Genomic DNA, 561935 nt, shown 5'->3' with positions numbered 1-561935 from the left:
TTTAATAGGTAAAATGTTATTCGTTTTTTTCTACTGTACATGAAAATATGTACATATGTTAAATATTTCACGATAAATTAAAGTACGAATATAAAAAAAATTCTATGCCTAAAAACGGGAATACCCCATTATTGACAATTCTTTTGGCCGACACTGTATGTTTTCAAACAATTCTTTACACTTACATATGCATAAGAACATGTGTATGTGTGTGTGTTGAAACTTTACAGCTTTTCTAAAGAAGCACTGTAAACTTACTCAGGCAAATAGTTGGGCGAATAGCTGGAGTAACGGTGAATCTCAAAGCTAAGACGCTCGGAAAGCGTGAAAGGCTTCTGCGAATTCGCACCAGGTACGAGGGGCAGGGCACCATATGAAATTGCCAAAGAACCATTCGAGCTGTCCGTTGGACTGGAAGTTGTTGACGTGGACGAAGACATTCTAATGTGGCTGTTGAACACTTGCAGTGCTTTGAATTAAATAAATATTTTATCACCAAGTGTATATTGCCGGCAATCCGAAGCAACAAAACAACAATTATCGTCCACTTCCAAAGTTAATAAATGACATTCACAGGAAAACGCCGACAAGTGACTCAAATTCACATTTAACGAATGCGCTCCACCCCAAGTTCGTAAGCTCCTCACATCATGAATGGTTTTTATTGAATCAAATGTGTTTTTAAATTCCCTTCGTCGTTTAAAAGTAAATCACAACAGTCTCATTTAGCTATTTATATGTATATATAATCACAATCATGTGTGTCAACCGAAACACCCCAGCAAACGCGGTTTCTTCAACATACATGTTAATTACCTGGTCATTAGGCATAATAAGATCATCGATAAGCAATACAAAATTCTAATTTAAATTTACAACGCGTATTTTAGTACAGAACGTCAAACAGAATAAATCTCAGAATGTTTAAGCTACTGCTATTCGTGTTGTTTAGCTCCATATATTGCGTATGTTTTCGAAACGAAATTTTCACATTTTTATTCATTATATTTTGGGAATTTTTTTTTATAGAATGGTGTATATTTCAAAATAAAAAAGGCTGAGTGCAATGCAAACAAAAAATATTTCGCGAATATTTCATGTGTACTTAAACCAATTAATTGGACAAGATCGATACTTAACATTGATGGTGATATTATTGGAGAAATTACAAATGCTCATGTAATTAAATAAAAATATAAAAAGAATTTTAATCTTCTTGATGTAATCTTTTAGTTGCTTGCGGAGATATTTTATCGCGATAGCAGCAATTTGTATAAACCATTAATTACACAACTGCAGTACAACATTTGCGATCTTCTCCGCAAATCGAATGCCAGGAATTTTTTAGAGAAATATGCGATGGAACATTTTAGAATATATACCAATTTAAATCATACTTGTCCATTTTCGGTAAGTTAACTACGATTAAATAAACGTAAATTAATTAAATATACCATTTCTTTTAAATTAAAAGGGACATTTATACGCCCGTAATTTTACATTAGATGAAGTTTCCATTCCTCCGCTACCACTTCAGGAATATAAACTGTCTATTAAGTTTAATCAAATTAATCCATCGGCCTTTTTAGGCTCCGTGTTACTTTATTTTGATGTCACCGAGGTCTATCACAAAAAGAGGCCTCACCGGAATTAATTATATTCTTGACTTAATTTGTTTCATAATATAAACAATAAAGAAGCTAACTAATTTGTATGGGATTTGACTCTTATTTTAAGAATGATTGGGGTCAGCAATTCTTCTCCTAGTTCCATTTAAAAAAAAAATAAAAAACAATGATAAATGACTATTACTTATCTTGTCGAACAAAGCTAGAATAATTCTAGTAGAATTTCCTGTAAGACGGAAAGCGGACCTGTTGTAGAGTCCACCGAACAGATGGAACCAGTCAGAACCGGAACTGTTTTAGTTCACGTAAATTTCAATAGTATTTCGGTATATTTGTATTGAGTATTTCAGAGTTATCGATATATAAGAAATAAGTCATGAATTTTGCTAGCCGATGTTTGGAGGCTTGCATTCGATGAGATTATCGTTTTGTATTTACACTCTTGCTTGCCAAACATCTTTTATTTAATTTTGACCAACGTGCTGTGTTATTAATCAATTTTAAGATGTCCTTTGATGCAATTCCAAAAGATTTGCGTGGTCTACGCGCCTGTTTGGTTTGCTCCTTAGTCAAGGTAAATGTTTCTCAGTTTTGTTGAAAAAGTACACGCGTACACATTTTATATTCTATATACATATGCCGCTTTTTCCCAATTATTAAAGACATTCGATCAATTTGAAACTGATGGCTGTGAGAATTGTGAGGAATTCCTGCGCATGAAGAACAATAAAGACAATGTCTATGATCACACTAGCAACAATTTCGATGGCATTATCGCACTGACAACACCCACTGATTCTTGGGTCGCAAAATGGCAACGTTTGGGTATTTAAATTTAATGTTAATTGTACAAAAATGTAGAGCTAACTAACCATGTTGCGTCTTTCAGCTCGCTTTACCCGGGGCATTTACGCGATTTCCGTTTCGGGCACTTTACCACACTCGACGCTGCGTGACATGAAAAATCGAGGCATCGTCTTCAAGTCGAGGGATAGAAGTCAACGCTAGCCAAACATCATTCATAATCAGCATATAAAATATTTATTTTAAGTAATAACGAAACCATGAGTACATCTACATACATTTAGAGTAAAATACATTTGTAAGTAAAAGGTGTTATATATGTTGAAGTTTAGTTTATCAGTTGTCCAACGAGGTTACACGCAATCCCTCGCCTCCTGCTGTTGTCACATGCACACCAAAGCCAGCACCCTCCAGTTCCTCCTTCAGCTTCCAGTAGACCTCGTTGCATTCAAAGTTCTCGGGCAGAAGCACAATGGCATAGCCCCCAGCACCAGCACCCGTCAACTTGGAGAAGAAACCACGCTTGAAGGCAATTGTAAAGATTTGCTCCAGCTTTGGATGTGTCACACCGATGGCCTTTAACAGATCGTTGTTGATCTGAAAGAGACGTTCCAGTTTCTCAAACTTTTGGCTGTCATCCTGTGCATTGCCAAAGCTCTCGTACAGCGGCACTGCTGAGTTCACCAGCTGCTCACAGGCTTGCCAGATGGCCTCTATAAGCTGCGGAAAATCCTCGGCCAGGTGACGCACCTTGGCCACAATGTCCGCGGTGCTGCGACTGACTCGACTATCCACCAGCAGAATATTGAGTGGTTTATGGATTTTCAGTGACTGAAAACCTTGACCCTTGACGAAACGCAAAATGCCGCCGTAGGTACATACGGTGTTATCCACTCCCGATGGTGTACCATGATTGACACGCTCCGATTCGTAAGCCCAGTGGGAGATCAGTGCCAAGTTTTCATCCTGCAAGTAGCTGGACTGATCGAAGTGGCCAGCTAAGATGAGAAAAGCGGTAGCCAAAGCGGCGCCATATGAAGCGGAACTGCCAAGACCAGCGCCCACATTCAGTTCCGTGTCAACATGCACCTGGAAACCCGTCTTAAGTGTCAGCGTCGGTTGATTGGGTGCTGTGAGTACAGCGCCCGCAAGCAGATAATAAATGGAAATGAAGGCGCGTTGTGTGTGCTGTTTAGGCGTGCTGCCCACACTGCGTTCCAGCTGCTTGGATACCTCGGAACGCACTTCCTCCATTAATTTGGCTGTGCTGTCTAATTTATCTCCAGGGTATTTTTGGCGGAAGTTGGTGAGAAATGCATTGAATTCCTGCAAATTGATTTCCAGAGTGCAGTTCAATGCATCCAGCTGAAAGCTGGCCACCTGGCTACCTTCCTGGGAGCGCAGCTGCAGTTTAGTACCCAGGCCAACGACGGCGGCCAAAGCGGGCTTGTGATAGACAACCGCGTGTTCGCCATGTAAAATCACCTTGCCAGGGGAGTGAACCTGGAACTTGAGCATTGTTCTCGATACTGTTGTTTTGCTACTTTTCTGTGAGTTTTATCTGCTGGTTAATTTGAATTTGTAATGTGTAGGGGTCAGAATAGCACCAGTTCAGGCAAAATGGCGTCACCGTGGGTCACTTGTGTGTAGTAAAGTTCTCGCTTTATTTGTTTTATTTTTGTTCGATATTTTTTGGATGACTATTTGTGGATTTTATGTAATGTTTTTATTTTTGCGAAATTTGCGGTAATTTTTTTTTATTGTGGAGCTCCGTTCATTGGCTGTTTCCCTTTCACTTTCTTTGTTCAACTGTTTTTCGGTTTCGACTGGTTGTTAATGTTCATCCAACGTTGGCTGGTTTCTGTTGTTTTTGTTGTTGGTTGCTTTTACATACATACATACATGCAAACATACATATGTACAGGTTTCGGTTTCAGTTTCGGCCGCTACGACATCAACAGGTTACGGCAAATGTTGCTCTTGTAGTAGTTGTTGCTGTTATTAGTATTGCTGTTGAGTTGTTGTTATTACTGTTGTTGTTGCTGCACTTTCTCCCACTCTTCGGGGGTGTATGTCTTTTGTGAGAAAGCGTGAATTGACTTTAGTTCTTCAGCAAGCGATTGGTTTACCCTTCAAAATAAGCGTGTGTAATCGAATTATTAACAAAACGTGATAAGCAATCAAAACTGAAGAATAGTTCTTACAATCTGTGTTTTTTTAGCAATGATTGTCCCACAAATTCTTTAGACACTATGATAACGCTGAATTTAGCACCACATCCGTCAGAATCGTCGGTCACTTCTACATGGCTTGGTTCAAATCTCGCTCTCAGCTTGTCTTCCAAGTGTTTTGCATCGTATTTACATTCACTACTCATCTTTTTTATTTTTATTTTTTCTTGTATGCGTTTGCACACGAATTTTGCAGTCTCTAGCGGCGAAATATCGATTATGTGAGATAGCTAGCGATATTTTATTTAGTGACGTCAGTTGAGGACATGTTGCGATATAATTGATAAACATACCTCTTTAGACCAAATACTTGCATTAAAATGTAAAAAATAACAAAAATGGTTTAGTTTTATTGATCATAATTTGCAATTTTAATTAATGAAATATTTGTAAAGGCAGTTTAATCAACTTTGTGATGTCAGCAAGGCTTAAGCTCAAAATTTGCCCTTTGCGCTATCGATAGAATTCGATTACACATTACTCACATGAAATCGAATATATCGCAGATCGCTCATTCCTAAAGCAATTTTGCACTCTCTTGAAGCGCCAAAATTTTACGTTTTTTTATTGTTATTAAGTTTGTTTTTATTATAAAAATACGACAACAACTTTTAATAAGGCGTAAGGAAGAAAAGGTGTCATTTGCTTCGACAGTCTAGGATCTTAACAGTCATGTCCTTCTTTGGTGGCAACACATCGCTTGGCGCGACAAGCACGCCGGCTAAACGTGAGTACTTTCCTCAATTCCTCAGGTGTTGCTGAGACGGATTTGTATTCTCGTGTAAAGAATCAAGCATTTTTAGCCAAATAACGTTGTGGTCCAGCATTCGAGGGTAATGATAGCAGCTGCTTTGCTCCTTGTATGCTGTTCACACGTATTTCCTTTGGATTAATTCTGCAATACAAGACAAACAATAGAGTTACTAACTGAGCGGTTGGCAATGAACATGATGTTTAGAGGGCAAGAACAATAGTGTTATTGAGTTCTATCAATGCTTACCCTTTCTTGTGCAGAACATAACCAATGTAGGCCAGAGCAGATAAAAGTGTAACCAATATAAAAATAAGTATCAGCGACATTCTTAAAAATACAAAGACACATCTGCTGGTGTCCAACTTCCAAGCTGTACTAAAAGCTTCATCAATTTGTGACACTGATAACATGTGTTAAGCGGAAGCTGAACCCTGCAGCAAAGCTTACCCAATGTTGACCCCTTTTATATTTATTGTTATCTCTCTTTTGTATGTTGAACAGCGGGCGGAATGTTTGGTTCATCATTTGGAGCAACAACGGGAGCAGCGGCACCGGCATTTGGAGCAACAACAGCGACAGTAGCACCGGCATTTGGAGCGCCAGCTGCATCTGCGGCGCCGGCGTTTGGTAGCGCGATATCTGCACCAGCATTTGGCACCGCACCCACAGCATTTGGCACGGCGACAACATCGGCACCCACATCGACACTGGGCGGCGGATTTGGTGGCTTCGGTGCGGCGGCGACAGCGACAAGTCAACCCAGTTTGTTTGCGACACCCGCTGCAGCGCCTCCTGCTTTCAGTGGTTTTGGTCAATTGTCTACCAGCACTGCGCCTGCAACTGGATTTGGGGGCTTTGGGGGAACCACAACAACAGCGCCAACGTTTGGTGGCTTTGGAGCTAGCCAACCATCGGCATTTGGCGGTGGCACCTTTGGATCAGGTAATATGCAACAACACCTAACGTCTTCAGGCAATTAACTTACATATAAATTTCATATGCTTGCAGCTTTTGGCAAACCGGCTGCTGCAACGACTGTTACACCAGGTTTTGGTGGCTTCGGTGGTACGAATTTTATGCTCGGCCAGCCACAGCAACAACCTGTTGCCATCTCAGCAGACGAGGCGTTTGCACAGTCCATTCTGAATGTCTCAATTTTTGGCGATGAGCGCGACAATATTGTCGCCAAATGGAATTATCTGCAGGCCATGTGGGGCACCGGCAAGTTATTTTATTCCCAGAGTGCAGCGCCTGTGGACATAACGCAGGAGAATTACCTCTGCCGCTTTAAGGCTATCGGCTACAGTCGTATGCCTGGCAAGGATAATAAATTGGGACTGGTCGCGCTCAATTTCGATCGAGAGTTGGCGACAATTAAGTAAGTCAATTTGTTTTAAAAGTTATGGAATTTGAAGTGATAAACTTTAATTTTTTAAATTGTTTTGATTTGTGGTGAAAACGATAACTTATATTCGCATTTAACTTAAAGTAAAATGAATGAATTTAGACTAAAAATAATTGTGTACAAGTTTTAGTTTTATTTTATTGTCTAAAGTGCAATATTATAATTTTGTTGGTTAATGTTTAAAATATTCGATTAAATCGTATGTGATTTTAAGAAAGTTTAAATATCGAAGAAGCATACATATTTGTAGTATTGCTCTAATGATTTTAAGATTTTGTTATGTTTAGAATAATGTATTGAATGAATTTGCAAATAGGACCTTTTGAGTTTAAATAACGATAATTATGTATTTGTTTTATTTTTATAGTTAGAGATATTTATCTGGAATTAGTTGTTAGTTATTGTTTGGTTGAAGATTTTTGGCTTTAAGATACTTTTATTTTTAAGTATAAATATATCAAATATTTACACTTTTCGATTTAATACATTTTCAGGACACAACAACAACAGATTATACAAACGTTGCACAGCTTGATGGGCAGCAAGCCAAACATTTTGGTCCACATCGATGCGCTCAAAGAGCTGGAGAATAAAAAATGTCAAATGGTCATTTATGTGGAGGAGAAACTACAAATGACACATGGACCAAACGACAGCAAACGTATACTTGCCACTGAACTGTCCATGTATTTGAATCAGGCCAGCAGATTTGGGCAGCAATTGACCAATTTGGGGATCAATTCGGTGTTCGCACTAACGGTGCTTGACGAGGATCAAATTAAAGAGTATCTAGAGAATCCGCCACGAAGTGTTGATCCACGCATGTGGCGTCAGGCCAATTTGGACAATCCGGATGCCACTCAATTCATACCGGTGCCTATGATTGGTTTCAGCGATCTTAAGTGGCGTTTGAAGTGTCAGGAACAGGAAACAGAAACGCATGCGCTATATATGAAGAAGGTCGATGGTGAATTGCAGGAGCTGCGGCAGCGACACGCCTCGGCAACGGCGAAAATCTTGGAGCACAAACGGAAACTAGCCGAAATGGGCCATCGTATATTAAGAGTATGAATTGCAAGCAATATTTGTATTCACATTGTAGTAATATAATTCAATTATTTGTACAGATCGTTGTGAAACAGGAATGCACACGCAAGGTGGGCAGCGCATTGTCTCCAGAGGAGGAGGCGCTTCGCACCAAGCTACAGAATATGCAGGCCGTGGTATCGGCACCGACACAGTTCAAGGGACGACTCAGTGAACTGCTCTCTCAGATTCGAATGCAGCGCAATCAATTTGCCGGCAATGGATGCAATGATTACACCATCGACAAGAATGCCGAGGATGAGATGAAGACCATTCTAACCATGCAACAGCGTGCCATGGAGTTTTTGAAAGAGACGGTGAGCAAGGATCTCGAAGCGCTCGATATTATCATAAAAGGTTTGCCCGAGTTACAGCAAACATGATTGCCAAATCGCAATGTACCGAAATTATGTAGTTGTTTGTCCAATATAGAGTCAATGAACAAGATGTAATCGTTACATTTATTTTTCTTTTTTAATGTTTTTTTTTTTATTATTATTGCCACCTGTCTAGTATTTCCTGTAGCTTGAACTTGCACTTTTACGGCAGGTACAATAAAATATAACAAATGTGAGTGCCTCTTGTGGAAACAATCGAAACGAGTTCACAGACACGCTGCGGAAATTGTGTGAGCAACGGATTTTACAGTCTGGGCACTATAGTCTTAAATCTACAGTTAACGTGTCTCATATTTAAATTGTTTTAAAGCTGTGTCGACTTGTGGAAAATGCAAAACTCAAATTGGATTTTCCCGAGTTGTTAAACGACTTGGCGAGCATTTTGCAAACACAATTTCAGAAAGGGATCGCCATTGTTTTGATCATAATTTGATGTCAATGCACTGTCAGAGCCAGCGGCCGAGTTTTCTTTGGTTTTGCGATTGCGTTTGAAATTGGACAATTTCTGTAGTGATTACTTGACCATTTGACGCAATTTCGCTTGTTTGTCTCGAGCTGCAACGAACTCATTACCAGTGACAAACTCACATCATCCATTTACATCCAGTTTGTTCAACTCCAGGCGCTTCGGGTTCGGGTTGTTACATTAACATTATTATGTAGCCAGGCGTAGCGTCTGTGTGTGTGTGTGTGATGTTGCCTCGTTATATATTTAGTTTCTTAGTGCTGTGGAAACTCGTTTGAAACTCGGTTTCCCAGATAACTGTGCCTAGTCTGGAGGCGCCTCGCATTGTTGTTGCCGCTCTCTTGATGGCGCGCAGACTTCCGAAAGCTTCCGTTTGCAGTCTGGGAAAATGGTTGCAGTGTGCGGAGTATAAATGAATTCGCTGTGCCCCAAGCCGCCTTACTCGCTGTGCAAACTCCGTGACTGCTGCTGTTGCTGCTGCTGCTCGTCGCAATCGCATATGGACAACTAAAAAAGCGGTCAATAGATCTACAAATCTCAAACTCAACATGTTGAATGGGTCACTAATAATAGTGAGTGTCTTTTGCGATGTTGCTACATTTGAACCTTTGACCAAGAGATCATTTTATTTTGTAGCTGGTGCTGTGCGTGTTTTGTGCCACAATTGATGCCACGCCCACATCGTCGAGACTGGCGCGAAGTGCTCATCTTCACGAGGATGTGCAACTTCTGCATCCACATGTCATAACCATCGAGCGTTTGGAGCATTTGCTGCGACGTGCCGGCGAAATCTTTGGTCCTGCTGTTATGCAGAACGAGGATGCACAGACGTCGGCCAGCGAAGTGCAACCTCAGATTCAAATTCACCCTCAACCGAATCCGCAGCCACAGCCTTACATGCTGCCACCCACAGAGCAACCTTACAACTTTTATTTACCACTCTTCGACTATGTCGATCCCAAGCTAGATGCCAAGAGCAAGCGCATGGAGAAAATTGCGCCACCTCCACATCGAGTGCAGCAGGAACGCAACTACTACGCGGATAAGCCAAAGAAGACGCCCAAGAAATTCAATGCGGATGCCAAGCACATCAATATGAAGTGGCTTAACACCTACGAGAAGGCAATGGGTGGCAATGCGCCCAAGGCTGTCTACTTGGAGCAGGACGAACGTAGTCGCATCAATTTCGATGATTCATTCTTTGCCGTGGACATGCACGTCAAGACGCCCGACAATCAGCCCCACGTCAATGTGCCTGGGGAGCTCATGCAGCACGGCGAGCAGCTGCCCGAGGATGATCTAATGGCTGCACCTGCGCATCAGCTTGCATACAACTTTAAGCCAACTGGAGCCTAGAACAAGATCAAGTTCAGATCAAGTGTTATTTAATTGTAGTCAGTTACATAAATGCAAAATATATCTATATATTTATATGTGTGTGGAGTTAAGTTTCCCAGTGTAAACAGAAAAGAAACAAGATTAAGTGAAAAGTAATTAAAGAACGAACTTGGAATTCTGATGTGACACGCTTGCAGTTGAAGTATAGAGAAATGCCGATGCAATTGGAAGAACTATACTGTGCTTAAATTGCATCCTTGTAGGTCTTGACCCAATGCTCTCTCCTAGACCAAAGTATTTGAAACACTTTAATTAAATTAATGTCTAATAGAATTTTTGAAATTGGAAAAACGCAAGGCGCCGGTTTTAACTGTCAATCCTTAATAATTAATTATAAATAATGTAAAATGTTGACTATGCACAATAATTTAGAAATGTGTCGTATAGTTTTAAAACACCTGCAGCGTGTTAGCTTTTTTACCGTTACTCGAAAACGGGAGATGCAAACAGAGTGCATTTGTGCATTTCTCTGTGTGCTATTATTCTTCATACTTTTATTTCGCTCTTTTTCGTTTTCCCATTCCGCTACGAGCTACAACACAACACTTGACGAGGTGTCGTATAATTTTGGACAGGATTGTATGTACATGTACTTGTATTTATGTATGTATATCTATGAGGAGTTAAGTCTCCCAGTAAACCGAAAAGAAACGAGATGAAGTGGAAAGTTTGACAGTTTTGAGAAATGCCGTTTTATTGTATGATGTAATTGGAAGAGCTATGTATGTATGTATGTACATATGTATGCTGTGCTTAAATTGTAGCCTTGTTGCTCTTAACGTTTAGGCTGTGCGTTCATTTTTAAAGTCAGTCAGTCAGTTAACAAATTGTACAATGAAATTAAAGAAGCTACATTTGTTGTGTTGTGTTGCAGCCCTGCAACTCTTACCGTTCACTTAGAAAGTCAGTCAGTTAGAAAAGGATTTTTTTTATTGCAGCCCTGCAACATTTTCCGTTCATTTAGTAAGTCAGTCAGTCAATTACCCAATTGTGTTTCGTGTCATGCCAAGACCGAGACTGCAAGACTTTTCTGTAGATCGTTAGATGACTCGTCTTGTAGAATGCTTCTTGCATTGAGTCTGGTGTACGCGCCCTCTTAGCGCAACGCGTAATTTCCCTAACGCCTACTTTTCTCGAACATGTGCAATTTTGTGTATCATTTGTCATTTGTTTTGTGAGTGCTGAACAAGAAAGTTTATTTTTTCGCGTCTTTTATAAAACAATAAAAGGTAAGTTGTTAATATTTTTAAACTACTTTTCTAATCTGATTTAAATTAAGAAATATATTTGTATTTGTACTTATATTTACAGTTTTGAGGACCACGAAAGAGCTATTTTGGATAATAAAAATAGAAACTACAAGGCATTGTCCAGGGCGAAGAATAAACAAAGCGGCGAAATAAATTCATTTTTTCTTTTAGCTATTAACATAGATTATTTAGTTATAAGTAAAACTGTTTAGATAATATTATATATACATTTAAGTACTCATTGTATTAGTTTTAATAAATTTAATTTGAAGTACAATAAACATTTTATTTACTGCATATATTTTTGAGCGTATTTTTATAGAAAACGTTTTTTTTACGAAAATTCGATGAGTATTTTTGATTCTAATATTGCCAATTTTACTGTAAGTTGTGTATTGTGTATTCCTTAAGCCTTTTCCAGCTGCGCGACGCCATTGCGCACCACCTTTTCAATATCGTCGAGCAGACCAGATGCTCCAAAGCGGAATAGTTCAGGTTGCAGCCAATGCATGCCAAGTGTCTCCTTCACCAGCGTTATCCAGGCAATGGCATCGCGCACAGTGCGCACTCCTCCAGCTGGCTTTAAGCCCACAATTTGACCGGTGCGACGCTTAAACTCCTGTATGGCATAGATCATGACCAGTCCAACGGGCAGAGTGGCATTGACCGCCTCCTTGCCCGTGGATGTCTTGATGAAGTCAGCGCCAGCCAGCATGCACACCATGGATGCCTTATACACCTGCAATTGAAGTAAAGTAATAAATGTGCGAAATAAGAGTAATCTGATGTGCTTACATTCTCCATAGAGCCCAGCTCGCCAATGGCCAGAATCGTCTTTAGATGAGCTCGTTCGCCGCAGGCATTGCGCATGAGCACCACCTCATTGTAGACACCTTCCCAGTCGCCAATCAGCGCCAACTGACGATTGATCACAATGTCAATCTCTGTGGCACCGGCCAGAATGGCGTAGCTGATCTCCTGCAGTCGCGTCTGCAAACCGTACTGTCCAGTTGGAAAACCGGTGGCCACCGCAGCAATCGATATTTCGTCCAGTTTGCCATACTGTTGCAGCGTCTTGTACGCATCCGCAACACGAGCAGGATAAACGCAAACGGCGGCACAATGGATGTCCGGGAGGAGAGTGCGTTCAAAGGACTTTTCAAAGAATTGCGGCTCGAAGGGGAGGCAGGCGCGGACGCAAAGTCGTCGAACATTGGCTGCCGTATCATCGCCAGCCAATGTGGTCAGATCCGTCAACATTAAAGCTTTTAATGCATAGGCAATCTCATTGATACCAGAGACTGTGGAGCGCTGCGATATGTTCAAGGCAATCTCATTGATTTGCGGCAGTGAAAAATTAATCCGAAGTAGCGAGGCATCTGATAATTGGTTGATTGATAATTGTTTGGTTAATAATAGAACTAATAGTTTCGAATTAATTAATTACCATAGGGCAGGGTTTTGTTAACCGAAAATACTTTGACTTTGACTTCCATTTTGTTGCGTTTTACGATAAGAAATGAACGTTTCGACACAGGTTGTTGGGAGATACAAAAAAATAACACACACACCCACAGACAACACCGCAGCAACGACAACGTGCGTATATGCGTATATATGAACCTGTTATCAGTTGATAATGGCAAAACAGCTGACGAGAGCGTTGCCAGACCAATGCACATTCCTAAGACACAAAGTGCTGCCATACCTTTTGATTTTTAACGTTGTTGATCTTTGCGTCTGTTAAACTTAAAAATTTTGGTATGACTTGTGATTTTTTCTATTTTATATGCAAACCTTTTTTTTCAAATTTTTACTTTAATAAGATATTCTAAAATTCTGCCAGTATTTCTAAATGCATTTTTGTTTCTAATGAAATTGTGCTTAATTGTTGAAAATTTATTTATTTTAAAATTGCTAAGCAGAAAAATCAATACAAAATCAAAAGCTGTTGAGTTATTTCACACCATTTCCTTTTTAATATTTAATTACAAATATGTTAATTGCTCTTATGACCTTTATCACATTTCGGTGACAGCCTTTTATTACACATTTTATTATTCGCATTCTAAATTCAATAAAGCAGCATGTGAAAAAGTTCTCCAATAAATTAAAATCCTATTAAAAATTGTTTTGAATTTAATAAGCATTTATTAAAACTCTACGTGAATTTCTACTTAGATGAAACTAATGTGCAGATGTAAAATTAATAATTAATAAGAGATTCGATTAAATAATTTAATCATCCAATAGTCTTCGCACAATCGCAAAAAATTTATAAGTAATGTTCATCATCTGTTAAATTATAGAAATAAGTATAGAAAATAATAATAATAAATAAAAGAAAAATTGTCATTTCCCGTTGTTTGACAAACAAATATTTAACGTTACTCACATTTTTAAATGTATCCAACGATATAATAATTATCCCTTTGGCTGAGAGCACAACTGGTGCTCCAGTGTTGAGCATTATTATTAGTAATAGTTTCCGATAAGTGAGGGATCCGTTAAACCAAGTTTGCGAGTAAGCAGCCTCTGGCAATGCTTCACTCTAGAAGTGTAAATAAATTTAATATTTACTTACGTAACTTATAACAAGTAAGAAAGGCGAGTGTGCTCGTTGTAAAATATCCACTACCCATTTTGAATAAAAGCAACCACAGTGCGGTATTAATTAAAATATATCAAAAGTAACATACCACAATAATAATAAAAATATACCAAAGACTATATATTGTATTTTGATATAGTACTACATTTAAACGCTGGTGAAGCTGATCAAGAATATATATACTTTTTTGGGTCGGAGATGCCTTCTTCTGCTTGTTTCGTGGATTTCCTAGAGGCACAAAGCTTGAATACCCTTTTACCCTATAGGTAACGGGTATGAAAATCTTACCAAATCAATAAGCTTTTGTCCGTAATAGCAGACCATATAAAACTGAGCGGCACAGCTAAAGAAATATGATAGAAATGAGACACCCTCCAGATTCAAGCCTCGCACAATCGTGTAGAAGGCGACACAGCAAAGGGTGCTGGCCGTGGTAAAGAGATTATAGGCCAACAGCATGCCAAAAATATCGTTCAGTTCCTTGTGAAAACTATATTAAATGGTTTTTAATTGACATAAATCGTTATTTATATTTCTTGACACACCTGAGCACTTGGCGATGTTTTTGCACGACACTGACTAGAAATTCACAATCCTCAGACGAACGTTCGTAACTAGGACTGTAGTTTGTCAACACTCTTCCCAGATGGGCAAAGTGCATACAGATTTGTCCAGAAAGACACATCATCCAAATATCGGTGCCTATGTTAAAGGTCATGTAGAAGTGGCTGGAAGTGAACTCCAGGATCTCAGCAAACAGATAGCTTAATGGTGATTTGGCATCGAAGCTGAGCTGCATCGGGTAGGCGCGAAGATAAGGAAATTTAGCCTCACTTCCAATCGTAAATCGCTGATAGAGATAAATGCAGGTTGATTGCACTAACGGGGCAAATACAACCAGTAGCACAACAAAGCAAAAGTAGTAAACACCATAACGTATGACTCGGGGCCAATAAAAAGAGTTGACATTATAATATCGACGCTCGGAATTCTCGCTCGGAAAAACTCTTCCCAATTCGTTACAGAGTTTGCGAATGCGGTTGCGGTAATATATAAATGTAACGATTTTAATTTCCGAATTAACCGAGAGAAAGAAAATCTCCGCATACCGCACGATTGTCACTGGATCACCCGACAAAGTATCCCACTGAATTATTCGCAGCATCATATAGTAGATAATGTAGTAATGACTTCCTAGGCCGATTAAAAAGTAACAACGCATCAGAAGGTCCTGCCACCTTGGCTTAGGAGTGTTTAAAATGTCATAACCGATCGACTTGAACATTATACTCGGTATATAGATAAAATCTTCGTAGCTCCGCTGAATTTCTTTTTCGAATGTCTTCATTTTCGCGCTTACAACTGAGTCGCTCAGACTTGGACTTTCTTATTTTATACATAAGTAAATTACGAGACATTAAAAATTAATAATGTCCTTAGACCACAGACGAATTAATAATGGATACGACAATGTGTGAGGTTTAATTTAATATGTTACAAAGTGCTAAGCTTACGGATGTGTGAGACGATGAAAACCGATTGTAATCGGTTAATCAAACTCAATTACCCCATCCTATAATCAGACTAGCATTGTGGTTTATCTGCACTGTTCAAAGTCAATTATTACTTATCAATGAAATTTCCAAGCCGCAACTTACGTATTCTCAAGTACCGACATCCATTTATAAATCAGCGAAACAAGTTTCCTACTCCAACACCTGACTATCATTATCAGCTAAGCCGTGATGAATTGGACTATTCTATACTGACAATGCCAAAGTTTATTGCACGTTAAGATTTTTATGTCTCTTTTTATACCCGCTGCTCATAGGGTAGAAGCGTATTATAACTTTGTGCCGGCAGGAAAATTATGTAATAGGCATAAGAAGGTATCTCCGGCCCTCTAATCCTTGATCAGCGTTAACAGACGAGACGATCTAGCAATGTTCGTCTGTCCGTCTGTCTGTCTGTCTGTCTGTATGAGATAGAGCTATAATTATACCCGCTACCCATAGGGTAGAAGCGTATTATAACTTTGTGCCGGCAGGAAATGTATGTAACAGTTAGAAGGAGTCACTTCGACCCTCTAAAGATGAACACATCAGCATCAACAGCCGAGAAAATCTAGCCATGTCCATCTGTCCGTATGAACACCTAGATCTCAGAGATTATAAGAGATTGAGCTATAATTTTCGACAGCATTTGTTATGTTCGTATGCAGATCAAGTTTCTTTAAAATTTTTGCCACGTCCACTTCCTCCCCGTAAATCGACAAAAATCGAATACAAGCGTAATTTTTAAGCCAGAGAGGAATTTTGGTATATACAATAATAAATATAGTCTTTTTGATTCCAGAAAACTTTGATTCTAGCGGATAAAAATTGTCGAAGTTATTAAAGAAATACTTTTGTATGGGCAAAAACGTTGTTGCTTTGGCTGACAATCTGGTAAAGTATATGCAGTATATGGTATATTTTCAATGTGACGCTATATCGATATACCAAATATATCTTTCGGCATATTTTCAGTATTTTCACAATATATCATTTTGGTATATTTTAAGAATAATACCGCAATATTTTGCTTTTATTCAAAATGAGTAGCGGGTATCTCAGAGTCGAGCACACTCGCACACTATAGCACACTATAGCTTGCTTCCTTGTTTATTTACTGGTCTTACTCAAAATACTATTTTGAGTATAAAATCAATTTGTTGATAGTTTCAAGTCATTCGCTTATGATTCACTAAGAATTCTTGCTAATTAAAAATAAAAATTTAATAATTTCTTTATTTACTCCCGTCTCTTATGAATACCTTAGAATAGCTGTACACATATTTAGATTGCAATTACTATTAGGGGTATCTTATAGTCGAGTAGTCAGAACAAAACCCCCCTTACTATTGTTTTCGTTTATTTACGAGTGTGAAATAATGCTTAGACGAGAATGTAAAGGGCACTTCAGCCGTATTTCGATATACTATCGATGTTTAGGACTTAAGTTGGCGACTGATAAGATTTTACAGGTGTTAGCCAAATGGCAGAGCACATCCACTCGAGTCGTAAATAGCCTGGATTTATATAGAACAATTATAAATTGTTGGCGAAAATTCCCCATATAAATAGAATGTCAGTTGAGTGCAGTATTCCACATTTGACTGCAACTTGCGAAGGTGAAGTGAGTGAGCATCGGAATAGTCGTAATAGCAAATATGGCAGCATTACCCACCACCTATAATGAAAAGGATAATACCTGGAGCGGTGCCAAACGTAACTCGATCTTCAACTATGATACGTCGGTGGGGAAAATTATATTCAATACCATGAGAAATTGGCCAAAGAATGTTTGTCAAGTGAGTAGAAAAGTGAATTGAAATTGAAAGCTGAGGATTCAGTTTATTCGGATCATTTTAGATCAACGATGTTGATGGTGTATCGTTGACAAATGGTCAAGCTATTACTTGGGCCGTACGAATTGCTCAATACTTGAAGAAACGGGGACTTAACCACAAGGACGTTATTGGGATATCGGCTAAGAATACGACTTATGTTCTTCCTTTGGGTATTGCATGTCTGATGAACTCCACACCGTTCCATGCAGTGAATCCAATGCTAGATGAGGGTAAGTACAATTAATTGAGTGTTTTTTGATGGCAATTGACTGAATTTGAAATTTATAGAAACCATCAAGTATGTTTTCGAATTAACCAAGCCAATGGTTATATTTTGTGATGGTCACGAATACGAGAAAATCCATTCGGCAACTCGAGGCTGGCATCCAGAAATATTTACGATGGTCGATCATGTTGAGGGTGTGCCTAAGATAGAGACGCTGCTGGATGCCACAAATACGGAAATGCTTTATCAGTGAGTTTGAAATGTAATTTACGTTATTTAATGAACATTTTATAAAATAACTTGTACTTACAGACCTGAACTGCTTAAAAATGGTGGAGATCAGACAGTGGCAATTTTGTGCTCTTCGGGAACTACGGGATTACCAAAAGCCGTCTGCTTATCTAACAGCATCCTTATACAGGATAGTATGTGAGTGCATCAACAAGACTTCTCTTATGTTCGAATTCCAATAATTTCGCTCCTCTTTTAAAATTCAGGCTGGTCACCAGCGAATCGATTATCTACACATCGAGTTCCTTGGATTGGATCACTGGCCTCTGGGCTTTTATTTTCAGCACAGTCTTTGGCTGCACTCGCATCATAACCAATAAGCCTTTTAGTCCCGAATATTTTGTGGAGTTGGTAAAGAAGTACAAGATCAATTATGCTGTGGTGCCTCCTCGCCATCTCTCCGCCTTGATCACTTGCCCGGAGGCAACGACTGAAGCTCTTTCGCCCATTCGCATGCTCAACTATGGCGGAGGTTTGGTTACGTTGACAACATTGCAGCGTGCCCAGGAGATATGCAAGACTGCCATGTTCAATTCGGGATACGGAATGACCGAAGTGGGTGCTATAACTGGTAATATTGGGATTAGTAACAACAACTCGGCTGGTCGCTTAATGCCGGGCATTAAAATCCGCATTGTCGACGAGGAAGGTAAGAGCTTGAGCTACAAACAAGTGGGCGAGATTTATGTGCACACCGGACAGGCATGGAATGGTTACTACGGCAATCCTGTGGAGACACGCCGAATGCAGGACTTTGAAGGTTGGTTCCACACCGGTGATTTGGGCTACTTTGATGAACAGAACTTCTTGTATATTGTGGATCGCAAGAAGGAGATCCTCAAGTACCAGGGTCTGCATTATTGGCCCACAGAAATCGAGACTGTCATTGCGGAGCTGCCTGAAGTGCAGGATGTGTGCGTTGTGGGCATCTACGATGAGCGTCAAGGTGATGCTGCTGGCGCTTTGATTGTCAAGCGAAAGGGATATGAGATCAACGAGAAGGCGATCATCGATCATGTGGCCAAGCGATTGACTGGCGTGCAGAAGCAACTTCATGCCGGTGTTCGCTTCACTGACAAACTGCCAGCGAATTTTAATGGCAAGACGATCCGAAAGGCAGCGCGTGACGTATTTGTTTCCATTAAATAATTTATAGATACCTTTATAAATAACACCTATTATATTACCTTTGAATGGAAACACTTTGTATATTAAGTATACGCACTCGTATTTTTGCGATATTGCCGCATTCAGTCATTTGTGGAATACCCCTTGCTCTTATCTAAAGAGGCTTGTTCAATTTTTAAGGCACGTGCCAACGAGGAAGCTTTTAATTGTACTATCACATCACACACTTGAGATAATAAATACCCCAATCTTAGGAATAACGCTGACATAGTAAAAGAATATATTTTTTCTAATCATCCAAAATATCTTGAACAAGACTGAATACAAACGACTCCCAGAATAGTAACTAATCTATTAATACATGCGTCATCGATAAGTAAAAGTAATTAAGCTGATTCAAACTCGACCTTTAAATTGTCTAAAACGTAGCTCCATCTATAACACGGTCGCATCTTCGGGCAGGTTTATATAAAATAACAATGATAAATTGTCTATTAAATGTTTGTCAAGTGAGTGGATCTACATTATGATATTAGGAATTTGGTTCTGAATTTATGCTTATCGTTAAACTGATGCTAGCGGAAAATCCTTAACATATGTCCTTCAGTTTGAAGATAAACAATGAATATTTAATTAATCTAATATTACCCTATCAATAGTAGATCAAACATATCTTCCTTTGAATAATCGTATGATTTTCAAACAACTAAAGGTTATAGTAAAACGTCACGTGATAAGAAAAATACATTGACACTTCAGACTGTTGCGATAGCATAATCTCAACCACTAAATGTTTTTACTTGATTTTTGGAAATTGCAACAAAAACAACAATTGTAGTAAAGTTGATGGATACTATTTGATATTCTTATAAGATAGAAAGATTGTAGATAACGCATCCTCTCCATTCACACTGGACTGATCAATGAATATACTATTTTACCTTGATCTACATTTCAAACATTGATTAGCCACTCAGATAGGTGGTTTGAACTTCTGCAGGTGACTGATAAAGCACTTATGTGTATTGACTAGTCATTCACACTTTGCATTAATGTTCTTCATTCGCAGTTACCTCAATAAAATATGACTAAAGCTGCCACTATATAAAAGACGGTATATGGTTCGATGTTTTCAAATAAGCCAAACCTGGCAAACAGTGAAGAAGTAAAAGTAGAAAAAGTTAAAAATTGTTTGTGATATCATTATGGAAGCCTTTCCAACTACCTACGATGCAAAGGATAAAACTTGGAGTGGCCCGAAACGTAGCTCCATCTACAACTCGGACGCATCCTTGGGCAGGGTCATATTCAACAACATGAAAAATTGGCCAAGAAATGTTTGTCAAGTGAGTGGAACTACATTACCATATTAGAAATTTGGTCCTGAGGATAATACTTGTAGATCAACGATGCTAGCGGCGAATCCTTAACCTATGCTCAGGCTATAACTTGGGCTATTCGGATTGCGCAGCACCTGAAAAAGCGAGGACTTAATGACACCGACGTGGTTGGAATTTCTGCTAAGAATACAAATTATCTCATGCCCTTGGCTACTGGCTGTCTGATGAACGCGACTCCTTTTCATGCCGTGAACCCATTGCTCGATGAAGGTAAGACCTAATTATACCCATAGGGTAGAAGGGTATTATAACTTTGTGGCGGCAGGAAATGTATGTAACACGTAGAAGGAGACATCTCCGACCTATAAAGTATATCTATTCTTGATCAGCATCAACAGCCGAGACGATCTAGCCATGTCCGTCTGTGTGTCTGTCCGTCTGTGTGTCTGTCCGTCTGTCCGTATGAACACCTAGATCTCAGAGACTATAAAAGATAGAGCTATAATTTCTTTTCGACAGCATTTGTTATTTTTGCACGGAGATCAAGTTTGTTTCAAATTTTTTGCCACGCCCACTTCCGCCCCCGCAAATCAAAAAAATCGAATAACAAGCGTAATTTTAAAGCTAGAGCTGCGAATTCTGGTGTATACAACAATAACAATAGCAGTTATGATTCCATTTTTTTGTTGCGATGAGATAAAAATTGTGGAAGTTATTATTGTATGGGCAAAAACGCCTACTTACTAGGGCTCTTAATTGCTTTGGCTGACAATCTGGTATATGGTATACTTTGAATGTGGTACTATATCGATATACCAAATATACTATTTGGTATATTTTTAATATTTTTATAGCATTTTCGGTATATTTTGAAAATAATACCGCAATATTTTGCTTTTATTCAAAATGAGTAGCGGGTATCTCAAAGTCGAGCACACTCGACTGTAGCTTTCTGACTTGTTTTTTATAGATACCATTAAACATGCTTTTGGGTTAACCAAGCCCAAGATTATATTTTGTGATGGACTTGAGTATAACAAAATAAAATCGGCAACACAAGGCTGGAGTCCTGAAATATTTACAATGATCGATCATGTTGAGGGTGTGCCAAAGATCGAGTCCCTGCTGGATCCCACACCAACAGAAATGTTCTATCAGTGAGTATTGAGTGCATTATAAATTTTCCTCAATTTAATTTGGTACAATTGGCAGACCTGAACCTCTTAAAAATGGTGGAGATCAGACCGTGGCAATTCTATGCTCATCTGGTACAACAGGACTACCGAAAGCTGTTTGCATATCAAATAGTACTCTCTTGATGGATAATGTGTAAGATATAGATAATGCCTGCTCCTGAATATTACATTGAAACGTATTCTAAATTACAGTCAAATTACCAGCGAGATGATTTTTTATGTGGCAAGCTCCTTGGATTGGATGACGGGAGTCTTTGCTCTTATTTTCAGCACAGTTTTCGGCTGTACCCGTGTCATAACGAACAAACCCTTTACTCCCGAATACTTTGTGCAATTGGTGAAGAAGTATCAGCTCCTCTATGCCGTGCTACCTCCTCGACACTTGTCCGGTTTGGCAATTTGTCCAGAAGCAACTGTAGAGGCACTCTCATCCTTGAGATTGATTAACTTTGGTGGAGGCGTGGTTTCCCTTGCAACCTTGCAGCGAATTCAAGAGCTATGCAAGAATGCTATTCTAACTGGAGGATATGGCATGACCGAAGTTGGCGGCATCACCGCAAATCTTGGAATCAAAAATATTAATGCAGCTGGAAAGCCCATAGCAGGTATTAAAATGCGCATTGTCGATGACGATGGTAAGAGACTGGGCTACAATCAGGTTGGCGAGATTTATGTGCACACTGGACAACCATGGAATGGATACTACGGCAATCCCTTGGAGTCTCGCCGAATGCAGGACTTTGAGGGTTGGTTCCACACCGGTGATTTGGGATACTTTGATGACAACAACTTGTTGTATATTGTGGATCGCAAGAAGGAGATCCTCAAGTACCAGGGTCTGCATTATTGGCCCACAGAAATCGAGACTGTCATTGCGGAGCTGCCTGAAGTGCAGGATGTGTGCGTTGTGGGCATCTACGATGAACGTCAAGGTGATGCTGCTGGCGCTTTGATTGTCAAGCGAAAGGGATATGAGATCAACGAGAAGGCGATCATAGAATATGTGGCCAAGCGATTGACTGGGGTGCAGATGCAACTTCATGCTGGAGTTCGTTTTACAGAGAATCTACCAGCCAACCATAATGGCAAGACCGTTCGCAGGACAGCGCGCGAAGTTTTTTTAGCTGTTAAATAAAAAAGATGTAATATTATTCTAAAGTGTTGGCAATATACTTTTATACTTATATAATCCAAGATAGAGAATATACAGTGAAAACTCCTTAGTCGGAAATTCTTTCCCTCTTTATATGTACATATATTATATAAATAAAATATTATGTAGGCAATACAAACCCGTATAGATAGAATAAAAACTACAAATAACCTCTATATTTATAACGGCAAAGCTGATGCTGAGATCGAAACCATCAAAACTGTCAAATAAATTTATCGGTATCGATTTTTGTATTAAGCATGTGTGCACTGCTCTCACTGCAGCTACCATTAGAGCCGGCGCACTTGCACTGCTTATCAGCACTGTACACGCAATGCAAGCAGTGTACCAAATGTTTTGCACCGCTTGCACTGCTTTAGACAAGTAGCAGAATTTCTGAGTACAAAATGATCACTCAATTTTCAAAAATTACATTTCGTTTATTCGTTTCGTGCACAAGCACAAAATTTCGTTATGATTTCAATTCGATTTTCCACACACATTACCCGATTGACAGTGCACAAGCAAAGCAACAATGGTCCATGCCGCAATCAGAGCAGCAACCAGAGCAGCAAGGACTCGAATGATAGTCAGGGCTTTAAAGTAACGCTTGTGGGAGCTGCTGGCGGCGTTGGACAACCCCTGGCTCTGATGCTCAAAATGAATCAGCGGATCAAGACCCTAGCACTGCACGATAAGGTGTCAATCAAGGGCATGGCTGTTGATCTATCCCACATCTGCACGCCCACCAATGTTGAGGCCTATGAAGAAAAGGATTTGGGGAAAGCGCTTAAGAATGCGTCAATTGTGGTGGTTGCGGCTGGACAGCCGCAGAGACCAAGCGTTAAATACGAGGAGCAGCTTAAGGCGAACGCCAAAGTGGTTGTTGAGATAACCAAAGAGATTTGCAACGTTTGCCCGCATGCTTTACTAGCTTTCATCACGACTCCAGTGAATGCGATTGTGCCTATCGTGGCCAAGGTGATGATGGAGCTGGATGCATATGATCCCAAGCGTCTGTTTGGTGTAACAACACTGAATGTTGTGCGTGCTAAAACATTTATTGGCGATAGCATCGGCGTTGATCCCATGCAGGTCAGCATTCCTGTGGTAGGCGGTCATGGTGAGACAGCTTTGGCGCTAATTTCTCAATCTAAGCCCCCGTTCGATGGCAGTGCCATGGAGCGAGTGGAGGTGCTGCAACAAATGCAGAATGCCGGACCTCAGGTTATTGAGTCGAAGGAGGGCAAAGGTACCATCACCTCATCCATGGCGTATGCATCTGCCAGTTTTGTCAACTCTCTGCTCAGGGGTTTGAACAACGAGAAGAATGTCATCGAATGTGCTTACGTTCAGTCAGATGTTACGGAGGCGCAGTTCTTTGCCTCTCCAGTTTTGCTCGGTCCCAAGGGCATTCAGGAGAACTTGGGACTGCCCGATTTGGATGAAGAAGAGGAGGAGGCAATGGAGGACCTCGTTAAGAAGTTACAGAAAGATATTGATCAGGGTCTGAAGTTGTCAGTGTGTTGAATGACAACTGTTCAGAAGAGTCGTGTATCATAAATTATAAGCGCATTAAGAAATGCATTAGATAAATTCAAGTATAATTCTTAACATGTACATGGTTATAATTTAAAGATAAAAATGTCTACAAATAAACACCATTTTTAAATTAAATTCATCTTAATATGAAATAATTAGTTAAATTCTTAATCATTGAATTTGATTCATATAAATGATTTTGAAATCGCCAGAAGCAGTGCTATGAATAATATCGATAACAGTTTGCGATATTTTGGGTAGCAATCGAACTATTCAAGCAAGCAGTGCTTGAGTGAAAATGTAAACAAAGGCCCAAGTGTGAGAGATAATTACATAAGTAAATAATTCAAAATACATACATATGTAATATTAAATTATTAGCCAGCAATTTGAAATATACTTGTATTGTTGCATAGGAATTGCTTTCGGATTATTACAATATTGAACTATAGTTAACCTTAGCACTTGTTTTAAATTTAAAATATTGTGATCTTATTATTAATTTTATTTCAACAATTTTACTAAAATTTTAATGAATATCAATTAATTTTAATTTTGTGAACTACATAGTTTTATTTTCGAATTTTCTTCTGAGGGAAATAACTTTACAAAACCATTTTAATAGAATCAACATGTTAAATAATAACATAAATATGTATACATAATATATAAAAAACATATGTATATGTAAATATATATAAATATATTTAAAAAGTAAAGAACATAAAATTTGCGTATAAAGAAATATATTAACTTCTTTCAAAATAAATCGCACGCGTCTATGTCTTCGATACCCTTTTCTATCATGACATTTTTTCTGTTATAGTGATACAAATACGTCAACTACTACTACTTGTATAAGTAGTTGCGTATGTGTGAGATTGAAAAATGTCTTATAATAGTAGCGAAGCTAGTTTGCTTGTACACAAACCAATGATATTTGCAAAAAGCTTTCACAAAAGCTTTTTAAGCGCACTTGTCGCTCTTTTAAACGTCAAAAGCCGTTACATATTGATTGATATTGATTTTTAAAACCCCTCAGAACAGTCCGAGGTCGGTTCTTGTCAATGCAACGATAATTACAAGATTGCAAAAAACGTGCCAGGGTTACAACACGGTAATTTGCATTCACTGCTACCATTTAACTACTTTCCTTCTCCCTCAATCCCTCCCCATGAACGCATGTAAATATGAAATGTGTTTTTAAGGTTTCAAGGAGAGAAGCGTGCGAAGAAAGTCGGAAAGTGTGTCAACTGACAATCGCACCTTGCAATTTTACCTATCATTTGTAATTGAATTTATGAATTATGCAATTGTATTCATTGTCAATTAGAGTAATCAATAAATTTCAATTAAATCAAATGAAAATTTTAACGTACATTCGTAAATGGAATCTTAGCATGTACCAAATTTCTGTGTAATCACAATGTGCAATATTGCACAGATAATCCGTAACCTCAGTGAGGCATAACAACATGGGAAACACCTTTGTTGACGGTTCATTGCGTTCCACTGAAAGAGTTCATTAGTTTGTGCATTGTGCAGGTCGGAAACAAAACAAAGATGCGTAAAATGAAAGCCATCAATGGAATTTCAAACAGAGCAGAGCAGCCAGCTGCGGTGCACATGCGCGCCATGCGCAGACAGAGATAGCAGCGGCAGAGACAGAGATGGAGGCAGAGTTCAGCATAAACTCTGTGCTGGCTAATTCAACAGTTGAACAATTTACCTGCATGTTAGATAGGTGTATAATATAACTTGCAATGCATCTGCAGTGAAGTGGAAAATCTGATAACAAAAGAGAAGCCGAACAACAGCAGCGGAGATAGCATTAGCAGCTAACAGCAGCAACAGCTGTGCTACAGACCAATTGAATGAAGCGGCATCCGTCAACAGCTGCAAGTTTCAAGCATTAAACGGAACAACAACAAGTACCAGCAGCAATGTGAAACGCGAGCGCTGTGTGCTCGCTCACCTGCTGTTAAGAGCAGCATTTCAAGAGCGAAAATTGCGATTAAGAGATGCGAGCACAGTGCCGAACACTTGCAGCTCATTTGAGCATTACAGCAAAATAACAGTGTCTGTTAACCTAACAGCTGCGCTGAAATGCTCTTTGGTGTTGAGCTGCCTTCGGAAGCGAACAAGAATTCAATTGTATCGGGAACTCTGCGTTGAACGGACGTGTAAAACCAACAGTCGCATATTCACTTTGAAAACGACGTCATCGGGAACGTTGTTGTCTCTGCCGAAATCGTGTTAAACAGAAATAGCAACAAAACAAAACAAAGAAACAACACGAAATATATAAATGCATATATATTTAAGCGTGCATATGTACAAAGGTAGATATCGAAAGCAAGATAAAAACAATAGCCACAAAAACCAGTGCAAAACAAACGGCGACGGCGTGCGTTGCCGCTAAAATGTCTTAAAAATATAATATTTAAATACTACAAAAAAAATATATATTTAAAAAATTTGCGAGTGCATAAGGAAAGGAGTAAATAATTCCCACGGCTGGAACCAGGAATCCTAGCACAAATCAAAATAAACAAACCAAACACTCACAAACAACAAACGCAACCTGTAGATCCAAAAAAGCGACGGCAACAGCGACGCTAACAGCACCAACAGCAGCAACAGCAGCAGCAGAGCAGCTGGCGTATTGTTCGTTTTCGGAATCGTGAATTGAATTTAACGTGTGTGTGTTTTTTTGTGTGGCTCGCAACGCGGAAGCTGAAAAACAAATGCAATTGCCTTAAATCGGTAAACAAGAAGCAACAACTAACAACAGCAGGAGCAACAACAACAGTTGCAAGAGCGTAATCGCTTTTACTTTTCCAACAAGGAGATCGAGTAGAAAGAAAAAGACAAAAACGAGCTTTTCCATCATGTGGTGGTGCATTGTCGATCTGCCAAATGGCACCCAACAAGCTGTCAAATTGGATACCAAAGCAATTGGACAAGAATGTCTCGAAAAGGTAAGCAACAAAATGCCTATTTTTCTGTCAAAGTAAACAACAATAGCGCCAGCGACATTTGAATTGTAGATGGCAAAAAATAAAAATAAAAAGTCAGACATTGAACCGCCATTTAACTTGCACAATGTGTGTTGTTATTTTGTATTTAGTTCTAGTTGCAGTTCAGCATTAATGTAGCACAACTAATGCATTTTTTATGCCTAACTTGCAATTGCTTTCACGGCGCCGCCATAATATCAGATTTCAGTTCACATTCTTTGAGTATATAAAATGTTATAGTATTATTAAAAATATTTGCACAAGTTAAGCTTGTGAGTTCAATGCGACTTCAAGGTGAGTTTAAAGACCCCTGAAAGCTTTTCAACGCAAAAGTGAGTGAGATCAAGGATGAGCTTTCGCATTGTGTTTTGTTATCGGTGCAATCGACAAAACTATCGCACATCTGCAGAGTGTGCGTTCAAGGATGAGCTATCGTGTTGTGTTATCGTTGAAATCGAAAATAACTATCGCGCATATCGCTCATCTCTTATCGCAAAATTGTAATTGTATTTAAAATTGATTTTGTGGCTTTTGTGCTTTGCTTATCAGTTTGTTGTTTTCACAGCGCTGTATTTCACGTTAATTCGTTTTAAAGCGCCGCGTTTTGCCCTTGAGAGGCAGAACCCCCAAGGCAGCAGCAGCAGAAGCGGCAGCAGCATGGAGTTGGCCTTATCAATTCAATTCGAGTTGGGGGACAAGACGCCGTTACTTTTGCTGCACTGCGTAGAAAACAAAAGACAGAGTCCATCTACAGTGTTGTTGATTACAACAAAAGGCCATATAAGGCTTACACAGATAGGCACTTACATAGTATGGAATTATTGCACCTTGTACCCTGAGGTAGAAGTGCTACTTATTGGTTACCAGTAAAACTTGTCATGCACTGTTCAATGTCCAAGTGCCTCGGGTTTGGGATCCCACTTGAGACGACGTGCAAAGCAAACACTTGAGCGACTCTGCTTCTGTTACGATACCACGACAACCCATCCATCCCCCTCTGCAATCTTTAGCACCATCTTCGACTGTTTCTCTTCCTTCCCCTCTTTTGACTTTGCTTTAGATTACGGGGCCAATTCGGCAATTCGAGTTGTTTGTTAGCCTAATTAAGTCTTTTGCCGTATTTGTGTTGGCCCGACCCCAATAATAGGTTCCATTTTGTTGTTTGAGTTCTCTTTTTCTCTACCCCTCTCTCGCTCTTGCTCTCTATCGCTGTTTGTGTGCAATCTAATCAGACAAAGTTATCAAAAGACTCACACATCTAACGAGTATAGTAAAAGTATATGTTATATACTCCAACACATAAGTATATTAATGTCATTGTAAATACGTATGTATGTGTGTATGTATGTTAGTATAACCAAACCCCTATATGGCAATGTCTCAAGCCTAACCAATCCATGCCAGAACTCATTTCTCAACGTTTGCGTTGCCAAGTTTCTTATCGCCGCGAAAGTTGAAAACCAGACAACCAACAACGACAACAGTAAACGCTCTGTATGCTCGAGCTAATGGCAATTTTGCCTATATCTTATCGGAGTTATCTGAGCCAACTCGCTATCAACATCCAAACTTAGCGACAGCTCGAAGCAATTGGCACACATAGTTTTATTGTACATCTAAATCGCATATCGAAGTAGTAGTTATAATACTCATAAGCATAGAATTATCGAAAAATGTCACAGAAATATTTAAACCGTATCTTCAATTAGTCATTACTCGATATGAGTATGGTTCATTTTTTATTTTGTACTCAAACTGCTTTCATTCATTGCACTGACGAAAGCGAAATTATCAAACATTTTTATAGTAAAATGTTTATTTTAATATTATTGTTTCATGTTTTCGCTGGTCCTTATCTCGCTTTGAATGGTCTCATTATAAATATATTTGAGAGGAAATCATAATCGTCAATTGTTTCGCATTAAATGGAATTATTCATATTCCATTTCCAAACGCTTCGATGGGTCTTCTCTTTGTCTTTGTCACGAACTTATTATAGGCAATCTGCCGCATTAATACAGTTAATATTTAATCATCAAATGTGCTTCGATGCGTCATCAAAGGGATTTGGGTATTTGATTAGTATTTGGCTGTCACTTACAGCTCTTCGCTTCCCCTCTTCACCGCTTTTCCATTCCATTTCCATGACCAAACTCGAGGCTGTTCTGGCTTATCATCGACAACGGCTCAAGGCAATGACAAAGTTCTTGCAACGCTGATAAACATTGTGCACAGATTTATGACGTTGCTACCAACTGATGGCGTCATTCCAAATTCCCCCCCACTTCTCCTCGTTGGTTATGAAAATCTGCTTAATTGATTATACAATTCTATTTTTAATTAATTTCAAAGCTCATGAAATATGTCTGCAAAACACTTCACAGGCAATTAACTTCCGTTCTCAAGTGTTTGCCCACTCAACATCCCCCAGAGAAAGAGACAGAAGTTGGGGTGTAATTAAGTAGCAAAGAGAAAGGGGAATGGATTTAATGTGTGTGTTTTGCCAATTAAGTCGTAATAAAATTATTGTGTCACATGTGTGTAACACGTGTAATTTTCTCTGTAATTGCATTTCCACTGCATTTGCAAATCCTTTTTGCAAGAACACTAAAAGAAAAAACACAATTTATAGCAAACAATCTTATCAAATTATTGTTCTGCTTTGTTGTAAAATGAAAAATAATGACATATGCAGAAATTTCTAGTTGCTTATTGTTTTCGCATTTTAATAAACTAATAAACAATTGCAATATATGCAAATTTCAATACTAAACAAATTATTCTATTAAACACAAACTGATTGCTTGATTAACACCTGTTCTTCATCGCAACAAAGTGTTTTTAAAATGTGTTCACGGGTGATTGATTTGCCTTTGAACTATAATATATAATATATAAAAATACGATTTCACCTTAATAAAAATAAATATTACTTCATGTAGCATTTCTTTTTATGATGAAACAATTTTTGTACAAGTTTAAAATTTGTTTGTTTGTTTGTTTGTTTGTTTTGTTTCTTCTGCACTTTGCAACGCATTTTTTACTTTAGTCAACAACACGCTCTTCAGTTCTTAACTTATCTGGAGAAATGTGTTTACTTGACTATCTTCAATTATTATCGCGTCATCATGAACAATTGTAAACTGATTCTTATTTTACAATCGCAATTATTACATGCGACACATTTCCAATAAACAATGACAAATATTTGTGTTTCAAGAAAACAAGTATAAAGATTTGTTACAAGTATAAGGATTAATTGATTATATTCTATATTTATTAGTTGCGAGAATTGTTCTAGTAAATAACAAAGTTAATGAAAACAATAATGGCAAAGATTAAATAAATTAATTTTCTATATGTAATAACTTTGACCTCTGTGGTATATTTCGAATGTAGTACTGCATAGATATACCAAATATCGCAAATGGTATACTTCAGTAATTTTTTGGCATATTATTTGGTATATTTGAAGAATAATAACGACCTCCTTTGCTTTTATTCCAAATGAGTAGCTGAAATTTCGATATACCAAATATAACCTTTGGTATATTTTAGTATTTTTTGGTATATTCGGTATATTTTAAGAATAATAACGCACGCACTGTTTTGCTTTTATTTAAAAGCATTCTTACTTAATTTTTTATATTTCATTTAAATTTATTGATTTTTAAAAAACAATGATCAATTTTGTACTCAAGAAAATAATACTTTGTGACGATAAATAACTTATTTTGCCATATTTATTAGCTGTGAGTAATTACTTTTGATATTTTCCTATACTAATAACCTTAGTCGATGATCAATGATGTTTAAAATCTAAGTATTCAATAAATTAAAGCGCAGTTAGTCAGATATTATGGCATAAGTAATGATGTGTGAAATCATTGCTGAAATGTTGAAATCATTGCAAATGATGTATTGACATTACGACACGACACGTTTGCTGATTATTAGATTATATTGGAAATAAGAGAAAGTGTAGGAGTGTGGCAAAAATGCTGACAGGGCTCTTTGGCACGTTTACACCTTTATTGAACTCTGAGTGGAATGATCGCGATTACTGCAACTATCATAATATAGTTGTAACTGCAACGGACAAGAGAATTAGATTATTAGATTATATTGGAAATAAGAGAAAGTGTAGGAGTGTGGCAAAAGGGCTGACAGGGCTCTTTGGCACGTTTACACCTTTAGATGCTGACATTGAACTCTGAGCGAAGTGATCGAGGTGATTACTGCAACTATCATAATACAGTTGTAACTGCAACGGGCAACGGCATGTGAACTGTGCACTGTGAGCGAGATAAGCTTCGACTTTGGCATTGCATAATTTTGTGTTATCGCTCGCTTTGGGTATTGAACCCGATTGCGCCAGAGTTGCCAGCGTTGCATTTGAATTGCATGTAAAAAGCTTCGTGACATCAGCGAGGAAATCGTACTCTTTGTAGTAGTTTTTACTTTTTTTCTGCTTTTTGTGTTTTGCATTTCTCAATTTGCAGTTTGCAGTTCGCTGTTCGCTGCTCGCATGTCAAAGGCAAATTACAAGAATGTTCGTTACGGGGATTCAATCCAAATGCATTCAAAAGTCGGCCGGAGGCCCAAGTTCCGTTTCGTGTCGTAATGGCAAACGATTGCCAAGTGAGGGAGGAAAGGAGAGGACGGGAAAGCGATGTCACTGCTGCTTTGTACTATGGGCATGCAACAGTTTTAGCCGAAAGTGTACGCATACAGTTTGCTTTTAATGAGTTTTCGTTAATTACTTTGTGGCGCGAACTGTGAAGACTCCACACAAAACAGTCGAGTCTCGCGTTAAGTGCAGACTCAGCATGATTCATCAGCGATGGCCAATTAAAGTTTACGGTTTCGAGTGCAAACTGTTATCGAACTGCATCTCGGTGCAAAGGTCCAGGCGTAACAGCAGCAGCTACAACAGTGAACATGACGTTGCACATGGCGTATGCTTAACGTTGTGTTGTCACCGGATCGGTGTGTGTGTGTGTGTTTAATCAATGGCTTGTGTTTTTTAAGCTGACGTTGCACACGTTTTAATCAAGCCCAAATTGAGTGAAATCCCCAAGTATTTGCGAGACAGAGCGAGCGAGAGAGAGAGAGTGTAATTATATTTGCGTTCACTGTCGTTGTCAGAATTGCGCTGCTGCCATATGCTCAAGATTTTTGCAGGCACTGTCAAGTGCTGGGATTACACAGCGTGGCAACAACAATTGAAAGGCGTTGCCAGTGAAGAGGAGAAGGCAGCCAAGTCTGTGTTGCACTGATGAGCCATCTCAAGTGGCAAGTCGGGTCAAGTGCAACAGCAGTAGAAGCATCAACGGACCAATTTGCCAGGCTGCAACAAAGGCGGCGCCTAAGTTGCCTTTGGCTTTTCACTTACGTAGCTCATGCATAGTTTGTGATTGCAATTTAGCTGCCAGAAATGAATCAACTTATGTCTGCGTCTATGTATTTCTGTACAATTAAAAATAAACAAATGGCTAAAATAAAAAAAAAAGGAAAAGAAGAATTCGTTGAACAAACAACAGGTTCAACCTTTTGTTTTTATCGACGCTGTCCGCTCGCTTTCGGTTCTCTGATAAGCACATTGAAATTTCTTAATGCTCGATTCCGACAACTGTCAACAACAGATACAAATACAGCGATACAGAGATACAGATACAAAAATACAGCACCCCATGCGAGCTGTGTGACAGCAAAAAGATATCAACGCGTAATCAAAGCGTAAATGATAAATAATCGTAAATAATTTTTGCTGTTTTTTAAGACGCAATATACCTTAAAGAGTATTTTTTTGATATCACTCAACAGCAGCTGTCAGAATTGTTAATTATTTCAATAAATACAAATTTTAATTAATTTCTGACTTTGTTGCCCACCTGCTTCGCTCTTTTCTTCCGCTCTGTCCATGCCGCCTAAACCTTGATGGAGCAAACATTTTCGATCAATTTCTGCAAACTTTTCAAATACTCATTACAGCAGGCATCAAACTTTGTTAAGCAACTCAATTTGTGTGTTCAATATTCGCTGCTTTGCGCACCCACACACACACAACAACACACACACAAACACATAACACACACATTTTGATACACTTGCGACAAGTTCTTATCGCTTTGTCACAGAGCATGAGTAAGCATAGTCACAAAAATTCAAATATAGTATATACTTATAATATATTTGTAGTTCTACTTATATCTAAGGTTATGCACCTCGAAAAGTATTTCAAATTTTTAAATGGAGCAATTACAAAAGCTTTTAAATAACGATAACTTACTATCGTTAACCTGGTGACACAATTATTAGATTACTTAAAATACTGTAATTCGTTGAAAGAAGATCTCATTTATTAATTAGAGCATTTATAATAATAATAAAATATGTTGTGTTTATATTTATACTGTATGTAGTATAATTTATATCAAAGGTTACACATTTTAAAAAGCTTTGCAATATATTAAATGGAGCAATCTCAAAAACTATCAAGTACCGATAAAGATAAGTTACTATTGACAACTTGGTAACACTTTATTTATTACTATATGAAGCAAGCAAATAGTGGAATTCCTTAAAAGATCTAATTAATTAATTATGGAATTATTATGAAATTATGATAATATATTTTGTGTTTAATCTATTGAAATGTATCTAATTTATGTTAAGCAAATCGCATTAAAATTCCAAAAGCTTACTATCAATAAAAATGTATCGAATTTAAGGGAAGCAAATGGTTTTAAAATACCAAAAGCTTACTATCGATAACATTGCGACATGATTATTAATTGGCATAAGAATTGTGTTATTTTTAATAATATATGTTATATTTCTTTTGATAATCTATTATTACATTTATTATTTTAAAAAATGTGATAAGTTTTTCTTAAAATTCATTGTATTACCTTTTAAACATAGAATCAAGGTAGCACTCCAGCTCTAAATTAAATTAAATAAATATTATTTTAAATAACATAAAATGTAAAATTTATATGAATTATTTATTTATTTTATCGGTTGAGAACCAAGAGTATTCGCTCTGTGTCATCTCCATAAAAGTTGTTCTTTCTTGATTTCTGTGTTGCCTGGCTTTTATCACATTTCTTTTTGTTCGCTTCTCAGGCTTATTTTTTCGTGTATTATTTTTTTTATATATATATTTTTTGCTTGTAGGTGTTATTGTTATTGTGCCAAGCCCCAGACACGACGAAATATTTAAAACGCAAAAAAGCAGCAAACGAGATTTACCTTATTTCTTCTTCGCTTGTTTTCCCCCTTCCAGTGTTGCTTCGTATTTTTTTTCCTTTTTCTTTTTTTATTTCGTATTTCATTGCTTCTTCGTTTGTCAAGTTTCGTTTGACAAAACTGTGTCCACATGTGTGTAGCTGTCGTCGTTTGTCTGGCTGTCTCTATCTTTTAGTTATATGTCTGCTGCTGTTGACAATATTTGAGTTGAAGTCAACAGTTATTAACAATTCAGGCAAACATCATGCTCGTCTATAATGTACTTTATATTATATTCTATTTGCTCGCACGCAAATGTAATTATTGTGCTGCGAGATACTTTATTTGAGTTCGAAACTGCGCAGATGGTTTTACACAATGCGAGAAATGGGAACAATCCCATTTTCCACTCTTCATGGTCACATTTTACAATCGAATACGAAGGTCTTTCACGCTCTGTTCTGCTCTGCTCTGTTCTGTTATTAATTATTTAATGCTCTCTCAAGTTGTTTGTGTTCTTTTTCGGATGTGCACTCTATAAAATAAAACGAAATAAAATCAAACAAAACAAAACACGAAAAACGAAAATAACAAAAAATACAACAATCCCCCAACAAGTTTTGCCATAAATTTTAAACACGCGCTGATGACTGCTCCCTTGTGTATACACACACACATACACACACGCATGTGTGTGTGTAATAGTATTATTGTATTTATATTTATGCATATATTTTGTACAATTCGCTACCATTTTTTGCTCTAAACTGCTGCGCAATAGTAACAAAAAAAAAGAAATAACAAAATCAACCAAAACAATAATTATAGTATTTTATTGTTCGTTGCTTTTGTTTAACAATTCGCACTTGAAATTTTAGCTGGCATCAAATGTGTTATGCCTAAATTAATTTGTTGGCCATTTTCGTTGTTGAAACATTTACTCGATTTGTGTGTTCTGTTTTGGCATTTAATTAGCATACAAGCCACAGTGACTCGATCTCTGACTCCCTCTTTATCTTCCTCTCTCTCTTTCTCTCTTTTGGGAACTGTCAGGCCAGATATACGCATCCAAAATCCAGTTAGTCTGTTAGCCAACAGTCAATGCATTTGCATTGATTGCCGCAATCAGAGCACAACAAACTGCAACTGCCACAGCAGCAGCAACAGCATCAGCAACTGCCACAGCACTTTTTCCATTTCCATTTCCCTCGGCATAATCGAATTTACAAACATATACTAGACACACACACACACATACGTACATACATTCAGTAGCGACTGACCTAGAATAATTCTCCACAGAATTGTGCAGTTTTCTCATTTACATACATCCCATAGTTATTTATGCATTTCCGTTGCAAGTCATTTAAATATTGGCTAAAAGATACGAATATATTTCTATAATTAAATAGGCTTCGCTTCTACGCCTTTTCCTCTTTCAGCTTCCCCATTGATACACTCTTATTACACAGCTTCCTTTATTTAGCATCTTACTTTTTCTTACATTTCTTCTGATCTTCATTTTGTTCTTCCCACTTCGTCACACAGAGGGAAAACAGAGCTTACATAAGAAAATCCCATCAGCTGGCAGAAAAAGATCCCGTTGTTTTATTAAATTTCACATAACCTCAATTTTATTCTCAGCTGAAGGGGAATTCTGTTGGGCAAAGTCATAACTAAATAAGAAAAGTACATTTTCTAAAGTCTTACTGATATAAATCAAGCTATAGCGATATTTTAGTAGACATTCACTTAGGTTAAATTTGTGCCCATACATAATAAATTTCTATTTAGTCCTTTTCTTTATTTTTTGTTTCATTATTTAGCATCTTACTTTTTCCTACATTTCTTTTGATCTTTATTTTGTTCTTCCCACTTCGTCACACAAACAGAAAACACAGCTGGCAGAAAAAGATCCCGTTGTTTTATTAAATTTTACATAACCTCAATTTTATTCTCAACTGAGCGGAAATTCCGTTGGGCATAGTCATAAATTAATACGAAAAGTATATTTGCTAAAGTTTCAATGGTATTTCCCCCTATAAATCAATCTAAAAATTGTTTTATGTTTATTTGATTGTTAAATAAAATACACAACATCGATTTAGTTTTAAATAGTAGTAGTTTTAAATATATACAATGAACTTATTTTATCGTTAGGCGTTGTGCATCTAATCACACCGAATGTACAAAGTGACAGTGGAAATCAAATTTGACCATATTGCAAAGTGCAGGATATTTAACACTAAATATGGTCATGTTTGTTATACTAATTATGGGCACATTGACAAAAATCTTAATAGATATTCACTTAGTTAAACAAAGTGTATACACATAATTTATTTCTTTTTAGTCCACATTTTCCCATAATTCATAATTCCACTCCACAACTGCCAGCAGATTCTCCCTCTTTAATTTCTGGAGTGAAATTCTGCACTTCATTTTTCATCTCTCAGCTGAGCTTCCCCCATTATTCGATTCCTTATATTCATGCACTCTATTCTCCTCGAATTCCTTTCATTATGCTATGCTTTTGCTATTGAAATCAATTTTCCAAACAATTAAATCTGCGCCCGCGGCCAAGAGCCAGATGAAAGCCAAAGCTGCATTCATCTTCCTCCTAATTGACGTTGGCCAATTTCAAAATTATTGCAACAACTGCCGCATTGCTGTTGCTGTTGCTGTAGCAAGAGAAGGGAGGGGGGGTCAGAGCATATGCCACAAACAGCGAGTGCACTTGCAGCACCCAATCCTCGGCTGTCGAGAGAGTCTACAGCCATGCACTTTTGCCCAGAGCTGTCGTTTTCATTGCAGCAATGTCGTCTATCAACTGTGTTGTACTCATTATTGTTGTTGCACATCACTGTTGTTGTTGTTGTTGTATTTGAGGCTTTGTCGGTCATGTGGAGCGCCCCCAAAACACTCATTTGTTAGACCGAAAATGCAAAACAACCAGCTGGGAATATGGCCAACAAGAGCCGAGCCACACAGGAGCACAGAGGATTTGCAGTTCATGCGACATGCGTCTGGGTTGCCAAGCTGTTGCCTGTACTTGTAGTTTCAGCTAATAAATCGATTTATCTGGTATTTATCGAGTCATAAATATACCACAAAATAACTAAATTTGATGTAGTGTTGGTGTAAAAGCTTATGCACTAAAATACTGATGATCAAATTATTTTTAAATATTCACATTCATAAAATCAAAAGGAATATAAATTAAAATGCTGCTCTTAAAAATACTTTATATGTTCATAAATATACCGAAAATAACTAAATTTGATGAAGTGTCAGTCTATACTGATGATACAAATATTGTTCAATATTCGTTTTCATTAAAATACATTAAAATACTGCTGCTAAAATAGTCTTCATATATTAAATCCATTTATCTAGTATTTATTGAGTTATAAATATACCACAAAATTACTAAATAAACATTGCGCTAAACTACTGATGCTGCAAATATTTTGAAACATTAATTTTCATAATATCAAAAATAAAAATGAATATAAATTAAAATAATGCTACTAAAAATACTTTATATATTCATAAATATACCGCAAAATTACATTAATTTGATGAAGTGTTTTTCTAAAAGCTTATGCACTCAATTACTGAAAGCTTCAAATATGTTTCATTATTCATTTTCATTAAAATAAAATAGAAAATATACATCAACTAAAGTACTGCTGCTACAAAAGAGTTCATATAATAAATCCATTTATCTAGTATTCATTGAGTCATAAATATACCACAAAATGACTAAATTTGATGTAGTGTCTGTCTAAAAGCTTATGTACACTGAAAGCTTTAAACATATTTCCAATATTAATTTTCATTAAAACTAAAATAAATTTAAATTAAAAATTCTGCAAATTCTTTAAAATATTAAATGAAATGGTTGCTCATGCTCAAAACACTTGTTTGTACTAAACTTTAATAAGTATTATTTAAAAAAAATGCTTAAAAAGTCTGGTCTCCAGTTGTATTAATAATTTTCTTATCTATTGCTCTTGAAATACTTTTTAATAATACTTGCACACTGTTAAAATAAATGTACTGAAGTTCATAGTTAAAGAAACAGCTGGAAAATGCAATTTAGATTTTACAATTTCTTAAGAATGCGCTGAATATAATTTAAAATGTAAAGTAAACAAAAAACAACAGCTGTAATTTAAGAGTCTACTCCACAGTTAAGCACATTGCTACAAGTTTTCAGCCAACTCTATTTTAAATAACTAACTCTAAGAACAGAACTAATTAATGCAAAGTCATTTGTCAAGCAAACACTATAAAAAAAAAAGGAAAAAAAAATGCAATCACTCTGGCAACTCTAGGAATATGTCGCATTTAGTCAAGTTGAATCCCGGCTGAGACTGAAGGTGACTGCGTATGTGTGTTGTGTGTGTGTGTGCTGAGTGTATGTGCTGAGTGTGTTTGTGTGTTTGTATTTGTGCGTGCACCTTCAGCGTGGCTGCTTTTAGTGTTTTATGCCCCAATAATCCCCATTGCCACACCCATGGCGAAATGTTCGCGTTTAGTTTAGTGCGTGTCCTTGCCACAGCCGTGCCACAAGAACACAATTTATGTTTACACCCCGATGACGCGAACCTAACATATATATATACAATATATATACTGTAACGCAGGGAAATCGCTTGAAGCCAACGCTGGGCTCCAGTCGCGTCCAATCAAAAGGAAATTAAGTGTATTCGCGTGCCACAGACAGTGGCAAGAGACAGCAAAAGCAAATCAAGTGGCGCCCCATCACAAACTACAGCTGAAGGTGGAGGGGTGGAGGTGTAGAGGGGGAGGTGGAGGTCTCGCTTTTGTAATACAACTGACTGCACATCACGTGCGCGCGAATCTAAATCCCGCTTAGTCAGTTCAGTTGAGTTGAGTTCTTGAGGCGCTGCTATCGATGTGAGAATGGTTTAAAGCCAAACAACTGAACTACGCTTTGGCGTTCCTCCTGGCTAATTAGCCATGACTGTGAGGAGGAGGTGAAGGAGGAGATGGGGGAGGAGGAATCTCATACAGCGGCGCTAATCCAGCGACAATGACGACAATGCCACATGCCTCCAAGCACCCAAGTTGCTGCTGCTCTGGTCACTGTCAGGCTTTTAAGCCGACACTTAATGCAATTACCGCTCACTGTGCAAGTCACAGTGGGCTCAAAGCATGCTAAACGGCAATCATTTGTTGTCAAATGGCATAGTTTGTGTGTGTGTGGCACCAATGTGCAGCAACTCAGACTGGCAGCTGCCACTTGGCCGTAATACTTTTATGATGATGCCCAGCAGCAGCAGCAGCGATTGAATCAATGTTGGCTAGCCCCTCTATGTAGTTTTGGCCTGGCTGGCAAATGATAATACCATTTTTGGACTACAAGTATTGTAGTACATACATGATGCCTAGGATGCCACGTATTCTTAGCCATTGTTAGTCTGGGGCTTTGGCTTTGGCTTCAGCTTGTACTTGTAGCCATATCCTTGAACTGCTTTTGCTGGCGTTGGCGCTGTCGCTGCATGCAGCCAAAGAGGAAACGGCAAAACCATAGAAACCTGACGGGGCACAACACCAACAACAAAGCCGCACCGGAAGCATGGCTAGCGCCCCCTCCCTGCCCCTCCCCTCTGGCAAATATCGCTTAGAACAATAATAAACAATATAAAGGCGCCTGCCTGTGCTTTAAAAAAGAAAAAAGCGCTTACTTTTTTTTTCTTTTTTTTGTTTTTGTTTGCTACAGGACCATAGAATTTGTGGCTGAGTTTAGTTTGTGGTCGGTTCGTGGCTTTTGCGTTTGGGGTGTGCCGAAGGGGGCGGGGTGGTGAAAACAATAAATTGCGTGAAAATGAAGCCAAAAACCACAAAGCAACAACCACAACAACCATGGGAATGCATTGAATGCTTTTACTGTTTTTTTGTACTTGTTGTTGTTGTTGTTCTTTATTTTTGTCGAATTGGAATTCCACAAAAGCAACCACCTGTCCCCCAGCATAACCTTACCCTTACCTTCCGCAACCTCAACTCTCTCTCTCTCTCTCTCTCTGGTGCTCTTGCTCTTGCTCTTCCTCTTCCTCTGGCAACCTTCTTAGAGCGCTGTGAGTGCCATTTTGATGTGTCTCTAATGGCAGCGCTTTTGTTTCGCCCTTTTATACATACAAATAGTACTTACTGAGTATATATTGGCAATGGCAGTGGCTTTTATTGTTTTTCATGTGGTTTTTCAGTTGTTCCTTATAATATGCATTGCATACGCTTTACTATTATAGACTACTCTATATATGCCATTTTCCCATTCAATGTGCTTTTATCCTACGATATATCGCATCGTTTTGCAGCAAACAAAACACACACACACACTCACACAATTGCATAAAAAAAGCCCCCAAACAAGGCAATCGGAAGTACTGATGGCAACCGTCGATAAGAACCCAATTTTAGCTCAAATCCATTGGGGCAACCGAACATTGTATAACCAAGCGACGATTACTTATTTTTTGTGTTTATATTGCGTATTAGCAATATCGCACATTTACAATTTACAATTTGCATTTGCATTTGTCAAGATCACAAAATGGTTCATTTGCGCATCCTGACAAAAGCCAAAGCACACAAGAGACGATAAGTTATCGATACGTTGTGCTTAAGTTCAAAAGCTGTATGCTACGTCAATTAGCGGCAAAGAAATTCACCCACACTCACCCACACACGGACGCAGACATACACAAGTACAACAAGTAAAAGCAAAAGAATGCGAAAAAAGTAATCAAGAGAGCTAAAAGCCTGCGGCTCTTCTCAAAACATTTGCATTGTTCTTTTGCACAACAATTGCAGCTAATGCCCATTTAATTGGCGCTCTTTAAGGGATTTTCAGGGCTTTTCTGCTGCTCGCATATAAAATTAATTAAAAGCGAAAATTTTTAATTAAATGCTTTTCAACGTGTTAAACTGACGAAATGAAAAACAAAAAAAAAACACAATGTTAACTTTATTGCGGTCTCTCTTTTATGGGAAACTTTGCACGAGTGTGTAAAGTATGCAAATTATGGTTGCCTTTTAATGACAGTTGTAGTAGATACTGACTGGATAGAGAGGAAAAATATATCTGATAGTTTATAGTAAATGTGCATTATTTATAAATTTGCACTTGTGCATACAAAGTGAGAACGGGGAACAACAAAGTTGAGGAAGCCATGCTTAAAGCGGATTATAAATAGTTTTTTTTGCATTTGCTTTGTGCAAGTATGCAAATGCTTCTTATCACACACACACACACATTAACCTGTTTCTAATCTCACAACGATTGCGACACTCGTTAACAAGTACTTGATATACCCTGTAGACACAGTTCATAAAGGTTTATTTGTGCATTCTGACAGAAGCTAAAGCATACAAGAGTCGATAAGTTATCGAGTTCTATCGATTTTGTTTGCAAATGCAGTATATTACAAATTTTATTACTGCACATAATAGTTGTAGAATTATTTTTCATTTTAATTTTATATATTACTATTTATATATTCATTTTCGTGTTATTATTATTGTTTTTATATTTTTCATTTATTATATTCAAGTCATGTGATTACAAATGAGTTTTTGTAACTTGTCTGTTTTTAAGTTTTATATATTTTTCGCTAAAGCTTTAGTTTAGTAAAAGAAGAGTATTTAATAGTTCAAACACTTGCTACTGCCTCGCACATTTCTCCATTTTTAACAAAGTGAAAATTGCCATGTGCCAAAAGGGGAGGCACTACTGAGTCCTCCATATGGACGGAGGAGGAGGAGGTTAAATTGTGTTGACTTTGGCGTTTCACAGGCATCATTAACTACAATGACCAGCCAAGTCATTTGAATGGCTTTGCAGCATGCAAGTGTCGGGACAGGCGATGTGATGTGATGTGGGCGTGACAAGCGCGATTTCCGATAGATGTGGATGGATACGTGGATATATATGGTAGACCACCGCGAGTCCGCGCCTCACTGGCAAAGGCGATCCAATGGGAACAAGGTCGTATATATATATATGTATATGTATATAATGAGTGCCATGCACGAAAGGCGCAAAGCGAAAAGCAAAGCAGGTTTTTAGGATTTTGGATTTAACGATGTATTATTACTGCTTGGGCGCTGTTTGCATATCAAATTCAAAATGATCAGGTGCAAACATGAATTGCTTTTCCATGAGCAAACACGTGAAGTGGGATGAAGCCGAAAGAAAAACGGAGCAGAAAATCAATAGAAAGCAGACGGCATGCCACGGCGCCTCACCTGGCAACAGGCAACAGGCCAAATTCAGCAGATACAGATACAAATTCACCTTGCAGATACAGCTACAAAATATAAAGTACTTTTCAGTATGTGTGTATGTGTGTGTGTGTGTGTATTTGATAACTTAATTGAAACACATTGGAGTGTAGTCGTTGTTCTGGGGCAGAGCCAAAAAATTGTCTTGTGGGCTGCGGCGTTGGCATCTGAATTTATGACTAAACAAGCGAGTTTTTGGCCATGGTCAAGAGGCTGCGGATGTTGCCGAGTAAACCTACAACCTACTACCGACTACCGAACACAGCAGCGCCAGGATAAATCATCAGCAAGGAACAGCAGCTGCATTGCAATCTAATAGATACTCCTATAAAATATCCTATAGATACTTTTAGTGCCCTGTTGTGGGCGATTCAATGCCTGACAGCAAAAAAAAAAAAAAATAAATAAATAAACGAAAACAAACTTTCGTTTATAGGCTTCTATTTACCAATCTACCTTCCCGCTCTGTCTTCCCCCCTTTTAGTAGTTTATATATATATTTTTTTTTGCGCAATTTTGGCATAAGTGCTTCGTGATACTTTGCCAAATTAGGAGGAAAATGGGGCTGCGCTCAACACCCTACAAACGATTTGTATTCGCCGCCAGCGTTTTTATCTGCAATTTCGAGTGTCACAACAGTTTTTGGAAGCGCGCCATCAGCCAAATCGCCTAAGCCGGCGCCTCAACTTCTGCCCCGCCCCCACACCTCCAACACAAGCACAATATTTAAAGACCCACATACATCGGAAAACATTGAGAATACCTTGTGCTGTCACTGAAAATAATAGGATATATTATATATTCCGTGCATCTCCTAGAACTATTCTATTGTGTAGGAGTTTCACTATTATGCAATTCTTAAAAGTTTCTTTTTCAACATTTTTGAAATTTAAAAAGCAAAGTTTTCATTTTTGTATATATATAAGAATAATACTTTTTTCACAATTTTGAAATATTTAAAATCCATTTTTTCTGAAATAAATTGAAATGTAACAAAATAGAAAGAATATAAAATATTCCTTTAATACTTTTCTTAATTAATTTTTTCAACATTTTTGGAATTTAAAAAGTAAAGTAAAGTATCTTTCAAATACATATAAGAACAGCACTTTTTCACAATTTTGAAATGTTTATTTAAATATGATATCCGCATACAATTTTTAACCTTTTAAATATTATTTTACATTATTTCTGAAATTAATTTCAATGAAACCATATATAAAGATTTAAAAATATTTCTTTTTATTTCTAATCAATTTAAATAGATTCGAAAGCTTTCTGAAATATATTACATTAAAGTAAAATGAAATAAAATATTTTAAAATTTGTCATAATTTTTAATTTTTCTTAGTTTTGATTCCATATTTTATTTTATTTTCCATATATGATATTTGCAAAGGTTTTAATAGATTTTAAAGATCACTTTTAGTAGTAAATTTATTTTGTGAATTCCGTTTCTATATTTACGAATTTCATTAAATTAAATTGATTAAGAGGAAAATTAATAATTTAAATAATATATTTAATTTTAAAATAAAATAAGCAAATTAAAGTTTTCAACTCTTTAAAAAATAATCTTTACGATTATTTTGACTGAAATAAATTACATTAAAATGTAATGACTTGAATCATATTACAAATTTTCATACATATTAATTTTTCATAGTTTTGAGTCTTACTATTTATTAAAGATCTCTATTTGTAGTAAATTTATGTTGTGAATTCCCTTTTTTACATTTTAGAATTTCACTCGCAGTTCTTTTCAGTAATATTTTATCCTTTTGAGAAGTAACTCGGCGTCGTTGCATCCTTTAGATTGTTGACATGTTTTTCGCAGTCTTTGCAAGGCTTGCCAAAAGTGCAGCATAATAATACTTAGCATCAGGATTGTGCATCTTTCACTATGACAAACATTCACACAAATCCCATCGTTGGCAGCCAACGCGGCCATCTAGAAAACTTTTGGCCAGAAAGAAGCAGCGTACAACGAATGAATATAAGAATGTTTGTGCATGTCGTATAATGCCACTATATAGTAAACTTAACTATAGTATATCTGCTTGGCTGTTTATGGCCTGGCCATCTTTACGTTTCGCTTTCATTTGGCTTAGAGAGATGTGTTGTGCGCCTCAAGACCGTGACCTCTGATTTACAAGTAACTCTGACTGCTGTTCTTTCGTTCGTTGTATCCACATCCACATCCACATCCATCCATCCATCCACACAAATCATCACAAAGTATTTGTGTGCATGCATTTTGGTAACTGGGATTTCTGCACTTGACAGTCCTTTCCATTTGTGTCTAACACACAAACACACACACACACACATACATATGTAGTGGTATGCATGTGTGGAACACATTTGCAAAGTTTTGCGCATTTCATTTAGGCTAAGGCAAATGTAATTTATTATGGACCAAACAAAATGTGATGTGATTTTTGAAGCAACTAAAAAAATAAAAACATGTTGCAAGCAAATACTGACGAATTCCATTTCGGAGACTTTAATTAACGTATGCAAATGGATGTTGGCCAATAACATTCAAAGCATTTAAAGCGTGAAATAGAATTGGCATTTTAAAGTTTAAATATTCTCAATACTTGATAGTGTAAATATTGTAAATACTAGATTTAAATATAGCATAAGGTAACATTAAGAATTAATCGATTTAATATCTATCGATAGTTAGAAGCCCGATGGATAGGTGTATCGATCGGGCACGAGACGAAAGTGCGATCACTATGTAGAGAACGTTAGGCAGAGAAAGAACAAGTTGTGAAATAAACCGAAATTAAAAAAATATAAAAACCTGACAATTACAATAGTAAATATATATAATTCTGATAAGAAACATTTAAATACCAATTGAAAAAAATAACATTATAATTTTTTTAACGTGTTATAGCTTCATCTTATAAATAACAAAACAAATACACAAAAAAAAGCATCTCAATTTACTTATCCAATTTACAATCTTTAACTCTTAATGCCTCTCGGATGCACAAGCTAAAAAAAAAAACGAGCGGTAGAAGCGGAAAGAGAGTGAACGTAATTGAGATGCAAATGTATTCCAATAAGAATTGTTTACATTGCGAAAAACAACTTTTATAGCTGCTCATAACCTCGAAATAAAAAATACTGTCGAACTTAACCTAGCTTAACCTAGTTTGTGCGAAAGTATTTAATGCATTGGTTTAATATTGAGTTTTAAATTGTTGAACTGTTGTTGTTGTTGTTGTCGAGTAACGACAGAGTTTTCGCCCCCTTCACCTCACTTCAGGCTTTCATGTTTTCTCGCTCGTCTTTGTCAGTTGGACAGCAAAAAAGAATAAAGTTCATTTCAGCTGACAAAGTTCACATAATGTGACCCAAAGTTGGCCAATCTCGCGTCACGTTCTGGCAATTGAGAATGCGACATGCTAATTAGTTACTGTCGCCCCCTCCTGCCGCCCACTCTTTGCACCCTTCATGGCTTCTTATGTGGCATAATAATTTAATGCGTTTTCATGCTTATTCCTAGCCTGCTTCTTGCTGTTGTTTTTGTTGTTGTTGTAGTTGTTGCCTTTAAGCACGCCAAAATGTCGCTGTTAAGTTGTTTGCATTGCACTCACACACACACTCGCACTCTCGCACTCACACTCGTGCACACATACATAGTCAGCATTTTTACTGCGGTCCTTGTCTTGCATGGAACCGTTTGGCTTTTCCGCAATTTTCGCCACTGAAAATGACGCATACGAAAATTATGGGGCCCGCAATGGGCAAAAGAATTTTGCGTGTTTTGAGTTTTTTCTGTTTTTCCTTTTTTTTATTCGTCGCCTTGTTTGTGTGCCAACATAATTCTGCTCTGCTCCCCTTGCAGTCGCAGTCGACGTCGCAGTTGACATCGCAGCAGCAGCGGAGCATTTGCTGCTGTGCAAAAAGTCACGTATCGCATCCGCGGCGAGTTTTACATTTTCATTATGCCTGTTTAAAAATGTGCAGCGCAGCAGCAGCAGATGTGAGTGAACGAGAGAGGGAGAAGTGGAGTAAAGGTGAAGTAGTTCACCTTTTGGGCGCCTTTGCTGTGAATTGGGGACAAGCGCAGCCACAACAAACACAAAAACAACAACGACAGCAACTTCAATGTAACGGCATCTTTTTGTCCATAATTGCCCAAAAAAGGCGATGACGACACTTTATAGCGGCTGCTGCCATAAACTGTGTCCGTTTTTGTCGAATCAAATTTGCGCTGCCGACGTCGCTGTTACCGTCGCCACCGCGCAGCTTTCACTGAAACTCAATTAAGTTAACAAATATGCGAGCGACATGTGCCTGACTGGACCAGGACATCGACAACTGACAGGCGCACCTGTGAGTTTCCCCCATCCCCGTTCCCATTCCCCTCTTTCCTTCACTCATTCGAAATCCATCAATGTCGCAGCAAACGCGAACTGCTTTTCAATTATGCCATAAATCGCAGGTTGTGCAGGCGAAGGATTTCCTTCATTTCCAATGCTTCGTTTTCTGTTCGTTTTTTCTGTATTTTTATTTGCTTGCTGTTGTTTTTTTTTTGCTAGTTTACATTTTATTTAGCATTTGTTTTGGTCGCTACTGCGGCTGCTGCTGCTGCTATGCACAGTCTCATTTTGCAATAAAATTTATGTGCAATGTACAAAGTCCAACGGTCAGTCGGTCGTAAACACACACACACCAACACACTCATACGCATTGCGAGCACACCAATAACGCACACATGCAAATGCAAGAAGAGAACAAAACTGCAAGCAAGCAGCAAAAACAAGAACAACAAGAACAAAACTTGAGCTATTTTCAACAGTGACCGAAACACAGCAGCACAGACCCCAAAGCAGAATGTGAAGGGGAAGTAGTAAGGCGAATGAATACAACAAGGCAACAATCAAACATACAAACCGAGGGGGGCATAGAGAGGGGTTATATGTGTTACTGTGTGTGCGATTAGCAAAAAAGTTGTTGGGTAGAGGAGTAAGGAAAAGGGGACGGCTGTGTAGCTGAGAACTAATCTCAAATAAGCGAATTGAAAGTGAAATTGCATTTTGCTCAACGCGCTTGCTGTTGGGGAAGATCTCACATACATACAGTGGATCGCAGCTTATTTCGTGCAGTCGCAAACTGAAAGTTTGAACCTTCACTGCTACTAAACCATCAAAGATATTTCAAAAATTTAAATGAAGGTTGGTAAAGCAGAATTTGTAGATTTGAAATTAATAAGAAAAATTTTCTTAATTACAAAAGTAAAACATTGAGATAAAAAAAAAATAATTTTTTTGCGCTTTTTTTATGCCGCAGCTTATTTCGTGCACTTCAAGAATTTTTATTTAAAAATTCGAAAAATTAGCCTAATATTTTGTGTTGCCTCCTCTCTGCTTTAGGACAGCCTTCAGCAGGGTTTTCCATTGAGGATACCAATTTTTTGGTCGTTTCGACTGGAATTTTTTGCCATTCTTCAAGCAAAGCAGATTTTAAATCGTTTTTAATCGAAATCTGTCATTTCCGAATAGCCAAGTCCAAAATTTGCCATAGATTTTTTTATCACATTTAAATCTGGTACTTGTGCTGGTGTTTGCACAAAGTGTGGACAGTTCCAGACGAGCCAGGTCTTCACAATTCCAGCCTTATGCTTTGGGTCGTTGTCCTGGTAGAACCGAAAACAATCGCGTATGCTCACATTCTCGGCACTTTGGAGAAGGTTTTCCTTTAATATTGAAAGATATTGATTGGTGTCCATTATACTATCAATAAAAACAGGCTACCGACTCCAGAGACCGACATACAGGCCCAAACCATAACGTGACCCCCGCCATGCTTAACTGTTGGTTTTAGGTGATTGGGGTCTAGCTCCGTATTTGGCCTCCGCCAAACATATTGACGCCCATCCGAGCCGCATATGTTAGATTTTGATTCCTCTCAAAGATGACGTCTTCCCAAAAGGAAATCGGATGACGGATATGTTCCCGAGCGAGATGTAAGCGGTAGTCCCGATTTTTCTTGTTAATAAATTATTTTTTTCGAACTACTCGACCATTAAAGTTGTGTTCGTGCAGGACCCGGCTCACTGAATCCGGGCTACACTTCTTGCCCATTTCATCCTCTATCTCCACAGCCAATTTTGGAGGCGATAGCTTCAACTTTTCTTACTATGCGACGCTCCTCTTGTTCGCAAAAAATTTTATTTGGTGCATTTTGACCTTTATTTTCCATCCGATTTTCACGAATAAAGCGCTAAATTATATATTGTACAGTCCTAAAGCTTAGTGAAACCTTCTCCGCAATAGAACGCTGGCTGTTCCCATCTTTAAAATATTTGAGAACTAATTCTCGTTGTTTAATAGTTGTTCGAGGTGCCTTGTTTGTAATTCCCCAAAATTTTCGTATTTCAATGTCTCAAATGTCAAAATTCTCATTAAATCTTTTAGTTTAACTACTAAAAATACCAAATCTGGCGTGAAAACCTAATATTCTAGTCAAAAAAGTTAGAATTTCGTCTATATAAAATTTCTGCACGAAATAAGCTGCGGCATAAAAAAAGCGCAAAAAATTTTTTTTTTTATCTCAATGTTTTACTTTTGTAATTAAGAACATTTTTCTTATTAATTTCAAATCTACAAATTCTGCTTTACCAACCTTCATTTAAATTTTTGAAATATCTTTGATGGTTTAGTAGCAGTGAAGGTTCAAACTTTCAGTTTGCGACTGCACGAAATAAGCTGCGATCCACTGTATGTACATACATTGTATTGATAGAAAGCTTGTGTGAATGTAATTTTGTGAATTTCGATTGCAAGAATTTATCGATAGTTAGTTGCAATAAATCGGAGTTTATGGCGTTTTTTGTTTTGCTGAGCAATTTAAAATCTCTATGTTTATGCCTAGTAGTAAAGTTCCACAATAATAAGTGCTTAGTCGATTAAAATGCATTTGGGTCAAAGACTTACATTTAAAAAAGCATTTACATGAAAACAATGTGTGAGCGTTGTGTAATTTTTATTGTATGTACCTTACTTTCCCTTTGCAATGAACTCATGTCTTTGGGCAGATCATTTAACGCAGAGTCTCAATTGGCCACGCTAATAAATGGCCATAATTTATCAGTGCACTTGTCCAGCACGTGGTCTTAGTATGTATGTGTGTGTGTATATGTTGCCAGTCAATCGTAATTAAGTGCAATTTATGGCCAGAACTCGTGTGCATCTCAGAGACTGCAACACGAACCCGTTCCGTTTCCACCATACTCAATCAACTTGAATGCATTGAACCTGTTCTGCTTGCCCTTCTCCATCCTACCCTCTCTCTCCCTACCACTCGATGCAGCGACAGCAGCCGCTTCCCATTTTTCTATTAGCAAGCCCCCGTTCCCTGCCCACCTTCTTTGCTGTTCGCGTCATCACCGTCATCTTTGCTGATCACTCGACTAGCGCGTGCTCAGTTAGCAACAGAAACGGCAACAAATACGAAGACAAAGACAACAACAACAGCAATTCTAGCCATCTATGGGGTATTTCTCACTAACCAGTGACTGGCTCTCTCTCGCTCTCTTCGTTGCTTGTATTTATTTATTTTATTTCCATTTTATAAGGTACTATGTATGAGAGTTGAATATTGTTAAAGCGTCAACGTGTCAAGCACGATTAGACGACGGCGACAGCGACGTGAGCAGCAGCAGATGCGACTCAAGATGAGCGATGCTTATCTTACACACATACACGCATATACTATACAGATGCATATTTATGTCTTTCACCTACAAACATACAAAGTTCTGTTGAGTTTTTTCAGCATTATGCAACTTTGTTGCACTTTAAATACTACTCACGTGCGTCAAGTTCAGTCAAATTGTATTTTGAACGCATATGATAATCAAATATGTATTTCGTTGCTGATAAGCAAATGTATTTGAACTTCGCTTTCAATTACAAGCGCAGCTTTTGCAATCATACATACGCAGGTATAAAACGAAAACAAAAAGAGACAGCGAGAGAGAAACAAAGGCAGACCAACAGCAAAGTCGAGTGCAAAGTCCAAAGCCGGCGTTCACTGATCAAGCTGACGTCACTGGCAAGTAGAGCAACACCAACGTCGACGTCGACGCATCGTCGTCTCAGTTATGGCACTTGTTCGTTTCACAGTTGCGGGGATTTGTTTGTCTCGCACACACAACAGTTTCAATTATGGCGATTTATTAGCAACAACAAAAACAACATAACACACAGCAAACACAAACATAACAAACAGCAACAACACAAAAAAAAAAGCATCGCCAGCGATCGTTCGCTCAGCAACAGCAACAACAACAACTAAAATACGAACACTCACTGTACGAGTGCGAGTCCAAAGTCCAAACGGCATTTTAGAGGCGCGAGAGTCCAAAGTCCAAAGTCCAAGTCGAATGCATTGGTCGGGTTTTCTGTTCGTCGACGAGCATGTTGTGCTAGTCATAGACCCCCCGTCTCCGCATCCGCCCCCGCTCTTGGTTCCATCTCTTGTTTACTCTCATTTACAATTTTGTTTCTGTGTGATTTGCTTCTCTGCAGAAGCAAAGAGCAAAGTGTTGGTCTCTTATTACCCCCCGCAGACTCCCCGCTCAACTCTTTCTTTTTGCTTTGCTCCGTTTTGTTTACCTTTTCTGAACCGACGACGAATATTAGTTGTAACCGACTTCGTCGTTTTCACTCTCTTGTAAGGTGCTCGCTCCCTCTCTCTCTCTTTCTGACTCTCTTGAGATTGGGGCTCTTGAAACTCTTAGAAACATGCGGTCGCGTCTGTTGATTGCATATATGAGAAAAAACAAAGTTAATAACTTGACTCAGCAGCCACTGTTGCTTGCTGGCGCTGTTGCTGTTGTTGATTTTATGGACCAAATAAAATTACGGAGCAGCAACAATAAGCATTTTACGACATTTATTTATACAAATACCTGTACATACATATATATGTATATAGACATGTGTATTACGAAATGCAATAAATGCCAAATTGTCACTGTGACGGCCCTCTGGGGTAATATTTTTGTTTCAATTTGTGTCACCTTCGGGGCACTGTTCAATTTTCGAATGTGATAGCAATCACTGCAGCTGCTTTTGCTGCTGTTGCGGTTCTCACTGACGTCATACGCCCACAAGAGTCAGACTCGCAGTCAGGTGGGCGTGCCGTGTCATTATACGCTTTTATGACAAAATTGTATACAAATTATGCATCTTTTGTTATCCTTGCTGCGCTTCTGCGGACGCCTTTGAAATGTCCCCAGTCACAGTTCCAGTCACACACACACATACACACAACTATAAAAACAACAACACACACTTTCACAGTTGTATAGAGAGACTTCGCCGGCTTTTGTTGAGCATTCAAAAAACAAAAAATAAGAGAAAAAAGTTCACGTTTCGCATTTTGCTTTTGCTGCGATTCGCGTTTTATTTAATTTTAGCGAAACGAACTGAAAATAAGAAAAATACAAAAATACACAAAATGTGGACTTTGTACCTTTGCTTTTTGTATTGAATGAATTTAGCAACAGTTACAGTTTGCATTGTTGTTGCCATTTTTATATTTGTTGCTAGCTGTTGCCACGTTTCGCGCTCAAAACTACAACAAAAATGTGAAGAATAGTGCACATGTTATGGCACAACAAAGAAACAACTAATAATAAAAGCAAATTAATAGAGGTTAACATAACACATTATATCTATGTATGCACATACAAATGTATGTATGTATATTAAATTGTATTCGAATTAGTATTTCATGCGGACTTGCTATAGAAAGCTTTGAAAGCTATTAGTGCTTAAAGCTCTACATGCTAGCAAAATGGGAATCCAATTGGTTTCCAATCGGAACCCACTGATCGATCTGTGAGTTTCCTCAATGGATGTGGCAGCAGTTTTCTGCTTTGTTGAGGAAAACATTCTCAATTAACAAGAGTTTGCTTTTGCAGTCAGTCATTAAGCTAACGATTCGTTACGTTACGAGTGCTCTCAAGAATGCGACTCAAACAAAAACCAACTAATTAAGCTGGCAAAATGCCGCTGACAGTTTTGCGGTGGCAAATAACTCGATAGAGACGCAGAGTGAGAGAGAGAGAGAGAGCGAGAGAGAGGGGGTGAACAAGAGGCAGGTTTCACATGCAAAACGCAATTAATTATACATAATCCACTTGGCAGATCGATTTACATGCTTCACTCACACAAACTTGGCAACGTTTTGAGCTACGCAACTTGTGGCTGAAGTCTCAGTCATCATCGTAATCGTCATCATCATCATCATTGTCGTCTCCTTCGTTGCTTGTATTGTGAATGGCAACAGAGTTGTCGTGTGGGCGGAAGTTTCGTCTGGGTATCACAGGGTGTTTAGCACCGCAACCCGCAAGCACCCGCATCACATTCAGGGTCATTGAGGGAGGTCGCAATTGTCACAACTGGTCGTTGTTCAGTTGTGTTCGCCCCTTGAGAGCTACGAAAGCTCTCTAGCCAGCATTTAACTATCCTGGTTTGTGAATTAATTAAGCAACCAATTATTGCGCATAATTAAATGTGCATACATTAATCTATAATTCATAATTAAGCAAAAGGAAGTTCATAGTACTAAATCCATGTTAAAACACGGAACAAAAATAAGCACAGCAAACTGTCAATGCCATTTTGCCAGGGCTAATTCTAGCCACGCCCACACACACACCCATACATACGCCCTCAAGAACACACATGCTCATGTTCATCTGATATGCTGCGGCTGCCTAATTGGAAAGTGCAAATGTGCGAGGCGCTGACGCGTGACTCCTTGGGAACAACTTGTTGCCTTGGCTACCTTGCCTGCCACCAGAGAAGTTGCCTCATTATGCAAAGTGCTCCAGGAGGCAGGCGGCAGCAAAAACAAAAATAAGAACATCCTAGGCAAGTGGCATGTGGCATGTGGCAAGTTGGGTGGTGGCATCGCGTGTGTTGACGCAACACAAGCACCAGAAAGAACCTATTTTTTTTCTGGTAGCTTGGTATTTTGGAATTTTGTGTGCGCTTTGCAAATTTCATTTTCATTTTCATTTCCACTCCGCTTCGTTTCAATTCGTTTTGCTGTTGTCGTCTCGCTGACCCAAGTCAAGCAATGCAACTAGTACGCAACCCTCCGAAAGGGGGTGGAAAGAAGACGGGATGGGGGGGAGATTGGCAGTTATAACAAACCGACAGCATCGTCGTCCTCTCATCGGCTTGACTATGTTGATTTGCAGTTGGTTATGTTGTCGTTGTCGTTCTTGATTTGCTTTTATTCCAATTGTGATATCCCGTAAATTGTTTGCTCCAATTGGGGTATTTCGATTTTGCATGCAGTCATAAGCAATTGCTGCTTATAATGAAATTCCAACCACATATGTACATTTGTAAATTATAAAAATCTGAATGATCTCATACGCTGACAAAAGCTGATTGTTTTGTCGCATAGCAAACAGGCTGAGTAAGTCTGCAGGGCAGGGTGTTTTGCCAGTCCAGCATTGCCGTTAAACGCATTCCTTGGGCGCCTCGTTGTTGTTGACATCGCTGACGTGCAGCAAACAGTTGAATTTGTTCCATTCGCAATGATGACACGCTCGTTGCATAAGCAAATATTCGAGGCCCACTCTCACACACACACACTCCGATTAACACCCACTCCCCTTCACAACACACTCACACACACAATGCAAGAATGTATGTGTGCGCATGTGTGTGTGTGTGTGGCTGACAGACGCAAGTTGTCGTTGCCAGCTGTCATAGCAACGATGTTGGATTTTGAGAAAACCCACAGACAGAACACCACTGACAGGACATTGTCGTGTCCCAGTCCCAACTCGCAACTCACGACTCGCAGTGTATGGCAATGACACTGGTTGACAGGCTTAGCTGCGATAAGCCCCCAATGCGATTGCGAATTAACAATGCTTTAAATACGACAGTTCCAGTTAAATTATTATTTACTATTCAAATGCAGCGAAAGCCTTTAAAACGAACATCAAATTTGAATATGCTTAGCTTTCTGTGTATAGGGATCGCTTTGCAGCCCTGCCATGCTGAAGTGCAGCCCTGTACCAAAAACTTGATCGTGCAGTATTTATTTGGGTTGGTATATTTTAACGGCTGAGCCGCGGTCACACTGATCAGAACTTTCGATAAACTTTTAAATATAAGGGCGAAAGTAACGCAAAATTTAAAAAATTGTCACTGCAAACAAAATTTACAGCTATTAATGCGAAAATCAATAAATAAATTCTGTGTAATATTGCAACTCCAACTAAATGTACAAATGTTTTTCTTTCCTTCTGCAGGTGTGCAGAGCATTGGGCTTAACTTGTGAAATGGAATACTTTGGCCTGGAGCCGTGGACACACAACCAGAAAGATACGCGCTTCCGTCAATGGTACAACCTGAGGAATCGTTTGCACAGCGACAGCAGCAGCAGTGGCATTCCATTGATGCTGGCGCTGCGCGTCAAATTCTGGGTTCCGGTGTACAAAATTATACAGCAGAGTGCGCGCAATTTGTTTTATATGCAGGCGCGCAGCGATCTGCTGGACGGACGCCTGTGTGCCCACGATTGGAGCAATGCGGCCAAGCTGGCGGCGCTGCTGTGTCAGGCGGATGGACTGCGATTCAACGAGCAATCGCTGCGTGCCGAGTGCCCCATGCGGATGCGGCAGCAACAGCAGGCGTTGCAGCAGCAGCAGCAACAACAGCAGCAACACAAGCTGGAGCAGCAGCGGAAGGAGAAGGAGCATGTGCTGAGCTTCAAGAAGCGTCGTCTATCGAAACAGAAATCCGTGGAGCACATTGAATGTGTGACACTCTCGGCGCCAACGACCAGCATCAGCAACAACAACAACAACAACAATAACATCAGCATCAACAACATCAACAGTTTGCAGGCATCGCCATCGACATCAGTTTCCGCATCCGCCTCCAGTTCGAGCAGTCCCAGCAACAGCAGCAGCAGTCACTCGGGTCTCGACGAGCGTTTGTCCAGCAATCCGTTGCGCATCTACATGGAGTATGTGATCCAGCTAAATGGCGAGCCAAGCGAGCCACCAGCGGACTTTCTGCGTCAGATTGCCGTCGAACACAGCAAATTGGCCAAGCTGCCAATGAGCCCCAAGTCGGCAAAGTATTGGTTGCTGCAAGAGATCCAAGAGCTGAGCGGCTATGGCGAGGAGCTGTTCAGTGGCGTCACCACCAACGAGAGCGCCGGACGCTGCGACATTGCAGTGGGCGCCCATGGCATCACCGTCATACGCGGGGAGGAAAAAGAGAGGTAAGTGAAAAGCACTTCCTTTTAAATAGAATTTGTTATTAAAATATCTATCTATTCCTTGCAGCATCCCCTTCAGTGCCATTGCGGCGGCCAAGTCGCTGCGACGCATCTTTAAGCTGGAGTATGTGGACGATCACAACGATCGCAAGGAGCTGGAGATCAAGCTGGCCAAGCACCCAATTGCCGCCAGTTTGTATCGCTCGATCACCGAGCGTCATGCGTTCTATGTGTGCGATAAAGTGCGCTGTGTGGTGACCAATCAGTTTACACGTGATCTCAAGGGCACCATCGCCTCCATGTTCAACGAGGACACGGAGCTGGGCAAACGCTACGTCTTCGATATTCAGCATACGTGCCGCGAGGTGCACGATCAGGCCAGACGCAAGTTGCACGAACGCGGGGGCGTTGTGGCCGGCATGGCATCGGCGATCGATGATGACGATGGCAGCGGAGTTGGCTGTGAGCCTGGCTGCGATGGCCTCGATGTGATGATCGGTGGCGAGCACAATGCGGATGCATTGCTCATGTTGAATGGCGGCGGCGGTGGCGGTTCCATGGCCGGCAAGATAGATTTGGCCATACGCGAAAAGGAGGCGCGTGAGGCGGCGATTGAGCGCTGCGTGGACACGCGCATCTCCGAGGCCATGCAGTGCAAGATCTGCATGGATCGTGCGATCAACACAGTGTTCAATCCATGCTGTCACGTCATTGCCTGTGCACAGTGTGCGGCAAGGTGAGTTTTGAATTGAATCCTTTCCTCTATTTGCTTTAAAACTAATGAGTTTTCCATTCACTTCATTTGCAGATGCAGCAATTGTCCGAACTGTCGCGTCAAGATCAGCAGCGTTGTCAAAATCTATCTGCCACCCGAACTGCGCACCAGCCAAACCGTTGCAAGCACCACCAGCTGCAGCATCGTTGGCCATCCAGCGGACTCACAACAACTGCAATTGCCGGCGGAGCACTACGAACAGCTGGATCAGATTGATGGCATAGCATCCACATCATCAGCAGCGGCAGCGGCAGCAGCAGCAGCTGTTGGTGTTGTGGGTGGAACAGCGGCAGCCGCAGCAGCAGCAGCGGTGGCAGCAACGCCGCCTGGTGTGGCACCAAAGGCCGCCTAGAATTGGCTGTGCTCGCTGCTGTTCCGGCTGATGGAATGGGTGTGCGTGCCGATTGTTTGATGTGCCGTGATCTCGTGTTGCTGTTGAATATGATATGCTATATATGACCATAACATTAACATTACTAGGGAACAAACCAAAAAACCAAAAGAAAAGTATATATTATGAAACATATGCAAGAAGAATAACAACAACAACAACAACTTAGCTCGTATACTCATGTATCTTTACTCAAGTATTTTATGAATATACAAAACCCATGATGCAAATCTATCTATATATATATATATACTATGTACTATACTACGACTATAAAGTGCTATTTAACCCCCTAACTGAGACTTCACAATCTAGCCTGTTTAGTGTTTTAGTAATACCACCTAAACGAAAAAACAAAAATCAAGAAAAAAAAAGAAATCTTACTAACTAACTTATAATAACTAACTTAAGAGCATAAATATATATATACAAGAAAATATTTGTGAATAGAGTGCGGCTACTTACGTCTGTTACTTACTAATTTCTAGTTAGAATTTTACGCCTAGATCTATACTTTTACGAGATGTATTTATTATAATGCCTAACTCTTAGTATTTATTACGACTAAACACTACTTGGCCTAAACGCAGTCTCTAAAAAAAACAAAACAAAAACAAAAAAACAATTCTCATAAATGCATATAAAAGCGATATATACTTATATGCAGAAATATATATACATACATATATATTCTCGTACATAGTTTATTTAGGACAAGCGTACAATAATAATCGCAAGTATAAGGAGCAAGTAGTACTAAGTACCTGCAAAACTGCTTAGATGCGTTTCTCTGCAGCAGATATTAAAAACGTAGTCAATAATAAATGTTAACATGTTATACCAATCAATGAATTTATTCTCTTTTGTTTTATTTCATTTCTTACATTTCTTTTTCATTTCTTCTCCCATTTCTCCTACCTCCCCCCGACCTCCTCGCTCAGTGACAAAAATCTTTTTAAACTTTCATTAAAATCTATTTGCAAATTGTTATTGAATCCACACACACAATTTTAAAATTCTTTTGGATGTCTATATCCATCAAAAACATAATAATAATGTTAAGCGCTGTTTTAGACTTGGTCTCAAAGACTAAGATATATGATAAATGTTGAATATTATTGTAAACAATATAGAATATATATATATATGTATGTTAGTTAACTAGAAGTACAATTTACAAACTTCTTACAGCTGTGTTCTTCACAAATTTATAGCTCTACACAAACTAGAATTTCGAACTTTTCTAGATTATCTATCAGTCCAAGGACTTTAAACTTACAACTTTTTCTAGGCTATCCAAAGATTCTTTCTTTAAAGATACAATCTTCTTAAAGTCTTTCGATTTTTTCTATAAAAGTCTCTACTGACTTTAAACAATCTTAATTTTTTCCTCAAGCTTTTACTTTCCTTTCTCAAATATCTTCTTTTTCTTCAAACGTATTCTTTATCGTACTTTTTATACAACTTTATGCTGGTTTCTTTGAATATCACAAAAGAAAAATTGTTAATAAAATATATATTAAATAGAAATTCATAATTCCCAAATCCACTCATGAGATCATCTCGTAATCATTAATATCAATCTATCATAGTAATTTTTGATGTCTTGGAAGCGAAGGTTTTCAGCGAAGGGTGCACAACATTAAAGATGTTCCTCGTTGGGATTCCCTGTTTATGGGGGTACAACAAAAGGATGAAATCGAATTTCAACTGCTCCACTATATGGTTGAAATCAAATGATGGCTTTCTTGATGTTTCCAATTATCTTTTGAACGTTGTTGAACTACATTGTGTTTTTAAATTGGAAAGGCAACCTGAAAACACGTTATAAATTGGTTTACTGAATAATACTTTGACATTGTATTAAATTAAAATATGTTCATACACGCAATTGTTGATTATTTTGAATTAATCTTTTTCCCGCCTATGTTAATGTTAATGTTAAGCTTATCGATTTGCGCATATCGCTCAACCACCACAAATAATTTTTCGTTCTAAATATAGTGTGTGCACACTTAATATTACCGGCACGTTTAAAATTTTGCGAAATGCGCTTATGTATTTCCAATAGTTGAGTATAAATTTTTCAGCATATTATTTTTAATTTTGGACTTAAAAATACGATATTTCTTTGTTCATTTAAAGAATTCCAGAGTTAACATAAATTGATCATTAGTTCGTTTTGTTTTTATAGAAAGAAAATAAAAACTATTTTTCTTATTTGTAATTAGTAAGTATTTTTGTAATTTGCTGCCTTAAATCGTAAGGAAAATTAAATAATGTTATTCCAATAAGAAAAAGTGTTCGATTTGTTTGAGTCAAAATTAGCATTAATGGTATTCCACTAATCAAAATATATTTAAAAATATTATTAAAATATTAAATTTATGCTTCAGTAGACACTTAACTCAAAAGTAAATAAATAGCCAACAAAGCTTTATTTTTGAATGAATCAATAATGCAATCTTATCAAAGCTTATATATGAAATTTGTAACGATGTGTTTTGGGTTGCGTAAATTTATACCCGTGTCGATTGTGTCATCGATAATTAAAGGCTTTTGCAGTGTGACCATTTTTAGTATATTTATAATTGTTGTTGCCAACTGGCTTTAACTTAACTGGAGTATTTTAATTTTTATATAGTAGACTTTAACTAGTTTTCATTCCCAATTTACAAATGCTAAAAACTGCAACCAGACACTTACCTATGGGAGTTTAACGTTTTGGTATATTTTGCGTTGTAAATAAGGAAATTTGACAAATCGTGTTGCGGTCACGCTGTGCAGTAGTTCGGCGTGTAAATCTAAAATGTAAATATTCGCCGTCTGCGCCGAAACAGTGGAATAAATATCATATTAAATAATCAGTAGCTGGTTAATAGAAATTGTAAAAAATATTGTTTATACCGCATTCGCGTCCGCTACAATAATCGGGAGTGTTTTGCGGCCTAAATTCGAAAAGGCAGGCAGCAACAGCAACAAAGCAACAAGCGATGTGGAATGCAAGCAAAGCAAGGCAAATGCAAACAATTGAATAAGCACTGCTGACTTGTCTCCTCTGCTCCGCTCCGCACAGCGTTGCTGCTCTGCTGGCGCAGTGGTGACGTCCTTCGCGTTTAGTTAAACACCAATTTGAAGTTTGGTGCAATTCGCACGCGGTCGCAGTTTGTGACTATTATTGCAAGCAGCTGGTGGCAGCCACAGCAACGGCGGCGGCCTCAGAGACTGACGACGTGGGGCTGTGGGGGCTTTGCATTTACTTTGATCGTGCTCGAGTGTGAACGCGTCTCTGTATGTGTTATAGTACGTGAGTGAGTGTGTGTGCGTGTGCAGAGACCACCGCAATGACCATGAAGCGACGCGTTGCTCTCAATTCTGTGGATGTTTACAATAAATTCCTAAAAAATGTTTCAATTGTATATTCGCAATGCGAAATAAACCGAAAACAACAACAACAACAGCAACAGCAGCATGACAACAGCAATAATAATACTGAAAGTCAACAACAATAACTAAAATACAACTGCAGCCTCAACAATAAATAAATAAAAAAACAACAGCAATATCAAATTGTTCTAATTTCAAAAGCTCAACTAGACAACTGCAAAAACAACAACTGCAAAAGCAATAACAACAAGAACAGCAGCAACTACAATCACAACAACAACAACAGCAGCAGCAGCTACAACATCGAAAGAAACAGCTGAAAATACGAAAATACTTAACAAGCACACGCAGTCTCGCATTAATTCGATATTCCATTTGTGCTCTTAAGCTTTTAAAGCTAAAATTAAACGAAATAACAAGAAAGAAGAAATCATCGAAGCAAGCAAATCAAAAGAAAGCCCTAAAAGCCAAACAAGCCAAGTGCCTCTCCTCTGCCCCACGTTCTCTCTCATTTTCTCTTTCTTGCTCACTCAGACGCCTAATGTGTTTATGTGAATTTAAGCCGCTCTTTGACGTCACTCGTTGCCGTAACCGTCGTCGTCGTTGTTGTTGCTGGCGGCGCCGTCTTCGCCTCTCCGCGTCTTGCGCTTAAGTCTCCCTCTCCTCCTCTCTTTAACCGCGTGAAGGCTCCACTTTTAATCACTTCGCGCGCATCTTCTTAAATGCGTTTCGTGTCGAGCTTTTTTCGTATCGTCGTTGGTGTTGTTGTTATTTCGTGCGCTCTCGTTTCACTGCTCCGAGAAGACGCGTGACTTTGATTTTTTGAGTCAACACACACATATATGCACATCACATGTATGCATGCCCGCTTGCATGTGTGTGTAGCAGCAGCGATTCATTTGGTTCTGGATCGCGATCTGGATCGGGATTATTCAACTGCACAGAGAGGTCAGTATCAGTATACTTATGTATGTGTGAAAATCAATCGAACCTTAATCAATCAATCGGTTTAAAGCGGTTCACAGTAGACATTAAGCGGGCAACAAATTGTAAATTCAATTAATTAAAGTTCATTTAACTTGTCATTCAAAGTTCTTTGAATTTTCCTTTTTTACTTAACAAGAGAATTGAGTATCAATCACGATACAGCATACAATATTTTTTAATAGCTCTACAATTAGTTTTAATGATATTATTATGCAAAAACATGAGACAACTAATTGATAATCTATTTTTACTTTAATACTGCTACACTTGCAATCTTTCATAAGATGTCTGTGCAAGAGACGATTTAAATTGCATCAACTGTTGGCTAGATTCAATCAATTTGGATTATAAATGCAATTTGGTAATGCAAATAACTGAGAAACTTTGTGGCGTACTTAAGACCGAATTTAAGCTAGAAAATTGAATGGAATTTGTACAAATTTCATTCGCAAGCCCCAGATTTGCATAATTTTCATTTTCATTAAATATGGGCAAAGCGCACTCAACATAATTTGATTTTAATACTTTGAAGAATTCATACATTCAAAATAATAAAATTGTATGCAATTTAGGTGTGTCAGTATTTGTAATCAGAATTGAATACTATTTAATTGAAGTGAATTTAAAACATAATTTCGTTATGCTTGACCGCATTCTGTTATCAAAATACAGCTACTACACTTCACTTTTAATTAGGCTAATTTTGGCTTTCAATCAAAATTTGGCACTGAAATTTCGACATCATTGAACTGCTGACTAAGTGCAGAGTGCTTTCACATCAGCTCACTAATCAAAATCGACACTGCTTTATGGCAAACTTCCATTCATCTTTATTCAAGCGCGCTAGACACTCAATTATGGACACCACTGTACACAGCTCACGGACTGTTTAATTTGATTACGATATTATTTTTCATCATCAATGAATTTGCGATATGGATATTGATTTGATTTGCGAGAAAACTCCCTAATAGTGGCAGCCAAGGTTTAATCAATTTATTATCAGGGAATTTCCATTATGTATTTAAATTATTAATAAAACTTTGCGTTTTTTTCTATTTTTAACTTATTCATTTCCTATTTGGTCTATTAATTATGGAAATCATTTTAACTCAACTTCAAATAGGCTTTTTTTAATATGCACACGCTTAACTATTATGAGTTATAATTTATTGTTAAATTTATAGACTTTAACAACTGATAGATATCGGAAGTCGCTGAACTTCTTTCTCATTATCAAAGCTGTTAACATTTGTCGTTATCATTAACGTCATTATGGGGATTAAATTGAAATCAAGTCTCGGTCAGTTCATCAATTTATTATTAAAGTGATGAAATGAATGTGAGGACCGTTAAAACGGGTATTTAAAGCGGTCTGTGTTGCTTGCTGCGGACAAGAGACAAGAAGGAAACAAAACAAAATTATGATTTACACAATAATTAAATGTCAATTCATCTCTCTCGCTCTTCCTTCTCTCTCTCTTTGTACCCTTGTCTTGCGTTTCCTTTTCGATCTCCTCTTCCTTTCCGTTTGTGGTCGCTTCGGTTGAACTTTAAAAAGCGACAACGGTTATTAATTCACCCGGCATGAAAGCATTGACAGCATTGGGTTTTGCTCTGAGACTGCCTGGGAGCCGAGAGCCTGGCGCTCTCTCTCTCTCCCTCTCTTTCTATAGTGCTTCAATTTAGCTACCCAACTGTTGTTGTCCAACTGTTCGATGGGTAGGGTAATCGAAGGGGGGAGTGAGGTCCAGTTGCGACAGTCGTTAATGGAAAAAATGTGATGCGCTCTTTGCGACTTCTTTTTTCCTATACTCTTTTTTTGGATGGAGCAGATGAGGCGATGAGGAGTATTGCACAGCAGGGAATGTTGTCAATGTTTCTTATTTGTTAGGGCATTTAGTAGTCGACGTTGTGTCGCTTGCTTTATTTTTGGCTCTGCAGAACATTTTATTCATTTATTTTGCTTTTCTCATATAAAGTAGAGCGAAGAGGGCAGAGGGAATACGTTGGATTTTTTTGTTTTCGCTTTTTTTTTTTTTGGCGACGGGGATGCGTGCTTATAGCCAACATCGAACGTCCTGCCATAAAATTGCATGCACGAGTTTTTGTTTTTGCCGCACGTTGCACGTTTCCTCCTCTGTTCCTCCTCCGTTGCTGCTCTGCTCTTTGCTTGTCCTGATTCGCTTTTTTTTTTTGCTGTTATTTTTGCAAGCGTTTTTTTTTTGTGTTTTGTTTTTAATTCTTCGGCCAAGTTTATTGCGTGGAATGCTATTTAATAAATTCCATTTTATGCCCCCGGATGGCAGTTTTTGTTTTTGTTGTCCCTGTTGCTGTTGCCGCCATCCGCCATCGTTGTTGTTGTTGTTATCTTTGTTGTAGTTGTTGCTGTTGTTATGAGCAGGATTTATCTGCAGTTTCAGTTATTTGTGTTAGCCAATGCAAATTCTGAAATTCAATTCAGTTATTCAAACGACGAACGCAATAACAAATTGCAAAACGAAACAACTACGAATGCGAATGTTTGGAATAGACTCGAATTTAAGTTACTCTGGTAACAGTTTAATTTTGAAACTCCGCTTATTTTTATAGAAAAATGTGTAAACAAATAATATTTATTTAATAAATTGCAAATGTAATACACCAAAGTTGGACATTTCAATAATCTAAATATTTCAATCAAATAGTAAATCTATTATATCGACTAACAACTATATTTTAAAAAACAAATATTAATTAAATCGTGAAATCATAAAATTTGATTTGCATTTTCAGTTTCCATTTTTTGGAAAAAAATAGAAAACTTATTTCTTTCATTGCACAATTTAATATGAGTAAGTTGTCAGAAATATACATACAAAAATAATACTCATTTTATAATAGTTAATTCGAATTTTTAAATAATTTTATATATAGAAAAAAAATATTTTATAAAAATAAAACCAATTTTAAAAAAATAAAATAGATATATCTAAGAAAATTATTCACAATTGAATTTAACCGATTGCAAACTATATTTTAAATTACAATTAATAAAACAAAAAACAAAATGCATAATAAACAAAAAAATTTATACGAACAACTTATTTCCTTCTTTCTTTACAAAAGTTGTCGGAAATATACATGCAAAAATAATAGTCATTTTATAATAGTTAAATAATATTTTTGTATAGAAAATCTATATATAAATACTTTATAAAAATAAAATAATAATAGGTAAATACATAAATAAATAAATATCCAAGAATATTATTCACAATATAATTTGTATTTATGGAATCAAATTCCATAAAGAGAATCATAATCATAAAATATGCATATAAATGCTTTTTCTAGCAAATGTAGAAAACGTATCAGAAATTGTATTAGAAAATAAAGAGCATCAAGATCCAATTTCCTAGAACAGCATTAAATTGTAAAAGAGATTTATTAAATTTCTGTTCTGGCAACTTGAACTTTTATTTCTGGCACTTCGTTTAGTTTTCCATTTAAGAAAAGTCACAAAGAACTGGCACAAAAAACGAACAATGAAGACGGCAAAATGTTACTCACTTTACGGCCATAGAGAAAGGGCAGAGAGAAACAGTGGAGAGGGGGAGGAGGCAGTCGCAAAAAGGAGGAGCAAGGAAACAAATTCCCAAAAGCGCTAAAAGTTTTCAACAACGAAACTTTTATTTTTTTGTCTTTGTATTTTTTTTTCTTCTTTTTTAGTCGTCCTACAACTTTTAGATACTTCTTGGTTGTTGTTGTGAAGCTGAAGGAACTTCCTTGCTGCTGCTGCTGCTGCCAAAAACTAGTTCCAAGAATAACAAAAACAATGTCAAGAACAACAACAATAATAACTGCAAAAACAATAAAGAAAGAAAGAAGAGGAAGAACCATTGAGAACCGGCGATTGTTATGCGCGTATCTTAAAGTTGGAAAGCGACGCTTTAAGCAGCCGCGTTTTCTATTTCACTTGTTTTCACTTCATTCCTTTCATTGTGTGTGTGTGTATGCATGTGTGTGAGCCACGCCCCAGCCAGAGGCAGGCACGTTGGGTGTGCAACAAGGACACGAGAGCCATAAAAATGTTTCAGTGCAGCAAAAGTTTTAAAAACAACTGCAGGAGCGAGCAGCAGGACACGTTACACCAACAACAAGTTGAAGTGCAGTGCATAAGCACCCTTCTGCGACGCATGCCACATCAACAACAGTGAACAACAACAACAGCAACAACAGCAGCAGCAACAACAAGGACAACAACAAACAACAACTCTTAAAAGGTTGCACAAGCAAAAAGTAGGCAAAAACAAAAAGAAAACAAGTGGAATAATTGTTACAGGCATTAGCGACTAGCGAATACGCTGTAATTTTCGAATTTCGAGTAAAGATTGTATTAAATATGATTTATAATATCAGATACAGATGCATTTTTATACAGAATTTGGCTCTTTGGCAACAACATTTTATGAAACTATATATAATATAATATTAACTTATTTAATTCACATAGGAATAAAAGTTACTATTGTAAGAAATATCAATTTGGATATAATAATAAATAATACGCTGTATTTTTTTGAATTCCAAGTAAAGATCATGATAAAAATGAATTATAATTTAGATACAAATGCATTTCTATACAGATTTTGGCTCCTTGGCAACAAAATTTTATGAAAATGTATATTAACTTATTTAATTTACTTAGGAATAAAAGGTACTATAATACATATCAATTTGGATGTTATAACAAGTATATAAGTGTAAGTGTAATAAGTAATAACTTTGAGATAAGATAGATAAATATTTCCTACCTCTAAATCAAACACTTTTCTACACCCCCTCTTCAGTTATTGTTTCTAGAGTAGCTGCTTCTTTATTCCTTTTTTTTTGTCATAGAGTATAAAACGTTCAGAGCAAACTCGCCAAGGGTTTCTTTAACATAACCCATCCCTTGGACCTTGTCTCCCTCCTCCCTCCCCCGGCTAAAACTTGGCGTTGCGCAGAGAATTCTAAAAAGTCGATAAAAGAAAAATAAAAAAAAATATAATTGAAACATGGTCAGCTTGCAGCACATTGATGATGGGCGACGAGTCGACGATTGTGTACATGATGGTAGAGGGGGGGTCAAGGGGGTAGCTATAAAGGTAGTTGAGTTGGCTGTGGAGTGGCAGCGAAGTGAGGACCAAGGAATGGGGGGGGCATGAGAGCTGGGGGCTGCTTTATTCAGGTTATTTTTGCTGCTTTTGTTTGCATAAACTTTATGGCGTTGGGGGTAAAAAAGTTGTTCGTTTACAAATTTTACAATTGTTGGAAATTTAATTTCTACAGCAAAAATAAATAAATAAATAATGCAACGTAATTAGCTCTGTTGCAATATTGTTGGTTTTACTTTTATTTTTGTTTTGCTTTTCATTATGCCGTTGTTGCGTTGCATGATTGTGCGTTACTGTTGGGGCATGAAATATAATTTTCCCATTTTCAATTACAATACATAAATTCATTTACCTGCTGCAAGTAAATAATCACAAGCAAACATAAAATACTGAGCGTCTGTTTTAGTCAATTTTAAAGCGTGGCTTTAACAAAAATGTGCATTTCAAATTTTTTAAATTTAAAGTAGTGATATCTATGAAACTGAAATAATTTTTCTATATTATTTGAATACCTTATATTTAATAAAATAAAATATTTTTTAAGAATGTGTGAATGTGAAAATTGAGAATATGAACGTCATTTAAAAAAACGATATTTTGAATTAATAATAATCAGTAATCGATAATTTTTTAATGAAAAATGAACTGCTTCATAAATGAACTGCTTCTTCCACAATTCATATAAATCCAAGCAGTTCGTTCTTGAGTAGCTGTATGCACTGCTTGCACTTCTATTTTAAACCATTTATTTAAAATTGACTCAAATTGATGACATCACTAAACATACTACAACTAAAATGAATTTCTAAAACGTAAATCCCAATTTTAAATCTTTTTTAATACGCTGCGTACTACTCTTTTTTTTTTGTAGCCATTGGCAGCCTTGATCTTTAGATTAGCGGAAGCAAACTGAAATAGAAACTTTTCACAAATTATTGTAATATAGTCGATGCTCTCTTTGCTTTGCCATTTTCCGCAGTCGACGACGCAACGAGCTTAAAAATAAAATTTGTTGCTCATTAATCGAACGATTGCCGCCAACGATAACCTATTTCATCAGAGTGCTGATAACCCACATATATTGCGATGATCTGCGATCGTGATCTTTGCCATAGATGCTAGAAGCTTTATTTCATTTTTATTTAGTATTTCTTTTTTTTTTTTTGCATTTTAAATGGGATTTGACCATTCGTCGGTCGTTGCTTCATCATTCTGGGGCCTGGCGCGATGCTCGATGTTATTCTCGTTAATTCCGTTTTTCGTTTTGCGCATTTTTTGCATTCGCGTATTTATATTCTTATGCATGACGTATGTGATAACGACACATCGACGACATTTGCTCAAAAGTGTGCAAAGGAAAGCCCAGAGAATCAGCAGACCAAGCAAAGCTATCAATATCAGAGACTCAGACTTCGAATCGGGGCTGTCAAAGTGATTGTCAAGTCACGCAAATCTTGTTAGTGTCGAATTCGCCGAGTCTTTGCACTTGTCCAAAAAAAATCCAGATTATACCGGACAAATATAGATGTGAATTCTCATATGTGTTCTTCTGTAAATTCCGTTTTGTTTATTACATTTGATCCGGCTGGGAACCAGATCTAAATAACGCTAATTTGTGCGATCATATCAAGTATACGCAAAGTAAACCGCCATCATATGCTAAACAATTGTGTGTTGTTCTCATTTAGCATTTCAGCAGTGCCGCAATCTGCCAATAAATCTGACACGGATTCGCTTGAGATTTATGAAATTAAAAGCGAAAGTCACTAATTTTAAAAGGCGTGTCTCAGATCCCCCAAAAACATGAGTCAACTCATTTATGAGAACATTGATACCAAGGCGAAATCATTTTGAGAAGTACAGTGAACACTCTATTGGTCGGACACTCAGAAAAGAGTGCTGTAATTGCATAAGTATTTTGTATCTTCATTAGGCACATATAGTTTAGTTTTGTCGCGTTACGCCAAAGATTAACAAGTGTGCTCGACTTGGAGTTACTTGCTACCCATTTTGGAAAAAAAACAAAACAGTACGGTAATATTCTAAATATATACCAAATAATATACCATAGAATACTAAAATATACCGAATACTAAAATATACCAAATGTCATATTTTGTAAATAATATAACACAGAATACAAACAATATACCAAATGTCATATTTAGTAAATAGCTTAAGTACTACATTTGGAATATACCATAGAGATGAAAATATACCATATTGTTTGTCAAAGCAGTAGGCGTTATTTGCCATTCAAAAGTTTTTCTTAAATAACTACAATTTTTATCTGATTAAAACCAAAACTTTTTACAAAGATATTTTCCGACAAGCGTGCGCTAAATAAAGGGAGTCCGACCATAATATGTATGGAAAAATACTTTAAAATGTGCGATACAGAAAAATCTGTTCTTAAAAGAGGTGTCTGCTATAGGAAGGTTCAATGAAATTTACTTTTTTAATTAAATATCCCTTACATTTACTAGAGTTATACTTGGAATCGTTATCGCAATTCCAATTTCGATAGTAACCGATATTGACAAGCTGAATTAATTAATTGACACTGGGCTTTGATTCAATTTTTGAGTTTTTTATTATTTCTATTTATTTTTCCTTCAATTTTGATTAAATTTGTTTGATCATTTGTCTTTTGCTACAAGAGATACAAACAAGTATAGTAAGTCTGTGATAAAAATATTGATAGATCTACAAATGGAAAAAGCGATCCCGACCCTTAAGCCTAATGCGTTTGCTTTTCGTCTGCGTTGCATCGCCCAAAAAGATGTGCGATTTCTTGCGGAATTTGTAAAGTAGATTATAATAATCGGCAATAACTTGCGGAACATATCGATCCTCCTGTTGAATCAGCTGCTTCTCGCAACGCATGAAGATATCGTGATGAGCTCCGCCACTGGCAAAGTCCTTTATGATCTTGTCCCGTTCGCTCCACTTGACAATCAATTCACTACTGAATGGTTCATAGATGCGAAATATCTTGTAGAAATGCTCGTAATCCTTGGACATGCGACGCACGTGCATCTCATCGATGTTGGGAATGCGCAAATTTGGCTGCCTCACCAGGTAATACGGATCGTGCATCTTTGAGAAATTGCTGTAGCGCACTTGGGGCCAATCCAATTGCAAAATGGTGTTGTACAAAGACTTCGGATGACCGAGAATACCATGCGAAATATCAATCATACGCAACTGTGGCCCTGGCACAATATACTCCAATTCCAGCTCATGGATGCGATGATCGGTGCCGCGATATTTTCGTTCACCAATCCATAAAATAGGCAAATCTTCGTCGGCTACGTTGTTGAGTTCCTGTATCATTGGCGAGCACTGGGCACGATAGTTGACCATCTTGTTGTTTCGGCCATAGATTAAACTGCGCTCCGATGGCGTGAACTTCAGGTAGTTGGGATTGTTTGCCAAAAAGTGTTCGGAGCGAAAGAGTCGATTCATTTCCATTTCAATCACAAAATACGCTCGACGATGCATTGAGATCCAAACTATTTGAATAGCAACGGCCAAAAACTGTTCGTGAAAGTATTTGTCCCTGATCTTCGATGATATGTTGACGATCGGTTTGGTATGATAATACTTGGACATGTCGCCCTCACCCATAATGATAACGCTATAGTTTCGGGCCACCAGCATCCGATACTGGCTCAAATAGATGGAAAAGATGCGCTTCATTTCATTCGTCTGCTCACTTTGAACTTGCGCCATATTACCAGCGAGTTCATCGCGACGGATTAGCATAAATTCCACCAATCGCAAAAAGTATTCAAAGTAAATGATCAAAGCATGCAGCAGACGGTGCACAGATGGTTTGTGCATGAATTCTAGAAATTTCATGCTCAAAAACTCTTTGGGCATCATAAACAGCACAAGATCGCGCACATCGTTGATCACCACCATATCAGTGTCGTAGGTGAGCTTGGAGCGCGTGAAAACCTGGCGAAAGATAACTTCTTCCTCCTGATTGATCATGCGTAGAAATTGATATCCATTTGTCTCAATGAATCTGTCGTTGGCATCCTCCAAATCGTTGTGTGGCTGAAAGTGCAGTGCATCCGTGTTTTTGTCCCACGACCATTTGCCACTCTTATACTTGGGTGCAAAGCTGTCTGCGTGTATGCGTATCATCCTTACTATGTATTTTATATATTTTAGAATCGTTCAATTGCTTGTTTGTGTGCTGCTGTATTAATTGTTTGTCGTAGTAACATACTTCAACTAAGCTTTAGGCGGCGCCTTCTATTTCATTTTTGACTTCGTAAATGCACTTTAAGGTAATCGATTCATAATACTCACCCAGACAATTTATAGACAGCTTATTATAATTTCCTGTTAAGGCAGGGTACAGTATAATATTACTAAAATGTACGCCTATAATTTTTTTTTGTTAATTTAAGAGTACTTGCAATACTTCCTTTTAATTCCTGGAATCTACACTTTATGACGTATTCCGTTTTTCAGCTGTTTTTCATTGCTTTTCAATTTTTAAAGTTGTAATAACAGATCTACGAATATTAAATTTCAGTACTTTACCTTGTATAAAAAATAAAATACAAAATACAAATTTTTAGATCGAATAAACCAGAAATTAGAGGTCCAAAGGGGTGGTACTGGGGACTGGATAGTTAGACTCTTACAACATATCTCGCTTAGCGGCCACAACTGTGATTGAAAATATAGGCGGCTAAACGAAACAAGGTTAGCTGAAGTAACAGCTAACCTTTCTTTCTTCTATAATAATTACAGTACAATAACAATACATGAAACAATCAATTTTAAATGGGGCTCTAGAGAGTTAAACTTTTACATCAATATCTCGCTTAGCGGCCACAATTGGAACTGTAAAAATAAGCGGTTAAATAAAGGATTGTCAATTTAAGAAACAGAATTTTTGATACATTTCTATATATTCTGATAATTTAATTTCTTCTATTTTTTTTGTTACTAAACTATGCCGCTAAGTGAGCATTTTTGGTGCTATGTAAAGTGGAGAGTTTGTTAATCGAGATTCTTTTTGTGCATGTGAAAATTACTAATTTAAAAGGGTAATTTTTAGATCTACTAACCATAGGGTAGAAAGGTATTATAACTTTGTACCTGCATGATGTGTATATAACAGGCAGAAGGATGAATTTCCGACTCTATAAAAAAATACATATTCTTGATCAGGGTCAACAGCCGAGACGATATTTAAATGCCCATGCCCATTTCCTTCTCTGCAAATGAACAAAAATCGAGGAAGAAGCGTCATTTTAAAGCCAGAGTGGCATGCAACAATATATATAATATTTATGATTCCTGAAAAATGATTTCAGATAAAAATTGTAGAAGTTCTTTAAGAAATATATTTGTGTAAGGAAAATTTCCTACAATGCAATTGGTCTTATTTGCTTCGACAATCTGATATATTTTGCACTTGATGACATATTTTAAATGTAATAATATAATATATCAAATTATGTCTTTGGTATATTTTTAGTATTTCTGCGGTATATTAATTTGGTATATTTTAAAATTAATGGGTCGTGGGTAGTGAGACAGTGAATATTTCTAATTTAACATTTTATTCGTGTTTCTTTTTGTCAAAAATCATTAAACCTTGTGTTTTCGTTTACTCTTTTTAGCTGAATATTATGGAAAAGGCGAAAGCGTACATTAAAAATGAGCTCCGTGGCGGCAGCGTGCCCCTGCAATCGGAGCCCACTTCAACGCCATCTCCAGTGCCGCAGATGTCGTCAATGGTGGGCGCTGGCGCCGAGCTGATGCCATCGCCACTGGGTGGCTACCATCCGCATGGGCATCCGTACTACGCGGCGCCTCCGATGAAGTCCGCCGCTGGACGTGCTTCGGCACCGCCCGAGCATATGATTGCGCCCTCCGTTTGCTTTGTCTGCGGTGGCTATGGCAGCTATGAGGCGCTGCGCGTGCGTGCGAATGCCGAGCGACCCGCTGAGCCGTACTTTCCGTTTCTGGAGCGGCACGAGCCACCGCACGGAGTGCCCGCTGTGGCGCCCCATCAGCTGTATGTGATGGCCTGCATGCTGTGCTTTCGCTCGCTGCACGAGCAATGGGAAGCGTATGAGCGGCAGAAGAAGCCGCTGCTGCAGCGCATCTATCACATGAAGCGGGTGGATGGCAAGGGATACATTGGTGCCGATGTGGCCACCCAGAGCGAGTATGCGGCCCAGATGCTAGGACTAAGTGCGGAGCACTTGAGTCAGAACGGTTTGGCAGAGTTGCACAATGCTGCCGCTGCTCCGCCCATGGATTCCTATGCCCTAAGCAGACACTACGCCTCAGGAACACCGCAGCAGCAGCAACAGCATCACCAGAGTACCTCAAGGAATGCCTCGCCCGACTATTATCCGCGCAATGCTGCCACGCCCAACAGTCACAGCCAGCCGGGACACAGCAATCACAAATACCTGAGTCGTCCCCAGTCACGGGACATGCAGTTACCATCACCGTTGTCACGTCCGCCCAGCGAGCCGCCTGCTCGTCTGGCGCCCAGTTCCAGTTCCAGCTTTGCCCAGCACAAGTTCAAGTTGAACCAACACAGCTATCCAGCAGCTGCACCTCAGCCAGCTCAATCCCAGTCGCAAGTGCAGCAGCCACAGTCAACGGCGCTTTATCAGCCGGCGCAGTATCAACAGCTGCAGCAACAGACCGCTGCCTATCACATGCTGCAGCAGGTGGCAGCTGGTGAATCCTCGCCAGCTCATTACAAGGGTAATCCGTATAGTGCTCTGCCTCCCGGTGGCAATGCGCTGCCCTTGAGCACACAACCGCCCAGTCTGGAGGATGATAATGCCACCGTTTTGGATCTGCGCAATTCGTCCACTGCCAACTCAACGCCCGTGGCCACGCCCACGCCTGTAGCCACGCCCTCGTCATCGTCGACGGAGGTCGGTATACTCGACTTGTCCATGCCCGACAAGAACTCCATCACCGAGGTGTGTTACGTCTGCGGCGATGAGCAGCGTCGCGGCAGCCTCGTCGAGCTGAGCACCGTCAAGCCGAAGGAGTCGCGTCTTGGCCAAGCTGTCGCCTACTTTCCGCTCTTCAACGAACAGCATCCGCGTCCGCCGCGTTCGCGTCCAAAGGATCCGCGTGGCATGATCCAAGCCTGCTTGCCCTGTCATGATGATCTCATGCAACAGTGGAATGCGCATCAGGTGAGTTTTCTTCATATGTTTTCATTCGTTTGCACTGCTTGTTAAGTCAGTGTGTAGCTGCAAGCAGTGCATATTTGGGACTTCCCCCTAAAATTGGGTAACATATTAGGTGAACTTTTTTTTTGACCGCAAGTACTATATATATCTATCTGCCATATTCCTTTTTTCGGTGGCTTTCAGGGTATTTAAAACTCCAACACACTGTAATATCAAAATAAATCAAATATCGTAAAGTACAAGAAGAATCTTTGGAGGCGAGTAGATAAAAACTTATAATGGGGTGTCTAAAGTATTAAAATCTTACACCTACATTTCGTTTAGCGGCCAGAACTGAAAGTGTCTTATTAGTATTAGTGTTTTATTCATCTTCATAGAATTTTTTTATACTATCTTTCCAATGTTTTAAGACTTTAGAAGCAAAGCCTGCAATATAGAATGCGAGTCGGAATTATATCTTTTATTTTTTGCATTCTATATTGTTTTGGTTTATCAAATGTCCTATGGTCTGCATTTTAACATTAACAAAGTCTCGTAGCAAAGTCTCGTTTATATTAAATTTCATATTATTGTGTAAAAAGAACATCAAAAAGGTATAAAGCCAGCTCTTTTAATTCCTTTTTCATAGAGTTTTAAATTTTGTTTAGAATGACACCAACAATTACTATGATAACTATCTATAAAGTAGCAAAATAATTATTATACAAATAATAATAACTATTATAAATATTCCAATATTGTCAGAATGTAAATCTGATTACTGATGATTATAAGAAATGTAACATCATTTCTCGCAGAACAACAAGATAGCTTAAAACGAACATAAAAATGTATAAAGTAATTGAATTCATGTCATAAAGGGTTTTCAATTTGGTTTTAAATGGCAAAAGTGGCAAAATAATTATAGTAATAATACAAATATTATCAGTTACCATATTCTTTAGTGATCAAATTTAATTTTACATCAATTCTCGCAAATTCTATATTATTCTAAAATGTTTGCCAAAATACAGAAATATTTTTAAACTAAATCCAATTATTAAATTAAAAGATAAAAAATGTGAGAAACACATTCTTCGACAAATATTTCGTGTGATCTAAATTGCTTATTTACATTTTTACACAATTTTTCGCAACAATATAGCTTTAACAAATTTTAATGAATTCGCTGCATTTTCTGTTTATTTTCCCTGTTTAAGTTTGCAGTATTTAAAATATAAGGCTATATATATTGGTATTATGACTAAGTAGTTAATACTGCATCTGAGCACTTGCAGCAGTGCAACATTTGAAATTGTTCATAATTGACCACAAACCTCAAAAAGGGAAGCTGCGAGGTTGCCTCCATAATTTTGATGTTGAAATATGTGATATGCCCCTTTTTTTTGTTGTTGTTGGGAAAACATTCTCTAAAATAATACTATGTGCATGCGAAATCACGAATTTTGCAATATCAATAAACGTGGTTTGGTGTGAAAATGAGGGAGAAATGAGTGGGAAATATAAAGGCAAATAAAAACATTTGTGAAAGCAAATTTACGAGCTGAATTTTCGCGTCACACGAATCAAAATAAACAATTTGTAGCCGCATTCGTGATGATGATGATGATGAAGGGGATGTATGTAAATTGTGTTGACGATGATGATGATGTTGATGATGATGATGCTTGGCTTGGGGATGGTTGGCGCCGCAAAAACTGACCCCGGGTGAAACGGCAATCCACAGACGATTAATCAGTGGGGTCGACGTCGTTGTCGTTGGAGCACAGTCAGAGTCAGCATTCGACATTCGGAGAGTCTGGAGAGGAGCCAAAGTCAAACAAAAGTTGATGCCGGCCAAGAGAGACAGAGATAGACACAGCGAATGCCAGAGAGAGAGAGATAGAGAGATTATCATTCGCGCCGCATGACTGCGATTCTGGTGGGAATTTTGACCGCAGGGTCGCTTGTGTTTCTGATTAAAATTTAATAGCTTTCCGCGATTATTTGTCATTTTTTCTGTTTCTTTATTCCTTCTTTTTTAATTGAGTACATATATGTGTGTGTGTGTTTCATTTATACCAAAAAAAATGTATTTTTGGCCCCCACTTCGGCGCCACGCCCATTGATAAGGTTTCAGCATGCCACGCAGCGATATAGAAAAAAATTGTGATTTTCTATTTGGAATTAGATTTATTTTTAGTCCGCCGTTCGTGCACATTTAATTTGTGATTCATTGGCAAATTTGAAAAAAAAAATCAAATAGAAACAGGAAAAAGCTATTGAGTATTTTCTATAATTGGATTTTTTAAACTAATTCCTTTTTTTTTAATAAACGCAACTTTAGGAATATACAACATTTTTCCGTTCATATGCAATTAAATTAAAAATTTGTTTTTTTTACTCAAACAGATGCAAATATTTGTAAAAATAAAAAACTTGCATAAATTTGAATAAAACTCATAGTTAATTCTAACAATGGAGGGGCGAATGGAAAACAATATGTGGTTTACAATTTTTTGTAACTGGAAAGTTACATTACATTTTTTATACAGATTGGTGATTTGTCTGATGACTGTGAAATTAGTGTTTAGTTATAGATGTATAATGAACAAATCACATACTGTTGGTATATTTTAGGCTTATATTTAACTTAATTAATTTTTTTAATTGACTAATATCAAACCAATCGAATTTATATTTATAACCGCTATCCATAAGGTAGAAGGAAATGTACATATGTAACAGGCAGAAGGAGGCATTTCCGTCAACACCCGAGATGATCTAGCCTATGTCCGTCTGTCTGTCTGTCCGTCCGTCCGTATGAATACGTAGATCTCAAAGACTTTAAAAGATAAATTGAAAATTTTGTTGGACAGCATTTGTTATTTTTGTAAGTAGGTCAAGTTTGTTTCAAATTATTGCCACGCCCATTGCGACCCGAAAGTCGAAAATAACAAGTGCAAGAAAAACTAGAATCGCGATTTTTAGTCTACCCAATAATAACTGCTGTATTTATGATTCCTGAAAATTTAGTTGCGATCGGATAAAAATTGTAGAGAAAAACTTTTGTATGGTAACATCTGAAATCGGAGTTTAGCTGCTTCCGCTGACAATCTGGTATATTTTGTAGTCTATGGTATATTTTGAAAAGAGTACTATGTCAATATACCAAATGTGTCATTTGGTATTTTTCGGTATATTAATTTGGAATAATTGTAGATTATGGTTTTATTCTAAAAGGATAGCGGATATCTCACACTGGAGCAACCTCAACTTACTTGTTTTTATTAAACAGTATTCCAAGTCCATTTATTGATTTTATCGCTACGAATTTTAGTATATTTCGATTTGTGACAGCTTAATAAACGTGATTTCCTTTGAGAAGCAAGTGCCTGCCAATAGCTTTACAATATTTGTCTGATAATTATATGCGATTTGACAGCAATTTTCCACCCTTGGGGACAGTTGGGATGCTGCTGATGTTGTTGTTAAATGTCTGTGGAGTTAATCTCAATGTGTCTGCTCTTTTTGGCCAACAACAAATCATGTAGTTAAATGTAAATTTGTTATCAGACTACGATTACCATTACCCCAATATTCCTTTCCCTGTGTCGGTTGAAATTTATATTCAAAGCGCAAATTTTGCAACATGCCATAAAAATGCAAAATTCACAGCTGCCGCTGGAAAACTGGGCGAATACAATGTGCAAAATGCCGGATAAATAATTAAATGCCATTAATTGGAATTGTGTAAATTTCAGAGAAGCACACACACAAATAAAACAAACACAAACACAAAACACACGCACACAAAAACAAAAAATAAAAAAATGCGCACGAAATAATAAATAAATAAATGCAATAAAATTGCAAAATGCTGCAGTGCGGTGAATGCTTCACAGAGGGGGGAATTGCACCTCCCTTCTTTACCCCCTCCCTCCCACCATGCAACCAGTGCCTATTCAGAGAAATGCAAAATGAATAAATAATCAAACATTGAAAATCAACGACGCGACGGCCAATGGCTAAAAAGGGGGGTCGGAGAGCAAGGCAACGCGAGACAAATTAATTAAATTTAACCCAGTAAAAGCAACGCGATTCAAACGCGATTTTGGCGCCAAGCCAAACAAACCAACCCCCAAAACTGAGGAAGGGCGGGGAGGGGGTTGGGGGGTGCTCTTTACTCGCATGACGTGCGCAAATTTCCATTCGGAAAGTGCGAAAAGCGATTGAATTATTTATGCTCATCTTTAAAGAGTTGCGATTCGATTTGCAGCAAAAAGAAAAACCGAATTCAATTAAAGCAAATTTGAATCGATCGTGTTCCGGATGGATGTGCGCCAAGGTTCTCTCTCACTTAATTGAATGATTGATTAGAACTGATTGAACGACTAATAGATACCCTGGGATATATATATAGCCAACTGAATGTATTTTGTGCAATAATTTGCGTTTCTCTAGAGAATTTGTAATAGTCTCAAGAATTCTAAACCAGTTTTTTTTTAATTCGTTTATTAAGAAAACAATACATAGAAAAATAGTAATATTTAATTTTGTTAATTTAAGAAGAAAACCTTGAAATTATTATTTTCGAAATATTAAATAATCACACCATTAATAAACTTAGTTAGATACAGTTACAATAAAAAGTAATTAACTCTTTAAAGTAAAAAGTTAAGGAAAAAAATTAGAAAACAAAAAAAAAATAAGTAATAATAAAAATATTCAAGAAAAATATTCTTTGAAGTAAAAAGTATATCAAAGAAGAAAAATAATGAAAAATATTATTTTAAGTATTTTGAAAAAGAAATATAATAATAATGAAAAATATTTTTTAAAGTAAAAAGTATATTGAGAAAAATATATAACATTGAAAATTATTTTTTTAAGTACAAAGTATATCGAAAAAGAGAAATAATAATAATAATGACAAATATTAATTAATTTTCACATATTTTTACAATTCAAAAAAATGATATATTTCCTCATTGAAGTAAACTGAAGCATACCCGCTTCATTCCCTATATACAAGGTATATATCAAAGGACTGGAAAATTTAACCAGCACCATGAAAACAACATAAACTATTTATTAGAGTATAAATTTCAATCATGTGTTTATCGATGCCATGCAAATGCTATAAACAATTTGAAATGTTTTCAAAAATGTTTTTTTTTTTTTTTGGCCCAAAAATCATTGTCGAGCGATGTGTAAATTAGCTCGACTCATTTGTGTTTATATTTCAATTGGTTGTGTAGAATGAAACAGAAGAAAATGTAGACAAATGCCTGTCTATTGTTTGCTCTCGTGTTGTTAGAAGGATTCTCATTCATCTTCGTTCTGTTCGACACACATTTTTGCGATTAATTAACCCACAATTTTCATGCTAAAGTGTTTTTTTTTGCTAAGTTTGTTTATTTTTCTATTCAATGATCACGACTGCTAAATGAATTATGAGCAAAAAGAAAAAGCAAAGGGGATTGCAAAAAAGATTGAATCAGAGACGAGGTCTGGGACGAAGACGCCGAGAATGACAACAATGACCCGCGGTCTTGCTTGACGTTCAAGAATTTTTGGCCATTTGCCAATATGCCAAACTGAAAAAGCGGCACAAACCGGTTAAGAAATCAAAAAATCTAAGCAGAATGAAAAATATACAAAATTTGTTAAATTTTGCCATAATTGATGTGAGAATACCCTTGATTTTTAAATAAAAAAAAAAATAGAAAAAAAATAAATAAAAAAATAATAATAATAATAAAAAATAAATAGAATAATAAAAAAATAATAAAAATAATAATACAAAAAATATTAAAAAAAAAACAAAAACAAAATATAATCTTTTTAGTTGAATTATATTTTGCGAAAAAATAAAATCATTTACAAAAAAAATATTTTCGATAAAGAAAAGAATCGAACAATAATTCAGTAAATCGTAAGAATTATTATTTCTATTTTAGTATATTACTATATCAATTAATTTATGCATAATTATCTCTCCAAGATCTTTTATTTTAGTATTTTCAATCTGTTGTTCTTGGTTAGTTATGCTCCAACTCTATTCTAATTGAAGTGACCAATAAGATACCATTAAAAACTTTTTCTTATGTAAACTACCCGATGTAATTGCGTGCTTACAGGGTATTGCAAATACGCAAGCAAATGAATCTACGCGTTTAGAGAGCATCTATAGAATTGTGCATAATAATGCTTATAATAGTGTGCTATTAATAGAGTGCACTCTAAATTGGAACTAACTGTAAATTAATAACAGGTTAAATTGCTTCTAATGATTAAACGATCTGTGTCTAAACAAACGGTAACTATGAAAACGATTAACATCACTTAAGCATTTCGATTGTATTTCTATAACAAACAGCGACAACAATTTGCAGTTGTTGGCAGTGAAAGTTATACCAAAATATATTTTATTTATAGATGTTATATATTAAATGTTGTAAAGAATACATTACAATGTTAAATGTTACACACTTAAAGCGAGCTGAGAAAGGAAACCATTTATCGGAACAAAGTTCTGCAGATGAACTATTCGATTTATCGATGATTCATTGATGAAGTCCTCTTCAGACGCAAACTTTTAAAGTGTCACTTTTTGTGTTAACTCACAAAATTTTTGAGTGACGGTGACAAGATGATGATGACATATGGAAATAGCACACATTCTGTTGCTTGGATTTTTGCGTTTGGGCAGTGTGACCAGATTCTGTGAGAACAAAAATGTATGTTTTAAATAGTTTGTGAATGGCAAAAGATTCACTTAATAAATGTAGGGTTTAAATACTTTGTGAATGGCAAAACTGTCACTTAAAAAATGTTCGTCTAAAGAGGACTTTAATGATTGATTGATGTTGTAAACTTAATAGAGACTCTCTCTGGTATAAAAGCTATCCCAAACCACGAACTCTTTACTCTCGGGCAGCAGCTTGAACTCCAGCTGCTCGGAGATATTAAGGCACAATTCAGATCCCCCTGGACGCAATGGTTCCCACTGCGCTGACTCGGTGTGCTGGCAATTGGGATTTCCATTCGATGCAAATGCAGTCCACATGCCAATCAATCGTTCAATGGTTCGATACTCTGGCGTGGATTTGTCCAGTTTGCTGGAGAGCAGCATGTAGAACATATACGACAAATCATCGGCATGACAAACCCCACGCACTTGGCGACCGCACTTCAGCATACGATAGTGATTGAAGTGCGGCGAATCCATGTCGAAGCGGTACAGATAGGTGGGCGTGGATGGTGCGTAGGCGGCTCGGGCAAGTAGAGTACGATGAATGCCATGCCAAAAGTTCTTGACACTCAGTACACGCAAGCACTCAAAGAGTTCCATGCTGTCACGTTTGACATCCTCGAAGTAGGCCAACTTCAAGCGTTCCAATTGCTCCTCCATCTCCTTGGCATCGATGGTGTCCCGCACAGGTTGCGGCAACAGTGGCTCAAAGGCTCTCAGCATATACTCCTTGTCCTGCACCGTTGACTGATAGCTGAAGAGACCCTCGAACGAGGTGCCGCCAATGATCAGGGGTAACTCATTGCCCCAGGCGCTGGCCAGTAGCTCCAACTGTGGACGCGGCACCACACAATCCTCAGCGACATAAGGCTCAACAACGGGACCAAAGGCAATGATCTCGTAGTTGCGATGCTCCTCTTGGGAGACAATCTCATTGCAATGCTGGGCCAACTGATGACCTGACGCTGTCCTGAAAAACTGTAGCAGGTCCGCATCATTATCCTTCTCCGAGTGTTTGTACCCCAAGCGCTTGGCAAGCCTTTGGGGAGCATTGCGGTTGGGTTGTGTGGCCCATTCACACAACGCAGATCCGGACTGCACAATAGCGCGATGGAAGAGTCCACGTGTCTGCTCAGTATGCATGAGAATGTTAACCGAGGCAGCGCCAGCACTTTCGCCCATCAGCGTAATGTTATTTACATCTCCATTGAAGCTGGCAATGTGATCGCGTACCCAACGTAGCGCCAGCACTTGATCCTTGAGTCCAGCGTTTCCGGGGACCTGCAACTCAGGATCCTTGAGGCTCAGGAAACCCAAGGCACCCAACCGATAGTTGAATGTCACCAGCAGCACATTGTGCTTCATGAAATAGTCCGGGCCATAGATGTCTCTAGTGGCGCCACCTATCTGAAAGCCACCACCAAAGATCCAGACCATCACGGGCAGCGGTTGCGGCGACTCCAGCTGCTTGGCATACACGTTGATGTACAAACAATCCTCGGATCCTTCCACCGTATTCAAGATCGCATTCCTTTGCAGCGGTTGTGATCTGGTGTGGGTGCAATCCTTAACTCCTTGCCAAGGTTCCGCAGGTTGCGGGGCGCGAAAGCGGAGTTCTCCAATGGGAGGCTTGGCATAGGGTATGCCCTCAAAGGAATAATACGACTCGCCATCATAGAAGGTCTTGCGTTCCATGCCTTTCACCTTGCCGCATTTCGTCTCCAGCACCTTCGTTCGTCCCGTGCTCAGTCGGTACTGCGTCACCTTATGACCGAGAGCTCTGAAATCAGAATACAGAAAGTATTAATGTAGGTTATAGTTGGCGTTATCGCTGTGGTGATTATTCAGCTTGATGGGCTCATAAAGATCTGTAGAGCAACAGCATTAAGCTTGAAGGTATTTAGCATATAGTCAGTAAAACTTAATAGACTCTTTTTCACATTGAAAAGTGAAGGGTCTTGTAAAATAATTAAGAATAATGGTAACTAAATGATTAAGTTAAGAAAGTTTAGGTTTTGCATAAGAAATATTCTTATAAAATAAGTAAAAAAAAAGTCGTTCTTCGTCAAGGCGGAAAAAAGATGCTGACATCTGTAGGTTGTCACAAACTTATAATGCTTTATTTGCGGTTTGCAACTTGTTGAATTCATCATAGCTTTCTATGAGCGCATAATATTTTGTTATGCTTGATCATTAAAATTGAGTTCTGGTTTGTAAATTGGATTGAATGGAATCGAAATAGAAATCCAAATGATGCCAGCTCATACGGGTTTGTGAACAGAATGTTCTAGGCATGAAATCACTAATTGGAATTGGAATTGGCCATGACTTTTGCCCCTCGCAACATATGTATGTACGCTATGTATGAGGGAGAAATGGAATTCCGTTAATTGTTCCACCATATTGTGGAATTGTTTACATAAATGTATCTTTTAGCAGATTAAATTCCGCTTAGATCTTTAATCTAATCTAAATGATCAGACACGCCCTTTGGATAGAATTAACAAAAAAAGAAAAAGTAAAGCTATATCATAGATAACTTATCGTTGGAATGCCCCAATATAATGCGCGAAGTCATTAAAACTAAGCACTTTGTGAGATAAATATAGAGATACTACAATCTGTACGCAGCTGTATAGAGATTAGTGAGGATTTGTTTAGAGTAAATACAATGGTACTTACTTTGCGGCCAATCTGAATTTATCGCCCACACTAACGCGCACTTCCATCGTACTCGATATATGCTCTATATATATGCGTGGGGATGGGAATTCTATGCAGAATACTGCCTGAATATATTCCGCAACACTTGTAACGCGTCCAAGAGCTGAGCAAAGACTGAAGCGTATATTCGCTCAGCTATGACCAAATTGATTAGATAAAACAGACGCGCCCAACAGCTGGCCGCATAATATTGTATACTATATGGAATATATATATATACCACTCGTATTACATATATTATTGCTGATTGTAAGTTATAGATGGAGTTTGCACAACAAATAAAAAAAAGAACCCACAAGCATACGACTCTAAAGGTTAAACTTGTACATTATGTGAATGCGGAGTATATAGAAGCAACAGGATAACAGGGTAGTTTTGCAGACATCACAATTAGGTCATCAAAACAGTTGAGACTCGAGGCGCCACATTCCCATCATCATCAACAGGCCACCAGGCGAAGGCATCGTCATGGCACGGCACGGCCTAAAAGCTTGGCTAAGTCCTCGTCAAATAGAAACGTATGTGGTTGTGATAGCTGTGATATATACTTAGTTAAGAGTGGTATGACTCATACCCTCAAGGTCAGTGTCCTGTGCTGCGCCCCATTACGGCAAATATGCGCTGAAGGTTAATGCTAGCGCCATTTTGTGTGAATGGCAAAACATAAGAGCGGCAGTCTGGCAACGCTGTTCGCCAAACAGCTGATAAATCCCATTGGGATAGGCAGCCATATGAGATAAACATTAAAGCTATTGCTAAAGGTAGACAACAACACTAAGAGATACCCTCTACCTGATTAATTAGACTCTATGTGCTTATATCTTGCTCGATTTTTTTTAATTATTTATTTTTATTAAATTAATTTCCTATTTCCCATTTATATACATTTTTACTAATTTTCTTAGTAGTAAAATAATTTTGATAAAATTGATAAAATAAATAAAATTGTTCATTACGAATTTTAATAAATGAATTCTAAACAAATTTGTATTCAAAGAAATGAAGTAAGTACTAACTGATTTGCTAAATTTCTTAAAGAATTACTTTACTGTGACTTAATTTAATATGCAAGGAAAGTTTTAAAGTTAATGGAAAGTATTTCAGTTGTGTAAGCTTGTTAGCCCAATTATTTAATTAACGCATTCGAATAAGTAAACCTGTTTCAGTCAGATTCCATTAAATTGACACTGCTCTGGAATTGCTTGAAAACGTCACAACGAATTGCAAATGCGTTTGCAAAATGTAAATGTTGCATTTAATGGCACCTAAAGCCAGCCATATGTGTGTGTGTGTGTATTTGCTATGGCTAACTTAAGCCTATCCTCGAGTGTCTCAGCTGTCGTCGTCTGTCTTGTTATTTGCTCGTCTTGTACTATGCTCAGCACTTGATTAGAATCGTTTGACTTGTCGTTGTTGCCGTGGCTGTTGCTATTGCTGCTGTGTTAACATTGCTTTGCAATTCCATTTCCTCACCGTTGTTTGTCGGTTGCTTCGACGACGTCTCCTGCGACTTTGACTGACTGTGTGCGCCACTTGAGTCTAACCAAGTCTTTGCCAAGAGGTTGCCATAGCTTCTAAAAAAGGGGGTAGTAAAGATGGTGGCTGAGATGGAGGAGAAAAAGAGAAGGAGAAGAAGAAGAAGCAACTGAGCTGCTTTGTTTGTTGTCGCCTGGGCCAAAAGTGTTGACTGTCGAGTGTCGCCTCGTACTTAGAATGTTAGTTAATGTGATTATTTCACACTTGGTCTGCTTTGAACTAACATTTCATGGGGCTTCTCATGGCCCGCTCCAATCGTCATCGTCGACGTTCTCTATCCTTATTGAGCTTTTGTTATTGTTTCTGTTCCTTTTGCTTGTTCTCTTGTTTGCACTTTCCACATTTAACACTTGTGCTTATCTTCAGTCTTATTCTGACACAAATTACATAGTACCATTATTGTTATAACGAGAATTACGAGTTCCAAGTTGCAGATTATTGTGGATTTGTGTACAACGAAATTTGTTGTGCATTTAATAACAATTTAATTAATTTCTTTGATCAAGTTTAATTTAAGCATATTATATTAGTATTTAATAATTTATAATTCATTTTCAAAATAATTTCTATTTTTATTAAGAGTTGCTAGTTAGTAAAATTGGAGTAAATCGAAGTTTGTTCTATATAATATATGTATTTAAATTACTCATTAATTCCACTTTAAGAATGTTACATAATATTTATTTATTTATTGTACAACAAATGATCAAAGCTTCAACGCTAAACATTTTACATTCCAATAAATACAAATAACTGAGATATCAAACAACATTGATGGCAATTATATAATAAAAAAAAAACTGTACAATTTGTTTTTGGCGCTTACGTTATTTACGCAAAAACTGCTCGATATGCTTTTTTGTTCAACCGTGTTTATAATTGTTCGTTAAATACACGTTAGCGAGCTGAACGAAGATAATAGCTGTACAATAATCGTTCGTTAAGTGTGATATTCTCCTCTGCTTTCTGTCACCCTCACACACTGCAAGCCTGCATAAATTGACACATTGCATTCTGAATGAACGAGCTTTGGATTAAATTCAATTTCCATTATTTCGTCTGTCCCTTGTCCCTATTGTCTGTTGTCTGTTGCCATGTTGTTGAAGTACCTCATACTATTTCCGAGCAATAAGTGCGTCTGAGTATGGCATCAACCGCCCCTCCCTCGCCCTCTTCACCCGTTACCCGTTTGTGGCGCACAGTTTGCATGGCATTGTACAGATTCCGTTTGCAGCATTTTGTTGGTGTTGCCATCGACTAAATAAATAAATACACAGTGCAATTTATGTACATTGTATGTTTGTTTGTTTGTGTGCAAAGGAGAATTGTACATATTTGTTGTTCTTGTTGTTAGTTGTCCCGTTCACTCTGCTAACATTGTTGCTGTCGCTGCTGATGCTGCTGCTGCTGCTTTCTGGCGCCACTGCAACTGTAGACTAGCATGGCTACGCATCAACAAACTACGCACACATCCAGTCACAACCACTCACACACACAAACATACATTCATACAGCTTAGCAACATTGTGTCCTGGTCGCATCTTGTGTCGACCTCCAAAAGTGCCAACGATATACGTTTCTCTCTCTCTTCTCCCCTTAACCGCTTCTTGACTGTGCTTGTGCTTGTGTTTGTGCTGCTTCTTCTTCTTCGTTTTTGTCTTTACCGTGTTTACACGATTGCCGCCTACTGTTAAAGGTGACGACCCCCTCGAACCACAAGCCCTTGCTTTGCCATGCCTTGTCTTTAAATCTCTCCCTGTCGTCTGCTTTGTTGTTGTTGTTCTTGTTGGTTTTGCCTTTCTTGTTCCGAATGTTTGTTTTGCTTGCCAGCCTCTGCCTGCCCTTTTGTGTTGATGTTAGCGGACAGCGCGTGTACAAATTGTTTTTGCAAGTGACCAGGGCTGGGCACATTGCGAACTTTGCATTCCAACTCGATTCAAATAAGAAGTACATTCTCATGATGTTGCAACTAATCCAGCCATAGGAAAAATTCTTGATTTTTGCGCTTTTCATCTTGTACTACGGGAACTAGTTCACGTTGGTCATGTTGCCAACTCACGCACTGGTTCGTTTGACTCTTTTTTTCGCTTTGGTGTTTTTGTTTTATCATTCGCCGCTGCCGCTTCAATTTGGTTCACTCGTTTTGTTTAGCTTCGTTTTCGTCGTAGACGTAGACGACTCGACTCGTGCTGCGCTGCTGCTGCTGTCGCTGCTTTTACTGCTGTGCTGCCCACGGCGGCTGCGACTGCGTTGTTTGTTTGCATTTGTGTTTTAGCTGCCTTCGCTTTGTTTTCCTTACGCCCGCAGCACAAGAACAACAAATAGTACGACATACAACAACATCCACCGCAGCAGCAGCAGCACCAACAACAGCAGCAGAAGCAGAAGCAGCAGCACCATCAGCTACAGCGACAACAGCAAAAGCAACAATAACAATAACAGGGCTGCGGCGGCTCTATCAGCTTTTTAGCGCGACGTCGCAGTCAGTCAGTCGTCGTCGGTTGTCGGACGCAGGCGTAGGCATTCCAATTGGGACGCACGTTTCGAACTCGAATTTCCGTTCACATTGTTGTTTATTGGTTCGGTTCACTACGTCGCGACGTTTTATTTTGTTTGCGTTTCTGTTAATGTGTGTGTTGTGTCAGCACGCGCTCGTGTGTGTGTTTGTGTGTGTGTGACGTTATCACGCACCAATTGCGGCAATCGCTTAATGAGCACTCATACTCTCGTACTGAGCAAATACACGTGTGTGTTTGTGAGTGCATGCTTTAAGCGTATAAAACAAAAATTGATAAATGCACAACCGTAATAAAAGTAAAGCATGTATATGGTTCAAATATATAGAGTTATATGTATGTGAGTGCGTGTGTGTAAATGATTGAATTGAGCGTGTTAATAAATAAGCAAACAAAAGTCACGGCTGTCAATGCGGTTCAATGTCTTTGCCTCCCTCAGCAGCAGGAACCTAAATACAAACTCACCAACACACTTGCACACACATTTAGTGTGACAACATCGCATGTAGTAATAATCGCAACGGTAGCCGGTAACTGTGGCATTGCCGCAAAACTGGTTTAAGCCACAGCCGCAACACAGCAATAACAAGCTAAAAGACGCCGCGTCTGTTGTTCAAATTTCAGAGTGACCTTTTTTTTGCACTAATCATTGCGAATCTCAAATGTCATTTGGTGTTGCGATGAGTGAGCTGATCACTCGAAGCCATGATTAACACGTGCACTCGACTGCGAATCAGTGATTGTAATGAAAGAGATTAAAAACACTAACAACTAGTACATCAACACAAAAAAAAATGACTGCGATTTAATAATAATGAATTAATGTATTCAGCAAAGCTGAAAGTGAGTGCAAAATGTGTGTATTAATTTGCATAACCACAAAAATACTACAAGTTAATTAAATTTGAAACATGAATGAATAATTTTATGCGACTGTGAATAATCATTTGCAAAAAAAAAAAAAAATTATAAAAATAAAACAAAAAACACCGCAAATTTGTCACACTATTTAAAGAAGAAGCAGAAGGTTTTTCTCAAGTTGAAAGAAATATAATTAGCTGGCAATTTAAAGCTAATAATGTGCACATAATTATCTTTCACTGTGTAAAACAAGCGTATAAAAACTCATTGCGATAGTTGTGCAAGGCGATGTTTTATCATAACGCTGTCATCTTTAGTGTCAACCAGTGACCATCTCTTGTTTCGCTTTTGCTCTTGTAGTTCGCCCAGCCATTTTGCAGAGTCGAGTTGAGTTGAATTTACTTTAACCTTTCGTCAAGTTTTGAGTGTGTATGTGAACTACATGAATTGTTGTGTATGAAAGGCGCTTAAACAAGTGCGCGCAAGTCAAGTAATAACAACGAGCGCAATAATAACAACAACAACAACATAAAGAACCTCAACTACCGTCTCGCTCGCTTTGAATTGCGAGTAAGTGTGTGTGCGTGTGTGTGTGTTTATATTCCGCATTTGTGTTTGTGTACCGTTCTAAAAATAACCGTTTCATGTGCAGTCGTTGCTTTCGCCGCTGCCTCGCTTCGTCTTCTTCTTTTTCATCGTCGTCGTTGTCGCCAGCAACGACGACAACGTCGCATTTTGTGTTTGTATTTGTTATCGGTTATTTAACTTGATTTATTTGCGTGCGACTGATGATTTATATCGCCTGAATGGGGCCCACAGCAATAATAACAAAACAACAACAGTAACAACTAGAACAACAACCACAACAACAACAACATCGTCAGCCCCAACTTGAGACTAAGTCTCACGCACATTGGCACTTAAGTGGGTCAAACAATTATTGTCACGCCTTGCCTGACAACCAAACCCCACACCCCCTTTTCCCCTGTGGTGTATAACACCTTAACCAGCCCACTCCCCTTTTGGGCAAATCGCGACCATTTCATTGCCCTTGTGTCTTCGCTGGGCTACAATGAATGACCCCTTAGTTGAGTTGGAAAGTCAATGAAGGCCACTTTTGCTCACTTTTCTATTTAAGTGGCTGTCACCGTTCATTAGTCATAGGATAAAGGATAAGCAAAGCGTGCGCTATAATTAACATTTATATTTATTGATGTCGATAATTCAATCAAACAGGACAAATTTGTAAAGCTCTTTTGTGTGGTCGCCAATAATTGATAAAAATTCCACACAATGATAATCAACAGAGCAAATCAAATTAATTAATGAGAGTTTATGCATATGCATAACACAGCTAGTATTTAAAATGCACGCTATTTATTATTTAAAATGATTATTAAATTTGAATAATCAGTTTTAATTGATATCGATTTTATTTAACCACCTCTCCTGGTTAATAAAAGACTTTGAGTCACGCGCTTACTTAAACACGCACAGATGCATATTTATGTATTTGTATTTGCATTTGCATTTTTTGTTGTTGTTATGTAAATTGTCTTTCGCACAAGATTTCAATTGAGCGCCCCCTGTTGGGAGTGAGTAAGAAGCTTGTGTAAATGTCTGCTGTCTCGTTTGCTCTCACGGTTTTTCTCTTCGCTCACTTTTGCATTGAGAGCACATTGAATGAGCTTTTGTCTGCGAGACAAGGACAAAGTCTCAGCTCAGCTGATGGCGGCAAAGCAACAAGTCGATTGTGCTGTTACTAAAGCGTTAAAAGGGCAGGCTGTAATATTGCATTTAGACCAGTCTCCGTTGCATGCAATGAGCGTACTACTTAATTAGTTACCACTTAATCTGCAACGTCATCATTAAACCGATCGCGTGTCGTGAGCTTCTTTCGTGTTATGTTTTGTGGCCGCGCTCCAGTCTCATTCTCACTCACTCGAAACGGATACGGATGCATCGTCGCGCTATCGGCACTCTTCTAGCTCTCGTTCTCACTCTCGCTTCGTTCTTCGTTGGCGTTTAGTTTCCACACCCAAGTGCACAGCGCAGTCAACGTTTATATGAGTTTCAATTAAATTAAATTCTCTTCGTGTTGTAATTAAGGTGACGCCGCAAAGAAATTACTAAATTCATTAAGAAACCACAAAAAAGTCGAATACAAAAAGGAAAAAAAAGAAAAATACAATTGTTCCCGCAACACAAATTAAATATGCATCATGAATGCCGCAAGTGTCGTCAAACAAATTATTAAATAACAATACAAGTGTTTGTGAATAAAAGTGAATAGTTAATTCAAATTTCACAATGGCTCAAAATTTGACTGTTGTTATGGGTGCCGAAAACAATGGCAATAACAACAACGATGACGCAGGCGCAGCGACAGCAGCTGCAACGGTTGTGAATTTTAAGCCAAAGGATACGAATGGCTGGAAGGATTACAAGAAACTAAAAACCTATCTCATTCTAAAGGAGCAGCAAAACGAGAAGGTAAAAAAGTGGAAGAAAACTTATTTAGTTGGACCATTATAAATGGTCACATAATTAAACGAAGTAATTGCTAAATTGCAAGTATAATTCTTAATTGCAAAAAAGGTTCTATAATAATGTAATTATCTTGGTTAATCATTCGATTCAAGCGATATTAACGTCAAGGGGTTTCATTAGGAATAGTGTAAGGTATAAATATATCGACATAACATTAAAGATGACTTTTCCTCCATTGAATTGTATTTGTACTTAGCTTTAGTATGACCCATTTATAAGTTCCCAGCTTTAGTTTCATTATAATCAATCAACGTAAGCTTTTGAAAAATAATCTTTTGTATTTACTTGCAATCAAATTTCCGCTTCATAAAATCGCTTGGCTTCTTGAACTCTTTTATAAGAGTATTAAAAGTTCTACAATTGATAGATAACACATTTATCATGTCTATCAGAACATTCGACGCCTTGTAATTTTCTATAAATTATAAAATGCCTGATTAGATAACAGCGGGAATGTCATCACATTAAATGTGTGCCAATTACACGCAATAAAAAAAGTTGTTATTGATGGTTCGAAGAACGGAAATAAAGCGTGCGATTGTGAAATAGATTGGAAACTTCCTCAAAGCATAACCGTAAAATGAATTGCGGCAAAAAGAAGAAAGAAAATAATGTATATAATAACGATAATAAAATCAGTTAGATAAGTATCTTTAGATACTGCAATAATCGGAGTCTATAAAGATTGTAATGCGCCAATTAAAAAACTGGAATGATTTCTCTGTTTCATTATTAACCTCAAGGCGACAAAGTGTGCAATAGTCAATCAAGTAATCAATCGGGCAATCAATCAGTATTGACCCAAATTGCTGTCGGCTGAAAAAATAAATAAATTTATTGTGGTCAGACATAAATGCATATAAATCAAATAAAATAAATAAATAAATGCATAGAATATGCTATGCGTGGCATTGACAGTTGCACAAACAATATAAAAATTCAGTACGAGATTGAGCAAAAAACAGGAGAAAAAAAAGAATAAATAGAAAAATAAATAAAATTGATTTAATTTGAAATATATTTACATTTTCTACAATTCAAAAAAGTTGTTGTTTTTACAAAATGTTGACTACGATTAACTCAGAGACTTTTAACAAGATAATTTTCTAGTTATGACAATCGTTCAAATACTTTCGTTATTCTAATTATAACTATGACAATGAGAAAACAAAATTAGATTAATTTAGAGCTCAACAAGAAACTTTGATTTCCATCGTGTCATCGCACAGTTCTATTATGATTTGCAGCTTTTCTTCGATAGATCATAATCCACAAAGCCGATTCCAATAATGCTCTTAAAATGTTTGAAATCTAATTGGAATCGCTGAAAAGTTTCAATTGCTTTTTAACAATTACGATTTGAAAATGTAACAATGCCATAATACTTGCTATCTTGCTCTCACTCGCTTTCTAGCTCGTTCTAGCTACAATTAACAAACAAACAATCAAACAAAAAACATAAAAAAAGGAGAAACAGAAACAGAAACAAAGAAGGGGGCAGAGAAAAATATTGTTATAACCAGAAAAAGAGAGAAAAAACCTCTTCATATAAAGTTATTAAACGGTCATGACCCCCATTTTGAAAATGCTTATCAACAGAGAACATGGCAACCGAAGGGGAGCAGTTGGGAGGGGTAAGAGGGGAGGAATCAGAGGAGGTGAAGTAGGGGAACAAATAATAATAAAGCAAACATGAAAAACGAGCATTAAAAACGCACGAAAAAATGACGAGCGCGTTTCCAAAAGAGAGCGGGGGGAAGAGAGGAGTGTGGACAGTCGAGGGGCGGGGGGCGGGGGGGGGGGCAGATGACGCCAACAGAAGCAGAAGCAAACGATGCCGGCGACGCCATTTGACCGCTTTGGCGTCGGATCAATAAATATGGATGACTTGGCGCTGTCCAGATTGATGTGTACAAAAGCACTTACAAACAAACATACAGAGATACTCACACACACACGCACATACAGAGTTACTCACACACACACACACACATGCAGAGATACACACACACACACATACACTAATATACAGAGATACGCACACACAGTTAGTTGTAGCTATATCCAAGTTGTGTAATAAAAATGCGCGCCTATCAATGTCAAAAAATCTGACACACAATGAATGGAATAAGAAAAGTAAACAAACAATTAAATTGCTTAGTGCCTAATAAAATAAATGAATGCCAGTTGAGCTTGCGTGTTTGTCTTTTTACCAGATACGTCTGGATACAGCAGACAGCTGCCCAGATACCGAGTGTCTGTCTGTCTGTCCGTCCGTCCGTCTGCCTGTCTATATCTGTCTGTCTGTCTGTCTGTCAGTATCTCGGACTCTGTGTGTTTGTGTTTTTGTTTGTGCTTAGATACACACGCTTGGCACAGATACAATTCGAACAAAGCGAAGGATTTGCGATATGCGAATAAGTAAGCAGTGCAAATAAGCTCACTCACTCACACTCTCTCTGGTATTCGTATTCGCATCGCACATGCTTGCCACTTGGGCGTATACGTAATATATATCAAATAGCTCTTGCCGATTTGCTGATGGAGAAAGGCCATGCGAATTAATTCGACGCCGCTTATGACGCGCTTATAAGTAACAAAGTGTGTGAATCATTTTGTGAGTGTTTGGGCATATGAATAACTTGTGTGTGTGTGTGTGTTTGGGTGTGGGTGTAACATATCTCGCGTGAGCGACAGTCGCGACAAACGTTAAATACACACATATACAATAAATCATCTCGAATGCAATAAACGCTTTAATAAGCCTCTGGAAATTTGTACACAAATTGTACTAAATGATAAACATGTGATAGATATCTTCCAAATTGAGCGATGCTATCACAAAGAACTCAATTCCCAACAATTTAACCAGCAATCGAAATCGGGCCAACTGATATGAATATAATGAATGATACCGAGTTCTAGACTTAGTTTGCTTGACAACCGCAATAATATAATTATATTATACTTTGCTTGTATAGCAAGTTGTGTATGTAATGCTTTGCTGTACATATAACACACCCCCTAACGACATATAAACTTATATTATTTATCTAAAATGTGGTTCGTACTTTATTGTATTTCTAATAACAACTTCTATTTATCTGTACTATATACTTTATCTGAGTAAAGGTGGATTCTATTTTTTTTTATTTCTGATTTTCTTAGTATCAACACACATTCTGTAACTAAACTCCTTACATTTAAATACTGAATAAGTATAGTTTTGAATGATGTAAGATACAAATTACGAAATTAAGTATTGTGGCAAATCTGACCCAACAAAATTGGTTTCTTAGTTTTATACTCTGTTCATGTTATATTTAATTCGAATACTGATAGTACAGTGCAGTATTTACGTGTACTGTATATATAGTATATTAGCAGCAACATTTTATTCAAACTTTAAGGTTATATAGATTTACTCATTATCTGTGGTTTCCATTTATTTTATTACTTATTTTAAATACTGAATAGTAAAAATAAATTTCAATGATGTTAGATTTAAAATGTATTGCATTTCTTATAAAGTTAAGTGATGTAACAAATTGACATATTGATATACTCATTGATGATTGATATATTGATGTACTCATTGTGTGTAGTTTCTATTCATTTTATTTCTTATTCTTGTAGGAGCAAGACATATTCTGTAACTACACTCATTACATTTAAATACTGGGTAACAAATATAATTTCGAATGATGTTAAAAAAAAATTACGATATTTGTTGAATTTCGTATAAAATTCAGTATTTTTAAAAATCTGACCCAACAAAATTTCTTTGTTCTATATTCTGTTCAATTTGCATTCAAGTAAAATACTGATAGTGTAGTGCAGTATATAAATATACTATATATATTCTTATTTTACAAATGTATTTATTTCCTGGCCACATTTACAGAAGTTCTCGCTTAGTAATCTTTGTAAACATTTTTTGGCCACATTTTCAGAAGTTCTTTCTTAGTATTCTTTGTAAACTATTTCTTCTACTAAATATTAATAAATAAATACATTTTTAAATAACAAATGTTGTTGTTCAAGTTACACTCAGTAAAAATACTGATAGTATGTGCAGTATATACATACTTGTATACTTGTATACTGTATACAAACAAATACTTTTTATTTTACAAATGTATTTATTTTCTGCCGCATTTTAAAAAGAGCTTCATTATCTTTATAAACCATTCCTCTAAAAATTAATAAATAAATCAATTTTTATTTTATAAATTTTGTTGTTAAGTACAATATACTTGAATCGGCACTTCAATATATTGTTACGCCTTTCAACTCAGCACAGCAACTCACCGAATCGACAATTCAAAAGGCAGCAAGTTCAGTCGAGAAACGAGCTGCTTACTTTTGAGAAACGATAAGTGCGAATAACTGCTGCTGATATTATTGTTTTTAATCGGCACATTAGCATCTGGCATGACGCATTTTGACTGTTGTATGTCAAAATTGGCAAGCGCGTTAATCGATTCTAAATAGCTGTATTTATATTTCACACTCGACTTTATTTGCATGCCGACAACAGACCTTTAACGCAGCTCGGGGATTGGAGGCGTATACTTAATATAGAAATGTGTGCAATTTATTCTCGTGTTCTCTTTTAGCTTTTTCCGCCTTGAGAGCAGCTTAATGAGTTAAGCTTAAATTGATTAACATTGATTAACACGTTAACGTTAATTGTTGACCTGACCCAAGCCGCGACTAATGTCTCTTTCTTTCTCTCTGTCTCTCACTCTTTTTTAGGCCGCTCACACGCCTGAATCGGTTCGCTCATACTTGCTGAGGAAGCGAACGACACCGACAACAACAACAACAACAACAACAGAGCGCACGACCTTTGTGTGCTACACGTGTGGCACGGACACGCCCTCGTCGCAGCTGCGACTCGTTTACTGCTGCCCCAATGCCGAGCGAGAGCCCTACTATCCCTACATCAAAACGATGAAGGCCTACAAGAACGCCAGTCCAATTAGTCCTCAAGGTGAGTATCCAAAAAGCGGGAATATACTGAATAGCAATATACCAAAATGTCATAGAAAGTCATTATGCGGTTAAGTAATTATTTAGTAGATTAATATTTAGTAGCTATTTGGTTTTCTTATTTGGTATAAATCGTAAATTAAAGGAGCGGAACTGAGATGTTGATATTAAACTTTGCTACTGTTATGAAGTTCTTGTGGATAACTTTTCCTCAACATATTCTTATATGGTTTCTTTTTAGCCTAAACTGTTTTTTGTGTAATTTTAAAAACGTTTACTTGTAAAAATTAATCTTGTTATTCTAATAGGATGTTTTAGTTATCATCATACTCATTAAACACACTGGGAGGAAATGGAAGATTTAAACCCAATTAAGAAAAGATGTAGCTTCACAATTTCTTGTTTTTAAGAAGTGCAAGCTGAGATATACATAGATATAGATTAATTTCCATGAATTAAAAGCAATGTAGTTTTATGCTAAGCAGGTGAATGTTTTGAGCAACAACAAGTAAGAAAGCTACTGTCAGGTGTTCTCGACTGCGAGATACACGCTACCAATTTTGAATAAAAGTAAAACGGCGGTATTATTCTTAAAATAAATCAAACTTTAATACCACAAAAATACTACAATTATACCAAATGTCACATTTGATATATCGATGAAGGACTACATTGTAATTTAATATAGACGTAATAATATATCAGATTGTCAGACAAAGCAGTTAAGATTCGAATGCAGAAGACGTAATTTGTCTTGAATAACTTTTACAATTATTTATCAGCTCGCCATCAGGGATCGTAAATATTATAGCTATCATTGTCTATACCAAAATTTGCGACTTTAGTTTCAGAATTACGCTTGTTTTAGAAAAAATGTAAACAAACTTGATCTGTCTGGACAAACATTATATTATAGCTTTGTCTTTTTCAGTCTCTGACATTTAGGTGTTCATACGAACAGACAGATTCAAAGATAGACGGACTATGTCATCTATATCATCTCGTCTACTTTGTAGGGTCGGAAATGCCTTTTTCTACTCTTTTATCCTATGGGTAGTGGGTATGAATATTACCTTTACTTGATAAGTTATCTACATAAATTAGATGGCATAGTTTGTGAGTACTTTAGTGAGTGTTTTTTAATACATACTTTAAGAGTGTATTACATCGATACAAAAAATATCGCGCTTAGTATATTTTTTAATATTTTCGGTAGATTGAAGTATTTTGCGGAATATTTATTTGGTATATTGAAACAATAATACCATTTTTACCATACGTTCTTAAAAAATATATTACTTTATGCAAATATATTCATTTTAATACCTATAAAATATTAACAAGAAATTTTCCCTCTTATTTTTTAGGCATGGTGCAAATCTGTGCAGGCTGCAACGAGAAGCACGTCAACCTGGCGGAGGGAGGTCCGCCGCCAGTGGTTGCAGCTGCACCCACAGCTGTGGCAACGATATCGTCGGAGCCTGGCATGACGCACTCCTTGGAGTCGAGTGCGGCGATGTACAGCACAAGTGGCCACTTGGTGTCCAGCGGTGGCAACAGTCACATGATGACATCGGCATTCGTCGGTCACAATTCGCCGTCGGAAAAGTCGCTCGCCAATTCGGATTCCACCAGCAATGTGCGCTTTAAGGTGGGTTACACTTTACCTCCATTGATTGATTGCTCCTCCAAGTGCAGCTTAAACCGGTAAAAAGTCACATTTCCTGGCTTTGTTTCGGTTTGAGTTTTGTTGTTATTAATTTATGTTGGTTTCACATTGTCAATAACAATTTGTAGCTTTGAATATGCAAAGTTCGATTAGTTTTTTATTTTGTTTCCATATTCATAAGGCACACCCAATCATCTATGTAAATGTGTGTGTAAAGTTGACTTGTGGAAATTTACTAGCTGCCGATTGCAAGCTGAAACTGACAGCTCCAGATAATGCCCCGGAGGGCAGCATATAGGAAAAGCGATTGCATTTAATGTGGAAAAACAAGTATAAACTGTGCAGTGGAAAGGCATAAACGACTTTTAAATGCGCTGCCAAATTGTATTTTTATAGTGCTTGAATGTAGGGAATATGTAGTGTAGCGATAGGGTTGTGATGAGGTTGTAGTCTGGGCATGATAAGTTGCTGTTGGGGTTAAACGATGAGCTCTTGTCTCTGATTTCAAAGTACACCGGAAAAAATCGTATGTAAATACGCCGAATTATGCAAAATTAGGCGATGCCAATATCAAAATTATCCCTGTGAGATTAAAATTGAGTACCTTTTGGCATTTTTTCTTTTTAAGATTAAAATTTAATACCTTATGGGATTAAAATTGAATACTTTATGATATTTTTTTTTAACTGTGCTTTTTTTTATTGTATTTAGTGGAACTTAGTTGCTTTAAACTATTTACGAAATACATATAACCTCAGTATTTAAACCGACGACCTCATTAAAGAATGGATAAAATTGTAAAGGAAGATATCGATTGTTTTGTACGCTAAATCTAGTATTTTTTGGTATAATCTTCATATATTTAAATTTACAATCTGATTCTAGAAGTGTACTTGAAAATCCGAGATCAATTTAGTATTTTTAGTATATTTGCACTTATTAATCCTGAATGTGTACTTTAAAATCCGAGATAAAGTCAGTATTATCATTTAATTTAATTTCACAATTTAATGCAGAATGTGTACCTAAAAGTACGCTCTAAATCTAGTATTTTTAGTATATTTTGTAATTTATTTCATTTAACAATTTAATTCTGAATGTTTACTTGAAAATCCGAGCTTAAATCAAGCCGAAATCGCGTGTGTTAATCACTTTTTCCTGTGTAGTCGCGTATGCCGCATTTGTTAGAGTATTACGTATTACAATAAATGGAACTCGTCGTCTCGCGCTAATGGGAGCAGCTCCCTGAACGTAGCGATAACACCCCCGACACCTCTGGCCCCTTGGCTGATAACCGCACGAACTTGCGAACGTTTCACAAAGGTGGCGACCCAACAAACAGACGGACGGACAGACAGACAGTTGGACAGACTAGTTGAGGAATGGAATGGAATGAAGTGAAATGGAATGGAATAGAATGACATGAATGTGGACAGATGATGAGGCATGTTGAGTAATTCATTTGCATGCTGAAGGTCGGCCACAGAGCGATATCAATTATGTGGACTATACGACGGAGGAAAGCATTGATAAGGAAATAAAGAGAGTGAGCGGGGGGAAAACATTATTAGTTGCTGCCTCCTCGTTGCTTATCAGTCGCTACGTGTCTGTGTGTTTGTGTGCGTGTGTGTGTGTGTGGGGCGTGCCGAGTGGAGCCGAGCCAAGTCGAGTGTCAACATGTTAACCAATTTGAGTCAACAAATGTCAAGATTAGATTATAAACGCTGCAATGCCCACGGACGGATCGCATGGCCAAAGAGCAGCCGGCGAGGGTGGACGATGGGTTTTGCCCCATGTGCGCTTTAATTACTGCTCGCAGTTGTGGGTTGAGACGGGGCAAAGGGGTTAAAGCAAATACTTAACACATTGATAAACACACTCACGCACAACACAAGTTAAACAAACACCACAAAGAAATAAAACGAATTTGTATTTTATTTTAAAAATAAACAAAAGACGAAACGGAAAACAAGAGACAACCGCAAAAGTTGGGTAAACGCTAAAGGAGATGCGACGACATTTTTTTATACCCGCTACCCATAGGGTAGAAGGGTATTATAACTATGTATACAGCTGCCATAAGGAGGCATCTCCGAATCTATAAAGTAGATATATTCTTGATCAGCGTCAACAGCCGAGGCGATCTAGCCATGTCCGGCTGTCTGTCTGTCCGTATTAACACCTATATCTTATAGATTATAGAAGATAGAGTTATAATTTTTTCCAACATTATTTGTTATGCTTGCACGAAGATTAAGTTTGTTTTTGCCACGCCCACTTCCGCCCCCCAAAAATTGAAAAAGCTCGAATATCAAGCGTAATTTTAAAGCTAGAGTCGCGAATTTTATTATATACAATAATAACTATAGTCTGTGATTCCTGAAAATTTGGTTGCGATCAGATAAAAAGTTATTAAAGAAATACTTTTATAGGGGCAAAAACGCCTACTTACTAGGGGACTTAGTTGCTTTGGCTGACAATCTAGAATATTTTGCACTCAATAGTATACATTTAATGCAGTACTATGTTAATATACTAAATATACCATTTAGTATATATTTATCTTTTCCGAGGTATATTATTTTGGTATATTTTGAGAATAATACCGTAATATTTTGCTTTTATTCAAAATGGGTAGCGAGTATCTCACAGTCGAGCACACTCGGCTGTAGCTTTCTTAACTGCTTTTTGTATTTTTTTTTTGGATCGGGGTAACTGGGTATATCTATATTAATATCTGTATCTGTATCTGGTGCTAACCGGTTTGTCATATATACGAGAGTGTGTATGAACGCGTTGACTTTGTTGTTTAAACACTTTTTATTTATAGCCATTTATTGTTGCCTCAAGTAGTTTATTTATTTATATGTATAAATTTGTTTTGCTTTTGTTTTTTTTTTTTAATTTTCTCTTGAAAGACACTCGTAAATTATTTGCTACGATCATTTGGATCGTTTTCCTGTTTTTAAGCCGGCTCCGAATTCTCTATAAATCTAAATCTATTGTCTAAGCATTAATATACTAAATTCCATTGTGATAAATAATGCATTTGCAACGGGAAAAAAATTAATATATAACAACAACGTACTTCGTCATTGTGGTCAGCCAATCTGTCGATAGCAACGTTTTAATAATAGAAATTATTTCAAGTTTTATATATAGCAAATGAATGAATTGGCCTGATTAAATATTGTCGTATACTTTATGATCTTATAATATTTCATAGCCATGCTGTTATCGGATTTATTGCTTCATAATTAGCTGTTGATATATCCTGATAAGATGAACGATCGATAAGACGTGCGTGTTTAGCTGATAATGTCAAATATTCAAAAAGGGCCACCTTTATTTAGATTTTTGTCTTTGCTTTTCGATACGATTTACACACACACTCGATAACGGAATTGATTTATTGGTTTCATAGAATTACTTTAAATGGAACAACGTCGATATAGAGTCAACTTTTGTTTAGGTTTCGGCTTACTTTGATATGATGATATCTATAAAAAGAAGTTTAAGGCTTTCTGAGCTAATATTTGTATGACATTTCAGATTCCCGTTAAATTTAAAATATTTCATTAAACGTACCGCACAAATTTCAGCATTTTGAATAATTCACAACACCCAACACAATAAAATATAAATTCCTTTTTTATTTCTCGAGAACTGAATCGATATGTAGACTTCAACGGACTATAAAATACTCTAAGAACTCTTCGTTTTATAATGTAAGCTAACCTCGGACTCAAAAAGAGGGGACAACGCGTGGTATGCGTGATTTCTCAAGTTATCTATGGTTGTTGCAAAATATTCAACGATGTTATCAATATTGCAATGTTATGATGTTGACTGTTGAACTTTGCAATTTTTAAAGAATTTTAATAAATATAGAATTTCACATTCATTAAATTAAATTTAAAAGAAAAAAAGTTACTAGAGAATTTAAAAAATATATAGAATTTCACTTTCATTAAATTTTACTTTCTGATAGATCAGTTCATTTCTGAAAACGCTTTTAAAGAATTGCACGATCAAATTTGACATAAAGTTAATTTCTAGATGAATTTATGGCATCGCATTGACTTGCTGACTTAACAAATTGAATGCATTCGATAACTCGATTTTTGGTAGACATTAGAGAGAAATGATAACCTTGACTGAGTTTAACGACATTTCGAAACCTACCGCAAACATCTGAACATTGTGTATATATTTGCATATATTGCGCTTATTTGGGATTCTAAACAATTGCTAAATACATATTTTACTTGCTTCATCCCATTTGAGCTGTCGCTCTTTATTCTATTGTTTGCTTACCGTGTTAAAATTGTTTAAATAATTGCTTAACTGAGACCAAAAAATGAAAAAAACAGATCACTAAACAGTTGGTGGAAACGTTTGGCCCAGTTAACAGCAACAAGTCTTTGGTATCTGTCACACTAGAAATAGCTGTTGAATAGAGTAATGTATTTTTATCAATTTCGATTCCACAAAAAGTGGAAGTATTTCCTGCACTCAACTTTGTCTCGACACAATTGCTTGCACATTGAAGTTTGTGCATTCAATTTCAACTTCACAGATAACAGATAATTAAGGTGCGATAATACATTGGACAAACAGTTTGGGACTGCCATATCACCCGACTTGAGCAAATACCAATACCAATACTCAGCATAATTCAAAAATAAACACAAATAATAAATATATGCGTACTCGCAGAAACAGTATCAACAAGTATGCGTACCTATTTCGCATTTCAAAGCTATTCATAGTTCTTACCTTAAGCGGTTTGAGTCAGTTTCTTCCTCCGTTAGATTTTCTTGTTTGTCTCATCAATTAATCGTTGAATACCCTGTGAAGCGAAGTGTGTTGGGTTGCTTGTTGAATGCACCCAACAAGTCAAAGTAAAGAAGACATAAAATATTTGAGCTAGTCATAAAAATGCAGTGAAGAATAATTTTCGATTTAAAGGCAAGAAAAATGTAGAAAATTCAAACATTCTCCATATGATACATTATACGTTTAATAAAAAAAAACTGCTTTAAAAATTTTACATTTTTTTATGTTTTATAATCAATCCCAATCTCAATGGCGTCGAAAAATACTGAGACAATATTAATACTGACATTCTATGAAAGTGCTAGTATGTTGTACTAATCATTAAGCCATATAAATATAAATTTAAAAAATACTGAGTATTTCACTGTCAGGCACGCTCAAGTGGAACCAGTATTAGTTTCGTATAATACACATATTCAATATTTCTCTTAATAGAAACAACTAAAAATATTAATACTGACATTCTATGGAAGGGCTTTTATATTGTTTAATATCTACATATATTGATATAAATTAAAAAAATACTGAGTATTTCCCTTTCAGGCACGTTCAAGTCGAATCAATATTAGTTTTATTTAATGTATTTGAACGTATTAAATATTTGCATTATTTATGTTTCTTTGTAAATTCAACTAAAAATATTAATGCTGATATTTGGAAGGGTGTTAATGTTATATAATATTTTAATTATAATAACTTGAAAAAATACTGAGTATTTTCTTGTCAGTTTGTTCCCTCAAACCAGTATAAAATTCGTATAATGTATTATGTATAATATAATGAATATTTACATTATTTATTTTCCTTTATTAAGTCAACCAAAAATGTGAATACTTCCATTCTGTGGAAGTGTATAAAATCTTAATTATAATAAATTCAAAATATACTGAGTATTTTCCAGTCAAGCACGCTTAACTTTAAACAGTTTTAATTTCTTAAATATTCAAATGTGTGCATTATTTATTTAATAATCGAATATTTGCAGTATTAGAATATTTTGTGGTTTATTTAAAATCGTATTTTTTATTAGATTAAAAAAATACTGAGTATTTAGTTGTTCAGCACTCTCAACTCCTAATCAGTGTTTAGTTTCTTATGCGTGGGCTTTGTAATTAGGCTGCAAAACAACTCATCATGATGAGAAGTGTTTTTGTTTATGAATCTTGTGTCCCGTAATCGAACATCGTTTTGTTGTCATTCCACTTGTAACGCCAACTAAACGTTTACCTGCATTGTGAGCTTCAATGGCCCTCGACGCATGCTCAATTATGGTCAGCAGGTATTTTAGGGGAATGCCAGAGGACTTTGGCACACATTCAACTCGAAAGACATGCGACGCCTACCAGATAAACGACGACAAAAAAGAGCGTTTGTGTTGACGACAGAGAAATGACATTTTTCATGAGAAATCGCAAGTTATAACTATCATTAGTTAATCAATAGTATATCAATGATCACAATGAGCCTCGACAAATTGGTATGCGAGGTACACGAGGTACATCAACTAGTTCTAACCAGTTTTGATTTTAGTGGTGGATCGATGAAACGGTTGCAGAGATAACAGAACTTAAGGCAGGGCCTAGAGCAAGGTAAACATACTCGTATAATGCCAAAGCTGATTAGAGCGATTTCCCTCACTATTGAGTTGTCGTCTCCTCTGCTCTCTCCTCTATCTCCCTCTCTCTCTCACTCTCTTGACAATCGATAAGCAAGGTGAACGGTTTTCACCGGTGTCGAGCGGTTGGCAATGGCAAATCAATTGAAATGAAATATTAAATAATTTTGATTAGATAAGTCACATTTTTTTTGTTTGTGTGTGTTTTGTGCGTCGTAGCAGAAGCTTTAAAAACTAATGATTATATTGTATTTCTGTGTATTGTTGTCTGTCTTTGCAGCCGTACGAGACGAACTCAAACAACTCAAATTCGAACACGGCACGCGACTTGAAGCAGATACGACGCAGTGACTCCCGGCCAAGTTCTCCCAGCTCAACCCAGGGACACATCGAAAATGGCCACGCTCAATATCCGTAAGATATACAATACATCTTAAGTGAATGCATTTGACTCATTACTAATCGGTTTTCCAATTCCACAGCTGCTCCATTTGCAAAGTGCTGTGCTCATCCAACAAAATGGATTGGCTCTCGACCAGTGCGGAGCACATGAACTCGCATGCCATGCACTTTCCCTGCCTCAAGGCCAATGTCAGCAGTAACGGGCTTAGCAATAGCAACAACAGCATCAACAACAACAACAACATAAATAATAATAACAACAATAACAATAACAACAACGAACTGAACAATAATCGTGTGCTCGCCTGCAAGGATTGCATTAACTACTTAACCAGCCAGTGGGAGTCAATGGATGCGGAGCGTGTGCCGCTCGAGCACAGAAGGTTTACATCTCAAATTTCGACATCTCATTGCTGATTCCGATTCTAATTCGATTTTCCATTTTGCCTTGCAGATACAACATTCCCTCGCCCATGATGACGTCCAGCTCACCAAATGGATCTCGACATGGCGCCATGAGTACCTGCACACCGCCCTCAACGCCCTCGGTCAGCTCATCAACGCCAGCCAGCACTTCAATCTATTGTTTCCTCTGTGGACTCCACTCGGACCTAACGCTTGCCAGAATACTTTATGGCAGCAAAGAGGTATAAAGGGGATTCACTTAAACAATAAGCACTTCGATAGTAGCTCAATTAAATAATGAGATAGAACATTAAGAATTGATTGATCATGTAACATTGTAAGCTAGTCATCAAAATTGTTGTAAAAAGAAACAATTCAAAACTTGCAAAGGCCATTTAAATCGAATGCAATTTCACAACTAACATTGTCACTTTTAGTTGTTTAGTAGTTTTAGTAGTTTAAGTGCTGCGGATAAATAGATTTTTAATTATTAAAAATATGTAAAATGACAGCACTTACATTTAATTAATTTGTAAAATGTAACAAACGTTAATCTAAATTGCCTTTTACAATGTTTGTGATATGGTTTATGGTTTATACCTTTTGTTGACATTTAGCGCACAATTTTACATATCAGTAAATCAATGCTAAAATGTAATGTTAACTAGAATAATTGTAATTATTATAAGTCAAATAGACTCTGATTATAGTGCTATATTAGTGAAAAGAGACAGACTGATAGATCTTAAAATTTAAAAAATTGAAAGTTTAATAATGATAACTGTCTTAAAAGAGAATTTAGAATTTGTAAACATTCTTTTGAAACATTCATTTGTATTATTGTATTCCTTTTAAAGCAAATTTGTTTTGCTGAAAGCTGCAACTGTATAGCCGACTTTTTAATTAATTGGAAGTTCTCTAAGTATAATTTAAGTTAACAAATATTCTTTATTTTAAATTATACTTAGAGAACTTCCAATTTCCAACAAATTTGCTAAAAAGAATTAGTAATGTAAATTGAGCGTGAATCTAGACTTCTTCATAAAACTTGTTATTTTTAATTATTGTGCTATTAAAAAACAATTTATTAATTTATCAAGTAGAGATAATCTATTTGTAGTAAGAAACAAGACGATGAATAATGAATTATTGTTTTTTAAATTAATTATTCAATTAATTTTAATTATTTATTATTGTTTACATTCATAGTTCTATATATGAATTGTATATTATGAACTTCAAACACCTTGACTGAATTATCGCTTATCAAAATAATGTTCGGCCAAAGTAAAAGTGATATTGATTGAGTGCTGTGAATAAGTACATTTTTAATTATATGTAAAATGGAAGCATTTACATTTCACGCTAACATAGATGTCACTCCTACAATTAAAGATTTCAGTCATATTTAATTTATTTTTTCTTGATTGGTAGTAGAAGCAATCAATCGATATATCTGTTTAGCAAGGTAGAAGCCACAAAGATAGAATGATCGAATGATACTGCAATTAGTTGATATTTGAAATATCAAAAGAAAACAATTTTATTACTTAATTGACGCACAACACTAGTATGGTTCTATTTACTAAGCTATCGTATTAAAAGAATATAATATATATGTACTATGCATTTAGTCCATCTATTGTTAGACTTATGAACAGATTGTCTGACAGAATTTATGGATATGTTATGTACATATATTTGTGTATTAATCATGAAATTAATATAGTCAAGAAAAGCTACTCGTTTTGTTAGTTTAAAGACATGGTATACATTTCAATTTGATATGCAGATAATTTAATTTAGTTAAGGCAATCTAAATAGTTGATTAAAGAAATACACATTAATACCTATTTCGCTTAAAACTTTCAGTTATTAATTTAATATTATTTCCTTCCTCAGCTAGCGAACTTACTTTTAAATCAAATTAAATATACATACATTTAATATATAGTTCTTAATTAAGTAATATTAGGTACTCCCTACTTTTAAATTATGTATAATTGTAATTCCATTTTGCTTGTCTAGTTACCACACAATTTTGAAAGCTAAATATGTTATCAATTATTAAGTTCTCAAATGCAAATAGACTTATTAATACAATAGAATTACACTTAAGTAGTAAGTTACGTCTCTAATGTTGAGCTGCGTCTGCTCTATTGATGTTTGAGAATGAGAATACAAAATGAATGTACTTACAGGGATCTCGGCCTTACTTTCCGCTGCTGTTGAAGCACAACTCGCTGCCAAACGCTGAACAGCTGAGAAACAATTCGGCTCTTGTCTGCACCTTCTGTTACCATTCCATGTTGAATCAGTGGCGCAAGTGAGTAAACCCCGAATGTGAATACAAATTGCGAACAATATTGCTAATCAACAACAATTTCCTCGCTTCTACACAGATATGAGGCACAGAGTCCGAGCATTAGTCCGGCGGAAAGGAAATACAATTGGCACGATTACAACTGCCATCTGTGCGGCATTACGACTTACAGGAAACGGGTGCGAGCATTGCCTGTGAATGAGTTTCCGTTTGTGAAGCATCAGAAGAGCGACGATGGTCTGCTGCTGGAGAACGGTGAATATGCCGTCGTGTGTCTGGACTGCTATGAGAGCTTGAGGTATGGACTTGTTCTGGCCCATGTACTTGGCTGTTTGACCACAATCTTAGCTTTGCTGATTACAGACAACAGGCCTCGCAGCACGATCGCTTCGGGGTGCCCATCTCTAGGCGGGCCTACAATTGGGTGCCCCAACCGCCGCCGCCCGAGGACAGTCCCGATGTCGCAGTGGCGCGACTTCCCTGCGGCGAAAGATCTGATCGTATTGTGAGTAAACATACTTGACATCATCGCTGTGCGAAGACATTACTAAATATCTGTAATCCCTTTTTGTGCAGCTTATGAGCAACGCTCTGAGGCCCATTCCAAGCAAGAAGACAACGTCGCCCAAGCACTATGACAAGTCGAAAGAAGGTAAGCGAGAGCTATTCCATCCATCTGCCATTCAACTGAGGGGTAACGTGAAACCCATTTTAAGCGCTTCGGGGTGATGTGGTTCAAGTGAAACCCAATTCGCGTCAATAAACTTCAATTGGTTTCACTTAACTTTGTGCAGACCATGCGCCATTCGCCACTCGCCATTCGCCATGTGCCCCTCTCAAACACCCGCTCTGTAATAGTCTTAGTCGTGTCGACTCGAGTCCAGCTCAATTTCCTTAAGGCCCACTGAGTGCTGTGGCCCCCAATTCGTTAAATGAACAGTTCAACTGCATTTGTTGGGCATCCTCAACTGTTTTGTTACTGGCTAGATAATGTCTGAAGTGAATTATATTTTCTACTTAACTAATTGGTGAAGGAGCCACTTAGTAAAATAGGAAATGGGTTTACATTTTAGGTTTTTCATCATTAATTAGCAGTCGACTTTATAAGTTAACCAACGTATTTTAGTGTCTACAACAAACTTCTTAATTTTCTACGAATTTAAAAAAATCTTACAAACTATATTTAATGGAGCGTATTTATGTTGATTGTTTCTCAATTAATGTGGTCATTTATGCTGACTCGAATAATGTGGGGGACATATTTAAAGTTTTGTTAATCAGAAATAACTTATAATACCCGCTAGAAGGTGATTATAACTTTGTGACGGCATGAAATGTTCGACCATCTGGTATATTTTTACCTCTATGGTATATTTTGAATATAGTACTATGTCGATATAGCTAATATGGCCTGAGGTATATTTTTGCATTTTTGCGATATATTATTTTGGAATATTTTAAGAATAATACCGTTACCCATAGGATAGAAGGGTATTATAACCGGTATAAAATGTGTGACCATCTGGTATGTTTTGACTTCTATGGTCTTTGGTATATTTATGTATTACATTAAGAATAATACCGCTACCCAAAGAGTATTATAACTTTATGCCAGAATGAAATATGCGGTACATTAATTTAGTATATTTTAATAATAATACCGCACTGTTTTACTATTACTTAAAATACGTAGCGGGTATGTCACAGTCGAGCCCACCCGACTGTAGCTTCCATACTTGTTGTATATTGAATCTAATCAAATTCAACTTACAGTCTTCGTATAAAATGCGAAACAGATTCTATTCGTTAAAGAGCCTTGCATCAAAATTTAATTTAGTTCACCTTCCCATCAAGTAAATCCATTAAATTTTATTTGTTATACAAATATTTATTAGCTATAGTTTGTCTAAAAAGATGATTCAGAGTGGATATATATTGTAGCTCCTACTAATATTAGTGAATTTCCCTTTAATAAAGCCCCTTTTTTTAGAGAAATGAAACAAATGAACATTAAAGTTGTAATCTATGATATAACATAGTAATTTATCGATTGAAATTTAAATAATTCTTTAAACAGAAGGGTGTTTGAAAATAATCTTGAATTTTTACAAAAAATTTACGTACAGCTAAAATCAATACTTCATAACTTTAATATAAAAGTTAAAAGAATTAAAAATATAATATATATTATAACAGAATTATATCTACTTAAAAATGTCAAGCATGAAATAGTAGAACTTTTGTTTATTTGGAATTTCAATTAGTTGTTTTTCAATTGCAATTAGTTTGGCATAAGTGCATGAAAAGGATTTCCTAATTGCATTTGCCTAGTTTGAATCGCAATCAATTTAACAAAAATTCCCCCCTTTTGTCAGGAGGGGAGAAATATGCATGGAAAATGGAGGAAAGAAAAGCAAGCTGAATAAGAAATCAACTGATTAAATGCTCAATAACAAGCAGAAGACCGCAAATTGGTAAAGCTTGTAGTGAGTAGAAGTGGAAGTGGATGGAGAAGAAGTGTGAAGAGGGAAAGGTGGGGGGAGTAAAGACTGCAATAAATATTGATTTTTTATGAATTGCAAAACACGCTGCTAGGTATCCACACTGAGTGAGTCTCTGTACGTGTGTGTGTGTGTGTGTGTGTGTGTGTGGAAGAGGAAGATATAAAGGGGGGAGGTTGGGGTGCTCTCATGTCCATGCCACTCACTTATTTATGCAACAGCAGCAATGGCGTCGGTAAACTTCTTCAATAAAATGCCAAAAAGGAAACATCATAAAAATAAATAAACAGAGAAACACACAGTCGAGGGAAAGAGGCAGACAATAAGTGAGCGAAAGAGAGAGAGAGAGAATAAACGACTGTGTATAAGTTTGCACACAATTTTTTATGAAGCAACAGCAGCAGCTTCGACTGCGTCTGCTCCCCTTTTATACAACTACTGCCTCACCCACACTCACACACACACACATACACTCACTCAAACGCATACAAATGCCACTTCCGACAACAACAATAACAACAACAACGACTAGAAAGCAACAAGACAGCCGAGGCACAAGCACAAATAATAAAAGCAACAGCATAAAGTATTTCGAATTGAATTACTTCGTGTTATCCTGTCAACCATACGAAAACACTCAAGAGCATTCAGCATGCCACACGCTTCCTGCCCCCGCTCCCCCCGTTCCCCACTCTGCACACAACCACAACCCCGCTTCATCCCCATCCCCCACTCAGGGCAGGCCATCGTTTAAGGAGTTGGCATCGATTTGCAAAAGTATATTACCAACCCCACGTGCGGCAAGTTGTCCATGGGGACCACATGAACTTCTCTCTCTGTGGGTGGGTGTATGTGTGTGAGTGTGTCTGTGTGTGTGTTTGTGTGGATCAAATAATTGTCCTCGTGCCGACTCTGCGCTGAGGGGGTGGCAGGCTGAATAAGTAAACATAAAACCACTGAATTTACGCTTATTGCACCCGCAAACATTTTGTTTAACACAACAACCCGACGCGTCGGACGTCGCAGTTGCCCTCGTCACAGAGTTCAACACGCTCTCTCACTCGCTCTCACACTTGCTCTCTCGCTCTCTCTCCCTGTCTACACTCTCTCACTCTCTGGCTTTCTCTCTCTCTGTCTCTCTCTCGCTATGTCGTTTGCTTACCATTTCCGGCCTCAATTTCAAAAGAAGCTCAAATTTCCACACAATTTTCCGGCTTCGCTCTTTTGCACTCTCGACTCGCTGACTCTCAGCTGGCTGTCAGCTACGAGTCGACACCTTGCCACCAAACCCACAGTGCCGCATGCTCCATGCCCCATGCCACATGCCACATTGCCACCCTGCCGCAACCTCAAGCCACTGACAGTCGTTTCCTCTTTGCCACTTGTTCAGTCACTCACAGAGTTTCTCCTCCTTTCTCTTCTCCCTCCCTCTTTGGGTTGTGCTTTTCACTTTTGCGCCCACATCTTTGCCAGTTGCCAGTTGCCACCTTTGCCACAAAAATATTTCAAACACTTGCCACAACGAGAGAGTGAGAGAGTGAGGAGGGCGGGAATGTTGCTTGGGCCTCCTGGCCACACAGTCGTTTCCGTTTTGCGTAGAATAACAGTTACATTATCCTTTTTATTGCCACACTTTCCTCGCACACCACTGCCAGACACACACACACACACACACACTGTGGCAGATAGACAGTCTGTTACACCGACTGCGGCACAGACACAGACATATTTGGCTTATGGCAAGCTGCGACCTCTCCGACCCGCTTCGTTTCTTCGACTTTATTGTGGCGCAACTTGCCCGACAGCAGCAGGATGAGGAGAAGGACGACGACAACGACGACGACGTCGCAGTCTGTCGAGAATGGTAAACTGGTTAGGCGGGCAGGAAGACAGGGAAGGGAAAGGGGGAGACAGAGGCAAGCAGGTCGTCGTCGTGCGCCGGAAATGTGGCAAAAAATGTGCATTTATTTTGTGAAGTTTGTGCTGTGTTTGTGTTAACTCGAGTCGCAGTAAATTGTGGTAAACACGAAGCCAAGTGTTTCGAGTATTTATGAAGTTATGCTCCACAGTGCCGCACAGTGGGGCGCATTTGCATAATTGCCGAAACATGATTGCATGTTGAGCAACCTTGTTGTTTGTCCTTTGTCTTGTCCTTGCCGTTGCCGTCGCTCGAAGGGAGCAACTAACTTGATTAGAGATGACACACAATCTCGCTGTTTTTACATGAATAACTTTAGCTTCAAAGTTGTGAATAATAAAGCGAAATTTAATATCTAAATAAATCGTATGTGGATATGCTTTTGACGAGTATTGTTTAATAAGGGAACAATGGAATTGCAAATCTCGATATTTCATTATTCAAATTTATTTTATTTTAGTAAATGAAAATATAAAAATTAGATTTTAAAATATTGAGATGATCTAATCATATTATAACTCGGATGTAAATTACGATTTTATTATTATAGAATCACATTTTGATATAAACTTCGTTATTTCACTATTTATCAGAAATATTTATTCTTTAAACGAATTTAATTCCCAATTCTTTAGATATTTGATTGTTCAAATTTATTTTATTTTAGTAAATGAAAATATAAAAATTAGATTTTAAAATATTGAGATGATCTAATCATATTATAACTCGGATGTAAATTACGATTTTATTATTATAGAATCACATTTTGATATAAACTTCGTTATTTCACTATTTATCAGAAATATTTATTCTTTAAACGAATTTAATTCCCAATTCTTTAGAATCTCTTTAGATACATTTTTATAAAGAATCATATACATATATAAAATTAGTTATCATTTAAAATTTTCAAATATTATTGTTTATAATGTTGTCAAATATTTTGGAATTCTTCAAAAACAGTAAAATGTTCTTGATTCCATAATATTATTTTGTAAAATCCTGTTAAATATTTTCCATCATGGACAGTGTACCGAGATTAAGCAGATAATCAGGATAATTCATCGCATAAACTGATTCGCTTTGATAATCACTTCTTATCCATCTTATGCGTCAATTCATTTGCTGTGATCAAACAGCTGACACACACACACACACACACACACTTACACACACAGATGGGGAGATATAGACATATGTTGGTAGTTGTAACTGTCAGCACATACTACATAACCTCAACTTACTTCCGAGGGTGCACATAAAATGCTGATGTGGCATGAAAAAAGATATAAATTCAGCCAATCGATGAAGATAAAATACGTTTTGTAATACGCTCGTAATACACATACTACACACACACACTCACACACTCACACATACCAAAGGAGCAGCCCTAAACAGTGGGTGGGGAAAAGGATTTGGAATTTGGTTGCTAGAAGGGAGGAGCGGTGGGGGGTGATGAGGTTTTGTTGGGTTTGGGTCGAGGTCAACCGCTGAGTGCGGGAGAGGGAGGAGGGGGGAGGCTGGGGGTCTTTTGGAAGTCAGTGAAGTGTGCAGTCAACGTCAACTGGCACAAGAATGCGTTGGTATAAGTGAAATTTCAAGTGGCAGCCAAAGTAAAACTTCAACATTGACTCGCATTGAGTGTGCGTGTGCGTGTGTGTGTGTGGGGGGGTGTGTGTGGGTATGTGTAAACCCTTTAAAAGCTTGTTGTTGCCAGACACATAAACGTTTAGCCCATAAACCCTTGATGTATGGAACATAAACACCACACTTGCAAGTGCCACTCAACTGAGCTGAAGCCTGGCTCATTTCATGTATGTGTGTGCGTGTCTGTGTGTGTGTGTGGCTTTAGCCGCTCGTGTATTGTGCGTATGTGTGTGTGGGTGTGTGCGTTGCTCAACAACCGACAACCGGCAACCGCAATGTCAATAAATATGTTACGCTTGACTCTGTCTGTATTTTTTTTTTTTTTGCTTTTGCTTTTGCTTCTCTTTTCTTTGTTGTTGGTTGAGCTCTTTTAGTTGGTTACTTGGCTGGCTGTGTGTATGTGTGTGTGTGCTTTTGGGTTGGCAATTTGGCCAAAATATATTTATTTGGTATTTGTGTATTTGCCTTGCTTTTTTCAGGGCTCGTACATGCTCGAAATTCCTTGCGTCAAATTAGAAACACAGTAAATTTGTATACATGTTATTCAGTGCTCAAATGCCTATTGATTTAGTTTTCCATTTGATTTTATTATTATTTTGTGGGCAACTATCTTCGAGGATATCTTTGAGTGTTGTGAACATTTTCGAAAGTTTCTATTTAAATTGCAAAAAATTGTTTAGCCATGCATCAACGACGAGTTTGATAACCTATTGTAAATATATACATATGTACGTAGATACACACATTATGTATGTATGTGTGTGCATAAATTCTGAATGTTCTGATGCAATTTTGAATTTTTAAAAATGCAAACCTTTTCGGTTTACATTTACATTTGCATACGGACTACAGTTTTATCATATAAAACTATTATTCTTGTTTGTTCTTTGCATTGGAAATGCGCCAGAGCTCAACTTTATAAATTTACCTATTGTCAAAATCAATAGCAATATTTTGAACGGAAAAAACAGTTGCCTACTTTTCAGAGCATTTTAATCATTCAAATTAGTTGGCTGAAGTTAAAGCGTAACGACAATAGAAATAACGTGCATAACAGACATTTGATATGCGCTATGAAACAGACAAATACAATTTACTTAAGCGCTCTCGCACTTTTGTTTTCTCTCATTTTGTTGCTTTTATTGCCATATCTGTGTGTGTGTTGAGGTATATACATTCTACATTGTATTTGTTTACTTTACTTTTCTTTTTTGTACATGGCAAAGCACACGAATTTAAATATTTACTGGCTTTCTTTAGCAACGCTTTCGGGTAGCTGCCAACGCCATCTTGCCTTCCTTCTCGCTTCTCGAGCGCACACAACACCCGCAAAAAGAAACGCAAACATACTCACAATCATTGCACTCGCACTCATTGCACTTGCTGCTGCTGTTGTTGTTGTGGTTCTTGCTACTGTTGCTTTTATTGCACTTTTTCACTCACTCTTCCAGCACACATCTGTGTGTCTGACTCTGTGACTGCCTGCAAGCTCACTGCTACGCTTTTGCACTCTCTCTCTCTCACTCTCTTTACTATACGAGTGCCATGGCACGGGAGCTTCTGTCTGTTGTGTTGTTGTTGTTGCTGTTTGTATGAGAGTTGGGTTGTGTTAGCGCCAAAGTGATTTACTGTTATAAATATTTGCTCGTGAGCTTTTTAAGTACTTTTTCTTTTCATGCGGCCGCCCGCTTGTGTTGCCTTGAGTTGTTGCCACGTTTGCTTTGGCAATTCATTCTGCATTCTCTGCTGCGTCGTTGAGTTCGTGTTTGCTTTTTAGTTGCCCTCCTTCTTCCTCCCACCTTTCAATTGTCCGTTTGCCTGTTTCAGCTTGTTGTTGCATACTTTTCAGCGTAATTTTTATTGAATCATGTTGGCCAACGAAGTCGCTGACGCTTTCGACGTCGCCGTCGCTGCCCGACGCTGGTTACTTTTCGTCTTTCGTTTCTTCGACGTCTTTTGTACCTTCATTTACTGTTTTCACTCGCTCATTGTGCGAACTTTGTTTTGTGTGCTCTGTATGCCGTTACCTTTACCCTGCTGCCCCCTCTTCACTCGCCCCTCCTACCGCGTGCTTTGTTCACAGTTGTTGTAAGGTATGTATATATTTTTGAGATATTATTGCCTTTACCCATGGCTGACGCTACGTCATGCTCCCAGGGGGAATCATTTTGCATTAACTGAGCAAATAACCAACTTTGTTATATTTTCGTTTATTTCATTTCATTTCGTTTCGTTTGCATTTGCTTTTCCCACTTTGCCGAAGGGGCTTTTTCTAAAGCAGCCAGCAACAACATTTCGTTTCGTTGTTGTTCTCGCTGCTGCTGTTGTTGTTGTTGTTGTTGCTATTTGTGCCATTGCCGGTTTCTATTGCTGCTTTGTGGGTTTTGGTTGCTGCTTCTAAATCTGGTTTCCTTTCGTTCATTCTTTTCTTTCGGGTTGTTTTTCTGCCCGTTTCTCTTTCTCTCTCTCTCTGTATTTGTGTGTGTGTTTGCATTTGTATTTGTTTGTACTCTCAAGTGTGCCTATGTGTGTGTGTGTGTATGTGAAATTGAATGCTCAATTGAGCACTTAATTAGCAAAAACAGTTTTTAATGACGACACGAATGCTTTTATGCTTTGAATGCATTCCTCTGGGTACCACTGCCCTTACACTTAGAGAAAATTTTCAAATTTAAATATTTACTAAATTGCATTTATACAACTAAATTGAAGAACGGAATGTTTGTGATTTATTTGTTTAAATTTTGATAGTGGGATGAAGTTTTGCCAGTCTATTTTTCCGTCTGTTTAATATTTTCCTCTTGGCGGACGCTTTCTATAGCGTTAAGTCTACATTACACAGTTATTTCGCCTCTCTTGAGTGGACACTCTCAATCTTTGGTCAAATATACATAAGTGTCCGGCCAAGAGAGTTTTCACAGTTTTACATATCAGAGTAGTTTAGACTCTACTGAGCGAATGTCCTGTTGTGTCCGGCCAAGAGAGTTTCAATTATAACCTACTAAAACGGAAGTTACATTATTCAACAAATCTGTTTCTATATTTCTTTTATAATTTCTGAGCGAATGTCCTGTTGGACGAACATCAGTTGTGTCCGCCCAAGAGAGTTTCAATTATATAACCTACCAAAATGGAAATTACATTATTAAACAAATCAGTTTCTATATTTCTTGTATAATTTCTTATAGTGTTATATTACTTTGATGCAGCCATTTCTCCCAGTGTAACTTCTTGCATAGCTGGTGGTTGCTTGTTAATTCTCATTTGTACATCAGACGAGTTTCCCGTCCTCATAAAGGTTGCCACGTCACGCACTCTCAAGCACGCGCCAACCAGCCCTTGCGATACCCTTCCCTGCTACCTCCATCTCCATCTCGCTCTCTATCACTCTCATTTATTCACTCTCTCGCACACAGAGAAATAAAGCATTTTTTGGTGTAACAGCCGTAATTGTCGATGTGATTAATGTGTTTTTAAGTGCGTCATTTTGAGCATATTATGAGTTTATAGGGGTTAATTTCCACCCAAGCACTTTGCATGTTCCCTCTGGCATTTTAATTGAATTGTTGCCATTGCTCTGCTCTGCTGGTTCTGTTATTGTTCCCATTGTTGTTGTTGTTGTCGTTGTTGCATTGCTGTAGTTGTTTCTGTTATTTGTGTTGCTGGTTGTATTTATTACAGTGCCTTTTCGCACGGCATCACGATTTTTTAATTAACACACTTCGGGTTCGAGTGAAAACGAGTGAAAAATTGTTAAGATTGTATATTATTAATAACCGAATAATGGGCACAACTGCTGCCACTTTAAATTCTGGGAGAGAGAGTGTAAAAATGTGTTGGGAAGTTTCTGAAGATTATTCCTTTGTATAACGATTAATATAATATACTTGGAATTAAAATGTTGAAGCTCTACAAGTCCAAGAACAGTAAAAAAATGATTAAGCGGAAGTTTACAACAATGAAATAAATATTTTAAAAGTAATTTGAGATTATAAGCATTTAAGAAAATATTGTTTTATATATGTATATATATATCTTTAAAAATATAAATGATTAAACAGAAGTTTACAACACTAAAATAAATATTTTAAAAGTAATTTGAGATTGTAAGCATTTAAGAAAATATTGTTGTACATATATGAATCACAAAATACAGGGTATCTCTAAAAATATATACCATATCCTCGAGATATTTAAATCTGCAAATTATAGATTATTTGTTTACCACCCTGTAAATACTCTTTGTAAGAATTGACATATTACGAACTTGGAGCAATCCGTTGACAAGTGACGGAAATTCAAACACAGTCTGTCAAATTCGGATCAATCAGTTAACGCACGAATGCGCAGTCCTTCCGCGTGTGAAAGAGAGAGAGAGAGAGAGAGAGAGAGAAGAAGTAGACAGAGATAGAACGTAGGGTCTCAGGTGTATTGGAATGGTATAAGAACATGCATCCAACATGCGTATACGTTGTTTGGCTTTAGGATATTTTTGGATTTTGGTTTCGCAAATGGATTTATAACCCTCTGTGTGATTTTGTAGGCCCTTTAGCCATTGTTCAAATAACCCAACACAACATGCTGCTATATATGTAGTATGTATGCTTGTATATCCTCCCATTCCCATTCTCTTCCTCAGTTCTCAGTCTTTCTCTCTCTCTCTTTTACTGCATTGCCCAATTGGGGAATTGGCAATTCCCTTGTTCATATGCGTGTGCTCAATAGAGCGAACGTGAGTGTGCATGGAAGCTGAATCCTGGTTCCATCTGTGGCTCGGGGGCACTTTGAACGGTTTGGCTTCATGCACATCCTGCCCATTGGATGGTCGATGGGAGTTGTTTCGGTTGCCCTTGCCATCGTTCTAATGATATTTGAGGAACGAGACGAATGTGTGTATGTAAAACCAATAATAAGACGATGAAACGAGCCGTGTGTGTGTGTCGAACCAAGGAAGAGTCCTCCACTGAGCAGGAAGAGGAAGAGTACTAGGCCTCCGTCCAGTTGCCATCTGAGTTGTGAGTTCATGCCGAAACGGTTAACAAGTGGTGCGTGTATCAATTCAATTGAATTTGCAAATGTTGTTGTTGCCCAACGATGCGTAAAGTCGAAGTTGGCAGCCAGCCATCCAGTCAGCCAGCCGACAGGACGCAGTTAGGACACACAATCCCCCCACCTCAACTGAAAACTAACGCAGAGCTGTCCCAAATACCTACGAGTATACACTTTGTTATTTACAAATACGCCCAAAAACCCACTTGATGTTTGTCTTCAGATTGGGCCCAAAATCCTTGATGGCAACTCATGGGTTTATCTCCGCTTCCCCTCTCTACTCTCTACTGTTGTATCGGGGCGGAGTGGGCGGCTACGTGCGAATGCCAGATTATACGGTTAAGAAAGCGTATCATCACTACCAAACTATGTCGACCCGCCTACATTAGACTAGCTCGAATAACTAAATGCTCTATTCCCTTAGCTACGATACTTTGGTATCTGTTATTGGTAAAACTTTATGCTTTGCTCACTTGGGCTTAGTCGGGGGATTAATTTTGAGACCAGAGACAAAATCACTATTCGTTGCACAATATTTGTCCGTTCAACGGGGGTCTCCTCTCAAAAAAGTTAAATTTATATGAGTATATCGCTGTCTTAGGGGAAATATCACTGTCTCATTTCTTAAGCACATTCTAATTCATTCTACCTGAAAGTTATTAAATTATATTTTGCTTTCGCTTCTTCAAAACTCAGTTTCATATTAGACTCTTAATTCTTAGCACTCAACAGCCTACTAACTATTAAATACCCTGCCAATTTGTAAGTCTTCAAATATTATTTTTTTTTAAATTTATTAAACCAGTTTTGTAATGTTGATATGGCATCTTAATGTAGCTCTAAAACCCTATAAAATTACTTAAAGAGATTATACATTAATAGTCCCAGCAAAGATCTCATGCTTATAATGTTCCTCTTAACAACCAAAGCACTTTCTTTCGGTTGAAATTTATAATCCACAGTTGATTAAGTTTATTCCTTCTATGTTCAGTTCAGAAAAAATAAATCAAATAGAAAACCTCGACTATTCAATACCTTAAAAATGTATATGTCGTTCAGTCAACTTATCTCGGCTTAAAAACCAGTTCTCAAAGGGAACTTAATCATCGCAGCTTTGTTCTGGACCGATGACAGTCGATTGCAACTGCAAGTTGAAAAGAAAACTCTTTTAATCGTCTATTGTAGTCAGACTTTAAAAACTTTTCAAAGGGAGAGAGAGAGAGACAAGGTATGTGGAAGAGAGAGAGAGAGAAAGATGACTGCATAGAAAAATCAGATGCTACATCAAATAGAATCCGCCCACCGTGTTGTCGTCTATCATCATGGCATGGCAAGGATAACAGCAGGAGCATGGGAGGGGGGAGAGGAAGTGGATTGGTGGGGCATCATCCATGGCCTTTGCGTCACTTTGACGACCTCGTCGCTTATCCTGCTGCACCTGAGCTATTTCTGCACTTTTCACATTTGCCACCCTACCGTATCCACCCACCCCCCGCTCTCCATCTTCCTTTTTTGTCCTCCCCTCATGCATGCCGCGCTTTTGAAACGGCTTTTCTCCTTTTATTTATTTTTTGTTTCTGTCTTTTTTTTTTGGCTCTGATGGCGCGTAGTTTTGCCATAAAAGTTTTCGCAGCCAGCCAGTCAGGATTTTTTATTAGTTTTTCCACACTGCATTTTCCACGCGCTTTTCACATGCCACCCAGTGCCGCAGCCGAAGCTCCGGTTTATTGTTATGGCAACATCGTAAAAATTTATCATACTCGTAGTTGAAAACACCAACAACAATAGCAACAACAACAACAACAACAATAACAACAGCATAACAAAAACTAGTGCAAAACGACACAAAACAAAGTTATCGCACTTTTATGACAATTTGACGACAACTTTCATTGCAATTTTTAAGGTGGTGAAGCCATTTCCTCTTTCCTCCCTTCCCTTAACTCCCTAGAGCAACCTCGGCACACATTACTATATATTCCCACCTGAAATACCGACAGAGAATTACAATTTTTACTTAGCACTATCAATCATTGCACACGAGAAATATTGTCTGCGTGATTTTTGGGCCAAGTTTAGTAATCTTTACTGTTAGTAATTTACTACAAATAACATAAATAGTTCCTTGAAAAGTTCACAAGTTTAGTACAAGATCGTTATCTGAATAGAAATTATACCAAAGTTTTCGTATAAGTATTCTTCTACTCTCCACTATATGAAGTTTATAGGATTTATTATAATAAATAAAAATAAAAACGGGTCAGAAAACTAAAATATGCTTTTCAATATAAGCCTGCGGTATTTTTCTTAAAATATACCGAATTAACATACCACAAATATTTAAATATACTAAAAACAATATTTCTTATGAACTCGAAATTTCTTTCTCTAATGCTATTTTAAATTTCTCAAAATTGCCAATCAATTTTCCAAAAATCTAAATTGTTATTTTGCTAATACTAATTTTAAAATATACCAAATTAACATACCATGACTATTTAAATATACTAAAAGCAATATTTCTTATAAACTCAAAATTTCTTTCTCTAATTTTATTTGAAATTTCTCAAAATTACCAATCATTTTTCATAAAATCTAAATTGTTATTTTGCCAATACTAATTTTATTTAAGGCTATACTTCTCGACCATTTGATTTAAATTGCTCAATCAAAATTGCAAATCAATGTGACCAGATAAAATGTATTGGATATTTATTTGTTTTTCGTTTCAAATGCGTTGCTCTTTGTAAAATTAACAATGTTTGGCCACTCAATATCGGCTTGATACACTCGTTGATAACAATTTTTGTGAAGCGAATTACTTGGTATTGTTATGAAATTTGCACAAATTGTTATTGAGAAATGTTTGGCTCTGGACTCTAGACTGACGAAGTTACAAAAGAAACTGTGAAATTCGATTTGATTTGCGTGTTTAATTGAGACTTGTTGTAAGGATGCCAAGAGTAGCAACCACAACGAGCCAAAGAGTGAGCTCCAAAATGTTGGCCAAAAAATGTATGTGCGTTAAATTCCATGTTGGCCACATACTCTATTAGCTGAAAATAATCCATGTTTGGGGCATCTGAAAAATGAGCATGGGAGGGGAGAGAGGGCGATGTGTGAGTGTGTGGTGAGTTTCTAACTCTGTGTGTGTGTGTGTGTGCGTGTACGTGAGTGGCATACGAAAATATTCTCACATTTGAACTTCGAACAGGAAACACTAAAATGCAACAACAACAATGGGGCTGCCAACACACACACACACACACTCATACACCCCCCAATTCCAATGCTGCTGGCATTCACAAGCCACGCAGAAACTCTCGCAATCATGCCACAACAACAACAACAACATCAACGAGCTGCACTCTATGCAACAGCAGAGGCGCCACTACTCGATGCGAACATGGATCTGAGCTGGGTATGATGACTAAGGGTTTCTAGTAGTAGTAGTAGTTGCCCTGGGTCTCTCTCACTCGCTGTGCCTCTCAGTCTCTCTTTCTCTCTCTAGCCTTCGGCTCGCTCACTCGTTGTCCCTCTCACTCTCTCGCTCTGGCACTCGTGACAGTCCCATCCACCTGTCTAATCGGTGTTTGTTAGTATATAAATCTAAAAGCTAATCCGCTTGTATTTCCGCTTGGGCGCTGTGAGGTTAGACCGGAAATTCCGCTCTATATGCAGAATGCAGCAGCAGCAGCAGCAACTGCGAACAGCGACGCCTGCGCCAACATCGGCATTGGCATTGTGCTCGGCTTTGGTGTTGACGACGGAAGTTGAGTTGCTCCCGCTCCTCCTCTTCCTCCTCATCCTCCTGATGCTCCACTTCCTCCTCTCTACAGTTGCTGCTCCTGTTGGGGAGCTGCAGCCGTATGTTGTTGCAGCTTGTTTGGGGATTTGTTGTGGCAGTGAAGTACATTTGTTCATCGTAATGGCTCCGGGGATCTCCCTCTCTCTCTGTTGTTCCCTCTCTCCTCTTACCTCACTCACTCACTCACTCTCTTTTTTCTCTCTCGGTCTGCGTGCGTTGGAGTAAAAGCCTTCATTTGTCGCTCCCGAAAACCTGTCGAAGCTATCGAAACATCTCACCAAATGCAACAGCATTTTTAGTCCATTCGCTCCGAAAGTTTAGCTGGTCGATTTTTTATCTTTCTGATTCTGGTTTCACTACACTTCTTTTTATTTTGGGTTTACTTCACTGATAAAAACTATAATAAAGCAATTCCAATCTCAAAAAAAAGATATATATAAATAATATAATGAAAATATGATAATATAATTTATTAAATTCAAGACTAAATACCCATTTAATCGGTAAGTAAAGATAGCAAAAAAAAAATGAATGAAGAAAATCAATCAATGAAATATAAAAAGAAGAAAACAGTCTGGAAAGGATTATATGTATTACTTGTTAATTTTATCTCATTGGAACAATACTGATTGTTTCAACAAATTGCTGCTTTAACTCAATATAAATAATGTCAAGTCATAATATACTACCTTTCCCATTCCCTTTTCCTATTTCCTAATTTTGTTCCTATTCTTACTTTTGCTACTTAACAAGTTCAATCAGAATAGGTAAAGAATGCCAAGAAAGACCTCCCTTGAATTTTTCTCAGTGTGCCAGTGGCAAAGGCTTTCACGCTTGCATCGCAGCCGTAGTGCAAGTGCACAATAGGTCGCTGGCACCTAGGCAGAGACATGCTAGTTGCTCCTTCAACTGTGTCAGGCAACGAGCTCCGTATAAGGCCAGATGCTGAGTTGCTCAGTTACCAACAACGAAAACAAATGCTGCTCTCTTTGACGACGCATTGAGTGTAACCAAAAGCACGAAGGACCGACGACCAAAGATTTGCTCCTTCTTGAGCCGAAACTGCAGCTGAGTGAGTGCAGCGAGAAACTGCAGGAGAGACAGAGAGAAGTGAGTAAGAGAGAGAGCGTGGAAGTCAGTGCGCAGTAGAGTAGGCTCCAAGTGCAGCAGAGAAGTCAAGAGGAAGGGAATAGGAATGTGACTGCATGTTGACAGGCTGCCTGCCTGTTGGCTGTGGCAGCTATGCCATTTGGTGGCATCTCCTTGAGCGTTGGCAACTTGAAAAGAAGGCTAAAAACTTGGCACCAGTTCGTGGGGTCAGTCAGGGGTTAGCACAAGGCTCTGGCATAAACACCACGCCAGCTGCTTTGACTCGCATTAGAGGGATTGTCGATGGGGTAGCCAAGAGAGACAGAGAGGAGCGGGTGGCAAAAGGCAACAGCAACGGCTCTGTGGGCTTTGCTCGTCGCTGTCAGTTTAGTACAAAAGCCATATCCGTTTGGCAGCGAGTGCTGCAGCGAGAGTAGCAACAAAGCAAACCCAAGCGCTCATCTCGGATTTGCGCATCGGGTCAGGGGGCAAGTGGCGCTCGGTAGCTAGTATTGTCGGTGTGATAGTTGGGGCAAAAACAGCACTCAGGCAGGCAGGCTAGCAGACTGACAGACTGGCAGGCAAGCAAGCAACAGAGTGTGTGTATGCGTGGGATATTGACAACGAGTCGAGCGCTGGGTTACTGAGTGGACTCTGGGCAGTTGAGAATGGGGCGATAGAGCTCGTTGAAGCTGACAGGAAAAGCGGGTAGAGCTCGGAGTTCGCATGAGCGGGAAGAACACAGTAGGACCACAGGGCAACTAGTTGGGTTGGGTATCAAGGAAGACAGATTGAGCAAGTCGGGACCTCAGGGACGTAGGGAGTCAGGACGGGGAGAGTTGAGAGGGAGGACAGCGGTCAGTGGGCAGGTTATGGCTCGTAACTAATAACCAAGTAAATTGATACGTGACCCTGCATTTAAATGCCATTATTGCCTGCGTTGGTCACTCGAGTATGGTTCCTTGCGTCTCACTCCTCGACATCCTTTGCCACTCTGGCTGTGACGTCAGTGGTTGCGGCGATAAGGTGGTTAGCATGGACTGCCGGTATTGCTGCTTGCTCTCTGCCAATTTGTGATTGGAATTTTTGATGAGGCTCGACTCTGGCGTATTGATTGACTCCCAACACACGCCGACTGCACCTGCCCACACATACACAATCAAGCAGTGCCTCCAAGTTAGTTTACGTGGACTACCTTTTTTCGGCATATTGCAGTGCCCACACACCTCCTGGCCGTCCGTCTGTCTGACAGTCTGCTTCTGGCTGCTGCTCCCTCTGGCTTTTATGACGTCTGTCAGCATCAGAGATGGAGTCAAAGACAACAAAAAAAGGAATTGAGTGAAGTGCAACAGCCAAGTGGCAAACGCACTGGTCGGAGAGAAGTATCCTCTCCTGTAGGAGGTTTCTGTCCCTACTCCTTGCCTGGTTCGTTGTTTGCTTTCGGTTTTCGGCTTTCCACGCCCTGCACTTCCGCAATGTGCGAACGGGATGGCTGAACCTGGTGATGACTCCTCCAACCCAACTGCATGCATCATGTATCTATAGCTCTACCCATATTCCGTTGCCCCTTTTGCTGACCCTTGGTGCCTTCAAGTTACGGGCAACTTTTGTGCGTCGCCAAAGAAGCAGAGCAGAAGATGGTGAAGAGGAAGCAGTACGAGAACAACAACAAGGAGAACAACAATCATCGTCTGGCGCTTGAAGGAAAGTTCCTTTTGTGTGGCAATGTGGAAATGGTTGCGGAAATGAGCTCGGAAAATAGTACACACGACCGGAAACTTGGCACAAGTTTCGTTGTACCATTTCAGACAGTTGCAAACCGAGTCAGGCACCGGCTTCCAGTTTCAGTTGCCACATCACAGTCGGCATTCCCTTCTCACACTTTCCGCTGTACCGCAACCTCCATCCTTCTCTCTGCTTTCCCACTGGCCCGTCGTTTCCGTCGCTGTCCCCGCGGCTATGATTAAAGTTTTCCTTTTAATTTCTAACAATTGTGTTTCGGTTTAGATTTGGTTTTTGCGGTATCTTGAGTTTGTCCAATTTACCCTAAACCTGACCCGCTCTAAGCTAAGGCATATTAGCTTAAGTAAGAGGTTAGTTATAAGACTGCTCTCAAGAATGTTAAACCAAATTGATATGGGGAATTTTTTAGTTGCTCTGTCTTCAAATCCTGAAACATTGGTTCAAATTCTACTCAATAAATTAAAGAGAATTACATTTCTTTAAAATGTTGCTCTATGAGTAGTGCTTGCTGGCATTAACTTCAGATCCTTAGATTGGAAGAAAAATAAACTGATTTCATATCCTTGAATTTCCTAAAGATTCTAATTTTGATACTTTTAGTATATTTAGTAATCGAATTTTCAGGGAGAAACATTTGTGGGAATAAGTACATTTTATTCCCTTTACAAAAGTATACGTCAATTTAAAATCCCAAGTACAAAGAAAATACTAATGAAATAAATTTCTTATGATTTTAGGGATGAAATATATGTCATATGAAATACTTTTTATTTCATCGACTAATAGTTTCTTTCTTTATTCTTTATGCGGTATTCGCAAACGTTCGCTTGACCTAATTACGACACATTTACTGTAATTTAAATTTATTTTTAAGCGTACCTTGCTCGCATATTTTGTTAAACTCACTTGCACATCCGCTTCGGTCAATTTCCAATCGGTATGCGAGTCTCGAAGACAGAGAGAGCAGGAGTAAGCAAGAGCGAGAGCGAGAGAGAAGGTTGAGAGCGCTCTGTGGCCGCAGCCAGAATGTCAGGCATTTAACACGAGCAGGGTATTTAGACATTTGCCGTCTACTTACCTACACTTGGCCCCCTCCTCCGCTCACGTCTTCAGTCGATGTGCTGAGGTCCTTTCTACAGTTGCCCTCTTCAGTCGGCACATTCCACGCACATCCGCCCAAGCAAAGACGTGGGCCGGCCGTCGTTGTTATCCTTTCATCTGACGTCGAGCGTCTCCTGTCTGCCTCCCCCAGTCGTCGACTGCTCTGCGCAAACTTGTCGCTACGTGGTGTGAAAAATATTTAAGCGTGAAGTTTTAGCAGCGGTTTTCGCTTGAAGGCTCATTGTCGACAGCGTGCGCTTCTCTTTCCTTCCCCTTGCCTTGTCGCAGTTACTGCTCAACAAGGACTTCGCTCTCGTCGACGTCGCTGACGAACATCGTGTTTCCGCATCATTTTTAACGCCACTTTTGTGTAAGCTTTGCCTGTCTCTCACTCCGTCCGCCCGTCCGTCCGTCCGTCTGTCTGTCTGTGTGTGTGTAAGTGTGTGTGTGTGTGTGTGTGCAAGTGTTGGCCTGGTTGGTATCCGTGTCGGTATTTTTGTGGATTTGTTTTGTGTCTGAGGGTGTTTTTCTAAATGGCTTTTAAAATCTCATCGCCAACGTTTTGTCCTCGCCGTGGCAAGTCTCCAGGCTGCTGTCTGAGTATATATATATATCTATATAAGTAAATGTGTGTGTGGTGGAAGGACTTTCGTGGTTATGTCTCGCCCATTGTGATGGCTCGTTACGTGACGCTGCACAACCGCGGGAAAGGACTCAGGGGGAGTGGTAAAAGGACTCGGTACTGCAATGAACAGTTTATTGTGTTATTGGTTTTGGCAATGACTTTTTCTTGCTCGACTTTGGTTTGCTGATTGTCCTCGCGTTTGCCAATTGGACTCGTTGTTGTTGTTTTTATTGCTATTGTTGATATTTGTTGTTGTCCTTGCAGTCCTTGTTGTTGGCGTTGTGGCTTTCGGTTTAGCATTTGGCAAATGTTTGAATCAGAAACTCAACTTTTGCGGTTTTTTGCCATTGCATGTCTCTGTCTGCGGCATATGTAGGTAGGTGGTAAGTGATTTTTAGGGATATTATTTTGTGGGCAGTCAAAAAACTTCACGACAACGATGACGATGACGACAACGACTGAGTAAGCGTCAGCAGATAAGGCAGGAAATATATGTCAAATGCATGTGAATAACTGATTAGTTTTATCGGCTACAAATCAGCCATCAAATCGACACCACCACAACTCCTGCCCACCCATTATTGTGATCCTACCCACACTTTTGGTCAATACAAACCCTCTAATAATCGAACGTTTAGTGTCCGTGTCCACCCAAAAGGAAAACCCAATACATACAACCAGTCCCAGCTCGTCTCTTATCGCCCAATTCAACTTAACTCAGAGCAGCGCACACACACACAAACTTGGAGAGTAGTGGGGAACAACACTCATCCGATTTGGCTTGGTTCACACTGAACAAGGCAATAATTTCAGCTCCTAAGCCCTATTAACCATTGCTAACCGAATGGTGGAAGCAGCCAACCGAAAGCCAGTCGAAGGTAGAAGCCCTACACACTCCCAGGGATGGAGCAGGGTTGCAAGGGGGAGGGTAGGCAGAACATGCAGTCAGCAGGCAGCAGTATGTTGACTGAGCGAGCAATTGAATAAGCGGCAGGCACAAAGAATTTGTGTGCACGACGACGACGACGACGATGAGGAAGATGAGGCTGACGATGGCGATGACGATGAGAATGTGGACGAGAACGAGGACGAGAACGAAGCACGCACGAATGGCTATCGTAGCGATCTAGGGAAGGGCGGAGCAGGGGGCGTTTCAACTACGGTTGCGGGTACTGCCATGATGATGATGATGACGATGATGATGATGGTTGAACTGCCAACTGGCGAGGATGGCAAAGCGAGGCCGTGCAAATCCGGAACGAACGAACATATTGACAAATTATCCTTTTTACACGCATCGCCTGCTGAGTTGGTCTCGCCTCGCTGAGCGTTTGTCCTGCTACACACACATACTTTCGCACACACACAGACAGAGGCGAAACCATTGTTAAATGTGCCAATGTGCACACATAGTTGCTTCGTCGCTGTCGTCGTTGTGGTTATCGTTCTCATTCTCGGCCTCGTCCTCGTCCTCGTACTGTGTACATAAACAGCGCAGATCTGAAACTACGACAACAGCAGTAGAAGAAGAAGAAACAGCATCCGCTCTCTTGCTTTCTGCCCAGTCCAGAGAATATCATAAAAGTTCGCCATGTGTATGTGTTTCTATTTTTTCTAGCCGCAGACTGTTTTCTTCATCCTATTGTTTTAACTTACTTTTAGTCGATTTTCATGCTACTCCCCCATTAGTAAAATCCTGTCAGGTACTGCTCTATTTAAACTGATCTGCAAAAATATTGAGTCGATATAGTTGAGTAACGAATAAATATGCTAAAATCACTGTAAACTCTTTAGCTTTGAATTTGACCCTTAAGATAGTAGTTTTCTTTTGGAATTTTCAACTTTCCAACATTCCAATGCCTTAATAGTATATTTGCGAAAATTTTTAATTAGAGTGAAAATTTATCGTTTAGATCAATGTTAATTTAAAGAGCTATATTTTTTCTTGGCTCACTAAATTAAATAAATAATTGATATTTTATAAATATATTCGAAAATCAAAATTACTGCTAAAAACCTTTATATTCTTTTTTTTATTTATACAGTAAAGCTGCTATTATTGGCAAATTTGAATACAAAAGTTATCGATTGAAAATATAGTTGACTGAATCGAATTTAAAAGGAACTCTCTTGCATTTGTTTCGTGTTGTTATCGTGTTCCTGCCCCAATAATTGACTCAACTTAACCTCTCTTCCCCACAAAGTATGCAACAGCATTTTGCATTATATGATGAGAGAGTGAAAAAATGGTTAAAACACAGCAACCACAGCGCTGCCGCTGCCATGGATGTTGCTGCTGCTGCTTTTGCTGCCGCAGTCGACTTCAGCTTCAACAGCTGCAAAGGTGTTGAGCACATGAACCGCAAATTTTGTTTACAGTGTTCGCTTATTGCTGTTGTTTTTGTTGTTCATTTGACGAAGCCAGAGAGCAACAGCAACAACAAGAACAAGAACGTTGGGAGCAGCAAGAGCAACAACAATACGAACGAGCGTGTACTTCGTGTTAAATGCAAAAGGGGAACAACAACGACCTCAGCGATGACGCTGTCGACATTGTTGTTATTGTTGTGGTATTTTGCTGATGGTGGCAAGCCACCATTTTGAGTCTTTCTCTCTCACTGCCCCGTATTGCTGACAGTTGGACCGACCCAACTATAACTGACTGACAAGCAGCCGTCTCGTGCTAGCTGCAAGAAAATCAACCCCCAGCTGAATGCTGAATGCAGGCGGGCGACAACAGAGTTTGGTTTTGTTGTTGTTGATGTCGGTGGAGCAGCAAAGCAGTGCACATCAAGGCTGCGTTACCCACAGAATGCACATGAATTGCTCCACACACACACAAAGAGTCACATAAGCAGAGAGAGCAATTGGCACGTTGGTTGTTGGTTGCGCTCATTTGACAGTTGTGCTCTCGATTTTACTCTCACTCTCTCTGCGCTCACACGCCGACGCCGCCTGCTGTGAGAGTAACACGGCCCACACACGCACAACGTTCAATGTTGTTTTCTAAGCAAACGAACGCCGCTCTCCCATGGCGCTCAGAGCGGAGAGAGTATGAGTGCGAGTGTGACGTCTTACCCATTGCGTTGTGTGAGTTGACGACGTCGACTCTCACGTGCCTGCTGAGCTGCGAGGCGTTTTAGTCCTTTCGCAAACGTCGTCAGCGTCGTGTGTCGTGTCTTGTGCGTTGTGGCTGCCCTGCTCTCAGACTTGTGACGATTTACCGTTGCAATTGCGATTGCGATTCAGTTTTGAGATTGCGTTTCTCAATTACCAGCGCGTGTGATAAGTGCTGTGTTTTGTTTTGCATTGCTTTTGCCCTCTCACCCTTACCTCTGTACACGTGTGTATGTTTATGTCGTCAGTGCGTGTGTGTGTGTGCGTTGATTGTTGGTGTAAAAAGGGCAGCCAAGCGAATTCAATTACAATTACAATTAGCGTAATTATGGCGGCCACTTGCAGTGTCTAAGGGTGCCAGCAGAATTTTTGAAATTTCTAATTGAAATTTGAAATTGCAATTAAAATTGAAATTGTATCAAACGCTGAACGTGTCGAATGCAAGTGCAAATATTTTAATAAGTAAATTGCAAGCGTAAAGTTCTTTCTCCCGACCCTTGCCAAGCAGTGAAGTGCAGTTTTTAAGATTTGCCGTTAACCTTTTTCGCCATCAAGAAAGCGGCAAAGTTTTTATGCTCTGTGTGTGGCTTACGACGTATCAAATGTGAGTGTGTTAGTGTTGTTGGAGTATTGTCGCGGTCTCACTCTCACAACAGCCCACAAAAAAAAGAAGAAAAAAGCAAAAGAAATCCACTGTGAAGCAAGCAAGACGCCTCTCCTCGTACCCAACGTCGCGACGCTTGCCGTCGTCGCCGTCGTGTAGTCAGGGTAAAGTTTCTGGCGTGGAATTTAAATTGGAAAAGTAAAATGAAAAGAAAAGCGCTCGAGTAAAAGTTAAACAAAGTGCAAAGTAAATATTAAATTAAGAAAAAATAACGAAAAAAAAAAGAAAATAGAAACGAAGCGCAAGAAGAAAGAAAACGAACAAAATTTGTGCATCCGTGATCCCGAAGCAGAGGAATCAGCAAGCATCTAGCCATCTTAACGCGGCAGAAGGAGCAGCAGGAGCAGACGTCAGAGTTTGTTGGCTGCCTTCATTAATGCATTCGTCGTAGAGCTACGCTGGAGGCCAAGTAAATCTCAACCTTTTGCACGCAGCTCGGCAGCATCATTTATAAAGCGCTTTATACTCGCGCTTCGTTCCACACTTTTAACACTATACACACACACAAACACACCGCGGAGTATCGCTGTATTGCTGTCTCGCTTGCGCTCTGCCGTTTTATTATTCCGTTTTCTTGGATTAACTCAATTTGTTGTGCCCGCCAACGCCGCGTCGCGTCTCGTCCGCGTTGAAGCCGTGCAGTGCCTCGTGAAAAATCGAAACGCAAGTGGCAACCAACAACAACAGGAGCAGCAGCAATATCACGCATAGTAGTGCAACCCAATACCAAACAGACTCACACACACACGCACTCACACACTAGCACACACCGTGAGAGCAGCAGCAGAGGAACAGGAAGAAGAAGCAGGACAGCTCCAACAGGCATCCACTGAATTCGCATTCATACTGTGCCTGTGTGTTGTGTGTGTGTTGTAAATACTTATGTGTGTGCGTGTGCTGTTTTGCTGCTCTTGTGCACTCTGCACTATCTCTGTCTCTGTCTCTGTGTAAGTGCGAGTAAGCGATAGAGAGAGAGAGAGCGAGAGAGAAGTCGCGCGCGCTGTTTGCTTTGCCTTCACCTTGTTTGGATTATAACCCATAATAAATGATGGAATGGCTACCAAGAGGATTACCCAGCATTCATGCACCGATACCGATTTGTGGTGAGTCGTTGGTAAAGTTTGTCGTCTCGTTACAATCCCCCCTCGCCACGAAGGACATTCGATAGGATTGGGGCTTATAAATGGCATAGAAATGTGGATGTAGATCGCGCACACAGTCTCCACAATTTGTGGACCGTAAGCAAAATAGAAAACTACAGAGAGAGAGAGTGAGTGAGTGGTTTAATAAAACTATTTGATGAGCGATAAACGTGCCCCAGATTTGATCCATTTTATTGATCCTCTCAACGCATGGAATGCCTAAACACGAAATGTCAGTGTTGACAACGAGCTGACAACACGTCCCATGGAGAGTAGCATGCTACAGAAGCGCTCTTGCCTTTTGGCTGCCTAAACAAGCAATAAAATTTCCGACAGCCTCTATTAAAACACTCGACGCCAAATGCTTGGCACTAATTGTCTCTGAAACGAACGTTTCCCAAAATATTCGCTGCCTCCTCAGTCTCCTCCTTCCATTCCTCCACCACCACCACCTCGTTTTGTGCTCGTAAATCGGACATTTCTCACTCCCCATCCATTCGTTGGAATAACAGTGGCAGTCCATAAAAATAGGAACAGAAAACGCGGGGCTTTGCCATGGCCACAATGCCATCAATAAGTTATTTTAATTTTCATTTATTTATTTTGACATCAAGACCAGCCGGCAATTAAATGTCAACACGCACAATATTTCTAGCTCGAGAATTGAGCACGGAGAGCTTTGGGATATGCGATCTCTCTGTTGTTTAGAATCTTGAGGTGACGGCCTACGCCTGCTCCCAAAATGTGTATGTGTGTATGTGTTTGTGTTTTTCCCCCCAGTATTCAACGTTCTACACAATTAATTTCGTTGCGTGTTGTCGTTTCCTGTGGGATCAGGGGAGGAATTCGAATGAGAATGAGATCGTAACACTTAAGGCAAACAAACAAAAACCTAATGTACGGCTACGGATCGTAAAACGATCGGCAGCGTTTGGAGAATCGTGAGTGAGGCGAGAATTGATTAATTTGTTAGTTATTCTATGAAACAGCTGATGGGAGATGTCAGAGATGTTAGAGCAATGTGGAATGGGGAATGTTGGGATCAGCTACTGAGTTATTTGCCTGAACTGTTGTGGCAGCTGTTGCTGTTTATTTACTCTATGGATTTCCGTTGTGCTCATACCCTGTGCATTAGGCACATTCAACTGCAACGATCTCTCGGGAATACCCTGTAAATTGTATATAATCCTAACTTGTTTGACTTTCCAACAAACTCTATTCACAACTTTTGATAAACTTTTCACATATTCAAATGCAAACAACGCATATGCCAAAATTATAGCATTTGCATTTGGATTTTATATTTGCATTTGCATAACTAATCATTTAATTATCGGCTTTGCATGGTCAAAAGTCATTTAAAATTTAAACAATGTTCTGCATATGTGTTTCCACATTTTCCCCCCCGCGCCTGAACGTCTGACATTATGATGGATGTCAAATAAACAAACGCAATTCATTTGCTCGTCAATGTAAATAGACAACAGCAACTGCTAGATAAATACAAAATGCAACTGGTTATTTTGTTATTTTCGGCAATTGAATTAAATTTTGGCCACACAAACAATCCAAATCTGAGCATAAATTATTGATGTGATTCAATTTTAGCCAAAGGGCAACTGACAAAGAAGCTTAAGAAGCCAGCCTAAGCAGTTTATTAAATGTTAGTTAGGGTATTCAACAGTCCATTCAATTTTTCCACTTCTCCCAAAAGGATTGAGTCTCTAGCTACCTTTGTAAGTTTTCCAGACTTTTGGGCCAATATTTGTTTAGTCGGGAAAATCGCATGGAAATGCTAATCACTTGTGTTCACAATTCTCGAGCAGCAGCATGTGCGAGTATTTAATCTTTGTGCAACCTTCTGTTGCAACAGCAACAGCAGCAGGGTAAACACATTTAGAAAGTCAACAAGCAAGTAGGTAGATAAGCATCGTATTTCTTTGAATAAATTGTGAATGTTTAATGATATGCTTGGGCATCGACTTGAGTTGAATACTTTAAGCCACACTTGAGGCGATACTCGCATAACAAGTGTAATTAAGATGCAGTAAAATCGCTTTAGACAAGTTGCAACATGATGACATTGCATTAGTTCAGTTCTGAGAGCCGATTACAATAAACTGTTCGCACTCTCGCTCACATTGTGCAACGCCAACTAAACCCAAAGTGTGGCACAGACATACAGACACACAGATACTCACACTCACACAGCAAACGCATCTTTAAGTACGAGTATCTCGTCGCTCGCACGCAATTCAATTAAAATGTCAGCTCTTGGAATTGTCCCCTTAGAAATGGATAGCAGCTGTTTGCCTGTTGTTGTTTTGTTGTTGTTATTGCAACATGGATTTGGATTGGAAATTAATGTTGCCAGCACAAAAGTGCCAGCCCATATTAACGAACTCATCAGCAAAGACTACCTACAACGTTTTCTCGGAGTCCAGAGGTCGAGGGTCGTTGTTGCTGGTCAACCATTTGCATGATTTTTAACATTCACTGAACACTGAGCACTGAGCTGCTGCTGCCAGTTGAATACCATCCTTTGAGTGAGTAAATTTGTATGCCAATTACTTAGGCAGCAGCAAACAGAACTGCCAATCGACCCAAACGACACAAGACAAGTGACCGAGCGACCGACCCGAAGTAAACGATGCTCATCCTCCTCCTCCGGCTGCCTCCTTTCCACTACTACAACTACTACTTGACAAAAGGGTCAGAGTCATTAACATGCTGTTGTCGTCTCTCTGTTCGTCGTGGCAGCATTTAGGGACGACATCTGCACCTTTCGGTGTGACACTCTGACGCCGCAGGGCCAGAAAGACAGCAGAAGCAGAGGCACCAGCAGCTGGTGGCTGGCAGGGCGACAGCTTTGACACCAAAAGCCAGCCGCACTGTGCCACGCCCAGGTCCATGGATAGCAGGCCCAGACATTGTCAAGCCAATGTTTGTGTGCAGGACACGACAGAGCGGAGCTTTGGCAAGGACACACATGGCACATGGCACATGGCACAAGGCACTTGGCAAAGCAACCAAATTTAATACAGCATAAAATAGAATTTTCAAAATCGCTGTTTGCTTATGGAAATTTCGGGGTTTTCCTTGTCGACTTCTGCCGCCTGCCCCTCACAACCAACAACAACAACAACAACAGTAACAACCACAGACACTTTTCCAAAAGTTTTCATTTTGTGGCTTGGAGTTTTTGTCAGTTTTATGCACACACGCACGCCCCCTGGACATGCCCCCAGTGCCCCATGCCCCATGCTCCCAGTGCCACATACCCTTGTGCACTCGGAGTTCGTTTCACTTAACCTTTTTTCTCTCTTCTTTTTTCTCTGATTTGGAACACCCTGTATGTGGCCTCAACGAATTGTCCAAAAAGTTTGCACTGTTTGAACTTTGGTTACTTTCGTGTTGAAGTTTTCAGTTCCAAACTTCACAAGTATTGTCTATGTATCTTCGGGTATGTCTCTCTGTGTGTGTGTGTGTGTGTGTGAGTTTGGGGATTTTGGGGATTTTTGGTCAAGCAAACTAATTTGTGAGCAGTTGATCAGCTTACCAAGTGGCAAGTTGACGGGAAAGTTTAAGTATTTGCCTTGCACTCATTTGTCACTTGTCGCCTTCACTTTGAATCAATTATGATTCATAATACGGAGCAGAGCACTCAATTCGAGTTGGTAAATTAGAGAATAATAGGTGCTTGAAAATCTGTATGCAAGTGGGTAAATACGAAATAATATCAAACAAATTATAATGCTTGAATTCAATTCAAACATTAGCTTTAACAAATGTCTTTTGTTAGAGTCTCTTAACGAAGTTTTTAATTAGTTGTTCTCCACCCACAAAATCGTATTTATAGCATAAGCTAAGCAGATTAGTATTAAGTAAGTTGCTAGTCCCAGCGGTATTTAATTAATACGCAATCATTAAAGCAACAAAAACGCTGAATATATTCAGAGACTATTTACAGCAAGTACATCGTTGGCAAATTCTCGAATAATTTGCTCGTTATAACTAAAGTACTTGATAGAAGAATGTGGGCGTATGGCATTATCATAATAGAGGTATTAAAAGTTAATTGAAAAATCATTGCTTGATATTTACAAGGCGCAAGGCACAAGACGTACAACGGAAGCGAGCAACACAACTGGGAATACTACGCTGCTACTCACAAAGGATAAGAACGAGGTCCTGTCGAGAGAGTAGCAGCAGAGTAGCTGCAGCAAGCAGAAGAAGAAAGCACACAGTTGCAGGGCGTCATTTTACGCAACTGTACAAACAGTTGCACAAATAATAAAGAACGCTCTCTCTCTCCCACAATTGAGAGCGGGGGAGGTCCTTGGGGGTCTAGCAGCAGTACAAAAATGATGCGTGGGGAGGGGAATGCGGGAGGGCGGGTTTGCTTGAGGAGGGCACTTTTAAGAGCGAAAAACACATTTTTGCACTTTTATAGCGCAACATCTTTTGTAAGCGCGACGGTCCACTCCGTTCTCCTTCCCCGTTTCGCGCGGTCCAAACAAAAGTCCCCCCACAGCTACAGGACCAACACAGACACAGATACAAACGCCACACACACACACACACACTCACAATGGCAGACAGTCGTCCTGCTGCTGCTGCTGCTCCTGACGGTGCCAATGGCGGCTGCCTTTAATAAACCCACTTTATTGTTTAGAGCCCAAATAAAATAATCCCCTTAAATGATGCCTTCGCATAATAGACGCCTGCTGCTTATTTTACTGCCGCTGTCGCTGCCACAGTCTCTGGCTTTGCCTCTGTCTCTGTTTCTGGTTGTTGCCACTGCCACAGACGCTGCCGTCTTCATCTCCTTGTTCGTGCTGGGGCTGCGCTGTTGTCGTCGTCCTTGCCAATTCGTGCCGAGTTTCTGCTTTGTTGCGTCCTCAAAACAGTGGGACGAATGCGCATTTTATTCCGCGTAATGTGTGATAAATGGAAGCAAGTTAATTCCAACTTAGAATAATAAATGATGACTGTATATGGAAATAGTTACGTATTAACCTGCTGATAAGTTGGCTACTTGAAGTAAAACTGATTAAGATTTCAAAGGGCTAAGGTCCAAATAAGGAATCTATTTAATCACCATATAATTCCAGAATGTAGTTTGAGTTATTAAATTTATTAGTTTTTTGAAGTCTTTATTTAATCAAATGTTTAGAATTAATAAAGGTTCATTTTATATGAACTTAAAGAGATGAATAAAACTAAAGTAAAGTATTTGAAAAATTAGGAAAATGTACTTAATATACTTGGGATATGCAATTAAAAATATATTTAGTATATAAAATATACTATGATATATATTTAGTATATAAAATATACTATATTGTAAAATGTATTGTATTGTGTAATTAGTACATAAAATATACTGTATTATAAAATGTACTTAATTATATATTCAGTATGTTTTATATACTTGGTATATACAATTCAAAATGTCATATACATATAGTAAGGGTCTATAAAAGCTAAAGGTATAGCTTTTTTTTGTAGTTACAATCATTTAAAATTTATTGGGAAACTTTTGAACTTTTCATTTCAAACAGATTAATAAATCTAAATATCTTTCTGACTGCGTCATTGACTAACTAACCATTTAAATTTATTAAGCTCTATTTTACCACTTTTCCACCTTTCAATGTTCGATATTCATACCAGTTTGTAAAGTGATCAACCCCACTGTCGCTTAGATGCGCAGACAAGGGTCTCTGGCTGTGTGTGTGTGTGTGCTTGTCTGTGTCCGGGCTGAGCCCAGGCGTTTGCGTTAGCGTCACTAATGATGATGATTTTGTGGTAAAACGTTGTGTTTGTGCTAATCGGGACAATATTATGCGGCAGTAAAAAGTAAATGACTCAAGACAAGACAAGCCACGGCACGGCACGGCATGGCACAGTAGGAAAGCAAAGCAAAAAGGGCAGAGACAAGGGAAACGGAGGCGGGGTAAACGGGAACAAAGAAGCAGACACTGAATGAGCAAGAGGGAAGAAGAGAGAGAGAGAAAGAGAGGCAAGCAATGAAACCGAGCAGAACCGGGGGAAAAGATGCAGGAAAACACACGGCACACGGCAGCTGGCTGTGAATGACGATGACGACGACGACGACGATGGTAAAGGCGAAGGCGAAATAGAAACGCCTTTCACTGGCAAAAGATAAAGAGCAGCAGGACAACAAAGGCGACTGCGCTAAGCCAAAAGAAAAGGCAGCTCGAGTTAAAGCCGTAGATGGTGAGGATGATGGAGACGAAGAAAGGGAACTCGACTGAGACTGAGACTGCGACTGAGGCTGAGCTGTAGTCATAGTCGCAGTCATAACGTGACGATAGCAGGGAAAGGATAAACAGCCAGAAGAGAATGAGAGAGTGAGAGGAAAGGATGCTGCTTGCTTGGATGTGCTCAAAGGACGACAACCCACGAGGGTCGCCTCGCACTTATCCTGTTCCCTTTCCCCTTCCTCATTCTCGACTTGAGTCAACTCGACTCGTCTCGTCTTGTTTCGTCTCACTGACTGCTTGGCTGACTAATGCGAAAAATACGTAATTGCGCATAAATACGGGATTAACAAAGTGCTCGTCCTGCGTCCTATGTCTTCGTCCTTGTTGCTTGCTGGTCGCATACCCTTGGACTGGGCTTGGCTTAGGTTGGCTTTCGGATTCACAACAAAATTAGGCATTACAATGTCGGGCTACTGTGCTAAACACACACACTGTATGTGTGTGGTGGTCATAAAAGGAAAAACCAATTCGATGGCAGAAATCCTGTGAAACATTTGCAGGGATTTGCGGAATTAGTTGGCCACAACAAATTCCGAGTCTTAGAACCCGGATGCGGGGCTTCGCATGAATTGGCCAATAATGCCCAGCCAAGCAGCTACTATAAGATCGGGCGCAGATTGTGTTTAGTTTCCTCGAGTGCTCGAGTGACAAAAAATGAGAGTTTCCTTTGATTACCACATCAAATGCTGTCTTAAATATTCTTTGAATTTTATGAAAAATCTTTTCTTCACTTATTATTGTCATGTTTACTAATTGTCTCCGCAAATCTTCTTATCATTTCAGGTGAGTTACAGTTGTTTAAAAATTGTGATTGAATGGTACGCTAACGATTAGCAGCTACTGTAAGTATTATCCGTAGTAATTGAAGGCAGACGATGATGAAGCAGGATTTTAGATGCCTTAACACCGAAACAGGCAATAAGAGGTGACAATAGGTGAATTTTATTGCTCCTCTGAACCATAAGCTGATTGGGATGGCATAACCAAAAGGCACAAAAGGACAAAAAAAAAACAATGCAAGAAATGTTTTGCACAAAGAAAACCTGAATAAATTTCCAACTCTCAGGAAAGATACAAATGCGATAGGCAGCTGCAAATATACCATAGATACAGATGCAGATACTTACTCCATGGGAGGCAGTCAGACAAGTGAGTTGCGTCAAGGACTCAAGAGCGAGTTGCAAAACGTGAACGAGAGCTGACTCCCCTGCTGAGTTCTTGAGCTGTGCCAAAAGGACACTTGCACAAGTCACAGCTTGTGGCAGCATCGCTTTTCTCTCGCACACACGTTGATGCTGCAGTTGAAGTTGCCTCATGAGGCAGTTAAGCAAGTATCTTTTCGTACTTTGCGGGCATGTTCTCGGCATATGCTGTTGCAGTTGATGCTGCGTTTTTTTTTTTTGTCCTTATATCTTTCTACTTTGTCTCTTTAACACTCGTCACTCGGTTTTATTGCTGCAAAACTTTTTGCATTTGATTGCTGTTTTTGTGTGTGCTCCGCCCAAGCCATTGAGACTGCATTGCTAATCAGCTAGAACACATTTGGTTGTAGAGATTATAGTGGATGGGAAGCATATAAAAAGACTGTCTGAAATGCTGACAGACTTTTACTACAGAAACTTGATAAACTCTTCAATAAGTTGTAAACTAATGAAATAATACAAAACTTTAACAAGAAAGCCACATTAGATTGTGCTCGACCCATTTACAATTAAAGTAAAACAAAATATGAATTAATATTCCCAAAAAATACTTAGAAATACCGAAAGTTATATTTACGACAACCATGGCTAAATCATCTCGGCTGATGAAGATCCGTCTGCCTGTTACATACATTTCCTGCAGTCACAAAACTTATTATTAATTTAAAAATAGAATACACGGAAGTCTTAATAATACTGACTAACTAAATACTGTCTGTATCCACTGTCCTGATCCTTCTGCTTTAATTCACATTAACGCATAATCAGCACCTTGTCATAGTTACTTCTATTAAAACCAAAAAAAAAACCTGAAAAATGAGTTTGCTAAAACAGAGGCTGAAGCTCAACAACGTTTTGGATGTTCACACCTAGCGAGCAAGGTTGGACGGAGGCAAGCACAACTATTCAGGCAGTCGAAGGAGCCATTTGTTTGGTCCTGGCAGGAATTTCATTTATGCTTGCCATGAATGCGTTTTGCACTTGGAATCCTATGGAAGTTGTGCATTTCTTAGCGCGCGTGCGGGGAATTTCAGTGTGGAATTCCTGCATTCTGGACATGCCGCAGACATTGTCGAGCAATGGCAACGAAGGCATAGGCAAACGTAGAACACACGACAAGGACACAGAGAGAAAGAGAGCGAGAGAGAGAGAGCGAAGCAGCAGGAATTTTGTGCTTGTGCAAGATTATTTCTCACTGTGTCAGGCAGGCAGACAGAAACCCTCTTGTATCCAGAATGCTCGCCAGAATGCGACTGAAAGTATTTAAATTGTGTTGCAAACATTTTCTTACTTCTTCCACTTCTTGCTTCCACGTCCTCCTCTTGTGTCCTGTGTGCAGGATATTTGCAAGCTTTGTGAAGCTGAAAATGTCTCGAATATTCTCTCGGTTTTCCAATTAATTAAAAGCATTCCTCGACTTGACGCTGAACTACATTTGCATTTTCGATTGTTCGATTGTAAACTAATTCTATGACATTAATTTAATAGCTGACCAATGGATATTCTTTAGAAACTTTTGCACGCTAATTTTAATTGCCACCTACTGAGATATGGTTTCATTTGTTTATTTGTTTGTTGTTTGTAGTTCTTTTATGGGCGGAATGTTTAGACGCTGTTTTCGTTGAAATCGCATTAATTACCAACTGCAGCGAACATTTGTTGTGCCACTCGCCTGGGAAATTCGCATTCTGTTTTTTTTTAATTATACATTTCAAGAAACTATTTGCATGTGTTTTATATACAAACTAAACATGTACTAAAAACATGTCGTATACAATTAAAAAACTGTTCTCAATTCGTCAAATAAAAATCAAATCTTTTATGGGTTGTTTTTTGCATATTTTGTGCAAAATTAGCAGGTGGACTGTTACGTGAGTGATTTAGGTAAATAAATTTTAAATAAAACAGGAATATATTATTGAGTTCGATACTGCATATATTAGCAAATAGTTGAGAGAGTTTTGCTAAGAATTTTTTTTTTTAGCATTTTTATACCCGTCATTCAATAGGGTGTAGGGTATTATACTTTCTGTTATGTATGTAACAGGCACTTCCAACTCCACGAAGTCTATATTCGATCAGTGTTAACACCCTAGAGGTGTATAAAAAGGACTGCTGCAGTCTGGTATTAATAGCTTTGTTTGAAAATATGGTATATTGTGTACTCTATGGTATATTTGGAATATGGTAGTATATCGATATACTATATATATTATAGTTTTTGTATTTTTGCGATATATTACTTTTGTTTTTCACTTTTTTTTGTAACCGTATCTTGCTGTATTACTTCTTTTGAATCAATGCAATTTAGATAAAATGTTTAAGTTTTGAGTTTTATTATTTTTTTAGATATCCATAAAGAGGTTTCCTACTGGTACATTCTACAACATTTCAAAAGCGATTAATTTTTTTTGTCGATATACATCACAGTTTTCAAATAATTCAAAGTTTTTGTCGATAGTGAAAAATATGTCTACAATCCGTCCACAATCCGTTAGTATTATCAAACTGAAACATCATGTAATCGATTTCAATTGTGACCCAGCACACCACAAATTTAAGATATTTAATAACATTGATTATAAAAAGTACAATTCGGAAAGAGAAACAAAAACCGAATGCCTTTTTCATAATAATGAAATAAGCATTAGAACAGATATTTTGTTTAATAATAATGACTACAATTTTAATAATGAGAATTACGTTTCGATTATTTTACGTATTTCAAACTAAAACTTGAGAGCATTGTTTGGTGGCATCGAGTTTTCAATAGTTGCCACATCTTGTGTTGCACCGCGGATGGGAATGTGAATCGCATTGGAATTGGATTTGGAATTGGAATTGGAGTGGTGCAAATGCATGATTTAATTTATGAAATTATTATGCATATTTATTTGTTGTTGCCTTTGTTTGTTTAGCAGTTCCGTTTGCCGGCATCCAAAATGCATGTGCATCGTGTAAATGTGTTGTAGAGTGTGTGTTTGTGTGTGGGTCTGGCAATCATATTACTGTCCCCACTCACACACACACATACACTGCAGCCCAATGAAATTTTGGCAATTTCAGTTAGTTAAATGAAGGCGTGACTGCGGCCCATTCTCAGCCAGCAACCACTGGGGAGGAGGAGGAGGAGAAGGAGGCCAGCCAAAATTGATGGCAACATTTGTGCGTCCCGTTGCGAGGCTTTTGCCAGGGATTTGTTGGAGTGTATGTGTACCTTCCTCTACCCCCCTTTATCCCCCGTTGATTCTCATCTCGAATGCTTCTCTATTGGCCCTGGTCAGCGGTTAAGCGACTTGCCTTTGCCTGAACCGTTCGATTGTAGTGCCATGTGGTCATGTGACCATGTTGACCGCAAGAGCCCAGCAATAATTAATGCATGAGCTGCAAACTAACCAGACTCTGGGCCTGGTCAAGCTGCAGACCGAGATGGCGACGGTGACGGCGATGGCGATAGAGACGTGTCCGGGAGGAGTTTTGGTTAGCGACTGCTGCTGCTGCTTCTGCTTCCCATTGAGCGGCCTGGGGACAATTGTGGTGACCTGGGTCACAACCGGAACTCTATACAAAAGGCCAGCTGCTACTGTCGACGTCGTCGTCGTCGTCAGCGCCACAGAGACGCCGCTTTGCGAGCTCCAACGATGCTAATGCAGAAGTGGACGGCAACGACGACGTAACGGCAAATAATTGCATATGAAACCGCAGTCGCAGCCTGTTTGAAGCAGTTGACGATTCGTTCGCAATGCAGCAAGTGCCGCAGGACTAAACTCACACGCACACACACACACACACACACATACATACAGGAGCAGCAAATCAAACTTAATTTATAATTAATTTAGTTCCTCTTCTGCGTTGTGTTTCCCCCGCTCACTTGGCTGCTGTCGGTTAAACATGCAATTTCACAGATTACTAGTACATAAATAGCTGAATGTTTAATAAGCAGTGGAGAGTGGTCCTCTGTTAATTAGAGAGTCACATGTGGATCGAATTGGTATTCGTATTTTATTGAACTTGAACAAGAGAGTTTGTTTAGTCGCATTATCAATTAAGTAACTTTGTTATGTAATGTAATAGTTGAATTACTTGAGCAGCTCTCGATTGCATCGCGAAGTAAAACTTGAAGCACTTCGCTAATATGATTTCTGAAACAAATGAAAATACATATCCTTCATATGTTACATGATCATTTTGAATTTAAGAAGGGATCGACTCTCAGGCATATTTCAGGTGAAATACCACTCACTAATGTTACCATTGTCACTTCAATTATCCGCCATATTGGAAAATGTTAAATTAACGAGTGCTCCAAAAAAATGTGCTATGTTTTTAACTATAGTTATACTCCATTTTAATATTGCCAGCCTACTGCTGCCTACCTACTTTAACTTCCATTGTACTCCATTTTGCCAAAGCGAAAATTATCTTTTTCCTTAATATGAATGCTAAGCATATTAACTACAATTATACATTAAAAAGTATAGTATATTATATATAACTTCAAATATTGTCCATTTTGTGTGGTCCACAAAATGCTGGTCCATAAAATTAGTTTAATTTTTGTCACTTCAATTATCCACCATGTTGAAAATTTCTAAACTTGCGACTGCCCCAAAAAGTATGCTATGTTTATATACTCAATTTTCAGGGCTAACTCTCCACTGCCCTGAAAAGTAGGCTACATTTTCTTTAACTTCAATTGTATTCCACTTTGTCAAACAAAAATTAATCATTTTCTTCTATATGTATGCTGTTTTTTTAATAACTTCAATTACATTACAATAAAACATGTACCTCAAAAAGTATGCTATGTTTTATATAACTTCAATTATACGCTATTTTGTGTAAAATGCTGTACAGAGTGTTTAGCAGTCGTGTGTCTAATTATATCTTTTATTTAGTTTCCGCCGCCTGTCCCTAAGCATCATTTGAATTTTAGATCATGGTGACCTGGCACTCGATAATGTCCTGCTGCCCACTTGGCACTTGTAACATGTCGAATGTGGAATGTGGAATGCTGTATGCTGAATGCCGCATGCCGCATGCTGAATGCCACACACCACATACCCTGATGGCACTTGGACAATGACATAGCATGCCTGGCCTCACAATTTCGCAATTGATTTAATTGTGAATGTATTTATTAAATAAATTATTCATGCTTCGCTCGATTGCACTCCTTGTGAATGTGCTGTGGCTGACCTAAACATGCTCTGGCCACACGGACACAGACAGGAGGTGAGGTGAGGTGAGGAATGTGTAGCAGTGGCAGTGGCAGTGGCAGCAACATCACCGTTTGCCACTGTAATTAGTTGTGGTGGAATAATCGCATGCAACCGGCGACTGCCACATCCTCATCTCACAAAAGGAATCCGATGCTGGAAACTGCTATTTAAATGGGTGAGGTAGAAAGAGAGTATCAGGAGGCAGTGGATAAGGTTGAATGGTTGGATATATATTTGGTCTGTCGGTCAGTCGATGGGTTGGTTATTTGGTTGAATGCCCCCCGCCTGCATTTTGGCCATTTCGAGTGGTGACATTTTAATTTACCCGAGCGAGAAAACCAATTTCGCAGCATTGAAATGTGACAAATGCCACACAGCAATAGCAACAACAACAACAGCAACAATAACATTGAGCACAATATGAAGTGTGCCTAATTTATTCAGCATTTATTTATTTGCAGTTATGATTTGTGTTGTTATGTGGTGTATCGTAGTGTGGTTGCCTCTGCTTTCGTTGCAATGGCAAGTCCATTTAAATGACTTTTGCACAAAATTGCATTTGCATCGGCAAATTAACCAAATGCAATAACCAAAAGTCAATGCACACTGCAGTTGATGCCACAAGATTAAGCAACGAACGAAGTGGATAGTATTAAAGCCAGATTAAAGAGTAAATCAATTAAATACAAATTAGTTAATTCGAGTGATTAAAATCATGCAATGAAGTAATTGTTATTATATAATTGTGTATTGCATTTAGCAGACCACAATACGATTGTTCTGGCGCCATCTAGCGTATATTGTTGGAAACATATTATGTACTTAAGACTTCTCATCAAAAAAAAATTACGCAATTTGGTAGATAAAGATATTTTGTTGTGAAGTATTTACTTATTTCTTAACAGATGCAAAATATGGCTTTGCTTCTCATCCTTGTTTAATGTGAACAGGCGTCATCTAGCGTATATTATTAACAACATGTTATGTACTTAAGACTTCTCATAAAAATATTATGTACTTTAGTAGGTAAAGCTATTTTTTGTGTGAAGTATTTACTTATTTTTTAACAGCTAAAAACCATCGCTTTGTTATTTTTCCTTGTTTAATGTTACAGGCGCCATCTAGCGTATGACTTTTTGTTTGCAATAATTTGCTTATTTTTTAATATATGCAAATTATTGCCCTGTTAAAGGTAAAAAATACACGTAAACTCTCAACTGCAACCCACTTTGAATTCAGAATCACTCGCTAAAAATAGGCTACAAACTATAAAGAATACTGTAAATAATAGAAATATGCAACGAATGTCGGAATTCAAATTGTGAATAATTTCGATAGATTCCAGAGAATATTCGTAGTCTATTCGGGAATGTTATGGGGAAAAATGCAAACTACAAAGCCAACTGACTGGCGTGGAGTTGGTAAAAAAATGCATGCAACTGAATTGCATTGAATGCGATGCCTTTAAGAGTCGAGTCAGTTTGAGTTGTGTTGTGTTGCGATGAGTTGAGTTGCGTTCAGAATCGAATCGTGTTGCATCGAGTTATATCCATTCAAAATAATTCGAGACGAGGTGAGTCGAAGGGGAGGGGAGAGGGACTCTCTCCTGCTGGTGTTCTGATTAAATTCGGCAAATAACGCTGATGCCAGCAAATCGCCGCTCAATGCAAAAACAGAGCTAGGTCTCCAAGGCAGCAGCGGAGCAGACTGTGATGGGAGGGAGGGTGAGGGGGAGGGGGGAATGTGGCAATGGCTGCCATGTTGAAGTACACAAAACCCATGCAAACAAACAGGCATTTCATGGCAAACAAGAGCGACGAGTGTAGAGCCGAGCAGAAAACCAACAGAGGTCGCGTTCGCATCTCCCACCTCTCTCTCTCTCCCATCCAACGTAGTCCCAATGCTAGTTGCACACACACACACACACAGTCATGGTGCCAATCCGCAGCATCAGATGGCTGCAGCAACAGTAGCAGCAGCAACAACCCACTCCCAGGTCGGCCCACACGCAGTTAGGCAAACTGGCAAATACGCTGGAATCGGAGGCGCCTTTGTTTGGTTTGTGAGGCCCGGGCACAGGCACGGACACGGACACCGACACGGACACGGACACGGATCGGGACTCAGCTCGCTTTTGCACTCGTTGGCATTTTATTGTTGTTGTGAAGAGCGCGCTATTGTTGTTGCTGCTGCTGCTGTTGCTGTTGCTGCAGTTTCGGGCATTATTTCGGTTTAGTTTGGTAAATACACATACCAAGCATGCCCCATGCAGCATGTGGATGCCACCCGCCTGCCTGCTTGTCCCAACAACAGAATTTGCCTATGCCAGCCATGTTCCCTCAACAGCAACAGCATCAGCAAGCAATCCAACTAGGAGCTTAGGCAACGGCTGTTGCTGTTGTTCTCAAAAACGTGGAATGAGGAGAAGGTATGGAGGAGGCAACTGCCACTGCAACTGCATGTGGCACGCACATAAAAATTCTCCGAATGCATTTCGTGCATTTAATGAAAACTTCAACGATTTGGCAATTTGACTTTTGTCACTTTGAATAAACTCACATTGCATTTAAGAATATATACGTGTCTATCTAAATATCACTTTGAACTGAGCATCCAGCTCAGTTTACAATTAGATCAGAGGAATATCGTTTGCTGAGATAACGAAGTGACGATGCCATTCAACTGGCATGTTGCACAAAGAACACAGCAAATGGTTTTAGTCCTTGTCACCGTCATCGACGTCGTCGTCATCATCGGAAATTCCATTCTGGCATTGAATGCGAGCTGAGGCTTCTGTCTGTGAGCACCTGCGCTGCTACTGACCTGAAAGGGGCGGTGCAACAGGGCGTGGCTGTCATATCTGAAAGCAATTTGGCCGGAGTGAAACGAGAAACAAGAATCGATAAAATCGTTGGGCGTGCAATTTTGTGCCGTGAGCAAAAGACCTCAAAAGAACAAACCACGTGGGGTAGCACAACAGCCAGCAGTGGGCCAGCAGCAAGCACACACACACACACATACACTCCTCTCTCATCCTCCTCCTCCTCTTTCCGAATTGGTTAGGTGCATGGCTGGGTGTTCATGTCCGAAATTCAAGTTTCAGGCCGCCCGCCCATTTGCATTTTGCGACGTTCCCACCTCCCTTCCTCTCTCCTCCCATCCAACTGGTCTCACTCAATATCCAAAATCCTTGCATTGGTCTCGTTCCCGGGTCCATGAGCCGGACCAGTTGCAAATGCATTGAGGCGTATGCGCAATTTTTGCCCGTCTCCTCCCCATCTACCCATCCGCCCGCACTTACCTCTGTCAACTCCGTTAGTGAAGCGACATCAATCAGTTATTAGCACAGGAAATCCGCCCGACGCCCGCAATTCCTGTTCCTGCTCGTGAAGCGCTCTTGTTAAGCCACAGCTAAAAGGTTTAAAACCAGGTCGCTTCACTTAAATTTTGCGCTTAATGTTGCTCACTTTCTGCCTTAGAGACCACATACAATATTATTCTATGACTTGTACCAACAAAAAAGTAAGCCATAAGTAATGGCCAATATTTGTTTCGTATGCTCGCTTATTTTGGGTTTTTTGACTAATTATGCTATCTAAATAAAGTTAAAGTCAACTCTTATTTAAAACAAGTTAGATATCGGCTATCCTTTCTCAATAAAAGCACAACATTATGATAATATACTTCAAACATACCAACAACAACATATTAAATACAGCAAAAATTCTAAAAAAAAAAATACCAAAGACTATATTTGGTATATTGATATAGGACTGCATTCGAAATATACCATAGAGTGCAAAATATACCAGATTGTCAGCCAAAACAACCTAAGACGCGTAGTAAGTTGGAATTTCTTCCATACAAAAGTATTTCTTATATAACTTCATTTTATGCGATCGCAACCAAATGTTCAGGAATAAAAAAAAACTATATTTATTATTGTGTATACCGAGAGTCCAAACATTAGCTTAAAAATTACTCTTGTTATTCGATTTTTATCGATGTGTGGGTCTTGCTCTGCGTGCAAATATAACGAATGCTACCATAAGAAAATGATAGCCCTATTTCTTATACTCTCTGAGATACAGAATTGGATATGGTTCTATTCTCTCAGCTGTTGACGCTGATCAGGAATATATATATGTACTTTTTAGGGTCGGAGATGACTCCTCCTGCCTGGTAGTTATAATAACCCTTCTACCCTATGAGTAGCGTGTATAAAAAGATAAAACCATTTCTCGGGAGTGTTCGATTATTCAAATTGAGGGAATAAAAAAAAGCGTTCATATTGCAGTCGAATATTGAAGCTAGACACGCTAAATTTAACTTTAATTGTTAAAAGCAGAACTGTTAAATGCAACTTTGAATTAAAAGTGCACCTACAACAAATTTACGTTATTCTTCAATATAAGCTAAAAAATTATATTAGCCATCTAAGATCGTTCAGTTTATATCACATTATTTTCTTGGGTTTCTCAATTAAGAAATGCACTCATTACCAAAGACATAAATTTAAAAGATTCCTTGCCGTCTCTCCTCTACTTACAGTGCCGCCCAAGGCTGGACAAAAGCGACCAGCTACGAGCCCAGCTCCGCATATACCTGTGCCGCATCACCTGCAGACGCCGCCCAACTCTGGCAGTATTCCCGGTGCCTCGGTTGCCAATAGTCCAGCTGCGCCGCCGACGTCCTCCAGCGGACTGCTGAATCACGCCCTGCCCACCAACCACATTGGCGCCCAGTCGCCGCAACAACAGCAACAACAACAACAGCAGCAGCAGCAACATCAGGCGCATCAACAGGCTGTGGCCGCGGCTGTGCAGCAACAGTTAGCGGGCGTAGGCGTCGGAGTGGGCGTGCCCCCGGGTGCTATCAATGCTGCCACAGCGGCCAGTGCACGCGGCTCGTTTGCGGCCGCGTTGCGCACCCTGGCCAAGCAGGCGGACATCAAGGAGGAGGATGATGGTGGGGTCAGCGTGTCCAGGGATCGCAGTGTGCCCACATCAGTGGCCGCTGGACCGCCAAGCAATGCCGGACCTGTACCTGTGCCACTCAATTCGGTGGCCGGACGCGGCGTTGTGTCGTCCGGTGGTGTCTCAGTGGAAGATCGTTCGGCGGCCGCCAACAAGAAACGTTCGCCGCCATCGCCACAGCCGCCGGAGAAGATTGCCCGACTCAGTCACACGCCACAGACGGCAGCGTTGCAGCCGGAGCTGCTGGCGCGCAGTGGCTTTCAGCCGTACAGATCCGATGAGCGACTCATGCATCCGGCGGGCGCATTCCCCTTGGAGGCATATTCACACTTTGCCGGTCTGTCCGGCATTCCACCAGGTGAGTCGTCAGGTTTAATCCGCGATAAAAAGAGTGAGAGGAAATTAACGTTTTATCCTCTGCAGCATTTCTGAATCCGGCGGCAGGCTTGCCCTATTCGGATCCCCTGTACTTGGAGCACCGCTATCAGCTGTTCCGCGCAGCCGGCGGACACCATTCACATCCGCATGCAGCGGCGCTGTATCCACAAATGGCGCCACCGTACTCGCATCTCTACTCCATGTTGCCTGGAGCAGCGCTGGGCATCTCGCCGGCCATGCACGATCGCATCAAGCTGGAGGAGGAGCACAGAGCGCGTCTGGCACGCGAGGAGGAACGCGAGCGCGAGATGCAGCGTGAGAAGGAGCGCGAGCTGCGCGAACAGCGCGAGAAGGAGCAACGTGAACGGGAACGCGAACAGCGCGAACGCGAGCGCGAGCAGCGTGAGAAGGAGCAGCGCGAGAAGGAGCAGAAGGAGAAGGAGGCACGCGAACGCAAGATGCGCGAAGAAGAGCGCGAGGCACGTGAACGTGAGCGTCAGCAGCTGTTGAATGCGACGCATCATTACTCCAACCAGCTGTACTCGCCGCTGAATCGCAACCTGCTCGGCTCCATGATGCCGCACATCAATCTGGGCCTGCGTGGTCCGCCCGCCGGACTCCACGGTCTGCCCGGGATGACGCACTACCATGCGGCAGCGGCGAATGCGCAGCGTCAGAGTCCCATGGGTCTCAATCTGGGCATGCCTGGCATGCCGCCGCTGCCCGGACACGGGCCCAGCAATCTACATCATCTGCAGCAGGCGATGGGCGTGGCGGCGCATCCCGCTGCCGCTGGGCTGCCGCATCCGAGCTTCTCGGCCCTGGGACTGGGTCCGCATCCGCATAGCCTCAATCTGAGCCATGCGCATCTGTCGCCGCATCATGCGGTGCATCAGCTGCCGCCGCACACTGTGGCCAGCTCCTCAGCTGGTCCCAGTCCCGGTGTGGCCAGCAGCACGGCAGCAGCCACATCGGCGTCGCCGCACAGCAGCCTCAATCTGACGGTGGCCACCAGCAGCATGGCCCAGACAACGTCGACGTCGACGCCGACGCCCAGTTCGCACATTCCGACCATGAGCCACTACTATCACCACAATCTGGCCGCCATGCATGCGGCTGCCGCTGTGGCCAGCGGCCTCAATCCCGTCGCTGCCCATCAACAGCCGATCAGTGCAGCTTCGCATCCCACATCGCCGAAGATTACGCCGCCACTTGGCTCGGCGCCCAATGGCGGATCCCGTGCCGCAAGCAGTCCGCATGCGATGCGCCATCACATTGCCGCCGCCGTGGCTGCTGCCGCACAGCAGCAACAGCAGCAGCAGCAGCAATCGGTGCTGATGGAGAAGAGCAGCGGTGTCGCCACAACGACGCCAGTGACGCATGAACCGACCACGCTCGATTTGACCGGCTCCAATTCGAACTCGAGCAATCAGGCACAGTCGATTGTGAGCAACAGCACATCGGCTGCCCATGAGTTGAACGGCATCGAGTCGAATGGTCCCACGGATGGCAAGGAGACGGGTGTACCGTCGGGTGCGCCTGTGAAGGAGGACGCACTGCAGCGTGGCACGCCGCCAGTGGCGCTGGAGAAGAAGCCGGCAACGCCCAATGCCGGTGGCAGCCAGGAGAAGACACTGTTGCCAGACAGCTCGCCGGAGAATTCGTCGAGGCGTAGCACAAGTCCACCCAACTCGGATAACAACAATAGCAGCAGCAATGCCAACATCAACATCATCAACAACAACAACAATAACAACTCGAGCAGCGCAAGCAACGTTGGAACTGCAGCCAGTGCAGCCGCACAAGGTAATAGCCCTGGTGGAGCAGAGCTCTGTCCAAAGATTCTAGCCGCATGCACTCCGCCTGGGAGTAAGGGAGGCGAGATCGCCGACAAGTCACCAGAGCAGCAGGAGCAGTTGCACTCGCAATCGCAATCGCAGCGAGTCAAGCTATCGCCGGATAACGTTGTGACTGGCGGCAGCGCCGTCACATCGACCACAAGTGGCAGCCACTCCCCGCCAGTGGTCAGCAGCAGCACCAACAATGGAAGCATCAGCAACAACAACAGCTCGACTCTTGCGACAACTGCTCCGCCTGCCGATGCCGAGGTGACCACGAGTGCCACGCCCATTGCCGAGACATCCAGATGATCGATCGCGCACACTTCGTACAGAATACAGAATACAGAATAAAGTTTAGTCGGGCACTCGGATGTGGGGATCGTAGTTAGTAATGCGCGTAATCGGAACTAGTTAACATCTACCTTCAACTTAGCCGTTAATCCAAATGCCTATTTATAAATCATTAACTTTTAATGAATACTTATTAATTGTAGCGTATTCATTAACCGAGTATACAATAATTTGTAACGTATTGCATCATCCTCATCGTCTAGTTTAGACACAAATGCATAATATTATTATTAATTTTACTATTACAATTTATTATTATCATTATTATTATTATGATTTCGCCCTTTATTTAATTGTGAAGAGTTAACTCTAGCGTTGCCTAAATAAATCATTTTGTTTACAATTTGTTGTTTTCTTTTTTTCTTCATTTTTATATTGTTTTCAGCTGGTTTTACATTTTCAGATGAAGCTGAAAAAATCTTTCAGTGGAAACTTTTTAGTTCTTATCTTCTAATAATCATTAAACTCTAGGAAAGAAATCCAGTTAGCAGCTTTGATTGCGAAGCAAGAGGACCTTAATTATTATAAAAAAAAAATCGATTAATTTTAACTATTTCTATAGGCTATGATTTTCATTATCCTGGCCAAAAATATACCTTTATTCCCATTCAGTTCTCTTATCTTGAACTAAATAAAAGTGTTGTTTAATATTCTGAAATTGTATTGCTATTTACAGAAGACAATAAGACTTCGGTTGGGGCACTTGGTCGCAGCAGTAGCGTGGAAGAAGCCACCGCCTTATGACACCAGCTATTCAACAATTCCAACAACTAACTAATGAAAAACTTTGGCGACATTGGAATGTATCTGCTGTCGGAGCGAGCATTGCATCAGCAGCGAAAGCGAATGCTCGATGAGTTTCTAAAGCTATAGAGCGATGATCCATCCCTCAACCGTTAACTGACTGGAAAATATGAAAGATAGTGGCGCCTAAAAAAGCTGATATACGTTGAATTGGCAATAGGCAACTGCAAGCGCCGCTTATGTATTAGTTAAACATACTTAAATAAACCTAATTAAATATTGTGTAAATCCCATTAGCAGATATCAAGATACAGATACTTGTTTGTTCTCGGTGTTACAATCTAACAAAAAAAAAATGAATACAATTACAACATATTAACAAATAACACGAATATTCGTACAATTTTAAACTCGTGTAAAAGTCAACTAAAAAATTGCATAAAATGTAAAGTTAGGAATGTATAAAAAGGAAAGCAAAACTTATAAATATTGTGAGATATTACAAAAAAAAAACGAAAGATCTTAAAGTAATTGTACTTTGATCCAACTACTCAATTCAAAGACAACCAAATGAACGTCTCGATAATATAAAATAAATAATGATATTTAGTTGTAAACATTTAGATTAAAAACTTCGTAAGTAAATTTATATATAAACACATATACAAAAGAAAGCGTAAATTAATACTGTATAGTTATATTTTATTCTTAAATTGCTAATAATTGTGATTTGGAGAGTACGAACCAAAAACGAAAATAAGGAAAAGAAACGGAAAATGTATGTATTATGTAAATGTAACTGGGTAAAGATACAATGGAACTGAATTTTAGGTAAAAAGATAACGAAAATAAAAAAACCAATAAACATATTACAAAATCAAAAACAAATATGCGATAATCTGGAATGGATTAGCTAAAACGAAATGGGAAATGGCAAAAGGCTTAAATTATTTTTCGAAATTGTCGAATTTTTTACTTACACAAGTGAGCAACTTTTTGGCCCTTACAAAAAAACGAGTTTCTATTAGTATGTTCAGTTTTTATACAACATTTAAAAAAGTACTTACAACTACAAATGCAGCAAATGCATACAAAAAAAAAATGAAATGGAGTACGAGAACTATGCAATAAGTGTTTAGGAAAACCTAACATTATATTGTAACTAAGCTCATTAACATTGATGTTTACAATTGATACAATCGATACAAACGATATGTACATACATATGGATAAGTAGCTAATACCATATAGCTCAACCGAACTCTGATAACATAAAGAATATATTATTGTATACATTCTTATGTATCTTTTTTCGAAAAGTTTCAGTTCTTCAACTCTTTCACTTCGAATTGCACCCAAACATTCTTATTTATGTTTGAGATTGCCTAAAATAAAGAATTTTATTTCTATTTCTATTGTTTTTATTTATATTTTGAATTCATAAAAATCTCGAGCAATCTGTGATATTATAAAAAGACAAACAAAATGAAAGTTGATTGAAATGAAAAATGCAAAACGGAAAATAATCAAGAAGAGTGCAGAATGAGCATGAAAAGTGCTAAAGAAGTAACCACAAAAATAAAATGGAACTCATTGTCGTATCATACTTGATTGGATTTAACGAGTACATTCATGAACTACTTGCTTCGAATACATTCACACATTCATTCATTCTTTTTCTTTGAATGATGTGCAAGTGAATATATTTTTACTAATATAATCGTAATAGTTTCTTGGATAATCCATAAATACGGATACTACGGATATTAATTGGTGCGCGTATAAACTTAATCCACAAATATGCGATGGCATAAATAAATAAAATAAATGCATAATAGTTTCAAGATACAAGCAAAACCTTAACAAAATACATAAATTAAACGTATTTCTCCCTCAATCTTCGTTGTGTGTGTAAAACCGAATACAAAGTGTAAAACATAATTTTTAAGCTAACAACAAACAACAAACAAGAAACAAACAAGCAACAAATCCAAATAGATATCTCATTTGAGCAACAGTAAAACAGTAAGCGCAACAGTAAATGTTGAACCATTGAAACTATGATTGTAATAACAGCAAATAACAATAAAACAAGCAAGAAACAAACACATCCCAAAATACAAAATAATAATTACATTTGTCAAATACACGAGCACGTTACGTATTTGTGGCAAGCAACATGAACGTGTCACAAAAACATTGAATCAATCTTGTGCAACTTTACTTAAGGCATTTATGATTTTATTAAATAAACTGTACGTAAGAGATTTAACTCTATTTGGCTTTTTTATGAAACTTGTTCCTTCTCCTTTACCCCTTAAAGACACGTATTTAAAAATCATATATTCGACTTTAATCCTTACAAACATATTTACAAAACTAAAACCAAAAAACCCTATGACATTGTCTATGCCTGTAGAACTTCCGCTTTCTTGACGTACTTCAAGATACGTAGAATCGTCGATGGCGTTACGCCCTGAATGCGACTGGCAGCTGCGATTGTTTGGGGCTGTATTAACGCCAGTTTCTGGCGTTCCTCGTTAGACAGACTCAAGGACTTGGAGAAGTAGTCAATGTCAGCGGGAATCGACAGTCGTTCCTCTCTGCGCACATCCTCCACATCCCGCAGCTGCTCCTCAACAAAGAAACCATAAAGAGCTTCAATTTTCAGTCTAGCCGCAATATCGCCATCGTCACGCAGCCAATTCAGTTCGTCGGGATAGAGCTCTATTAGCTGATCAACAGAAATGTTATCAGCCGGTACACCAAGCATTTCGAAAGCGGATTTCTGTATAGACGCCTTGGCTTGGGGCAGATTCAGTGCTTGACGCCAGAAATTGCTATGCTTCTGCAGACCTTTGAGCGCTTCAATGCCCGCCCTAAGCTTGTGCTCCGTTTGCTGGAAGTGCTTGTATCGCTGCTCGCTAACCAGGCCAAAATCAAAACCCTTCTGCGTGAGACGCATATCCGCATTGTCCGGCCGGAGCGATAGACGGAACTCTGCGCGACTAGTGAACATGCGATAAGGTTCGTTGGTGCCCAACGAGGTCAGGTCATCGATTAGCACCCCAATGTAGCCCTCGGTGCGGCTAATGCTCAGTTGTCGGCCATCGGCATGTCGAGACTTGCCCGCCGCATTGGCTCCAGCAATAATTCCCTGTGCGGCAGCCTCCTCGTAGCCAGTGGTGCCGTTGAGCTGTCCCGCAAAGAACAAGCCGGCGACTCGCTTCGTTTCGAGTGTGGGAAACAGCTCGCGTGGATCTATGTAATCATACTCTACTCCGTAGCCGGGTTGCACCACTTCCGCCTGCTCCAGACCCGCAATGGCGCGCACCAACTCCACCTGCTGGGCGTGGGGCAAAGTGCACGAGATGCCCTGTGGATAGCATAGGGGACTATCGAATCCCTCTGGCTCCAGCCAAACCTGATGAACCTTGGCGCCGAATCGCAGCACCTTCGACTCAATCGATGGACAGTAGCGTGGCCCTGTAATCTCCTCGGTGACATGTCGATTCTGATGCAGATTGTCACGCACAATGTCATTGACACGTGGTGTCGTATAAGTCAGGTAGCAGGGCATCTGATCCTCGGCGGGTATCCAAACCTCGCGATTTAAAAAGGAGAACGGTGTAGGCGGATTGTCGCCATCATGTTTCTGCAGCCGCGTAAAGTCAATGCTGCTTCTAGCAATGCGAGGCGGAGTTCCAGTCTTCAAGCGTCCCATGCGAAAACCAAGAGTATTTAATGCTTCACCCAAAGCCTTGGCAGGTGCATCTCCAATGCGTCCAGCTGGCCTCACCTCGAGGCCAATGTTAATGTGAGCGCGCAGAAAGGTGCCCGTGGTCAGCACCACTGAGCGACTGTGCACCACTTCTCCACTCTCGAGAAGAACTCCTCGACAGCGCGATCCACTCTGAGATGTCTCATCCGTTTCAATCAACAGATTGTCAACGCCTGCCGCACGTATCTCGAGATTTGGAGTAGCAAATAACTCCCGTTGTACTGCCCGCTTGTACAGTTGTCGATCAATTTGAGCTCTGGGTCCCCACACAGCTGGACCACGTCGCTTGTTAAGCACTTTGTAGTGGACACCGGAGACATCACAGCAACGGGCACAAACACCGTCTAGGGCGTCCACCTCCCGCATCAGATGTCCCTTGCCAATGCCTCCAAACGATGGATTGCATGACATCTCACCAATGGTCTCCAGTTTGTGGGTGAGGAGCAAGGTGCGCGCACCCATTCGAGCTGCTGCTGCACAAGCTTCTGTTCCGGCATGCCCGCCTCCAATGACCACCACATCGTAGAGGTCTCCCTGTGGTCGCGTTGAATAAAATCGACTTCTGGCCAGGCCACGGAGTGCATAATGTCGCAATTGCTGCATTGCCTCGCTGTTCGTAACAACTAGTGTTGGATACAATGTGGCCGCCGTTGCCTTTAAAAATGTACTAAATCTACTATGAAATAACATCAACGATAAATAAGAATATACTTGTAAAGTGTTTTATTTGAACAAAATATCAAATTAATGGCTAGTTTCATTCAACTATTGTATAGAAAGTTGATTTTTTAAACATAAAAATTAATAGGATATCCAATCGGCGGTTTTAATAAAACACTTTCCAACACTGCCGCTAATGACATCGTGAGCAAGTATTACTCGTAACAACAAAAAACAGCTGTCAAGAATAGTACTCAATTGAGAGTATACTCGTACTCGATACCAGGACCGGTTTAAAGCAACAGCTGTCAGCTGCTGTTTCTATTTTGTTTACACTTTCGTTGCGATGTGGATTGTTTATGCATTGATTGTACACGTGCTGCTTTTGGGCTCCATATTTGTGATCTATTTTCGGTCACCTGTCATCGAGGGACTTCAGCCACAGCCAACACTACCAGCAGAGCCCCCAGCAGACCGTTTGGTTCTGATTGTTACCGATGGATTGCGCGCTGACTCATTTTTCACCGACAACTGCAACCATGTGCCACATCTGCGTGAGATATTCCTGCAAGACGGCTTAGTTGGCATTTCCCGCACTCATGTGCCTACGGAATCAAGGCCGGGGCACATAGCACTTATTGCCGGGCTCTACGAAGATCCGTCGGCAGTGACACGTGGTTGGAAGGAGAACCCCATAGAATTTGATACTGTGTTTAATCGCAGTGGCCACACCTATGCCTGGGGTGCCCACGATGTGCTGCATATATTCGAGAAGCTGACAGATGGCGGACGCCCAATGTATTTTGATGCCTATCATGATCTGGATTTCTCTGGCCAACAAAAGACCTACAAGCAGGATGAATGGGTGTTCCAAAGGGTGAGGCAGCTGTTGAAGCGCAAACAGGAAGAGTTGCGCAGTGCCAAGAAAGTGGTGTTCTTTTTGCACCTGTTGGGATTGGATACAGCAGGCCATGTACATAAACCCGGCACGCCGCTCTTCCTGGAGAATCTTCAGTTTACGGAAAAGGGAATAGCGCAGATTTATGAAAAATTCGAAGAGATCTTTCCCGATAAACGGACTGCTTATTTGCTAACCTCGGACCACGGCATGACGGACTCAGGTAAGGCATTTACTTATGTGAATTAAGCAGGAATAACCTAACCAAGTAGCTTTACTATATAGGCTCTCACGGAGCTGGTGCCGCACATGAGACAGAAACACCCTTTATGCTGTGGGGTGCAGGCGCTGCACGAAGTGCATCTCCAACCAGAAGCTTCGTGGCCAACGATGAGGGACAGAAGCTGCCTCTTCACGAGCTGGAACAGGCGCAACTGGCGCCCTTGATGTCGGCTCTGATTGGTTTGCCGCCTCCAATGAACAACTTTGGTATGCTGCCGACTGGTTATATGAGCGTTGGCGTTGAGTACGAGGCGATGGCAGCGCAGAGCAATGCGTTGCAGTTGCTCGCCCAATATACACGTCTGCACAAGCAGCACCAGCGAGGCCTATTTACGCCTTACATGAAGAGCTTCAAGAAACTGACAACGCTTGGAATTTTCGATTTTAGTACAAAGACAGCGACGTTTGCCGAGAGCAGCGACATGATGCAGTTGGCCCTGGAGGGCATCGACTATTACCATGGATACTATCGCAATGTCATGCTGTTGTGCACAACTGCCACGTTTCTGGGCTGGATTCTCTATCTATATCGACTGCTAATTCAAGGTCCATCCATTAGAAAACAGCCAAGTACTGGCTGTGGAGATGCTTCTGCTTTGACGCTCAGCATAACGATTGGTGGCGTATTCTTGATTGGCTTCATTGTGGCACAATTTGTACCGTTCGCCGTGGGATTCTATATGCTGTTGCCCCTGCCGGTTTGGCTGCTAGCTCTACGACAAACAGGAAGTAACAGCAACGTAGAAGTCTGTGATTATCGTTATCCTTCAGTGGCGCGACGTGGACAGGTGTCAAAGTTGCAGTTCGTGTTGCTCATTGCCTGTGCGGAGCTGCTGGTCTACACTTTCTTCGAGCGTCGCCTCATCTCACTGTGCTTCGTGGCCTTTGCCTTCGGCAGCAACTGGAGCAACTTTAAGCGCAACTCGTCGCAGTTTTACATTTGGATACTTCTGGTGCTGGTACTCGCTGGTTTTCCACTGCTGCCGCCTTCAGTCGGATACCAGAATCGCTATCTACTACTTGTCGGGATTGTGCTCGTCCTGCTTCGAGCGGTGCTCAGCAATGGCAGCCGCAGCTACAGTTGGCACACCAAGTGGTGCAATCCACTGATACTAATTAACACAGCAGTATGCGTTCATCTGCATAGCCAGCAAGTGGCCGTCCCAATGCCCCTTAAAGTAGCCAGTTGGCTGTATCTGGTCTATGCCGTTGTGTCCATTCAGCTGAACAAAGAGGTGGCGTTGGAACTGCGTCTAGCACATATACTCTACAATCTGAGCGCAGTCTACACGCTGCTGTGCACCTCCTACGAGTCGCTGTTTGTGCAGCTGCTAGCCATGGAACTGAGCATAGCATTGGCCGCACAGCGTCAAGGAATGGATTCACTGCAGCAGCAGTATCATCAGAGATCTTTGCAGTCATCGCTACGTCTGGCATTCACTGTGCTCCTATACACATTCTTTTCGCTCTTCGGCAGCGGCAACATTGCGTCCATTAGCTCCTTCGATCCCAACATTGCACGCTGCTTTCTCAGCCAATTTGCACCGTTTATGATAATGTCACTAGTGCTAGTTAAGCTGATCTTGCCTGTCGTGTTAAACCTCTCCATTGTGTACACCTACTGTGACTATGCTCGCAAGCAGGAACGACAAATCTTCATCTGTCTGCTGATCATCTGTGACATAATGGGACTGAACTTTTTATTCCTGGTCCGCAATACTGGATCATGGCTGGAGATCGGTTCGTCCATTTCGCACTTCGTCATCATGGAGGCGACAACATTGGTTCTTCTGCTGCTCAGCTATCTAGCCAAGCATCTGTTGCGACTCAACAGTTGTGATCGCGCTGTAACAAAGCACCATTGATTTTATTCCAAAGCTTAATTTAAATTTATGTATTAGTTTAAAAAAAGTTAATGCCAGAGTATGTATTTTATATTCTAACCTGACTAAGATTAGTGTATATCTTAAATAGACTCGTAGCTTAGACTACGTCGCATTTTGTTATAAATATTGTTATTTTTATACTTACCTTGGACTCCATAGAGTTTTTCAAATATGATTGAATGCTGAAAGGAAATATTATATTATATTAGAAAAGGGATCCTTGTTCAAGCATATCCTGGCGCATTTGACAAGGCATCAAGCCTTCGATTGATGGAGCCGAAATCTATTAATTCGCATCCAAAAAGGAAGGGGTCAGAATGGAATTTTTGAAAAATCTTGTTCTATTAAAAATACATTCTTCGACACTAATATCGGAAGTGTTCCTAGCTCATCCTTAAAGTATGCAACAAAAATTTTAATTGCAAATGACTAATGTAATTCTGCTATCTTATGTTCGCCTGGTATTTCAGTCGGTAATTTTCCACTTTTTCGACGTTCGTGGCTACATCGAGCGGCCAATTACAACAACATGTGGTACTACAATAACAACAACAACAACTCTCGTCTACAACAAAACTTACAACAACAACATTAATAATGGCAACAACTTCAAGTGGAAAAAAATTGACCAGCTTTCTTGAAAAGTATCGCATGGTACAACTGAAGTACCAGACGAGCAAAGCATATATTTTTACTGCAAGTGACTTTTTGTAATGCAGCCTGCTACTGATTTATGTTCGCCTGGTATTTCACCCGGTAATTTTTAACTGTTTAACCGTTCGTGGCGACATCGAATAGCCAATAACAACAACATGTGATACTACAATAACAACAACTCTCTTCTACAACAAAAGCTACTACAACAACATCAATAATAACAAATGAAAGAGTGTGAGTAGAAGAAAAACTTCCAGTGCACCTGCAAAGTATGCAACAAAAAATTCAGTTGTAAGTGAATTTCTGTAACTACTTGCTGCTGATTTATGTTCGCCTGGTGTTTCACCTGGTAATTTTCTACTTTTTCGCCGTTCGTGTAGACATCTAACAGCCAATAATAACAACAACATGTGATACTACAATAACAACAACAACTGTCTGCAACAACAATAGTAACTGCAAGTGACTTTCTGTAATTTTACTTGCTGCTGATTTATGTTCGCCTGGTATTTCACCTGGTAATTTTCTACTTTTAAGTCTTTCGTGTTGACATCTAACAGCCAATATTATCATGTGATACTACAACAGCAAAAACAACTGTCTGGTACAACAAAAACTACTACAACAACATCAATAAAGACTACAACTGGATGTGCAAAACACATCGACGCGCTTTCTTTAAAGTGCCGCATTGAACGACTGAAATACCAGGCAAACATAATAAAGAAGCAAGTGAGAAAGCTGAGAAAGTCAATATTCTCTTTTTACAATATGAAATAAGTTTGCATTTATTATATTTGAAATTGATGTAATTTTCTTGGTAAATATCTATTTCTATGCTTATATGATAACAATTCGTGTTTTCTTTCTTTGTCATTGGACATCCAAGTAAAGTGAATCTTCTAAATGTGTATAAAGCCGGGTAACACTAGCTAGTAATATACAATTCTATAACTATGCTAATAATAATTAAAAGCCCTCCATTTCAGCTTTCCGTTTGCGTTTCTTGAGCTTCTGCTTCATGTCGGGCGCCTTGCCACGGACGACAGCAGTCTTCAAGCGCTTGGCGGCCTTCTTCCGTTCCTGCACTCCAGCCTTGCGTTTAGCCGCACGCTCTGGATCATGGATCTTCTCCTGAGCCACCGCCTTGCGTCGCTCGGCGCGACGCACCATCAACTTGGTTTGCACCACATTGCGAAGCTTGTCGTAGGTCTCGGTACCGATGCGTTTGCGCAGGCGACTTCCCACACGCAATGCCAGCTGCCGCAACTCGGCATCCACATTTTGATCCTCCTCAGACATTTCGCGGACCAGGGACTGCAGCAAAGGTGGCGCCAATTGAGTAACGACATCCACACTAAGCAATGTGCTCAGTCCTTCGATAAGCGTGAACAAAGCAGTGCGCTGCAAAAGAAATCATTGATGAGCATAATTTAGAACAGACATTGATTAACGGAGCTACTTACAATGCTGGTGTCGTGTGGCGCCTTGGCCAGTTCCTTGTTGATCAGGAAGCGAATGTTCCGCACCAGCCAATTGAGATTGATTTTGCCAGCTGGCGGTAGATCAGATTGATCTGCATCGGCATCCGGCTCCTGTTTGATGCTGAAGGGCACATCTCGCAGCATGTGCGCCACATAGAGCAGTATCTTGACCAGCTCATCAATCATTTCCTGCGCCGTCTCGCCAGGCGTCACCTGAGCACACAGATCCAGCACCAAGCTCTTCAGATCCTGCGCTGGCTGTGCGTAGATAAACTCTAACGACTTGGCCTCCGCCTTGTGCTCCCGTTTGACGCCAACCAGCTGCTGACCCACATAATCGTAGTCATAGTGCGCCAGGATCTGTGTAAGTAGCTTGGCTGCATTGCAACGCACCCAGTTGTGCTCATGGGCCAGCAATCTTTGACAGGCATAGGCCAGTTCGTCCACTGTTGGGGCAAATTCTTCGCTTGAGAGCATCACTTCGCCGCAGTGTTCGAAAATCTTGAGCAGACAATACTGCAGCTGTATCAGCTGATGGTCAATGCAGCGCTGCTGATGCTCTAGCCGTGCCTCTGGATCCATATCCGCCAGCAATTCCTCCTCTGCAGCCATCTATAAATTTCAAATATTAATATCTCCAAAGCAATTTAAATGTAACCCTTCACTTACCTTGCGACGACGCTTGCGCGGCACACTCGAGTCCATCGCAGAGAACGCCTCACGTCCTGGTGCACGCACAAACTTGCCGCCAGCATTGACATCACCCAGCGTGAGTATAGCGACCAGTGTGGGCAGCACCAGAGGCAGGCGCTCCACAAATCCGCCACGTTCCGCCTGCACAAAGCGGGAGAGCATTGCAGCAGCCATCTCACGCACACCTGGCTTCTGGCTGGACTGTGGTGAAGTGAAGAACAGGAGTGTCAAGTCGAGCAGTGGCTGACGCTGCAGCTTGTTGAGTCGGCCGAGCAGAGCTTCGAGAGCAGCGGCCACAGCTCGTCGGCATGCGGTGTCCTCGTCGTTGACAAGCCGCGTGCCCAGGGAGAGATAGAGGAACTCCGAATGCTTGGCCAGCATCTGCAGCGGGAATTTGTTGATGATGGACAGCATAAACTGAATGGCCGACTGTCTGCCCGAGGGTTGCGTGTAGGCCAACTGAACGGACATGAACTTCATCAGCTGCTCAACACGTTGCTGCAGCGGATACTCCATGATGTAGGTGATGAGTATGCTCCTGGATTCGTCGCGCACATGATCTGACTGCGAGATGATCGAAAGATCACCCAATCGCTTCATCAAGTCGTGCAGCGAGCGTGTGTCCACTTTGCGGCCCACCAGCGCCTTGAGCAGCGTGAAGCACATGGTCTGGCTGCTGCACTCTCCCTCCTGCAGCTCCTGCTCGATGTGCAGCAACAGCTGCTCAATCTGCTCGGCAGTCAGCGCATAATCCTCGCACTTACGAAGCAGCGCCACCACAGCCTTGAAGCTGGCGCGTACTAGCTGTGCATTCTCTTCCTGTCGCGTGGCTCCAAATGTGGAGAAGTTCTTCAGGATGTCGAACATGCGCTTGACCACCGGAGCCAGTTGCTCGGCATTCAGCTCGGCGAGCTCATATTCGCCTAGCCAAATGGCCGTGTAGCACTTCAGGGCATAGCTGGTGGTCCTTGCATGATTACTGCTGAGGGCATCGCGCAACAACGGCAGCAGCGGATGCAGAAATGGTTGATAGTCCAGATCCGTGAGCTTCTTGCGCTTCAGCACAAAGTGCAGCAACTCCAGACCAAACTCAATGAGGATATGGGCATTAGCCTGGGCACTGGACTTGACTTGCTTGTTGCCAGTGGTGACGCTTCGTCGTCCGGGCGCTGGCTGCAGCAGGAGGCAATCGGGACGAGCGCGTCTCATCAGTGCCTGCTCCTTGGCGCTAAGCTGTCGCTTCTGTGTGCCGGGCAACAGATCTGTGATGCTCTCCGACATCGTGCCGTAGATGAAGATCAGCAAACTCTCGCGTGCAATGTGCGTGTTCTCCACCAGACCCGCAACGATCTTGGCAAAGCACTCCTGTATCTTTTGCGTCACCTTGCGGGAATGGGTACGCGCCAGTTGCTCCTTGAAGGGCAGCAGCAGATCCAGCAAACAGTTGTCCCTGATGTGTCGCGCTGCAATATTGAGTGTCAAATAGCTCTTGGCACTGGGCTTTGCCTCTGGCGTGTGGGCCACAATCTTGTCCACCTCCTTCTCGGCATTCACATCCCCAAATATATCATTCAGAGCCACTTCAAGCAGATTCTGCAGGCAGGATTCAATGTGCGTCGGCTGCAATTGGCCACGCAGTGCATCCAACACTCCGTGCAGCGTTACCGAGAGCACATGCACCTGGAAGCCACGTGTGAGCAGCGACTGCAGTTGCTCCAGCAGCAATCCAAGGCAACTGCCGCCCAGTGTAAGCATGATCTTCTTGAGGATGTCGCGGGTCAGCATGCGCACTGACTTGAGTGGGGAGCGCAGGAAAGTGCAAACCTTCATGAAGATACCTAAAAAAAATTAGTGAAATTAATAAGGATGACAAGCGGAATAATGTTGCTGCACTACTCACCTGGCAGACTGTTGTCCAGCAGCTCCTGTGGAAGCTTCTGCAGCAACTTGACCATGGCCAACGCAATGGGTACCCGCTGGATTTCCTCCTCTTCGCGCTCGTAGCTCAGTCGACGCCTGTTCACCTTGTGCTTGGTGTCGTAGTTCGTCTTCTCGGTGATGGCGCGATTCAAGGTCGGCAGCAGCACGCTGGTAATGGTGGCCATCACCCGTTTGGCGGCATTGGGTGCCAGTGTTTTGTCTTGTCTTTGCTTAGGCTGCTCGGTCTCAGTTTCAGTCTCCTCCTCTTCCACTTTGTCTGCTTCAAAGTCGATCTCTCCATCTTCCTCTTTCACAGGTTTCTCCTCTGGTTCACCCTCTGTTTTCTCCACCTCCTCTTCCTTGGGCTGTTCCTCGACGACCGACTCGCTTAGTTTCTGTTTCAGCTGCGCCAGTGCTGCAACATCCGCATGAGCATTGCTCAGATCAAAGTGGAAGGCGTCCAGAACACGTACCACCAAGCGAACGCACTGCTTCTGCTGGGAATGCGAGTGGCGCAGACGCTGCAAGTAATGCCGGAGCACAGCCTGGTAGTGCTGCCAGGGCAGCAGTTCACACATAACACCCACCGCCTCGATGGCGGCATCCACCAGCGTATGCTTGCCCGAATGCTTCTCGCTGAGCAGATAGCGTGTGGCCAAAGGCAACAGGAACTGCGTGAGACTGCGGGCACAGGGAGGCGTGGCACGCCAGCTGGCGCCACCGGCAATATTGACGAGTCGCTGCAGTCCACGACCATGCCGCTGCGTCTGCAGATGCAGCATATTCTCAAAGAAATCCACCTCCAGATCATGTTGATCCGTCAGCGGCGCCAGATCACGCAGCACATCATGCACTTGGGGACACTGACGCGCCAGTTCACCCAGTAATCCGATAGCTTCACTGCGCGCATGTTCGTGACGTTCATCGCGCAGGCAGCGCTGCAACAACGGCAACAGACAATCCTCCAGCCAGTGGTGCAGCTGTTCCTGCTTCAGCTGACGTGTCAGATGCGGCAGCAGCAGCTTCAACAGCTCGCCAATGTTGACGCGCATGCCCAGATCGGAGACGTGTCGCAGCATGTAGAAGCAGTTGTATGTGACCAGCAGTCCCAGCTCCAAGTCAATGACAACCTGCTCCTTGGGCTGCTCAAGTTGTTGCTTCAGCTCGTTGAGTGCCTGCAATCGCTTGTCGTAGTCGGGTTGCTCCAACCAGCGCTTGTCCCACGCATTGAGCAGCAGAACAATTCGTGCCCATTCACGCAGTTGCTCCGCCGCCGGCTGCAGCTGCTGCTCCAGTTTAGCCTGCTTGTGCAGTCGCTTGGCCATCTCCGCGAGCAGTTCGCAGAGCAATTTGCGCGCTGGCAGCGCATGCACCTGTTCAAATAGCGGCGCCAGTTGACGCACATACTGGTGTGGAGCGGGCACACGCTGGCTGAGATTTGCCAGGGTCTGTATCAGCTGCAGCACCGTTTCTGGACTGGCATTGGCATTCGCAGCCTGCTTGATGAAGATTGGCAGCAGCAGCTGCAGCAGCGTCTCGCAGGTTTCCGGCTGTTGCACGTGCACCGTTAGCAGACTGAGAATGTTTAGTTCCCGCTTGTCCAGAGACTGTTTGCCGGACTTCTTTTGCTTCCAGCTGGCCTGCATCAATTGCAGCACATCGGGTATGTAGGGTTGTAATATGGCCAGTGCTAAGGCGCCCTGTGCCTGATCGTCCTCCTTTTCCTTTGAGTTGGCACACTCAAGCAGCTGCTCCACCAACTGTAGCAGAGGTCGACGCACCAAATGCTTGGCCTTGTCGTTCAACAGCAGCGCCATCAGCTGCTTCATAATGGTTGGCGCATCCGCATCTGTCGGGGAACGTTCTTGCAACCAGCTGTGGAAACGGGGTTCGCTGCCCCAGAGCAGCAGCAGCTTCAGCAGTGGCGTTGGCGCATGTATTGATTCCTGCGGCAGGCGTGCAAGATTAGGCCAAACGAAGACCTCACAGATGGCACTGAGTTGGGATTCCTGCCAGAGCTCCGCATTGTCTAGCAGCTGGTCAAAGTAGCTGACCAGGGTTTGCAGCGCAGCATGACGCACATTTCTATAAGCATTCAAAAGTTTTCCTGCTGCTCCATGGCTACTCAAAGCTTGCTGAGACACTCCGCCGGCGAGCAGCAGCAGCTTGAGCACATAGACTTGGAAATCGGCGCTAAGGCGACCCGCAAACTCTTTGCGTATCAGCTCCAGCAGATTGACGATCCTCTGCAGCTGGCGTGCAGCAATCACAGACGTCGCCACAAACTCCTTGCGCACAAATTCCACCAACAGTTCGACTGGTTGATTCGTGTAGTTCTCGAAGCGACTGAACGCCATTCGCAGGAAACCAAGAATCTCCTGTTCATCCAACTGACCGAGAAAGCGCAGAATGAGTGTCTTACGCTGCTGTCCACTCAGCTGACGTTGATTTCCCTTGTTCAGATGTCCGTAAAGCAGACGCAGCATGTAGGGCATCAGTTCTGTGCGCTGCTGAGCAGCCAGGCTGCTCAACTCGAAGCCAGTGAGCGATGCCTTGAACTTAGCCTCATCAACGAGACCCGACAGCTGCTCCTTGTGCTGCACCAGCGCTGCGGGCTGTTTGTAGGCCACGAGACAGTCCAAAGCCAGCTGCTGCAGCTGCGCATTGGGTCCAGCAAGCAGTTCCAAATAAAACTCGCGCATCTCTGGCTCCCGATGTAGCGCCTTAGGATTGGGCTGGGCGACAAAGCAGCTGAGCTTAAGTTGAAGTGTCTGTAGTATGAATTTCGCATGAAGATTGCGCGTTCTACGCTTTTGGCGACCCTTTGCAGGAGTTGACTCCTCCGGCTCCTCATCCACTTCGATGTCATCGGCTGGAAAGCGTAATTAATGAGCGACAGTCTAACAAGGATTTCAGCTTACTTACCCGCCGTTTCCTGTAGATTCCAAGTATATTCGGCGTGTTCCAGCTGGCCGCGATACTCGCGCTCTACGAACTGCAGAAAGAGTCGCACCAGATCCGCATTCTTCACCTCCGCAATGCTGCCCAACTTGGGAATGCATTGCCAGAGCAGCTGGCGATAGTTCAATGCCTGTTGCAGCGTTATCTGTTGCTGCGACTCCTCCAGCGGCAGCAGCGATCCCAGCGCAGAGGAATTGTAGTCCCGTTGCTTGGGCTGTGCCAGTGTCGTCGTCTCCTTGGTGTAGTCGATGTACTCGTTTGTCTGCAGCAGCTTCGCCTTGAACAGTGTCCAGAACTCGTCGTTGGTCATCACCTTGAGGTATTCCGCCAGCAGTTGCTGCACTGGCGCCCACACGAACTTGAAATTGTTGTAGAGCAATCCAAGCAGAAGGCTGACTGCATGCTCCTTGAAGTGTGGCAGCTGCGCATACTGCTTAAACTGTGCTGCAGCCGGCTCCAGCTGTTGCAGTTGCAACAACAGCTCACGATAGTTGTGCACAGTCAGCTCAATGGAGCAGGCGCCAGCAAAGTACTCGTAGGGATTGTTCTTCACACGGAGAGCACCGAGCAACTGCAGGCAATGCGCAGCCATACGACGACACTGTGCTGCTGACTGACTTAGCAGTTGGGAAACTGGCTCGAGAATGGCGTCTACATCGTTGGCGTCCAGTTCGCCTTTGCTGGTCTTCAGCAACATCAATTGTAGGCAGGCCAAAGCCCGCGGATCGCTGGCAATCGAAGGCAGCAGGGTCTGTTGCAGTTGATGCCGCACTTTCTTGGCCAATTTGAACTTGAGCAGCGCGTGAGTCTGCAACAGCAGCAGCAAGAGTTGGGAGTCATAACTTGAGGTGCTCGTTAGCTGCTGTTCAATGGCAACCTGCAGGCTGCTCTCCAGCGACTGCTTGCTGAAGCCGCGTAAATGAGGCAACAGCAGCAATAACAGCAACTGGCTTTCGTCGTTGATATCAATGTTCTGCAACTGCTTCTCCACATGCGTCATGGTCTTGCTCTGCTTCAGCTGAATTACATAGGCCTGCCAGTCGGACAGACTCTGCGCATCCACAGCAAGTGGCCGCTTGTGCTGTACAATGCGTGCCAGCAGCTCCAACGCACTCTCGTCCAGTTGCTCCTCGTAGTGGGCCACAACATGGGGCAGCACCAAGAGCTCAAACTGCTTGTAGTCCAGCATCTGTAGTATGAACTCGACGTATACCACGCGCGACACTTGATGTACTTTCAGCTGCTGCTGTAGCAGACGACTTGCGTCTAGTTGACTGAGCTGCGTCTGCCGCGCCTGCAATAGGCTGCTGACCAGCGTGCTCAACTGCTGCAGTGGCTCTGCTGTTGTCAGCGTCATGTGTCGGTCGAGCAGCTTTAGCATTGTTGGCACCAGCAGCGAAAGTTCCGCAATGTAGCGTCCATCCTTGTGAGTTACGAGAGGAAGCATTAGTTCCAGCAGTTGCACCGTTGCCGTCACGCTCAACTCTGGCTTGGCGACGGCGCCGCAGAGTTGTTGCCAGAGCACGACGCTCTGATCCACTTGAATAAAGTTGAGCAACAAGCCGAGACTGTGCTGCAGTATGTCGGAAAGTAGTGCCGTCTGTGCATTAGTGTGACTCGCTCCCTCGTTCACCAGCACCTGGAGCACGTGGGCGACCAACTCGGCAGCACAGATATGCAGATGGCCATTGACACCACGCAGAATCTCGTAGAGCAGCCGACCGCAGCCATGCACGCTCTCCACCTGCTCGCGTAACACAGTCTTCAGCACGTAGGCAAGGAAGCGCGGAAAGTCGCGCACATCGCGTGCAATGTAAGCGAAACATTCGACGGCAAAGTTGGTCACATGATCCGGGTAATGCTGCTCGTCAAGCAGCGGCAGAATGGCATTGAAGACTACACCAATGTTGCGCTTTAAATAAGACTTCAGTGTCTTGAACAAATGCGCCAGACAGATGAGCGTCCATTCCAGTTGCTCCGCATCCTGTGTGTTCAGCAGACAGATCAATCTGTCGAGCACGCGTTGGAAATACGCATAGAACTCCTCACGCAAATCGCGGGCCAGCACATAGAGTAGTTCCAGCAGCGGCTGCTGCGACAATGTTGTAGCAGTGGCCAAGCGTTCCAGTAACAGATCAATTACAAAGTCTTTTTGATGCAACAGTTGGGGAAGCGTGACAATGTTGCGGCATCGCTTACTGAAGTAATTGTACTCCTCGGTCAGATTGAGCACGTTCCACTTTTGCAATGTCTGCTGGAAATACGTCTCGTTTTCCACTTCCTCGAGCTGCTCATTTTTGTGGCCTATGTGATAGAGCGCCAGATGCCGCAAGTCGATTTCATTCACGCGTTCCGTAAACGATTTGAACTGCGGCGACAAAAAAACGAGGCACATTAGACACCTTTTCTTGTGGAGTAAATGTGATGATACTTACCCGAAATGTGTTTGTGTCTTTTGATTTCTCTGTTATAGCAGCCATTTTGATGCATGCAAAATTTACTTTTTGTTTAATTCACTACGGTTTTTATACAATTTACGAACTCCGGTTTTTCATGCGACCGCAACACGTGCACATTGTTTACAAAAATGCGGCTGGCAGAAATGTTTATCGACGATTGTAGCAGGTTAACATAACCAGCTGTGCGGTTAACAGCGATAAAATGAATTTATCGATAGGTCCGACCCACTGTTACTGCTGCCTTATAGTATTTTTTGTACCAAAATATAAAAAGTGTACCATTTTTTTGTTAAATAATTTTATTTTATTTTCAAGATAAATATAAAAAAGCCAAATAGAAAGGTTATATTAGAAGGATTTATTAAATATCTTTAATAACACGCTGGCTGAAATTACGTGCTTTTAGCGCTTTCTGCAAATGTACCAAGATACTTGAATTGTAACATAGGAATTTTGTAGTTTTGGAATTTACGTACATAAGTATGTATATTGGTACATATGTATATTTAAAAAGTAACCGTTTTTCGTGGCCAAAATGTACTCTTTTTAAATTCGAATTAAATATTATTAAATTTAACACAATTGTAAGAAAAAACAAATACTTAAGCTAACAATCTTAAATGAATTTCTGATTTTTTAAAATTAATAACTAACTTCATATTAGGTTTTAAAAAAAAAAAAATATTGAAAACTTACAAATTCACTTTCAAATACACAAAATAAACGTTTATATTTTCATTGGTTTGGATTTATAATAAATCGAATATTTATTTTGATTTTTATTATTAACATTTAAAAACACTAGAATGTATATTGTCTTTAGACAGACTCTTGAGCTTGGCTGTAATTATAAACTGTACCCCGCTCCACAAATCGTTGTTGGCCGATGGGCGGGGAAAGATCAGCGTTGGAGGAATCATCTGTGTGTCCGTATCCACCACCACCTGGTGTCTTCATTGCAAATGTGTCCTGTGAAATAATAAATATTGAAATCTTTTCGAAATGAATTTTAGCATGCACTTACGCCTGCTTCCACATCGATGCTGATCTTTCCGGCCAGAGCAATTACTCGCCCATCGTGCTTAACGATGAGATTACGTCCAGGTTTTGCTGGTTCACCACCTGCAAGTCCATAAGGCTGCAGAGTTCTGCGTTCAGTAAGAACTGACAATGTAACCGGTTTCCGGAAGAGCAAATCCCGTTCAACTCCCTCGCCACCATTGAAACGTCCTCGGCCGCCAGAGCTGTCGGTGCGAAGACAGAAGCGCTTGAGGATCATGGGATAGCGCAACTCGAGAATCTCCGGATCGGTAATACGGGTGTTAGTCATGTGTGTGTGTACTCCGCCAGCACCATGCCAGTCAGGACCAGCTCCAGCTCCTCCAGCAACAGTTTCGTAGTAGCCCCACTCATTATCTCCAATGGTGATGTTGTTCATGCAGCCCTGTGAGGCGGCACAAATACGGAATGCCTTGAGAACAGTGTCCACAATGCGCTGCGAGGTCTGCACATTACCACCGACTACAGCTGCTCCCTCCGAGGGATCCAATATGGAGTTCTTGGGTATGATCACCTCAATGGGTGCCAAACAACCTTGATTAAGTGGCACATCGTGACCCACCATGCATCGCAGGCAGTAAATAAGTGCCGACAAGGTGATAGCACGAGGAGCATTGCAATTGCCCCACACCTCTTGACCCGATCCTGTGAAGTCGCATACAGCCGATCCGCTCTCGGGATCAATGGTGACGCGTAGACAAATGGGTGAACCGTCGTCCATGTGCTCCTCAGCAGTCAGCACTGTTGAGCCAGTACGCTCGAGAGTATCCTTGCCAATCTGGCGCAGCATGTCGCGCACTGCAAGTTCGGCATTCTTCTGAATATGTGCCATGTAGGCTTGAACAACGCTCAAACCGTAGCTGTCAATCAGCTCGGACACCAGATTAATGCCCTTGTGGTTGGCAGCGATCTGTGCCTTCAGATCGGAGATATTGTCGCCGAGATTACGTGTGCCCACAGCACCCTTGGCATTAGTTGGCGTTGTGAGGCGTTCCACAATCTGCTGTTCCTGGAACTGTCCATTCTCCACAATGAAGAATGACTTGAAGGCGGCACCCTCCTGTGCCAAGGTTGTGGAATGAGGCGGCATCGAACCTGGGGTGATGCCGCCAATGTCAGCATGATGACCACGGGAGCCGACAAAGAACACTGGCTTTGGCTGGCCTCTGCAAATGAATTAGGTGGTTCAGTAAGTTTCTTATTTCAAATAAATGCGACTTACTCGTAAAACACTGGTGTGATGACGGTCATGTCCGGCAGATGTGAGCCTCCAGCTTGAGGATGATTGGCGAGCAGCACATCGCCATTCTTGAGACTATCTCCTCGCACTTCTATTTGGTACTGCACAGTGGCCTGCATGGAGCCCAGATGCACAGGAATGTGCGGTGCATTACTGACCAATCCACCATCTGGGCCAAACAGAGCGCAGGAGAAGTCCAGACGCTCCTTGATGTTTGTCGAAATGGATGTGCGCTGGAGCACTCTGTAAGCAAAGAGTAGTTCCTTATTATCTGATTCAAATAGATTAACAATCGATAGCTCACCTGCCCATCTGCTCGGCAATGCTCATGAAGCGATGGCTAAAGATGCTCAGATGAACAGGATCCAGTTCCTCGTTAATGCCATGCTTGCCACCAGTTTTCACATCAATAATAAGGTCACCATAGCTAGTCACCTCCACGTTGCACTCGGGCTCAACAATTATGGTAGATAACTGATCGATGAGTACAGCTGGGCCGATGATTTTGTGCGAAGCTTTCAGATTCTGGGTTAGATAGATGGGCGCATTAAAGCCGCCCTCATCGAAATGCACCAAAGTGGTGCCCTCCGCTGTGGGCGTCGCTTCGGTAGCAGCTTGAACTTGTTGCTCTGGCGGCGTTTCATTTTTGCCCAACCCTCGAATGCGTATATCATCCACAATGACGCGACGATTCTGCAGCACAAAGCCAAACTCGGTGCGGTAACGCTCCAGGAATGTGGCTTGGAAGTCGCCATAAGAGGACAGCAGGACCGAAGAGGAATCCTTGGCATCTGGAGCAGCTGCTGGTGCGCACATTAGAGCTCCATCCGTGGCCTCGTAGCGCAGATGCAGGAATGGCTGTAACTCAATTTGTCGGAAGCCCTGCTCAGATAGCTTATCGTGGCATTGCTTGGACAAAGCATCGAGACGCTCCTTGAGCACCTGGTCATTGGCTGCACTAAACTCCAAGCCACTGGGTTCCTGTACCTCCTGGACAACGTCAGCTAGTGCCATTCCGTAGGCAGAGAGCACGCCCGCATACTTGTGGACGACCACCTGCAAAGATTGGTTAGGAAGTTTTCAACTGGTTATCATTCATTAATTACTCACCTTGGCTATGCCTAGATTGCGAGCAATGGAACAGGCATGTTGTCCACCAGCACCACCGAAGCAGGAAAGCACATGGTTAGCGGTGTCCAGGCCACGAGATTGCGTCAGTGCGCGTATAGGCCGACACATGGTCTCGTTGGCCACCCGAATGAAACCCAGAGCAACTTGTTCAATGGTCAATACTCTGGAATCCCCCGTGGCTGCGAGGTGCGCATTGATGTCCGACTGCAGTTCGGTAAACTTGCGCCTGGTGAGCTCATAGTCCAGTGGTTCATTTTCACTGGGTCCGAAGATCTTGGGGAAGTACTGAGGCAGAATACGACCTAGCATGAGGTTGGCATCCGTCACAGTTAGAGGACCTCCCTTCTTATAACAAGCTGGACCCGGATGAGAACCCGCCGATTCGGGACCCACTACAAAAATGCCCGAGCGGAAGAACAGCTGAGATCCGCCACCGGCTGCCACTGTATTGATGTCCAATTGCGGAGCCTGAATTGTCACGCCTGCTGTGGTACTTTCAATAACGTGCTCATAATTTCCAGCATAGCGTGATACATCCGTTGATGTTCCACCCATGTCAAAGCCAATCAAGGGTAAATCGGTTTCACGCGATCCCGTTAGTGCATAGCCAACCACGCCGCCGGCAGGTCCTGAGAGTATGGCACGAGCTCCACGGAAATTGTCCATGTTCGTTAAACCGCCATCCGATTGCATGAAGAGCACGTCCACGCCGGCCAATTGATTGTCGAAACCGGATTTAAAACTACAAAAAAAAAAAAAATAATAATCTTAATTTATTACAATAATAATTATTTAGAACAAAACTTAAAAAAAAAATAAGTGTCGCATTTTCTCATTTGCATGCTTAATATTTCGACCACGAACGTATTTCGTATTCAAAACTTGTTGTGTCAAATATTTTGGCCGCTCCTGTATCGCGAGTAGCCGTCTTTATCATTGTTGTTTCGGCAGGTACATATAACAACACTTTTAATTTTGTATACAGAGCGAGCAAAAGAGAGTGAGAGCGAGCTTTTCATAAAGTTTCGCTGTTTGTTTGCCGTCGGGTCGTCTTGGCACTATCATTATTATCTTTATTATCGGTTTGAAATTATGAATTATTTAATCCAAAAGAGCACTCTCATTGCACTAATTTACAAGCGAGATTGGAACATTAGGAGTGTACACACTCACCTGGCCAAGTAGCGATCAACATGGGGCGTCAGATAGGCCTCAGCGCAGGCTGTATAGCCGCGAGCAACCACGCGGCACATGGGCATCGCCTGGTGGGACAGTGTGACATGACTGAATCCCAATTCCTTGGCAATGGCCCCAATGCGCAGCTCGTGCTCGGGGCAGGCATAGCTGTGAGTCAGCACCACGGAGACAGCATTGATACCTTGCTTGCGGGCGGCAGAAAGCGATTTCCGAACAGAGGATTCATCCACGGGCTGCACTTCCAGGTACTTGCTGCCTGCTACGCCCTGTAGCACCTTCCATTGTTGAGCTGTTAGGCACATCTTAAGTCAGTCAGAACAAGACGAAATAGAAAGGTCGACTTACTCAGTTGACAGCGCTCCTTTTGCTCGGGCACAATGCGGCAGTCGACTTCGACGACAGTCTGATATAGATTAGCCGGTTTACGAATGTTCAAGTCGAATATCTTGGGTCGAGCCTGGTTGCCAATGTAGAGCAGATCGCGGAAGCCACTGTTGACCACCAGCACAACAGGGTCGCCCTTGCGTTCGAGCAGTGCATTGGTGGCCACAGTTGTGCCCATGCGCACCCAACCAATCTTGGAGGTATCCACCAAACCAGAGGGGGCTAGGTCTGCGCCAGTTTCCTATCAGCCCAGCAAACGAGACAGCTTAAGGGAAATTCTCGCAGTCAAATGTACTTTGAACTCACCTCTTTAAGTATACGTCGAATGCCCTCACGAGGAGCATCGCTGTAACGCTCTGGATCCTCGGAAAGCAACTTCATAGTACGCACCCGACCGCCTGGACAGATGCAGATCACATCGGTGAAGGTGCCGCCACGATCAATAGCAAAACAATATTTGTCATCGCCCTTAGACGAAACACCATCACTTCCTAACACCATTTTTTTAACTCGCACGACTTAACAATTTGAATGATCAACGAAGACTGAATAAGAGCGAGGCAGATCGTCAGCGTATTTATACTTTTCCCAGAGCTAGAGGCAGAGCGCGGAGAACTGTTCTCATGCACTTGCAGTGTTCTCCGACAGCTTTCTTAATGCTCTTGCTCTCATTTTGCACTCTCTCTATTGTTGGACAGTCCAATAAAGCTTGCACAACACATTAAGGCTTTTGTAAAGGGTGGTTTTTTTAAAGCTTCAGACTGAACATTTTAATAAAAATATATTAAATAAATTAAATTTTTATTATTTTTATTTTAATACATACATACTACACAAGTCTTGACTGTCCAATTTAACATTTCTCCCTATTAATTGATGGGTCAAGGTAAAAAGAAATCACCCGTTACAAATGTTATATTTGTAAATTGGAAGATGTATATACATATGTATATGTAGGTTTTACATGCAATGTACGTGCATCCAATACTTATTTTCTTTTTTTTATATGTATCTCCGAATAAAGGTTTACAATACGTACAACACTGTACTATTACTATACATGTACTCACGTACGTCTGTAAATTCAGATGATTTTTTATTCATTTAATAAAAACGCATTTGAATCTGAACTCTTTTTAGTTCGTCACAAAAATAAACTATTCTTCTATACATATTTGAAATTAAGCACAGTGAGCACAAATATTTTATTCGCAAAACAGCTGATACAACCAAAACACAAACAGAGAGCGTTTATTCAATGAGAGAATCCACTTTCATGATTGTGTTAGTGAGCACGGAGCGCATTGCAACTTTCGATAGTGTTAGTGAACTTCTCATGATAACCAATACACTCAAATATTTACTCTCAGCTACCTCATACATTTGACCAACTTGTTGCTTCGATTATTTTTAAGAGCGAGAGGTATGGAACAAAATTTAGCAACTGAGTGTAATGAGGATAGGGCGCAAAGGAGACCTTAAGAAACTAAATTCCATTTTGGACGTGGATTCATGTTAGACACCCTGTATACACATGTTTATTGCCGGTACACGTGGCCTTCTCTCATTCCCACTTCGTGTTGCACTGATAAATATCTGTAGCCTGTTGTTGTTGACAAACAGTTTCCAATGGAAAACTACCAAACGTCTTAAAGTGAACTCAATTTATGTGTTACGCGAAGACATTTACGTAAAGAAAGCGTTAAATACTTTTAAGAAAGTCACAACAAATTACTTTTTTGATTATAAAAGTATATTCTATCTTGTATCGTCCTATTCCGATGGCAGCCGACGAATTTCTGATCAACTATAGCCACCCATTCAACTAATTCATCCCAGTGAGCAAGTTTGTGCATTTGTATTAAATATATCAATACATGCACACATAAGGCTGTTCTCTTTCTACAGACACACATACAGCAATGGTTGAAAGAAGAGCGCGATTATTAAATTGAGTTGGCGCTCTCATCGATGTCACCAATACCAATACACCCCGGTGTGCTCTCTTCGCCCAGCTCTCTGTTTATATTTTATCTGTATAGAGTACGCCTCTGAAATGGTATACAAATATTTAAAAGGGAAAATACAACACTTTCCTTCAATCAAAATTGATCAAACATATTACATTTAATTTATATATGTACATATGTTTCATTTCATAAGTTCTCAATTGTTATTGGTAAACAAAAGTCAGCTGCGCGAACAGCTGATTGAAAGAGAGGGCTTCAGCATTTGGTTGTATTGGTAGCTTTCATACGATCACCAACACAATCAACATTTTACTCTCAATTGTCACACAGTTAGTAAACAACTTGTTTAACAAGAGAATGGTAAAATTGCATTAGTGTTAGTAATTTCTGCGCCAATACGAATTTGAAAACAGTGTAAATCAACAGTTAAAAGTATTGAAAATAAATCAAAAGTTCGCATAATTTTTGACAAAATCCAAAACATACAAATGAACGAATGTGGCTCGTTGTTTTCAAGAAAAACTTTCATATTGGACGCCCTGTATTAAACTTGTTTTTAAACGAGCTCTCGCCTTCTATCTTATCTGAGTTAAACTTGATGTGTGTGTGTATGAAATGTTATAAATACTTTGCTCGTGATTGTATTTAGCTTATATATAATATACATATGTACATACATACATACGTACGTCTCAGGCATACAAATATGGATGTGGGTTGGTTTACTTGTTGACAAATAAAGTTTTTAGAGGAAAACTACTGTCAACTGAATTGCGTCTTAAAATTAAGCTTTAGAACGAAACATTTTTTCTTATGACACTGACTATATTATTTCTTATAACATTTCAAGTATTTATTCGACAGGTATTTTGCATTATCCGTATTGCAAATAATTCACCGACAAGAATTTAAATATTGCGCGGTCTCTGCTTGGTTTCTTACATTCACCAATGTACAATATTGCTGAGAGTAAACAGTTCAATGTAGTAGTTATCACACAAAACTCACTAACACAGACACACATTTAACCGCTCTCTTTACTCACAAATGTAAACAGAGAGCATGGTCAGCTGAGCGAAGAGAGTACCGCAAAGTTTGACTGTGTCAGTGACATCGTCGAATATACCAATACACTAACAGTTTTCGCTCATGGCACACCTGCTTTCGTCCGTGTGAGCACATACACAAAAGAGAGCAGGGAAATGTGTGTATGTGTTGCCTTTTTCCATACAAATTACACATACTAATGCAGTAGTTAAGTTGACTGCGCTTGAATTAAAATTTAGCGGCTCAGATATTGATAGTCAGCCATCGGAATAAGACGAAGATGAAACTCCTATAACTAATAAAGTTAAATTAAAGTGTTTTGTACAAACGGAAAAATGTATATTTTGACAAAGTCATTGCCTTTTTCGTATGGCGTCATCTTAATACTTCAAAGTCTCTGGTAATTTTCCATTGGTTTCTCGCCAACAAAACAGCCGTTGCAGATAATGTGGAGACGGAATAAAACGAGTAGGTAGCGGAGAAAGAGGAATGGCACGTGTAACGGCAGGTGTACAGGGTGTCTAAAGCTAAGGTTGACCTGATTGACCCTTAAAGTAGCTAATCTACAACTCTGTGTAAATGAGAAAAACAGTTTTACAGTTGGATATTTATGTGAAGAATATAAAAAAAAAACATTGAATTCGCGGCTTTCTGATTTTATGCTCACGATTTTCGCTAGGTGATAACTGCGCGTATATGTATGAGAATTACTACTACAAACAAACATCTGAGTGCTCTCAATATTGTGTAGCTCTTACTCTCTTAGCTTCTTCTTATAGTAAATACGCAATGGTATTGTGAATTGTGAGAGGGTCACTAATACCAGCAAAGCAAAAGTTGCTCTCCCATTTATAGCCTCTCTGTTTACGTTTTCCCTGTTGTTTATAAACATAGAGACGAGCCCATATTTCTTTAGCTTATCCATCAATATGAATTTAGTTGTGGTTATTAAATTACATAACGTAACTGTACACCTTATGATGATTTCATCAGAAACTTCTAGCATTTCATAATGGCTGCTGTATATTAAACAATGCGGTTGTTTTCGATCTACAAGCTGCTTGTAACAAGCACATAAAGTGTGTGTTTGTTTGTCATATTTCATCCATACAAACATATGTACATACCTGCACATGTTCACATTGGCAAAGCTTTAAAACGAAATAAATATCACTAAGTAAATGGCCACAAAATATGTATAAAAACACATACACACACATAGGAAATTCGCGATTGCCGTCAAACTCTGCTCTTGATAAGCTGCGACCCTGCCAGCAAATTGCTGTTGCTAGATCGCTCGCTCTCCCTCTCTCTTTCACCAACCGGCTTTGACTTTGAGTATAAAAGGGGCTGCCATTTTGGTATTTGCACACAGTGAGCAAGAGTGCTTTGAGCAAGCTAAGTCAGCGAGCGAAATTCAGAAGAATTTTTATTAAGAGTGAAAAAATTATAAAAGTGTAAATTAAGCAAGATGCGTCTAGGCCAGACTGTTCCCAACTTCAAAGCTGAGACCACAAAGGGTCCCATAAGCTTCCACGAATGGCAGGGCAACGAGTAAGTTTTCTAAAGAGTTAGTTCATATATAAACAGAGTGTCTTATTAAGCATACTAAGTACGAACGTATGTGTGTATGTACATATAGTATGTATGTAATACCTGTTATGCACATTGTAATTGAGGTTAAATTTGCGCACACAATTGAGCTGTAAAGTGAATGCATAGCTTACATACATATGAATGTATGTACATATGTACTACATTCAACTTTGTAATTTGAAAAATTCAGCTGTGTGCAAACGAGACATGTAAACCGTTTAAAGCATTTGCGTTAAATTGTTCTATTGCAATTTATTTTAATGATTTACTTACAAATTACAGATGGGTTGTGCTGTTCTCGCACCCCGCCGATTTCACACCCGTTTGCACCACGGAACTGGGTCGCATTGCTGTCCACCAGCCGGAGTTTGCCAAGCGCAATGCCAAGTGCCTGGCGCACTCGGTGGATGCCCTAGACTCGCATGTCGACTGGGTCAATGACATTAAGTCTTACTGCTTGGACATTCCCGGGGACTTTCCATATCCAATTATTGCCGATCCTACTCGCGATTTGGCTGTGTCATTGGGCATGCTGGATGAAGATCAGAAGAAGGATCCCGAAGTGGCCAAGACCATTCGTGCTCTGTTCATCATTAGCCCTGATCACAAGGTCCGCCTTTCTATGTTCTACCCGATGTCAACTGGTCGCAATGTTGAGTAAGTTGTTTGATTGAATTCATTGGAATATTTTCTTATTTAAAATCTATTCATCTTGCAGTGAAATCTTGCGTACCATCGATTCCCTGCAGTTGACAGATCGCCTCAAGGTGGTGGCTACACCCGCCAACTGGACTGTGAGTAACATATACAATCCATGTATTCGTCCTGTTATTAATTAACTCTTTTTCAAATGCAGCCTGGTACCAAGGTCATGATTCTGCCATCAGTTACTGACGAGGAGGCCAACAAACTCTTCCCCAAGGGCTTTGATAAGGTATCCATGCCATCGGGAGTCAACTACGTGCGCACTACAGAGAACTATTAGGCTGATTATCTATACTATATATTAATATTTATGCCGTTTGATACGGTTTCCAAAATTGAATAAATTATTATTAAACATTATTTTAATGAAAATGGGAATTTTAATGGATATTAATGAAATAAATGCAAGTTAGTAAAATTAAGTACAAACATAAATTCTTAGGCAATCCGATGTCGAATCTTTGAAACGAACAGTTTAATTCCTAATAACACACAAATCTTTAAAAGTAAATAAGTAATGTTGAATCTTAAAGCTTCCCACTTTTTAAATGGATCACTTTGTTTTGCATAAATTAATGTGATTTTCTACTACACTATTAACAAGTTTACATTCATTTTTAACCTGTTCCTAAATATTTTTAAGTCATACAGTCATCAGTTCTGGTTTGTTTTTACGAATATGCTTATAATACTATAGATTGCTCTTTGACATGAGAATTATATTCTTTGTTATTAAGTACTTTTTATTGACTTGTAGGGAGACTATTGTTTTAAAAAATGAAAAGGAGAACTGCCATGTTTAATTTAACAATATCGGATCTCATGCCAGTGTTTCAGTTCTTTATCTTCCTATTTAAACGTTAAATGCTTTTATCTATTGGGTTAAGTCTACATTTGTACAGCCTTATATAGATTTCCCAACATATCGCTCGTATCTTTGGCAAAGGGAAAGCTTTCAAAGCGTTTAAGGTTCTCCGTCTCTAAGATCGTCAATTGATTTTTAAGTTTATCGATCTGTTTAAACATTTTGGAACTGCGCAGTAGAGCTCGATGCTTGGCAGTGAAGCCAAATAGTTTCCAGAGGCACAGAATGACCAGACAGTGCTCTTCATATGAGTTCAGGCTAGCATCACCGCCACCATCGATCACCACAGGTTGCAGGAGGATGCTATGCATCAAGTCCTGAAACTCGTGCAAGCCGATGAGCTGCGTCCTGTTGCTATTGGCAAAGCACATGTTGCGTAGAATACGCAAACACGTCATGCGCTTGCTGCCGAGTGGCGGCGAGCGACGCACGGCATCAAGCAGTGCCGCCACGTGGCAGACCTTATTGCCAGCGTCGTATCTAGAGTAGATCTCCCAAAAGTTTAGCCAACTGAGCAAAGCCTCTGGTCGCACTTTGTTCTGTAGACTCTGGCTGGCCGGCAGAATCGAGTCGAACATGTCCAGCACACGCATCTTGGACAGACTGAGGCGTCCCTCGGTGCAGGAGCAGCAATTGATCATGACTCGGAGTGCGGCCTCCACAAAGGAATTCGCAGTCGTTTCTAGCACGCAGAATGGATTCGGTTTGGTTGAAGTCTTATCCTTTTTGGTCGTTTCATGATCGGCAACGCGCATCATCATCTGTAGCAGTGAATGCGATTGATTGGATAGCACCAATGAAGCTTGTTTGCACATTTCAAAGGAGTGCTCGGTGAGATGACCAGTCCAACACAAAATGAAGTGTTTGAGCATGCCCGAATGCGATAGCCAGGGCCACAATCTTAAAATGACGCGCACAATTCTGTTCGCCATGACGGTGTCCGTGATGACGGAATGCGAAGAGCTGTGCCAGTGCATTAGCATGTTACAAATCAACATCAAATTGCCGAGAATCTCACGTGTCTTGTGAGCGCCCACGCGGCGTACATAGGCTGTGGCATTGCCCACACTGGTAACGTCAAGAAATGACTCCATCAGCTGGATGATGCGATCCAGCAGCTTGACATTACGAGCGGCTTCCATAAGAAACGGCGACAGTTTCAGTAGATTTCCCATCAGTTCACAGAGCTGTATGTGATTACGGCTGGGAGCTTGCAGGAAGCTGTAGGTCTTTGCCGGAAAATGCATCTCAAACAGATTGTTAAAGGTGTAAAAGAGCAGACCGACACAATTGCTAAGCTCTGTGTGCTTGGCAGAATCTGGTGGCTTTTTCGACCTATTGCCTTTATGGTTCGTCGTGTTTATCGGCCTCAGGTTCATTATCTTGAGTCGCTTGCAGATCACTTCCTCGCTATCATCGTTCTCGTGGTCGTTGTTCTCGTTGTCGTCGCTATCCGTCACATCGACATTGGCATTTTCGTCCTTGCTCTCATCAAGATCAATAACCTCTGCATATGTCTCCAGCTGACGCAGCAGATTGTCATCTTTGGGCTCGTACTGCATCTTAGTCAGCAGCAATGAGAACATGGTAAAGGCATAGCGCTGCACCGGACGAAGAAATAGGACCAAACTGCAGCCATGCATCAGTCCGTCCATTAGCAGTTCCGGATGCACCTTTAAATGGTCGTAAAGCACACGATAGGAGTTCCCATCTTTGCAGAATACCATCATGAGTTTCAGCATATTTTCCAACAGCCTCTCATGCACCACCCTCTGATTGTGCAGCGCATGCATCAGGGCAAAGAAGCTTTTCAGCAGCACTGTGTCCCGACAAATGCTGCGCTGCAGAAACTCAAAGTTGTGCTGATAGCAGAGTGCGTAGAGCTTACAGATTTGTCCAGCGCACAGCTCTATATAAGCTTTAGAGTAGCCGGTATTTTGTGGCTGCATTAGAATCACATTCAGCTTCATCACATCGCTGAGGGCATGGAAAAAAGCATGTTCGCAGAGCGTGGTGCACCAGCTGGGCTGCAGCTGCACCAGTTTGATGAGTATGCTAACAAAGCAGCCAATGATCTCGCACGAATTTATCACGCCGTCCGCATTATCGGCTATTTGCGGCGAAATCTCCAATGTGGCCAGAGCCTTGTGTGCCTCTTGCAGGAAAGCATATTTGCTGAGCAGTTCCACGCAAGCGGCGCTTCCCTGATGCGGCATTAGGCGCTCAAAGACACGTCCGGCCATTTCGCGCACTAAGATCTGTTCGTGGCCATCTAACATAGTCGACAGACAACAGGCGCCCAGTCCGCCGGGCAGAAAGTCTAAGAATTCGAGCAGTATATTGGCCATGTTGATGTCGCTGCTCTTCAGCCAATTAGCCATCGTCACCCAGGCTAGAGTGCGCACCTCGGCATCGCAATGACCACAGAGTCCAAGCAGATAACGGAATACCTTGGTCCCATGACCCGTGGAGATGGCAACGACAGCTGGACATTGGGCTTGAGCCTGCAGCTGGCACATGATGAGCAAACAGTCCCGTTGCCATTGAGCGCCAGTCTGGGTCGAGGTGCGCAGATTGCTCGACAGTTGTACAAAGTGCTGGTAGTGAGCCTGCAAAGAATGTGAAGCCGATGATCATGGGAAGTATAATCAGAGATGCCTCGGCACTCACCTGCAGCTTGATGTCCTCCATGTTTAGCTGACGCGCACTCAAATGACGCAACACAGTAAGCAAGCTTCGCACATGCTGCAGGCGTCGCTCCTCAAAATGACTGCGCGCCAGCTTGCTCAGCTCCATGAAGAGCCTGCCATGCCAGTCGTACACTTCAGCGCCGTCGCCTGCGTGAAGCAATTGTACCAGGCATCCAGTGACCAGTTGCAGTAACGGCAAGTTCACCTGCAAATCGCGCAGCACGATAAAGAAACTGTGATGTGCATCTGTCTCCAGGGCTGTGTTCAATCCAGTCAACACAGCGGGCAAGCGATATTGTAAGCACCTGGAGCATAAATCCAGCAAAGCAAAGTAGACCGTGTGATCCAGTTGATTGCCCGGCGAGGTTGGCAGAAATCTGTGTAGCAGTGACCACAAAGCCTCGTCCTCTTGTTGTGGTACATTGTTGTGTAAGAGCACCAGAAACAGCTGCAGACTGGCCACATGATGCAGTAACTTCTGGTGGCTACTGCAATTGTTTGCTTCCAGCAGCTGCTGCCGCAGTTGCTCATGGACGAGCGTCGCTTGCACCAATGCCATATCTTTGGGCGTTAATTTCAGCGAATCATCAATGTCCAGTTTTTGCACTGCAGCGACTTCCATGCTCTCGGCGGATTCGCAAATACAGTGCGCGATGTAGAGACGCCAATGCTGATAAGCCAGCTCTTTGTTGCCCAGAAAATGCTTGGCCAGCAAATTATTCTGCACTGCAGTGCCTTCAGTGGTGGCTGTGGGCGGCACAGCATGATCCACTTGGTAGCACACTGGTACCATCAAGGGCGACAGATTTACGTTCATGAACAGCGTGCTTTCGGTGGGCATCAAGTGTTCTTCGTAGAGTAGCTGAAAAATGCAGCAGCTCAGTTCGGCGCGCAATTGCGTATTGTGGGGCATAAGAAAGAGACAGCGCAGCAGACACATCAGTATTTCCTCGTTATCCTTGAGCTTCATCCGAGTGTGTGCGCTGCAAAAGAGCATGCGCATCAAGATGCTCGTCGCTGGCATCAATATTTCCATGTCCATGGCATCGGGCTGCCGCTTGCCCAACAGCGGATCGCGCAAAGCATTCAAGCAGAGCAGACAGGACCTTTCGTTGCTGGTGAACGCTTTCACGGCCTGCCTGTTATGCATCAGGACATTCAGCTGGACGAGCGTCGATTTGCGTATGGCCGGCTTCAAGTCGGGTGTCTCTAGTAGTCGCTGCAGCGCAAGCAGATTACGCTCGTCTGACAGTGTCTTCTTCTCATTGAACAGCGTGGCGTAGTCAATGGGCGGCCGTACCACGCACAGATCATGGCCAATCAAGTCGAGTGTTAGTTGGTCCATAATGATCCGGTACTTGTGGTTCTGCGAGTCATGGCGCATCAGCACATAGGCGACACGACTGATGGCCTCCTTGCGGAACTTGGCATCCGGATGGAACAAGTAGCAGGCATTGGCACGCAATGCCACACTGGGATCCACATAGCGCTTGTCCGGATCCATCAGACTCCAGATGTTCTGCTGCAGCTGCGGATAGTTGACACCCCGGCAAATCATTAGAGGCAACTGGGTCACCACCATTTCGAAGACTTCGGCAAAGTCACGGTTGCCGATGATCTTGGCGAGTCCCATTAGCATAATCAGATAATCAACGCACCATTGTTGCAGCTGCTCCTGGCCACCCTGGGCATCCTTGTTTGGCATCCAGCCCTGGACCAAGAGCTGGCGCACCAACTCAGTGCTCATAGGCAAGCCGAGTATATGCTGACGGGCCAGCTCGATATTATTGCAGCCCGCCATGTAGTTGGTGTGGTTTAAGAAGGCATGAAAGTGATCCACAACTGGCTGCTTCAGCAGACGCAAAACTTGGCCGCGCATCTGTTCATTGGGCAGATTGAAAAACGTGCTTAGCAGACTCTCGGCGTCCTGGCGCAGCTCACGCTGTTGTCCATAGCATGGAGTGCACTTGATTAGCGTTTCGACTAGTTGGCGCAGCAGCGTCTCGCTACCCATTTGATTAAGCACGAGACAAACCATGCCCTGTTTACGCAGCAGTTGTAAAGGCGGTATTTTGGTTGTCTCCACTAGTTGATTCACTGCGGTGCTGTAAGCAACCTTGAGGCGATACATCTGGTTTTTGAGGGTTTTGACATCGATGTTCAGTGATTTTGAAAGATTCTCCAACACTTCCACAAAGTCTGGAAAGCACATCAAATAGACATCATCTGTAAGAATGGCGTGTAGCAGTGCATACGCAGCGGCTTTGTTCATTTTCGGATTATGATCCACATTAATGGCAATCACATCAACCAGCAGCTCGTTAAGAATAAGCGATTCCAGTCTAGGTATCATCATGCGCTTGACTAAGCTGGACACGTCGCCGGTCTTTGGCATCTTCATGTCTCGTAAATAAATAAGCAGCTTGGCGACCATAATGCCCATTTTTTCTACTATATAATCAGGCACTCGTACGCCCAAATCATTCATTGTCTGTATAGTCTCATCGATTAGCTCAAAACAGTGCCAGTTGTCCACACAATGCTCCAAGGTAGGGGATCCAACCTGCTTAAAACTGCCATACAACAGCATCGTCAGTGCCTTCCTAAATCGCAGCTGATCTGGCAATCCTTGTGGATTCTTTGGCGCTTCAATGGGAGCCGAGTAGCTGAGTATCTTGCTGCGTACCCTGTGTCGCTGCTGTAGCTGCTTGAGGAAGGCGAACAGCACGCGGTTTATGTGTTGCAGAACGTCGCCAGAATGCTTCTGCTGAATGTGAATCAACCTAAGGTAGACATTTGGTGGTTGGAGGAAATACTCGATAGGATAGTCACATAGTTTGATCTGTAGGTTTGTCAAATTCCTCTTCAGATCCATCTCGTCACTCACAGTGAGCGAGTCAACGATGATCTTCATGGTGAGCAAATCCGTATCACTGGGACGTGTCCAAGAGGTTTCAAAGTCCGTTGGTGAGAGACGAAGTCTATCACGTGAAGCGATGTAGTCGGACTCGTAGCTGTCGCTTAGCTGATTGTCTGCAATAACACATACATCAGAAACTCAAAGAGAGTGTAAAAAGAGATTATATTCATAGTACCTGAGCTACGACAGGAGCTGCTGCTCTCAACGGGAGTCATTGCATCCATGTGCATCTTGGTGATTCTACTTCTCAAGTCCTCAATCAGTTCGAAGCCACGCTCAGAGGGATACTCGGACAGCAGTTGGCGTATCTTGGATATCTCTTCTCGCAGCCGCTTGACCGGGATACTTGGCATAATCCCATCACCGTAATCCGAACGCAGCAATTCTAGCATCAGCGAAAGCACACGATCTGTGGCCATTGGTGGCTTGAAATTAAACCATCCGATAAGTTGCTTTGTAAACACAATTGGGTTCAAATTGAGTTCCTCATCATGCTGCAGACCGCGCATGAAACGTGTTTCGACTTGTTCTAAGGCACGCATGCGAATCTCGGGTGCTTCATTTGTCAATTTGGCAAGTAGATTTTCGCCAATAGTTAGCATTTGTCTGGATGACGTAGACATTATGATATCTCATTTGCAACTTATTCAACATTTACTTTTTAGAACTTCTGCTTTTGACGCACTACTTTCAATACGAAAATTGTTAATAATTGTCAATTATGAGCGAGATTTCAAAGCGTCGGCAGTTTTCGCGCGTACAAAGAAGCCGTCATTTATTTTAACGCAGTTAACATTTGTCATGTAAATATTAGCAGACACTTTTGAGTATAACATAGTTTAAATATTGCTTTAACATATTTTGCCTTTATTATTGTTGATCATGCTAATTTAAATGTAATTGCTAATTAATGCGTATTTGGATAAACACAAATCTCCTGTTAATTTGGAATATATATAAATAACCTTTGCTGCAAATAACAGTGCGACTAGCTTTGTGTGAAACGCCACCTATCGAGAGAATTGCATTTAACAAGATTAGTAACTCTTAAAAGTGTTACCACTTACTAGCGCCATCTTTTATTCAAAAGCCACTTTAAAACTACTGGAAAATACTGAAAATACAGAAAATTAGATACGGCAGCACTGACTAACGAAAAATACCCACTTGTAATTTTCCCACTACAGTCTTCCACTATAGAAGTTTGCTAGGAAACACCGAGAAGTTTGAAATGATAAACCAACATTAAAATGCTTTTTATGCTCAAGGTTTACAACATTTATTTCACATTTCTAATATGGACAGTTGGCGTCACTGGGATAGTTGCAAGTCGAGATTTTTGTATCGAAGTACAATCCATTGCCGCATTGGAAGTCGTAGCGAATACCGTTAGAACACTGATAGTACCTGGTGCAGTCGCTGCTATGCAGGAAATAGCCATCAGTGGAGCAATTATCGTTGGAACCTCCGCCACCAGGAGCCGATGTTGTCGGTGCAGAGGTAGGTGCAGCTGTGGGTGCAGCTGTAGGCGCAGATGTTACATCGCCACCTCCGCTGCCACTGCTACCCAAACCGCGGTTCATTGCCTTCAGCAATGGATAAGTTTCACCGCAAATACCACGGAAATCGTCAGTCTCAATGGACCAGGTCATGGCGCCACCCAGATTACGTGAGCTCACCAACTGCATCTTGAGCTCAATGCTCTGCACGTTGTCGTAGCCTACCCACTGATCGCCCTGGAAGGCATATGGACATTTCGTTGCATCATCAAATACAGTATGCCAGTTGTTGACACAGATTTCCATGTAGCCCAAGAAACCATTCTGACGTGTGTAGGGACCAGCGGCTCCATCTCCTTTGCTGGCAGCACCTGGCGAAGTGTTGGAGTTGTCTGACAACTGATAAGTGTGACCATAGAATCCAATGCCAAGGATCAGTTTCTGTGGTGGAGCACCTACACAATGTATAAAAGAAAGTACTTAGAAAAAGATTTAGGAATTCAACATTATTCGCTGACCTTGTTGAATCCAGTAGTCGATGGCAGCTGTTACCTCAGGGAGAGGGGCGTTGAGGCCCAAGAAACCTTCGAATGACATGTGGAAATCGTAGGTCATCACATTGATGAAGTCCAAGTGTTGGGAAATGGCGGGGATGTCATATGAAAGAGAGGCAGACGCTTCAGAAGCACCCACGGCAATACCCAGCTCCAAGTTGTGGGGAGCAAAACTTTAGCATGAATAAAATATTATATATGATTACAGCTGATGTTAAACATTAAACATGCAGAGACTTACGCTTCCTTGATCTCTCGCAGCAGTGTCACAAAGTTCTGCTTGTCCTGAGCTCCGCCACCACGTTGGGCAGGATATTCCCAATCCAGATCAAGACCATCGAAGCCATAGCGTTGAATGAATGCTAAGGTGGAGGAAATGAAAGTGGCACGTTTGCCTGCATCGGCAGCCATGGCAGAGTATTTCTCAGATCCCTCATTCCAGCCACCAACAACAGCCAGAATCTTGAGCTTAGGATTCACCTGTTTCAGTGCAATGGTCTTGCTAATGAAAGCTACCGAAACGAGAAAGGCATTCAGTTTGAATGAGCATCTTAATTAAAGCAATGACTTATGACTTACCCAGTCCATCGTCTAGGTCAAGCCAAGTGTCCAACGACTTGAACTCTCCCGAATCCGCAATGCCGAAGAAGGTGTAACTGATGTGTGTGCACAGAGTGGGGTCAATATTTGATGGTTCAAATTTACCATCTCCGGGGCGATAGTTGGCCCATGTGCCCCAGTAACAGTTGAGGATCTCTGCAACACACCAATTGTCGGACACACTTCGAAAACCAAGTCGAATTAATTATCAATACTCACTGTCGCTGGTGGCGATGGAGACCAGCGTGAAAAGCAAGCACGCCAATAACTTCATGTTCTTGTTCTAACTCTCGACTCTTATTTTGCTGTCGCTTTTATAGTTGGTTGGTTGGTTATACGGGAAAATTGCGATTGAGCTCGCATGGTCTATAGACTCATGCCCGTACTCGTACTTGCTTATCGCTAGGCAAAACAATAACGTAATATATAGCATCTCTTGGATAATCTAGATTATGGTGGAGGAGCTCAAAGAGGTGCACGCTTTTTGGACCTTTCAATAGTGAGCATAAATAAATCTTAACTTATTTCTCAAGTACAACTCGACGCTGCTCCTCCAGCTATATTGTTTTATTCATTCCTTAGCTGTAATTCATTCAATTTCACATATGTGCAAGTTTCGGCGTAATCTCAATAAGTATTATTATTATGATGGGGGTGATTACCGACCCCCTCATTGAATCAATTATAAATAGCATTTTTTGTAATTCCGCTTGATTTATATGGTTTGAAGTGTGTACTAATGAATTTCTGATTAATAATTTCCTTTATTTCCAGTAAGAACAAATAGTATATGATTCAGTTGATGAGTTGTACATTATCTGCATTTTTATAGCACTGCACTCGCATACATTGATAATGAGAAATCAACATAAGATAGCGTGCTACAGTCGAGTGTATTCGACAGTGAGATACGCTTTAAATAAAACTTGACAACATTTAAATTTGTAATAACCATCATGTAGTGTAACTTTTTTGACTGATCATCAATTTGAAGGATAGAATATAATCGAACCTTGAAAGCAATATTTGAAATGAAAATTGAAAATAGTGTTTACTACTACAGCAACACAATGCAATGTTCCTTAAAATGTGGAACGATCAAAAAAGAATATCCTCCCTAATTATTATTTGAGACAATATATTGAAAGTGATGATTCAACACCATGTTTTGTGATTATTATATGATGTTGATGTTGTTATATGATGAGGTGAACAAGCGCGGTACTACGAATAAATAAACCAGGTCTATCTATAGCTATGAGTCTACGACTAAGAAATAATACTCAGAAATGAAATATAGATTTAGCAAGATGGAATTGCTTCTTTTATTAATCTGTATTCCTACATAAGTATGGACTTGTTGCTTTTAAATGCACACAAGAGCAAGTTAATTGACTGATTAGCGTCGACAACAGGCATATGGGTGCTACTCATATGTGAGTATTTACTTTATGACCGGCTTGTGCTAGGAAAATGGTTTTCGATGTCAATAGAAGCACCTCAGAAATAATCAAGCACACGATTTTGCAATGGACCCCTCAAGAAGCATCAAACAAATAGATTACTTGTTGCCAACCATAAAAAGACGTAAATATAAACAGACTATATGCAATTTTATAATTCTTTATTGTTTAGTTTTAACCTACGCAACTTTTCGTTGATGGTCCTGAGGAGTGGGTAAGCCTGGCCGCAGAGACCGCGGTAATCATCGGTCTCCAGGGACCAAACCATGGCACCAGCAAGGTTCTTCCTCAGAGCGAAGTCCATCTTCCTCTGCACACTGAGCACATTGTCGAAGCTGACCCATTGATCACCAGAGTAGGCATAGGGAGCAGCATTATCGTTATCAAAGATTGTGTGCCAGTTGTTCTGGCAGATCTCGTTGTATCCCAAGTAGCCTCCATCGCCAGTGTAGGCTCCAGCACTACCAACGCCGCGGCATGGTGCTCCTGGCCAGTTCTGAGAGGGATCGGACAGTTGGAAAGAGCGACCATAACTGCCAACGCCAAGCACAAGCTTGTTAGCGGGAGCACCTGTAAGAATAGAAGAAAAATAAGCCAAGGGATCAAGGGATCGAAATTCGCACTTACCCTGGCTGAGCCAATAGTTGATGGCGTTCTCGATAGCCCATTGTGGGGCATTGAAGCCAGTCTTGCCATCAGAAGCCATGGCAAAGTCGTAGGTCATAACGTTGATGAAGTCCACCTGCTGGGCAATGTTGGCAATCTCATAGGAGGTGCTAGCAAGCGACTCTCCAGCTCCAACAGCAATTCCCAGTTCGTAGCCGTAGGGAGCAAAGCTGTAATGAAAAGAAAACACAAGTATAACATGGCATATCCTTAAATAGGGTAACAAAAAAAAACTTACGCCTCCTTCAATTCGCGCAGCAAAGTGACAAAGTTGGAGCGATCATTCCAGTTGCCACCGCGTTGGTTGGGGTATTCCCAATCCAGATCCAAACCATCGAAGCCATTTTTGCGCAGCAGGGTCAGGGCAGAGTTGATGAAGTTCTGACGCTTGCTCCCGTCACCGGCCATGGATGAATATTTGGTGGATCCCTCGTTCCAGCCACCAACCACAGCGAGCACCTTCAGGTTGGAGTTCTGACGCTTCAGGCCAATGGCTTGGCTGATGAAGCCCAATTTATAGTCCAGCCAGGTGTCCAGCGATTTAATGTTTCCATTATCATCGATGCCGAAGAATGAGTAGCTCAGATGGGTGCAGAGATTGGCATCGATGTTGGACACATCAAATTTTCCATTGCCACTTCGGTAGTTTGCCCAAGTTCCCCAGTAACAATTGACAATGCCTTATGACGGTGATGATAATTGAAATTATTTCCCATTAACTATTCTATTCGCTACACTTACGTTCGGCGGTAATTATTTGGCCAAGACTGAGAATGGCCAACAGTACTAAAAGTTTGCCCATTTTAACGAGTTGACGATTCGTTTTGTTGTCTGAAACAGTTGCTGCTGGCCCTTTTATACTTAATTTTCTTTATCTCTGCACTTATCTCTCCTCTTCAAGAGGAGGCATATAATGAGGCATCTCCGACCCCATAAAGTGTATATATTCTTAATCAGCGTCAACAGCCGAGAAGATCTGGCCCTGCCTGTCCGTCTGAACAGCTAGATCTCAGAGACTTTAAGAGATAGAGCTATAATTTTTTTTTTGACAGCATCTGATATGTTTGCACGAAGATCAAGTTTGTATCAACTTTTTTCCACGCCCACTTTCGCCCCGCAAATCGCCAAAAATCGACAATAATAACTATAGTATTTGTGATTCCTGAAAATTTGGTAGTATATTTTGTAATATATAGTATATTTTGAGTATGGTACTATATCGATACACCAAATATATTATTTGATATATATTTTTTATACCCGCTACCCATAGGGTAGAAGGGTATTATAACTTTGTGCCGACAGGAAATGTATGTAACAGGTAGAAGGAGACATCTCCGACCCTATAAAGTATATATATTTTTGATCAGCGTCAACAGCCGAGACGATCTAGCCATGTCCGTCTGTGTGTCTGTCCGTCTGTCCGTCCGTCCGTATGAACACCTAGATCTCAGAGACTATAAGAGATAGAGCTATATTTTTTTTTCGACAGCATTTGTTATGTTTGCACGCAGATCAAGTTTGTTTCAAATTTTTACCACGCCCACTTCCGCCCCCGCAAATCAAAAAAATTGAATAACAATCGTAATTTTATAGCTAGAGTTGCGTATTCTGGTATATAGAATAATAACTATAGTAGTTATGATCCCAGAAAATTTGGTTGCGATCAGAAAAAAATTGTGGAAGTAATTAAAGAAATACTTTTGTATGGGCAAAACGCCTACTTTCTAGGGGTCTTAGTTGCTTTGGCTGACATTCTGGTATATTGTGCCGTCTATGGTATATTTTGAATGCGGTACTATATCGATATACCATATATACCAGTTGGTATATTTTCTTTAGTATTTTTGTTGTATATTTGGTATATTTTGAGAATTATACCGCAAAATATATTGCTTTTTTTTTCAAAATGGGTAGCGGGTATCTCACAGTCGAGCACACTCGACTGTAGCTTTCTTACTTGTTACTTTTGCGGCAATGCTGCCAACTTACTCCATCATTCATATTGTGTAAATATGAGAGAGGAATAAGTTGGTACTTATGTTGTGTACTTGCGGTCGCGCACGGGACAAACTTTAAATGATCACCAAAAATACAAATATTTTTTTTTTTCTCCAAATTTTTTTTTATATATTTACTGCGCGCTTAAACTCTGTTTGCAAAAAAAATTTGATGCAATTCGAACAAGTGATTTGGATTTACTGATAAGAAATGTTGTTTTTCGGTCGCGCACGGGACATTAAAATAAGTGATAAAACAAATCAAAATTTTTACCGTTATTGGTGATCGCATGTTACTTTTTGCGTTCTCTTTCGTTTCTTGCAATCTCCAAATGATTTTACAAAGCAAAAGACAAAGCATAATGCATTTATTTTAGAAGTTGTTATCAAAACAAAATATGCCCTACAAACATCATAATCACAATAGGTGCGTTTGCGGGACTTTGCATTCGAATATTTTGAAATCTATAAATGATAAATGCAAAATTCTTTCAAGTTTATTAAACTTGAATATTTCTTTATGTAACCATGTTGGAAAAAATCATTTTCAAGAACTTTTAATTTTTTGGTCGCGGTGGACCTTTCTGTGGAAATGCCCATATTTGGTATATTTTGAGAAAATACCGCAAAATATATTTCTTTTATTCAAAATGGGTAGCGGGTATCTCACAGTCGAGTACACTCGACTGTAGCTTTCTTACTTGTTTTAGTATTTTTTAGTATGTTATTTCGGCATATTTTGAGAATAATACCGTAATATTTTGCTTTTATTCAAAACGGGTAGCGTGTATCCCACAGTCGAGCACACTCGACTTACTTGTTTTTTAACCCGAATCGCGCTAGGACAATAATACATAAATGGATAATAATACATAAATGAAGAATTACGCCAGCAGCAGTCTTTTGTACATCATATATGTGACGACACATTACCATTATTTAAATGGTTTCAGAAACAATAAAATTCAATAATAAATACATTGAGCAAAGTTATTTGTATATTTAGTGTTATGAAAATAATAGTTAAATTATTCAAATCAAGCAGTGAAATTGTAATGCCAATCATAACAACATCCGGGTTGCTGGAGACTCTGGCTTACATAAAGTAGTCCAGGAAAAATAAAAAATTTGAGTCAATTTTCTTAGATAAAATTGTAAGTTCAATCTCATAACCACATTATACTGATAGCAGAATGTTCACGTAACTATTGCAAACAACTTATCATATGATCATAAGAAATGTGCATGCGTACGTTAGTCATCATTGCATGCAACTAAAAATTAAAATTGTTTATTCAAATTTATGCAAAATATTTTATAAATTCAAGAGCGATTGTAAATCTATCTAGAATTGGTTTGAACCCATCAAAAATTCTGAATAATATTATAATTTTAATTTCAGCGCGAAATTGATAACACATTGAAGGGGACATTTCTGATAATGTGAATAATCTATCTATACATCTTTTGATTTCATTCCTTGTTTATACCCTGGGTACACCTAACACAACTGATTGAAAGTGTCCATTCTGTGATGCAAGTGTTACATCAAACTCGAATCATTGTTCGAATGGCGAGAAAAAGTAAACAAGTTCATCTGTTTGAATGATGCAAGTGTTTACACCAAAGTCGCATCATTTAAACACCTGTTTAAATAATTTAAAAATTATTAAATTGGAATTAAATACTATTGAACATTTGAAAGCTACGCAAAAACGTTCATTTTAATAATTTAATTAAATTCAATAAAACAATGTAGACACTCAACATGCATAAAGTTTAGAAGATTTGATTTTATATCCTAATTGAACTATGTGCATCTGCTTGAATGATGAAAGTGTTTTCACCTTTTTCAAACAGCTGTTTTGGGAAGTAGAAGAATTAATTAAAAATGGGGGATTTAATAAATTATACGGCAGTTAGGGCAGTTAGTTATGAAAGTATAATTTTATATAAGTTTAAATTATTAATTCAATAATTTACTCTTCTTATTTCTGTTCTTTGTTTTGTAACGATAATGTTCATGTAAAAAGGTCAAGTCGATCGTCTTGGGGATTTTGTTATATCTCTTTCCTTTTTCTTTTATTTTGTTGGCAAATTTCTAGGTTCTACTTTTTAGAAATATTCAATGATGTAACCCAGTCAAATCTGGGAATTAGGGAATCAGTTTCAATGCAACTTGTTCTCCAGAACAAATTGGTCATCTTGACCACACAAGTTTTTTAAAATATGTGCCTTCTTTTTTTATTTCCGTTTTTATACCCGCTACCCATAGGGTAGAATGGTATTATAACTTTGTGCCGATAGGAAATGTATGTAACAGGTAGAAGGAGGCATCTCCGACCCTATAAAGTATATATATTCTTGATCAGCGTCAACAGCCGAGACGATCTAGCCATGTCCGTCTGTCCGTCTGTGTGTCTGTCCGTCCGTCCGTATGAACACCTAGATCTCAGAGACTATAAGAGATAGAGCTATAATTTTTTTCGACAGGATTTGTTATGTTTGCACGCAGATCAAGTTTGTTTCAAATTTTGCCTCGCCCACTTCCGCCCCCGCAAATCAAAAAAATCGAATAAGAAGCGTAATTTTAATTTTGCGAATTTTGGTATATACAATAATTACTATAGTAGTTATGATTCCTGAAAATTTGGTTGCGATCAGATAAAAATTGTGGAAGTTATTAAAGAAATACTTTTGTAAGGGCAAAAACGCCTACTTACATTGTGCCGTTTATGGTATATTTTGAATGGTGTACTATATCGATATACCAAACATACCATTCGGTATATTCTTAGTATTTTCTAGTATATTTGCAGTATATTCGGTATATTTTGAAAATAATACCGCAAAATATATTTCTTTTGTTCAAAATGGGTAGCGGGTATATTATTAGTAATTTTTTAGTATATTTGCAGTATATTCGGTATATTTTGAAAATAATACCGCAAAATATATTTCTTTTGTTCAAAATGGGTAGCGGGTATATTATTAGTAATTTTTTAGTATATTTGCAGTATATTAGGTATATTTTGAAAATAATACCGCAAAATATATTTCTTTTATTCAAAATGGGTAGCGGGTATCTCACAGTCAAGTACACTCGACTGTAGCTTTCTTACTTGTTTTATTTTACAAGCAATCAGAAGTTATTTCAGCACAATACGATTTAACATTAAAATCAGCCAAGTGTACTCATCAGTAATACTATATCACGTTCTTCAAGAAATTGTTCTTATAAACAAAACACAGCTTTCACAATGACATTGCTTCTCTGATTAATCTTTCTTTATACCATGAACAGATATTGCATTGGAGTAAATAAAAAGTGCAAGGTTATTGATTGATAAGCTTGATCTCTGATGTTACTCATCCATGTATGTAATACTATATGAGGTATGTCTGAATCATGCTAGACAAATAGTTTTCGAAGTCAATATAGCAACAGACCTTTTAATAGCTCATTCAGTTGCCTCTCGAGAAGCTCTTCAGAAATAATCAATCTTAAGATATTGAAAATAGACGCTTCAGTTATTGCAATAGATTACAGATTGCTAGTCACATCTCATAAAAATAAACAGAATTTCTGCAATTTTATAATTCTTTATTTACTTATTTTTACAGAATATTACCAACGCAACTTTTCGTTGATGGTCCTGAGGAGTGGGTAAGCCTGGCCGCAGAGACCGCGATAATCATCGGTCTCCAGGGACCAAACCATGGCACCAGCAAGGTTCTTCCTCAGAGCGAAGTCCATCTTCCACTGCACACTGAGCACATTGTCGAAGCTGACCCATTGATCGCCAGAGTAGGCATAAGGAGCAGCATTATCGTTGTCAAAGATTGTGTGCCAGTTGTTCTGGCAGATCTCGTTGTATCCCAAGTAGCCTCCATCGCCAGTGTAGGCTCCAGCACTACCAACGCCGCGGCATGGTGCTCCTGGCCAGTTCTGAGAGGGATCGGACAGTTGGAAAGAGCGACCATAACTACCAACGCCAAGCACAAGCTTGTTAGCGGGAGCACCTGTAAGAATAGAAGACAAATAAGCCAAGGGATCAAGGGATCGAAATTCGCACTTACCCTGGCTGAGCCAATAGTTGATGGCGTTCTCGATGGCCCATTGTGGGGCATTGAAGCCAGTCTTGCCATCAGAAGCCATGGCAAAGTCGTAGGTCATAACGTTGATGAAGTCCACCTGCTGGGCAATGTTGGCAATCTCATAGGAGGTGCTGGCAAGCGACTCTCCAGCTCCAACAGCAATTCCCAGTTCGTAGCCGTAGGGAGCAAAGCTATAGAAATCACAAGTAAAACATAGCATATTCTTAAATAGGGTAACAAAGAGAACTTACGCCTCCTTCAACTCGCGCAGCAAAGTGACAAAGTTGGAGCGATCATTCCAGTTGCCACCGCGTTGGTTGGGGTATTCCCAATCCAGATCCAAACCATCGAAGCCATTGTTGCGCAGCAGGGTCAGGGCAGAGTTGATGAAGTTCTGACGCTTGCTCCAGTCACCGGCCATGGATGAGTATTTGGTGGAACCCTCGTTCCAGCCACCAACCACAGCGAGCACCTTCAGGTTGGAATTCTGACGCTTCAGGCCAATGGCTTGGCTGATGAAGCCCAAGTCATAGTCCAGCCAGGTGTCCAGCGATTTAATGTTTCCACTATCATCGATGCCAAAGAACGAGTAGCTCAGATGGGTGCAGAGATTGGCATCGATGTTGGACACGTCAAATTTTCCATTGCCACTGCGGTAGTTTGCCCAAGTTCCCCAGTAACAATTGACAATGCCTGGTAACACGGTGATGATAATTGAAATTATTTCCCATTAACTATTCTATTCGCTACACTTACGTTCGGCGGTAATTATTTGGCCAAGACTGAGAATGGCCAACAGTACTAAAAGTTTGCCCATTTTAACGAGTTGATTCGATTTGTTGTCTGAAACAATTGCTGCTGTCCCTTTTATACTTAATTTTCCTTATCTCTGCACTGAAGTGACATGTTTATACTACCTCTTCAAGAGGTAATTTATACGAAAACAATTAGAATTTCGCTATCTTAAGATAGATTAACATAAGTACGACTCATTCAACAATAACGTCATCTTATACCCTGCACTGACTTTCTTTTCAATTATCAACTTATCAATTAGCTTGTCTTTGAGTATTTTGGCTCATAGCAAACAGCTTAACTTGGAGTATTTTGGCACCTAGCAATCAGTTTAAGTTGGAGTATTTGGAACAGCAATCAGCTTTTGGCACTATATCGGATTGCAGCATTGATTTCAAGTAGCTTTTAAGCGACACAAACGATATTGCCGATAGGAAATGTATGTAACAGGAATAAGGAGGCATCTCCGACCCTTATAAAGTGTATATATTCTTGATCAGCGTCAACAGCCGAGAAGATGTGGCCCTGCCTGTCCATCTGAACAGCTAGATCTCAGAGACTTTAAGAGATAGAGCTATAATTTTTTTTCGACAGCATCTGATATGTTTGCACAAAGATCAAGTTTGTATCAACTTTTTTCCACGCCCACTTCCGCCCCTGCAAATCGCCAAAAATCGACAATAATATCTATAGTATTTGTGATTCCTGAAAATTTGGTTTCGATCTAAGTTATTAAAGAAACATATTTGTATGGGCAAAAACTCCTACTTTCTAGGAGTCTTAGTTGCTTTGGCTGACAATGTAGTATATTTTGTAATATATAGTATATTTTGAATGTGGTACTATATCGATACACCAAATATATTATTTGATATTCTTTAGTATGTTATTTCGGCATATTTTTAGAATAATACCACAATATTTTGCTTTTATTAAACACTCGACTTACTCGTTATTAACCCGAATCGTGCTAGGAGAATAATACATTAATGAAGAATTACGTCAGCTGCAGTCTTTTGTACATCATATATAGTCTGTAAGGTCACATTATCATTATTTAAATGGTTTCAGAAACAATAATATTCAAAAATAGCAAACTAAGTTATTTGTGTATTGAGTGTTATGAAAATAATAGTTAAATTATTCAAATCAAGCAGTGAAATTGTAATCCAAATCCATTAGAACATCATTGACTTAGGTCAATTTTCTTAGATAAAATTGTAAGTTCAATCCCATAACCACATTATACTGATAGCAGAATGTTCACGTAACTATTGCAAACAACTTATCATATGATCATAAGAAATGAGCATGCGTACGTTAGTCATCATTGCATGCAACTAAAAATTAAAATTGTTTATTCAAATTTATGCAAAATATTTTATAAATTCAAGAGCGATTGCAAATCTATCTAGAATTGGTTTGAACCCATCAAAAATTGTGAATAATATTATAATTTTAATTTCAGCGCGAAATTGATAAGACATTGAAGGGGACATTTCTGATAATGTGAATAATCTATCTATGTATTTTTTGATTGATTCATTCCTTGTTTATACCCTGGGTACACCCAACACAACTGATTGAAAGTCTCCATTCTGGGATGCAAGTGTTACATCAAACTCGAATCATTGTTCGAATGGCGAGAAAAAGTAAACAAGTTCATCTGTTTGAATGATGCAAGTGTTTACACCAAAGTCGCATCATTTAAACACCTGTTTAAATAACTTAAAAATTATTAAATTGGAATTAAATACTATTGAACATTTGAAAGCTCCGCAAAAACGTTCATTTTAGTAATTTAACTGAGTTCAATAAAACAATATAGACACTTAACATGCATCAAATTTAGAAGATTTGGTTTTATATCCTAATTGAACTAAGTGCATCTGCTTAAATGATGGAAGTGTTTACACCTTATTCAAATAGCTGTTTTGGAATGCAAATGTAAACAACTTCAGGTAGGTGGGAAGTAGAAGAATTAATTGAAATTGGGGATTTAATAAATTATACGGCAGTTAGGGCATTATGAAAGTATAATTTTATATAAGTTTAAATTATTAATTTAATAATTTACTCTACTTATTTCTGTTTTGTATATATTAAGCACTGTGTGCTGTAACGATCATATTCTTTTAAAAAGGTAAATTTGATCGTCTTAGGGATTTTCTTGTCTCTTTCTATTTTCTTTTATTTTTTTGACTAATTTTTTTATTGTTAAATATTCCAAAGCAACCCAGTCAAAACAGAATTAGGGAATCAGTTTTAAAGTAACTTGTTCTCTGGAACAAATTGGTTATGTTGACCACCCAAGTTTATTAAAATGTGTACATACCTTCTGTTTTTATTTACGTTTTTTTGTTTTTGGCTATATTATTATTATTTTTTCAGCATTGCATGATATCCACAATTATAATATAAAATAATTACAAATACAAAACTTGTAATTCTGTAGAAATCCGAAGATTGCAATAAAAATGACAATTAAGGATCGATTTGGTGAAATGTACTACTTTCCAAAAGTTTTCAATGATTCGGCCAGCGTAAACAGGGTATTGCAATCAACAAAGTTTTTGAGTCACGCGAACTAACTCAAGTGTATTCTGTTATCGTCAAAGGAAATATATTATTCAGATTTGCTTAAATTTAAATTTTATGACCCAAGTTATAAGTTTGCCTTTTTGCAAATTACAAAATGTATAAAAAAAGAATAAGAATCGACCACATGACGGACGCGTGCAATGTACAAAGTGCGTATCAAAAGTGCTCACTGTTTGTTATCGAGTCGTACATTTGCCATCGACAGCGGCTACCCAGTCAAAGCCCCTGGAGTAGATAGAGCACCCTCGATAGGATCACATCAAATTGTTGAATTGTATATTATTGAAGTTTTACAAATTTGTTATTAATTGTAGCGCTAGTACATTAATAAATATATACACATTAAAGGAAGAAAATAGCCAGAACTTACTTACTTACATTTCATGATCATAAAGACATACAATACTGGCAGATAATCCGGAAAGGAATGCCTAAAACCTTTAAAATTAAAGTAAAAAGAAAAACAAAAATTGATTTAATGATTTAATGTAATACACCATTATGTTATAATTAGGTTCTATATGTTTAGGTATTAAAAGTATTTTCAATTTCTATAGCTACAAAGAAAGGCTTTTAAACTGTAAATTGTTCAGAATACCTTCCACAAATCGTAGTCGTAGATGTTTTTTCAATTTTACCAGCAAGCAGATGGTATTTTAGCGCAATACGATTTAACATTAAAATCAGCCAAGTGTACTCATCAGTAGTACTATATTATATTATATAATTGTTCCTATAAACAAAACACAGCTTTCACAATGACATTGCTTCTCTGATTAATCTTTCTTTATACCATGAACAGATATTGCATTGGAGTAAATAAAAAGTGCAAGGTTATTGATTGATAAGCTTGATCTCTGATGTTACTCATCCATGTATGTAATACTATATGAGGTATGTCTGAGTTATGCTAGACAAATAGTCTTGGAGTCAATATAGTAACAGACCTTTTAATAGCTCATTCAGTTGCCATTCGAGAAGCTCTTTAGAAATAATCAATCTTAACATATTGAAAATAGACCCTTCAGTTATTGCAATAAACAAATAGATTACAGATTGCCAGTCACATTTCATAAATATAAACAGAATTTCTGCAATTCTAAAATTCTTTATTTACTTATTTTTACAGAATATTACCAACGCAACTTTTCGTTGATGGTCCTGAGGAGTGGGTAAGCCTGGCCGCAGAGACCGCGATAATCATCGGTCTCCAGGGACCAAACCATGGCACCAGCAAGGTTCTTCCTCAGAGCGAAGTCCATCTTCCACTGCACACTGAGCACATTGTCGAAGCTGACCCATTGATCACCAGAGTAGGCATAAGGAGCAGCATTATCGTTGTCAAAGATTGTGTGCCAGTTGTTCTGGCAGATCTCGTTGTATCCCAAGTAGCCTCCATCGCCAGTGTAGGCTCCAGCACTACCAACGCCGCGGCATGGTGCTCCTGGCCAGTTCTGAGAGGGATCGGACAGTTGGAAAGAGCGACCATAACTACCAACGCCAAGCACAAGCTTGTTAGCGGGAGCACCTGTAAGAATAGAAGACAAATAAGCCAAGGGATCAAGGGATCGAAATTCGCACTTACCCTGGCTGAGCCAATAGTTGATGGCGTTCTCGATGGCCCATTGTGGGGCATTGAAGCCAGTCTTGCCATCAGAAGCCATGGCAAAGTCGTAGGTCATAACGTTGATGAAGTCCACCTGCTGGGCAATGTTGGCAATCTCATAGGAGGTGCTAGCAAGCGACTCTCCAGCTCCAACAGCAATTCCCAGTTCGTAGCCGTAGGGAGCAAAGCTGTAATGAAAAGAAAACACAAGTATAACATGGCATATCCTTAAATAGGGTAACAAAAAAAAACTTACGCCTCCTTCAATTCGCGCAGCAAAGTGACAAAGTTGGAGCGATCATTCCAGTTGCCACCGCGTTGGTTGGGGTATTCCCAATCCAGATCCAAACCATCGAAGCCATTGTTGCGCAGCAGGGTCAGGGCAGAATTGATGAAGTTCTGACGCTTGCTCCAGTCACCGGCCATGGATGAGTATTTGGTGGAACCCTCGTTCCAGCCACCAACCACAGCGAGCACCTTCAGGTTGGAATTCTGACGCTTCAGGCCAATGGCTTGGCTGATGAAGCCCAAGTCATAGTCCAGCCAGGTGTCCAGCGATTTAATGTTTCCACTATCATCGATGCCAAAGAACGAGTAGCTCAGATGGGTGCAGAGATTGGCATCGATGTTGGACACATCAAATTTTCCATTGCCACTTCGGTAGTTTGCCCAAGTTCCCCAGTAACAATTGACAATGCCTGGTAACACGGTGATGATAATTGAAATTATTTCCCATTAACTATTCTATTCGCTACACTTACGTTCGGCGGTAATTATTTGGCCAAGACTGAGAATGGCCAACAGTACTAAAAGTTTGCTCATTTTAACGAGTTAACAATTCGATTTGTTGTCTGAAACAGTTGCTGCTGTCCCTTTTATACTTAATTTTCCTTATCTCTGCACTGAAGTGACATGTTTATACTAGGTCTTCAAGAGGTAATTTATATGAAAACAATTATAATTTTACTATCTTAAGCATAAGTAGGACTCATTCAGCTGTACTGTTTTCTTATACTCTGCTCTATTCATTTTCAAATTGGTTATCTGTTGGGTTCTCAATTGAATGCTTCTCATAGCAGTTTAAGTATTTTTGAACATAGTAAACAGCTTTTGATACTTATTTTGCAGCATTGGTGCATATCAAGTAACCCTTTTTTACGCATAGGGTAGAAGGTCATTATGATATATACTCCAGCCAATATATGTAACAGGCCCATAATGTAGATCAGTGTAAGCAGCCGAAATGATATGTATATATACATATATAAGAGATTTAGATTTATATTTTTATACCCGCTACCCATAGGGTAGAAGGGTATTATAACTTTATGCCGGCAGGAAATGTATGTAACAGGTAGAAGGAGGCATCTCCGACCCTATTAAGTATATATATTTTTGATCAGCATCAACAGCCGAGACGATCTAGCCATGTCCGTCTGTCTGTCTGTCCGTCTGTCCGTCCGTCCGTATGAAACACTGGATCTCAGAGACTATAAGAGATAGAGCTATAAGTTTTTCGACAGCATTTGTTACGCAGATCAAGTTTGTTGCTAATTTTTTCCACGCCCACTTCCGCCCCCGCAAAACAAAAAAATCGAATAACAAACGTAATTTTAAAGCTAGAGCTGCGAATTTTGGTATGTACAATAATAACTATAGTAGTTATGATTCCTGAAAATTTGGTTGCGATAAAAATTGTCGAAGTTATTAAAGAAATACTTTTGTATGGGCAAAAACGCCTACTTACTAGGGGTCTTAGTTGCTTGTGCTAACAATCTGGTATATTGTGCCGTCTATGGTACATTTTGAATGCGGTACTATATCGATATAACGAATATACCCTTTGGTATATTTTTAGTATTTTGTAGTATTTCGGTATATTTTGAAAATAATATCGCATTATTTTGCTTTTATTCAAAATGGGTAGCGGGTATCTCACAGTCGAGCACACTCGACTGTAGCATTCGCAACTTTGAAATTACGCTTGCTATTCGATTTTTTTGATTTGCGGGGGCGGAAGTGGGCGTGGTAAAAATTTGAAACAAACTTGATCTGCGTGCAAACATAACAAATGCTGTCGAAAAAAATTATAGCTCTATCTCTTATAGTCTCTGAGATCTAGGTGTTCATACGGGCAGATGGACAGACACACAGACGGACATGGCTAGATCGTCTCGGCTGTTGACGCTGATCAAGAATATATACTTTATAGGGTCGGATATGCCTCCTTCTACCTGTTACATACATTTCCTGTTGGCACAAAGTTATAATACCCTTCTTCCCTATGGGTAGCGGGTATAATTAATAAATATATGTACTTATTGGTATATTTTTTTATAGTTTTACAAATAACAGCTTATTCATAATTTTAATGGAATGTGCTTGTTTATGGCATCACCATTTTCTTTTTATAATACTCATTTAAAATGTCAATCAAAGTTAAACAAAATAGTTCTTTGGACTTAAGAGCCACTATAAATCCCAAATTCTTGGAAACCACTCGTAATATGACTTCTTAAACACTCCATAAGCGAACATTATATTTAAATTTTTATCTCAGAACGAAATTGATAACACATTGAAAGTAAGTTTTATAATAAAAATTAGAATTATCAATCAAATTTATACAAATTTTATTTTTAAATGAGCAATGTATTAAATCCTTCATAGATAGTATTTTTTGGCTACCGATAATTTAACAGTTTATGCCTTCAAATAAATGAAAATCATATTACAATTTGAATTTCATCACGAAATTGATAACGCATTGAAGGTGCTATTTCCGATAAAGCAAATAATCGTTATACACATCTTGATTTCCATTTTTACGGTATAGAGATTCTCAGAGTCATAAAGTTAAGCCAATCAACTCGAGTGTTTACCCGTTATCAGGAATTCCAGATCCGAAAGGAAATAAATTACTCAGTTTTTTTAACAAACACTTTAGTTTTTATTCAAGTTCTAAAGCAATGTATAAAGAAGAGAAAATGAACAATTAATTAGGTTTCAATTGCCCCAGGATCCCCAATTTCAAAATTGTATTTATAAATTCAAAATCTTTGCTCAGCTAGAACCAAGAATAAAATAATACACCTAATGACTAAGTGTAATACATTTTTAAGTTATCCGTTAACATTAGCAAGGTAAGTAAATAAGCTGACTACTAACCACTATTACTTAAACAAAAGAAGAAAGATTGGAACATCGCCATTTCCAAAAGTTATTTAAAATTCTACAATTATGCTTAGATGTTGTGAAATTTAATATATGAAATTTTCTCAATAACATTTATTTAACTATTGAAAGAAAAGTAATTATGATTCCTGAAAATTTCGTTGCGGTCAGATACAAATTGTAAAATTTACTTAAGAAATACTTTGGCATAAAACACCTACTGCATTCGGGTCGGTTGCATTTGCTGATAATCTGGTTCTGTATCTATTGTATATTTTTAATGAAGATCTGAATAAATATACCATATATAGCCTTCGGTATATTTTCGTATTTTTGTAGTATATAAATTTGAAATATTTTTAGAATAATACCGCACTGTTTTGTTTTTCTTTATAATGTGTAGTGGGTATATTTTGAATTAATTAATATAACAAATATGACATGCAGTATATTTTAGTATTTTTGTAGTCCATATCCGGTATATTTTAAGAATAATACCGTTTAGTATACTAGTTTGCTTTTTTTAAATGGGTAGCGGGTATTTTACAGTCGAGCACACTAGTCAGTAGCTTTTTTACTTGTTTTCACGTGTTTCGCCAGAGAACTACCCACATAAACATATTTCAAACAAATAAATATAAATTCATTAAATAATAATGCAAACCATAACGTAATTTAAATAAAATCTGAGCATTTTTACAAAATTTCGCATGGTCTAGGTTTATTTGGGAAATTTAAAGTAAACGCGACTTTTTCGATTTATGCATATACGCTCTTGCGTCGATAACATAATTGTAATATTACAAAACCTAGTTATACGTAAATGTTATTACAAGTTAGTACAAATTAAGAATATTCATATTATATAAAATTGAGTTAACTTGTAATTTACAATTATGATGGAGTAACTAGTCGGATATAAATTATGAAAGCAAGCAGATGATTTCAACATCTTGAATACCAATAAGTACAAATTGTATATGATTCAGTTGATGAGTAGATAATATAATATAATTTGTTGTAGTATAGAAGTAGTATATTGATAATGATAAATCGGCATGCTCCAACCGAGTGTACACAAAAGAAAACAAGTAAGAAAGCTACAGTCGAGTGTACTCGACTGTGAGATACCCGCTACCCATTTTGAATAAAAGCAATATATTTTGCGGTATATTTCTCAAAATATACCAAATATACTACAAAATACTAAAAAAAATATACCAAATGGTATATGTGGTATATCGATATAGTACCGCATTCAAAATATACCATAGACGGCACAATATACCAGATTGTCAGACAAAGTAACTAAGACCCCTAGTAAGTAGGCGTTTTTGCCCATACAAAAGTATTTCTTTAATAACTTCGACAATTTTTATCTGATCGCAACCAAATTTTGAGGAATCATAACTACTATAGTTATTATTGTACATACAGCTCTAGCTTTAAAATTACGTTTGTTATTCGATTTTTTTGTTTTGCGGGGGCGGAAGTGGGCGTGGAAAAAATTAGCAACAAACTTGATCTGCGTAACAAATGCTGTCGAAAAAAATTATAGCTCTATCTCTTATAGTCTCTGAGATCCAGTGTTTCATACGGACGGACGGACAGACACACAGACACACAGACACACAGACACACAGACACACAGACGGACAGACGGACATGGCTATATCGTCTCGGCTGTTGACGCTGATCAAGAATATATATACTTTATAGGGTCGGAGATGCCTCCTTCAACCTGTTACATACATTTCCTGCCGGCACAAAGTTATAATACCCTTCTACCCTATGGGTAGCGGGTATAAACAGCTGGTAGAAAATGATACTGCTTCTCTGATTAATCTTTTTCTTCTATTTTATTGAAGTAAATAACGTTATTGACAAGAGTAAGGTTATTGACTGATAAGCTTCATCTCTGATGTTACTCATCCATTTATACTATATTGAGGTATATAAGGAATGTCTGAGTTATGCTAGACAAATAGTTTCGAAGTCAATATAGCAACAGACCTTTTAATAGCTCATTCAGTTGCCTCTCGAGAAGCTCTTCAGAAATAATCAAACTTGAGATATTAAAAATAGACCCTTCAGTTATTGCAATAAACAAATAGATTACAGATTGCCAGTCACATTTCACAAATATAAACAGAATTTCTGCAATATTATAATTCTTTATTTACTTTTTTGTACAGAATATTACCAACGCAACTTTTCGTTGATGGTCCTGAGGAGTGGGTAAGCCTGGCCGCAGAGACCGCGATAATCATCGGTCTCCAGGGACCAAACCATGGCACCAGCAAGGTTCTTCCTCAGAGCGAAGTCCATCTTCCACTGCACACTGAGCACATTGTCGAAGCTGACCCATTGATCACCAGAGTAGGCATAGGGAGCAGCATTATCGTTGTCAAAGATTGTGTGCCAGTTGTTCTGGCAGATCTCGTTGTATCCCAAGTAGCCTCCTTCGCCGGTGTAGGAGCCAGCATTACCAGTACCGCGGCATGGTGCTCCTGGCCAGTTCTGAGAGGGATCGGACAGTTGGAAAGAGCGACCATAACTGCCAACGCCAAGCACAAGCTTGTTAGCGGGAGCACCTGTAAGAGTAGAAGACAAATAAGCCAAGGGATCAATGGATCGAAATTCGCACTTACCCTGGCTGAGCCAATAGTTGATGGCGTTCTCGATGGCCCATTGTGGGGCATTGAAGCCAGTCTTGCCATCAGAAGCCATGGCAAAGTCGTAGGTCATAACGTTGATGAAGTCCACCTGCTGGGCAATGTTGGCAATCTCATAGGAGGTGCTCGCAAGCGACTCTCCAGCTCCAACAGCAATTCCTAGTTCGTAGCCGTAGGGAGCAAAGCTATAGAAAACACAAGTATAACATATCCATATATCCTTAAATAGGGTAACAAAAAAAAACTTACGCCTCCTTCAACTCGCGCAGCAAAGTGACAAAGTTGGAGCGATCATTCCAGTTGCCACCGCGTTGGTTGGGGTATTCCCAATCCAGATCCAAACCATCGAAGCCATTGTTGCGCAGCAGGGTCAGGGCAGAATTGATGAAGTTCTGACGCTTGCTCCAGTCACCGGCCATGGATGAGTATTTGGTGGAACCCTCGTTCCAGCCACCAACCACAGCGAGCACCTTCAGGTTGGAATTCTGACGCTTCAGGCCAATGGCTTGGCTGATGAAGCCCAAGTCATAGTCCAGCCAGGTGTCCAGGGATTTAATGTTTCCACTATCATCGATGCCAAAGAACGAGTAGCTCAGATGGGTGCAGAGATTGGCATCGATGTTGGACACATCAAATTTTCCATTGCCACTTCGGTAGTTTGCCCAAGTTCCCCAGTAACAATTGACAATGCCTGGTAACACGGTGATGATAATTGAAATTATTTCCCATTAACTATTCTATTCGCTACACTTACGTTCGGCGGTAATTATTTGGCCAAGACTGAGAATGGCCAACAGTACTAAAAGTTTGCTCATTTTAACGAGTTAACAATTCGATTTGTTGTCTGAAACAGTTGCTGCTGTCCCTTTTATACTTAATTTTCCTTATCTCTGCACTGAAGTGACATGTTTATACTAGGTCTTCAAGAGGTAATTTATATGAAAACAATTATAATTTTACTATCTTCGACATAAGTACGACTCATTCAACAAAACCGTCTTTTTATACTCTGCTCTATCCATTTTCAAATTGATTTTGTTGGGTCCTCGGAAAAATGCTTCCCAAAGCAAACAGCTTGTTTTGGAGTATTTTGGAACATAGCAAAGAGCTTTTGACAGTGTTCAAGATAATAGAATTCTTTTAAAGCAGCTTCTGAGAAACACAAATACAACAGTGTATTAATTATCTTTAACTTTTTAATATTATTTGGACGGTTTAGTTTTATTGTGGTAAAATAATTTATAATTAATATTAATCCTCATATTATCTAGGTGATATTATAATAATATTATATAATACTTGTATAAGGAGGAAGATTTACATCATGTTTACGAAGTTAGTAGTCTCCATGAACATTGTTGTTTTCGAAATCTTTTAAATGGGTTGCACTCCTATTTTAATATATGTATGTATGTACATATTTCAAATTAATAAATGCATCTACAATTTGCATGTTGCAGTTATCGAATAGTATAAAGATTGTATAAAGTTATACCAATCTGCTTATCGCCTGATCCCATTAAAGGAATGTGCTTGCGTATGGCAATTGACATTTTATTTATTATACCAATTCAGAGTGTCAATCAAATTAAAAAAAAATATTTGTGTAGTCTCAAGAACGACTGTAAATCTTTGTCTCTTGGTAACCACTTAAAAAATATGGCTGTTTAAACCCCCCAAGGAAACGAAAATCTTATTTAAATTTTAATCCTGCCTTCATGGTCACCACTTGTAATTTGCTGTTTGCTAAAAATAGGAAAATGACATTTAAATTGTTATATCTGATCGAAATTTAAAGCATTTTATTTATAATATATATTTAAATTGACAATCAGATTTATATGAAATATTATTTTAGACTCTAGAATAGATGGAAATCCATTTTTAGAGAGTATTTGCTGGGCAACTGCTCGACTGTTTGACTGTTTAAACCCTCAAAAATGAAAATCATATTACAATTTTAATCTCAGTACGAAATTGATAACAAATTCAAGGGGCCATTTCCGATAAAGTGAATAATCGAATCACACATCTGTTGATTTCAATGTTTATGGTCTACAGATTTTCTGAATCATAAAGTTAAGCCAATCAACTCAAGTGCTTAATCGTTATCAAGATATACCAGCTACCGAAATAAAAATTCATACTTCAGTTTTGCTTAAATTTAAATTTTATTAACAAACACTTTAGTTTTAATTTTGCAAGTTACAAAATGTATAAAAAAAAGAGTTAGAGCTGCTATTGGCCATTGAGATTCATCGACAATAGATAATCGTTAATTGGATACAAGTAAAACAAAAATAAATACATGTTGTGTATTTGTGGACGCCAGTGAGGCTTGGGAATAGCGGGTGTTCTAAAATTCCGAATCCAGTGCGTGAGTCTCTTGATAATGCATCTAAGATGCAGAGTTTAACTAAGTTAAATACTCATAGATTTGGGGGCGGCTTGGGATTGAGGCTGTGACTTAGAGCGATGCGCTCGTTATTAAACTTAGTTCGAGACATAGATCTCGAACTCCTTGAAGGCCAGTTCCTCGCCTCCATAGGGGATGTAGCAGCATCCGTGCGAGGGTTGCACCTTGCCCACAGTCACGGTGCCGTCGTGGGTGGCACGACCAACGAAGAGAGGCTCGCCCTCACTTGTCTCGCCAGCAGGCACGGCCTGTGGTGGAATGTTGCCTCCCTGGACGGGCACCCAATGACCGCCAGCGGCGCACAGGACTTCGTACTCGCTGTGGCCGTGTTCGCCGCCTCCCCAGGCAACGTAAGTGACGCCATGAGAGGGATGCAGCTTGCCGGGAATCAGATCGCCCTCGTGACGGGCACGTGCAATGTACAGCTGCTCGCTGCTATCGAAGCCACCCTCCAGGGCATTTGGAGGCACCTGGCCATTGGCAGCGGGTACCCAGCAACCGGGTCCGGTTCCTGAGGGTGGAGCAAAGCCCATGATTGGCGCAGATGGAGCAGAGTCTGAAAGATCGTGTTATAAATAAAATACCGTTCAAGTTAAGTAAAATTGTGATTAAACGTACCGCCATCAATAAGCCAGGTGCCAGAAGCACCCCAGCCAGTGCAGATGCCCACATAGTTGACTGGGAACAAGAAACCAGCATCGTAGCTCAGGAAGGCAGCAGCATCGCCTTCGTGTCCAACGGTGATGACGTTGTCATACCAACGCACCCAGAAGCCGCGGAATTCGCCTGCATTCAGAATGCCAGGGGTTGGCACCTCAACAACATCGGGCTTCTGACCATCCTTGCGAATGACCGACTTGCTGTTCTCCCATCCGCCGAGGAAAATCTCGAAGATTGGTGCGCTAGGACTGGGCTGTGAAGTGAGTGCAAGATGGGCATCCTTGGGTGCACGCACCTTAAAGGTGAAGACTCCTCCGCTAGCTGGTTGGAATTGGTATTCCAATTTGTCGGGTGTATTGATTTCTGAAATTATAAATAAGGAGAAATAAGAATAAGAATAAGAATAAGAATAAGAGAAATAAAATATCGCTAAATGATCGAAGAAATAACGATATGGAGAATGGGGAATAGAGAGCTCTAAAAACTATTGGAAAAGAAAAGAAAATAAAGAAAGAATCGAAAAAATAAACCACTACAATGAAATAAAACTAAGCTAATCGATTGCATGGACGGGTTTGAAAAGGTTTGAAAACACACTAAGCGAAGAGGAAAGTCGATAAAGTCAACGTTAAGTTCAAGGAACAACTAAAAGAACGAAAGAAAAGTGAACGAATTCCCAATTCTAAGAATATTGTTCGTTATGTTTAAAAATCAACGAAGCAAATGCCTAACAGAATAAAACATCGTTTATTCATCAAACTAGAAACTGTCTTGTAGATGTACACACATCTTCATCTAGATTTCATCATCAACTTTGAATTTATTCATCATTCAACAACTTCATGCTAATACCTAGCGTATATATTTACTTAGAAAATATAGCTGTCTCTTAATTGGTTGTTTATTTGTGAGATGAATGGGAGGGGAAAACATGGAAAAGCAGATGTTTGATTGAACAAGCTTATTGTTGTTTTCGTACAATGACGCATTTAATGTCAATTCGCATGATGTCATTTTCGGCTCATTCCGCAGCTCATTCCCATGGCATTCTATCTATCTATCGTTTGTGTTCTACGTTAAGTTTGGAATTGAGAACCGCGTTCTCAATTAAGCTGAGCTCGAAAATATCGCATAGTTGCGCAATACAACAGACCTGTTTGTGTGCGAGTTTTTGACTTGCAAAATAGTTGATAATATTTAGCGAGTGTTCACGAGAATTATATCTGTTAGATACTTATAAAATGAAAGCTGTTTATTTATATGTATATGTAGATTTGTATCTGTTTGTCGAATGAAAAACGTTTGCTCGAATTTCACAGCAGCTTTTGTGGTGGGGAATGACATCATTTTTTTATTATTTTTTTTGATGCACTTCGAGGTCAACCTACAGTCAAGTACGACCATTTGCCTCATATTGATTATTGTCAAAGTTCAAAGGGGAGATAAGAAAGTGTTGGCTATTTCTTACGATGACTAAGCTCATCACACATACCTACGAATCTATAAGTAGCTAATAGCTATGTATCATTGTGAATAATAACGGTTTTGACTGACATGATAATTGAATTTGGATGACCGAATGGGGAAAAGGTAACGGTATTTTATAGCTACTTTCGATTCTAAAGGCCTTGCCTTGCCGGTGCTAGGTACGAAATTCTGTTTGTATAAAGTGTAATTCAACTCCGTGATCTGTTTACGACACACGTAACCTGACACAACTGTACCAACTCCACCTGAGTTTGTAAAACTGCTAATAAATAATAAATAGGTCTAAAGAGAAATTTGTGCAAAAATGTTTGCCAGTGTTGTTGACCAAACACAGATTTCTTGGCTCAAGGCCAATAAAATACAGTATGCGGCAAATTGCAGCCGGCGTCGATGGACTCATAACACACTAACCACAACAAAATCACACCATATGTTTTTTGTATTCCATATAGAAATGTATATCTATTTATCTATATACGATGTCAAGTCAAGCAATCTATTATTCTTGCATTCCGTTATTCGCACAAACTCAAAGAATTTGCACACACGCACACTTCTACTTAACGCTAACACCAACAATACACAGACGAGACTCACCAATTGGCATTGTTGCTAAGTTTTTGTTTGGACTCAAACGTTGTTTACTGACTGAGATTCTGATTCAAACTGAAACAGTCGCCGAGTTCAACTGCCGAAGTAAGCACCTGCTTGGCAGCAGAAACGAAAACACAGCAAAAAAGATAGAGCGTAAGAGAGAGAGAGAGAGAGAGAAAAGCTGCTAGCACTATTGTGAAAGCTTTATGCGACAAACTTGCAGAGTTTGTTGCTAAAAATACGACTGAGTCTTGGATCGGGACAGAAAGAGGGGGCGGATCGTTGTCTATTGGAAGCATGTTAGACTGTACCTATCTACATATTGTTGTTATATGCATAATAAAGACAACTAGTTAACTGTTAAAACTGACATTTAGTTTTTTCCCCGTAACTGCAAACTATAAATGCATTTTAAAACTGGGATTGCCAAATTTGAATAATTTAATCATAGCGAATTTAAATCAAGAGATTAAATTAATTGAGCTTTGATTAGTTAATTAGTGACAAAAAGCAGACATTGTACACTTGTAGTTAAAGTGAAATATTTTTTTTTAGTCCAAGATTTATATTAAATCAATTTTCTATATTAAGTCAAAAACAATAAACACAAATGTTTGCACTTGAGTCTTGGCTTTAAGATGTTGTTATTCACAAATGTCGTGAGCATCTCATTTGAGAGGGTATAACAAGCTTCCTCTGGCGCCATAAACAAATGCTATCTAAAAGCTCTTTTTCGTTACGCTTTCTATTCCATAATCGCGTCTTTACCGTTTGCCTTTTGAATCTTATTCCGTCATATGCCGGTTTTATTATAATTAGTCATAAGCTCCGAAAGCGTACCCAGTGACACCATAGGATAACCTTGAATAAGTTGATGATAACGTCATCAAATGGACGCGCAATGTCAGACACTATTTGAATAATAAACAGTCTGAGGTTATAACAAACACCTTTATGGATCTAGTGAGGCAGTGACCAAGGCATGAAGCCTTTTTTAGATTAATTACAAATCATTTATTTTTGGAAAGATAACTTGTTAAGAGATTATATAGATTTATTAAGTAGAATAAAAATCAATTTTATTAATTTCAATAGGTCAAAACGAAAAGTAACCTAAGTGCAAATGTCACGAATAAATATTACTTATATATTGTATATTAACTATCCAATTTTATTAAAGTTTTTCATCGTCGATGTTATTAAATCGGCATATGTACGTGAAAAACATTTTTTGAATTCGATTATTTGTCGTTTTAATAAAAGTATACTTCTTATGGAATACCGTAAATCTTGCCGCATTCTTTTAAATCAAAGCTTTTACTGTTCTGCATTATGGAGCATACTTTTAGGCGTTGCATGTTATGTATACGTTATGTTAACTTTATTGAAACAAAAGACTTCATACGGTGTATTATTATGTATTTAGAAACATCATTCGTAATGGAACCAATAGTGAATGCAAGATCTTGTTGGAACATCCCCCTATTAAAGAACGTAAAATATTTTGTATAAGTTCTTATTCATTAAATTATCACAAAAACTCACTCTCTTTATTTATCAGATAAAGTCTGCTTGGATTGTGCTTATCTACTGCTATACTACAAATTAAATAGAATAGCGTCACATTTGCAAGCTTATGAATATTTGTGCATTCATGTGACAAGCCCCTTAAATGACAACTGCATTCCCATTTACAATTCAGTCTAGAATCAAATCTACATTCTAGTAGTCTTATAAGGCAATTAAGCGGAGTCCCATCAGTAAACAAGATGATTAACTTTTATTGCAATTTCCATTGTTTTTATTGGAGTGTTTACTTTGGTTAACGGCTATTGCATCTGCATGTTATTCAATTTAAGTGCTAGTTATTTCCTAGACCATTGATTAAATATCATGCTTCTCTGTTAACTGCCTTGAACTAGATTCAAGATCCACTAATTTAATATAGTTATGTTCGTCTACATCGAGTAAATATAGTACGAGGCGGACGACTATTGTTCTAACTAAAATATTTAGTTCTAATTTACACGATTCAATTAAGATTTCCGCCACGAATTTGCGCTTTCTACATACTAAATCTGGATGACCGCACTCAATTTACGTTAATTCAGTTCTTTGCTCTTGCTCCGACCGAAGGTCAGTTTCCAGTACCATTCGCAGTGTGGATCTGGATCTGTATTTGAATAGTTGGTGCCATAAGGTTTATTCTTGCAGTCAATTGAAATTAACGCTCAATGAAGAATAACTTTTAAAGGGGTTAAATTAAACTCACTTTAAGCATTTATAGAATGTGAACTGAATTCACTTTTTCGAGATAATGACGATCGTCGTCTGTATTTTTCCATGTTATTCGTTTCGACGAGCCCCCTCATAAGGCTTGTGACACACCTCTATTTATCAGCTGTTGAATAGTTGCCAAATCACAATCAGAGTCCATAGTCGCCCACTTCAAATTTCACTCAAAGCCATATCTACGTTATTTTTGGCATTTCGTTCGACTCAATTGTTGTGCTGGGCAAAACTTGTTGTTAGCATTTCAAATATAAGCCAATTCATTATGATTTAGTTGCTAAACAAAGGTCAAATCCGAAGGTCATTGGCTTTTTCACTTTCGTATTTTAACGGAATGGATTCCAGCGAGTTTTTATTGTGTTGGACAATTACGTTTAGACCCCGCCATTTTCACTCATTGTTGAAAAGCACGAGTTTTGGAACCGGTTCGCTCACAACAACAACCGTTTTTATAGACCCATCGCCAGCAGCAACAGTTGGCAAGGGCACCTTGAAATCGAGCCAGCCCAAATGTGTGTACCACTAACAAACACATTCATAACATGTGTGAATGTGTGTGCATGTATGTGTAAACAAATTGTCATATGGCTAAACATATTGTTTGGAAAATAGCAGTCGTCTCTTTGGCGTCAACATGTCAAATTTCAAGAGCTGCCGCAAATTGCATCAGCATCATCACCAACATTCGCCACCGAAGCACCAATTAACGGTCGTTGCGGAGAGATGCATGTGAGAGCGCATCAACATGTCTGCTGACTGCCGGCTACGTGTTAAGTTGGTCGCGTGTGACGCATCATGTCCCTTTTTCTCTCTGCGCTCTCAGCTCATATGTGCACTTGTCCAACAGACAGGGTATACATTGCTTAATAGCATAATATTTTTCAAAGATTTACTGACGTTTGCAAAAACACGCTAATATGTCATACTCAAATTGCTAACTAGCATTTTGTACAATTATGGCAGCAGCAAGACCAATGTTCGACTGAAAAGCTCCATTTTATTTGGGACAATTTAAGGAAACAGTATATTTTAGTCAAGCCATCGTTGTCTTAGCAAATTCTTGCGTGCTTTTTATCACAACAACAATCGTCAACACTCGTTTGACTTTTCGGTTCTCTCTCACGTTGGTTGCTTGTTTCGCTCTTCGACTCGATAACAGCTGGCCTTACGCCAACCCATGCAAGCAAAGATATAAACATATGCACACAAACGTGTGCACAGTTGTTTGTGAATATGAGAGTGTGTGTGTAGACAAGAGCGGCACCGAAACGCGAGAGAGCCAAAACTATTTATTTACATGGGGGAACTTTGCGATCGCCGTTACAGTCTGTTTTGCAGTGCTTCGTCCGCAGGTCGCACGCGCTCTACGTTCGCAAAAAGCGACTAAAATTTGCAGAAATTCTGTGTTAGTGATAAAAACAAATAACGCGTGTAGTGTGATAAAAATAACGTTTGTCTTAAACACACTTAGACACAAAAATTTGAAGCGGAAGCAAAATATCTCGAATATTATTTCAGTTGCCGCCAACAAGGCAAAAAAAATCAATACAACTTCAGCTCTTTCATCATTAAATAAATAAATAATAAAGACGCCGCGTGGCGTTCAGTGGAGTTCTACGAAGTGCAGATAAACAAAGTAAAATAATTTAATTTCATCAGGACCCCAATCGATTCAAGCACAAAATGAACGGCAACGGGTAAGTTTATAATTTGTTAACAATTTTCATTTATTTCTGAGTACAGTTTGCAAATTGCATAATTTTCAATTCAGAAAAAAGCAAAATAGCAGCCAGACAGTCTGCTACTCTGCGAGGAGGTGCTTTCACTTTTCAACCCCTAAAAGCTTTACATACATGTCTACATTCAGACTACCAGACGAATAAATACTTACATACTCATATGTAAGTCTGCACACACATACACTTAGTATATAAAAGTGTGTTTCACAGTCGTGTTATAAATACCTTTTGTTTTGTTGCTCTTTAACTTTTGCTACTCTGCGTCGTGGTTTATTTATCTCATTCTTCTCTCACGCATTCGCGTCACAACTGAGTATAACTCTTGTACCCTGTATTTTATGACAGGTTTGTTAAAGCTCTTTCCATTGATCAATATCAACAGGTGAGTCGCTCAGTGAGTAAACAAATAATTTATCGAAATTCATTCAATACTGTGAGCGGGCGCCACCTAGTGTGCGTTGGCAGCAAGTTCTTTGCATGCGGGCGTCTGTGATTATTTATGTGCGAAATTCAAAGCGGTAATGAGAGTTGTTTATAGGGTATTAAGCAGACGACCTGCTCTTTATTTACAGTTTGCAATGTTTATCACAATTCCTCTTTCAGTTGGCAAGTGTTGTAAAGAAGTATTTTTCTTGGCAATATCACAGATTCGGGTTTTTTCGTAAAAGTGTGGAAGTAATAAATTAAAACTGAACATTTTATATATTCTGTCGGTCGTGCCTTAATACGAAATACTTCCAATTGTTTTATTCGAATAGCCGCTAAATTGGCATTACAAGTGTATTGCTACTAGTTTCGAATTATTAAGCAGTTTAACACGTGTTGCAGTTACATACCTCTATACTCATACTCAGTCTCTTAATAGCGACCTTGTATTGACTGTGCTATTCAGCTTATTTCGCTTGTGAATTGCATTGGACAGTATAACCTTTGGAACATTAATATGCAATTGCGCAAGGTAGCTTTGAAGCAACAGGTGATACCGAAATTGTTTGCACTGAATCTCTTAAAAGTTTTAATATTAATTTCTAATTAACACACTTGTGCGTATATAGACAACAAAACAGTTGAAATTCATAGAAATATAAATATTTCTTTTTAAAATAAATATGTTAATAATATAATAATACTTTACAAAAAAGTTAAATATTGTTAAGCCGGTAAAAGTGGAACTTATTATAGTAACATTTTCTTTGACAAATCGTATTTTTGACATTTAGTTTCATTGCTTATTTCTTCATCGTCATCAATAGTTCTATATAAACTATTGCTGATCAAAGGTGCTTTTAATATTGAATATTTATTTTTATCTTATCATTAGAATCAATATTGCAAGCACGTTTGTCATCTTGAAAATGAATCGAAACGTTATAAAAAGAATGCACTTGTTATCAGAATGGAAAGGCTTCCCCCGCGTGTACAAGATATAATAGTATTTATTATTCTGTCGATTGAATTGAAATTGTGTGGCTAAATGTTTAGTCTCGCCATTCGAGCCAATGAACTTGTTAGCCATAAGTAATTGCCAACAATCAAATGAGCCAAAACAAATGCACTTTTTTTAGCACATCTAAAATCATCGTTAAGTAATACGGTTTGCCAGATGTGCACTTGTTGTTGTCGCAGACTTGGCCAACAGCTGTGTTGTTTTCGTTTTTGTCTTTATTTAGTTGGTTATTTTGGTCAATGCGAATCGGCATCGCTGAGAATTTGCTGAGCGCACAAGGTGACATTTTCTCAAAATTCTTGTGTAAATAAGAATATATCGCATTTGCAAATCTTACAAAACAATATGTTTAAATTAAGAATGTCAAATTAATTAGCAAACAATCAGCTGATCAGCATCAACAATAAGTATGATGAAAGCCGGTTATTTTCCATTTACTTGATTGGATATTGTTTTAGAAATGTTTTTGTTTTGTATAAATATTTATTTTTAAAATGGTTAAGCTGAAGACAATAAATTATTATTATAAACAATATTTTTAAAATCGTGTCCTATTAAACGTATTTCCTTCCGCATTTTCCGGCATGTGAAATTTGTTATCAAGTAAAGCTTTTAAGTCTTCATTGCATATTTTCAGTTGCAAAAAAATAGTTGCATACTTTTAGGTGATTGTTGAAAGAGTAATCATCGGCAGCAATCGAAAGCTCGATGCTATGAAACTCGATACACTTATCAATCTGCGAATTTAGTGACAAAAAGTCGCAGGTTGTGCAAGCTCATCAGAATATATTGTGCAATTAATAAATAACAAATATTTCAAATGATTTATGTTATTGGGTTAGATCATGCACTGGAACTATAACTTTTCATAGGCGGACACTAATGTAGCCATTCAATCATAAATCATACATTCGCTCATCTCTAAAAATGCAGCGTTATTTGCACTGTCCAAACAGCGACTATTAGAATGCAATAGAATTTAATGATTATGTGGAAATAGATAAGTTCCACTCAAATATACTCGTCGATGTTGAGCAGGTGCCATTTGTCACGAGCTGCTTTACCGTTGCCCTGCTCTTCACCTGACAACACTTCTGGGAGTCTGTAGCGATCTTTACTGCGATTGGCTAACGCTTGGCGGTGTGTCCGCTACGTATACGTAATGTGAATGCAACAGGTTATATGCATTCAATTAACTTATCAGTTCAATTGACTTCAATTTTATTTTGTTTGTTGCTAGCTACTTGTTGATACGACTTTCTTCAAGGAAAGTGCTAAATATTTTCCCAGTTTCGTTTTATATTTAATCTGTTTTGCATACGACATCTGCGTTATCAGTCAGTCCAGTGCTTATCAAAGTCAGCCGGCACGGATCGCATAGTTGGTAGACAGCGGCCCACTTATAATCTCACTTCGCAAGTAATCACAGCTTGGTAAATGCGTTTTACTCAAACTCTGCGCCAATTGAAGTATTTTCAGCGCGAATTCTTTCCTTTGCTACGGCAAAATGTGAAGTGTGTTGTGCAAATACGCGTTGAACGAAGACTCAAGAGTCATATATCCAGGTTAGTGTCAGATATGGTTCTATTCGTCTATCTAATCGCTGTCAATATAGATAGAGAACTACCACGCTGATTTTGCCTGATAATTCCGGCAATAACATGCCAACTGACCTTGAGCTGTAGAAATAATTTGTAATACTACAAACATGTTCGGTTTGCCATGAGTTCATTAAACTATGTCGAATCCGAGATAATATAGAGAATAGTGAGACCCATTTAGGGATTATATACATACACAAGAAAGTTCGACACAACCTTTTCTAAATCCCAAGTGATATATGGCGCCTATTCGAGATTGGTTGTCAAATCAGAAACCAATTTATTATCTGCGATAATTTGTTTCTAGTGAACGTCAATTCCGTATATATGTATATACTATACGCATATTTGTGTATACTATATTTGTACTTGTATACACCAGTTTATTAGCCCGTAAATATTATGGGTTAACGAGTGGGGCAGTAATTCAATTGTATTCAGTAAAACAAAAGCGAATTAGAAACTGAAATATTCGTACTCTGACCAACCAAATGTCTAATCATTCATTTAGCCAAATGAAGGGCAGCTATATGAAAAAAAGTAGTAAAACTCCTCGACATCTGGTAACAACATTACTCCGTTACATTGCAAAGTCTCATAATATGTGGTCGAAATTGTATAATAGAAAAGTGGCACAACTATTTGAGTTTGTTTGAATGGGAAGAACAATGCATCAGCATCAACAACAGATAATTTGCAAATCTTATTCAAATGTAGCTTCCCGATGCTCGAGCTGAGACAGTCTGTCGATTGGCGTCTAACGTGCAACAACTCGACGCGTCTCCGCAAGATTTAGTGAGGAGATAAACCTCAGGAGGCAAGTGACAAGTGTCAGGGGTCAAGAGTCAGGCACGCGAGTTCATTTCAGCGGAAAGTGAATGAGAGACAAATGTGAATGCGAGCAACGCGAACGAATATAAATGCGAACACAAAACACCAACCATAAAATTATATATTTTAACAATTTAACAACAAAAGCTGCATAACCGCAAAAACAGCGAACAAATAAAAATGTGTATAACATAAAGTACTCTCTTAAAGCAAAGACAAAACAAAACTAAATTAAAAATAATAATATTTAATAATTGTAATTAGCATAAACCACAGGCAAACAAAAGCCACTATACAATTAAATTGAAGTGATTTTTTCCTACGAATTTTACTGTTATTTATACACAACAATTTCAATGTCTCTACTCGTACAACACCTTACACCTCACAAAGCACAGCATACAGGGTGATTGCTCGCTCGATCTCCACGCTGTAGGTGCAACACACACTGACGTATTCAAGATTCGGTTACAGTTGCACAAAGTCTCGTGTCGAGAATTGACAAACAAAACCCGACAAAAACGAGTATGATGGCAGTACTTGGTAGATGATAGACTTACAGATACTCTCTGCACTTTCATATGCCCGAAAAGTCAGTTCGTTAGGGTGCGTCAGATTTTATGTGTACATTTATTTACAGCTGAACTAACTGAGCATTGAATAAAAATACTCATAGCTAGATTAAAGCCATATAAGAATTTCGATGGATTGAAGAATTTTGTAATCTAAATCTAGTAATTTTGAACTTATTTTGAGGTTTTTGCATTTTTTAGACTAATGCTCGTAGTTTTACGAATTTTTTCTTAAAGTGATCTTTTTTACAGAACACAATTTTTAAAACGAATGTTCTTGATTTTAGAAACTGGTCTTTTTTCAGTGTAGAAGTGTTGAATATTACAAACAGAAAATAATTATTTTTATAAGCGTATTACGAGTAAGGGTATTACGATTCTGCACTATTTTGGCATAATAAAGATTACAAAAGAATTTACAATAATGTTTGTAATCTGAATTTCGCAAAGATTTCATAATAATACTTAGCACGAAAAGATGATAATCCATGTTCAAATAAGCGAATAATCACATTTGAAATTCATAATAATAACAATTTAAAACAATTTTGATAGCTTAACTTTATACCCATTTTGAACAGTTTACTGATTACAGGGTATACGAAATGCCTTTACATATGAAAATGTATTTTTGTGCATGTCGCGAACACGTTTTAAACTGATCGCTCTGATTTGGACTCGAGTTTATTGATCTTAAGAACGTTAGTTCATAAAATGCATTGGTATAACAATTAATAAATACGTTGAATTCAGGGACAATCAACAAGTATCGCCAAACATGAGAGTATTTCTTATACTCACTACTACTAGTAAAAATTCCAATAAAAATCAAGATAATATTGATAATGATTTAGGCTTATCAGTTGTTATTTTGCCGTGAACTTGCGATTGCATCGAAAAAGAGAGAAATAGTGATTCTGTATATATTTTTGAAGTAGTTTGAAGTTCTCTGTGCAATGTTGATTGAAAGAATCAACACTTATGTAACGATTAAGGTCGGAGGATTAACAAAAGTAGCTACAGTTTATTGATAAGTATCTATGTTCATGACCAATTAATAATCACGGCCCCTTATGAGTGGAGTCCGAAAGAATGTTCAATGTCACGTGTCGGATAAGCTCTTATCGCTAAACTCTCCACTCTCTTATCAGTAATAAAAGTATTGACCTTTTTGTTGCACGAGAGATCAAGTTTGTGAGACGCTGAGTCAAATTCTTTTGGCATTCGAATGGATAGCAAAATCGTTTTTCAAATTATCTTCGATTTTGTTATTTTGGCAAATTTGAAACCCGTTTGGTTTAACCTCGTAACAATCTCCTAAAACTAATGATAGCTATGAAATTTATTTCCTTCAAATGTTAGAATATCAGTATATTCATCTTATAATATTTTAGTTTTTCTTTCTTCTCCACTTTCCAAATGCCACATTATTCATAGCTTTATCTTTATATAAATAATTTTTCATTAGAAAATGCTTTTAATTTCAAATGAAATGAGGAAAAGTCATTGAAACTATTACCCGCATACATTTTTTGCATAATCAGTATAAAAAATCGGCATGCAGGTATTGCATTTATTTCTATGCTAATTAAGCCATTTGGCCATTAAAATACTACTCGCATTATTATTAATGTCGTCCTTGAATCTTAATCTTGAGCACGACTCGCATTATTTGCATAGGCTAAACTTAATGAAAACACGCTTGTTGGACCATTTTTGGAACGGGTTTTCTTGTCGCCTTTCTGTCAGATTTTTGACAAACATTTTGAGTTAATTGAGAGTTTGGAATTTTGTGAATACTCTAAAATCAATTAAGCGTATAAAGACGTCTCTTGACCACGTCAATAGGCCAAGCAGTGACGTTATCAGCTCCTAGAAATATTCAATAAATTAATTATATCCCACGTGACAATTGATCAATCAAGTAAGATCGAAAGTTAGCAAATATCATCTTTTGAGATTAATTTACTTTTACTTGACTGAAACTTGATCTTAACCTAACCTAACTGGATAAAGAGTATCTACTAGTAGATAAACTAACTGATTATGTCTACAGCCATAAATCATTTCAGTCATTAGTCGATGTGTGATTGATTATATTATTTTGCTGATGGTGAATTAATTTAGCTAAAAAAAATATTCGCAAGTCGAAAATATTCTCTTCACGTACCGTTAACTGGGGGAAGAACTCACTATAACCTAATAAATGTTATAATGCTTAACCAGATTTGTGCTATACTATTTTCATACATATAGTCATTTATACCTTTGACTGTCGACGACTTGACATTGCCTAAGTGGTATAGTCTAATGACTTTACTGCTTATATTGTGAATTATCCAGAACGCAAACCGGAATTAATTGTTTTCTGTGTGTGTTTTTCTTCGCTACATTTAAGCGGAATCGGAAACATTATTGAAGTACAGTATGTTTCACATACCTAAGTATATAAATAGTATGAATGTCTGAGAATTTGTGCTAACTCTTTTTAAAATGCCTATCACGTACCACCTGGCATCTATTTGTCATCATATCAGCACATTAATTATTGAAAAGTACATTACACCCGTTTAAATATTTGTTCAGCAAGTGCTGACAATCCGATGGCCTTAGTTTTTTTTTGTTGGGCGTTTCATTTATGCGCAACAATTGTCGTACAAATTGTAAGAGTAACAATTCTCTTCGATCCCAATCGTACTCTTTATTTAAATTATATATCGATGATTGTGGCAACAATAATTCATTTAAAGATAATGTCTTCTTGAACTTAATAAAAACAATAAGATCAATAATGGCAAGCATGAAGGAAAGCTTCAGTCGAGTGTGCTCGACTGTGAGATACCCGCTACTTGTTCTTAATAAGAGCTTTGCTCTTATAACCTATATATACCGAATTAATATACTAAAATATTTGGTATATTGATAAAACATGTGCTGTCGAGCTTAATAAAAACAATAAGATTAATAATAACAAGCAAGAATCAAAGCAAAACAGTGCGTTATTATATTTAAATATACCGAATTAGTATTCCGATTAAAATACAAAAATATACTGAAAAAATATTTGGTATGTTGATGAAACATGTGCTGCAGAGCTTACTAAAAACAATAAGATGACAAGAAACAAAACTTCAGCCTCGACTGTGAGATACCCGCTACTTGTTCTTACTAAAAGCAAAGCAGTACTGTATTATAATTTAAATATACCAAAAAAAAAAAAAATACCGAAATGTATATTTGGTATACTAATATACCATGTGCTGCTGAAAAAAATGCATAGTTCTATACTAGAATAGAATAATTTATGGGATTAGAAAAAGTTCCTTCTGCCTTTTATAAGCATTTCAAAGTAAGAATACCTTCTACCCTTTGCTTACCAAGTATAATTATTTTGATCTTAATAGTAATGACATCCAGTAAATGTCACTGACATCCAACTAATTGTGTATGCAGCTCAATCACCAAGTCCTCTGACTAATACCTATTCGTAGTTCCCTGTAATACTTTAGTAGACAATAAGCGATATATTAAAAGTCAAAGCAGGCGCTAATTCTACAATAAGTATCAGATCATAATGTCTCATTGTATCGTGTAATGATATCACGATTTTCATTCGACAACTTGAGCTGGAATTGTGACGTATTTTCCAAACCCAAAATGAATGCATTAAACTTCAATTAACCATTTGTTGGCTGGGCTCGCAGTATTGTCGTCATAGACGGAACAGAAAGAGAAACAATGATCCAATCTCTCCCACAGGTGCAATTAAATTGCACAACTGTTCCGTTTTTCTTTGGGGCCAAATTGCCAGTCAACAAAGTGGCTTTTGTTTTGCCATTCTAGATGCCACAATAGAGATAGCACATAGTACTACTAGTAAGTGCTACTAGACGAGACGAGACACCGATACTTGTGCTCGGTTCTGCTCGGTTATATCACCGTACTTAAATTTAAACGGGTCTATACTAGGTACACTCAAGTGAATATTAACTAAATGCGATAAATCTCTGGAAGTGCCACATGCGACAAGCTGCCAACAACTCGTGGCATGCGACTCGAGACATGCGACGTGCGACAATTCATTATGAATTTCCCGGTCAATGATCAGGTCCAGGTTCTCTGATTTACGGACTATATAATATATATCATATACATATGTACATTTGCGTCGCAATTTGGAGCTGACATACGCCCATGTTTGGCAATTTTTATGCAGATCTACTTAGTCCAATTTTTGCATATATAGAACCTTATTCAGCTCAAATCAATTCAATTCGGACTTGTTATAGTTATACCTTGAACATATAGTACATACAAACATACATCAGAAAATTCTGCGACGCAATTTTTGGATTATTATAGGATCCATCTTTGCAAATTGTACGGAATTTTGCAAGCAATTCTATTAATAAATAAATGCACATGATCATTTGTATTGGAGTGCGGTCTTTTCCCATTCGCATCGGTTTCTTAAAGCTCATTCAAGATGACAATAAATAACCCGATTAAAACCGCCAATATCTTTAGTTTAACACACAAGTCTTGTTATTTCATGGAAACTCTTGGGATCGCAAAGGGATTTTCCACAATTACACAGTCAGCCTGATACTAATTGTAAATAGAACAGTTACTTTTTATGTTCGTCATTTGCATTTAGAGTGCTATGATTAAATCCCCAAATCAACTCAAATAGTTGCCGTATCAGACCAACATGTTCTAGATACCTGAATATATTTGGAACCCTTGACGCTAGTTTGAATAATGCCTAAGCAAAATTGGGTCACATACCCTGTTGTGGTTGAAAATAATATACGGGGTTTTATTAGTCAAACTAAAAACTATTATACATCGAATTAAAGTATTTATAGAAAACAATTCATATGGGTCTAAATTCAAAATCATCTAGAACTTTTACATTTTAATTCTCAAAGGTTGCTTTAGGATTTCAAGGAATGTAAGATAGCTACTGTTAGTATATGGATGTAATCAATCATTTAGTGAGACTCAGCAATGGAAAACTTCTCTGTATGCATGTATTTAAAAGTATATACGGTTTATCAGTTGATGAGACGCCCCCAAAATGCACTCGTCTCGGTTGTATGCAAATGTAATTGCTTGCAATCTATAAGTTCTTATTGTCTTTACCTATTTACATATGCAATGGGACTAAGTCGTTGCACAAAATACTCCAATTAATAGAAAAGGTGTAGTTCTTTAATGAAGATGCCCAGTAATTAATTACCTGTTCATAAATCGGTGTAACGAAAACGATAATAACTAAAACAATATCACCTAACGGGTAAATACAAATACCGTATTTATTATACTTGTCACACTTACTTGGGCTTTGGCTCAGCCGCAAATTGCTCTGCTGCTCAGTTGATTTATAAATAGCACACACAAATCCACCATCCACGCCCACTTTGCTTATTTTCAAGTTCGTGTTCGTGCTCGTGCTCGTACTCGACTTCGTGTTCGTGTTCGTATGGCATTCGATTGTCGTAGTCAGCGTTGCCAATTTAGCTATTTCCCCGCTAGATCTGACGGTTTTCAAAAGCAAAATGCGGGATAAATTGAAAACTAGCGGCTAGCGGGAATTATAGCTATTTGCAAAACAAAACTGATAGAACTTTAGTTTTTTAAAAACATCTGGTACCTTTGTGTTTTTTTATGTTTTACTATGCCACACTTTAAAACCTTGCAGTATTTTTGCATTGCAATGGTAAAAAAACATCGATATGCCAAAAGATCTTTGCATTTTTATCGATTTATAGTTTTTACTAGTTTTATACTCTATATACATGACCATCTGGGTATTTCACAATTTCCAAAACGATCATGTGAGGCAATTAAAATGCCCAAGATTTATAATCTAAAACCGCGACATGCTTCGTTGCAAGACCCCTTCTTTAAGAATTTGTTGCATCTAGATGCAGCCGATGATCAAAAATGCTTTTAAAAATATTGCAAATGCACCATTAATGCGAATCTTTGTGATTTGCACGCACATGCCAAGACAAACAACCATAAGTCTTCGTCATCTGCGTTTTCACAGACGAAAAAATAACGTTCGTTCCGACTGTCTCTGAAAAAACCTGCCAGCAAGAGGCGGCATTGTCTTTACATGTCATATTCATTGGTCAGCCCCATTGACCATTTGGGATAGTTGTGCGGGTACAAATTTCAATAACAAACTGCACCAGAATAGGACATGATTGACAAAATTTACTAATCAAAAATACTTAATAAAAAAATCAAATTAATAAAAATATTGTTTTACTAACGTAGCTTTATATTTTGGCTATCATCCTAATTGTCTGGCGGTTTCTAGCGTTTTTCATATGTTACTTTAGCTATTTTATGAGCAGAAAAATTGGCAACACTGGTCGTAGTCGTTGTTGTTTTTGTTGTCGTTGTCGGTGTCGATGACGATCGCTTGCTTTTTCTTGCCGAAGTCACAGTCGGCAGTCGTCGTCGTCGTCGCCGTCATCGTGCAATCGTTTTGTTTTTGTTGCTGTTTTTGCTGTCGGCTCGACCATTTATTTTATAAAATGAAATCCACTGAAACAGTTAGAAGTATTCTTGCACTGACAGGGCGCAGGTTGTGTCTGTGTCGTTGGCGCAAGAGCAAAGTGCAGCTGAGAGGAAAACTCGAAGTAGTCTGATTATCCTGCTTATACTTATTGCTACTTCAAAAGGCAGACGCAGTCACAACCAAAGTGCGGTCGCCGTCGCGAAGCCACAATTTCCTATTTTGTGCCGAAAAATAAACTAACAAATAAAAGGCAGCCCACTCAATGTGATAATTTCGGTACTTAATTACATACAAATACACATAGTACACATCTGTGTGGAGACTCGCGTACGCGTAAAGTGATCAAAAGTGAGCGGCAAAAACAGCGTTTAATTAATCTACAAGAAAATAAGAGAAGCAAACACAGTTCCTTAGTCCTAAAACACAATGATAAATCTAAATAAATTCGCACTGGCAATCCTCTGCTGCTGCCTTGCAGCCCTGCCCCAATTTGGGGCAAGAAGACTGCTCGAGTTTAGCACGGAGAGCCCGAACGCGATTGCCGATGATGAATTTGGAACCTACAACTTTACCTCGTGGTAAGTTTTCCATACTCACCACGCTGCGAATCGCATTGTGTGTGTGCGGAACGATGGATGTGCGAGTATTTGTTTTAAAATGCTTGCACTTAACTAATTAGTCCCATATAAATATAGCTATAATATACAAAAAATATATACTTGTATATTTATCAACTGGTTTCCTTCGTTCGACTAACCGAGTAACCGGTCCTCAGTTTAAAATCCGTACAATAATAATTTCTACACTCTAAAATTTGAATATCAGTATTATCAGATTGCAAAAATATATATACGTACATTTACTATATTGCAAACGTGATCTATTGCAAGTAAACGTGACGAGTTGGCACCTTTTCCACATTTAGGATTAACTTCGTGAGCTGTCTATAATATTAAACACATTGATTATGGCAGAGACAATCGGACAGGTGTTTCAACTTGCGTTGGACAAAAGCAGTTCAAACTCAGAGTGTTATTTGCACTAATTAATGACGTCAGCTTGAAGTGCTATAAAGTTCTCTATATATGTATAATATATAGCTCGCAACCTCTAACTCTCTAATATCTGTAATAAACGTTTAAATCTTTTACTACTTAGTAGAATTGCAAAGCGATTAGAGTAGATAAGTAGTTTCCGTCATTTGTATTTAAGTCCATAAAAAATGAAAAAAATTGATAATTATTATTATTTATGTGATCTACGTATGTGTTTACGATAAGCAAGAAGGGATATAGTATTATTATATTTTAGAACTTTATCAAATCAGGATTATTTGAGTCGTAGAAAGTTGAGTTCATTGAAAGCAAATTCCATTTAAAAAATTCGTTCGAAAACTTGTTTAGCACCTGTTTAAAATAAAACATATTAAAAGTGAATTCATTAATATCTAATTATAAATGCAATACAAATACAATACTCGAAAGTAGCAATGATAATATTCCACATCTTAAATATAATTTGATCAACACATTTGCACTCAATTCATAATGCATGCCAGCTAAGCTAATAATGGAGATGTTAACAACAAAAATGTTATAATGTAAACTGAACTAATACAGCGCCAAGGATCTGAATAGCAAATATTTGTATTAGGTAGTACAAGGGTGATAATTTTATTTAAATAAAAGACCCATTTGATCGTATTTGTCAAGCAAATAATTAACTCATTATGGGAAAGAGATAATAATGTAGACCTAACCGAATTTATCGGAGAGATCAAGATTAAATATTTTAATTTATTTGATGAAAATTGTTTATTTGAATAAAGATTTATTTATCATTTTAAAATATCATAAATAAATCTGTTTGCAGGCTATTTCATAATAGTATATGTTAGTCTATATTCAGTTCTGAATTAAATAAATTTTCATCATTTTTTTTGCAGTCAAATTTATTGCTATGGCTCGTTATTGGATACCGTACAAATGGCGAAACTATTCGCGGATTCAAAGACCTTTGTGGACATGAAGCTTTTGTTTTCACCCCAGAAAACCTTGGAGGACTTTGATGCTTTTATGGCAGCAAAGAATAATACCCCCAGCAGGGATGAAATCCGCGAGTTTGTCGATGTGCGTAGCAATGAAATTGCTATCAATAAACAATATTATATGGTATACTTATATTATTTTATAGGCCCATTTTGGTGCAAAGGGCACAGAGTTGGATGTTTGGACACCCACCGATTGGATTGAGCATCCCGGATTCATTGATCTCATTCACGATCCGGATCTAAAGCAATGGGGTGTCGATCTGAATAATATCTGGAAGGAGCTGGGTCGTAAAATGAAGGACGACGTGCACAAGAATCCCGATTACTATTCCATCATCCCCGTTCCCAATCCGGTTATTGTACCAGGCGGTCGCTTCATTGAGTTCTATTATTGGGACTCCTACTGGATCATTCGTGGTCTGCTGCACAGCGAGATGTATACCACCGCTCGTGGCATGATTGAGAATTTCCTGTCCATCGTGCAGCGCATCGGATTCATTCCCAATGGTGGTCGTGTCTACTACTGGGGTCGCTCCCAGCCTCCACTACTGACGGCAATGGTGAAGAGCTATGTGGAGTTCACAAAGGACGATCTGTTTGCCATCAATGCACTGGAAATTCTCGAACATGAGTTTGAGTATTTCATCAACAATAATACAGTGCAGGCTAAGGGTCACAATCTGGTCATATACCGCGACACCTCAACCGGCCCACGTCCCGAATCGTATAGTGAGGATGTGGAAACATCGCAAAGCTTTACCACTAAGGAAGCCAAGGAGGATCACTACAGCGAACTCAAGTCAGCAGCCGAGTCGGGCATGGACTTTAGCTCCCGCTGGTTCATCAATGCCAATGGCACCAACGAGGGCAATTTGACCGATGCCAAGACTCGCTCCATTGTGCCCGTCGAGCTGAATGCAATTCTCTACTGGAATGCCAAAATGATTGCCGAGTTCCACTCCAAGGCAGGCAACATTGAAAAGATGGTGGAATACGAGACCAAGGCGCAAAAGATTCAAGAGGTAAGCAGCGGCAATTAAAGCCTAATCGATTAGATCTTCATGTATATCTTCAATTGCAGGCAATTCAAGCAGTCTTGTGGAACGAGGAAGCTGGTTGCTGGCTGGACTATGATTTGATCAACGAGAAGCCACGCAATTACTTTGTGCCAACTAATCTCTCCCCACTGTGGGTCAAGGCCTACAACCTTTCCGAATCCGAGAAGATTTCTGCCTCGGTTCTCAAGTACATTGAAGCCAACAATCTCGATTCGTTTCCAGGCGGCGTACCAAACACACTCTACAATACCGGTGAGCAGTGGGATCTTCCCAATGTGTGGGCGCCTATGCAGTACATTCTGGTCGAGGGTCTGGACAACCTAGGTACTCCCGAGGCAAAGGCGTTGTCACAGCGCTGGGGACAACGTTGGGTCAAATCCAACTTCGAGGCATATCGCGAAACACTCGCGATGTTCGAGAAGGTAACATGCGGATAACAAGTTAGTTAGCACATAATCTACAGTGTGGAATCATTGCAGTATGATGCTGAGAACTTTGGAGGACATGGCGGTGGTGGTGAATACGGTGTGCAGACGGGCTTTGGCTGGAGCAATGGTGTGATTATCGAATGGCTGGCGAAATACGGTCGCCAGATCTCGCTGAGCAATACAGGAGCTGCAGGTGATGAGGAGCAATAGAATGTGGCCTAGCTATGCCAAGCACAATCGACGCTATCTATCATCATTGAATATACATCATAAACCCGTGGAGCCAGTCCAGACTTTTTTTGCTGGTCTGGTTCATGTACACATTACCTAGATTTAAACCGTTTCTCGCCGAGATGCTCAAATATCTAGTTGATAAAAAACAAAACAAACAGAAAAAAAACGTATTACATATATAAGAGAACCATCGAAGGCGCGTCTTCACATTGTCCATCACATAGTCTAAGCACACTCGCCGTCATATTTCCCCTCTGTGGCGCTGCTGCTCTCTATATATATCTTACTGTCTTTAACTTACTATAAATGTATGTCTATGTCTCTCGCTGCAACGATGTCTTCGACAAAAGAATAAGAACTAAAACTGTCAACTACTTAAGTTCAACATCCAGCATTCACACTCAGCAAGCACCAAGGACTCGCATAACCACTATTGAATTGATGTACCGGATAATGTGATCTAATCCAAGACACGATCGTCACACAAACACACACACAAATACACACATGCATATGTCTCTCTTTAATACAATTTCGCTTATCATTTTGTCTTCGCCTTCGAGTCTGACTTTGCCTTCGTCTCGCCAAGTCTCTTCGCCTCGCATCTGTGTCTGTTCTATCAAGTTTTAAAGAGTCTCGCCAAATTCTTAACGTAAGTGTCTTAATGTTCATCTTATACTACAACATATTCTAGATTTTTATTTACTTTCGCATCATTTTATTTTTATGTGTTTCATTTGAATATTTGTTTTAATTCTGGGATTATCATCTCACTTATTGTACCCACTAAATTAATCCACATCCAATTCGATGATTCTAATTCAAACTCTATTTCTACAGCTCGAAGCAGTCGACTGATTACCGTGCTTGGAGCGACAGCTGTGGCGATAGTTGGCGCATTCGCCGGACGCTTCATTTGGTGAGGTGAGTGAGCTGTGACAATTGATTGTAAATTTGAGATAAATTACAGTCGACACTACCAATAACAAATTCTAATGATCGTTCTCTCTCTCTCTTACTTTGCTCATATCATTTCAGAAAATAATTGCGTGTCAAGTGTTATGGAAAATGTGATTCCCCCCTTCGTATGTGTGTGTGCGCTTGTATGTGTGTGTGTGTATGTGTTTAACTAGTTTCAATTACACAAAAAACGTTTTTAGTTTTTTTGCTCTGTTGAATGCACGGAGATTGCAGTATTAGTTATCAAATTTTCAGTTGACTTTTTGTTAGTTGAAGTGAACAGAATTTAAATTGTTATTGTATTTAATAATTAAACAAATATTTAGTTACAACGTGTGCATGCATACAAAACTAATAATAATACATTATAGAAGTATCCTCGCAACCCCATGAAGACAGACACAAAAACAATAAGTTTAACAACAATTTGATGTACTATTTTTGATGTTGTTAATTGTTAACAAAAATTTGCCAAATTGTTTGCTCTGATTTTAAAATAAAAACCACAAAATATTTTTGCATGAACCAATGTTTGTTTATCGTTTTGTTTTGTAAAGTATGTATATTTACAAATTCTTTTCTCAATTTGCAGGCGAAACTGGTTCAAGTAGAGAACCCAACACAATGCGTGTACATAACGATTTTATTCATTGATTTTTTCATATATATATATATAAGTATTTTTTGCTTTGCTTGCGCTAAATTCAATAATGGAAACTTACCTACAAAAAAAGAGCTAACTCGACACACATTAAAAAAGAGGGTATAGTTAAACTAGAGGACTGAGTTACATACATCGTTACATCTTTACAATGATTGCAATATTGACGCTATTTTGCGACTCTTTCGGGATATGACGCCGTTTAGTGTTACAACGGGAACAAATAAATGATCAAAGTAAACGATTAATTATAGTACACAGTACATATATACGCAAGAACAAAATAAATAGTGACGCTTCGCACTGCCACCCAACTTGCTGAGCTGGGAGCCGACTAGTTTGACTGCTGCGGCTCGTGACTAAAGTAAGGAGCAGTGTTTGGCGTGAGCAACGTGTGACAGATATCACAAACACGAGCGACACGTTTCCGTGGTCCCGATGGCACCGTTTTCGTTAGACATTTATCGCAGTAGATGTGTCCGCAATGCCGGCAATGGATCTTTCGCACCATCACCGTAAAATATGCATTACATGTGGGGCAATTGTTCACGTCATCGTCATCCTGCCAACGTACCTCGGTGTCCGCATGTCGCAACTCCTCCAGGGACATCTATAACAAACCGAAATGATTATGTACATAGTTTGATAAGATATTTTGCAACTCCAGCATAAGAAAAGAATAAAGCATTAACTTATATTTTTTGTAAACAAATTGACCACTTTACCTGAAGCGTTTGCGACAATTTAACGAAATCCTTTTGCACCGTTTCCATTGTGGACAACTCCTCTTGCAGAGTCTTAATCTTCGACTTGTAGTCTGAATTGGTTTTTCCTAGTTTTTCCTATATAATTTTATAGCTTGTTAAATATGATTCAATTCAGCGATCGGTGGTTTACTTACATTGGCATCCTGCAGTTCTATAATCTCAACACGGCACTCCGACAACTGCTTGTTTAGTTCAGCCTCTTTGCGCTCCAACAGAGTTTTTGATGATTCATGCGATTGCACGGCGACCAAATGCTCCGTAACACGATCTCTATATGGAATAGAAAGATGATTAGCAAAGGCGAACTATAAAATATAGGAAAAACTTACTGCAGCGACTTAATATCTAATTGCACTTTGCGCTTATAGGCACGCCTCTCATTGTTGGCCTCGTCGAGTTGAGCACGGAGTATTTGAATCTCATCCAGCGAAGTGACGCACTTTTGTTTCTCAAATTCGCTGCTGACACGAGCCTGGATCAACTCGCTCTGCTGGCGCAACATTAGCTCCTGCAGTTCGACAACAGTATTTGGGAGATTTATGTATTGATTCTCAATTTCTTCTGATGTCGCTAGATAGCGACCGGATAGGAAATCATTGTCAGCCTGCAGTGTTTCCAGCTGCTGGTTAACTCTCTCCCGATCGTCTGTGACACGCTGCAGTTGCCGCATCACATCCTCCTTCGTCTCCAGGAACTTTTGTTGCATGTTCAAAAGTTGTAGTTCATTATTTTTGGATTGCTCTCGCAGGTTTTGTACTTCGCTCTTGTGAGCCTCTCGCTTCGTTTGCCATTGATTCTCCAGATCATTGCGCAGTGCAGCCTCCTTACTTAACTGTTCACGTGATTCAACAAGTTGTTTTTGTATGGCATCCAGTTGTTTTTGCTGCTGCTTGACTTGTGCACCCAACTCTTCTGAACGCTGTTCCAGTGTCCTGCAGGAATTACAATTAGTGGCCAGCAAATCAGTTGATGTGGACTTGTGTATGGCATCTGCGGCATCCTCATCAGCGACTACTCTTGCTGACGCTTCCTCCTTGTCCTCTGTCGCCAAGGATTTTGCCTGCAACTGTTCGTCCGTTTCACGTAACTTTTCTTTTAGCGCCTTCATTTCTTCTTGTAGTTGTTCAACTATTGAATGCATCATTTCCGCATCCTCTGAAGCCTGTTAAAATAGAAACAGAAATAGTCTTTAAATTAACTAATTCCGTAACTTATAATGGTACTCACATATTGCTTGACATTATTTTTAGGTGCGCTTCGCGCACTCGCTTCCGGTGGCTCTTGTTGTTGAAAGCTGTTGTTTAATGAATCGCTGCCCAATTTGCGGACAGATCCCAGTGTCTTTTTCACCTGATTCAAAACATGCGGCGCCAAGCCACCAGACGCCTCTACTGGCTGCTGCATTTGCTGAAGTTGTAGCTGCTGCTGCCGTAACTGTTCCAGTTTGATTCGCTCCAACTCAGCTTTGTACGTTGCCGTCTCCTCGATTGTATCCTGAACCAGCTGCTGAAGTGACGAGATCTCTTCCTGCGCCCGTATATCCTTTAATTGCATTTCGTTCTCTGACTTGAGGTCAGCAACCATGACGTGAGTCTTGAGCTCATCCAATTCATCTTGTAATTGCTTCCGCTCTGTCTCCTTCTGCATATAGAGCTCCTTCATTTTCGCTCGCTGCGTATTATATTCGTTCTCCATTTTGCGCATATTGTTCTGGAGCAGCTCAAATTTATGCTGGTATGTGGCGTCATCATCGCCTGATAGAATTGAATTGAATTGGATTTGACATCATCCGTAACCCTCAGATATTTAAGATGTTACACTCACCATTCGCGACGTCATTCCGCGCGTCCGACGTGGTCTCATTTTCTTCCATTTTACAATAATTTGGGCTAGGCAAACAATTATGTTTAGTTTACTAGTGGTGGAGAAACAACGATGGCACTTTCGGTGCATCGATGTTCTTGCAATTTTTAAAAATATCGATTTCTCATGGCAAACATCGATGAGTATTTGAATAAAAAAAAAAAAACCATTTATAATTGTACATTTTTTTATTGGCATCTATTAATATCGTATTCCAAAATATAATGCAGAGTAACGGAATTTGGAAACAGTAATTTGAAAATACTGGAAAAACACTACGAGTTTTTGGTATTTTTAAAATGACCAGGGATGCATGTTATTCAAATTGGAGATAGAAATATTGAACCTCTTGCAAAAGTGGCTGTTATTGATAATTTTCCAGAACATGATTAAATTATGCATTCCAATATCGATTTTTTAGATTACAACAAATTTAAAATGAGCAATGAGAAATACAAATATAACATAAATTATATATATCGTAGACAACAACAAAAATCGATAGCTTCACTATATGTGTATATCGAATAATATCTCGTTTGTTACACACCTCTAATGCACATGTGTTTTGCTAGTCTGGAATTTGGTAAATCCGCAAACAACAATTATAAACGACAAAAAGCAACAGCAGCATTACGAAAATGGTAATTTGTACACTTTAACAAATGAATGTGTTATTATTTAATGCATTGGAATTGTAGGTGAAAGGAAAAAAGCCATATATTGACCGCAAAAAGGCCGTCACGTTTCACTTGGTGCACCGCAGTCAGCACGATCCGCTAGTAACCGATGAAACTGCGCCGCAGCGTGTGCTCTTGGAGGCGGGTGCTCGGCAGTCCAAGCCGGAAAAAGAAACACCTGTTGATCCAGCGAAACGCCAGGAGGAGCTCAAGAAGTTTGGAATTCACTTTGATGATGACTACGACTATATGCAACATCTTAAGAAACGAGAGAATGATGTTGTATGGGAATATATGGAGAACCCGAATCAGGCCAAGAAATCTAATGAAGAGGAGCCCAAGAATCGCAACCTACTATCACTGCCTAGTTCTGTATTTGCCAGTGAATTCGAAGAGTCTGAGGGAATGTTAAACAAAGCAGCTCCCCAGCCAGGTCCACGCCCAGATTGGGATCCAGATGTAGTGGCAGCGCTCGACAGTGACTTTGAAGACAACGAGGATTTGGAAGATGATTTTGTTATGCAGGCCATGGGTGGCGACGACGATGATGATGAAGAGGGCGATGAGGATTGGGAGGACGATGAGGAAGATAATGATATGGATTTCGATTCAGATAATTTAAATGATGATGATGATGAAGAGAACCCTGATGAACTTATGGATCGTCTTGCCCCCCTATTGCGAAAACGTCGTTTCGATGACGAAGAAACCAAATCGCGCTTCACTGAATATTCAATGTCATCAAGTGTAATTCGTCGGAATGAACAGTTAACTTTGCTAGATGATCGCTTCGAACGTTTCTATGCCAGCTATGATGATCCTGAGTTGGGTGATTTGGCCTTGGAAGAAATTGAGGGAAACTGGCATCAAAAGCATCCCGTTGTCATGCAATGTTTTAAGGAATTCAAGAAGAAATCGGACGACTTGGAATACGACAAAGAATGGGATCGTGAACGCGTTAAAAAGTACGAAAATGTTGTCGATGGTGAACACGATCCAACAGACGATCTGGTCGACTACGAAGTGGAAGATGACAAGGAGAAGAAATGGGACTGCGAGTCGATCTTGTCAACTTACTCAAATATTTACAATCATCCCAAGTTGATCGACGAGCCGCGCGCAAATCGTCGTGCAGCGACAATTCAGATTGATCCCAAAACGGGTCTTCCTACAAATGTCCTGCGCGGTGGTGCCGATGGTCAGCTGACTGCAAAAGCACTAGCCAACTTGGCCGACGATTCACCAAGTGCAACGGGTCCTAAATCGCTATGTGCCAAATCTGTGTTGTCCACACTCAGTGTTCTCTCTATACGCCCCAAGGATGAAACTCCCGAGGAGAAACGCGAACGAAAACGTTTGCTCAAGGATTACCGCAGTGAACGACGCATCGAAAAGAAGGCCAACACAGAGGCATTCAAGGAGGAGCAGAAACGGCAGAGACATGTGAAGATTAACCAACGCACCAACCAGCAAGGTTCTACAATTGTTTAAGCCCTTTAACTTTAGTGTCAAGATGTTATTCTTGAAAATGTTAGTTTTAAATACTTTTTTCAATGCATGTACTAAAATGTGCTTACATTTGCTAACATAAATATGTATGTTTAACTCAAATGCAAAGTTATTTGTTATGCAATTACCAATAATCCTTTTGCTCATATTGCGGGTGCATTTGATATTAGAGTCATGATCAGGAATAGCTTTGCTATGAGTTTTACTCCAAGCAGGACTTGCGTGTCTATATTGTGAAAATGCGGAGACATACCGAAAACCATATACTCTGCAAATTTCTATTGATTGAGACAAAATTTATTTAACTTTCAGCCGAGTCTATTAATTACTATTTTTGTAAATAATCTAATTATATTGGATCAAATAAAAGAAACAAAAAAACTGTAAATAAAGCAAAATGAATGAGGTAACAACAAGTAAACCATTTTGGACCGGTTGCTTTTGTTTATTTGCTCTTTCCCCTCTCTGAAGTACTTATATACCTCTATTTATGTATATACTGGCAATAAATAGACAACAACGAGCCACGCGACAATTAACCACAACTCGACAACATTGTTTTGGGCTCTGGTTTGGGACTGTTGGGGAAGCAAATGACGTTGTCAGCCGATTTGCTGAAAAGCAAACATTGTTACAGACATACATTATTTTTTTGTAAGTACATGGCTTTGTTTCATTGATAAAGCCATACAAAATACCCTTTACTTATTAAGTAATTATTGTGAAATTTCAGAGGAGAATTAAATAAACTAGTTTTATGGTTAATTTACTTGTTACAAAAATACAAAATAAACTTTGAATAGCAGTTGTGGCAAAAGAAAAATACGCTTGCCAAAATATACTATGCTAAGCGCCATCTATCGTGCGGCGGAAAGACTAAGAGGTATCTATCTAGCTGAACACTGGGGCGCATTAATTTACATTGCTGTGACTAACAGCAACAAATTGTCATAACAAATGCCTTTCACCTCCCGTGACAGATGCGACTTTAAATTTCACTTATATAATAATATACCTAGTTATATGCATATGTATGAATTAGTGTGTATGCGAGTGTGTTGCTATTATACTAAGTAAATTCGAGTCCTAAAAACACCATATAGGCCTTCCCATGAGATATGAGAAAAGGCAGGCGCGATTTCCAGCTAGATAACTAGGTACGCCGGAGTACTTAAATATGCAGGGTGGGTGTTACAACTGGAAAGTTCCCCCACATCACATTTGCACCTATGTAATTGTACATTTATATCGCCACTATATATGTTATACTATATAGAAATACGACGACAATTATGAAGGATTAGTTGAGCACTTTTTGTTTATGGATTTTGTTATTTGGGAAATTTCAATTTGGAAATTCCAAGTCAACAAACTCGAATTGGGATTAAGTAGCAATTTTTATAATATATTTTCACATTTGTAAATAATCATAATAAGAATTGGGGAATTGCAGAAATCATCAGCATAATAATCATAGTAATGAATCAGATAATTTAACCTAATTAATGGCTTTGATTTGTGCTAGCATTGTGAATGATTAAAAATCCACAATCCACATGGCCACATTTCCATGGCGCCTAACGGAACCTAACACCAATTTGGAACCAAGCTCGAGCTCGCACGCTTTCCCAGCACGATACTCAACAAACTCCTTGTAAATGGAAACCGTCACAGTTGTCGTGCCCATGCCGCTACTTTCCCCTCCTTTCGCCCTCCTCATCCTCCTGCTGCTTCTGCTCCTCCACCATCGCCATCACCATCTGCAGTGAACACTAGCGGCCAGTAGCGGCGGCATTGGCAGCGGCGGCGTCGCCGTTGACTGTTGACTGTTGGTTGGCATCGCGTTCTGTTAAAGTGGCAAGAAAGCAGCAAAGAAATTCGCGCATTTTCAGTTGTGTTCAGTTCCTGAGCGAAGCCGAAAGGATTCAAACGCGTGTCGGCCAACAAAACGCGGTAATTTCCACCAGTTAACTATTGTTATTCTCTTTGTTCGTTCCCGTTGTCGTTTGTTGTTGTGGTTGCGGTTGCTGTTGCTGTTCAGTTAATTGTTGGTTAATAGTGTCAGTGCCAAACAGTTGAAAGGTCAAATACGTGTTCTGCCAGCAAAATCCGAATCAAATATTCAATAATCAAATGTGCAAAAGTAAACCAATTAATATTGTCTTTCTGTGTGTTCTCTGCCAAAAGCCTAAAACAGTTACTCATCGTATTCCCCCCAATCCCCCCATTCTCTAAGTTTAATGCCCAAATGCCGAACACAGTGGGAAAAACTCGTGACAAGTCGTGAAAGCTCGTGTGTTGCCGTTACAAAAGAGCGTTTGCCTTTTGATGGCACAAAACAAAAACAAAAATAAATAACATTAATTAAAACATTTTAATGCAGTGCTTTTTAAACGTAATTTAAAATTAATTTATAATAGTTAAACGTAATAAGTTCGGTTACGTGTGAATACATTTCAAGTTTACCGCAAGAAACAAACATAACATGATTAATATAAATGGATCTACAGATTTAATTTGTGGCATACAAATGTCACGCAAAAGCAAACACAATTTAATTGTCTTCTATCTGGTGTACTTTCTGCAGATTGTTCATAAATATTTAAACAATTATGAAGAGTAATCAAAATTGCAATAAAAACGCTCAACTTGATTCAAATATGCATGATCATATTATATATGTTTGTATGTTCACAGTTGTTGTTTTGGTTTTTGTTGGATATCAAGAGATCTATAGTAAAGATCCACAGATCTACATACTAAAGTGTTTATGTACCTCCTCCTCGACTGGGGCTTAGCCGGATATGCTTCATCTTGCGGTCCACTCATTGAAGTGGAATTTTTAATTTGAATGGCGAGAACCGTCATTCCCATTTCCATTCCCATTCCCATTCCCATTCGCATCCATTGCCAGCGCCAGTGCCAATGTCAATGTCGGTTTCGGTGTCGGTGTCGCTGGCTGCCAGTGTCAGTTGTCAGTTGTCAGTTCCTATAGGCAATATATGTATTATGTATGTGCATGCTATACAAATTATAACTACTTAGAACCGATATTTTTAGGCGACTTTCGACTTTTTCCAACCTAATTGATGGCAATTGGTTTTGTTTTTTTTGCAAACAAATGCAATTCTTCTTATAGTATGTGCACATGAGACAAACTCGATGTGGAGCTTAAGCTGTCAGGATTCCTTTTTGTTATTTCCGGATAAGTTCACAATGGATTTGTCCATTATATAAGCTAATAAATGATTCGCCTTGTGTACTGCTGTCCAAAATTGTGGCGATAACGATAACGATAATATTTAAAGCGCGCGCGCGCTTAAGTGAAATCGGCACGCGATTCAATTGTCTTGCTCGTCCATTGACTGTTGACGCGAAGTGTGCCACAATTACAGTGGCAGCTACAGTTACACTTACATATGCGTACTCAGCTGCCTGCCCGGCTGCCTGGCTACATCTTCGTCTCCGCCTCTGTCTCCGTCTCTGTCACCATCTTAGTGGCAGCTATATCATTTTACGAGCTTGCCTCCCACACAGATGGACCGATAATCGCACAATCTATGAACATATGTGCATATCCGACAGCAGAAATCATGAGATAAATGTTCAGCCACAACGTATATATATTTACATACACATATGTATATATGTACAGATGTGTTTATCTAGCGAGCACACAAGTCCGATTTGCGGTAGTAGTTGACGTGTGGACAACGGATTCTTTATTCGATATTAGAACGCGAACTGAGCTGGTATCAAGTCGAGCTATACCGAACCGACCGAACAACCGTAGAACCAAAAAAAAAAGAAAAAGAGCAATTCAACAACCTGTTCAAATCTAATTACATATATCAACTTAATACTTAGCAAATATTTTGGAAATACCTTTATGCTATGTCCTCTACTATACTTTGTGCAGTGCTCCTGAAATGAAATAAATTACAATTATTTGAAACAACAAATCTTAAATAAAACAAATATAAATTATACGACTCAATATCGCTGTCACTGTCGCTATATCGTGTTGCAGATTTTCTAAAGCGAATTATGAAATTCCCACGTCGATGTAAAGTGAGATGATTTGAGGTTTGGTTTCATTTTCTGTTCCGTCGTCAACATCATGCTGGGCAAATACAACACAAAAGCATTCATATCGCTTGGATTGACATTCATATTGATGTGGTGAGTTCAAATTACACTTGACCCTTCAAAGCACAAAATGCCGCTTTAAGGAATATTTTCTGCTCACTACAAATGCAACTGAGACTCGAAATTGTCTCTATAAATCATATCACAACATCAACTAGCTACATTTTTAATTATTTGTTTCTTTAATTGGTTCCTTTTTAACTCAATTTTGACGTAATATGTTTTTAATTCAGTTTAGAACAGATTGAAATAATTAACATTTAAAGTACTTTAAAATACTCGTATTTTATTTGTGCTAAAGGATGAGTGGAATAAAATATGATATTAGATAGATATGAAACTGAATTTATCAATATTTCCAAATGTATAAAGAAAAAAAAGTTTTGATAGCTTTTGAGTGACTTTTTAACTCATTATTCTAAAATGTCCTTTTAATCTCAAGACTGTTTCATATTAGGTTTAATTTGTGACCATAGGATCCGCTTTTCAGTACAACAAAGTCTTTGAATATTAAGTTCAAGGTCGTAACTGTTAAAAATTAAATCAAACATAGCATCTAAAGATACTTTAGTATCTTGTAAAACAAATATAAAATGTTAAGTTTATAATAAGCTAAAAATTAAAAAACAAATGTCATTAGAGCTGGATACTCAAGAAAAACTTTCTTTAGCAAAGTTCTGTTGAAAATAACAAAGATTTTGACAACAATTCTACAATTTTCTATGAAAACTTTGTGATATAGCAGCCAGATACGATCTGTAAAATTGCCAAGCTATACTGCACTTTATCATGAAACTTTTACTACAAACTAACTGACATACATATTATTATTCAAACAAACGGACACGGCTATATCAAATTGGCTACTGCCACGCCTTTTTTAAATTTCTACGCTCCTATAAAAGGAGTTTCCCTTCCGACAGACTGAGGAGAAATTCGCGCAGTGGCTTTTTGGGGCTCTGACGTATTTCGAATACCGATTTTGTTTGAAATTTAACGGAAACGGAAATCCGCTTTAGCAAATAACAACTGACTTGATTGATTTTATAGTCGGGCGCACTAACTAGATGGACTGAAGTTGTAGCTGTAGTTGGTTTGGGATGTTGTGTCATACCATGTTTGTTGTTGGTAGCATTCTCATTCTCCATTTCTAATAGGAATCATTAAACGTCAGTGTTTAGAAATTGCATATGCGCCATTTTGTTTGGAATTTGTGGAATACTTGAATAACCTTTACATGAGACAAATATTAGCATACAGTATTTGTATTGGCAAGCCGTTTGACAAAACCCCGACAAGGTCGAATCGAATCACAGTAAAATGGGGTTCCAGCACGAATACTCTCCGTATTCTCTGTATGGGGCAGGCAGCTTTAAGGTTGGACCCCCTTCCCCCCAAAGGGTTCTGTCAGAATACTGAATTTTGCATGTATAAATATTGTACTTATAGCCAGCCAGACAGACCCAGACACGAAGTGAGTTAATTTGCAGTTGAGACTTAAATTGACAAAGTTTCACAACAAACAATAGTTGCATGTGCCCCTGATGACTAAACTGGGCCTCAACCATCGACCATCAGCCATCAACCATCAACCATCAAGCAACTACCATCAACTAACTCTCTTACCTATATGGGATGTATATAGTATCATATCCGATTGTGTTTTTTTCCAATTCTTTTTTCTTTCTTTTTGGTTTTTGGCCATTTTCAGGATTAGTGAGGCCACGGACACCCACATGAACTACAACTACACAACGAAGCCCCGAGTGGTTCTTCCGCCTAATTATGTCAAGGGTAAGTGTGCAATATTTGTGTGTACTTGGCCGAGTCTCTAGTAGAACTGCATTTCGACTGCGTTCTTTCTATTTAATATTCGCTTTGATTTTTTCTTTTTTTTTTGTTCTTCTGCGTTCACATTTCTTTTTGCTTCTTTTTCTTTGGTATCTCAATCATGTTTCATTACGTTTTTTACCTCTGTTTGCTTTTTTATTCCACGGTTCCACGGAGTTAATTGCATGGACTTTTTAGGATTTGGTTTATTGCCATTGTTGGCGTCAGAATGAATGTTGCGTGTGGCGTTTATCGTGACGCAGCCAATTTCAGGGTCTTTCACCATCGAGGCCCGTTTTGGCTTTAGCTGGAATATATTCGCTTAATTTCTGTAATTACTACTTATGTACATATGTGTCCCCTCATACATACATACATATATGTATATAGTATTCATCCGTACAAACATTTAGACGAAATGTCCTCGACAACGTCAGAAGTGAGAACTGCTGCAATCGATTTAACGAAGCGATGAGATGAGAATTCACTTACTCATTTCTCACAATTCTTCTTCCCTCTTTATTTTTCATTATTATTATTCATGGTTATTTCGGACTTGAAATACTATATTTAAGGTGATAGACTTGTCATATGTGTAACCTAATTGTTGGGTTTACCCCAATCGCAGTGGATTGCCTTTCTTATTCTCTCTTTTACTTTTAAAATTTGTATAAATCCAAGCAACTGCAAAGATGTTATATATAACTGCTATTTCTTTTAATTTAATAATAATCATACAATTTATTTATTGTTAAAATAGGCAGATCTTAAAATGTAGTGTCCATTGATCTACAATTTACTTCTTTTTCGAAATTATCCTACTTATTTATATTTAAACTGAAATTTACGAAAACATTTTTATTTACCCCTTCTTTTCTCCTAGTTCCTCAATTAAACGATTTTATTTTTGAGAATATTTTTAATTTTAGTACAATGAAATTACTTTAAACCACGACTTTAGTCAATATTTAGAGTATTAATAAATTTTCTACCCAAATATCTTTGCTTCCCATATGTCCTCAAATGCAATTTTATTCGTTGGGTAAAATCGTGCAAGCTGCAAGAATTTTAGATGAGTTGACATCGCATCGAGGTGCTGTTAGCTTAATAATAACAAATAATTCCTCAAATTATAGTGATGAATAGTGTGGCTTACTTGACTGTTCCTACCACACAGTATATCATCGGTATTATTCCAGATAATTAGGGAATAGCAACGCCTCTGGTTTCATCGATTTTCACAGTTGTGCAATACTATACAACTGAAGTCTGTCCATGAACTTGAAAAATGCCTGATGCCCCAAACTATTAGACCATCCATAACCTACCCATAGTATTCCTTCCTTCCATGCCATGTGTAGTCGTAGAGGAGAAGAACAAAAACGGGCAAATGAATTGGCGCACGAAAAAATTCTTCCACTTTATTATTCAAATTTACTTAAGTAAACTTGGAATAGACTGTCGACGCCTGTTTTGTGGCGATACGCGGATTTTAATGACTGTGATGGTATTATATTTAATATAGTATTATATATAATTTATCGTCTCTTTCTATTTACAGAAATGCGACCGCCCTCAAAGAAGGGCTCACCAGTGATAGTAGACTTTAGCATATTTGTTGTAGATATTAACTCAATTAATGTAGAGGATATGGACTTTAGGTAAGCGATAGAGACAGCACACAATTCAATGTCTTCGGAGAACAATGATAATGTGCGTCCGTCATTCAGTCATTATATATTCATTTACAGAGTTGACATGTTTATACATCAACGTTGGATGGAATCCCGACTGGAAATATCGGATGACATATTCGAAGAGGGCGACGACTATGTCACTTTACTTCCTGAATTTTTCGACAACCTTTGGCAACCAGATCCGTATTTTCTAAATTCGAAAATTGCCGGTAAGTTCAACAATAACAATAAAGAGTGTAAATGCTGTCCCTATAATGTATGTTAGTATAGTTTATAACTTGTGAAGTGAGTACATATGGGCTGGGATTTTAGTTGCATTGCTGAATCTTTCAAAAACCAATAGATATCACTAATTAGTGTCCTTCATGCACTCCTTACTTATCTACGCATTTAATTTGTAAGTAATAATATGGTATTTGTTTTTTTTTTACTTTTGATTTTCATTGTTTTTAATATTTCCAAATACAAACAACTCAAAACCTAAAAAAAAAAAAATAATAATAACAAACAAATACACAATGCAAACTTCTACTAGGATTTGGAAGTCCATATGTTGCCTCAACTTCTCTGCTACGCAATAAAGATGAAAGAGAATCTAAAAACTTTCATCTAGACAAAACTTTAAGTATACCTACTAACAAAACTAGAATGTGTTTTTGTGTTGACATTCAAATAAATCAAACCTCAAAAGAGATCACAAATTATCTCATATGCAATATGATCGATACGATATGTAAATATCCGAAGATTCTCGCTTCGGCAAGCCGAATATTATGTACCCTTGCAGACTTACATGTTCCCAAGGCATAATTTTCTATTTCAACAAAGTTATTTGCAAAATTTATTCTAAGAAATATATACCTGCAAGGCTATATTATTTCATGCGCTTTTGTATATCTGAGAGAAATCGAGTCATTGACTGGTTTTCCATATCATATTAGCAAATACACCAAACTACGCAAAACACATGTATATCTTATTGTTAAATTGTTCAGCATAAGACCATAAATATACCGTTCATTATGAAATACAAACAAATATTATTTTTAAATATTGGTACACATTTGAAAAAATTACATTTTATACACACAATAAAGGTTATATTATCTTCATCGTATTGTGCACAAATCTTCGTTGCCATTCTGCACAGCTTAGGATTTTAAGCCAAAAAATAAACTGTGCGCCAACAACGACAGCTAAATTTTGGACAGAAATAAACGTAATATAAAATTTTTTCTTTTATTGTTGGGGGACGGGGACAACAACTCTGGGGGACTGCTACTCAAATATTGAGTTACTTCAGCGTTACCAATCAAAAGATCTTAATATTCCAACCACAAAAGAAGAAATAAAGAAATTTAGTAAGAAATACATCGATAGGCTCCATAGCAACAAAAATAATTTAGCCTTAAGTCTAGTATACAACAATGTAACAGTAAGAAGACTGAAAAGGTACCACAAACTCGATCTCCCCGATAGATAAATGCAACCAACTGAAAATATTTTATATATAAGAGCAGAACTCATTAAAAAACTGCCATTTCTGTTAATTTAATATTGATTTACTATATAATTATTATTTAAACAGACAGATTGTCAATAAAAGAAAAGAGAAACAAGTAAGAAAGATACAGTCGTACAGATACGTATCGTATTTATACCCGCTACCCATTTTTAATAAAAGACAAATATTGCGGTATAAAATATTCTACAAATTTACTAAATAGTATATTTGGTATATCGATATAGTACCCCATTCAAAATATGCCATAGACCGCACAATATACCAGATTGTCAGCTAAAGCAACTAAAACGCCTAGTAAGTAGTAGTCAGTAGTAACTTCGCAACCAAATTTTCTGGAATCACAAATGCTATATTTATTATTGTATATACCAAAACTCGCTTGTTAATCGATTTTTGTCGATTTGCGGGCGCGGAAGTGGGCGTGGCAACAATTTGAAACAAACTTGATCTGTGTGAAAACATAACAAATGCTGTCGAAAATGATAGCTCTATCTCGTATAGTCTCTGAGATCTAGATGTTCGTACGGACAGACGGACTGACAGACGAACATGGCTAGATCGTTTCGGCTGTTGACGCTGATAAAGAAAATATATACTTTATAGGGTCGGAGATGGCTCATTCTACCTTGTGACATACATTTCCTGCTGGCACAAAGTTATAAAACCCTTCTACCCTATGGGTAGCGGGTATAATAAAATTGTTGTGTTGGCACTAATCTCATTAGATAGTAATAAAATCACTATTCTAAGCTTAGCGAAAAACTTCTTTAAAAATCAATGCCAAATGCGAAATAAGAGTTGATGTCTCGTCCTCTTTCCTCCATCAACACCAAATATTTGCTGACGCGAGTTAGCCATTAATCGCACGCTGACCAAATCGCTTTCAATGCCACGGTCAACCAAAGGTGTTTTCGTGCCTGCATTAGTATATAGCAGGTGTTATACATATATATGTACGTACGTCTGCGAACAATTGCCAAACCAAAGTCCAAAGTCCATAGTATTGTTGAAAATGTACAATTGCATGAAGAGCGATAAGATCTGGGACTTGTTTTCATGGTTTATGTGTTGGTTGCACCAATGTCAGCGCCCACGAAAATCGATTTATACGTCTGCTCAAAAAATGTAGAATTTAATAAAAGCCCTTGATATTTTCATATTATAATGCTGGTTTCATGCTGATATTGCCTTTATAAAGAATCAAGGGAGGATTCTTAAATTCATTAGTTAGAGAGTATCAAAAGTTTTGGTTTATAGAGTTGAATTGAACTTTAAGGATTCTTTACTTATTCTCTATGCTATAAAGAAAATATAAAAAGTTATACTTAGACAATACGTAACGAGTTTAGCAAATACGAGTATTTGACAATATTGTATTTGAAGAAAGCTGATTCTATTCTATGAACTGTAATTTTGATAGATAAAAGTTATTCATTAAAATTTTGATATGCACCAGGCACTTCTCATATCTTTATCAAATTATTCATGCACTATTACAAACACGGTCATAAATTATTCAATAGTTTTGCTAGCTTCCTTAGGATACTTTGACAGGATATTGCAGGGTATTTAGCTATCTCTCAATCAAAGCAATAGGTGCAGCTCATTACATTTCAATTGAAGTCATTTGCTTATAATACAATACTCATTCTTCGGAACAGGACCAAACAAAGAAGCCACTTGCACCTACACATCGCAGTAGTCACTAGTTGAAACATCAGATATCAGATCAAATCAGTTCAGATCAGATCAGATCAGACAATGAGTGCCTACCAATGCCATAGTTCTAATCGAAACAACTTTGTTCCCGCATCTCTGCAACGTCTTTTCGATGTCTTCTCTCGTTGTAGAAATAGCTACCCTGACGCACAAGTTCACATCGGTGACGCTGTACAAGAATAAGACCGTTCGATATGCAGCTCGCATGCATGCCATAATTGCCTGCCAGATGGAGTTCCAGCTCTACCCCATGGACATCCAAGTATGTCCCATTTACATTGAGAGTTGTGAGTACATCTTTACATTTGCAGTATGCTTTATGCTTATCGATAATCCCATTCTTCGATTCAAGTTTCGTCCAACAATCAGAAGGTAAAGCTGCGGTGGTCCGACTCGGGTGTAACGCTCAATCCAGAGCTAAAGCTACTGCAATACAATCTCGGCCAGCCCTTGGAGCTGGAGGAGAGCGATGGCTATATGCCCGAGAAGGTGGGCAACTTCTCACGTCTCACCGTCTACTTTCGCTTCGAGCGGCAGATTGGCCATCATCTGATCCAGACATTTGCCCCATCCTCGCTGGTTGTCATGCTGTCGTGGTTCAGCTTCTGGCTCGGCCTGGACGCCATACCGGGACGTGTAACGCTGCTGGTCACCTGCATGCTGACGCTGGTCACAATGTTCACCGGTCTACGGGCGGATATACCACCCGTTGCGTATGTAAAGGCAAATACCTCGATCCCAACAAAAAAAAGTCTCGAAATAGAGTTGAGCCAAACTAATCGGAATTCTTTCATCTTCTCATTCAACACTTGCATGCGACAGGCGCTTGACCTTTGGATGGCCGGATGCATGGTGTCGGTGTTCGCTGCCCTCGCTGAATTTGTCGTTGTCAAAGTGTTGGATGTCCAGTACCAGTACCAGGTAAACCGAATACCAAAGGTACTGCCCATGGTAAGCGCAAGTCTGTGTTCCGCTTTAATAAATAAAGACATTTCTTTATCATTCCATGCCCGTGTCCATGCCCATGTCCATGCCCATGCCTCTACCCATTTCCCTGCCCATACCTTACCAAACCTTACCTATACCGCAATCCTTTGTGTACTCGTATGTGCAGCGCATAAGCAATATGGAGAAAGGTCAATGTGCAACTGTGGCGAGCTGGGAGGGAGGCGCCGTACGGTCACGAAAGGCCACACAAACTCCAACAACGCCAGGCCAGGTGAGTGCCAGCCACTATTGCCTTGGCACACATGCCAGCCTTAGTAATATGCAGTTGCAACCGTAATCGCAGCCACAAATATCGATGCGGTTACTCCACATCGTTCGCAATCAATCAATGCATATTAAGAACAACAACTAATCCTCCATTCATTCGTATTCCCCCATAGACATCGCTGCAGGGCAATGGAGGACCACCCAAGCCCGCCCGTCGACAGAGCCTGCTGTCGGTGGCTTGGACGGACACGGATACGGGCGTGGAGAAGATCATGTGGCGTGAGATCGATAAAGTGTCGCGTGCCGTATTTCCCATATTGTTCTTTGTCTTTGTGCTCCTATATTGGCCCATATTGCTGATGAAGTCGTCCTAGGATTTGGGGAGTTCCAGAATACACATTTCTGGACTCCGTTAAAAAATCGAAAAGGAACTCAATCCCAAAATGTTGCAAAGACACAAAGACAACGATACAAGGATACATACACTGCAATACAGTTTAACTTTATAGCGCTCCAAACAAATCTATTGCTATGAGTATATATAACATATATATTATTACCATATCTAAGTATTATCAGGTATACAAGTATATATGTAGTATATAGTTTCCTGCGCTAACGCTTTTACTATGCTAACCCCAAAACGAACTTCTAGATCTACGAAAATTGGCATTGCTCAGTGATAGAATATTTGAATTGGAGTTGTTTTAAGCGGTCTACTCATACCATCCTTAGCCATGTTCAACATTGTGTACCTGAGTTAACGAATCAGATCAGAATATGGCATACAATTCTTACAAATGATGATATCATATAATAACTAATATAGCTCACATGCCGTTTCAGAATCGGGCAGTGTAAATGCTGTGAACGTTTATCACGGTGCAGTATTGAATAGCGCCACCTATCGGTCAATGCTTCATAGGTGTGAGAGCGCATTAATTTTATCCGTTAGCCGGATACCGGATACAGGGTATTTTTCAGACATCGGATAAATTTGAGCTCAGCCTTAAGCTCAACTGTGAATTCACAAACAAAGCTTGTTAATTAAACCTCAATCAAAACTAAGCAAGCTTTGCTAATCGAATTAATCTATAATGTGTTTATTTTTATATAAACAGTCGAACTTCACTTACAAAAACCCTTAGCGGAGGTCGACAGTACATTATAATCTTTGTATATTCATATACCACTATGCCTCTAGTGGAATAATTAAATAATTATTTTTTTAATCAATTATTAGTTTTGATTTTTTTTGCTAGCATAAATTTACGCTTAAGCAAAATCAGCCAGAAAATTAATTGGTGCTTTAAAGAGATAATAACAAGTTTACAACCCTCTAAGGATCAATATCTAAGTATATATATTATTATGTAAATAAAGTAGAAAATATGCTATTTAGGAACTTTTACACACAATTGAGACAAATAACACTTTAGAGCTGTGGCTTTATATTATACTATACTATATTTGATATATTTACCTGTAGTTCAAATGGCACACACTCAAACTCAAGAGAAACTAGAAATATTGTCGTATATTAAATATACTTAAGTGAAGCGAATATTATATTTTGTATAAAATGAAACTGTGTAAATACAATACAGATAACAGAAACAGATAATTCAAATTTAAGATTATAATAAAACACCTAGACATTTATTTACAATACTCGTAACTACGAAAAACTCGTATGTGTACATAAATTTCCATCGGTTAAGTTTAACTTTTTCATTTCACAAAGCTTTCTTTAGTATATATACATATCTATCTACTTTTATGCTCTAATTACTTGATTTTGAAAGCTTTTAAGACTAAACAAAACCCCTCACAATTATGCATGTAAAAATACAAATAAAATAGTTTGATTCCAACTAAAACAATTGTTTCAGTTTAAGGGGCAACTAATGTCAATTCCAGAATGTTTAAAAATTATGTATTTGCAAAAAATTTGACAGATATTTCTATTATGTTAAATCATTTTATTTGTTTTTTGCATACTTTCCTATGATTAGGAATATAATAACAATTCTGCTTAACAATTATATTTATTTACATGTAAGTGCTGATTAACAAGACAACGAACTATGATGATTCGTCACTTTCCTCAGCATTTTCTTCGCTGTCTTCCTCGCTCTCTTCATCGTCTTCAAACTCGCGCTCTAAAATCTTATCATCCTGATTCCTGATCAACAGCATCTCATCATCACTGTCACCATCTTCTGCATCATCGTTCTCGCCCTTTGATTGCTTCAACTCCTTGAGTTTCTCTGATCTGTCCAACAACACGCGCATCGTGTATTTGTTAAAGTCACAACTAGATAAATGATATGAATAGTTAATGAACTATAATTATCATAGGGGCTGTCTGCACTTACATCTTATTCAGCATCTCATATTTGTTCGATATACTTTCGTGTAATCCCAGTAAAGCTGTCTGATGAAAGACTCCATCATGATAGCCATGTTTAGTCAACAGGCAACAGCACCACTGCAAGTAGAACTCGATGTGGGGCGACGACTGCAGCAGGCGGGAAAGATGTTGCAGCAATCGCTGAGCAAAGTCAGGCGAGAGATCCGCGCAGAGCAATTCAACTGTAAAATTAATGCAACATGTTAGCTTTAATTCATGTACGACACGTGTTGCCACCCAATGGAGGACTTGTTTATGTTCGTGGCAGTTGACAGTGACAGAAGGGGTTATTAACCATTCAGCCCATACCCCATTTGGGGCAACTCCTAACCGGCCACGTGAATGCAGAAAGAACCTTGAAACTGTTTATTAACACAGTCAAGAAATTTGCACATTCGATCCAAATGTTGTTGGGTAATAAGTGGGCTGCCTTGAATGTTTCACCCTAACATCAACTCAACTCCCATCTATTTTTAGACATGCGAAAAGCAGAAAAACTACGAAATCGCTATTGATTGCAGGGAAAAAAATGGAAAAAGGCGAAGAAGGTTGCAAAACTGGCTCCATTTGCAAGGTTGTGTGTGCTATTGGGGAGTTCTGTCCCCTTCTGCATTCCAAAATTAATGTAAGCACTTACTGTCCCTATATGGCACACGCTCCAGCACTAAGGTCACCAAATTGGATTCGTTTAGTTTCAGGGACATCACAAGGGCCTTTGTATACTCCAGCCTCTTTAGTGACTCATGCACCGCCTTCGGTGTCACTTCCAGTGACAAATCGAACGGATCGAAGACAACGCCTGCAATCGATTAACAATTCAATAAGCTTCTTCTATTATATTAAATTTAACTTATGCATCTTCAACTTACCCTTATCGAGTGCATAGATGCAAAGGCCTTCGGTGCCAGCTGCAGCAAATGCCTGACCAGTGGGTGAAAAGCGGACAGAAAACACTCTCACCTCGGGCTGAAAGCGTCGAGCGGACATGTCTCCCTTACGTACGCCCGGCAAGCGTATAGCCACATTGCCTCCCTCCAGCTGCTCACGTTCCTCCACCAATGCCATGTTGCCAAATTCGCTCAGATGCTTGCGGCTGATAAAGTCCTGCAAATGAATCAATTGGAAATCACAACTCAAATCTCTAATTTCCGTTGAATTTAACTCACATTTAGACCGTCGAGACTGAAGTTCTGTGTTATCTGGAACTTCTTTAGCAGGATCGCTTCACGAACATGGTAGATGCAAATGTTTGCTGATTTGCCCGCTGCCAAAAGGCATTCACCGTCCGCCGAATACTCTATCGTCGAGAAATAGCTAAGAAAAGAGCAAACATTAATTAAAGTTTAGAATGAGGATGATGCGAAGATCACTTACTTTGATTGCGTATTCGTCTTGGCAGTCACAACATCAGTCTCCAAGCGACCGCCTCCCAAATCATCACGACCCTCAATTGTGGTCACTTGCGTTGCCGATTTCACATCGAAGACGGTTATGGTGCCTGAAAGCGTAGACACTGCGACCTGGAAGCATGTTATGCTTTAAAGATTTATCTTTATATAAAAGACCTTTCATTACCTCTTCTCCACTCGGACTAAATGTTACAGAAGTCACATCAGAAAGGGCATCGATTGTCTCATGCTCACTATTACTTTCCAGGCAATTCCAAATCTTTACCGTTTTGTCCCATGATCCAGAAATGAGCGTAGATGACGTTGGGACAGGGGAAAAGGCTACCGAAGTAACTGGACCCTCATGGCCACTTATGACTTCAAGCAATTTGCCCGTCTTAATGGACCACAGATAAATGTCAAACACATCTTGTCCACCTGCGACAACCAATTCTCCAGAATAGTCCACAGCTACACAAGCGAATTGTGCCGGAGTGGGCGATGTGAATGTCCTGAAATTACGATATCTAATAATATCGAAGGCACGTACAGTGCCATCCAATGAACTGCTGACCAGGAATTTCTTGTTGCGACTGAATGTAACTGCCGACACTCCACTTGTGTGCTCACTAAACGTCACAAAGCAGAAACTGCTTTGAGTGTTCCACAGCTTCACTTTGGAGTCCTCACCGCCGGTGGCAATGTACTGACCATCCGGAGAGTACGCAATGCAAGTCATTTCACTGCTGTGTCCTTGCTGCTTCATAATGTACTGCTCACTCTGCCATTCCCAAACCAGCAGCTGACCAATTTCCTTGGATGCCAGCGCCACCCAATCACCAGTGCAGTTGAAGAGCGCCGCGGAAATTGGATAGTCAGAGATGCTTAGTGAGTGGATCATATTGACATCGGGCAGCTCGTACAAATAAAAAGCACCAGTGCTAAAGCCTACAACCAATACCTTGGTTTGACGATTATAATTTGCAGCCGTGAGTAATGCATCACGCTTCTCCTTGCGCGGCTCGTTGGCCAAATAATGACGTCCCAATTTACTGTAAAAGAATGGATGCGACTTGCGGATCTCCTCATCCTTGATTTCATTATCATCTTCCGTGCCATTTGTCTCCACTTGCGGTCGCTCAACATTGTTATCCACATCATCCTCCGACTCGTTTTCCTCATCTGAACCATTTTTCTTGGCAGTCGCCTTCTTTTTGCGTTGTGGCGGTGCAACATCTGTTTCATCGGCCTCCACCAAGTCAGAGAGTGCCATGCTACACTCCCACAAGCATAGCTGACCATTGCGACTAACCGTGTTGATGTGCAAACTATTCGATTCGAAGAAACATGAGACAATTGCATCCGTGTGTCCACTTAGATTGTACGTTCTAAAGTTCCGCGTGTGTTTAATGGCACAGATCTTCGTGGAGCTATCGCGACAACCGATGGCAAGCAACTTCGAATCGGACGACCAATCCAACCACGTGACATCGTCATAACCGCCAAGGAAACTGCGTTTCAGTACAAATGGATTGTACTCGCCGGTAATTTCTCCAGGAGCACTAAATATTAGAACAAGATTCTCTCTCGCCACGGCAAAGTAACTGCCATCTGGGCTGAAGCTAACACATTGCACTCCAGTTTGGAATTTATGGCGGTGGATCACGGTGCAGGACACCATGCTTATCAGCTGTGCATCGCCCGTCTCGTTGATTGCAAGCATTAAGCTGCCATCTGGAGACAGGGCAATATTTGTGTAGTTGTAGCGAGACTCCAACGACAACGTGCGAGACTTGTTGCTGTTAAGTAAACAAAATTTATATATGTGCAAAGAGTGAAAACATACAGGTAACATACTTCTTGAGATCGTATACGGTTATCCGATTTCCCACAGGACTGATAACTGAATTTCCATCAGGTGTGAAGACCAAATTTCCATTGCGATAGATTGTGCCCAACAAATTCGAAAACTGTAAATATTTTAAAGTGTAAATTTTATTTATCGTGTTGCCCGTTGCTCTTTGTATTTACTCACTTTGTATCCAAACTTCATGATGCGACTTTCTTTCAAATATTCAATAAATTAAAGGTAGCGTTAACGCGGCAATCATAAACAAAAAAGCAATGCACGTGTTGTGAAGAGTAAACCAAAAACCGCTAAAAATAGCAGAAAATAGTTAAAAATACTCTTTCAAATTAATTTCTAAACGTAAATAATATAACTTATGTTTAAATACAATTTTATTAAATCATTTAATTGACAACAAAGAAAAACATGTCAGAAAACTATAAATATATATAATTAATCAAAACTAATTTTGAAATAATAATTTTTGTAAATCACAAAAAATACCACTCTCGCGTTAAATATTCATTAAATATACCAACTTGTTGTAGCACATTGTGAATGGCATTTCGAGAAGAGGCAGCACACTATCCAAACAAAGTGAAAATAATATAAACATTACTCACAAATATACGAAATATCGACAATGGAACAGCCAAAATCTGCTGCAGAGAAATTGGCAGAACGAAAGGCACGCCTGTTGGACCTGCACAAACAACGCCAAGAGGCGCGCACCCAAAACCACCAGGAAGTCGTCGCAGAAGATGCACGCAAGAAATTGCCCAGCAACTGGGAAGCTCGTAAACGACAAGCAGAGTGGCTGCTGGCAGATGACAAAGCACGAGCAGAAGCGGAATCTTCTGGCAAAGATTACGAGCGCATGAAGCTGCTGGAAGTATCTGCCATAGATGCTGATCGCATCGAGAAGAAGAAACAACGCAAAGATAATCCCGATCTGGGCTTTTCAACATACGAAGCACAGACAGCCAGACAATACAATCGACTTGTTAAATCCATGCCACCTCGCGACATGGCCAAGTACGAGAAACAGAAGGCTGAGTTGGGCGAAGCATTTTATGGCGGTCCAAACACAACACTTCATCTGCGCACAAAAGATACGCCGAGTGCTATAAACAATATGGTCAAGGACTTAGATCAGCAAATTGAGCGTAGAAAGAAATACTCTAGAAGGCGTATTTACAACGACGATGCCGATGTTGACTTCATAAACGAACGCAACTCTAAATTCAACAAGAAATTGGATCGTTTCTATGGCGAACATACGGCGGAGATAAAGCAGAATCTGGAACGCGGAACAGCCATTTAAAAATGCCTTTAAGCTTAATGATAAATGAATTCTAACTGTAAGCAGAAATACTTTATAAATGCATTGTTTACAATATACAAAATACATGTTCTTTGTACACAATACAAATCAAAAATCCCTTCATTATAACAAATATGTACAAACAAAAAAAGTACAAAAATATATGTATATAGAAAAAAAACGGAAATGGTCTCACTTTGTTTCTCCTTTTGGTATTTAAATACCAACCCAAAAGTCTGTACGAATAAATTGTTTACATGTCTGATATACAATTAAATCCTGTAAACAAACCCATTTAATATTCAATTATGCAAAACTTCAGCGCGCGTGAAAAGTTTTTGATTACAAACACCTTGAACTGTTTGCCCGTTTTGCTACAAGGACGCGCTGTGCTCATCGATCTGCACAATGAGACTTCGGTAGCGGGCATCATAAATATTGCCGACGGCCACATGACTTGCGAATTAACGGACGCCGTCTTTATAGATCGCAATGGGGAACACCACGCATTCGACAATTTTATGGTTCGAAATCGTATGATTCGTCTGCTACATTTGCCTGCGGATTTGGACATTAGAACGGAATTGTTGCAGCAGCAGCAAAAGCGATCGGGCAGATTCAAGAAAACAAATACAAAGCGCACGTTCAAGCAAAAGCGAGCCGAAGATCGTCACAAGGAAACTCTGGATCACATTACAAAACAGCAAAACGATAATAAATAAGACAAATTAATTCTCAATATAAATCCCAAGCTTCTTAGATTGAAGTCGTATTTTAAAAATAAACATACTTTTAATGTATTATAAGATTTCCAATCCAAACATATTTTATTTTATTGTGTATAGCATACAAAAATAGCAATTTTTACTTGGCCTCCTTCTCCTCTTTATATTTGTAATGCAATTCCATGCAATCTGTCTCGGATATTTTGATCCAACCATTTGGCGTCATGTGATAAACTCGGACAATGCCTCCGGAGTAAGCATCGCGGTAGGTGGCATGGTAGATAGCACGGCGACCCAACTCCTGGGCTTCAGTGTCCTTCAAGTCCCAATGGTAGCCAGAGTCAAGAACACCAAAGGCATAAATAGAACCACTGCCAACCGAGAATACGTTGCCTGGAGTGCGTGATCCTTCGGAATCCACATAGTACAATCCTGGGCCGCGCTTGTCATAGCCGGCCAACATCATACCCATACTCAGTCCCATACCTTTGTATTCGTGGGCAATGTTAGCCATGATCTTGCTGGCAGCAGCGACCGAAATACGCTCTTTGTTGCGCAGCTCGTGGAGGCGGCATTCTTTGGCCAACACACGATCCCAGTAGACACAGTCAGCGGCACCGCCAGCCAATGTGCCCAGCAAAAACTGATTAATTTCCACAATTTTTTTCATTGTTTGGGATCCAATGTATTGACCACCAGTGGCACGTGAATCGACAGCTAATATGACACCACCTTGGTACTTAAAGCCCAACGTTGTGGTTCCGTGATCAAAGTTAATTTTTATGCCGGTTTTTTCGCCATTCGCTTGGATTTTGTTTAAATTCTCAAGAGGCTGCAAAAAATTATATTGCAAACTCCAATTTCAAACTGTGTTTTTAATTTCAACTTACGTTTTCGAATGGAGGAGCGGCTAGAGTATAAGGATTTGCGAGGTTGCTTGTGAATGCATTTAGATCTTCTTCAACTTCGGACGATGTCCATGCAGAAGGCTTCATGTACGAAGCGTTGGAAATTTTGCAAATCTCAGCTAATGCCATTTTAATTATCTTTTAAAAAATGTCGCAGCAAGGAAATACAATGCTGAAATAATTTTTGTGATGAGATGACAAACAAAAATTGTCTAGTGTGACCGTAAAACAACTTCTTCAAATATATCAAAATGAATAGAGACGGGGAATCATTATTAGCACTATCGATTTTTCTACATTTTATTAAACATCGATATTTTTTCTTGCCAATGAATTGGATTTACTAGAAGAATCAAAACATAACTATTTACTTATTAAAGTAAAACATAATTAAATTAATGTTTTCAGAAACTTCACCTTTTATTTTAAAAATTGTGGTGGCGTTGCTTCCGCACACAGGAGACGAAGTCAACATTCATCGCAAAATATATTTATTTCAAAAACAATTCCTAATAACAAGGAATTTAAATTATTTGACGGTAAAAACATCGAGTTTAAATATCGATGTTTGAACATTTTTTAAATATTGATACATCGATTGATGATGATGTTTCTCCACCTCTACATTACAATCGATTAAATCATAGTATAATTATAATATTGTTGTGTTTTTCACATATGTAAAATATTAAAATAGAATATTGTTGTTATCAATTCACGAAAAGTTTGTTTGCGGCGCAAATCTGGACGGGAATGCTGTTACTACACTCATGACATAAAAAAATCAATAAAACAAAATATTTACGACATTTACCAGTTGCACCAAAAATAAATACATACATGTGTACATGTTCATATGTACATATATGTATGATCATATGGTATATATATTTATATGTATATATAAACAACTATAGGATAAATTATCACATAAACTAATAGTTTCAATTGCACAATGTTCAAAATCTGCACAATTAACTAATCTTAACTGCGTAATTTAGTAGTAAGTTGTTGATGTTAATTTATTTCCATACATATACGTACATATATGTATATCTTTCGCTGAGTAACGATGCGTTTGTATGAAAACACACGTACACTCATATATGCACATATACACAACCACAGCTCTTTGCAATCGCACACATTCGAATGAATTTACACATGTGTGCGGGCACAGGCATGCAAGTACACAAACTTGGATGGATGGCCATAAAAATGATCGTTAATTGATTATTATAAACGGGACAGTAGTTCAGACTATTTGAAGTTGTACTTTGATGGGAAGTGCTAAAAAAAATGTGTCAATAGGTCTTATGAGCAACCACATTAAGTGTTTACCTGCATAAATTGCGCAAACAATGGATTGTGTTTAAATTTATTTACTACTTAGATATATGTACATACGGATATGTATATGTTCATGGTGTGTGTATTAGTGTATTAATGCGTTGCACAGCAAGATACCATATGTAAACAAATCCCTAAATTGAATTCATACTGAAGGCATGTCAATTGTAAATAATTGGATTAATTTCTATAAATGCTACATTGCCCTGGATAAGACCATATGAAGTGAGGCAGATACTCTGGGTGACGAAACAATTAAGTTTGATAAGGAAACCAAAATGAAAAATCGTCAGCAATGCGTCAGAATGAGTGAGATTAGGTCGATCCAAATCGGTAATCAATATTGCTGTAGGTGTAATCAAGTGAATATCAATAGTAATTTAATGTTACATGTTCGGAATGCTTTTAGGTTGCTTTAAAATCTACTGTAGAATTCTTAAATTATTAGAACACTAATAAGTTTGTTATTAATCTATTTGTTACATATTTTAATATCGTTTTAGCTATTCGCTGAAAGCTCGAAGAATTTATAGATGATATCTACCTCACGGCGTGAAAATGATTGGGCCGAGTTCGCAAATAAGCAAAATATTATTAACTCTATTGTTTTTGTTGATAATATTTTACATTTTTATGGATATAGAGCTCTATTTGCGAGTTCACAATTATGCTATCGATCGCAACTATCACACAAATGATTCGACAGCAATATATACAACGTCGTCGGAGCCATCGAGTTCACCTTCCGATCCGAGTAAAACCCTAAAGCTTCCCACCGTCGCAAAGGAGCCATCCTATGAGGAAACTACGTGGATATCGTGTGATATAAATCCACTATGTCATATAACCGTTAAAGCCATACTCTTGGATCACACCAATCATTATGTATTCGCACCATTGGCCACCATATTTGACAATGTGGTTGAGATCTCACGTTCCACGTTCATCACGCCCAACATGATATCCTTTTTCCACGTGGGAGTCGCTTGCGTATCGGGAAAACTGGTGTCATCCGATAGCTTAGGATACAGGCGCCTTGGAGTGCTACTCTTTCAAATCCGTACATTCTTGGATGACCTGGACGGGCATGTGGCACGCGTCAGGAAACACATTCGTGGTGAGCGATCCGAAATTGGAACATCAGGCTATTATATAGATGGTCTCTGCGATGGACTCGGTTGTATTGCGCTACTCTTGGGCATGTTTTTCTATCTAAAAAATAATCCACCACGTCGAGGTTACTCAATAATTCCAATGAGCGAATCCAAATCGGAGCCAACAACCGCAACAATGATTCCCAAAATGAAAGCTACCACACGCAAAGTGGCAAAAAATGTCATCAGCTTTACGGGTCAACTGTTGCTCAGCTCGACGGCCTGGAATCGTTACATTGCCGTTTACCAAAACATGTTGGAGCGAGAAGATATCAGTAGCAGTCAGTACCAGTGCCAGAATTATGTATTTAAGTCGACGCTATTTTTCTGTGTGGCATGGATGTGGCGTATTGTGAACGTACATGCCCTGCTCCATTGCGTACTGCTTAGTATATTTTGCGACAAGTTGTGGGACTTCCTACGAGCGATTCGTTACAGTGGATATATTATATTACTAGTTGCCATTTGCTTAACCGAAATGCACATACTGGAGGCCCAAAACTATATTTTTAATTCAGCAGCGTGTAGTAATATTTCACTGTGATTTTACCATTTATTACGAAAAATATAATATTTTTGTAGTGAAGATCAACAATGCCTTTTTATCATATAACCAACCACCTGTACCAATAATATTTTAAATTGTGTTTTGTGTAAAAAACAATAATGTATTATTATAAGTGCTAGGATTAGCGATTTGAGTATATCTCTTAAATATATGTATATATTAAGAACGTATATAAATGCGCATTAGCTTTGCATTGCTTTTGTAACATAGGATAATCAGTACAAAATTTTTTAAAATTAAATGTTGGTGTTTCTCAACAATTTAATATCATCCCTTCTCTAATCACAGTGTAACCAAATTTTTCATTTTATAGTATATGTATACCGTACTTGGTTTGTAGCAAAATGGTATATTTTGAAATACAGATTGTGGTAACACTGACTCAATTATACATACAGAAAATTTTGTCACGAATTTTTGCAGGGAGAAATGGTGTACTTTACGAAAACAAATTTAATAAAAGCGAAATTGTAAATATTCTTTATATTTATTACGCACTTATTAAAAAAAGTGGATGTGCATATTGACCTAGCGTGTGTTGTGTCGAGCGAATCGAGCGTGTAAAGAAAAGTGACTTCGAATTCTGGTTCTGACTGTGTGTGAATCTTGTGAGAGAGCGAGCGTATAAAGGAAATATACATACAACATAAAATATTACGTGTGTGAGCTGTTAAAGAAAAACATACATACATTTATTGAAGGCATTACATCTGTAGTGTTACAACTAACCCCTTATTAATAGTGTAAGAATTGTTGTATAACCTTTTAGGAGACCCCCAAATCGCCTATCAATCAACTTAATTTTTCTTTTAGGTATAATAATTCATGTTCATGCAGAATGTACGTATGTATGTACGTACATACATATATGTTTCTACTCATGCCTGCATGCATACATATTAGATCACTATTGATTTGTATGTAAAAACGTGTCAAATCGTATTCTTAATGCGATTCTTTCAAGGCATGCATTTACATTCTTATGTATGTGTGTCAGTGCATGTGTGTGTGTGATTACATATTTACGTATGTAACTACGAATTATTGATGCATCGTATGTTTATGTACATCTGCATACATATATATAAGTATTTACTAATAGGAAAATATAAAAAGAATTCTAATATACAAAAAAGTCATTATGTAGGACAATAATTGTATTTAGCGTTATTATTCATTACAATTTTTATGTTTAAAGCGCCCAAAATGTGTTGAGCGTCAGTAGTTGTCTCTTTTCGTTTAATATATTCTGTATTTAAGGACCAGAGTCCTTGTAGTAGTCGTCCTATTCTTTGCAGCGTATACATATATGGATAATATGATACAAACATATTGAATATTCTGCATTATACAGTTTTTTATTAAACCATTTTCAATGGGTACACATATACACACATATATCGATCGATAAGTAATAGATATAAAATAAACATCGGACAATGCTCGCAGATTAATAATATATATCCTTGCAACAAAAATCAATGAAGATTAACCATACTTATCTTGTTGTGCGCACCTATCGGCCAATTCTGCGCAGTTATCGGCCAAATTTGCGTTTGCGCAAATTGCGTCCAATTCAAATTTAGTGTATTTAGGCAACTCGACATAATTATAATAGTTTTTAACTACATGTGACAAAACATACTTAACACTGAATGCCAATTGATGAATGTATATTTTTAACCATAAGTTTAATGTTTGGTCATAGTTGGGCTAATTTTGGATGAAGTCTTTTATTAATGAAAGTCGCATACTACGTTTATAAGCTTCGATCAGGTACACGATTATGGAATGAATTTGTTTTTGAAAGATATCTACATGAGAATGAGTATATGTATGTGTATATGTATTTGCGTATGTGTGTGTATGTGTATACATCTTTGAATATTGTGTGTGTAAATAAACTTGTGTATAAAACCAGTCGAAATCGAGAGCTAAATTACTTAGTATCTCTTAAAAAATTACCAAAATATAATGTTCATGAACTGATAGAAGGATAATTCAGCATTAATATTCTTAAAATAAAAAAGATATTTTAACTATTTAAATAATTAAATTGTGGCTAATCTGAAAAGATTATTTATTTTGAAAACTATCCTGAACTACCAGTTATAAACATGCTGCATATTTGGGTTTCTTTCATTTGTGTTGACAAAATTATTAAAATGTATGCGTTATAGTTTCTAAATCATTGGGAAATTATTTCAATAAAGCATCCATATATCATTCTTGAGTTATTTAAATATTTCAATTACTAAATTAAACATTTCTGTTTTTTTATCTAACATGTTTTGTGTGCGCAATCTTGCCCAATGAGTGAGTGCATTAATTGTTAAAAGAGATTATTATACAATGGGACTGTATTTTGAGTATATCAGAGCGTTTCTTTAATTGATTGAATGATTTTAGACAAAATAAACACTATAGATTTTAAATCTGAACATATTTTAATTGTAATATATATGCTAAAATTTATAGAATTTGGATAAAAGAACCAAATGGACTTCGTGCAAGTATCAGAGGAGGAGGGTGATGAGCCCATCGAACTTCCAGCTGAAGAGGATGGCACTTTGCTATTGTCTACACTTCAAGCACAGTTTCCTGGCTCTTGTGGACTGAAATACAGGAATATAGATACACAAGCTGTTCGTGGTGTACGCTCAAATGAGGGACGTCTGTTTCCACCGAGTGCTGAATCGGGTTGGGGCGAAGATATCTATTTTTGTGTGTTTCCAAAAGGTATACCAAATTTCAGAAGCTCTGATGCGACAGAGATCATCGATAGTGCAGCTTACCGACCCATATTGCCTCCCGTAGAGAACAAACGAAAAAGCGATGATAACTTGGAAAATTCAACGGCAAAAACAAAACGCATTGAAACCCGATTACGATGCACCGATCTTATTGTGTTGGGCCTTGCATGGAAAACAACCGAAGACAGTTTACGAGAGTATTTTGAGACTTATGGCGAAGTGCTTATGGCGCAGATTAAAAAAGATGTCAAGTCCGGGCAGTCGAAGGGCTTTGGATTCGTACGATTCGGCTCATATGAAGCACAGATGAGAGTACTCTCCAATCGGCATCTCATCGATGGTCGATGGTGTGAAGTGAAAGTTCCCAATTCAAAGGTGTTGTCAAATAATAAATTGGAATGTGAATCGATTTGTAAATTAAAATTTTTTAATTTTTTAAGGGCATGGGTCATCAAGTGCCGTGCAAGGTATTTGTTGGTCGTTGCACGGAGGATATAAACTCAGATGATCTGAGGGATTACTTTTCAAAATTTGGCGAGGTCACAGATGTGTTTATTCCTCGCCCGTTTCGAGCGTTCAGCTTTGTCACATTTCTCGATCCAGACGTTGCTCAATCTCTCTGCGGAGAAGATCATATAATAAAAGGTATGTAAATCAATTACAAATTTGTGTATTCATGTTATATCACAAGTTTGCTTTTTAAAACAGGCGTATCGGTTCACGTATCAAATGCTGCGCCCAAAGCCGAACAGAACCGAAGCCATCAAGGACAAAATTACAGTTACAATGCGGGCAACAATTTCGGCATGCATTCGTACCATCAGGGGAATCACATGAACTCTGGGCGAAGCGGACACCACAGAGGTAATAACCAACAACACAATGCACATGGAAGTGATAATACTGCAATCGGCAATAGTCACAGCAACATTGGCAGTGGTGGCTACGGAATGGGTGGCAATAATTTTGGCGCAAATATGGGCGGCGGGGGTTACGCGAACAGTAGCAATCACAATAGTGGCGGGAACATGAACCATCGCCAAGACGGTGTTATACCCTATAATAATAATAGGCAGAACAATTTTCACGGCATGAATCAGCCGCACAATGGCAACGTAGGCAATGGCGGTTGGATGAACAGGGGACATTTGGACATGCCGAACCTACAGGCGTTAGGCATAAATTCGCAAGGATCCAACTCATCAAATCAAGGGCAAAACATGAACAACCCTTTAGGCGTCGGACTTAATTTAAACTCATTGCCGATGAACCCTGCTTTGGTTGCTGCTGCGTTGAATCAGTGGAGCCTTTTGGGCAATCAGCTGCAAAATCAAAACCAGGACCAGCAGGCAAGCCTTCTATACACTATCATTGTTTCAAACAAAAAACTCTTTCAGTTACTTCTCAGGGAGGCAATTTTTTATCGTGGATGGCTCAAAACAGCGGGCATTCCAACTGTAACATGAACAACTCGGGACGAAATAAAGGTTCAAATAATCAGAACTCCAGTGGAATGAATAAAGGCGATAACTCTTCAAATGATCAGCAGGTTAGTTTTATCTTAATATGAACAACAAATTGTACGTTCAGCTTTTTACTTATCACCCACTTTTATTTTACAGAATGGCTGTCCACCTGGAAACTCTTGGTCAAATCAAAGCAGTGGCTCCCAAAATTCTGTGGACAAATCAAATTTTCTTTAAATGATTTAATTGAAAACAATAATTACCATTTTGGTACTAATGAATCTTTTTTGATTCAACTGAAATATTTGTAGCTATTCCTACCTTCTTATGTGTATATAAAATAAATACAAATATGTCAGAATAATCGCAAAAAGTTTTATTATTATTATTCCTGGCTTCGTCTTTGCTTTATTATAGATGTTTAATCGAAGACAATCAGTTATGTTGAGCATAAAGAACAAAAGTTTTCTATTGAAAGAGGTGAGTTTGTTTATTAATTGCAGCAATGTCTACTAAATTCATATTACCACAAAAGTACCAAACTATTGCCGGAATCGCAGTCATAGCCTATTGACTAGCAGGCATTTAAGTTGGAGACGAGAGTTTCGGATTATAGCATACGTAAATTGGGAGGTTGAGTACTTCAATAAGTATCTATTATTGTAATAGGACTTGAGGACATGCATATAAATATAATGACCACTTTTGAAAAAAAAAAGATTCCGAGAAATACCTGCAATTAAAAAAAAATCAGTTGTCGGAAAGTTGGCTAGAACAAAATAAATAAGAATTATTAATTTTTTCTTATTTATATAGTCTTATAATTATTATCGGTCCAAATTTTGGAATTAAAACTTACATGATGGTATCGATACACACAGTGAGCTGAAAAATCTTTTCTTATTATAATCTTTATTTTATACTAAATTATTTCTTTAGATATATGTACATATTAGTACATTTTTCTTAAGAAACCGAGATATTATCATTAAACTATTAAAAATAACTAATTTCAGAAAATTGTTTATGATACATAGGGTACTTAAACATTTTTTGTTTTCATAAGAAGTGTGTATTACACTATTTATGTTTACAATGTGCTTACGTGCATTTATTATTAATAATATATGAACTACTGAATTTATATAAAACCGTCAAAGTTATCTCTAATAAAGAATGGTTATCGATTTGCAATCAAGCTTGCATATTAATTTAATGTTCCATTCCGTCATTGCATACTGAAAAATCTTTTTGCTGGTTCGAATATAACGGCATTAGTCAGTTTTATTAAATGGCGTCAGCATTCGAAAGCGCGATATGGATAAAGTGATTCACGAAAAGTATATTCCGCAGCAATTGTTGTATTTTATTGCTGGTCGCCGATGTTGCCAACAATTATCGTGCTCATTTCGCACATTGGACAACAAAGTAATTATGCAATGGGCCCAATCGTTAGGCCTGCGATCGCAGTACGTTATATCCGGCGGGCAGAAATGCGTGAAGGTCTGTAAGCTGTCTTGCCGCCATTTTTTGGAGGAACCAAAAAAGCTGACCATTTCGCCATCAACAATGATGGAAATGGACTCTCTCACCGTTTATATAGGCACCAATTCCAGGGACGAACGCCAGATACCAGCAGACATAGTTGGTGAACATTCGTTGCTAACGGCGTCGACTCTTCAACTTCCAATGGGTGTGTTGAGTCCACCAGCACCACGAAAGAAATCGGACAAATACCGTAACTTTTTCGGAGACGTTTCTACTTTTTCGTGCCACATGAACATATTAACAGCCATTTACATGCATCGCGTTGTTGTTTTTAAAGGCGATCTTCAAATGGATAAATCGTTACTTTTACCAATAATCATATTGGACGACTCCGAGTTTAAAAAGTCAAACTTAAAAATGATCTGCATCGAAAAGGAAACTATTGTTGCCATGAATAACAGTGAGCGATTTGCTAATTATTTGGATGAAAGCATAGGCGAGACTATTGGCCTAGAAGTCTCGCAGCTTAGCGTGAGCAGTTCATCGACACATATTCTGTTTACGACTGCAAAATGCTTTCTCAGCTCTGTACTTAATAAGAACAAAAATCTGAATAATATCAGCCACTTTGTGGTCAGCGATGTACATCTGCACGACGCGTATACGGATATACTTTTGAGCGAATTAAAAAAGGCACTGGCTGTCAATCAGAATCTACGCATCATATTACACTCGCAACGTTGTGATTCAAAAATATTTCTTGATTTCTTTGGCGAAGGCACGGAGGTTTCTGCAGAATCGCCAATTGAGCAGACTGGCTCCAAAATCTTTTATTTGGAAGACATAAATAGCTCGATTGCTGGAGCTGAACTGTACAAAGGACCGCAAATTTACAAGGATAGACCGCAAATCTTTCGAGCAACAAATGTTCAAAATGAAAATCTTGATAAATTCCTGGAAGTATACGAGGCAATCGGCACGGACACGGCTATTGGTCCATTTCTTTACTCGGTCAACTACGAATTGTCTCCAGTAAACTATCAACATTCTATGACTGGCAAATCAGCACTAATTATTGCGGCTCAATTGAACAATGTGAAGCATCTGCGGCTGCTGCTTTTCATGGGTGCCAACCCATATATAGTCGACAATCACCAGGATAATGCCATATCAACGGCTTCTGCCAGAGGGAACGATGACTGTGTTGAAGTCCTCAAAAATTATGGTCTTCATGGCTTCGTATTAAAAAATTTGAAAGCAGAATTTGTGGACTTCGACTGTATTATTGATATCATGTATCTCTTATATGCAAAGTCCGATTATCCCAAAGGTAAGTTAACTTAAACTTTAATATCTACTAAAACAGTTATCTTTGTTTAAAGGATACTGTGAACATTTGTCTTAAAGAATTTAACTATTTTCTGTAAATCTAAATTTAAATTTCAAGAATTGCTTAATTCTTTACGTTTGACTTGTATATCCCCCTTAATAATTCGAAAAATGTATGGGTATGTCCAAATTAGTCAAATACCCTTCAAATGTGCACGAAAAAATTAAACGTCGTGAAACAAATTCCCCCCATCTCAATTGCAGTGTTACCAAGCGATTAATTGGTATATTTTGCAAAAGCTAAATAGTATATTTCAAATTGCACTTGTGGTCACGCTGATTAGAACCCATACTTTTTTTTTGATCAGAACGCGACTTGCATTGCTCTTGATTAAAACCAAAAAATAAGAAAAATGAGCACATATTTGGAGAGTGATAAGGGAAAATTTATACCGGCAACTAAGCGACCCGATGGCACTTGGCGAAAAGCACGGCGCGTCAAGGATGGCTATGTGCCTCAAGAAGAGGTGCCGCTATACGAAAGCAAAGGCAAACAGTTTGTTGCCCAGAGACAAACTGGAGTGCCGCCAGGAATGTGTCCGCTTGTGGCGGCCGAACTTAAAAAGGCGCACGAAAAGAAGGAAAAGGCAAAACAACAGCGTGTGGACAGGAGTACAACAACAACGACAAAAGCGGCACAAGTTACAACACCCGCTTCAGCAACAGCAACAACAATAAAACCGGCGCAATTTACAGCTTCAGCGCCAAAAGCTAAGAATGACCGTGAGATAGCTGCATTGGCCAATACACTGGATGCTGAACTTAAGCTTAACGCCGAATCCCATGAAGTGGATACTGCAAAGCAACTAAAGAAATTGCGCAAGAAAATTCGTGAAATTGAGCAAATTGAGAGTAAAATGCAAGCGGGCAACCCTAATAAGCTGGACAAGGATCAATTGGATAAAGTGAAAAAAAAATCGGAGATTTTGAAACAATTAAGCCAGCTGGAGGAACTTGCCAAGGTGTGACCATCTTTAGTGTTACAGGAGAATATCCTCATCAATTTGATTGCCTGCCTCTACCATCATCTCGTCGTACAGTTATCTGTTAAATAGTTTTAATAGTTTTAGTTAAGGCAGCAGCCCTGTAATAATATTTATAATATAAATGTGTGTGTATTTTTCATATATGAATATATCTGTATTCTGTTTTGAGTACTCTCTGCCAGGTTCCCCTCAGGGAGAAAAAATAAAGGGCTTTTATATTTCTATGTTTTTTTTTTTTAATAAGATTGTATAAAAACCCGAAAAGGAATAAATCACTGCAGCAGCTCACCCCTTTGTATATTTTTGTACTCGCTAACAAAACAATCGTAAGGCGATAAAAAACAGTTTGACTTGCACTCGTTTGAATACCTCTTTAGACTAGAGCTTTCAAAGTGTTCGCAATAATCTTTTTTAATAAACAATTTTATTTTCCTTATTTGTTGTTTTCTCAGTATGGTCTTTGAAGTTATTATCTATCATTCCTCTATTCCAGGCAACATCTTGATAATTTTGCCATCATTCTTGCACTTGGTTAAACTAAACTATATGCTCTTGAGTCACTTTTTAAATGGCTATCTGCATGCCTCTCCCATTTTTCTGTTGCACGAGAATATGAAAAGAGAGGATTTGGATGCATTGCTTAAAGCGCCAGCGGATACTCTAAAGATTATTTTGGCCACGACCGTCATAGAGTCCTTGGTAGTACCAGTGTCATTTAAATATTTAATTGACACTGTGTGCGAGAAGAGATCGTGGAGCAGAGGAGCCAGCGGCGAAACTGAGGATAAAATTGATTGGCTTCAAAAAGACGGACTCTTTCGTCGATTTTTACTGCTTCACCCTGATGGTTTGTGCAAATACGATAAAGTTATATTTATTTTATACAATTTTTTAATTTTTTTTTCAAAGCTTCTGCTGCAGTGCAGTGCTTTCGTTTAATGACCAAGGAGACTTACGAGCAGCTAGAGGAGATCGGCAAACCGACGCTGCAAACCATGCCGTTGGACAAAATCTGTTTGATTGTCAAGTTATTGTCGCCGCATTCGATCATTAGTGAATATCTGGCATACACAATTTCACCGCCTCCTCTGATACATGTGCATCAGGCTGTGCAGTTTCTGAAGAAGATTGATGTCCTGGATGACTTTGAGGATGTGACCTGGTTGGGCTTCCGACTAGTTGACATTCCCGTGCCATGTCAACTCGGACGTGCTTTGGTTTTTGGCATCCTGCTGCAATGCCTGGATCCAGTTTTGACCATCGTCAGTTCTTTTATTTCCGACGACCCATTGTCGTTGCCGTTCAATGAGGATATCGATGCTTTGTGGGATAAGTTCGCCATATTTATGCAGAATAGCGTTAAGCAAGAGCGTCATCGCTTGGCTGCAGATCAGTTATCCGATCACTTTGTGTTTCTGCATATTTATCAAGAGTGGCAAGATCGCTTCCAAAACAATCTGACTCCCCTTTGTCTCTCTACTGAATATGAGTTTATGCTTAATGGTCTAATGGAACAGTTGACCTTCACACGTTCGAAAATACTGAGTGCACTACGTGCAGCCAACCTCGTGCACTGCCAAGGTGCCTTGAGCATTCAGCATGTGAATAGCAAGTCTGACAATTGGCCCTTGGCTAAGGCAGCTTTAACAGGCGGCCTGTATCCAAGCATTTGTGCCATCGATCGCAACGGTGGAAGTAATTGGCTCAAGTCGGCGTACTCAACCGAAACTAATCTGCACCCCAACACGGTGATCCGTCAGTTTATGAAGCCGTGCAGCAGTTATACGGAGCATATTTTCGAGGAAGTGGACTGGCTTGTCTGTCGCAAGCAAAGGGATAATATCAAATATGCATCGGTAGCTGTTCCTTTAGCTGTGGCTTTATTTGCAGGTAAGCCAAAAGCAACATTCAAATTAAAACAGTTCTTAATTACTTTTATGAATTTCAGGTTCACCCAAGTTGGACATGGATCAAACAGTCGAGATTGAGCCATCTGATCCATCGTCAAATGATTCCAAAGTACATTTCTACATAGACGAATGGATTTGGATGCAGACATCAAAGCCCAACATAGATCTAGTGATGAAAACACGTCAACATTTTTTCAGAAGCTATCAATATCTTCTGCGATACTGCTGCGATTCACAAAAATGGCGCATCGACTCCAAAATGGCAGAGAACCATCGTTTTCTTGTCGATGCGTTGGCTACCATGTTCTATCATGAGGATGTCACTGCTGGCTTTAAACCACCACCACCAATTGGCGTGAAGCCGTGCGTTAAAGTACAGAAATGGTTTTTGCTAAATATAAACTCGTACTTTTCTGGTCAACAAGGCATTCTCGATCAGCATTTTACATCGAACGAAAATCAAATCATTGAAAGACAATTCTTTTTGTTGTATACGAAAGAAACTGTTGATGATTTCTATCAAAAGAGCGATGCAGCATATATAGAGAATGTAATTGGAAAGTTTGTTCGCCCTCTTGTGACTCCGACTCGGCAAATATTTGTGATTTTATACACTACAGATCCAAATCGTGTGCTTAGCATAAGTCGAGTGGAGTTCCATAAGGGCACAATCAACTTTCGAGAATACTTTCGGAACGTGATTCCAGTGAGTGAAATTATGTAAGTAAAAAATAAATCAAGTAATTAAATATTGAATGTCTTATCCGTTTACAATACATTGCATACTTCTTATTAAATATCATGTCGAAACATCTTTACTAACATTGCATATTCAACTTTTTAATATTTTTGTTTGTTTTAGTTATGGGAGTGCTTCATTCAATGTGAATCCAGCAAACTTCAGTGGTCGTATAATAACTTCACTCATCGACAAACGCGTTGGACACTTAATAATGGATCTTTTTGCCTTCCGCAATTATTGGATACACAACGAATAAGAGTATCAATAATGGATATTTTGGCTTCCGCAACTAGTAGAGACACAATAATAGATATTTTTTCCTTCCGCAGTTGACAAAGTGCCTTTCATTACATATATGTATTAAACTAAACTATTAAGAAGCATTTCTTCTGAATTCATAATGAGACACATTGACAGATCTTCATTTCTTCCGCAGTTATTGGATACATAACGAATAAGAAAGTATATCATTTCATTTTATAATTTTTTTAACTTTGAAAAAGTGCCTTTCATTATGTACATTGAACAACAACAACAATTAAGAAAAGATTAACAGAGTATATCATTTATTTTTATAATTTTTTAATTTGTTTACCATACTTCAGTGGTCGTCTAATAACTTCACTCATCGACAAACGCGTTGGACACTTAATATTGAATCTTTTTGCCTTCCTAATTATTGGATACACAAAGAATAAGAGTATCAAAAATAGATATTTTTGACTTCCGTAATTATTGGATACACAATAATAGATTTTTTTTGCCTTCCATAGTTATTGGTTACATAACGAATAAGAGAGTATATAATTTCTTTTTATAATTTTTTAACTTTGAAAAAGTATCTTTCATTATGTACAACTAAACAATTAAGAAGTATTTCGTTTGAATTTATAATGAATAAAACAGCGTTTCGTACAATACTTTTGGTTTATTTCTACAAAAATATATTTGAGATTGCAGATTACAGAGAATGACATGTTGTATATAGTTATTAATTAATTACAGAGCTATGTTATTACATTTAAAGATAAATACACAAATAGCATAAATCAATGGCACCCGCAGGACTTGACAATCATATTCTTATACTTCTTCAGGTTGACATTCTCATCGTTCAGATGATAGAGGACGGGAAGAGCTCCCAATCGTGTCGGAGCACAGCATGGCTTTGGAACCTTCTTCGGCTGCATCAGATGCACCAGAGTCTGGACAATCGCATGATTGGTGGCATTCATATGCGCATTCAATGGGAAATTGCACTCGCCGCTGCAATAGAAGGCACCGTAACCCTCAGGAGCAATAATCCAATCGTGCCACCCCAAATCCTTGAAGTCAATGTACAGTGTTTGCATTTGACAGCTGCGCGTATTTTCCATCGTGTTCTCCATGAAGGGATTGCTCATCTCCGACTTTTTCTTCTTACGCTGATGCAAAGTGCTGCGCTTTGTTCGCTTCTGCGTGCTGTGTGCGGTTGATTTAATAAGTTCAGGTCCACGGAAGAAACCAATCATAAAGGGTTGGTACTCATCGTCCGCTTTGGCACGACGATGTGTCAATCCAATGTCGTCTAGCTTTATCTCACGTTCAGGCTTATTTAAAGCATGTGCCCCAATATAGATGCCGTGATTTTCTCTGACATTAATTAACCATTCATGCAGAGCTTCCGTGACATTCAGCTCCAACCAGCCAATATAGTCGCCTGTCGTATTCACCGAGGACAGTGGTTCCAGCGAGTTTTGACCCGATCCTGAGGCTGAGTTTATTGCGTAAACGGTGACTGTGAATTGTTTGTTGGTCGTCATCCATTTGCCCTCATTGGAATTTTGATAAAGGCGAAGTTCGGCCATCATGAGATAATTGTCACTGGGAATGTTGGACACTTCGAACCAAAGGCGACTGCCGTGCTCATGTCGCATCTCCTCCATGTTGTGATTGCGTTTATTCAGGAATGTCATAATGATATCGCTCTCATCGATTACCCGCTTATCCAGATCTGTGATGAAATTCTGCTCATTATCATCTGCCTCACGCTTGGAGCGGCGATGATCATTATGATTGTCAATAGTGAGTCCTTCCTCTGCCGTGATGCGATGATAGACATCCAGCAGAAATTTGGGCGCCGATTTACGCAGCGACAAGCCGTGATTTCTATGGTGCAGTGGACGATCGGCAATGCCCAGAAATTCAAGGATCTCATATGAAACATCCATCTTGTCGTCATCGCTTAGCACGCGTTGCATTACGGTTTGATCTTTGCCATTGTCTACGTAGATCCCAGACTGTGTTGAGTACGTTGATGGCAGCATACAAATCATTGAAATTAGCCAAAGTGACGGCAAAAATACCACAGATGGAGTCATCTTGTTATTTGGAATATTAACAATCTTTTCAATCGTTGAGCATCTGTTTTACTTTTGTACACGGTATTCTGCTCAAACAATTTAAATGCGCAACCTTTAGAATGCAGAGTATTTATGTGTACATTAAAAATTCCTACACACTTGTCTTCAGTTTGTTGTATGTATCTTAATCTCATGGATGCATTTTTCTTGGAAGTAGTTTCCGCCGAGTTGGCAGCTCTTCACAGCGCGATCGTTGCGGAATGAAAACTCCGGAACGAACTTCGTTGGTTCATATTTCATGATTTATCTTCAAGTTAATATTATCGATAATAAAGTTGAAAATACACTTAGCTATCTAAATTTCATGAACTAATAATTAATATAAACCTCTTGAAGGGATTTCAAGATTTACTTGAGCCACAATTTATTATTTGTTATTTGCATTTGTTGTAAATTATTAAATATTAAGCACGCTAGATGTTAATGACCAATCATGAGTAATAATAATCTACGCAGTTGGTTTATCCATTCAAATTAAAATTGGCGCTCATAAAAATTTGTCAAACTGTCGTATAACAACGTGCTATCGATTTCCGATAATTCTGTGTTGTGACTTTGTCAGCTGATGAGAGAAATTACACACATGCATACATACATATGTTGCTCATAGTAGTTGGCAACATGCTACATGTATAAAATTCATTAACAATTTTTGTTGAGCAGCAGCGAAAGTTCGAAAATTCTTTTCAGTGAGTAACTACATAGCGTCAATGACGAATGTGTTGCTGATTCTTCCCAAATTAAAGAAAACTGTATTCTTGTGTAAATGTGCATATACTACGTAGTATTGTTGTCAGTTTTAAAGTGATAGTCTGCAAGTGTGCGTGAAGTGGGGAAATCGTTTATTCAATCTACAAGGTTTATATTAATCAACAAATATATTTTATATATTATAAATAGACTTTGTCTATTATTATTGGCTCATATACACCAATGTATTTGTGTATCTGTGTGCTGTGACATGTGGTGGAAACACTAAGAACTTGTGATTGTTATTAAACCTGTTTCAACTTCGCATTCGAATTTGTAGTTTAATGCTTTAATTAATATTTTCGCTCTATGACGACGAAGGTGCAAAAGGAAATATTTATAGAGTGAATAAACTTGGCCAGCAACACAACAAAACTAATTCACATCTGCACACATGCACAGGGAAAGCAGGCGTCCAACTTAAATGTTTATGCTAATTAAAAGATACAAAATTTGTGCGTAAATAAATGTGTATAGAGTATATTTATTTTCGATGCCGCCGTCTACAAGCGTACGATAAATAAATGTATTGAAATGACACACAGATAGTCTATACATATTCATATGTGTGTATGTTCTTTGCAATGATGTCACCATCCAGTTGAATATCTAAAAAAATGTTCATCTGTTTGGTATGTAACAAACATCATGCCGCATTTTGGTAGCTACATATGTATTTTGTTATATACAAACAGCGCCCTCCGGATAGACTTCAAATTATTAACTTTAATATTCTTATCTTTAATGACTCACATTAGAACGGTTTCAATTTAAGTCTTTCGTTTTAAAAGAAAATAAATTATATAGTACTCCTCATTTTTTTAACAGAATTGCCAAATAATCCAATGCCATGGTTAGAGATTATTTGCATTTATGTGAAAAGGATTGACATCGTAAATATTGACTGTTTAAAAACGATTAAGGCATTTATTGCCAGTTTTATTACTGTCTAAATCCATAAAACAAGCGTTAAACATGATGTTTACTTATGTATGAACGCCCTTACTAAGTTGTCATGTGTGCGGAATTGATAAATTGCATTTGGTTTAATGGGTTTATTTATTATCTATCTATTTGTTTATCTAATTATATCTTTTTTTTTTGTTTATTTACACTGTCGATAAAAAAAATTATCTTATAATTGACTTATTTATCGACAAACAAACGAAATATCAATATGAATGTTTAAAAGTAATAATTTTGAACGTTATGACTTGTTGATTTTTATAACTATTTGCTAAAACCTCATCAAATAAAGTCTGCAAACCAAATAATAAATATTAGATAGTTTATCCTAAGAGTTTTGCAGATACATATAAGTAAATAATGATATACTAATTGAGAGCAACTCATTGCGTGACTTTGAGTAGTTTACACACGCCTTGCAGATACTTATGAATACATATTTACATATATACACCCAAGATAATTAAAATATAATTTCCTACGGGACTATATACTTGGTTAACATCTACGCATGATGTCAACACATTACTTAAATACCCATTGGGGTCAAGGTGTCGTGTTTATTACAATATTGGTCCCAAAATGATAAATTAAAAATTTTGTAAAGCCAAAAAAGCTTTCTCTAGTTTTAATACTTATGATTTTTTATTTTTTTTTTTAGATTTTCCAACAACATAGGAATTCAAGATGGATGAACTCAAAGGATTCTTAAGACAGGCGGGGCAAGAGTTCCTCAATGCCGCCGGCGATGCCGCAATGGGCGCCGCCAAAGAAGTTGTTGGATCTGTGATCAATGAAATTTTTGTGAAGAAGGAGGCCGAAACAAAACGAGTTCTGCCTAGCATCAAGAACATGCGAGTGGTAAGTGTGATTGACGAACTAAAGTGAGGGTACATCATTCTATACAACATACAGTCGTACAATCATACATTTTAATACCTGATCAATCCATTTACACTTTCCTTTTGCCATTCGAATTCAGCGACCCTTGCAAAGTGAGGTAGCCACTGTGAATGGCAACGTAAGTAGTCCGTTAGTTGACAGTATCTCTTGCAAGATGTCAGACGGTCGAACAAAGCTTACATATTTACATTTTGCTCCTCTAATCATGCATTTACACTCTACTCTACTCTTGTCATTGAAAACTTTATTTAATAACTAAGCGACCCTTGCAAAATGCAGTAGCTGAATTTAATGGTAATGTAAGTACTTTGCTTTTGCAAGGATAACACGTTGTCGTCCTTCTTTATTACTTTGTGTTTGTGTTCGTGATTGTGGCTGTGTAAACATTTTAGGATACATCTCACATTTCTCTTACTATATGTATATGTATGTATACTTCTTGTATAAAATGTAGAGCAACATTTTTCATATTTTCCCTTTCCACAAATATAGTAAATTTCATATGTTTGTGATACTAATAAGAAAGTGCATCGTTTTTAGCTGGGTGAGACGAATGCTGGTCTGGGACACAATGTTGATGTGCAGGATTACGAGTCATTGCTGAACGGCTGCCTGGCGAGTGGTTCGCTATTCGAGGATCCACTTTTCCCCGCTAGCAACGAATCTCTGATGTTCTCGCGTCGACCTGATAGGCACATTGAATGGCTGCGTCCGCATGTAAGTTAATCTATATACAACATGATGCGATTTTTTTTAACTCTCAATACATACTTTAAAGGAAATTGTGGAGGATCCGCAGTTCTTTGTGGAGGGCTTCTCTCGATTTGATGTGCAGCAGGGCGAACTTGGAGACTGTTGGCTTTTGGCTGCCACTGCAAATTTGACACAGGAATCGAATCTCTTTTTCCGCGTAATTCCGCCGGAGCAAAGCTTCCAAGAAAACTATGCGGGCATCTTTCATTTTCGCTTTTGGCAGTACGGTAATTATTGAATTTGTTTAAGTATTTTACACTACTAATTTATTAACCTAAATTGATTAGGTAAATGGGTGGATGTAATTATTGATGATCGTCTGCCGACATATCGTGGTGAGCTACTCTATATGCATTCGGCGGAGAAGAACGAGTTCTGGAGTGCTCTCTTGGAAAAAGCCTACGCCAAGTATAATTGCTAATCAGTTATTGAATTAACCCATTTCCTAATGCCTATAATTTGTATAGACTTCATGGCTCTTATGAGGCGCTTAAGGGAGGCACTACTTGCGAGGCTATGGAGGATTTCACTGGCGGTGTCAGTGAATGGTATGACCTCAAGGAGGCGCCAGACAATCTATTCACGATTTTGCAAAAAGGAGCGGAGCGCAGTTCCATGATGGGTTGCTCTATCGAAGCGGATCCCAATGTGCTGGAGGCTGAAACGCCACAGGGCTTAATTCGCGGACATGCTTACTCCATCACCAAGGTGCGATTACTGCTCTTCAACTCTGTCGTAACTTGATCATACATTTATTTTTAATTGTTATCTGCAGGTTTGCCTTATTGATATTGTGACTCCAAATCGTCAAGGCAAGATTCCCATGATACGTATGCGTAACCCGTGGGGCAATGAAGCCGAATGGAACGGACCTTGGAGCGACAGTTCACCCGAGTGGCGTTACATACCCGAGGAGCAGAAGACGGAAATTGGATTGACTTTCGATCGTGATGGCGAGTTCTGGATGTCGTTCCAGGACTTTTTGAATTATTTCGATCGCGTCGAGATCTGCAATCTGTCACCAGATTCATTCTCGCAAAAGAGCGATGACTATCAACAAAATGGCAAACGAAAATGGGAAATGTCCATGTACGAGGGCGAATGGACACCGGGAGTGACAGCTGGAGGTTGCCGCAACTTCTTGGAAACTTTCTGGCATAATCCTCAGTATATTATAACACTCGTCGATCCCGATGAGGAGGATGAGGAGGGACACTGCACTGTGATTGTGGCCCTGATGCAAAAGAATCGCAGATCGAAGCGCAACATGGGCATGGAGTGCTTAACAATTGGTTTTGCCATCTATAGTCTAACTGATCACGATCTACAGAATCGTCCGCAGGGCATCAATTTCTTCAAATATAAATCGTCAGTTGGCCGCTCGCCACACTTTATCAACACACGAGAAGTATATATTATATTAATTATTATCTCATCAATTAATAATTCTTTGCATTCCATTTGAATAGGTGTGCGCTCGCTTTAAGCTGCCTCCGGGTCATTATCTGATTGTACCGTCAACTTTCGATCCAAATGAGGAAGGCGAATTCATCATTCGAGTCTTTTCCGAAACTAAAAATAATATGGAGTGCGTATACAATGCAAATGCAGAAGAGTTTGTATATTAGATCTAAAATTCGGCAGCCGATAAATATTTGAATTATACTATCTATGCAATATGCGAGGGGTGGGTACTGTGATTACCTTGATTGTTTGTACCTGTGTGCATGTGTAACAGCTAACTTATTCTATAGTAATATAAACCTGTGGGAAGATAAAATAGCAGTATGTTGATTAAATTCTGGCTCTAACATGTTCTCATGCTCATTTCAAAAAAGTTTTCTAACTCATGCTCATAAATACCTAAACATAACGGTGTTTGTATTTCTTCAATTAATGCTCACTCAAATGTTAACTGCACCAATCTAATCTTAAAAAAAACGCAGCTGAGATTATAATCTAACATGTTAATGTAAATGTAATGTAAAATGTCAAACCTGCAATAAGATGAGTAATATCTAACAAGTTTCCGTCTTGGTTCTCTGAATTTGTCACTTTAGCTTAACATTACTCACAGTAATGTAAGAATAATTACTAGTATAATTAACCATTAATTGCGTTGCAGGTTTGTATACGCTATTATTTTGCCCACAGGTGTAAAATTAGAAATCTTGTTTTTGTTTTAGAGTACATTCCAAAAATGTTATTGTTGAATATGCCTTAGTGGTAGCAAATTTTGAAATATATATTTAGTTGCACATCATTAAATCTGATCAATTTTAAAATTTCCTTGATCAATCTATTGTTTTATCGACTTAATTGAACTAAAACGAGTATTGTAAATTACTGCATTAAAAAGTATAATGTCAAACGACAACTAGTCAACTTATAATGGATTGAGTATTTGATAAATTATAATTTATTCTGTTCTGTAAATGGCGGACCTCCTTTAAATGCATATTGCCCTAATCTTATTGTACGTATTATTACAATTTTCAAATGTATTATACTATTGCTCTATTTTAAATAGAAATATTGTAGCTACATACCGACAATTTAATAAAACCTTATATTTTATCAATCAATTTTCCAAATCAAATTTTCCACCAACTTTTATGTAGAGAGAACGATGATCATGTTGGCTACGGCGGTCATGCAGATGATGTAAGTTAATAACCATTTCAATAAAACTGATTATTATTAATGTTTGTGCATTTTAGGTGGTACCTGCAATTCCTTCGCCAAGGCCCACTGATCCTCAAAAGGACAGCTTGAGGCGACTGTTCGACAGCATTGCTGGCAAGGATCAAGAAGTTGATTGGATGGAGTTGAAACTCATCTTGGATCACTCGATGAAGGATGGTGAGTTTGATATACATATTAATATTATAACAAGTTTTTTTAAGTTTACCTTTTTACAATCCAGATTTACCAAAGGCAATCGAATACAGTCGCTTCCAAGCCAATAATGCATTTGAGACTCAAGCAGCTGGCATGGGAGGAGAGGACTCTGGCAATGCCTGTGGGTTGCTTGCTCTGATTTGTGGGCCATTCCTTAAAGGCACACCCTTTGAAAATCAGCTGGGAGCGGGCGATCAGTCCAGCAAGCCACTAATAGAAAATAATCCAACTATTAATCGACGTAAGTCATCAGCATGAGTGGAATATAAACATAATTTTCATTGTTCTTTGCATTTGTTATAGCTATTGTTGACGAGACGCACGGCTTTTCCAAAGATGTTTGCCGTTCTATGGTGGCTATGTTGGATGCCGATAAGTCCGGGAAACTGGGATTCGAAGAATTTGAGGCTTTGCTTTCTGATATCGCCAAATGGAAGGCGATCTTTAAGCAATACGATACTGATAACTCTGGCCGCATTTCAGGCTTTCAACTTCGTGAAGCACTTAAATCGGCTGGTTATCATCTAAATAATCGTGTGTTGAACGCTTTAGGTCATCGTTATGGATCGCGAGACGGAAAGATTGCATTTGATGATTTCCTCATGTGTGCCGTCAAAATTAAGACATATATAGGTATATATAGAAATTTATTTATATTTCGAATTCCTTTCTAACGTATTTAAAATATAAATTCCAGAAATTTTCAAGGAACGAGATGCCGAAAAGAACGAAACTGCCACCTTTACGTTGGAGGAATGGATTGAACGGACAATATATTCCTAATTACATTCAATAGCAACTCAGATCGTTAATAATTGTTCTATTTACGCGATGTTGTTGATTTTTCATTTGCATTTGTTTAAATGTTATGAGCATATACAAAAACCGAACAAAGAATTTAATAGATATTTATATGACAAGGGCATAATCTATTTTCTCACCACATAAATTAAATCAGTGTTCTCGTTATATGGATATTCATCTGCTTTCGTACTTTTACATATTTTTGTCATATTTTAGTATCGAATATCAAATAAAACTACGCAATACATTTAATTAAAAAAATGCATATTATTATTATTAAAGAAATTATAGCAAAATTTAATTTAAAAAACCATTTATTTCTATTCTGTGTTTCTTATTCGCCAAGTTTGGTTTCGTTTAGTAATGTTAAATTTGGGACAGGACACAGCTAAGATCTCAATTATTTCCCAATATCACATACTATTCAAAGTGCATCAAGTGGCAGCTTTGACCAAATCCTTACCGTCCTTAATTCTCTGTTTAATTGAAATAAAAACGAATACTTTCGATATTCCTACTAGTAATTGTTTGATTTAATTACATATACATAAGTGTCTCTTAAATGTATTTTTGACTATTTGACGAATTAATAATGCATTAACAGCGGCCGGCCGAAGTTGAGTGTTCGTCACATGTAAAGAACATAAGCATAAAATATTTAATGTGTGTATATGAGAGTTTAGTTTTTTGTTTTTCTTTTGTTTTCCTTTTTTTTTTTGGATGAATTGCGCATTTGTAAGAAAGCACATACTTATGTACATATGTATTTTGGCTTGTTATATACACAGAATGTTAGCATATAGTATTCTATCTTTTAATAAAGTTATAAAAAAAGAGTCAAACTATTCCATTTTTTTTTTCAATTTATCCATGGCTATGTAGGGCGGAAGTGTTACTATACATATGCTCAGCGGATGAGCTGCTATTTAACGTGTCTTCAATTATTTTTAGGGGCTCGTTGCCCGTCGTCGCAACCGAGCTAATATCAATATCTCTCTGTAGGCTGCCAGATTTATTTCCCGTTTGTGTTTGTAGTTGCCGAGCGTTGAAGCTGTGCGCCAAGCTCTCATTGTCGTATAGACTGATGTCATTTACATTGCCACTAATATCGCCAATTAGTGAAAAAGACGATGGACCAGCTACTTCACAGCTCAATTGACCAGATTGCTGTTCACAGTTTACAGATGAGCCCGATTCTTTCGAGTTACTTGATATCTGTTGATATCGATTTCGAATTGAGTCAACTACATCAAAGAGATTCTTTGCATCCATTGCCAAGATGTGCGCAGCAGATAACATACTCCTAGAAGTAAATTACATTAATATAATTTAAATAACACACTGTTAAGAAATACTTGCTTTCTGTATTCATTATCCAAGGTAGTATCATTATATTGATGAGCCAGTCGCATTGCCGAGACTAATTCATGCATGTCTTTGGAAAGTACTTTGTGCGCCATCTCCACTTCTCTGCAAGCACAAAAAGAATATGCCATTGAAATATATTGATTTAAATATAGATATTTGGCTTCTTACTTCAGAGCTTGCGCTGGAAACAGTATCGAAATTTTATCGACCGATTTAAGTAGATTCCTCAGTTCGACACCAACATTTTTAACCAAATGTAAGTAGCCATCAATGTGCGACTTTTCCACACCTTGCGAAAGCAACATTATTGATTTGACTACGGCAGTTGTGGCGCAATAGACTTCATCGTTGGCACGATTTACGGGTCGAATGGCATCAGGAATTTCACTATTTCGAGACCTAGAGCCATTAGTTTCCTCAGCTGCTGTCAAATAATCCAACGAGAGTTTTGTTCGCGAGTTCGAGTCCGGTAGAATTGTTGGTCCAGCTGTCAAGTCTGTTTTAAATGTTTGATGCTTGGCCAAAATGTCCGTAACAGCTCCAGGGGGTATAGAGCTGGATCGCTTTCTCTGCAAAATAGAATAGTTTTTTTTTACGTACAATAAACTATTGTCGAATAGAATATAAAACTTACCAGCATTTCCTCTTGATGCAGCCATTCACCATCACTATTGCTGTCCTTGCGTTGTTGCCGCAACTTTTCACCGATTGGATTGGGCATATTCTGCAAATGAATGTCACATACATTGTAGTTCATAGTAGGTTCAAAAGTGCTAAACTCTAGCTAATAAATAACTTAAAAGCGTAAACAACTAAAAAATATATGTTCAAATGATACAAAAAAATAAAGGAAAAGCGGAAAAAGAGGTATCCATTTGATGTGCATCGTCCCGCAAACCTGATTTGTAACATCAGTATTTAGAGGCATGCAGGCAGCGCCTTCCTGGGAGAGATTAGCCTGTTGTGTCCACTGCGAATTCCAATCGCATTTAAGCTCGTCAACTTCTTGTAGAGCAGCTGGCGGACCATTGTAATCTTGTGTTTTTTGATTTGAATTAATTGGTGATGAATGCAGCAGTGATTGCATTGTGGCATTCGGCACTTGTTTAACAGACACGCAAGTTTTTAGGCCAGCACCACCAAAATCGTAGATCTCTTCGGGCAAGGCTTCACATTCAATGGATGTCTTCATTTGCTGGCGATAAGCATGAAAGTGACTATTGCGGTCCATACTCCTCGAACGATCTGCTGGGTGTGGTGCAACTTGCTTGTGATAATTCATATTTTGAGCAGACGTTAGTGACTGATGACGCTCCAGGCTGCCACCCTTGGACAACATTGTTTTATCCATCGTTGGCTGATGCCTTTCGAGGCTGCCGTAAATACTATAACCTGCAGCACGTGTCATTTGATTAACAGATTTGTTATCCATTTGTATTTGATTGAGGTGAAAATCACTCTCCGTAGGTGGCGCACATATGATGAAGTTGTTCTTCATCGATAAATGATCGGTAAATAATACCTGGGGTTTAATATGCATGGCATTTAAAGTGGATGAGTCAAATACACTAGTTTCAGATGACGATGGATTAAGATTATGAGATGAGATGCTGTTAGTTGGAAATTTATCGGAATCAGCGACAGGATCGAGTTTTAGCAGCTCCGCTGCTGGGAGTTTAGTGGTTTTAAGCGATTGACTTGAATTACTGGCATCTAATCCTACTGCTAAAGTGTTAAATACCGAGGCAGGTGTAGTGTACGCAGCGGGATTAATGCCACGTTTTTGGTTCTCCATCATGAGTCGAGCGAGCACCGCCGGATTTTGGGCAATTATGTATGTCTGTGGTACAATGCCTTTTTCCTCGCTGGCATTCATCAGGCTTGGATTATCTATAAACAATAATAAATCTGTAAAATATTCTACTTTAGAGGCATGTTACAAGTTATGTTACCAATGTCACTAATAGTTCTCGATGGCTTCAAGGGAGGAATGTCATTGTCCTCGGGGCCTAGCCAAGAAGCACCAGCTACTCGGCGGTGTTCCCGTCGCATGGTCTCCGACGCATTCATGCTGTCTTCCAGTAGAATTTCACTATAATCCAAGAAATTAATATGTAAATTTATTAAGAAGAAAAAATGTTTTGAATACATACTATAATGTCTCTTTAATCCGCTTGAAATTGGGTCGTTTGAGAGGCTCGTAAGCCCAGCATTGCGACATTAGGGAGTATAACCGTGGCGGACAATTTGGCGGTAGAGGAAGCCTTTCTCCGTTTTCCAGTTTTGTGATTACTTCGCTATTTTTAACGCCTTGAAAAGGCTTCACGCCAAGCATAAGAATCTCCCAAATGCAAACACCTAAAACCAAATATATTCATAAATATAACATGAATTTAAAAGCATTTTATAGCTTACCAAACATCCAGACATCACTAGCAGTTGTGAAGCGTCGAAAATTAATTGACTCTGGCGACATCCACTTAATCGGTAGCGCAACTGAAAGAAGTTTTTCTTTACTTTAAGTTCAACAAAGTACAAGTTAAATGTTGCAAACCTGTGGGTGTTGAGTGATAATACGATTGGTCGGAGACCCAGCGAGATAGACCAAAATCAGCCAACTGAAATGATTTAAATATGAAATATAAATATATTCTTAAATTGGATCTTGATTTCTTAAATATATAATTGGGAATTGATAAATATTGGTAAGAGAAACCAAACAATACTTGTTATTTAATTACACACCTTGACACAAGTGGGAGTGCTAACGAGAACATTACGCGCAGCAATGTCTCGATGCACAAACTTCTTAGACTCCAAATAGCTCAGCGCTGTTGACAATTGGTAGCAATATTTAAGCAATGTTGCATGGCTCAGTCTGGCAATATAAACTTTTGATTAATCACATGCAATTTGAAAACAATAATCTGAATTTCACCTATCACTATTCGCTTTTAGGTAGGCGCGTAGTTCACCAAGTTTCGCCAATTCCATTACTATCCAAATCGGCATAATGCTGCAAATGCCAATCAGACGTATGATATGTGGATGGTCAAACTTTTGCATTATATCTACAATGAAAAGTGGAAAAAATTAAATATAGAAATTGCCATATATCAATATACTTATATTAACTTACATGCTTCTGCAAGGAAGTTTTCTGTCTTTTCGGGATCCTCATTTGCTTTACATGTCTTTACAGCCACTTGAATGACATCGTATTTGGTGTCGCTATTACTTAAAGCACCGTCATTTGCTTTAGTTTTCGATTTGGCTGATACTGGAAACGTATAACTCCCAACGTAAACGTCTCCAAATTGGCCCACGCCTATTTTCGCGCTAAGCACAATTTGCGAACGATCCAGCTCATAGTTGCGTACTAAAAACATGTAAAAACTTGAATATAACATGGAAAAAACCGTTAAGCCATTGTTTACCTGTGGGCGTGGAGTAGTCTCCTTCGCCTTCCAGTAAACCAATTTCAGCATAATCATCTGTTAAAGTTGGTTTATTCTTTGGCGATGAAGTATTGGGAGCTTCTCGCAATGAATTCGAAGATTTCGTTAATGTGTCGGTATTTGGTGTATTTGATTCGCGTTCCCAAATCGTGAATTCAACATCTTTTGTCAGCAATCGGCAATATCCATCAATAAGATCGGCAATGCTTTCAGCAGTCTGCAAAATGCATCACGATTAGTTATATATTCAAAATTGTATATAAATATATTAATTTACATTTACTCCATTGCATGTAATAATTAAGTCTTCTTCAATATTTGAAGCAGATATTTTGATTTGAGTTTTGATTTTTTGACAATTGCAATTCAAGTTCTGCGACTCGAATTCCGTGGACTTATCCTTGGCGAGTTTTTCCTTTGGTAGAGCGCAGGTTCTGATCGCAACGACATCCTTAAATTGTGCGACATTTGTTAAACTGGCTTGGGGATGTGTCTGGTAGGAGATTCCTGTCGAAATATATTTGTGTAAGCTTATTGTTTCTACTAACGGTTAAGAATAATTACCGATATGGGGACCAACATGCAGAATGCCAGAAATATTCCAAGCAGAGCTCAGGGTGACAGAAAATTGTTCATAGTCGGCTAATGAAAGGCTCTTCAGAAGATCATAGAACCTGCAAATCGTTGAAAATTTGATTTTAATTTGCTAAACTAAAAACAACAACAAATAAACTTACTTTGTTAAGTACTCAATGTCGTTGTAATTGTAGACCCTTTTGTATCCCACCTGTATCATTTTCTTCAGATTCTTTGGCTTTATTGTGACTATCACAGCTTGCGGAATGAAATATTTAAATCCAATTTCCTTTTCAATGTAATCGATGTGCTGTTTCTTATCCGGCGCCTTAAGAGTTATGTTTTTGAAATAATGACGCACGCCTAAGCAGCAAAGTTGCACCGCCAAATCAACATCAACAGAGGCAATGTTGGCCTGGATATAATCTTCCTTTAGCTGATCAAAATAGTAGAAACAAGTGGTTTTGTCCTCGTCAAACAAATCTTGAATCCTGTGTGGCACATAGCGAACGCGCAGTTCAACGCGCCACACGCCTTTGGTTATGAATCGCCTGCCTTGATGCACATCTCTATTTTCCGCCATCTCCGATGTGATTGGATCATTGTTTGGACAATCGACATTTGAGCACCCGGGCGACAAAATGTGCGACATCACTTTCTCCATTAACGTGGTCCTCGCTAGCCATACAATCTAAACAGAGCAACAAAACAGTAAATAATGTAAATATTTAGTGTAAACAAATACGCGTACACATTTTACTTACTTCTTTCGTAATCACATTCAACATGCGACATGCATACCGTTGTGTGCTCGGCGGTGGCTGACCATCTTTGCCGAACTCTGACACCGTCTTTTTGATAATGTGCAACACGGTTTCATTCTTATTGAAGCCAATCGCCTTGAAGCTCTTGTTTGGCATATGCACATGCAGCACATAGTCTTCATCGTGTGCTGAAAGCAATAAATGCATTATGCTTTAGGTATAGAGAGCGTTAAAGAGATTTCTATTTACTTACATTCATTGCACATATGTGGTGGGCTTTGGCTTTGATTGACCTCCGCTGTGTTCATGTTTCAAATGTGTATATCGCACCGTTGGCGATTTTTGCGTGTGTGCATTCACCACCTAATTATGTTGAAAGTATACGTATTTAATGCAGACTTACTGTAAAGCTTTTAAGAATTTATCGCCGCGTAGCAAAGGACTAACTGCGTCATTGGCCAAACTCCACAAGTGCACTCTACACCCGACACCTACTGCCTATCGCTAAGCGCCTACAAGCCCGCCCACTTACTATCATCACCCACAGGTTGCAGCCTAGCGCTCAATCGATTAATCGCAATCTCTAATATTTAAAAGGAAACTTGTATGTATGTATGCACGTAAGTGCATATAAATACATATACACACATATGTACATAAATATGTATATGTAAGTACAACTTTAAAATGAAGTGTTCGGTTACTTATAATTACGTGAACTTTTCGCGACGACACAATTGCATTTTCTCCATCTTTACAACCAACACAATCTAATAAACTACAATCATTTTAGCCATTAATATTTAATTATTTCATAATTTTACTATTTTAAAACAGCAACTACTTCCCTTTACGGTTGCTTCTTCTTGCCGAGTTTTCTATTCGTAGGGGAGTGCCAATATGTTGTACATGGTATTATGACGCCATTCACACAAGAGAAAATGCACTAGCTACATATGACGTCACAAACATACAGGTGTGGTAAGGTAAGCAATTTTTTTGTCTTTAAAAATGTAAATATATATTAAAAGTCATTGTTTAATAATTATTACGAAACAGTTAATTGTCTTTAAAACTGACGCTACTCTTATAGAAATGCTACATTACAATAAATACATTATTTAATGTAACAAGGAATACCCCTCACGCTGACACAAGCTGAAGTAAAAACATATGGCAGCCCAAAGCAGTGTGGCCATTTATGGATTATATTATTGCTGGTAAACTAGAAAGTAAATATTTGGTTTATTTTAGAATCTACCCTGCGGTCACGCTTAAACCAGGCGTCTATAAAAAAGTAAAGTGCAACCCTATCTATGTGGAAACAGTGTGTTGGAATTACGGAAAGTTATAAAAGTTTAGCAAATGAACAATATACATACATAGTTTAATAACCAATATGTAAGTAACAAGCCCAGGCTACCTTTAAAGTAAATGCGTTTGATTTATTTAGCAAGATTAACAAAAAGCACACTTTTGTACACGTCTACAACGCAGTGTGAAAAATGTCGGACTCCGAAGTCAGCAATATGTCGGACAGTGGCTCCGAGGATGGATCGATATCTAACAAGTCGCAGCAGAGTGTTCGATCCAAATCTGGCTTTCGCTCAAGGTCGCGATCCGTGTCCAGGTCCAGGTCTAGATCATCACGGTCACGCTCGCATTCGGCTCACTCTGGCTCTGGGTCAGATTCCCCTCAACCACAGGGAGGACGTGCGAATCGACGCAAGAGCGAGGACTCTGAGGATGATCAGGGTGAAGATATAGACTCGGAGGAATACGACGAAGAGGAAAACGATGACCATCCGAGAAAGAAGAAGAAGAAGGAGCGCTTTGGTGGTTTCATCATTGACGAAGCTGAAGTGGATGACGAGGTAAAATTGTAATAAACAAAAACAGGTTTTTCTTTGTGTAATTCAATCTAGTCAGTGCGCCGTGCGCAGTTGTTCTCTCATATATTCATATTGCAGAATTCTTATAAATGTTTATTGTTTATAATTAAAGGTGGACGAGGATGATGAGTGGGAAGAAGGCGCCAACGAGATTGGCATTGTTGGCAACGAAATTGACGAACTCGGTCCAACCGCTAGAGATATTGAAATCCGACGTCGCGGCACCAATTTGTGGGAGTAAGTCATCGCATTTACAAAATATTGTGAAAATTTCTTAATTCCGAACCCTTTTTAGCACTCAAAAAGAGGATGAGATCGAGGAGTATCTGCGAAAGAAATATGCTGACGAATCCGTAGCGAAGCGACATTTTGGCGATGGTGGCGAAGAAATGTCCGATGAAATCACACAGCAAACTCTGTTGCCCGGCATCAAGTGCGTTCTCAATTACTTAAACAACATAACAAAACAATAATACAACTTTACATTTTGCTAGGGATCCAAATTTATGGATGGTCAAGTGTCGCATTGGCGAAGAGAAGGCAACGGCATTGCTCTTGATGCGAAAGTTCTTAACCTACTTGAACACCGATGATCCTCTGCAAATTAAATCGATTATCGCACCAGAAGGTGTGAAGGGATACATCTATCTCGAGGCATACAAGCAAACACACGTCAAAACCGCCATAGATAATGTGGGCAATTTGCGTGTGGGCAAATGGAAGCAGGAAATGGTGCCGATTAAAGAAATGACAGATGTTCTCAAAGTTGTCAAAGAGCAGGTGGGCCTTAAGGTCAAGCAATGGGTGCGATTAAAGCGCGGTCTTTACAAGGATGATATTGCGCAAGTGGACTATGTAGACTTGGCACAAAATCAAGTGCATCTCAAACTCTTGCCACGCATCGATTACACCCGCATGCGTGGTGCATTAAGAACCACAGCGACGGTAAGTACCACAATATAATGTTAATTAATTAAGACTAAAAGATTCAATCTTTCTAGGAAAATGACGATAGCAAGCGTAAGAAGAAACGTCGACCAACAGCAAAGCCATTTGATCCTGAGGCTGTTAGGGCTATTGGAGGCGAAGTTCATTCGGATGGTGACTTTTTGCTCTTTGAAGGAAATCGCTACTCGCGCAAAGGGTTTTTGTACAAAAACTTCACCATGTCCGCAATTCTTTCGGAGGGCGTTAAGCCAACACTGGCTGAACTGGAGCGTTTTGAGGAAACACCAGAGGGTAAGTCGCTATCGCTGTCCAAATTATAATTATATTCACAATATTGCAATTGATTTTGATAGAGGTGAATATGGAAATTATGGCCAATGCGAAGGATGATCCTACGGCCGCTCATTCCTTCTCCATGGGTGACAATGTTGAAGTCTGCGTGGGAGATTTGGAAAATTTACAAGCTAAGATTGTTGCTATTGATGGCACCATGATCACAGTGATGCCCAAGCATCAGGACTTAAAGGATCCACTGATCTTCAAAGCAAGCGAGTTGCGTAAATACTTCAAAACTGGTGATCACGCCCGAGTTTTGGCTGGACGTTATGAAGGCGAAACCGGTCTAATCATTCGTGTGGAGCCAGCGCGTGTTGTGCTTGTCTCTGATTTAACTAATCATGAGCTTGAGGTACTGCCACGAGATTTGCAGCTCTGCTCCGATGTCGCAACTGGTGTCGATTGTCTTGGCCAATTTCAATGGGGAGATCTTGTGCAACTCGAGTAAGTTAGCTTCATAATAATTTGGTGTCCATCCATTCCTTATAATTATTTCATTTATAGCTCTCAAAATGTCGGTGTTATTGTGCGCTTGGAACGGGAGAACTTTCATGTGTTGGGCATGAATGGAAAATGTATTGAGTGCAAGCCAACTGCTCTGCATAAACGTCGGGAAAATCAGAATACAGTTGCTCTTGACGCTGATCAAAATCAAATTCGTCGTCGCGATATTGTCAAAGTAATGGAGGGACCCCATGCCGTAAGTTTTATAATATAATTGCAATTTCAAAAAGGTAACTTTTGTATTTATTTTTCTAGGGACGCTCTGGCGAGATCAAGCACTTGTACCGCAGCTTGGCATTCCTGCATTGCCGCATGTATACAGAGAATGGCGGAATATTTGTGTGCAAGACACGCCATTTGCAATTGGCCGGTGGCAGCAAGACTAACGTCAGCAATCCCAACACAATGGGTGGCTTGGGATTCATGTCGCCGCGCATACAATCGCCAATGCATCCATCTGGTGGTCGTGGTGCTCGTGGTGGATCACGGGGCGGACGCGGCGGATTCCGTGTGACTCGCGACCGAGAACTTTTGGGCAAAACCATCAAGATTTGTGGCGGACCTTACAAAGGTAAGATACCTTACTTGATCATAAACTCTGCTGTTTAAGTTAGTGTAAAATCAAGGGATCTCACTACTAATATTAATATAACCTAACAGGTGCTGTGGGAATTGTTAAAGATGCTACTGAGAGCACAGCCCGTGTGGAGCTCCATACATCGTGTCAAACCATTTCAGTGGATCGTAATCACATTGTAATCGTCGGCGAGCCCGGCAAGGAGGGCAGCGTCTCTACCTATGGTCGCACTCCGGCACGCACACCTGGCTATGGAGCTCAAACACCCAGCTACACTGCTGCTGGCTCCAAGACGCCTCTGGTTGGCAGTCAGACACCCAACTGGGATACTGATACGCGCACTCCTTATGGCACAATGACGCCATCACATGATGGCAGCATGACGCCGCGCCATGGTGCTTGGGATCCCACTGCCAATACAACTCCGGCTCGCAATACTGACTTTGATTATTCGCTCGAGGAACCAAGCCCCAGTCCAGGCTATAATCCAAGTAAATTATTTGTATTTGCCTGCTAAAGAATTTACTTTTAATTATTGAATCGCTGTAGGTACTCCTGGTTACCAAATGTCATCGCAATTCGCGCCCCAAACTCCTGGTACGCTGTACGGCTCGGATAGAAGTTATAGTCCATTTAATCCGAGCCCCAGTCCTGCACCATCTCCTTATCCGGTTGGTTATATGAATACTCCTTCGCCATCGACTTACTCACCCAACACACCCGGCGGTGTTCCACAATCGCCATACAATCCACAAACACCTGGCGCCAGTCTGGACTCCACCATGGGCGATTGGTGTACTACTGATATTGAGGTGCGAATTCACACGCACGATGATACCGATCTTGTTGGTCAAACTGGCATCATACGCACTGTGTCCAATGGTGTCTGTTCTGTGTTCCTGCGCCAGGAGGATCGTAGCGTGTCGATTGTCAGCGAGCATTTGGCTCCGGTTCCACCCAATAGCGGTGATGAATTCAAAGTTATCTATGGCGAGGAAAGAGAATCTGTGGGAAAGGTTTTGTCCAAACAGGAGGGTGACGTTCTTGTCTGCAAGATAAATGATGAGGTTAAAATGATACCCATTAATCATTTGTGCAAGATGAAGTCCATTGATTAATTTTGCATTCTTTTACAATTAATTTCAAAGTGTCAAGAAATAATCCAGTTCCACTTGTTTAATTAAACTGCTTATAAAACAATGTTATAAATGTCGAAATTTTGAATATAGAGCATACCCACTAATAGGGGTAAACAACAATTCATATGTTTATTTTTATTAATATCTTGAACGGAATCGAAATATTATTTCAAAAACGTACTTTTTCCTCATTTTGAAGGATAATATATTTATTAATGTAGTCCTCTCTTTGGGAAGTCTGTAAAAGCTTTTATCTATGTTTAAAGATAACAGTTTATGTTATTCTTTATATTAGCTTTTCTCAATTGAAGCTATAGCCTAGAATTCCTCATAGAAAAAGCTTTTGCCATTTACAGATTAATATTGTACAACACTGTTTTTACTGTTGGCGAAGGTCCTGGTGGCGTTCGTAATTCAAAATATATTCGTAATTAACATGACTCAAAAGATTATGCTTTATTATTCTTCTATTTTTCTTTTTAGTTTACTTCGAATTTTAGCAATGACATAGTGCAAATTATCTTCTCACTATCAATCTTATCTTTTTTTTCGAAGTGCATATGTTTTCTTTGCGCAAAAAAAAAGTAACTTTGACAAGTTTAATCTGCATATTTACAAAACAAAGTGATAAGATAACTTAAAAACAAACCAACAGTGATAAATATATCGAATAATCTGTTCATTCTGATCAAATGTATATGTATATATCTTCTTTCTATTCACTTCGTAAATACATCTGTTTCATGAAAATAGGTATCCGTGTTACTGAAAATATTTGCAAAATATTCAAATTCATGTTTAATTAAGTGTATAGAAATGTTTATTTATCAATATTTCTTATAATATAAGTAATAGTTTAGGATATGTACATAAGCATTTATGACGTATTCTAATTTGTGTTGCGCATTGCCAACCTCTTTTATGCGCGCATGCGAGCTATGGGTGTTTTTCGAATATCGCGGTCTGGTCACATTTACCGTATGTTATATTATTCCGGCGAATTCTATTGCAGAGTCAGACAGTATTCGTCGTGTGAAGCGGGCAGAAGTGTGTTTGTGAATACAAGCAGGAAATATTATTTAAGCTAAAAGTCTAAAACTTATACAAAAAAAAACAAAATGAGGGAAATTGTACACATCCAAGCTGGTCAGTGCGGCAACCAAATCGGAGCTAAGGTATGTAATAATGTCTTCTATATCTTGGCATTTCCTTAATTGAGTTAAAAATAAGAATGAAGTACAGTTAGCAGTCAACATGGCGTCATTTTCATACTGCCATGTGGCAAATTTATTGAGGCCACCCGGCTTTTGCGCATAAATTTCTATAATACATATACACACAGCACACAAATGCATATTTATGGATATAAATATGAGTGCATGCATATGAGATGTGTATCCATAAACGTTTAAAGCAGTTTTCTCCATTTCTATGCACATCTGTTCAAATGAACTTTAGCAATCGTTACAATCTAGATATTCCATTTTTTAAAGACGCATTGGGTGTGTCTGCATTTTCATAGGTATCTGATGTGTATGTATTAGTAGTTATATATTTGAATTTAAATGCATTTATCATTTTTGGTTGTGTTCAATCCATTTATCATAGTGAATGATTACTGTTTAGCTTACGTATGTATGAGTAAATAGATGTATGACTCATTTGTTTTAATACTCTCTTCGTGAAAGTCGCTTTTCGTTGTATGTGTAAGAAAATATTTTTTGTATACCGACTGTGTCGGTATGTAATTGGTGAAAGGTACTTTTCTTGCATCTCAAATTAAAGTTTCTTGACTGACTTCATTTCCACTCACATACACACCAACACATGAGCAACAAGACTTTTTCATGTTTTTTGTGTCGGCCGGTTTCTGGTCCGATCTATGTACTATGTATGTACATACATACATATGTATGCGCCTTGCTGCCGGAGTTTGTTGAAGAGAAAATATGACGTCATTTTACCTAAAATGGCTGAACCGGTTGTCGACCGGTTCGCAGTGGCACTAAATGTCCACATACATACACACGTACTTATCTACGTATTTTGCACATATATTCGCTATGTATGTGTGTAGAGACCATCTCCTATGTGTATGTGTTTTTTGCCGATGTAATCTACACAGAAAAGTCGCTTTAAATATGGCATTATAAGGTATACCATTTTGTTGTTGTATACAAACATTGATCGACGTGTACACACAAATGTTTGTATATGTTTACATAGTCGAGCTTAATAAGTATAACATGCAATCAATTAGCTTCAGAGCTGAATGAAAAAAGGTGAAATAAGCAATTGCAATTTCCCCGAGCATAAATACCATTTAAATACGTGCATGTGTATATGCAAGTACATGACACACCCAAAGGCGGCGTTGCCAGTTTTCATGCACATGCGTAAAGTAAGGCGGCGTTTTGCCGGCTGTGCCTCATTGCGAATTCGCTTCGTCATCGCATCGGTAGGTAGACTGGCAAATCAATAGAGTCCTTGTTGTCCTCGGCATGGCACTGCAAGGTACAAAAAACCTACCCTTGTAACAGCTGCATGACTCGTTATGTACTTATGTGTGCTCATACATAGGCAGATGCATACATTAAGATCTATATATATATATATATATATTTATATGAGAAAAATAGGTGCGGGCGCCTTGTCACGCACATTGCAGGCAGGAGGCGAATGGCTTGAAGTTCGTACTCTATAGATACACACTTACTTAGGGGTAAGTTTGGGCAGCGTGACAAATACCTTTCCCATTTACAATTAATTTGTGGCAATGTAGTAAGAGTTTTGTTTATATGCAGTAAACAAAGCCACAACAAAGTACGACTCAAAAAGTGACGTAATCTAGCCAGAAAATTCACTTCTAACGCCAGATGGCAAAAGTTTTCGCTGCAAGCGGTGGCCTCGGCTAGAAGAAGCAGAGAGTGAGCGACAGCAACGGTCGCTTTATCATCGCTTGTTGTGTGGGTTGGTGGCGATGATGTAAGCTCGCCTCTGTCTATGTATGTGTGTATGCGTATCTGTGTATACGCCTATGCTCAAGTATGACAGAGAGGGAAACAGATTTGAGGTCGGCAGCTTAAATCGCAAATACACTTATGGTGTGCTGCTGTTATTGCGTGGGGCGCATGCATAGGTAGATTGAGAAGAGAGATATATATATATAAAGATCGAGACACAGCCTACATGCATATTTGGAAAGCCAACAACGACAAGACCAAGTCTCAGACTCAGTCTCGTACCCAGACCACAAAGGTGGACAGCTGGCATTATGATAGACCCACGCAAGCGCCGCAACCATGATGTTGATGTTGATGATGACGATGTTTCCGTTGTCGTTCGGCCCACCAAAATAATAAAAGGAAAAAACAATCTCATGACAAGCCATAAACTATTCAGCTCCCCCGGCTTGTTGTGACTATATAAAGCCTGGTTTATTTGCTTCTTCAATTGAGCAGACTCATGCCAGCACATACATAACGGCATATATGTATGTACTGAGAAATCAATAGTTTATATAGCTATAGGTTCACGCCCTTTTTGCTACAACAAATACAAATTCTTTATTGATTTCTTAACCAGAAAAAGAATCTGTTTTCTGTGTAAAGATTTTCTCAAAAGAAATACAACATCAACGGTTGCTTTAAATCTTAACTTTGTTGATCAAAAAGAAATAGAATTTGCAATTAAGAGTTTCAAATAATTTCGGTAGCTTAGGATAGTTAGTCAATTATCTCCACACTTAAACTTTACAAAACGCTTTCATTTTGAATTACAGTTCTGGGAAATCATCTCCGATGAACATGGCATCGATGCTACTGGTGCCTACCATGGCGACAGTGACCTGCAATTGGAGCGCATCAACGTGTACTACAATGAGGCGTCCGGTGGCAAATATGTGCCCCGCGCTGTGCTTGTGGATCTGGAACCTGGCACCATGGACTCAGTCCGGTCGGGCCCCTTCGGTCAGATCTTCAGACCCGACAACTTTGTGTTCGGACAGTCGGGCGCTGGCAACAACTGGGCCAAGGGCCATTACACAGAGGGCGCTGAGCTCGTTGATTCGGTGCTCGATGTTGTCCGCAAAGAGGCTGAATCCTGCGATTGCCTGCAAGGCTTCCAGCTTACACACTCGCTTGGTGGCGGCACCGGCTCTGGCATGGGCACTCTGCTTATCTCCAAGATCCGTGAAGAATACCCCGACAGAATCATGAACACATACTCCGTGGTGCCCTCGCCAAAGGTTTCGGACACCGTTGTGGAGCCCTACAACGCCACACTGTCCGTGCACCAGCTGGTCGAGAACACAGATGAAACCTACTGCATTGACAACGAGGCTCTCTATGACATCTGCTTCCGTACACTGAAATTGACCACACCCACGTACGGTGACTTGAACCATCTGGTGTCTCTGACAATGTCGGGCGTTACCACTTGCCTCCGCTTCCCTGGCCAATTGAATGCTGATCTCCGCAAACTTGCTGTCAACATGGTTCCATTCCCCCGTCTGCATTTCTTCATGCCTGGATTTGCTCCACTCACATCTAGGGGCTCCCAGCAGTACAGAGCTCTGACTGTCCCTGAGCTGACCCAACAGATGTTCGATGCCAAGAACATGATGGCTGCCTGCGATCCACGTCACGGTCGCTACCTGACCGTCGCCGCCATCTTCCGTGGTCGCATGTCAATGAAGGAGGTCGACGAACAGATGCTGAACATTCAAAACAAGAACAGCTCATACTTTGTTGAATGGATCCCCAACAATGTGAAGACCGCTGTCTGCGATATCCCTCCCCGTGGTTTGAAAATGTCTGCTACCTTCATTGGCAACTCCACCGCCATCCAGGAGCTGTTCAAGCGCATCTCTGAGCAATTCACCGCTATGTTCCGTCGCAAGGCTTTCTTGCATTGGTACACTGGCGAGGGTATGGATGAGATGGAGTTCACTGAGGCTGAGAGCAACATGAACGATCTGGTCTCTGAATACCAACAGTACCAGGAAGCCACCGCTGATGAGGATGCTGAATTCGAGGAGGAACAAGAGGCTGAGGTCGATGAGAACTAAAGTCTCTCTTTCTGACGCTCTCGCCGCTCTCTGTCTAACTTCTCAAGTTGCGCGAAATAAAATGAGAACAAAAAATTAAGTTTAAAAAGTGTTTGTTCTTTAAAAGGTCGTAACCAATAAAGTCGAAATTATTTCTTCTGAAATCTATTTATTGCCTTGGTAACTAACATAAATAATCGTTTTTTCTTGGGGAAATGGGGTTAATATATACAATATTAAAATCAAGAGGGTTACCGATAATTTGAATGTTTTGGATTCTAAAAGAATTTAGATGAATAACATGAACTTCCAAAAATAATGTGGATAACTTCAATGGAAAAGAAAACCCGGCAATTTAAAAGAATTGCCTTTGTAGCTATTGCTTTACACAAACCAAAATTACCCGCACTTTATAATTGCTGGTAATTTCTTAATAATAATAATTAAAAGAATTGGTTTTGTATGAATGAATTAGAAATCATACAAGGAATGTTGTTGATAAAATAAGTATATAAAAATGATTGCATTCAGACTTTGATAATTGCTGGTAATTTCTTAATAATAATAATTAAAAGAATTGGTTTTGTATGAATGAATTAGAAATCATACAAGGAATGTTGTTGATAAAATAAGTATATAAAAATGATTGCATTCAGACTTTGAAATGTAAAGGCAGGTCACGGTAACTGCAGAACCACTATAGTACTTAGAAACATGCATTTTCAAAGATATAATATGATATTTGTTCATTCATAAAGAAAAGAAAATCTATTAGTAATAGCGAGTATACAGACAAATTTCGCTTACATATACACTATGTACATATATACATACATATGTATATTATACAGTGATCCCTCTCTTGAACGTTGACTCATTGTTTCGTGTAGATTCGGTCTCTCCAAGGGGTATGCCCCTTGAAAATGCTTTGCGAACTACACCAAATATAGAAAAGGAGTCCGGCTAATAGAAGTTTCAGTTAAGGGAGTTTTCACTAAATGCAAATTATGTAGTTAAATAAATTAAATTTGAATTGCGATGAATGTATCGATAACCAACAACAAGTACTCAGTATCGAGCAAGCATACGCAATACATTTTGCAGCACTGTCCCAAAAATCGAGCAGATTGATATCGAAAACAAATGTTGGGACATGCGGAAATTATTATAATTTTTCTTAATATAGCAACCGAAAATGCTGCATGGTAACAAATGGTATCAGTCATTTGAATATAAAAATGAAGATGCATATGTATGTATGTCGCTCTGATTATAATAGCGACATTGAGTGCACCCCTTTGGATTTGGTAGAAAGCAAACCAAAAATCAAAACGAGGGTTGCTAAACCGTGACATTAAACGAAAAGTAGTGCTTATATATGTTTATTTATATATATAGATTTTTTGACGTGCTCAATAAGATTATTAAATTGTTCGTAGATATACGATTATTATTAAGTTGCATAATTTAATAATTATTCTACGTTGAATTAAGTGCGTTACCCAACACTACATTATATATAGACATACATACATACATATGTAAGAATTTAAGTGTTGTCACCGACTGATTTTTGGCCAGTAAGACAAAAAAAAATATAAATAAGTTGAATTATTGCGAAAAATCAAGAAAATTTAATTACTCCGATGATAGCAATGGATGAGCAACGCAGTGATAAGATCTATGGCGGTTGTGAGGGCCCAGACGCCATGTACGTCAAACTCATTTCATCCGACGGCCACGAATTTATTGTAAAACGCGAACACGCTCTCACCTCTGGCACAATAAAGGCTATGCTATCTGGTCCTGGACAATTTGCCGAGAACGAGGCTAACGAAGTGCACTTTCGGGAAATTCCGTAAGTACCAATTAACCAGCTCCCAATCATAGTAGCTCCTCTAGCAAGCACACTGCTGAAATTCGCAAATCGCAGAGTGACCTATTGACCGGTTCATGAAGGGTACGTGAAGATTTTCTATGTATATTATATACGTACATACACTTATATTATATATATGTACAGTGCAAACACGTCTCTATCAGTTGATGCAATTTTAAAAATGCACCGCGAAACCCTAAAGTTTTGTATCTTGTGGATACCATTATTAACAGACATCAAAGTCGAACGCTGTTCTATCTTGTCTACTTAGTTTTATTTGCTGCTGTTCCCACTCTCTTTCCACTCTGTGGAAGGTATGCGAAAATTGTCGATTTATATATTATGAATGAATTCATACTCTTCTTTATGCACTTATCGATTTTCTGCCATCAATGTCAACATAATTCCCATCTCATTGGGAAATCATTGGGAAACGCTCTTGAGAGACGTTAAAATAGAAATACTTCCAGATCTTCCCAACCTCCATTGGTAAGTTTCTTTTACCTATAGCGGTTCACAGATTGTTTTGCTCCAAAAGGAAGCATCTGAACTTGTTTCGTTTGTACTTTACACATTTACTATTCATATCTTACCGTTACAATTATTAAAATACTAATCGAACGTATTTGTATTTATCTTTTCAGATCACATGTCTTACAAAAGGTGTGCATGTATTTTACATATAAAGTTCGTTACACCAACAGTTCAACTGAAATACCAGAATTTCCGATTGCACCAGAGATTGCCTTAGAACTATTAATGGCAGCTAACTTTCTAGATTGCTAAGATATTGGTTTATTATTTGATAATGTTAAAAAATTATACAAAATGAAGTAAATAAAATATAATTCTCCTGTGCTTCACTTTCTTTTACTCTAATCATTTGATGCTAACCGAACACTTTGAATTCAATTTAGCATATTTGGTTTATTCATTTTACAATCTTTCCAGGCATCTGATGCAATGATCAATCAGTGATTACATATGCACACAAACACCTGTCGTTTTATAATGTAGATTTTCCAGGTGCACCGGGGGGATATTCCGTTGATATGGCTCGCAAGGTCACCCAGATAATTGAAGCCGGTAATAGAAATTGAGTCAAACAAGAATCGAATTTCAGGCGATTGGCTCACCAGCAATTTTTTTGTTACCTTCAATTTTATTTTTATGAAAACTGCCCTTTATATAAAAGTGTCTTATAAGTAGATATAATACTAGAGCAAATAATCGCAAAAAGGTGCTTACACAATAAAATAGTGGGGACCTATAACGGGACATTCACCCATATTAAGTTTCGAGAAGTCACAAAAAATTGTAAAAGAGGTAACAAAGGTCGCGTTGACACCAGATCTTTGGTCTTTCTATAATCGAATAATTGAGGAAGATAATTACAGTAGTAAAAGTGCAGAACAATAAGCAAACGTCTTGATAAACACAAATATATTATTTGTGGTTTGTCGATCGTCAATTGTATGCATGTATTTATAGAATTTTATAAAAAAAATTCTTAATCATAAAGAAAGCATTATTATTACCCACGAGAACAAACAATAGAAATTCCCTATAAAAAATACAACAAAAAAAATAATGAAACTAATGGTGCAATAACACAAGATAATATATATAAAGCCGACAGTTCGAGTATTATGTTATCTAATAAATAAATGTATAATATAGCCGAAGTCCAAGCTAGAGTATTATCTTAAAATTTAAATTTTATTTGTGTTGTAGTTATTAATAAACCTAAAATATATATGATTTTTCGACCGTCATATGTAGTATGTATGGATATATAGTACTTATAGTACTTATGTATAATCATCAAGTATTTCCTTGTTATTACTCAGAAGAACAAATAAGAATGCTGATTCCCTATAATAAATGCCATAATAAATATTGAATCAATTGTATATAAGGAGCAATAACACAACATTAATAAGTCGATGTTACTTTCCTATTTTGAAAGTCTAGAGTAAGATTATTAAAAACAGTCTACATCAGATGAATAAACAATATAAATGACCATTTTAAATTAATAAGAATGTTAATAATTATAAGGAAAAATAATAGAGCCGAAGGACAAGCTATTGCTTAAACTAAGCTCTTCAAGCATTTCTAGAAAATAAATACAAATCAAACTAGCTGCTAAGAAACATTTCAATAAATACTAAAGTCGATGACCGAATTAGTCACCTTCAAAAATAAAACAACCTTTGGTACGAATATATTGTAAAATGAGTCCTTAGAACGTAATTCGTATGTCTGACATTGACTGCGAGAACCTTTCGCATTGAAAGAGTCCTAATAAATCGATGGATGTCCCGAAGGCGTTACCTTGGTAACCAAACGTACTTTAAATCGCCAAAGCCAAATGAAAATTGTTAGCATTATATTGTTTTTTTTTGTAGCTGCGAGCGAATACGACATGGGAATGCTTAATAATTTGGCAGATTTAATCAAAGTGAAGAAGGATAAAATGACAATATTGGTGCTGGGCCTAAATAACAGTGGCAAATCGACAATAGTGAATCACTTCAAGAAATCAAATGAACAGTCTGCAATAATGGTGCCAACAGTTGGCTTTCTGGTCGAACAATTTTACAGTGAGTCTCAAAAAGTAAATAAACAAGTGTGCTCAAATAAATAAACTTATGTTTTAATTCAGCCATGGGCGTGAGTATAAAGGCCATGGATATGTCCGGCGCTACACGCTACAGAAACCTGTGGGAACATCAGTTCAAGAACTGTCAAGGCATTATTTACGTTATTGACTCTAGTGACAGAATGCGATTCGGTAAGGCATGAATTCCATGCGACTTGCTTGTGGAAAATTCAATTTACGCTTCCTCCCCTAGTTGTTGTTAAAGACGAACTGGATCTGGTGCTACAGCATCCAGATCTTTGCAATCGCACAGTGCCCATACTATTCTATGGCAACAAATCAGATCTCGAGGATTCGCTGTCCAATGTCAAAATTGCAGCAGGTATGTTGCTTAGCTGTGTACAAATGGATTTGATGCTCAATTCAACACGATTCATTTTAGCCTTGGGACTGGATAATATCAAGGACAAACCATGGCACATCTGCTCCAGCAACGCCATCTCTGGTGAAGGCTTGGACGAGGGAGTTCAGTGGTTGGTGCAACAAATTCGCTTCGCAGTGCTAAGCCATAGAAAAGGCAGCAAGTCCAAGCATAACGCCAAGAGCAATAAATAAAATACTTAATGTTTGTGTAAACTTTCAACTTAAACTTGTAGTTTTTCATTAATTTTGACCGATGCGCCGGCGGCTTTATTATAGAATTCATCTTATAAAAACACCCAGTTGAATGTGAGCTTATTTCTTGCTGTTCAGGATGATACCATCGTATTTCTGTTGGAACCATTTCATGGCATCCTCCTTCGTCAGACGGTGAGGGAAGCCAACGGTGCCGGACTTGCGTTTCCTGTGCGCCACGTTGTATCCTAAAAAGCACATAAAGATGTATTAATAAAGGTGGATTAACATCAATAGAATTAAGCATTGAAAGAGAAACTGTCGACTTGGTACCGTTTAAATTCACATGCAAGCGAATTTATTTAAGCACCACTTCTTTGCTTTGCGCACAGTTACTGAGCATCAATTTCGTGTTGGAAAAAGATACCTAATTAAATGCACAATTGTTGTGATTGTATCAATTCATATGCTTACCTGGACGGCCCAGAACGACGTAGAAGTCCAGACCATAGATACCGATTGAGGGATCGTACTTGATACCCAAATCAATGTGTTCCTGGATGCCAAAGCCAAAGTTGCCAGTGGCCGAGAAGTTGTCGCGTCTCAATTCATATTCACGCACTTTCAAGCCACGCTCCAAGATCTCTTCAGCTTTAGCACCACGCACCGTGCAGTGGACGGCAATCTTTTCATTACGACGAATACCGAACGAACGCACTGTGTAGCGGGCCTTGGAGAACACGGGCTGTTGACCGGTCAGCTGCTCCAACACCTACGAAATGCAACGACACACAACTTTGTTGTTTGTATATTGTCTTTTTCACGTCCATCTCTTTTTACTTACCTTGGCGGCACGGGTCAGCCTATCACCAGATTCACCCACGCAAATGTTCAGGCACAGCTTGCGGATGTGCAGATCCCGCATAGGGTTCTTCGCGGGGTCGCGCTTGATTTTAGGTTCCTTCTTAGCAACAGCCTGCAATTGTTTATTTATGTATTTATTAATTTGGTTTCAAAGTGGTTTTTTCACAAAAATATTATTTCAACAGTCACAAACGATGCATTGGCATCGGTTTTGCATTCAAAGTTTGTAAAAAATTACAAAGATTATTGACGATAAAGTGGAATTTACATCGGACAAAAATTTCAGAAACCTACCGCCATTATGGTATGTAGGAAAGAAAGGAAAAAGGCGTGTTTCAGTTCAGTGTCAACGAATGCCAACGATTGCGGATATCGATAAATTATATCGATATACACGATACACGCAACCAATAGTTATCAAAATCAACTTTATTTCGATTCGTCAGATATAACTTTTTAGAAAAAAAAATTTAATTTACTTTCTTTATATAAATTTGTAATAGCAGAATAACTTAATAATAATTAAACATACGGCTTAGGTGAATTAGAAATACTTCCAAATACGATAGTCTAATTGGACTACATTTATAGCTCGTTATTACATATCTAATTGGAATTATAAACAGTGACTTCAATTAAATTTTATTGCATTGTTATTGATTGTCATCAATTCTGTAATATTGCTCAGTTCAGGTTTTTGTAACCGCAAAATAATTAAAAGTGAAACAGCTGATTCAGTATCGATTATTTAAACCAAAATTAAGTAAATAAACTGTTTTCGACAGTCTTTTGATAATTGTCAATCTGTTGCATACGGTTGGTTTTGAAAAATGAATTTATTAATGAATATTACTGAAATGTATATTACTACAAAACATGTTTTAATCGAATGGATTTCATAATTTAACGAACAGCATTCGTCAAAACAGGTCAGGCGAATACTAGGAACGGTTCAATGATTGTGCTAAGATCGTTATATTTCGGAATGCCGATGTATCGATTGCGAATTATCAACCCTACAACATGGCTGCCTGGTATTAATGTGAATTTTTTGGACGACGTATGCTGCTGAATTTTTATTGTGTATGTGGTTAGAGAAAGATAATAATTATAATCTCTGTAGTGCAACGAAGATACTGTGAAGTCATTTATTGCATTTGCCAGCCGACAGCAAAAATAATTGACTTCAACTTATACAGAGCACAATAATATCAAGTTACTTTTTTTGATTGTCCACTTTCGCAGTATTGGAAAAGAAATGACAATGTAGTTGGTTCAAAGCAAACAATATTTTAGGCAAGAGAAAAATAAAGTAGTGAGCCCAATATATATTTCAGTTAAAAAATTCGTGATTATTTAATGCGATAATTTGGAAACGGTTGTTTTTTTCATAATCACAAAAATCTGATTGAGAATTATTTGCTGCTCTGCCTGCCTGTGTCTGTGACTGTGAGTGTGTGTGTGAGAGTGAGAAAGAGAAAGAAAGACACATACATATGTATGTATGCATTTGCATTTCGTTGTGTGTAGTGTCGTCGACTGCTCGCTCGGTAAAAGTCGGTCTTTCTTTTCTACTACCACTTGGTTGGTTGGCGTTGGAAAATTGAAGAAAAAACCGAAAGAAAAAAATACATAAGAAAAATTAAGTAATAATGTGTTATATGAATGAAATAAGGCATGAGGTAATGGATCGCGTATGACTTAAAAAAAAACGAAACGAAACGTTGTTCACGAAAATACCAGAGATTTAATGACCTAATATTGTTTGTTCAGGAATTTATATTTTATATTGGTAAGTACTCTTCTGCTCTTGCTTTCGGGGTATGGCGAGTCAGCCAGTCAACCAGCCAGCAAATCAATACTTTGGGGGCTGCCATTTCGTTCGTTGCTGCTTCTGCTGCTGCTGTTTCGCTAGTTTTTCTCTTCCATTCGCTGCTGCCGCTGTCTCTGCTCCCCATTCCCCTGCCCGACCGTTCCCTCCCCTCTGCAACCCAAATGCGTTGTCAGCCCCCGTGGTCCAAGAAAATAAACTCTCTTGCTTTGTAAAATAACGAGTACATTTTCTGGGCGCATATGAAAAGCAACATGAAAATAAGCATTAATAATCAAATTGACAAGTTATGCATAAACGACGACCGTTATATTTGATGTCAGTGTATGTGTGTTTTAGTGTTTGTGTATGTGTGTGTTCCGTTAATGTACATAATTTGTTATTTTCTCTGATATTTTCATACGTGAATTTATTCGACATCAGCATATACACAAAAATAAATTGTATATACACATTCGCACACACACACTGACACAGACACTATTGCTACTTATGTCGGGGCTAAAATATATATAAATATGAACTAATACATAAACATAAAATAGATTAATAATAAAAGGGTGTGTGAAATAAGAATGTACACACTTACATATATGTAGGTGTATATGTGGAAATGTGTCAATGTGTGTGTGTCGATGTTAATGCATCAAAATCCATATCTTTATTTGCTCTCAGTTTTTGGTAGTTTCCACTAAATGCTCTCCCTTTGTTTATAGATAAAACCAAAAAAACAAGTGTAATTCGTCGTTTATAGTTTTTGAGTGAAAAATTGACAAAAACGAATGCCGCAAAAGTTACTCGTTGCACAGTTTTGCATTGTTTAAAATAAGAATAAAGTGAGCAGCGATAAATGGGGAAAACAACGATTAAAATCAAACAGATTATTTCAATTACTCGAAAATGGGGCGTTGCAGAAACTATTTCAGCATTTCGATAATCTGCTCAATTATATTATTAAATATAATTTGTAACCATGGCTTTATTGATTGCCAAAAACATTTATTTTTGGCTTCGAACATGGAAAATATTAAATGAAATGGAAAATTTGTTGAGAATAGTTTCGTTATTTATTATTTATTTTTGTATTTTGATTTATTTTTAATTAATTTGGCAGAAGTTAATGAATGGGAAATATTTTGGAGACAAAGAAAATATCGAAGACAAAGGATCAAAAGGGGATGAATTTTGGTTACATCTGCTAAAGTTACTTGTTAATATTTAATATATGATTTAGCAGTCGATTTAACAAATTATCCTAGATTTACTATCTATTTAATGTATATTTAAGAGTTTCACTTATGTTTTATAATTCTTTTCACAAGCTATTCAAGAAATATTTACATTTTTGAGTATATTCTATATATATTTATAAAGTTGTGTAATTTGTACACAATATATTTTATGAAATTTGATGGGGCTTCATCATTTTAGGTTTGATTCCCTCAAGATCCTTTGTTTTGAAAAACAAGTACATTAGATTAGAACAGATTGTCATAAATAAAACGAATAATATAAAAGCATGTTTAAGGAAATGACGAAATCATAGTTTGCCTGGGAAAAATGATGAAAATATGACATCGATGCTCAGAAATCATAACTCTCGATGGCCCAAGAGAAATATAATGGATCTCAAATCCAATGAACTAAAAATATATCAATTGAAAGATGAACTCGGATTTCTAACGAATGCTGTATGAAGGAATTAAAGACCTCTTATAAAAAATATAGTTGCGAAAACAACAACTTCAAATGGTCAAAAATGGTCCCAAGCAAAGTTAAAGAAAGGCCGGTTAGTATTTCATATAATTCTCCGATATTAGGAATCGTACTTGCTATATTTCGACTAGAGCAGTTCATAAATCATGTTAACAAATATAACTGTATTGTGTATTGTGGTAGCTAACTATATAATTCACTGACATTGGGCCGAACAGAAGGCCAAACAATTAAATCATAACCTTAGCAGCCGTAGTTGTTTGCTTTTTATTAATTATGCAAAAGTTTTATTTATAAACATTCTATCGATTTTTAGTAGCAAGCAATTGCAGGAAAGTCAATAAAGCACGAGAATACGATTATTGTTATATTGCTGTCCGTCTTTGTAAACATTCACGGTTTAGAAGGAATATATAAAGTCGAGCACACTCGACTATAGCTAACCATACCTTTAATTATATTGAATAAAATGACGTGACAGAAGAAACAGAAAATAGAAAAGAAAACAAAGCAGGGACTATAATAAGACTTCTTTATTTTTAGCTAACATACATTCTCATCTTAAGATAAGTTTAAAAACAATCTCAAAGTGTGTATATATATATGTGATAACTATGGCTATGACTGGCCATTTATTGGCTCAAATTGAGCAGATTGCGATTGAGCTAGTCGCAAGCATAATATCCGAAGAAAAGGTCACGATCCACGTACCACGATACCTTCGGGGCAGGTCTAGTCTATCATATCGCAAGATAACGTTTAATCGACGCCCAAGTCGTCATCGATTTTGCCTGATTGTTTATCTGCTAGCTGAGATACATCGTTTGCATGTATTTGGCGGCAGTTGCACAGTGCGTGGTCTCTATTATCGTGATACTCAAATGATCAGATCTCAATCGTATATCGACGCCGCGAAACTGGATGTATGCCACATGCTTAACACGGCGCCGGTTCAACTGGGATTATTGTCGGCGTCCAAGGGTCTTATAGCAGGTATGTAAATATTTTCCATGCATTTCCCCGATTATCAACTGAGTTTAATGAATGTTTTCCTGCAGGCAATGTCACATTTCTGATGAACAATGGCGATGTTCTGGACTGCAATGAATATTCCCGTGCCCTCACATTGCCAACGGACTTTGAGAATGTTGAGCGCATTGAAACCTGCGCTGAGATGGTCTTAATTGTGGAAAAGGAATCCGTTTTCGAGAGCTTGTTGTCGCAGCAAGCTTTCAGCACATTCGGTTTACGTTTTATTCTTTTGACGGGCAAAGGATATCCGGATTGCTCAACTCGTCGCATTGTGCACAGGCTCTCAGTTGAGTGCCAGTTGCCGGCTTACATCCTTGTGGATGCCGATCCATTTGGCATCGAGATTATGCTCACTTATCAGCGCGGCTCTCAAGCGATGTTCTTTAGCTCGTACAGTCTTGCCACGCCTTTGTTGCGCTGGATTGGACTGCATCCTTCGGAAATGCAAAGTGTATCCAACGCTGCTGCGTCTCTCACCCAATTTGATAACAAGAAAATTGTTGATTTGCTAGCCAGAAACAATCTCAGCTTTGCTGTTAGGCAAGAGTTAATTAGTTTACAACATTCACAGCGGAAGGCTGAAATCGAAAGTGTTATTGACTTTTTAAGTCCTTACTATATACCCACTAAAATCAATCGCAATTTATTCTTGACCTAAAGCACTAAAATGGGCTAAGGTTTATACACTTAATAGACAAAACTTTACTTTGTGAATTGTATTATTTAGATGCATATTCTGATGTACAGTAATAATACTGATTCATTCAAATGTAATGCATATAATAAAGTAATTTCTATTCTTGGAATAGAATGCCACATGATTTCCCTAGTCGATATTTCCATTTAACCCGATGCAAACATTTAATAGTGACACTGAAAGTTCACTGTCCGCATTCGTCAGACAGACAATAAAGCTCTTTAATATTATTATGCTAATAGATTCAAAATGCTTTTAATCCTTGCGCTTGCTACTTACAAAAATACTTGTCTCTGCGTTGCCTTTTTGTTGGTAATTGTTTTGTTTACTTTGAATAATGAATAAATTTCTTTTTTAGATGAGTGAGTGATGTCTGATGAAGAGAATGTTACGAGATTTTGATTGAGTCAGATTTGGCAGATTTAAGCCAAGTTTTCTAGATTAAAGTGTGTATAATACATATAAAATTGAACCATAAAGTGACAAATATTAATTGTAATACGAAATGTATTTAATTTATTATCCGTGCCCCCAGAAGTCTGCCAGGATAATCTCTACGATCTCTAACTCTTATTATTCTGAACTGTATTCTGAAGGCACTCTTCAATTTAATTGTGTAAAAAAATAAAAATAAAATTAATACAGAATGAAATTGTTATTATTTGTGATAAGTTTGAAGTATTTTTATTATTATTTCTTTGAGCTTTTTGTGTTTTTGCTTTTATTTCTATAATGAAAATGGTCTGAAATTCATAAACATTTATTAAAACTCCGAATCAATAATGATTAATGGACTGATTAGTTCGGTTCGAAGTATATTTAATGTGATTTTTTACATTAAAAGAATAAAAAAGTATAATATATTATTTGAGTCCCTGATTTTAAAGTTCTGTTTAAGTAGCTTAAAGTACTTTGGCAGACGAGCGAAATGGAAGAAGATATGCTTAGATAGCTGATATTGTATTGATTTGTTTTGGGGCAGTGAATGCAAATAAAATTGATAACAATTAATTAACATGTCTCTATTTGTTTTAGGTGTGAAGTGGCTGGCAGCAAAACTGGATGATAGCAGCTTAACTAAATAAGCAATTGCACAATTTTAAGTTAGCAATCTCAACACACGGCAAGTACTTTTAAAGGACAGGAAAGAAAGACGAGGAAGGAAGGATTTAACTTGAATCTCATTTGAACGTTGTGAGCGACGCTGTTCTTAATGCGTGCATAGAGGATACTTAGAATATTGTAAAACACATACTAATCGGTTGAAATAATAATGTCGACAGCAATGCGAACAACGCTGCAACCAGTTCCTGAAGCCCTGACCGCGGAGAACGTCAGCAATGGCAGCAATGGCGGCAGCAACACGACGACAACAGCTGCTACGCCATCGTTGTCATCGTCATCGACGGCCTCCACAACGGCGGCCGCTGCAAGCACAACCACATTTACAATCAGCACGTCTGCGCATTCAGTCAAGGATCAGCAGCAGCAGCAACAGCAGCAGCATGATTCGAATGCCAATGCCAACATTGTCTCACTGCCAGCAGCAACAGCAACTACAGCCACAACAGCAGCAGCAACAACTGCGGCAGCAGCAACAGCAGCAACCACGACAATGTCCTCGAGCAACAATTCGACAAGCAGCAGTAACAACACACCAGCTGTGGCCGTAACATCCTCGACACCCACATCCGCATCCGCATCGGCGACAAATCAAACGAATCATTCGCATCAACACAGCAGCCATCAGCATCAACATCATCAGCAACATCAGCAACATGTCGCCAACAACATGACCACTGATGGCTCTCGACTCTCTAGCAACAACAGCAGCAGCAACGCCGCCGCAACTGGTGCACCAACAGCAACCACAGCGATCAATCACCACCATCACCATGCGCCGGGAAGCGGAGTTGGTGGAGGTGGTCCTGTTGCGCCCTCGGTCAATAAGAATGTTCTCAGCACACACTCGGCTCACGCCTCTGCCATCAAACAGCGAACATCGTCTGCCAAGGTAAGTGTGACCAGCATTCATTTAATTGTCATTGCCGATTAATATCGATACATTTGTGGTCCCCCCATGTCCTTGTATTCATCTTACCCACATAATCTTTGAATTTATTTGATAATTGTGCTTTGCCATACGTCAAGGGGTCAGTTAAAAGTCCATTGTCCATTAATCTACTTCTGTCGAATCTCTGCATCTGTTTTTGTTCTTGTTCTTATTGTTGCTTCGTGTGCATTTGATTTCACACTACTTGCATTCCACATGCCAATGTGAGTATGTTATCATCATGTGGACTGCATTGCTTGATGCTCTCGATTGTCCACTTCAAACCGATAACGCAATGTTTATTATTAGTGTGAAGCAGTGCTGCCAGATTCTCCGGAGTAAAAGTTGCTAGATTTAAGAAAAAAAAGTTGCTAAAAATTGCTAAAAATTATAAAAAAAATTGCCAAAAAAATTGCTAAATCTTTTAAATGTTCTTTTTCAAATAGTATGTACATTTTTAAATAATTTGAGAATAAAATATTGAAATTAAAAAATTTAAATAAACAGGATTTCATATCTTCTTTTGTTAACATTACAAAATACTTAGAATTTCGTCCAATTCTTCTGCTTCCTTACTATCCGTGTACTTTACGTTTCTTGAAATTTTAACTAAGTACTCGTAGGAAAGTATATAATTATGGCAATATTTGTCATGCCTATGTAGTCCAATATATATATAAATATTTTTTTTTTTTTTTTTCATATAATTAGCTTCTTTATTAAGTATCGAACCAGTACAGCAGGAAGAAAATAGTACTATAACAACACAGCTAAAAATGTATTTTTTTGAACCAAACCTCATATTAGTTAAAGGAGATTATGTGAAGTTTACGATTGGGTTAACGTTTTGGCGAAACCTTGACGCTTTAATCGCCTCAACGATTTAGCTAGTCTCCTAGCGAGACTAGCAACCTGTCGCTATATCGGCTCGTATTTTCAATTGTTTAAACTCAAAACTAACCTTATATGCAATATCTCATTTAATGTTATAAGGCTCATACAGTTACGTAATTTATGTTTTGCTATATTCATTTGTGAGAATATACGCTCAACTTCAGCGTTCGACCAAGGTAGGGAAAAGATTTTGAGCGCAAAATCTGCTAAATCACTAAAAGGGTTTTGGTTCAAGTAGCTCTTATAATCGAACCGTTGAGTTAAATACAAGTTCCGATTTCATTGTGAACTATTAATCGCAATTTTTGCAGTGAATGGCAAAAAGAGAATAAAAAATAAAAGGGCTTTAAGTCAAGTATAAATGAAAAATTGCTAAAATAGCTAAAATTGCTAAAAAAAAAAAAAAGAGTTGCTAAATTTGTAGCTAATAGCATTTTCAAAAAAAAGTTGCAAATTTTTTGAAAAGTTGCTAGATCTAGCAACTAAATTGCTAAACTGGCAGCACTGGTGTGAAGATGTCGATGTGTTTGGTTGTGGGCCATTATTATCTATAGCAAAATTGGTAAACCACCTGCCAAATCAAAATGAAGAGTCAAATGTATTTTTGGGTTATCACAAAAATCTCTTGAAGATTTTGCCCCAGAGCTTTGAGAAATTTCACTTTCCGATTTTATTTTTGAAGTAAAACGTGATAGATGAACACCTAGATCTCAGACTACAAGAGATAGCGCTATATTTTTTTTTTGTTATGTTTGCACGCAGATTAAGTTTAAGTTACAAGCGTAATTTTCAAGCTACAGCTGCGAATTGGTGTATTCAATAATATCTATAGTATTTATGATTTCTGAAAATTTGGTTGCGATCAGATAAAATATGTGGAAGTTATTAAAGAAATACTTTTGTATGTATAAACCGCCTACTTACTAGGGGTCTTAGTTGCTTCGGCCGAAAATCTGGTATATTGAATGAGGTACTATATCGATATAACAAATATACCGTTTGGTATATTATTAGTATATTTGTATTTTGGTATATTTTGAAAAAATAACGCAATATTTTGCTTTTATTGAAAATGGGTAGCGGGTATCTCACAGTCGATCACACTCGACTGTAACTTTCTTACTTGTTTATAAGTTGCAAAGTAATAAGTTCTCCAATATGCACAAGTAAACAAACACTATCAAGTTCAGTAGTTATATTTAGAAAAATAGGTTCTGTGGAACTTTTTTTATTAAGCTGACTTAACTTGATTGAATTTTACCGTTCAAATCAAATTTTTTTAACGTGACTTGTTTTTAAATACATAATGTATGTAGATTTGTGAAGAGTATTTGCTAGTTTTGGTTATGAAAATATTGATATAATGTTTGTTACGCGCAAAGCTATAAACTGTGAATGTTGTCTCAAGAGTACTATTTGCGTGGGTGTGTGAGTAACTATCATGTCAACTACAAGTGCAAGTGTAATCAGCATAGAAGCAGCAACCAGAGAGAGAGTGGCAATTTAACAATAACTCTCATTCTCGCTCTCATTCTCACTTGGTTTGTTTGTTGATTGATAGCTTTTGTATAGACTCTGAAGCCTTCGGATCGGATCTTGTGTTTCTTCACAGAGCAGCGCTCTGAGCACGTCATTAAGTTTTGTTTGCTTGAGAATAAAAGCTCACTCTTGTGCTCTCTGCGTGAGAGCTTTTATTTTTTGTTGAGTGTGTGTAAATGTGTGTGAGGCATGTCACATGAAATGAGTGTGTACATAAATTTATTTATTTTTATTACATATGCGATGTATGTATGTACATATATAATGTATGGATGTACATAATGAAGCTATGTATATATAGTATACATACGCACAATCATTCATATAATGCGAATCATACTAGTGACTTAGTTAAAAAGGTTTTTTATAGGGTGTGTCGTTCTTGTTGGCATTTGCTTTTAATCTTCAACTATCGTCGTTCAGCACAAGCTGCAAAATAACAATTTGTATTTTTTTTTGTCTGAGCGAAGCGCGGTAGTAGAACTTATCCAATATGCCGCTGCCACTGTCGCTGCGACACAGTCGCAGTCAATGGTCGAAAGCTTGTTTTAGTATTAAGTTCCACTTCATTCGTGTGGTCGGTCACTCTGTCGCGTTCGCCGTTGTCGCTATATTTATTGTTCGACGTTTGCCAACACGGTATTGCTACTGCGACTGGTGTTGCTATTATTATTGTTGTTGTTGTTGTTTTTATCGACAAACATTAGTTGTTAGCAATGATTAGACTTGAATGAATGTATTTTTTGTTGTATTATTAAAATTCATTGTCATTGCTGATATTTTTCGCGCTGAGCCGTGCGTAATTCTTATGTAGTTTCTTCCGTCTTTGCTTCTGTTTCTGTGTTTTTATTTTCTCGTCATTCGCGGTGCATATGAACGCAGCAAATAACATTGACTAAATGATTCATAATTTATTGAAATATATTCTGTGTAAGACTGCGCCTAATTTTGCACAAAGGCACACACACGAATCAAAATCATACAAGTGAACAATCATGACAATAGTTCAGCAATTTGAGTTAAATGTAGAATGTGTGAACAGATCTGTATGAGTAAATGTGTGTGTGTGTGATGATGTACATATGTATTTGTTTTGGCTTGATTGCCATTGTAGCTTCAGCTTCAGCAGCGAAGCTTTGGCTGCTCTGCTGTCTCAGACTCAGAGATCCAACTAAGCCAACCCAATTGCGAATGATAAGTTAATTTAATTATAAGGTACTTACATATGCACATGAGTACTTACACACACACACACACACACAGACGCACACATGCAAATGCATATTTATGTCAAGCAAAAGTACGTACAATTGTATGCACATACAATTTTGTATACATTTCAAATATATGGTCTGCAGTAAAACAAAAAGAACGTATAAAAATATAGGAAAATCAACACATTCCAACACAAAACACTGGACAGAAAACAACTACAAGTGCTTGTGTTGTATGTTTATGTTGGCTGTATGCGTGAGCACGAGCAAGTAGAGCTTTAATGCAAACGAGCTAACCAGAAGAATAGCAGCAACAACAACAATAACAAGAGTGAATACCAATAAATGAGCGAAACAAGACGAGAAAAGAAAACAAAACGCGCTGAGCTTTTTTAAACTTGCTTTCATATACACACACAAACACACAAATATACAGACTTACATATGCGTATGTGGGGCTTCATCGTCTGTGCTTCTATATTTCTGCTCTTTCCGTCGTTGTTGTCGTCGCTGTTGTCTCATTTATCGGACGTGCGCGAGCGCGACTATCGTGTTCCAAACTTTTGTAACTGTGGAATGCATTTACCGTGTGGACTCTACTATCGTAACGCTCTTCAACTTAAAAATTGTTCCACACATGGAAAGCCAAATGCTCACATACTTGTGCATTAAAGGTTTAAAATAAGTGTGTGTGTGTAGGTGTGTGTATTTAAAGTGCGATACTCAGTATATGATGATAAGACAACGCTGTGTGGTTTATTTGATATACTGTGGCTCGCTATGCATGACTTGGTCATGTAAGCAGCAGTAGCAGCAATATTATTATTGCGAATTTTAAATAATGAGAGTTGTGTTGTGTTTCGCTCAGAAAATATTGTATATATTAAAGTAAAAAAGCATGTGTGAGAGAAGTGACGAAGACGCAAATAACATATAATGTGACTGTGTCTTTAATAAATATTTGTTGTGCTGTTAATGCTCTAATAGAATTAAACAAGTCGCGAGTTGCACTAAAAGCAACTGATTGTGAGCTGGAATACTGGACAGTTATAAAATATAACAGATGTTGTCACTCTGCGTGTGTAAAAATTGCAGGCATCTCATGCACAGATGATGCGTCAGCAACAGACTCAATACGACTGAGTTGAATGATTACCAAATAAATCGAAATTGTAAAAAGATAGCAATTAAGGAGGAACACTCAGATAAACCGACAGACACGACATGGGACAGACAACGAGTCATCGACAACAAACCCATGCGAGTGGCAGCCATAACCACAACAATAATAACAAAGATGAGCAACCTGCTGCCACACACTTTGCCAATCGACGTACATCAGCACGCAAGTCTACATCATCGTCATCATCGAAGCATTACACAACACTGGTGCAGCAGCCCACATTACGCAAGGATGAACTCTCCATATTGCGCGACTCTTTGCTCCGCAATGGCAGCATCATGCGCAAAAATATGAACGATCCTCAGCGTCGACCAATCACAATTAGCGAACTAAAGGGTTCGGCGGCACAGGCTTCCGGTTCGATAGAAATTGGTGATGGCACTGCTGAAGTGAGCAGCACCAGCAATCTGATGAACTTTCCGCTGCCAATCGATTGCAGTTCGAAAGTCGAGGATGTGCCATCGGTATCGGCATCGACGACGCCCAATGAAAATCGAAATGAGTTTTACATCGTTGGCGATGGTTACCACAAAACCGATTACTGCTATTATCGTAGTCCCAACGGAAATTTTCACAAATTGCCAACTGATTCCTTTCACAAAATGTCCGAGGGCTGTTTTGTGCGAATGGCAGACGGTGTGTTTCGTCGCCTTGAGTTGCCCGCGAAAGCTCAACAACAGATATCACGACGCGCTTCCAAACTGGACGAGATTGCTGGCCCGGAGAGCACGGAAAATGCGGCAGGTGCCAACAATGTGAAGAAACAATTGTTAAAGTTTCTGAAAAGATCGAAAAGCCATACTCCTGCCACAATTGCCAAGCTTCAAAAGGATAAGGAAGATGCGCGCTTCGAACGCAAACAGCGGTTGTCGAATGCCATGCGACAGAAAGCAATGGAACTGAAAACATCAACATCAGGTGCCGCAGGTGTCAAATCAAATAATCCCAGCAACAAAATTGTGGTTACCATGATTGAGAATGGCGGGCTGCCGATTGTGGCCACCAGCAAAGCAGAGCGACCTAAGAGTAAGGACAGCTCATCAGTTGTCGCTACTGATAAGGCGCGTACCTCAAGGGTATGTACACAATACTCAACAACAAGGGCGGCTTATTGTTATAGGATTCTACTGGTACATATTTTCATTAATCCGAAAATAATTTTCCCACTCAAAATAATCAAAGCTCTAAATACTGAAAATGCGTATCAGGGAGAATCACTTAACTATTGATTTTGTTAGCAAAAATCCAACTTTACTCAACATTGAGGTGGTTTAAATAGGACTTATTATTCTCCCCAAAAATATGTTAGCGGCTTAGTCTCTCCCTCCTCTCCCTCACATACTTATTATCGTTATTCATCATTATTTACAATCTTTAAAATATTTTTCTGTGTTATATTGGATATTCCATTTCAAATATGTTGGGAGAAATGGTATTTCATGTTTGTGTTTTTGTTTTCTCTCTCTTTGTTTTGTCTTGACTGTTTTCTTTAACTTGTGTATTTTTGTCCCACTGCAATTTACATATTCTCGTTTCACAGTTTCACTGTCTCTTTCACACATAAGCAAACACACACAGAAAAGTGTTTCAATACAAGTCACTGGTTATGGATTGTTGTCGATATTGTACTTAACCATTTGATTTTGAGTAACAGTAATAGAAATTTTCTTTTTGATTATGATTTCTGTTTAATTTCAGATATTCTCTGTTTATACAAATTCATACTTAACACAATTACGATTAATATTGATACCCATCAATTTCAAACGTGTTTTTTTTTTCATTTGACTGAGGATAAATTTAACAACCTATAAATACGACTACGGTTTTTTTTATATTTTTTTTTGTCTAATTTTCCTATGTATATTCCCAATGATATTTTACATATGTAAGTAGTAGGTGATTAGTCAGGTAGATCGTTGCGAGTTTACTTCCGGATTGCAATGAAATTTGCACAATAGGAAGATGATATGGCAATTTTATAGCTATCTGCTTTGTTGGGCTTTATCTTTTTAAATGCAGTTGTAACTCGGACTTCTTATCTTGGAGTATATGTATGTACATGGAGAATTTCATACTCAAAACGTGTGTGGTGTAAAAAGATGATTCAATCCTGTGCCTTCCACGTTCATGCTTTCAATGGGCTTATGGCAGTGTTATCGATGGGGAAATTTGAAAATGTTTTGATAATTAAATGTATTTAGCTGGGCAAACATTAAACCCCGCGATACATAATATATACAGGCGTTGTCACTTGCAAAAATAATTTAAGCAATTGAGATTGCTTAAAGAATTTCAAATTTGAAATTAAAGCAATTAATTGTCATAAAAAGTGACGTTTTTAATTCATGATTTCTTTGGCTGAAACTTGATTTCATTTACTCATACAGTGCGTAACAAAAGTATTTCACTCTCGTCACACATGCATGCATAAAGAGAGATGCTTGCTTGCTGTGTGTTTGAGTTTGTGTGTGTGTGTGTGTAAGTCTCATCTACGTGATTTTGTCGTTTGCGATGAAAGTTTTTTCTTATAAGTTTTTGCTTAATTAAAGCAAAATAGCTGTGAGTAAGCAGTAGCTTCCATTGAATGAAAATGGCTCACACAATTTCCGAATTTCGCACACAAATTTGTCTGGTACTTTTTTTTTTCTGTCTGAGAGCCAGGTGAAGTAAATTTAACAATTCTTTTCTCAGCGTTACGCTCAGGTGATATCAGTTTTGGTCACACACACACACACCAATACACATTGCATATGCTGCACGTGTGTGCATACACATACATACGTATGCCCACTAACCTCACACATACAGACAGACAGAGGCACACACACACACATGCGAAATCAACGCTCCAAACGAGCTCTTTGTCAAGAATAGACAGATACTGTTTAAGTGAATGGGAGTATATGTGAGTGCGAGTTTAACAATGTTTGTGTGCTCTCCGTAGTGATGTGTGTGTGTGTGTGTATGTATATAAGTATATTTTTGTGAGTGGCCGCGGTATAAACTAACACAAGCAAGAGCACCCCACTAAAAAGCGATATTTTGAGTGCGCGTGTATTGTGTTCGTGTATTGAGGCCGACTTTTCAGTCTCTGGCCTGGTATAGCGGTAGTGCTTGAGATGTGTGAGTGTGTATGTTTTGAATGTGTGTTGATGTATGTATGTATGTGTGTGTACGAGTGTTGGTGTGTTGTTGCTGGTACACCGATACTGGGAGTACTCGTACTCCAGTTGCTGCTGTTACTGTGGCTAAAGTGGCTGTTGTTGGCTGTGTTAGCTGCTGAGCTGTCGCCGTCGCTGTCGCTGTAGCTGTCACTGCCTGTTGACTGTAGTTGATTGTTGGCTGACGGCGTTTACGTCAGAGTTACAAACTGCGATTATTTAAGGAAGCTCTAGGCAAAAAACATAAAAATAAAGTGTGCACACTCTTTATACACATTTTATATACATGAAATAAATAACGGCAATTACAACAAGTGCAAGTGCTCGCCCCCTCGTTACCCCTGCCGTGCTGACCGCCAAACCGCGTGTGTGATTGATAAGATAGCCTCGATTAAAAAATCCAAAATCGCGATTTTAAATACATTTGGAAAAAAAAGAAAAAAGCGAATGCGAATCAAAAAAACCAAAGTCTGACGAATAAATGTTTGCTTTTTTTATAAGTGAAAATGACGAGTTAATTGTCTAAAAGTGGTTCATTTACTACTTATGTGTATGTTCTTGTGTGTGTTTGAGTGCGAGTGTGTGTGTGCCTGTGAGTATATATGGATGCAAAGATGTGTGTCGGTGTGTTGATGTTTATTCGTGCGAGTTAAAAGCTTTTCGCTCTCTTCGTTACGAAGCTGAACAGTTGGCGGACGCTGTTAGTTAAACGTCGATTTAAATAACTATTTCGATTGCTGAAAACTATTACGAGCTAACTGTTTAACTAAAGCATTAAGGCAACAACAATAAGAAAAAACATCTAATGAATCATAAAACAAAGAGAAGTTTGTGAGCGCAGCGAAACGTGACGCAAACCCAGAACATCTCAGCTGAACTTGTGCAACAGTCGTCGCACTGTGTACTTTGTCGTTGGTTGTGTGTGTGTGTGTGAGTGAGCGTAAGCCGACGTAGTTGCTAGCGCAAATACTAAAAACATTCGTATGTACATTAATACATATGTACATATAAATTAACTTGCACAAATACTTAAATACATATGCCCAGCGTATACACACATACATACACGTTGGTTGCGATAGCGCAGTGTACTACTGCACAGGTGTTTGTGAGCGCAAGTGGGTGTGTGTGTGTGTATAGGTGTAAGTCTGCGCTCTCAACAGCGCTTTGGTTGCTCTCTTGGCTCTCTTTGGCGTTGCTCTCGCTCTCAGTTTGCCTTCTCCATGGCGCTGCGTAGAAGTGTTTTCCACTGTGTTTCTTTCAGTGTCACCAAAGTCAGATTAGCTCTTGACTATGAGTTGTTGGCTTTCGTCGTAAATATTACGTTCGCTTTCGCACTCACCATACTTAGTCTTGTAGATTTGTATATGAGCTACATACATTGATACTTACACTCACACATTTGTACATACATGCATAAACAGCAATGTATGGGTGTGTGTGTGTGTGTGTGTGTATTAAATTCGTTTTCGAGGTTTTAATGCGCAGCAACAGCGACTTGTTGAATTAAATATAAAGTATCTATGTATGTATGTGTCCTCAATGGCAAACTAGCAACACCAACAAACATTCAATTCAATTTGCTGCCGCGGCGGCGAAAGCAAGAAAAGTTTACACTATCAAACCGAAACACACACACGCACATATATAGACAAACGTACGTACGTTTGTGTGTGGTCACAATTGTATTGGAATATCGAGTTCAACTTGGCATTAAAGTGAAATCCAAAAAAAAAAAGCATCACCGTTTCAAATCACAGCTTTGTTGAACCAAATAAACGAGGTTGGCCGATAACTAGGCGACTTACCTGTTCCTCCCCCGTCCCTTCATTTGCGCATGCATTCAAAACCAATTGGAGAATCGATAGGCCTACTATCGGTTTTGCAAAAGGGTTTCAGCTCATCAGCCATCAGCTGGCAGGCTCTTGACAAAAACATCTGTGCGTGCATAAACAATAACAAATTTTGGTGCAACTTATAGTTAAATGCAAACACAGAGAGATATAAACATAAACAAAATACAAACGGTATAGCAAGTGTATAAATTGTGATTTATTTTAAATAAACATAAAACCAAAACAAAAAAAAAAAAGTGGAAAAATACGATGGAGTCATCGCCGACAACGCCGCCGACGCCCACGACGCCAGATCTAAATCGTGGCGACGCATCAAGGAAAAGCGTTCGTCCCTATGCGGCACGCAAGGGTCTGGCGCCAGCTCCACCCAAGCTTAGCCTTGCCAATAGCAATAGCAGCAGCAGCAGCACCAGTAGCAACAACAACACGAGCAGTAAAAATAAGAATATCGATAGCAGCACTATCGATAACAGTAGTGATATCGCACATCTTGCCAAGACGGAACCACCAGCAAAGTCAATCGAAATCGATCTCAGTGATGCCCAGCATGCAGACTACGACCAACTTGTGGAACTGCGACGACCTGGCGATGCAGTCGCTGTCCCACTGCCACGCACCGCCGTCTCTGCGATTCCGGCCTTACACTTACAGCCAAAGCCACAGCTACAGCCGAAGCCGAAGGCAACGCCCCGCGTTCAAATGTCCGCAGAGGATGATGTGGGCGTCGCCTTTGCCCTCGGCTCCATTGAGAAGCATATACTCAATATGGAGGAGAGCTTTAAGCAGCAGCGGAGCGAAAGCCAGCAGCAAGAACAGTCGCAATCCTCCATGGATGTGATGAAGATGAAGAGCAAACGCTATGGCGAAACGGAGAATCTGCTGCGACCAGGCATCAGCGATATGTCCTCGGAGAATGATTTCCAATATTTGGGCGGCAGACGCAACCAGTTGGATGACAGCAACGAGCAAATGCTGAATGAGTTTCAACGTGGCAGTGATGGACGCAACTCAATTGGTGCCTACTCGAAGAATTCGTCCACAACGACAGCGGGCTCGGGTGCACTAAAAACTAAGCTGGCACGCACTGCATCCGACACTAAGAACACGGATACGGTGCTCGCAATGCGTGCCACGCTGAAGCAGAAGGCGCATCACGATGTGAAGCCACAGGCCGGTTGGCGACCAGCTGCGGCAGCTGCTGGAGCTCCAACTCCCGCGGTACGCACCACCACAACGAGTCGTGGCAATAGCAGCTCTAGTGTGGCCGATGGTGGATCGTCGTCTAAGCTCACGGCAACGACAATTTCGGCGAGCAAGCGACGTGAGGAAAATCTGCGACAATTTGAAGCTTTGCTTGCACAGAAATCATCCCAATCGCAACGCCATGCTGCGGCTGCAGCTGCAGCTGCAGCTGCCGCAGGATCCTCAAGTGGTGCTGCCACTGCCGCAAGTGGTGCTGCCTCGAAACGTCGCTCGGAGCGACCAATTGTAGCGCCCATACCGCCCTACAACTCTGCTCGCTCTGAGCACACGTCGCGTCACACATCTGAGCAAAAGTCTGCTGTCACCTCCAACTACAGCTCTGGCGCTGCTTCGTCGGGGGCTGACCACCAACGGGCTGGTGCTGCCAACGCGGTTGTCTCACGTACGAATGCATACGGCAACAGTGTTGCTCAGGTAAACTCAAATATCCGCTCAGCTTTCAGCTTCAGTTGCCATCTACATTTCATTCAGCTCAGTTGACCTCTCTCCCCACAAATCAGACCTCATTTTTGACCCCTTCTCTTTAGGGTGGGAGAACTTAGCCTAGAGTTTGCTCAATACTACTTTCAATACCTAATATCTATGCTTGTTTTTACGACATTTTCAGGGATCTCCCAATCTGCAGATGCGCAGCAGTGCTCCAATGCGATGGCGCGCCACTGAGGAACATATTGGCAAGTATAAACTGATCAAGACGATTGGCAAGGGCAACTTTGCCAAGGTGAAACTGGCCAAACATCTGCCTACTGGAAAGGAGGTGGCCATCAAAATCATTGACAAGACCCAACTGAATCCTGGGTCTCTACAGAAACTCTTCCGAGAGGTAAGTTCGTCTTCTCGCCTCACTCTTAGGACATCTGATAATGATAATTATGTTTGCTTTACAGGTTAGAATAATGAAAATGCTCGACCACCCCAACATTGTGAAACTTTTTCAAGTGATCGAAACGGAAAAGACATTGTATCTCATCATGGAATATGCATCGGGTGGCGAGGTCTTTGACTATCTGGTTCTACATGGCCGCATGAAGGAGAAAGAGGCGCGTGTCAAGTTTCGTCAAATTGTATCGGCTGTGCAATACTGTCATCAGAAGAGAATAATACACAGGTTCGTCTGAGCCATGAATGAATAACTTATAACTCAGAAATTATGAGATCCAATACTTGTATTCGTCCTCGTGGATTTATCGTTATTTAATAATATTTTTTGTACTTAACAGGGACTTAAAAGCTGAAAACTTATTACTGGACAGCGAATTGAATATCAAGATTGCTGATTTTGGATTTTCGAACGAGTTTACGCCTGGCTCAAAGCTGGACACGTTCTGTGGTAGTCCTCCGTATGCGGCGCCCGAACTCTTCCAGGGTAAGAAGTATGATGGTCCCGAGGTGGATGTTTGGTCGCTGGGCGTCATTCTTTACACATTGGTGAGCGGATCCCTGCCTTTTGATGGTTCCACTCTGCGAGAGCTACGCGAACGTGTACTCAGAGGCAAATATAGGTGAGAAAGAATGTTCCACTTCTCTTTTGTTCTAATCTCTAATTTGAATCTCTTAATGATGATTGATTGCTTACGGTGCGCTTGCATTTTGTAGAATTCCCTTCTATATGTCAACTGATTGCGAGAATTTGCTGCGCAAGTTTCTAGTACTGAATCCTGCAAAACGTGCTAGTCTTGAAACAATCATGGGCGATAAGTGGATGAATATGGGGTTTGAGGATGATGAGCTCAAGCCATACATACAGCCCAAGCAAGATTTAGCCGATCCCAAGAGGATAGGTAAGACGGGTACTGTATATCAAATTCATTACTAATATTATTAACGAATTGTGTGTCGAGTTGTTCTGTTGCCTGTTTCCTATTACTATATCTATCTCTATATATTCATATTTCTATATATTTGATATCTTTTTTTTCGTTTGTATTCGTATACAACGTCATCGTATACTATATGAGTTCATAATTGTAGTTGTTACACTCTTATTATTATTTGACTGGTTCAAAAACAAAATACGTTTAACTTTTTCAAACAACAAATTCTCATTAAGCAGCGGGGGCTAAATCAGAATCAGAATCGGCATCGATACGACGCAGTGCATTTGACATGATGCTAATGGTGATCTTTTTAATCGGCGAATGGAAAGTGCCACCACATCATCAAAATGTATGCCTCATTGTTCCCCCATCTCAGGGGAGAATTACGTATTTCTTTTCTCGACTATGGCAACCATTAATCTGAACATTTCGTTTATCTTTCTTTCTTTTCCTTATCTTGTATCTTTATCTACATCTTTGTTTACATTCTGACACGCGCTTTTACACAAAAAAAAAATAAATAAATAAAAAACGAAAAGTTCAACCGGAAAAAAACTTGAATGAGAGAAAAAAGGAATTCGAATTCAAAATTAATTTATGCTTTTCGATTTTCTTTGCCATACGATGACAATTATTAAGTTGTATATATATATACATGTATTTTGATATTCGCATGTCAACTTTTGCTATACTTGTAAGGAATCCCCTCACAAAAACAAAACAAAAAAAAAAAACAAATCCATAAAACACTAGAGGGTCTATAAGAACTATAACCAAACCAAACAAAACCAAACCAAGAGTCTTCCAATTCGCGCACACAATTCAGCTGGCGATATTTGAGTTCGAGCCACAGAATATATAATGTAATTGTAATGAATTTGCATGTAATGTATACTAAACTATTACTACTACTTCTACTACTGTTATTAACCAAATATGATGATGTTGTACTAAATATGCTGTTGTGTATATGGATAATATGAGAAATATATATTTATAATGTTGACCCGCTTTGCGATGCTTCTTCTATTTTTTTTTTCTTCGTTTGCCACCATACAGAAGCTCTAGTCGCCATGGGCTACAGTCGACTGGAGATTGAGACGTCGCTGGCCCTGGGGCGTTATGACGATGTCTTTGCCACGTATTTGTTGCTGGGCCGCAAGAGCACAGATGTACGTTGATCGATTGATTATCATTATGATGAATATGTATATAATTTAATGGATTTGCTTTCTCTCGCTCTATCTCGGTGTGTGTCCTGTAGCCTGAAAGTGATGGCTCACGGTCTGGATCATCGCTATCACTGCGCAATATACCGGGCAACGAGGCTGGTGGCAATGCTGGCAATGCCGGCAACGTGCAAAGTCCAACGCATCGTGGCGTCCACAGAAGCATATCGGCGTCGAGCACCAAACCCAGTCGCCGAGCGTCGTCCGGTGCGGAAACGTTACGTAAGTCCCATATTTGGGGCTACATCAAAAAGTGCCTGCCACTAAACAACAACTTTCTCTCTCTCTCCGTGTTTTTTGTTGCAGGTGTTGGACCCGCAAATGCCACAACAACAGCCACGGCTGCAGCGGGAAACGTTGGCTCCGTTAACCCAAGCAACAACTACAATGCCGTAGGCACAGCCGCAGAGCGTGCTTCAGTGTAAGTAATCAAAGTGCAATACGCAGAGTTAGAGAAAGTTATTCTAATCCTATACACTTTTCTTCACACTAGTGGCAGCAATTTTAAACGTCAAAACACCATCGACTCAGCCACAATAAAGGAGAACACGGCGAGACTGGCCGCACAGAATCAGCGACCAGCGTCGGCTACACAAAAAATGCTAACCACAACAGATACATGTAAAGCGCCTCCCCCCTTAAATGTTAACTTGGAAATTAATCAATTTGTATTCGCATTACAGCGCTGAATAGTCCAGCCAAGCCGCGCACAACCACCAAGTATGATCCGACTAACGGTAATCGCACAGTGAGCGGCACCAGCGGTATTATACCACGCCGTTCAACCACACTGTATGAAAAGACTTCATCGACGGAGAAAACCAATGTTATTCCTGCAGAGACAAAGTACGTGTTGCCAGTTGCCAAGTGGCCAAAAGAATCTGTTAACTCCTCTTTTTGTTTTTTTTTTTCTTGCCCTTGTGTTTATTGGTTACCGCCTAAATTGTTTGCAATCATTAGTTTTTAGCTGTTCGGTCAGTTCATCCATCAATCTTACACAATATCTTCTCTGCTCTCGCACTTGTGTACATATATTTTTATCATCATCTTATATGGTTAGAGAAGATCGTTAGTATTAAAACAGATCTCGATATATTTGTATAGTGTTCAGTTTCAGCATAAATCGTAATATCCGTTCGTTGAACGCACAGTTTAGTTCTCTATAACTATATTATTTCTTAGTTGCAACAAAACAAAAATTATTCAATTTTCGATATCGTTTTCATATTTACGTTTTGATTTTCCACTTTGAATGCGGGTTATGTTTTCAAATACCAAATACAACAAAATACGATTTCAATTTAAAATTTTACGAAATATTTATCAAAATCAAATCTCTACCCAACTTTTTCGGCAACAACAAACAAACAAAATAAAAAAAAAACAATAACATACTACGTAACCAGCAGTGGATCTGCAGCTACCGCTGGAAAGGGTCACACAAAAAGTGCGTCTGTGTCTAGCCCTAGACCATCCACAGACGGATGTGTATCAGTATCAATTGACCCCCTTGGATCGAGGTATACAACACACATTGCAAAACATTACCCAACCAATCAAAATACAATCAAAACGAAAATTGTTTATAAACAAATTATTGTATTTCATTATATTTCTTTCCATTTTATGCATTATAATTTCTAAATTGGCAGCCTATTTAAAATGAAATGTATTTTTGTTGCTAGCTTTGAATCATATAGATCAATCATGTTATTTCTTAGAAAAGAGACAGCACATCGTCTATGTCCAAGACTCTTTCGAGGCAAAATCCATACTATAGCGAAATCAACTAGATGTGATCATTGTTAAACAAATTACATTCATTTTTACTTTTACTCAGTTCTACAAAATTTAAAAATTGTAGAAATAAGAATTGTTTAAAATCGATTTATATATTCTATAGTTGTGAACATGTTTTTTCCTTAATTATGGAAATTTTTTTAAATCTAGTTCATATTATAGCCAATAATAGTATAGTATAACTCCAGTAGCTATTCCACTAAGCTAAACGCATCATACTTGAGATGATTTGGATTAGTCTAATAGTCCTACAATATTATAGGTTAATCCTTTTTTAATCAGGCAGTGTATAACTGTAGACCTTAAAAACTCCGGCTTCAGGCATATAGTTTTTATCCTTTATGACAAAATGTGAGTGAGGTATTTTTTTTAAATCTTGAAAAGAATTGTAGGATTAGTTAAGAATCTGAAATGTTCAATTCTTTTGATTAAAAATTACCTGAAAGATGCTTTTCAATTATAGCAAAATGTTTCCATGTTGAAATTCTATATGTCCGATATTTCTGATTACTAATTCATATTGAGTGTATTTCCCGCTATATTCGTTGCTGTGCGTGATGATCGATAACTTGATAGCTCATGTGCTCATTTGGATTATCGTGTAGATGAAACTTGTATATTCCTAACTTAAGCATTTACTAGTTGTTTTGTTCTTTGAAAATTTGTTTTGTGTTTTTTTAGATGTATTGTTAGATACTTTATCTCTCTGTATATTATTTGAAGACGCTCTCTTAACATTTTGATCAATTGAATAATGTAAATTTCTTATCTTTTCATGTATTTTTTTGATACAATTTATGAAAAATTAATGTCTAATATTTGATAAAAACTACTACACTACCACATACAACCAACCAACCAACCAACAACAATCTGCAACAAATGTCCTTGGGTATTCGTGTCCAATTATTACTCTACTATTATTCGATAATACCCCGTTACAATCCAATCGAATATCCTTTCTGAAAATTTGCAAATTTCGTTTCGAACCCGAAACGAATCGATACGAACAAACTTTTTGGTGAGTGAAACTGAAAATTAATAACATTAAGCAAACTTTCAAGGGGTCTGGCAAATATACGCAAAAATAAAAATGATTCTGCAATTACAAATGATTCTATTTTTGGGTATATTTTCCTGCGACCATACTTAGCATAATTTCTCAACTCAGACTTAGAATAATTAGCATACATATACCCTTAAAAAATTGCTAAAAAAAAAAAAAACATTTATCTGGCATGCGCGGTACTTAAACTTGAATACTTTTGTATACTTGAAACAATTTTTTTAATTTTTCGTTTTTTCTTCCTTTGAATTGGGCTTGTTTTTGATTGCTACGCTGAAACCAATGTAATTAATTGAATTAAAATGCAATATATAAGCAGCAAAAGTCTTGATACGAGATGCAATCACGTGAATGCTTCATACTCTGCATGTCCGCGACAAATTCATTGCAAACAATTTCGATTTATAATAAAAAAAAAAAGTACAATTAATACTAACAATAATAATGGTAGCCCCAATTATCCATTCATGTTGTCGTCGAAACTTTCCCCAGTTCTATATAAATGTACTTTATTGTTAGATATATAATCTCTAAATATATAATTTATATAAGTATTTTGATGTTGTGCCTTTTCGACATACTTATGTATTTCCTTCCGTATGTTTCGTCTATATCCAACTTTACCTATACTAATTCTTTTCACCAAATAGGTAATATATATTAGGCTTGGGTTCATCTTACGATGAACTGAAATAATTTCTTCGCCTCCTCAATATATCTGCAATCTTTCAAATATGTCTCTTGTATCTGTCTGTGATTATTATCATGATTGCTTCACTATCTTTGTTAAACATTCTCATGAAATGCTTCAATAATGAAATAGGCCCATCAAATTGTTTGAAGATGATTATATTATACTATTTATGTTTAAGAACCCACAAAAAAAACCCAAAAAATCTATATATTTAAGTGCTTGTTTTATATTCAGCGATTTACATGATTTTTTTTTAAATCTTTTTCTTTTCATTTTGTTTCTGTCTACAAATATGATTATCAAAATATCAAATCAAATCCAAATCAAATATATAAAACAACCATAATCGTTTGATTACCACTGCCACCACATCACGCATTAACCAATCAATCAATCAATCGATCAATCAATCAATATCTGCTTGATTCGCGCTGTCTCGTGCCTCTCCCGCACAACAACAACCACAACAACAACAACAATTTGGAACTGGATCACAATATCGATAACGAAAATATATGATGACGTGAATTGTATTTATTATCCTTATCACATCCACTCGCACACACCTCTATCTACCTACTATTAAACGATTGCATAAATATTAAACAAAAACCAACTTGATACTGATTATAAAAAAAAAAACTACATTCGTTTTCTGAAATGCAATTCATTACTCTTGGACTTGAATGTTACTCTCCCAACGAAACGAACTGACGACACACGATAATGATTCGATATATCCATTCATACGTACCATGTGTGCCATATGTATTGTAACTGTACATATATATAGTCTGTTCGATCGACTTAGAATGGCATCGGCTGTTAAATCAAGCAGACACTTTCCAAGGAATGTTCCATCACGTTCAACCTTTCACTCTGGTGAGTTTTCTGTTTAATTTTATTTATTAGTTTTAATACAACAACAACAAAAAATAACTTAATTTTACTCACACTCAAACTTTACTAACAAAAAACAAATGAAATCCCTTAAACAAAAATCGAACGAAACAGCAATTCTAAAATATCATAGACTTAAATTAATAATCAATAATGTTAATCGAGTTTTGTTAAGTTCTATTTCCTACCTTCATAATTTTTATATTATTATTTTCGACGATCTTTTGCACGTTTCTTAATAAAGAAAAAAAATATCGAAAATTCTGTAAATTAAAATAAAAACGAAAAACAAATTCGATTTTCAATATGATTTTTTTTATATATATTTTCTATTGTTCTTGTTCTTGGTCGATGTTTCATGCACCCACCGCTCCTCCATATCGCTTCTCATTTTAGCGGATTTACTCATTTTCTTTCAATGTGTTTTTGAATGTGTTATTTTTTTCTAAATCAAATCATGCACGATTGTTGTCTGAGTGCGAAAAACTGGGCTGAAATTGGCCAAACCGCGTCAGAGTGGCTTCGTTTTGTTAAGTATTTATTTAATAATAATTGCATGTCGCGGTGCCTTCTTCATTTGTCCATACCAAGAAGACCCAGAAAAGATCCAACTATAAATAAACGAATAAATAGTTCACATAGCACTGTCCCAAATTGAACTGAATATACGAGTATTTTTAGCCTAGACTCTATCCATAGTTAATAAATATATTTAAACGACAGATGTAGAAACTATAGCATGCATATAATATATAAATACGATAAGTATGTTTCATAATTGCAGCAAACTTTATACATACATACATATTTAATATTATACAATCCAATAAACTATTTGAATTCAAGTTTTCTTAAATAGTTTAGAAATTAATTAGAGCGTTACTATTCTATATAAAACTATACTTATAAATGTATCATATCAGTTAAACAAATTTGGGTAAAAAATTTTTGAATTTGCATAAAATTTAGTTTTGACAATTTTTATTCAATCGAATTTCACATCAAACTTTTTCAAGTGTAGTATTAACTAGAAGAATTCAAAATATATTTTGTTTATATAATTTTCAGCATTTATGGGCATTTAACAGACTTTTTTATATTAGGTTGTACTACAATATTTGGAGGCTAAAGATATTGCACTTGATATATAGCGATTATGCGATTCTTTTTGCAGATTTGTTTTCAATCAACTATCGAAAATTCTGAAATTTTTATGTGGTGGAAATTCGATTGTTTATTAATTAAAATGATGTGAAAACTAAAAGTTTTATAATAAGTAAACAAATAATGATGACCTTTATAATATAAATACGTTAATAAATCTATTTATTTCTCAAGAATCTGTAATGTACAATTAAAGACATTGCTCAAGCATATTTTGTAAATTTAAAACTTAGATTTATTTTGCATATAGCAATCGATATTTATCGAATCTAGGAAATATACGTAGCATTATTAAGGATAGTCCTGTGATGTGATACTAATTAATAAGTGTTTGGTTTTTATAGGTCAAACCAGGGCACGAAACAACACTGCGTTGGAATACTCTGGTACAAGTGGCACCTCTGGTGATTCACCGCATCCCGGTCGCATGAGCTTTTTTTCGAAACTTTCCTCACGTTTTAGCAAACGGTAAGTTCGCTTTTGAGTTGTATATCGATGAATCGATAATCAAATATCTGTTTTCATTTCTTCTGTTAACGAATATTACGAGAAAAGCAAATGCAGTTTTTAATTTAAATTCTATTTTGTTTTATTATTATTTGATTTTGACTATATTAATAGATTTTTTTCATTTGTTATCACTTTATGTATAATTCTTTTTGGTTTCATTTATGATTTTATTATTGTTTCATGTTACATTCTTGCATATTTACACACACACACACACATATGTACATGTATGTATGTATGTGTTTATGTTTTGTACCAAATCCGTTAAAATGAATGAATGGACAAAGGGCTGAAGATGTGATATTTTCGATTGCAAATTTCCTTCTCCGATATTTTCGAGAGCATTTAATAATTACCACGAATTGATATCAATATAATTGCATAATACAAAAAACGAGAATGAGAAAGCGTGTCAGCAGCAGTAGTAGAGTTAACATAATATTTGTCATCCGATTGCTGGACGATTTTGATTTAAATATAAATTATCCATTACCAAAAAAATATCTGCTAGAAAACACTTTTTAATAATGTCTATAATTAGAAATCTATAGAAAGAGAACGGGCGAAAATAATTATTTTTTTTTAACGGACACTGAGTCGGCTTTAACTGCTTTTTCAAATCCCAGAATTCGAATTAATTACACCTCGATCTGGCTATATGTACTGCATACATGTACGTGTACATATGGTATCTAGGAGCACGCATTTAGACCATTTAATATTAGAGCACAAATTGCGAATTTGCACTAAAAAAAAAACATTACAAAACTCGCTTAGTTATAAGAGAGCACGATTTTTAGAAAGCACTCCTTGCTGAGAGAGCTTTACGACTGGCTTTGCAGAGCATATTTTTAGAAAGCTCTCCTTGCTAAGAGAGCTTTAAGACTGGCTTTGCAGCTTTCCATAATTTTTGAAATTGAAATTGAAGACAACAGCAGCTCACTGGTGCAGTTTTGACATTAACATCTAAAGAAAAAAATTACAAAAAAAAAAGATAAATTGGATATTTAAATCAACGAAGGTGTCACCTACAATGTTTCGGAAGTTTTATATATTTTTGTGAAGAGCGGACTGTCTTTTTGGCATTTGGTTGCATGAATTACAAAAAAAGCGTCTTGTTGTGAACATATTTAAACTTAATACAATGTAATACATTTCGTTATTGTTTACTCGTTTCTTTTTTTTCTTATTTCTTGCTAATTTGTCGACTAATTTGTATGGAACTTGTTATATTATTTGTTAATTGTTATTATGTTCTGTTGTTATTTTTGTTTATTTCATTTCATTTAAAATAACAGTATTTTAAGAGGAAAAAAAAATATGTAAATATCATAAAACACACATAATAATTGCATATGCTCATATACATATGTACAATGTGCAGGAGAATTGGTAAAGATTCGTTCTTATATGTATTTACATACATCAAACAATCAATCAATCAATACATCAATAAAAAAAAAGAATGAGTACTTGTATACGTTCATTGAGTACTTGAATTAATTATTATGAAAAACATGGAAGAGTCCTATAGCTTGTTACTAGACACAGACTGCTGTTAGATTAATCAATCAATCAATCAAATCAAATCAATCGAAACTGTAAAACAAATTAAAATGAAAATCAAAATCAAAATCAAAACAATCGAGTCGGTTAAATGATTCGGATACAAAACAAATACAAAACTACGCATACATACAATACCAATACATACGTACATACATGCATATGATTATCTATGTATGTGTAAATTACGTATACGTATTAATGAAGCCGATCTGCATCTAATTGGCAATTGTTCAACACTGCCAGGATCTATCGATTTCCAAATACGCTCGTTCTCTTATCTCTCTGTTTCTATCTATCGCTCACTCCCTCTCCGTCACTCCTACTACAAAATTTTGTTGTTTTTTTTTTTTTCTTGTATGATATATACTACATAAGTTGGATATTACGTCACAGCCATTATATATACTACTTGTCTATATAGTATGTATGTATAACCATCTATGTCTATGTGCTACTTATGTGTATACATGATCGATCACCCACCCCACAATGTTAGGATGCCTTTCTTGTTCTTGTCTCTTTTTCTTCATTTTAAAATGCATATGACATCTTCTTTTTTTTTCTTGAATCAAAAAGTAATTATTATTAAAAGTATTGCTATATCTCTCTTACTTTGTCAGAACATTTAATTCAATTTGTTTAAATTATTGCGTTTTCTTTTCTTTACTTTTCTTTTCTGTTTTCAATATTAAACCCAAAAGTTTCAGTTAATTTACCCGAAACAACAAAAAAAAAATAAAATTCCGTTTCGTTTTTAATTCTTATTCTTATCTGTCCACTTTCTTTTCCCTTTTTCATTTTCTCGTATTTGTTTGTTTTTTTACCCATTATTAATATATTTTTTCCAGCCGTGAATAATTTGTTTAAAATTTTTTCTTTAATTTTAGGCCAAACCAGTAATTAACAAAACAAGCATTAACTACTTCTTGTTAATAGTTCTAAAACTGAAACAAACGATTCCCCCCGTAAAGTAAACGCGCGTGACGGAGAGAGATATGATACAGTTACGATATGATATATGATATATTATGATACGATACAGATACAAAACAAAAACAAAACAAATTCACAGATCACAGATCAGATCAGATCAGATCGATCGGCGGTTTGATTCTACTTCCGATTCCGATAGCGATTCCGATTCCGATTCGTACCCCCTCCAAAACCATGAACATCGACAACGTTGAGTTCCGATACGTTTGACAGACATTCAGAATGCGTCTATGTTTTCTACAATTATTAACTAATTATACTTACACACATTTATAAATAAAACCAAAAAAATGCAAAAAGAAATCAATTAAAATACATATATACAATATATATTTAAAACAAAAAAATATATTAATAATAATAATGAGGTGTCAATGCCACGGCAAAAACGGAAACCATTAATTTAACTTGTTTTCTTTGTTTGTAAATTAAATTAAATATATTAAAAATGCAAAATCAATCAACAATAAAAAGCAAAACAACAAAATAGAAGAGATCTATTGCTATGACTGTCATATTTCCTGTTTTGTTTTTTTTTCTACAACAACAATTTTCGTTTAGCTAAAACTAATAAAAGATAAAGATATAAATAATAATAATGATTACTGCGAAACGCTAATTAGTTATTGCATATGTACATATGCGTATGTATATTTATGACAAATGCGAACAAGAGAACACCAAAAGCAGTTATGAATTTATGAAATTGATTTACTACTATTTCGATATATATATGTATATATACACATATATGTATGTGAGAATGAACGTATTTGTATTTGTATTTGAAACTATTTCCAATCAAGCAAGCAAGAATCATATACTAGTATATACAATCAGAATTATTAAGAGTAACACATAATTATAATAATCGGAAAGATTGAAGATTGATTAATAAAACAAATGTTTATCAAATTGTCGAAAGTCGAGGTCGAAGTCGAAGCGCATCAAATGATGAAAGCGTATTTAGTACATTAAGAACACAAAAACAAAAAAAAAAAGAAAATAAGAAAAAAAAAAAACAATACTTAGATACAGTAAACAAATTTATCTTTAATCAAAGATTAAATGTATTAAAAAATTGTGCATGTGACCATTTTATTTGTACAGATGATTATCTATAAATCGAAAAACATACAACAAAATACAAAAATAAAAACAAATGAAAAATCGTGTTATCGGGCACCTTCAGTGATCTGATTAGTTATGTATATTAAGTTTCAAAGAAATAACACCTAATTAAATAAATTGATTATTTAATTAATTAGCAATAAATTATCTGGAAGATTTGTTAAACAAAGCAAATATCAGCCCTTACAACAAAAAAAAAAACACCCATTTGTCTTTTCATTTGACATTTTACCAACATTTAGTGCTAACTTAACAGATCATTAATCGAGCATCACTAAAGGCCTAGCATACATTCGAATTTATATGAATTTACATTTTCTTTTAACTGGGGACATAATTGAGTTTCAAATTGGGGTCGATAAAGAGTTGAAATGTATTTTTATAGCACAGAGAAAAGATCTAATAAGCAAGCAGAGGACTTTTATTAGATAGTGTGATTGATAACATCTTAAGTGTTTGATTGTTGAACGAAGGAACTACATATATTCTTTTAATACAAAGATTTCAATAGAGAAAAAAAAGGATTAAAGGGAAAGAGTACCTTTTTTAATCTGGGTGACAATTTTCCTTATTAATTAGAGGAATATCTTTGGTAATTAGAGAGAGGCTGCCTAACTCGAGTTAGTCGTAGAGAACACTTGATGGTTTCTCAAATGCAATTTAACCATTTTAGTACATCCACCACGGAGGAGGCCGCTAAGCCCAGGGTGCTTCGATTCACATGGTCCATGAAGACAACATCGCCCCTGATGCCCGATCAAATCATGCAAAAGATACGCGAAGTGCTCGATCAAAACAACTGTGATTACGAGCAACGGGAACGGTGAGATAAATTATTAACCTATGCAAAATGTATGCACAAAACATTGATTGATCATTTATTTGATTAGATTTGTCCTTTGGTGCGTTCATGGAGATCCGAATACAGACTCGCTGGTCCAGTGGGAGATAGAGGTCTGTAAGCTGCCGCGTCTATCCCTAAACGGAGTTCGCTTTAAACGCATTTCTGGTAAGTTTTGCTTGTCTTTCTAAAACATGGATCAGGTGTTAATAAGCAACATCATATTGCAGGTACTAGCATCGGCTTCAAGAACATTGCGTCTCGCATTGCTTTTGACCTTCGTCTGTGACTTAACAAAACGAATAATGAAGGCTGCGCGGCCAACACCAACACCAACACTACAAATGGCAGCAGCTGCAACACGACGAAGACGATGACGATGATGAGCACAACCAACAACACCAACACCAACAAAACTAGCAACAACAGCGCCAACACCAACACCACCACCGACAGCGACAGTAAAACCACCTCCACTGCCAAATTTCATCATCTGGCCAGCGGCAGTAGCAAGTTGTCGGAACAATCGATGCCAATTTGGTCACTCAATCGCCAACAACGTGCGAATCGAGTGCGTGTTAAGCAGAAAAAGAAGACGACAAACGTTCTGAGAACAGCATTTCAAAACTATTTGCCCTTCAGATCGAGGGAAAACCTTCAGGCGTCAGAGCAGCAGCAGCAGCGTCCCATAGATCAAATCATGGAAGAGTATGCGACTGAATCTCAAGGGCAAGTGCCAGCAACAAATCCCTCGATATCAACTATTAAGAAACACAATCAAGTCTTCGAAAAGCAATCGGATGGCGCTGGAGGTGAAAATGGAGGTGGAAATAGAAATGGTGATGCAAATGGAAATGAAGATGGAGTTGGTGTAGCTGAGCTAAAGCCAAGAGGCGACAGCGGTCGCAATCGATTTAAGCGAAACATCAAGAATACCCGAAGTCTAATTGTGTGTAAATTAACTGGCTCGCGGCGACATGGAAACGGCAGAGGAGGAGGAGAAGGTGGAAGTGGAGACACGGAAAAGAAGAAGGAAATGAAGGACGGAGAGGCAGCATGTGTCAATGTTATATCTAAGGAAAAACCAAACACCAAACAACAAGAACAACAACAACAACATCAGAAAGTAGTAATGTTACGCACCACAACTCTCTAAAAATATATACATACATAACATAAAATTACTATATTAATTAGACAGTTGTAACGTGACGGATTTGTTTATATACAAGGCTTCAAATCATATGAAAGAAATACACAGATACACCACAAAAACACACACACACAACAACACACACCACTTTAGCATAGAATCTCAAGAGTAAAAATGAAATGTTCTACATTTATGCATTGATCTATCGCGTATTGAATATATAATTTATATAAAATAACAACTCGAGCAGACAGCAATTTACCCAATATCTAAGTACATAAGCACATCAAGAAGAGATCATCAACACATACACACAGACACACAGACACACATTGCATACATACATACATATATCCACATATTGAAGGATCACTTAAATCTATATAATCGTTAAATATGCTAGACAGTGTAGGCGAGAGAGAAACACCGTTCTAATTCAAATAATAGTAATACAACAAACCAACAGCAACAACAACATCAACATAATAATAAATCAAGAATAAACAATAATAATGAAATCAGCGCAATAATACTGCATTTTTCTACGCATTGTCTAAAGGGCTATAAACACACTCTCACACACACACAAACATACATAAATATATTGTAGACAAACACATCCATAAGAAAAGAAAATTGTTCGTTAACTACATTTAATGTTGGCCTAACTCAAGCTCAAAACTCTTTTTGGTATACTACGCCCAGTCTAAATAAAACTATATACAAGTACATACATAATATATCAAATAAGCAAATCAGATAAGTGTGTTGTTCGGGCGTATGACAGTTAATTGAATAAAACACTGCAAAATCAGAGATCATCGATAATAGTTTTGAATTCTCAACAAGGAATCTAATAATATAATATACATATTTGTGAATCGCTCTATTGTCTACATGTTTATGCGATTATGCGTTAGTTTTCACGTTTTCTTTCGTCTATATATTTTTTGAGTGAGTTATGTTTAATTGAAAAAAAATACAAAAGTTGTATATTATATTTATTACATTATATTTATTTAATTAGCAGGCATTTCTGCATGGGCCCAACGAGTGAATGTCTCCCCCCGAGTATTCATTGTGCATGCCCTATTTGTAAAAATAGAGAATGCTTCAAGCAGTATAATTAATTTCACACTTGATTATTTTTAGAGAAAATCGTGAAATTGCTCTGTTAAACTGAACATGTGGATCGAATAAAATCAATAGTACTCCATTAAATTAATCTCTCTTTCGGTTGTATATATGTATTTTTATCTACGTATATTTAGCTCGAGACTCGATGGCATTTAAATGTTCTCTTCGGATAAGTAGCTTCGTTATTCATTTCAAGGATCTTATGATCATTTTCACAGTGGCATGACGGTACATTATAAGGTAGAAGGGTATTATACCTTTGTGCTTCCAAAAATTGAGGCAGAAGGAGAGACTGTAAAGTATATATATTCTTGATCAGCGTCAACAGCCGAAACGATATAGCCATATCCGTCTGTCTCTCTGTCCGTATGAACATCTAGATCTCAGAGAATAATATATAATTATATTCTTTGTTATTCCTGAAAATTTGGTTTCGAACAGATACAAATTGCGAAGTTATTTAAGAAATACCTTTGTATGGGGAAATACGCTTACTCATTTCGGGTCTTATTTGCTTTGGTTGACAATCTGGTTATTTTGCAGTGTGGGGTAAATTTTGAATGGTGTACTATATCAATACACTAATTATATCTTTCGGTATATTTTCAATATTCTTGCGGTATATCTGGTATATTTTAAAATTAATACCGCACTGTTTTGCTCTTATTAAAAATGGGTAGCGGGTATCTCACAGTCGAGCGCACTCGACTGTAGCTTTCTTACATGTTTATTACATCTTTGTGGTGACAATATATTATAAAATAAAATGTGGAAAACCTTTGAAAAAAAGTGAAATATTGTCTCACAATCAAAAACAGCTAAAAGGGCAACATTTGCTGTATTAATTTGTTTTTGAAATTTGGAAATGATATTTTAATTTTAGCGCGATCTTAGTGGAGGGCGCTACGAAAATCAAAAGTGAAGTGTAGATCGATGTTAAACCATCTACCAAAATTGGAAGCGGGAGTTGCCTAAGCAAAAATTTACTTGAAATTTGACAAATTAGATACAAAAAACGGACAGAATGATCTTGCCATTTCTTGAACCCTTTTTTTCCAATTTAGCAGAAATCGGGTATAAGATAACTATTATATTTTTGTTTTATTTATGTCATATACCTTTTTCAGTTAAAAATGAAAGGTTAATACAATTTTCTTTAATTAAAACCCATTTGGAATTTTTCCAAGATCCCTTTAGGATCATCCTCATCCCTTTCGTTGATTTTTAAACGATATTCAAAAGTCTTGTCGTTCTGTGAGTTTATTGTTGAATAATGAAATACTGAATACTTAGATCAGTTATAAATTAGCTTGAGGGACAGTTATGAGGTTTTTAGTTTGATCTTCCATCAAATCATCAAATTAATAAATACTATTATAGTTCGATCATAAAAAAATAAAGCTGCTTGTGTTTGATAAAGTGTATTTAGAGTATTTATTTGCAGTGTCTGCCAAGCTGTTTGCTAAAGTCTTAAACATAAAATCGTATTTTCAATATACTGCTGTATCATGGGCTTTGCTTGTACTCCCAAAATGCGGCATGTGTATAATTATTCAAATGATCACAAAGATTATTTCTTAATTAATTTGATATGCACAAGTGCACGCGCAAAAATGAGTTTTCTTTTAAATCAGTATAAAAGTGTATGTGCGGAATTAATTGAAGGCAATGTCGGGGAATGCCATTTAGAGCTCGTCGTCAAGATTGAACTCCTCGGGTGGAAAATCGCCCACTTCGACAGACAATGGCGAGACAAAGCCACCGTAATTGGGAGGACACACAAAGTAAGCCTTGCCTCCCACACTGAAAATATTCAAATATTTAATTTGGATATACAATGGTAGATAAATTTCGACTTACCTGCCGTTATTCTTGCCCAACGGCTCGTCATACTGCACGCCAATGAATATGCCAGTCTTGCCCTCCAGCTCGCCATTGTACTTGATTGTGCCACGACGTGTTGGGTTTCCTGGAACAGTCACCTGACATCTGCTACCCACGATGCAAAGCTCAGCTCGCTTCTGGACTTCTTCGGCCTGTTCGCGGCGCTTCTCTTCCATTTGACGCATCTCCTCCTCATTATACTTCCCCAAGCGATTTTGTTTTAAGAAATTACGCACAGAATTGGTTCTTTGTTCATACTGATCCTGTGTTAGCTCAAATTTCTCAACAGTTTCATTCTCATTGTAGCCGAAACTAGCGAATGTATCGACGACATGCAGACGCAAGCCATCGCAATTGATATAAAAGCCCAGTTTGGCATCGTTGTTAGTCAATGACGTCATGAGGTTGTCGCCTTTGTACAATTCGACTTTCATTGTGCCAGCACATCCTCCCGTCAATATTTCCAATTTACTCTGTGTGCGGTGAAAATTTGAACATCTGTTGTGTTAGTCATGCAGTTCACATAAGTATATTTTACAGGTGCGTTTTTACCTTAAGCTGAGCGACGGTGATATCTTTGGAAAACTTTATCTCAAAAGCAACAACATCATTGTGGGAGTTTGATACATTGGCAGTAATAAAACTGCTGTCCGAATTGTCCAGGTGTATTATTTGCGACATGTTTAGCTTTGTTAACAAACTATAAGTTTAACTGGCGAATTGAACGAGGGTGACCGTAAGATAATTTTCAAAATATGCCACAATATTTAATCGGCATATACTGACTGCAAATGGTATATGTTATGTGGTCGCACTATGAGCGATTTATTTGAAAACGATAAGTTATCGTTCTGATCGATAATATGAATTGGTATTTTTCACACATCGAAGTGCAGTCACATTTTGTTGTGTATTTGTTTGAGAAGCATAAATTTGTATATGCTTTTAGTTTTTAAGTTGTTTAACAATTAAAGCGCTTGACGATGGGGCTTAAGAATGGCTAATCCATAAAATAATTCAAATGTATACGAGTTTTGACTGCACTTAAGTCATGGATTTATCAAGCAGCCTAATACAAAATGCCAAACAAAGTAAACTAAGGATGACCAAGTGCAAGAGCCTCTTAGGCATTGAGCCTCGTAACATTAATACATTTCATGTGAAGGAGAATATTTTAAACATTCTAACCTACACACTGCTAACCATAGTCGTGATCTGTGCCGTTTGGCTCTTCTGTGACATTTCTGGTCATCGTGATAGATTTTTCTACGCCAAAAGAGATTCGGTAGCGCTGGACTTAAGCTTGTCCCACACACAAGAAGTTCTACTGCGCTCGGACTCGGAGTATCGTGGTCGCAACGTGAACTGCACCTTCTGGGACTGCCTCAACATCTACAAGTGCGAGCATGACACACTGAAGGTGTACATTTACCCGCTGCAAGAGTTTCTGGACGAGCAGAGCGACAAAGTTGCCACCACACTATCCAGCGAGTATTTTCAAATCCTGGAAGCTGTGCTCAACAGTCGCTACTACACTTCGAATCCCAATGAGGCCTGTCTCTTTCTCCCTAGCTTAGATCTACTAAACCAGGATGTGTTTGACAAGCATCTCGCTGGACCGGCGTTGGCCTCGCTCAACTTTTGGGATCGCGGCGAGAATCATTTGATCTTCAACATGCTGCCAGGCAACGCACCCACATATAACACCATACTGGACGTCAATGTGGACAATGCCATTGTGCTGGGCGGCGGATTCGACACCTGGACTTATCGCCCAGGCTTTGATGTCTCTATTCCCGTCTGGAGTCCATTGCTTCAACAAGCGGAATCGTTGCCAGCTCATGCCACAGCTCATCGGAAACACTTATTGATTGTGGCTCAATTGAATCTATTGCCACAGCATGTGCGCAGCCTGCGAGAACTTGCACGCAGCTCCAACAGTGCTGAGCAATTGCTGCTTCTTGGTGCCTGTGAGAACAATGAATTGATCACTCGCTGCGGTTCAATGCACCATGCAAAGCGTTGGGACTATCCGCGTGTACTAGCTCGAGGAAAGTTCTGCTTTGTGGGCCGCAGCCTGCGCACTGGTCAGCCGGATCTACTGGAGGCAATGTCGCAAAGCTGCATTCCTGTGTTAGCCATTGACAACTTTGTGCTGCCTTTCGAGGATGTGATAGATTGGTCACTTGCTGTGATCCGTATACGCGAGTCGGAGATCCATTCAATAATGCGCAAGCTTGATTCCATTTCCAATGTGAAGATTGTCGAGATGCAGAAGCAGGTGCAATGGCTTTACGGCAAATACTTTAAGGACTTGAAGACTATTACGATTACAACGCTTGAAGTGCTTGAGAGCCGCATCTTCCCGCTGCAAGCTCGGAGCTCCCGCAAATGGAATGCCATCAGCAAAAACAGTCGATCCACCTTCAATCCTCTATTCCTTACCTCGCTGGCTCCCAAATCGCAGGGATTTACTGCTGTTATCTTGACCTACGATCGCGTCGAGAGCCTCTTTCTGTTGATACAGAAGCTGGCCGTTGTGCCGTCTCTGCAGAGTATTCTGGTTATTTGGAACAATCAAAGAAAAGCTCCACCACACTGTAAGAAAACTGTCTTCAGCTTGTTCTCCTTGCTATAATTACTATTAATATTGCTCATCTGCTTACTTACAGTATCCACATTCCCCTCAATCGCCAAGCCATTGAAGATTATACAAACTCGAGAGAATAAGCTCTCGAATCGCTTTTATCCCTATCCCGAGATCGAAACTGAGGCCATCTTAACCATAGACGACGACATTATTATGCTGACTAGTGATGAACTCGATTTTGGGTACAGCAATTGTTTAAAAAGACTTTTTACTAAGTTGTCTTACATTTCGTTTTTATCTATTTTTAGCTATGAAGTGTGGCGAGAGTTTCCGGATCATATTGTTGGGTTTCCCAGTCGCATTCACGTCTGGGATAATTCCACGATGCGCTGGCACTATGAATCCGAGTGGACTAATCAAATATCCATGGTTCTCACAGGTGCGGCGTTTCACCATAAATACTGGAGCCATATGTACACGTATGCGATGCCCGGCGACATTAAGCACTGGGTCGATGATCACATGAACTGTGAGGATATTGCCATGAACTTTCTCGTTGCGAACATCACAAATAATCCACCAATTAAGGTGACACCACGCAAGAAGTTCAAGTGCCCCGAGTGCACCAATACAGAGATGCTCTCGGCAGATTTGAATCACATGCGAGAGCGTTCCGCTTGCATTGATCGCTTCTCGAAGATCTACGGACGAATGCCATTACGCACAGTTGAGTTTCGAGCGGATCCTGTGCTGTTTAGGGACAATTTCCCAGATAAACTTAAGCGTTACAATGATATTGGCAGCCTATAATGATATCACATACCATATAGTGGCATAGTTGCAATATTACCAAAGATCTAGCCAAGTTATGGATTATGCTTATTATACTCATTAGAGGAAGTCTGCATTTCACAAACATAATTAGTTTGATAAACAAAAACATAAAATATGCTTGTAGTATTTCCATAAAAAGAAGGCTAAACAATTGGATATGCTGTTCGAATTCTTGTCTTTATTACTTAAGCTGATGGATGACGGGCATTTTATCAAAAGTGTGTATAATAAACTTTAACTGCATTTATCTGGTTGCTCGAAAGCGAGTTCAATTCAAAATAATGTGTGTTTTTCTGCGTGTACAAACGTAATATCAAAAAATGTTATATAAAATGATTGAGTGCACTTAGTTCTAGGCTGCGTTGACGCTAGCCAAATACTCTTTGTAACGTTGCTCCTGCTGTTGCTGGAGCTTCTGAAGTTTCTTCAGTTGTCCCTTGCTAATCTCCTTGCCCTCCTTGTCTAGTGTGGGCAGTCCCTGCAATAAAGATGTCGCTATAGATACTGGTATAATTATTATTCGCTGTATACTCACATCTTCGCCAAAGGCCGAGTACTTCTCAGTTTCACTGAGGAACATCTCCTTGGGATTGACACGGCGTTGTGCCTCCTTGGCAGCTGCAGCTGCCTCCAGCGCTTGCTTCTTGCGCGCCTTTTCGGCAGCACGTTCAGCTTCGGCAGCTTGCTTCGCCTCGCGTTCGCGCAAAAGCGTTTCGCGATCGACTAATTTGACAGCGAATTTGCCATCATCCTTGTCCTCCAGCCGTACGCCCAAGTTGGGCAGCACATCGTCACGCAGTTCGTCGCACAATTTCAGTATGTCGAAGGCCTTCAGCACCTTGGCTTGTTCGCGCACCAAGTTACGGAACTCAGCCACCGACTGAACATAGGGCAAAACAAGTGTTTCCTGATCAATGCTGCCAGCATTATTCGAGTCTGCTGATCCACCGCCCAGTGGGAAACCAATACCGCCACGTGGTCCGCTAATGGCACCGAAAGTGTGCAGCAAATCCGTTATGTATGTGGCAATCTTGCGAAGCAACAAGTGGTTCAGCTTGGCCTTGTTGTCGCGTATATAGATGTTGGTGTTTGATACCAGCTCACGCACGACGTCAAGTGCGCTGCGCGTATCAATGTTATCTGTGGAAGAGGGAGCATTGATAGAGTAACTTTGTAGCGAAGAAATAACGATCGAAACTTACCACAAAGCGCTGCATGCACTTGCGTCTGCGCTTCGCCAAACTTTGACTGCAGTGTTGCCTCCAACTGTGTCCACTCGGTGAACTGTTCCATAGCTTTGCCCGTTAAAACCACGCGTGTCAAGTCCTTGACGTTCAGGAAGAACTCCTACAATTTAAATTGAATTAATATCATGCGCGCAATAATAATGCTCTCTAGTATTCAAGTTAAGAACTAATAATGTTATAAACCAGCCAGAATGCTTGGATCCGCCTGGACATCCTTCGAGAAGCTATAATAATGCTGCGTATACCTTGCTTATCTCAGCCAATTCACTTTTTCATACTTACATTAAGGAACTTCTCGTACTGCGTGGCCATTTCCATGGTGTTCTCCGAATAGTCGAGCGTGTCCTTCCATGAGTGCAAAAGGAATGCGAGTCGCAGCTGTGTCGATGAATGCTTCTTCAAAGCCTCTTGTATCGTGATAAAGTTCTTTAATGACTTGGACATCTTGCAGCCGGCTATTGTTAGATGACCCGTGTGCAGGAAATACTTAACCCATTCGGCTTCATCGTATGCCGCCTCCGATTGAGCCAACTCGTTGTCATGGTGTGGAAATTTCAAGTCTACGCCGCCAGTGTGTATGTCAAATGTGGCTCCAAATATGTCCGATGCCATGGCAGAGCACTCGATGTGCCAGCCGGGACGACCGCGTCCCCAGGGACTGTCCCACCATGGCTCGCCAGCCTTGCTAGCTTTCCACAGAGCAAAATCGTTGGGCGACCGCTTCTCTGACAGCCGATCCTCGGTCACGGATAAATCACCTTCGCCCTCCTGCAGCGATGCTGTGTCACCATAAGCCTCCGGTACCAGCTTTGCATAGTGATGCTTATCACGCTTGTCGAAGCCATTGACATCGAAATAAACCGAACCGTTGGCATCATAGGCCAGGCCATTGTCAATGATGCGCTGTATGAAGGCTACAATCTGTGGCACATACTCTGAAACTCGTGTCAGCACATCTGGTGGCAGTATCTAAGATAGAAGAGTTATTAACTTAAGACAAAACCTGACTTTCAATGACGTCATTAGTTGTGACTCACATTAAGTGATTTCATATCGTTGTGAAACTGATCTTCCCAGTAACGCGGCAGCGCCTCAAACACTGTATTGTCATTCACTTGGGCACCTTGTTTGGCATCCAGCCATTCGGCAATTGGATCTTTTGCCTCACCCAAATAATGATCTCTTGTCTTGGCGATTTGCTCTTTGTCTCCGCCCGTTACAGCCTTGGTAAGCGCCTCCATGGCGTCGGTCATGCGTTGCAACATTTTCGCCAGCATTACCTTCTTATCGGCATCGGTGTTCTTGTCACATTTCACTTGCAATTGCGTCAGCACTTCTTTCTGTTCACTCAGCAATTGCTCTAGCGGCAATTCCGCAGAAGCTGTCGCATATTTCTCAAACAAATGATATTGACGGGCGCGCTTAATGATCTTGTCATCGATGTCGGTGATGTTCATCACATAGTGTACATTGAAGCCGAAGTAGTCGCTTAATATGCGTCGCAGAATGTCAAACGAAATGTAAGATCTGTGTAGTAAGAGAGGCGAGATTAGATAGTTTGCTGATGTGGCTTTGTTTTTCTTTTTCTTTACCTTGCGTGTCCCATGTGCGAAGCATCGTAGACCGTGGGGCCGCAGCTATACCAAGTCACATTATTGCCCTCCAGGGGTACAAACTCTTCCTTCTGTCGCGTTAGACTGTTGTACAATCGCAGTTGCGGACGTGTGGAAGGCTTTGGGGCTTGCCACGCCGGCTGTACGCGCTTCGACATGATTGGGGGAAACTTAATCGTTATCTGACCGCTCTGCAAGCTGCAACACGCGAATAACGCAGCTGTCAGCTGTTTTAATATTTAACTGCAGTGCTGCTGTTTGCCGGTTATCGAACTTATTTTCGATAATATGTATATCGGTTGAACTTAAATTTAAATTGGTTGACAAACGAAATTACATTTGATTGTAATATACGCTACTTAACAATTTCGTAATGCCTTTCAAAACGTTTTTCAAAAACTAATATAATATATTTCACCTGTTTTTTGCTCAATCATAACAAATCAAAAAATCTGAAATACATATAACACATTATTGTAATTTAACTTAAAATAAATACACTCATACAAACATACGCAGACAATAAAGATTTATTTCGTGCTTTCTTTTGATATTCACATTTGTCAAGTCTTTCGTTAGTTCATCTTCCAGCCAGAAGTCAGTCATGTTCTTGGCCTACAGGCGATCATGTACACTGGGAAAAGGCCTTTCGGAAAGTTTTGCTGTCGCACCTTTCGCACAATTCGAAAGCCAGCTTCCTTTAATGACTCCTCGTATAACGCAAGAGGACGCGTGACAGATGAGTCTTCATCATCCTTTATTATTGTCTTCGATGTGCTGACATTTTCCTTCATACAAAAGTATGCACCAGGCTCCAAGCTCAGACGCATGCGACGAAAGAATGCCACCAAGTCCTGATCCGTTAAGTGACCCAAGACCCACTGGCACCAGATGAGGTCGTATTTGTGCGAAGGCGAGAACTCCTGTAGACCCACATTGTAGATTTCTCCCAAACTGTTTCGTCGACCTCCCTCCTCTGAGGTGCATAATTCGCGTGCCTTCTCGGTGAATGCTGTGTCCTGTTCGACAAGATCAACAGTAGCAAACAAAGGCATGAGGAGATTGCGTGAAACTCTTCCGATGCCAGCTCCACAATCCAATGCCAACTTTTTCCCCGGCACTTTTATTTCTCGCAGAAAATTCTTGGAGCCTTGTATGTCGATGGCACTGATGTAACCCAGACCACCGAGCATGCCATTGACCGTTGCTGGCACCTCGGCCCAGTACTTTTGTGCTTTGTTGTAAAATTCAGGTACAACCTTATTTTCCGTTCTTATGGCATCTCGATTAGTCGTCGCTTCCGCTTGCTCAATGTTATTCGCTAATTGGGCATCGTCATTTTCTGTGCTTTCGTGTTCAGCAACATTTACATTGTCCATTTTTGACAATAAGTCTTTGTCGAGTGTGTTAGACATATCTCAACATGATTGAACTCCTTAAATTGAATTTCGAGAAAAAAAACTTGAAATGACTACTGGCTTGCCAAAATTCTGTTTATTTACCTATCGCTTTAGCAACGTGAATTTCGTATGGAACAGTGTAACCGTTACTTCAATTGCCTTTTTTACCAATTTATTCAATTAAACTTAAAAAGTGGTGTATTTTAACTTCAGATCTCCGGTCACACTGCAAAATGAAATACAATTAATTCATCTATTAACAATATATAGACGTATTTACAAACAAATATGACGCTCGACGTGGACGCCCAAAAAAAAGATGAGAAGATACTACTTGCCACAATACAGCAAGAGTATAAAATCCTTGCGGAATAGTACGTATAACAACAAAAACAAACACGATCAGTGGCAAACAATAATAATGTGGTACATGTATTTGCAGCAAAATGATTGAATCAGAGAAGCTGTCAGGCGTTTATGTTATTCCGAGCTACGCGAATTCACTGCGTGAGTAAACATTAAATAGTTGGGCTTAGTGAAAAAGTTCTAATAAGATAATGGTTTCAGAATGGTTCGGCGTTTTCTTTGGACGCCAGGGATTCTACGAAAATGGAGTTTTTCGATTCTCGATTTTGCTGCCGGATCGTTTTCCAGATGACAAAAATGTGCCAGTAAGCGATAGCTTCATTATTCATTAAAATCGTCTTGCTGTAATCTACGAATCTATCTCTTAGGCTATTGTCTTCCAACACAACGTTGTGCATCCGCTCGTTTGTCCGTACACAAATAGCTTGGACATTAGTCATGCCTTCCAAGAGTGGCGATGTGGAGAGGATCATCTTTGGCAGTTGCTGAAGTACATGCAGGCGATCTTTGCTGATCCTTTGGAGAGCATACGCAATGTAGCCCTCAATGAACTCAGCAACGTTGAGAGTGCCAAACTACTCAATAACAATCGCGATGCATTCGCAGCTCTAGTGCAGGAGTCGATCACGGAAAGCAAATCGCACATCTATGACACTCCGCCAACGGAGGATCCTCACTACATAGTATTCGAGCAGTTTCAAACAGATGTGCATGGACCTGTTTTGGAGAAAATACGCTCAAGTAGAAGCACGGTTACGCCCCCTGAAAGCAGTGGCGGAGGTGGAGGAGCAGCCACTGGACTCTCTTGGGTGAAAGTTAAAGAGGGCGAATTCAAGCCATTGAGCATAGAATAGTTATTATTTATTAGTCTAGTTATATACACACTTATAGATACGCAATGTTACAATCTTTCCGTTTGATGATTAAATTAAACCCATTTTAATTGTTAGTATTCGCATTAGGTTGTAGCTGGCAATCCTTAATCCAGTCGTGTTGCAGCTGAATTTGTTTGCCTCGCCACTGAAAGTGTGTGGGCGACGCGTCACCTTCGGTGAAGACAAAGTACTGGCTTAGCTCAATGGCCAGTTTGGAGCGCACAAGTCCTATGCCACCAACTTTTGGCCAAGCTGGATGATACACTCTGCCGCTCTTAGGATGCATGTAGAGATTGTGCGGCTGAAAAGCCACAGATAGAGCTGGACCACCATGGGCATAGGTCAAGATATCTGTGGCATTATCCCCGCTGTGCTGTTCAGTGAAGACAATGGGAGTGTCATCGCAACGCACGAAGTTTCGTTCTCGACCACAAGGCGACATAAATGGGAACATTTCATAGCGCTGCGTTTCATTTTGGCGCAGGCGACTAAAGAAAAACTGCAGAAATTTCTTTTCCTTAAAGCAAGATGTGAAGTTCTTCATTTTGGCATCGTCCAGAAAGAGCTGCATATAAATACGGCTTTGTTATTATACTATCAACTTATATAAGTAATTCATTATTAGGATTAACTCACCATGCCCTCATGATCGATGTAGTAGAAGTATTCGCGTATCCGGGTCTCTGGAGACTGGCCTTGAGTGTATATTGCTGCATTTCGACGATTTGTCAATTTGAGATGCCAATTACAAACAGTTAACAAGCGCTTCGATTGCGGCGACATTTGAACAGCAGGTTTAGCTTACCAAACAAAATAAAAACAGCTGATTTTGTGATGTGTAAATGAACACATTCAATCGTATTGAGTTGCGCCTGTGTTGGTGTTAAAGACAACATGCAGTGCTGGCAGTTCTGCTTTTTCCGCCAAATCTAGCTTTTTTTAGATCGATTCGATTTCGCGCAATTAATAAAAAAGGTGTTATTTTGTGTTTATGTCTAACAATTTTAATATAATTTAATTTACATTACTTTTCAACTACTTTTTCTTTTTTTTACCATCTGTTGCACCAGTTTTTTGCATGCGACCCACTTGCATGTTTTTTAATTTCTCATTCAGCTTCTTTTTCGCATTCTTCAGTTCTTCCTCATGGCGAATGGTCTTTATGGGTTTCGGGTTGAGAAACTCTTTGCGCGCCTCTCGTTTTTTTTCCATGCCACAACCGTGCACCTCGGGTAGTCCGTGCTTGAAGCAAAAACGTTTCTTGCACAGCTCGCAATCCTGTCCCATCAAGCTTGTTTTAGCCTTGCAGCGTGCGAAATCGCAAAGGTTGTCAACGGTTTTAACGGCTGTCAGCACTTCATCCAGCTTCAGATCAACGATTTGACTGGGAATGCGTTCCAAGAGCTCCAATGTGTTGTTGGTGCCATAATTGGCGGCTTTTCCGGGCTTTGCTGGCGGAAATAACGGCTCGCTATCTGCACTGCAACTGGGCGCATCTGTGGGCTTTGACTTGTCTAAGAGAGTTAAATATTTAGTTAACTATTTCTGTTTTAGTTTTTATTGTTATTTACCTTCCATTGCAAATTCGTGTGGCAGCGTGACCGCACTTTCAAATTCAAAATATACTAGTTGTTGACAAACTTAGATATATTCATAGATACTATGCAACACTGGCAAGCATAATTTTTTTTTTTAGGATTCTAGGAATTATCAACAGTATTTTTGAAAATAACAGAATTGAAAATTGAAAGAATGGAAAATAACAAAGTGACATTCGTAATTTCATACCAAAATATGTGAAAGCATTTTGAGAATTACATCGCTTAACGGCGTAAGTAATTTCACTTAACAGCCGCACTGTACGTTTAAGGGTATATTAAAAATAACATCACAGAATGTAGTAAAAATTTGTTAATTATTTCAATATGTTTCCGCATAAGAATTTGGCGAACTCCAGATACATTTATTCTATTATCTGTGGGAGATTAACCAAAAAATGATCATTGAGATTTCTGTATAGCCGACATCAGGTATTTTTTGATATGTAGATGATTTTTGACATTCCTTATCCTAAAATTGAAAATTCGATTTTGGATGAAAGTCCATTTATTTCGTGAAAACGGATAACAAATTGCTGTAAATGCTTTTTTACGTATATTCATGTTGAGCTTGCTAATTAATACATTCGGATCCACAATCAGATTAATAAGTTCTAGAAAATGCAACTTTATACTTATGCATAACGCTGAATCAGGCGTTATCGTTGCCTAATCGTGCACACTAATGGTCTACTCTTGATTATTGTAATTATTGTTTCATTCATGCAGCAGCTGGCTTATAATTTATTCTCAACAGTAGCTGGAACTCCGGTGACAGCAGCGTTGATGGCCTTGGCTACATAATCAATGTTACCGGTGTTAAGACCACACATATTAATCCGTCCAGTGCGGAGCAAGTAAATGTGGTAATCCTTGATGAGGACCGCAACTTGGCTCTCGTTGAGACCGGTGTATGAGAACATGCCAATTTGATTGACAATGTGATCCCAAGTGCCAGGAGTTCCCAAAGCCACGAGTTTGTCACGCAGCTGTTTGCGCATTTCGCGGATGCGACTCGACATGGACTGAATGCTGTCCATCCATTCCTTGCGCAACTCGGGGGGTATTCAATACCTTGGACACAATGCGTGCTCCATATGCCGGGGGATTCGAGTATTGTCCGCGCACGATCAACGTAAGCTGGGAGTGAATCTGATCTCTGGTTGCACCGCTTTTTTGGACCACTGTCAAGTTACCAGCACGTTCGCAGTACAGACCAAAGTTTTTTGGCAAACGATTGACACACGAACAGCTCAAAGCCACGATCCACAAAGTAGCGTATCGCCCAGGCATCCTGATCAGGGCTGCCGCTCGCGAAGCCTTGATAAGCCGAATCGAAGAGTGGGAAAAGTTTCTTGCGCTCTACCAAATCGGCAATCTGCTTCCATTGCTCATGGGTGGGATCCATGCCGGTGGGATTGTGGGCACATGCGTGCAAAATAACCACAGCACCTTCGGGCGCCTGTTCCAAGTCATCCAACATGCCCTTCAAGTCCAGCTGGCGCTTCTCTTGATCCCAATAACGATACGAATGCAGTTTGGTGAAGCCGCAATCGAAGAAGATTTTGTGATGATTCTCCCATGTTGGGTTCGAGTAGTAGACTGTGTTGAGCTTCAGCTGCTGCAGCAGAAAATCTGCGGCGATACGAAGAGCTCCTGTTCCAGAAATGGTTTGTACACCGAAAGCCTGAAATAAGGAGATGAAAGTTGCAAGATAATTTATGAAAATTAAAGTGAATCCTTTAGCTTAACTTACGCGCTTCTCCTTGATTGCCGCCGAATCTGCGCCCAAGACCAATTCCGTTGCAGCGCGTGTAAATGTATCAAGACCTGATACAAGTCAAAGAGTTAAATTCAAATTAGAAATTGGCGCATTTATTAATTATCGTATGTTGTTGCTCACCTGTCACGGGCAAGTACTCATGATTGATTGCTTCATCTCCTGCAATGGAAATTTCCGTTTTGCGGACAACGGGCAGCACCCAAGGTTCACCTACATCTGTCCTGTAAGCTGCAAGTAAATTTAAATTAAATTCATTTTTAACAAAGTTACAAAATCACCAACATCTTTACTAATTATCACCTCAATACAAATTTTAAAACCCGTTTGAAATAACCCGTTTGGGTTGTTATAGTCTGGCAACATTAAAAGCTCAAATCACAGTCTGGCAACTCTCTTCAGAAATAGCACGCAATTCAATATCTTAATTGTTTCCTATTCATTACAGTTGATAACGCAGACTTTGTTAATACACAATGCAATAATTAACGAATCTATTTCGTTCTTCTGCTCTCTCATTATTTTTAGTGCCCATAAATACATGCATATGCATATAAGTATGTGTGCATGTTCCTAATTTTTCCAGCGTGATGTAATTTTTAGTGTAGCATATGAAAATAAACCAATTGACAATTTTACGTAGATACATGTATAAATGTGCCAATGTATATTGTTGACTTAGTATATGTAAATGTAACGGTTCTCCTGTTGTATGTGTGCATATTCAACAGTTGAATTGTTACATAATAGAATATCAGTGCAGGATGGTGATAATCGATAAGATAAGTCTTCCGTCGGATCAAAGTTCTACGAGTATAACCACCAGCTGATAAAGATAGAAAGACCCAAGTTCAGATTTGGGTGCATCTACAATCTAAGTGGGCAATAGTTTATAATCCATGCTCAACAACAAGTTGGAGGTCATGGCGACAATCTACGCAAATAAAATACATATTGTTCTATGAGATACGTCTATTTGTTTGCTTGTGTGTACCCGAAACAAAAAAAAAAAAAACAAATCGAAATATACAATTACAATTTAAACGATTCTCCGGTTAGAAATATTAAATTACGTTTTGACATCCAAACGACCTCTACGACCTCTATACGTCCATTTGATTATGAACAATATTTACATTCTACAACAACTGCTTAAAAACGCCAACTGGTCAATAACAATACATATTATTCAAATATGCTAATTCAGAAATATACATACATACGTTGTAAGTGTACATACATACATAACTAAGCATATCTTTTCCACTTGTTCTAGAGAATCTTATTAGATACTTTTGTTTGTTTTGTTTATATTTTGATTTACATACCACCCACAGACAAATTGACTTTCTTTGTGCTGGCGTCATCCTTAAACGCTTGTGTGAGGGCAAAAACTTCAATTGCCGGTCCTTTAGGCACATTGGCAAAAATTGACGACATCGTGTAAATTCAGACGCAAGCAACGCGAAAAACCAACAAATTTGTTTCTTATTGGACAGTTGAAGACCGGCGTCACAGTGTGACCGCAAGTTAATAATAAAATATACTTTTTAACGCCGTGATATACCAAAGTGTAAAATCCCGTCAAAAACATATTGTTTTGCTGTTTAAAAAATATTATAAAATTGTTTATTAGTTGTTTATTTTGTATTAATTAGTTTTTAATAACCTTAACTAAATTTTTTTACTTTGCAACTTAAATGATTTATAAGATAAACATCATTCCCATATTTAAACTGTTTACTTTGAGAAAACTTGAGACAACAAAACTCTACAGTTTTGGATGCATTGCTTTCATAAATGTTTTCTTTCAATAACTACAATATTTTTCTAACAATTAGAATTTTATTACAATTTAATATTAGTAAAAATATACCTTTTCGAATTGTATTTTTAAAATTATTTGGTTGTCTGTTTTTTTTTTCTTATTAATTAACATGAGCACTCAAAATCGAGTAGAGACCAAATTTATTAAGAATCATGATAATTTGCACCTGTTTAATTAATAGATAAATAAAAGCGAACTATTTTTAAAATTTGAAGATTGTAATTTTGTTTTTGTTTTATCATATTCATGTGAGTTACCTGCAGAAATTTAATTGAAACCATGATAAAACTAAATTATCAAAGTATTCAAATGGGGAATGCTTTAAAGTTAATCCATAGAAAGCATTTCCAATGCTAATTTCCATTTAAATTAGACCAAAATGTCTTATCCGTTGGCATATGCATGTATATGTATGTATAAGTATTTGCAAATTGCGATTCTCACTTTAAAGTTAGAAGGTCACTAAGCCGTTAGCTTTTTATAAATATTTTGGTTTTTTGGGCTTTGAAAGTGCTCAATAACCTGTTTCACTTGCCGGCCAGCTCAATGGCCTCTGCGGCCTTGTTGGGGGATTTTGCCCTCCCATCATGATGAGAGGCACGTCGCGATGTCTGTAATACCCGCACTTTCCAAATTGGGTTTTAATCGAGAACTTAATGTATGTATATTCAGCTGAAAACTGTGAAGTTGGAGGAATTTTAAAAACATTTCTAGATTTAATAGTAAGGACATATGTATGTATATAGCATATATATTATACCTTTTTCACCATATAAACAATATAGAAAATAAACTGGTTGCTAAGGACAACGACATTTTTTTAGCGAAATAAACTTTGGTGAGTAAATTCAGAATACGTTTGAGTCAGTTGGAAAATAATGTCTAAAGCAACAACAATCAAGGAAGCACTCAAACGCTGGGAGGATCGGGAACAGCAGAATTCGGTCAATGCCAAAGATATTGATTTGCAATTTCAATGGCCACCCATCGAGAAAATGGATAATACCCTAGGAACGTTGGTCAACTGCGAGTAAGTGTCATGGTACTTTCTTACCTCATTGAACATTATAGCAATATTATATTGGATTTTAGGAGAATCAGCATGTCGACGAATATGATTGAAAAAATCTTCGGCTTATCGGGCATGAAGTGCTTAAAAGTTTTGTCATTATCGCGTAATTATATAAAGCAGATATCGGGATTGGTAAATATTTAAACTTCTAATGTCTTAGCATATTGATTACACTTAACATTTTAGGAAGCTGTCGCTGATACTCTGGAGGAGCTGTGGCTAAGCTATAATCTGATTGAGAAACTTAAAGGCATGACCGGTCTCAAATGCCTGAAAGTTCTCTACATCAGCAATAATTTAATTAAGGATTGGTCCGAGTTCAACCGCTTGGCCGAAATTGAATCGCTTGAAGATTTAGTGGTAGTTGGAAATCCATTGTCAGAGGGTCTGGATGAGCCCACCTGGAGGGCTGAGTGCATCAAGCGTCTGCCGACTATACGAAAGTTGGACGGGGAACCAGTTGTGCTAAAGGAGGAACCGATTTTGTAATCTAGTTATGTTCAATTATTGATATTGTTCATTGAATTATGAAATTATGTTAAATGATGATAATATATGCCTCAATATTGTTTACAACATTGAATATAACTTTAGGGTGATTTGAAATGTTTATAAGTGTAAGAAGATTGGGGTAGGAACATTCCATTCAATATAACCCAATTGAGACCCCGACCAGCTTAAGTTCTTCTAGTGCACTCGCTCCATATACGCGAAGATAAGTTAATGTTCAAATTTAGATAAGAATGTATGTGAAATCGTAGACGAAGCTGAATTAAAATCAAATATTATCTAATAAATAACAAATGCTCGACGTCGTCTGGTGGAATGTCCCACTCCCCGAACGATGACACGTGCTGTGCGATTTGCGGCCTCCGTTGTTATACTGATATACTGATATGTTGCTGCTACCGAATATATGAATCAAAAATTAATGCCAGGGATTCAAGGTAGCAGCGATGCCCTACATTTTAGTTTTGCAAGAATCGGAATTTAAAATATAATGCGTATCTAATTTAGTATTTTTTTATTTAGAAGTATTATTTTATTTTGTAATTATTTTTTAAGATTATGAAAAATCGTTACTTATGATCTCATCGTTGCATTTGAAAAAGAGACTCTCTTTAGGAGAGCGACTATAAAGAGTAAACGAGGTAAGAGGAAACGAGAGAGAGTGAGAGAAAGATGGAGTGACTTTTTTTTAAGTATGTTCATATATTGAAGTTTCTGAAATGTAATGCATGTTATTGAAAAATCAATACGTATAATCTTATTATTTCACTCTAAGGGTGAAGGATAGTAAATATTACTACATAAATCTACTATTTAGTTCAAGTTTCCTCATGGGGTATACATAGGGCAAGCTCTTTGATAAGACCTCGTAGCGTAGTCAAAATTCTAGTCTGGCTGTCGCCTCTGCCAGATTTTTCGGGACTTGTGCGCGTGCTTCGTTAGCCGGCCTGGTTTATTGTGGTGGGATTGTTGTTTAACAACCTGCCCTGTCTGGCCACTATATAAAATCGTATGACATTTGGGCATAGTCATCGTCGATGGTTCCGAACCAGATTCGGCTACTAATTCAACGAACGAACGAATGTCTCGGCGACCTTCGGCAAAGCGACGACGATAATGGCAGCTAACCGACTCTATTATCGTCTCTATCAGCGGGGCTTTCGATTGGGCCTGATATATACTATACATATACAACGACCAACACATACAGACACTCGGAGATGTGTCGAGATTTTTCTTTAATTAATTATTACCAGACGCTTGCTTATCTCGAGTACGAGCCTTATAGAGCGTGTTTATATGACAGTATGTCTATATATATTTACATGGCGAAAGAAGGGAAATTGTTTTGATTACCTGTCAAATTCCTGAACGTTTGTTGGTTGCATCTCTATAAAAAATAAGATAATTGCCCTTTAAGGCGCAGCTTGCAATTGTTTTCAGAGGCCCAAACAACACGGATACATATAAAATTATGTATGCCCTTTTAAAGTATCTTGATAGTTGACATACAAACATACATACTAACGATTTGCGTGCTTTGCACACTACTTTGCATATTAGACAAACACACGCGTAAAGGAATATTTTCACATGTATGAATGTGTGTGCATAGTGTGCAATGTGTGTGGGGAGGTGTGTTTATACGTTTGGGCACCACTAGATTAGGGGGCTTGTGAACAGCTGTTTTTCTCTCTTTTACAAACTTTCTTGGGGTTATGTTAGCACACTCTCTTCGCTCAGCCGGCTGCTTTCTGGTGCTCTCTCGCGACTCGTGTCTCGCAACAGACATGACACAAATATTCGTCTTTAGGACAAAGTGCAGGTTTTGTTTTTGTTGTTATTCTGCTTGTTGGCCGGCCACATGTACGCACACACATGGAAGCTACGAGAGCCGGCTGAAGCAGCAGTGCCAGAGAGAGCAAGAGAGAGCAAAACTGAGAGCTAGTCAAAGCGGAGAGACTGTGAATGTGAAACAGCCACCGCCAGTGGATGAGGCAGCAGCAGCGACGGAGGCAGAGGCAGAGGCAGTGCCAATGCTGGCAAAAGTTTCAAGTTTTTTTAGACGACGTCCGTCAGTTGGATGTTCAGCTTTGGTGCTAGCCGTACGTAGAGTTCGAGCTCCCGGGGTAGCAGCACAATATATTCAGAAAGCAGAGACAGTTGTGAAGTGAAGTGAAGTCAACGTAATCGTACCGAGGTGTTCTACCTTCCTAAAACAGAACCTCAGCGAAGCAATACAACCAAAAAAACACACGCATATACTTTTATATGTACGTATGTAAATTATATGAACAAATCGCTAATTCTAGACAGTAATTTTTAAATTGCATGTGTTGTTGTTTTTTTTATAAAATCGTAAAAAGTTCTATGATTTGAAAATCACGCTAATTTACTTAACATTCGTGCGGTAATACATACATAGTATACATATGTATGTAAGAGTGTGTGTGCGCACGCTAACTTACAATTGTCTTTCGTCTTATTTTGAGCGTTAGAGATTTCAATAAAAAAAAAAGTATTTTCTACGGGCTCAAAAGGATTATAACAAGGAACAGCTGTCCTTACATAGTGATTTATACAGTTGCGTATACATACATAATGTATATACACTTATTGCCGGATCTATAAACTTCTAAATAAAAAACAGCCGGACTGACATATGTATGTACATACTATGTACATATGTGTAAGAATGTAAGAGTGTGCTTGTACATTGGACATTGCTTATTCACGTGAGATAAGAGAAACGCTGCAAGCTAGACAAGCCCACATACATACATGCATATGTACACTATGTAAAATATATACAGCATTTGATTATGTGTTTATTTTGCTATTTAGTCTACATATTTTTTGTGGAAATCTTGCTGCTGTTTCGGGTCCACTTCAATGTGCCCTATATTAGTGACCTTCTTATGGTTTCGCTGTCACCCAAAACGTGCTTGCCAAACACATTTACGCACACTCTTTTAATTATACATACATATGTGTATGCGTATGCGTGTGTGTGTGCTTGTGTCTGGTTTGTATGTTTGCGCAAATCGGAAAAAACTACACGCAGAAACTAGCGAAAAAATAGAACATAGAAAATGTTTAGTATTATTTGTGAATTTTGCACAGTTTAATTAACATATTTGATTTGATTTGATTGACATAACATTCCAGATGCCAATCAATCAGTTGAAGTAAAATAAATTAGTACTTTCACACATACACACACATGTATGCTAGGTGTGCGTGTGTGTAAGCGTGTAACGACAATGGGAAGCATTGCGTGGTCTCAAGTGTGATGATGATAGTCTTCCTTCCCGCTTACTCCTACAGGCAACATACGTTTGCATGTTCTATGAATATTTTGTCACTTGATCATATTTATGGATTATCAGCAAGCAGTCCAGAGAAGGCGTGGCTGGCTTTCATACACACACACACATGTCTGAAACGTCTTTGACCTTAACAACGTGTGCTCAAGATCGTTTATAGATGTATATGTATGTGAGTGTATACATATATGCTACTAACTGTGGATGTGTGCGTGCACAGTAAAAGTGAGCGGCACTCAATAAGCAAAGCAAGCAGCGTAATCGCCAAATCACTCGACCGAGTACGCTGTGTCTACATTCTAAAGCGGCCGTCGTCGTCTTATTATTGCAATAATGTGTTCGTATTATCATTACATAATCGGTCATTGCGGCAGGCACGCAAATATGTACACACATACATACATGAGCATTTGGGCATTCTATTGACATGGTCAACAACATGCACATTCACTTACAAGCAACTATATCGGTGTGTATGTGTGTGTGTATTGTAAACAAAGGAGAAAGCTCTTCATTTAATTGCAGGCACCTTCTGCTTCAAGGCGAATATAGGACCACAAGAACGATAACCATAGGGTGTGTCTGTTCTCCGTGTCACAGGGCGACCCACCCCAGACTATGATGGCAGGATAGTGTCGTGTAATTGACATGTATTTCTATTGCTTTATGGGCGCTTTTTATTGCAATAGTCGACCGTAGTCGACTGGCAGATTCCCTCCCTGCTACTTTTTTACTTGTCAAGCGGATGTCCGACCAAATAGAAAATGTGACTGACAACTGAAAAGATTTTCAATTTAAAGAAAATTAGATTTAAAGATTCGATTACTCACTCTCGACTGGTTTAATGTTTTTAAATTGATAAGAAGCAACAAGCAGTTGACAGCCGTTGCGTAATCTAAACTGCTTGATGAACCCCTTACTGCATATGCAAGCAGTGTGTTTGCTTGCAAATTCAATCAAGCCTTATCACAGGGTATTTCGTCGATCGTATTCCATTTGTATAGCACTCTGAATTGTTCGAGATAAAAGCATTGATTTATGGTGGATATAAAATTAGTTGAATGAAAATATATGTGGCGATCAAATACACAAACACGCATATTGCAATCTTGATGCGCATATATAGTATAACGTTTAATGAATGTAAAAGCGATCTTACGTGTTTTGTTCGTCGAGTATTTTATACTAATTATTTCGATGGCAATGATTTAAAAATACAAAAATCCGAATCTTAATGTACTTAACCTGTATGCAATTATAATGAGACAAATATGGGTACAATGCATTTGAACAAATATTATTATTTGTACCGTCTGTACATATGTTTTGTGCTTTGTTATTGCAAATTGTTTTTTATTAATCACGTCATCGTTTGTGTTCTGCTCGACTTATATTAAGTAATCGATACGTTGTAAATCGTTAACTTTTATTTTTTTTTTGAGAATGACGTATTTTTGTAAGATAATACAACTTTGCTTAAACATAAAAGAACTTTATAAGCATCACTATATTATGCGGCATTTTTCATAATCTTCTTTTATGTGCGTAATTTATCTACGCATTATCTTTCTCGGGCATACAAACATAATTTCGAATCAAGTTCATCATAAAACATACTAATGACAACAGTGTCAATTTTTGTTAATTGACTTTAAATAGCTTTTCGTATAACTCTTTTTTATACGTTCATAAAGAATATTTTTTGTAAACCCTAAGTTTATTCAACATTTAGCAGCCTCACAGACGCAGCTATGTTTGTTAAGGGTAAATAATAGTACAATGTATTTTCGGATTTAAAGATTCGGGCATCGACCAGTTGGAAGTTGCCCCCTATTGATATTGATACGGGAAACAGCAATAATATCGCACAGAAGTGAATAATCTTGTACAAGTGTTAACACATGTATTATTGCACATATAATATATTAATAAATATGTGTGTTCGTGTGTGTGTGTGTGTGCAGGCATATCAACTGCCAGATAGACAGAGAGATAAAAACAGAAACAGATAATGAGCAGATAAACTAGTTTATTAACACCTCACGATTAAATATATAAACTCATTCGCATTGTTGACCTTAGTCGACATATGTATGTCTGCTTTTAAATCTATTATGTTGATCGTATATTATATTGTTTGTTATTATTTAATGTCCTTAGATTGTGGGCGTGTCATGTAACGTTTATTCCATTCATTGGAGCACAAAGAAGTAAATGTTAGGCTTAATGATTAAAGTAAAACAAACTATAAACTTTTAAAAATAATGTAAATTAAAATGCTGATTGTTTGTATTCTATGTTTCGTAAAGTTAATTACATAATGAATTAATTTGTTAGTGAAAAAAACTTAAATCATTAATTTATAAGAATTAAATTTGTTTATAATAATTCCGTGGTCACTATTATAAACGTCTTCATTAATCTGCAATGAAAAAATAATAAAAATATTATTGTACAAATTTTAAGGTCAGCATTTTAGCATTTAGCTTGATTTTAATCTTTAGAGATTTTTTGAAATTGAAACACAATTCAATACTTTTTATGTCTTTATATACTATCACAATTGAACAAAAAAAAGTTTCCCACATATAAAAAAAAATATTATAATAAAAATGTCGTATATTAACATAATTAGCAACTAAGTTTTTATTATTTGTAGTTAAAAATATAGAATTTGTACTCGAATAGTGATCGGAAGTTCCTCAGTCGGAAGTATGCACTAGGGTTAGATTGCGATCAGAGCGCCGAGAGCATTGCGATCACTCGCATCACGCATGCACTTTCTTCCCATATCATCGTGACGTAGAGATCGTTTTGTGCCCTCGGGTGCGCCGAGTCGTTTAGTTTATTTTAATGTCGTGACGTTGCCGACTCCTTTTCATTCACACACAAATACACATTCAAGATTTGTCTATTGAGAGGTATTATAAAATTTCCGCGCTTTGCATGCGGCATTTTCGACCTCATTTAGTATAGACACATGACATATATATAATGAACATCTTTATATAAATAAATTCCACACACGTGACAAGCATTAAGACGCAAACACGATGTGATGCTTTATAAAAAAGATTTTTGTCGCTTTTTTTATTGCCGCACTCTTATAAAATTATGCAGAAGGTAAAATCAAATTATATTCTCTAGATTTATAACTGTAGGTTTTCAATTAAGGCATTTTTGCGAATTCCAATAATCTACAATTATATTTTCAACAAATTATTGTGCAATCGCTTGCAATATGTAATTAAAATGCAAATATTTGTGGGTTTATTTTTCTGCTGAGAGGATAGGCATATTTGACAATGATCATAAAATATTTGACAGATGTTTAGCGACTAAGAGAACGAAATCATATGCCTTATAAATTATGCAATAATTCCACAATTTACTGTATTCAATTTATTTTGTTGCAAGCTTACTAGTGTAAGCTTTATAAATATACATAAATACATAGGTTAATCTGATATACTAGAATGTATACGTTCATTAGACGTAAACGGATACAAAAATTGTATTCATGGAGAATGGTCGCACTTAGGGAACTGTAAACACATTACGTATTTGTATTCTTGCATTAACAATCGGAATAGTCAATAGGAACCTTCTTGTTAAGTTACTAAATTTCAAAGTTATGTGTAAAATTAAAAATTATTCACAAAGCAAATTGATAATGTCTTGATCGCATCCTTATCGTTAATATATTGTTTTTTCTCCTTACAGCAGTAATTGAAGCGCAGCCACAATGTTCCTGCCACAGTCCCAAGCCGCATTCAGGACCTTGCGCAAGGCAACGCCACGCGTGAGGCTCTTCTTCATCAACAAGAATGCCTACTCCACACAGGTGAGTCTAGAACAAGCTCTTGACAAGCTCTTCCTCTAATTAATATTATTTGACTTCGACAGGTGGAATACAAACCCATTCGATCGGTGCTGGTTGCCAACCGTGGCGAGATTGCCATTCGTGTTTTCCGCGCTTGCACGGAGCTGGGCATCAAGTCGGTGGCCGTTTACTCCGAGCAGGATAAAATGCACATGCATCGCCAGAAGGCCGATGAGTCCTACATGGTCGGCAAGGGTCTTCCTCCCGTGGAGGCTTACCTCAACATTCCAGAGATTATTCGTGTGTGCAAGGAGAATGATATTGATGCTGTGCATCCAGGTTACGGTTTCCTCTCTGAGCGCAGCGATTTCGCTCAGGCTGTTATCGATGCCGGTCTTCGATTCATTGGCCCCTCTCCCAAAGTGGTGCAGAACATGGGCGACAAAGTCGCGGCCCGTATCGCTGCCATCGAAGCCGGCGTGCCCATTGTTCCGGGCACAGACGGTCCCGTCACAACCAAGGAGGAAGCATTGGCCTTCTGCCAGAAGCACGGTCTGCCAGTGATCTTCAAGGCTGCCTACGGCGGAGGCGGCCGTGGCATGCGTGTGGTGCGCAAAATGGAGGAGGTGGAGGAGAGCTTCCAGCGTGCCAGCTCAGAGGCCAAGGCAGCCTTTGGCAATGGTGCCATGTTCATTGAGAAGTTCATCGAGCGTCCACGTCACATTGAAGTCCAACTGCTGGGCGATAAGGCCGGCAATGTGGTGCATCTGTATGAGCGCGATTGCTCCGTGCAACGTCGTCACCAAAAGGTTGTCGAGATTGCCCCAGCTCCCCGACTGCCCATTGAGATCAGAGACAAGATGACGGAGGCAGCTGTCAGGCTGGCCCGGCACGTGGGCTACGAGAACGCCGGCACTGTGGAGTTCTTGTGTGATGAGTCTGGCAACTTTTACTTCATCGAAGTGAATGCTCGTCTGCAGGTGGAGCACACTGTCACCGAGGAGATCACGGGCATCGATCTGGTGCAGTCGCAAATCCGCATTGCCGAAGGCATGACCCTCAATGAACTGGGACTCGCTCAGGAGAAGATCTTACCTCGAGGCTATGCCATCCAGTGCCGTGTTACCACCGAAGATCCTGCCAATGACTTCCAGCCCAACACCGGTCGCCTCGAGGTCTTCCGCTCCGGCGAGGGCATGGGTATCCGTCTGGACAGCGCCTCCACATATGCGGGTGCCATCATTTCACCCTACTACGACTCCCTGTTGGTTAAGGTAATTTCGCACGCCAGCGATCTGCAGAGTTCCGCTTCCAAGATGAATCGTGCTCTGCGCGAGTTCCGTATCCGTGGTGTCAAGACCAATATCCCCTTCCTGCTTAACGTGCTGGAGAACCAGAAGTTCCTGCACGGCGTGTTGGACACTTACTTCATCGACGAGCATCCGCAGCTCTTTAAATTCTCAACCACTCAGAATCGTGCCCAGAAACTGTTGAACTACCTCGGAGAAGTGCTGGTAAATGGACCTCAGACTCCTCTTGCGACCAGCCTGAAGCCTGCCGAGGTTACTCCTCATGTTCCCACAGTGCCATTGGGTAAGTAGGCTTTAATTGAACTCAGGTTTAAGGCATGTTGCTTCTATTCGGATCCACGCTTGTACTTGTTGCTACCAAAAAAAAAAATGGTTGTTGCTTTACTCAACTGTTCCTTACAGCTTTGACCTTGATGGGGTCAACATTCAATTCTTTATTTCTGAATGTTTGGGGTCTTCAAAACATGTGGAAAGTTACATTGTCTTTTCTATGTAAACTCACTATGCACTAAGCACTTTGGACAAACTTTACAAGTTGTGGGGTTACTCAAATTTGAGATTACATAATTCAATGGCAAAACTAAGATTTGAATAACCCTCAACTAGAAATCTTGGGATTTCAAGACTGCAAGAGAAAACTTTTAACTGGGAAACATTTACAATACATTTGCAAATTAATATTTATAGCCAACCCTCAACTATATTCTAATGATATTTATAAAACTCTGTGCTAAATTGTACTTAAACTATCTGTTGAAATTTTGAATTGTTCTATATATATACAACTGTTTTGCAAGTGTATTTAAAACTCGGCGTGCCGAGAGACGCTGTTTTATCTTTGTTTGCTATGTTTTAATATACATTACTTGATGTTTTACTTTTCTATTTACTTTATTGTTTCTAACATTTGCTATTGACTCAAATACCAAATGCAATCGCTTTTAAAACCACAAATAAACATAATACACACACAAATATCGAAAATACCTCCTCCGTCATGCTCATAAATGAAATGCTGTCATGATTCTCATGTAAATGAAAATGAAGACCTGTCTCCGGAAGCGTTAGAGCGTGAGAAGAGTGGAGAGGCGAAAGGTACGTTTAAGTTGCAAGTCTCTTTTGAGAATGTACGTATAAATATCCCGTCACTTTCACATGTAAATAGAAATACATTTGTAATTTAGACCCTAATTGAAAGTGGGCGTAATAAATAAGGTCAGGTTTGTTTCGATCCCAGTATTATTCGCTATTCAATTCCATTTCCAAAATTACCAAACCCAATCCCTTCACATATAATGTTATTGGAAAACTATTGTCATTGTCTAACCAACCCAATTGAAACTAACCGCGATACATTATTAACACAAACTAATTACATTATATAACGTAGGATGAAGAGAGGTAATATTTTAGAAGGGAAAGTAAAGCTAAAACAAAATCGTTTTAGTAATGGTCTCGAATATACAATGGTCTGTTCCATCGGCCTCTAAATCGGAATACAAATTGGTAATTTCTAGTTTTGTGTTCACTAAAAAAAATATTTCTAAATTTTTAAATACATTGAAATGAACATAAACTCTCGTAAAACTTAAATAAAAAATGATCTGCGCAATGAACATTATATTCTCTCAGACTCATGGACATGGCGAGTTCACATTTTTATATTATATTTTGGTGGTCAATAATTTATATGTATTTGCTTAAGCTGTTTACCCAATATACTCTACTTTCACGTATTGAACGGGAACAGAGTATAAAAATCTGAGCAATGAAAAATAAAAATCTTCAACATAATCTAATCTACGCAATTCGGTAAAAAAAAACAGCAAAAACCCAATTAACACAAACAGATTCATTTAATATTGTTTTGAAAAAACAATTAAATCATGACTTCCATTTTACATTTTTCGTCACTGCTTAATAAATATAATATATTTAACTTTTAAATAAATGTTGTAATTCTGTGCTTGGGGCTAACGCGTTGTTTCGTTCGGGTATTTGGGCTTGTAAATGTGTTGGGCCATCAAACTGAACTAACTGAATGTTGTATGCTTGTCAATAATCCGATATTAAATGTACTTCTCGCCTATGTGTGTTACATTGATTTAAGATAAGACTTTGCTTGATTCCGTATAGTGACAGCACCACCACAGGGTCTGCGTGACATCATTGTGCAGCAAGGACCTGAAGCCTTCGCCAAGGAAGTGCGCTCCAGGAAGAACCTCATGCTCATGGACACCACATTCCGCGATGCCCATCAATCGCTGCTGGCGACACGTGTGCGCACCCACGATCTCCTCAAGATCTCTCCGTATGTGGCGCATAAGTTCAACAATCTGTACTCGCTGGAGAATTGGGGAGGTGCCACATTTGATGTGGCGCTGCGTTTCCTGCACGAGTGTCCTTGGGAGCGTCTGGAGGAGATGCGTAAGCGCATTCCCAACATTCCATTCCAAATGTTGCTGCGCGGTGCCAATGCCGTTGGCTACACCAGCTACCCAGACAACGTTGTCTACAAATTCTGCGAACTGGCCGTGAGTAAATGACCGACTTAAAGCGAACTTATTTGAGTTAAAGAATTCACATTTGTAGGTGCAAACTGGCATGGATATCTTCCGCGTCTTTGACTCCCTGAACTACTTGCCCAACCTGATCATCGGCATGGAAGCTGCAGGCAAGGCGGGAGGTGTTGTCGAGGCTGCTATCTCGTACACTGGCGATGTGAGCGATCCCAAGCGTACCAAGTATGACCTGAAGTACTACACAAACTTGGCCGATGAGCTCGTCAAAGCTGGCACTCATGTGCTGTGCATCAAGGATATGGCTGGTCTGCTGAAACCTGAATCTGCTAGGTAATGATTGATTGATGAGGAGGATCTAGTAGGTTTTATTAACATTGACTATTATTGTCAGGCTTTTGATCACCGCCATTCGTGACAAGCATCCCGACTTGCCCATTCATGTGCACACTCACGACACCTCAGGCGCTGGAGTTGCTTCCATGTTGGCTTGTGCGCAGGCTGGCGCAGATGTTGTCGACGTAGCCGTGGACTCCATGTCGGGCATGACTTCGCAGCCAAGCATGGGTGCTGTGGTCGCCTCGTTGCAGGGCACACCCCTGGACACACAGCTGAGCTTGAATGATGTGTCCGAATACTCGGCATATTGGGAACAGACCCGCACACTCTACGGACCCTTCGAGTGCACCACGACGATGCGATCGGGCAACGCTGATGTGTACTTGAATGAGATTCCTGGTGGCCAGTACACCAATCTGCAGTTCCAGGCATTCTCGCTGGGTCTTGGCGACTTCTTCGAGGATGTTAAGAAGGCTTATCGTGAGGCCAACTTCCTGCTGGGCGATATTATTAAGGTTACGCCATCCTCGAAAGTTGTTGGCGATTTGGCACAGTTCATGGTGCAGAATCATCTGACCAGCGATCAGGTGCTGGAGCGCGCTGAGGAGTTGTCATTCCCCAAGTCGGTGCTTGAGTATCTGCAAGGTTACATTGGCATTCCCTACGGCGGCTTCCCCGAACCATTGCGTTCCCGTGTGCTCAAGGATATGCCACGCATTGAGGGACGTCCAGGTGCAAAGATGGAGCCATTGGACTTTGATAAGCTGAAGGCTGAACTCAAGGAATCTCACAGCAACATCACTGACCGTGATGTCGTCTCGGCCGCTTTGTATCCCCAAGTTACCAACGAGTACTTGCACTACCGCGAACAATATGGTCCTGTGGACAAGCTCGACACACGCATCTTCCTTTCGGGACCCAAGGTGGGTGAAGAGTTCGAGGTCACATTGGAGCGTGGCAAGACATTGAGCATGAAGGCTTTGGCCATGGCTGCCGATCTCAAAGCGAATGGCAACCGCGAGGTATTCTTCGAGTTGAACGGCCAGCTTCGCTCTGTTCACATTCCCGACAAGGAAGCCATGAAGGTAAACTAGACATTAGATTATTTATTATTCCCAGTTACTAACAATAATCTATCTTTCACAGGAAATTCGTGTGCACCCCAAGGCTAACAAGACATTGAAGAGCGAGGTGGGAGCCCCGATGCCAGGAGATGTCATCGATATTCGTGTTAATGTTGGCGACAAGGTCGAGAAGGGACATCCGTTGGTTGTGCTTTCAGCGATGAAGATGGAAATGGTCGTGCAGTCGCCAATTTCGGGAGTTGTCAAGAAACTTGAGATCACAAAGGGCATGAAACTGGAGGGTGATGATCTGATCATGGTCATCGAATAAACACCGTTGCTGTTCCATCCACGCAAATAGTTAATATGTGTATATACCCATACCTACATATGCCATATACCATATACCAGATACATATACAATATACAATATATGTGTGTGTGTTGAGCGTGTTATCGTCGTATCAACAACAACATTTCGATCTATTTACCTTAAGTCAAGCGATAAGCGATAAATGATAAATCTTGTTTCTCTGATATATGCATGTCTTTATGTGTATATAATCGGGACATATGTATGCATGTATGTAAACTATGTACGTGTAGTTGTGGTACTTTTTGGAAAAGTTTACAATATTGCTAGGTAATACTTACTGTACTTGTAACAATTGCGCACAAACAATTACTGTTTGCATTCAATTTTTTAATTTGTAACATTTTTAATTTTAAAGTCATTGCCAAATTTTTTATGAATGTTTAAATTTGATTAGATACATACATACGTATGATACATATTTTTATAAACTGTGAAATACAAGTTAACTGTTCTAAACTAAATAAATGTTATACAAAAAACGAAAAAATGGAAAATGAAGCAGATGTAATGCAATTCTATATCCAACTCAGTAAAAGAGAAACTCTCAAACTCTGGTGCCTAATACAAAATATTCAGGATTATGCAAAAACAATAATATACATATGTATTTATTTATGACCATATGTATGTATGTATTTATGTGCATGTGAAGAAGCTGCAGTCAAAAGAAATATATTCTGATAAATATACTAATCTACATATATATTATATAATATATAAAGTGTTTGTCCTGGCTTAATGACTGACTGACTGAATTATAACGCACAGCTCAAAAAATATATAGGATTTTGAAATTTGTACACTATAAAATGTACATAACTTGATTGCGCAATAAGGCCGGGTTGGAAAATCTATGAGAAGGCTAATTTTAACCGCCATTTATAAAAAGATCAAGTAAGAGACTAGCTTGAGTATTTGATGACGGTGAAAGGAATTAAAAACCTCTTTTAAAACATTTGAGCGCGTTGTGTAGTTGTGTGTTGTAATAAAATTTCATGGGGAACATTTAAACATTACATTTTTCATTTAAATTGTTCATCATTAATCCCTCTCAAACAACTGTTCAATAGATTCTTCTATTATGATCAGAATATTCGATAACAGAAAATTATCGAGTAGCTATAAATATTGCGTGTAGAGTACGCATTTATAATTTGTGGCAATCTCCGATCACTAAAAATAAAGAAATAATTTTTGAAACATAACTACATTTTAATTTATTTAATTTTTATTTTAAATCAAATTTACTACTTTTTCTTATCGAGTATTTCGTTTGGTTTATTTTCTGGTATTTATTTCTTGTAATATAGAAAAATACTATCACAAGATTCTTTAATGATGATCTGGCATCACTTTTCAAATATGGCGCAAGATAAATCCAAATTCAAAATCAAGTGTAAATAAATACTCGAATGCATGTTAGTTAAAATATTAAATTAAATTAATAACTAACCTTAACGAATAACAATATTTATATAAAAGAAAACATCTAACTTCAGAAAATTAAAACTACTCTATTTTGCGGGGGTTTAAGGCTGAACTAAAAGCTTCCTAACAGTGTGCCCAGTATTTAAATATGAGCTTACAATATGCGCCTTCAAATATGTATATGCTTTCGTTTTGTAATAAGGGCCAAAGCTGTTTGCATTTATTGGTTGCTAGGCTACAAAAGTCCTATTTACACTCACTACAAATCGCTCAAAGTTAAGCTGAGCTGTATTTTTTGAGTGAATCTTGTTCGTGTTTATTCCGTTTCCAGTGTTCCCGAAAGGCATAACATTGTAGTTAACATAATTTTGGTATTGCTTTAGGTACGCTGGATTTGAATTGTTGGGTAACTTGTGAGTTCCTTTAGGCTTAGAATGAGCTGATATGGTACAAGAGTCCAGGGAAATACCTAAGGCAATGTCCGAGAAAAATGATTTAAGAAAATAAAATTTTATTTTTATAATTTTACCGCTTGTTCACAAATTCCTTCAATTTCGCCATTAAATATTCTATCAGAAATGCTAGAAATTTACAATTTCTTCGCTTAAAGCGATAAGAGCATTAATTATGTGTGACCACATAGCCACTGTTTTTGAGAACGGTGTAAATTAATGACATATTCCTTCTATTCTTACTTGTAGCAAAAACACCATTAAATCGTTCTCGCAGAAGGACAGAGCAAAAAGCATTTAAATGCCTTGTTGAATAAATCATGAAACAAAGATGATTGAAGGGTTCTCAAAGAACGAGAGCTGACGAAAATTGCTTCATTCTCCATTCTCCAGCCTGCAGCTTGCAGACATTAGACAAAAGCGCATTCATTACCAGCTGAAACAATTTAATCATCTGTAAATTCGATTAGACGTTAAACAAAACACGAGAGAACCGCGACGCCTAGCGATGAGCACCTAATGAGGTTACAATTAGGCCGCGAAGAGAGTTAACATGATACTCAAAAGTCGTGTATAAAAAGGGAGATGATTTTGCAGCCGTTATACGTTACGTATACTTATCACGACACCATCTCGAATATTTTGTGTCGAGGTCATGCATTGCCTTGTCGAAGGGGGTTTAACTTATCGATTTCATCGATTAGTGATTGATAATGTGTTTGGCCCCCTTTTAGCTTGGGTGTTTGTTGTCCATGTTGTTGTTCCTTCAAGTTTACATTCTCGTGCCCATTATGCAAATTTGCGAGCCAATTGATTTCAATTTCAATTTCATTTACGTCTACGTTACGTATACGTGCCATATGCTTTGCCATAATTAATGCCTTGCCTTCCCAGCCGGCTAATTAGCATAAACTTAATTAATTTCCTTGTTTGCACTTTGCTTCCTCTGCCGCTCAGCTGATTGACAGCCTGCAAAGTCCAAGTGGCTTAAGTGACACCATCGCGACAACTAGGCTGCAAATCGCAGTCAATTCTTGGCTGCCATCTTCTCCCCCTCACAACATACTATACAATGTTATCCTGCCACTCAAGAAGTCTGGCACTGGCATCTTCCTGGCTCTGCCACACATATTTAGCATATTTCCTGTGCGACATTTGACCTTTGTTGAGCATTCATTGACTAAACGTGAGCGCGAAAGATTCGCGCTTGTCTGGTCCTGCTTCCAAACGTCCCCGAATCCCAGCTTTAGAACATGGCAACGGCAGCATTAGCATATAAGAAGGTTGCTCCGGTTGCTGACGAACAGCCGTGACAGCCTTTGGGCCAATTATGCAATAAACTTGCCCAAATTCTGTGTGACTCAGATGAAATGGATACGGAATTGAAATTCGAGATAAGCCGGTGAGCAATGTGTAAGCCAGGTAAAAACTAGCGTTGGCTTAAAGCTAATATATAAAAATACATTAACTTTAAGTCACGTATGTATGTGGTGACATTATTGATCGAGAATAAACGGTTCTGTTGCTTGAGATATTTATATTTAATTAATACAACAGTATCTGTTGCTGTAAGAAGGCGATTTTTTAGAGCACTAAAACAAATACTCTCTTTTTTTTTCTACTAAAATCATCATAAGCGAGAGAGTGGGACGTGAGATTTAAAAACTTCTTCTTAGATGGCCTTTTACTTTTACAATAGTATTCAATCGATATTTCAATAAAGTTTCCATAGTGTTAGTTAATATAAAATAAAGAAATAATGCTGTTACATTATAGATACAAACCATGTTATTCTATATTTAACATTTTAAACTTTGAGTTACCTCTTGAGTTATTATATTGTTTAGGAAATATTGTACATTACATACAGTTTACTAACATGCTTTATCTTTTTATTTGTGTAAGCGAATAGAATTGGTTGAACAAAAATTTTGTATGTACCAGCCTCGTCATGGGAGTCAGAAAGATTGTATAGTAAAGCTGGACAAACTATTTTTGACCGCTTAATACGGAAGTTGTTGATCAACTTTTATTTTTAAATAACAATAGAAATTTTAATGATCTTTAATAAAGAAGCATTATTGCAGATTGTTTTTTTAAGAAACATTTTTTTAACTTTTTAATCGCTCTTAATTCTTTGCGGATTTTTCTGCTTTTAAGCGATTTTATTTCCCTTGTGTATTGTGACCAAGAATTCAAAAATGACTTTTATCTCAATGCAGGCAATGTAATTATTGTAAATACTTTGATTGCTTCGTTATAGCACAGCACTTGCTTTCATTTTCTTTTCCATTTTTTCTTATTGAACACTCAGTAATTATGTGAAGACCAAACGCTAATGAGAACTGCAGCCCTCAGGGGGAGAACTTAATTAGTAAACCGACACTGCGTAACAATTGATGAGGTGTACTCGTAATGAGGCTTAAATCCAAGCCAAAGGTTAATGGTTGGCGAACAAGCTTCATTAGACCCCGTTGGAGCAACTATGTGGGCAGCAGAATGTTTCATTAGACCACATTGGCTATATATACTAGAACGATAAGCATTTAAATACAGAGAATTCCTTGGACTCTTAATATGTTTTCCTATTTATTATTTGATTTCCCCAACAACAATAACAACAAGTGTATACATAAATATATTTTGGGAGGTAGACCAACTATATTTTATTGTGTAGTTCAATAAAAACACTTTTAGAAAAATACCAAATGGCTTTTTGGGTCCAGTGGGATCTGATAAACTCATGCAAGTGGAACACTTAAAATGTACAATTTATTGCTTATAAGTAAAGTCAGAGAATGAGTCATTATAGTAAAGTATGTAACACAATTCCGCGAGCATTTATATAACTTAAAAAAAATATTTTATTCTTTTTATTTATATAAGAAATAGATAGATTATAATTGCAATTCTAGGATGCCTGTAAAGACAAAATATCTTACATTTCAGATAATCCTCCATTCCACATTCGTCATCCATAAACATTCACAAACATGCACCAACTAGAGACTCTAAATATTAACAATTTCGTTAATCATTAGAAAAAATTAAAAAATGCGTTTACCTACAATTGAGCAGAGTTGCTTTTAAAAGAGTCGATGGTTCCCCAAATTGATTCCATTGATTTGAAAACATCAATAGCATCAAAGTGTCACTCGATGATGCTAATTTATATTCCCTTCTTCAACTTGACGTAGTATATCAAGACTGCTACTTTTGAGCAATCTTATCAACCTGATGTTGTAAAGAATTAAACACATGGCACACTCGAATTTATGTAACTGAGAGTGTGCTTGTTTATTTTCAATGCAGATTGCCAATCAAATTATTCGAAATATAAATAATTTAAAAGCGATGCAGGATTGCTGGGAGGGAGAATTGAGGAGGCATTTGGCAGTCAGGCCGACAGACAGGTCACATAAAGGGTGCTGGATTTGGGCGAAGTGCTTTTGGCATACGTGTGCTTCGACTGGACACCCTGTTTGCAGAAATAGCGCGCAGCAAATTTACCTTTTTTTGTAGCTCTCACTTTAATATATGACAGGCCATATATATAGTAGTACGAATTCGCATGAGCAGATTCCCTGTTGGGCTCAGCTGAACAAACTCATGGTTGTTAATAATGCTGATGATGAGGCTGCTCCGCCGTATAGTAAAGCAGAGATGAGAGACCCGCTCTGGCCAAGTATTGATGCGAACTCAATAATTCAATGCGGCTGCTTTGGCAGTCATTAAGGGCAGTAGGCAAAGTGAGTACTCATGATTCGAGTGCGCTGCTGCTGCTGCTTCTGCTGCTGCTGCCTGGACTGGAATACATGCGAATAACTGTAGTCGAAAGGTCAGTCATAATATCGTTATGGCTGCTTTTAGGCTCACAAGGACACAGTCGACACAGGCGACAAGCCGAAAGCGAGGCGAGCGCCAAAGGCCAAAAAGGGAGGGGGGGTTAACCTGAGAGCTGTAAGTTGCTGGCATTGCTATGCTATTAAATTTATCGGGCCACGGCATCAGTCCTCCTGCGACACGCCCACAAAAGGCCAACTGCTGTTGTTTATTATGCTTGTCATGATGTTCCACCTCATTCTCCTTGCCATTTCCTGTTGCCGTGCATCTGCATGCTGCTCTTTTCCCTCCCACACACATGCATACATACATACACACATAGCAGTCGGTCTCTGTTTAACTGCAGCAAGATTATTGCTCTATTTTGCACTTCAATGATTTTTTTGCGCCAGTTCGCAGCTTGACAAAGTTTAATGCTTGCATTTCAATCTACCTACAATATCTCTTGTGCTTGTGCTTTTGTTAGTGTGTGTGTGTGTGTGGATGTGAGTATGAGTGTGTGTATGGGGTGAGCGTGTCATAAAAGTGCCATAAATGTTGATAAGACATGTTTGTCAGACGCCTTCGCAGCACCTGCTCACCTGATTGTTCAAAGGCATCTGGGGCTGATGTGTAGTGTATGCGGGGGGAAGCGGTGTATGCATTGCCAATTTGTTGAGCCCGATGATAAATGCATTTGCTGGAATTATCCAGATTGTTTTATTACCTTTTAATACGAGCACAAATACGATGAATAGTTTAGAACGCTATAAAACTTGGCACGTTTGCGATTTCCCCTTCACAATTTATGTTCTTAACTATTCCAAGTTACAAAATTACAGCCTCGGGTGTGTTCGACTATGAGATACACGAGTGATATACCAACGAGTAAAAAATCTACATTCGAGTATGCACGACTGTGAGATACCCGCCACTCATTATACCCTCTACTCATAGGGAAGAAGGGTATTATAACAGGTGACACGCAGAAGGGTCCTTCTCCGACCCTCTTAAGTATATATATCCTTGATCAGCGGCAAAAGCCGAGATGATATAGCCATGTCCGTCTGTCTGTTCATATGAAGCACTGAATCTGAATTTGTTATGTATGCGCGCAGATTAAGTTGGTTTAAAATTTTTGCAACGCTCACTTCCGTCACCGCAAATCAACAAGAATGGAATAACAATCGTAATTTTAAAACTAGAGCGATTTTTAGTACATACAATTGTATCTATAGTTTTTTAAGATTCTTGAAAATTTGGTTGCGTTTAGATACAAATTTTAGAATTTATTTAACAAATTTTTTTTTTATGGGCAAAAACGCCTACTTACTATGGGTCTTATTAGCTTTGGCTGACAATCTGGTATATTTTGCTTTATATGGTAAATTTTGAATATGACACTATGCCAATATACTAAATATAGCATTTGGTATACTTTTAGTATCTTTGAGGTATATTTATTCGGTATATTTTAGAAGAAATAACGCTCTATTTTGTTTATATTGAAAATGGGTAGCGGGTATCTTACATTCGAGAACTCGCGACTGCAGCTTTATTACATGTTTTGAATAAAAACAATACAATACGGTATTATTTTTAAAATATACTGAAATATCACTAAAATATACCAAATGTATATATATAATAAAAAAAATACTCTTCATGGCATGTTATGTCTATGGTATAACACACATACGGGTATAGAAATATATCTTTTGGTATTTTCAGTATTTTTGTGGTATATTTATTAGGTATATTTTAAATGAAATACCGCTCAATTTTGTTTTTAATAAAAATGGGTAGCGGGTATCTCACAGTCGAGCACTCGCGACTGTAGCTGTCTTACATGTTTTGAATAAAAGCAATACAGTGCGGTAGTATTTTTAAATATACCGAAAAGCACTAAAATATACTGAAGGTATATGCAGGCGGTAGAGTGCGTGACCAAAAAATATAAAATATTCTTCATGGCCTGTTATGCCTATGATATAATACACATACGGGTATAGAAATCGCTCAGCTGACAAAAAGGGAGAGCGATCTCTAATGCGTTATAATGGAAGCCAATTCCGCACGACCATTCAGCTGTGAGCTGTGAGAGTTGAACCCACTAACAGCTTCTGTTTGAGCTCATTTCTGTCACATTGTGATAGCCATCTGCAACATGACCAGAGCACAGACGATTGCACTGCCCACCAGGCCATTTGTTACAAACTAGCAGGCAGACGCTGTGTCTCTGCTGCTGCTGTCATTGATGGCCTCAATCAAAGCTGTCATATGCAGCGAAGTCGCCTTTCAGCGCCACGCAAATAGACAAGCTGATGAATCTCTCGCTCTCTCTTTCTGTTTTTTTCCTCCCTCTCTCACATCCAACACTTTTCCTCGTCCATCTCACTCGCATTCTCCATGTTCCGGTCGCTATTCACTTGCCGCTTTTGTCTTTCACTCAGAACGTGTCGCGATTTCCATTGGGGGCTTTCAATGCGAAAATTATGCAAATGAAATTGACTTTGGCCTTTGCTGTCATTTTTATTGTGCGGTATTTAAATGTTTCCAAGTGTCCGAAAAGTCGCAAAACGATTATGATTGCGATTGTGAGTTAGCTAGCTAAGTTTATTTAATTTCAGGGAATATATGAATTAGTATGAAGCACAATTTCTTAACTCTTCAAGTGGCAAAACTAAATTTTATTGAAGAACGAAACTTTCCAAGAATCGTCTCTTATGTATTCTCCATCCGCTAAACGAAGTTGATAAATTGAGCATAAAACATACGATTCAAATTCTGCACCATTTCCGACTACGATAAGCGAAAAAGTGAATGCTAAGCCAAAAGCAAGTAATGATAACACCCAAATTAATAATTCTGAAGAAAAACTGAGTCCCAATCTCGAATATTGAAACTTTTACATACTTATAGAGTATAGAACTTATCTTTTCCCTTGAGTCACATTTCTTTGTATATATGTTATATTATATTACTTACTTAATACTCTTGTATATGGATGTTTATATATTTCTTGTTGCCATATACATATAATTATTTCTCAATTAACCTACATATACACAGAAAGAAAAGAAGGTCTTTTTTTTAAATCAAACTCGAAATTCTACAAAAAAATCTATAATAACTAAATCTTGAAATTCATTTACTTGTGTTTGTTGTCTAATTTTTATTTAAAATTAGCTACGAAAGTCTCAACCCAGGACCAACGACCACCCAATAATTTGCGGCATCTCTACTTGTTGAGCTAACAGCAAAAACACCAGAAATGGAAGGCCATTTAAGAATGAAGAACAAAATAATTTTTTTTAATAAGATCGAAAAGTTCTTTAATCAAATTTTGCAATCTTCTTTTCTATCTAGAATAAAGCATGTATGAGTCAAGATTTTAATCTTCTAATAAGATGGTTTTAATCTTAAAATATAAATTTAGTATAAATCTTTTTTAAGATCGAAAAAATCTTAAATCAAGATTTGCAATCTACTTTTAAATCTTAATTTCGTTCTCTCTGTGTAGTTTTTTTTATTTATAACTCATTTGTTATCATCAATAAATAACTTATTAAGTCGTTGTTCGGTACATTACCATTATTTTTTTACATTTGGGTGTTGTTCATTTGTATACCCGCTACCCATAGGGTAGAAGTGTATTATAAAATTTTGCCGGCAGGAAATGTATGTAACCGACACGATCTAGCCATGTCCGTCTGTCTGTCTGTCCGTCTGTCCATATGAAACACTGGATCTCAGAGACTAAAAGAGATAGAGCTATTTGTTATGTTGTTATGTTAGCAGGCAGATCAAGTTTGTTTCAAATTTTTGCCGCGCCCACTTCCGCCCCCGAAAATCAACAAAAATCGAATAATAAGCGTTTTAAGACCAGAGTCCTGCATTCTGGTATATACAATAATAACTATAGTAATTGTGATTCCTGAAAATTTGGTTGCGATCAGATAAAATTGTCGAAGTTATTAAAGAAACACTTTTGTATGGGCAAAGACGTCTATTTACTAGGGCTCTTAGTTTCTTGGCTGACAATCTGGTATATTGGTACTATATTTATATAGTATATTTTTATTATTTTCGGTATATTTTGAGAATAAAACTGTAATATTTTGCTTTTATTCAAAATGGGTAGCGGGTATCTCATAGTCGAGCACACTCGTCTGTAACTTTCTTACATGTTTATTTTCGTGGAGGTTTTTGTGCTAAACTTGATTTGATTTAACTGAATACGAGGGTTGCTATTTATATTTCTGGCCTTATAATGAAAATGCGAATATTTATAAAAAAAAATGGATTTATTGTTTGTCACAGTATTCTCCAGCAAGATTTATATACTTTTGAATGCCCTCAAATCAATTGTCGAAGCACTTTTTCCACTCTGATTGAGGCACCTCCAAAACATGGTTTTTGAACGCTTTAACAGCATCTTCTGACATCGAAAATCGATGACCACGCCTTTTTTCGATGATGTGCGGGTATAAAAAGAAGTCATTGGGTGCCAAGTCAGGGCTGTACGGCGGATGACCCATGAATTCCACGTTTTGACCACAAAAAAAGGCGCGGGCTTGAGCTGGTGTGTGAGAGTTCGCGTTGTCATGGTGCGGAATGATCCATCTTTTCTTGTTCGTTTTTCGAATTTCTACAAGGACTTCAGGCTTACAAATTATGGTGTACCACTCAGAATTGACCGTCCTACATTGCTCAAGCGAAACAGTCGCCACATGACCAGTTTTACCGAAGAAACAGGCGACCATTTGCTGAATAGTGCTTCCTCCACGAACAAGGTTCGTTGGATTTGGCTCGTCTTCAAAGATCCACACGGTCGATTGCTGTTTTGTTTTGGGCTCATAACCATAGATCCATGATTCATCACCTGTGACTATCTTATAAATGTCTTTTGAAGCAATTTTTCCAAAATTTCTTTGAACCAATCCACACAATTGTCAAATTGTGCGGGATCCAATGAGAACAATCCTTTTTTACGACCAGGTGTTTATGCAATATCGAATGTATTCTGGTGGAAGAAATGTCAAAGGATGCCACTATCTCACGATATGTCACATGATCTAGCATTATCAGTTCACGCACGGCATCAATGTTTTCTGGCACAACGTCTGTTTTTTGACGACCTTCACAACCTTCGTCTTTCAGCGAGCATCGGCCACGATAGAATCCATTAAACCAGTATTTCACAGGGCTATAGGATGGCACTTCATCGCCATATAAAGATTTAAGTTCATCGGTGCACTCTTGTCGTAATAATCCAAGTCGAAAGTTGTGAAAAATTATTGCTCGAAAGTGTTCACGAGTTAATTCGATTTTTCTGCCGAGGTAAGTTTTTGATTAATCGTTTATCGATATCAAACGTGGTCGCACATGAAAAAGTTCTATGGAGCTTTTATCGATAAAAGTCCAAACTTTTTTTGGGAAATAGCCAATTGGTCCTAATATGGCTAAAAGTAACCTAGGCCAGAAACTTAAATAGCAACCTCGTACTAATACATTATTTGTATTGTGTGATCTACAATTCTGAATCTAAAAGACACTTTTATTTGAGGTTGTCAGCAAGACATGACAATTATATAACAAAATACAGATGTTAAATACTCCAGCATTAAAAATTACATTCCAACCATTATCAATAAATTTTATAGAACGTCTTAATTAACGTGAATATTTACTGCTATATGAACTTTGAATTGTAGTAAATTAGATTGTTCAATTTATTTGGTGGCAATCTTGTAGGCGATCCAGCGAATGTAACTGCCGACGTTTGTGTAGACACCCGGATGACCGTCACCGCATGTGCGGGATCCAAAACTCACAACTCCATACTGTACAAACCGTTGATAATCATTCGAAAAAGCCACATATGACAGTGGTCCACCCGAATCACCATTGCAAGAGTCTTTTCCAACGCTCCCAGTGCATATTTGAGTTGAAGATATTTCTCTATAATATGATTTCTGGCATATTGAGTGGTCTACTCGATTTACACCGGTTTCCATTGGAACATCAGAAAAACTAGTGTTTTCGGTTCTACCCCACCCAGTCACACGGAATCTTTGCATAGTCTTGACATTGTTTTGAAGAATCTCGGACGTTGGCAGGCAAATGGGCGTAATGCTTTCTGTCAATAATAAGAAACTAAATGCTGTTTTTTTAAGTTAAGTTATTGACGGAAATACCTCGGAACTCTACGTCTTTGGAGAGTTTCACTAAAGCAATATCATTAGGACCAGTTTGACGTGAGTACTTTTCATGCACAAAAATGCGTTCAATGCCAATATCTTCAACTGGTAGCGCACAAATATTCCCATTGCAATCTCTTTCCTGTCTAATGCTGTGTTCTCCCAGACGCACAAATAGTCTATGATGAACAAATAAATGTTGTAATTAAATATTACACATTAAATAAGATTTGAATAGTAGATTGCTTACAGTTTTTGATTTGAGAAGCAATGAGCAGCTGTTAGTACGTAACCTGAAAAATCAATAACCGAAGAAAATATTAGCATACAACTAAATGTTATCCAAGTTATTCACTCACGTTTGTTTATCAGCGTGCCGCCACATGTGAAAGTATTCTTTCCATCATTGGTTCTAAAATTGAGAAGCGCCATCCAGGGTCTGGACATTAATTGAATTTCAGTACCACCAATTATCTTATCCATTTCAAATCTTCCGCAATCTTCTATTGACAGGTCGTGAATTGCCTGATCAATCTTTTCATTTTCTTCACAGCACACATATCTCTAAAAGTGAATATTTTTCATTAATGTTTTTAGAAAAAAAGCGGAATTACCGTATTATTTGTCCATGATGCACAGCTTGATTTATTGACATACAAGATATTTTCGCCTGTGGGTTGAATTCCACGATTTTTTTGCAAAATAATATTATGAATGAACGAACATTGTCTTAGGAGTACACAATATCCCGGTTTTGAATCGCCTCTAATGCATAATGTGTCCGCTAAACCAGGTTAAGAAATTTGTGATGAAAAATTACCACAAATTTAAGAATTGAATACTATACCATTTCTTTCAACTTCGATAGGCGCAAAAGCGATCGCTGAACCAAAAACAAGAAAGAAAATTACGCTGAGCTTGAACATTATAGCTGGAGATCCGTAAATGCACTGCGTTTTAATCTCAAATTTCACAGCTATATAATGTTTTTCAAACTCGTATATAAGAAAACAGTGCTTGTCGCTTGCTTATACTGAATATATAAAACCTCAATAAGTGAGTAATGAAATAGCTACATATACATACATATGTAAAAATAACAAAGCTTCTTTGCTCACAAGGGGTGTGATTAAAGCTTATTAGTATATCATAATAATTTTTACATTCTTCCTTTCCACTGTTTATTCAAAAGTTTTGTTATGGCAGCCATTCTATAAGTTTAAAGATTTTATAATTTTTATGTCATATAATTTATATACTCACATCGATATCGATTTGATTTTTCAGTAATTATAAAAGCCAACTAATATCAAGAGAGTCGAGAATAATTTATAGAGGGTAATGTGATACAAAAGTATTATATATGTGTGCCTATGTTTCCTAGGGTAGAAGGAGGCATTTCCGACACTATAAAGTACATATATGTATATAGTCTCAGCGTCAACAGCCAAGATGATATAGTCATCTGTCCGTATGAACACCTAGATCTAAAAACAATAAGATGTAGTACTACAGTTTTCGACAGCACCTATTATTGTTGCACGCATAAGAAGTTTGGTTAATTTAATCGAATCTAATAGCAATCGTAATTTTAAAATTAGAGTAATGCATTTTATTACATACACTACGACAAAAATGACAAATATAGCTCTTGATGCTGGATGGTAGTTGCCTTGGTTGAGAATCTGGCATATTTTATATATATTTTTAACACTGTGTGCTGTGCGGCTTACCAAGCTTTGATTCACATTGTAAGCAATCAATGTGCAATGTTTGGACACTCTTTTTAAGAATAATTTAAATTATGTAATGATTTTAATTTAATATTGAAAAAACAAATTTAAGTGATCGCCAAAATTGTGGCTATTTATCCAATTAGCCCTTGCTTCCTGGTTAAATAGCTGAAGAATGCCGAAGCCGCTGCTGCATCGAATAACCACATTGCAGATAACCATGATCTTGAATAAAAGGGCCAAGATGATCTGGCTATACATTATATATGCATTCGGAATTGGCTCAAGGCACAGTTCAATCATTTTGAATATATAACAGATACTCGATATCCAGTAGAGTGAGAAAAGCAATAGAAAGGGTCCAAAATAAAAGAGCATTCTTGTGTCCAATGGAATCTTATCTCCTGAGCGAACAGTTTGATTGTAATAAATCCATTCCAAGAAATTACAGCAACAGTATTTATAAAGTCTGTACAACATCAGAATTATCAATACATTGACAACTGGCACAGTAAATGCGTCGAATGGCAAAATTGATGAATATGTCACGTAGATTTCACTCGACTTGAACCAGAGATGTCCTTTAGTCACCTTGTTTAATTCCGGTATTACAGCTGCCCCTAGAAGCATCAGCCAAAGATATGACACGGTTAGAAAGCATCGCAGCCACACCATCGAGACTTTCTGTAGTTCCAAGCGGTTCTCCCGTCGTTGTGGCATATTTTGTTGTTGTATATTTTATTTCAATGTAATTTTAATTTAAAAATGATTGTATTTATTGAATACGAAATACTTTTAAAAGTTTCATTTTCTATTTACTAACATTATAATGGCAATGCCTACTAATGAAATTGAAATGGTAATTGTAAAAAAATGTACGGCTATTGTGTGGACTGAAATCGTTAATACACATATTTGAAGCTTGCTAGTATCTTAAAGAATATTCTTATAAATAAATATTAATATATATAAATATTCTTATAAAACCGTCCCAAAAGAACTTAATCAAAAAGTTAATTGATACTGTAAACGAAGAATAATTCTCGTTTAAAATATGAAAGTTTTATGAAAACTGCGTAAATAGATGTGATAATTCCTCTAACTTAAATATTAATAATTTTATAATATTCTCAAGTTTGAAAAAGGTTAGAATTTTCTTTTTTGCGTATTAGGTTTTTCCTTTAATTTAAATATTCATAATATTATAATATTCTCAAGTTAGAAATATGTTTGAATTTTCTGTTTTTCGGATGAGGTTTTTTACAAATCTTTTTCCCCCATAAAGTTTTATGTTATATTATTTCATTGATTTTTTACTAAGTTAAAAAGACCGAATTGACCTGTGCTCTTTTTTCTCTTTACATTTGCGTTATTTTTTTACAACGTATTGAATTAATATAATATATTATTATATACTGTTTTTTGATACAAGGATTTGCAATGGAGATTCTTTTGGCTCTACAGCCATTTATTATAATCGCTACCCATAGGGTAGAAAGGTATTATAACTTTGTGCCGGCAGGAAATGTATGTAACAGGTAAAAGGAGGCATCTCCGACCTTATAAAGTGTATATATTCTTGATCATCGTTAACAGCCGAGATGACATAATCATGTCCGTCTGTCTTGTTATGTTTGAACGCAGATCCAGTTTGTTTCAAATTTTTGCCACGCCTACTTCCGCCACCGAAAATAGACAATAATCGAATAACCAGCGTAGTTTTAAAGCTAGAGACTTACCTAACCATTCGGCTATTGACACTGAAGAAGAATCGGTGATGCCATATTTACTCTGTTACATACTTTTAAAATTAGCTAAAATACATAATACTTCTACTCCATTTTCGTTGGATTTTGGTATTTTTATTTATTATAAAAATTCAATTAAAATTGCAAATTAAATTGAGAATCCAAAAGTCACTTCCATGTTATATAGTGGGCAACACAAAAATATCTGAACAATTATTATTTGGTATTTTTAATCAATGTCCTGTCATTGAATTGAATTGCAATATCGCTGTTAAAATATAATATTATTTAGATTGCTCAATTTATTTGGTGGCAATCTTGTAGGCGATCCAACGAATGTAATTGCCAATGTTTGTATAGACACCCGGATGACCGTCACCGCATGTGCGGGATCCAAAACTCACAACTCCATACTGTACAAACCGTTGATAATCATTCGAAAAAGCCACATATGACAGTGGTCCACCCGAATCACCATTGCAAGAGTCTTTTCCAACGCTTCCAGTGCATATTTGAGTTGAAGTTATTTCTCTATTATATGATTTCTGACATATTGAGTGGTCTACTCGATTTACACCGGTTTCCATTGGAACATCAGAAAAACTAGTGTTTTCGGTTCTACCCCATCCAGTCACATGGAATCTTTGCATAGTCTTGACATTGTTTTGAAGAATCTCGGACGTTGGCAGGCAAATGGGCGTAATGCTTTCTGTCAATAATAAGAAACTAAATGCTGTTTTTTAAATTAAGTTATTGACGGAAATACCTCGGAATTCTACGTCCTTGGAGAGTTTCACTAAAGCAATATCATTATGACCAGTTTGACGTGAGTACTTTTCATGCACAAAAATGCGTTCAATGCCAATATCTTCAACTGGTAGCGCACAAATATTCCCATTGCAATCTCTTTCCTGTCTAATGCTGTGTTCTCCCAGACGCACATATAGTCTATGATGAACAAATAAATGTTGTTATTAAATATTACACATTAAATAAGATTTGAATAGTAGATTGCTTACAGTTTTTGATTTGAGAAGCAATGAGCAGCTGTTAGTACGTAACCTGAAAAATCAATAACCGAAGAAAATATTAGCATACAACTAAATGTTATCCAAGTTATTCACTCACGTTTGTTTATCAGCGTGCCTCCACATGTGAAAGAATTATTTCCATCATTGGTTCTAAAATTAAGAAGCGCCATCCAGGGTCTGGACATTAATTGAATTTCAGTACCACCAATTATCTTATCCGTTTGAAATCTTCCGCAATCTTCTATTGACAGATCGTGAATTGCCTGGTCAATCTTTTCATTTTCTTCACAGCACACATGTCTCTAAAAGTGAATATTTTTCATAAACGTTTTTAGAAAACAAGTAAGAAAGCTCGAGTCGAGTGTGCTCGACTATGAGATACCCGCTATCCATTTTTAATAAAGGCAAAATATTGCGGTATTATTTTCAAAATGTATCGAAAATACTAAAAATACTAAAAATATACCAAATGGTATGTTTGGTATATCGATATAGTACACCATTCAAAATATACCATAGACGGCACAATGGACCAGATTATCGGCCAAAGCAACTAAGAGCCCTAGTAAGTAGGCGTTTTTGCCCATACAAAAGTATTTCTTTAATAACTTCCACAATTTTTATCTGATCGCAACCAAATTTTCAGGAATCACAAATACTATTGTTATTATTGTCTATACCAAAATTCGCTCTAAAGTTACGCTTGTTATTCGATTTTTTTGATTTGCGGGGGCGGAAGTGGGCGTGGCAAAAATTTGAAACAAACTTGATCTGCGTGCAAACATAACAAATGCTGTCGAAAAAAAAATTATAGCTCTATCTCTTATAGTCTCTGAGATCCAGTGTTTCATACGGACGGACGGACGGACAGACGGACATGGCTAGATCGTCTCGGCTGTTGACGCTCATCAAGAATATATGTACTTTATAGGGTCGGAGATGCCTCCTTCTACCTGTTACATACATTTCCTGCCGGCACAAAGTTATAATACCCTTCTACCCTATGGGTAGCGGGTATAAAAAGCGGAATTACCTTATTATTTGTCCATGATGCACAGCTTGATCCTTTGATATACGAGATATTTTCGCCTGTGGGTAGAATTCCACGTTTTTTTTGCGAAATAATATTAAGAATGAACGAACATTGTCTTAGGAGTACACAATATCCCGGTTTTGAATCGCCTCTAATGCATAATGTGTCCGCTAAACCAGGTTAAGAAATTTGTGATGAAAAATTACCACAAATTTATGAATTGAATACTATACCATTTCTTTCAACTTCGATAGGCGCAAAAGCGATCGCTGAACCAAAAACAAGAAAGAAAATTACGCTGAGCTTGAACATTATAGCTGGAGATCCGTAAATGCACTGCGCTTTAATCTCAAATTTCACAACTATATAATGTTTTTCAAGCTCGTATATAAAAAAACAGTGCTTATCGCTTGCTTATACTGAATAAATAAAACCTCAATAAGTGAGTAATGAAATGGCTACATATACATACATATGTATGGGTATAAAAATAACAAAGCTTCTTTGCTCACAAGGGGTGTGATTAAAGCTTATGAGGTTATCATAATAATTTTTACATTCTTCCTTTCCACTGTTTATTCAAAAGTTTTGTTATGACACACATTCTATAAGTGAGAGCCTTAGATATACATATTTTAAAGATTTTATAATTTTTATGTCACATAATTTATATACTCACATCGATATCGATTTGATTTTTCAGTAATTATAAAAGCCAACTAATATCAAGAGAGTCGAGAATAATTGATAGAGGGTAATGTGATAAAAAAAGTGTATGTGTGTGTGGGAATGTGTCCGTAGGGTAGAAGGAGGCATTTCCGACACTATAAAGTACATATATGTATATAGTCTCAGCGTCAACAGCCAAGATGATATAGTCATCTGTCCGTATGAACACCTAGATCTAAAAACAATAAGATATATATAGTACTACAGTTTTCGACGGCATCTATTATTGTTGCAATAATAATTTTAAAGTTATAGTAATGCATTTTTTTACATACACTAAAACAAAAATGACAAAAATAGCTCTTGATGCTGGATCGTAGTTGCCTTGGTTGAGAATCTGGCATATTTTATATATATTTTTAACACTGTGTGCTGTGCGGCTTACCAAGCTTTGATTCACATTTTAAGCAATCAATGTGCAATGTTTGGACACTCTTTTTAAGAATAATTTAAATTATGTAATGATTTTAATTTAATATTGAAAAAAACAAATTTAAGTGATCGCCAAAATTGTGGCTATTTATCCAATTAGCCCTTGCTTCCTGGTTAAATAGCTGAAGAATGCCGAAGCCGCTGCTGCATCGAATAACCACATTGCAGAGAACCATGATCTTGAATAAAAGGGCCAAGATGATCTGGCTATACATTATATATGCATTCGGAATTGGCTCAAGGCACAGTTCAATCATTTTGAATATATAACAGATACTCGATATCCAGTAGAGTGAGAAAAGCAATAGAAAGGGTCCAAAATAAAAGAGCATTCTTGTGTCCAATGGAATCTTATCTCCTGAGCGAACAGTTTGATTGTAATAAATCCATTCCAAGAAATTACAGCAACAGTATTTATAAAGTCTGTACAACATCAGAATTATCAATACATTGACAACTGGCACAGTAAATGCGTCGAATGGCAAAATTGATGAATATGTCACGTAGATTTCACTCGACTTGAACCAGAGATGTCCTTTAGTCACCTTGTTTAATTCCGGTATTACAGCTGCCCCTAGAAGCATCAGCCAAAGATATGACACGGTTAGAAAGCATCGCAGCCACACCATCGAGACTTTCTGTAGTTCCAAGCGGTTCTCCCGTCGTTGTGGCATATTTTGTTGTTGTATATTTTATTTCAATGTAATTTTAATTTAAAAATGATTGGATTTATTGAATACGAAATACTTAATAATTTACTAACATAATAATAACAATGCCTACTAATGAAATTGAAATGGTAATTGTAAAAAAATGTACGGCTATTGTGTGAAATCGTTAATACACATATTTAAAGCTTGCTAGTATCTTAAAGAATATTCCTATAAATGAAAAACCGTCCCAAAAGAACTTAATCAAAAAGTTAATTGATACTGTAAACGAAGAATAATTCTCGTTAAAAATGTGAAAGTTTTATGAAAACTGCGTAAATAGATGTGATAATTCCTCTAACTTAAATATTATTAATTTTATAATATGCTGAAGTTTGAAATAAGTTCGAATTTTCTTTTTTTGCGTATTAGCATTTTGCAAATATTTTTCCTCCATTCGAATTATATACATATATTATTTTATTGATTTTTCACTAATTTAAAGGCAGATTTGACTTGTTCTTTTTTTTTTTCGTTACATTTGCAATATTTTCTTACAAAGTATTTAATTAATATATTATTATATATTGTATTTTGTTACTAGGATTTGCAATTGAGATTCTTTTGGCTATACAGCCATTTATTATACCCGCTACCCATAGGGTAGAAAGGTATTATAACTTTGTGCCGGCAGGAAATGTATGTAACAGGTAAAAGGAGGCATCTCCAACCTTATAAAGTGTATATATTCTTGATCATCGTTAACAGCCGAGATGACATAATCATGTCCGTCTGTCTTGTTATGTTTGAACGCAGATCCAGTTTGTTTCAAATTTTTGCCACGCCTACTTCCGCCACCGAAAATAGACAATAATCGAATAACCAGCGTAGTTTTAAAGCTAGAGACTTGCCTAACCATTCGGCTATTGACACTGAAGAAGAATCGGTGATGCCATATTTACTCTGTTACATACTTTTAAAATTAGCTAAAATACATAATACTTCTACTCCATTTTCGTTGGATTTTTGTTTTTTTCTTTATTACAAAACTTCACTTAAAATTGCAAATTAAATTGAGAATCTAAAAGTCACTTCCATGTTACTTAGTGGTCAACACAAGAAAATCTAAACAATTATGATATTATTTGTTATTATTAATCAACGTACATATTTACTGTCATTGAATTGAATATCGCATTTAAAATAATAATTAGATGTTCAATTTATTTGGTGGCAATCTTGTAGGCGATCCAGCGAATGTAACTGACGACGTTTGTGTAGACACCCGGATGACCGTCACCGCATTGGGGGGATCCAAAACTCACAACTCCATACTGTACAAACCGTTGATAATCATTCAATAAAGCCACATTTGACAGTGCTCCACCCGAATCACTATTGCAAGAGTCCTTTCCAACGCTTCCAGTGCATATTTGAGTTGAAGATATTTCTATATTATTTCTATATACTTTCTGGCATATTAAGTGGTCTACCGGATTTACACCGGTTTCTATTGGAACATCAGAGAAATCAGTGGTTTCGGATTTACCCAACCCAGTTACACGGAATCTTTGCACAGTGTTGACTTTTTGTTAAAGAATCTCGGACGTTAGCAGGCAAATGGACGTAATGCTTTCTGTCAATATTGAGAAACTAAATGTTGTTTCTTAAATTAAGTTATTGACGAAAATACTTCGGAATTCTACGTCTTTGGAGAGTTTCACTAGAGCAATATCATTATGACCAGTTTCAAATGAGAACTATTCATGCACAAAAATGCGTTCAATGCCAATATCTTCAACTGGTGGCGCACAAATATTCCCTTTGCAATCTCTTTCTTGTCTAATGCTGTGTTCTCCCAGACGCACAAATAGTCTATGATGAACAAATAAATGTTGTAATTAAATATTACACATTAAATAAGATTTGAATAGTAGATTGCTTACAGTTTTTGATTTGAGAAGCAATGAGCAGCTGTTAGTACGTAACCTGAAAAATCAATAAGCGAAGAAAATATTAGCATACAACTAAATGTTATTCAAGTTATTATCAACGAGCCGCCACATTTAAAAGTATTATTTCCATCTTTGGTTCTAAAATTGAGAAGCGCCATCCAAGGTCTGGACATTAATTGAATTTCAGTACCACCATATGAATTCTTATCAATTCCAAATCTTCCGCAATCTTCTACTGACAGATCGTGAATTGCCTGGTCAATCTTTTCATTTTCTTCACAGCAGACATATTTTTAAAAAGTGAATGTTTTTTATATAAAATGATTGAAAAAAAGAGGAATTACATTATCATTTGGCCTTGATTCACATTTCGATTTTTGTATATACAATCTATTAGCGAATGTGGGTGGAATTCCAGGACGTATTTCCGAAAAAATATTTTCAATGAACGAACATTGTCTTCGGGGTACACAATATCCCGGATTTGAATCGCCTCTAATGCATAATTCGTCCGCTAAACGAGGTTACAAAATTTGTGTTGAAGCATCATCACAAATTTATAAATTGAATACTATACCATTTCTTTCAACATCGATAGGCGAAAAAGCGATCGTTAAGCCAAAAGCAAGAAAGAAAATCACGCTGTGCTTGAACATTGTAGTTCGAGATCTGTAAATGCACTGCGTGCTAATTTCAAAATTCACAACTATATAAACTCGTATATAAGTAAATAGTGCTTATCGCACTTACAATAATTTACTATATTTTAAGAATAATATCTCACTGTTTGGATTTTATTATGAAAGTTTAAATTTTTAATGAAATTTATATTTATATATGTGAAGTATGGCAATACTGGTTGCTTGCAACGAGTGGCAACGCGAGCTTTGGGAAAGGATATGGCAGCACTGATCACGAAAGCAAGACCGACGAGAAGTCAGTTGGTGTGTCGGCGTTGACGGGAACTGTTGTCCTCTAATCGTGTTGATCATTAATCTGTTTAATTTATCATTACTCCATCTCGTCTATATTTTCTATCATTAAATTACTCTACTTTGTTACATTTGGCGGCTCAACAGCCTGAAGTTTGGTATTATAAAACAGAATTAATTGTGTTGAAACGGCGTTGAAAACCAAATCGAGTGTACATATTGTCGAGTCGCGATTAATGTGTGCATGTGTGTGCATGTGAACAATGAGAAAAACAGCTGCAATATAAAAAGCTAAAGTTGAAAGAGGACAGACATATATGCTGCGAAGCAGAGAAACAGTGAAGACAGAAGAAGTGAAAATCAAATCGGTGGAACTTGCGAGAAATAGCGCAACAAACAGAGTGAAGCAAGAAGAAGGAAAAAAAGAATTATTGGAAGTTGCAAGAAATAGCACAAAGAAAAAAAGTGAAATTGAACTGGCGAAAATAGAGCAGATGATTGAACAAAATCAAGTGAATTTTCAACAAATAATACAATTATTAAACTTAAAAATTCAAGCCGATGAGATAGACCGGCAAGAGCCAAAAGTGTCAGTAGAAGGTTTTTCCAAAGTTGTGCCAGATTTTTATGGAGGGTCAGTGCCAGTGGAAATTGGTTTAATAACTTCCAGCTAAACGCGACGCATACGGGTTAAACGAGAAACAAAAATACGTAAAATCGAATACGTAAGTCGAAAATGACAAAAACGGCTCAGTTGTTCCTTGAATCTGACTTTGTATGTAATTACGGAGAACTAAAAAGCAAGCTGTTCAAAAGAGAATACGAAAGTGCAGAGATACATACAAAACTGAACGAAAGGAAGAGACAAGATGTTGAAAGTTTCCAAGAATATGTACTGCAGATAAGAAAAATTGCTGCCTTGGTAACGTCGAAACAAAGTCAATTATTCACTACATAGTAAATGGCTTAAATATTGCAAAAGAGTTTAAATATAGCATGTACGGTTGCAAAACTTTTAAGGAACTAAAAGAATAATTCTGCGATTATGAGTCTGTAAAAGAAGTCGAAAACCAAAAGAACGGAACGAAAGAAAGAAAACGTAACCAGAACAGCGACAACTCTAAAAACCAATCTCGTTGCTTCAATTGTGGTTAAGTCGATCTTTTGCGTAAAGACTGCGTAGCTAAAACGAAATGCTTCAAATGTCAAGAATATGGACATATTTCGGTAAATTGTCCTAACGCTATAAAAGCCGTTCAAGTTGTTAAAGCAGATAAGCGACTGAAAATTATAAAATTAAACAACGTTGAGGTATCATGCCTGGTTGATACAGAAGCTGACGTGTCTATTGAGAAGTTCTCAGTTTATAAACGCTTGCCTGCAGTGAAGCTCAATAAATGTACATCTGTTTTGCGTGGCATGAGAAAAGTCAGTACAATTCCATTGGGCGAATTCGAAGGAGCCGTAAGTGTACAGTCGATTCAAAATGGATTTAACTTTTCTTCGTCGTCACGCTGACCTTAATCAGATGAGTATTTATAATATGGTTGAAACAAAAGTTGATATAAATGCTCGCCTGCAGTGTGAGCGGAGCAGCGTACGTGGCGATGCGAGCAGCAAGGAACACTTGCAGCTGGAGCGTGAGCTCTAGGAGGCGCGTCAAAAGCTTCAAACGAGTAATGCAAACATGAGCGAGGCGCAAAGGCGTGAGTAAAAGTTGCAGAAAGACTTAGCCAAGTTGCAATTGGAATAGCAGCAACAGAGCAGCGACAACGAGGTGGCCATGAAGGAGCTGCAAGAGCGACTGGAGATCACAAACACCGAGCTGCAGTACAAGGAGCAGTTGGCACGAGAAGATGAACAAAAGATCGCCGACGAACGCTAGTCGAGGCTATTCAGGTGGCCAATGCCAATTTATCGGCCAAAAATGCGGAGCTTTCGACAGTGCTGGAAGTGTTGCAGGCAGAGAACAGCGAAACGGCGCAAATCTTTGAGTTGTTTGAGATGGAGGCGGACATGAGTGCCGAAAGACTTATTGAGAAGCTGCACGGCATGAAGCAGGACGTGCAGCAAACGCACAGCGCACTTAAGTTGCAGCAGAGTAGCAAAAAGCAGTTGCAGGAGCAACTGCAGGAGTTGCAACAACCCGATCAGAGATTGCAGGGCACAGCTATCGAGGTAGCTGAGCAACTGCGTCAGCTCAATCAGTCGAATGGTGAATTTGCAGGAAACTGTGCAACAAAAGCAGTACGACAAAAAGCGTAAAAAGGTGTATGGCTACAAAGAAGGTGACTTTGTTGCTGTGAAGCGGACACAATTCTTTTCTGGGAAGAAATTACACAATAATTATCATGGTCCATATGAGGTAATAAAAGTGAAACGCAATGGGTGTTTTGAAGTCAGAAAAGCTGCACAGATCGAGGGGCTCAATATTACTAACACAAGTTCTGACAATATGAAGCTGTGGCAGTACGTCGGGTACAACGATGAGTGTTTGTCGTCTGGGACAGACGATGCTTATCAGGAAAGGGTATGGCAGTACTGATCACGAAAGCAAGATCGACGAGAAGTCAGTTGGTGTGTCGGCGTTGACAGGAACAGTTGTCCTCTAATCGTGTTGATCATTAATCTGTTTAATTTATCATTACTTCATCTCTTTTATATTTTCTATCAACAAATTACTCTATTTTTTTACATATATATATATATGAAAATTTGCTATTTTAAGAATAATATCTCACTGTTTGGCTCTTATTAGGAAAGTTTAAATTTCCAATGAAAGTTTTAAACTGCCCACTAAGGAAATAGATATGGTAATCAGCCTAAATTGAAAAAGCCAAATTGGCCTTAATTTAATTTGTACATTTGTTATTAGTAAATTTTCTCATAAAGTGGTCAAAGGATATAATTATATATTATATTATGATACGGATATTCGAAATCGACAAAGGATGAAGGTCTCAGAGTTCCATAAGATCATTGTGCTTTAACTATACTTATATTATTTTTAACTGTTCAATTGACATGATAAATCAAAACTTTCGTTATCAGCGTATTTTCATTAAAAAATTTAAAATTAACTTGATCTGGTTCTTTTTTTATATTTACAATCAAATATGGTATGAAATTATTAAATTAATTAAAGAGAAAAACTATTTAAAAAATAAAATTAATAATAATAAGTAAATGTGTCGACACATGTGAAAGCATTACCAATTTCGTTCTTAAAATTAAGAAAATCCTTTTCGGCAATTGTCTTATCAATTCCAAGTCTTTCGCAATCCCTTATTGATAGTCAATCTTGTATATATATGAATGTATTTAATATGAATTTGTAGAAAACATGTAAGAAAGGTGCAATCAGGTGTGTTTGCTGTGAGATAAAAGCAAAACACTGCGGTATTTTTCTAAAAATATACCAAATGGATATTCCTAAAATATACAAAAATATACAGAAGGCTATATTCAGTATAGTAATAGATTCATAATATACCATAGATTACAAATTATATTAGATTATTAGCAAAATCATCTAAGACTCGATTTTTCAATTGGCCTTAAATTCAATTTTTTCTTTATTATTATTTATTATATTATTTATTCTTGTGAAAATTCGTTTAAGTCGTCATTATTCTTTCAAAATAATACGGATACTATTGTTCGTCGTCGCTTGCAGATTTATTTATTGTGCTCCGGGAAAATATATTTAATACTTTACTTTGCCATCTTTCCCATATGAGCCTCAGCTTCAACATGAGCCAATTGAATTTCGCCCAAATGAAATCGTTAGCATCATCAAAAATCAAATGAATTCGAAACAAGTAAGAAAATTACAGTCGAGTGTGCTCGACTGTGAGATACCCGCTACCCAATTTTAATAAAGGCAAAATACTGCGGTATTACTTTCAAAATATACCGAAAATACTAAAAATATACCAAACGGTATATTTGTTATATCGGTATAGTACCGCATTCAAAATGTACGATAGACAGCACAATGTACCAGATTGTCAGTCAAAGCAACTAAGAGCCCTCGTAAGTAGGCGTTTTTGCCGATACAAAAGTATTTCTTTAATAATTTCCACAATTTTTATCTGATTGCAACCAAATTTGCAGGAATCATAACTACTATAGTAATTATAGTATATACCAAAATTCACAACTCTAGCTTTAAAATTACGCTTGGTATTTGATTTTTTTGATTTGCGGGGGTGGAAGTGGGGTGGCAAAAATTTGAAACAAACTTGATCTGCGTGCAAACATTACAATTGCTGTTATAGCTCTATCTCCTATAGTGTCTGAGATCCAGTGTTTCATACAGACGGACGGACAGACGGACATGGCTAGATCGACTCGGCTGTTGACCCTGATCAAGAATATATATACTTTATAGGGTCGGAGATGCCTCCTTCTATCTGTAACATACATTTCCTGCCGGCACAAAGTTATAATACCCTTCTACCCTATGGGTAGCGGGTATAAAAATCTCCTGGCTGCGACCACATAACTCCCAAAATGATAATCAAGCTCCTATATTGGGCCGTTTGCACTATCACCCAGCTTTTCAATGCCATCGCAAAACTTGGCCACTATCCAGTGAGATGGAAAACGACAATTATTATAATAATAGCAAAGCTGGGAAAAGACCACACAATCCCCACGTCCTATAGACCTATAACTTGCATGCTTATCTAAACTCTTTGAAAAATGGGTTTTGACTCACTAATTTGGATTTCGTGAAAAGCACGGAACAATTGAGCAGGTCAACCGGATAACATCAGAAATTCGGAACGCGTTCGTTTCTCAAACATTTGAAATTCTGGCTAGAAGGCCTAATGTACATGATCAAAATAATACTCCCCAACAACACCCACAAGCTTTTAGAGTCTTACCATTATGACAGAAAATTTGGTATAGTTGCAACACTGCTATATCTGATGATTTCACTGTTGAAGCTGGAGTTTCTCAAGGTAGCGTGCTAGGGCCAACACGATACGTCCTCTACACAACAGACATCCCGACAAGCACACGAATAATAACATCTACGTTTGCTGATGATGCAGCTAATCTTAGCCGCTCGAAATGCCCGAGGCAAGCAACTGCGCAGTTAGCTCTTCATATGATCGATGCTGAAAAATGGCTATCAGATTGGCGAATTAAAGTGAACGAACAAAAATGCAAGCATCTTACATTCACCCTGAACAGGCAAAACTGCCCATCGCTAACATTAAACAATACTCTACTCCCGCAAGCAAACGAAGTGACATATCTAGGAGCACCACAAACGGGTGGTTAAAAACAAAAGTTTGTGCCTCGAGCGGGCTCGAACCCGAGCACCCCAACATCTCGGCTTGCACTTGACCACCTGAGCTATCGCATTGCTTATGAACCCTCTAAGCATACAGATACTAATATAGACGAGCATGTACATACAATACATACATAGCAGGCAGTTTTGCCCATACAAAATATTTCTTTAATAAAATCCAAAATATTTATTTACTATATAATTGTTGTAAATACAATTAAAAAAAAAACAAGTAAGAAAGTTACAGTCGAGTGTGCTCGACTGTGAGATACCCGCTACCCATTTTTAATAAAGGCAAAATATTGCGGTATTATTTTCAAAATATACCGAAAATACTAAAAAAATACTAAAAATATACCAAATGGTATGTTTGGAATATATAGATATAGTGCACCATTCAAAATAAACCATAGACGGCGCAATGTACCAGATTGTCGGCCAAAGCAACTAAGAGCCCTAGTAAGTAGGCGTTTTTGCCCATACAAAAGTATTTCTTTAATAACTTCGACAATTTTTATCTGATCGCAAATTTTCAGGAATCATAACTTTTTTTAGTTATTATTGTATATTCAAAAATTCGTCTAGCTTTAATATTACTCTTGTTATTATTGATTTGCAGAAGCGGGAGTGGGCGTGGCAAAAATTTGAAACAAACTTGATCTGCGTGCAAACATAACAAATACTGTCGAAATTATAGCTCTATCTCTTATAGTCTCTGAGATCTAGGTGTTCATACGGACAGACGGACATACTTTTATACGGACATACATTTATACTTTATAGGGTCGGAGATGCCTCCTTCTACGTGTTACATACATTTCCTGCCGGCACAAAGTTATAATACCCTTTTACCCTATGGGTAGCGGGTATAAAAAATACGGATAGAAAAATTCTACCCCTTGTAGTGGATGTGCCGGATTTGTGGAGTGAATATCCTTTACAAGGGGTAGAATTTGTCTATCTATCTATACAAAGTATATGTACATATATATTGTTGATCATCTTTAACATCCGAGATGATATAACCATGTCCGTCGGTCTGTCCCCATGAAACACTGGATCTCAGAGACTATAAGAGATAGAGCTATAATTTTTATTTTAAGATCATTTGTTATGTTTGCACGCAGATCCAGTTTGTTTCAATTTTTTGCCACGTCCACTTCCGCCACCGAAAATAGACAAAAATCGAATAACAAGCGTAATTTTAAAGTTAGAGACTTGCCTAACCATTTCGGCTATTGACAGTGATGAAGAATTTATATATTTTATCAGATCGGAGATGCCATATTTACTCTGTTACATATTTTTAAAATTAGCTAAAATACATAATACACTTCTACTCCGTTTTCGTTGGATTTTTCTTTATTATAAAAGTTCAATTAAAATGGCAAATTAAATTGAGAATCTAAAAGTCACTTCCATGTTATATAGTGGACAAGACAAAAATATCTGAACAATTATTATTTGTTATTATTAATCAATGTACTGTCATCATTTACTGTCATTGAATTGAATTGCAATATCGCTGTTAAAATATAATATTGATTAGATTGTTCAATTTATTTGGTGGCAATCTTGTAGGCGATCCAGCGAATGTAACTTCCAATGTTTGTGTAGACACCCGGATGACCGTCACCGCATGTGCGGGATCCAAAACTCACAACTCCATACTGTACAAACCGTTGATAATCATTCAATAAAGCCACATATGACAGTGGTCCACCCGAATCACTATTGCAAGAGTCCTTTCCAACGCTTCCAGTGCATATTTGAGTTGAAGATATTTCTATATTATTTCTATATACTTTCTGGCATATTGAGTGGTCTACTCGATTTACACGGGCTTCCATTGGAACATCAGAAAAACTAGTGTTTTCGGTTCTACCCCACCCAGTCACATAGAATCCCTGCACAGTGTTGACTTTTTGTTGAAGAATCTCGGACGTTGGCAGGCAAATGGGCATGATGCTTTCTGTCAATAATAAGAAACTAAATGCTGTTTTTTTAAGTTAAGTTATTGACGGAAATACCTCGGAACTCTACGTCTTTGGAGAGTTTCACTAAAGCAATATCATTAGGACCAGTTTGACGTGAGTACTTTTCATGCACAAAAATGCGTTCAATGCCAATATCTTCAACTGGTGGCGCACAAATATTCCCTTTGCAATCTCTTTCCTGGCTTATGGTGTGTTCTCCCAGACGCACATATAGACTATGATGAACAAATAAATGTTGTAATTAAATATTACACAATAAATAAGATTTGAATAGTAGATTGCTTACAGTTTTTGATTTGAGAAGCAATGAGCAGCTGTTAGTACGTAACCTGAAAAATCAATAACCGAAGAAAATATTAGCATACAACTAAATGTTATCCAAGTTATTCACTCACGTTTGTTTATCAGCGAGCCGCCACAGGTGAAAGTATTCTTTCCATCATTGGTTCTAAAATTGAGAAGCGCCATCCAGGGTCTGGACATTAATTGAATTTCTTTACTACCAATTATCTTATCCGTTTCAAATCTTCCGCAATCTTCTATTGATAGATCGTGAATTGCCTGGTCAATCTTTTCATTTTCTTCACAGCAGACATATTTCTAAAAAAGTGAATGTTTTTATATAGGTTGATATAAAAAGAAGAGGAATTACCTTATTATTTGGCCATGGTGCACAGCTTGATTTCGTGACATACAAGATATTTTCGCCTGTGGGTAGAATTCCACGTTTGTGTTGCGAAACAATATTATGAATGAACGAACATTGTCTTAGGAGTACACAATATCCCGGTTTTGAATCGCCTCTAATGCATAATGTGTCCGCTAAACCAGGTTAAGAAATTTGGGATGAAAAATTACCACAAATTTATGAATTGAATACTATACCATTTCTTTCAACTTCGATAGGCGCTAAAGCGATCGCTGAACCAAAAACAAGAAAGAAAATTACGCTGAGCTTGAACATTATAGCTGGAGATCCGTAAGTGCACTGCGTGCTAATCTCAAATTTCACAACTATATAATGTTTTTCAAGCTCGTATATAAGAAAACAGTGCTTGTCGCTTGCTTATACTGAATAAATAAAACCTCAATAAGTGAGTAATGAAATGGCTATATATACATACATATGTATGGGTATAAAAATAATAAAGCTTCTTTGCTCACAAGGGGTGTGATTAAAGCTTATGAGTATATAATTTTTACATTCTTCCTTTCCACTGTTTATTCAAAAGTTTTGTTATGGCAGCCATTCTATAAGTGAGAGCCTTAGATACATACATATTTTAAAGATTTTATAATTTTTATGTCACATAATTTATATACTCACATCGATATCGATTTGATTTTTCAGTAATTATAAGAGCCAACTACTATCAAGAGAATCGAGAATAATTGATAGAGGGTAATGTGATACAAAAGTATTATATATGTGTGACTATGTTTCCTAGGGTAGAAGGAGGCATTTCCGACACTATAAAGTACATATATGTATATAATCTCAGCGTCAACAGCCAAGATGATATAGTCATCTGTCCGTATGAACACCTAGATCTAAAAACAATAAGATATATTTAGTACTACAGTTTTCGACAGCACCTATTATTGTTGCACGCATAAGAAGTTTTTTTAATTTTATCGAATCTAATAGCAATCGTAATTTTAAAATTAGGGTTTTACATAGACTAAGACAAAAATGACAAATATAGCTCTTGATGCTGGATCGTAGTTGCCTTGGTTGAGAATCTGGCATGTTTTTAACACTCTATGATTGTAAATTGATATATCATATAGACTTTGGTATATTTTAGCGCCTACTCAACATTCGGTATATTCATGTGGTATATTTCAAGAATAATGCAATCGGATCTAGCTTTCTTACTTGTTTAATTTACCATTTCGCGATACTTTGGAATGTTCTACGACTTTGACTTAAAATCTATCAATTTCATAACTGAGTGCCAATAAATTCCTTTCTCTAGCTTTTTAAGCTTTTATGGATTACATCTGGCATATTTTTTATATATTTTTAACACTGTGTGCTGTGCGACTTACCAAGCTTTGATTCACATTTTAAGCAATCAATGTGCAATGTTTGGACACTCTATTTAAGAATAATTTAAATTATGTAATGATTTTAATTTAATATTGAAAAAACAAATTTAAGTGATCGCCAAAATTGTGGCTATTTATCAAATAATCCCTTGCTTCCTGGTTAAATAGCTGAAGAATGCCGAAGCCGCTGCTGCATCGAATAACCACATTGCAGATAACCATGATCTTGAATAAAAGGGCCAAGGTGATCTGGCTATACATTATATATGCATTCGGAATTGGCTCAAGGCACAGTTCAATCATTTTGAATATATAACAGATACTCGATATCCAGTAGAGTGAGAAAAGCAATAGAAAGGGTCCAAAATAAAAGAGCATTCTTGTGTCCAATGGAATCTTATCTCCTGAGCGAACAGTTTGATTGTAATAAATCCATTCCAAGAAATTACAGCGACAGTATTTATAAAGTCTGTACAACATCAGAATTATCAATACATTGACAACTGGCACAGTAAATGCGTCGAATGGCAAAATTGATGAATATGTCACGTAGATTTCACTCGACTTGAACCAGAGATGTCCTTTAGTCACCTTGTTTAATTCCGGTATTACAGCTGCCCCTAGAAGCATCAGCCAAAGATATGACACGGTTAGAAAGCATCGCAGCCACACTATCGAGACTTTCTGTAGTTCCAAGCGGTTCTCCCGTCGTTTTGGCATATTTTGTTGTTGTATATTTTATTTCAATGTAATTTTAATTTAAAAATGATTGTATTTATTGAATACGAAATACTTTTAAATGTTTCATTTTCTATTTACTAACATAATAATGGCAATGCCTACTAATGAAATTGAAATGGTAATTGTAAAAAAATGTACGGCTATTGTGTGGACTGAAATCGTTAATACACATATTTGAAGCTTGCTAGTATCTGAAAGAATATTCTTATAAATAAATATTAATATATATAAATATTCTTATAAAACCGTCCCAAAAGAACTTAATCAAAAAGTTAATTGATACTGGAAACGAAGAATAATTCTCGTTTAAAATGTGAAAGTTTTATGAAAACTGCGTAAATATATGTGATAATTCCTCTAACTCTAAATATTAATAATTTTATAATATTCTCAAGTTTGAAAAATGTTAGAATTTTCTTTTTTGCGTATGAGGTTTTTCCTTTAATTTAAATATTAATAATATTATAATATGCTCAAGTTAGAAATAAGGTAGAATTTTCTGTTTTTCGGATGAGGTTTTTTACAAATCTTTTTCCCCCATAAAGTTGTATGTTATATTATTTCATTGATTTTTTACTAAGTTAAAAAGGCCGAATTGACTTGTGCTCTTTTTTCTCTTTACATTTGCGTTATTTTTTTTTTACAAAGTATTAAATTAATATATTATTATATTCTGTTTTTTGATACAAGGATTTGCAATCGAGATTCTTTTGGCTTAACAGCCGAAGGTAAATTGAAAATCTTTTTATTTTGCAAAGTTCAATGTTAATGATTCCTCATATCGTTTTTATACCCGCTACCCATCAAAATCAAAAAAATCGAATAACAATCGTAATTTAAAAGCTAGAGTTGCGAATTTTGGTATATACAATAATTACTATAGTAGTTATGATTGGTTGCGATCAGATAAAAATTGTCGAAGTTATTAAAGAAATTCTTTTGTATGGGCAAAAACGCCTACTTACTAGGGGTCTTAGTTGCTTTGGCTTAAAATCTGTTATATTCTGCCGTCTATGGTATTTTGAATGCGGTACTGTATAGATATACCACATATACCATTTGGTGCATTTTTAGTATTTTTGCATTATATTCGGTATATTTTAAGAATAATACCGCAAAATATATTGCTTTTATTCAAAATGGGTAGCGGGTACCCCACAGTCGAGTACACTCGACTGTAGCTTTCTTACTTGTTTGGTTTTGTTTTAAGAATTTTGTCATGGCCAATGTTTTCATTTTGGTCAATGACAGATTCAGACATTCACATGACTACAAACACTTCATCGATATAAATGGTGCATTTATAGTATTTAAGTTTAATTAAGTTTTGCATTTCTGTTAGAATCGATATTGCTCTTATTTATTTAATATATACATACATACATATTGTATATGTGAGGGGTTACAATATTTACTCAACTGTAAGGTTATGTGGAGACACTTAAACAAACTTTAACATTTCGTTGTTTCATAAATTTATATTGCAAAATAAATATTTGAATCATGTGAAGAATAGCAACTGTTAAGTGAAGCACTTGTGATTTAGCTTCGTCTTAGTATTTTCTATTCATTTTTCTAATATACTATATAATTGCGAACTGAACGATAAGTGCATTAGGAGATGTGGGATAAGTCTTGCATATCTTTCATGAATGGAAAAAAATATTGTATTATTTTGGTTATTAAACAAGTAAGAAAACTACAGTCGATTGTACTCTGTGTGAGACATCCGCAACCCATTTTAAGTAACAGCCAAACAGGGCGGTATTGAGTTTAAAATGAATGAATGTACCGCAAAAGTACTAAAAATATACCATTGGATATGTGGTCACGGGTCGCGAATGTACGTAACTTTAACAATCAATATAAAAAGATTGATTACAGTAAACCCAACGATTATTCATATTTAAAATATTTATACCAAAATAACTTCACACGCGAAGTTTCATCCATGCACTTAATTCAAAGAAATTAAAATAAAATTATGTTTGCGGTCGCGAACGTACGATTAGAACATAGATAAGAAGAAAAATAAAAATGACCAGTTAATTGAACATTTTTTCGCTCACTTAGCATTTTTCTCTTCTTATTGGATTGCTATTAAGAGATTTGGTAGAAAAAGTGCAAACATATCTTATAATTACCTTGTGAAATAATTAAACATAAAAATGCATTTAATAGTAGCTAAAAGTAAATAAACTGTATTAAATTGCATTGTATGTAAAGTGCGAATGGAAAGAGTTAAGCCAAAATTTGCTAAGCTTTATTTTAAAAGTTAATATGAAAAGATTGTGGTTTTTGCAACAAGTAACCACATTACATTTTACCACGAAAAAAGTTGTTTATATAAATAAGTAAAAAATACAAAATTAAATATTAAAAAATCAATTGATGGCGGTGCTCGTTAAAAAAAAACTCCTCGTAATAAAAACCTCACAATTATTAAAATATATTTTTTACACTGCATTTAAACATTTGGAAACACAAGAGAGAAATACTAAGAGTTTTTTTTGCTGACAAGTCGGCAATATGCAAAAAAGCTTCTTGAATAACTTATAAGTGTGTTATGGTTAGTTACCCTAGTTCAATGTCGCCTTTTGCACATTTTATTTATTTTTCTATGTTAAATGTTAAAATGCTCTGACTAAAATAGTCAGCCAAAGTGAAACAAGTTGACAAGTCTTAAGTAAAATGCGAAAAGCGGAACTTGGTAAGACTGAGTAGCAGAGGACCACAAAGAGAAGGCGAACAACACAAGTTAAAAGTTTCGATTTTTATTATGCGTTAAGTAATCATTGTCAATTTAAAAAAGTTTATGTATTGATATATAACTTTTCATAATACAAACATAAAGTGCAATGCCGTTTTTTTTTTATTATCTTTTACTTTTTATTTTGCTGCTTTAAATATTTTCGTTGCTCTCTTGGTCCATTGAATAGATACAACCTTGTGACAGCCTCTACTCCAGAGTTCAATCAAACATTTATTTTAGCAAGCAATTCCCAATTATTCACATTGGCAATAGCAAAGTATTTCAGCAATACACTCAAAATTAATTGATCCATTACGCGACAGATACCTGAATATTTTATTTTTTTTATTATATGCACTAGTACTGCGTATACGCAACGTGCACACATTTTTATTGTGGTGTAAAAACATTTGATTTCTGGCGCGTTTTCTGGTTGATATTATTGTACTTACGGTGCTTCCTCTTGCCATTTATTATTTTCCTCTTTCATTAAAATGCCGCAGGTGCCAGTCAGCTGTAAGAATTCATGTGTTCATGCGTATAACCGATTCGATCTTAAATATTAATTTTTTCCGTTGTATAAGAGTCGAGTGTGATGGCTGAACCAATCAATTTGTTTCACTTTAATTTCTTATATTGACATCTTTATGTCGTTAAATGAAAATAGACTCAGTTTTTGAAGATGAAGCTTTACGAGTTGGTCTCGGCAATTATTATGGCAGTTATTATTTTGCCAGTTTGAGCTAAAAAGTGTCCCAATGGACAGCAATGGAATCAAGCGGGAAAGAAATGTGTTAAATATTATTTAGGTCCGTAATCACGTAGCTGCGTCACACACAAAATGATAATCATAATAAAATGTAATAAACACAAAAAAGGCATTAATAACTGTGGCAAAAGGTAAGAGAGGTGACTATTAGTCTGAGTGGCACAAATATTTAGGCAATGTGGCACAACAAAAACAACAGAAACATCATCAGAGCAGAGTTCTCATTTATAACATTTAGGGACAACAACGAAGAGAGAAACTAGCGACAAGAAATAATGAAGGGCATGAAAAATTAAATGCCATTTTGTGGAGCTGGCGAAATGAATGACATCCATACCAAGTTAACTCAAACAATGCGAATATGATATCCTTTTGTAGTGCATTCTGTTGTTGTTGAACAACTGACAACAACTTGTCAGCAGAGCGCATTGTGAGCGTTTTTCTCTTTTGTGTTCTTGCGGTTAATCCTTTGCTTGTGACAATAAAGTGCTCAATATGCTTTCGAGTCATCGAGCAATTCTTATAAATACAAATGGCACATTATACCTTTAAGGGCCTACATTTCAGATCTATACGAATACAAAAAGTGGCACAACAAATTGAACGGAGAAGAGGGTCAAATTTTGTGTGTGTGCTCTTTTTGAATGACATTTTATTTCTCACTGGAATCTTGATTGTCGACAGTATTTTTTGCCACTCGCCTTCCCAACAGTCAGTCCTTCACACTCAAATAATGAGGGAAAAAAAGAATACATCCCATTTCTGTGATTCATATTGGAAGATGATCAAAATCGTTATTTTAAAGTTTGACCAAAGAAAATATTTACTGTGTTACTGTGTTCCCTTTTTGATGAAATTGAGTTGAAATTGTGTTCCATTTGGTTGCCCACGAAAGCCATTTCACTTTTGCATAAATAATAAATATTAATAAAAAAAGGATGCAACAAATAACCGTTTCGACTAACACAAAACAAATTGACGAAGCAGTACAACGGCACGTATACGCAATCAATTTGAAATGGCCGTCGCAGCCATTGGCGCAACAATTTCAATTTATGTGCATTAGTTTTATTATTATTATCTCGAATTTCCTGTCAGCCATGTGCAAATTGAATAATAGTCTGTGGCAAATTGTGGTGCGGAAAGTGAATATAGAGTAATCATAATTACTGCCAGGTGAAACCACCAACCAGCCGAAATATATACATACATATGTACATAGTAGTTTCACACAGTGTCGTGGTGGTGGCATGTATTATATCTTTGAACATACGAGGACTCTATTTATATGTCGTTTAAATTCAATTACATTCATTAAGTCATTGACGTTATTTTGGGGTTCTCGCAAACAGAAGTTTTTCCACATGTCGCGTCATTAAGTGAGAAGTATGTCGATGGAAATTGTGGTTCAGTTTAAAAATAACCATTTATTGAATAGCAACCCGTAGCCATAACGAATATCGAATAAGTGAGTATAGCGAGTCTGATGAGAAAAATGCAATCCAACTCAATTTAGTTTCGATATTGAGTAGAAGGCCACAGCAGCCAGCACTCTTTTTATCTGTAAATTAAATTTAGTATTTATTACTTGATTCTATATAATAAATAAATATATAATTGTTGATATAGTATTTTAAATGAAGCTACTATTTTGCCTCGCACATATGTCGCTCTTCATGACTCTGATAACTGGAAAGAAAATGAAAAGGCAACATTGCAGCGAAGATCAGGTCTGGAACGTGAAAACTTATTCGTGCGGCCCTCCTGAATGTCCACGTGAGTATTAAATGTTTGAATAAATAGAAACAAGATTCCCGCTACCAATTGTGAATAAAAGGTAGGCAGTGAGGTATTATTCTTAGAATATACCAAATTAATATACCAAAACAAAAACTGAAAATATGCCAATGTCTATATTTCGTATGTTGAGTTTATATAGTATAACATTTAAAATATACCATAGAGTGCAAAATATACCAAATTGTTAAGCAAAGCAACTAACCCGTAGTAAGTAAGCGTTTTTGCACATAAAAAATTATTTTTAAAATAACTTTTAAAGTTCGTATTTGATCGCAACCAAATTTTCAGGAACCTTAAATATTATAGTTTTTATTGTATTCGACTCTAGCTTAAAAATTACCCTTTTTATTCGATTTTTGTCGATTTGGGGGGGGAGGAAGTAAGCGTGGAAAAATGTTGAAACAAACTTGATCTGCGTGCAAACAAAACATGTGCCGTCAAAAACATATTAAAGGTATATCGTCTCAGATGTTGGCGCTGATCAAGGATTTATAAACCTTATGGGGTCGCAGATGCCTCCTTCTGCCTGTTACCCACATTTCCTAACGGCAAAAAGTTATACTTGTAGTACCTTTCTATCCTATGGTTAGCGGGTATAACAAGGAAGAAAGTTAGAGTGTGCTGTGGAATACATCGATTTTTCCGAAAGTAAAGCAGTAGTAATGTGGTATATTCGTAGAAATATTTCAAATTAATATACCAATAAATACTAAAATAAATAAAAATATTTATTCCATTGATGCACTACTACTTTCAAAATATACCTTAGAGTTGTATGCACGGTTGCCATTCCAAAAAAAAATGTTGTACCAAAATTTTGAAAAAATGTACCAATTTTAGCAAAAATGTACCACAAATTTTTTCACGAAAGTTTTTTTGTATTTCACAAATTTTGATTCACAATATGTAACTGTTTACGTAGTGATAGACCTTAGATTGGCGCATACATATTTTCTCAATTGACACAATACGTCGCAAATCGACTGTTTGCGATATTTTCCAGTGCAAGTCATGGTTCAATTTCTAACTGATATAAAATTTGTGTCTGGTGGAACAGAGCTTTGTTAAAATAATATGTGTGAACATAAAATGTTATGAGAAATTAAAATTCTAGATCAGGCATATTGAAAATGTTCCAAAATGAAAAAAATGATCCAATGTACCAACGCATAAAAAATATACCAGTTTTGGTACATTTGTACCAAAAGTGGCAACCGTGGTTGTATTCACCAATGAAATTTAGACGCGTTCTTATTATTCCTGAATAAGGCAATCAGAGAAATAAAATAGAAGCTATTCATGAAATAATTATCTATAGTTGTGACTGTTATTAATAACTTTGGTTTCCAATTTGGTATTTTTGCTTTCTATGGTTTAATTTAAATCTTAAAATACTTCGTTATACCAAAAATTTGCTTTTGATATATTTTATATATATTATATGTTAACCATTATTGAAAATGAACAGAGCGTAGCTTCCTAACTTGCCTTATATCTTTTTCCTTTTCAGCTGGTCAAGACTGGTTTGAGGCTCAGAAGAAGTGCGCCAAATTTCGTATGATTGCAACACCGTTGTCAGATAGTTCCTATGAAAATGGAGATATAACCCAAAAATGCAGAAAAGGTTTCGTGTATCTTGAGGCAAGGCAAATTTGTGGAGCCAAGCCTAAAATTTGTAATAATGAACTTTGTCAAACGAAGCCTTTGAGATCGCAGAGGTCTTATGATTGCAAGCCGGGAAGAACTTGGAATGTAATAAGACAAGCTTGCGCACCAATTAAATCAGTCAGAAGTGTTGCGGAAGATTCGCAACTTACAAATTAAAAATAACCAAATAAATAACTAAGGTCAAGTATTTTTCATTTAAAAAAATTCAACATTTATTTTCTCACTTTAGATTTAATATAAGATAAATTAATCCTTGGGCTTCAGTGAGCTTAGTACCTCAGCTTTAAGTGCTTAAGCTGTTTGAGATTGGAAAATTCAATAAGTTGCAAAAATAAAAACCAAAACCAAAAGCAATATCCCCTCGTCTATTGCTAATACAGGAAATATCCAAAAAGACAGTTTCTCAACTGTGGGGATTAAAATTTAGCTGAGAGAAAATAATAAAAATCGAGACGCATAAACTACTAGGTCCTGTCCGAATTGTCAAGCTGGGCAGCATAATGAACAATGTTCGGTAGACTGAAGTGGTGGGAGTTGTGGGAGGTGCATTCATTGTTTACGAGAGGAAGTGTCATGGCAGTTGGCCAACAAATTACGTATACGCCACGCTTGCCACTGGCAAGGCGAGGCAGCCGGCAAGCCAGCTGTGTCAAGTGAACTGCGACAGGCGGGACAGCCAAAGGACAGCTGTCGTCTATAAAGCAGGCAAAACAAATGAAGTTGAATGGCAATTGCGGTGGCAAATGTTCGAACTGCAGTTCGCCGCTGCTGGAAAATAATCATGGTAGTAGTTCCACAATTCACTTTCAACACAAATTCTCTAATAAGGAAATTTACAACTCGCAGCACAATCAAGCGAATGCGAATAGTCGCAAAAGTACTTTTAACAGTTGCAGTTTTCATGCTCGACACTGAAGCGTTTATCGTTAAATGTGTCGCACCCGGCGCACTTCTCCAAATGGTTTCCATTGCGAAGGACGCATTCAAAGCCTGTATGAAGTGTGTATGTGTGTCTCTTTGGCTGCCTCGACTCAACTCAACTCGACTCTACTCGTGGCCATATTTTGCGGTTGAAATCCACACAAAAGGTGTGAAAAGCAGCAGCCGGCGTGTGGCTCTTTTGATTGGATGCTGTTGCTTATTTGGCACGGATTTTATTTACTCTCTTCACTCCGTTCGCAGGCCCTTGCAGCTTGCCACGCCCCCATTGGGCGCCCGTTCAAAAAGTGGTTTTTAGAAATTGAGAGTTGATGTGTGGGCTGCAAGTTGCAGCTGCAAATGTGCGATAAATGTTGAGTGTTGAACACCACAAAGTTGAATGACATTAATGTTTCTGAATTCAAACTACTTTTTTCTTTAATATCTGCTGAAACGGGCTTTTAACAAAACTAGGAAAAAACGTTTGCGTACATTAGTGTCTCCTTTATTTATTCACTCACTGATTAAACAGAAATCCCCAAACCGTAAATGTTTTAAAGCTACAATTTTCAAACAAGATATTCTGCAAATTTACAAAATTTTTGTCATAAATCCGATATATCTTTGGCATCCCCGCAAACTATTTATTAGGTGTCTAAAATCTGAACTATAAAAATATAAGAATTTGTGAGGTTTATTCTTTACTATTTGTTTTAGTTATTTGTAACATTGAATAAACCAAATTGTCTTCATACTTTAGTTTATCCAAAGCATAAGGCTTGTTCAAGCATAAACATGAGGATTACAAGATGAACTTAAGACAAAATAAATATTTCGCTAAATATGAGTTTATTTCTAGACCATAAAAACCGTTTCACAACAAAGTTAAGACCCCAGATACGTATCTCTTACAAATAACCAATACAAAACAAATAAAGAAAATATTGTAGTAGCAAGCGCACTGCGATGTGTCTTACTTCAAACAATCAAAAATGCATTTGACACCCCAAAACAGCTCAGGAGATACATCACCTACTAAAATAGATAAGTATAGTTTTGTCCTGAGAAGGCTCATAAACAGATTGAAAAATCGATCTAAATCTTTTTATTGACATAACATAGTTGGCGCGGGAGTGTTTACTAATGAAACTGTACGCAGGAGGCATAATCAACCCTGTAAAGAATATATATTCCTGATCAGCTGTCTGTTCGTATAAACATATAGATTTCAGAGATTATAAGATATAAATAAAGAAATTATAGCCATTTTAGACACGTCTACTTTCGTCTCGCAAATCGAGTAGCGAACGTATACAATAATGAAAATTTGATAGCGAACAGATACAAATTTTAGACGTTATTTAAGGAATACTTTTGTATGGCAAAGAACGCCTACTGTTATCGATTGACACAAGACGCGTAAGGATCAGACGGAATATGGCCGAGAGATTAACAGTTTTATGTTCATAAAAAATTTTATCTCGAGTCCTGTAGGGACTTTCGTTTCTTTAAGTTCGCCAATTGGTATGTGCCCTTGTGTCGAAGGACATCTTCGCCTACTTTTCAAAACCAGCCCCTTGGAAAAATCTAAAGATAATTTTATAGGAATAGCCTTAACTTGAACGACAATCTAAAGAGTTAATAATTCCGATTACAAAAAGGTAAGTCTCGGCAAGATCTTTTTCTATTTGAGATATGATAAATGAAAATACATTCAAATTTCAAATGGGAAATTTGTTGCAATTTTTATTGCATACTTTAAGGATACAAGAAGGGTATATCTAAAAAAAATATGCTATATCTCAGTCACGTTTGCAAAGAAAGAAAAAAAGATACCAAATATAGAGTTCGGTATAATTTCAGTATTTTTAAGTATATTAAGTTGGTGTATTTAAAGTACATATATGGTTTATCGAATATTGGGTTTCACACAGTCTAGCTCACTCAATTATAGCCTTCTTACCTGTTTTTAATGTCGTAGTTTAAATTATTTGTCAACAGCGTAAGAAGCTACGTAAACAGAGTTTAAATAAAAAGTCATTAAAATATTTAAACATAAATATACATATATAAATATATAATATGTACATATAAATACATATTTAAAAGCATTGCAAATGTTACGAACTAGAAACTTAAGTGTTGATTGATCTTAATTTTACTAAAAATAATGTAAAGATCTGAAAAGTTTATTGTGTCCCTCTTATAACATGTTCCTAAAGATGAATCGTTTGCATGAGATGCAGAGTAGGCATCATTAATTATGCATAGAATGCGATAGAATAGTCAACAGCTATCAGCATAAATATTATCTGGGGCACATTGCAGTTTCGTAGATACATTGCTCACTTAGTTGTTCGCTCCTTTGTTTGCTTCGAGCACTTACACAACGTTTTGTTTTGAAGGCCTCATCAATTGCGCATACGCCATGCTGCACAGACGCAGCGGATTGCCGTAGACGCAGACTGCCAGAGATAGCTTACCATTTCTTTTTACTTTTTTGCAACGTGCAACGTGGAGACGAAAGCGCATAAATTTACCGTTGAAATATTTGTAAACCGTGAAAAAGTGAGTCCAATAAAACAACAAAAATTTAGCAAACGACAAACTCGGAGCACCAAAACACTTTAGACATCGTCATTGCATGGCACAGGGGAACTCAAATTGACATGCAATTGCAATTGCAATTGCAAATTGCTATTGCCATTGGCCCCTAGTCCTGTCTATTTGTACTCTGCGCCTGCGGCAAGTTCAATTTTGGTAGTCACACCTACGACGCGCCGCATCGCATGGCACTTGTCCAATTTTGATGTAGTCTCCGCGGATTTGTGAATTTCGTTCGTTTGTGTTTCGTTGGCGATTTCGATTTTCAAGCGCTGCTCTAGAGAGTATTTCTTGGCACAGAACTTGAATATTTGAGAAATGATATTTACGGCCAAAGGTTAAGCAGGCATCTTTAAAGCACCTTTGACGTCTCAAGTGCTTGTCTTGCCTTAACTTGGCTTCACAGAATGAATGCCCAGCTGGGAGCAGCTGCTTCTGCTGCTTTAGTTTTTTTTGTAGGTCAAGCGCTGGCTTTGCTGTCATCCACGTCACTCTGTCATACCTCATACCTCATACCTCGTCAGCATCAACGTTCTCATCTTCATCACAAACACAAACGTCATCATCATCATAAGCAGCAGCAGTAGCAGCAATAGCAAAAGCAACAGCATCATCCTCATCATCGTTGTGTCATTGTCATGATTTTGTCGTGTGCCAAAAGTGCCAGCGAAGTTCGCGTTTTAGCTCTTCAGTCTGCAGCTACATAGCTACTAGCTACATAGCTCTTCCTCCCTTTCTCACACCTGGCTGCCTGATGAAGAGCACTATCTGGTCGCTCTTCAAGTCTACACAGCTGCAATAGTACGAACTACCGTTCGTCGGTCCCAGCGTCGCAGCTCCTGTCAAGTTCTATCTTCTGTGCCATCAATAAAATTACCAGGCAACTGATGGCATTTTATGCTACCGAAATACGAGAATTTGCTTCTTCTTGTTGGTTTTTTTTTGTGTTGTGTTACATATTTATAGCAGTCGACTGCGAGTTGAGAAATGTTTTGGACTGATTTGCGGACTCTTTTATATTTATATTGCAGAGCTCTGCTTTAAATGCAAATGTCAAATGCACAACAGACCTTGACTACACATATAGAAAAGAGAGAGTGTAGACAGACGCCACTTTTCGGTCCGCTGCTGCTGATGATGAGAAGAAGAAGCTGCGGGCGTTGCAAGTCAAGCCAACAGAAAATCGTTAAAGTGCTTGCCATGTGCATGGGAAAAGTGGAAACACGCTCTGAAATTGGTTGGATAAAAGGAAAACCAGTCCGAAACCTTCGGTTAAGATTAATGAAAGAGAATACACAACACATTGTTTAGCATTTTGTCAAGTTTTATTTAGTAGTATTATTACTCAATTAAAATTTAGTTGGGACACTTTATTTTTCTGTTTTCTGCTTGCTTCTGTTTTTTTTCTTCTGGATGTATATGTTATTCGGTTTCCTTTTTTTTTTTTGTCATTTATTCATAAATATTTTTGTTTCTTACGCCTATTTACTTTGGTTTTGTGTAGTTGTTATGCCATTTAGTAGAATTTTACGTTGATCTCTAATATAATTTTAATGCTCATCATTATTTATTTGTTTAGTAGTAATTAATTTGAATTTTAAACATTTTTCTTTTGTAGATGCTTCTGTAACAATTTTTCTTTGCTGCGATCTCTGTCAGCATTTTAAATTTCTCATTAGTTTTCCAATTTTTTTCTCTTTTGTTCAAGTTTTATTTTGTTTAATACTCGTACGTATGTATATATATATATATATTTTTTTTTTTTTAGCATTTTCTTTTTAAGTTTTGTTTGATAATATATATTTCATGTAGACAAACTTGTAGTACACTTGGTAGAAAAACAAAAAATTGTGCCACCAGATTAGTTTTTGAGTTCTTGTTTATCAGTTTAAGTAGCTCACTGAAAAATTTGTTGACGTTTTTTTGTAGCTGCTGTCGCTTGAGTACCCCTAACGTGCCTTGCGGGCTTATCCCATTTATTATTTAACATCGAGTATCAGTTAAAATTTAGGTTTTCTTATTCTTTATGTTATGTTATGTTATTTTTTAAGTTTTAAGTTTTAAGTTTTCTTTATCTTTATCTGTAGGTACAACAATACACTGCATTTTGGTTTTGGTCTTGGCTTTGGCCAGACAAACCGGTTAAGTTTCAAAAATGTTTCAGCATTTTCCTTGGGTTTGTCATTATTGTTTGCCCTACAATAAATTTTGGAACATCGTGCCTTTTTAACATGCAATTGCAAATTGCTTTTTAAAACTGCTTTGCCATTATTTGTGTTTTTAAGGATTTGTTATTTATCAAAGATTGAGTTTATTTACTTTTGAGTTATTTGAAATAAAATGTATTATATTTTTTAATATGTAGCAACACAACAGACTTTTTAAGGTTATTTTAAAAAGTTTCAAGAAGAAGTATTCCAAAACATTTAACAAGAAGCATTGAATAAAAAACTCTTCAAAATTTGCTGTATTATTTGGAAGAATGAAACTCTTAGCTGTGTGTGAATAAAGTAAAAGAATTGCAGAAACGTTCATTTATGCCTACAGTAATTTTTTTAGCTAATAATTGGCTCGGGTCGGGCTTACGCATCGCATTGAAATGAATTGATTTTTTAACTCATTCCACTTAAGATTTCCATTCCAGCTGAAGTTGTCTAATTTCTTCTAAGATTTCGAGAATATCCTTAAAATTATGAAAAATGATAATACCTCAAGCGTTTTGCTATTAACTTTTTTTGTATTGCTTATAAATTAATGAATTCATATTTGTTTTTCATAATAATGACAATTTTTGCTCCTCATAAATATTATTTGTAATTAATTAACATATTTACTAAAAAGTTTACACGAGTGCAGGCTTCTTCAATGGCTTTTGCACAGTTACATTTTACCAAATTTCCTTTTTTTGTTTGTTTTTTTTCATTCTATAAATGTATTTATTTATTTATTTTTTTTTAGTTGACTGCCTTGACAGCCGACACCAACAAATTCAAAGTGTGTTTAATGCTCGGTTTATTCGGGATTGGCGTCTTTGCGAGTCTTGTGGCCGCGGAACGAGGCTTGAATCTTGGTAGCCGCCTTGTTCAATTCCGGATCGGTCAGATCGATGTCCAGTTCCTCGGCCACCTTCTTGGTTATCTCCTGGATATCCTCGTCCTCGGGCGCATCCTTGTTCACAAGTTTGCGTGCCAAATGGCCACGGAAAGTGGACTGAATCTTAAGAGCAGCATGGCACAGCTCTGAAATGAAAAAAAAGTTAAGGGACATTGTGTTATTTTATGCTCGTAGTTAAGTGGCTACTTGGCTAACGCCTTGAAACAAGTGAAAAGCTTAATTGCAAAGTTTGGCAAGTTTGTAGAATGTCCATATCTTAGACATTCTGAGTGCTGAGAAAGCAGCACAGAGTTAAGTAGCAGAAATTCGACATTTGCCCGCTTGCAATTAAAAAGTTTTCAATAGATTACCACGATTTCAACTAGTTTCAATCATCTGCTCTTCATGTGACTCTCTACACCCTACAACTACTCGTACTTGAAATGCAATCTACTTGCAACACTTTGTTGACAGTCACGTGCTGGGAGTGAGCTAATCAAAATTAGTGTGGCGAATTGGCCAATAAACAATGTTGCAGCAGCTGAAGGGAAGGGATCCACTCCCAACAGATGAGCTGCGATTGCGAGTGGCTAGTAAATATTGGAAACGAATAAATCTCGCGTATTTTATCGCATGCTATCTCATATAATTTTAATGTGGCACAGGGCAATTTACATGCGATCGTTGTGATACATTTTTATTAACAGAGCACTCCACACATTTGCATTCCCAGCGGAGTGTGTAGATACGAATACTGGTCCAGATTGTGTCTGTGTGCAATCTGCGATGGTAATAAATTTTGCATACGCTCCAAATAATCGAAATCAAAACAAAACATTCCCCAAACGCTCTTCAGTGCTGGGCACAGCTGGGCAGAGACAGGGCCCTGTCAAGATACTAGAGCGACAGCGAGCATTCGGGCTAATCACATTACGCATACGCAATGTGTGCCCCGAGGTCAACCCTGGGGAGCAAAAAGTTCTGCATGCTGACTGCATATTTAATGCACATCGAGTGCACGGATAGCCGCAAAAACTCGGAAACCGAATTAAGCGTTCATTTATAATGCTTGACTGCGTGCGGATGGATGCATGTGAATATTGCCACCATTTGGTCAAGTCACGGGCACAACTACGTGATGCCCAGCTTGTTACAAGAGTGTCGTAACACGCTTCAGTTAAGAGGATATCATCTACTGTGTAATTTGCTCATAATTGTGATAAAAATATGCATCAAGGTTAAAGGTTTCCTTTGTACATACACCCTTCAAAAATGTACTTGAACTTTAAGTGTTGATTCATTGGCCGTGAATGAACTTCAATTATGTTATTTGCATTTCTGGCAATATTATCTATGATAGTTCTTCACCTCTAAAATTAAATAATCATTACGTATAACTAAATAAATAAGAAAATAAGCTTGTTTTAAAAGGATATATAGTACTGTGTAATGGCTCATAATTGTGATAAAAATATGCATCAATGTAAAAGTTTCCTTTGTGCTCAAAAAATGTACTATATACTCTACTACTCAGCAAAATGAAGTAATCATTACGTATAATTCAATAATCGTTTCGCAATACTCAACACTTAAAATGAGAAAGTATCGAAAGGAGAAGAAATAAATTGGAGACTCGATAATAACGCGTCACTTGAGTGTGATCGTCACTACAAGAAACATCTTGCTGCCTGTGTTGAATTAGACGAAATTTGAGATGATTTTATTTTCCGATGCCGTTTATAAATATATAAAGAAACCATTTCTTGACGGAATAGTATTATTTTGATTATGCTCCTTTGGCACTAATATATACCAGTACTAATATAATATATACTAATACAGCCGAGTGTGCTGGACTGTGAGAGACTCGCTACCCATTTTGAATAAAAGCAAAACAAAACTACCACAAAAATTCTAAAAATATACCAAAGGCTATATTTGGTATAAAACCAACACAAAACTACCACAAAAATTCTAAAAATATACCAAAGGCTATTTTTGGTATGGTATGATATGGTACTGAATTCAAAATACATCATAAAGTGCAAAGTATTTTTCGAAGACCGTATTTTTATTCTTCCCTTTGCAGTAGTTAATTACCGGAGTCTTTTTCGCGATGCAACTCAGATTCAGTACCGATTGTCTTTGGAGTGGCTTGCAATTCAATAACTTTACAATATTTTGTAAACCTAATTGTGAACTAAATTTGTAAAAACGAAATATAAAGAGAAGAAATAAATGAGAATATCTCGCTTCTACAAACTGTTTTTCAGTGTAGATTATTTATGCAACTCAACAATTTGAATCGCATTTCAATCATTGATTTTGTTTCTTATGAACTGATTTGATATTCAAAGAGGCGCAGAACTCATGGCATTATGGCATGAAAATCATTTCATTTCTTTTCACTCAACTTTGCTTTAAGTTATGTTCGCTGTCCCATCCAAAGTTATGTAACTGCAGTTGCCCTTCAACGTTCTCCTATCCGTTCCGCTTTCCACTTTTTTTGCCTTGTGCATTTATGCAAATGTTGAAAAATTCTCATTTTAAATTCTACTTTTTTTTGTGTGTCTTGATTACATTTGAGCTGATGTCGCTGTCGCTTGGGCTCCTACAGCCTGTGGAGATTTAGCTTAACGCTACAAAGTGCATACAAATATTTAATTTAGCAGCTTGTCTGGACCCGGCAGATTCTCCAGGCAGATCTCAACAGGGCAACGCAATTAGGCGTTAACACGAAATTGGCCACGGACTCGCATTTGTTACGTTAATACGTTAAGCTGATGCCCGCAACTAATTGAGGTTGAGCCCCAGGCTCTTCTTACTTTTGTTTTTTTTCTGTTCTGTTGATTTTTTTTTATATTTCGGAAAGAAGAAAATGTTGCAAAAATACGCATACGCCATGTGGGCAACGTGACTGCGGTTTGAGTCACGTGCCACGCGTCAGCTCTGCTGCGTTTATGTTTATGTTTATTTATAAAATATTTAAAATAACTACAAGACGTGCAAATAGCTGGCATTATGCGAGCTGCCTGCTGTGACATTTATAGGCCAGTTGCCCAGCCTTCCCTTCTACGACCACGTGTGTGCTTCATAAATATGCATGATATAAACTCAGTTCCTGTGCATAACTTAAGCACACACGCATCTGCCGATCTATGTATATACACACACTATATGTAGTTACTTAAATTATGCATTGGCATTACGAACTGTGGTAGTAAGGTTTCTCTCTAGCATGAATTAATTTATAACTTTTTCCTCTGGTTTTCATTTTTTAAGTTTGTCACTTTTCAGTCTCTGACATTTGGCAAATTTGCTGAACTGATTTGAAAAACTTGCTGGCAGTGGCATTTTCGTGCCTGTCACGCTTTAGCTAAGGGGTTTGACTTGGGATTTGTCTCCGTTTGCTGCTGTCGGTGGCAAATGTAACACATGTTCCATGCCCGCTCACGTACTGAGCGTGTCCTGTCACAGGACATGGCCAAAAACCAAGCTAACACTGCTTAAAATCTCTGCACACACAGGTGCTTCCATGCCCATATAAATTGAGTTTGTATTGGCCCGATGGCAGCAGGCATTGCCTGGCGGGATTTGCATCGCTTTCGACTTTGTTACCTGTGACCAAAGACACGAAACGACAGCTAACTTGATGTCTGCCAAGTGATTTGCATGTGGAACGCTTCCAATACTGATTGACTGACTATCATCAGCAAAGTTTTCGACAGAACGTGTTCATCCCGTAACGTTATCGGCTCTCTGGCCAAAATTGCTTGTTAATTGCTAGTCATGTGCCGTTCATGGCAGTGACATTTCATAAAATCGCAAAAACTTTTAATGAAAAGCAAACTTAATAGTGATTATACACAATTTCTAAGCTGGCTATAAAAATTTGAATTTTATATTAACTATTTTGTGCAACATTGATTGGCAATCATGAGTTGAAAAGTGCTGACTTATTTCAAACAAGGTTGCTTTTTTTAGAGCATGTTTTTATTTATATTTTCCGAATAACGGAATTAGAACTTTTTTCATTTAGTCAGCACATTTCAATGTGGCGAATTTGGGAGCTGAAAGTTTATTTCAACTCGTGTCTGTTTTAAGCATATCCAAAAAGTTGCAAAAAAAAGTGTGAAAACTTTTTCGTGTTATTTTTTTGTTTTTCTTTTTTTTTCAATTCAACAATTTCAAAATAGAAAAAATTGTGTTCATTAAAAGTCAATCTAGTTTTAGTCAACTAATGAACTGTCGAACTGAATTGGTCAGTTTATTTAGATGAAAGTACGAAATGAATAACTAACTCTTCACATCGTTCGTTGTTAAGGTTAAATTTAAAGTTGGATATCCATAATCCGTTAACATTAGAGGGGCATGTCCTATTGTAATCTCTCTTGACTACTCCATCTTCGTTATGGTTTAGTTGTTGGTCCCCTTTATGGCATTGATGTAGCTGCCATTGTCTTTGTTGTTGAGATTCCATCAGCGTATGAAACGTATACGTAATCAATCATACGAGGCGTGTGCTGCGATTGTCAAACCACACACTTTTTTTATCTGATGATGCAGTTGCCGTTTTCATATGAAGATTATTGGTATTATTGAGAGTGCTTACTGACCAACAATATCAAAAGAATGGTTGGTTGTCCTTGGTCATGTGCTGCCACTTCAGTGTGGCATTCAACGCTCTTGACCCACATTTACAGCACACAACAAAAAGAATGCAATTTCATATTAAAAATAAAACAATGCAAATGTGTGAAAGACACACGAGAAGTTGGCGACAATATATTCGTAGAATGTATCTCAACCCATATGCAAAAGTATCTGTCTCTCTCTCTCTCTCTTTCTGGGTGTGTGTGAGTGTGTGTTTGTATGAGTAAGTGTTGCTGTGGGTGCCATTAGCAAGAGTGAAAATCTGTGACGTGTGCTAAGTAATTGTGTCATATACATAACAAGCACCGACTCAGACACGTGCTTAATGAGCACATAATGTTTTCTAAAACAAGAGGGAATTATTTTACAGCACAACGGCAAAATACACTCACTCATGTAAATAAACTCTTGTGTCAGAAAGCCAATTTATTAAATACATACATTTTCTTAGAGGCTTAAGTCAACAGTTGGCCATGATGTGAGCTCAGTAAATGCCACAATAAATATTCATACTTCATTGCGTAAACGATGCCAAAATTGTTATACTCTCTTCGTCAGGGTAATTGCCCTGTCTTATGACAAGCTAAGTGCGTCTTCTCCTTCGAATACACGAATACATATCATTGCTTCGCTCTCTCTCACTGCAAAGAGCCTGCGACTGTCATTCTCAGGCAGCTGTCATAATAACTTTGTTAAGTCTTTCTCATAAATCTGAATTATAATTACTTCAGCTAAGCACACATCTAAGAGCTCTAAGCAATGTCATCTAAAATTTTAAATGTACTTTACCATGCTTTCAAAGTATACTATATGCCTAATATACCTTTAAAAAAGAGCATTGCTTAGGGTATTCGGTAATAACAACAAATTGTGGAAAATGCGCAACGATAATAAGTTTGCTGAAAAGTAGACGAAAAAACGAATTGTTTAACAAAGTTTTTGTGACCTCAATCGTGGCAAGTAAAATGTGTTGTTCCCTTGCCTTCGCTCTGCCTCGTTTCTCCTCTGTTGTGGGCTTTGTGGTTGCCAAGATTTTCGTGCTGTTTGGCATTTCTTCGTGCCAGGCCCAGCACAAAAACTAAGCCTACTTTTCAATTTCCGCTAACTGAGACTTGTGGTTAACCGAAAGAGCCTTCGTCCTCAACGAAAATTGCCCTGACATTTTTTGTGTATTTGTTTTACGTCGACTTTTTCGACCGGATAAAATCTCTTCTTTGACAGTTGTCGCAGATGTGCAAGAAATGAAGATAATTGCGCATACGCACTGTTACACCGTAATTAAAATGTTCAACTGTCAACTGTGTGCAACTCTTGGGCAGTTTTGATTATTAATATTAATGTGGGTTGCCCCTCGGTCCGATTAAGTGATAATTTGCACGTAAAGGCTTGCCACACATAAATTTTGAGCATGTTGCTAATTAAAGTTCAAACACGTATAAATTCTCTTGTGGTAATCACATTTAAGCCAACCGAATAACGTCGGTCGAGGGTCCCATTGGTAATTTATAAGCTGCCTGGTTTGCCTTTTGCCACATACATATATGTGCTATATATAGACTCACATAGAAGCAAATCAAACAAAAACTTTAATTAATATAAAGCTTGTCACAATATGAGATTATAGCTATGGCATGGAAATGTTTAGTGCAAATTTACTGTAGCTCGAAAACTAATTAAAACTCAGCAGGACTTCAATATGAAAGAGAAAGAGAACAGTTAAGTAACCTTGCAGTGGATTAACAAGCAATAAATTTATAATTAACACGCAGCTAGCTAAATCGTTTTTTAACATTTCATATATTTTAATTATGCAATGTTTCCGAAGGGCTTAAAATGTATTTATTAATTCAGGCATAAGTTAATTTTGCTGTGGTAATCCTGACTTGCTAATTTATAGAGCTGCTTGTATTATCTTTTGAATGGCACTTAAATGGTTAATCCCAAATCAACTTAGCCGACCATTAAATGACTTGAGGCTAACTTTAGGTGCTCAGAGCAAACACAAACAAACACCCAAACACAGACAGACGAAAGGCAAACAGGCCGAGCTTTCATGCAGTCAGTAGGAAAACAAATAAGAAAATTACGTATTGAAACCGCAATTAAATATTTACAAAAGCGAAATTTGAAAGCAACAATAAACTCGTTCATGACGGGGCAAAGGACACCCAACGCCCAACGCCCAGCTGTGCGCAGCCTGCGTAAAAGGTGCCAAATTGTTAAAATATTTAAAATGCGACCGACAACAGTGTTTAGCAGGCTACAAAAAAACAAAAAAAAAAACCACACACATTCAAAAGCAGCTGTCACGCCTTCATACCTAAGTACACCCAAAACACACACAAACAAACAAACAAACAGATGCAGATAGAGATACGGATACTGTTGTAATCTATGGCAGCTTTTGGCCACTGTGCATTATAAATTAAAGGTCCGACACCGAACGAATTGTGGACGATGCACTGTGGGGTAAATGAGCACTTTATCTGGCATTTAATATTACAAGAAACCAAAAGAGAAAGCTCTCACACAGCAGGCAAATTTACGTTGGAAAAGTGAGGTCAGGTGACCAAAATTAAAATTGCGCCAATAGTGGGGAAAGGTTCATCCCTATGGATTCAGAATTAATAAAGTTACAGCATATTCTTGTACTTTTTGCAAAACCTTTTTCAAAAATAATAATTTTTTATTTAAAGTCTTGCTTAAGAAGACTTTATAAAATGACAAACTCTTCGTATAAGAATCAACAGATTTGACAACTGATTGCATTTAATGCACGTATTATAAACATGCGAAATCAATATTCAAGATTTTTTTTTTGTATCAATTATATAAAAATGCTGCAAAAATTGACTTTCGGTTGCTAGAGTTGACTTTACAGCTGTAAAGATAACATAAAGCTGTTAAGTGTTAACATTTCGAATTTGAAGCATAACAGTTTAATGGCATAACATAAAATTGTAAAACATTAACATTAAGAGTTGGAGTCTTAACACCTTGATGTTTTCCAATTGCGTTGGCTTTAAATGTGTTCAATTTTTAACACTTTTAACAAAGTGAAAGTACCAGCTGCATTCAAAATAATTTCAACAACTTATTGCATTTAACATACAGTAGAAATCTGTGAATTCAATATTCATAAATTGTTTCTTTTAATAATTGTGTTTTTAATGAATACTGCAAAAATTAGAGTTCCGTTGCTAGACTTAACTTGACAGCTCTTAATCCAACAGAAAACTGTTAAGTGTAAACATTTCGTATTTGATGCATAATAGTTTATTGATAATAATAGTATTTTGACTTAACAGTTATAATGTTGACAATAAATATGAACTATTTTAAACATTAAAAAAAAGAAAATTTCACCCAATTTAGAAATTTAGTCCACAGTGCGACGTGGTCGCTGAAGTTTACTTTTTTTGTTGCCTACATTGCGGCGCACCTGAGCTTTTGGCCACGGGCATTTCTGTCTCTCTGTGAGACGTGTGTTGTGCGTGCACGTGCGTAGGAATGTGTGAGTGTGTGTGTGTGTGAGTGCGTATTGCTCTGCTTCAAAAAGCGCCAATTCAGCGTCCGAAATGTTTTTAGTTCATGCTGCTTATTGCGTGCTTCTTGTCGTTTTTGTTGCTCTTGTTCGCTTCGTGCTTTTCTTTGTTTTTTTAGTAGTCGTTTTCTGTGTTTCTCGTTGTTTTTTTTTTTGTGTTGTATTTTTGTTGATGTTGTTGTCTTTATTCGCCGCATTACTGCGCGTGTTTTCCGGATCCGCCTTTTGTTTGAGCTGCTAGCGGCGCAGCTGTGAACCAGCAACAGCAACAACAGAAACAACAACACCACGACAACTCACAAAAACATTGTACTTAAATGTCTCGCCCTCCGGCCGTGTTGTTGTGGTGTAAATGAAATTACAAGCGCGCTTAAAGCCCCAAATCCAATTAGAAAAAGCGTTGCGCTTGCTTTATCGCAGATGTTCCTGTGTTGCTGTTTTTGTTGTTGCTGTTTTCGTTATTGTTGATGTTGCCCCTGCTGTTGCCCATTCGTACTTTTATCAACTTCCGGCAAAACACGCACAAATTGTTCATTGTCAGCTAACCCCAATCTGATGGCATACTATCTAAGCGCACAGTGAATAGGCGCCATAAGCCGTTAGCAATATTAATCGATGTGTCATGCAACATAATCAAATCTCATATATCTCGATTATCACCTTTATTTCAAATGCATTTGCATTACGTGTTTGCTATCCAACGTATTCACAATGCAAAGTCTGACCCATTAAATAAATTACTAAAGTTCATTCATGTAATTCAAGAAGTGAAAAGTTTTCCAGCAGTCTATTAAAAAGACTATAATTATATATATATTTTTAAATGAATTTCTTTACTATATAGGGCAATGGAGCAAATCAAATCTCGTATATCTTTATTATCAAATGAAAGTCTGACCCATTAAACAAATAAATAAATATTTTTTCATATAATTCCAGAGAAATGTTTTTTAGCAGTATCTAAAATTGGCTCAATATATATATATATTTGTATATATTTGTTACTAAATAAGTTTTGTAGACCAATGCTACTAATCAAATCTTTTATGACCTACATAATAATAATGGAAAGTCTGGCCCATTAAGCAAATGAATAAAACTTCTTTCATATAATTCATTATCATTTTCCAGCAGTATTGATTAAAAATATATTTTAAAAATATGCTTCCTCTAGTCTGAAATTAACATTTCTCTAATAAATAATTTGGGTAGAATTTATTAGCCTTACAAATACATGAATCACATAAATAAATTAATTATTTCAATGCTTGTATGTTTGCGTAAAGTCAAATTAGCAGCAAACTAATTTCAATTTGCAATTTAATTAACAAAATTAAAATTTATTATGTAAATGCCTATAGATTTAAAATAACGCATCCGCAGACCAATTAAAGGAAAGTAAGAAAGCTGCAGAGCGTTGTCGACTGTAAGATACCCGCAACATATTTTGAATAAAAGCAAAATAGTGCTATATTTATTGTATTTTAAAATATAACAATTCATATACCACAAAAGCACTAAAAATACACCGAAGGTTGTTTTCAGTATATTGATACATACTATATTCAAAATCTACCATAGAGTGTAAAATATACCAGATTATCAGCCAAAGAAACTAAAACCGTTTTTACCCATATAATAGTATTTCATTAATAACTTCTACAATATGTTTCTGATCGCAGTCGGACGGACAGACGGATATGAATATATATATATAACTGATCGGAGGTCGGAGATGTCTCCTTATGCCTGCTACATACATTTCCTTGAGGCACAAAGTTATAATATCCTTCTACTCTGTGTGTAGCAGGTATAAATACAAAAACCAATTAAATGCTTAATTGGCGACAAAACTTCAACATTTGCCAAATTGTCAACTGTCAATGCACAATAATTGCAATATATATATGACTTTGTGTAGTTAGATCTCAATATTTGCTCATCATTACAAAGAGCCAAACTCGAATAAGCCTCAAAGTTACGCATACGCACCGTTGTTGCTTGGCAGCCATAACTTTGCCTGCAGTAAACAACAATTAGTGAGCAATGATTATGCAAGCGAAATGAGGCCAAAATTGCAATTGGCCTGGCCACAGAACAAATTGGTAGACAACTGTACGACCTTCGAAGGCATTAGGGCAAATGTTTATTGCGATACGTTCTGCACATTTGTTGTCTGCGTAATCTGTAGGTGTGTGTGTGTGTTAGTCTAGTGTGTGTGTGTGTGTGACTGGGAAATGAGTGTGTTTTATGCACAAAGCAAATGCTCGACATGCCAAAAAGGAAAACAAGCGCCAGCCAAATGCGAATGCAACTACAAAATATGCATTCAAAATCCTTTGGCTTTCGATTTTTGTCCAACCAAACAAACTGCATACGTATGGCATGTATTTGTATGTGTGTGTGCGTTAAAGTTTTTGTGCTCATTTGCATACAGTATGCCAAAAAAAGGAACGTTGCTTGAGCCAAGCTGTAGCTATATAATTTGCTTAGGTTTCGGCTAGTTGTCGTTGTTATTGTTATTACGCTTTGTTGTTGTTAGTAAAATTGTGCAATCTGCTAGGTACATATTTTAAAACTAGGCCAACACCAGCTGCACAACGCCCATTGTCGGAATTGTTGTTACATTGTTGTCCTGATTGCCACTTTTGAATAATGATGAAGTTTCAACAGTAGGTTTCTCTTCTTCTTCTTCTTCTTCTTCTTCTTCTGGGCGCAGTCGTGCAGCAGGTGTGAACCAGGTGCGAAGTTGCATTGCTAAACAGCCAAGTTTCTAGTGTATGGGAAAAGTTTTGCATTGAAACAATTGAATAATCAACATAAAAAAAGAAACTAGCTAAAAACAACATTCGAATGCGGATTAAATACTTAGCAGTGGCAAATAAAATTGTATAAATACAACAAGCCTCAACTTTATTTGCATTTTTATTTCTTTTTGAATGCCAGACATCATTCCGACAATTTTATTATAAATTCTAGTTGTTTTTTCTCTATTTTAATTAATGTAGATAAATATTATTGAAATTGGTTTGCATATTGAATTTCACAATGTGGTTGACATTTATAAAATTCGTCATTGGTATGAATTTTATTATTGTATATATTCTTGAAAATTTAAAAATATATTTAACTTAGAGAGAATTGATAATAATCAAATTAACGTGCACAATTTTTTTTTTATGACTTTGAACTTTCGAATTTAATTTTTCAACATATTTTAAATAGTTTTAAACTTTGTAAATACTAAATGAGTTTTCTAATTAAAATGAGAAAAAGTATAAATATAAATTATTGGCAACAACTTCTTTCAGCGGCTCTTGAACAAATAAAATTGTACATACGTAAATACAACAAGACTTAACTTTAATTTCATTTTAATTTCTTCTCGAATGCCAGACATCATTTCGATCATTTTATATTATTCTATCATAACAATATATTATTATTCTTTTAATTAGGGTATTTATATTGTATAAATTGTTTGCTTGTAAAATATATATTGAACATATTGGAAATATTATTGGCATTTATAAAATTCTTGCTAATCATGAAGTTTATTCGCAAAACTACAAACTTTTAGTTAACTAAAAGAGAAAATTAATTTAATAAATTGTGTTATGTGACTTTCAACACTTTGATTAATTTGGTTTGAAAATGCTAAATGAGTTTTTTTTAATGAAAATCCTTGAATAAGGAAAAATACCATATTAAAATATTGGAACCACCTTTGGTCAGCGGAGCTTGAACACATTATCCCAGTGTCCTAAGCCAAATAATAATTTAAATTGGTAGCATAAATAGTAATTTTAAAGGGTAATTGAAGATATTTGTTCAGTCATGAACATGAATTCACATAAACATGAATACGATGCTCCGATAAGCCAAAGGCTAAGAATGTGTGAATTATAATAGTCTATAGTATGTTATTTAATCTATGACCCATTAAAGATAAGAAGAGAATTTACCCGATATAGTTGGAATACTTGCACACTTAATCAGTTCACAATTTAAAATTCCCTGTGTTTTACGAAATCCTTCTTATGGTTCGATAACGTAAATTATAACATAACATGCTACGGTTATTGTTTTAACTACACATTTGTAGGTTGTACCAAGCGATGATCATACATGAAAAATCTCTGAGGGAGTTACTACAAAAATTTTCAAAATATAATCATAGACTAAAGAATATTTAAAAAGCAACAAACTTATGCCACAAAGATGATGTGCATATAAGAAAATATAGGAGATATTTGAAGTTAACTTTAAAATAACATATATTTAATATAATAATAAAAAAATATAACACTAAAACGAACATAATAAAATAAATTTATGTAAAATGAAATACTCTTATACGTGCATAAATAAATCAAACACAAACTTGAAGTTAGATTAAAGCAATAATTGTGTTCTTAAGGAAAATAAAACAGTAGTAAAAAAACAAGATAAAATGAAATAATTTAGAGTAAAATAAAATAAAGGTGACTCAACGTAGAAGGCGCTGAAAAGTGGAACACATTCAACTGGAGACTAGTGAATACTTGCATGTGTGTGTGTGTGCGTCAGTGTAAATGTATATGTGTATGTGGCCTTCTTGGCTGTGTTCTTATTCCACTTATTCCGCTGTAATTGAGTGCGGTACAAAAAAAAAAGTCTGAAGCCTTTTCAGGCGTTTTCACTCGCTTTGACTTCTGAACCGCGCCTAATTAGCCTTTGCCGCCCATTGTCATACTCGTCATGTGTGTGTGTGCGTGTGTTGCAAGCACAGGAGACATGTGCTCTGTGGCACTAAGATATGCTACTTCCATGGTGCTGAGCACCATAATTAAGCTCAACGGCAATTTCTTCTGATAGACAGACACACACACAGTATAGTAGTTGAAGATGTCGCTACCTGTCATTGTAGTTGCAACGCAGGTGTGAGAAAGTGACGCTGTCCTTGCCTCCGATGTGTCTCGATGACAGCCGCTAAGTTTTTAATGAGCATGCCAGACTCTGGCAGGCTGGTGCGAGGCGAGCAAATTATGGCTAAAATTGTCAGTGGCTGTTGGGGCTTAATAAGGTTAAGCAAAAGACCTAGCAACAGATCCGCAGATCCAGGCTTACTCCCTGGGGGTGAATGTTTGTGTCGCTTGGAAGTTTCTGCGTTATTTATGAGCGTTGGGGATCTGTCAGAGCCACGATTAAATACACAGTTGGCGCATTCACTCCTCCTTTTTCTTCTTCTCGCTGTAGTAGGCGTTGCTATAAAGTTTGCATACCCATGTGCCATGTGCCTGGCTGTCGTTGGCAGCAAAGCAACTTTTGTTACTGCCGAATGACAAATTTTTGCAACACTCGAACTCGAACTCGAACTTCGCTTATTCCCCCCACTCGAAGTATTGCGCAACGGTAACGCGCAAGTTTTCATTACGCTCGGGAAGTTGTGTAAACAGTAATTCTAGCATGTAGTTTGACTCTGGTGTAAAGTTGCTGAATTGCTAAAAATGTGCGAGGGCGATGGCGAGAGCAAAGTTACAAGTCGAAGTATCCGTGACACGAACTGCAACTTGAACTGAAGCGTCTAACGCCCAGTGTCAACTTTAGGGTAAGGTTTTTTCGGGGCAAAGTGGAGCAATGATTAATGAGATTAGGATGAGCCAGCAGGCTAACAAGCAGAGCACTTAGTCTGTCACGATTATGTCTAATGATGGCCAAACAAGTTGACTACGATTACGACTCTATGAGTCTCATGTTTTGCATGGGACCAGAGATGGCAAAAACATTTCATTAATGGATTATTGAATTATGCAATTATTTTAAGTACGTTATCGAAAAAAAATATAACAATAATCGATTAGTCAATTTATTGTAAATTTTAATCCATTTTATTAAGTCACATTAAGAATTAATAATTCAATTATTTAAAACTTATTTTCCGATTCAATTTACGTCACATTCGATTATAGTCTATTAGATGATTAATCGTATCATCACTAAGCTGACACAGCATAAAAAGTAAAAGATTTCTTTTTCTTGCGATTACAATTTAAAAAAGCTGCTTCTCTCGTTTCAATCTTTTCAAATGCACACACAATAGTCTCTTGTGACCATGGAGCTCTTTGGTTTACTTTTCTTGATTATTTGCCTGCTGCCTTTGTCAATCTTGGACAAGGACCAAGTAAATATTTGCCGCTGCCCAGTTGGGAATCTTGTTTAACACTTTGACTGCTTTCAATCAGATTTTCGCATCCAGTTTCGCTTTCGCTTTCACTTTAACTTTCACTTACCTTTGTCGTTCGGATCGAATTCAGCCTCGAGCTCCGCTTTGGTGGGCTCCGCTGATGATGAAGCTGCCTCTGCGGCAGCTGCCGAGGCAGCATTGGCGGCAATGGCGCTGCCATTGTTGGTTGCAGTTTTAGTTTCCGACTTTTTCATGGTTTCTCTCACTTTGTGGCCTCGAAAAACGGCTTGAATTTTTGTTGCGGCTTTTGCTGCAATTAAATGTGTTGTACAAAAATTGGTTATTATCTTCGAGTGTTTGCAATCCAATAGAAACTTAAGTTACAAGTTTGATTTTAATAAGCTTCGCCCGAAAAGTTTGTTATGAAAAACTATTTTGGACAGTTTTCGCCATTTTTCCTTTTTCGCTTACTCCTATTGCGATAACTTTCGCTATTTCAAGTTCTGCAAAGCAATTAAACTTCAATTTTTTCGACCATTCACCCCCATCCCCATATATAATCGATCCATTTCTGATTGCGCCACCACGAAATTGTTGGCATTTTTTTAATTTTTTGTGTCGGGCTCTCATCGAGAGAGGTTTGGTAATATACTTGAAGCGCAAGTTCTGTGCGTGTCTGAGTTTGGATAGGCAACATACCATAAATGCCAGCCCGTAAAATACTTTTTCGGTATGTAATCGACTGTTTAATACTCTGTGGAAAAGCACATTTAAACTCACCTAGCTGTCAATCCAATACAGCCCACTGTCAGCAGTATAAACATAGGATAGCAAAGTGCTGTGTGTGTGTGTATGGGTCGTTGGCAAACAATGCTTTCAATTGCTGCTTTTAGCCGGGTCAGCGTTCATTTTTTATGGTATTTTTCACGCAGATACCGAAATGCTGGCCTTGAATAAGTTATAATAAATTGGCACGTAAGGCCTTTTTGGCCAATATTATCAGTAGCAGTAGCAGTAGAAGCAGCCAACAATGCAAACATGGCAACAGCAACAGAGCAGAAGCAGAAGCAGAAACCGAAACAGAACCAGAAGCACTTCTGTGGCTTGAAAAATGGTGTTGTATTGTGCATTTTTGCAAGGTTGCTTTGAGTTGTGGCCGCAACGGTGGCAGAGTGGCAGAAAGAGAGAGAGAGAGGGAAAGACTGACAGCTCAGTGGCAGGGAACGAAGGTAGTCAGGTAGGTCATCAGTTGGCCAGGGCGGGCATAAAACAGGCTCGCCACATTTTGTTGATGGCTTTTGTGGGTGTCAAGCGGTGAGAGTGTTCCCTCTGTTCGCTCTCGACAGCTGCCCCAAAGTGTGGTGGGGACATTATATCATTCGATGCGATGCATTGAAAACGCTCTTTGTTGGGCGAATAAGACTTTAAATGGACGGCAATTAATCAATACACAATTAAAATGAATAAAATACTATGTTTTCTTTTTTTTAGCCAACTTTATGTGCTGATTAATTGAATTGCTGCGGTTTCACTTTTGACTTTTATTCGCAATAATTTAAAAATGTCATTTATAAAACGGCTGTCACGCAATTCCGTTTTACGGTTTGGCAAATTCACATGCCCATTGTCTGTAATCGAAATAATTCTTGTCCATATAACTGAAAGTAATTTTGTGTGTTGGATTCTTTTACTGAACATTTAAACTCTCTATGCTTACTGACATTGTTTTAATGTCTTGAAAATGTAGTCAGTATTCATACTCATACTTTAAAGTTTTACTGCAGTAGCACGTAAAAATTAAATATGTCTATCGAGGATTGAGGCACACTTCATTTAATAACCTTGAATTTAGTGCAATCATAAACAGAGCTGAATTATGCACGGCAAAGTTATTAAATAAATTTTGCATGCGGCTCATTAAATCTGACAACCGAAAATGAGCCGTATCCAAAAAGGTAAATGGCAATGGCAACGCGTGCACTCGAGCGTAAAATAAAATTAATAAACACACACACACACACACAGAGAAGAAGACAAAGACAAAGGCAACAAATTTACACCTGTCTCGAGTGTTCGACACGCGAGCACATACCGATAAAGCCAGATATATGGCGAGTATAATATTCCAAAAGAATCGTGTGAAAAGTCAAATGGCACATGAAACCTGCACGCACCCAATTAAATACAAATAGCTGCACGGCGCGTGTAACACGTGGCGTATGCGTTATATACATATAGTACACTCAAATGCGTCGACAACGTCAAAGATTTTTTATGCTTAATTAATACATAATAAACCATTTCCATATATAGTACAAGTATAATGCCAACTTGCCTGCGGCATCCGTTATGAAATCATTTCCCTTTTCCTTAGTGTTTTGCTAACATATAGTACAAAAGAAAGTCTGATTAAATTTTGTGAGGATGCGACTGTGCGTGATATTGTCTCTCTTATTGTCATTTTCATTCCCATTTCCATATCCATTGGCAATGACAACAAGTGGTCTTAACTGCAGAAGGTAAACCGACCGCTGCGAATGGAGAATGGACAGGACAGTAAATGTCCAAGTAAAGTTATTTACCTAATTAAAATTCATTAGCTGACGTTTCGCATTGCCATTGTTGTTGCTGCTGGCATTTCTGTCTGTTTCTCTGTCTCTGTTTGTCAACTCGGAAACTGTCTGCGGCAGTTCTTCCTTGTAGTTTGTTATCTTGTCTTCGCCCAGGTCTTCATTAACTCTCGCACAATTTTTGTGCTGTCCGTAATGCATTCAAGTGGCATTCAAACGATGTGGGCGGCACTTTTGGGTTGTTGTTGCCCCATCATTTTACTCAATTATGCAAGTGGCCCAGTTCATTGATATGTTGTAAATATCAACAGAAATGCAATACCAGAAATATAGTAGAAGAAACTTGGCTAGAATTGTAAATTAGTGTTGTGTAAACATTCATTTTCTGAATAGATTCGTTTGCTCATTTTTAATAAGAAAACTAGTTCGTTCTATTTCGCGAGCGATGAAAGATAACTTATTCAGTTCGTTCGTTTTCTTGAATAGTTTTTTCTAGTTCTATGATCAATCATATATGGTCGGAAATTTGAAAGTGACCCAGTTCATTGATATGATGTATGTAAATATCAACAGAAATGCAATACACGAAATATAGTTCAAGAAGAAATTTTCTGGAATTGTAAATTAGTGTTGTGTATGCATTCATTTTCTAAATAAGTTCGTTTTCTCATTTTTAATAAGGGAATAAGTACGTTTTATTTCGTGAAAGATGTAGAATAACTTATTGAGTTCGTTAAGCAATCAGTCATTGTCGGAATTATGAAAGTGGTTCACCTCATTGATATGAGAGCTCAAGAACACACGTTATTGGAATTATAAATCATTGTTGCGTAAGCATTCAATTTTTGAATAAGTTCGTTCACTTTTGCTCCCAACGTTGTTCATCCCTCTACAAGTATTTCGTGAACAGCCGCAAAAAAGATAACAATGAAGGTGAAGCAATCGAAAATTGTATTGCAATTTAATAAAAATACAGTGTCCTATATCTTCAATCGAATTTAGATGAAATATAACAAAATTACAAAAATGTTTTAATGATTTTAAATATGCTCGAGAAGTATTCTGATTATTTATTCCTATATTTCTGATTTGCTTAAGTTGCCCAGTTAGGTAACAGTGCACCTATCCTTGTTAACATTTCGTTATTATTTAAAAAAAAAGATGATTCATTCTTTAGAGTCAGTGTTCTTAAAAAGTAAGATAAGAAGGTTCAATTAAAAGTCACATTAATTAAAAAAATTAAATATTTTTTATGCAAATTGTTAAGTTCGAGAAAACAGAAAGTTGTCTAGCACTCTCGATTGTACTTGTTTCGTTTGTAATATCGGTAAATCGTTTCGAGAAGTGGTGAAGAGCAGAGATATTGATTTTTGCATGGGCTGTGACTTACTGTCAATCGGGACAATACTGTTGCACTGCACTGTAAAAGAGTACAGAGTACAGTAAGCAGTAACTACTGACAGCTGACCCTGAGCCTGGGTTTGAGCCTGTAATCGCTTTCCCAGGGCAATTACGAGCTGTGCCATTTTGCAGGCAATTTCCCACAGCACTTTTACTTCAGACGACACCAGCCAAATGACTTGCAATTTATTAGCTTAATTAAATTGTAGTCTCTGGTTTCGCGTTGCATTTTTATTGTAATTGCACTTTGCATTAAAATCGTTTTTCCACCGCTGTGCGACTTAAAGTTCTATCCCCGAGCAAACTTCTGGCAAAAGAAGGTAACAAGCGCCAGCAGAATATTAAAATATATGAGTTATGCCGCAGAGAAGGGAAGGCGTGGCTTAGGGTCTGGAGGCAAACTTTGGCCAGCTGTTTCGTGCTCAACTCTTCGTCCTGGCCTTAGACCATAAACTGGCTGCGCGGTCGTGCATGCAAGTAAATGACACTGTTAAATAAATAAATAGGCACTGGAGTGGAGAGGTCAGCCCGAGCCTGCGGCTGGGTGGGGGTTTAGATGTATGTTGCCATAGTTGAATTTAGTTTTTACGAAGCAAGTCCAATGAAGTTTGTAATTACATATCAAGTTGCATGACGATTTCCAGCGATAAATGTTTAATATTGTGTTGCTCGACTCGATAATACATGCATTACTTATATGCTCCTGATAGGCATTTACTGCAAGGTTCTTTGGTAGAAAGTTTAAATTTACTGGAATTCAATTTAAAGTTGTTCGAGCTTTTAACAGACTCAATTTTGTGTAGCTAACTCAATTTTCGTGCACATCGTGTGAGTATGTGTGTGGGCTTGTTGTTATTTATGTCAGCAGCATGGATTTGGTTTGAGTTAAATAAACACACACACATTCTATGCATGGCATTCTATATTGTGGCACAACTGTAACAATGACAATACCCACAACAATAATAAAACTGCTGATTCCGCTGCTATTGATTGCATTCGTGGTCCGTGTTCCGTGGTCCGCCGAAGGTCGCTACAAAATGGCACGCACTGTGTTTGAGGTGTAACTGGTAAAGTGGCAAAGTGTGTGAAAGGCGCGAAAGAAGAATTCGAGCCATAAATAACAGCGGAGCATGGCAACAGTTTCACGGCCATAATTTCCATCGGAAAAGTGCCGACTCACATCGTGCAGAACACACTTCATTGGTTAAATGGTAATTACCTAAAGTATGACAAGTTGACTCATAAACAAATGTCTGTTCTGTGAGCAAAAAGTATTCATTTCGCCCGAAATGATCGTAAGCCCTCCTCAAATGCTTTCATATTCAAGCCAACGTAGTGTCAGCAAACCTTCGTGCCAAATCACTTGCCACAGATTTCAGCATACCCTTATGTTGCCCCATAAGTGAATCTTAATGGCATCAACTTTTGCTGTCTATATTATATTTATTTCGCTTCAGGTTAATAGAGCGATGGCAACCCAAAAAACTCTTTGGGGAGCAATCACTGCAAAGGTGATGTTTATTTTCATACTCGTTAGCCAAAGGGCAGAAGAGTATTATAACTGTGCGGCAACACTGAACTTATATATCACGCAGTCGAAACAATAAATATTCTTTTTTTTTTAATATAGATTCATTTGGCATTTTCTGAAGGATGTCTTGTTTTGCTTTGATTCAAAAAGTGGGTAGCGGGTTTCTCACAGTCGAGCACACAGCTGTAGCTTTCAAGAAGTAATTTATTTTGGAAAAAAACAGGTTTATATTCGAGTAGATCGATATACTAAATATGGTTTATGGTATATATCAGTATGTTTTTGAATATTAATCTAATATATTTTATTGATAATACGTTTATTACATTGTTTACGAAAATGATACAGGGTATCTCACAGCCGAGCACCCTCGATTGTAGCTTTCATGAAATACATTTTATACGTGTATAATAATATACTATAAATAGCTTTTGCTATATTTCAGATTATTTTGGTATTTTAATTTAACATATTTTGATGAATTTAACGTTATTGCATTGTTTGGAAAATTGATACCGGATATCTCACCAAGAAATCATGTTTATTGGAAAAATAGTTATCGTTTTTGGTATATAGGGCCTCCGAATATCGCACAGGCGAGCCCACTCGGCTGTAGTTTCAAGAGTACATTTATATACTAACTATAGTTTTTGGTATATCTCAGTATTTTTTGGAATATTCATTTAACATATGTTATTGATAATACGACTTTTGTATTATTATGAAAATTGATACCGGGTATATCACCCTCGAGCACACCCGCTTAAAGCTTTCTTACATATATCTCGTTTAGATTAAAGTATTATAGTATTATTTACTAGTTTATGAACAAAACAAACATAAAGTGTGAATGCTTGTAGAGAAAAGTTATTCATTTGAATTAATTTGAACACAGACTCCTGTTTAGCATAACTGACTACATTTTAATTTCAATTGACCCAATTTCGGTGATAAGAATAGATTAAATTATACACATTTATCAATTTCCATGGCAAATGATATTTGTTCTACTGTGCAGAGAGCAGTGGGACAATTAATAGAATTTATGTGGAGTAATTTGTATGGTTTCACTTAATCGTTCGACATGGTCAGCTATAATTAAAGGAGGGCAGAGATAGACACTAAATGTGCACATTGGCAAAAGTCAAATGTGTGCATAAATTACGTAAACTTGGCATTGTTAATTGGTCATAAGCATCGAGAAGCAAGAAGTTGTATAATTAAATTTATCTCAATGAGCATTTTGCGGTTTTGGTTTCTCCATTGCGGAAATAATTGTTCGGGTATGTGGAAATATTTGCTAAGATAACTGTAATAAATTCAACATTTAAAATGTCATTTTTGAATTCATAAATTGTATTTTAAAATAATTATTATACGTTGGCAGTTGATTTATTATATGCATGATATCATGCGTGAAACAGTTCGAATAAATTTGAGTACTCGAATCGTGTTCCGATGGATAAAAACATGCAAATTGTGGACACAATCAATTTCAATTAAGCAGCAAGTTGAGCGCTTAATTCGACAGTCAACACTCGATCGATGTGCTGATTGACAGACTGTGTGTAAACTTTCGACAGCTGCTGGCATTTAAATGCGCATACGCTCCGTATGCCAGCCAGTCTGCTAGCTCGCTAGCTATTCATTCAGCTAGTCAAACAGTCCTTCGGCGTAGAAATTTCGAAAGGCAAACAAAAGGCAAACTATTTGATATGCAATGCGCCGCGCTTGCAAAATTATGAAGATGACTGCGTGAGCCCAAAGCAAGGCTCGGCATATAACATACGAGTGTTTTGTTGGCTCTGTAGGCGTTCTGGGCCTCAGGGTCTCGTTGGTCACGTGCCATGAAAAAGAAATCCATTTGTTGACAATTTGATTACGTGTTGTGTTGCTAAGCTCTTGAAATTTGTTTGCCGAGAATTGTGCAGCAAAATGAAGATATCTTTCGCAAAGTTTTAATTCCAACAATCTGTTTTATTTGCCGAGAAGATTTTCATTTCGCTCAGTAATTATTTTGCTGGCACAGAAAATGAACTCGAAGAGCCTGGTTTATCATATTAAAATGTACCCCTTAGCAAACTTCAACAGCAATAGAATTTCGAAAAGCATTTCCCGCAAGCATAACATAACTTTTTACCCCACTTCCTTGGACGTCCATTACAGCATTTCCTGTCTATTTATAAACCCAAAATACAAATGGTTGCCCTTCGTTTGAAACACACATTCGTATGTACATACGTATACACGTATTTATTATTAAAACGCTGCACAAACCTCGCACGGAAAAAGTTTGCAACAAAATTAAAACTGCCCACAAGCAATGCGCGCCGAAGCAGAACAAAAGTTACCCAAAAATAATATTTCTAGAATTTATTTTCCTTTTTCCTGCTATATTTTTTTTGCCCCAAAACTCGCGCAGCAACCAAACCAAACCAAACTATGTAGCTGAAAGAGCACTCAGAATTCTGGTGAAATAAAAATAATAAAAACTCAGTTATGAAACCTAGAAATGTCCGACTTGCAGATACTTTGTGCTCAGTTCATTCGAATGCAGTTGAAATAGTTAAGCAATTCCATTTCAGGTTTCTTACCAGCAGAGGGTATCAGAAACACTCTGTTGCTGGTTAATAAAGAATACAGTCAGATGCAAAGAGGAAAGTGGTTATGCTTATGGTTGCCATTGCTACAAGAGCAAGTGCCATTTGTTTTACCTACGAGTCCTTACTCTATGCCAGTGTTTGGGCTCCTGCAGTTGTCCTTTTGTTTGCTGGCGCGTTAAGGGGCAATTGAAACTGAAACTTATTATGCCGATGACGCCAGAACGGTCTAATAAAAACAAAGTGCAATGAGCTTGAAGTCGCAGTCGGAGTTGGGAGCTGAGAGCTGTGAAAGGACATAGTTCGTGTAAGGTAACTGCAGACCAGGCATGCCAAAATGCAATTTGCTGGCCAGGAATCATACTTCGTAATGTTCATGAAATTGCGCGAGAAAATTGCAATTGAAGCCTTTGGGCGGCGTTTTAACAACGTGCAGCGAGTCCCGGAAATTGCATCCTCCGCCATTTCGACAAATTGCAAAAAATTAAAAAACTTCAGCGACATTTACAATTTCATCTCGTAATGAAAACAAATATCTAAAAGTAAGATAGCAGCGAAATTGAGGTGTTCAAGAATATACTATAAAAAAAATAAATAATATAAAAAATGCCACCTGTTGAGACTCATTTCCTTGGGGCGTCCATTACGCAATAAGCGATGGGGAAAAAATGAAAAATAAAATTAATTCAACGCTGACATGCGAAAATTTAATTTTCACATCGTATAAAACTTACGACACGTCACGCTTACGGTGAAAATCTTCTTCTACTTTTTGATATAGCTGTTTTTTGTTGCTTTTGTTATTCGCTTTTCATTCTCCTCTCAATGCCTTCGTCGTACAACAGTTTCCGTTGCCTTTTTGTTTTGAGGCCATTATAGGAAAGGCGCTTGTGCGTAAGCTCTTGCTTTAGTTGTTGTTCTTGTTGTTGCTGTGCTTCCTTATAATAGTTGTTGTTTTTTACTGTAGTTGGCATTATTGTTGCCCGACGGCTGAGCTTATATTTATTGTGGTAATTTATACTTAAACTTGCGCCACGTGCACAGGTTTCCATTACATTGTTTTATGTCAGTTGCTTATTTGTGGTTGCTATACAATATAGTATTTTATATGTGTTTTGGGTTTGGGGGAAAGTCTATTGTATTATGGGGTTTATATTTACACGTAATCATTCAACTGCCAGTTTAAATTAACAAAGTGACATTTCCAAATGAGTTAAAAGCAGAGCATTCGTGACCTTTTGACTACGCTCATTAAATCAAACTTGAAGCATAACATTAAGTGTCATTAGGAAGTTCTTAAAGCAATGTAGGAAATGTTAAGTAGGAGAAAATTAGTAAATAACGACACAAAAAGAAGGAAATACTTGAAGGAGAGGAAATATTATAAAATTGCCAACATCTTTAATCATATTACATGGCATGAAATATACGCTAATCCGTCTTTGTCTTTATGCTAATGCAAATTATCTACATGCGAGATTGGCCACGCAAAACTCGACTTAGGAGTAGCTAAAAAAAAGCAAATACTAAATTAGAGAGTCCGTGTTTAGTGAGGAGCTAATTCCCAATCCTGTGCTTAGTTAGCTGCTACATCTCATTTCCATTTCCATTTGTTCGTGCTCTCGCCACAGTTGTGGCTTGACCAGGCACTCAATTAAGCAAGAACACAGAATTAAATTAACTCGACGCTGTTATGCCCCAAAGAGTCATAACAAAGTGCTCTTCCAGTTCCAGTGTGGTAAGCAAACATTGAGATCTAAACAAACGTGGCGCAGGCGGAAAAGAACTGAGAACTTAACTGGTCTCAAGTGTCGTTTTGTGACGCTTGCAACAACAATGGAAATGAAAGAACAACAGCTCATCAATAGGCCGAGACAACTAGCTCATCAAACCAAGCAAAAAACAAAAGAAACAAGCTGGAAAGCATTTATAGTAAGTGATCGAATAACAAATGCCTCTTAAAACTGCCAAAAAAAACTATAAAATTCGACTACTTAAATTTAAATTGCAGAAAATATAGGTCGTATACTTAATAAACTACTTTATACGAAACTCAACTATTTCATTGGTTATAAGGAAAAGATAGTACGTATACTTAATAAACTAGATTTTAACTCAATTAAGATCAAATATTTGAATTTATAATTTCATTCTGCTATTTTAGATTTGAATTCTAACATTAAATAAGAGCTGGCAGACTGTAAATTTTACTGTATGCAGTGCATACTATGCACTATTTGTGTTACTTAACACAACCAATATTAGCTGTTAAGTTTACACTTTATTTGTGGTCATTAACACAGCTAATTCTTAACGATAAATTGATGAATTTGATTCTTCGTTAAATCAATACTCAAAAATGAATTCGATTCACCATCAATGTTCTCTAAATGAACAGCTAGAAGAATACATGAACGATTAAATTGAAATAAAGACAATAATAATTTCGACTAAAGTTATGGAAGTTATTTAAGTTTATATTGCGATGTAGTAAGGACTTCATGTTCTGGTAATAACATGTTAAGTGTATACCACTCGTCATATTTAGTTGTAGGGTATGTGAAAACAAGCACAAGCCACTTGCCACACATAAAGAGACTACATAGCTTCATCACCAGCATCGCATCAACATCATTATCAGCCCCGAACATAGATAGAGCTTCCATTTTGACGACTTTAAAATGCGCAAAGTGGGAAGAGCTTTACGATGCCACCAACTAATTTCCGCACAACGCCACAAAGAGTGGCAAACATTAAGTGACAGCCACTCAAATTTTCAGCTGTACGAAGTGGAAACTAATCTCACTGCTATTTGTATTTACCCATACAAATAGACGAACAAGCTACAAGCTACAGACTAGAAGCGACCTACTCTTGGTTTTATATAGGAAAGTCAACACAACGCTGAGTTGGCCAACTGCAATTTGTGCGTCACTCAACATGTTTGCAGACTGTTTATCACTGACAGCAACATTTTGTGTAAATATTTGAGAGGATGCTAGTGCAAAAATTGAGAATTCAATTAATAATCGCATTGCATTTCGGATTCGGGCATTCTATTTAATTCACAGCCAGACATTTGATTTGATTTGGTTTAATAACTAATAAAAGTGTCAAACGAGAGATGTCATCAGACATTATATAATCCCTCCCAACTCATACATAATTTGGTTTTAATAAGAACATGACGGAATCTCTGCAGATTTGAATATGGTCTTAAATTGATTTCATGTACACAATTTCAATGTACATTCTATTTGCATTTCATGTTTGTGGAATTAAATATTAAAATCAATTAAAGGCCTTAAGCTATTCCAGCTGTTGTTTCAGCTGCTGTTTCAACTGCTCCCGACTGTCTGCTTCTGTTTACCCGTCAACAAATTTTTTGAATGAAGCCCCGTGGGCAATTTCAGTTAACAGGTTTGTTTGCCACATAATGAGAAAGTGCAGCTTGCAGCTGTAATTAAATTTTAAGTACTACGGCAAACAACAAATATAATATGCTGGCTGAGTTTCTCAGCATTGACGGCTTCCGAGCGATAGAATCACAGATTAAACGGACCCAACATTTAAATTGTATGTATTCAAATCAGACTAATCAACGAGAGTTGATTATGTAATTCCCATCGGTTAAGTATTGGAAATGTTGAATAATTTATATAGTAGCTCATTCTCAAAATGGATGAGTAATTTATTCAGTTAGATCAATTTTATTCAAGTATTTCAAATCGAGGAAGAAGCCTATTTTTACTACATTAAAATATGTAAAGCGTGAAAGGCATATTATTTTAACAGCAATGTTTATGTAATACTGTACATGCAGTCTTGTATGTTATATCCCAGAGAATTGCTCTGTTATATTCTCATTTTATATTCAGTCTCTGGTAAAACTTTGATAGTAATTATTTTCAAAAATAGTTTAGAAAACATTTTATTTCTCATGTCGCAATTTCAGGAAATATGCGAATGACATATTGAATCTTGGACTGATTCACATCCTCTACATTTTTCATCTACATTTTCTTCTTTTTCCGAAAGGAACTCAAATTTCTGGTTTTCGCCAACAATTGCAATATTTAAATGCGACTGCTTTTCACTGGGAATTTCCCAATTAATGGCACGAATAGCCTCGCATATGATATCCTCCTTCGTGCTAGTGAGAAAGCATTCCAGGTTGCTCTCCAAGTAACTGCGAACTGTTTGAGAACGACCTCCAATCACCATGGCTTTGCAGTTGAAGTACTCGCCAGAGGGCATTACCTGGTAAATGTGGCTACCTCTCTCATCATACCCGGCAAATAGTATTCCTACTTCAAAGGGTTGGCAACTTATCCGTTGGCTATTTCGAAACATTGTGTTCCCTAATTCGGCGACTAATCTGTTCACGGGATACGGTTTCCCAAAGTAGTATGTATATTTTTTACACTCGAGTTTAAGATATTCGATGATGACTTGAGCATCAGTTTTCCTGCCAGTAATCGCTATGCCAACATGGGAATCTATTGCCACAATCTTGGTCACCGATTTATCCGTCAGTGACGTTGATGTTGCAAATACCGTCAAAACCGCAAACTCTTTACTCTTTAAGCCCACGACCTCAGAGCCTTTATTGACGGAATTTGTTGCGCGCTGCACTGGCAATAGAAAACCTCTAGGATCCCATAAAATAGGAGAGCTATTGGTTTGCTTCTCAGACATCTTCAGAAGATGTTTACACAAAATTAAATATTATTGTATTCGTGCAAGCAAAATATTGATTACGGTAACGAAATAAAATAACAAGCCTACTTCCATGTCCGTTTGTACGTGTGTTTTTATACCCGCTACCCATAGGGTATTATATAAGTTTATATCGACAGAAAGACTACATATGTATGTATGTATGTCACAAGCAGAATCTCTTACTTCATTCAGTATATTTTGTATATTCTTGATCAGTCGTCTGTATCTGTATGCACATCTCATAGACTATTAAAGATAGAAGAGCTACTATCCCACTTCCGCCAAAGCAAAACGAAAAAACAAGAAGCTTTACTTAGAGACACTTAATAAAAAATATGATATCGAAAAAAAAAACTGACAGGTGCCAATCTCGTATATTTTGTGTTCAATTTTATATTTCAAATGTGCAATTAAAACAAAAATACTGTATCCATATTTCGGTATAATATTGCCAAAAAATATTGCTTCAATATTGCTTCAAAAACAAAAATGATACAAAAGCAATTTAAAGTCTCTTCAAGTATTTGTTCAGCATCGCAACCACAAATTCCATAAATACATTCCAATTAAAGAAACATTCTTAATGCTTTAGTTTCTACTGAAATTTGCCAAAAATCTCATACTCCTTCCACTCACAGAGTCATAAATCAGCAACTAAGCGGAGCTATAACCATAACCATGCTCGTTCATTCATTCCCCACTTTGGCTTGGCTCTATGATATCTGAGTTGTAGTTGTGATTGTGCTCGTATTTGTTGTTTGTGGCCGTAATAATTTTCAGTTGCTAAAGTCAAACTAGCGCAAAAAATAATAAACAAAATATGTTAGCTTGGCAGTGTGGTGCCGAGTTTCCTAGCTTAGGGTGCCAAGTTTATGGACATAGTGGCATGCAATGAATGTACTACACATACGACTGAGAATTCGAGTTCGAGAATGAATGTGAGTGTGAGTAAAAGTGGCCAATTTGTAGCTATCGCTTCGAGGACTCAGTTCAAATTTATCATGTACAACGGAAGTGCAAATATAGAATTCTTTTCGACTGGCAAATACTCTCTTATACTGTGAAGTGGAAGAGTATAAATGAAAAAGGTTTAAAATGTTATTTTGATATGAAGCACATCTTGATTACAGCTTGATAGTTTAAGAAGCCTTTGACTAACTAATTATATTTTATGAATTATTTGCTTAGGACTTGGTTCTTCTATTTAATTTTGGGCTGCTAAATAAACTCGCATAAATTACACATACCCAACGTTTTTTTCGTTTTTGATTATTTACACAAGAGATATGTGCAGAGCAGTTTGCTTTTGGCTTGGGTCTCTTCGCCTGAAGGGTTCTGCTCATTTGAAAAGCGGATAATAAAAACGGATTTACAGTTATGGGCGCAAACATGCCGTAAAGCAGAGAGGCAAAGCACAAAAAAAAAAATACAGAAAAGAAAGAAAAATCATGAAAATTCAGTAAAAGGGTGCGGCGGCGGTCGCAGTCCGTGCAAATAGTTGGCGCGCTTTTCATGCACTTTGAGTTGAAGTGGTGAGGCAGAAAAAGAAGAGGACGGAACCTCAGCCTCAACCACAGTCACAGTCACAGTCATAGTCACAGCCACAGTCAGGTGTGGGTGCGTGACCCTGGAAAACAACGCGACAGAGGCGACAATTCAAATCCAATTAAAGTGAAAGCAATTTGCTCGCCACATCGAAACTGCAACCAATGAGATTTAGTTTAGTTTTTGCGATACGTAAAAATTAGAACGCCTTAAGAGCTCAATTTAATTAGACACTTGTCGTTTAAGCAGGACAGCACAAAGGATAATCGAGATTGAGATGGAGACAGTGGGGGCATTGTCTACATTGTCTCTTATTGAAGAGGCCATGGAACAGCAATTCTATTGTGAAGATTGGAATCAATGGGATTGGGAAAAGTTCCATTCATTCATGTGAATCAGTTAAATATATCCTACGATAGCAGATCTCTAATTTAATCGATGGGTCATCGTTAATACATTACCAAAAAGCCACATGAAAATCCCAAATTTAAACACATATATGGTCACACTTTTTTCTTTTCTCTTTTAAGCGTGAATATGTGAGTAGCGGGTTGTGTTTTTATTCAAGACTGAAATTTGAATTATAAATGTAAAAATACAAACTCAATCTATGATGTTTTGTATTATCAGTTTATATTGAAATCTTCATTTCAAATCGTTCTAATTTTACTGTGTAATTGGATCAAATGACAATTATTGTAATTACTTTTTGATTGAGTTGAAAGCGTATTCATTGTTCGGCTTGTGCTATATTTCGCAAAGAGTTTATTTGAATTGCCGCCTTATCGAAATGGGGCCGTTTGGCATTATCAGCACTTGCATCTACGTCACTGCACATTAAAATTGCAAACGACACAGTCGGAGATTCGGGCAATGCGGGAAAGCGATAGCGGAAGAGCAGGACGAGGAGCTATAGCTATAGCTGTATCTGTGGCATGAGGTCCTTTGGTGCGACACACGCCGACAAGGGCCACATAAGCACGTAAGACTTTCAATCAGAGTGCATTGAAACGGAAATTCTGCGCTGCAGCGCAGAAAGGAAGGAAATACATGCTTGAATGACTGACTGACTGACTCATTGACGCCTCGTTTGATGGACGAACTGATGATGGGCAATGCAAGTAGTATCGCATAATATGCAATGTGATGTTTTGGCTCTCCGTCTCACGTCTCCTCCTCTAATACCCTGTTGTGCTACAGAGTGGCCAAGAGGCGATGCTACTTTACAATCAAATATGCAAATACTTTTCGCAACCACAGGGCTATTTAGGGTATCTAAGAACAGAGTACTGTTCGTCGCTTAGTTCAATGTATCTAGCTCAAGGCACAGTTGGTGCGGCGACTATAACAAGGTTGCTGCCTGTCAGCTGCCAGTTGTTGTGTTGTTGGCCTACGGCAAGGGGGCAAAGAGCAAGGAGCTTTTACTTCTGCTTCCGACTTTAGCATACTTTGAACTTTGCCAATATATATTGCATTAAAGTTGCCCTGTTGTCGACGGCATTGTTATTATTGCTTCCTGTTGCTTCTGATGCAGTCAGTTCATTTTACGCAAAGCGACGAGCGCAAAGTATCGCATGAAGTTGAAGTACGCAGTGTGTGAGGGAAGTGTATAAAATTTAAATATGGCTTCAATAAAATTTGATGAGCTGCCAACTGAACAAACTCATCGCTAGATTCTCAATATAAAAACATCCTTCGCTTTCTATTATCTTCAGCTGAATGCTTATCCACATCATTAAGATGCGCATTGTAGTATCGGAAAATAAAAATAAATATAAAAAACAACAACAACAAAAAACCGAATTCATCATCATCTGATACAATTCAAATATTTCGTTTTCAATTTCCTGGCTCACTGCGTCGGCGGCTGAAATATCAAAACTCACGACTCCGCAAGCCATTTGCCTGTCTAATATGAATCCCATTTAGCGTTCGAGTAATGACCGAAAATCCGTAACAGAAATAAATTTGATTTTATTGACAGTGAATCAACGACGGATGGACGGATGGACGGACTGACGGCATTTACAATGCCAGCCAAACAATGGGGAACTCAGGTAAGGAAATTACATTTAGGCCTCCATTGTTGTTTTGCCTTTTATCAGTCGCCACAAATGAATTATGATTTGCTTCACCAAAAGGGGTTCGTTTCCCCCGCCAGACAGGTAAATGGAGTACTTTCTACCCCCACTCTACTCTAAAAAGTGGCCAGAGCAGAGCACCTGCGTCATCCATTTGGCCAGAGCTTGTCAACGGGACGCATAAATCTTGGGCACCTCGATTACGGCTCGTTAAAAGTTTTCGTGCTTTGGTTGTTGCTTCGAGTCTGAGTCCGAGTCCGTTGTGTTGTTCGTGTTGCTCTGCCCAGTCCATTGTTATTAAATATTAAGGTAATTTGTAGATTTACACGATTTCCTGCCGAATGTGGGTCATATTTATGAGCTTGGAGTTGGAAGAAACGCTTTCTCTCTCACTTTGCTTCGTTCGTGCTTGTAGGCATTTCGGTAATTTATTAGCCTCGTGCTTCAATATTTAATTGAATACGCTGTCGTAGCATAGATAAATGACCGTCGTCGCCACAGCGTCCTACGTCCTGAGCCTTGAGTCCTGTGTCAAAAGTGTGGCATTGAATTGTCCGGCACTTAGGACAGCAAACAGCTGGACTGCCACATCGACATTTGTTCCTTTATTAATGGCCCAGCCAAGCACACTAAATCGAAGTCAATAAACAGATTGCCTTCGAAATACATACACATAATTGTGATTCTCTTCTCGCCATTGCTTGCCTGAGATTTGACTATTAAAGCAGATTGCAAATCATGAACTGAGCGTGTGCCAAATTGTTTTCAAAATTCCCACGACATAACACGATCCAAACACGAACCACAAAATAGCAAACGCTAAACATGTGAATTTTTCAAATATTGCAAATGAGAAAAATTAAATGCTGCTGGCACATTGCGTTCTTCTTATCGTGATAGCCATGTTAAGTCGACTTATTTCGTGTTTTCATGCTTTCGTTTGCTAAACACGAATAAGCGTAACACGCTTTTTATTTTATGCTTCGTGTCACGAAACAAAGCAAGCTCAGTGTGCTTAACGAGTAATATAACAGAATAAGTCTATTATCGTTCTTTTTTGTTCAGTTATTGGAATTTGTTAATTTTTCTTTTTCTTCAGTTGATCGTGCTGATCAGGTTAATCTTTAGTTTGGGACCAGTTGTTAATTTTTTGAAATTTTTGATTAGTTTTTTCTTTTGCTGTCTGTCACAATCTTTTAGATATGCCAACTGATATTACAACATTTATCATCACTACACGTTATCATTGGGTTTAAATAAATTATGTACATTTATTTTGGGCACTACAAATTTTAGGTAAAAATATAAACATGAAACTGAATGATAAAACATATTCTATACAAATTATAGGAGAGCAAGTAGTGGGAGAGCAATGGTTATTATAATCTTCAAAAATTAATAATTTTTATTTCGTTTCTCTTCTTCTATTTTACTGACTCTTTCGAGAACAATCACGTTTAGCCTGTATAGCTTTCTTGCTCGAACCTTGCCTTAACCAAATTTATGTTCTTTAGGCTTCCTCTTTTTCAAGCCTTTTCTTAACACTAAGTATTATTAGCATTTAGTAAATTAAAGGGTATGTTAATTTAAGGGTCGTATTAATTTAATCTGAGCATTTTAACTGTCTACTGCATGATACATACTTAAAGTTTCGAAAGAAGATCGTAAAAAAACGATCTAATATTGAAAACAAACAACAAATTTGAACAACGAATAATGCTGGGGACTAAAAATTAACGAATCCAACGAATTTACTGATCAAAAATTAACGAATGAATTTCTTCAGTAAATTGAACGATATTTAAACAGCACAAGAACACAATATGTATATGTATATATATTTGTGTAATTATATCATGATATGTATGTTAAAAATGTGGGTTAAAATTTCAAATAAAATGCTTTTAGTTTCTCATGTTGTCGTGCATAACTTATCGATTGAATTTACTTTAAAGTGTCGCAATGTTCGCTATTGTTTATTTTGGTGTTTGTTTATTGTACTCGTAATGTAACATTTTCCACATGACTTTATATAAACAATAGCCAGTAAATTATTTATATAATGCGAGTCGTGGAATGTTTACAAATGGTTGGGTGAACTATCATTTGATTATAATTTATAATTACTGATCTAATTAAAAATGCACACTGAACTGTTAAGCTTATTTAATACGAGATATTTCACTGGAATATTTGCTGTGCAATGTTGAAATAATTAAATAAATATTAGAGGACTATTTATTGTTGTTTTATTTACTCGAGCACTTTCGACTGTACTTTGACAATCAATTTTTCAAGCAAATCCAAAACTCTCGCATCTATTGTTCAGTTTGCAAGACACTTGGCTGGAATGGCCTTCAAATCGTGGTACCTCTAATGCACTCTGAGCACTTCGGCAGCCTTTCAGTGAGTTTGCTTAGCTTACGCCCCAGTAAACAGTCAACTTGCTTTGGCACTTTTATGGCAACCGCGAGTCACCGAGACAAGGCCAAGTACGACAACGAGAATGAGAACGAGTACGAGTTACGAGTAGCGAGATGGAATGGCTCTCAAAAGCCGCAGCCATGCACTTAAATGCATGTAAGTGGCGCTGGCTGGCAGCTAACCGTTAGATATGCAAAGTCAAACACACCTATGCCAACAGGCCAAAGGCAGTCAGAACTGATGGCGATGGCCTCAACATGCTGTTGTTGTTGTTGTTGTTGTTAGACACGGGGCGTATGCGCGATGTGTGTATTACTGGGACGTGACCACAAGCGAGGCTGTTACTATGTAACTGTTTGCATCCGAAGTTTAGCAATTTTACGCGCTGATTGCCTGCACGTTGCAGAACCAAAACGCAACTGTTTGCTTTGCCATTAATTATGGCTACAAGTTGTGTTTGTGTGAGCGTAAAAAATTGGCCAACTACGAGATTGTTGGTTATGGCAACATCTGTCAGGCATTAGGGTTTGACAATTTGTAACATAATTTGACTGAGCTTTGCTGTGGCATTTTCGTTTATTTGATAAACCACTCACCCCTCACCCCCCACCAGCGCAGCGAGCATTCATATGTTAGACAACCCGTGCATAAGTATGCTATATATTTCCTCTGGCCCCAATTTATATACACATTGCTGGCTGGCATTGTGTATACGAAATTGAATTATATCAAAACGAATACGCAGCAAAAGTCACTGTCAGACTCAGGTCTGGGTTTCAGTTAGAATCATTGATCGAAGCAGACACGTAGCCAATTTGTTGTCAGTCTTTTGTGAGTGCTTTTGTTTGGGCGTTGGGTGTGCGTTGGCCAAACTAAAGGCTTCCCTGTCGTTTGACATTTGTATAAACAACCACACACACACCCACACACACACACACTGACATACACAGACAAACTTACGTGTATGTTTGCATATGCACAATATGAAATACTGTCAGGACAGTGCCAGGACAATGGTTTCGTTCTGTGCTTCGCTTTTTGTGCCTGAATGATTTCCTTTGTGGAATTGATAACTCCATATGAATCCTCCAATGTGTGAGTGTGTGTATGTGTGTGGGTGTGTATTTTTGTATGACATATTTAAAATGCCTTGGCTTCGACTGTGACTTTCCGCCAGCATTGTGCCATCATTCCCTCCCCTTCGCTTCGTGTCGCGTCGACCAAGCCCTGGGATTATAACAAATTAAAGTCGTGTACAGCTGCAGGGCTAACAGAACTTTGACAAGGGCTTTTTGCAAGTATCATCGACGAATATATTTATATTTATATATTGAGCAGTCATGTGGCAAGATAAGTCAGAGGCAGTTAGCAACTTTATGGATGCTGCACAGAGAGATGAAGGATGAGAGAGCGAGAGAGCGCACTCGAGTTTCTTATGTAAACACAGTTGTTGCGTGGTTGTCCTCTTCGGAATTGAATGAAAACAGCAAAACAAACTATTCTCGAAATGCCAAATTGTCAATACCCTTGAAATAAAGTGAAGCCTATATATAGACTTGGCATTTTATAAGTTCAGGCTTAAAAGTTATAAGAAAGGGTTTAGAAAATACTTTTGTCAAATGACAGAACAACACAAAACATGGGTTAAGAAAGTTAAGTCACTTCAAATTTCCAAGAACAATTTCAAAGCAAATTATTTATGTTATGTTATGTATTTTCATGGAATTATTTATTTATTCTTCACAGTTGACTTTAACAAACATAAGAAGTAAAATATTGAGGGGTATTTATTAAAAGTTGTGAATATCGAAAATATTAATTTAATTAGTTTTTCGTATTGATTATATAAAGTTAGGAAATACAAAAGGATAATACTAAAAAAACTAAATATAATGCTGAATATCATTTACTACTGAAAACATAATACTGAATGTAATACTAAATATAAATATAAATTTATTTATTCTTCACAGTTGACTTCAACAAGCAGATATACAAAATATTGAGGGGCATTTATTAGGTGTTCTGAATATCGAAAATATTTATTTAATTAGTTATTTTATATTGAGGTTAGGAAATAGTAAAACATAATACTGAAAATCATTCTAAATATAAATCTGAACACAATACCAAATATAATATTAAATATTTTACTGAATACAATAGAAAATATAATAAAATACTAAATATAATACAGAATAGAATGCCAAATATAACACAACAAATTATAAAATGTTAAGAAATAGAAACACACAATACATAAAAAAAATCTAAAAATTTAATATAATACTAAATATAAGGCTGAATATAATAATAATACTAAATATAATACTAAATACAAATCTGCGTAAATATTAATACGGAATAGAAAACTATATAGATTACTAAATATTATAATTGATGTTTGCATAGATATATATCAGAGAAATATCTCAAATTATATGTTTACTTATTATTCAATTATTTTAAGTGTAAAGAAAAATAAAGATACGAGTCCCAAAGGGCTTACAAGTTTTCTGATTTTATAAAAACCATTATCAACCGTAAGAGGGCATCCGAATAAATATTATTGGCATGCAATTTTCTTTTATTGAACTTTCGCTTGTTTGCCATTTAAATGATAACAAGCTTTCATCGTTGCGAGGGCCAATCGCTGTGGCTGACACATGAGTATATTAGCACATACCTAAGGAGATGCTTAACGGCCTTTTAAGTACTCACTTAGCGCGCACATTAAAAGGTGAAAGTTGCTGTAGTAGCAACAACAAATTCGGAGAAAATCTCACGCAGTAACAAAGGCAATTTCATGGAAAGACTATAAACATTTTTGGCTGACCGCAAATGCAACGCCTCCAACATGGGAACAGTAGAGAAAACAGAAACAGGAGTTTTCTGTTGTAGTGGGCGGTATCAAAAGTAATGGGGAGATGTTCTTGCCACGTGCTGAGCATAAAGTTCGTTTAGTGTTGTCGGGATTAGTTGAAAAACTTGAGAATTTCTTTTCTGCATTTCGATTGGCATCTGTCGAAAAAATCCGATTTATGAAGGAATTACTGAAAAGTTCTTTCCATTTTTAGTTTTTGTTTATGTTTCACCCAATTTCTTTTATGCGCTTTCCATCGGCATCCCATCCATCATTTTTGCGTATTTATTTATTTAATTTTTAAATTTGATTTACATTTTGTGCACAACTCATAAAAGTTTCTCTTATCGCACACATTTTTTTATACACAGTTTCATCTGTAAATTATGCGCTAAATTGTAGTTGGCAATGATTGATTGGCAAAGCCAAAGGCATCGCTGTTCAGTGTTCGGTGTTCCCATCAATGGGCTTTGGCTCAACTTGGGGCCGACGGGCCTTGTGTGTGTTGGCATATTTGCTTTGAGTCGCGGGCACGTAAAGCAAGTCATAAAAATATTTCAACGGAGGAATAAAAAAGTGAGCGAGTGGTGAAAAAGAAATAACAAAATGTTGGAGGTCATGTGTCATTCCCAGAGTTCTCAGTTCCGTTTGGTTCCATCCAACATCCGTTGCATGTTGCTTATTTGTTTGCACTTTGCGGCAGCTGGTGTGTTGGAGAGAGCCGGAGGGAGGGAAAGGTGTATATATAGAGGTGAGGGTGGCTCCACCAAAAACTTTAACATTTTGTAACAAATATTTTCGGTGTCCTAGCTGCCAGCGGCTGAAATTGAATATTTAATTTTTACTTTGTCGTTTTTGGTATTTTTTTCCGCTCAGCGAGAAAAGAGGGAGTAGAGAGCAAATATTTCAGTGAGCGTTGAAAATGGTTGATGAATTTTAGCTGCCGATGGAAAATTGTTGTGTCGTGAGGTAGGTGAAAAGTATTTGAGCCATCTTAAACGTTGCCATACAACAGATAACTTTTCAAACAAAATATGCAAATTTTATAAAGCATATCTGAAGCCACACAAAACTTTGTGACAAAGAATGTTTGGATACATATTCTTACTTCAACAATATATAAGACACATAGATAACATAATCTTGAACGCATCTTTAAGTGTGATAAATTACTCGCAACAAGCGAGAAAGTTAAAATGTGCTTTAGATGACAATTTCATTAGGCGGTTTACTTGTGAGTAATGTGATAATTGTTCTTTTTACATTTTCAACGTCAAAGTGTGCGTTACAAGCAAAGGAAGAGATATCCGGGTAATTTTTCTATATCTATCGACTATATAATAGAGGTAAAGAATTTTTAGCATTTCTCTCTATTTGTCACTAAGATGCATGAATATCTTTCAAGATATTGATTTTTGCAAATGAATTAAAGTCATAAAATATGAAATACAAAAGAACATAAATAATAAACATAAGATACTATAGCTTGCACTATTTTTAGACCAGAATGCCAAACTATTAGCTTCACTGTTGTTATTTATTGTTGTGATTTATACAAGTATAAATTCAAGCCAGAATAGTTATTCAAATCTTATCATCTATAAAACTATAATCTACTTAAGAGAATTGCAGACTAAACTTATCTGAAAAGCATTGCTCTTTAAAGTAAATATTTTAGGAATATTTTAAACAAGGTCACAATGTCCCTTCCGCAAAGTTTTTGCGTTTCAAATAAAGTTGACATTTTTATTTTGAAATATTAAAAAAACACAATATGAAATGCCAAAATGTTCATCCCACGCAGAATTTGTTTTAAGTAGAGATTAAGACAACCCAATTTACTGAAAGTTTCCTCCACACTTCCGACCTTTCCGACTTAAGCAAGCAAACGAATCCTTTTTTGTTTACACAGTCAACCAGCCCTTTCCCTTTCCGTTTCGCCTTTCCCTGCTTGATGGCAAGGCTAAAAGCCTGAAGTCCATTTTAACGCCACTTAATTAAACTACGCGCTTCATCATTCTTTAGCAAAGGGTTCAAATTAAATCATGAAATCTTCTGAACAACAGAGCGACAAAAAAAGGAAAATCTATAATAATGTCAACACTCAATCATTAAAAGGGCAACATAAAAATTGATTGCCTGAAAAAATGGTACACTAAAATGGGTCACAGAATAAATATATGTGTCCCGGATGTAGTCACAAAAAAGTAGAAGTTTTAATTGCCTTCGTATATCGATAGGCTGCGATACACCAAAATGAAATAAAATCAAATGGCCGCCACTTTTCAGACTGATAAGATGCAAATGGCGGTGATAAAGAGCGTTAAGCGGAAACCAAACTAAAGCCATAGTCCCAACAAACTACGAATCGAGCAGCAATTGAAAAGCCCTGAATAAAAAAATAGTGGCATCCCATCCCTAGTTTATGTTATTTTCATGTAAAAAAAGAAGGGGCAAAGTTTACAAGAGGAGATGAAGTACACACAGTGGTTTTATTTATTCATGGGCACGCTAAAGCAGACTTGTGCGTCAGAGAAGCCCAAGCCAGGACATACTAGATAGGATGCTTCAACTGGGCACAGAATTTAATAAAAAAAAATAAGAGAGAAGGTATAAGGGAATACAAGAAATATCTTTGGATATGTTACTATGTACATTTTAATGGAATTTTGTATTTTTATGTTGTGGCCACATACCTGCAGCTCGTAAACTGATAAACAAACAGAACCGAACCGCAACGTAACGCAAGGCAAACGCAGCTGAGCTGAAAGTAACCTTTTTACAGCCGAGCAGCAGATGAAAAAAAAAAACCGTCGACCTTAGGCTAAGCTATAAATCAGGAAATTTAATTAAAGCTCGTACCTTGTCCAAGTGTCTCGTACTTGGAGTCGAGTTGAAGTTGAGTCTCAGCACAAAAGAATGCTACACACTTTTTGAATTTCAAAATTTATACTTGTGTCGCGCGCACTTTCGCTTTTAAGCTCTGAACTGAACCTATCGAACCGAACGCCTCGCTTGATTTGTGAAACTGGCCTCGTTTGTTTCACGGGTTTGGTTAAAAAGCATATCTGTTAGCTCTGTTGGGACATTCGTGAGCCAACCCGAATGTTGTTGGTTAGACGACGAGCGATGTTTGTGGCCACTGTTACTGTTAATGTGGGGAACGAAACGGGAATGGAACACGGCACACCCCTTGTTGGCTGGCCTCCACTTCAAAAGTAGGTCTAACTCGGCAAGCAACGTTGTGTGTGAGAAAGAGAGAGAGAGGGGAACGTGAAATGAGTGGAAATGTTCACCTTGGAGCGAATTCCTAACCATCCGCAATGTCACTCAGATTGTGCAATATAAAGTTACCGAAAGCTTTATGTGAAAGTTCTGAAATAATGGGAACAGTTGCACTGCCAAATATTCCCAGTATTTAAAGGTGGTATATTCTTAAACTAAAAATACCTGTTATTTATTACTCGAAATAAGCACAAATTTAGATTTTTATGTTGCCAATATTTACCTGCAAATAAAGAAGAAAAATAATAATAAATATTGTGATCTTCTAGCATTACAAACAAAAACTATTTATAACTGAAAGCACACACATTTGAACACAGAAACAACAACAGTTCGAAACATTATGTATATAAGGATATTTAAAAAGAGAGTATAACAAATATATTTGCTGTTAGTAACGAACAAGAAAAGTTAGAAAATAGAGAGAGAGCTTTAGTTTCAAAAAGCTCTGTTGAGCTTTGCATTGGCGTTGCCAGCTATTATTATTTGTTTTGGTTTAATCCAGAGTTAGATTTGTTTTAGTAATTAGAAACGTATTTAGAGAAACATGCCAATTAAAGATTTAAAATGATTTTTATTTAGACTTAATTTTAGTATTCGTTATTAGTAATAAAAACGTTAGATATGGGAAAAAAAACGTGCAAAGTTAGTCGCAACAGTGTTGAAGAACTACTTCTCAACGGTTTAACACTGCACTGCTTAACACTTAACAACACTTACTTAGTCGATTTAACTAATTTAGCGATACTAACACAACAGACACACACAAGGAAAAGAACATCGTGCTCTCTAGACCGTTACTATATACATATAACACATGGGCTGAAAAGTCCCGGGCCTGACAAAGAAAACTTGCTTTTTTTGGATCAAAATTGGCGTTTCTCATCAACTTAATCTTTATCAAGAGCATCGCAATCATTCCAGAGCCGCTATAACATTTCAATATAAATTTTTTTAGAACGATTTATTCTTTGCCTCAAAATAGGCTTCAATTTCAGTGATAATCTCTTCAATCGTGCGAAATTTTTTATCGGCGAGCATTTTTCCAGGACTGTTAACCTCCAGAAGTCTCTGGGAGCCTAATCTGGCGAATTAGTGGATGTGGGAGCAATTCGAAGTTCAATTCCTGTAGTTTTGTCACTGTCATTGAATCATGAACACATTCTGGTTGTTGGTCAAAAGTGAGCAAACGCGGCAGCCATTTTGAAGAGGTTTTCTTATAGTCAAATGCTCATGCAATATTAAGCCAACATGTTTTTTTGATATCTTTACGATGTTAGCTAACTGACTCAAATTTAATTTTCGATCATTCAAAACGATTTTGTGGATTTTTTTTATATTTTCTGGTGTGACCTCCCCATTTGGACGTCCACTGGGTTCTGCATCATCGGTGTCTCTACGACCACGTTTAAAGTCAGCAAACCAACGTTTAATTGTTGTTTCTGATAGAGAGGAGTCCCCATAACACTTTTCAAGCCAAAGCTTTGCTTGAACGGTATTTTTTTCCCATCAAGAAGCATTGTAAGATTAGAAGACGAAATTGCATTTAATCCATTGTTGCGAAAATAGAAAAAGTAGTGTCACTTTTGGCTCAATAACTTACAAACTAATGAATAGAATATCATGAAATTTTAGCAGCTGTCTTCTGAAGGATTGTATTAACTGAAAAAAAGGTGACTGCAATAAAACTAGCACAATCTATGTGTAAGGCCCGGGACTTTTCAGCCCACGTGTTATATTGATTGCTAGCGAAACTTTGTTTGTTTGTTGTCATTGTATATATTTTGTGGATGCAACCACAATTAGCATAACACAATAACAACAATAACAAAATGTCCTGCTATTCAAAACACACGCACACACACCAGTTGATGTTGTTACTGTTACTGTTGTTGTTATTATTGTCGTATTTGGTGGTGCTGGCTAAAACGAATTAACATCGAATTTAAAATCGAGATCCAAGTTTTTCAACGGATTTCGACGGATTTTCTTGCTGCCATGATGATGATGGTGATGTGGTATTAGTATCTCCACCTCCGGCTCTTCATCTGCAGTATTGATATTTTTTTGGGATTCATTTATCAAATTTTAATTAAGTCGTTCGTTTCGTGTCGATTGTTATTTATAAAAATATACAAAGACAAATACAGAGAAAAAGGCCATTAAAAACGAAATACCATCAATTCGATAGACGTAAATAAACATATAGATATATATATTTTTTTGATTGTGTGAAGTGCATGAACCATGGAATAAACGTAACAAGTACAATGCCAAAGATTTATGAATAAAATAAGTCGAACAAAGTGAAAGTCACGTCACACACACAAACACTCATACGCACACAAATGTAACTTGAAGTACGCTGCGTATGCGTTATATTTATGCATATGCGACTCAATATCCTGTTAACACGCAGCTGCTTATTAGCATTGATTACAACCACGCAAGCATGTGATGATGCCTTTCACTCACGTGTAAAGTGCCTTCCACTCCTCCTCTCCCCCATGGTAAAGCACTCTATCAATTTTCGAAATTCCCGAATAATTTGCGCCTGTCTTCACCTCACACACACACACACTCACACATGAGTCCTTAATCATATAAATAGCAATAAAGGGAACCACGCCGCAAGACAAAAGGGAACCAAACAAAGTCAGCAAAACTTTTTCGAGGGCGTCAGACACACACAAAAAAAAAGAAGACTGAACGAAATAATAATAATAATGGCAACGACATAATAAAATGAAACTAGCCAAATAAAATGGCAAGCGAACTCCCGAAGTTCTGGTCCTCGAAAAGTTATACAATGCCCGAAGTTATGGCAGTTGTGAAGTGTAGTTTCTGAGTTGCTGAGTTGATGGTGGAGTCATCTCTTGAATTGAGTGGAGTCGAGTTGGGCCTAAGTAGTTGCATTTTACTGCCACCTGAGTGCATGGATATGTTTGCCAAGTCTCAAAGTTGAGTAACAAAAGTTTTATCGCTCTATCTCTGCTGCTATGCTTAAAGTGTAATGCAACGACAATACCTTGAATGAGATTCGTATTCGTAACAAACACACACACATACACACACACATAAAAGCAAAACAAGAACGAAGCGAAAAATAATGGAAGCCGGCGCCAAGTTTATTGTCCTGGCGTCCCAAGTAAAAACAGTACACTACAACTACATACATATACACACATACACATACATATATATGTAGCGAGTTCATGCTGCCAACTAGCGCTGCTTCCTCTGGTTGTTGTAATACAATCAATTTCCGCTTTTGTTTGTCAAGAAAAGTTAGCGGCAACTCAACCCCGAGAATGTTATGTTTTGACTTCTTTGCACCACTTTATAAGTATTGTTTTCGTTTTGCTTCTGTTTTGTTTTGTTTTGTTTGCGCTTTGTTTTTTTATTGGCGGCTGTATTTTTATGGAGCGGAAGCAACAGCTCAACTGCCATTGCTGTTCAAACATGACGTATACGTAATATGCTATATACCCTCAACCCCAACCATTTCCCCAACATTTTATTGATTGCCTGCCAATGCTGCTGGAGCTTAGTTAGCACGGTCTCGATGTCGATGGCAATGTCGGTGTCGGTGTTATGCTGTTAAGTACACACTTTTTAATTAAATTTCCTCTTTATGGTGCGTAATATCCATTATCATCTCTCTGCGTATAACAATGGATGCCACTTTATTGGTCGCCTCTTTGGCTGCTGTTGCTGCTGGCAGTGTCACATTTTGTTGGTCGGAAGAGAAAATGCTTGTTAGCTATGGCTTTGGCTATGGCTTTGTGCAATTAGCTTTTGTGTTATGTGTGTTTGATTAAGACACACACACACACACAAACAATCCCAAAAGAGACACACACATACTTTGAATCATGAATTGTGTCTCAATGTTGTCGACTGCTTTGGGATCTAAGTTATGTATGGTGTTTATCAATATTTTACGAAACCTTGGCCTATTAACATTGCTTTATTTGTGGAGCTACCTTTAAGTTATTTATTTTTCCATTAATATTAAAAGAATACCCCGCAAAATATTCTGCGGTTTTTTTTTGACGTAACTCCTTTTCGTTTATGATTAATGCTTTGCCATTCTTATTTGTACAACATTTTTGCCCTAGAGCCCAAAACTGTGTGACTCAGCTCAATGTTGGTTTCCATTTCAATGGCCATGAGCCATGAAAGCAGATAACAAAATGTTGATATTTAAATTTTATTGTCATCGTTTTGCTGCACTTAACAAAAATATCGAAAAACAGCAAATTCATAAACCATTAAACACCGCAAGCGATTTGTGGGAATCGCCTTGAATATTTCATTGAAAAGCGTGCGTCAGACCGATAATAAATAATCACAGCCAATTATTCACAGTTAGGCTGCTGGTGTCTCTGATAAATTTGCAAAATAGTGATATGCCTCCATGTGGCAGATATCGATGTGGCAAGGACGCCGGCGGTATTTACTAATATATGCGCATATATTTTCTTCAAAGTGACAAATGCCAGACATAAGCGGCAGCCAGTGTTAGACATCGTCTCCGCTGATAGACATCATAAATAATGTGAGGCATATCAATAGCTCAATAATAAATTCATAACCAACCAACAGAAGAAGAAGAAGAAAGGAAGGCAAAACATATTTGATTTGTGCCAGTTGACATATTTGTGCTCAATCCTAGCATATTTGCAATCTAAGGAATTTAGGAGCAGTCATAAGCGATGGCTATACAGATATCAGAAATAATATTAAATTGATTTTAGAATTCCGTTAAGAATTTCATCACAATCTTTAAGAATATGCAAAGTTCTTAAGCTTGTTAAGCGGAATTACTTACGTAATTAAATTGCTGCGCTTGCTATCCATTGAACTTTCATCAATTCCCCAGCAGCAGCATCAACAATCAAGTCAAGCACAGCTACGCTCATTCCCATTCCATTCCCCATGACCATGGCATTGTCCATTAGTCGCTATATCTTTAGTATATACTATATGTATGTGTGGGAGTTTGTTTTTCATCTTCTGTTCTTTAACAGCACAAAATAAGCAAAAACAAGTAAGAAATCCTCACATGATTCTGCTCGACTATGGGATAGCCGGTATCTGCTTCCACTTACAGCAAGGAAAATATATATCGAAAACTACATTTAAATTATTTCGATATAATACCACATTCAAAATATTCCAAAGAGTACCAAATATACCAGGTCATCAAACAAAGCAAATAAGATCCGACAGCTGCAGTCTTTATTGTTCAAATATACCAAATTAATAATTACCGAAATATATATTCGGTATATTAATGTACTACCACATACAAGATTTACCAAAGTACCAAATATACCAGATTATCAAACGAAGTAATAAAGACTTGGCAGCTACCGCCATTGATGTTCAAATATACCAAATTAATATTTCCGAATGTACATATATTTAGAATATCGATCTACAACTACATTTAAAATATACCATAGAGAAAAATATATACCATATGTTCATCCAAATCAATTAAAACTCGACAGCGGCAGATGTTTTTATTGCTATACAAAATCGTTTCTTGAATAGTTTTTTTTTTTAATGAGATATATCGATACGCTACCACTTTCAAAATATATTATAGTATATATGTAGTACCAAATATACCAGATAATCAAATAAAGCAATTAAGATCTGACATCTACATCCGTTATTGTTTAAATATACCAAAATGATGTGCCTACATAAATATTTGGTATATCGATGTACTATCACACTTAAAATATACAATAGAGAAAAATATATGCGATATCGTCAACCAAAGCTATATAACATCATTGAATAATTTTTAAAATTTTAATTTGATAACAACTACATAACATATTAAATAAGCTAAGATCAAGAAGATACCTTCTTCTGTTGACAAAGTTGTAATACCCTTCTACCCTATAGGTAGAGTGTACAAGAAAAAAACTCGCATTCAAGCTTCCTTGCCTGGACTCCTCTTAGTTCGTCTGTCATTCTCAGCTAATGGCTTCTGTTGTTATATTTATTTGTTAAACAGTTCATCAGCTGTTCGCAGTCAATACGGAAATGTAAAGGAAGAAGCAAGCAGAATGACTGAAAAGTGACGAAAGGAAGCGATGTAAAAGAAGCGTAACTAAGACGGGAAATGCTAAATGCGGCAATGGAGCAATGGAGCAAACGGAAATCCCTCGGGCATAACTAACAAAACTGTCAATTTATCATTTCCGTTTGTTAACGCGTCGCAAATTGTGCGCTCAGAAAATGTTTTTGCACGCTTTCAAAAGCCATTTTGATCACAAAGTGAGAACGGACAACGAATGGACTCGACGCGTTCTGTTAATGGCACAGCTGAAAGACCAGCCACGCCTCACATCGCCTGCGACTGCGACCGCTGTCGACATTTATTGTGTACATAAAGATATGCATAATTTGTGCGTGGCGCCAGTTACGAGTATTCTCAATTCCAGAGTCAGAGACTCACACAGTCGGAGGCAAAAATATCAAATAACATTCTGGCACGCATTTCTGGTATTTGTCCGACGCTTTAATGCCACTCTGGTGTCCAATTCTTTACTCGGTGTGAGTATTTTCATGCTTTATGCATTTCTTCCATGTTAATATGCAGCATTTACTCCTTCCACAGTGTGGCTCATCGTTTGGCTTTCATAATTTTTTTTTGGGCAAGGCCGTTGCGCGCCTATTTTTAGCGTCGCAGACGGACGCACCTTTTAAGCCAAATTAAAATAAATGCCCACACAAGGGTTCACCCTGCCGTATACGTAATATTGTTATGGCTGCTTGCCATGTGCTATTCCATGACCAAACGAGCTGTGAATAGTCCCGTGTGGAGTCGCTAAATTTGTTTTTCAATGCCTTGTCTCCACTCTTCTTCTTTTTTTTCATTGTCTGCTCCTAAAAATTTACGGCCACCAATTTGTAGCTCACCATGTGGCCGAAGCAAACACAATGTAGGAGAAAGACAATGGCGAACTGATTGGACAACGCACTAAGTAAACACAGAAGAAAACGCAAAGTGACTGCGACTGTTGATTAGCTAATGTAATTTCGGCATTAAAATGGGTCTCATTAAACATTTTAAATACGCCATCATATTTATTAGAGAGTCTTTGTTAAGTAAGCTCTTAATTTCTTTGCTTTTACTAATACGTAAGCTGATTACATGCTAAAAGATGAGCCAAGAACATCAATCCTATGAAGTCATCAGATTAAGAAAAAGGAAGATCGGGATGAAAAGTGAACAACATCAATAGATAGACTGAGATAGGATATATAAGAACACTTTTCATTATCGATAAAATTTGCTGGCCTAATATTGAAGTATCATGTGAAGTAGAATTTATTTAGGTAAGTAGGATTTAATAGGCTAGTTATGTTTTAGTCATTTGACGTGGTCTCAATCTTCATCAGCAATCAACAATGATAAAATCACATTAATATGATAAAGAAATGATTTGCAAAGTGAACAATTACAAAGTAATTCATTGGACATAACGTAATATCCACGTGGTAAATTTTAATCGTATACCTTAGTCTCAATTCATATCATCAATCGTATTAATAGATTGAAAGATCGATACTTAAAGTGGTCATCGAAATATTCAGGTCGAATTTATTAGAAGCATAATTTATATTAGAAATAAAGGATTTAATGTATGAGATATGCTTTAGTCGATTATTATAATATCAATTCTGATCAGAAATCAACAATGAGAGGATCATATTAATAGAATAAAAGAACGGAATGTAAAGCAAAATAGATATGGCAGTTTGATAAGAGTTGGCAAAGTGATCAAAAAACCAGCCTGATGGTGGAAAACTACTTTATATGAACTAAAATTACGGGTTTAATGTATCCTAAATAGTTTCGATTCCCATCAGCATTTTAATGAAATCGTCACATCAAAAAATTCTTGAACAAAATGTAAAGTGAACAATGGCAAAATAATTCATTAGATGTGGAGTTAATGTTAGAAATTAAAGTTTTAAAGCAAAAAGTATGGTTCAGTAGTATATTCTAGTTTTATCGCTATCTCCATTCAGAATTATTAGAAGAGAGAAAGAAATGCAAAATGATGAACGAAATATACAGTTAAAATATATATGTATAATTTATATTAAAAAAATTCGATTAAATATACGAAGAATGTTTTAGTCAAATATTCTAGTACGAATTTGTATCAACATTCTCATCATATCATCATCTTAAGGTCAATGAAATATATAATATTAGCCTCGTACTGACAAACGAATTCATTGGAAGTAAAAGTTAGAGGTTTGTTTTAATCGCATAGTCTAGTCTAGTCTTAATTCTTATCAACATTCAGCATTAAACGAAAGAAAAATAATCAATTAAAAATACTAATCTTATTCATGAGAAGTTGAATTTATGTTAAAAACAAGTAAGAAAGCTACAGTCGAGTGTACTCGACTGTGAGATACCCGCTACCCATTTTGAATAAAAGCAATATATTTTGCGGTATATTTCTCAAAATATACCAAATATACTACTAAAATACTAAAAAATATACCAAATGGTATATGTGGTATATCGATATAGTACCGCATTCAAAATATACCATAGACGGCACAATATACCAAATTGTCAGACAAAGTAACTAAGACCCCCAGTAAGTAGGCGTTTTTGCCCATACAAAAGAATTTCTTTAATAACTTCGACAATTTTTATCTGATCGCAACCAAATGTTCAGGAATCATAACTACTATAGTAATTATTGTCTATACCAAAATTCGTAACTCTAGCTTTAAAATTACGCTTGTTATTCGATTTTTTTGATTTGCGGGGGCGGAAGTGGGCGTGGCAAAAATTTTAAACAAACTTGATCTGCGTGCAAACACAACAAATGCTGTCGAAAAAAAATTATAGCTCTATCTCTTATAGTCTCTGAGATCCAGTGTTTCATACGGACGGACGGACAGACACACAGACAAACAGACGGACAGACGGACAGACGGACATGGCTATATCGTCTCGGCTGTTGACGCTGATCAAGAATATATATACTTTATAGGGTCGGAGATGCCTCCTTCAACCTGTTACATACATTTCCTGCCGGCACAAAGTTATAATACCCTTCTACCCTATGGGTAGCGGGTATAATAAACGATTTACTGCTAAAAATTTTCAACCTCATACTGACAAACAAATTCATTGGAAGTAGAATCAGAAGATGCATGTGTGTTTTAGTCGCATATTCTAGTCTTAAAATTTGCCCACATAGAATGATCGAGATGCAAAGTGTTCAATAAATTATGCTTATCAAACTTTTAAAAATGCATGTTAGAATTAACTCTTTAATTCCTAGGTAATTTAAAGTCGTGCATCCCAGTTTCAATTTCTACCCAGTTAACGTAAAATTCATTTGAATCCAGAAGACGAAGAAGAAGTAGAAGAGAGCCCACACCTTTAAGTGTGTTCTAATTAGCCAGGCAACTGCCACGCAAATCAACGAAGTGAGCTGCGAACACATAAAACACGTCCACACAATGACAACGAACGCGTTGGTGAGTCGCATGTGAGATTGCCACACCTCAGCGCTGGGTGCCAAAGCAAACAAAATATCAAATGAAAAGCATTAGGCAACCAATAAATCAAATGGTTGTCGGGAGCAAGCAAAACGCCCTATTTACTCTCAATTAGGCATACATTTGCTCAGCTCTGTCCTGTCACAGCAGAAACATAATTAACAAGCAGCAAACACACACACACACACAACCAACTTACGCCGGAAACAGAAATGGAAGTGGAAATGGACGAGAGAGAGAAGACGCGTTGCGTATTTATGTGTTCGGATCGAACTAATTGAAAGCGCTTTTGGAGCTCAAAAGCTTTGACCAAAACTCAAAGCATTCGGGTTTCAGTTCAGTTTTAATTAAAATTATGCAAATATCTATGATAAGCCCAAAATATTAAGCATACGCCCCAGGAACTGCCTCCACCACCATTTTGTGTTGCCGACTTTTAAGCGCTTTTGCGGGGCAACAACAAAAATCATATTATGAGCTTTTGTACCCTGGCGCCCTTAGCATTTATACACTACACTGAACAAAAGGTGCACTTAAATTTGAAAGCAATTTAAGCAAATTTCAACTTTAGAGTATATCCAAGTCGTTGCTTTGTGTCTCCATCATTTTTCAAGGTTTGCAACGAGATTAATTGTATTGAAAGCCTCAAAAGTATTATCTTGTCTTTTATGCGAAGTTGAGCCATTAAACATGAGAGTATAAGAAATTCGTGAACATACGCTGCTGTTGATACAATCTGCCAGCACTTAGAAATGGCTTAATTGTTCATTTACAACAACAAAAACAACGACTCTCTCTCTCTCTCACACTCTCGCTGTCTGTCTCTGTCTGTCGTTCTTCTATTTGCATTTGACATTAGCACAAAAGCAGCTCAGAGATACTTTACGAGGGCTTCGCACTAGGCAAAGTGTTTTATTGTACTTTCCGCTTTTGGGATGCTTATTTATTTAGGATTTTTGTACGTGCGCCTTCTCTCTTTTTTTTTAAGGTGTGCGTGTATTGTCTTGTTTCGTTTTGTATGTCGTGTAGATTTTCGCATGAGTTGACAACTTTATTGCTAATTTGTGTAATTTCTGTTGGACCACGCCTCGACGGCCAGGTAATGAGAGGGCTTCCACTTGGGGAGCGGCCGAGTCGTAAAGATAAGACAAGAGTCCATCTATGATTTATCATCAGCATTTATTAATTAGTTGATAATGCGAGACAATTTCCCTAGTTTGTCCGGGTTGAATAAACTCCAACTGCTGATTGTAGTTTTTGCCGCCGTCTGCTGCTGCTGCTCCTGATTCGGATGCTTGTTGGCAGCGCATTTTTTAATTTATTTTGATTTGCAGCCAAGAGACGCAAAAAGAAAAAACGCAAACATGCTCAGAATGTGTTGAGTCTGACTACGTGTTTATAATATGAATTCTGCTTTCTTGGCACAGCTCACAGATGAAGGCAGACCATAAAGAGACGCCCAGGACGTCGACGACTCAAAGGCCATTTGTATGGTAGTTTTTTATACCCGCTACCCATGGGGTAGAAGGGTAATATAATTTTGTGTCTCCAGGAAATGTATATAACAAACAGAAGAATCATCTTCGACCTTATAAAGTATATATCTTGATCAACTTCAATTTATATATATCCATCTAATTTAAGAAATTCTTTTGTATGTTGAAAAATGATTTCTTAATATGGGGCTTAGTTGCTTTGGCTGAAAGTCTGGTATATTTTGTACTCTATTGAATATTTTGAATGTAGTACTATATCAATATATCAAATGTAGTATTTTGTATATTTTTGGTATTTTATAGCGTAGCGGGTAGCGGGTATCTCAAATCTTAGTTGTTTGAATGTAGTACTAAAAATATACCAAATATAAACTTTGGTATATTTTATGTATTGTATTGCTGAATAATGAATGATTCAGAATATTTTAAAATGCTTTTATTCGCAATGGGTATCTCATTGTCAAGTACACTCGATTGTAGATTTCTTAATTTTTTTGAATGTTGCACTAAAAATATACCAAATATCACATTCGGTATATTTTCACTATTTTTGTGGTATATTATTTTAGTATATTTTAAAATACCTCACTGTTTTTCTTTTATTTACAATGGGTACCGAGTATCTCACAGTCGAGCACATTCGACTGTAGCTCTCTTTTTTTTTTGTTGAGCTGTTTTTATTCCTTTTGCCAGTTGCCCCTTTTTTATGTTGCTGGCGGCGTATCAAAAACAGAAATCAAGAGATGAGAACTGCAGGCCCCAAAAACAACATCTTAAAACTTAACGGGGAACTATAAAAAAAAATTTGGGGAAACATTAAATTCGGCATATTGCAAATAAAATTTAACGCAAGACAAAGAAACAATTTTAGCAGAAATTTCGCTTAAATTGCGAGTATTCTAACCTTTTATTACCCAAATCATTTTTTGCCCTTAGCTTTATAACATTTTTATGTGTATTTCGCTTAGCTGAAACTAGTTGCAATCGTAATAAAAATCTATCAATATGTGTCTAAGATGAGCTATAAATATTTCATGCTTATCGTAATATAACCTCGTTTTATTAAATCCCATATATGTATGCTAAAAGTACAATTTTTAGACCAATAGTAAATAGCTACTTTAAAGTATTTCAATGTGTTGCGCAAGGGCGAAAGTTATTTAATGTAATTGCGCTTTAGAAAGCACCGAAATTATAAACAAATTACTTTTAAAACCAAAGCACATCAAAGAATGAATCAAGCCCTAATTAGCGCAGCCAAGCAAATTCTACCCATTTATAATATTTATTTTTATGGCAATATACAGCTGGGCCACCATAAAAAAGAGGAGTCGGAGTAGGAGGAGGCGGAGGCGGAGGGGAAATTGAAATCCGCCAACGCACGCATGAAAATGTTTAGCAAATTAAAAGCAACGACTGTTGTAAAGGGGATGGGGTAGAGTACACACAACACAGGACAACAAAATTGCTAAGCAATAATCATAATTTGTGGTATTAACACAAGACCAGGATACCATGGAACCTGTGGTCCTTTTTGTCGTCCTTGTCGTCCTCGCCAACGCTTTACGGTCGCTGATAAAGTGTCGCTGCGCAATTTATCTGAAAGTTGTGAGCGTTGGAGTTGGAGAGGGAGTTGGAGAGCTGGAGAGGGAGTAGAGGGAATGAGGTGGCACAGCAGTGGGAGCCAATCCAAATAACGAACGAACGGGAGCGACGACGACGACGACGGCGACTGCATTTGTCACGTGGGAAAACACGTCCCGGTAATTTATGAGTCATACTTTTGAGCTCTGCACTTTTATTTTTGTGTGCTCCCAACTCGCGCGCTCAAAATTTTATTTCCATTATTTCGAGGCAAACAAACCGCAAAAGTTGTTTTTGTTCGTTCGTTTGTTCCAAAAATAACTGTGGTTGCAACAACACGAGTCAGCGATATAGATTGAGCGAGTGAGATGGACGGAGTATATTATAATTTAAGTCAAAAGTTCAGCGTTGATGTGTTTCTGCCAAAAAATATATTGCATACTTCATTTGCCAGAATTATGAAAACTTTTGCTGATTCCCCGAGGTGAAATTAACATGAAAGCAGGTTGAAAGAAATTGTGGAAGTGAAAAGCACCTTTGTGCGTATAAATAGGCAGCATATTTATGGTTTCAACACGACAAAAGCATCAAAAAATAATATGCAATGAATTTATGCGCCATGTTAATAATATATTTATGCCATGCTCTTAGCGATGCCATAAAGATATTTATGCAGCGCTTATTAGATAACAGCAGCTGCAAAACATGGCTTGCTCTCGGTCTCGGTCAGATCAAGGACAGTGGCAACAGTGCGGCTACTTAACGCAGTTAAGTGCTGCACAAATTTGCCATACAGAAGTCGTAAAAGGGCATGCCGAAGAATGCTGAATGTGTAATCTTCTGTATAGTGTGTGTATTGCGCATATTGAAGTCAGGCGAACAAATTCCCAATCCGTATTCCCACTACTCGTACTTATAGTATGTAAGGCAATATATATTTGCGAGGCCATTAAACACGTTATTGGATTAGAATGCCAGAGAAAGAGAGAGCTACTGGGATAAAGATGTGACACACACAGTGCACAACCATAATAAATAATAATGAAGGTAGTCAGCCATACACAATACACTCACACACACAATGCTTAACATGAATGATTCTATTCGCTGGGCATCTGAAGTTATCGGTCTTACCTTCGTCCTCGACATCGTCGTTGAGTTCTGTGATTTCCGTCTTATCGCACGAACGGTCGAGGCCATTTGTTGCTGTCGCCGTCGCCGTTGCCGCCGTCGACTTCGCATCGCCATTGGAGATAATTGAATTTGATTTGGCGTGATTTGTATGATTGTTTGAGGAGGATTTTGATCCGCCGCCATCCGCCAGCTCCAATTGCGGAGCACTTGGCTCCGGTTCGCCGTTGCTGACCGCATCGATGGCGGCGCCATCCTTTGTCTTCAGCTCCTGACTTGTGTTGCAGCCCATTGTTGAGTCTCTCTTTCTGTCTATCTGTCTGTCTATCTGTCTTCTGTCTTCTTCTTGTTGTTGGCTTAGACTCTGTTGCTTGGTCTCTGTGCTTCGAGTTGGCCTAGGTAACCAGACTAGGCACTAGCTGTTGTTTAATCAATTGCTACAGCAACAACAACAATGTCACTCACACACTCTCCCGTTTCTTCACGCACACACACACACACTTGCACACACACACACAATAACTTTTTTATGTACTTTGTTTGAGTTTGTTATTTGCACTTTGATTGTGGCTTTGTTGGGTGAAACCTTTTCTGTTGTGAAAGTCTATTACAAAAATACAATTTATTCTTGTTTTTATTTTGTTATTTATTTTGGAATTATTTTTTGCACGTTTCGAAAAGAACTACAAAAAGGTTCACAACCACTAAATTAATCAGCCAGCTTTATTTATTAATGTAGTTTTATTTATTATTATTGTGTTTTAATCGTATTGTTTGTTGGGGAGTGCAAATTCGAAACTTGGAACGTAAAGCTCTTGACTGACTGACACTGGCACAAGCTCAGGCACAACTGACAAACGCAAGCGACGCGTTTAGACTAAGACTCACATTCTGGCTGTTATCCTGCAGGAGCTGGGCTCAACAGGAGCAGAGACAGCGACGGCGACGGCGACAGAGGCAGAGACAGAGGCAAAAGCAGAGGCAGCAACGTCAGCGTTGTCGTCTGCCGGCAGTCAACAACTAGCGGAAAGGAGCCCCAGAAATCGAGAGAACAAAAACTCCGTATCCGTGTGAGAGAGCCACATTCCGTTTTCTCATTTCGTTGGTTGCACACTGGGTAAGGGTTTGAAATGACAAATTTATCTGCATAAAAAGAAGTACATAAAATCTACATTACTAATAATAATAAATAATAAAATAATAATAATAAATAATAAATAAAAAAAAATGAATAAATTTAGTATTTGAAAATCAATAATACACAATAAATTATTAGTAATAATGTTTCAAGCAATATTTTCCATTTTCAAGTTTCGTAGACATATAGTTTAAATTTATTTTTAAAATGTTTAATATGTCCGGCACCTCTTAAGTTATGTTTCGTAGCTCGTAACAGAATGGAAAAACGAAAAAAAAACAAACGAAATAAAGTATGATGAATAATAGCACAGAGAGTAATGCACAAAATGTGATACTTTTGACTATGATGGCATATCCCGTTAAATGTAAGTTTTTACAATATTTTGGTCTAGGAGAGACCATTGACTCAAAATTTTCCATTCTGTTATGAGCGACGAAACAAAACTTTATGAGGAGTCGTATAATTTTGTGTAGGAGTGTATTACATATTTAGTTCAAAGGAATTCAAGTAAAATACAGAGTGAAACATTATTTGTCTTTGTACACGTTTTACATTCAGACAAAAATCGAACCGGGTAGGTTAGATTCTTTTTATAGTGCTTTACTGCACATCATATTCAAAAAAATTGAGATAATTATCTATATATAAAATTAATAATTGTAATAAAAATATGTGTTAATATATGTACCTATACAAAAAATATGAATTATTTAAATATAAGCTATTTTATTTGGATCTTCATAGATATTAATTTTTCGATTTCGATTTAATTTTCTTCTATCACTACAATTATTTATTTTTGATATAAATTGATTAAATATATTATTATTTTTTTCAATGTTCGTAATTTTTCCTAGGTTTACTATTATTTTGAATTTATTCCACTTTCCATAAGTTGTGTTCCAGTGTTCCTTTGAGTCGGGCTACCCACAATGAAAGAGAGCCGAAAATAAAGAGAGAGAGAGAGAGAGGCGGAGGGGAAAAAGAGAGCGTAGCAGAGAGGCAGGGCAGCAACATCAGCTGCTGTATGCCATTTTGCATGTTGTTGTTTCTCGGCTTTTGGCTCTGCACAGTTGTTGGCAAATAAACAAAGCGACAGGCAAAGCCGACAGTCAACACGAACACACACACACACAAGCGCACACATACAGGCATACATATTTACGAAAGCAGACTACACGGAACCACAAAGCCGCCGAAGCCGAGTTGGTGTCAGAGCTGGAGTCAGAATTGGCGTCAAAAGAAGAGAAAGAGCAGCAGCCGTTGCTGTAGAGTTGCTAAGGCAATAGCAATGGCAATGGCATCATCATCCTTCAGGATGTCTGCACGCACCAACTTTAACACACTCACACACATACACACACATACATTTGCTGTACCTTTGCGTGTAGCGAGCTGTGAACACAGAAGAAAAAGCCAAATAAAAAAACTTACCGTCAAAATATCAATGGAAAGTCTTTCTGTTATCTTTTGCGTTTGCCTTTTGCTTTTTGCATTTTCCTTTTTTGTTTGCCCCAAGCACAACTCATATACATACGTAAGTAGCTAACTAGTTTTGCCTTTTTTTTTTGTATTTTCTGCTACGCTTTTTGCCACAATGCTGCGTTTCGCCAACCTTTTATTTCTGTTATACTTTTTCGACTAGTTTTTTCACTCCTCTTTTTTTGGGCTTCCTTTTGGGAGTTTGCTTTGTACGTATAATAATGTATATATATATGAGTGTGTGTGTGAGTTTGGGTTCCTTTAAACACATGTTCGTATATAGAAGTGCGTGTGTGTGTGTGTGAGTCACTCAGAAATGAATTGGTCTGCTCTTATTGTTTTTCCCCTCCTCCCTTTTGTCATCGCTATCCACATCCCAACCACAGCCGCAGTTGAGGCCACAGTCACAGGGTGTCGTTATCATAAAGCTAAATGTCTGCCTAGTTGACTAGTTGAGCAGCAAATAATCGTAAAGATGCGACTGCATATGTAAATACTTTAAGTGAATTTCCTGTCCTTAAAAAAAAAGCAACGTGTGTTGGCTTCGGTTGGCAAAAGTCTAATCAAAAGCGACACTGAAATTACGACCGCAGCTATGCAAATGTGAATATAAAAACGAGTCACCCTGTATGCGCACACGGCAAATATTTAACAATTATGCAAAAATATTTCCGCACTTAAAAAAAACAGCCGACATCTGGGAAAATGTTCGCTAAATGCCTCTCGCTTTTGGTTCACAATTAAAAATATTGCACAAAGCAAATAAATCATTTCAGCTGCCTTTCAGCAAAACTCTATTACCAAAGTTTCCAACACAAAGGACTTAAAACTTAATTTAAGTCTCTGACGACAACTGCAGCTCTTATCTATGCTTGTAACTGCATTTGAGCAGTCAGCAAATGAGAATTCTACTCGACAGCTGACATACCCTGTAAGATTGGTAAAGAAAGTCAAGTGAGTGGAAATTAAGCAACTCTTAAACGAACAAATGCTGTCAGCTGTCGCAGTCGCAGTGCATGCGGAAGCAGACTGAAGGAAGTGAGAATTGAATGTAATGCGTGAATTCGAACATTCCACAAGACGCCCCCAAAGAAGAGAGGAGGGGGAAGGAACAACCAAAACACAACCAAAATGAACTACAAAACATTGCGTCGCTGATGTCAACGTTCATTTTAAGACGCGAGATAGCGGCACAAAACATTTCCAAGGAAAATGCAAGGATACTTGTCGCCTCGCCTCGGACTGGAGGAGTAGGAATACTTTTGGTTGTGCCTCACCGGGGAGAGAGGCATGACAAATGCTCTGTGCGAGACGCAAAACCCTTTCTGAGGTTGATAAAGTGACAGACAACGATGTTGTCCCGACTCTTATGGCCTTCGCCATAATTGGTAAGACGAGGGACGCAGGAAGCTGTTTCAAGTTTGCGCATCATTTGGCCGCCGAAATGCAAAGTCATTATTTTGGTCAAAAAGATAAAAATACTCGAAGCTTTGTTTCGGCTCTGTCTTCTGATCTGGGGAGCATTTCGATTTTTGTGTGCTTACTTGCCGTTTTTAAAGAAGGAAGCACAGGAGCGTGGAACGTGCCAAACCATATTACGTATACGTCGTGTGTTTGCTGTGAACTCTCGACCTACGAAATGGCAGGAAGCAGTCCCCTCCGCTTGTGTGTATGTGTATGCTGGTGTTCTGGTGTGTGTTGTTGTACCCCCTCTATCCCTTGGGACATCTGCCAAGTGGAAAGTTTTCGCGTCCTTTTTGTCTGAAGTTCAACGGCGCGCAACAACTTTTCGGGACTGCACAAATTGACAGCAGACCAACAAATTCTACTATATACGTATGCTATGTGAATTTATGTTTTAAAGTGCCGGATTTGGCCGTGTGGCTTTAGGCTAGCGGAAAACAGCTCCAGCAGGTTATGCACAAAGCCAAACAAAGTCAACGCCCAAAGCCAGTTTATGCTTCTCCAACCAAATAAAATGTTGGCTCCCAAAAACTTTTTAAAGTCCACAAGAAATGCCCTCACTCGTTTTACCGCTTCCCTAACTTTTGGCAATCCACTCTAGGATTAATTTGGCATTTAAATTTAATTCATTAAGATGGCTAGTGAAGCACATTCAGCTCTCTCCCTTGTTTCATGTTTCTTTTCTTTTTGCTGGGAAAAAATGAATATACTCACAGAAACATTTCTGATGACACCTCCATTCACTGTGCCGTGACACATTTTAGTGTTGATTTGTGTTGCCTTCGCTTGGCGACACAAAAAGTCGCTAGATATAATTGAATTAGCAGCGACATGATATATGATTCGTTTGCTGAATAGTTTGCCGAAATAGCATTAAGTGTTTGTTCATATATTAATCATACGCCCAGTGGTCTAGCCTAAACCAAGCGATGAATTTCAAATTAATGATTCGCATGCTTATTATTAATATGGGTGACAAGCTGAAGTGTTGTTTTTAAGGTACATTGTATAAATGAGCTAGATTTCTTTAGTTGAAAAGCTGCTTCATTTCAAAGAAATCTGCTTTGGTTAAGAATTTGGCATATTTTGTACTTTATGGTATACATATTTTAAATTTAGGAGTATATAAATATTCAAAATATAGAGTTTGGTATACTTTAGTATTTATTCAGTATACTGGTTTATTCTATTTTAAGAATATAAGTATATTTATGTACCAAATATAAAGTTCTTCATAGTTAAGATTCTTTCGGTTTATTAATTTGGTATAATTTAAAAATAATACTACAGAATTTTAATCTGTAGTATATTTTAAATATTGAAGTATATAAATATACCATAAAAAATGTTTATTTTAGATTTTGAAGTATATTAATTTGGGATATTTTAATAAAAAAAATACTGAAATATTTACTTTATGATCTTTTACAAGCTACGGGAGCTTGGTTGGGAAGTGTTAATGCATCCACCTTATAGACCGGACATTGCCCCAAGCGATTACCATCTGTTTTTGGCCATGCAAAGTTTTTTCGATGGAGAAAAATTGAGTTCAAGGGAGGATTGTAAAAATCGAATCGCCGAGTTTTTTGCCAGTAGGGACAAGGACTTCTTTAGGAGAGGCATGTACAAGTTACCATCAAAATGACAGAAAATCATCGAAGAGAACGGTACATAAAACACTTAAATCGGACAATGCTAACTATTTTAAAATGGTCGTCAAAAATCAATAAAAAAAAACGGTATGTCATTACCAAACAACCTAATATTTTAAATGTAGGATTATATAAATATAGCAAATATAGAGTTTTAAATATATTTTAATATTTTTTGTTATATTAATTCGGTATATATTAAGAATCAGACCACAATGTTTTGCTTCTATTGAAAATGGATAACGAGTGGACTCGGTTTTAGCTTTCTAACTTGCTCTAATAAGGAATTCAAATTCTAATATGCTATAACAAATAAGAATCACTCAAGGTCCTCGCATTAAATGTCAATAGGAACTTCTTTAACGACTTTAATAAGCAAGAAAGTTTACAAAACTTTGAGGCATATTTTTTTATAGCTCGAAATTAATAAAGTGAAACATGAGCCTATGACTAAGTTTAGGGACAAGTTTTGTTGTTTTCGCTTGCTTCGTTTTATATAGTTCTCCCTCGTGTGTGCTATTTCTAATTTTCCAACTATTAGCTTAATTTGGGGCACACACACACCCAGTCATACTCTCACACACACACACATATGTGGTCACCCAACTCACACGTGTCTCGGACTCGCCTCAGCGGGCGTAATTGTTAATTAAAAGCGGACTCGGGTCACGAATTGTTTACACGGCTGCGAGAGAGACCATGAAGCACGAACCATGGAAATGGAAATGGAAAATGGTCAGTGAAAGGTGCCGAACAATGTCATAAAGCTTGAGCTGTCGTAAGCTGCTTAAATTCAGAAGTTGGATTGCAGTCGGACTTTATTGAATTGAGAATGGAGTTTGCCCGGGGTTTTCGTTTTTTTATTGACATCGTAAAATTGTTTAGAAAATAAGTTTATGACACAAATACCGAGCATTATTATGTTATTCTAATACATTTTTAATGCGCCCAGCGAGAGTTGTGGCTGGGGATTTGTTTGAGGACAGGGCTAAAACCGATAAGTAATTGGCTAGCAAGGCCAATGAAATGTGAAACATTTTCTGATTGGATTGCACGATATAAAGAGACTCATTCAAATAGAATATAGAAAGCGATATGTTGTGTTCGAACTTTATGCCAGTTCTTGACCTTGATGTGCTTCCTCAAGTGTAATTGATGACACAGCGAAAATGAATGCGTAATGTGCGTTGATTCCCTCAGCTGCTGAAATATATGATATTCGGGTTAATTTAGATGACATTTCATGCACTAGACAAAACTGGGCACAAATCTTTGTCAACCTTGACAATTGCTTGGCAACAACACATCAATCACTTGCCACTCGCAAAATTCATCAATCAAGCAATCTCTGTGTGTGCATCTGTGTGTGTGTAACAGGTTAAAGAAACTTGTGCTGAAATGCGTGTCGCCCTCTGAAACTAGTCTGAGAACTGTGGCAGACATGTCAACTAAATTGAAAATCCCCATTGAAATGCAAGGCGATGCCTCGCATAGCTGATGGGAAAAAGAGTTTGCTGGCTGGATTGGAGTGGGGATTGTTCCGTTACCTGACTGACTGACTCCATAGGCAGATTGTCTCTCCGTCTCCGTCTACTCCCATTGAACTGTGAGTTCGTGCGCCTAAATGTATGCTATTGTCAGAGCACATTCACTTAGTGCAATGGACAAGACCAACGAAAAACGAGGCGTATGACAGCCAAATGACACACACACACTCACAACACACACACTGTTTGGTTATGCAAATAGTCCGTTGCTGCTGCTGTCTGTGGCGTGTGTGGCACATTCATGTAACCCTTTTCAATAAGCATGTGAGTGGATTTGTGCATTCGCCTGCGAGGCCGGAGGCGGAGTCTCGTGTCTGCATTTCAGTCACCACAACGAGACGAGTAATTGAACCGCCTTCACATCGATGTTTGTACATGTGTGTGTGCATGATTTTAAAGTCAACATTGAACAATTTTGACATACGAACTGCCAGTTTTGGTTTGCCGCTTGTCTGCCACTCGCTTTTCGACTTTCCTCCCACTCTTGTCTCTGTGTCCAATTGCCGTCTAGCGCTTGTGATAATGGCCATGTTGTGTACAATACGATATGATAGCCAGCCATTTGCAGTCGACTATTGAGATCTCTTTAATGCCCTTTGGCAGTTGGCAGGAGTTGGCATGAATGTGTTCGGCATGCAATAATAATTGCTGACTTTAAAGCCCATCAAATTTCAAGCGAACCTATTTCCATGAATGGCAAAAAACACCCAAAAAGATTCTAGTGAAAAAGAACATGACGCGCCCTTGGCATATGAAAGACTTCTTGTACCATTTTAATTACATTGTTTTCTGCACCTTAACGTGTGAAAATGCTATTAAAGGCAGTAGAGCAAACAAAGCGAGCGACTAACAATGAAAAAAACTGTCCCAACACTTTGGCGACTCTCGAATACTCTCAAAGTATTACAGCTTAATTTGTCGCTATTAACAAGGCTTACACATATATTTGTGTGCCACAATTAAACGTTGGCAAACAGGTGACGCATTCCACCAGCTGTGGCAAGGGATTGCAGATTAGAATAGAGTTGGAGCTTGGGATTATTTGTTGGGTGTGTTTGTTGTGTTGTGGTTTTCTCGACAACTGACCGCGCTGCCCAATGATGAAAACCAAACGATAATTTCCGTTATTTCTGCTGCTGTTGTTGCTGTTTGCCCGAAACTGTTCAGTTTGTGGCAACAAACTGGGTCTTAACATGCAAATTTCCATTTAGTGGAAAAGCTTTTTGACGGCACGAAACGCGATCCAAATGCGATATGGGCGGGCAACAGTTGCTGCCACTGACTGGACTTTCAAATCGTCACTGAATAATCAATTTAACATTTAATATTCCAACTAGTCGTAATACTTAAAACTAAAGTACACATTAGCTTTACTCCAGGCACATTTAAAGTCACGCTAAGAGATGGCATCCAACTTTAATGTGACATTCTGATAGCTCCAGGCAACAGCCCAACGTGTCGTGTGTCCTTGGTGAAACTCCGTGGTGCTCACATTGCTAATCTGATGCTCTTTTAGCAAGTCCAAAATCTTGGGCACATTCGCCTTGACGCCCAACATGCTAGTGAAAATGCTACAAAATATTGGAGCCGTCAAGCTGAGTTTTTAATGGAATATTATCGCACTTACAGCACGCGACTCTTATAGAGTTCGCTCTCCTCGATAATGCGCTGCACGAACTGCACTTCACCACCGGCACAGCTCAACTCCTCGGCATGACCGGTGCGCACATTGTTGGGCGCTGGACGACGCTCTGGATTGCGGGTATTGCCACCAAAGGGATTCTCTGCGTTGGAGTCGAAAAACGGTGGATTACAGAGGCAAAAGTGAAAGTCTCGGTTTGCTGTTTCGGCAGCGGATTCAAAATAACCCTTGAATATGCTTTGTTTGTCGGGCTGTGCATAGACTTCCACAAGTGCGTCCAGCTTATTGCGCTTAACATTGTCGCGGGCATATTCAATGTTCGATTGCTTCGATTCGAGTGCCAACATGTTCCATTGATTCTTCTTGGCTGCCAGCAGCGAGTAAATGCACGAGGACCCACAACCTAGAATACAACTATTATTAATCCATCTATTAAACTTCCACCAATTACTTGCCTATGTCAATACCGTGCACTGTGTCCAGCCGAAGAGGCGCCAACAAATCCTCAAGCCACAAAATGTAGTTCAGCCGCAAGGCTAAAGTTGGCACCAAGCTGCCTGGTGCGAAATCCACGTGCAGCTCGAAATATTCCAGCAGCAACATTTTGGTCAACTCTCTCAATGTGCGTTCATTGCGAAAGTTAAGCGACACTTTGCCATTGAGTTCCTGCAAACACACAGAATAAATATCAACATTTAGATTCCAAATTGTTTGTTTTGATGTGCTCAACTCACCAGCTCACACACTTGACGAAAGCTTTTGTGCTTGATGGCCAACTTGGTATAATCCGGAGCAGTGCGGAGCACATTCCGAGGATGCATAGCGAACTTTTTATTATTGTTCTTCACCATTTTATTGAGTAAATAAACAAATACTACAACCGAAACGTTTCGAATTGAATTTATCGCAACAAGTGCTAGAGATGGCTCAACATCAATGAACTTATCGATATTTTTAGTATATTTTAAAATCGAGTTTGCTTACAAATATCGATGTTTTTGAATAATAACAAATGTATTATTTTTTATTATTGTATAAAGAATTCACAGGTTTTCTTTAAATATCATATTCATAATTATTCTTAGGCAAATAAATGCCAAAATACCAGCTAAAATACCTTTTTTGCAGTGGTTGGTGCTGGTATATTTCCAAAAGCAAATAGACAAAAGGCGCCATATTCAAAATATATACCGAAAAGTATTTATTATACGTTTTACGGCTCACTAAGCTGCGTATATTATTAAAATCAATCAATGTTTTTTGAAATCAGCAACATTGATTTTTACGAGAATAGAATTACATATATTATTATTATATATATATTATATTATATATTATTTTTACGGTACATATATTATTTGTTGGATATTTTGAAATTGTCCACAAACCTTTTATTCGCCGTTTGTATCTTTTGTACATATCGAAACTCTGGACCAGAAAATTTATGAAGACAAAATGTAAAGCTTCTCTACATTTTGGTATTCCCTAGTAATTGAAACACAATGATTGATTTTACTAAAATAAGCTCAACACTTTTAATTAAATCTATAATTTGTAGTAACTATTTAAATTCGTGTAGATTGCAATAACAAATACTAATAAAAATTCAACGCAGACGTGAGAACTACAAAATCGGATAGCTGCACTCGCTGGCGATGCCGCAGAAGCTGCCAGCATTGCGAGGCAGACGCATGAATCCAGACTCACCCCAGTTTTGGGAGTATGAGTTCTTGATGATCCAGTAGTCACGTCCATTTTCACTGCCATAGCCAACGACAACGACGGAGTGGTTGACTTCATCCCTGTTGCACTCTTCGTCCTCGTAGATACCGCCCTCGTACTGCTCGAAGGAAATAGGACCTGCGTTCATAGAGCAAGCTAGAGGTCCGAGTGTGGCAATCACTTGCTTCATCTTCTGCTCATCGCCAGGATCAATGCGAGCGTAGTCGCGAATCTTAACGATGCTCTCTCGAGGATAAACCCCAGCAGTTTCATTTTGCCTGCACTGCATTTCGAACTGCTGATAGGGATACTTGTTGGCCAGCGTAATTCCGTGATCCCGTATATACTCGAAACCGTACTCCTGGAAGCCACCGTCGCAACCCATGTTGCCGTAGTCATCGGCACAGTCCATCAGGTTCTGCTGGGACAGCGGCACCAGGACTCCGGTGCGTCGGAATAAATGTCCCTCGAGAGCTCCCGTCGTGGAGAAGGACCAGCAGGAACCACAGGAACCCTGGAAGCCAGCTGCGGTCACGCCTCCCTTCTCGCGCCAATCAAAGGACGCAGGCAGATTGTCACTCAATGTGCTTGTGGTTGCTGGCAAGAAATTAATATGACGTGCAGTCAGATCTCTGGGGGAATAAAAAGAGAATTTTATTCCAACATTTCCGACTCAATTCTAATTTCAATATACTTACTCTCCCTGCGTTGAGATCTTGGAACCAAGCAGAGTGAAAACCTCCTTGCGTGTCATGTCAGCGAATATATTGATATTCAGTTTATAGCTGCCTCCGACTTTATTGTTGGTCAGATCCACCAAAGACTTCTTGGCCACAAAGATGCTCTCACGAAACTCGCGCTCCCGTTCGTCTGGATAGACTTTGCCCGTCTTGAGCAGAAAGTCATCAAAGTCTCTCACATCGCAGAGCTTGGGGAATGATTGCAGCGCTTGTGGTGACACAGCACTTAGGCAGCCCAACAGCAAAAGCAACAACAACTGCAACTGCAACGTCTGCCTCATCTATAAGTAAAGATGATGCCACAGTTGAAATTGTGAAATTGAAGACAGCAGGTGACAAAGTTGCAAAGACATTTTTACAACGCATTTAATGATGAGATTTCAACGCTGCAATCGATATTCTTAATTATAGGATTTGTATAGTCTTAAAACTCTGTCGAATAATATTCTATGATTTTACTTTCATTCATAAAGAAAATGTTTACTTCACTTGCTTTAAATTTTACAACTCATGTATTAAATGATAAATACACAATCTTCAAAACAAAATGCTTAACTCTTAAGCATTCTCAGAACTTGAAATTTGATTATGTCAGATAAGATTTGAAGCTTGTAATTTAATCTACAGAGATTATGCATCTCTCCTCTATTCACTTTTCATTATCGTTTAGGGTATTCATCATTCCGCATTTCAAAGCAAGTTGCCAGCAGTAACTTTTGGAGATTGCATACGATTGAATGGCTTTTTAATGAGTGTGATTATTTTTTTATTTTTATTTTCCAATGAATTTTGATTTATATTTACATATGCACGAAATTAACATAGAGGTTGGCGTTTGATTGCTGCGTCTATCTGTTTGTGGTTTGTGAAATTTTGTGTAACCACATAATAAATCCAAACACAAACCAATTTCTCTTTCAATACGCTCCAAAAATCATCAGCTTTATAGATTTGCACACAATCTACACATATGTGGGGTTCACCGGAATGTCTCTGTATGCGAGTTGTATGCGGGTGAAAGGTGGTCCGACTTCCAGCTGTGAGCAGATGATTGGAAAGAGGAGATCGTCGCATCTTTAAAAGTGCTGACTTGCTCGAAAGGTTCGTCGTAATTATGATCATTATTATTGTAACTTGTTCACCAAACAAATGTGAATATTTACATAACCGAACACATTGCGTATTGTAGTTAGATGTCGCACTTTGACTATTGTATTGTATCTCGAGTGAGTTTTCCTTTCTTAACACAAACATTGCATTTCCAAATTTTCCTCTCGTTTAAAGAAAGTGATTTTCGAGTCGCATCGCATGAAGAGAACTAATTAACACTCTGTCACTTTATTTGATGATACAAATAAGGTGGGTTTGGTTTTGATTTATGTAATTTAAAGAAATTTGAACTAAATAGAGAGTTTACTCAATATGTTGTAAGAACTTCCAAGTTTTCTTGTCGTTTGACTGATTTTAAAATTGCAATGCATGAAGAGAACTAATTAACTATAACTTTATTTTATGATACAAATAAGGATGGATTAATTTTAATTTATGCAAAGATATTTTAACTAAGTAAAGAGCTAACTCCCATATACAGTAAAAAGTTTCTCCCAAGATGGAAGGGTAAAATGTTTTTCTTTCGTTTATCTAAGTTTTCAGTTGCGATCCAAAAAGAAAACTAACTAACGCTCTGTCACTGAAATTGATGATGTACATAATTGATGATAAAAATAAAAAAGTTTTCATTAAGTAAAAAGTAAATTCTCATGTCAATTTACAAGTTTTTCACAATTATTTGGAAATAGATAGATTATATATTCCATTTGTGAAGGTAGATTTCCAAATTTTTTAAAGAATAAACTCATTTCAAGAACATTATTTGAATCGCACTGCACGAAGAAAACTAATTAGCACTCTCTTACTAAAAAGTATGGCTTGGTTTGTTTCTCTATGTAAATTAAAGATATTTAAGGATACAGATTTCTTATGTCTTTGTCTTGTCCTTAAATTCCAAGTTTATCATAAACATAAAACACTGTAATAATTAAACTAATATCACACAATGCCGCAATATTGTATAAAATACTCTTTTTCTTTAAACTCTTTCACTGCACTTGATAAAATGAATAAGGTGGTTTTTCTTTTATATAAATTAATCAAATTTTCACTAAGCAAAAAGTTAATTCCCACGTCATTTAACAAGCTTCTTATAAGTTGCAAGGATATAGTTACTTGTTTCAACATTGTTTTTAAATCACAAGTTAGTAATGAATTGGTAGGTGCTGATGTTATTTGTGTTATTATTTATTTTTAACTTATATATTCTTTTATAATATTATTTTATTTTTATGTATGTAGTTATATAACAGAGTAGAAAGTTAATTCCCAGATTGTTTAACAAGTAACATACTATTTTTTTGAATTATTATTTTATTTTAATATATTTATTTCACAGAGTAGAAAGTTAATTCCCACATTGTTTAACAAGTTTTGTACAAGTTACAAGGATACAAATTTCTCATTTCTGCCTTTCATCACTGTCAATAAATCACAAGTTAGTAATTAATTTGAAAACGGCAATTTCGTTGTCGTAATCTTCACGAAGATTGTCCATTTATTTACATATGTTTTCGATACAACTTCACTGTTGCATAGTTAGTTAATTGACGTTTACACACTGCACACGCGTGTTAACTTTGAATTTATTAATCACCTTTTATGCGTTGTTTGTTTCTCTTTCTGTTTCTCTATTTCTGTTTCGGTCTTCGTTCCGTGCGAAGATTTTGAAAGATGCCGTTGTCTCGGTCTCGGAGGCTGCGATCGCTTTAAGACGCGCTTGCGACGGACGCTTCAGTTTTATAGGCCATTGCCTAAGCGCTCCCCAACAAGCGAAAGAAAACAACAAAAAAAACTTGCTCAGCTTCGCAAAAGGTTTTCCTTATACTATGTTACACTCGTGTTTTATGCTGTTCGCATTAAATGCAAATTAATCATGCATTTTTTATTCAAAACTTTTTACATATTTGGTGCTGTCGAAATTTGAAGTGCACATTAGCTGCAACATTTGCTTTGGGCGAAGCGACCCGCGAATAAATCGCAGGCGAATCGCAAGCGAATCGCAGGCGAATCGCAACCGAATCGCAGGCGAATCGCAACCGAATCGCAGGCGAATCGCAGGCGAATCGCAACCGAATCGCAGGCGAATCGCGACCGAATCGCAACCGAATCGCAACCGAATCGCAACCGAATCGCAACCGAATCGCAGGCGAATCGCAGGCGAATCGCAACCGAATCGCAGGCGAATCGCAACCGAATCGCAGGCGAATCGCAACCGAATCGCAGGCGAATCGCAACCGAATCGCAGGCGAATCGCAAGCGAATCGCAGGCGAATCGCAACCGAATCGCAACCGAATCGCAACCGAATCGCAACCGAATCGCAGGCGAATCGCAGGCGAATCGCAACCGAATCGCAGGCGAATCGCAACCGAATCGCAGGCGAATCGCAACCGAATCGCAGGCGAATCGCAACCGAATCGCAGGCGAATCGCAAGCGAATCGCAGGCGAATCGCAACCGAATCGCAGGCGAATCGCAACCGAATCGCAACCGAATCGCAACCGAATCGCAGGCGAATCGCAGGCGAATCGCAACCGAATCGCAGGCGAATCGCAGGCGAATCGCGAGCGAATCGCGAGCGAATCGCAACCGAATCGCAACCGAATCGCAGGCGAATCGCAAGCGAATCGCAGGCGAATCGCGAGCGAATCGCAGGCGAATCGCAACCGAATCGCAACCGAATCGCAAGCGAATCGCAGGCGAATCGCAGGCGAATCGCAACCGAATCGCAACCGAATCGCAGGCGAATCGCAAGCGAATCGCAGGCGAATCGCGAGCGAATCGCAGGCGAATCGCAACCGAATCGCAACCGAATCGCAAGCGAATCGCAACCGAATCGCAACCGAATCGCAGGCGAATCGCAACCGAATCGCAACCGAATCGCAGGCGAATCGCAACCGAATCGCAACCGAATCGCAGGCGAATCGCAAGCGAATCGCAACCGAATCGCAGGCGAATCGCGAGCGAATCGCAACCGAATCGCAGGCGAATCGCAGGCGAATCGCAAGCGAATCGCAACCGAATCGCAACCGAATCGCAACCGAATCGCAAGCGAATCGCAACCGAATCGCAACCGAATCGCAACCGAATCGCAAGCGAATCGCAACCGAATCGCAAGCGAATCGCAACCGAATCGCAGGCGAATCGCAGGCGAATCGCAGGCGAATCGCAGGCGAATCGCAAGCGAATCGCAACCGAATCGCAGGCGAATCGCAACCGAATCGCAACCGAATCGCAGACGAATCGCGAGCGAATCGCAACCGAATCGCGAGCGAATCGCAACCGAATCGCAGGCGAATCGCAGGCGAATCGCGAGCGAATCGCAGGCGAATCGCAACCGAATCGCAGACGAATCGCGAGCGAATCGCAACCGAATCGCGAGCGAATCGCAACCGAATCGCAACCGAATCGCAGGCGAATCGCAAGCGAATCGCAACCGAATCGCAGGCGAATCGCGAGCGAATCGCAACCGAATCGCAGGCGAATCGCAGGCGAATCGCGAGCGAATCGCAACCGAATCGCAACCGAATCGCAGGCGAATCGCAACCGAATCGCAGGCGAATCGCGAGCGAATCGCAACCGAATCGCAACCGAATCGCAGGCGAATCGCAACCGAATCGCAGGCGAATCGCAGACGAATCGCGAGCGAATCGCAACCGAATCGCGAGCGAATCGCAACCGAATCGCAGGCGAATCGCAGGCGAATCGCGAGCGAATCGCAGGCGAATCGCAACCGAATCGCAGACGAATCGCGAGCGAATCGCAACCGAATCGCGAGCGAATCGCAACCGAATCGCAAGCGAATCGCAACCGAATCGCAGGCGAATCGCAGGCGAATCGCAGGCGAATCGCAGGCGAATCGCAAGCGAATCGCAGGCGAATCGCGAGCGAATCGCAACCGAATCGCAACCGAATCGCAACCGAATCGCAACCGAATCGCAGGCGAATCGCAGGCGAATCGCAGGCGAATCGCAGGCGAATCGCAAGCGAATCGCAACCGAATCGCAGGCGAATCGCGAGCGAATCGCAGGCGAATCGCAACCGAATCGCAGGCGAATCGCAACCGAATCGCAAGCGAATCGCAGGCGAATCGCAACCGAATCGCAAGCGAATCGCAACCGAATCGCAGGCGAATCGCAGGCGAATCGCAGGCGAATCGCAGGCGAATCGCAAGCGAATCGCAGGCGAATCGCGAGCGAATCGCAACCGAATCGCAACCGAATCGCAACCGAATCGCAACCGAATCGCAGGCGAATCGCAGGCGAATCGCAGGCGAATCGCAACCGAATCGCAACCGAATCGCAGGCGAATCGCAAGCGAATCGCAACCGAATCGCAGGCGAATCGCGAGCGAATCGCAGGCGAATCGCAACCGAATCGCAGGCGAATCGCAACCGAATCGCAAGCGAATCGCAGGCGAATCGCAGGCGAATCGCAGGCGAATCGCAGGCGAATCGCAGGCGAATCGCAAGCGAATCGCAAGCGAATCGCAAGCGAATCGCAAGCGAATCGCAACCGAATCGCAACCGAATCGCAACCGAATCGCAGGCGAATCGCAGGCGAATCGCAGGCGAATCGCAACCGAATCGCAGGCGAATCGCAACCGAATCTCAGGCGAATCGCAACCGAATCTCAGGCGAATCGCAACCGAATCGCAGGCGAATCGCAACCGAATCGCAGGCGAATCGCAACCGAATCGCAGCCGAATCGCAACCGAATCGCAACCGAATCGCAAGCGAATCGCAACCGAATCGCAGGCGAATCGCAAGCGAATCGCAGGCGAATCGCGAGCGAATCGCAGGCGAATCGCGAGCGAATCGCAACCGAATCGCAACCGAATCGCAACCGAATCGCAACCGAATCGCAGACGAATCGCGAGCGAATCGCAACCGAATCGCGAGCGAATCGCAACCGAATCGCAGGCGAATCGCGAGCGAATCGCAACCGAATCGCAGGCGAATCGCAACTGAATCGCAGGCGAATCGCAACCGAATCGCAACCGAATCGCAGGCGAATCGCAAGCGAATCGCAACTGAATCGCAGGCGAATCGCAACCGAATCGCAACCGAATCGCAGGCGAATCGCAAGCGAATCGCAGACGAATCGCGAGCGAATCGCAACCGAATCGCGAGCGAATCGCAACCGAATCGCAGGCGAATCGCAGGCGAATCGCGAGCGAATCGCAACTGAATCGCAGGCGAATCGCAACCGAATCGCAACCGAATCGCAGGCGAATCGCAAGCGAATCGCAGGCGAATCGCAAGCGAATCGCAACTGAATCGCAGGCGAATCGCAACCGAATCGCAACCGAATCGCAGGCGAATCGCAAGCGAATCGCAGACGAATCGCGAGCGAATCGCAACCGAATCGCGAGCGAATCGCAACCGAATCGCAGGCGAATCGCGAGCGAATCGCAACCGAATCGCAGGCGAATCGCAACTGAATCGCAGGCGAATCGCAACCGAATCGCAGGCGAATCGCAACCGAATCGCAGGCGAATCGCGAGCGAATCGCAGGCGAATCGCGAGCGAATCGCAGGCGAATCGCAACCGAATCGCAACCGAATCGCAGGCGAATCGCAAGCGAATCGCAGGCGAATCGCAAGCGAATCGCAGGCGAATCGCAAGCGAATCGCAACCGAATCGCAGGCGAATCGCGAGCGAATCGCAACCGAATCGCAGGCGAATCGCAACCGAATCGCAAGCGAATCGCAACCGAATCGCAGGCGAATCGCAACCGAATCGCAGACGAATCGCGAGCGAATCGCAACCGAATCGCGAGCGAATCGCAACCGAATCGCAGGCGAATCGCAGGCGAATCGCGAGCGAATCGCAACCGAATCGCAAGCGAATCGCAACCGAATCGCAGGCGAATCGCAACTGAATCGCAACCGAATCGCAAGCGAATCGCAGGCGAATCGCGGGCAAATCGGTTGCGGTTGTGATTCGGTTGCGAATATTTATATATATATTATATATATATATATATATATATATATAGAGTTGTCATAAAACTTAATAAAGAAAGAGTATTTCAAAAGTGTCTTGAGTTGGTTCCAATAAAACTAAACTTTAAGCAAAGTTGTACCAAAAAAATATGCTAATTAATTCATTCATAATATCTTGATTATAGTTAACATAAATATTTATGCAATGGATTTTTTGGATGATTTATAAACCATTTTCAAGTCGTTATTGTAACGTTAAATATGTTTAAAAACGTGATTTTAATAGGAACTGTTGTCATTGCTAATTTTTAGTAGGCACATTAAAAAGATACGCATTTTTTTTGCCTTATTTAATTATTGAAATATTTTTGTATTATAATATACAAACTGGATTTGTCTTCCACATTTAATGATCACACCAAAAGATAGCCAAACTGAGGCCACACAACTATTTATTGCCGAAAACTGTTATTTGTTGGTACCAGAAATGTTATGTTTATTTTGTTTTATTCACACTTGAAAATCGTTCATCATATAGATTATATATAATGATTCATAATGAATACATGAATACATTTGTATCTATATAGAAATATACATAATCAAAAATTAATGTATGAAAAGGAATGTGTCACACTGACCACACAATATATGACTTTGCATAAATCCTAGATCTAATATCAATAGAGACGAGTGTGCTCGACTGTGATATACCCGCTACCCATTTTAAACAAAAGCAAAACATTGCAGTATTACATTTAAAATATACCAATGTTTTATACTGAAAAGACTAAAATTTGTTTACTGAAATGTATATTTGCATACATCGATATATTATTACGTTAAATATATACCATATAGTTGAAAATATACTAAATTATCTATGAAAGCAATAAATACCCGATGCTAATGAGAATTATTTTTAGTTTCTTATTTCTTATAATTATTTCTTATTCTTATTTTCGTCCAATTTTCCTGCTAAACAAATTTAAAAAAAAATATATAAAAAAAATAGCTAAACATGTCATCTTAATTTCAACTTTTAAATATTAGGAGTCAACTAAAGTATATTAAAAAAGTCTTGAAATATTTGTCTCCTTAAGCATTAGTAATTTTTTAAACAATAATATAATAAAGTGGTTCTATTCGTATTTATTTATTTACATGTTAATTATTATACAAAATAATATAATACTTAAAAGAAGGGAGTGCTAGCAACTACGGCCATCGATTCTATTCTTAATTTTGTAACTTTATATAGTTTCTGGGATCGGAGATGCTTTTTCTGCCTAGGACATACATTTCCTGTAGACACAACATTATAATACTTAATACTCTACCCATAAAGTACCGAATATGAAAATTATTGACATTGTGTTACAGACTAAAATGCAGATAAAGTTTGGTTTATAATTTAGCCAAGCCTTTTCTACTATACACCCTAAATCGACCTCAAGCAACGAAGGGCGAACATTATATAACCTCTAATTAATATATTTATGATCTATTCCACAAACATAGATCCATGGGATTCACTTTTATTTACTTTCTTGCCAACACTTTTACTGCATTATATTTCAACGAAACTTCAATAAAAATGTTTTGTTAGTCTGATCATTTATGAGCTTGACATTGTTGCCATAATTTCTGGCAAATCTGAATATGATTGTGAGTTTGAATGCAGCACCTGCAGAACAAAAATTTAGATAAAACTGGGCCAGTAGAAATTACTTATAAATTAACAGGCACATGAGAACGCAACGATTGTGGGCCGTGTAAACAAGTCACGCCCAAGATGATGACGAGTCAAAGACGAGTATCGGCAGACTTCGTAGTGATCGTCGAAGAGTCGTGGAGTCGTTTAGGAAGTTACCTGTGTAATATACATAATAATTAGACAAGTGCGAATTAAGTATGTGTGTGCCCAAAGAACGATAGTCATGAATTTAATGCCATACCACGCTTCGTACTCGGTGTGTAGAAATCTATTTGCACTGTTTGTGGTGCGGCTTTTATCTTCTATTTACTTGTCAAATCATAAAGAAAGTCTCTGGATGCATGCCACTATATAAATGCTTGGCCAACACTCGACTATCAGCTAGTGTCTATCATAATTTCACGATGTTAAAGCTGTGGATCTGTTGTGCTTTAGTCTCCTTCGCGAGTGCCTACAATCATGGAGAAGCTGCAGCTGAATTTGCCGCATATGTTGTAAGTGTGCTAGAATTACAAAGTACCCAAAGTGTCGGATATCCCTAACAAAAATTGAATAGTAAAGTATTTGATATATTCCTGAATTTTTGTTGTCGCAATAACATTTTGCCTAAAGTTTTCCTGGATCTGTAGGCTTCATCTTTCTGTGTCATAGTTCATTCAGATTTAAAATAATAATGTTCTATGAGATTGATCCCTTTAAAAAAAGGAATTTGAGTGTAAAAGTATTTGCTTCCGAAATAAGTAATGACATTAAATTTTGGATATGAATTCGACAAAACATTCAAGGAACTAAGTGTAAACATTAAATTGTAAAATTCGTGAACATCAATCAAATCGATTCAGAATTGTAAATAAGCAATTTAGAAAATATCTCTCACCTCTTTTATGTTGTTCCTTTGCTGGAGTTACAAAAAGTCCTTGTGAAAAGTTATTGGGTAAAACTAAACCATGAACGACCCTCTGAATTAATTGAAACACTTTCTATTTCATAATATAGTATGTTCTATATGAAACATAAATTTTCATCTTAAAAAAAATATAAATATTATGCGTCTATCATATAAGTAAAATAATGTTTGCAATTATTTTAAGGAATAGGGCGAGAAATAAGAATAAGGCTACACCACCAACATTTTCTTTAACATTTTTTCCTGAAGTGTTTACTCATTTCGAATTAAATGAAATTTTGGAAATTAGTTTAATATAATTTGACTCTGTTACAACATTTTTTATATCAATATTTGTATAGTTTAGTACAAAAATTAAATATGTATTCGAGAAGCAGTAAATATTTATTGAATACTTTTCCCAAAATTAGGATGACCATAAAAAGGCAATATAACGAAATAATTAGAAATAAGTTAGAAATGATGAAGGAAATGAAATAATTAAAATTAGTTAGAAATGATCAATTCATATGAATCGTTTGAAAATTTAATTGAATATTTATAAATATATATTTAACTTAACTTTCTTCGTGTTTTAGGCAGAATTTAATAAAACTTACCCCACTAACGCTGCGAGAAATAATGCCAACTATTACTTCAACTATCACACCAAGTTGATAGCACAGCAGAATGCTTTGGCAGATCGTGGAGCGAGCAGCTATCGCGTTGCTGTCAATCAGTTCTCCGACATTCGTCTGATCACCTTTGCTGCCCGCTTGCCACAGGCTGTTTATCCCGCGGTTTCCTACAACTCGACACCCGTGGAAGTGGACACGACGGTGGCCGATGAAATCGACATCCTCACGGAGTACGGTCTCAATGTGACGGCCCAGGATCAGGGCACTTTGTGCAGTGCCAGCTGGGCCTTTGCTGCAGCCAAAGCTATACAGATATTGAACGCTGTGCCAAGCGATCTGACGCCTTTGAATTATTCTGCTCAGAGCCTGATTGACTGTGCTGGCATGAGCACCGCTTGCACCACCCAGGTGCCCCAGATTGCCTTCGATTACCTGACCCAGGAGACGGGCACGACATTGATACCCGAGGAGGACTACCCGGAACGGAATAACTCCCTTCAGGGCATGTGTGTGCCCACAATGGCTGCCGGTGGCATTAAGCTGGACACCTACTCGAAGATAACAGATGGCGATGATGCCGCCGTCATGCGTTATGTGTCCAGCTCCATTCCAGTCATCGTTGAGTACAATCCGGCCACCTTTGGATTCATGCACTACAGCAGTGGCGTCTATGTGCCGCCAGTCAGAGCCAGGGCAAGCAGTTCACAGTTCCTGGTGGTCGTCGGTTATGGCCATGATACAGAGAGTAATCTCGATTACTGGCTGTGCATCAACTCATTTGGCGACACTTGGGGCGAAGAGGGCTTCATCAGAATTGTGCGTAGCTCAGCTCAGCCCATTGCCAAGGGAGCCATTTTCCCAAATAGCATAGGAGTCGTTACTATGTAATTAATCTTTTAAAGTTTGTACTATATTTAAAATTATTGTAAGAATGTCGAAACACAAGTATTTAAATGAAGTAAATAAATTATTTATATTATCAATATTTAAAAAAAATAAATTTTAAAATTTATGTAAATAAAGATAGTGGCATGTTGTTGGACAACAACCTATAAATTGTCTCATTGAAATATAAACAATAATGTAAAAAATTCTCTTTTCTATTGGTATTTACCAAAGATTCTATTCCGTAAGATATCAGTGATATCAGCCAACATTATCAAATGAACCTTATCATTATTATTGTCTTATTTTTATAATTTAATCACGTAATGCATTTTATGCATTTGCATTTACATGTATTTTACATTTTATCATTCAAAAAGTGGCGCGTTTGTGCCTAAATACAAAATATACCAATACACCTAATAAAGTGTAACCAGCACGTATTTATACATATTATATATTTCGGTATATTTTTAACGTAGCATGGATATTTTTGAATTCAGTTACGGCCACACTGCTCCGCAAACACAAGTCGCATCAAACATAACTATTTTTATTGAAAATCTTAAGATTTGTTAAGTAAAGATGTCGGAAACAAGCTCCAAGGAGAATGTCAAGACCGCTATGACTTATATTTGCGGTGGTAAGTAAAAAAACCGTCACTCCATAGCTAAATTCACGTTATGGAGGTGTACTTGAGTTTCGCAAGCGTGCACATGTTTGCGGCAGCAACAAATTCATTGAAATTGTTTATTGATTAAATCATTTTCCTTAATTCTTGAAAATAGAATGCCATCACGAGAATGAGATGCGTCCTCGTGATCCTATACGTTGCCGTGAGTGCGGCTACCGCATCATGTACAAGAAGCGCACCAAGCGTCGTAAGTAGCAAGGCTCTGGAACATGCAGCGTAGCCTGCAATGCTTCTCAAACTGTACGTTTTCAATAACATTTCGATTTCTTTTGCAGTTGTTGTGTTCGATGCTCGTTAAACTGTTTGACTATGGAATGGAAACTAATTTAGAGTTTTAGCTTGTAATTGAAAAATATATTCATAAATATAAGAAATTTGTAATCAATACAATTTTGTTTTATTCCTGTCTTGTTTGCAAGCATTTTGTATTCCAGTATGTGGATTGTCCAGATTAAAATACTTTAGGAGAATCTCGCTCATCCGAAATACCTAAATTTGTTTTAATAAAACTTCATTGGTTTTCTATATTTTAAACTAATTTACTTTTATTTGAATGTTTTTGGAAATATAATTTTTAAACTAAAAACACTTATATTTGTTTTTCATTTTTTTATTACTCGTATATTTTGTTTTTCTTTTTTGCAACTTGTGCTAAAATAAAATGTAAAGTAATTTGTTCTTTTTTCATGTTTTTGTTTCTTTACTCATAAATGTCTTTTTTCGTCTCAAAAATTTTGTCTAAATGGCTTTTGTCATCCAAAAATTTACTTTACTTTAAGTTTTGTTTGTTTTTTTTTGTGTTTTCATTTGATTTAGTTTAGCGTTTGGTGTAATAAATTTATGTTTAAGTTTACCACATTTAGCAAAAACACACATTTACACTAAAAATTGTTTATACCATTTATGTTATTTATTTGTATCTTCTCTTAATATTTCCTCGACACTTTTCAGTCAAATATTTTCTTGTTGTTCAGTGTGTGGTAAAAAGTTATTACATATTATTATTATGTATATCGTATTTTGTTTCTTTGAGTATTTTGTATGGTTGTTCTTGTGTTTATTCCCTTCTCTTATTTTCTTTATCGTTCATTCATTCATTCTTTATCCATGATAAAATCATAAGTACAACTACACGTACAGTTAGTTATATATAGGTATTGTTTTCTTCGTGTTTAAATATGCTATAGACTTTGTTTTTGCCATCTGCAGTTGCAGTGTTTTTGCATTTGTTTTGTGATCTTGTGATTTTGTGGGCATGGGCGTGGCTGTTGCTCAAAACTAAAACTAGAACTAAACGTACATAATATAATATGCAATATCTTGATGTTTAAAGCTAAATTTAAAAAATAAGGCAAAAAGGTATTGAGGTTTACATTCATGTTGTATAAATTATATGTTTAGGTATGTATATGTATATGTAAATGTATATGTATGTATGTATAATAACACAACTTAATCAACTAGAAAATGACAATCATACTTTATGTATAAGATGGCAAAGATTACTCGCACTAAGTAACTACAAAAATAATAATAATAATTTTAAATGAAGTTCAATAATGGCAAATTAAAGCTATTTTACTTCACAAATGATTTTATAACGAAATTTAAGACATTTGACATCTTCAAATTCTTTTAAGTGTTTTTTTTTTGTTTCTTTATAAATATTTAAGTGTTGTCTTTTACCACTATATGGTGAGTATTACACAAGCTTAAGTGTGTATGTGTGTGTGTGTGTGTGAATGTGAGTGTGCTTGTATGAATCCTCAAATATACAACTGAGATGTGTAAGTTATAATATGAAATTCATCGAAATGGGACGCAGCTTTCTACAATATCATTTTTGATCATAATCATTTTGTTGTTTAAGCTTTTATGCTTTTGTTTTTTTGTTTGTTTGTAAAGAGAAATCATATTTCAGGTACATCACAACTTAAAATTTAACAAATAAATGCAATTTTCAATGAATTTTCAATATTAATGCCTAATGCATGAGAAATGTGTATATGGCAAGCAAGCAAACATTTGCTAATATTAATGGCGACGTCCGTGCTTCAGTCGACGGTGCAAGAGTAAACTGTAACGCCTCTCAAACTGTGCACTACACTGCTTACAGTTGCGAGTGCTGGCTTGCAAAGCGCGGTGCCTCCAAAACCGATGCAGCGCCAGAGAGCCAAGCGTATGATAGTTGAAGCTGACGCCACTGCGTCGATGGCTGACCGCGCAGCTGACGCAGCACAGCTTCTGCTGCCCAAGGCGATTGAGATGCTTATCACGCAGCATAGTGACCACAGCCTCGGGGGTGAGGCGTATTTTCTTTGGCTGCGCCTGCTTGCGTGAGCTGCGCGCAGTCTCGGCCTCGGACTTTTTGCTAAAGTCCAACGGCGCCGTTAAGTACTCCTGTTTGCTGGCTGCGTCGGCTAGCAGCGGCAACAGCGTTGCCAGATGGTTGAGGGACTTGCGAGATGCATTGCAGCTGTTGTTGTTGTTATTGTTGCTGTTGTTGTTGAGTGGTGCTTGAACCGCTGCTGCTGCTGCTGGCTTTTTGGGACTTTTGCGCGGCGCTGCCAGATCCAGCTGACGTTTAAGCAATGACTGCGTCGGCAGCGTTGGCGCTGGCGCCGACGCAACAACGCTGCTGCCTTGGGAGACCTTTGGTGTTATGGTCAGCGTGATGTCCTCCTTGTTGCGCAGATACTCAATGTACTCCTCAGTCTCGCTCAGCAGACGACGTCGCTTGGCGGGCGACGATTGTTGCTCTCGCTCTCTCTCCCGCTCTCGCTGCTGCCCTGTGGTCGTCGCGGTGGGCAGCGCTGCTGCGGCTGCTGCCAGCATAAGCGGCGTCTCGGCTGCATAATATTTGTTGATAATATCCTTAACATAATTCTGAAACTGTGTGCCAATGCGATTGAGATTCTGGTATTCCATTTGTGTGAGAAAAGGTGTGTTGGTGGTTGTGTTGTTGCTGTTGCTGTTTGGTGTGACGGCAACACCAGCTGCCGCTGCTGCTGCGGCCGCCACAGTTGCTGCCGCTGCTGCTGCAGCTGCGGCTGCTGCAGCCGTCGTTGCTTCTGTGCTGCTGGTGTTGTTCTCCTTGTCATCCTGATGATGATGAACGGCATTTCTATGAGATTTCTCTTTGTAATAGTTGTTGCTGTTGCTGTTGTTGTTGCTATTATTTGTATTATTGTTGTTGTTGTTGTTTAGTTTATACGCGGGAGACGATTTAATAAGCTGCACTCGCTGCTGCTGCAGCTGTTGATTCTCTTGATCTTCGTCGTACTCAATCTTCAGCTTTCGCTTGCTGGCGAGCAGCTCGATGGCCGTCTGTTCGTAAGCTGCTGCTTCCAGAAATGCCGTTGCCATCATCGCCTTGTTGTTGTTCTGCTGCTGCTCCTTGAGCTCGCTCTCTTTGCCGTTGCACTTGCTGTTGTTGTTGCTGTTGCTGTTGCCATGGCGCGACAACTTCATTGGCGATGTGCTTGCCGACATGTTGTACTCGTCACCCGAGTACGAGGACGACGATGCCGATGACGGCGTATTCTCATCGTCCTCTCCCGTCGAGTGTTGTCGAGCACGCATCGAGCCAAACTTTTGCCGCTGTGCGATGTTGTTGTTGCCGCTGCTGTTGCCGCCATTGATGCTGCTGTTGCCGCCCATGTTGCTCAGGCTGTGTAACAGCGCTGCAGCCTCTCGTGTTGTCCATTGCGAAGGCAGTTTATTATTGAACAGGAGTTGATGATTTGCTGGTATTTTCAACTCGTGCACGCCTCCCGCTTTATGAAAATCCTGAGCGACCGAAGCTGTGTTGCGACTAATGGCGTCCATTTTTAGCAGACTGTAAAATTTCAAAAGTTTAAATTGAATTAGTCAATCATAGATGAAGAAAAATAATGAGTTGTAAAATGAAATTGTAACAATTAAAGATAAATAATGAAAATTGGCAACACATAAGCTGAAATTTGGCAACGTAGGACAAACAAATGCGAAATAAATAAAAATTCAAAACCCAAAACAAATTATTATAAAATAAAATAATTATTCAAATGATGTGTGGCAACAAATCATCTGAAATTTGACAACAATGCAGGACAAATGTGTACAAAATGAAAATTGAGAAGCCAAAACAAATTGTTTTGAAATGAAGTTTGGCAACAAATCATCTGAAACTTGAGAACAGGACAAAAAATGTGTAACAAAATAAAAATTGAAAAGCCAAAACAAAGAATATTGACTCCACTGAAATTTGGCAACAGTAGGACAAACAAACACAAAATGAAAACCATAATGAAACCATAATTTATGAGCAGCAACGAAATAGACCCAACAAAAGAGACAAAAACGAAAAGAGAAAATAACTTCAACGGGTTAGGCGAACAAATACCGCGCATAGTCCTCCGGATCGCTGCCCTCGGCTTCGAGGTATTGAAATAAACGCTCCGAGCCACGTTTTTGAGTTGCGGCATTCGGCAGGCTGCCGGTGAGCAGATCATGCGGTGGTATCAAAGAGCCGTTGGCACTGAGACGCCAGCCCACCATCGATGTGGGATTCACAATGATCTCCTGTAAAGGGCCGCCCGTGATGTTATTCCCGGTTCCGCCACCGCCACCGCCGCCAGTCACGCCATCATTGGTAGTTGTATAGATGGTAACGGCGCCACTGCCGCTCACATTGCCCACGGTTTGGCCACCTCCACTTGACGAGCTGCAGCACAAATCAATGCACATTGGATGTTGTTGGTTGTTGGTTGGTTGGGGAATCACAGTGGGGCAAGAACGAGTTGAGAGAACAAGAACGAGGGTAGTAACTAGTGTTAGGAGCATTTTGCGCGCTTGACTAAAGTGGGGGAAAAGTAGGGGAAGGCGGTCTGAGAACGTTACCCAAAAGCGTTCCCGGCATTGTGAAACGTGTTCAGTTGATTGTTCGCCACCAGGGTGTTCCCAATGGTTCGCAAGACGTTCAAGTTCTGGCTATGCGATGCATTGTTGTTGCCATTATTGTTGCCGCTGCTGTTTCCACCGTTGTTGCCACTATTGTTTCCACTGCTGCTGCGCGCCGGACGATTATCGTGCGGACTGAGAGAAACAAATGCGATTTGCTTTAGGAGCGATTGTCGATGCTTAATGAGGTAATCAAAATAATCGTTCTCATAAACTGAAAAAGCTCGAAACTTTCTTTTCTAATCAAATATCTTGATATTATTTGGATCAATCAAATCTAGTGCAAATTGTAAATAAATATAGGAAATAAAATGAATCCCTACTTCCCTGTCCTATTCAATAATTTAAATTGTGTTTCAAATTTAGAATTTAGTTTGCTCTCTTTTTTATTCCTATAGGTTTCCTTAGGAGTTTAGGACCTCAGACAAGGTTCCTTTTTGCTGTGGCTTCGGAAATCATTTGAGTATCGGTTGGAAGGGTGAATAACCCATCGCAGTCTATCCCATTCATGATTTTGCGTATTCTCAATTCATTTGATACCTATTTCCTACATCTAATCAAGTATAATAATACTCCTTAGGGAGTTTAGGGCCTCAGACAAGGTTCCTTTTTGCTGTGGCTTCGAAAACCATTTGAGCATCGCTTCGAAGGGTGAATAACCCATCGCAGAGTATCCCAGTCATGGGATACTTGCCCTTAATTCACTTGATACCTATTTCCTACATCTAACCAAGTATAATGAAAGTAAATCGGTACTTACTGCACATCACTCATGTGAGCCTGGAACTCCTCCTGAGTGTCGGCGAGGTAGGAGCACTTGCTGCAGGCACGCTTGTTGTGCACCTTGAGCACATGCGTGGCAAGGCGCTCTGAGCGCGCCGCCTTGTAATCGCAGAGCAGGCAAACAAACGGCTTTGTGTGTGTGTTGAGATGACGCTTGAGGCCCCACTTATCAGCACCGGACCAGGGGCAATAGCAGCAGGTGAAGCGTTTCTCCCGCTTTGGTTTCAGCAGACCGGATCCGCCACCCGCACTGCTGCTGCCCGAACCCGAACTGGAGCTGGCCACCGGCTGTTGGGCATTGTTCATGACAGCGCCTACATGAAGCGGCAGTACGGAGCCATCGTCGAGCTTCTCCTGCTTGAGCTGGGCCAGCGGCATGTCGGCAGCGGAGGCCACCGCCTCGATGGTCTCCACAATGCTCATGCTGGTCGAGGTGGGATGTCGCTGGGCCTCCAGGAATGCATTGTCAATGTTTACGCCCGTCGCATTGATCGTCACATTGCCACGACCGCCGGAATGATGCGAGTTGCCAGAGGAGCCACCACCAGATCCACCACTGCCGGCAGGGACATGGCGACGCGTCTTGTTGATGTCGTACTGCAGCTCGCGATGCATGCGCAGAAAGTGCTTCTTGACGTGATCGGCGCGATTGAACTGCTTGAGGCAGGCATAGCACTGAAAGGGCTTCTCGTCCTTGTGAATGTTCTCGTGGCGTGTGTACAGATCCCGACGATCCGTCGAGTACGGACAATGGGTGCAGGCATAACGCTTCACAATGTGAACACCGTTGGCAGCGGCAGCGGCTGCTGCGGCCTGAGCTTGCGAGGACTTCTTGCGACTGCCGCCGGAGGAGCTGCTTCCGCCGCTGCTGCTGCTGCTGTTGGTGGGCGCTGAGGTGGGCGTGTTTTGGGCCAGATTCTGTGCCGCATTGGCTGATGTGGAGGGGCTGGCATAGATCAGTTCCGTGGCATGCTCCTGACGGTGTTTTCTACGCAAGAACCGAAGATTAGTTGTAGGTTGACATTGATTGATTAGGTTTAAACTCACTTGGACTTGGGCGTGCTCTGATGCTGTTGTTGCTGCTGCTGCTGTTGTTGTTGCTGTTGCTGCTGTTGTTGTTGCTGCTGATTGACCTGGGCATAGCTCTGCAGCTTGCCACCTGTTGTCCACTGCACCAGCTGTGGCTGCTGCTGCTCTGCCGTGCCAGCGTCCTGTGCCCAGCGTTGCTGCTGCTGCTCGCCTGCCTTTAGCAGACCCGCTTGGCCAGCAGCAAAGCCATTCTGCATGAGAGCGGCAAGGCCAAAGGCTGTGCTCAGATGATCCTCGGACTTGAAGCTGCCAACGGCGGCGACGCTGGGCGCCGGCACCACAGTGGCGCCACCACTGCCGCTAGCGCTGACCACCACCGAGTTGCCCGAGTCGGCCTGCTGTTGCTGCTGTTGTTGTTGCTGGATTACATTGGCCTGAGTGGTGGCCACGTTGTTGCCGTTGCCACCGCCTGCCGCACCACTCGCTTCATATTCAATGCTGGGCGCGGCGGTGCGATCGATTTGTTGCTATCGGGAAATCACATAGGTGAAACAGGTAATCATCGAACGAATGCGATGGGACACTTACCAAATTCGTAAACGAGCGTTGCTCGCCCTCGGGCACCGCGGTGGGGCCACTGGTGGCCACCTGAGCCACCGGTGTGCCGAGCGTGTGCAAACCGTTGCCGGTCTCCTCGCCGTACAGTTTACGTGTGATTTCTTTGAACATATCTTCATATGTGGCCTCAACATTGGAGGACTGTGCGCTCGCTGGATTGCCTCCGGTCGCTGGGATTAGTGTTGCCATTGCTGCGACTGTTTGGCCTTGGCTTGCGGGCGCGTTGCTCTATAGTTGTGGCGACTGCTTCTCTCGCTATTCCCTCCACGGATGTGCTTCGAAAACTGCAAGACAAAAGAGTCACAGCGGGAGAGTGTGAGTGTGAGTGGGAGATAGAAATAGCGGGTAAAGTTTAGTCAGTGGATCTAAGCTCAACGCACATTCGCACATTCACATCCGGTATACGAAATACCCAAAGACCCATCGACCAAAGTCCCCCCTTTTTTCCCCCAATCGATGTCAGTTCTGGGAATCGGCTGTTGACACACCGCAGCTCTGTTTCGAACCTGACTGCCTTGGGCGCATTCATGGGGGTGTTGCGAGGGGCGTCGGGTTTTTACGATTGCTCTTGATGCTGCTGACGTCGCGACGACGAATTGACGTCGTGTCGCGTCGCGTCGCGTCGCTTCGCGTCGTTGGACCAGCATCAGCTGAGTCAGCGTGCCGAGCTCAGTGAATTGAGCACACTTTTTGTTTACCACAATTTCATTCGTTGGTTGATGCAACAGGCGACAAACGTGTCAAGAATGCTTTTGTTGGTTAAGCGATTGCAAATGCAGAGCAAATAATTAAAAACTGATTACGTAAATAATATGTTTTTAAAAATATTAAAATAAAAATTCGAATATTTCATTAATATATTTTTTTCTCTTCTTTTATTTACAATTTGTTTATTTTAACAATATAAATTTAGAGAAATAGCAGTTATTCAATGAACCCTACTATTATATGTAACATATTTTCAGTTGCTTGGATTTATCTATCGGGGAGATTGAGTATGTGGTAATTTTTCAGTCTTCAGTCTTTAATATATGACATTTTTTTTTAAATATTAAATACATGTTTTTATTCAATATTATATCATGCTAAATGCATTTCATTTGAATTAACCATCTGATATACATATATTTATTTAAATATGTATTTGTAAAATAACAAAATTCCAAACTGGGAATTTAACACATACTTGAAACTTTTGTCGCCTGACGCAGACACGCTTGAGTGTGTTGGCGTCTCGGCGTCTTTTTGCTGCATATATTAATAAATTTATCAATCGCAACAACAACAACAATAACAACGATGACAACGGGCCAACCCAGGTACGGCAGAAGAAAAAACCCCATCAAGGGAAAAGATAACGCGCCCAAAATCTTCGTTTTTTGGCGGTCGTAACTACGAGGATTCTCCAAAGAGCTTCCCATAAAATCGCGAGACAAATTGTTGGGCAACAACAACAACAACAAGTTGTTGGCGTTGTAATTTTGGCGGCACTTTTGTGATTTTGTTGGATGATGAGGGCGAGGGCGAGCGAGAAGCGGAAGCCTGTGGTTGTTGCTGGTGGCCCACATGTTGCTGCGCCTCTTTTCTCTAGCGAGATGCTGACACCCAACCACATAAGTTGTTACTGTTGTTGTTGTGTGTGGCGACAGAAAGTGTGTGTTGTTGTTGTTGATATGGGCATGGGCACGTTTCGATGGCCCAGAGCCAACAGAGAGCCACCCACACTCGCCCAGGCCGCAGACGAATCTGCTGCGCAATGAGCAGAGGGCAGAAGGCTGATGGGGAGTGGGAGAATTGTTTGTTTGTATTTACTTATATATGTATGTGTGTGAGTGTAAGTATGTATGCGCGGCCGTACTAAAGCGTGTTTTCTTTCGTTTCTTTTGAGTTCATATTTCGTATTTGAGTTTTTGTTTTTTGCATAGTCGTATTTGATTTTCTGCTTCGTGTGCTTTTTACAGTTGTTGCCCACACTTTGCGCCATTGGGGGCGTTTTACGTCTTCCTCCACTTCTTCCTTTTCTGTTTGCTTTGCCTTTGTGGTTTCGGTTTCAGCTTCGTATTTTTTGTTTTGCTTTCGCCTGTCGGATCGGCAGCCCTTTCCCCTCCCCTCCCACCCTCCTTCGTTGTCCAATGCGCCATATTTGATTGGCTCTCTGCGTGTGGTTTCCAAGCCAAGGGCATTGTTGTTGTCGCTCTTGTCGTTGGGTGGAACTTGACTTTGGCTCAACTCAAGATCACCATCGACTCCACACATCCATACATATTTGTGTGTGTGTTGGTAAAAAAGTGCAAGTGTTGGACAGCGTAGCATAAAGGAAGTTGAAAAAGAGATGTTTTATTTTGAAAAACTGCTGATATTGCAAAGCTTCCCATTGTCGTCATCACAATCAAGTGAATCATTGAAAACGAGTTTCAGATGAAAGTATTCTATAATCTGTTTAGAAATGGGGATTCACGCTGGATTGCATAACAGTTGTTTTAGCTCTTCCAATTGCATCACACACTAAAGAAAGTTGTCCAAATAGCAGCGAAAAAAAGAAAAAAACATACAACAGTCCAACTGTTCGATAAGCGAAGGGCCAGCTGACGGGGTCAACTTTAGTGGGCGAGCACTAAACACACACACAAACACATATAGATGGGTAATAAAAGAGTGTCAAACGTTGCCAACAGCAACCACAACAACAACAAGAGCTGCGCGTGTGGGTGCTCCGTTGGGGCCAGGCACCGACAACAAAAACAACATCCGCTTTGCTAATAGCAGGCAGCGAAATACAAAAAAAAACCCCAGCGACAGCAACGGGCGCGTCAGCGAGTGGGCTGAAAATGGGCGCAACGGTCGCCGCCGACAGCAACAGCAGCAGCACCAGCAGCAACAACAAAATCAATTTACAACAACTCTAACACGCGCGCCATCAAGAACAAATACAATGATCAGACGCTGTCGCTGTCGACGCCGCCGTCGTCGCCTATGGTGGGTGTGCAAAAACCGACATTAGCTTCGGCAGCAGCAGCGACGCCGCCGCAATGACAACGCAATTTGGGGGAGTCAATGAGAGCGACAGAAAGAGAGTGAGTGTGAGAGAGGCGAAACCGGTTGGCAGCTGAAAACAAAAAATGCCGGTTGGAAGCTTTTCTATGTAAAAACCGAAGAATCGAAATGAGAGTGTGTGCGAGAGAGCAACATAAGCAAGAGCAGAGTAATTCATGACAGGGGCGATCGATGCCACTCTCGCTCGATGGTCTTCTGCCAGTTGTTGGTTGTCGTCTGTTGTCTTGTTCTGTGCAGATGCCGGACAGTCGCCTGTTAACGGTAAACGCATTATTGGGTGGCTTCTCTCTCTGTCTCTCTCTCTCTCTCTCTTCAAATATGGCAGCAATGACAATTGTTGTTGTTTGTTTTTGTCTGTCACTGATAATATTTGTCAGAATTGCGCTCATTGCGTGTGTCTTTGCTTGTTGTGGCGGAGGGGGAGGCGGGCGTCAAAGCGCTAAATTGCGGAGCCTGAACACTGACGCACACAGCTGAGGGGGCGAAACCGTTGCTTATAATGTGTGCGTGTGTGTGTGGAGTTGGATACACACAAGCACACAATACACATGCATATGTATGTGTATATGAACATTTTAACACCCGTGGGCTGGCCCGGCCCCGATGGCAGCTCAGGGTGAGCCACAACATTACTTGCAGTTGTTGTTGGTGTTGCGGTGAGCGGTGAAAGGCCAAGAGAGGAGACGAAGCGACGGGGCAACCAGAGGAAGCAGAGAACGGACAGCAGCAGCAGCAGCTAATGACATGTTAACGCCAAACAACAGCCGTCTGCCTGCCTGTCCATTCCAAAGCCACACGCAGTTATTAAAAAGCGCTTTTGCCCGATGGCGTGCACAGTGGTGCAATTTAATTGGAAGGGAGGCGAGTTGGCAAATGCAAGTAATCTTGCTAATTGAAAATTGCATGTGCCGAAATATGAGACCCACTTAAAATACTTAAATTGGTTGTTGTTTTCGTTGTAATTAAATTCTTTATTTATTAGAAGCATTTCAAAGTCAGCATTTAGATAAATATTTTTGAGTATCATTACTTTATTGTTATCTACGCAAAATCAAAAACCATTGATTTCAGAACATATCGACACACTGTGCATCGACTCTCGCATTAGCTGCGCGTTGTCGATACACACCACATAGAAGCAACAACAGCAAGTCGTTAAGGTGGGTGGGTGTCGAACAGCTGTGCTTGGTGTCCAGCAAATACAGCGATCGACTAACCAAACGAACGAATGACAACAAAATAAAATCTTCAATTTTATACGCGAGCTAACAGGGAATGAGACTTCGACGATTTTCTTGCTACTCTATGCCATCACTTTGCTGCTTCACACGCCTACGCAGCAAAAACAGCAGCAGCAGCGCATGCGTGTGGGCCGCAAGTTGTAAGTTGTGGATTGCATTGCCTTTGCGTGGGTCAACTGGAGTGGGGGGGAAGAGGGTGCTATACAAAATATCAGTCACACTCTCACACAGCCGCAGACATGTAAGTTAATATGTAAGTTTTAGTTGCTTTTGCATTTTTGGCAGCTGCACAGACATCCGCCAGCTTCGCTTTAGGCCGCCGCTCTGCGGGTGCTGTAAATGTTTCTGTCTTCACTTGTGTGAATGTGTGTGTGTGTGTAAAAAGGCGCAGAGGGCAGCTTTATATGGGCGGCAGGTGGTAAATTTTTGTGGCCAGCCAAAGACAGAAACAGCAAAAAATGATGCGGCAGCAGCTGCTGCTGCTTTATTTTTTTTGTTTGTGCTGTTTTTGCGTCTTCTTTTTGAGCTGAGCTTTGCAGGCAGACAACAGACAACCGACAACAAAGCAATGAGTGTTGGGCTTTAAAGCTGGTTTCTTTATACGCCAATGTGAGTGTGTGTGTGTGTTTGTTCGTTGTTGTGTGTGTGTGTAGCCAAGTTTTGGGTGGTGCTGGTGGCATTGCCTTGTGGGCGTTTGCAGCACCAACAGCAGCAATCGAGATGAGCAACGGCAGCAGCAACGGCAGCAACATCGCATTCACAACACAGCAGCAACATCTTCAAGGGCAGCCATCAGTTCATTTCGGTTCGATTCGGGCCAAGTCATATACGCGTTTAAGAGACGTCTCTGACTCTTCAGCTTTTGGCTATGCTTATTATTATTATTGCTGTTGTTTTGCTGGCAGCTGTTGGCAGGTGCGCGCCCTCATAAAACGTCGTCGGACGACCCAAAATGCAGGCGCTGCTGTTGTCGTTGCTGTTGCTGATGTTGCACATGCTCAATACATGAACAAAAATGGCGACGTCTGTCGCTTGTCCCTCTGTCCCTCTTTCAAGTGTCAGTTGCTTGCCTTCCTCCTCATCCTCCTTTTCTTCTTCTGCTTTCCCTCCTCCTTCTTCTGCGTATTCTTCGGAAATCTTTGCCTTTTACTTAAAATGTAGTCCAAGCAACATGTGCATCCCTCCTTGGTCTGTGTCTGGGTCTGTGTCTGTGCTCTGACTGTCTGTCGATCTCTGCCCCTCTGGGGTAGAAATTAAATGCAGTTGTTTCGATTTTAGGGGTGGTTTTGCCTGCACCGTTTTTAGGGTTGCCACAAGCAGGTTGCAGCTGCCGCCGCCTGCCAGCCAGAAGGAGACTGTCTCCTCAGAGCCTGTTGCTGTTCTGGAATGCTCTGCACTTGCTATTCGTGTTAGGGGTTGAGAGGAGAGTTCTTCTGCCAGCTGACAAGTGGATTAACCATATATTGAAGGGATGACCAGTTAAGGTGTGTACATAGAGTATTTCTGCGATTTGTTACACTTCAGAGACTTTACTTTAATGAATTTAGAGTGAGGAATTGATATTTTAATTACTAAACAGATCTATTGATCTCAATTCGACTTTTTAGATGGAATTGGGTTATTTTTTTCTAACTAGGAACTGCCTGCTCCACACAATACATTATGTATCCGTTTTCGTAAAAACATTCGTACATAAGTACGTACTCTAAACCCAACCCAAAACCCAACTCTGAAATGTTGACGCTGGACGCCTCTTAAAATAACAACGGCAACAACAACAACAACAACAGCTGAAGAAGAAGAAGAAGGCAGCCTCACACACACACACAAATGCTCACACGCAGTAATTCAAGAGACTCCGACGAAAGAGACCCAATAATGAAATTTCACAACAACCTTCAAACAGACGTCGTCGTCTCGCGTGTATTTATGTGTGTATTGTATATACTTTATTTTTTTTTGGTTTGGTTTTTTGGGCCGTCTCAACGTTGAATATTGAAAAACGGTTGAGGTTTTAGGCAAATTGTAGTAGGAGGAGGCGATGGCGATGCGCCGGCAGCGTTGCGAGGCCCCGGCCCCATAGAATGAGGCAGCGAAACGCAGATAATGATGATCACAAAGCACAAAGAGCGACGGGGACTGAAGACGAGTTTCTCGTTTTCGGGCCACGCCAACGAAAAAGACAGGCCCGATAAAGCGAACAAACCAAACCAAACCAAAGTATAATCAAACCAAAGAGGTTTCCCCTCCCCCAACTCACAGAGGACAGACCCCAGACTCTTAGCCCAGGGCCCAACCCAAGTTTGAGAGCGGTGAATGGTACACAAATGAAATGAAATGAAATCCTACGCAATGGGGTGGCTGGCTGTTGCTTCTGCCGCTGTTGCTGCCACTGCTGCAAAGGGGACGCGGCAGTGAGACGCCACAGGTAAAAAGTAGAAACCTTGAAAGCCGCAAAACAAACAGCTGCTGCTGCTGCTGTCGTTGCTACGAAACAGGTAAACTCTGTTGGGCAGGTAACTTGGCATGGTCAGGAGTAGGACGGATCGCATAGGGTCGATACGTTTCGGATCGAATCGGGTCGGGTCGGGGGAGGCGACGCGCTGTAACAGGAAATTCCTATGTGATTTTTGGTGAGATTGCTGTGCGCACTGGGGTCGGTTCAATGCGATGCGATGCGGTGCAACAAGCAACCCTCACGAGACACTCTCTGACAGCAGGTACCCGATCACCGATTGTTGGTCCCGTTGTCTTTCTGCAAGCCACCCTCCCCCTAAAGATTGTCTGTCCATTTCGGCCCCGACGCGACGAGACGGGAAGTGCGTAATTTAGTTTTGTGAAGTTTGCGCTGACTGCGTTTTGGGGTCGCGACGTTTTTCATGGGAACTTGAACTTAAGCGAGCCGCAAAAGTGGAGAGGGAGTGCTTATGTGTGTGTGTGTGTGGGTTGCTCTTTTTTAATGGGGTGTGTCGATGTGAAGGCATGTCTCTGTGATCGACAATAGTCTAATTGGCCTTCTTTTGGGGTGGATATATCCTAGTAGAGTGAAATAAAGACCTTCTACATATATAGAAATATTTTTCGGTTGTTAAAACAATTCTGCAATACCTCTTGCTATGAAGCTGTTTTAACAGTTATAAGAAATCTCATCGTAGAATTAGAACTGAGAGATTTAAAAAAGAGGCCAAATTTCGCTTAAAACAATTCCAAATATAATAATCAAAAGGATGTCAAGTTAACAACAGTTCACTAATGAAGTTTTCACTGTACTTCATACACTCATCCCAACAAAGCTTGATCGCCGCATTGACAACTCCTTGGGTTGAAAATGATGAAAGCACAGCAAAAACTGTTAAAGCAAACGAAGAGGAGACTCTGCACAAACAACAAAATGTGAGCAACAACAAATACTGTAGAGGGCCGAATTGTGTGGGGGCGGCAACGCAGACGGCGACCAAGCACAACACAGCAAAGCAAAAAGTACAAAATAAAACAAACGAGTCAACGAGGAGAGGAGTGGAGTACATAATGCAAAAGTCGTTGTCGTTGGGTGGGTGTAAGAAATTCGTCAGAAGTCAGCAGACAGCAGTAGAAGAGGAGGCAGCAGCAACAGCAGCAAAACTGCAGGCTGTGGGCAGGCAGAAGAATTTGTGTGATAAACTAACAGAAGGGTGTGAAGGCGAAATAACAAAATAGCAGAAATGGAAGAGAGTAACATAATGCGAGGGCCGAGGGCCGCTGTTTAGGCAGCGGACGCCAAAATAAAAACTTAAAAAAAATCAACATACGACGCAGCAGGCGGCGATGAGGACGGGCGACGGTCAGTCGCGTCGCTAACGGAGAGAACGAACACACAGACAGTCAAAAAGAAAGAGAGAGAGAAGTTGGGAAGTTGAGCCATGCGAGGCGGCAATTAAAGAGCGCAACGGCCATGTGACAAAGCGAAAGAATAAATAGGGCTGAGGTAGGCGTCGAGACGCGCGTCGTTTTGACTGCCTGCTGTTGTTGCTGTTTCTGGTGCTGTCGCTGCCCTGTTGCCCCAGGGGAAACGGGCAGACAAGATTTTAAAACATCACCCACTCACATGTGTGCAAGTATGCGGACATGTGTGTGTGTGTGTAAGAAAGACGAGAGAAGGCAGCGGATAAAAAGAAAGTAGGATAATGTGGGCACAGTACAGGGTTGCCAGGCTGTCATTAATGTGGACTCTACAAGTGTGCGTGCGCGTTTGCGTGTGAGAGAGAGAGAGAGAGGGAAGAGGGCGGTAGGCAGTGTGGGAGCGAGAGCGTAACCCAACACACGCAAGCTGCCAAGGATGTCGTTGCTGTTGTAGATGGTGGTGGTGGTGGTGGGTTTCACATCATTCATTATCGTTGCCCCTTGCAGCGAGGCGTCGCGACTGCGCCAAGCGAGGGAGGGCCAACCGTGATGGCGACTCCGACTCGTTTTTCATAGTGTGTGTGTGTGTGTGTGTGCTGGCATCTCTTTTGTGATTGCTACAGACGAAGGCATCGAAGGGGTGCCCACTCTTAGCGGGCATTCTTTTTATTGTTGTTGTTGTTGTGTTTTTGGGAGTGCTGTGCGAGTGTTGGTGCGTTTTTTGGGCGCTGGAGTGGCTTTTTTTTTTGGTTAGTTGCTGTGCGTTGTTGTTGTTGTTGTTATGCCTGTGTATAATTGGAAATTGGGTAACCGGTTTGTGAACCACTGTGAGCTACCTGTGGGTTGTTGGTTGTGGCCTTCGGAATGATTTTGTCGATGGGTCTATGTAATGCATATGTATTGGTATGCGTCTCTCTATATGTGTGTCTGAGTGGTAACATGTGTCCCGCAAAAGGTTTTAGAGGGAGGAAGACAAATGAAGATACAATACATAAGGACATACATACATACATAACTATGTTTGAGCAGACTGAACAAATCACACAGTGATCGTGATTCTATTAAAATGTATGAAAATAGCAATCACAACTACACAAAACATACTAAAGCACTTTTACCATTTCCCCACATATTTAAAATAAATGAAGTATAGCTACCTTTAATGTCTGCAATTTGTGTCTGCGATTTTTTGTTTTGGCCCTTAAGCCATTTCAATTTTGTTGTAAATAGTCCTTTGTGGGTTGTTTGTTTTGTTTGTTATCTGCACTTGTAACTCGCACAATTTATTCACTTGATACAATGCAATTTATGAAAAGTACGCACAATTAAATGTGCACTTTCATTAATCAAACACTTGCCAAAAATCTTTAAAAACACGCGCCGGCCTTTAATAAATGTTTGTTGTTACTGCCGAGATGCGCGCGAATGCGACCAAACGAACCGAACGCTACGAAAAATTCCAACAGACTGCGAGAGAGTCGCTGGCAGAATGTGGGAGAGAACCATGGAACGATGACGCAGCCAGCTGCTGCTGAAATGAACGAGCACGGCAGCGTCAGTGGCGTCGCACAGTGGGTTGCCTCGAATAATATCGAGTGAAATGTGTGGACTGTATTTTCCACGTATGTAGTTGTTAATGAAAATATTGAGAATGGAATCTATTGTGACTTGCAAGAGCATATTTACTTAAAAATAATATATCAATTTAATTTTTTACACATTATACAAATAAAAATATATAGTAATCACACTACATTATAATATAAAAATAAATAATTGATAAAATAAATATGTATAAAAACAAAGAAAGCATTTATAAAATTTAAACCGAAAAGTGAAAAAAATATATTCATGATTAACATAACTAATAGACAATTTATAGCAAGTGCCAACATCAATAAACTGTTTTTGACCCACTGTGCTCAGCGCCAGGGGGCCCAAGCCGCCACCTTATACAACGAATGATCGAATAAAAGAGAAATTGCAACAAACAAGCGACGAAGTCACCGGCGTCTCAGTCTCAGCCTCAGTCACAGTCTCAGTTGGCGTCGGCAGCAGGCAACGCATGGTAAAGCCAAGCCACCCGCTCATTCACGTTTCTGCTGTTGTTGTGTGGGCCGACGCTGCCGCTGTCCGTAGTGAGAGCGCCAGAGAGCGAGAGTGGGAGCGAGGTAGTGTGAACCGAACTTTGTTGTTGTTTTCTGCGTAGGGTGGTTTGGCTTGTAGAATTTCTGGACGTTGTTATTGTTGCTGTTGCTGTTGATATGGCGACAGCGCAGTCGCGCAGAAGCAGGTCAGTTTGTGTGGCGTCCGCTGCGCAACTTGATTTTTGTTGTTGTTGTATTTTTTATGCGCAGCCGTCGGCGTCGGCGGGTTGACTGTTGGTAATGATCTTCGTGCATGTGGGTTGCTGTTTTGTGGTTGTTTCGCTTCATGTTGTTGCTGTCTCTGCTGTTGGCGGTGGCGGTGTCGGCGTCGGCTACGGGGGACGCGATTGACTGTTGCGTTCATTAGCGCGAACGCGGCCGCTGCTTTTTGGGCTCGTTTTCGAGGAGGTGCTGATACATAGTCCAGGTAGACACAGCACACACTTATATAGACTGGCTGTATGTATTGTACATAAGGTTGGGCAGGTAGTTGGCAGCTGGGTGGCGCTGCTTGTGGCGTGGGTTGCTCTGAGATTGAGGTTAGGTTGTGTTCAGCCCAAGAAAAAAGACAACATTAACAATCTGCGATTGCTATGCAAATCGCATGACTCATATGGGAGACTCCGCAATAGTGCAACTGCAACTCAATGAAATTGAAAGTTGTATGCAATCAATGGCAGCGACAGCGACTGCGCATCATCGATGATACGATGCTGTTGTTGCTGTAACGGAAAGTGATGTACTTGTTGTTGCTTTAATCGGAAAGGAGAGTCGCTGTCGCCGTCGATTGAAGGCTATGGGCGAAAAGGCACAAAGTGGAAACCAGAAAACGGTGTATGATGTTTAGGTTCCACTTTGAGGATCGTGGAAGTTATTAAGTACTATGTAGGTTATACGTTGTGGTTTTCTTAATAACAACAACGTAACACTCTCAATTTCCTTGTTACTACTAATTCTACTATTTTTATTTATTGCTACGCTATCTTCACTTTCTTGTGCGATCATCAAATCGGAAATGCTTTCAATGCTGCACCGCAACAGATGAGACACCACAAAACAGGTTACTCGGCGAAATGGAGCACCCTACTTTTAAACTTCATTGCCACTCAAGTGGCGAACGGATGACGCGGCCGCCACAAAGGAGCGGAGCAACAGGGAACCGGTTTTCCAGCAGCCCTGCAAACACTGTGGCCAACATATGTATGCAGCTCGCTGGCCCACTGGCCAAGGAAACCAGCTGCACAGCCCACACACTCGACCACAATCCGATGCAGTGCTCAAGGGATCGCTGAAGTGCCGATATCTTCACCGTTATGCTTGTCGGGTGCACAATCAGTCCATCCTTGGTCATTGTGTGATATAACGCAAGCTGCGTAATGAGCAAAGACAATTACAAAACGTGGCAGAGCAACACATGGCTTCGACCTCAGAAGAAACCTGTTGTCGGTCGCCTGTTGCTGCTGAAGCCCTTCTTCGTCTCTCCGTCTGTGGGAGAAAGTGTCGCTGCTTCTTCTAGGGCTTCTTTTTGGGTGAGGCGCCATGGCAAGATCACCAAATACCCGTGCGGGCAAACGAGGGACTCGATTCCTCTTCAATCGTCACGATTTGCTTGCACTTTGTCACGTCTCATTTAACAGAACGAACGAAAAAATAGGAGTAACTGCCAAGGGGGAGCTCAGTGTGACCCTCTCGTCAAAACAGCAGACAAAAAGAGAGAGTGTGAGAGAGACAATGGCCAGAGATAGGGTGGCTTGTGATCGTTGCTCGCACAAATTCAATATGGCGTCGCCTAGCGTGGGATGAGAACAGACAGACAGCAAGTGGAGCGGGGAGTGGAGAGCAGTAACGCATGCGCAATTCGCCTGACTACGAAAACAAAATAAAGCGTAGGCGTGGGTGGGCTGGCCATCTATTATACACGACTCTCTGCGAGGTTGTTTGATTCAGTTCCCGCCACGCTCTTGTGGTTGAGACTGAGTCACGGGCTTCTTGGCTGATACAAGTATTTGCTAGAGGCTGATCAAGCTGGAATTTAATCAACAGGAAGTGGTCAGCAGCTTAGATGCCCCCGACTGACCCGTCGAAGTGGGACCATCTCTCTTTCAACCATTTTCTTAATCAACTGTAAACAGTATAACTGGAAAATGTTGAGGTAAACAGAGCTAAAATTGCGACCAACTGACATACATTTTTAAATTTGAGTTTATACTTTCATACGGATTTCAAATTATTGCAAAACTAAGTGTTAAAAATGCTAAATGGGTTGGGATATTATACTTTATAAGTCAGTGGTAGTAAAGAGTAGTCCGTTTTAATTTTCTGTTCTTTAAAAATAAGAAATGTTGTTATTTGCAGATAATTACATATCGGATTTTGTAAAATTTTAACATTTTAGGATCTGCTTCACAAACGTGAAATTTATTATTGCACTTCCATTCAAAATTCACAAATAATCACATTCATCGGGCCTCAATTTGATAAATACAGATTGGGAAATATTAAAAATCCGACGTATGTGGATAATAATATGAAAGGGTATTTTTTTTAAGATAGAAGATCATTAGAGATTTAATTCACATATATACTTTTTTGTGGTCTTATAACATTATTTCCAAACAAAATTATTTGACTTTAACAAAACTTAAGTTGAAAAAATGTTGTTTCAACCACTTAATTAGAACAAACGAAATTATGTTAATATTCAAAGCAATAAAGATGTTTCCATTAAATAAATAAATAATCTTTAATCAATTATTCATAGCGTATCGTGGAATTATTAGTAAGACAATTATAACTTAGGACCAAATAAAATCAGCTTATATTATATCAAAAGAAAAGGCGTATTTGAGTTTTAATTAAATGTGATTTCTGTTTTTACTACGAATGCATATTTGCATCGTTTGCTTTCAACCTTTAGGACGTCTTCAATACTCAATCAAATTTCTTAATTTCATGAAGTGCCAGCAAATGGAGTTAAGTCGTCAACCTTTGAAATCATTTAAAAAGGATTGAACCTTTATCTTCTCACACCCACTAATTGCGGTATATAGAGGTGGTTTCTTTATAAATATAGTATACACAGACATGTACATACATGTTAATATTTGCATGTCTATTCATAATGCCGTGTACAGAGCTTTGAATTTTATATAATGTATATAAATCATGTATGTGCATATGTAATGCATCAATAAATCCTCGACATGCACATGAATTCTTCCCTTGCTGTTGCCTAGCAACAAAAAAAGGACTAAACGAGCTGAAATAAATGTAGTTTTGCAAAATACATGAGCAGAAATAACAAAATACAAATTATATAATAAAAACACGTAGACAAATGCCTATTTGCCTATGCCCCAATACAAGTGCAACATATGCCGCATATGTTGCATAAAAAGCAAAAGCACAAAACCATATGCAACGTACGCCCAACAACGCCCACAAAATCCACAAAGCGAGAGCGGGAGAGCGATAGACAGAGCAGGATAGAGGAATGCAAATGCATTTGAGAACGCAGCTGGAAGAGCGAATTGAAATTGTGTGGAGCAATGTGCGTAAGAACGGAGAGAGAGAGAAACACATTTAGAGAGAGAGAAGCCCAAAGCTCTCTCCCTTGCTGGATTACGCTCTCTCTCTCTCTTTGCTTTGAATGTGTTGTCAAAACTGCAACAATTCCTTTGCAGTTTTTTCGATGCGACGAAGCGGCAGCTGTTGGTGAGTGTTGGGGAAGGGAGGGGAGGAAGGTTGGGTGGGTGGCATAACAAAAATTGTTATAGACACAAAATTTATGATATGCGCCGCCTGGTGGTAGGAAAAACAACCACCCAACCCAGTGAGAAAAGTCGCTCGTTTGTAGTTTTCAAATGCCAAAGCTTCAATTTCGCCGTGTGCGTGTGTGCGTGAGTGAGTGAGTGATGGTGTATGTGTGTGATTGTGATTGTGCGGGTGTGAGCGTGTGCATTGTTTTGGGGGTTGGTATTTTTGCTGCATAGAGCGCCTGCTCCAATACCAACATACCAATACTAATGCTAACATAATACCAATACCAATACAAAACAATGCCAATAGCAATAGCTCTATGGCAAATGCTTCCATGTGGAGAAAGTATTGATGATGGAAAAATAGAAGTTGGCGCTTTTAAGCTGTGGGGGTTGTTTGGATCCCGACAATAGTTGTTGCTGTTGCTGTTGCTCTTGTTGTTGCTGTTGCTGTCGGTGGTGGGGTGTTTCTCTGGAAAAAGTGCATACCGAAAAATATACGCACACAGACAGACAATACGCTCACACACACACACACACATCAACATGCACGCACACACTCAAACGCATTGCGGAAAAATCAATAAATCATTTGTTTGAAAAATTTTTAATTGCCCTCGAGCATAGATTTCAACATGAATTGCAATAATTATGCTGAAGTCATTACTGCGTTTACCTCAAGAAGATCTTCTAATGCAGCATTTCGCTTGCTGTAAATATAAAAAGTATTGCATACTTTTATGCATTTGCACTTACCAACATGTTCGTAATGATTTTCGCGGACAGCCCAGAAGTATGCAGCACAATATTTCGCCAGCGAGTGCACACAACTGCGCTACGATTTTGCTGATATCCTCTTTTCCTCTTCCGCACTTGTACTTTTCTCGAGGTTCTGTTTAATCAACACTTTGATCACACTGCACTTGTAACATTTTAGCCGTTTTTGCGTTTTTGATGAGCTGAGCACTTTGCAACGATTAGCGATACAATTGGTTTTACAACTAACCTCATCAACACTCACACACTGAATGAAATCTCGTGACTGAATGAATGGGAGAAGCAGCTACGTAGCTGCTCCTAAAATGCAAAAGCGCCGCCGACTGACGAGCAAATTTTATGGCAGCCCTGGCGTCGGTGCCGACGTTGGAGGCGGCGCTCCCCGCCCCTTCACACACACACACACACACTGTCGTCAATATAACCACTATTTGTTTTGTAATCGTAAGTCAGTGTTTTGTTTTTGCAGCAAGTTGCTTTCGACGTTTGTTGTTGCCACAACGATTGCCCGTCGCGTAATAATTGCGCTTTGAGTTGTGCACTTGTATAAAAAGCTTCCTGTTTATGCTACGCTTTGTTGCTGTTGTGGTTCTTCTTGCTCTTGTTCTTGTTGTTGCTGTTGTTGTCACAAAAAAGCGCGCGCATTCCAGAACTCTCCCACTCACAAAAATAGGCAGCGATAGCACGCTCTCTCTCTCTCTATCTATCTCTCTGCTTGCTTTTCGATTTATTACTCGCCTTGAATGCGCTCTCTGGATTTCTCATACCATAGCCGCCATGTTTATTTACAAAAAGTTTGCCGTTATTTGAATTTAAGGTATGCAGAGTCCTGACAACTTTGGGAGAGTTTTGTGATGTCTCTGACACAAATAACCGAAATTAATTAAAGCAATTTTCCTTTATGCAATTAAATATTCAATTTCATGTCCAAAGGCATTTAAAAATAATTTTTTGTCTTTATTTATTTAATTGTAATTTGTTTATGCTCATACATTTTTTGTATAACTTTTATATATACAATGAAATTACTTATTATTGAGTAATTTTTATTATTATAATATTTTTTATTATTTTCCACATCAAAAAAATTTATAAACACCTTTATCAGCTACAATTTTCAAAAATATGGAATACCATAAGTGACACTAAAATTGTAAATTATAGCACTGAATGGTCGAAATGTCGTGTATTTATATTGAGCACAAGCAAAAAAGCGTGTTGCTTTTTTAAATTCATTTTTAATTTTCGAGGTCTCAAATAATTTAAATGTCAACATTTTTCTTTATAAAAAATTTTGTGTATATTATATTTATGAATTAAAAAATTATATAATATAATTAAATCAATAAATTCGTTGCTTGCGTAGCGACATAGCAAATGTTTTATATTTTAAAATTTGCGCTCATTTGGAAGTATGGCAGCCTTCAACACTCTTTGTTAGGCGTTGCCACATCGATAGGCGTGACTGCAATTCTTGTAACTATCTTCGTAAGCTGATTGCTACAAAACTCTATCAACAAAATTATCGTTAAATTTAAAAGTGTTAATAAAGAGAATGTTAATGCATTTATAAACGAGACAAGCAAACTTTTTGTTAGTTTCTCACAAATTTTGTTTCAATTTTCCTTTTTCCGTTTTTAATAATTAATTAAGTTTGCAAATTTTCTAAATACATACTTTGTTATAAACTACTCTTCTAAACTATTTTGATACAACTAAATTAAAGTTGTTAAGCATACTTTGGCATCTATTGCTAGCCGGAAGAGCAAAAGAACTGTGGCATATTTAAACACACATATACACTTGAGCAAACGGTGAAATTCTTCGTTTTTGTTTTTTTGTTATTTTCGGGCTGCAAAGTTTTAATCAAATTGCACATGTGACCATAGAAGCAACCACCGCCAACCAACCACTTGAACCACCCAACAAGTGGCATCCCACTACTAACCTAATTTTCGTGTTTTTTTTTTGGGTTTTTTCGTTTCCGTTTCGTTTTGTTTTTGTTTTTGCAGCGTCAACTGTCTCGAAAAGTTTTTAATCATCGTCACCAGGCAGCAAATTTTCGTGTGTTTTTTACCAGCTTTTTTCGGTACTTAAGATTTCCATACACAATCAACTCGTTCGTTTATTTTTTGTCTTTTTCATTGCTTACCCTGTGTGGCGAATGATAAGAAGGGGTATATAGAAAGGTTCTTAATGAGAGGCGTTAATATTTGGTGGATTTGTAAATTAGTTATTTCATTCAATAAGTATTATTTTCATATTTTAATTGTCATTGAAATTATTAAGAATTAGAGAGCTTGAAAATTAGTAATTAAGATAATTAAGATCAAGAAATCGACAGTTAAATGTGCTCGACTGTCAGATACCATTTTCAATATAAGCAAAAGAGTTATAAATCAAATTATTATGCCAAAAATATACTATATTTGTACTATATATATACTATAATAAAAGCAGTATTTGGTATAACAATATGCTGCTATATTCAAATTAATAAATTAAAAATAACATCTTATGGATAATCTCTAAAATCACACAATAATAGAAGCAAGTAACAAAATGTTATTTATAAATGCTAAAGGCTACATAAGACTTAGTATTTTAAGAGAAAAATCAGTTCTCTTAGACTGGTTAAATTACTTACTAATCCGAAACAAAGTTGCCTTTAGCGTTAAGTTGTATTATTTTAATTGAATTTATCCAATTTTGTAGTTGTCCATAATAATCAAAATACAATTTTTTGCTGAGAAGCGTAACTATTTATTTATTTTACTAAAATTTGACAATAAACAATTAAAACTTTGTAAGTATTTTGAAAAGAGAATAAAAACCTTAAACTAAGGAATCGTACACACAAAAAAATTATAAAAGCAAGATTCTGGTCTGAAAAATGCGTCAACAACATAAAAATCCCAATATATTAGAAAACATATCTTGATTTCAATAACACTTAATATTGTACAAGTTCTTTTTAATAAGTAGAAAAAATCTTCTAGTTTTAAGACCAACAATCTTATTATTAGACCAACAAAATATTACATTATATTTTATTATTTTTTTTTATCACTTATTTATTATTTTTACCATTTTATGATTCAATTAGCCCATTCATTTAGTTATTCAGATTATGTTGATCACTTTACTTACAAAATATTGATAATCGATTCGTTAATCAAATTAAATTTTCCTTCCTTAGACTACAATTGAAAATGGTTTGTGGCAGGTCAACTAAGAGAGCTTTGAACGAAAACACTAAAATCGAGAATAAAACTTTATAGGAATTTCGATGGATTACAGAATTTTGTAAAATTTTTTAATTTTGTAATCTAGAATTTTTAGTATTCTTTTGAAAATTTGATTTTAAGAATTTTTTCATACTGCTGATTTAATTCAAGAACACAAGTTTTAAAATGAATGTTCTTTAATTTAGAAATTGGTGTTTAATTCCATTAACATTTTAGAATTCGTAAATACGTAAAGTATTAATATCGATATATATTATATTAAATTACAAAAATATGAGAAGCACTTGAATAGAGATATTTAATTATTAAATAACATGAAATAAATTACGCCATTATATTGAACAGACTGTCATTGACAATTACAGGATATTTTTAAGGCGAATCTTCTCTTGATCGCAGCAGCTTTCTCATTCATTTCTTTATATGTATTATCTGCTTGTTGTTGTTGTCCCCGATTTTCGTTGGCAAATTTTTCACCGCCGGCAAATTCAATGCAATTAAAAACAATTCATAATGCGAAGCAATGCGATGCGGTTGTTGTTGTTGTTGTTGTTTTTCTTTTTTCTCTTTTGTCGTTGCCGTTGTTGGCCGCATTTCCATATGATGCAGCTTCATTTTCCCAGCTCAACTGCCCGCCCTGTATTTATTGTAATTTGTCTCTCATTTCGGTCATATTTCCCCCTTCCCCTTCCCCCTCCACTATCCGCTCTTTCAGTTGGAATTGTAACACTTTTGCTTGTTTGTTTTACGAAAATGATTTTTAATATAACATTTTACGGGCAGCGGGCTTTTGGTTTATGCATTTAATTAAAAGAAGAAGCCCACAGCTAAAGCAAAAGCCAAAACCAAATGAAAATACAATGCAATAAAAACAAAATAAACACAATGGACAACAACAGCAGCGCTAGCAGAGAGAGCGAGAGAGTGAGAGAGCAATAGAGAGACGGAAGGAGAGACAGACGGAACCGATGAAGAGAGCGACAAACGGACGACGGACAAAACGGGTTGCTTAAAATATGCAAACAAGAAACGGAAAAACTTATTTAGACGCCGCTGCGAAACTATACAAAACAACAAAAAAAAAAAAAAGCGCAACACCAACAAAAAGAAGAAGCAGCAACAGGCAACAACAACAACAACAACAGCGAGAAGAAGAAGAAGAGTGCATAGACAACGGGGCCAGAGAGACAAAATGTTGGCCCGGCTGCTTATGAAAATGGCGTCACAAAACGGAAAAGCTCAAAACACACACATTGAAAGAGCGGAACACACACACACACACACTCACACACACCTTTGCACGCTTGGCAACTTGCAACGTGGCTCCCACGCGTGCTTAGGTCTGCCCCAAAACGTTGCACAATGGGCCAAAAACCAACAGCAGAAAAACTCAGTTTTTTATTAACAATTTTAAATGCGAATCGCATAAATATAACAATTGCTGTACATTAATCCAAATAAATATTGAATGGCTTCGATTCATTTATTATTTCACATTTTTTATACTTTAATGCTGTAAATAAAAACAATATTGGAAAAATCGCAAGAGTTTCTTATGAAAATATTATTTAATAGCTCAGCTTCATTGAGTAAACAGTTCTGATTCAAATTTAATAAAGGGAGGCATAAAAAATAAAATATTGTATATACAAATTTACATATTTTCCATTTAAGCCGTAAATTAATTATAAAATACGTTTTTTAATTATCTCGTTGAACTTTTGTTTTACTTTTTAAGATTTGAGAAATAATTTGAAATCGAAACTGAAATTTCATATGAAAATATTCAATAATTTTGAATAAGAGCTGCTTTGAAGTAAATTTTGTATTAGTAAATTTTGTCATATTTAAAGTGAGATATTATATTTACTATTAAATATGCATAGATTTCGATTTAAGCCATAAATTAACTATAAAATAAGTTTTCTAATTATCTCATATGATGGTTGAAATTTTCATTTGAAATCAAAACTTAAATTTCATATGAAAATATTTAATAATTTTGTGATTGATTTGCTGAAAGAGAAGAGCTGCTTTGAAGTAAATTTTGTATTTGTAAATTCTCTCATATTTAAATACAAATTTGTACAAAAGATTTCAGTAAATATATTTTGTAAAATACATGGATTCATTGCATTTCTAGTAGAGGTGGATAACTATCGATAGTCTGCGCCATCGATAGTAATCGATAGTTTCCATAAACTATCAACTATCGACGATAGCAAGGAAAATATATCGTCGATAGCTGTCAATAGTGCAGTACAAGAAAATAATTTAATTAGTTTTTTTAAATAATCAATTTTTGTTTAAAGTTTGAGAGTATGAAATTGGTTCTCCAATCTTTATCTAAAAATAATAAATAATTATTATTCAAATAATATGAATTTTTATTTTTTTAGGTTTACCTTAACTGCTATTTATATAATTATTTCAACCAATAATTTTGTACGCCTATTTAAAATGATTTGTCCCGCTTTGCTGAAGACAATCTCCGACTCTACGGAGGATGCGGGTATACAAAGAAATTTGACAAAATATCGACCACTATCGACGATAGCGATTGTCCACTATCGAGAGCGTATCGATAGTGGTCAACCATCGATAGTCTCGATAGTGCCATCGATAGTTCTCCACCTCTAATTTCTAGTATACAGGAATGAAAGATCCTTGAATCATTGCCCAGAATTTTAAAGTATTCTTTTTGTATGAAGTTGTTAAATGTATATGATGATGCTTTCGTTAATTAATACTAATGCAATAAATCAAAAACTTGTTAATAGTATTAATGGACTTAAAATAGTTGTATTATTATCCAAAATTGAAATTCGAATATTTACATTGTTTAATCATCAACATCTTCGTCTTCGCCGCCTTCACCAAGTTGTGCCTCGCCGCCTTCTTCCTCTTCGACCATTTCTTCAGAGGAGCTAACCTCTTCAATCGGCTCAATATCGGAAGCCAAGTCCTCTTCGTAGTCACTAATTGCGCCAAGTTCTTCCAGACACTTGTCATAGTTTTCATCGAAGCGTATGTTCTCATTGAGAGAGGCAACTTCTACGTCCTGATCGGGTGGCAGCAACATTGGCGCTGTACCAGTTGGACATTCGGTGATATTGCGGATTCTTAGCGTATGAATATGAAATATTGCTGAACGATTCGATTCCAACAGAATCTGATGAAATACGCTAAGAAATCTATCCATATTTCCAAACATACGCACCGAGGCACTTTTTGGATCTTCACCCTCCTCAAGAATGCGGCCTACAATGTTATGACGATAAGGATCCATTAAATATATGAACTCTCCTTTTTTCCAAATCGAATACATTTGATTGTTAATCTGAAAGATTACATAATCGTTATCCGCAAGCGCTTTCTCAAGTATCAAATGGAAATCATTAAACTTGTACATCGGTACACATTTCCACCAACCCTCATAAGCATTGGGGGTAAGAAGGACCTCGGCTACGAATTGACCTAGCCGAATTTGCCGAGGAAATGTATCTAAATCCATTGGCTGATTAATATCCGTACATGGTTCCCAACAATTTTTACACATATTGACGCCATAGCAAATAACCTTGTCGTATGTTTTTGCATCCCAAGTAGCCGGATGATCAATTTTGGATGCTAATGCTGTTGCCACAGCCACTGGCAAAGCACTACGATTTCGCAGTGCATCCTTTGGATTGAGTGTCAAGTGTAAATTGGACTTAAGATACGCATAGTCGGAAGCAATTACATCAAATTCGCTCATTCGGGGTCCGAAGTCGCGTTCCTGACTACGTCCCTTTGGTCCTGGTGTCACTAACCTCACGACTAAGACATCACGCAGCGTAAATGGGTCGGAATTCTCAAGATTGCTCTCCTCCTTGATCAAATGAATGACATTGTCCAAGGATCGCATCGCTAATAATGTTGGATAACCGCCATCATGATTTGATTTTAGAGTCTCCTTATCACGTCCATTTAAATCGAGTACCATCCAAACACCGGCGTCTTTCCATATCAGTAAATACCAATTTGGAGTCCAAAATATTGCAGTTTTACGTCTCTTAAAGTAAGCATTCATAATACGACGTAAACGTCCGATGAGATTTTGAACACCATAAAGTTCAAAGGGAGCATCCAACTCTATAGCAAATTCAATGTCGTTAATCTTGAAATGACGGGTTACAGCCTGTTCGTAATCATCATAAACCTCCGGATATACATTTGCATTGGGAGAATCCATTGTCTCTGAATCACTAAATAATATTTGACCTTCGGTGATTAGCAGATCGATCAAGTCTGGGTTCCATTCGGTTCGTTTCGTATAATAAGTTGCTGCAAAAGCCTTTAGATTACTTGCATATCGTATTGATTCAAAATTTGGCGTGCCAGCTTTCGAAGCAACTGTCCCAGTGACAATACCAAGTGGAAATCCCAAAGATTTATCAACGAAGGATCGACGATTGGCTTTGCATTCCTTGGGATCAAAGGGCCGAACGTAGGGATCATCATGAACCCCAAAGATTCTACATTTTTCATGTGAGCACGGATCATTGTCGTTATGCATAACTGTTTGCGGGGTACTAAAATTAAAAAATAAATGCAGAAACATAAATTACTTCAAAAATTACTTCATTGTACTCGGCTCACCGTGAATTGCTGTTCGATTTGTTTTGTGGGGATACATCAGAACAGCAAGCACATCCTGCCTTTTGTCGCTTCTTATTCAACATATTCAAAAGAACACTTAATAATTTTAGTTTTCAAATTATTTACAAAGAAATTTTTATTGCAGTTAACATACTATGTAGCAGATGAATGAGTACTATTATATTTCCCTATAATTTTTCTATTTAGACATTTGAAAAACAAAGCATACTTCTATCAACTCAATATAGTTTTCAGCAATTAAAATTTCTTTGCTCAACTCTTGATTACAAACTTTTTCTTTTTAAATATTCGAAGCATCATTATGTGATTTAATAATTTGTGAAAAATATATTTAAAAAAGTATTAAATTATTAGATATAAATAATTGAAACCAATCAGGCATAATTTCGGATGCTTCACATTCATTATGATGAATAAAAGTAATGCATAAAATAATGAAAATAATTGTGATAAAAATAGCTATCGTAGTAAATATTTAATAAATTATTTAGCCATAGAAGAGATATGCAAAATACGATTTTAAATTCTGTGTTTTAATATGTTTTATTATTATAATATTGGCATTGATAACTAAAATATAAAATAATAATAAAATATTTCTCCATTTATTCATTTTTTTAAATTCCATTATATTAAAACAAAAAATTGTAACTGAATTTGTTAAAATAATGAAAGCTTTTAATGCATTTTTAGCAATTTAAATTAATACATAAAATAAGAAATAAAATAAAAAAAAAAAAATAAATAAAAAATAAATACCATAAAAATATTTTAAGTAATGAACAAAATTTTAATAAAAATTCAAAGTAAAATTTGATTTACAAAATTCATTTCAATAGTTTGCATTTTCATTTATAATTATAAAATGTGAACCAATTTTATTGTGTGCTAAGTTTAAATTCCTTCATATTTAAAAGATAATTCAAAATTTCATCGATTTAGCAAATGAAAGCATAAAATAACGAAAACAATTTGGTTAAATTTATAAAGTTGACATAATTCAAAAAAATATTGCTCAGGCAAGTTAAAAATTCCTTTTCATTTCATTCCATTTCTGCACCTTAATTTATAATTAAAAAAATGGATATCAATTCTATTATTCCATCTTAAGATTTACATTAAATTTGATAAGAAATGATAAAGTTAAAATAATTTAAAACAATATTATTCAGGCTTAAGTTTTGACAATTAACAGAGACTTGCAAAATATGATTTTAATTGCAGTACTTTAAGGGTTTTCATTAAAAGCTGCATTTTTGATTATAACTATGAAACTTGTGTCCATTGTAGGTTGCGTTGTCGACCTGCTGTTGCTGTTGCTGCTGCTGTTGCATGTGGCAAAAGACTTTGGCCGCAAGAGCCCCCAAAAACCCCATTTGATTGTTGTGCTAGCAATGGAAAGCATTAAAAAATTCTCTCACCATTGTTGAGCGCGTGGGAAGCATTTCAATGTTTTGTTTGTTTGAAAATGTTGCCGCTGCTTTTGTTGCTCCGTGGCGCATAAATTTTTGCCCATCTCTCAGATCTCTGAACTGTGTAGTATCAGAGTTTATAAAGCCACTTGCCATCAGCTGTGACTATTCTATTATTATTATTATTTTCCTTCACTATACTTGTGTTTTTTTTGTTGTTGTCTTTTGGCCAATTGCAGTGCAAGAAATTATTAATACATAATTCATGTTTAATTGCTGCTTTTTAATTATTCCCCGCCAAGTTGGCAACATGTGGAGCAATTTCGACCAGAATAGACTCAGACATAGACGGAGAGAGAGACAGAGAGAGAGAGAGAGAGACAGAGAGGGAAACTGCCTGCCAAAGTTGTTGGCAACTTTCGCTGATTGAGTTGCATTTAGTTTCAGTTCGGAGGATCAATGCGCGTTGACAGACATTTCAATTAGCTCAAATTGCGGCAGGTTGTTTTCTGTTTTCTGGCGGACAAACAAAAACAATTCGCTGTCTAAGAGCATCGAACTGGAGTCCAAGTCGTTCTCTATTCTCTGTTTTCTCTGTTGTCTGATGCACACACTTTGTGCCCCGCGGGGGCAAATGAATGAAATTTGGATGAACAGTTGACGAATTGAACGCAGTGAAGTGAAGTGAAGTTAAGGGTTCAAATTCAAATTCAGACTCAGACTCAGTTTTAGGTTGGGTTACTAAAGTCAAATGAGCTGCACACAACAACGAGGCCAACACACAAATTGATGCACAAAATGATGCATAAAATGATGCGCATCTAAATTGGACACATGATGAGTTCAATGGAATAAACGACTATCGTGAAATAATTGATTAAGTCCCTTAAAAGATAATAAATATGTTTGTTAGGTGTCTAAAAAAAATTATAATACTAGTTATAATATTTATGATTCCTGAAAACTCGTTTGCAATCAGGCAAAAATTGTAGAAATGATTTTAAAACGCTTACTTGTACCTTTGTGATATTTTATAATATATACTATAGACTTATTGTATATTTTAGTATTTTTGCGGTACATTAATTTAGTATATTTTAGGAATACCGCACTCTATTGCTATTATTAAAAATGGGTATGAATATGTAAACTACAAAAAAATTGAAATTGGAATGTAGTTTCATATTCTCAACCGAGAGTCCGTATGTTTAAATACCAAATAATAATCAAGAATTTAACATTTTAGTTAATGACAAAAGTAATTTATTACTAATTAACAAATCAATCATTTAATGTACTTTGCTTTATTTTCTGAAGTTTCTCCAAGACACGTAGCAAATTCAAAGTTAGGTTAAGATTTTTTTAAATACTTCCTGTATTCTTAATTATTCTGTTGTAAATGTATCTTCAATATAATAAAAAAAAAAATTATTATATTCATGTAACTTAATTTTATTTTTATCAATGTCGACTGCTCATAGGTCTCTTCATTTAAATAAATAAATAAATGCCTACAAACAATAAATATATGTAGGCGAAGAGGTTTTGAAAATTCTAAAATTTCTTGTTATACCCGCTACCCATAGGGTAGAAGGGTATTATAACTTTGTGCCGGCAGGAAATGTATGTAACAGGTAGAAGGAGGCATCTCCGACCCTAGAAAGTATATATATTCTTGATCAGCGTCAACAGCCGAGACGATCTAGCCATGTCCGTCTGTCCGTCCGTCCGTCCGTCCGTCCGTATGAAACACTGGATCTCAGAGACTATAAGAGATAGAGCTATAATTTTTTTTTGACAGCATGTGTTATGTTTGCACGCAGATCAAGTTTGTTTCAAATTTTTGCCACGCCCACTTCCGCCCCCGTAAATCAAAAAAAAACGAATAACAAGCGTTAAATCTAGAGTTGCGAATTTTGGTATATATAATAACTACTGTAGTAGTTATGATTCCTGAAAAATTGTCAAAGTTATTAAAGAAATACTTTTGTATGGGCAAAAGCGCCTACTTACTAGGGGTCTTAGTTGCTTTGGCTGACAATCTGGTATATTGTGCCGTCTATGGTATATTTTGAATGCGGTACTATGTCGATATACCAAATATACCATTTGGTATATTTTTAGTATTTTTGCAGTATATTCGGTATATTTATAACGCAAAATATGTTTCTTTTATTCAAAATGGGTAGCGGGTATCTCACAGTCGAGTACACTCGACTGTAGCTTTCTTACTTGTTTTATTGTCGCTTTTGGCTGCTGTTTTGTGATGTATTCCTTATAGAAAGGAAAATAAATTCTTAATTTAAAATTTTAAATTAAGTCATCAATATTACTAAAATGTTAAATTCTTGATTATTATTTGGTATTTAAACATACTGACTCTCGGTTGAGAATATGAAACTACATTCCAATTTCAATTTTTTTGTAGTTTACATATTCATACCCATTTTTAATAATAGCAATAGAGTCCGGTATTCCTAAAATATACTAAATTAATGTACCGCAAAAATACTAAAATAAATTCTTAATTTAAAATTTTAAATTAAGTCATCAATATTATTTAAGCTCATAAATAAAAGAATATGCATATTCATATGAACAGAGAGAAAAAATCTAGATTGAAAAGTTGATTGCAATCTTGATTTAATATTTTTTCGATTTTAAAATAAAATCTTGAAATAAGATAAAATCTATGTTGAAGAAATCTTAAATCTTATACGTTTTTCTTTTTTGTGTAGCTACTTGGTCTTCAATTTCGATATTACGGGAAATTAAACTGTACGAAATAGGGAAAAATTTAAACTTTTGAATAAGTAACACAAATTTAGGGAACTACAAAACCTTGTTGCATTTTCCATGCCAAAAAAAAAAAATGAAAAGCTGCGTTAGGTTCTTCATTAAAGCTCTGTATTGGAAATTAACCCATTCGATCAGTGCTAACTTGATTCACTTGATTTTCTCCCCCTTGCGTATCACAACTTTGAATGCATCGTTGCGGGTTTTGACAAAAAAAAGTTGCGGGTGGTCACGGCTCTCAAATGGGAAGCAAATGCAACAGCTGCCTCTCTCCCTCTCCCTCTCTCTCTCTCCCTCTCTTTTCCACACTAACTATCCCTCTTCTTGTCCACCTTCTACCCATTTCCATTTCCATCTCCTCGTTCGTGTTTCCATTTCCTATTTCTCATAGTGGTTGTTATATGTAGTTTTACTTTTTTTTTTTTTCGTTATTTTGGATTATTTTCAAAATTCGGGCAAGGGAAAGGGGGATCGAGTGGTCTGCGGGCAGGTTGAATGATTCAAGTGCAACTGAAATGCAACAACAACAACTCAACTCAACAGAACAGTAAATTTTACTGCGTGTGTCGACGCGAGAAGAGAGAGAGGGGAGAGAGAGAGAGAGAGAGGAGTTATTGCCCTGCGGCCCGCTTGTCCAGCCCCTGTTTATTTGCCATTGGCATTATTCTGATTCTGATTCGGATTCGGATTCTGGTTCTGAGTTTGATTCTCTCGCTCACTCCGTGGTTGCTAACAACGTCAGGAACTCGGATTTTATTCTACGTTCTACGTTCTACGCTCCATGGCCACAAGTTTTCAGATACTTTATGAGTGTGTGAGTGTATGTAAGTGTGTGTGTGAGTGCTCACGCTGCGGGTGATTAATTTGCTGGAAAAAATGTGCTATACGAAATTATGGTTGCTTTTTCATACACACATGTGTGTGTGTGGAGACGAAGGTAATCAGTTTGTGATTGGGTTGAGAGTTGAGAGAGAATTCACAGTTGCCAACGGGGGTGGGCTTTATGTGTTGATTGAACTTATCCGACCAACAAAAAATAAAAGTAAAATTTCGAGAAAAAAATTCTACTCAATGAAATGTTATGAAATTGACTGCAGACCGGGAGTCGAGGCAAAAATGAAGATTTTAATTGCCAATAACACGAAGACTGTGATTGGCAACTTGACTGCGCTAATAAAACAGAAGTAGAAAATATAAATATTAACGAATAGTAGAAAAATACTAGATGATTGTATACTGCAAACTTTACTTTCATATATAATTCTCTTAAATATGTTTACGGCATTTACATCAAAAACTTGAAATCTTAAGTTTTTTGCTTGTTTTTGTAATTTCATAAATGCGCTTTAACAAGTTGCACTCAAAGTTATTTACATGCAACCGGTTGCAAGTTGTTGTGTTTGTTGTTTGACGCGCAACAAGCTGGAAGTTGCGTGTTGCTTAGAGCTCTGAACACTTTTAGTTTTGCAAAGTAGGAGTAGAAGTACAACTTAATTTCAAATATAAGTCATATTTTATAAGTTCCATTTTGTATAAGTTTTATTTTATATCAAACATACAAGCGACTTGTTTCATGCTGTGCAACTTGTTTCAAGGAGTTGCACGCGTTTTGTTTTATTTACATCTGATTTAGCGGGAAGTGCAACCCAACAAGTGTAAAGACAGAGCAGACGTAAACAAAACTTGGATTTCGACTTGTTTCAGGCAACTTCTACCTATTTTTGCCTTATACACAGTATGAGCTAAGGATGAAACTGTTATATGATACTTCGACTAAAAGTCTTATAAATAACTTATAATGCCAGTATACTATTGAAATTAGATCAAATGAATTACATTTTAAATTGAAATGAGCTTATTCAAGAAAAGTTTATATTATATCTGGAAAATCAAAGTAATTAACATGAATACAAAGCGTTTATAAGAGTTAATAGAAGACAAGCGAGTATCGTAAAAGTCTGCTACGTAGCAGCTGGACTTTTAAGCCGAATCGAAGTCGAATGCTTCGCAGTTGCGACTGCATACTCTTATACGTTGTGTATAAGTTGGCTTAGCACAGAAACGCACCATCGAGCAATGCAACTTTCGACACGTTGCAACTCGAACTGCAATCGAACTCACAACCTGTTGTGAGTCAAACAAGATGCGCGTTCAAATAAAGTAAATAAGACAACAACAAAAAAAGGGTAAATAATAATTGAAAAGAAGAACAAATATTTCGGGCTATCGAAATGGCGTATCGATTAAAAAAATTCAATTTAAAAAAAATTCTACTGATGGGTGTAAAATAAATACACTTCGAGATTACGCGTATGTTTGACCGTAAACCTCATGCAACACAATGCACTGCACTGCAATGCAACCCCCTTCCCCCCCTCGCTCTAGTGTATATGTGTGTGTGACTGTGCAAGCATTTACAACTGGGATGCCTTTGCACACGACTTTTGACTTTAAGTCCGTCGATGTTTTTAGCTGTTTTAATATTTATGAAAAAAAGGCGAGCGTCGAGTGTTGAGCGCTCAGCGCTGAGCGTCGCGCACTGCAAGCCGCATAAATATCCACTAAGTCCCCGAGTCTGAGTGTGTGTCAGTTTGTGTTGCTATGTGCTACCCTTAAGTGAAAACTGAAGAAGAGCTGACAACAACAGTAACAGCAATAGCTTCTGACTGTAGCGTTTGTCCCCCTTTGAGCTGCTCTCTGGGCTGTCAAGCGTAAATTCAATAAATATGAATATAAGATCACACACACAAACACACACACATACACTTGTTGTTACATTTTTCACTCACTTGGACTAACTTGGCTAACACCCTCGTCCCATTGAAATATTCACGCTGACGATGACGTTGTGAAGTACAAAAACGTTTTGAGAGTGAGTTTTTCCTTCTCCTCCTCCTCCTCCTCTTCGTTGTTGTTGTTGCTGTTGTCATCTTATTTACTCGATATCGAAATCTTTGTTTGCGCTTATTATTTGTAGCTGGCTCGTTCTTTGTCTGCTGCTGCTGCTTGCTACTCGAATTTTCCGATTGGCAATAACAAAAGGCAGCGAGGTTCGCTTCTAAAGTGTGTGTCTCAAGGAAATTCCTTGACAGCCAAGCAAGTTCATCAATATGCAATATGATAGATTACAACATTCAGTTGCTATCAATTAAAGTATCCTAATTACAACGTGAAGCATACAGATTGAAGTTGTTCCAGCACAAGTTTGAAACAGTTATTTGAGGTTTTGATTGATTCACATTCATGCAACCCTCGTTTGCTGCTGGCTGAGCTGACAAAATATGAAAATAATTCATTGCCAGCGTCTTCGACAACGTCATCCACATGCTCTTACTCATGCTGAAGCTGAAGCTGCGAGCTCTACAAAACTGAAAGTGTGCAGCGACGGCAGACTGGCAATAAAGTCAATGGAGCTATCAAAAATCGTCAACGCAATGAAGCTAAAACTTGCCAAAGTGCCACGCCGCATATGTGTGTAAGAGGTGGAGAGGTGGAGAGGGGGAGAGGAAGGGGGATTGAGGGTAGTTGACGGAATCAAAGGAGCTGCTGCTGCGGCTCTTACTGTGCATGTGCTTTAGATGGGAATATTTATGCCCACGGTCGGTTTGAGTTAATGCAATGGCCAATGGCTTGACTGTGCGTGTATGTGTGTGTGTGTGTACGTGTGTGTGTAGTAAAAGTGGCTACAACTGCTGCATTGATGATGGCTCAAATGGTTGCCTCGCTGCTCGTTGACTACATATGAAATATGTAACGAATATGGCCAAGTAGCGGAGCACTAGACAGCGACTTAATATTGCTAATAGCGATGGAAACTTGAAGTCATAAGCAAATGAGCAGGCAACTAAAATGAGGGTGACTCCTGCAAGAAGTATCATGTATAAAAATATATATAAAAAAAGGAAAAATACAAGAAAGAAAGCTGTAGTCGAGTGTGCTCGACTGTGAGATACCCGCAACCCATTGTGAATAATAGTGGAACAGTGCGGTATTAATTTTAAAATATACCAAAATTAATATACCATAAAAATACTAAAAATAAACAAACGGGTGCATTTGGTATATTGATATAGTACCATATTTAAAATATACCATAGAATACAGAAAATATTGTCAACTCGTCCAACCTTTTTTGCCAAATAAAATGCCAAAAATATTAAAATATACTGAAATCTATAATTAGTATCGATATACTATGAAATTTGAAATATATCCTGATATACAGAATATATTAGATTACCAACCAACCATCCATGTTTCCAAGTTAATACTCCAAAAATACTAAAATATACATAAAGCTATATACTCGATATACTATGAGATTTAAAATATACCATAGTAAACGAAATATACCAGATTGCTGACCAAATCAGTATTTATTCCAAATTAATATACCAAAAATACTGAAATATATTGAAAGGAATAATTATATCTATAATATAATAGTTATATAATATTATATATATAATAGTTATAAGTATATCTATAAACTTGACATTAAAAATATACCATAATATACATTATATACCAAATTTCCAACCAAACCAGCTTTATTGCTCTACTAAATTATTTCTTTAAAAACTTCTAGAATTTTAAATGAAGAAACCAAAATTATTGGTAAACATAAAGTTACCATTGTATATACTCTAGCTTCAAAATTTCCGTTGTCTAGACATGGCTATATCGTCTTTGCTGTTGACAATGATGAAAAATATATTATATATACATTATGGCCACATTTCCTGAAGTCACAAAATTATAATACCCATCTATTCGATGGATAGCGGGTATGGAAAAAAAGGAAAAAGGGATAGCAAACGTGCACTTCCTTAAATTACACATGGCAGCAGAAGCGGCAGCAGCGATAGCATAAAAGTCCACATCAAAGTATCTGCTTGCCTTCATTATTTGCTCGCATTATATATGTATTATAAAGCTGCTTCGAGGTATTTGTTGCCAAGTGTAATTTCGAGAAACTTTCGACCCGAAACTTGCCTCGACTTCAACTTAAAGACAAAGCCATAAAGGCATATTGAATGCAAGTTTCTAAGAAAATAAAAAATAGTGGATATGGTAAGCAAGGCGAAAGGACAATCAAAAGGCCAAAGCAAGCAGAGGGAAACGGCGGACAAAGTTGGCCAACGCATTGGCTTGTTTTGATGGCCAAATTAAGCCAGAGATAGGCGCAAAGTGTGGTGCGATTGTAAAGACAACAACTGCAACAATTGTTACGATGGCCGAGTAAATATTGCAAAGTGGCAAACTTCAAGTAATTCAAGTTGTCGACAGAGACAGCGACAGCGAAAGCAGAAGCAGCAGCAAAAGCAAAAGGTTTTAGCCCGGGTTAACCAGACTCCAAAGGATTCACAAAGTTGCCAAGGCCAAGAAGCTGCAGAAACTTGCTAAGAGCATGCAGCTAACACACCAGCAAAATGAGGCGAGAAACTAAGCCAAACTTTGCCATGGAGATGGAGAATAAGTATGCTTATGGAATACATACAACAAGTGTTGGCCTGGCCTAAATCAATTGTCCCAACTGCAAGTGCAAAGTGGGAAAAATATCATGCAACATAGGTTGAGGTGTGTGTTGCAACATTAAAATGTAAACTAAATTGAATTGTGCTTTCAAATATAGTCAGAATAATTAATGTTTTCGCATTTAATCTGCGTAAAGAATTTTACAGCATAAAAACGATTTGGTAAATATATAAATAATATTAAGGGTATTTAACCTTTGCTTCTCAAAACAAATAAAAACTTGCAACTTCATAGTATATATACATTTATTCTAAAAATCTTAAAATCAAAATTATATTTAGTTTCTTACATTAATTTTATTAATTTAATCAGCAAATACCAAATTGAGCTTTATTCTTTTCCGCTATCTTCTATTAATTGTGTGGATTGACAATCTAGCATATTTTGGAATCAATGATATGTTTTGAAGGCATTAGTATCTGGTATATTTTGAACGTAGTGGTATCTGGTATATTTCGTATTCTGTAGTACAAGTTTTAAATTTAGAAGTATATAAATATATCATATAAAGCTCTTGGAGTGTTTTATTGTTTTAATTTTAAATGCATTAGTATCCTGTATATTTCGTTGGTATATTTTTAATTTAGTGGTATATTAATATTTCAGATACAGCTATTGGTAAGTTTTAGTATTTGGTAAGTTTTAACATAGATATTAATTTTTTTGATTATCAATTTGGTATATTTTGTATTATGTGATGTACAACTATACTAAATGTTGCTTCTGATACGTTTTAATATCCGTTAAGTATATTTATTTAGTATATTTGTATATTTAGCTTGCTTCTTTGATTCATACATATTAAACGTTCAATTGTTAAACTTCTTTTCATATTATTCTAATAAAGTGCTCTAATTTGCATCATATAAATGTAACCATTCTAAAGTTATTAAAGCGTTTCGAAATGCAAATAAATGAAGCAACAATATTTATTTATTTATAATGAACTCTGTGATACACTTGCCGCACTCTTTTCAGTTGTTGTCCATTATTTGGAACTGTCGACAACATTCAACAACATTAGCAAATATGTAAGTACATTTTTTGCCATTTAGCCTGAGGGCTACTTCAAACTCCATAAGCTGTCATCATGGCGGTCCTAACAATATATATTGCAAAAGGTTTTAGCCCGGGTTAACCAGACTCCAAAGGATTCACAAAGTTGCCAAGGCCAAGAAGCTGCAGAAACTTGCTAAGAGCATGCAGCTAACACACCAGCAAAATGAGGCGAGAAACTAAGCCAAACTTTGCCATGGAGATGGAGAATAAGTATGCTTATGGAATACATACAACAAGTGTTGGCCTGGCCTAAATCAATTGTCCCAACTGCAAGTGCAAAGTGGGAAAAATATCATGCAACATAGGTTGAGGTGTGTGTTGCAACATTAAAATGTAAACTAAATTGAATTGTGCTTTCAAATATAGTCAGAATAATTAATGTTTTCGCATTTAATCTGCGTAAAGAATTTTACAGCATAAAAACGATTTGGTAAATATATAAATAATATTAAGGGTATTTAACCTTTGCTTCTCAAAACAAATAAAAACTTGCAACTTCATAGTATATATACATTTATTCTAAAAATCTTAAAATCAAAATTATATTTAGTTTCTTACATTAATTTTATTAATTTAATCAGCAAATACCAAATTGAGCTTTATTCTTTTTCCGCTATCTTCTATTAATTGTGTGGATTGACAATCTAGCATATTTTGGAATCAATGATATGTTTTGAAGGCATTAGTATCTGGTATATTTTGAACGTAGTGGTATCTGGTATATTTCGTATTCTGTAGTACAAGTTTTAAATTTAGAAGTATATAAATATATCATATAAAGCTCTTGGAGTGTTTTATTGTTTTAATTTTAAATGCATTAGTATCCTGTATATTTCGTTGGTATATTTTTAATTTAGTGGTATATTAATATTTCAGATACAGCTATTGGTAAGTTTTAGTATTTGGTAAGTTTTAACATAGATATTAATTTTTTTGATTATCAATTTGGTATATTTTGTATTATGTGATGTACAACTATACTAAATGTTGCTTCTGATACGTTTTAATATCCGTTAAGTATATTTATTTAGTATATTTGTATATTTAGCTTGCTTCTTTGATTCATACATATTAAACGTTCAATTGTTAAACTTCTTTTCATATTATTCTAATAAAGTGCTCTAATTTGCATCATATAAATGTAACCATTCTAAAGTTATTAAAGCGTTTCGAAATGCAAATAAATGAAGCAACAATATTTATTTATTTATAATGAACTCTGTGATACACTTGCCGCACTCTTTTCAGTTGTTGTCCATTATTTGGAACTGTCGACAACATTCAACAACATTAGCAAATATGTAAGTACATTTTTTGCCATTTAGCCTGAGGGCTACTTCAAACTCCATAAGCTGTCATCATGGCGGTCCTAACAATATATTTTGTGTACATGTGTGTGTGTGTGTATAAAAATTGAAGCAGGCATTAACATTGGCAACAGCCAATTATAGCTTCAATCCCGAGGGGAAGCAAGCAACCAGGCGAACCCTTCAGGTACGACAACTACGCATTAGAAACAGCCTCCTTCCCAACCCCACCCCCATCCTAATACCCCTCCTCCACCACAATCCTTTCCCTCTGAACTTCACTTTTAGCCAACAGCCTTTTGGCCACTAAACCCACAACTAAGCCAAGTTGACGAGCAAATTTTCAGGGTTACTCGCATTTTTATTTTGGCTCAGCGAGTGGAGAGCAGCGAAAGGGGAAGGGGACTGACGATGGGGATGGAGGGGAGATGCTGCTGCTGACATGCACTTGAAGGGTCAGAGGAAAGCAAAAGCAGCAGCAGACGCATGTCAAACCCAACTCGCAGCACAAAACAGCCCCTGATAACTGGGGAAACTGTTAACTGATAACTCGGAACTAAATAGAGAACAATTTTTTGTGTGTAAGTGTGTGTGTGTGTGTGTTGCCAAATAGAAATCTGTAAATCTGGTAAACAAAGTAAACAATTGCACAAAACGCAGACAACACAGACAGTTGGATATTCTAAGGGAATGGGAATGGGGCAGAAAAGAAAAGTTGCGGAAAATAAGAAAAATGCAGGGCACGGAAGTTGTCAGTTGTTGCTTTTGTCGTTGCTTCTTCATGTTGATGCTGATGTGCCTGACATTTTTGTTTGGGGGTTTGCTAACAAGTCAACAAAAAAAACAAAAAAATGAAAGAAAAATTCAATTTAATGCACAACTGCCATTTTTATTTTCATTCGCATTTATATGTCTTTTATAATTTACTTTTTTTTTGTGTGTGTTGGACACTTGCACTCTGCTGGCCAACAGAAATTTTTGGGGTTCTGCTAATTTATGGCACGCGTCCGTCTAAGCCGATGTTCCACTGCGAGTATAAAAGAAAAGTAAATATTTTATTACACACATTTATGACGCACTTTGGCGCAGCTCTGGCGAAAAACTTTTGGGACGCAAAACTGCCAAGTGGAACTATTAAAGCTGTAAAAAAGTTTTCCACACAAACACACACACACACACACACATGTCAAGTAGAAAAGCCCCAGGCGCACAGCAAGAGGACAGAAACCGGGTTAAGAGTGGAGTAGAAAAAGAGAGCGAGAGAGAGAGTGGGAGTCAGAAAGAGAGAGAGAGAGAGAGTGAGAGAGGGACACACAAACATGCGGCTGGCGTTGTCAGCAGTCGCGTCGTTGTCGTCATTTTGACCGGAAATGCGCAGTTTTTAGTGAAGTGCATGCCATTTTGAATTGCCAACACACAGATCCATATGAGGAACCCACACACACACACACACACATAGACATACGTACACAATACACTCATAACACACACACACATGCAGTACACATGCTAACCATTCGCGTTTGTCAACACAGTTCGCGTACACTTTAGCTAAAAACAAAACGAGTGGGCAGCCTTTGTCCCCCTAACACTCATCCGCTCTCTCTCACACACACTCCCTCTCTTTACTCTGCCAATATGCCCTTCGCCCACTACACATGCTTGTTCAGTGCATACTGCACTCAGTTGGTCAATATGGCGGTTTTTTGGACGCGTCCGCGTTTGCTGCGGCTAAAGCAACTATTGCTAGAGATGAGCGCCTGATTAGGCGATGATTTGTGCTCTTTGATTTATCTATTTAACATCTACAATTAAACACGATTAAAGTGGACATCTACATATAAATAGTTAGCTTATTTTTATTAGGGCGCCATTTAGATTCTTCAAAAATAATCTCTTAAATTTATGCTCTAAACATAATTTAATAAATAACTAACTATATATTAACTTATATTCGGATATTATTCCTTTTCAATTTGACTTTAGCTTTAAGAGCTTTAACTTCAACTTTAATATATAATCCTACCCTGTGGAGATAAGTCATAGAGAAACCTTAGCCTTAGGGCAACATAAGGGCAAACTGTGCAATTGAATTAGATTTAAATTCAATTGTATAACGAAGTATCGATTGCTGGAATGAGCTGTGTAATCAGTCTTGTAGTGAACTACACACACAGAGCACAATCTTGATATTTATTTGTCTCATTGATAATTTCTACAATAGTGTGTAAATATTAATTGAAATAGTTCAGATTCAGTGTTGAGTTTAAAACTGAGTGTCTGAAGACGAACATAATACAGTTTTGCTCACCTACAAAATTAATAAGCATTTCCTTTTGCAAAGGACTTTTATTAATATCATGTGAGTTAACAACATTTACAAATCTATAAAGTTAAGTACTGATAAATTGAAATAAAAATTAATAACATCAAAAATAATGATTACTTATAATAATTTACTCAAAACTATTAATTACTAATGAAGGACATCATAATAATGAATATATATTTGTTATTCCTTGATTCTTAATGTACAACTTATAATTATTACGGTCTTTAAAACAAAGTTCTTTGTTTTGACTGGCGGTGAAACTATATTCAGGCTACTGAATGGTAATACCTAGAAATAAACATCACCTTCACAATGAATTAAAGAAAAAGCATAGTTTATTCATAATTAATAGTGAAATGCAATCATTCACTTGTAAGTAAGTTTAGTAAGAAACTTGCGGAATCTGACCACTTTGAATTATTTGCAATTTGCACTGCATCGTGTCGTGTCGTGCCGTGTCGTGCCGTGTCGTGTCACGACCTTTCTGCCTTCGCTAGCAGAGTGGTCACTGAACCTTTGGCCATATGTGTAAAGTGTAAACTGTAAACCGTACGACGCGTCGCCGCGGCGATGCTAACTGTCGTTGGCGTTGTCGTCTCTTGTTTGCTGATGCTGCTGCTGCCGTTGCTGCTGCTGCCTCTCTGTAGTCGCAATGCTTATATCGACATTTCCGTTTAGGATTCATTTTGTTGCACAGCCGTTAGTTGTTGGTTTTTTTCATGCCTTCTTCCTATGCAGTGTGAGTGGACGAACGTTTGTGTGTTTATTGCATTTTGACCCAAGGATAATTTTCAACTGCATCCATTTCACTTTGTGTTTTTCTCTCTTCCACTTTCTTTGTCATCTTTTTTCGCCCTTCATCTGCAATTTGCAAATCTTTCGCTTGTGCAGTTATTGCTATCAACATGAACACAGACAGTCACTGTTTAATGAAATTATATTATTATAAACAAAATACATTACAAAAAGGCAATTGAAGAAAATAAAGTATAAATTTACTCAAGTAATGCATTTTATAATGTTAATCGAGGTACCTTAAGTATCTTAAATAAGTATATTTAAAGTTCATTGGATAACTAGTTAGGATTTATGATTTAGAAATTTATATTAAAATGAGAATATTTGTAGTTTATTGAAATTTATATACTTTGGTCTATATATAGATACTGTATACATATATATATTGCTATATTGATCTGAATAGACAAGAAGTGCAACAGCAAGTCGAAATTTGTTAAAATTTCATTCCTTAAAATAAAAAATAATTATTTTATATAATATAACATAATAATAATTTTATACCATTTCTCTAGTTTCAATTACAATTCATTAGGTTATCTGGGAAATTCAATAGTTCTATTAACGATTCAGAAATTGGTATTAAAATAATAGTATTTATAAAGAGATACTGACGATCTTATTTATTTTTAAATATATATGCTATATTTATATTTTACTAATATATAACATATGTGTATGATATAAAGTAAAACAAGTTGCTAAATTTTGTCATTAATAGACTTGTTTAATGACATTAAAAAACAGTGTTGCAAATTAATAATTGACATGGAAGAAGTTTTACAATTGAAAGCATTAAAATTCTTGAAATTTTACAAGTCAACTATAATTAGTCGACTGCAAATTATGTCGATAAAAATGAAGTCAATCAATTAATGAAAATGTAGATGATTATTACCAAAAATAGATGTAAACGTTAATTATCGCAAAACATGAAATATTTGTACATCGAAGTGAATGTTAATCACTGGAATGAATTAACCAAATAATGTCGAATTTTAAGCAATTAAGGGAATGCATAAATTTGAATATAGAAGAGAACTTCACTACGCAACGAAAATCGAACCCGATGGATGATAGCAACAAATGCATTAAATATGAGGGAAAAATCGTTGTTAAGCTGCAGCAACTGAGGAAAATCCTCTTATTGCATTTCAGCGCATCAATTAGATATTTTTCCAATAAGGTGGGAAAACAGCGCAAAAAATGTGCAAAAAAAAAAAAAAAAAATGAGAAAAACTGAAAAATCAACAGCGTCTGTAGTGAAACTGTCCGTGGCAAGCGGAAAAATCAACAGAAGCCAGCGATGGCCAAAGCAAAGTCAACGGCAACGGCAACGGCAACGTCAACGAAACGCAAAAGCGAAGCGCGCTAACGGATTTCGACTCCAAGCTGGGATATGTGAGGTGGAGGGGGGAAAGGAGGGGGAAGCAGTTATAGAGAAGGAGCATGGAGGATGCTTGCCACTCATGCCACTCGCAGTGCGGCGATGTGGCAGGTTGAGAGCTGAGAGCAGCTGAGAGAGCCACAGCGCACAGTTTGGTAGCTTATTAAAAACTACTTGTTAAGTTTGTTGTTTTCGTTGTTTTTTGTTTTTCGTTTTTTGTTTTGTTTGTTTGTTTGGCCAAATTGGCGGTGGAAAATAGAAAACGCATAAAACGAACTGCTTTCGGAAAGGGTCTCAGTTGTGCTCTACAGGGAAATTGTAGCATAATTGTTGCAAAAGCAGGTTTAATATTTCTCTGTTCTCTTCCTTTTTATTGTTATAGTTGTTGTGTTTGTTTTTTTGGATTTTCGAGTTTGTTGGCATTATTGCAATAAGTAAAGTTGTTAATATTTCCCTGTTTGACTTGCGAAACAAGTCTGAAGCGCTGCTCATTGATATGTGCAAGTTTTGATTAACTTTTAATTGCAAACAATTCGCAACCATTATCGATGCTTTGCTCTGACGCTTACCCAATGAACCGACAACTATAATTATGTTCCTCCTGAATCTGTTCTAATATTTCAGCCATTTACGTTTGTAAATTCAATATTTTGGTACAGAGTAAATTCGCATACTTTATTTTTATAATCAATGTATTTGAGAGAAGGGCATGATGTCTTTGTGCCAACAGGAAATTTATGGAGGCAATCTGGTATATTTTGTACTTATGGTATATCTTGATTGTAAAAGTTATACAAAGTGTAACATTTGGAATTATTAGTATTTCTTGGAATATATTCACAATTTCCACTTCTAAATTTATAATGTGATACATAATAATTTTACTCTGTAATATTACTCTGAGTAAACATATTTTCTATCTATGGTAGATCTTGCTGATAAAAGTATATAACATAAGTATAAGTATATATGGTATTTTTTGCAATCAAGCAAAAGTATATGGCTATACCAAGCATAGCTTTTGGTATATTTTAGTATTTCTCGGAATATTAATTTTTATCTTTTTATTTTTAATCCATTTACTTTTGTTTGTAAATTCATAATTTGGTACAGTGTAATTTCGTTAACTATATTTTTACACTCGTTATCCATATGATATTAGGGCATTATTATTATTATTAAAAAGCAGATAGGCAGACGGAGGCTATGTGGTATATTTTCTGCCTATGGCATATCTTCAATGTTGCAGTATATATATATATCGTTAAATTAAATAAAGCTTTTTTTTAATTTCAGTATTTTTTCAATATATTGATTTGGTATCTTTCAACAATAATACTGCTTTGACATTTCAACTTTTAGGAGTGCCGTACAGAATAATTTCAATAAATATATTTTGACTAAGCAAACAGCAAACGTATTTAACAAGTAAAAAAAGGAAATCTGGAATATTTCCTATTTATGGTATATCTTAAATATATAGACATATTTTTTATTCCATAGTACGTTTTCGGTATATTTCGTGTCCGTTATATTAAATATAGCTTCTAAATATACATAGCTTATTGTCTATTTTTCAGCATATTAATTTGATATATCTTCGCAATAACACTGTTCCGACATTTCAGCCGTTTGGATTGTTGTTAATCTGATTTCAAAAAAAATATATTTTTATTGTACCAACAACAAATGTAAGGGAAACAGGAAAAACGAGCGAATCTGGTATATTTCTAAGGTATAGGTATATTTTTTATACTGAATATAACTTTTGGTATAGCTTAATATCTTTGCAGTATATTAATTTAGTATCTTTTAGGATTTTTGGTATATGTAAATAGTTTTTCAATATATTAATGCGATATTTTTACCGTTTTCACATTTTAGCGATTTTTTCATAGTCGAACACACTCTACTACATCTTAATTGCTGTTTGTTACTACTAAATTATATATGGAAGCTGCTTGTAAATGTTGCTCTTAAAATTCTATGTGTACTGCGTGTCCGCATAATATTTGCTCAATCATTTGAGGCTTTCTCTATTACAAATCCGTGGATGCCCTCGCATTACCAAAATTATGTGTCACACAGGTTTGGTTTCTATGGATTTAGGCTGATTTTCCCAGGTGTATTAGACCCAAAAAACGTACGCACGGCTGTAGCACAATAATCATGGTAATTAACATGCAAACGAAATTATGAAAGAGAGCAAAAGGTAAACAGAGTCGAGTCGAGATGAGACGCAACTCAATGGAATATCATTGTGGAAAAACCCGCAAAGAGGCTAGAGGTTGAATTCAATGTTTAAATAAACATGACACACAACGTGGCTTCAAAATGGGATGCCTTCGATGAGGTCTGAGAACCAAAAAGCCGAGACGTGATGCGACAGATGCGATGTAGTCTCTCTATTGGCATTGTCATTGTCATCGTGTCTTCGTCTCAGACTCATACTCGAGAGGGGGCACAAGCGGGGCAATGATTGGCAAAGAGTCAAAGTCCCGACGACGACTAGGCGACCTCAGTGCGTGTTTGTGTGAACGCGTTACGTTAATTAAGCAAAGTGAGCGAGACACACGTTGCCCTTACAGTAGAAATCCAAATGAGGCGGCAATGTGAATGAGAGCGAAGCGAGAGGCAACTGCAACTGTGCGGCATTCAAATGAAATGCACAGACGCAAACGCAAACGCAACGCACAGGACAAGGTTAAGAAGCTCACACAAAGGACGAAGATGAAGAAGCATTTGTGGACAACATTCAACGGGGGTTGTCTACCTGCAGCTTCCCTCACACACCAGCCACGTTTGTGACGACAACAACAGCAGCAACAGCACAAAAAAAAAGAAATAGGTAAGAAAAAAAAATATGAGGAAAATGAACGTTGCAAAGATGCATTGAAGCGTAAGGCAGTGATAATCACGGCAAGGCGTCACCTCAACACGTAACGTCAAATGCCACGACACAGGCTGGAAGCTAAAGCTGAAGATGGAGCTGAAGCCATAACCAGGACGAAGAGCTCGGCTATTGTCATTGCCAGCCAGTGAAATTGCACGATAATCACAGCAACTTGAGCCCTCAAGTGTAGGCAGCCAGCAGAAAAGTAAGCTTCCCCTCTCACTCCCCCCCTTTTCAGCATCCACTTTTGAGTCTGTTTATGCGTGGTAAGCCAATTTGGATATGGAAGCGCTAACCGAAAATTCAGAGAGAAGGCCGAGGGCGTTGCTATTGTCAAAGTGCATGCAAAGTCATCCGAGAAGGAAAGGAAAAGAGAGAAGAGACGAGAGACGAGACGCAGGCAAATGATATGTCGGCGACAGAGTAATGACATTCTGAGTTCTTGTTTTTGTTGTTGCCAGACTCTGTTGAAAGCGAAAATGTTTGCTTTTTGATTGTTTTGTTTTTGTTGCTGGTGCTTCACGTTACGTTTCTCGTTATACTGAAACTCAACCAGACGAGCCAATCTTCAAATGCATCGGAATATTGTATGATATTGTATATTCAAGTCCTTTAAAATGTGTCTCAGGGCAACGGCAAATCTTCTTCTCATTTGAATGGCTGCATTTAAGCCAAGCTGTTGGATAGATTTTACGATTTTTGCCAACGTCAACGTAAATATCCAAACAAAAAATGAAGATAAAAAGAATTTTCATTTTAATTTTCAACAAATTTAGATTTGTAAAATCGAACAAAATCGATACACAAAATCTGGCAACATTTTTGAGCTGATGCAGCAATTAATTTGCTGCCTGGACAGCATTCCAAGTCAGAGTTTCATATATTTTGCCAAAAATTTCTTCAGGCTGTATTTAGGCAAATCCACAATGACGTCAACAACAGAGTGCTGAAAAAGGAAGAAAAGACACCCTATCATAAATTCATTTACAAACACACAAAGTCCTTCCAACTTTGAGTTGGAAATCGATGATTAAGTAAATACAAAGTAACATTTTAGAAATTAATAATAATTTGTGTGAAATCCTCTTTTGTTCGAAGTGATGAGTATTGAAATATTCGATTGTGAGGCTTAATTAAAATGCATTTCATATCACTCGCAGTAAAAATGTCTCTTTGATTTTAGGTGACCATTGCAATATTCAGATTTTGTGCCTATTATTTGGAAATGAGTGAGCCTTTGTGAGTGCTCAAATATTTAGGAATTTCAAATGGAAATTCCTACTTTTCTGACAATGAACTGAGAGACACTCTTCTAACACACTCATAACATATAGTAGACTTAATTGGCGACAAGCCATCAAGTTGAGTTGAGCCAACTTTCAATGCCACAAAATCATGTCCAAGCTGATTTGACCCACATCATCCGCTTAGCATACTTAGGACCTACCTCAAAAAGGACACCGCATAGAATGCCAGACACACGCAGGGGAATAAATCAAAAAGAGAGAAAGAGAAGAGAGAGATAGAGAGAGAATTGTGGGGCACGCGTATCTATGACAAGTTCAATATTATAATTTGTTTACGAACTTTTGGCTGCATTAAAAATAAACGATAACAAGAAATGCCGCGCCTCATGAGATAAAGGACAATAGCGAAAAGGACATGGCAAATGGTAAAAATACGTACAAGCCCGCAAACGAAACTCAATTTTCGTGAAATAAAATCAAATTTAAATAATACAATAGGGGAAACCCTAAACGCCAGCGAAACCGGCAAAGAAATGGCGACAACAACAACAACAACAACAACGAGGACTACATCGAGAATGAGGACAACAACAAGGAGAATAATAATAACAACAAGTCGAAGGCAGCCGTGAGCGCGACAAGAGCAACAAGGACATCATCAAGTATATCGCTGCTTATTTATCTTTATCGCAATTCGTTCCCCGCCCTTTACTCAGCCCTTAGCTCCTTCGTCTATCGCTTTCATGGCTGCGGGCGTCTTTTGATATGCCAGCTGAGTTGATAGCAAAGAAAGAGAGAGAGAGAGCAGAAGGATGTGTTGGGTTGAGTGGGAGGTGGGGGGAAGCGACTGTGGGGGTCTGTGAGTCAAAGACGACATCAATATTATTGCCATAAGTTTCATATTTGCAGGCTTTAGATGCCGTTTAAAATTTCGCTGGCAACGTCTTCGTCTTCTACTTCTACTTGCCATTTTATAGGATGCCATCGTAGTCCTCGTTTTGTCTGTAGATTGCTATGGGAGAATCCTGCAGGACAAAAGTGGCGGGCAGTTTGTTTTTCATTTCGCTGCGGCTTCGGATTCGTTTACTTTTGCCTTTGCTGCTGCTTCTGATGCTGTTGCCCTTGTCGTTGCTTCGTTTCCTATACATTCTATAGCATAATTTTTTATTGATTTATTTGGCTTACAGCATCGCACCACCCCACCCCCGCCCGCTTTCGGCTCTCCCCTCCGCTTCCACCTAGAAAATGTAATGGAAAAAATGTTTGCTGAATTATGTGTGTATCTCGGTGTGTGTTTGAGGGGAGAGTGTGAGTGTGTAATGCAGGCAAAATCAAACGTAGACAAGTGAAAATTTGAAACGATTTACGCGCAATTTACGGAAATTGCAGTGGGGCATATCAAATTGACAACAGAATCGGAGGAAGAGGACCAGGACGAGGATTGACAAGAAATATGTGGTGCGCAGAGCAAAAAAAAAAAAATGAAAAAAGTGGAAAAAAAAACGAGATGAAGCAAAACTAATAGCAAACGCATGACTGAATGAATGAATGAATGAATGTACACAAATGACAGGCGAAATGGAAGAGAGATGTTGGATGTTCGTGATGAAAACTGAAAAATGAAAAATGCTGGCCAAATATCACGATATTGACAATATTCAACATTTGCATTTAATTATCGAGCACATTTCAGTTCGCATTTATGCATTGATAATTGCATAAATTATAAATAGGTGCACGCCCATTATAAACATTCGAATCTCGAATATTTCCGCATTTACATACATATTTGAAAATTTACATTCAATTATTTCCATCAAACATTCATATATACTCTTGTATGTGACTTTAAGTGTCAAAATATATACAACGCATCAGCGAATTCTAATTCTATTGCCACTGAAAGAATCTTTTTTTATTTAGCCAACATATCAATAAGTAGATAGATATATGAATATTATTATCCCAATGTTTTGCCGGAGGATAATGATTCCCCACATTCACATTTGAGCATTTGATGTCCAAATCAATTGCATATTTAATTAACATCCATCATTAATATTAAGCTGCTTTTATGAATATTATATTTGGTTACATATTTTAATTAACGACACAGCTGACGGCCATAAAAACTTTATTCAATGCTCTGCGTATTGACTGGTTAATAATAATTAATAAAGTTAGATGTCAACACATATATTATCATCATCCGTCAGGCAAACATTAAATACATTTCTGACAGCCGAATATCGCGAGAGACAAATTTACGTCGAGTCTCGAGTTAATTAATCTCCACTTGGAACATAAAAATATGATTTGTCTGAAATATTCAAGAGACTCCGATGAAACTTATCTTAAAATGTAGTTTAACGAGATTCTAATTCAGCAATTGAACTCGCTGCTAATTAATTGCAGTTACATGCTGAATAATGGATAAGGGTTAATCATTGACCATCGCTGACCTTTCATTTTCGCAAAACCATCTTTAAAATCAACAAGTCTCATTCTAATTAACTTTGACAACCCAAAAAATGTTTACCTTTTTTCTCCTGTGGCGGTTGAACGGGCCATTACAAATTTTGCATCTGGCCAATCTGCCTTGAGATAAAGTTAGGAAAGGAACAGGAAACTTATTCCTAGAATAGATTGACGCACGGTGGAATGCCCATTAATATTAGAAGAATATTAAAAGAATGAAGATAAAGTGGTGAAATTGTGATTATTATGATACCATTTATGAATTCAATGATAAACAACAAAAATAATAATAATAATAATAATAATAATAATAATAATAATAATAATAATAATAATAATATATAATAATAATAATAATAATAATAATAATAATAATAATATATAATAATAATAATAATAATAATAATAATAATAATAATAATAATAATAATAATAATAATAAAGATAATAATAATAATATGATTAATTAATTGATTTTAATATTCAATAGTGAATTTTCCAAATCGTCATTGACTCTCCATGCCACACCTTAGTACTCCCCCTCCCTATTTCTCTGCAGGGTATATGAAAAAAACTCAATTAAAAGTCTGCTTAGTGCCAGCTTAAGCAATCTGCTGCTGAACGTAATTGTATTTATTTTGAACAATTTCGTAATCAAAGTCAGCCGAGCAAACAATCAACATTACTTTGACCAAAATGTACCTAGCTGGAAATAATATAAAACAAGAAAGAAAAGCAACAACAACAAGCCAAATAAATAAATAAGTTCGCACGATGGGAGGAAAAAATTGCGCCAAATTAATGAAAAGCGCAAATGACAGTGCAAAAAATACAAAATACAAAAAAAGTGCTGTGAATTTAAAGCGGCGTAAAAAATGTGCGACAGGAAAAAGCAGAAAACGAAAAACTCTTTGAAATTAAATTTCGAAATGCGAAAGACAACCAGACAAACAAAATGCGAAGCTAACGAAAAAGAAAGTACGCCGTGCACTTTGGCCAAAATAGTCGGTGAAAAGCCAGGCTCCGTCCGGGAGGAAGGGGAGAAGGGGGGGATGAATGTATACAAATTCCGGAAAACGCAAATTTATTTCAGCATTTTTATACTCAGCTCAGATAAAGCACAGAAAACAGAAAAAAAAATAAACAAAAAAAAGTGGAAAAATGCGCATTAAATAAGTAATAAAGAAATCAAGAGAAGTTAAGTTAAAAAATAAAATCAGTTGGTTGTCGGACGGCGCTAACAAAGTTGCCACTTGTCAGACGTCAGTTGTCAGTTGTCAGTAAATGTTTATGAGTTAATCAACTTGTAATGACCAAAGGAGGCCCCAAACAACTGGGACCGCTTCAGGGTCGGACGGAAAGTCACTTAAAGTGCGGGCAGAGAAGAAGAAAAGTGAGGGGGGAGCGGGAAAAAAGTGTGTACGCAGTGCAGGCAGCGAGTGAGTGAGTGAGTGAATTCAGAGAGTATTCAGAAACACAAACTGCTGAAAAATAAAAGTTAATTAGCTTTCATTTAAAGGCAGACACAAGTCCGACTGTTGCAGAGCAGCAGCACAAAAAAGCCGAGACCAAGAGCTGCAGATGATGAAAAACAACAGCAGCAACATCAACATCAGCTGAAATGAGCGACAAATAAACAAAAGTAAAAGTTTTATCCAAGAGCGGAAATGCGCAAAGCGCGTTGTTAACACGAAATGTGGCAAAGGCAACACAAGGCAGAGGCAGAGGCAGACGCAGAGACAGAGACAGAGGCAGCTAAAAAGTGCCACAGATATAGTAAAGTAGAGTGGCAAGTAGTGTTTCAGCCATCTAAAAGTTTTTGGCCTTAGCCATTTATGGAATTTCTGAAATGCCACCCGGCAATTTGCACTTTTACAGATGTAACTGGCCAGCAAATTGCAGGCAAGCATCTAGAGAGGACTATCTCACATCTCTTGTGGCATGCAACACTCCAACTTCATTTCGGGTAATTTCACACGGAAGCAGCAAACGATCTTAATTGACAAACTCGTGTTTTTATACTTTGATAGTTGGATATATAAAATAGCAACTACTGCAAAGTAATACGAAAAATGTATTCTTAAAAGCAATTTAATATTTAACGACACCATTTTCTAGTCCATTAAACTCATTACTTATTCCAATGATCAAGTTCAGAAGCATAGCTAATCTGAGAACAATATACATACATGAGTACATCATCGAAAATTTGACCTAAGGTCTTGTATGGGTATAATTATAAATATGTATATTGTGAGAGGGTTTGGTTTAAAACTGCAGTAGATTCAGATCTGAAATGATCACTTAATAAATGGTAACTAATGTTCAAAAGGTGTAAAAAAAAAGTAAGAAGTAAAAGTGTAAAGTGTAAATCTGTAACAGTTTTTAAAATCTGCATAAAAACATGTTACTAAAATTATTGTAGAATTTTGAAAATGATTTAAGAATTTATCTTCGGAGCTCAGCATGATTTAAAATATGTTCCTAATTTGTTTCTTTTTATACCCGCTACCCATAGACTTGGAAGGGTATTACTTATAACTTTGGGATGGCAGGAAATGTATGTAACAGACAAAAGAAGGCATCTCCGATTCAATAAAGTATTTATAATTTTGGTACAGACAATAATAACTATAGCTCTTATGATGCCTTAGAATTTTACTGTGATGGGATAAAAAAATTAAAAGTTATATAAGAAATACTTTTGGGTGGGCAAAAATGTCTTCTTACTACGTTTCTTTGTTGTTTGGACTAACAATCTGGTAAATATATATTATAAAATATAACCTTTGGCATATTTTTAGTATACTTGCGGTATATTAATTTGATACATTTTATGAATAATACCACACTGTTTTCTTTTTATTCAATATATGGTATCTCACAGTCGGGTATCTCACAGACGCGACTGGTTTATCAACATATGGTACATATATGTTCTTAGAAAAAGGTAAAACAATTAAGTATCACCTATTGAAGTGCATGCAAATGTTATATAATCTATTGTAACGTTTCAATGGGCCTTTCTTAGAATAGTTATTTTGGTTATGCGATATCCGAACGGAATGTTTTGCTCACCCCAATTGACTGTTTCAACTAATTGCAGAAAGCCACAGGTTGATATCAATTGCAATCACTTAACGCCCAAAGTAATGTTTGCAGGCATTCAAAGCAATTAATTGGGATCCATTTGGCAGAGAAATTGCGAAATAATCTTAACACCTTAATCCATTACTGGGATTAAAAAGCAAATTATATTGTAAGCATATGAAGCAATTTGCAGGTAAACATCAGAAGTTAACTTCACGCCCAAAAAGAGCTCAGCCCGGAATTGTCAGCATAATGTCGTCTCTATGCTACCAATAAAACGTTGAGAAATTTGCACAAGCGTCGACAATTTGCTCAGGTAACAACATTAAACAGTTAGCATAGTTCGTTGGCAGTTTTACCTGCTGCCCCTTTGGGCGCCTGTCTCCCATTTAAAGTGCTCCAAAAGGTTTTTGACAAAAACACAACAATTACTTTTACGATGCTATGATGGTGGTTAGCAGTCAAGTGGCGAGGTGGGTGGCAACAAGGTGGCAAGGTGGCAAGGACGAAAGGACGAACCGAGAAAGGAGAAAGGAGTATAGCGCGTGCACACTAATTTCTACAAAAGATAATCAAGAGTGATAATTATTTTTGTTGGAGTTGGACGACGAGAACCGCAGCTAACTGCGAGCACCTGCTGTGTGAATTACTTGAGCTGCGACAATAAGTTGGCATCCCCTAGCAACACTCCCCCTCCCTCCCTTCACCCCACATATTTGGGGTTTGAGGTCTGGCAGTGCTACAGCTGCAAATGGTGCTTCTCCTATTGCCACTGCTGCTGTTGCTGTTGCTTATGCTGCTTCAACTCGGTTGTGTTGATGATGATAACATTTTTGCCATAATGTTGACAACGACCAGCGTTTATATTCAGAGCTGAGCGCCAAAAACTTTCGTAATTACATAAAATTTTTGGGGGTAAATAACTTTGAACTACGGCCAGCAGCAGAACGAGCTGCGTTCCCTCCCGCTGGTTGCGGCTACTGGGCACCTGCCAGTTCACCTCTCCCTCACCCTTTCCCTCTCCCTCCTCTCACTCTGAGTCTCTGACTCTGACTCTGACTCTATCGGGGCCCAGCTGACCCCGCAAAATGTTCTCTAAGTGCGCCCGCACATTTGAAGTAATTAAAATTTTGTGTTTATGTTTTGTAGGCAATGGACACGCAACAACAAAACCAACAACAACAACAGTAAACTGAAGCAACACCAAAAAGTAGAGCTGGACAGCAAGCGGCAGCTACGGCGACATCGACCATGAAACATTTTTAAGCAATTCTTGGAAAACTTAAATTATTGAAACGAACATAAAATGTTTATAGACACATTTTTCATGCTGTCGCAAGTTCCTAAGAATAATGCGCATAATTTTCAAAATGAGCATACTGATTTGATTATTAAGTTCGACCAAAAAATATATATGGAAATTATGCTTGAGAAAATACTCTGCTAAATAATATATTCATGAATAAAACACAATGCTTCATAAGAAATAAACAAAACTGTATTTCCTTTTATGTTCGCAATTTTATGTTTGTCAGAAAACTGCATTTATGACATAAATTTGATAAATCATTTCTTACTCTTAACTATGTTTGCATTATACAAGTTATAAAATAGTATTTTAATATACTATATGTCAGATAACAAATCAAGTTTTAATTTACTATAAATAATATGATATAAAAGATTATCAGCCGCATGAATTTATATTCACATTCAAAATGAAATAAGTCTTTCAATATTTAAACAACTTATTAATTACATTACATAAGGAAATATAAAAATGAAAATAAAATAATTTTTTGTATTCTATTAAAATAACTAGAAAACTTGTTTATTCAAGTGACACAGTAAATAACATTGTGTAGAAAATACTAAAGTAATGTTGATTTTCCTCTCTAAAAATCTTAGGCTATGATCATTATATTTTTTATTTATTATTAGTTGAATCTGTTTACGTAGAAAAAGGCCCTTTGTTCTTTTTCATTTTAAAAAGTTTTACATGAAAAGTGTCTTTTAATAATATTCGAAAAAAGTGGTATAAAATACTATAAGAAAACTCTAATTGAATACTTTTTTAAATTTAAATAAAAAAGTTTTCTATTTTTCAGTGTATTGTCTTAAGTAAGTGCATCTGGCGTTCGTCTACTTTGTGGGTTTGATTTCTTGCTCACTTATTAGACACGCCGAACACATTCATCGCATTCATTGCAGACGCCGCGTCGTTGATTGCTGCACTCCCCGCCGGGAAGTGATCCGCTGTCAAGAGTTGAGCGAGACTTCGTCTCCGTCTCCGACTCTGTGTCCGCCTCCGCCTCTGACTTGTGAGTCAGAGTTGCTTGTTGATGGTTTGCGAAGAGCACGCGAGGCGCGACAATTAAATTAAAAATAATTAAAAATTATGAAAATGGACAAGTCGATGGGCAAGTGGCAAGTGCAGGGCCATTGACCCAGCGGGTGCGGCCAGTTTCTGTTCTGTTTGTGTGTCCTGCCACTTTACATTGACTTTAGACTGCGACTTGGCTGCGCATTTAATGAAAATTTATTCTATGCAATTTGCAACGGCCACGACGACGACGACGCTGAAAACAAAGTACTGACTTTGTCGCAGTGGACAGCGGAGAGAGAGAGAGAGAGAGCGAGGTGGGTGAAAAGAGGTTGTGGTATATAAATATACTATATATCTGGTGAATAGGAGCGGCTGTTGGTCAGCGACAGCGACAGCAAGTGCTCCGATTACACAGCCCATCGTTTGTCTCGTGTCAATTCAAATGTCTTTCGCCTTAATTAGAATTGCTGGCACTGCAGAGCGGAAATAATTTTATGCATTCACAGTGGTCAAGCTTTCAAGGGGATGTGATGGGAAATGGGCAATGGACAATGGGCAGTTCGGCTGCCCTTTGATGCCAAATGTCGCCAGCAATTGTTGCTGCGACTCCTGGCACTCCGACTGCTTCTGTCGCATGTGGCATTATGTTTTATGCAATTAAATGGGCGTGCCATTTAGTTTGCGGTTTCGTGCGTCCCTTTCTCTATCTTGCTCTTTCTCTTTCTCTTTTCTGTCTGATTGTCGAATTGTCTGTCTGCCTGTTGATCTTTATCTAATTGTTGCTGCCGCCAACAATGTCTGTAACTTCTGCAACAGGCTTCCACGACCGTCTCGACCATCATCGTCGCATTGATGGAGCCACTCTGAGGTCTTGTCATGCGTTTTGATGTGGTGCCAATGCCGCCGCCGTCGTTGCCATCATCGTCGCCCTCTTGTGGTAAGCAGCCCATGGCGTTTAAAATTACAACGTGGGTTAGCTTACGGGGGGAGGTTGTTGCGTCAAGGTGCGGTTGTTGCTGGTTGCATTTGGCCATTCGCGAGGGCATCGTATCATCGGCAGTTACAAAACTCGTAAATGTCTCACTTGCGGTAAGTCGAGCAAACAAACAAGCATTTCTCCCTATTTCGCCAAAGGTCTTTAACGCTGCAGTAAACTGTGAAATAAAATTGCAAAGATATCACTTCAACTAGTTTGTAAAATTGGTAAATAAAGTAAATAAGCATGGCAACAAATAAAAGTTTTTAAACGAAACGAATCGATCTCTGCAGCCTTTTCATATTTGCCCAGAGCTGTAAACAAAAAGTAAATATGGGTAAAATTTTATAAACATTGAACATTTCAAGCAACTGAATATTTACACATTTGTTTCTTCAATTGGAAATTATTTTTAATATGCCACAAATATTGTTGAAATATTTCAATCGAATTTTTGCTAAAAGCTGACAGATACTTAATTCTGTTTTCTGTTTCGTATTAAGTAAATTCGAATTGAGAATAATCTAAAATTATAAAATTATTTGTCCTGACTGACTGGACCATCAACATTTAGCTAGGAGGCTCTAATATTGATGCACTAATATCGAAGAGGGTTTTGCATTAATTTTGGTTTCAATAAATTGCTCTACAATATTTAGTATTCACTTTTTTAGGATTTTTTTATTGATAGAGATTTCAAAATTTTCAATTTTTATCAACCATGCAATAAACTTGAGAATGAAGAACTATCAGAATATCTTAGAATTATTCAAATATAAAAGATGCAAAGGACAAACTTTATCATGAACGATTTTATTGTTTCTTACTTTAAGAACCTGTCGACTCTATATTGAAAATATATTTTATATAAGAGAGGTATTCTAACTTTGTGCCTCCAGGAAATGTTTGTAACAGGCTTAAAGTGGTATCTCCGACACTATAAAGTATATATATTCGTAATCAGAGTGACGATCGTCGCTAATGCCATGTCAGAGACTATAAAAGACTTTAATAATAATTACAGTATTTATGATTGCTAAAAATTGTAGAAGTTATTGTATTAAAGAGAATCTTTTTCTATGGGAAAAACGCCTACTTATGATACTAAGAGTCTATGTTGCTTTGAATGACAATCTGGTATATTTTCCACCTTATGGAATATTTTAAATGTACCAAATTCAATATACCAAATATAGCCTTTGATATATTTATTTATTGATTAGCAATGTTTTGTTTATACTAAAAATGTGTAGCGGGTATCTCACACGAGCGTGCTCGAATGTAGCTTGCTTACTTATTATATGTATGTTGTTGCTAGCGCTTGCCTTAATATTATTTTATTAATATTTAATATAGTTTGTAAGTTGAATTATTTATATCAAATGGAAAAGTGAAGTTCGTGCACAAATTGGTTGACAATAATAAATTAATCTAATTAGTTTGCTATATAAGTAAATCTTAAAATTTGCATTTTAAATACACTTTAAGGATTTATTTAGATGCATTTTCATGTTGAGCACAAAACTTAAGTGGTAAAAGATACAAATATTTTAAAATATTGTAACTAAATATATTCATATAAATAATAAATTTGATAAAAACTAAGAGAATTTGCAACATCCGAGATCTATTGATTAGTAATCAACGATTATTCAAATTGCAATCCTTTCAAGTATTGCCAAAGATCTAGTGCATAAAATGTACTTTCCATAATTAATTGACGTGTTAATCTCTCAACTAGTTAGTTAAGTTTGCAAACATAGCTGTCAATTTGATTAACGCTGCAAATAAGTGCGAGTATTCATAATGCTTCGAATTAGAAATTGAAGTGCGAGCCATTAGTTAAATGGTCGACTAACTATCCGAGTCCACTTTGCTTAACACTGATAATGTGAAGTAGTTGTAGCATTGCCTCAAATCTGAAACAAAGCTCTACTTTGAAGCAATTTGACATTTCAAATGGTCTCTGGTTGCAGCTACTTGTATTGCTGTTGCTGTTGCTATTGCTGCTGTGTTTAATGGCTCTACTGTTGCTGCTGCTGCTGCTTAGGTCCCATACAATTACATTAATTAAGTTTTAATGCAACGCTTATGTCGGGCAATTATTGTGCACAATAAGAGAGAGAGATGGTAAGCTACTAAAAGTGCTGCCACATGCACATTTCAAATTAAACAAATGCATTGACATTTGAGTTATGGCTCAGACATTTGAACATTTTTAATTTGTGCTGCAACAGCAGCAGCAACAGGAACAGCAACAGCAACAGCAAGAGCAACAACAACGTACTATAAATCAAACAGCTGACTGCTGTCGACATCGAATATGGATATGGAATGAGAATTGGGTGACCAGATGTCGGTTTGGGGTCGACATCGGCATCGACATCGACGTCGACGGGGTCAGGTGCCAAGACTGTGAGGCTTGGTCAAGAGCCCTTTGTACTACATATTTCGTGTCTGGTGCAAAGCTTTGCATCTACACCTCAGCAATTTTGTGACAACCTGTGGCAACCATGTGCGCCGGAAACATTTGGTCAAGTGCTTGCATGTTTCCAAAGGTATGTGATAGCTATGTGTGTATGTATGCAGGGGGGCGTGGCACGCTTAGAGCAGTTCCAAAACTAGTCGAGAGTGGAGAGTCGAGTCGAGTCGAGTTGAGAGAGCACCCTTGTTATGGTGTGTTATAAATTTGTTAACCGCAACAGCAGCACTGTAATTATACTGAAAACCCTTCATTGTATATCGTGTGAGTGTGTGTGTGTGTGTGTGTGTGTGTGTGAATGAGTTTGCTGTGGCTTTTGCTGTGTTTGGTTGCTGTTACTGCTGTTCTCTCTCTCTCTGTGTGTGCTTTGGTGTTTACGTGTCATTCGGCTCGCATGTTGTTTTATTGCATGTTATGGCATTCGCATATCATTCATGTTATTATTATTATTATAACTATTATTGTTATGGCTGATGTTGCAATTGTTTAACGCGCTCTTATTTATGTTTTGGCCATTAATGCGCCTCCTGCATTCTGTTATCCTGCATGTCCTGCGAGTTCGCTGATACGAGCTTATTCCGGACGGTCGTTTAATTAACCAGCAGCGAGGCAACAAACAACACTTTTCCCGTAGATATTTCAACTGCTTTATGGCCACCAAATGAAGGCCCATTAAGAGCGCACCCAAATTCAGACAGATCCCAAAAAGAAAAAACAAGTAAAAGAGCTGCATTCGAGTGTGATCGACTTTAAGATACCCGCTATTCATTTTGAATAAAAGCAAAACGGTACGGTATTAACTTGAAAATATACCGAATTATGTTTGGTATATTGATATAGTACTATATTTAAAATATACCAGATTGTAAGCCAATGCTACTGAAACCTGTAGTAAGGAGGCGTCTTTTGCATACAAAAGAATTTCTTAAATACAAAATTACGCTTGTTATTCGATTTTTGTCGATTTGCGGGGACGGAAGTGGGCGTGGCATACATTTTAAACAAACTTGATTTGCGTACAAACATAACAAGTAATGCTAGAAAAAATTATAGTTCTATCTCTTATAGTCTCTGAGATCTAGGTGTTCATACGGACGGACAGACAAACAGACGGACAGACAGATATGGCAATATCCTCTCGTATCTTCACGCAGACCAAGAATATCTCTACTTTATAGGGTCGAAGATACCTCCTTCTGCTTGTTGCATACATTTTCTAAAGGCACAAAGTTATAATACCCTTCTACCATATAGGTAGCGGGTATAAAAAACACGAACCGCAAGCGGCACTCAGGCATATCATTGCAACCACAATGAACTGTCGACGGATATTCGGCGCTCGAATTCCAGATTTTTCAAGTTGAAACATTGAAATGGACTCATAAATGCGGACGGTGTGCTATGAGAATTTAAAAGCCAATTAAATTGTTCCGCTAGCCAAAAAAAAAACACGTGACAATAATTGCAGAGTTTTAGAATTTTATTTAATACGGAAATGCGTTGAGGGAATTTTAGTCACGAAACGATTTACTTAACTTGGCTGCAAATGTAAATTTAAAGAAATCAAATTCGATTAGAGACCTCGGGCTTTCATCGAGCAATCAAAATAAGAATACAACTAATACAGGCAATAACAAAACCTGTTATTTTTCTGAGCAGCTGTTCGAAATGAAGTCCCAGTTTGCAGATGGAAGGTGGTTGCCGTTGTTGCCCTATTGCCGGTAATTGTTTGTTTATTTTGCATTCATATTTACCATGTTTTTCATTTAATATTACCAAGGCAACTAGGAATATATAACAGGGTCACAACAGGGCCACTTGTTGAGAATGCCAAGGCCAAAGACGAACAAATTGAATGGAAGTAATCGAAAAGTTGCGCAAAAGGAAAAAGCAAAGGCAAAGGAACAAAGAAATCAGCCGCAGTTGGAGACGGAGATGAAAAAAATGTAGAGCTAGCATAGTAAGGCTAAAATGGAGGAGCCAAAATAGAGGAATAAAAACAATTTTCTACTCAACTCTCTGATAGGCGGCCAATCGGACTTATCCTCAAGTCTTAGCAAATAGCTCAGCAGCTCAGGCAGCAGAAAGCTCAGACTTAGACTGAGGTCGAGACCAAGCTAAAAGCTGATGGAGTCTGATAAGATATCACCAACGAAGCTGCAGATAGCTAAGTGATTTCACATGACAGCGCCAAGCTCAGAAGTTTAGTTTCGGAATGTGACTCAACAGCAGATGAAACTTGAACTTAGTGCAAAACTTTGCATGCAAAGATATGCGAGATAGTTATTATGTATTTTACAATAAAAAAAGAATATATTCTGCATACTATGCAACCCCATATTTGCTCTCAAATTTCGCTACAGTTGCTGCAGCACTTGACTGTGTGTGTGTGTGTGTGTGTGCAACATGAACCAGCAGCCAGGCAAGAGGAGCAGCAACAATGGCAACTAACTACCAACTGGAGGCGAGTTACGCGTTTCAAGCGGCAATCACCCAGCGACTCATCAGCCTCAATGGCGTATCGTCTGGCACGAAAAAGCCCAAAATTGACAGCAACAGGAGCTCAACTGCCGTTGTCATTGTTGTTGATGTTGTCGTTGTTGCTGTTGTTGCCGCTGGGCTCTTTCAAGTGCACAACTGTCTGGCATACTCATGCCTCAAACACTTTTTGTGTACGTGCCACATCGCTAAAAATCATGGCCCGCATTTCTTTCTTAAATAAACAGCAGCAGCAGCAACACCAATTCGCATATTTATTTGTTTATTGCATGCAGAGTTGTCCTGTTTCTCTGATGCTACACGTGCGATATGGTAGACCCTTTCCCTTCTGCCCCGCCCTGACATGCCCTCTCATCCCTTGCCCGCTTCTGTGTGTGTCCCTCTTTGCTGATGGTGTTGTTGATTTCGGATATGTTTGTTGCTGTCGCTGTCACTGTTTCCATCAGCATTGGACCCTCGCTTTCTCCCCCTCTGTCTCTCTCTCTCCTTCTTTGCCTTGCTGATTTATTCCAACAGCTATTTAATGTCAAATGCAAAAGTACAGGCTAAAAAACTGTTGCCTACATCTGAGCGTCGTTTGCATGAGCTTTCAATTCAATGCCGCTTGAAACGTTGATTCTTTTTGGTTTCTGCGGTTCGCGGTGCTTTTGACTGACCTTATGAATCAATTCTGCAACTGTTTCAAAACCAGCAGCAAGCAAAACTATATTTCTGTGGTTTGACAACTTAGATTGGCTTTGAAGTATTGATTGGTTTAGTGGCTTATTAAGCCTTAATGAATATAAATGCATGTTTTTTAAATAAAGTAGTACGGGCAGCTTTATTCATTATTTAAGTCGTAATCTACAGTTTACACAAGTTAGTATTACACAGTATACAGCATTTAAAATAAGTTCTCATTTAACATAAAAGTATTGATAAAAGAAGAAAGCAGTTAAACAAATCTATAACAAGAAAGTGTCGATAAGGTACGGAAGGAGTTAAAAAATCGTTGGCAACACTCCGCTTGCTTGTGATCGAAGCTTTTGAATATGGTGAAATATGAGCTCACAGATAAAGTAAAATAAGAATTACGAAAACTTTAAGTAACGAGAATAAATCTCGACCATTAACATTAGGGTGCATTTACATTATTAAGTTTAATAAAATCATGTCAATAATGACAATCGAAATCATATGTATATTATTATAGAAGAGTTAGAAGTGAATTTCATTTATGTTACTGAAGAGTTAGAAGTGAATTTCATTTAAGTTGTTAAATAAACAAATGAATAATATTATATGTTAATGTGAGATTTATATCGACACAGAGCAGAGAAAAATTCGCGAATTTGGTAAGCCACATAAATTCAATAACGAATGCTGATTAAGCAAAGTTGTGTTAAAATATCGGAAATTTTATAAGAGTAAATTAAATCAATTTGGCACTTTGAATTTTGGTTTATCTTAATCTTTTAATAATCCAATTCTGCTTCACATTTTTTTTTGCTGAATCAACATTCGAGGACATGCAGAATGAATTGCTTTCATTCGCAGCCAAGTTTCAACCCCTGATCAACTGGTTATTATTCAAATTTGCATTTGATACATTTGGCATGGGTTTTTAAAATGTTTGCACAGAGTGTGAGAGAAGGAGAAGGATGAGGCTGAGTGCTTCAGAGTGTGTGTGGGTGCATTAATGGCGGTCTGTGCTGGGCATCCAGCCAAGCGATTCACTGCTGCTACGTGGTCCAACACTCTCCGCTCTCCTTTCTCCACTCTCTCCATTTCGCAAGCCAATTGGGATGTGTGTGTGTGTGTGTGTCTCTGGCTGCCTTTGTCAGGCATTGTCTAGACTTTATTCGAGTGCCTGCGTTGATTTATAATTATTGTGTATGTGCTGTGGTTGCCGGCGGAGTGAGAGTGACAGACAGACAGACAGACAGACAGACAGCAGGAGCTGCTCTTGCATGATGGACATTGCTTGCCACACCTAACCAGACATCTCCTCCTCCTATTTCTCAACCTTCTCCTGCTCTGTGTGCCTTTGTCAACGTGGATAGCTGACTAATAACCAAATTTCATTTCCTCAATTTTTGATTTCCTGCACTATGCGGTCGAAGCAGCCTTAGGGCGAATATACGAGATGTATTCACGTAACATTGTATGTAAATGTGTATTGCATGCGTATTAGTATGAATATACATAGAAGGACGAACAGCCAGCAGCATATTTTATTATTTTAACACACGCACAAGTCACCCATAGATGCTAGATGATGGCACAATGGCAGAATGGCAGAATGGTAAATGCTAAATTTTTGGCACGCACTCGAGTACGGCCCAGAGCCGCAGGGTCGTTGTGACAGTGCAAGGGTTAACAGCTGCAGCCACACCCGGCGCCAGAAGGCGGGTTGAGATTGCTCCTGCCTGATCCTCCACCTCTTCCTATTCTATCCTCCTCCTCCTCCTCCTTCTTCTAATACTATATACATATTTGTATGAGTTTGTCAAACCAAAATTTTTGGGTTTTTATTATATGGCGAATGTTGGGCGCTATTGTTTGTTGCCAGAAATCATATTCATAAATAAAATTTGCATTTGGCATTTGCGGGACGAAGACCGACGAGATGGAGAGACGGCGAGAGGTGGTCGCAAATATTGCCAGGGGATGCGAAGACGCGCCTGGCCTGGTCGCATGTGTTGCCAGTACGAGTGGCCATGGCCTGGCATTTGACACTCACACGATTGCTAGTGGACTAAATCGAGGACGAGCAACGAATAACCACTGCACAACACTCCCCTTCTTCCCCCTTTCTATGCTATCTCTTTAGCTTTCTTTTGCCATCTGTGTGTGTGTCTCTCGCTCTCTGTCTGTGTGCTAACTGCCCGACATTATGGCACAATGGAATGTCCTTTTTACTTACGTGCCGGGCTAATATATATAAATTTGGTCGTCGGGCTCTGACCTGACCTTTCATAATGCTGTCAATTTGTGCGCTTGCCTGCACAAAACATACATACATAAGGACAGAAACTTCCGAACTGGCTGAGAAAAAGTCGCCAACTAAACACGCTCTTTATATATACTTCAAATTTCTTGCAAGAAATTCATTTTCTTTTATTCTTAAATCGAAAACATGTTTTTATAAAAATGACAAAAATATATTATAAATACATTTTCAATCTCATCATACAAATGTTAACTGTAAGCTGTCATTCCCTTTTTGTAAGCGTATTTAATGCGAATACAATTCCATTTTATATATTTCGAAGAATAATAATGGAATTATGAATATTTTATATAAGTAATATGCCTTTTTTGTGACCGAGACAATTGGCTGGCCGTTAGGCTGGAAAATATAAATTTGCGATTTTATTTCTTAGAAAAATAAATGCGTCGTTTTGTAGTCTGAGAAATTGCAGCTCCACATCGTGTGATTATTTTGCAATGTGACGTAGAGGAGAAGGACTTAGCATTTAGGCTCCAGTGTCAGTGCCTTGTCAGCATATTCAATCACACACAGAGAGACAGAGACAGTTGCATGGAAGGCATTCATGTGCATGTGCGTCTCTAAGTTGATACGAAAACTTAAACATTCAACAGCAAACTAAACAAAACTGTGCAAGGGAAACTGTCATAGAAAGATTTCAGACAAGTATGTAAGTCCCCATGGACCCACTGAGCACCAAAAGTTGCTTCAATGCACCGTGGACTATTTACAACTTTCAATTAGCAATAATTTATTGCGCAACCGAATAAGTTTCATAACAAGGTCAAAAATCTTTAATACTCTATTTAATTCAAGCATTGGCAGAGAGCTTAACAATTATTTAATTTAATCAGTTTGGCTTAAGATATGGCTTTGAGCACAACTTAAAGCTCACAGTTGCCTTGAGAGTGTATTTTAATCAGGCTTTGCACCCACTGTATTTCCAAGTTGGAGATAGAACCGTAGAAGAAACGGAAACGGAACAGTGCGGCAGGAACAACTCGAAGAACATATCAAAAGTTGTAGCGCGACTTTAATTAAACTTCGCAGCGAGAATGCAGAACAGAGAAGTACTTTTGGCAGTTCAAGCACACACACACACCAGCTCACACCCGGACACACACACTCCCACACACACACACACATATACATTTAGTCAGATTCAGTTTCAGGGATTCGCAACAATAAGTAGGCAAGAAGACTAAGCAAGACGCGAGCCAGCACAATGACTGTGTCTAGTGGCAGGCAACAATGGATCAGCAGAGAACGAGGCGAAGGAAGAGAGGAGTCAACAGGAGGAGGAACAGGACTT

At 38.2% G+C, this 561935-nt stretch overlaps 71 protein-coding genes and 6 long non-coding RNA genes across 135 annotated transcripts in view; 36 read left to right on the top strand and 41 right to left on the bottom strand.

Moving 5' to 3' along the window:
* The window catches only part of LOC133841580 (muskelin), a 3925-nt gene extending 3351 nt beyond the window's left edge, over positions 1-574 (bottom strand). The window contains exon 1 of the mRNA XM_062274163.1: positions 259-574. Within this exon, the coding sequence (XP_062130147.1) occupies positions 259-440 (182 nt within the window). The 5' untranslated portion in view covers positions 441-574. The remainder of the gene's footprint in view (positions 1-258) is intronic.
* Positions 575-709: 135 nt separating this feature from the next.
* LOC133841583 (uncharacterized) lies at positions 710-1712 on the top strand. 2 transcript variants are annotated; one of them, XM_062274166.1, is made up of 4 exons: positions 710-965; positions 1030-1179; positions 1234-1410; positions 1506-1712. In XM_062274166.1, the coding sequence occupies exons 1-4, from the start codon at positions 921-923 to the stop codon at positions 1587-1589; spliced, it is 456 nt and encodes a 151-aa protein (XP_062130150.1). In that variant the 5' UTR covers positions 710-920; the 3' UTR covers positions 1590-1712. The 2 variants fall into 2 exon arrangements, with proteins under 2 accessions (XP_062130150.1, XP_062130149.1); XM_062274165.1 differs by having other exon boundaries at positions 1475-1712.
* A 329-nt stretch (positions 1713-2041) lies between these two features.
* On the top strand, positions 2042-2749 carry LOC133840512 (transcription elongation factor SPT4). The gene is made up of 3 exons (XM_062272378.1): positions 2042-2202; positions 2291-2453; positions 2518-2749. The coding sequence occupies exons 1-3, from the start codon at positions 2134-2136 to the stop codon at positions 2634-2636; spliced, it is 351 nt and encodes a 116-aa protein (XP_062128362.1). The 5' UTR covers positions 2042-2133; the 3' UTR covers positions 2637-2749.
* LOC133840509 (mevalonate kinase) lies at positions 2651-3995 on the bottom strand. The gene has a single exon (XM_062272375.1). The coding sequence runs from the start codon at positions 3948-3950 to the stop codon at positions 2769-2771; it is 1182 nt and encodes a 393-aa protein (XP_062128359.1). The 5' UTR covers positions 3951-3995; the 3' UTR covers positions 2651-2768.
* Positions 3996-4143: 148 nt separating this feature from the next.
* Positions 4144-4885, bottom strand: LOC133840513 (uncharacterized). Its single transcript, XM_062272379.1, has 2 exons — positions 4637-4885; positions 4144-4562 (listed from the first exon to the last, which is right to left on the bottom strand). Exons 1-2 carry the CDS (start codon positions 4807-4809, stop codon positions 4460-4462), a joined length of 276 nt encoding a protein of 91 aa, XP_062128363.1. The 5' UTR covers positions 4810-4885; the 3' UTR covers positions 4144-4459.
* A 286-nt stretch (positions 4886-5171) lies between these two features.
* Positions 5172-8366, top strand: LOC133840508 (probable nucleoporin Nup54). The gene is made up of 5 exons (XM_062272374.1): positions 5172-5390; positions 5919-6359; positions 6426-6795; positions 7317-7887; positions 7950-8366. The coding sequence occupies exons 1-5, from the start codon at positions 5336-5338 to the stop codon at positions 8289-8291; spliced, it is 1779 nt and encodes a 592-aa protein (XP_062128358.1). The 5' UTR covers positions 5172-5335; the 3' UTR covers positions 8292-8366.
* Positions 5246-5992, bottom strand: LOC133840514 (uncharacterized). Of its 2 annotated transcripts, XM_062272381.1 has the most exons (3): positions 5865-5992; positions 5664-5799; positions 5246-5558 (listed from the first exon to the last, which is right to left on the bottom strand). In XM_062272381.1, the coding sequence occupies exons 2-3, from the start codon at positions 5741-5743 to the stop codon at positions 5453-5455; spliced, it is 186 nt and encodes a 61-aa protein (XP_062128365.1). In that variant the 5' UTR covers positions 5744-5799; positions 5865-5992; the 3' UTR covers positions 5246-5452. The 2 variants fall into 2 exon arrangements, with proteins under 2 accessions (XP_062128365.1, XP_062128364.1); XM_062272380.1 differs by lacking the exon at positions 5865-5992 and having other exon boundaries at positions 5664-5843.
* Positions 8367-9186: 820 nt separating the features above from the next.
* LOC133840511 (uncharacterized) lies at positions 9187-10424 on the top strand. Its single transcript, XM_062272377.1, has 2 exons — positions 9187-9344; positions 9409-10424. The coding sequence occupies exons 1-2, from the start codon at positions 9321-9323 to the stop codon at positions 10126-10128; spliced, it is 744 nt and encodes a 247-aa protein (XP_062128361.1). The 5' UTR covers positions 9187-9320; the 3' UTR covers positions 10129-10424.
* A 1311-nt stretch (positions 10425-11735) lies between these two features.
* Positions 11736-13029, bottom strand: LOC133840510 (deoxyribose-phosphate aldolase). Its single transcript, XM_062272376.1, has 3 exons — positions 12868-13029; positions 12216-12799; positions 11736-12159 (listed from the first exon to the last, which is right to left on the bottom strand). The coding sequence occupies exons 1-3, from the start codon at positions 12914-12916 to the stop codon at positions 11827-11829; spliced, it is 966 nt and encodes a 321-aa protein (XP_062128360.1). The 5' UTR covers positions 12917-13029; the 3' UTR covers positions 11736-11826.
* A 538-nt stretch (positions 13030-13567) lies between these two features.
* LOC133840809 (odorant receptor 49a-like) lies at positions 13568-15634 on the bottom strand. The gene is made up of 4 exons (XM_062272888.1): positions 14577-15634; positions 14320-14521; positions 13816-13971; positions 13568-13715 (listed from the first exon to the last, which is right to left on the bottom strand). Exons 1-4 carry the CDS (start codon positions 15377-15379, stop codon positions 13659-13661), a joined length of 1218 nt encoding a protein of 405 aa, XP_062128872.1. The 5' UTR covers positions 15380-15634; the 3' UTR covers positions 13568-13658.
* A 1539-nt stretch (positions 15635-17173) lies between these two features.
* LOC133843312 (uncharacterized) lies at positions 17174-19154 on the top strand. The gene is made up of 5 exons (XM_062276813.1): positions 17174-17383; positions 17445-17652; positions 17711-17897; positions 17961-18077; positions 18146-19154. Exons 1-5 carry the CDS (start codon positions 17243-17245, stop codon positions 19086-19088), a joined length of 1596 nt encoding a protein of 531 aa, XP_062132797.1. The 5' UTR covers positions 17174-17242; the 3' UTR covers positions 19089-19154.
* Positions 19155-20077: 923 nt separating this feature from the next.
* LOC133843313 (uncharacterized) lies at positions 20078-22772 on the top strand. The gene is made up of 5 exons (XM_062276814.1): positions 20078-20413; positions 20470-20677; positions 21378-21564; positions 21620-21736; positions 21796-22772. Exons 1-5 carry the CDS (start codon positions 20273-20275, stop codon positions 22736-22738), a joined length of 1596 nt encoding a protein of 531 aa, XP_062132798.1. The 5' UTR covers positions 20078-20272; the 3' UTR covers positions 22739-22772.
* Positions 22773-23230: 458 nt separating this feature from the next.
* Positions 23231-24286, top strand: LOC133845504 (uncharacterized). Its single transcript, XM_062279975.1, has one exon. The coding sequence runs from the start codon at positions 23231-23233 to the stop codon at positions 24284-24286; it is 1056 nt and encodes a 351-aa protein (XP_062135959.1).
* Positions 24287-26445: 2159 nt separating this feature from the next.
* Positions 26446-58164, top strand: LOC133840808 (E3 ubiquitin-protein ligase MYLIP). The gene is made up of 4 exons (XM_062272887.1): positions 26446-27279; positions 55178-56157; positions 56222-56890; positions 56963-58164. Exons 1-4 carry the CDS (start codon positions 27190-27192, stop codon positions 57279-57281), a joined length of 2058 nt encoding a protein of 685 aa, XP_062128871.1. The 5' UTR covers positions 26446-27189; the 3' UTR covers positions 57282-58164.
* Positions 58165-60039: 1875 nt separating this feature from the next.
* Positions 60040-153134, top strand: LOC133844225 (uncharacterized). 6 transcript variants are annotated; one of them, XM_062278134.1, is made up of 14 exons: positions 60065-61655; positions 72484-74034; positions 95713-95950; positions 97317-97600; positions 104353-104486; positions 104555-104857; positions 104929-105121; positions 107081-107205; positions 107282-107500; positions 107551-107707; positions 107779-107854; positions 148878-149660; positions 149726-151486; positions 152549-153134. In XM_062278134.1, the coding sequence occupies exons 2-14, from the start codon at positions 72493-72495 to the stop codon at positions 152614-152616; spliced, it is 5883 nt and encodes a 1960-aa protein (XP_062134118.1). In that variant the 5' UTR covers positions 60065-61655; positions 72484-72492; the 3' UTR covers positions 152617-153134. The 6 variants fall into 6 exon arrangements, with proteins under 6 accessions (XP_062134121.1, XP_062134118.1, XP_062134115.1 ...); XM_062278131.1 differs by lacking the exon at positions 152549-153134 and having other exon boundaries at positions 60069-61655; positions 149726-152212; XM_062278133.1 differs by lacking the exon at positions 152549-153134 and having other exon boundaries at positions 60071-61655; positions 107566-107707; positions 149726-152212.
* LOC133844013 (uncharacterized) lies at positions 69438-71074 on the bottom strand. Its single transcript, XM_062277794.1, has one exon. It carries the CDS (start codon positions 70985-70987, stop codon positions 69539-69541), a length of 1449 nt encoding a protein of 482 aa, XP_062133778.1. The 5' UTR covers positions 70988-71074; the 3' UTR covers positions 69438-69538.
* LOC133844228 (esterase B1) lies at positions 80355-102506 on the bottom strand. 3 transcript variants are annotated; one of them, XM_062278142.1, is made up of 2 exons: positions 102398-102506; positions 80355-82547 (listed from the first exon to the last, which is right to left on the bottom strand). In XM_062278142.1, the coding sequence occupies exon 2, from the start codon at positions 82460-82462 to the stop codon at positions 80891-80893; it is 1572 nt and encodes a 523-aa protein (XP_062134126.1). In that variant the 5' UTR covers positions 82463-82547; positions 102398-102506; the 3' UTR covers positions 80355-80890. The 3 variants fall into 3 exon arrangements, with proteins under 3 accessions (XP_062134126.1, XP_062134125.1, XP_062134124.1); XM_062278141.1 differs by lacking the exon at positions 102398-102506 and adding an exon at positions 101207-101313; XM_062278140.1 differs by lacking the exon at positions 102398-102506 and adding an exon at positions 83450-83620.
* Positions 153135-154549: 1415 nt separating the features above from the next.
* LOC133844227 (protein MTO1 homolog, mitochondrial) lies at positions 154550-157088 on the bottom strand. The gene has a single exon (XM_062278139.1). The coding sequence runs from the start codon at positions 157085-157087 to the stop codon at positions 155024-155026; it is 2064 nt and encodes a 687-aa protein (XP_062134123.1). The 5' UTR covers position 157088; the 3' UTR covers positions 154550-155023.
* A 228-nt stretch (positions 157089-157316) lies between these two features.
* On the top strand, positions 157317-160244 carry LOC133844226 (GPI ethanolamine phosphate transferase 1). Its single transcript, XM_062278138.1, has 2 exons — positions 157317-158178; positions 158241-160244. The coding sequence occupies exons 1-2, from the start codon at positions 157404-157406 to the stop codon at positions 160100-160102; spliced, it is 2637 nt and encodes an 878-aa protein (XP_062134122.1). The 5' UTR covers positions 157317-157403; the 3' UTR covers positions 160103-160244.
* Positions 160245-161565: 1321 nt separating this feature from the next.
* LOC133840473 (small subunit processome component 20 homolog) lies at positions 161566-170433 on the bottom strand. Its single transcript, XM_062272327.1, has 6 exons — positions 170274-170433; positions 167803-170206; positions 164858-167749; positions 162934-164795; positions 162247-162876; positions 161566-162184 (listed from the first exon to the last, which is right to left on the bottom strand). Exons 1-6 carry the CDS (start codon positions 170316-170318, stop codon positions 161750-161752), a joined length of 8268 nt encoding a protein of 2755 aa, XP_062128311.1. The 5' UTR covers positions 170319-170433; the 3' UTR covers positions 161566-161749.
* A 649-nt stretch (positions 170434-171082) lies between these two features.
* LOC133841486 (5-oxoprolinase) lies at positions 171083-176038 on the bottom strand. The gene is made up of 8 exons (XM_062274010.1): positions 175615-176038; positions 175270-175549; positions 174901-175213; positions 173707-174469; positions 172901-173652; positions 172579-172839; positions 171322-172522; positions 171083-171266 (listed from the first exon to the last, which is right to left on the bottom strand). The coding sequence occupies exons 1-8, from the start codon at positions 175807-175809 to the stop codon at positions 171117-171119; spliced, it is 3915 nt and encodes a 1304-aa protein (XP_062129994.1). The 5' UTR covers positions 175810-176038; the 3' UTR covers positions 171083-171116.
* Positions 176039-179688: 3650 nt separating this feature from the next.
* On the top strand, positions 179689-181000 carry LOC133840318 (peroxiredoxin-6-like). Its single transcript, XM_062272085.1, has 4 exons — positions 179689-179879; positions 180204-180578; positions 180640-180715; positions 180778-181000. Exons 1-4 carry the CDS (start codon positions 179797-179799, stop codon positions 180904-180906), a joined length of 663 nt encoding a protein of 220 aa, XP_062128069.1. The 5' UTR covers positions 179689-179796; the 3' UTR covers positions 180907-181000.
* On the bottom strand, positions 180410-187876 carry LOC133840316 (protein rotatin homolog). Its single transcript, XM_062272083.1, has 3 exons — positions 187277-187876; positions 184162-187214; positions 180410-184100 (listed from the first exon to the last, which is right to left on the bottom strand). Exons 1-3 carry the CDS (start codon positions 187722-187724, stop codon positions 181515-181517), a joined length of 6087 nt encoding a protein of 2028 aa, XP_062128067.1. The 5' UTR covers positions 187725-187876; the 3' UTR covers positions 180410-181514.
* Positions 187877-188339: 463 nt separating this feature from the next.
* On the bottom strand, positions 188340-190127 carry LOC133840317 (acidic mammalian chitinase). The gene is made up of 5 exons (XM_062272084.1): positions 189974-190127; positions 189734-189910; positions 189396-189666; positions 189119-189327; positions 188340-189055 (listed from the first exon to the last, which is right to left on the bottom strand). Exons 1-5 carry the CDS (start codon positions 190026-190028, stop codon positions 188394-188396), a joined length of 1374 nt encoding a protein of 457 aa, XP_062128068.1. The 5' UTR covers positions 190029-190127; the 3' UTR covers positions 188340-188393.
* A 1226-nt stretch (positions 190128-191353) lies between these two features.
* On the bottom strand, positions 191354-193880 carry LOC133845501 (acidic mammalian chitinase-like). The gene is made up of 5 exons (XM_062279973.1): positions 193876-193880; positions 192625-192743; positions 192122-192563; positions 191845-192053; positions 191354-191787 (listed from the first exon to the last, which is right to left on the bottom strand). The coding sequence occupies exons 1-5, from the start codon at positions 193878-193880 to the stop codon at positions 191369-191371; spliced, it is 1194 nt and encodes a 397-aa protein (XP_062135957.1). The 3' UTR covers positions 191354-191368.
* Positions 193881-197466: 3586 nt separating this feature from the next.
* On the bottom strand, positions 197467-198874 carry LOC133844802 (acidic mammalian chitinase-like). Its single transcript, XM_062279064.1, has 4 exons — positions 198738-198874; positions 198233-198674; positions 197964-198172; positions 197467-197906 (listed from the first exon to the last, which is right to left on the bottom strand). The coding sequence occupies exons 1-4, from the start codon at positions 198796-198798 to the stop codon at positions 197512-197514; spliced, it is 1107 nt and encodes a 368-aa protein (XP_062135048.1). The 5' UTR covers positions 198799-198874; the 3' UTR covers positions 197467-197511.
* Positions 198875-202477: 3603 nt separating this feature from the next.
* Positions 202478-203893, bottom strand: LOC133843640 (acidic mammalian chitinase-like). The gene is made up of 4 exons (XM_062277277.1): positions 203745-203893; positions 203240-203681; positions 202963-203171; positions 202478-202905 (listed from the first exon to the last, which is right to left on the bottom strand). Exons 1-4 carry the CDS (start codon positions 203803-203805, stop codon positions 202511-202513), a joined length of 1107 nt encoding a protein of 368 aa, XP_062133261.1. The 5' UTR covers positions 203806-203893; the 3' UTR covers positions 202478-202510.
* A 4442-nt stretch (positions 203894-208335) lies between these two features.
* LOC133843639 (acidic mammalian chitinase-like) lies at positions 208336-209751 on the bottom strand. Its single transcript, XM_062277276.1, has 4 exons — positions 209587-209751; positions 209082-209523; positions 208809-209017; positions 208336-208751 (listed from the first exon to the last, which is right to left on the bottom strand). The coding sequence occupies exons 1-4, from the start codon at positions 209645-209647 to the stop codon at positions 208357-208359; spliced, it is 1107 nt and encodes a 368-aa protein (XP_062133260.1). The 5' UTR covers positions 209648-209751; the 3' UTR covers positions 208336-208356.
* A 1233-nt stretch (positions 209752-210984) lies between these two features.
* Positions 210985-214102, bottom strand: LOC133842318 (uncharacterized). The gene is made up of 3 exons (XM_062275369.1): positions 213994-214102; positions 211867-212271; positions 210985-211804 (listed from the first exon to the last, which is right to left on the bottom strand). Exons 1-3 carry the CDS (start codon positions 214001-214003, stop codon positions 211326-211328), a joined length of 894 nt encoding a protein of 297 aa, XP_062131353.1. The 5' UTR covers positions 214004-214102; the 3' UTR covers positions 210985-211325.
* A 3521-nt stretch (positions 214103-217623) lies between these two features.
* LOC133846391 (trehalase) lies at positions 217624-235110 on the top strand. Of its 3 annotated transcripts, none has more exons than XM_062281356.1 (7): positions 217624-217979; positions 230953-231136; positions 231201-232079; positions 232139-232537; positions 232595-232736; positions 233618-233696; positions 234330-235110. In XM_062281356.1, exons 1-7 carry the CDS (start codon positions 217966-217968, stop codon positions 234346-234348), a joined length of 1716 nt encoding a protein of 571 aa, XP_062137340.1. In that variant the 5' UTR covers positions 217624-217965; the 3' UTR covers positions 234349-235110. The 3 variants fall into 3 exon arrangements, 2 of the variants coding, with proteins under 2 accessions (XP_062137340.1, XP_062137339.1); XM_062281355.1 differs by lacking the exon at positions 217624-217979 and adding an exon at positions 229046-229585; XR_009894868.1 differs by lacking the exons at positions 217624-217979; positions 234330-235110 and adding an exon at positions 229047-229585 and having other exon boundaries at positions 232595-233429; positions 233618-233701.
* Positions 217779-219167, bottom strand: LOC133846393 (uncharacterized). The gene is made up of 2 exons (XR_009894869.1): positions 218858-219167; positions 217779-218807 (listed from the first exon to the last, which is right to left on the bottom strand). It is a non-coding gene; the product is annotated as an uncharacterized LOC133846393 (long non-coding RNA).
* LOC133846390 (rab GTPase-binding effector protein 1) lies at positions 233998-237149 on the bottom strand. The gene is made up of 6 exons (XM_062281354.1): positions 236990-237149; positions 236393-236919; positions 235495-236327; positions 235300-235435; positions 235124-235240; positions 233998-235008 (listed from the first exon to the last, which is right to left on the bottom strand). Exons 1-6 carry the CDS (start codon positions 237036-237038, stop codon positions 234733-234735), a joined length of 1938 nt encoding a protein of 645 aa, XP_062137338.1. The 5' UTR covers positions 237039-237149; the 3' UTR covers positions 233998-234732.
* Positions 237150-237544: 395 nt separating this feature from the next.
* LOC133846392 (protein LTV1 homolog) lies at positions 237545-239872 on the top strand. The gene is made up of 2 exons (XM_062281357.1): positions 237545-237672; positions 237730-239872. The coding sequence occupies exons 1-2, from the start codon at positions 237670-237672 to the stop codon at positions 239197-239199; spliced, it is 1473 nt and encodes a 490-aa protein (XP_062137341.1). The 5' UTR covers positions 237545-237669; the 3' UTR covers positions 239200-239872.
* A 1200-nt stretch (positions 239873-241072) lies between these two features.
* On the top strand, positions 241073-253014 carry LOC133845839 (glycine receptor subunit alpha-2). Of its 9 annotated transcripts, XM_062280422.1 has the most exons (11): positions 241073-241170; positions 243248-243399; positions 245078-245160; positions 246758-246857; positions 246948-247102; positions 247429-247518; positions 250269-250424; positions 250490-250860; positions 250960-251088; positions 251252-251356; positions 251526-253014. In XM_062280422.1, the coding sequence occupies exons 2-11, from the start codon at positions 243338-243340 to the stop codon at positions 251724-251726; spliced, it is 1452 nt and encodes a 483-aa protein (XP_062136406.1). In that variant the 5' UTR covers positions 241073-241170; positions 243248-243337; the 3' UTR covers positions 251727-253014. The 9 variants fall into 9 exon arrangements, with proteins under 9 accessions (XP_062136406.1, XP_062136408.1, XP_062136407.1 ...); XM_062280424.1 differs by lacking the exon at positions 241073-241170 and having other exon boundaries at positions 242944-243399; positions 250960-251058; XM_062280423.1 differs by lacking the exon at positions 241073-241170 and having other exon boundaries at positions 242944-243399; positions 250960-251076.
* Positions 253015-253357: 343 nt separating this feature from the next.
* Positions 253358-257341, bottom strand: LOC133845837 (periodic tryptophan protein 2 homolog). Its single transcript, XM_062280414.1, has 9 exons — positions 257189-257341; positions 257011-257123; positions 255341-256952; positions 255140-255285; positions 254932-255079; positions 254635-254869; positions 254403-254564; positions 253731-253947; positions 253358-253669 (listed from the first exon to the last, which is right to left on the bottom strand). The coding sequence occupies exons 1-9, from the start codon at positions 257204-257206 to the stop codon at positions 253438-253440; spliced, it is 2883 nt and encodes a 960-aa protein (XP_062136398.1). The 5' UTR covers positions 257207-257341; the 3' UTR covers positions 253358-253437.
* LOC133845844 (uncharacterized) lies at positions 253941-255479 on the top strand. The gene is made up of 2 exons (XR_009894824.1): positions 253941-254179; positions 254243-255479. It is a non-coding gene; the product is annotated as an uncharacterized LOC133845844 (long non-coding RNA).
* Positions 257342-257428: 87 nt separating the features above from the next.
* On the top strand, positions 257429-258470 carry LOC133845842 (pre-mRNA-splicing factor Syf2). The gene has a single exon (XM_062280433.1). The coding sequence runs from the start codon at positions 257646-257648 to the stop codon at positions 258324-258326; it is 681 nt and encodes a 226-aa protein (XP_062136417.1). The 5' UTR covers positions 257429-257645; the 3' UTR covers positions 258327-258470.
* Positions 258471-258535: 65 nt separating this feature from the next.
* Positions 258536-259159, top strand: LOC133845843 (uncharacterized). Its single transcript, XM_062280434.1, has one exon. It carries the CDS (start codon positions 258635-258637, stop codon positions 259046-259048), a length of 414 nt encoding a protein of 137 aa, XP_062136418.1. The 5' UTR covers positions 258536-258634; the 3' UTR covers positions 259049-259159.
* On the bottom strand, positions 259117-260186 carry LOC133845841 (proteasome subunit beta type-5). Its single transcript, XM_062280432.1, has 2 exons — positions 259942-260186; positions 259117-259883 (listed from the first exon to the last, which is right to left on the bottom strand). The coding sequence occupies exons 1-2, from the start codon at positions 260086-260088 to the stop codon at positions 259191-259193; spliced, it is 840 nt and encodes a 279-aa protein (XP_062136416.1). The 5' UTR covers positions 260089-260186; the 3' UTR covers positions 259117-259190.
* A 409-nt stretch (positions 260187-260595) lies between these two features.
* LOC133845840 (ceramide phosphoethanolamine synthase) lies at positions 260596-263049 on the top strand. The gene is made up of 2 exons (XM_062280431.1): positions 260596-260840; positions 261813-263049. Exon 2 carries the CDS (start codon positions 261868-261870, stop codon positions 263005-263007), a length of 1140 nt encoding a protein of 379 aa, XP_062136415.1. The 5' UTR covers positions 260596-260840; positions 261813-261867; the 3' UTR covers positions 263008-263049.
* Positions 263050-263391: 342 nt separating this feature from the next.
* Positions 263392-267623, top strand: LOC133845838 (TAR DNA-binding protein 43). 5 transcript variants are annotated; one of them, XM_062280419.1, is made up of 7 exons: positions 263404-263774; positions 265510-265770; positions 265849-266159; positions 266225-266429; positions 266493-267133; positions 267193-267333; positions 267407-267623. In XM_062280419.1, the coding sequence occupies exons 2-7, from the start codon at positions 265530-265532 to the stop codon at positions 267485-267487; spliced, it is 1620 nt and encodes a 539-aa protein (XP_062136403.1). In that variant the 5' UTR covers positions 263404-263774; positions 265510-265529; the 3' UTR covers positions 267488-267623. The 5 variants fall into 5 exon arrangements, with proteins under 5 accessions (XP_062136402.1, XP_062136401.1, XP_062136399.1 ...); XM_062280418.1 differs by having other exon boundaries at positions 263392-263501; positions 265510-266159; XM_062280417.1 differs by having other exon boundaries at positions 263402-263689; positions 265510-266159.
* An 883-nt stretch (positions 267624-268506) lies between these two features.
* LOC133843670 (benign gonial cell neoplasm protein) lies at positions 268507-274300 on the top strand. The gene is made up of 5 exons (XM_062277315.1): positions 268507-270068; positions 271607-271960; positions 272023-273003; positions 273062-273743; positions 273886-274300. Exons 1-5 carry the CDS (start codon positions 268568-268570, stop codon positions 274019-274021), a joined length of 3654 nt encoding a protein of 1217 aa, XP_062133299.1. The 5' UTR covers positions 268507-268567; the 3' UTR covers positions 274022-274300.
* LOC133843676 (partner of Y14 and mago) lies at positions 270399-271401 on the top strand. Its single transcript, XM_062277323.1, has one exon. It carries the CDS (start codon positions 270481-270483, stop codon positions 271093-271095), a length of 615 nt encoding a protein of 204 aa, XP_062133307.1. The 5' UTR covers positions 270399-270480; the 3' UTR covers positions 271096-271401.
* A 374-nt stretch (positions 274301-274674) lies between the features above and the next one.
* LOC133843675 (protein 60A) lies at positions 274675-276310 on the bottom strand. Its single transcript, XM_062277322.1, has one exon. It carries the CDS (start codon positions 276123-276125, stop codon positions 274815-274817), a length of 1311 nt encoding a protein of 436 aa, XP_062133306.1. The 5' UTR covers positions 276126-276310; the 3' UTR covers positions 274675-274814.
* Positions 276311-276752: 442 nt separating this feature from the next.
* On the top strand, positions 276753-283513 carry LOC133843672 (calpain-A). 3 transcript variants are annotated; one of them, XM_062277319.1, is made up of 13 exons: positions 276753-276856; positions 278545-278744; positions 279327-279503; positions 279565-279766; positions 279827-279947; positions 280007-280247; positions 280315-280947; positions 281009-281127; positions 282161-282203; positions 282260-282401; positions 282466-282681; positions 282744-283073; positions 283138-283513. In XM_062277319.1, the coding sequence occupies exons 2-13, from the start codon at positions 278571-278573 to the stop codon at positions 283221-283223; spliced, it is 2484 nt and encodes an 827-aa protein (XP_062133303.1). In that variant the 5' UTR covers positions 276753-276856; positions 278545-278570; the 3' UTR covers positions 283224-283513. The 3 variants fall into 3 exon arrangements, with proteins under 3 accessions (XP_062133303.1, XP_062133304.1, XP_062133302.1); XM_062277320.1 differs by lacking the exon at positions 276753-276856 and adding an exon at positions 276863-277025 and having other exon boundaries at positions 278562-278744; XM_062277318.1 differs by lacking the exon at positions 276753-276856 and adding an exon at positions 276863-277025.
* Positions 283514-283755: 242 nt separating this feature from the next.
* Positions 283756-290455, bottom strand: LOC133843669 (focal adhesion kinase 1). 2 transcript variants are annotated; one of them, XM_062277313.1, is made up of 19 exons: positions 290261-290455; positions 289664-289775; positions 289411-289598; positions 288808-289337; positions 288635-288744; positions 288348-288577; positions 288050-288287; positions 287752-287991; positions 287551-287683; positions 287358-287490; positions 287167-287230; positions 287028-287108; positions 286766-286970; positions 286565-286704; positions 285511-286502; positions 285247-285336; positions 284781-285181; positions 284604-284714; positions 283756-284547 (listed from the first exon to the last, which is right to left on the bottom strand). In XM_062277313.1, the coding sequence occupies exons 2-19, from the start codon at positions 289716-289718 to the stop codon at positions 284109-284111; spliced, it is 4380 nt and encodes a 1459-aa protein (XP_062133297.1). In that variant the 5' UTR covers positions 289719-289775; positions 290261-290455; the 3' UTR covers positions 283756-284108. The 2 variants fall into 2 exon arrangements, with proteins under 2 accessions (XP_062133297.1, XP_062133298.1); XM_062277314.1 differs by having other exon boundaries at positions 286354-286502; positions 290261-290432.
* Positions 290456-290656: 201 nt separating this feature from the next.
* Positions 290657-294926, top strand: LOC133843671 (transcription elongation factor SPT5). 2 transcript variants are annotated; one of them, XM_062277316.1, is made up of 11 exons: positions 290657-290811; positions 290908-291284; positions 291415-291539; positions 291598-291735; positions 291797-292247; positions 292304-292541; positions 292604-293030; positions 293091-293286; positions 293346-293661; positions 293751-294158; positions 294217-294926. In XM_062277316.1, exons 2-11 carry the CDS (start codon positions 290916-290918, stop codon positions 294783-294785), a joined length of 3237 nt encoding a protein of 1078 aa, XP_062133300.1. In that variant the 5' UTR covers positions 290657-290811; positions 290908-290915; the 3' UTR covers positions 294786-294926. The 2 variants fall into 2 exon arrangements, with proteins under 2 accessions (XP_062133300.1, XP_062133301.1); XM_062277317.1 differs by lacking the exon at positions 290657-290811 and having other exon boundaries at positions 290894-291284.
* Positions 294927-295818: 892 nt separating this feature from the next.
* LOC133843674 (tubulin beta-1 chain) lies at positions 295819-300021 on the top strand. Its single transcript, XM_062277321.1, has 2 exons — positions 295819-295981; positions 298588-300021. The coding sequence occupies exons 1-2, from the start codon at positions 295925-295927 to the stop codon at positions 299872-299874; spliced, it is 1344 nt and encodes a 447-aa protein (XP_062133305.1). The 5' UTR covers positions 295819-295924; the 3' UTR covers positions 299875-300021.
* Positions 300022-301040: 1019 nt separating this feature from the next.
* LOC133843757 (elongin-C) lies at positions 301041-302590 on the top strand. Of its 3 annotated transcripts, none has more exons than XM_062277433.1 (3): positions 301041-301068; positions 301507-301711; positions 302377-302590. In XM_062277433.1, the coding sequence occupies exons 1-3, from the start codon at positions 301056-301058 to the stop codon at positions 302516-302518; spliced, it is 360 nt and encodes a 119-aa protein (XP_062133417.1). In that variant the 5' UTR covers positions 301041-301055; the 3' UTR covers positions 302519-302590. The 3 variants fall into 3 exon arrangements, with proteins under 3 accessions (XP_062133417.1, XP_062133419.1, XP_062133418.1); XM_062277435.1 differs by lacking the exon at positions 301041-301068 and adding an exon at positions 301273-301433; XM_062277434.1 differs by lacking the exon at positions 301041-301068 and having other exon boundaries at positions 301283-301711.
* A 1250-nt stretch (positions 302591-303840) lies between these two features.
* Positions 303841-305520, top strand: LOC133844185 (ADP-ribosylation factor-like protein 6). Of its 2 annotated transcripts, XM_062278080.1 has the most exons (4): positions 303846-304338; positions 304401-304529; positions 304591-304719; positions 304780-305520. In XM_062278080.1, exons 1-4 carry the CDS (start codon positions 304107-304109, stop codon positions 304950-304952), a joined length of 663 nt encoding a protein of 220 aa, XP_062134064.1. In that variant the 5' UTR covers positions 303846-304106; the 3' UTR covers positions 304953-305520. The 2 variants fall into 2 exon arrangements, with proteins under 2 accessions (XP_062134063.1, XP_062134064.1); XM_062278079.1 differs by having other exon boundaries at positions 303841-304338; positions 304591-305520.
* LOC133844186 (large ribosomal subunit protein uL5) lies at positions 304994-306244 on the bottom strand. The gene is made up of 4 exons (XM_062278082.1): positions 306111-306244; positions 305797-305928; positions 305427-305724; positions 304994-305200 (listed from the first exon to the last, which is right to left on the bottom strand). The coding sequence occupies exons 1-4, from the start codon at positions 306114-306116 to the stop codon at positions 305073-305075; spliced, it is 564 nt and encodes a 187-aa protein (XP_062134066.1). The 5' UTR covers positions 306117-306244; the 3' UTR covers positions 304994-305072.
* A 580-nt stretch (positions 306245-306824) lies between these two features.
* On the top strand, positions 306825-311682 carry LOC133844184 (meiotic recombination protein W68). The gene is made up of 3 exons (XM_062278078.1): positions 306825-306899; positions 309907-310356; positions 310422-311682. Exons 2-3 carry the CDS (start codon positions 309978-309980, stop codon positions 311051-311053), a joined length of 1011 nt encoding a protein of 336 aa, XP_062134062.1. The 5' UTR covers positions 306825-306899; positions 309907-309977; the 3' UTR covers positions 311054-311682.
* On the top strand, positions 306893-339941 carry LOC133844182 (MAP/microtubule affinity-regulating kinase 3). 18 transcript variants are annotated; one of them, XM_062278061.1, is made up of 17 exons: positions 321211-321393; positions 323121-324672; positions 324866-325081; positions 325146-325366; positions 325479-325760; positions 325855-326048; positions 327135-327247; positions 327340-327526; positions 327611-327725; positions 327798-327925; positions 327988-328150; positions 328711-328824; positions 331676-331746; positions 333273-333396; positions 337805-337954; positions 338022-338140; positions 338203-339941. In XM_062278061.1, exons 2-17 carry the CDS (start codon positions 323245-323247, stop codon positions 338259-338261), a joined length of 3684 nt encoding a protein of 1227 aa, XP_062134045.1. In that variant the 5' UTR covers positions 321211-321393; positions 323121-323244; the 3' UTR covers positions 338262-339941. The 18 variants fall into 18 exon arrangements, with proteins under 18 accessions (XP_062134061.1, XP_062134059.1, XP_062134060.1 ...); XM_062278077.1 differs by lacking the exons at positions 321211-321393; positions 323121-324672; positions 328711-328824 and adding exons at positions 306893-307608; positions 312128-313106 and having other exon boundaries at positions 325855-326039; positions 327340-327511; XM_062278075.1 differs by lacking the exons at positions 321211-321393; positions 323121-324672; positions 328711-328824 and adding exons at positions 306893-307608; positions 312128-313106 and having other exon boundaries at positions 325855-326039; positions 327340-327511; positions 331658-331746.
* Positions 339942-341667: 1726 nt separating this feature from the next.
* LOC133845694 (tubulin-folding cofactor B) lies at positions 341668-342902 on the bottom strand. The gene is made up of 3 exons (XM_062280236.1): positions 342699-342902; positions 342123-342619; positions 341668-342065 (listed from the first exon to the last, which is right to left on the bottom strand). The coding sequence occupies exons 1-3, from the start codon at positions 342825-342827 to the stop codon at positions 341948-341950; spliced, it is 744 nt and encodes a 247-aa protein (XP_062136220.1). The 5' UTR covers positions 342828-342902; the 3' UTR covers positions 341668-341947.
* A 133-nt stretch (positions 342903-343035) lies between these two features.
* On the top strand, positions 343036-346264 carry LOC133845691 (exostosin-2). The gene is made up of 3 exons (XM_062280232.1): positions 343036-344746; positions 344819-344978; positions 345045-346264. The coding sequence occupies exons 1-3, from the start codon at positions 343198-343200 to the stop codon at positions 345544-345546; spliced, it is 2211 nt and encodes a 736-aa protein (XP_062136216.1). The 5' UTR covers positions 343036-343197; the 3' UTR covers positions 345547-346264.
* Positions 345729-348697, bottom strand: LOC133845690 (cysteine--tRNA ligase, cytoplasmic). The gene is made up of 6 exons (XM_062280231.1): positions 348410-348697; positions 347855-348344; positions 347100-347786; positions 346773-346917; positions 346106-346710; positions 345729-346048 (listed from the first exon to the last, which is right to left on the bottom strand). Exons 1-6 carry the CDS (start codon positions 348586-348588, stop codon positions 345923-345925), a joined length of 2232 nt encoding a protein of 743 aa, XP_062136215.1. The 5' UTR covers positions 348589-348697; the 3' UTR covers positions 345729-345922.
* Positions 348698-348942: 245 nt separating this feature from the next.
* On the bottom strand, positions 348943-350074 carry LOC133845693 (alpha N-terminal protein methyltransferase 1). Its single transcript, XM_062280235.1, has 2 exons — positions 349933-350074; positions 348943-349865 (listed from the first exon to the last, which is right to left on the bottom strand). The coding sequence occupies exon 2, from the start codon at positions 349843-349845 to the stop codon at positions 349033-349035; it is 813 nt and encodes a 270-aa protein (XP_062136219.1). The 5' UTR covers positions 349846-349865; positions 349933-350074; the 3' UTR covers positions 348943-349032.
* Positions 350041-351139, top strand: LOC133845695 (protein crossbronx). The gene is made up of 4 exons (XM_062280237.1): positions 350041-350204; positions 350273-350337; positions 350398-350501; positions 350565-351139. Exons 1-4 carry the CDS (start codon positions 350119-350121, stop codon positions 351048-351050), a joined length of 741 nt encoding a protein of 246 aa, XP_062136221.1. The 5' UTR covers positions 350041-350118; the 3' UTR covers positions 351051-351139.
* LOC133845696 (UPF0598 protein CG30010) lies at positions 351027-351923 on the bottom strand. Its single transcript, XM_062280238.1, has 2 exons — positions 351708-351923; positions 351027-351636 (listed from the first exon to the last, which is right to left on the bottom strand). The coding sequence occupies exons 1-2, from the start codon at positions 351852-351854 to the stop codon at positions 351136-351138; spliced, it is 648 nt and encodes a 215-aa protein (XP_062136222.1). The 5' UTR covers positions 351855-351923; the 3' UTR covers positions 351027-351135.
* A 126-nt stretch (positions 351924-352049) lies between these two features.
* On the bottom strand, positions 352050-352804 carry LOC133845697 (DNA-binding protein SMUBP-2). Its single transcript, XM_062280239.1, has 2 exons — positions 352643-352804; positions 352050-352585 (listed from the first exon to the last, which is right to left on the bottom strand). Exons 1-2 carry the CDS (start codon positions 352647-352649, stop codon positions 352107-352109), a joined length of 486 nt encoding a protein of 161 aa, XP_062136223.1. The 5' UTR covers positions 352650-352804; the 3' UTR covers positions 352050-352106.
* A 350-nt stretch (positions 352805-353154) lies between these two features.
* On the bottom strand, positions 353155-355969 carry LOC133845692 (aspartate aminotransferase, cytoplasmic). Its single transcript, XM_062280233.1, is given in 6 exon segments — positions 353155-353730; positions 353732-353896; positions 353898-354356; positions 354426-354499; positions 354573-354680; positions 355778-355969. Coding segments are annotated over 6 exon segments (1242 nt in total). The 5' UTR covers positions 355890-355969; the 3' UTR covers positions 353155-353406.
* A 1078-nt stretch (positions 355970-357047) lies between these two features.
* Positions 357048-357927, top strand: LOC133844052 (dynein axonemal light chain 1). Of its 2 annotated transcripts, XM_062277879.1 has the most exons (4): positions 357048-357115; positions 357180-357307; positions 357370-357481; positions 357536-357927. In XM_062277879.1, exons 2-4 carry the CDS (start codon positions 357273-357275, stop codon positions 357836-357838), a joined length of 450 nt encoding a protein of 149 aa, XP_062133863.1. In that variant the 5' UTR covers positions 357048-357115; positions 357180-357272; the 3' UTR covers positions 357839-357927. The 2 variants fall into 2 exon arrangements, with proteins under 2 accessions (XP_062133863.1, XP_062133862.1); XM_062277878.1 differs by lacking the exon at positions 357048-357115 and having other exon boundaries at positions 357131-357307.
* Positions 357928-359928: 2001 nt separating this feature from the next.
* LOC133840731 (pyruvate carboxylase, mitochondrial-like) lies at positions 359929-371329 on the top strand. Of its 3 annotated transcripts, none has more exons than XM_062272757.1 (8): positions 359929-360132; positions 364912-365029; positions 365092-366601; positions 367366-367413; positions 368455-368852; positions 368911-369170; positions 369232-370261; positions 370323-371329. In XM_062272757.1, exons 2-8 carry the CDS (start codon positions 364931-364933, stop codon positions 370569-370571), a joined length of 3594 nt encoding a protein of 1197 aa, XP_062128741.1. In that variant the 5' UTR covers positions 359929-360132; positions 364912-364930; the 3' UTR covers positions 370572-371329. The 3 variants fall into 3 exon arrangements, with proteins under 3 accessions (XP_062128741.1, XP_062128740.1, XP_062128742.1); XM_062272756.1 differs by having other exon boundaries at positions 364909-365029; XM_062272758.1 differs by lacking the exon at positions 367366-367413 and having other exon boundaries at positions 364909-365029.
* Positions 371330-381963: 10634 nt separating this feature from the next.
* LOC133845495 (serine protease grass-like) lies at positions 381964-392540 on the bottom strand. The gene is made up of 10 exons (XM_062279968.1): positions 392410-392540; positions 392177-392346; positions 387131-387335; positions 387022-387064; positions 386769-386950; positions 386308-386711; positions 382881-383085; positions 382772-382814; positions 382519-382700; positions 381964-382460 (listed from the first exon to the last, which is right to left on the bottom strand). Exons 1-10 carry the CDS (start codon positions 392486-392488, stop codon positions 382054-382056), a joined length of 1920 nt encoding a protein of 639 aa, XP_062135952.1. The 5' UTR covers positions 392489-392540; the 3' UTR covers positions 381964-382053.
* On the bottom strand, positions 383181-383705 carry LOC133841083 (uncharacterized). The gene is made up of 3 exons (XR_009894257.1): positions 383604-383705; positions 383369-383554; positions 383181-383305 (listed from the first exon to the last, which is right to left on the bottom strand). It is a non-coding gene; the product is annotated as an uncharacterized LOC133841083 (long non-coding RNA).
* Positions 392541-399476: 6936 nt separating the features above from the next.
* LOC133841081 (serine protease grass-like) lies at positions 399477-400697 on the bottom strand. The gene is made up of 4 exons (XM_062273354.1): positions 400465-400697; positions 400356-400398; positions 400103-400284; positions 399477-400044 (listed from the first exon to the last, which is right to left on the bottom strand). The coding sequence occupies exons 1-4, from the start codon at positions 400550-400552 to the stop codon at positions 399632-399634; spliced, it is 726 nt and encodes a 241-aa protein (XP_062129338.1). The 5' UTR covers positions 400553-400697; the 3' UTR covers positions 399477-399631.
* Positions 400698-407836: 7139 nt separating this feature from the next.
* Positions 407837-410315, top strand: LOC133841082 (uncharacterized). Of its 2 annotated transcripts, XR_009894256.1 has the most exons (4): positions 407837-407851; positions 408013-408159; positions 409694-410030; positions 410081-410315. It is a non-coding gene; the product is annotated as an uncharacterized LOC133841082 (long non-coding RNA). The 2 variants fall into 2 exon arrangements; XR_009894255.1 differs by lacking the exon at positions 407837-407851 and having other exon boundaries at positions 407993-408159.
* Positions 410316-414766: 4451 nt separating this feature from the next.
* LOC133842193 (uncharacterized) lies at positions 414767-470768 on the bottom strand. 4 transcript variants are annotated; one of them, XM_062275196.1, is made up of 4 exons: positions 455432-455599; positions 455266-455344; positions 430936-431139; positions 414767-416612 (listed from the first exon to the last, which is right to left on the bottom strand). In XM_062275196.1, the coding sequence occupies exons 3-4, from the start codon at positions 431081-431083 to the stop codon at positions 416386-416388; spliced, it is 375 nt and encodes a 124-aa protein (XP_062131180.1). In that variant the 5' UTR covers positions 431084-431139; positions 455266-455344; positions 455432-455599; the 3' UTR covers positions 414767-416385. The 4 variants fall into 4 exon arrangements, with proteins under 4 accessions (XP_062131180.1, XP_062131177.1, XP_062131179.1 ...); XM_062275193.1 differs by lacking the exons at positions 455266-455344; positions 455432-455599 and adding an exon at positions 469633-470512; XM_062275195.1 differs by lacking the exon at positions 455266-455344.
* On the bottom strand, positions 438608-440514 carry LOC133842875 (uncharacterized). Its single transcript, XR_009894451.1, has 3 exons — positions 439669-440514; positions 439548-439564; positions 438608-439470 (listed from the first exon to the last, which is right to left on the bottom strand). It is a non-coding gene; the product is annotated as an uncharacterized LOC133842875 (long non-coding RNA).
* On the bottom strand, positions 442868-443667 carry LOC133842584 (proteasome subunit alpha type-1-like). Its single transcript, XM_062275741.1, has one exon. The coding sequence runs from the start codon at positions 443630-443632 to the stop codon at positions 442886-442888; it is 747 nt and encodes a 248-aa protein (XP_062131725.1). The 5' UTR covers positions 443633-443667; the 3' UTR covers positions 442868-442885.
* Positions 461775-492278, top strand: LOC133842192 (uncharacterized). 3 transcript variants are annotated; one of them, XM_062275189.1, is made up of 2 exons: positions 461775-462433; positions 491278-492278. In XM_062275189.1, the coding sequence occupies exons 1-2, from the start codon at positions 462116-462118 to the stop codon at positions 492202-492204; spliced, it is 1245 nt and encodes a 414-aa protein (XP_062131173.1). In that variant the 5' UTR covers positions 461775-462115; the 3' UTR covers positions 492205-492278. The 3 variants fall into 3 exon arrangements, with proteins under 3 accessions (XP_062131173.1, XP_062131176.1, XP_062131175.1); XM_062275192.1 differs by lacking the exon at positions 461775-462433 and adding an exon at positions 490062-490290 and having other exon boundaries at positions 491282-492278; XM_062275191.1 differs by lacking the exon at positions 461775-462433 and adding an exon at positions 490078-490286 and having other exon boundaries at positions 491278-492277.
* Positions 478214-479490, bottom strand: LOC133844179 (U6 small nuclear RNA (adenine-(43)-N(6))-methyltransferase). Its single transcript, XM_062278057.1, has 4 exons — positions 479292-479490; positions 479013-479223; positions 478543-478960; positions 478214-478486 (listed from the first exon to the last, which is right to left on the bottom strand). Exons 1-4 carry the CDS (start codon positions 479406-479408, stop codon positions 478312-478314), a joined length of 921 nt encoding a protein of 306 aa, XP_062134041.1. The 5' UTR covers positions 479409-479490; the 3' UTR covers positions 478214-478311.
* On the bottom strand, positions 480070-483957 carry LOC133844687 (procathepsin L). The gene is made up of 3 exons (XM_062278775.1): positions 483727-483957; positions 480978-481300; positions 480070-480911 (listed from the first exon to the last, which is right to left on the bottom strand). The coding sequence occupies exons 2-3, from the start codon at positions 481298-481300 to the stop codon at positions 480182-480184; spliced, it is 1053 nt and encodes a 350-aa protein (XP_062134759.1). The 5' UTR covers positions 483727-483957; the 3' UTR covers positions 480070-480181.
* Positions 492279-492687: 409 nt separating the features above from the next.
* LOC133841121 (DNA-directed RNA polymerases I, II, and III subunit RPABC4) lies at positions 492688-493302 on the top strand. The gene is made up of 3 exons (XM_062273418.1): positions 492688-492844; positions 492990-493082; positions 493171-493302. The coding sequence occupies exons 1-3, from the start codon at positions 492787-492789 to the stop codon at positions 493191-493193; spliced, it is 174 nt and encodes a 57-aa protein (XP_062129402.1). The 5' UTR covers positions 492688-492786; the 3' UTR covers positions 493194-493302.
* Positions 493303-493627: 325 nt separating this feature from the next.
* Positions 493628-515627, bottom strand: LOC133841119 (protein charlatan). 3 transcript variants are annotated; one of them, XM_062273416.1, is made up of 7 exons: positions 515102-515627; positions 500237-500550; positions 499667-500175; positions 498597-499607; positions 497777-497971; positions 497280-497600; positions 493628-496733 (listed from the first exon to the last, which is right to left on the bottom strand). In XM_062273416.1, exons 2-7 carry the CDS (start codon positions 500453-500455, stop codon positions 494930-494932), a joined length of 4059 nt encoding a protein of 1352 aa, XP_062129400.1. In that variant the 5' UTR covers positions 500456-500550; positions 515102-515627; the 3' UTR covers positions 493628-494929. The 3 variants fall into 3 exon arrangements, with proteins under 3 accessions (XP_062129400.1, XP_062129399.1, XP_062129401.1); XM_062273415.1 differs by lacking the exon at positions 515102-515627 and adding an exon at positions 509598-509904; XM_062273417.1 differs by lacking the exons at positions 497280-497600; positions 497777-497971; positions 515102-515627 and adding an exon at positions 509598-509902.
* A 5513-nt stretch (positions 515628-521140) lies between these two features.
* LOC133842817 (uncharacterized) lies at positions 521141-523198 on the bottom strand. The gene is made up of 2 exons (XM_062276071.1): positions 523012-523198; positions 521141-522944 (listed from the first exon to the last, which is right to left on the bottom strand). The coding sequence occupies exons 1-2, from the start codon at positions 523092-523094 to the stop codon at positions 521213-521215; spliced, it is 1815 nt and encodes a 604-aa protein (XP_062132055.1). The 5' UTR covers positions 523095-523198; the 3' UTR covers positions 521141-521212.
* A 23730-nt stretch (positions 523199-546928) lies between these two features.
* Positions 546929-548421, top strand: LOC133845089 (uncharacterized). Its single transcript, XR_009894691.1, has 3 exons — positions 546929-547743; positions 547799-548353; positions 548398-548421. It is a non-coding gene; the product is annotated as an uncharacterized LOC133845089 (long non-coding RNA).
* The last annotated feature ends 13514 nt before the right edge of the window (positions 548422-561935 follow it).

Source organism: Drosophila sulfurigaster, chromosome 3, assembly GCF_023558435.1.
Source record: "Drosophila sulfurigaster albostrigata strain 15112-1811.04 chromosome 3, ASM2355843v2, whole genome shotgun sequence".
Classification (NCBI taxonomy): Eukaryota; Metazoa; Arthropoda; class Insecta; order Diptera; family Drosophilidae; genus Drosophila; species Drosophila sulfurigaster.
Note: the sequence above shows the minus strand (reverse complement) of the source record. Positions and strands in the feature narration are given on the sequence as shown.

Coding starts and splice junctions, on each gene's coding strand:
- LOC133841583 (XM_062274165.1), top strand. CDS start 921: ATGTTTAAGCTACTGCTATTCGTGTTGTTTAGCTCCATATATTGC. Junction 1,180..1,233: donor GAGAAATTACAAATGCTCAT/GTAATTAAATAA, acceptor GTAATCTTTTAG/TTGCTTGCGGAGATATTTTA. Junction 1,411..1,474: donor ATCATACTTGTCCATTTTCG/GTAAGTTAACTA, acceptor TTAAATTAAAAG/GGACATTTATACGCCCGTAA.
- LOC133840512 (XM_062272378.1), top strand. CDS start 2,134: ATGTCCTTTGATGCAATTCCAAAAGATTTGCGTGGTCTACGCGCCTGT. Junction 2,203..2,290: donor TGGTTTGCTCCTTAGTCAAG/GTAAATGTTTCT, acceptor CAATTATTAAAG/ACATTCGATCAATTTGAAAC. Junction 2,454..2,517: donor CGCAAAATGGCAACGTTTGG/GTATTTAAATTT, acceptor TGCGTCTTTCAG/CTCGCTTTACCCGGGGCATT.
- LOC133840509 (XM_062272375.1), bottom strand. CDS start 3,950: ATGCTCAAGTTCCAGGTTCACTCCCCTGGCAAGGTGATTTTACATGGC.
- LOC133840513 (XM_062272379.1), bottom strand. CDS start 4,809: ATGAGTAGTGAATGTAAATACGATGCAAAACACTTGGAAGACAAGCTG. Junction 4,563..4,636: donor TTGCTAAAAAAACACAGATT/GTAAGAACTATT, acceptor CTTATTTTGAAG/GGTAAACCAATCGCTTGCTG.
- LOC133840508 (XM_062272374.1), top strand. CDS start 5,336: ATGTCCTTCTTTGGTGGCAACACATCGCTTGGCGCGACAAGCACGCCG. Junction 6,360..6,425: donor CGGTGGCACCTTTGGATCAG/GTAATATGCAAC, acceptor ATATGCTTGCAG/CTTTTGGCAAACCGGCTGCT. Junction 6,796..7,316: donor CGAGAGTTGGCGACAATTAA/GTAAGTCAATTT, acceptor ATACATTTTCAG/GACACAACAACAACAGATTA.
- LOC133840514 (XM_062272380.1), bottom strand. CDS start 5,827: ATGTTATCAGTGTCACAAATTGATGAAGCTTTTAGTACAGCTTGGAAG. Junction 5,559..5,663: donor TATGTTCTGCACAAGAAAGG/GTAAGCATTGAT, acceptor CTTGTATTGCAG/AATTAATCCAAAGGAAATAC.
- LOC133840511 (XM_062272377.1), top strand. CDS start 9,321: ATGTTGAATGGGTCACTAATAATA. Junction 9,345..9,408: donor TGAATGGGTCACTAATAATA/GTGAGTGTCTTT, acceptor TTTATTTTGTAG/CTGGTGCTGTGCGTGTTTTG.
- LOC133840510 (XM_062272376.1), bottom strand. CDS start 12,916: ATGGAAGTCAAAGTCAAAGTATTTTCGGTTAACAAAACCCTGCCCTAT. Junction 12,800..12,867: donor TAACAAAACCCTGCCCTATG/GTAATTAATTAA, acceptor ACCAATTATCAG/ATGCCTCGCTACTTCGGATT. Junction 12,160..12,215: donor AGCTGGGCTCTATGGAGAAT/GTAAGCACATCA, acceptor CTTCAATTGCAG/GTGTATAAGGCATCCATGGT.
- LOC133840809 (XM_062272888.1), bottom strand. CDS start 15,379: ATGAAGACATTCGAAAAAGAAATTCAGCGGAGCTACGAAGATTTTATC. Junction 14,522..14,576: donor AAACATCGCCAAGTGCTCAG/GTGTGTCAAGAA, acceptor CATTTAATATAG/TTTTCACAAGGAACTGAACG. Junction 13,716..13,815: donor CGTTGGATACATTTAAAAAT/GTGAGTAACGTT, acceptor ATAATTTAACAG/ATGATGAACATTACTTATAA.
- LOC133843312 (XM_062276813.1), top strand. CDS start 17,243: ATGGCAGCATTACCCACCACCTATAATGAAAAGGATAATACCTGGAGC. Junction 17,384..17,444: donor GGCCAAAGAATGTTTGTCAA/GTGAGTAGAAAA, acceptor GGATCATTTTAG/ATCAACGATGTTGATGGTGT. Junction 18,078..18,145: donor ATCCTTATACAGGATAGTAT/GTGAGTGCATCA, acceptor TTTAAAATTCAG/GCTGGTCACCAGCGAATCGA.
- LOC133843313 (XM_062276814.1), top strand. CDS start 20,273: ATGGAAGCCTTTCCAACTACCTACGATGCAAAGGATAAAACTTGGAGT. Junction 20,414..20,469: donor GGCCAAGAAATGTTTGTCAA/GTGAGTGGAACT, acceptor TAATACTTGTAG/ATCAACGATGCTAGCGGCGA. Junction 21,565..21,619: donor CCAACAGAAATGTTCTATCA/GTGAGTATTGAG, acceptor TACAATTGGCAG/ACCTGAACCTCTTAAAAATG.
- LOC133845504 (XM_062279975.1), top strand. CDS start 23,231: ATGATTTCAATTCGATTTTCCACACACATTACCCGATTGACAGTGCAC.
- LOC133840808 (XM_062272887.1), top strand. CDS start 27,190: ATGTGGTGGTGCATTGTCGATCTGCCAAATGGCACCCAACAAGCTGTC. Junction 56,158..56,221: donor CGCGGGGAGGAAAAAGAGAG/GTAAGTGAAAAG, acceptor TATTCCTTGCAG/CATCCCCTTCAGTGCCATTG. Junction 56,891..56,962: donor TGTGCACAGTGTGCGGCAAG/GTGAGTTTTGAA, acceptor CTTCATTTGCAG/ATGCAGCAATTGTCCGAACT.
- LOC133844013 (XM_062277794.1), bottom strand. CDS start 70,987: ATGATACGCATACACGCAGACAGCTTTGCACCCAAGTATAAGAGTGGC.
- LOC133844225 (XM_062278131.1), top strand. CDS start 72,493: ATGGAAAAGGCGAAAGCGTACATTAAAAATGAGCTCCGTGGCGGCAGC. Junction 97,601..104,352: donor CCAGCAATGTGCGCTTTAAG/GTGGGTTACACT, acceptor CTGTCTTTGCAG/CCGTACGAGACGAACTCAAA. Junction 107,206..107,281: donor ATGTTGAATCAGTGGCGCAA/GTGAGTAAACCC, acceptor GCTTCTACACAG/ATATGAGGCACAGAGTCCGA.
- LOC133844228 (XM_062278140.1), bottom strand. CDS start 83,496: ATGGAAGTGCGCGTTAGTGTGGGCGATAAATTCAGATTGGCCGCAAA. Junction 82,548..83,449: donor AAATTCAGATTGGCCGCAAA/GTAAGTACCATT, acceptor TTCTGATTTCAG/AGCTCTCGGTCATAAGGTGA.
- LOC133844227 (XM_062278139.1), bottom strand. CDS start 157,087: ATGTTATTTCATAGTAGATTTAGTACATTTTTAAAGGCAACGGCGGCC.
- LOC133844226 (XM_062278138.1), top strand. CDS start 157,404: ATGTGGATTGTTTATGCATTGATTGTACACGTGCTGCTTTTGGGCTCC. Junction 158,179..158,240: donor CCACGGCATGACGGACTCAG/GTAAGGCATTTA, acceptor TTTACTATATAG/GCTCTCACGGAGCTGGTGCC.
- LOC133840473 (XM_062272327.1), bottom strand. CDS start 170,318: ATGGCTGCTATAACAGAGAAATCAAAAGACACAAACACATTTCGG. Junction 164,796..164,857: donor GCTGGACAACAGTCTGCCAG/GTGAGTAGTGCA, acceptor AATTTTTTTTAG/GTATCTTCATGAAGGTTTGC. Junction 162,877..162,933: donor CGCGCAAGCGTCGTCGCAAG/GTAAGTGAAGGG, acceptor TGAAATTTATAG/ATGGCTGCAGAGGAGGAATT.
- LOC133841486 (XM_062274010.1), bottom strand. CDS start 175,809: ATGGTGTTAGGAAGTGATGGTGTTTCGTCTAAGGGCGATGACAAATAT. Junction 175,550..175,614: donor TTCGACGTATACTTAAAGAG/GTGAGTTCAAAG, acceptor CTGGGCTGATAG/GAAACTGGCGCAGACCTAGC. Junction 175,214..175,269: donor AAAGGAGCGCTGTCAACTGA/GTAAGTCGACCT, acceptor TGTGCCTAACAG/CTCAACAATGGAAGGTGCTA.
- LOC133840318 (XM_062272085.1), top strand. CDS start 179,797: ATGCGTCTAGGCCAGACTGTTCCCAACTTCAAAGCTGAGACCACAAAG. Junction 179,880..180,203: donor CACGAATGGCAGGGCAACGA/GTAAGTTTTCTA, acceptor TACAAATTACAG/ATGGGTTGTGCTGTTCTCGC. Junction 180,579..180,639: donor TCAACTGGTCGCAATGTTGA/GTAAGTTGTTTG, acceptor TTCATCTTGCAG/TGAAATCTTGCGTACCATCG.
- LOC133840316 (XM_062272083.1), bottom strand. CDS start 187,724: ATGTCTACGTCATCCAGACAAATGCTAACTATTGGCGAAAATCTACTT. Junction 187,215..187,276: donor CAGCTCCTGTCGTAGCTCAG/GTACTATGAATA, acceptor GTGTTATTGCAG/ACAATCAGCTAAGCGACAGC. Junction 184,101..184,161: donor TGGAGGACATCAAGCTGCAG/GTGAGTGCCGAG, acceptor CATTCTTTGCAG/GCTCACTACCAGCACTTTGT.
- LOC133840317 (XM_062272084.1), bottom strand. CDS start 190,028: ATGAAGTTATTGGCGTGCTTGCTTTTCACGCTGGTCTCCATCGCCACC. Junction 189,911..189,973: donor CTCCATCGCCACCAGCGACA/GTGAGTATTGAT, acceptor GGTGTGTTGCAG/AGATCCTCAACTGTTACTGG. Junction 189,328..189,395: donor CTGCGAGAGATCAAGGAAGC/GTAAGTCTCTGC, acceptor TTCATGCTAAAG/TTTTGCTCCCCACAACTTGG.
- LOC133845501 (XM_062279973.1), bottom strand. Junction 192,564..192,624: donor CCAAATAATTACCGCCGAAC/GTAAGTGTAGCG, acceptor CACCGTCATAAG/GCATTGTCAATTGTTACTGG. Junction 192,054..192,121: donor CTGCGCGAATTGAAGGAGGC/GTAAGTTTTTTT, acceptor TTTTCATTACAG/CTTTGCTCCCTACGGCTACG.
- LOC133844802 (XM_062279064.1), bottom strand. CDS start 198,798: ATGGGCAAACTTTTAGTACTGTTGGCCATTCTCAGTCTTGGCCAAATA. Junction 198,675..198,737: donor CCAAATAATTACCGCCGAAC/GTAAGTGTAGCG, acceptor CCGTGTTACCAG/GCATTGTCAATTGTTACTGG. Junction 198,173..198,232: donor CTGCGCGAGTTGAAGGAGGC/GTAAGTTCTCTT, acceptor TGATTTCTATAG/CTTTGCTCCCTACGGCTACG.
- LOC133843640 (XM_062277277.1), bottom strand. CDS start 203,805: ATGAGCAAACTTTTAGTACTGTTGGCCATTCTCAGTCTTGGCCAAATA. Junction 203,172..203,239: donor CTGCGCGAATTGAAGGAGGC/GTAAGTTTTTTT, acceptor TTTTCATTACAG/CTTTGCTCCCTACGGCTACG. Junction 202,906..202,962: donor CAACTATTGGCTCAGCCAGG/GTAAGTGCGAAT, acceptor CTATTCTTACAG/GTGCTCCCGCTAACAAGCTT.
- LOC133843639 (XM_062277276.1), bottom strand. CDS start 209,647: ATGAGCAAACTTTTAGTACTGTTGGCCATTCTCAGTCTTGGCCAAATA. Junction 209,524..209,586: donor CCAAATAATTACCGCCGAAC/GTAAGTGTAGCG, acceptor CCGTGTTACCAG/GCATTGTCAATTGTTACTGG. Junction 208,752..208,808: donor CAACTATTGGCTCAGCCAGG/GTAAGTGCGAAT, acceptor CTACTCTTACAG/GTGCTCCCGCTAACAAGCTT.
- LOC133842318 (XM_062275369.1), bottom strand. Junction 211,805..211,866: donor CACCTGGCTTATTGATGGCG/GTACGTTTAATC, acceptor ACGATCTTTCAG/ACTCTGCTCCATCTGCGCCA.
- LOC133846391 (XM_062281355.1), top strand. CDS start 229,434: ATGATAAATCTAAATAAATTCGCACTGGCAATCCTCTGCTGCTGCCTT. Junction 229,586..230,952: donor ACCTACAACTTTACCTCGTG/GTAAGTTTTCCA, acceptor TTTTTTTTGCAG/TCAAATTTATTGCTATGGCT. Junction 231,137..231,200: donor AAATCCGCGAGTTTGTCGAT/GTGCGTAGCAAT, acceptor ATTATTTTATAG/GCCCATTTTGGTGCAAAGGG.
- LOC133846390 (XM_062281354.1), bottom strand. CDS start 237,038: ATGGAAGAAAATGAGACCACGTCGGACGCGCGGAATGACGTCGCGAAT. Junction 236,328..236,392: donor AAAATAATGTCAAGCAATAT/GTGAGTACCATT, acceptor CTATTTTAACAG/GCTTCAGAGGATGCGGAAAT. Junction 235,436..235,494: donor TTAGATATTAAGTCGCTGCA/GTAAGTTTTTCC, acceptor TATTCCATATAG/AGATCGTGTTACGGAGCATT.
- LOC133845839 (XM_062280422.1), top strand. CDS start 243,338: ATGCTGGGCAAATACAACACAAAAGCATTCATATCGCTTGGATTGACA. Junction 250,425..250,489: donor TCCCATTTACATTGAGAGTT/GTGAGTACATCT, acceptor CTTCGATTCAAG/TTTCGTCCAACAATCAGAAG. Junction 250,861..250,959: donor CACCCGTTGCGTATGTAAAG/GCAAATACCTCG, acceptor TGCATGCGACAG/GCGCTTGACCTTTGGATGGC.
- LOC133845837 (XM_062280414.1), bottom strand. Junction 256,953..257,010: donor ACCGTATACGATCTCAAGAA/GTATGTTACCTG, acceptor TTTACTTAACAG/CAACAAGTCTCGCACGTTGT. Junction 255,080..255,139: donor AAGACGAATACGCAATCAAA/GTAAGTGATCTT, acceptor CTCTTTTCTTAG/CTATTTCTCGACGATAGAGT.
- LOC133845842 (XM_062280433.1), top strand. CDS start 257,646: ATGGAACAGCCAAAATCTGCTGCAGAGAAATTGGCAGAACGAAAGGCA.
- LOC133845843 (XM_062280434.1), top strand. CDS start 258,635: ATGCAAAACTTCAGCGCGCGTGAAAAGTTTTTGATTACAAACACCTTG.
- LOC133845841 (XM_062280432.1), bottom strand. CDS start 260,088: ATGGCATTAGCTGAGATTTGCAAAATTTCCAACGCTTCGTACATGAAG. Junction 259,884..259,941: donor CCGCTCCTCCATTCGAAAAC/GTAAGTTGAAAT, acceptor AATTTTTTGCAG/CCTCTTGAGAATTTAAACAA.
- LOC133845840 (XM_062280431.1), top strand. CDS start 261,868: ATGATTGGGCCGAGTTCGCAAATAAGCAAAATATTATTAACTCTATTG.
- LOC133845838 (XM_062280418.1), top strand. CDS start 265,530: ATGGACTTCGTGCAAGTATCAGAGGAGGAGGGTGATGAGCCCATCGAA. Junction 266,430..266,492: donor AGAAGATCATATAATAAAAG/GTATGTAAATCA, acceptor TTTTTAAAACAG/GCGTATCGGTTCACGTATCA. Junction 267,134..267,192: donor ATCAAAACCAGGACCAGCAG/GCAAGCCTTCTA, acceptor GTTACTTCTCAG/GGAGGCAATTTTTTATCGTG.
- LOC133843670 (XM_062277315.1), top strand. CDS start 268,568: ATGGATAAAGTGATTCACGAAAAGTATATTCCGCAGCAATTGTTGTAT. Junction 270,069..271,606: donor AAAGTCCGATTATCCCAAAG/GTAAGTTAACTT, acceptor CCTCTATTCCAG/GCAACATCTTGATAATTTTG. Junction 273,004..273,061: donor AGCTGTGGCTTTATTTGCAG/GTAAGCCAAAAG, acceptor TATGAATTTCAG/GTTCACCCAAGTTGGACATG.
- LOC133843676 (XM_062277323.1), top strand. CDS start 270,481: ATGAGCACATATTTGGAGAGTGATAAGGGAAAATTTATACCGGCAACT.
- LOC133843675 (XM_062277322.1), bottom strand. CDS start 276,125: ATGACTCCATCTGTGGTATTTTTGCCGTCACTTTGGCTAATTTCAATG.
- LOC133843672 (XM_062277319.1), top strand. CDS start 278,571: ATGGATGAACTCAAAGGATTCTTAAGACAGGCGGGGCAAGAGTTCCTC. Junction 278,745..279,326: donor GCATCAAGAACATGCGAGTG/GTAAGTGTGATT, acceptor CATCGTTTTTAG/CTGGGTGAGACGAATGCTGG. Junction 279,948..280,006: donor TTGGAAAAAGCCTACGCCAA/GTATAATTGCTA, acceptor TAATTTGTATAG/ACTTCATGGCTCTTATGAGG.
- LOC133843669 (XM_062277313.1), bottom strand. CDS start 289,718: ATGAACACAGCGGAGGTCAATCAAAGCCAAAGCCCACCACATATGTGC. Junction 285,182..285,246: donor TGCATCAAGAGGAAATGCTG/GTAAGTTTTATA, acceptor TCTATTTTGCAG/AGAAAGCGATCCAGCTCTAT. Junction 284,548..284,603: donor TTGGATAATGAATACAGAAA/GCAAGTATTTCT, acceptor ATTTACTTCTAG/GAGTATGTTATCTGCTGCGC.
- LOC133843671 (XM_062277316.1), top strand. CDS start 290,916: ATGTCGGACTCCGAAGTCAGCAATATGTCGGACAGTGGCTCCGAGGAT. Junction 292,248..292,303: donor CATTAAGAACCACAGCGACG/GTAAGTACCACA, acceptor CAATCTTTCTAG/GAAAATGACGATAGCAAGCG. Junction 292,542..292,603: donor TTTTGAGGAAACACCAGAGG/GTAAGTCGCTAT, acceptor TGATTTTGATAG/AGGTGAATATGGAAATTATG.
- LOC133843674 (XM_062277321.1), top strand. CDS start 295,925: ATGAGGGAAATTGTACACATCCAAGCTGGTCAGTGCGGCAACCAAATC. Junction 295,982..298,587: donor GCAACCAAATCGGAGCTAAG/GTATGTAATAAT, acceptor TTTGAATTACAG/TTCTGGGAAATCATCTCCGA.
- LOC133843757 (XM_062277433.1), top strand. Junction 301,712..302,376: donor GTGCACTTTCGGGAAATTCC/GTAAGTACCAAT, acceptor TTATCTTTTCAG/ATCACATGTCTTACAAAAGG.
- LOC133844185 (XM_062278079.1), top strand. CDS start 304,107: ATGAAAATTGTTAGCATTATATTGTTTTTTTTTGTAGCTGCGAGCGAA. Junction 304,339..304,400: donor TCTGGTCGAACAATTTTACA/GTGAGTCTCAAA, acceptor GTTTTAATTCAG/CCATGGGCGTGAGTATAAAG. Junction 304,530..304,590: donor TAGTGACAGAATGCGATTCG/GTAAGGCATGAA, acceptor TTCCTCCCCTAG/TTGTTGTTAAAGACGAACTG.
- LOC133844186 (XM_062278082.1), bottom strand. Junction 305,725..305,796: donor GGCTGACCCGTGCCGCCAAG/GTAAGTAAAAAG, acceptor TGCATTTCGTAG/GTGTTGGAGCAGCTGACCGG. Junction 305,201..305,426: donor CGTCGTTCTGGGCCGTCCAG/GTAAGCATATGA, acceptor TGTGCTTTTTAG/GATACAACGTGGCGCACAGG.
- LOC133844184 (XM_062278078.1), top strand. CDS start 309,978: ATGGCTATGACTGGCCATTTATTGGCTCAAATTGAGCAGATTGCGATT. Junction 310,357..310,421: donor GTCCAAGGGTCTTATAGCAG/GTATGTAAATAT, acceptor GTTTTCCTGCAG/GCAATGTCACATTTCTGATG.
- LOC133844182 (XM_062278061.1), top strand. CDS start 323,245: ATGGAGTCATCGCCGACAACGCCGCCGACGCCCACGACGCCAGATCTA. Junction 324,673..324,865: donor ACGGCAACAGTGTTGCTCAG/GTAAACTCAAAT, acceptor CGACATTTTCAG/GGATCTCCCAATCTGCAGAT. Junction 327,926..327,987: donor GCTAACCACAACAGATACAT/GTAAAGCGCCTC, acceptor TTCGCATTACAG/CGCTGAATAGTCCAGCCAAG.
- LOC133845694 (XM_062280236.1), bottom strand. CDS start 342,827: ATGTCGCAAATAATACACCTGGACAATTCGGACAGCAGTTTTATTACT. Junction 342,620..342,698: donor TCACCGTCGCTCAGCTTAAG/GTAAAAACGCAC, acceptor CACCGCACACAG/AGTAAATTGGAAATATTGAC. Junction 342,066..342,122: donor TTGGGCAAGAATAACGGCAG/GTAAGTCGAAAT, acceptor GAATATTTTCAG/TGTGGGAGGCAAGGCTTACT.
- LOC133845691 (XM_062280232.1), top strand. CDS start 343,198: ATGGATTTATCAAGCAGCCTAATACAAAATGCCAAACAAAGTAAACTA. Junction 344,747..344,818: donor AAGAAAAGCTCCACCACACT/GTAAGAAAACTG, acceptor GCTTACTTACAG/TATCCACATTCCCCTCAATC. Junction 344,979..345,044: donor AGTGATGAACTCGATTTTGG/GTACAGCAATTG, acceptor ATCTATTTTTAG/CTATGAAGTGTGGCGAGAGT.
- LOC133845690 (XM_062280231.1), bottom strand. CDS start 348,588: ATGTCGAAGCGCGTACAGCCGGCGTGGCAAGCCCCAAAGCCTTCCACA. Junction 348,345..348,409: donor TCGCACATGGGACACGCAAG/GTAAAGAAAAAG, acceptor CTTACTACACAG/ATCTTACATTTCGTTTGACA. Junction 347,787..347,854: donor ACGATATGAAATCACTTAAT/GTGAGTCACAAC, acceptor CTTCTATCTTAG/ATACTGCCACCAGATGTGCT.
- LOC133845693 (XM_062280235.1), bottom strand. CDS start 349,845: ATGTCTAACACACTCGACAAAGACTTATTGTCAAAAATGGACAATGTA.
- LOC133845695 (XM_062280237.1), top strand. CDS start 350,119: ATGACGCTCGACGTGGACGCCCAAAAAAAAGATGAGAAGATACTACTT. Junction 350,205..350,272: donor TATAAAATCCTTGCGGAATA/GTACGTATAACA, acceptor ATGTATTTGCAG/CAAAATGATTGAATCAGAGA. Junction 350,338..350,397: donor GAGCTACGCGAATTCACTGC/GTGAGTAAACAT, acceptor TAATGGTTTCAG/AATGGTTCGGCGTTTTCTTT.
- LOC133845696 (XM_062280238.1), bottom strand. CDS start 351,854: ATGTCGCCGCAATCGAAGCGCTTGTTAACTGTTTGTAATTGGCATCTC. Junction 351,637..351,707: donor ACATCGATCATGAGGGCATG/GTGAGTTAATCC, acceptor ATTTATATGCAG/CTCTTTCTGGACGATGCCAA.
- LOC133844052 (XM_062277878.1), top strand. CDS start 357,156: ATGTCTAAAGCAACAACAATCAAGGAAGCACTCAAACGCTGGGAGGAT. Junction 357,308..357,369: donor GGAACGTTGGTCAACTGCGA/GTAAGTGTCATG, acceptor ATTGGATTTTAG/GAGAATCAGCATGTCGACGA. Junction 357,482..357,535: donor TAAAGCAGATATCGGGATTG/GTAAATATTTAA, acceptor TTAACATTTTAG/GAAGCTGTCGCTGATACTCT.
- LOC133840731 (XM_062272757.1), top strand. CDS start 364,931: ATGTTCCTGCCACAGTCCCAAGCCGCATTCAGGACCTTGCGCAAGGCA. Junction 365,030..365,091: donor AGAATGCCTACTCCACACAG/GTGAGTCTAGAA, acceptor TGACTTCGACAG/GTGGAATACAAACCCATTCG. Junction 368,853..368,910: donor ACAAATTCTGCGAACTGGCC/GTGAGTAAATGA, acceptor TCACATTTGTAG/GTGCAAACTGGCATGGATAT.
- LOC133845495 (XM_062279968.1), bottom strand. CDS start 392,488: ATGTTCAAGCACAGCGTGATTTTCTTTCTTGCTTTTGGCTTAACGATC. Junction 392,347..392,409: donor TATCGATGTTGAAAGAAATG/GTATAGTATTCA, acceptor AACCTCGTTTAG/CGGACGAATTATGCATTAGA. Junction 386,712..386,768: donor CAAGGACGTAGAATTCCGAG/GTATTTCCGTCA, acceptor TATTATTGACAG/AAAGCATTACGCCCATTTGC.
- LOC133841081 (XM_062273354.1), bottom strand. CDS start 400,552: ATGTCCAGACCCTGGATGGCGCTTCTCAATTTTAGAACCAATGATGGA. Junction 400,399..400,464: donor CGGCTCGCTGATAAACAAAC/GTGAGTGAATAA, acceptor TTGATTTTTCAG/GTTACGTACTAACAGCTGCT. Junction 400,045..400,102: donor CAAAGACGTAGAGTTCCGAG/GTATTTCCGTCA, acceptor TATTATTGACAG/AAAGCATCATGCCCATTTGC.
- LOC133842584 (XM_062275741.1), bottom strand. CDS start 443,632: ATGTCTGAGAAGCAAACCAATAGCTCTCCTATTTTATGGGATCCTAGA.
- LOC133842192 (XM_062275189.1), top strand. CDS start 462,116: ATGTTTTTGCACGCTTTCAAAAGCCATTTTGATCACAAAGTGAGAACG. Junction 462,434..491,277: donor TGTCCAATTCTTTACTCGGT/GTGAGTATTTTC, acceptor TTCGTGTTTTAG/GCAGAATTTAATAAAACTTA.
- LOC133842193 (XM_062275193.1), bottom strand. CDS start 469,921: ATGGGCTGCAACACAAGTCAGGAGCTGAAGACAAAGGATGGCGCCGCC. Junction 431,140..469,632: donor CGACGATGTCGAGGACGAAG/GTAAGACCGATA, acceptor ATTTAATTGCAG/CAAAAGCCGCAACAAAAATT. Junction 416,613..430,935: donor ATTCGATCCGAACGACAAAG/GTAAGTGAAAGT, acceptor TTTTCATTTCAG/AGCTGTGCCATGCTGCTCTT.
- LOC133844179 (XM_062278057.1), bottom strand. CDS start 479,408: ATGGTGAAGAACAATAATAAAAAGTTCGCTATGCATCCTCGGAATGTG. Junction 479,224..479,291: donor TTCGTCAAGTGTGTGAGCTG/GTGAGTTGAGCA, acceptor GTGTGTTTGCAG/GAACTCAATGGCAAAGTGTC. Junction 478,961..479,012: donor AGTGCACGGTATTGACATAG/GCAAGTAATTGG, acceptor GTTGTATTCTAG/GTTGTGGGTCCTCGTGCATT.
- LOC133844687 (XM_062278775.1), bottom strand. CDS start 481,300: ATGAGGCAGACGTTGCAGTTGCAGTTGTTGTTGCTTTTGCTGTTGGGC. Junction 480,912..480,977: donor AAGATCTCAACGCAGGGAGA/GTAAGTATATTG, acceptor TTATTCCCCCAG/AGATCTGACTGCACGTCATA.
- LOC133841121 (XM_062273418.1), top strand. CDS start 492,787: ATGTCGGAAACAAGCTCCAAGGAGAATGTCAAGACCGCTATGACTTAT. Junction 492,845..492,989: donor TATGACTTATATTTGCGGTG/GTAAGTAAAAAA, acceptor TCTTGAAAATAG/AATGCCATCACGAGAATGAG. Junction 493,083..493,170: donor CAAGAAGCGCACCAAGCGTC/GTAAGTAGCAAG, acceptor TTTCTTTTGCAG/TTGTTGTGTTCGATGCTCGT.
- LOC133841119 (XM_062273416.1), bottom strand. CDS start 500,455: ATGGCAACACTAATCCCAGCGACCGGAGGCAATCCAGCGAGCGCACAG. Junction 499,608..499,666: donor CAGAGCACGCCCAAGTCCAA/GTGAGTTTAAAC, acceptor GTTCTTGCGTAG/AAAACACCGTCAGGAGCATG. Junction 497,601..497,776: donor AATGCCGGGAACGCTTTTGG/GTAACGTTCTCA, acceptor TTTGTGCTGCAG/CTCGTCAAGTGGAGGTGGCC.
- LOC133842817 (XM_062276071.1), bottom strand. CDS start 523,094: ATGTTGAATAAGAAGCGACAAAAGGCAGGATGTGCTTGCTGTTCTGAT. Junction 522,945..523,011: donor AAATCGAACAGCAATTCACG/GTGAGCCGAGTA, acceptor TTTTAATTTTAG/TACCCCGCAAACAGTTATGC.